The 556,224-nt window shown below is 47.3% G+C and overlaps 14 protein-coding genes across 24 annotated transcripts in view; 5 read left to right on the forward strand and 9 right to left on the reverse strand.

Moving 5' to 3' along the window:
• AP3B2 (adaptor related protein complex 3 subunit beta 2) overlaps nucleotides 1-5,938 on the reverse strand; it is a gene marked incomplete at its 5' end in the record, with an annotated part of 9,343 nt that extends 3,405 nt beyond the window's left edge. The window contains 18 exon segments of the mRNA XM_082488927.1: nucleotides 232-343; nucleotides 555-673; nucleotides 775-961; nucleotides 1,046-1,222; nucleotides 1,298-1,407; nucleotides 1,489-1,621; nucleotides 1,851-1,913; nucleotides 2,084-2,155; nucleotides 2,311-2,365; nucleotides 2,655-2,752; nucleotides 2,985-3,161; nucleotides 3,307-3,489; nucleotides 4,167-4,233; nucleotides 4,365-4,525; nucleotides 4,614-4,709; nucleotides 4,845-4,919; nucleotides 5,016-5,091; nucleotides 5,712-5,938. Coding sequence (XP_082345053.1) covers nucleotides 232-343; nucleotides 555-673; nucleotides 775-961; nucleotides 1,046-1,222; nucleotides 1,298-1,407; nucleotides 1,489-1,621; nucleotides 1,851-1,913; nucleotides 2,084-2,155; nucleotides 2,311-2,365; nucleotides 2,655-2,752; nucleotides 2,985-3,161; nucleotides 3,307-3,489; nucleotides 4,167-4,233; nucleotides 4,365-4,525; nucleotides 4,614-4,709; nucleotides 4,845-4,919; nucleotides 5,016-5,091; nucleotides 5,712-5,938 — 2,188 coding nt within the window.
• Nucleotides 5,939-11,921: 5,983 nt separating this feature from the next.
• Nucleotides 11,922-14,383, reverse strand: LOC309676195 (uncharacterized protein). The gene is made up of 6 exons (XM_082488689.1): nucleotides 14,315-14,383; nucleotides 14,054-14,068; nucleotides 13,747-13,945; nucleotides 13,418-13,650; nucleotides 13,216-13,251; nucleotides 11,922-12,404 (listed from the first exon to the last, which is right to left on the reverse strand). The coding sequence occupies exons 1-6, from the start codon at nucleotides 14,336-14,338 to the stop codon at nucleotides 12,351-12,353; spliced, it is 561 nt and encodes a 186-aa protein (XP_082344815.1). The 5' UTR covers nucleotides 14,339-14,383; the 3' UTR covers nucleotides 11,922-12,350.
• Nucleotides 14,384-14,425: 42 nt separating this feature from the next.
• Nucleotides 14,426-16,767, reverse strand: LOC309676390 (uncharacterized protein; the record flags this gene model as incomplete). Its single annotated transcript, XM_082488928.1, has 6 exons — nucleotides 14,426-14,491; nucleotides 15,262-15,503; nucleotides 15,593-15,830; nucleotides 16,062-16,079; nucleotides 16,232-16,315; nucleotides 16,651-16,767. 6 exons carry the CDS (start codon nucleotides 16,765-16,767, stop codon nucleotides 14,426-14,428), a joined length of 765 nt encoding a protein of 254 aa, XP_082345054.1.
• A 4,685-nt stretch (nucleotides 16,768-21,452) lies between these two features.
• On the forward strand, nucleotides 21,453-24,889 carry NR2E3 (nuclear receptor subfamily 2 group E member 3; the record flags this gene model as incomplete). The annotated part of the gene is made up of 8 exons (XM_082488784.1): nucleotides 21,453-21,510; nucleotides 22,399-22,549; nucleotides 23,316-23,419; nucleotides 23,530-23,784; nucleotides 23,869-24,050; nucleotides 24,264-24,495; nucleotides 24,573-24,678; nucleotides 24,757-24,889. 8 exons carry the CDS (start codon nucleotides 21,453-21,455, stop codon nucleotides 24,887-24,889), a joined length of 1,221 nt encoding a protein of 406 aa, XP_082344910.1.
• Nucleotides 24,890-29,596: 4,707 nt separating this feature from the next.
• Nucleotides 29,597-217,708, reverse strand: MYO9A (myosin IXA; the record flags this gene model as incomplete). Its single annotated transcript, XM_082488802.1, has 44 exons — nucleotides 217,698-217,708; nucleotides 181,000-181,921; nucleotides 150,237-150,331; nucleotides 146,474-146,536; nucleotides 145,070-145,169; nucleotides 142,305-142,361; nucleotides 137,795-137,892; nucleotides 135,109-135,235; nucleotides 127,795-127,884; nucleotides 106,431-106,547; nucleotides 96,326-96,460; nucleotides 80,123-80,244; nucleotides 78,585-78,726; nucleotides 77,581-77,776; nucleotides 72,948-73,067; nucleotides 68,262-68,337; nucleotides 63,388-63,531; nucleotides 62,649-62,688; nucleotides 62,027-62,149; nucleotides 58,318-58,398; nucleotides 57,328-57,438; nucleotides 56,175-56,297; nucleotides 55,419-55,568; nucleotides 54,885-55,195; nucleotides 52,286-53,932; nucleotides 50,759-50,840; nucleotides 50,012-50,224; nucleotides 44,983-45,095; nucleotides 44,405-44,562; nucleotides 43,592-43,815; nucleotides 43,033-43,149; nucleotides 42,157-42,345; nucleotides 41,152-41,199; nucleotides 40,352-40,463; nucleotides 39,409-39,470; nucleotides 36,990-37,182; nucleotides 36,295-36,423; nucleotides 35,848-35,953; nucleotides 35,237-35,368; nucleotides 34,025-34,148; nucleotides 33,165-33,218; nucleotides 30,848-31,050; nucleotides 30,498-30,640; nucleotides 29,597-30,078 (listed from the first exon to the last, which is right to left on the reverse strand). Exons 2-44 carry the CDS (start codon nucleotides 181,840-181,842, stop codon nucleotides 29,597-29,599), a joined length of 7,995 nt encoding a protein of 2,664 aa, XP_082344928.1. The 5' UTR covers nucleotides 181,843-181,921; nucleotides 217,698-217,708.
• A 5,535-nt stretch (nucleotides 217,709-223,243) lies between these two features.
• SENP8 (SUMO peptidase family member, NEDD8 specific) lies at nucleotides 223,244-225,647 on the forward strand. Its single transcript, XM_082488511.1, has one exon. The coding sequence runs from the start codon at nucleotides 223,280-223,282 to the stop codon at nucleotides 223,916-223,918; it is 639 nt and encodes a 212-aa protein (XP_082344637.1). The 5' UTR covers nucleotides 223,244-223,279; the 3' UTR covers nucleotides 223,919-225,647.
• A 2,001-nt stretch (nucleotides 225,648-227,648) lies between these two features.
• Nucleotides 227,649-241,329, reverse strand: GRAMD2A (GRAM domain containing 2A; the record flags this gene model as incomplete). Of its 6 annotated transcripts, XM_082488828.1 has the most annotated exons (14): nucleotides 241,273-241,329; nucleotides 240,223-240,577; nucleotides 237,844-237,926; nucleotides 237,525-237,638; nucleotides 236,842-236,899; nucleotides 234,567-234,639; nucleotides 234,379-234,482; nucleotides 233,485-233,583; nucleotides 232,458-232,529; nucleotides 231,298-231,360; nucleotides 229,937-230,093; nucleotides 229,451-229,550; nucleotides 229,231-229,267; nucleotides 227,649-228,736 (listed from the first exon to the last, which is right to left on the reverse strand). In XM_082488828.1, the coding sequence occupies exons 4-14, from the start codon at nucleotides 237,626-237,628 to the stop codon at nucleotides 228,302-228,304; spliced, it is 1,302 nt and encodes a 433-aa protein (XP_082344954.1). In that variant the 5' UTR covers nucleotides 237,629-237,638; nucleotides 237,844-237,926; nucleotides 240,223-240,577; nucleotides 241,273-241,329. The 6 variants fall into 6 exon arrangements, with proteins under 6 accessions (XP_082344954.1, XP_082344953.1, XP_082344955.1 ...); XM_082488827.1 differs by lacking the exon at nucleotides 241,273-241,329 and having other exon boundaries at nucleotides 240,223-240,874; XM_082488829.1 differs by lacking the exons at nucleotides 237,844-237,926; nucleotides 241,273-241,329 and having other exon boundaries at nucleotides 240,223-240,874.
• Nucleotides 241,330-241,556: 227 nt separating this feature from the next.
• Nucleotides 241,557-262,877, reverse strand: PKM (pyruvate kinase M1/2). Of its 2 annotated transcripts, none has more exons than XM_082488563.1 (11): nucleotides 262,749-262,877; nucleotides 256,974-257,143; nucleotides 256,519-256,610; nucleotides 253,417-253,548; nucleotides 253,008-253,194; nucleotides 251,897-252,167; nucleotides 251,105-251,255; nucleotides 249,521-249,673; nucleotides 245,134-245,300; nucleotides 242,774-242,955; nucleotides 241,557-242,306 (listed from the first exon to the last, which is right to left on the reverse strand). In XM_082488563.1, the coding sequence occupies exons 2-11, from the start codon at nucleotides 257,122-257,124 to the stop codon at nucleotides 242,200-242,202; spliced, it is 1,593 nt and encodes a 530-aa protein (XP_082344689.1). In that variant the 5' UTR covers nucleotides 257,125-257,143; nucleotides 262,749-262,877; the 3' UTR covers nucleotides 241,557-242,199. The 2 variants fall into 2 exon arrangements, with proteins under 2 accessions (XP_082344689.1, XP_082344688.1); XM_082488562.1 differs by lacking the exon at nucleotides 245,134-245,300 and adding an exon at nucleotides 245,798-245,964.
• An 808-nt stretch (nucleotides 262,878-263,685) lies between these two features.
• Nucleotides 263,686-270,681, forward strand: PARP6 (poly(ADP-ribose) polymerase family member 6). Its single transcript, XM_082488880.1, has 22 exons — nucleotides 263,686-263,741; nucleotides 264,569-264,646; nucleotides 264,787-264,881; nucleotides 265,301-265,361; nucleotides 265,493-265,583; nucleotides 265,676-265,742; nucleotides 266,016-266,165; nucleotides 266,402-266,582; nucleotides 266,986-267,039; nucleotides 267,245-267,340; nucleotides 267,427-267,519; nucleotides 267,598-267,723; nucleotides 267,826-267,891; nucleotides 268,049-268,116; nucleotides 268,408-268,456; nucleotides 268,967-269,079; nucleotides 269,174-269,246; nucleotides 269,400-269,469; nucleotides 269,829-269,908; nucleotides 270,026-270,089; nucleotides 270,264-270,348; nucleotides 270,432-270,681. Exons 1-22 carry the CDS (start codon nucleotides 263,739-263,741, stop codon nucleotides 270,532-270,534), a joined length of 1,866 nt encoding a protein of 621 aa, XP_082345006.1. The 5' UTR covers nucleotides 263,686-263,738; the 3' UTR covers nucleotides 270,535-270,681.
• Nucleotides 270,682-273,670: 2,989 nt separating this feature from the next.
• On the reverse strand, nucleotides 273,671-291,576 carry CELF6 (CUGBP Elav-like family member 6; the record flags this gene model as incomplete). Its single annotated transcript, XM_082489060.1, has 13 exons — nucleotides 273,671-273,746; nucleotides 274,017-274,172; nucleotides 275,165-275,308; nucleotides 275,431-275,511; nucleotides 276,417-276,479; nucleotides 276,797-276,946; nucleotides 277,039-277,183; nucleotides 277,583-277,726; nucleotides 278,206-278,285; nucleotides 278,419-278,547; nucleotides 280,092-280,140; nucleotides 286,670-286,752; nucleotides 291,318-291,576. 12 exons carry the CDS (start codon nucleotides 291,574-291,576, stop codon nucleotides 274,045-274,047), a joined length of 1,455 nt encoding a protein of 484 aa, XP_082345186.1. The 3' UTR covers nucleotides 273,671-273,746; nucleotides 274,017-274,044.
• Nucleotides 291,577-294,370: 2,794 nt separating this feature from the next.
• Nucleotides 294,371-305,965, reverse strand: HEXA (hexosaminidase subunit alpha; the record flags this gene model as incomplete). The annotated part of the gene is made up of 14 exons (XM_082488979.1): nucleotides 294,371-295,567; nucleotides 296,065-296,169; nucleotides 296,548-296,638; nucleotides 296,960-297,140; nucleotides 297,597-297,669; nucleotides 298,029-298,115; nucleotides 298,426-298,606; nucleotides 299,779-299,911; nucleotides 300,010-300,111; nucleotides 300,875-300,985; nucleotides 301,314-301,360; nucleotides 301,522-301,587; nucleotides 301,970-302,068; nucleotides 305,722-305,965. The coding sequence occupies 14 exons, from the start codon at nucleotides 305,963-305,965 to the stop codon at nucleotides 295,504-295,506; spliced, it is 1,584 nt and encodes a 527-aa protein (XP_082345105.1). The 3' UTR covers nucleotides 294,371-295,503.
• An 8,764-nt stretch (nucleotides 305,966-314,729) lies between these two features.
• Nucleotides 314,730-376,392, forward strand: ARIH1 (ariadne RBR E3 ubiquitin protein ligase 1). Of its 5 annotated transcripts, none has more exons than XM_082488809.1 (14): nucleotides 314,730-315,125; nucleotides 340,227-340,294; nucleotides 348,866-349,010; nucleotides 354,521-354,613; nucleotides 355,010-355,065; nucleotides 359,140-359,206; nucleotides 360,434-360,540; nucleotides 361,060-361,102; nucleotides 361,931-362,002; nucleotides 370,666-370,796; nucleotides 370,895-370,952; nucleotides 372,271-372,531; nucleotides 373,420-373,532; nucleotides 376,211-376,392. In XM_082488809.1, exons 1-14 carry the CDS (start codon nucleotides 314,766-314,768, stop codon nucleotides 376,293-376,295), a joined length of 1,659 nt encoding a protein of 552 aa, XP_082344935.1. In that variant the 5' UTR covers nucleotides 314,730-314,765; the 3' UTR covers nucleotides 376,296-376,392. The 5 variants fall into 5 exon arrangements, with proteins under 5 accessions (XP_082344935.1, XP_082344934.1, XP_082344932.1 ...); XM_082488808.1 differs by having other exon boundaries at nucleotides 370,895-370,951; nucleotides 372,258-372,531; XM_082488806.1 differs by lacking the exon at nucleotides 376,211-376,392 and adding an exon at nucleotides 373,632-373,877.
• Nucleotides 376,393-378,972: 2,580 nt separating this feature from the next.
• BBS4 (Bardet-Biedl syndrome 4) lies at nucleotides 378,973-419,831 on the forward strand (the record flags this gene model as incomplete). Its single annotated transcript, XM_082489061.1, has 16 exons — nucleotides 378,973-379,014; nucleotides 381,359-381,410; nucleotides 398,596-398,675; nucleotides 402,618-402,681; nucleotides 403,473-403,584; nucleotides 404,195-404,267; nucleotides 406,143-406,196; nucleotides 408,019-408,146; nucleotides 409,973-410,027; nucleotides 411,527-411,595; nucleotides 412,820-412,972; nucleotides 413,105-413,276; nucleotides 413,753-413,822; nucleotides 417,527-417,668; nucleotides 418,041-418,251; nucleotides 419,686-419,831. Exons 1-16 carry the CDS (start codon nucleotides 378,991-378,993, stop codon nucleotides 419,829-419,831), a joined length of 1,605 nt encoding a protein of 534 aa, XP_082345187.1. The 5' UTR covers nucleotides 378,973-378,990.
• Nucleotides 419,832-428,513: 8,682 nt separating this feature from the next.
• ADPGK (ADP dependent glucokinase) lies at nucleotides 428,514-435,770 on the reverse strand. The gene is made up of 6 exons (XM_082488614.1): nucleotides 435,625-435,770; nucleotides 434,328-434,390; nucleotides 433,547-433,667; nucleotides 431,495-431,691; nucleotides 430,571-430,669; nucleotides 428,514-429,555 (listed from the first exon to the last, which is right to left on the reverse strand). The coding sequence occupies exons 1-6, from the start codon at nucleotides 435,715-435,717 to the stop codon at nucleotides 429,004-429,006; spliced, it is 1,125 nt and encodes a 374-aa protein (XP_082344740.1). The 5' UTR covers nucleotides 435,718-435,770; the 3' UTR covers nucleotides 428,514-429,003.
• Between the last annotated feature and the right edge of the window lie 120,454 nt (nucleotides 435,771-556,224).

Genomic DNA, 556,224 nt, shown 5'->3' on the forward strand with positions numbered 1-556,224 from the left:
ATCCCTCCGTGTCCCCTGTCACATCCCCACCACAATGGGATATCCCCACTGCAATGTCCCCTGCCTGATGCCCCACCATTGTGGCACCTGCCTGATGCCCCATCATGGTAGCTCCTGACCCATGCCCCACTGTGGTGGCACCTGCCTGATGTCCCTGCTAGAGTGACCCCTGCCCAATGCCCCACCACAGTGGCACTTTCCACATGTCATGCTGTGCCACTGGATCCTCACCGCTGTCTGCCGACTCTGTAGGCCCCGACTCGCCCTCCGAGTCAGAGTAAAAAGGTTTCTCCACCTTCTCCTTCCTCTTCTCCCGGCTGGTGCACTTGGTCCACTCAGGAACCTGCCGGTACAGGGTTGATGCAGTGGGGCCATCCCCCATGGGTGGGGGCACCAAACAGCAGTCCTCATGCCCCTCCTGTCCCCAGACAGGTGTGTGGGCACCAGAGAGGGGACATGGGGCAGCTGAGCAGCACCTGAGCACCTTCTAGGGCTCTCCCAATACCTCCATGGCCTCCCCCATGTACCCCAGCACCCCAGGATGCTCCACGCACCTCCACGTTCCTCACGGAGGGGTCAGGGGCCTCATCTGGCCAGTCAGGCAGCTCCTGGTAGCCCACAGCCTTGGCATTGAGGAGGTGGGACAGGGAGCCCAGCTGGAAATGGTCCCGATCTACAACAGGGTGAGAGGTGGCAGCAGCTCGGGGACAAGTGTGCAGCACCGTGGCGATAGCTGTCTCCATGTCCCCATGCCCTGTGACCAGGGGTGGGTACCTTTGAAGGAGGACTCCAAGATAGGAGCAGGTTTTTGAGCCAGGAAGAGCTTCTTGGCGTACTTGTTAAGGGCCCCACTCTTCTCGGTGGGCACAATGAGCTGGCGGATGAAGCGAGCCCGGTCGCGGATGTCGTAATTCTGGTCATACTTGGCCAAGTTGAGGACGTACTGGGTCAGCAGCTTGCTCTGCGCCAGGGGACACACTCAGGGCCAGCCTCTTCCTCCCCGATGGGGAAACTGAGGCATGCTGTGGGGCCGCATCCCTGGTACCTGCTTGGAGTTGGTCAGGTAGAGCTTAGCCGCCAGGTTGATCACCTGCAGCTTGACGATGTCCTCCTCATTGGTGAAGGACTTGGCCATCTTGCGCAGCACGTCGGGCGCAATCTTGGGCACATGCTCACAGTACTCACCAATGAGCCACAAGATGCTGGCCCGTGCCATCGGCACCTGCAAAATGCCCCCGGGTACGTGGCACCGCTGGTACGCCCCCGGTCCTGCGGGCCACGCAACGCCCTGACCCACCTGGATGTTGTCAGTGAGCTTGGCCATGTGCTTGATGATCTCACTGTGCTGGGCTGGCTGCATCTGCAGCAGCTTTTTGATGACCACCACAGATTCGGCCACCACCAGCTCTGCGGGCAGAGCCCAGCCTCAGTGGGATCCTGCCCCAAGAGCGATGGAGCCCCCGTTTCACCCCCACCATGTGCACTCACCATCCCGGTTGGACAGGAGCTGGACCAGGCCATTGAGGCAGGTGTCCCGTACCTTCCCGATGTTGGTGGCACAGCGCCCGATGGCTTGGATGGTGGCTGCCACAAAGTCCTTGTCCATGCTGCGGATGTAGGTCTGCACAGTTATGGGGGGAACACACGACATGTCACCCATGTGCCAGTGCTGGGCATCCCCCCATGTGGTGGTCACACATTGGGGGTCGTTGGAGCCACTCATGGGGTTGACATGGCCTCAGCCCACTCTTCCTGGCAGGGTTTTCCTCTGTCCCCTCCATGGTGGTGTTTTGGCACCCAGAGCCGTGCCAGGGTGGCACCCTGGTGGCCTCAGTATGGCCATGGCATACCTGGAACTCCCGCAGGATGGTGGAGATGTTGGTCTCGTTGGCCAGGTTGGTGAGGACCTCCAGCTGTGGGAAGGAGAGAGAGATGGGCAGCACAAAGGACATGCTGCTGGGGCACTGGGTCCTTGCTGTCCTCCTTGCTGTCCAGGACATGGGGGACAGCTGCACCACAGGGAAGAGCACCATGAAGCCCTAAGGCCACCAGTGATGGGTCCTGTCAAGCATTTCCAGCTCACCTTGAGGATCTTGATCTGCGTGGGGTCCGTGGAGCGGATGTAGAAGCTCTTCAGGTAGGGCTCAAACATTCCCTGTGTGCAGAGCAAGCTGCATTACTGCCATCCTTGTCCCCCCCTCACCGAGGCCACCCACAGGCAGCTGGCCTTGGTGATCAGCTACTGGCCAGCCCTCACTCCTCTCCAGAGTCAACAGAGCCAACTCCTCCCACACTAAGTCCAAGACTCACCCGCCGTTTGATGGACATGGTGGCAACGTTTTGCAGCACGACATACTGTACTTCGCTGTGGGGACAAAGAGGGGACCACCATCAGTGCGACAGGGTCAAATGCCCCCCAGCACATCCCCATGAAGACAGGGCAGGACCCACCACCAGGCTGGTGCTACCATGACACCACCACTCCATGGTTCGGCTGGGCCAGGCCAAAAAGCCCTCTTTTTTGACAATTTGCCCCAGCCTGATGTCCCTGCAGGGATGGGGTTTTTGAGGGGCTCTCTCAGGGTCTTGGGGCTCCGCGTGGGTCCCACAGTGAGGGTGGGGTAAGGGAGCACTGCAACCCAGGTGCCACAGACCTGTGACTCCGCAGGAGCCGCACCAGCGCCTTGGCGATGACGCCAACCTCCGCCTTGGGTGCCAGGTGGAAGTAGAGCTGTGCCACAGCCATCACCACCTGCGGGAAGACACCCAAATGTCACCTGGGGGGGACAGGAACACCCTGGGGGCTGGCTGTGTCCCCCAGTGTCGCACCTGGCAGTACCCAGAGGAAGTGGGTGACACGCCAGCCCTGAGTGTCCCTCAAGCACACTGCTGGCTCCTTGGCCAGCGGGGACATCACAAGCCCAGGCTGATGGACACCACCAGTGGCCTTGAGGGATGGACAGTGCTTGGGCAAGGCGGCTCACCGCGGCGTTGCGGCTCTGCAGCAGGGGCTTAGTGTTGCGCAGGAGCAAGCGGTGGTCGGGGTCCATGACGTAGGGCTTACGCTTGGCCAGAGAGGCTGCCTCTGCCTTGGCATCCTTGGTGTCCTCCTCCTCAGAGCCGTAGAAAGCCTTCTCGGCGCTCTCCTCCAACAAGGACTCCTGGTGGTAAGGTGGGACGCCTTGGACCCCCCAACAGCACCCTCCTTCACCCCACCTCCCTGTCCCAAACCAGGTTTCCCATGGCACCCCGAGGCTCCTGGGGCACCCCGAGGCTCCTGGGGCACCCCAAAGCTCCTGCACTCACGTTCTGGTTGGGGCTGAGGAACTGGGTGCGCGCGTAGCGGGTCAGCATGTTGATGATGACCACCTGCCCCCACTCCTCCACATCGATGAGCAGGTTGCAGAGCTTGCGGTAGTTCTTGTGAATGAGGTCAATGCGCTCTGGGCAGACCTCCTCGAATGCCATCACCACACTGCCAGCCACCAGCTGGGGAGGGAAAGCCTGGTGTGACTCACCAGGGAGGTGGCATCTCCATCATGATGCCAGCTTGATGAGGATGGTGGCATCCCCGTGAGGATGCCGGTTTGTTGGGGATGGTGGCATCTCCATGAGGATGCAGGCTCAGTAGGGATGGCTGTTGGAGGTTGGCTGGATCAGTGGGCACAGTGGCATCTGGCTTGGCAGGGATGGCTGTATCCCTACAAGGTTGAAAGCTTGGTGGGGACAGTGGCTTCCCTGTGAGGATGCTGGTTTGTTGGGGACAGTGGCCTCCTCGTGGGGATGTCGGCTTGGTCGAGATGGTGGCATCCCTATGAGGATATCAGCTCAGTGGAGATGGGGGGATCCCCACGAGGATCCTGGCTTGTTGGGGACAGCAGCATCTCCACAAGGATGCCAGCTCTGTAGGGACGGCTGCAGCCCCGCAAGAATGCCGATTTGGTGGGGATGTCTGCATTCCCACAAGGATGCTGGATCAGTGGGGATGGTGGCATCCCCATGAGGATGCTGGCTTGGTGGGACAGCAGCATCCACTGCATGGATGGCTGCATCCCCATGAGGACACCAATTTGGTGGGGACATCTGCATCCCCACGAAGATACCAGGTCAGCGGGGACGGTGACATCCCCAGATTTAGGGTCGGGGAGACATGGCGCCCCACTCACCGTGGTCTTGTCGGCCAGCAGCTTCTCGATCACTTCGATGAGCTGGTCCTTCTGGTCTGAGTCAAGGCTGCGAGGGAAGAGCAGGGCAGGTGTGGCCGGACCAAACTCCCCCCCATCCCTGCCTGCTCCAAGCAGCTGAGACCCCAGCACTGGCCCCTTACTGGTACCCCCAAAATTTAGCAGCTGACCCCCCATTACCTGTACAGCTTGGGGATGGCATGGGCGGCCGTCTTGCGCACATATGGGGACATGTCTGAGGCGGCCTCCTTGATGGCCAACATCATGATGGGCACGATGATGGGCACGCGGATGCTGGAGAGGACCCGCAGGGCGCTGGCACGGATCAGCTGGTTGGGGTCCTGTGGGGACATGGTGGGGGGCCACAGTGTGGCGTGGGGCGACTTGCTGCCCCCCCAGACTCTCCCCTGGGTCCCCAGACCAGCCTACCTTGAGTCCTCGCTGGAAGGTGGAGATGGAGAGCAGGGCCAGATCCTGCTGCTCCTCTGCGTAGCGCACCAGGTAGACGTACACCAGCTTCTTCACCTGTGGGGTGAAGATGGTGGGGCCACCTCAGAGCACCCCAAAACCCAGCCCATCCCCAAAACCCTCCTGCAGGGGAGGCACCAGACCCTGGGGACACCCACAGGTGCCACCAGGGCCACCCAAGACCTTCCTCACCTCAATATTCTTGCAGGCGACGTTTTTCACCACGGCTGGAAAGAGGTCAGAGGCATTTTTTCCCCGGGCGATCATCTAGGGGGTAAAGGAGCGGTGTGACACCGGGCAGCCAGCACGGCACGGCACAGCACGGCACCAGCAGTGGTTCCCACCGGTGGCAGGAACACCCACCGCCACGATCCTCTTCATGGCCTCCAGCTTGAGCGAATCCTTGTTGCTATCGAGCATCTCCTTGAGGTCATCGTGCCTACACCGCACCAGGGGGGGAAAAAATATCTCATTTTCCATTTTTAGCCATTTTTAGCCATTTTTAGTCTTTTTTTTGTTTGCTCCCAGCCTGCCATCAGGCTGGCAACCTGACCCTTTGCCATGCAATATTTACGGGAACAGGAATTGGGTTACAGCCAGGTGAAAGAGGAGCTGGAGGGACTGGTGTGGCGCTGGCACACAGCTCTGTCCCCATCTCAGGCGCTGAGAGAAGGACCCTGTCTCAGCCCAGCTGTGGTTGTCACCCTAGGATGTCCCCAAATAGCAGGCACCCAGCGCTGGCTCCATCCCAGCCACCAGCCCCGCTTGGCTTGGTGTCCCTTGTCCCCTCATGGGCACAGTGGCATGGATGTGCCAGTGCACCCCAATGCAGAGCCTGTCCCCGGTCCTTTCCCTGGGCTGGGAAAATGCCACCAGCCTTTTATAAGTCCGGCTGTCACCACTGTCCACTTTTCTAAGGGACATCCATCCCCACCAAACCGGGGAGACCTGCAAGGCTGCGTCCAGCCACAGCAGCTGGGGGTGGCACCCACGGAACGATGCTCAGCCAGAGCCACCGTCACCGGAGGGTCCCGGGGGATCTCCTTGGAGGAGTCTTACCGCGGTGGTGGCCCGGTGCCGGTGGCCACTGCAGGCTCAGGACCAGCGAGTGGCCGCAGCTCGTCAGCTCGCAGGGCGCTGTAGCAGGCGGGCTGTCCAGCCTCGGTGGCCAGCACCGGGCTCATCACCTCCTCGGCCGCGTCACCATCCGCTGGTGTTTTCGGCCGGCCAGCTGGCCCCACCGGTAGCTGCCGCAGCAGCTTCTGCACCGGTGGCAGGGACAGCATGGCTTCGGCCCGGGGTGGTGGCCCCGAGGATGGTGGCAAGGCTGTGGCCCCGCTCTTACTACCTGCACCGCCAGCTGAAACCTGATGCTGGGGCTGGGGTTGGGTTGCAGCCGCAATCGCGACGCCCTTCCCGATGGATGAAGCCACCCCGTGGTGTCACGTCCCAAGTGACACCCGTTCTGCAGCTGGGGCTTGGGGATGTTGCAGGGAGCTCCTTCCCCGGGTGCTTTGATTGGCTCAGTCCTGGCCAGGGACCCCACATCATGATCACCCACCTGGGTGGTGGGGTGGCACAATGGGACACCTGTGAGTGTCCCACCTGGGTGATGGGGTGACAGGATGGGACACCCACAGGTGTCCACCCACAGGTGTCCACCCACCTGGGTGGTGGGATGGCACATGGGGGACATTTTTCCTGCCCCATGCGCCATGCCTGGCTCATGGGGACGGTGACAGATCTGGTGTAGCCTCAAGGGGATGGGCTTTGGGGAAGGGCAGCACGCGGGTGATGGGGACACTGGCAGGGGGTCAGGGATGGGGGGGACACTGCCAGAGAAGGGGACACTGCCAGTGGTATGGAGCGTGATGCTGCCAGACAGGGGTACACTGCTGGGGCATCAGGGAGGGGGGACACCGCCAGAGTGGGGGTCAGATCCAGGGGATCTGGGAACGGGGGACACTGTGAAATGGGGACACTGCCAGCGGGTCACGGATGGGGGACACATCCAGACTGGGGGGCACTGCCAGGGGTCAGAGATGGCGGCCAGACTGGGGACACTGATGGCAGGTCAGGGCTGGAGGGACACTGCCAGTGGGGGTCAGGGGACACTGCCAGGCTTGGGGGACACTGCCAGATTGGGGGTTGGGGGGGACGTATCCAGACTGGGGTACACTGCTGGGGGGGTTCAGGGTTGGGGGACACTACCAGAGTTGGGGGGACAGTGCATCAGGGCTGGGGGGACACTGCCAGACTGTGGGATGATGTCAGGGGTGGGGGGTGGGGGGGGGCTGTGCCACTGCCAGACAGGGCACACTGCTGTGACATTAGGGAGGGGTCCAGGGATGGGGGACGCCGCCTGAATGGGGGACACCGTCAGCAAGTCAGGGAGGGGGGACACTGGCAGACTGGGGACACAACCAGCAGGTCAGGGTGGGGGGGACACATCCAGAGTGGGGGACACTGCCCGGGCTGGGGGGACAAAGGGAGCCCCCCGTTCCCGCAGCTTCGGGGACACCCCCCATGCCTTCCTCTGCATCCCTGTGTGTCCCCCCCCGCCGGCAGCCTGTCCCACACAGGGGTGACATTTCTCAGACCCCCGCTGGGGACCTCGGGGCGGGGGGGGGGGGGGGGGGGTGTCGCATCACCCAGGGTCCCCCCACGAGAGCCGCGGGAGCCCGGGAGGGGACACCCCCCCCCCCCCCCCCCGTGCCCGGGGTGCCCCCAGCACCCAGTGGGGGAGGGGTCCCCGCGCATCCCCACCACCACACCCGGCGCCAAAACCCCGCTGTTTTTCCCCAAAACCCTCCCGGGCCTTTGCAACCTGCAGCGAAGGCGGCGTGAGCGCGTCCCCTGTCCCCATCCTCGTCCCCATCCCCATCCCCATCCTCATCCCCGTCCCCATCCCCATCCCGGGGACCGTGACCACCCCCCATCGGGTACCACGTCCCCGCCGGGGATGGCGACCGAGGCCCGCGGCGGCGGCCACCTGCCCCTGCTCGGCCGTTGTCCCCTGTCCCCGTCCCCCCAACCCCCGCGTTGTCCCCACCTCTTGTAGTCGGAGGAGAAGATGCCGCCGCTGGCGGGGTCGTGGCCGTACTCGGGCTCCCCCAGGCTGGAGGACCCCCCCTTCTCCTCCCCGTAGGCCGGGCTGGCGGCCATGGCGGCGGGATGCGGGCGGGATGCGGCGGTTGGGACGCCGGGACTGATGTCAGCGCCGGGCGGGGGCGGAGGGGGGGGGACCAACGACAGGACACCGCCCCGCCACCCCCCCTGCTCCAGGGATGCGCTGTTGGGGGGGGGGGGACACCGCCCCCCCACACCCCCACGTCCAGGGATGCGCGGTTCGGGGGGGACACACCGCCCCTCCCCCCCATCTCCCTGGTCCAGGGATGCGCGGTTCGGGGGGGGCAGCATTGGGAGGGAGGAGGGGGCTTTGCACCCCCAAAGGGGATCCCCAGCCTTGCACAAACACACACCCCCACACCCCCCGCACAGGTTTGGGTGCCGGTCAGTGGTAGAACGGGCGTAATTGGGGATGTTAGTAGTAGCAGGGGGTGGGATGTGATTATAGAGTATTATAATATATGGGCTATATGGTATATACTCCATAAACACGGCCCAAACTCTGCTACTACTACATATAGCTCGTCTATCATATATCATAATAAGTTAAATAATTATACATATTTACATTATGCTACATTATATTAAATCATATCACATTAACTTATATAATATTATTATGTGATACACAATACATTATATAGTATATATTACATACTATGTATTATATGGTACATACTATACAAATTATATTAATTCTACGATTTATTCTACATTAATATATTCTATATTCAGTCATACTATACTATATGGCATTGATAATCCATACCCCATTCTACATCCTATATTATATATTATATGCTATATATTATGTGGTCGTGTATGTTATACTACATTATATTATGTTGCGGTTTATATTCTATTCTATTCTGTATTCTGTATTCTGTATTCTGTATTCTGTATTCTGTATTCTGTATTCTGTATTCTGTATTCTATTCTGTTCTATTCTATTCTATTCTATTCTATTCTATTCTATTCTATTCTATTCTATATTGTACGTTGTACATTCTACATTTTACATTGTGTTCTACATTATATAGCGTATGCTCAAGGGCAGTCTTGGCTGCAGTGACCATGAGATGGTGGAGTTCAAGGTCCTTATGGCGGTGAGGAGGGCGCCCAGCAAGCTTGCTGCCTTGGACCTCAGGAGAGCCGACTTTGGCCTCCTCAGGGATCCGCTTGGCAGAGTCCCATGGGAAAAAGTCGTGGAGGGGCCCGAGGAAGCTGGTTAATACTCAAGGATCGCCTCCTCCAAGCTCAGCAGCAACGTGTACCGACCAAGAGAAAATCGGGCAAAAATGCCAGGAAGCCTTGCGTGGGTGAACAAGGTGCTCCTGGAGAAACTCAAGCTCAAAAAGGAAGCGTACGGAGGGTGAAGACAAGGGCAGGCAGCCTGGGAGGAACAGAGATATTGCCCGAGCAGCCAGGGAGCAGGTCAGGGAAGCTGAAGCCCTGAGAGAGTTAAATCTGGCCAGGGGTGTCAACGAAAACTTCTATAGGTATGTCGGTGACAAAAGGAAGACCAGGGAAAATGTGGGCCCTCTCCGGAAGGAAATGGGAGAGCCGGTCAGCCGGGATATGGAGAAGGCTGAGGTGCTCAATGACTTCTTTGCCTCAGTCTTCGCCAGCGAGGGCTCTAGCCGCACCAGCCACGTCACAGGAGGCAAAGACGGGGACTGGTCAAGCATTGGAACAGGCTGCCCTGGGACATGGTGGGGTCACCATCCCGGGAGGTATTTAAACGACGGGTAGATGTGGTGCTGAGGGACATGGTTGAGTGGTGGACTTGGCAGTGCTGGGTTAACAGTTGGACTTGATGGTCTGTCCTGGTTTGAAGTACAACAGAACCAATTTTCTGTTCGGTAATTTTACTTCGCAGCTAAACCTCTTCTAACGAACTGGACTCTGAAATGAGCAGCGTATTGTGCAGACACTGTTTGCTCCCAGGGTGATAAGGTCTCATGTTGATGCCAAGGAATGGTGTGTGGAGAGGCTCCTGCTTACGCTTGTTGCTCTAACCCCCAAGGCCAGCTCACTTTGTTATGTGTCCCGTTGGAGGGTCAGAAGCGGAAAAGCATAAATAGGTCCCACCTGTGGGGAGGAGAGGACAGGACGGGTGACCCAAAACTGACCGACGGGGTATTCCAACCCATCTACATCATGCTCAGTATAAAAGCTGAGGGATCAAAGGGTCACTGCTCTCGTTCTTCAGTGGCCACGTCTGAGGAGGACTTTGTCTGTCTGTCTTCCTTTGATCCCGACCAGTGCGTCCCTGAATCCAGACCTGGAATCCATGTCCCGTCCGTCGCTGAGTCCAGTCTGGGACTTTCCCAGAGCCTGGGAAATGACGTGGTCGTCATCCTGAGAGCTGGTTTTGTATATATTTCATCATTTCCTGTTCATTATCTTATTATTAATAGTTCATTAAACTTGTTTAGTTTTTTTCTAAACTCATAAGTCTCTTTCTCTCTCTCCCTCCTCTCCTTGCAGAGACAGATGGGGGAGAGCATCTGTCATTCATTTCAGTGGCCGATTAGACCAAACCACGACATGGTCTCTTCCAACCAGAACGATTCTATGATTCTATGACTGGAGGAATGAAGAGCCACCCACTGTAGGAGAAGACCAGGTTTGAGACCATCTAAGGAACCCGAAGGTGCGCAAGCCCCTGGAACCTCATGAGATTCATCTGCGGGTCCTGAGGGAACTGGCAGATGACGTTGCTAAGCCACTGTCCAGCATATTCGAGAAGTTGTGGCAGTCTGGTGAAGTTCCCGCAGACTGGAAAAGTGAAACATAACCCCCATTTTTTAAAAAGGAAAAAAAGGAAGACCCAGGGAACTACCAGCTGGTCAGTCTCACCTCTGTGCAAGATCATGGAGCAGATCCTCCTGGAACCTCTGCTAAGGCATATGGAAAATAAGGAGGTGATTGGTGACAGCCAACATGGCTTCGTTAAGGATAAATCGTGCCTGACAAATTTGGTGACCTTCTACGGTGGCATTAAAGTGTTGGTGGATAAGGCAAGTGCAACTGACATAATCTGCCTGGACTTGTGTGAAGCATTTGACGCTGTCCTGCATGACATAGAATCATAGAAAGATTTAGGTTGGAAGGGACCTTAAAGATCATCTAGTCCCACCCCCCTGCCCTGGGTAGGGACACCTCCCCCCAGCCCAGGTTGCTCCAAGCCCCATCCAACCCGGCCTTGAACACCTCCAGGGATGGGGCAGCCACAGCTTCTCTGGGCAACCTGTGCCAGGGGCTCACCGCCCTCAGAATGAAAAATTTCTTCCTAATATCTCATCTAAATCTCCCCTCTTTCAGGGTAAAACCCATTCCCCCTCATCCTATCACTCCATGCCCTTGTAAAAAGTTCCTCCCCAGCTCTCCTGGAGCCCCTTTAGATAGTGGAGGGGGCTATAAGCTTCCCCCAGACCCTTCTCTTCTCCAGGCTGAACAGCCCCAACTCTCTCAGCCTGTCCTCCCAGCGGAGCTGCTCCAGTCCTCGGATCATCGTGATGGCCCTCCTCTGGACCCACTGGTGGGACCCATGGGGGAGCCCCAAGATCCTGGGAGAGACCCCCATAAAGCCCATCCCAAAAAGCTGGCTTCTGGTAGGACCTGTGACCTCGTGGATCGGAGACCACGCTGGAGCCATTTGTGAAGAACTGCAGCCCCTGGGAAGGACCCACGTTGGAGGAGTTGGTGGAGGACTGTCTCCCGTGGGTGGGACCCCACGCTGGAGCAGGGGAAGAGAGTGAGGAGGAAGAAGCGGCAGAGACAATGTGATGAACTGACCATAACCTGCATTCCCCATCCCCATGCGCCGCGCGGCGGGGAGGTGGTGGAGCAATCAGAGTGAAGTTGAGCCTGGGGAGAAGGGAGGGGTGGGGGAAAGGTGTTTTAGGATTTCTCCTTATTTCTCATTATCCTCCATGTGAAGTCTGTTTTGTCCATGACAGTAGTCACTGAGTTATCTCTCTGTCCTTATCTCGACCCGCGAGCCTTTCATGGCACTTTTATCCCCCTGTGCGGTTGAGGAAGAGCGGCTGGGTGGGCACCCGGCAGCCAACCATGGTCAACCCACCACAATTACATTCTGATGTACAATGTCTGACATACGACATACACAGAAACGATACATTTTTTTATTTTATTCTATTCTTTGTTCTTGTTGTAGATATTATAGTTGCTACTGTTGTTGTTATTATCATTCTTCACCGGTAAGAATTGTTATTGGCAGATATTTTGGGTATTATTATCCTTCTCAGCTAACAAGCTCCAAGAAGCTGGTGGCCTGGCAGGCAGCTTTTGCACCCCATCACGCAGGAGTGAGGCAGCGACAGAAAATGGGCACATCTCAGGTAGCAACATTTAATAAAGCATCTAATTATTGCACCGCAATTAAACACCAGCAAGCGGAAAGCAACTGCTTCTCCCCGAAAAAAAAAAAAAAAAAAGAGAACCTTCCCTGGGCTGAAGCATTGGGGTGCATGGGGCAATGCTGAGGATTCTCTGTGGGTTGAAGTGACATCATCCTCAGGGGGACATGGTGGTCGCCACCCCTCACACTATGCTGTTGCTCTTCTGCGATGCCAGGGTGGGTGGGCTGCAGGTGGCCTGGAAAAGGAGAAGATGATGCCCCCCATCCTCTGCCCATCCTTTGCCTCAGCATGCAGATGGGTCCCCCACCAGCGCTGGCAGCTGGAGCCCGGCCCTCCTGGGAACTCTGTAGGCCTTCCGGGGACCCCAATCCCCTTTGGAGATCCCAGCCCTCTTTGGGGACCCCACGGGGCTCCCAGGGACGCCAGCCCTGTTTGGGGACTCCAGCTCTCCCAGAAACCCCAGCCCTCTTGAGGACCCCAGCACATTTTGGGAACTCCAGCCTTCCCAGGGACCCAGCCCTCCTCAGGACCCCGCATTCTTCCCAGGAACCCAGCCCCCAGGGAAGCCCATCCTTTCTGGGGACCCCTTCCCTCTCGGGGATCCCCCAGCCCTGCTAGGGATCCCACCCCTGCTTGGGTTCCAGACCTCCCTGGGGAGCCTGCAGTCCTCTTCAGGACACCAGTTGTGTTTGGGGATCCCAGCACCCTTGGAGACCCCACAGCCCTCCTGGGGACCCTGAAGCCCTCCCAGAGACCCCAACCCTACTGAAAAGACCAGTCTTCTTTGGAGACCCCACAGCTCTCCATGGGACTCCAGAGCCCTCCTGGGAACCCTGCTGCACAGTTGTCCCAGGGGAAGCCATCCCTCTTGGGGGACCCCAGCCCTACCGGCAACTCAGCCCTCCCGGGGACCCCAGAGCCCTCCAGGGCACCCAGCCGTTCCGGGGACCCCAGTTCTCCCAGGGACCCAGCCCTCATTGAGACACCACGGTCCTCCCAGCAACCCCACAGCCCTGCCGGGGAGGGCTGACGCTGGGGATACTCACAGCCCTATCACTGCCACCTTCATTTTCGACTTCTACCTGTAAGAGAAAGCTGTTCATGTGCAGGGGGCTTGGCTGTCCCCACCGCTGTCCCCACCACCCGAGGGCCAGCCCCGGGGGGAATCGGGTCAGCACGCAAAACCAGGGTTGGCTGTGGGTGCAGGGGCCATCCCACCGCATCCGTGAGACCCAGCTCCATGCTCACCAGTTGCATGTAGAAGTCCAGCAAGCCCAGGAGGAAGAGGGCGAAGTGGATGCAGTTGTTTCTGCCCAAGTGATACTCGGCTTCACTGTTCATCGCCTCCCTGACTTTACTACGGAAGTCATCGAGGTTGATCCCACCTTTTTTCCGATAAATCTTGCATTTCCCCCTATCCTTTTTCATGGCATTATAGCCTTCCTTGCTGATCCGCCCTCTGTTCCCCTTAGAATTCGTGTCTAGAAAAGCAAGAGCCACCCATCACCCTGGCCCAGCTGCTGGCTGCATTTTGGCTATTGCCATATCCCAAACGGGAGCAGGGGTTGAGCACTTACTCTGGAAGTGTATGACCTCTCCCTCCTCGCAGTAGACGGCCGCGTGTTTGAAGCTCCAGCTGAATCCGCTAGAGCAGTTTTCTATGGGGAACAACAAGATGTCCCCGCTCTGCATCGTGCTCTCTGACACTTTGTAGAAGACATCCTCAAACCCAGGAAGAGTCTTGAACAGCAGAAAGATGAGCGCCTGCTGCTGCCTCTGCCAATTGCACCGGGGAGAGAAGGTGAGGAGGCGGCAGAACCAGCCCCATCGCCCCCCCCAACACCCTCATGCTGCTGATGGAGGTCTCACCAAGCTCCTACTTACTTCGCTGCTCGACATCTGCAAGGAGAGAGGAACAGAAATAGGATGTCAGTGTTGCGCTCGTGCCGTCCTGCTCGTGTGCGGGATGCTGCGACCATGATGGCTCCTCCCAGGCGTAAGTGCTTGGCTTGGGCAAAAGTCACCCATCCTGCCAAGATCTTCGAGCTGGAGACGTCCTGGGCCAAGCTCTATTCATCATTTCCCCCCCTGTCCCGGTGCAATGGCGGCACAGTTGAAGCGCTGTGGAGATGGGAGCATCCTTACCTTGCTACTGCTGCTACTTCCCATTGTTTTCTCCAGGACCGAGCCGGTGACAGAGCCGGGCTGCTGGGACCTTCACCAAGGGCTGAAGGGAATGGAGTGGGAATGGGTGGGTCAGCAGGCGCCGGGGTGAAACCTCTGACGCATATCCTTCCTGTGCATATCGGAGGTGGAGAAAGGCTGAAAGCAATAAAAAAAAAAAAAAAAAAAAGCAGTAAAAAGTCCAGGAAACCCCCAGATGGGTTTTTCTGCTTCTTAAAGCTGTGTTCAGTTTGCTAATTCCGCCTTAAACGTCAACTTCGGGAAAGAAGGGAGGTGATGCCGGAGACCCTGGAAATGCTCTTGAGTCAGAGGAGCTGCAGGACGTCTCCAAAAGTGCGTGTCATGCAGCGACCTCCCACCCACCTCCAAGAGACCTTCCTCCAATCCCAGCCTGGACCCAGTATACCCTGGGGTACACCACTGGTGGCCATCCTCCAACCAGACCGGGTCCAGCCATTTGACCAGTTTTCACCCCAGCAAATATTTGTTTTGATGTTCAAAATCAAACACTGGCAACGAAAAGAGGCATCTGTTTGTCCCAGGAGGCCACAGGGTGCAAAGAACAACCGCTGCCTCGGAAGGAGGCAGGAGGGGGTGGCTGCACCGGGCGTGGGACATCGCTGACTGGTGGCTTCGGGGAAGAGAGCTTCTGGGAAAAAGAAAGCAAAAGTGAAAACAGCACAAATCAGAGTTCACACAAGGTCTCTGTGCTATTGTTTATTGCCATGCAAGAGGGATGCCAAAGCCACCGGCGCGATCCCTGTCCCCCTGGGGAAGGATGCTCCAGCCCTGCTCACCCCCAGGTCACCTCCATCACTGCAGCTCTGGGGACACCTGGGAGAGAAGACGGGCTGTGCTGACACTTAGCTGGGGCAAGCATCAGGGTCCCCTGGGGTGGTGGCACCCACCATGGTGGTGGCACCCACTGTGGTGCCGGCGAGCTGGCCCAGGCCCAGCAGGGCAAGGGCGAAGTGGACGCAGTTGCAGGTGATGGCGTCGTACTCCACCACTTGGTCCATGGCTGCCTGGATGCGCTGCTGCAGGGCGGCCGCATCCAGCCCTCCCTTCATCCGCAGCACCTTGGCTGGACCCCGCGTCCGCAGGAGGTGGCTCTTGCCATGCTTGGCTACAATCCCCGATGGGGACGTCCCTGAGCTGCCTGCAGAGTGGAGGGGACATTGTACTCCTTGTCCCTTCCATGAGGATGTCCCTATGCCATGACCACGTCCTGGAGCTCACCTTCCAGGTGGATGATCTCCCCGTCACCGCAATAGATGCCGGCGTGAGCGCCCCACCAGCCGGGGCCCCCGGAGGCCAGCGGGAAGAGGAAGAGGTCGCCGGGCTGGGGCTCGGCCACCCCATTGGGGACCACATTGAAGTGCTGGCCCAGCAGCCCCTCGCAGAGGAAGAATGCTGCCGTGCTCGCTGCCCCGGCCACTGCCTGGGGACCCGTCCATGATTCAGGGCCACCGATGCCCTGGGGGACACTGACAGCGTTGCTGACCCACTGGCTCAACCCCCATCCCCCCTGTAGCTTGGGCACAGCTTGGGTCTCCACGAATGAGGAAACCCTCTGAGAAGGGGCCATCTCCTCTAGATGCTGAGCACCCATGGGTGCTGAGGAAAAGGCAGGACGTGCCAAATTTGGCCCTGTTGTGCCAGGGGTGAGACAGGTGGTGTGGGGCTCAGAGGGGACGCCAGCACTTACCTCCCTGGAGCTGCTCACCTGAAGGGACAAACACCCGACGTCAGCCCCGGTGGCACTGGGTAGGTGTGACCCAATGGCACCAAGTGTCATGGTGCAGCCCCTGCCCAGACGGCTGCCACCCCAACCCTGTCCAAGCCCCTGGCTGGGGTCCCCATGCCAGCACTCCAAACCTGCCGCACCCAGGATCCCAGCCAGCGCCAGGGCTGGAGGAACCGCCTCTCCGGGTCTCGCAGGGTCTGCACCAGGGTGTTCACCTGTGGGGAGAGGAGGCGGAGCGCACCTGGGACCCAGCGCCCGTCCCCTGCTGCCACCCATCCCCTGCTGCCACCCACCTCTGGTAGCACCCACCCCTGCTAGCGTTCACCCCTGGTGACACCCATCCCAAGCTGCCACCCACCCCTGCTACTACCCACCCCTCCTACCACCCACCCCAACCCACAGCAGCCTCCCAGCACAACCCCCCTCCCATCGCTCCACCAGACTTAGCACCAGGCAGGTCCCAGCCACGCGTTCCGTAGGCGCCGGGTGCCACGGCAGAGGGGTGGGACCGCCCGGGCGCGGGTGCCCTCCCCACCAGCTGTCCCATTACCTGGGCGAGGAGGTTCATCTGCAAGGAGAAAACATGATGTCCAGAGAGATGAGGAGATGAGCCCATGCCCAGCCCCACCTCGGGAACCTCTCTGTCCCCAAACGATTGTGGTGCCATGTTACCCTGCCAAAACCCAAGCTGTGGCCCCGGGGACTGTGCTAGCCCTGGCGTTTGTGCCGTGCCCAGCTCCCCTGCCTTGGAGATGCCTCCAAGATCCCTTCTGTCCACCGTGGTCACCAAGCAGCTGCTGCTCCGAAGGTGGCTGCGGGGCAGGACCTCAACCTGCCCCGGTGAATAGCCTGTGGTGGCTCTTGGCACCCGCACATGGCCCGGGAATGTGCCCGGACCACACCGACCGGCCCCACCGTGGCACTGAGCCATCCGGTGGGGCCCGTCCCAGGGGGGACAAACACAACCGGGTGTGACATTTCACCAATGAACCCCTTGGGTGACACCAAAGGAGTCACAAACCAGCCCCATGGCCATGATGCAGACAGCCAGTGGCCACCAGGCTGGTGCCAGAACATGTCTTGGTGCCAAAACGCATCTTGCCTTGAAGGTGTCCCAAGGGATGGCCACTAGCCTGTCCCCAGCCCTGTGTCCTGGTGGCAATGCATGCCTGGGGTCAGCTCCAGAGCCACATTAAATTTTAATCCTTGTGCCAGGGGGTCAGCGAAGGCTTTAGCAGAGCTTGGGGCGGGTGACGTGGGAGCTGTCACCCTCTGTCATCAGGCAACCTCCACAGCATCATTTATCACGGAGAGTCCAATAAACAAGAGCTAATTACAACTGAAACCTGAGCCTGGCCTGGACAGGGCTCAGCGCTGGCCGGCCGCGTTAACCCTTCCCAGCCACCTCAAGTTCCACAGCCATCTTGTACCCTTCCAAACCTTCCTGTCTTCTTCTGGTTGCTCTTGTCCTCTCCTGATCCCGACCATCATCTCGGGGCCCCCATTGCCCCTTCCTGATGTACCCTCTGGTTCTCACCACCTGCTTCTGTCCCTAGTGTCCCCTCCAGGTCTCTACCATCCCCTCCTGGTCGTCACTAGCTGCTCCTGGGCTCCATCATCTTCTCCTGGTCCTCATCATTCCTCTATGTTCTCTTGGGCCCTCTTTGTCACCATTGTCCCTTTCTGGTCCCCATCATCCCATCCCAGTCCTCACTATCCCCTCATAATCCCCATCCACCTGTACTGCGTCCCACTGCATCCTCCTGAGCCCCATCACACCCTCCTGGTCTCCATCGTCCCCATGTGGTCTCTATTGTCCTGTCCTGGTCGCCATCATCCCCTCCTGGTCCCTGCTGTGACCTCCTGCTCTCCACCATCCATCATTGTCTCCTGGTCACCATCAAAACAGCCAAGTTCCCATTGTCCCCTCCTGATCCTCCTCATCATCTCCCAGTCCCCATCACCTCCTCCTGGTCCCCATCATCCCATCCTCACCCTTGTTGTCCTCTCCTGGTCCCCACCATGTCCCTTTTGTCCCCTTCATCCCCTCCTAGTTCCAAATAATTCCATTACCGTCCCCATCATCTCCTCCTGGTCCCCATCACCACCTTCTGATCATTGTCCCTTCCTGGTCCCCGTCATCTCCCCTTCATCCCCGTTGTCTCCTCCTGGTCCCCACCCACCATCCCATCCTGATCCTTGTCTCCTCTTAGTGCCCACCATCTCTCCGTGGTTCCCATCATCTGCTCCTTATCCCCTCTGTCCCCTCCTTGTCCCCACAATCTCCCCTTGGTCCCCATTGTCTCCTCCTGGTCCCCACCATCCCCTCCTTGTCTCCACTGTCCCCTCCCATTCCCCACCACCCCGTGCCATCACCAGCAGGAGCGAGGCTGCCAGGAGAGCGGTGTCTCTCTGGGTCCCCTGGCCAGTACGCGTCTGCCAGCTCCCCATGGCCGGTGGGATTAGGGCAGCCGGAGCCTTGGGGCTGCTACTGACCATAGGTTTTGAGCCCATTGGCAGCATCTTTGGGTAATTAGTAAATTAGTAATTAAATGCTCTCTGCCTGCTGGGGAAGGGGGCGGGGGGAGCAGATCCTGAGGTTTTAGGCTGGGTAATCCTGTGGCATCTGCCCCAGCGTCTGTCACCGAGCCGAGTCACGACCCCGCCGCGGGCTTTAATGTTTGCTCCTTCACCCCCACCCCACTGCCTGCAGCCCCTCGTCTGTGGCGTCAGGCCTGCTCAGGGCGCTCCCCAAAATCGGGATGGGTACAGCCCCCCCACCCCACCCCACCCCCTGCTCCCCCTGGGTGCCTGGGTTGGGCGCTCAGCCCTGGGAGGGGGACGGGGTGTTGCTCTGTGGGAACCCCACCTTGGGGACAGCACCCAGCCGGCCGTAACGGAGAAACGGGGCGGGAAACCATATTTTTGTAATTATTGGCTTTCCTGGGCATGCCGATGATTGGCCGGCAGCAGATGGTTGGCCTGGCTAATCCCCCTCCCAAATCCCCGCTCCGGAGCTGGCTTTTACCCGACGGCGAGGAGGGGACGGGCAAATTAGCCGACTCAGCGTGTATCGCCATGCTGGCCGCTGCCCGGCGTCCCCTGGCACTGGATACCCGGCTCCCCGCGTCACCCACGGGTGGGCCAGCACCCTGGGGTGCGGATGCCGCCGGCACCCCCGAATTGAGCACCAGGGGGTGGTTTCACCCATGGGCGAAGCTCTGCCGAAGGGTCTGGAGGCACCCGAACCGCAGGCAGGGGACGGGCAGGGCGAGGTGACAGCTTGCTCCCGCCGCATTAGCCCAGCGTCATAATTCTGCCGCGGGAGGAGGGCGGCCGCTGCCGCAGATGGCGGCTGTCAGAGATCTGGGTCAGGGCCGGGGGGCCGCCGCAGGATGGGGGCTACGGGGTGGGATGGGGCACCCCAGGGAGGGGTACTGGAGGGGGTCCTGGGGGGTGGAGGGGCGCTGCAGGCAGGGGTGGTGGAGCCATGCAGCGGGCAAGGGGTGATGGAGCCATGCAGCAGGCGGGCAGGATGGTGGCGTGATGCTGCAGGAAGGGATGATGGAGCCATGCTGCAGGCAGGGAAACACGGAGCCAAGCTGCAGGCAGGGGAATGGGGTGATGCTGCAGGCAGGGAGGACGGAAGGCGGTTGCAGGCAGGGATGATGGAGCCATGCTGCAGGCAGGGATGATGGAGCCATGCCGCAGGCAGGGGAATGGGGTGATGCTGCAGGCAGGGAGGATGGAAGACGGTTGCAGGCAGGGATGATGGAGCCATGCCGCAGGCAGGGGAATGGGGTGATGCTGCAGGCAGGGGAGCTTGGAGCGAGCGATGCTGCAGGCAGGGAGGACGGAAGGCGGTTGCAGGCAGGATGATGGAGCCTTGCTGCAGGCAGGATGGAGCCATGCTGCAGGCAAGGGGTGATGGAGCCATGCTGCAGGCAGGCAGGATGGTGGTGAGATGCTGCAGGCAAGGACAGAGCGATGCTGCGGGCAGGGGAGCACGGAGTGATGCTGCGGGCAGGGATGATGGAGCCATGCAGCAGGCAGGCGGGATGGTGATGAGATGCTGGAGGCAAGAAGGGAGTGATGCTGCAGGCAGGGGGAATGGGGTGATGCTGCAGGCAGGGGAGCTCGGAGCGATGCTGCAGGCAGGGAGGCCGGAAGGCGGCTGCAGGAAGGATGGCGGAGCCACACTGCAGGCGGTGGGGATGGAGCCACGCAGCAGTCAGGGGTGACGGAGGGGTGACACCCCACCCCCAACACCCGCATCCACTGCCGTCAATGCCACCAGCCCTCAGCAGGGACCCGCTGCCAACGCCTGTACCCCGGGACACACCCACCGGGGCCACAGGCTGAGCCCCTCCTCGGGAGGGACCAGGGACAGGGGGTTGGGGACCCCCCGGCCGCATCCTGGCCCATCCCTGGGGACAACCCAGGCTGGGTGACGGTGGCCACCCACCATCCCCCTGAGCTGGGCAAAAGGGGGTGGTAGGGGGGTGGGGGTTTAGCGGCTAAAGCCCTCAAATCCCAAATTGTGCTGCCCTGTCACGGCGAGGGTTTAGCGGTGGTTGCGTAACCCCGGGGGCCACATGGCCCCCACCCGCTGCCGTGTCAGCAGCCTCGGCCCAACGCCCCCGTGTGTGTGTCCCCCCCCCCGGCGGGGGAAACTGAGGCACGGAGGGGGGTGGGGGGGAGATGCCCACCAAGCATCGCCCCTCCCCTCGCCGTCAGGGCTGGTAATTAATCACTTGGGGGCAGGGAAATTACCCCCCTTAATTACCACTTTTCGTTATTCCCCTCTAACCGCCTTAGCCAAGGGCTTATGCGCTTATAGGAAACGGTGGGTCCCAATGCCGGGGGGGGGGGCGCACATATGGGGGGTCCCTACCCTGAGCCCCCATCTCCCACCTCCGCCGCAATCTCAGCCTCGCAATGCTGGGGGGGGGGGGGCACACGTGGTGGCAAGGTGTCACCCCCAGGGTGGCCTGTGGCAGCGCGGCAGCGGGGGTGGCTTGGGTGTCGCAGGGTTTAGGGTTACAGGGCTGGGGCTCAGCACCTTTTTAATTCTTCATCGCGTGGCTGATTGATCCCCCCCCACAGCCCCCCCCCTCCCCAACACACACACACACACACACCCCGCGCAGACACTAAAGATTAAGAGGGTGACAAAGAGGCGGCTGCTTACACAGCGCCCGCCGCTAAGCTGCCTTGAAGAGAGCACGGCGAGAGCCCCGCTGCCCACAGAGCCGCCGGAGCACCCACCGCCTCGCCAGAGCCCGGCGGCACCCGCCGAGGTGGCAGCCGGAGGGAAGGGGAGAGGGAGAGGTCAGGAACGCCGGGTACGGGATGGCCGCGTCGCCGGCGGGGTCGGTGGTGAGCGCCGGACTGGATGATAGCCCCACGGGTAAGAGGTGGTGGTGTTCTGCTTGAGTGGGTGCGACAACGGCGGGACCAGGGTCACCGGTGGGGTCGTTCTCTGAGATGGTTGGGGGTCCCCGTCATGGTCCATCTCCAAGATACCTGGGGTCCCCATGACGGACTTCTCCAGGATGGCTGGGGTCCCCATGACGGCCCTTCTCCAAGATGCCTGGGGTCCCCCATCGTGGTCCTTCTCCAGGATGCCCAGGAACTCCATTGTGGTCCTTCTCCAGGGTGCCTGAGGTCCTCAGCTATTTCCATTCTCCAAGAAGCTCGGGGTCCATATCATGGTCCTTCTCTGGGCCAGGATGCCTGCAGTCCCCAACCCCAACCCTTTCCATGATGCCCATGGTCCTTATCATGGTTTTTCTCAAGGATCCCCAGGGTCCCTTCTCCTGGATGCCTGCAGTCCCCAGCCACAACCCTGCCCTGGATGCCCATTGCCCCTGGCCCTTCTCCAGGTTCTCCGTGATCCACTGCTGTGACCCTTCTCTGGGATGCCCGTGGCTCCTTGCTGGGATGCCCAGTGTCCCCAGCCGTGGCCCTTCTCCAGGACACCTCCAGTCCCTGGTTGTGGCCCTTTTCTCTGATGTTCGGCATCCTCTCACTGGGACATTTGGTGTCCCCATCCCTAGGGACACCATTTCATCCCCTTCTGAAAGTCCCATGAGAGCTCATCCTGCAGCATCCCAGGCGCTGGGATGCCGAACCCTGGAGTCTCTGAGGTGTCCCCATCCATGTCCCTGGGTTGGACCAGTGGAGGTGGAAAACATCTCATCACCAGCATGCTGGGGGGCAACGGGCACTTGTGGGCGGGACAAGGGACATTGGGGTGTCTTAAGTCCCCCTGAATGTGGTGGCTCCACTCCCACAGGGCTGAGCCCGGCTCCCGGCAAGGCACTGAGCCCCGTGCTGCTGTGCAAGGTGTGCGGGGACACCAGCAGTGGGAAGCACTACGGCATCTACGCCTGCAACGGCTGCAGCGGCTTCTTCAAGCGCAGTGTCCGCAGGAAGCTCATCTACAGGTGGGGATGGGGGTGGAGGGTCCTCATGGGGAAGGGACCAGGAGGACGGGCAGCCAGTGGGGCAGGAACCCAGGGATGGACACTCAGAGGGGCAGGGACCAGGGGGATGGACACCTGGTGGGGCAGGGACTAGGGGGACAGGCACCAGTGGGGTAGGGACCCATGAGATGGACACCCAGTAGGGTAAGGACCTCAGGGCATGGACACCCAATAGGGCAGGGACCAGGGGACAGAAGCCCAGTGGGGTAGGGACCAGGAGGACAGGCACCCAGAGGGGCAGGGACCAGGGGAATGGACAGCCAAAGGGACAGGGACCAGGGAGGTGGGCACCCAGTGGGACAGGGACCTTGAGGATGGACACTCGGTGGGGCAGGGACTAGAGGGACAGGCACCCAATGGGATAGGGACATATGGGATAGGCACCCAGCAGGGCAGGGATGAGGGGACAGGCACCCAATGGGGCAGGGACCTTGGTGGGGGGGTGTCCATGGCACCCATGGGGCAGGACACCCATCAAGGCAGGGTATTCGCTGTCCTCTCACTCATGGAGGGGACAGGGAACCCATTGGGGACAGGGTGCCCATTGGAGTGGGGCACCCGTTGGGTGGAGGACACGCACGGGGAGGGAGGGGACAAGACACCCAGGAGGGCCAAAGCACCCCCAGGACATGCCCCCATGGAGGCAGGACACCCCTGAGGGACAGGACACCTCTGAGGGACAGGGGCCACCCCAGGGGCTGCAGCCAGGTGCCACCTCTCCCCATAGGTGCCAGGCGGGGACGGGGCTGTGCCCGGTGGACAAAGCGCACCGCAACCAGTGCCAGGCCTGCCGGCTCAAGAAGTGCCTGCAAGCCGGCATGAACAAGGATGGTGAGATGGGTGGGGGGCGATGACACCCGGTGACAGATGATGGGGGGTGGGGTGGGGTGGGGGGGGTGACAGCAGGGTGGCCAGAGTTGATGCCACCTCTGTCCTCGCAGCTGTGCAGAATGAGCGGCAGCCCCGCAGCACAGCCCAGGTCCGGCTGGACAGCATCGAGCTGGACGCCGAGCTGCCCCCCGAGCACGTGGCCACCACTCGTGAGGTCCCCCCCACGCCCTGCCCGGCTCCCCGCGGTCCCGGTGCCACCGTCACTGTGACCCCGGGTCCCCGAGCGCCCACGCCGCCCACCAACCATCGCTTCATGGCCAGCCTGATGACGGCCGAGACCTGCGCCAAGCTGGAGCCCGAGGATGGTGGGTGGCTGCTGGTGGGGTGGGGACGGGTGGGAGTTGTCCCTATGGTGTGGTGACCACCAGCGTCCTCTTCTGTCCCCACAGCGGACGAGACGGTGGACGTGACGGGCAGTGAGCCAGAGCGGGCGACCGGCGAGTACCAGGTGGCACCGTACCCAGTGGCCAGCCCCGAAAACGTCTATGAGACCTCAGCACGTCTCCTCTTCATGGCCGTGAAATGGGCCAAAAACCTGCCTGTCTTCTCCAACCTGCCCTTCCGTGACCAGGTGGGGTTGGGGACCCCCATGGGGCAATGGGGACCCCAAAAATTGTAGGTAACCAGTGGGATGGGGATGGCTGGAGGACCCCCCCCAACATTCACCGCAGGGTCTTGGGGTCCCCCCCTGAAGATGCTCTTCAGCCCCACCAACTGTGGTGGCTTCAGGTGCTGGAGGCTTGGAGGGTGACGGGGGATTTTGGGGCTTCCCCCCTTGCCCCAGGTGATCCTGCTGGAGGAAGCGTGGAGCGAGCTGTTCCTGCTCTGTGCCATCCAGTGGTCCATGCCCCTGGAGAGCTGCCCGCTGCTGGCCGTCCCCGAGCCGGCCCCTGGCAAGCTGCTGCCGGCCGCCCTGGACATCCGGGCACTGCAGGAGACCCTCGGTCGCTTCAAGGCGTTGGCCGTCGACCCCACCGAATTCGCCTGCATGAAGGCCGTGGTGCTCTTCAAACCAGGTGAGGGGACTCACCAGTGCCCACTGCTGCCTGTCCCCGTGTTCCCACCCCACCATGTCACCCCCCTGTCCCTGCAGAGACCCGTGGCCTGAAGGACCCTGAGCAGGTGGAGAACCTGCAGGACCAGTCGCAGGTGATGCTGGGCCAGCACAACCGTTCTCACTACCCCGGGCAACCCGTCAGGTACCGCCAGCCCCACGTCCCCACGGGTGACACCAGGGGTGGGGGACACCCACCCATGGCCACCGCTCTGTCCCCCAGGTTCGGGAAGCTGCTGCTGCTCCTCCCCGCGCTGCGCTTCATCTCCTCCGAGCGTGTGGAGCTGCTCTTCTTCCGCCGGACCATCGGCAACACCCCTATGGAGAAGCTGCTGTGTGACATGTTCAAGAACTGACCTCCCCAAACCCCAGTGTCACCCAGCTTGTTTGTCACCCTGCGTTGGCACCCTGTCACCCCCACCCTGGGTCTCCTCACCCCGGGATGCTGCGGGGTGTGATGATGCTGGTGGACCCATCTCCAGGGTGGTGGCCAGGATGACCCTGGGATGCTGCTGGCAGCTGGGACGTGGGACCAGCTTCACTGGGGAGAGCTGGTGGCAGAGGGGTGTCCCTGAGCAGGTGCCAGAGGCACTGAGAGCACCTCATCGGGGTGCCGCTGTCGCAAATAGTGGAGACCCATGGACCCAGGAAAGGTGCCCTTGCTGTGGCATCAGCACCCATGGGCACCCACTGCCACCTAGGGGTGACACCAGACTGGGGGTGACAGTGGCCCGGGAGTGATGCCAGCCTGGGCCATGACACCAGACCGAGGGGATGGCAGCCCAGGGGTGATGCCAACCTTGGAGTGACACTGGACATGGGGTGATGCCAGCCCAGGGTATGTATGACACAAGATCAAGGGTGACATTGTGGGGTGATGCCAGCCTGGGGGTGATGCCAGCCCAGGCTATGACACAAGAGCAAGGGTGACACTGGTTGGCGGTGACGGCAGCCTAGGGGTTGATGCCAGCCCAGGGGTGACACTGGTGAGGGTTGACGCCAGCCAGGTGGTGGTATCAGCCCTGGGGTGACACTGTCCCAGGGGTGACATTGGCGGGTGGATGATGCCAACCGGGGGCCCGATGTCCCCCCCCAGCCATAATCACTGCCCCTCACTCATGGGGTGCGGGGTCCCCTCCCCACCGCCACTTCAGCTCCGTGATCCCAGGGGACACGTGGTGACGGACCCTCATCTCCGTGTCCCTGGGGGGGTCCTGCTCTGTCCCCCTCCCCCTATTTTATACTCCAAATAAAGAGGGCTTTTGCAGACGGCCTCCCCGCGCCACTGACTCGGGGTCCCCGTCCTCGGATGGGGGTGGCAGTGGGGTGGGGGTGGGGGGGCACCAGCTGAGTATAAATAATCTGAATATAAAAAAAACCCTGAAAATAAATTATCTGAGTATAACTAAGATAAATATAAATAAGAGGCATCGACATAATCTGAATTAAATAACCAGAATATAAACACGATGAAGAAGAATAACGTGAATATGAATAAAATGAAAAGAAATAATCTGAATATAAATTAATTGAAAATAAATTATCTGAAATAGGAATAATCTGAAATAGGAATAATCTGAAATAAATAGGAATAATCTGAAATAGGAATAATCTGAAATAACCTGAGTGCAAAAAAACGGAAAACAAATTATCTGAATATAAATAAGCCAAATACAAACAAACTGATTAGAAATTAAATAATTTGAATCAAACTGATCTAAATATAAATAAATTGAAAATAATCGGAATGGAAATAATCCGAATTAAATGACCCGAAAGGAGTGAGCCGGGAGAGCAGCCCCAGCCCCCCGCGGAGCCACCGTTGTGCGTGTCCCCCCCCCCCCAGCATCAAACACAGCACCCAGCGCCAGGCGCTCCTCGTTACAGCTCTTTAATTAGCGCGGGGTCAGGGGGTTGCCAAGCCGCTTTGTACAGCCACCGGGAGGATCTGAGGAAGAATCCACAAATTGCACTTTATACACACCATGGTCTGATGGCAGAAGGAAAAGATACCCCCAAAACCCCAACCCCCTCCCCCCCCACCCCCCCGACTAATTTGGGGGTTTGACAAGCGGCAGCATCGCTCCCCCTCCCCCCGAAATTCTTTGCCTTTATAGAATTACACTTTTATTTCTCTTTTTTTTTTTTGTTTTGTTTTGTTCCTTTTTTAAACAATTTCTAGCGCGGCTGACACAGGATAATATATCCTCTTACAATACAGACTTTGTTCTTAATTTACACGCAGCAGACTTATAAATTACTTAAAAAAATTTCCATTAAAAATAATAATAATAATAATAATAATAATAATAATAAACAGCACGCAGCCCCTCTCCTTTCCAGTAGTAAGTACATTCAACGCCGCTCCGGAAAACCCAATTTGTTGCCCTCCCCCTCCCCCCCCCCCCCCCCCCCAGATCCGGCCCTGTGCTGGAGGGAGCGCCGGGAAGGACCTGCCAGGGATGCGCCAGAGCCCCCGGAAAACCCCATTTTCCCCCCAATTCCCGGGGTGGGGCAGCGCTGACTGCCACCTTCGCTCCTGCCGGGATTTTTTTCTATCTATCTATATATATGTATATATACTTTTTTTCTACATTTTTTCTTTATATAGATATGTATAATATATATATAAAGAAATATATTTTCTCTATATATTCTATATATTCACGCTTTCCATAGAGAACACATATTTCTTCACATATATTTTATATATATATAAAGAAATATATTTTGTATATATATTCTATATATATTCTCTCTCTAAAGGGTATATATTTCTTCATATATATTTTTATATATATAAAGAAACGTAGAAACATATAAGAGAAATACATAATATACATAAAGAATACATTTCTTTACATGTAGAAATATATAAAAATATATGAAGAATATATATACTATATATAAAGAATATATACAGTGTATATAGTTACTATATACAGTGTATATGGTATATATATTTACTGTTTTACATATTTATTATGTATTTATATATAGTATATGTATTCTTTATTATATAGTATATGTATTTTTTATATATTTCTTTATTTTCTTTTCTACACATTTCTTTATATGTATAAAAGAAATTCTATAAAGAAACATATTCTTTATATATATTATCTACATTTTCTTTATATATAGAATATATATTCTTTCATACACTTTTCTCTCTATATAGAATATATTCTTATACATATATTTTCTTCATATATATATATATTTTAAATACACATATATATAAGAGAAATATATATATAAAACACAAAAGAAATATACATATATATATATTGGGAGGCGCAGCCTAAGGCAGATGCCCCGTCCCACCGCAGGGGAAGAAGATCGCGGCGGAGGATGGAGCCCTTCCACCCGCCCCTGGGGACCTCCTCGCCCGCAGCCCGGGGCTGCTTTGAGGCCAATTCCCGGGTTTTTAGGTAAAGAGGCTCTAAACCGGCTGGTTTTGGTGCAGGGCTGGGGCTGCTTCCGCTCCCTCCAGCTCCCGGAGATGGGGGGTGGGTCCCCAGGAGTTATCACCTTCGTGGCCACCCCCCACCTTCCCAGCGCATCCCGGGGCGTTCCCCAAATCCCCGGATTTCCCTTGGGGGTGAGGAAATCCCATTTTCCCCTCCGGCTGGGGGAACACGATTGACTCGGTCTCGCTCCGCGCCGGGGATGCAGCGCGGAGGCGGATGCTGTTCCCGCGCTCCGGGTCTCCCTGTGGCATCTATCGCTTCCCCGTTGGAAAAAAAGAAAATTAAAATTAAAAAAAACCCAAAAAACCGAATATTAAAACAAACCAAAACAACCCCCCAATAAATAAACCGTCCCTGGAAAGAAACGGTGGTTCGGGCAGGGGGAGAGGGGACCGGAGGGCGGCTCGGCTACACCCAGGGATGCGGGGATGCCCGGCGAAACACAAAATACTCCGGAAGACTCAATTTTTTCGGTATTTTCCCCCCTTTTTGGTGGCGTTCAGGGAAAGGACGAGCCTCAACCCGCGACGCCCAGCCCATCGGAAAGGACGGATGCAGCCTTTATTAATTTAATTAGCGCCCCGGGGCTCCTTATTTTTGCCTTTCCAGGGGGTTTTCCGGTACCCGGAGCTTCTCTGGGTGCCACCGATGGTGACGACGACGACGACAATGATGATGATACGGGAGGGATTAAAAGCTAGCGTTGCTAATTAGTCCTGTCATGGGCACCGCTTTTAAATCACGCTAATTACACCTCCAGGGATTTCTCGTAAAGAAAACCCCAACATATAGAGCAATGCGGTAGCAGCAAGTGACGGATGGTGACACGGGCGGCGACACCGGCAGGACGGCTCAGCCCATCGCTTCCCTCCTCCCCGGCCAAAAATAATAATAATAATTAAAATAATAATTAAAAAAAAAAAAGGTCCTGTCAGGGAAAAATATTAAAAAAAATAATAAAAATATATATATTTACAACAAACTCCAGTAACCGGCATATAAACAAATATAGCTTCAAGTAGTCCTTGATTATTATTATTATTATTTTTTTAATACTGATGGTCTCCAAAAAAAAAAAAAAAAAAAAAGGAAAGGTGGTTAGGTCATGTTAAAAAATAAAATAAAATAAAAAAAAGGTGATTTTTGGCAGATTTAACACTTTTCCATGCGCTTGGCGTTGGCGTGGATGAGGTGGTTAAAGCGCGGAGGGCTTGGCTGGCTGGAGCGGAGGGAGCCGGCACCGGCTCGGGATGCTCCCATGGGATTTTTAGGCTTTTGGTTTTCTCCTACCGCCCCGGCGACGGCGATTCGGCACGAGGAGGGTTTGGCGGCGCGACGCTCCCAGAGGCCGGATGCTCCGAGGGGAAGGGCGCAGGAGCCGGCCGGTGCCCCTCCATCCCCAGTCCAACCCCTCCCGAAGGTCTCAATCCCCCCAACACCATTAAGGCCACCGTTAAAACCGCCCCCCCATCCCCCGCCCCGGCCCTATTTAATTAAGAATTCATCCTCCTGGCATTAACGAGGAAGCCATGGGGTGCTGCCAATGGGGAGGACGCTCTGGTGCGTGACACGTCCTCGGGGTGGAGCATCTCAGACCATGAACTCGTTGCTCCCCAGGAGGACAAGGGGTTGGGCGGTGGCGCAGTCGGTTTCGGGGTTTCTCTTGCGTCCCCCTCCCGTCCCCCCATCCGGGGGCTCTTTGGTTTTTGGGGGGGATGTTTTGACGCTCTTCAGTTTCTGTTTGCCTTTCTCCGGGTTGAACGTCCCGCGGGTGGTGAACTGAGGCCGGTCCTCGGGATAACGGAGAGGTCCCGCGAAGCCCTCGGGGCTCGCCCGGGTTTCGGGGGGCTCGCCGGACCCCCCCACTCGGTAGAAAGGCGATTTGGAGTACATCTGGAAGCGCTTTCGGGGCAGGTGGGGCAAGCAGGAGGTGGATGATTGGGAAGAGGAGGAGGAGGAGATGGAGGCGTCGGCTGGGTCCGCCGTGTCCGGCCGTGTCCTGGGGTGCCTTCGCAGCCGGCTCGGCCCCTCCGCCTTGGCAGGGCGCAGGGAGGTAAGTGCTACGCTTCTCTCTGCGTGGGGAGGAAGGACCACCGGAGGATTAGCACCCCAAAACCACATGGCATCTCGGCGTCGCTCCCCGGGGACACACGCCATGAAGCCAGGACAAGGTTCCCAGCATCTCACTGGAGTGACGTGGTGGCACTGGAGGAGTGCTCATCCCACCAAACTCTGGGTGCCACCACCCACCTCCCCGGGTCCACGTGCTTTAATCCTTAACCCCCCTCTTTACAGTGATTTTAATTGCTGGCTTTAAATTTCCTGCGGGCAGGAAGAACCAAATAAACCCTCCGAGCTGTAGAAAATCTTGAGCAACCTGATCTAGTTGAAGATGTCCCCGCTCATTGCCGGGAGGTTGGGCTAGATGATCTTTAAAGGTCCCTTCCAACCCAACCTACTCTATGATGAACCCAAGAACGCCTGGATTTACCCGAACGATCGGAGATGGCTCCTTCGGAGTCAAAGTTCAAATTTTCGGAGCTGTCGGCGGTGCCGATGGAGGCTTCAGACTCGAGGGTCTCGTCATCAGAGGCACGGGGCTCCAGTGTCAGCATCTCAAACGTCAGCTCCTCCCTGCCAAAACCAACCCAGTCCCATTGACCAAACAGGACCAAAAAAGGTGGGGAGGAGAAGAAAGAGATGCATGTACACCAAGAGATCAGGGAGGGATGGAGACCTCTAGGTCACCCTGTGAGTAGTACATCAACCATATGATGTCAAGCAACATCCACAGGTAACCTACAGCTAGGGGATGTGACTTGAACCCTTGGCCAGACTCACTTTTCCTTCTGCAGGCTCTCAATCTGCTCGGTCAGCACCTTCTCCTCCTGCTGCATGGCCACTTGTTGCTGCTCCGTCACCTCCATCTCCATGGCTTCCTCACTGCTCATGGTCTCCTCGGGGACATCTGTCACCGAGGGTAAGCGCACAGCAACAGGAGACGTTGGGCTGGGGTAGGCACCACGTCGCACACGTCCTTTGCCCTGAAGAGAGACAACGTGTCACTATCACCAGCCAAGGTGATTTTGCAAACATCTCAGGTGCCAACCTCACTGCTCTCCCAAGGAGCAAAGACGACGGTCACAATCATCGGTCCTCAGTGCGCTGCAGCAGTCGCACCCAGGGCCCTCCAAAATCTCACTCCAGGCTGGGACAGGAGGACTCAAACATTGGAGGGGATGAGGATGGAGGCGGTGTGGATGGCGTTTGATGGACCATCTACCAGCTGGTGGACCAAGTGCAACTTGGACTTCAAAGCAAACCCAGCTGGCGGCAGGATGGGTTTCCGCAAAGCCCACAGCCTGTGCGATGGGAAGCTTGACCTGCCAGGTGGCCATGTCGGCTCTGGGTGGGAACATCACCAGGGCTTTGATCTCAGGGCACCCGAATCCTGCTTTATTGTTAGATTGCATGTCGCATCCTTCTCTCGCCCACCCTTGGTATTTCCAGAACATCACAAGGGTCTCCACCAACTCCTGTGGCAAATGGTAACTCACACCTAATCCCATTGCCCATGCTCTGATCTCAGGTAAATGAGATCCATAAATCAGGACTACCTCCAGTGGTCCATTATAAGACAATAAATGTTAATTTTTACACCCGCAGTTAAACAGGGAGATTTAATGCAGCGGTCCCTGCTGAAAAGCTCTGAAGAAACATCTATTTTTCTTTTATTATTAAAACTCGTGATGCAAAAGCACTCAAACAGGGGTAGTACATATAGAGGAATATTATACGTGCAGCTGCTTTACCCTTCGAGGATCAGCTCTACGGATCTGCTCCACAGAGTACACAAAGAAGATGGATTTTTGGGGATGAGGGACACCACGCACATTAAAAAGCTTTTATCTTAACCATTATCATAACCAGACACATCTCATCTCGTAAATTCAAGATCTGGAACCAACCAGGACTTAGATGTCAACCAGCCTCAGTAGTTGACCACTTGCTGCCCTCCTCCTGACAACCACCATCCAGGATGAACCTGCATCTCCTTGTGGTAGAAGAGCTCATTGCAACGCAGCTTTTCTCCCCGAGGGCCGGGGCATCCCCGGGGTCTTCCCGAGAACCCACGTGCCCAGCGGAGGTTGCAGGGTAAAGGAGCCTCCCTTTTTTCCTTTAAAAGCAAGATTTGCTCCATTTTACCCCCTTCCTCTTTTAATGTCACATCCGAGAGACCTTCCTTCATCAGCAAAGCCATTCCCACCCCCTGGTGTTCCTCTGACGACACCTCACGTGGGCCTCCTGAGCTGAAACACAGCTACCTGAATCCTATTAGCCAAAACCCCGGAGATCCCAAAGATCCCACCGGCTCATGGACTTAAGCCCCTGCAAATGGTGTGCTTGCAAAAAAGCATCAGGGGAGCAGAGCTCGAAGTTTGCTCTTCTCCATCTCCTGACCCTCACAGATGCTGAAGGATGGGCAGAAGCACCATGGGCTGAACCGGGTCGGAAGTGAAACAGCCCCACGAGCATCCTCAAAAACCTGCAGGTGCTTTTCACATCTGCCGTGGTCTCACTGGGAACGCAAACTCAAGCTGGGATGGAGTTGGGGACTCCTCCTAATTCAAATCTGGGTGTCCTGACCTTGCGTTCAAGGTGGTGCTCCTCCTCCAAGAAGGTGGAGGAGACCTTTGGACGCTTCGTGGTCTCCGAGGCATCCAAGCCAGGGGTTTTATCTGCTATCTTGAGACACAGCAGCACTGTGAAAGCAACTCGATGCTGAAATGCACCCTGAGCAAGCAGAAATTGGGGTGGGAAGGGACGGGATGAGGCAAGCAAAGCAGAGAAGAGGGAAGCACAGGATGGAAAAAAGAAAATAAAATAGGAAAAAAAAAAAAGTAGGAAGGGGAAAAGGGGTGGAAAGCGTTTTTTTGAGGAGCTGCGTGCAGGGAGGGCTGAGCGCCGGCCCTCCCAAATTCCTGCTGCCCGGGGGACCTGCGGGAGAAACGGTGTCCCTGAGGAGCAGCACCCGCTTGGGGACGGGATGGGCAACGTCACGGACAATGGCCGGTGGGACGGGGCTGGAATGAGCGGCAGTGACACACAACGGAGGGACGCGGCGGCTGGCGCAGGGCGCGTTGCAGTTAATACATACCGGGATTGAACTGCGGGTTATGCTCATAAATCTAACTGCAATTAGTACGGGTTTCTGGATTAGAGAGGAGATGAAAAGGAAAGCAGAAGGTTAGAGTGCACATGCCGTCGCCCTTCCAAAAAACCCGTTTCTGTTCATTTTTATGGTTTGGGTTTTTTTTTTTTTTTTTTAAACTGGTATGAGCAGGGCAGCTCTGCGGCACCAGCCCCACAATCTTGGGCAGCCCCTGCTTGGATTTCATCACCAAAAAAGCAGGAGCAACGTGTCCCTGAGGACCACAGTGGGCAGGTCCAAAGCAGAGAGGCCACTCGGCTCCTTAGCCCAAGCCTGGGACGACCGAGCTGGGCCGAGTCCGTCCCTCTCCCGCAGCCCAACAAGCCAAGCGCAGCGTGCATCTGCAGCCCGCCGGCCCCGCGGGAAGCATGGAAGCTCAATGAGATGGGTTTGAGGCTCCCAGAAAGGCAGTGCGGGAGCAGGGAGAGCCTTTGGGGAGCTCATTTTGGGTTCAGATAATGTGATTGAGCACAAAAAAGAATGGTCCAGGTCTCCCATGGGGCAATGTCGAGCCGGTCAATGAAAGGCTTGACTCAACCCAGGACCAAACAAGCTCAAATGAAGGTGGAAACGTTGATCAGGAGCATCTGAGCTGGAGTGACCATGTTTCCACCTCCTCATGCTTTGGGAGGACTCCCTGCAAAGGCGAGGAGCCACCACGGGCCTGAGGGTCCCTGTCCTGGGGAAGATGGTGTAGGAGGTTGCGAGGGGTTTGGGAGGCTGGGATAAGCAGGAGAAGATAAGACAGGGTTGCTACAGGGGCAAGGAGAGGACAGGAGGGGACACAGATGGCTTTGGCATCTCACCATTGATCTGCGGATCAAGGAAAGGCGGCTCTTGGCTTTGTTCTCCGCAAACTCCAAGCTGTTGATGTCCTTGAGACGAGCCTTGTATTTGTTCATCTGCTCGATGACGATTAATTCTACGCAACTAATGGGGGAAAAAAACAAAAAGAAGACAAAATGGGAGGAGGAAATGATTTGATCTGAGCTGTCTCTCTCTCTCGCCTGAAGATCTGCCCTGATGGAAAGGCACGGAAGGAGAAAGATCCAGCTGGAAACCAGAGTAGTGGAAATTCCCTTAAAAAGAGTGATAACAGGCCATGGATGGATCAAGGAACTTGGACTAGAGAAATTAAAGATCTCCAAGGATGCCACTGGAGAAATTTTCCCCCCTTGGAAGAGGGATCAAGGAAATACAAACCTGGGGAAGGTGGGTTGCTTCCAGCTCGCTTGCACACATGCTGCAGCGAGCTTGGTTAGCTGAGCTGTTGAATGATGTCAGGAGTGCATTCGGGGGAAAAAAAATAATCCTTTCTACATATTAAAATTAGAGGATGCGCTATAGTTAAAGTCTAAGGGAGAAGCTACAAAGAAGTCCTGTTGAAGGATGAGTGCTTCTACCAGCTGGGTCTCCAAGCACATCCCGGTCTTCAACAATTTTAAGACTTACTGGAGGTAAACCCACCGCTTTCAGAAGCCCAGCCCTTCACTGGATGGTTTCCGTTAGTATAATTGTCTCCATTATCAATTTTTAAATCTATTTAATACAAGTCAGACTGAATTTGGGCAAGTGCTTCACTTTTTCTCAGTAAAACCTTTGCAATTATGTCAAATACCTTAAAGAAATCTAAATATGCGACATTAAGGTTGCCGCAGACCAAACAAGCTCACCTCCTCACATAAAAACCACCAAATTAAGATCTGCTTGCCATAAATGGTATTAACTATAAAACCACATCAGCACAAACTCCACCTTTTTCTGCTGAGACATGCCAGGCAGAAGCGCAAGCTGATCTACTCCTACGGATCCTTCATCGCTTAAAAATCCCCGTTCAATAACCTCTTGGGGACTGAGAGAATATGACATATCTTCATGAAGATGCATTTTATTTGTTTATAATTTCCGTGCTAAAGCTCTCTACTTGTGATCCATTTAACCGTACTAAGGGTTATCAAGACGTGCGTGGTGACATGGCAATAGTTACGGAGCTGGATCATCCAGCACCACATTCTTACGTGGTTGTTTTACTGATGTCCTGAACGCTCTGCAGCGGGTCCGTCGTATCAGGGCAGCGGAGGATACAGGGAGCAAAGACGATGGCCAAGGCATTTGCTGACATGCGATTGGTCTCTTCTTGAAGGGCAATCCTAAAAAAAATAGGGATTAAGAAACAAGTCAGAGGTGAAGGCACCTCCACTGCACCTCTTCCACATGGCCACGCAGGAATAGAGGAGATGACATTTCTACAGTGCAATCTTGCTCTGCTAGCAAGTGCACTGCTTCTTTCTTTCTCCATCAAGCAGAGCATGTTTGCTCTGCTTGATGGAGAAAGCCAAACCTGAAGATATCTCAGATGTTCCCAAGGCAGGGAAACGACAAGTGTTTTCCACCCAAAAAACCTGTCTCTACAGTGGCAGGAGGCACCATGGACCCACAGGCACCATGAGAGACCAGAGCACTGTGGAGGTTGCTCACCAATACAAGCATCACTTGGAGAAAGAGCTCTGGGGCCGCCTCCTGGGAGACATGACGGACCTGAAAGCTCTTCCCTCTCCCTTGCCCACCTGCTTTCGGTCTCACCTATTTCGGTATGAAGGATGCCTGAAGCTGCCCTGGCCCAACGTACCTCACCAGGTGGAAGATGAGACGCTCCAAGGTGCTGAGATGGGTGCGGGAGAGCTGGTCTATGACCGAATACACTCCCCGCACTGTCTCCTTCCTCTCCTGGAGGCCTGCGAAGAAAGCACCAGTGTTTAGGGGCAGCTTTTACTGCTTCCTCCTATTTAAAACGATACCTTCTTAACACTTACTTACTTTACTACTTAAAAGATGGATCTTCTGGCTAATGGTTTGGGCTGAAATCTGCCACCAAAGGCAAGACTGAACTGCCCATGGCTTTGTGTAAAAAAACCCCAAACCCTTACAAACAAAAACTCAGACTTTGAAATCAAGTAAATACAACTTGGTAAAACCAGCTGGTTTGGCCACAAAGAGTAGAAGAAAAAGTTTGGCGCTAAAAGCGGCCACCGTTTCCCTCTGCCAAGGGAACAGGATAGCAAAGGAGGCTCCTTACCCATCGCCCGCAGAAACTCCTCGTAGAGCTCGAAGGTCATGAGAGGGTTGGGCAGATCTCGGAGCCACTGCTTGAACACGCTGGCGATGACGTGGATATTGTAGTCGTCTAAATTCACATTCTCGATGTCTGGGTTTGGCAGCAGATTGAGGAAAAAGAAAAAAACCAAGAGGCAACGATCAATCTGAAGCTGTTAGTGAAGCCAGAGGGCTGGACTAGATGACCTTTAAAGGTCCCTTCCAACCCAAACCATTCCATGATAAGCTACTCCTCTATGATAGAAAACATTCATGTGCCACCCCAAAACCACACTGAGTTTAACGGCAAGAAATCCAGCGTTTGATTTCAGCTCCACATGTTAAAATTAGAGAGAAATGCATTTTCCAGGGCAACTAACCTTAGGAGGGACAAAGGATTTCTCTTCTTGCTGGCATCTATTGCTATGTTTAAGTAAGGCAGTGTCTTCCCTCAACTAGAATGACTTTTTACACATATCGGACCCAAAAAAGCATGAATAGATGACTTGAGTTTTGGTTGGAGATGTGAAAGCATCACTTGCACAGCCCACAGTGTGGGAAAGCCAGGACCGCTCCCTTGTTTCGCCCTGATGATGCATTCCACCCTTCCTCACATCCAGCTTTGCTGTTGCACAGATTTTTTTTCCCCGTGGTTTTTTTTTTTTTTCCACCGTTTACCTGTATCAAGTCCTTGCCGCAGCTCCTTGATCTTGTTGGTGGACCCTGATTTTCTGTAAATGCCCTCTGTGTACAGCCCATGCATTTCGATGTAGTTGATGAGCTTCTCCACCAGCACCGGCACCGCTCGATCCTCACTGGTCAACCGGGAGAGCTCCACACCGAACTGCCGAGATGACAGCTCGGGGTCATACTGGAGAGGAAAAGGCAAAAAAGAGTTTTAAAATCTTTTTAGGAAACAATGCTGGTGCAACGCTTGGATCCAACTGCTATTCAGACTTCTTTAGCTGATCCAGGTGACATGCAAGAGGACAGGACAGCCAGCAATGTACATCTTCGGTCTCCAGACATGCACCTGAAGTCATAAGGTTTGGATTTTCTTGCTTTAACCACCCCACTGTGGTTATATTCTCAGCCTGGCAGAGCCACTGCAGCCGGGCATGGTCCTCCTCCATCTTCTCCCCCTTTGGCACCATTTCCAGGGATAATTTCACTCCCCAAAGAGGATGCATAAAGCAGAACAGGTAAATCTGAGTCTCAGGTACTTAGATCAACTCGCAGCATTGGCAATTACAAAACGTCTGTGAACAAATGTGACACCAAAATAACAGCATGGAAGAAAACATCTACATCTGTCAGGAAAGACCCTTTTTCAAGCTGCAAATGCTCACTGGAGATGTGATATCTGGCAAATTCAAATGTGAACAAAGTCCTCCTGCATGGAAGGTTCTTGATGAGAAAAGTTAAAAGAGCCAGTAAGATTTTGACACAAATGCCCGGCCCCAGTGAAAGGAACATGAGATGGCACACCAATCCAGTCACCAGCAAGACGGTGGTGACTGTGACACAGGTCACAGCACCCCTTATAAGCACTCCTGCATCTTTGTTTTTCCCATTCAATGTCATCCTTTCATCAACGCTTGTCAACTTTATGAGATGATGTGGGGAAGATAACCATGCTGTTTCATGCTCTGGGGAAAAAAAAACACCCCAGGATCATCTGGTCTCAGCTACCAGTTGAAATTCATCACCTGCTGCTCAACCAGCCCGCTGGGCTGCCAAAACCATCAGCAAATGCGATGCCACAAACCCCATGTGCTACTTTACTCAAGTCGAGTAGCTCTGAGATGAGGACCAAGCATGGGTGAAAGCAATTCTATGGCCATTGAGAGATATGAGCTTGATGGTTGCTCAAGTTCACCATAGATCTGGAGAAACAGATCCAGTCTGGGACAAGGCTAACAGTTACAGAATCAACCGTTGTCGGAAAATAAAGACCTCTTTCTCAAACATAATAGATGGTTTGTGGCTCCCTGTTGCTGCAAACAACCCTAAAAATATTAATCCACTAAGCACAGGCAAGCCAGAGTCTTCCTAAAGAAGGATGTCCGACTGCCTAAGTGGAAAGCTACCATGGAGACACGGTGAACTTGCTTCCCTGGTTACAGCACAAAAACTTCCTTGTGCAGAGAAACCCCAAGAATTGAGAAGGCTCCAAGCATCTCTGGGCTTGTCTGAAAAAAAATTTATCAGAGATCTCATTGAACTTCCCAGATTTTAAAGCAGAAACTCATATGAGGCGTTCCCAGCTCTTGCAGAAATACTGCCAGAAAGGGAGACAGTCCAGCAAAAATACTATAAATATTCAAAACACAAATATATTCAAATATACATATATACCTTCAAATATATATGTTTGCAATGTACATATTCAGATTATTTCTTGGGAAAAATGTAATCATGCAGCTTTATGCTGGCTGTATATTATGGAGGCTGTTCTTCCTCCAGAAGCCTCCCAGGGAGCTGATAAAGCTTTGCACACATTATTATTCCGGCTGTCTTAATATTCTTTGGGGCACAAAAGAAACTATTTAAAAGAAAACCCACCAAATCTTGATGATTCATTGTTAGCCGGGGCGACCTGCTGCATTCATTCACTGTTCTCCATGCCCTTAAACCCAGCAATCAATATTTAATTCCCCTCTAAGGAGGACGGTGAGTGCTTGAGCATCCTCCACCCACCCTTCCTCGCTCAGCTTTTATTTGGGGACCGTGCCATGAGCCTGAGCAGGGACCAGCGAGGTCAAGAATAACCCCACATTTAAGAACAACCCCACACTTCTAAGTCCTTAAAAGCTACGAAACAAGGCAGCTTTCTATTATTCAGTGTGGTTCCAAGGGCAGGGAACATCACTGCAACATCTGCTGCATGACTGGGCAGATATATAGTGATGCATCGCTGCGTTACTCCCAAAATACATGCAAACACCGAAGCACCGGCTGGAGAGACCTTCAGGGATCTCTCCTGCTCGAAGGAGGGTTATTGCCAGCATGATATCAAGTTCGGTGCCTCTAAACATTTTTTATACAAGCCACTTGAAAGGTATTTAATGAAAGAAAAAGAACAAGAGATATTTACCTTTTTGGAGCACTTGGTCGTGGTTTTAAGACAGCACTTCTTGTGACAAGCATATTTACATACTGCAATGAAGAAAAATAGTATTTAATAATCCAAAAAGTCACATCGCTGGAGCAATATGAATTAAGATGAATTAAGTAGCTCCTGTCAGGACTAGCAGGTCAAAAGCACACTGAATTTGCAGTGGAAACTCCAAATTCACCAAGTCTCTATTAGATCCACTCAAACCAGAAAAAGAAAAATGAAGTCTTTAATTTTAAAGGTCCCATATTTAAGTCCCTGAAACTTTAAAAAAAATCTCTGATAGATCAAGTTGGAAAATAATCCGTGAGTCAATGAGATATCAGACACGGATACCCTTAAAGAGGTTGGAAGTAGCACCTAATTTTCAACCTTCCTGCACTGGACATCAGCCTGAAATACCACAGGGTTCATACTTTCAACCTGGTCAAAGGAATGTTGGAAAACCCAAAGTAATGGGATCAACCTTTCCATCAGCCCTCCTCCGTTTTCCTGATCTCCCCAAAATTTCATGTGCCTGGAGGTCAAATAGGCTAAGCCAAAAGAACTGGCCATGGTCATGAGACCCACAGGCCTCCTATGGGCTGAAGCCCTACGGCACGTTTGCCATACTCGACTCTACCATCCTTCTTACCGTGACACTGAAATATGGCTTGACCATATGGGATGATGATATGACCTCATGGGATAAGATGTGTAACGCAAAGCTCCCACAACACTAACTGTACCATGAGAACTGGAAGGATTGCTAGGATGGACTTAATAGCTGACTTCAGAAACCCTTAAGATCTGTCCCAAAAGTTCTTCTAATGTGAAAAAAGCCAAATTATTTGAGGGTGGGGTTGCAAGAAACCTTTCAAAATCCAAAACCTCACCACTGTGATATAAGCACATGAAAAAAGACCAAAGAGAGCATGCTTACATTTACAAACAGAAGCCCTGTCCATTATCCAGATCAAGGAGGAACAATATTCACAGTAGGTGGGGATGCTGTACTGGGTCGCCTTGAAAATGTGACCGTTGTGCTCTTCCACCTGCAATGATAAAGGTTGGGTGGTGAGAAAAAGGAGATGGGTGTTTGGTCTGCAGCAAAACTGGGAGATGAACACAGTCAGCTCTCCAACTTTTAGCTGTTATTTGCTTTTATTTGCTATTTTTGTTTCCTTTTCAGCCCAATAACCCCATAGGCAACCCAAACGGACATCCAGCCTGTACGGGAACTGTACCATCATGCAAGCAGGTTAGAAACTGTGTTCGTCTGAGGTTGGCTGGTCAACTTCTCCATGTTAAGAACATCATTTATGCACCCATGGCCCCTTTTTCCTCTGCACCTGCATGCTCCCTAGTACTATCATATCCTCTAGGAAAAAAGGAGATGTAATCCCCTACATCTCTGATATTGGAGATGTAAAACACGCACTGTAAGTTTGTGCAAAACCACAACACACCACTTTCTGTATCTCTCTCAGTTCTTCTATAATAACTCTTGACATTACGTTTACCGTCTTGACAGATGTGGGACGTGTTTTCAGAGAGAAACCTACAGCAAACCTTGATCAAGCAAACCAAATCCACCTCGTGCATCTTTCTAGCACGTCTTTTCATGGCTGTGATGTTCAGATCTCAGCACAGGACGTGTCATGAGCAGATCTCTTATTGCTCATCATCCTGGCCACAAGGATGTTAACTTTTTAACGTGCAGGCACAAAGTGCTCGACTCACCACATCAGTTTCCTTTTTTCTTCTCTTTTTTCGTTCCGTTTTTGGCACCTGGTATGAGAAAGAGATTTAAGCATATTTACGGGCAATTTCCCCAGGTAAGGCGTACAGAGGGCTCTTATCTAATATTGCCCACTGCTTTGCAGCCTCATCCTCCAGTGCACCTGCAGCCCCAGCAGAGTCACCACAGAAAACTCTGCTACGGATCACCCCGTATTCAGAAACTGCCAGGACAACTGTCCCCATATTCATCTCAGAGTTGAGATTAGCTGCTCCTCTAGCTCCAAGTCCAGCATCAATGACCTAAAGCTCTCCCATCTCATGCAAGACACTCAAGGAGAACGTGGCACAGCATGGTAACTGGAGCCTCTCCGAAGAAAACCTGCCTGGAGAGGAGCCTGGGGAGGACTTGGAGCAGAAGAGCCAGAAGATGGGCTACTTATACAATAATCACCATCTCCCAAACCCAACCTGAGACCCTGTGGTTGGCCTCACAGACAATATGAAGCAGAAAGCGAGGAGGCTGGGTTTGTGAAAGGCTCACTGCAAGCTCTGACTGCCCTAAAAACTGTCGACCCTGAGGACAGCCACTGCCTATGTCCCCTTCTTCTGCAACCCAACCGATGGTGAAGTATGTGGTCACTCGGGACTAGGAAACCTTGTATCTTTTTCACTTTCCTTTAAAGATTGACACCCCCCCCCCCCCCCCAACCTAAAAAAGAAGCACCAGAATCTGCCTTTCCAACCATCCACAGATGGTTGCAGCTTTGCCCTGGAGACATCTACATGTTGGCGTTGGCACTGACCAAGGTTCCGCTCAGTCCAGACGTGAACTGGGGTTTGTGAAACACAACCAATGAATCATGCCTTGCATGCCGGCTTATGTTGTCCACCTCAGCTTAAAGCAGAGGTGAAGACAACAGAGGCTCCCATGTGTCTACAGAGAGCGTTACCCCACGGATAGACAATTCCCAAATCTTCAAGGGGTTTAAGAAAAGTGCCGATTACCTTCACGGCGGTGTAGTCCAGTGGTTTGTACTCTATCATATATTCATCCAGGAAGACTTTGAAGGTATTGACCCAGACTTTAACTGGAGACTCACTCCAGTCCCTCTGTTCAAGCCTCATGGTCTTCTCCAGAATCTGCTCGAATAAGGCGTAGAGGTCCTTATAGCGGATGCTTTTCCCATCATCCATCTTTTAAGGAAACAAGCAAAAAGAAAAGCAATTTTTATACATCCCACATTGCCTATTCTGCTCCAGACAATTATTTCAGCCTGACTGGCTTCCAACTGCTCAGGGAAAGTCCAAATATGATTAAAAGAAGGAAAAAAGGATCATCTAATAGAGAGTTGTTTCGTGACCTTTGGGAGGATGGCTTCTCAGTGTGCAAAGCAGGAGGACGTTAAGTGCCAGCTCAAGTCTTAGAGGGAACTTTTCATACAATCTGGGCAATAAAATAGCTTTTTTTGATCACTGTGATCATAAGCCATAGCAATCATTGCTCAGATTCAGAAGCAGCAGAAGAGCAGAGCTCCGCATTGCTTAGATGTCTCTACCACTTGTAAACATAACACAAAGGTTTCCAAGCACTTTGGGTGGCAAATAGGAGTTTATTGACTTACTGTCATCTCTCATTTGATGGGGAGCGAGCTGTAACGAAAAGATCAGAAATCTCCACTCAATGTATTTTGAGAGCTGGCTAATGAGGAAGAGTTAGTTCGAATTTACAGCGCATGGGACTGAATACAAAGGAAGAGCATCCATCCTTTGGGATGAGCAGACCAGGAATGGAAAGCTCAGCCACATCTCCACCACCAGGAGACCCAGAGCATCTCATTTCTCCTGGAGGTGGAAGTTCTCAGCTGTCAGCCAGTCACTTACTGCCAGTGCCGAGGAGTAAAAGCTGAAGATATTTTGTCGGAATTCCTTCAGTGCTTTCTTGAACACGACGTCTACCAGTGTGTCCTTCTTGCTGTCCTCGTTATCCAGTTCATTCATCTGGGAAACCAAAGGGGTTTATGCACCCACACCACTTCGGCTGGGCCGAGCACTGCGTGAGATGAAGCAGCACTAACGAGCAGCTGCTCCACCACAGGCAGACAATGTTAATAATGATTACAAGGCCGTTTCTCCTGCATGCAAACTAGAAACACGAGCATTTCCCCACAGCCTTCAGCTCCTGCCCTCCTAGGTCACTCATTTCTGATGCCACCGGGGGCAGCTCAAAGCAACGGAAGCACTGAAGCTGCTGTGATGACCACGTGGTGTATGCACAGTGTGCCCACCTTTTCTCCCAAGCCTGCCCTGGTGCGTGCTGTGCACCTGTAGGTTAATTATTAGTATTGCTACTGCTGCCCCCAGGATAATTTTGGCTTTGTTGTCTCTGTCTCCTCTTCAAGCTCTCTGATGATTTAACTGGAGCAGCGAGGACAGGAGTTACCTTTTTCAGGAGAAACTCATCCATGCTCTTCAAGTCGCTAGCGCTGGTTATGATCTGCAGCGAGTCGTTCTGCCACTGCACGGGCTCCAGAGCCACGTTGCTGATCTTGACGCTGCGCTTGCGTTTCACTTTGGGAGAGGGCTCCTTGTTCTCCTTAAACTCCCGCCGGTAGATACCGGACAGCTCGGGACTCCGTGGCGGGGTCAGGTGGTGAGGACCCAACTCTACAGGTGATAATTTAAAAGGAGAAAAGAGATTGAAGAGTAGATGAAAAATAATTCTGCCACTAAAACAAGGAGATGAGCATCGGAATAAACCTGCGGAGGAGAAAAGCACTGTGTGGTACTCATTGGAAGATTAAATGTCATTTCTCCTTTGGTTATTTCCTCCGTCAAGCAGGGAAACAGCTGTCCATGTCCAGACGGCTGCCAGGAGGATTAGCAACACAGAATTCCTTGAGACCCATTTTGGATCCCACCCTCTAACCTACTTGCCACCATTTTGGGTTGACGCCGTCCATGAATGCAAGAGATGTGAACCAGCACGGACGTTCGATTTGCGCAGCTTCCCAACTTGTTTTCCCACAGCAGCTAGACCACACCATCGTACACAATACTCCCATTTACTGATGCCCTAACCCTACAGATAAGCCAGCCTTCCATGGTTCGATACCTTTACCCAAGCCCCTACATATTGAGCTACGCTGGGTTGTAGCGTAAAGCCAGATTTACATTAGCTTTTCCCTCTGCCGTGAGACCGAACGCAATTTCTCTGCTCCTTACAACACGGGCACCATGCCGCCCCACCACTTACCTTCACCAAGCTGCAAGCCAGAAATCACCTCCCTGCCGGGGGCTTCTTCTTCTGCATACAGCTCTAGCAGCTCAGACTGGGTAGCAAGCTTCTCCCGTGTGGTCTTCTTCTCCCCCTGCTTTCCCTTCACCCAGAACCTCATCTTGGCTCGCTGAGGCCTGGAAATAAGTCGTGGAAAGAGGAACCACCTTAACTAGGAAAATGTACTTCTACCCCAAACTAACCCAAATCTCCCAGACCTTCGTAGTGTTTGAGGAGGCGTTAAATCCACGCAACTTCTACGGGAGAAACCAGGCTATGTGTCCTCAGGAAAGGCAAGAAACTCAAGTTTCACACATACAGTTGGGTGGTTTGGAATGGGACGTCTGGCCCATGTCATTAAAACTTTATCATGATATGAGCAACACACCTCTTCTAATTGAGCATGTCCACAGCCTTCTAGGAAAGGTGGGACAAGTAACTTGTGTGCTTGCTTTGGCTGGTGGAGCTCCAAAGGAGCCAGGGTGGTTCAGCAAGGTGATGGAGAGCAAGAACGATAGAGGAGGGACTTGTCTCCCATCTCCCACCATGTTTCCTACCTCCCATCCGGAGCCAGGCTCTTCTGAGTGGCCGCCAGCTTCCCGATCTCCCCCTGAGACATGGTTTTGTGCAGTTTTGTTTGGCCTTCCCCAGAGGCAAGTCGCTGCACCGTCTGTAACGATTCCAAGCACGACACGTTTAAAAATGAGACAGCTCTTGGGATGCCGGCTGATTTTTTTTTCCTAACAAAAGCTAGACATTTCATCTGTTACATCTTTATTTCTATCTGCCTACAAGTGAAACCCTACAGTCCTGTCAAGCTAGCTACAACTAGCGAAATATTTTAACAAATTCTAAAAAAGAAAGGGATTTCCCTTGCTCCAACTCTACATGAGGTTCAACCTTCTTTCTCCTTGAGCAACCAATGATGCAAATCAGTGTGCACCAAGCGACAGGTCCTCATCACTCAGCCTACACAACTGCTCCACCAGCTTGGTCTGGGCAGCCCAACTCTCCAACCCAGCAGAGCCATGTCAGCCACGACAAAGTAATTTGTGGTGTTCCTAGCACCAAAGGAACCTTCAGCCACATTGGATCTTGTCACCGCAGAGCTTCCTCCTCCAACTCTTGTTGAAGACTTTACAGAAAAGGTGACCAAAATCTTTGTGCCAAGGACACGTCATAATGAAACCTTTAGAAATAAAGAGATTTTGCAGCCTTAATACAAAGGATCTCCTCTTTCACAACCATTTAAAATGCCCTGGGATAATTTTTAAGTGTGAAATGAATTTGCAATAATTCAACTTAACGGGATTCCATTAAATAGCCCAGAAACAGTATCGTCACATTTAAAAAAAAAATAGCATTTTTTGTTCTTTTTTTTTTTTTCTCCAATTGCAGCTGTGATTTCACAGTTTGACTCCTGGAGGAGACACTTTCGGCACAAGGAAAGCAGGGAATCAGGTTGCATCTAAGGATATGGAAGAAGATGGTCAAATATCTGCTGTAGCTTTCCCATAAGTGTCTCAACTGAACACACTGTGGTTTTAAGCATTTCCTTTTCTTCTATTAAAAACATCTCTAATAAAATTATAGAAAATATGGGCTGCAGGAGAATCACATTTACCACATTTACTCTCTTTGAACACCTAATTTTTCACCCCTGGACTAACCTCTCTACCAGCCAGGAGATGGCAGCACATACAGCGAAACTGCCACTGGGAAAGCAAGAAACTGCCTAAACTGTCAAAGGGTTTCTTGTTCCTGTCGCTCTTACAGTTAGGTGATGATCACACATAAATTGCGGATGGATACTGGGGAAAAAAAACACCCTCAAACCCCATAAAAATTATTTCCATCCAGCCCAAACTTACTACTTGCGTTTAAAAACGACCTATGAAAATATTTGCCCCCATGATATAGTTCTGTTCTTGAGTAATTACAACTTTTTAATCACTTTCAGTGGTTTGTTTTTCTTTTTTGAAAATATTTTGTGGAGGCATTTACTCCCTTTTTTCTATTTCAAAGCCATTTCAAGCACATCAGTAAGTGCTGACCGTGGCAGGCAGGCTAAGGGGATCGCCCGAGCAGAGTAGGGGTTGCTCTACAGGACACCACGTACACTTTCTTTTTAAAATATATATCATATCTACTTCACAAGCAGATCTAGTGTACAGCTTCTGGAGCAGAGCAAAGCAAGTGAAACCCCTGGCTCACGCAGAAGCCTGAGTCAAACACATCTGTAAGGCACTTGGTAGACAAAACTGGACAAAGGGTTTTCTACCATTACTACCACCACCTCTCTTTCGCTCTGCCCCAATTCTTGACCTGCTGTCATTCAGCTTTTCTTCTGCTATGACAGCAATCTCTCCAGGTTTTGAAAAGTAAGGACTACAAGGCATTTTTTGGAGTGAGATCCTTCTGTTTGAGGGACTCCTCAAAGAGGCTGTGATGGAAAAGGTCCTTGGCTGGATGGGAAACCTTCTCAGATGCCAAGACAAGCCTCTGCGCTGGAAAATCCCTGGCCAGGGAACACCACAAAGAATCACATGCGGGCAAATGGCAGCAGCCAGGGGGTCTGGAGTTTTCCCCTGGATGAAGGGGGATCAAATATTTTTCCACTGAAAGAACAACTTGGATTTCACCCGCCTGCGCTAGCAAGAGGTAACTGTGGCCAAGCCAGATGACTTGTCCCAGCAGGCAGCAGCGCTACGTGCTGCACTGAAGAGCTTCCTAAAGCGCAATGCTCCCTCTGAATGGCTTAGGACAAGAGATCTTCTTTCATTGCTGGCTATTCAGGCGTGCTTGGGATCAGCTGGTGACAGATACTTGGACTGACGTTTGTCAATTCATGGCTTTAGTATGGAGGTTGGAGCAAAATGACTGCTTCATTATCCAGGTCCCTCTCTCTAAGAGCCTCTGCTAAAGGAGAATTTATTCAGAAGATATATCTGGTGTGGTTTCTCTAACCAAGGCTTTCCATTTATCTACTGCAGGAAAGCTCTCCAGGCTTAGGTGCAAAACAGAAGTGATATTCATATGCGCTGACCACAGCCAGGAGCTATTCCTCCCATTTGTCTCACCGCAAGGCAGGTTAATCCTCGGCTATTCACTAGCCAAAAAACTCAAGCAACCTTTGAAGGCTTGGTCTTGTCTGGAAGCCCTTTAGCCTTAAAGGCACTTTGGAGTCAACTGTACCTTCAGCAGCCACCTTATATACTGGTGCATCTTGGGTTTCAGCTCCGGCCAAAGATGTTCTTGGTCTTTGCTGCTCTGGGATACCCCAGACTTAGGTCAGAAGCATCAGTTTCTGGTGGGCCTCTACTTACCAGCTGGTGATACGCAATCCTTGACTTGATGGTCAAGAAACCAATGGGCAAAACAGGCAGGTTCATGCCAGTGCAGCTGGTGAGCCATCACATGCTCAACTTTGCAAGGTCACACGTGATCTCTCTTTCATCGATCCAGCAGCCCTCGGCCACTGAGCAGCACATTAAAAGAGGCATTTTTAGAAAGTGGTGGCTGGGGGCAGGAGCTGTATGAATAAGCTATTCACTAGCACAGACACCAGCCCACGTGTGACGGCTGCCTGACTTGTCTTCATGTGAACATCACAAGACACAACGAATGTGTCTACACAGACATGAACCTATTTGAGTTTGTACCCAAACCAACACGCACCAGTATTGCTCTATCATATGCTGCAACACCAAACCAGGCTCTGCTAATAAATATGAAGAAGCAGTCCCTAAATTTTGCTATTTGTGGCGAACCTGACCCAGAAAAGCCACAAGCCAAAGGGCTGGTCCCAAACCTGCAACACAGAATACAGATGGACACACTGTACGCGTCAGGACACATAGATGTAGGGTATCGCTGAGCACACGACATCGCGGGTAGCGTTTGCTAGAAAGCAGAACTCAACCACACAAGTGCTGACCACCAGTTAGAGCTAGTGATGGAGAGCAAAGGAGAAGAGGGATACGGGAGAGATGAGAGACAGTTGGCACCTACTACTACTTGCATGCGGTGAGAGCTGTTAAACCAGGTGAGCAGAGTCCCAAGGAGCATTTCTAAAGAGTGGGATGAGCCAAGTCCCTTCCCAAGGATGGAGCTTGCCAAGCGCCTCTCGCATCCCAGCGGGAAAGGTTTCTACGGCTAAATAAGTCCTAACGCTTTGTAAGAGGGTAGTCTCCAGGAACACAGCACGGCACTCCAGGTACGGCACAGCCCCTTGCTCAGGCCTTTCGCCAGGCTATGTAAAATACTACATTTTACTACATAAAATTCTCCCTTTCCTGATCTATAAGCAGGGAGATGCGTGAAGATGCAGCCAAGTGAGCACAGTTCATAGAGCTGCGCCTTTCAATTAGGTTTAGAGTATTCCTGGCTCAAAACCCCTGGAAATTTATCAAGAGCAACCTTAAAAATTCAGGGAATTTGTAAATCTCTGCCCCTTCCTGGGAGGAAATTATCCTGGGAAAAAATTTACCCTTTATAATAAAAGCTGCTAACAGAAAAGTCACAAAAACCTCTCCTTGGCCATCTGGCTTTCCTGGAAAAGCTGATTTTAGGATCGTATGAAATGTTTGCCGGACCCACGGCAATGCCGTAGCACAAAAATACCGCTGACTTCAGTTTTCGTGCTTTTGTTTGGTTTTGTACTCATCTCCACACCCTCTGCGGGAGCAGAGGAGCAAGGCAGCTCTACACAACGCTCCACCTGAGCTCTTAAGGCAGGAGATGATTCCTGGTATTTATCCACACTTCTATGGGAACATCTCCACCACGTTTGGAAAAAAACATGAGTGGGTTGGAAGCCTTTAGCCTCTTCCACTCCTGAAACCTCTGAGTTTGTGATTTTCTGAAAGCAGCTTATCCCGGTGGGAGATTAAGCCTGAGATGCAAATGCTCTGCAGCCCGTGGACCTGCCAAGGGACACCAGTTACTGTGCTTGAAAAAACCACTAAAGTCGGTGGGTTTGTTTTTTTTTTTTTTAAAAAACCCAAAACATTATTTCACTCTCACTGTATTTTTATTGCCCAATTATACATGTTTTTGCTTTCTCTAAGATGCCATCTGCCAGCGTTGCTCCAATAACTGAGGACTGAATAATCATCCGATATTGCGGTTACAGATACAAAATCAAAAGTAATAGGAGGTGCAAGATTTGTATCGTTTTCTTCATTGCCTGTTGCTTTTTGGACAATAATTTGCTTTGATATTTTCTACGGATGTGCGTAGATTGTTTTTAGAGCAAAAGGATCCTAGGGGGACTTTGCTATTGAGGTTATAAAACCAAAGAAAAAAATAGGTGCAATACAAGTTCCAATGCTCCAGGAAAGCTATGGAAACTGTAGCTGATATCAAATCAAGCCAGAAAACATCCCCATAGCCAAGAAAGACAAATGATTTCCCCATTTCGCATCTGTTTCTGCTGTGTTCACTGAGTTTACCCGTCTACAGCATCCTTGGAAGTGGGAGAAGCAGCAGTGGAGGGATCAGTGCAGCTAAGGTTAGCAAAGAAAGGCTCCCGCAGCTCCGCTCGCTCCCTTCTTTCATTTCCCCCACCACGTTGGAAAAAATTACCATTTCGGAGTCACTGTAACAGGCCTGCCCCAGCCGGGCTGCAGGCACCGCCTCGGGATGAGGAGGTTGGTCAGAGGAGAGAAGGAACTCAAAATTGCCATCGTAATCATCTTCCTCCGTATCCCCCTCCCCATCAGCAAAAGTACCTCTAGTCAAGAAATCGGAGCGCGTCCGCGCCATGCGGGCTTTCTTTTTATGGGTCGGTCTGGGAACCTGCTTGACCAAATGATAAAACAAAACAAAACAAAAAAGGTTTTTTTTTTAAATAAAAAGGAGATTCTACTGATGTTTGGCATCCTAGTGTAGCTCAAGTACAGCCTTAAGACATCTCTGAGTGACACTGCCCCCCACGCAGGGGTGCAATATCATATCTAGTGCAAAAAAAAAAAAAACAGGACCAGGAAAAACAAAAACTAAGATAGCACGGTGAAAATGGACAATGATGGATGATACTCAAACGTACGTTAAACCAAACCAAGACAAGACTGTGTTGGACAGCGTTTGCCATCAGGACTGTGAGATCCTTTTTATCCAGAGCTGCTATGACTTAACATTATGAGAGCTTTTTATTTTTAAGAGAAGGTGTGAAGACTGCTGTACCATGATATCCCCCCCTTCCCTATGTCTAGCAGCCCTTGTGCTTTAGAGTTCACTTCTTTGAAGCTTCCAAGGGCAAACTGGCAGAATAAGGTGGGTTTTCCCCCCGCCCTGTTCAATAAAAGAGAAAATAAGCAAGTCACAACTTACCTCTCCTCTGCCAGACCCCGGCATCTTAAACGGCTTCCTAGCTTGTTCACCCTTGGGAAGGCATTGATGATTTGCTTCTCCGCTGAAACACAACAGAACAGAGATATTTAATCTTCTCCTAAGAGTCTTCCCGCAGCGCCAGCTCGGCTCGCAGGAGCGTACAAGTGCCCGAGTACTCAAGACCAAATGACAAGAAGATACGAAGTTCTGCCTGCCAACTCTACCCATCACGGTGGTTACGGATGGTACCTTTTCACTTTGAGATTCTCAAATGTGATCGTTCCGTCACAGAATAAAAAGTAAATTACAGGAATTTTAAATTTTTTTTTTCCCGTTGCTTGTTCTGTGCATGAACCAGGAAAAGAAATGGAATGAAATTTTTCTGGGGGGAAGACTATTCTCAAATACCCACTTCCAAACCAATTCTATAGGACCTCCTGCAGATTTTCATATGAACTGCTTTGGAAGGAGAGCATCATCGCTTTGCATCTAACTTAGTTGCTTTTTGCTCGGCTTACTCTTACTACCATCACTTCCGAATAAAACCCCTCACGATGCTCACACACGAAGGATGCTGCTGGCTCTACCGGGGGCTATTTTTTTACTGACTGCTCCTTTTCCCCATCACGTGTGTCCGGACTTAAAGAACCTGCAAAAATGAAACAGGAATCCCCTCCCGTCACAACGGCACATAAACCACAGGACCACTACACTTGGAGGTACCTCAAGTTATCAACAGGAAACATTCACTGGTCGCCTTGGAAAGCGTGCAGAAGGATTTGGGGGGAGGGGGAGGGAGGGCTAAATGGCCAAAATCTCTCCAAAATTAGACAAGGCAGCTTAAGCAACATGATAGAGTGGGAGCAAACGTTGTCCCGACATCTTGCTGTGGTCTCCAGACCCTGTGACAGAGTAGCCAATCATTTAAACAATGAGACGGAGCTGAATAACTGCTAGGCAGTGTAATTATACATACATACACGTGTAATACATATACAGGCTGTCAAAAGTATGTTCACATCCCAAACTCCCTCTGGAGAGTTGCTGGTTTTTAACCTGCAATAGTAAGACAGTCTGAACGACTTCGCTGGCTGTCTTAATTCTACAGCAAGCAAGAAAAATCCTGACATTTTCTGCCTTCTGATCACCCCCAAATCCTAAGAATTTTTACTTTGTCTTTTACCTTAAGAAATAAACTCCTATCCCTGTTCAGCTAGGGTAAATGAAAACAGTGTCGACTCTCTATTAGTTCACTTCACCTATTGCCCATGATTATCTCCCCTGGCTTACACAATGCCCATCAGATAAGAGACCAAGAAATCACATTTCCAGCTCTTTTTCCTTTTCCTCTGATCTCTGCCCACAATTTTCTAGAAGATCAAGAAACCCATGTTCATTTCACTAGGGTTTTTATACAGTCTCCAGAAACGTTTTGGACCATTTGTATAGAATGGTCTCTATACAGAGAATTGTATAGAATTTGTTCTCAAAAAGCCTACGGAGAAAGCCCACTGTCTTTTTACTCACTGGAGGCCGAAGGGATTGTCTTTTGGTGTGAAGAACATAGTGCTTGCCCTTGTCTCCTCGGTGGCCTGGTTGGGCATTCGGGGTTGCCGGAGGCGCTCTGTCCTCGAGAAATGGCTGCCCGGGAGGTCCCTGGGGTCCAGAGCTGGTCTGGAATGGCACCGGGGTTCCAGCGCTGATCCCGATTGCCCGTCTCTTCGCTCCATGAACATGCTGACAGGTCTGTCTTTGGGGGCACTGTGGGCTGGAGAGCTGCCTCTGGTCCCAACGGTGAGACCTTTGATGTCCACTGAGGAGGTTGGAGTCACACCTGTGGTAGGGCCATGCTCCCCTCTGCTCTGAGGGTGCAGGATGAGGACCGACTGAGGCCGGCTGTCTGTTTTTTTAGTTGGTTTGAGGGATGGGTCTTTCATTCTGCTCTGCTCAGCCCTCTGCAAAGCCTCCACTCTCCCTTGCTGCTCAAAGGCTTTGCGTTGTCTCTCCAGAATTTCCTTCTGCTGACGGATCTGCTCCATCATCTCCCTCTCATTTTGCAGCTGAAGCTGCTTTTGCCGTTCCTCCTTCTCCACGTTGAGCTTTTCCAGTCTCTGGATGACAGAGTCTGGAGAATGAGCCTGTGTTGCAGTCACTGTACCACGTTCCTCTCTCTTGCTAGAGGACTTATCTTCCTCCCCTCCCACAGCTCTGCCCTGGTCTGGCTCAGAGTCCTTCCTGACCTCAGAGAATGTGACTGTCCTCTCCTCTCTTTCCACTACTTTGTTCCTCAGGTTATTCTCCATCAGCTTCACCTTCACATTGTCTTGTGGTGGAACGTAGAAAGTAGGTAGGTTGCTGGAAAGGAAAGTTTCTCTTGGATGCGCCTTGCATATAACATTCTGGGGGTCACAGACCACACGCTCCTTCACGGTGAGGTTATCAGGTAGCTCCAAGTCTGAAGGAATCCTTCTGCAACTGGGTAAATTGCTGTTCACATCTGCTGCACAGAAAGACTTCTCCTGCAGATGAGCCTGGGGACTGCTAGGCACAGAGTCAGTGGAAAACGACTGTGCATCTTGCTCATCTAAAACTAAGGAAACGAGTTTACTTGGGGTATCTTCACAGCTTAACATCTCAAAGCTCCCTTGAGAGCTTTCGCTCTCTGGGGTTCCCTGAGGGGAATGAAGTGCCTCAGATACAATCTCGGTGGACCACCGCCGCTCTTCTGAAGGTGACAGCCCACCAGTGGACCGGACCTTGAGCAGCTCCAAGCTAAATTTTGCCTGTTCCAGTTCACGCATCCTCCGGCTTTCTCTTTTTGCACGAACCACTTTTTTCTGGTTGAGATCCTCCAGCGACTTGGGTCTCTCTCTCACAACAACCTCCTCTTCAGTGTCCATCCCGCTCTGGCTACTGGCTCTCTCGTGCCTTTTGTACAATAAATTCGCAGAAGTATCCAGTGGGTCCATGTGATTCACCCGATTATTCTCCATCAGCAATTTATGTTCCTCTACAGCTCTCACTCGCTCTTCAAATGAGCCATCCTCCCACTTAGATGGGTCAGAGCCCTTAATTTCCAAAGCATCATCTGCCTCCAGTCCATCCTCTTCTCTAACTGACAGGCCATTCTCCAGCTGCATCTCTTTTAATCGTTGCTCTTTCAAAGCTCGAAACCTGCAAGAAAGCAGAAAACCAGCATATTGTTCCTGCATGCCCACTCGTGTCCCTTCAAGGTACTGCACTGGTGGCAGGTCATCACCACCACCATCATCACCTCACCACTGTTGGCATCTCAAGCAACCCTCCTTGCACATCTGGTGCAAGACAATGCGAGTGCACGTTCAGTTTTCAACTGTCTCCTCTTATGCCATCTCTCCTACTCCAGAACTGCCCCAACGCACCTGAAAGCTCCTCTCGTGCTGACGGCAGCAGCTCCAGCCTCCATCCCCGGTCTAGCTTGTTTGTAAGCTGACAGAGCCAGAAGAGCGTAACCCATCGCACCCCCTTGGCTTCTCCATCTTCACCATCCTGCCCGGGCTGCCTCCGGTACAGCTAGCAGGGACTCGCGCCCTGTGCCAAGAGCTCTTTGCAGCTCCCAAATCTTCCACCCTATGTCAAGGTGCTCCACACCTTGTAGGCAGCACCTCCGGAGAACGAACCAAGACCTGCCCTGTGGCCAGCAAGCCAAGGCATGGTTGGAAGCCCTCTCCCCTTTGCAGCAGCTGGCTCCAGTATCTCCTGTCCCTGCCAGACAGCACAGCAACTAGATCGGTGAGGCAATCCGAGTTAAAAATAGGCTACTTAAACTGGTGCTGCTGCCAAGGGGGGAAAAAAAGCCTCGTGAGTATTTATGGCCTCGGCTTTCCACTGCCTACGTGCTCCAACCTGAAATAGGCTCTGGTTATTCTAGGAGTAGGATGTGCAGCTAAATAAACTCCTTTGTTAGAAAGCATGGACAAACGAAGGATCAGGGCAGGTCGGGACAGGGTCAGGGATCCTACGAAGGGACGCCACCCTCTGTAAGCCACTGTAGTCCAAACACTGCCTGAATTTACATCAACCACCTCCCTCCCCAGTAAGCATCATCAGAAAATGTTTTCTTTTTAAGCGAGGCCAATGGCGTTACCTTTGTCGTGCTAAATATCCTCTGCACGCCGCCTGCAAGCAGACGACTTTGCTTCTGCTGGCTGTGTACGACTGCTTCGCGCGGTGTCCTCGCCAGGCTGCCTGGATGCTGGTGGCCGCGTTGTGCCGCCGCTTGGCGTACTCCCGCCAGCAGCTCTGGATGAGATGGGCTGCGAACTGCATCTGCAGGAACCTCCGCCTCTCCACGAAGCCGCGCCAGTGGGTCTGGAGAACAACGGCGGCTTTGCCGAGGACAAGAGGGTCCGGGGATGGTTTGCCTTGCTTTCGGCTCTGGTAACTACGCCAAAATCTCTGCAAACACAGCAGGTAGTTCCTTGTAACAGGTCTTGTGTGGGGATGGGAGAGAACCTGCCTTCATGCAGCCTCTCCAGCTCTGTATCCCCCCCATTCCCAACTTATGGCACTAAGAGTCAAATTTTGATTGTAAGCTCCTTCCTCGGAGAGGGGACCTGAGTTTACCCATCAGCTGTATCTGCAGGACTCGTGGATTGTAATTTGCAATGAAATCACCTACCTGTATGATGACTGCAGCTTGCCTTAAGCTCAAGAACTGCCTCCTGCAGAGCATGCTGCGGAACCAGCGCTGCAGCAGAGTGATCCGGCGCAGCACCTCCTGATGGAGCAGGTCCTGCAGAAGCTGCCGCTCCCGCTCCTTCACGAAAACCTGGCCAAAAAACAAAAACACCCCAAAAAAAACTAGCATGGAAACCTCCCGCCACCACAAGACAAATCATAGAATCATAGAATTGCTGAGGTTGGAAGGGACCTTTAAGATCATCAAGTCCAACCATTAGCCTACCCTGACAAAACCACTTCTAAACCATGTCCCCAAAATGATATAATGCTGCTGGTTTCTGTGTCCTGGGTGCCCAGAATAAAGTTCAGCTGCTGATTTTAGTTAAGCCACCCCAAACAGGTTTCTGCAGTTTCATCTACAGCCTGCGACTATCCAAGGTCTGAATTACAGAGCCTCTGCTTTCCCTTCCGGGGAGGCAAAATGAGAGCTGTTTTATCAAGCTATGTCTACACACAAACATAAGATTTTGAAGGCCGCCTCATTACAACCAGACCCGTGACATGGTTTAACACAAGACAATATTCCTTACTATTTTGCATTCAAAGCTTCATTTAAGCCATTGGCTTCTGGCAAACAGAAGAAAAACAGTTTCATGAATTAAAAACATATATAAAGATGTTAGTTTATCATTACAGAAACGCAAGCAAATGTTCTATCTGTATCCTAAAGTCTGAGCTGCAGATAAATGTTTACCATTGTTCTTCCAACTTGGTAATTGTCTGGATCGAGTTTTATTTTCCGGAAGAAATCATGGATATTGTGCTTAGACGGGCTGATTCCTTGTGGCAGAAGGACATGGAAATGGTTGACAAAATCCTGAGAAGAGAAAAAAACCAAACACCACGATCTGGTTAGACGGGTCCTGCTGTGTCCCTTTCTTCAATAAATAATGGATTTGCTCCACTGGCCACATAAAACAGGTTCTATTGGGTGAGCAGAAGGACAGATAGCATTTTACGGACCGGGGAACACCAAGTTTCCTCTGCCATTTGTGGTTTGATAGGAAACACATCAAAGCAGGGACTCGGCAACATTCAAACATCTTTCAGCGTGGGAGGAGAGGTTCTGCAGAACCCACAGGGTCATCTTGAGCCAAAAATGTTCCAAATCCTCAGCAAGGGTTGCTACAGAAGGGGGTTACCAGCATCTGCAAAACATCTCCGAGATGCTCCATCAGTTACTGCTGTGAGGACTCAAAGAGTGGAGGACGTACGAGAAGAGAGATCCTCCCAAGTAAGGTTGGGATCCATGATCACAGAAAAAAAAAAAAACAACTCAAACGGTTTTCCTTTTCTAAACAGCTGCTGCGCAGGACACGACATCTGGCCCAAAGCAGCTGCCAGCAGGAAACAAATCAGCACCAGCAGAGCATGAAAGGACTGACATGTGTGCAAAACCTGGCAAAAACACACAAAAGAAGAAAACAGGAAAAGCCGGATAACTCCTGGGCTGTTTAGAGGATGCCAATCACCCTCCCAATGGGACACAGCCAGCCCAGTCATGATGGGGCGAACACCATTCCCAGGTGATTTCAAAACATGCACAGAAGAGCGTGTGCAAATTGGATACCTTTTTTTGCAAAAAGAAAGGCCATGTTACAAAAAAAAAAAAATACTGCTTTTGTTCAAAAACCATGATGCTATCTGCAGAGGGGCTCATAAATTTCACCTAGGTCTAGACCAACTTGCTAGAAATGAGCAGCGTAGCAGAGGACCACTCCATGCCAGACGTCAGCCACTGCAACAAGCTATAAATTCATTACTTTGTTCAAAAAAACGAGCTAGCAACATTCAGGCAACTATAATGATGCTAAAGGTGGCGAAAGACTGAAAACGTTTTTCCCAACCTGGAAGGAGTATTTGCAGCTGTATCCTGACTGGCGAATGCGAACGGTCTCCAGCATCCCTGTGTACCGCAGCTGCCTGAGTACCAGGCTGTCGTTGAACCGCAGGGGCAGCTGGAAGAGGAAAATGAGGCCAACGATAAGCAAATATTTCCTTTAACTGAAGCTTTTAAGCATGAGGATGGGTAAATGGATTCAGCAAATGTAGCACATCTGCATGACGTGTACGTTGACAACAATGCTAGGGGACGGAGGGAAGGCAGGTCCCCAGGAACTGTACTAATCCCACCAGGGTCGAATCCTGTTGCCATCAGATGGTGACTTTCAAATAGCTAGATATATAAAGCTATAAAAAAAGGGGTTTTGGAGCGCCTAAACTGAACAAAACCCCCTCCCAGGGTCACAGCTAATGGGTAAGATTGAGCAACTAAATAATCTCCTAGGCATAAAGCTTCACTCTGAAGGATTAATCCACAAAAAAGCATCACTACTGCAACCTTCATTTTAAACTGAGGGTCCTCAGCCCATAAGACAAATCAATCCTTAAAGCCAAATCCCAAAAATATGATGCATCACTGAGTCAGTTTGAATAATGTGGCTTATTCTGAAAGTATCTGCTTTCACCTATGAAAACTTCATTTTGAAGAAGCTTTTGGGCTCAGTAATAGCACACGTGAATTCACGGCTCTGTAAATCTCTATTATGGGTGGCAGGAGCTTCAAAGGACTCAAATTCATTTATTAAAACTGATATATTTCTCATATAAATTAAAACCATATATTTTTCATACACGTGTTTTTACAATTGCAAGAAGAGCCAGTGCAGTTTATCAAGACCAACACCCACGAGATACCATCCATGCTTCCCACTGCTCATCTACAAATATCCTCCAAATCCAACTCGATCCGGGACTTTCTTTTCTTTTCAACCCCCTGTAAAAATTTCAAAAATATTTCCAAGATGATTTTTAGCAGCTCATGGGATGGGATTTACCTTTTCGGCATTCGATCGAATGCACTTGACAAAATAAGGTTCTGCTTGGCCAAGGGTCTCCATCAGCTTGTTGAGCGACGCCTGCAACAGAGAAGACATCTTCAGTTGGGAAATGGAGAAGAGACCATGATGAATAATGAAAATCCAAGCACTTAACAAAAATATTGGAGTAAATGATGAGTGAACCAGGCAGATGGAAAACCGTTCCCCAAAATGAGCATCGCAGCCCAAGCAAGTTGGCTGGTGTTGTCTTTGCACCCAACAAATTAGCTAGAGAGAAATACAATGCTGCATTGTATTTTGAGATCCCTGGTTGGACCTTTTCACATCAGCCACTGGGAGCCCAAAGTCACACTCTGCTCCACACCAACAAGCCTCTTCTAGACGTGAGCGGGAGCTCCAAGACCGGGATTTACACCTTCCACCGAACAATCACTGATGTTTTTTAAATACAAATAAAATTTTGCTTTATCAAAAGTGACTCCACGCAGCATTTATTCCTGATTTTTAATTGTCAAAAATTTGTTGCCAGACTAAAAATGAATTTTCTTAATGACAGTTTTGCAAAGGGAAGATCTGGAATTTGTAATGATTTGCCACCTGGAATTTGCAATGATTTTTGAAGCCTGTGAACCCTGAACACTTCATAGGTTGTTTTTAGAGGAGAATAGCTTCAATGCTGGCATATTTCCGGCCGTATCCCTCTGCTGAAATGCACAGTTGTGATCACTGAGAATCGAGGGTCTTCCAGGTTCCCCTTCTATATTTCCCCTTATTTCTGCAACATTATTAAAAATCTAGCCCATAAAAATGAATTTATATTGGCATCGTAGCTACACCCAACTGCTCCAGCGGGACGTCATGCTGAGTTATTCCCCCACCTTTCAAATCTTTGACTCTTTTGCAACGAAGTGCAAACTCTTTGAATAAAAGCACACTGACAGTCAGAGCATGCTGAGTCAGTCTGCGGCTGGCCGGCCTCCTCGACTGCACTTTTATTGCCGTGCCCTATAAATATTTTGAATTTCTCTAATTGCCGAGCACACTACTGACATGGTATTAGTAACATGTCCCGGAGTTCATTACTCCTGATTTTTACAGCGTTTAAAACTCAGTTGCGTAAAAGATGTTCTGTTGCATATTAAGAATAAGTGAAGTTATAAATTTTTGCATATACGTGTTAATAAACCAGCATGACACTAGAAAGAAGCATTTTGCCTAATTAGCTGTTTGCAGGAAGCCTTTTCTTCTCCTTCTGATCATTTTAAAGACATCTTTACGGGAAGCCTTTCATGTTTGGGAAAACGTATCTACATCCAGGATCTGGGGAGGAGGGAGGGATGGATCCCACGCACGTGCGATGCAGCTGCGCTACGCGTATATTAACTGCATGCAAATGTCCCCATCGTTCCCGTCTCAGGGAGCAGTGGGAATGCCATGACGCGGCAGACCTCTGCTGGTACGCTCCAGGGTTTCTTAAAAGTAGGCTGAAATCACTCTTTTTTTTTTTTTTTTTTTTTAAATAATAATTGCATGTATTAGGAGATATAGATCAGCAAGGATGCTGCAGCATCCCACTGTGCCTTGCACCGGGACAGTGGGAGGGAAGGGGGACACACAGGATTGCAACCCCCTTCCCAAAAAGGCCTGCTGAAAGCCCGGCAAGCAAAGTGCTCCCGACACTTGAAATTGTGAAAATTGGATTGTACAGCGACTGCCGGCCCCATAGGAGGGGGTCTTTCCATTTCATCAGCAGCCAGCCGCATCCTGCATGCGGCAGATGGTGCAGGCACCCTCTGCCATCTGGCGTAAGCCCTGGCCATCGGGAATCCGTAAAGGACAGGCGAGGTCCCCAGATTAACCGCGTACCCTGCTCCTTTAACCCTCTGCCTGCAAAACTTTCCAGCCACCCACTCTTTCGCCACCTGTATTCGGTCTTTCAGGGCGCGATGAACCATTCCAGCATCATCCTGTGCGAGACGGGGCAGCAGCCTTCTCTCTCGGGTACCACCAGCAAGCAGGATAAAAGGGGAGGCTATAAACCACTGTGCTGCAGTTTAGGTACTGGCAGCCTAGTTTTCAACTGTGAAAGCCATCGCTGCTCTTACAGCATCCTCTAATAGAGCTATTTCACCTACAGATTACCGTAAGGATAGGCACGGTTAAAATCAATAGGAGACGGAGCAGCTGCAAACCCGGCGTTCAGGCAGCATTTATCAGCAAAAAAAACCCCAAACCAACCCACCGCCAAACCCCGAGATAGGAAACATTTGTGTTTCCTGCCTGTGACCCAATTCCACGCACCGCAATTTCATTAGCCTGCTCTTGGTAAAAAAAAAAGAAAGAGAGATCTCGCTGGCTTGCACCAGGCTGCTGTCTCGAGAAAATGCTTCTCTCTTACAAGTGTTAAATGAAATTAGGACTGGAGCGCCCAGCGTTTGTCTAAGAGGAGAAGCAGGCAGACATACCAGAGCTGCCTCCGACTTAAATATAGTCTTATTCATTTATATATATAAAAAAAAAGGATGCATTGTAGATACAGCTCCTACGCTGTCAAATCAGAAAGCGTAAGGAAAGGGTGTTTGAATGATCTGCTTTGCTGCAGAGGGGTAGGGGGGAAATCTTCACAGCATTTAGTGGTCTTTTATTTGTACACGCTGTAAAAATATATATAAAAAACTCCATCACACGCCCTGAGGCTTTGCAGAGTTTTGTTTGAAGAAGGAATAGGTTTCGGGAAGGAATTTCACCCCAAGACATCCCCGTTTCAACCCCCTGTGGTATTGTATGAATTAAACTCTGTGTATTTTAATCACCATACTATTAGACTAGACTAAGCTTAATATATACATCTACAGATGTGCATTCTACAAACCATATATAGAGAGTTTTATATACATGTGTGTGCATTTATATACTCAATTACTTAATCTTACCCAGATCTATGCCTAGAGACTCTCTAAAGATGACCCACATCTCAAAAAAATACAATAAAATTAGAAGTCCAAACCAAGCCAGACTTGCTTAGAAACTGATTTTTAACTCAAAAGCTGCTTTCTAATATTACCACCTGCTTGTGCATGTGTCTCATAGCAGTTTCCAAGCCCTGATGCGCATATTGGAGGATTATTTGTGCTGTAGCTATTCCTAGGGATGGCTGGCTGGCGCACAGCGCCGGCAACACAACAAATGCTGTATCGATCCCTCCTCTGCCCGCCTGGAGGTAATGCAGCAATATTTTGACCTTTCCGGCCCTATTAAAATTCACATTCTGGCTGACTTGAAAACAGATTGAATCGCAGATGCCAAACGCAAGTAAAAAGACTGTAAAAATGTCATTTTGGAATTTTGTGGTTTCTGGATTTGTCAGAGAAAGCGCCATGATGCGACGGCTTGGGAAGCGAGGTACCAGAGGACAGGGATGCACCAAAATCTCTGCTCTGCAGCTCATCCTCACATCCCATCTTGCTCCACCGCATCATCACCCACAACATCCACCATCACTCTTGTTTCTCTCCATTTACGCCCTTCAGATAGCTGCAAGGTGTCTCCCAGCTTAGCCAGGCCACGTCCTCAGCTGAATTCGTGTCCTAAACGGTGGTGAGGATGGGACAGGACTGTGCCTGGCAGTGTCCTCCCAGGCACCCTGGGGACGTGGAGCAAGTATTTGCTTTTAATTCACCTCTCTGTATCACAGGCAAAGAATTACCTGGAACTGGGCGCTGATGCTGGGCGGTTTTTTCTTCTTATGGAGATGGAGGAGAGATTTGGTAATGCGGTCGTGCAGCGTCAGGTTGGTTAGGTGCTTGAGGGACTTCACGTCCAGCATGTGCTGTAGAAGAGAGATAAACATAAGAATAATTAGATCTTATCGCCATGCTATCTGCTATATCCCTCTTTATACCCCCTGGAGGGCTTCCATAGGGTGACCACCCTACTTAATCTCAACAGGAAACACCGAGGGATGGCTTGAAACGCAGCTCTGCTCTGGGGTACCAGCCCACTTGCATAACCTACCCGCTCATTTTAGTTTAGAGATTTAATTATCAAATTTCACCGGCACGTATGTACTCCTTCCCAGGAGTTGGAAAAAAGGAGCCAGAGAAGGTCCAAGAAAGGAGAATGCAAGTGCTCATACAGCACTCTCCCAGCACAAATAAGGGCTGAAATCCTTTGCTTTTATATAAATTAAAAAGTCCTGAACAGAGCTGAGTTGACCGAGGTCTTGATGTAGGCACAAGTGGTCTTCCTCACGCCCATCACCACCTCATCACTGTACCTGCAGTCTTAACTTACGGACCAGCAAGGTAAAAATGCTGCTTCTTGCTCACCTTTGGGAGATTGGGTTTGGCTTTGAAGTTCTTATTTCGCCTGGGGAGATAATAAATGGCTCAGGTTAATCCACGCGTGCAATTGCAGAATGGAGGAGTTTATGAAACAAGCCCTTCCAAAACCCCTTTAGCAGCTGCCTCCTATAACCTGCACTGAAATTAGGCTGCTTCTGCATGCTGCAAACGAGTTTTACAAATTTAGTGGCACGGATCTGAGAGGAAGGTATCCAATTAAAGGGAATTGTTCCACTGGAAATGATGGGGATGCTGGTAATTTTGGTAGAGCGAGGGAGCGGTGTCGCAAAACAGCTGACCACCCTCCTGCGTTCTCATACCCTACGCTGACTCCTGCCACCCCAGCGATGTTCTCTGAACCTTCTGATGAGGCTGCAGTGTGAATCATCGACATCATTTCCCCACCTAATTTGTAATGGAAACTTTGATATCACGTTAAAAAATGTGACTGCATTACATCACTGACATATCTTGAGACTGGTTTGACCAGCAGATTCATTCCTTTTCTCTCTTCCCTGCATCTGTCATTACAAATGAATGATAAGAGTTAAATAAATCAGACGTGTAAAACACACTGGGGTCGCTTTGACCCAACTATGAAATGTCTCCAAGTGTACTTGAAACCCTGATTATTTTTTATTCTGGCTATTTACATTCCTCTAACTACCCATGCTGCTCGTTATGCTCCAGGAGTGAAGCCAAAATCCCTTCCTTTTATACTGACATGAGGATGCCGTGGGCCCTCTCCAGCAGCTTGCTGTTGGTCGCGTTGACGAATATTCCGTCTTTGTCTAGGAAGGTGCTGGGGCTGGCGAGCCTGCTGTGCCGCATCCCCATCCGGCCGTTCCAGCCAACCGCGTAGGCATCGCTGTAACACCAAACACCGCACAGTGTTAGGAAGATATAAGAAAAACCAAACTGGTTCTGCGACAAAATAAGATCACAAAATAATCCATCCGTAGAAAGTGAGAGTCACCGATTTATTCATTTCACCGTTCATTCGCTCCCATGGGATGAGTTCCCGATGCCAGACACCACATGAAGTGATCAGCTAACTAAGCACCTTTCAAAAATCAAATACTCATAAAAGGATCAAATTATCAGCAGGAGAACAACAGCTCCCAGTTCTCCCAGTCGGAAGGCTTGGGTCTGTAGCTACCCCAGTGGTCCAAATGATGTGAGACTATAGCCTCTGCTATCAGCCTTGCCATCATTAATAGTCACAACTTCAGACGATGCTGGTGCCGACTGTCTCCTCTAATTCATGCAATCGTTTCATCGGGAAAAGAAAAAGCAAATATCATTTGCAATAAACTAATTATTTGCCACAAACGAAGGACGTCAGCCCCAGCTGGACTGATGGGTCAGCTCAGAATCATTCACTTACCAATCACAAATCACTCGCCCAATTTGATCCTCTCTGCTGTGGAGCAGAGCTGTTTTGGTCTCCAGAAATGCTCACCTGGCTGCAGAAGGACTGGAGGGAAGGGTGAGAGGAACCAAAATCCTCTTTTGGAGGACGAGAAATGGGCACTTGACAAAACTTCCCGTCAGGATAAATAATTTCCAGAGTTTGAGGAGCTTTGCGATGGTTTCTGGAAATACGCAAAGCCTCTCCTGGGCTGCACCCAACTGCAGCACTTTTAGTTTGGTGGTGGGTTTTGGGTGGTTTTGTTTTGTTTTGGTTTGGTTTGTTTTTTTTTTTTAAATTTTAAATTCTCTATCGGCCTTACAGAAACCATCATATGAAATAAAGGTGATCTAAGGAAGGATTTGGGGTCTGCAACATCCCCCCACGCATCTCAGAGAGGAGGAAAAGAAATAGGAGGACACTCAATGCAGCACCAGTCTTCTGGTCATGAGGATGCTGAAGGACACGGTGGTTTAAATGAGGCCTCCAGCACCGGTCGCTTCTGAGGTCTAGCAACAAAGCAGCCCTTTGCCTTAAAATCTTGATTTGGAGGAAGGCAAATACCAAGTGCCACATGGAAATTAAAAAATAAAGCATGTAAAGTTGCTCATTCAGGCAGCTCAAAGCCTGGAGCCAGATCCTTGGAGGAACGTGACGCTGGAGTACAAGTCGCCTTGCTGCCTTGCCGCAGCGCTTTTCAAATTCCTTCCTAGCCCCATTAAATCAGCATTTTGACATGCACCACTATTAAAAGAAAGGATGAATCACAGCAAAGTAAACCCCTGGCTGAGCGCTCCAGGACCTGCTTTTTTTTAAGCAGCCTATTCCTTTCAAGGAAGGCCAGCGAGAAGTTTCAATATCCAGGTGATCTCTCCTGTCCATCTTTTCTCTTTACAGCTAAGGCCCCGTCCATCAAAAACCTCCTATTTGCAGGAAAAAAAAAAAAAAAAAAAATCATTGCTTGATGGGTACCACTAAACCTCAACGGCCACTTTCAGGATCTACAACCCATCATTAATCCTGACTGACCTCAATGCACTCTCAGGCTTGAGACCAGCTGTGGATATATGGACTAGAGCAGGACTAGAGAACAGAAAACCCTAGAAATTCCCATGTGGTTTTAAAAAAAAAAAAAAAAAAAAAAAAGAGAGAGAGATAAAACAACAGCTCTGTTTATTACGGACACTTTAGGATGGATACATGCATATGGTGACCAACACAGCTAGTTTGGTATTTGGGAGGTCAATTATCTCACCAAGCTCTACCAACTGTTTCAAGCCAGACTGATCAACACCTGCTCTCCCGCACGCCGCTTAGACATCACTGCACATAAAACAAGTTTCATCAATGAACATAAACCAGCAGGAAGACAGACAGCCCGAGCGGTTTTGGTTAGCGATGGCATGGCTTTCATTACTCGATGACCGGTGAAGGCACTTGCAAGGCACGCTGGCTTCCCAACGCTCTGCTGAAGCCTGGTTCCCCCCGCCCCCAGCATGTGCAAACCACCCATCCGCTTTCTTCTGAGATCAGAGGAGAGCGCTTGGCTCGCTAAAGCCTCCAACAATGACTTCCTGCGTGATGTCATGCCTCAAATTTGCTTTTAGAAGTAAGCCCCGGGCTATCCTGTGGGTTGGATGTACAACGCAGACTTATCAGCGACCGCATGATCATGAGATGGCTTTGAAAGCAAATTCCTGTTTAATTTAGCTCCGTAAATCACTTGCCAGTCTATCTGCTGGGAAGCTGTTAAAGTAAATCTCTCTTCTGTACATGTTACCTTCACCCCTGTATTTACCCCTACTTGCTCGACAAGCGCAATTTAACTGAAATGCCAACATTTATCAAGTGTGATATGACTCTTCAGATCAAAATCATCTGCAATGAAAGGTAACAAAATCACCTGCCTACTCCAAAAGCGCACGATGGAGATCTTATGAGAGACCCGGTTTGTGCTTTCAGAAGGGAGGGGCACAGAAGACATTTGGGGACCCATCATTGATGACGCCCAAGAGAAGCAAAGATCACGGACCGTGCTGCTGAGGCACCACACCAGGAAGAACACCGGAGTAAGGGCAGCTTCAAAATTTGCTTTCTGCAAATATATCAGTAAAGGGAATAAACTGTCTGTCCTGACGCTGTTGTTAGGATGCAACTGCTGAGGATGATGGAAAGAAAAGACAGTAGCTGCTGCCTGTGATCCTGTCTGCCAAGGCAACTTGTCTGCTATGCTGGCTTGGGTTAAGCCAAATAAATAGAGCTGACCACAGGCTGAACTCCACAGTAAATAAATACATCCCCCTCGTTGCTTGGGACAGGAGGAGTTTCCCTGCCTTTACAGCAGCCCCTCACTGGGATAATCAAGATGTTTTGGGCTATGAAAATACCAGCAGCCCAAGCTGCCGCACCAACATGCCTCCAAAGCTGGAGCCGTACGGTGGAAAAAAAGCCCCATCCCACTTCACAGATGTTCTTCATGTGCCAACATTCAGATTTGAAGGCCTCTAGAGAAACTGCAGAACTCTTATCTACATGTGAAGATCTCCACAGGGACAAAGTTTCACGTTACATCACATTTAGGGAAACCTGCGCAACCAGAGATGCTAGAAACAGTGAACGTCACCTCTGGAGACACCAACCTGCTCTGCCTCAAACGCTACCATGTACCTACTATCATCGTAAACCGACAGATTAGAGCTGTAGCAGCTACAGCATGAGGAGAGAGAAAAGGAGGGGTGGGAGAGACAGATGTAAGGACAACCACGGTTGCATCACCTTCCCACGACAGGGTGAGATCGCTCACGCAAGCTGGATTTCTGTCCAAACCCAAGATGCGGCACAAATTTATGCATTCAATCCAACAATTTTATGGAAATCACATCCTTTCCGACCGCTGAAAATAAGCCAACTTGTAATGCTATAAGAATATTCAGTTCTCCTTCAGCAGGGTGCTACCACCACTCTCAAAAGGAAGAATTTCAGGGCAAGAGGGATATTCTAGTCTTGATGGCACTCAGAGGGCATGTGGTGAACAAAGCCAGACGATAAAAGTCACTTTTGTTCCCCTAGAAAAAAAAGGAATAACGTGTGTCTAATTTCTGTTTTGGCCATTTGGCATTAAAGCCAGTAAAAAAAATGAGGTTTAATAATATATTTGGAGGATATTTTATTTTGTGTGGAAGGGAAGCCCACTGAGATGCAAGAGCCATCACAGAGGATTTGATGGACGTGTTTCAGGAGACAGTCTCAAATTTCTCTTGACTTGTTTTGGATTTCTTGTGAAACTCAGATCAGCTATGAAGTTACACCTGGATGTCTGCAGCTCCAAGCAATCATTTTAGGAGCCGAGTGTGCTTTGATCATATCTTTCCCCAGCACACACACGTCTGCTCAGAGCAAAGCAGAAAGGCACTACACCCCTTTAGAGATGGTATTTGGACAATGAGGTGTCTGCAGAGGGATAGCACAAGAGCAGCTGGAGAAAAGGAGGAGGATCAGCACCCAGATTTCCCTGGGAAAAAAAGACATTTTGCTCCACAAGCAACTTAATTCTGAAATGGATTTGGGAAACCTTTTGCAGAAGAGGCATAGATCTGCAGAACCGACTCTCAAACAAAAAGGTCTCATTAAGTAGTTGAATGGACAGAACCTTCAAGAAAGGATTAAAAATATAAAACTGTATATAAAACCTGTAAAAATTTAACCTTTTTGAAGTTAACATGCTTCTTTCCCTCAAAAAAAAGTGAACATTTGACACGGTACCATCTCAAGCCCCATAACTTCCCAGGTCCTCCACACTTGGCACTGCCTAGAGCCGCTAACACATGGCTTTTGTGCAGTTCTGCACTCAAACACATAATTGGGTTTTTCATTCCAGAAAAATACTTGGTAAATTTTTATTTCCTTGATATCAGCACATTCATTAATTTTTTTTGCAAGCTTCTTACCACCTTGTACGCCACACCACCTACAATTGCCGCCCTTTGATGGAGGAAAGTTGCTTTCCCCGCCTGCCGTTAAGTCAGGTAAAGATATTTCGATATGATCACATAGCAGAGAAAGAACGAAGAGAAGGCAAAATGAATAAGCAAGCCGGGAGAAACATTAATACAGTCATTTATAACAACAGACAGTGCTCTCTCATGCCAGATTTCCTTGCCCTGCCAATGTAAAAACAAGAGACTTACCGCTGCGTCCTCTCGTTGATGGTATTGACCCCTTGGAGATCTGAGAGCGGTGTCCGCGGGCTCTTCCGAGTGATACCTAAAGCAGCACATGGGGGAAAAAAAAAAAAAAAACCAAAAGACATTTCTACCTGGCTCTTCACCAAAAGGCAATTAGCACAGCCATAGCTTAGCATTGACTATAGCGAGGAGGAGCATGTACGTGTCATGGCACATGCTGAGCATACAGGGGTGCCAAGGATGCCGACATACCCATCGTCTACGAAGTTCTACCTCTCCGCCGCAGACTCATCACCCGTATGAGTAACGCTGTTTGCTCAAGCCTACTAATTCCCCTCCCACACATGCACGTTGTGTTAGGGACATGTTGTCCCAGCCAGTAAGCAAACGGTGATAAGGAAGAGGTTGCTGGGATGGGGGGGGACCAGCCGCCCGTGTCCAAAATATTACTAAGCTCTCAGCCGGGCACGGGACAACCCATTTGCTTGCATGGGCAGAACACCCGGACAGAAGCAGTGTGCTTGGAAAAATGGGGAGGCTTTGTTGGCTATCGATCCTATATCCTTTGATAGAGGTAGTTTTAGAGTAATTTATATTGAATAAAAAGCCAAGGAAGTTATCATGCAGGGTTACAGAAACAGATATTTGAAGATGTTATCTTCCCCAAAGTGGAAATGTTTTGTAACCAAGCATTTAGGAAGACAGAAGACAATTTTTGTAGACAACAAAACACCTTTCAAGTCAGTAAACCACAGATATTTAAAGACTTGATAAGCTCGAATTTGACATGAAAACAGCCAAGCAATTTTTTTAACTGTCTTGAAATCGCTGCAGTGAGATTGGAAACATCGCAGTGCTCACCTGAACGTGGGAAAAAATAGTATATTGCTTTACCCTGAGATTTCTGCAGTGGAAAAAAAATATTGCAAAAAAACATTCTCTAAAAAGAAAGAAGTTTAAACTATGGTTTGTAACAGAATAGGAAGAAGCAATAGCATATCCCCCGCTCCCCACATTTATCATTTTCCTATTTAGTAACAGCCCAGATGCTCAGCTAAAAGGTGTCCTGAGGATCTTTTTACTCTGAAGTTGAATGCAAAGCAAATATGCAGAGACCAGAGCCCGTCCTGCTGATCTGCTGTTCCTCAGAGCCTGAAATTTCTAAGGAGAAGGTGAATTCCTACCAAACCTCAACAGGCGACATCCCTTTAATGGGACATCTACTGTCTTCTCTTACCTGTTGAGATAGTGTAACAGCTCGTCTTGAAGCCTGAACATTGGGCAGGAGACGCCTGAAAAGGCTGATGGTCCACATGGTTAAGTTATTCTATCTAAAGGTGTCCAAATATCCTAGAAACCTGAGCAAAAGAAAATTCGGGAATGTGCTGCCACAGGTTGTCTTTGAGGCTGACTGTGCTCCAAGACAGGACCAAATCCCTCTTGCTGAGAAGGTTTCGCAATCTCCAACTCTGGAGATTTTTGGAAAGCAAGCCAGATAATCTACCTGAGTGCCTGGCTACGCCTACAGTTCAAAACTCTCTTTTTAATCCCTGTTTTTGCCATTTAAGCCGTTTTTTGTCACATTTCTTTCTTGCCCTTTCTTGCTCTTTTGTCTCTTTCAAGATTGATGTTTCTGTGCCAAAATTGCTTGTTTAGAACACAGAAACCCAATTGTAAAGAGGGAAATAAATAAGAATAATCAGGAATCCACTCAGAATACTGCATTAGTATTTTTTGGAGCTCATTTTACACTAAAAAAGCACCTAATGTCTAGCTGCCATCTATTTTTTATATAATATACATGCCTGAATACTTCCCCATTAAGGCAGAGAAGGCTTCTATAACCTAAAACATGTCATGAAAAATGACCTTTCAGTGGTATTCCTAAGATTTTTTTTTTTTAGTCCATGCCCTTCTTTTTGGAGCAAATTCGTTCTCCTTCATTTCCCTGCACTCCCTGCCAAAGAAATCCCTGAAAGAAAAAGCCGAAAGCCCCATCTAACCCAACAAATTGGGCTGATGTTATGAAAATGAGGTTGTATCGAAATATTACTGCATCTGCACCTTGCACTGCTCAGGAAAAGGGAATTTCTATTTCAGTCTTCCAGATAACAGCTGCATTAAAACAGCATTGTAATTCTGCCAGCTTAGCACCTTAAGCGACTTTTTTTTGATTAGTAAAATTTATGGTGCACAAGCTGGGTTAAAGAGTGCTTTAGACATACCAAAAAAAAAAAAAAAAAGAAAAAAGAAAAAAAAAACTTTTATACATTGTGCCATCATTTGGATCTTAACATAAGAAATACATACACGCCAAAGCCAAATAAAAGTTGTCATATTGATGTAGTCCCTTTTCTGGGAAATAGAGAGGGTTTTTTAAAAACTGAAAGGCAAAAAGGTTTTAGATTTAACCTGATTAATCACGTGTTGCTTTGAAAATTCTGTATAGTAAATACAGGCTATTAAATTGTATATATTAATACAGTGCATGCTAGGAACAGTGGTATGAGTGGAACCCACTCATTCCCTTCGCCCAGGTCAGGTGCAGGCTGATCTATTTTACATTTCATGAATAAAATTGTTCTGGTTTTTCAAGCACATTCCCTTTTCTTCAGCTGTAGTGTTTCAGAAAGACAGACTGATTTGCCTAACACGTCTTTGCCCTCACTGAGAAGAGCTTTGGGTAATCCCAGTCTACTCCCTGCTCACGAACGGCAACCAGCAGAGCTTTGGTCTTGAATTCAGAGATGTCTAAACCCACTGCCTTGCTCTGGTGGAAGACCACAAATTAATCGATAGACTCAAAGACACCAGCGAAGCAGCTGAGGTGGGAAGGGAAGGGCAATCAGTTGGCTACACAAGCTGTATACCGAGTGACCGAAAGGGAATTTCAATATATTCATCAAATCAATTCGTTTTCTCTCTTTGTGCATAGCTGGAACTAATTGCACAATTCAAGACAAGGAGATGACCTATTTGGCCCCTCTCTCAAGGATGACATGGATGTAACCTCATCTGACTTGTGGGAAAAGCCGACTCCGGGGCTATCCTCAGCCCAAGCATCCTCGCCTCCGGGGCCCACAAGCCCACTAAATTCAGGACCCAAAAATTATACAGGCTCCAAAGCCGCCCGGTTTATCCTGCCACAGAAACGAAGCCTGGGGAAGCAGCTTGCAGCAGCACAGCCCGTGGGAAGATGCGAATGAGTTCCGAACACAGAACATGACCGACTCGTTTGTCAGGTCGGATGCTCTCAGCCAATTCACAAACCACAGCAATGTCACTCTCGGATCCACGTGTTGGTTTGATCCTAAGCGAGACCGAACCGAGCGGACTAGTCTGTGCTAAGTGAGGTTTCAACACGTTGAGCTCAACTCTGAGCTCAACTTCACCGCTTCACGTTAAATTCCAGCTCTGAGTGTCTCTTGAGTTGTATGAATTTCCCTCTTCACACCTAAGCAACCACAAATTAAACCTTTAAAAAAAATAAACTTCCCAACTCGCTGAGCTAACTTACAAATTTAAAAAATCTAATTAATTAACTAATTGCAATTGAAATGACTCTACTGACAATCACCTTCCTTTTCAATAGTTCCTTAGTAGTACGAGTAAGGTCGCTTAGCACAGCACTACTTAAGAAAATCTATTGCTGTGTTTTTCTGACTGCTTTATATTTCCTTGTAGCAATGGTGGGAACTTGTAGGAAAACCCAACGTCCCCTAAATCAAAAATTAAAGTCTAAATTAAGAATTAAAACACCTCTGCTCCCCTGATGCTACGTGCTGCAGGAAGCACGGAAATCCCGACATAAGGTTTCTAGCAGGAAAAGCATATTTGTGAAGACTTAACATGCAATTACCGTACTTACCGTGCTCGGCTCTGCAGAAAAAAACCTGGATGGTTTGCATTGACGCCTAAGTTGCCCGATGTTTAAGTTAGCATTTGCCTTTGGAGACTGCATATAGCAGCGCTCTATTTCTGTAAGCTTTAATGCGCAACATGAAGACAGAGAATAATGGCAGAAAAATGATACATCTAAAGATACGAGCACCAACTCTATAAAATATAGTAGCAGAAGTGTCCGTGTTGTCATGCAGGATGAGTTTATTATGTGACAGAGGAGTGAGGAGGAAGAAATGGAGACCAAGTGCATGTTTACTCAACTCATTCTGTATAATAACATTGCCAAATGCGTCAGTTTTAAGTACAAACTCTCGGAGGCAACATTTGCACAAGCTAAGTTATTTTTCAAGTCCAATGAAATCTAAATAAAGTCAAATTCCAGCTGTATCAGCCGCGTGCCTTCTATCAGGACTATTCCTACTGGACTGTGGTGCTCTGAACTTATTATCATACATGTGATAACAACAATAAAACACACCAAAAATACCCATAGCATCAGCATCCCGACTTAACGTCAGCGAGTAAACGGGGAAACCGCCAACAAAATGATGCCGTCTCTCAAGAGACGTGGGTTTGCATTTAATTTTACTCTTCAAACTCTGCCTAATAATTTCCCGATAGGCTCAAAATTGCTGTAAGGCAGCCGGTTTGATCCTGGAAGGCTCCTCGGGTGGTTTTTTTTTTGTTGGTTTTTTTTTTTACCCTTTCTATGCTGAATGCACCTGGTTTCCATTTCTTGGCGTGTGAGTGTCATATCAGAGGGAAGGGCAGGTGGTGGAGCCTTACTGTACTTCTCCTCCTTGCATCTCTGCAGGATCTCTAAGCTCCTCTGATGGACTGGGTGATGAAGAAAGCTAAAACTATCCACACTTTTCAAAACCGCACATGGCACTGCATCATCATGCCCTTGGGAAGCAAAATAAAAACAACAAAAAAAAAAATGGAGAGAAGAGAAAGATTATATAAGCAGAAATCAGGAGAGGGTAAAGAACAAGCCCGAAGGACGCAAGAGCTCGAGGGTCGCGCGTTTTTTGCGCTCGACACAATTTAACCTCGGTTTCCTCCTGACACGGCGCCGTGGCACAAGAGCGATGGGCTGGACTGTGTCCCAGCCCCACTTCCAATCCTTATTAGCCAGAGCATAATCACTTTAGAAACACTCTAAGATTATTTGGGCAAAACCAGATCATTGGATAAATCTTTACTTTTATTAACTGCTTTTTAAAATCCTTTCTGTGCCTCTGCCAGGCGTTATCTGCAATTCCCTGAGCAGATGCTCAGACACGGCCACCTCGAACTCTCATCTCGCATCCCAGTGCCGTGTTTTGCTCAGATATTGATAACTAAAAGGAAAACCAGAAATTATTTGTATTAAACGAGGGTTCCATATTCCTCAAGACCAGAGGACACAGAGTCTGGAGTTAGGTAGGATGGGTTTGAGGTCAAAAGTCAGAAGAGACCATCCCGAGAGGACATTTGATGGCCCAGCTCTGACCACAGGGTGGAGGAGGGGTTCCACAGGTGACACTGTGCCAACAGGCAGCACCTCTCTGTCATCGCTTAAGTGGCCAAGTCAAGGGATACGTTGTGGTCCCGTTGAGGCGTGATGAGGTCACCGAGGAGTTACCTTGTGTCAGCACGTACGGAAGCATTTCATACCAATCATTAGAATTAAATCATCAGAAAGGACTGATCTGAACTTTCCAGAGGAACACTGTCAAGGGCATCTTCCTGGCATTAACACCACTTTGTGTGGGCGAGACCTCAAAGACCAATTTTGGGGTTGCTATCACCTTTATATGGCAAACACAGTTGGGTTTTTTTAATTATTCTTTCGGGGCGGTTGGTTTTTTGGTGCCCAGCTTCAGGAATAAATGTGCAGAAGTCAACACAATTATTTTGGGGAAGGGGTTATCGTGTAGGTCAGCCAACGAGCGACCCTTGTTGGCCAAATGCAAATGCAGAGCCCATCGAGGGACGGCACAACCCCAGGACCACGAACCCTTCATCAGAGCGAGGATTTAGGTTCGTGTCCAGCAAAACCAAGATGAGAAAGCTGCGAGCCTTCACAGGGTGGTTTATATGAACATCATCAGTTCTCTGCCAAGTTTTCGTTAACAAAGAGTTAGAGGTTTTTGCGTAATAAATTCATATCGATGATGTAGCAAAAAAATGACAACCAGACAAATTTATTTCCTAAAAAGCTTGATAGTGTTCCTTTAATCAAAGTTCATTAACAAATCTAGTTCAAACGTGTAGTTCTTTTTGGACTATCTCAATCCTCTCTGATCAACTCAATAATAATTTTTAAAAAAAGCAAATTATTGAAAAAGTCCACCCTTCAGCTAATTGCATCTCACTGGATCCTGGAGTGTTTCATCCGAGGAGGATTGGCAGCACCGTAAGAGGTATTTGTCAGGCAGAAGCGAAAGGTACCCAACAAAATTCACTGTGACACCGCTTTGCTGCTCTTCACCTCCAGGTTAACGAGGACAACGGCACAGTCACTAAAAGCTGCACTAGGAGGATATGAGGAGCACAAAAAAAAAAAAAAAAAAAAAAAAAAAAAAAGGAGAGTCCCTAAAACCAGCAGGAAAAAGTGCTGATTATCTTTACAGAAGCATCTGCAGCACAGGTTGGCACTGCTGACACAGAGAAGATAACCGAAAGGATGATGCAAAAAGAAAGCACATCAAATTTTGGCAGAGCTGCTTATACATAAGCTGGAGATTTTTCATTAAAATCCCCGCTGGGTATTGCAAGCGTGAATCGGACAGGCCTTCAGACAGGTAAAAGCAAGGGAGATGCATTTGGGGTTAAGACAAAAGAGTGCAAAGAGCCTTAAATAATAATAAAAAAAAAGCATGCCTCAGATATTTTCCTACTCGTTAATTACACCTGCCTGATGGATGGCAGCAGCAGCAGATGGGACCTCAGAAACCAAGAACGGGGCAGCACGCCTTCTAAAAATTATATACAAATATTAAGCGTGCACACTTGGATGAATGTACATGTGTGAAGTTATTCTCAGCTAATCTACCATCATTTTGTTAAAAGCTCCACGTCTGTGGGCAGTAAGGCATTCGGATCAGGCTAATTAAAGTGAGCAAAGTTTGGTAAAAACCCAAAGTAAACCTAAAACATATGCTGTCTTTGGTTGTCTGCTTTTGTCTATTAAGATGGAGTAATTTCAGTGATTCTTTAATAACGCACAAATACCTTCTGCCATAGATGCAAATCATCAGTTTCAGGCTTTTGTGCACCATTTTGGGGAGCAGGAGCAACCACCAGCATCTGGTGTGTCGTGCCACACCAGCCCGCCCCACCATCCAGACACCGGCCAAGCCTTCTGCTCAGGTCCACCTCTTCTACAGCCATCTGCTTTGCGGTGCTTTGGCAAGATGGGTGGAATGTAAGACAACTGACCAGGAGGTGGGCACAAGGCCTCACCAACAAAAGCATGATTAAAAGGTCAGGTTGGACGGGGTTCTGAGCAACCTGATCTAGTTGAAGATGTCCCTGCAGGAAGGGTGGATTAGATGACCTTTGAAGGTCCCTTCCAACCCAAACTATTCTACCATTCTATGAAAACATTGCTCTGGATCTCACCTTGCTAAGCACTACCACTACCTGGCCAGAAGTCATGCTAGGAGATGATGGATACCTCTCCAAAGAGTTCAGAGGCAGCTGAACATGAGTGGTCCCAGCTCCGGCATCGCTTGTAGGGCAAGCTTTCCCAACAGGTAAGGCGTACCTCAGTACAGGAATTAGACTTAAGTAATCTCCTCCAACTAGTTCTGCCTATATAATGGTGACTTTCTCATGACTTTTTCCCAATTTAGGCTGAAGATGCACATAGAAATTAAGGGTATGACTTATCTGGGGATTGTCAGGAAGTTTTTTCTTTCTTTTTGCCTGAAAACCCAAAGGTTACAAGGCACAACACCATTTGACATCAGGGCAAAGGATACCGGATAGAAAAAACAGCAGCAACATGTGCCAGAAAAAGTTTAGAAACTCAGCCACTACTGTGTTAGTTTTGGTATGAAAAAAGAAGGCGGTGCAAGAAGTGAGTCTCCCAGAATTGTCTGAAAACCTCCTGGACTCTGTTCTACACCTATATATTGATATATGTATATATAGAGATATAAGCAAGTTAATGCCACAAATTCAAGACTGAAAAGCGGAGAGCTGGCTAGGGAGGAGACGAGCACAGCAGGCACAACCGATTGCCAGACACAGAAAGCGAAGCAGGGCTTGAAATTAGCTCTTACTTCCCAAAACTGAATGTGTATTTTTTATCTCCTTGACCAGCTCGCTTTAGTTCAGCCTGGGCTTTACGCGAGATAAAAAAGGTGATGCTAAGAAAATGCAAATAGGGATTTCCAAAGCGAACTCTTTTGAGTGATATTTCTCCCAATGCCAAATGTCTCTGCCATCGACCTCCCAGCGTTTTGAAACGCCGCTGTCCGTAGATGCTGCCTTGATGTGCCAGACAGACCCAGCTTCATGAGAAACATCTCTTACGTCACATCTGAACAGTTCGAGAGGAAGAGCCTCAAGAGCTGAAAGCTGATTTTTGCCTCCTTCAGATTCGCCCCGAACAAGAAAATTATTCTTTCCACTTGTATGGATTCCATATCTATATTCCTCAACCCAAGCTCCTTAGCTCTCCGTGATGCACACCTCTCCAACTAAAAAAAAAATAATTCATGGGGCGGCTCCGTGCTTAATTTTAACTCAGCTGACATTTTCCCTGCTGAGGCTCTAATTTCATCATGAATTTCAAGCCCTCTTGTGCCCAGAAATTAATAGTAATAGCTTGTACCCGTCTTTCCGAAATTGCTTTATGCAGAGAAATGGTCTAAAAGCACAGCCAGGTATTGCGTGCCACAGCATGATGATGCACCATTACTTTCCTTTAACTTAATGCCCCCGCGTTCGGCATGAGGTGGTTCCGGATGACCGCGAAGCAATGAATTTTGCTAGACAAGAGACACGCTCTCTTGCAGCTTAAAGGGTGAACAGCTTGGAAAATTATAGAGAATTATTATTTCCCTCCCCCCCCCCCCCCCATGTAACTAACAGTTCAAGAATTCCCAGCAAAAATAATTTGCCTTTCTTGCCAAATAAATTTTACGTTTCTATTCAAATTATTCAGGATTCCCTATTCACGCATCCTACAAAAAGGAAATGTTAAAGCACCAGTAAAGCAAAATTCTTTTCTTACAGTGTGGTAAAATCCAAATGTACCTTTAAACCTAAGTTTTGCATAGCAAAAATGTATATACTATTTTAATGAGTTTTTTAATAGATTAACAGCTCCTATATAAGTCAGGCTACTTAAAATACTGTAATATATTAGATCTATGCTGCTGGTGAAAAACAGGCACTAGCATTAGGAGACCGGCACACATACCAGTTTTCTTCTCCACGTATCGTTTTCCAGCCTCCCTGAAAGCAACCATCGCCCTGAAAAAGGCCCGTAGGACTGCCCAGCGGAACACGGCCACCGGGTCAATCCCGATCATCCCGCAGATAAAGGCGTTTTTGCTGCTTCGCAAGAGAGCTACAATGTCCGGGCGCATGTGATCTGTGTTTTTCTCACGGAAATCCTAGGGAAGGAGAAAAAGGAGGGGGAGAAAAGAGGAAAATAAACAATATCTACATGATACGCCGGGTGAGATCTGCCAGGCTATCCCTGGGACAGCACAACTATTCAATCCTGTGTCTATCTTGTTTTTTCCTGCCCCCGTATTAGACACCTCTTTATGTCCAGAAAATAAATGTTTTATCCCAAAGCAGTGCTCTCTGAAGCATCTCAAAATTGATGCTGAAGTTTGTCATGTGCATTTACTGCATCAGAAACACCATTACAGATTTGCAGTCGTAAATCCTGAGGTTGTTTCTCATACAGGCTCACCTGACCACCAGAATTGCTTCTGCTAACGCCTGGCATGAATATAAGTCACGTCACCTTTGACATTGTTTGCATGGGATTTTAAGAAGTACCTCCAACAGTGAGATGCTGAGACCTATGCTCATGCAACCTGTATTAAAGAATGACTAACGATGCAAAGAACATTGCGTTTTCTAAACAAATCAAGCCCAGAAAGGCTAGCAAATGCCCTATTTGAACCCATCGCCGGGATGTAGCATTAACCTCAATGCACGTTCCTAAATTCTTCCCCCAAATGCCAACACGCAGAGCTTGCAATGTGGAGGAGAACAGGAAGACACAATCCCCACCACCTTGTCATTTCAGCCAAGCTTTTCACCCAACACTTCTCTCCCGACTCTCGTGTCTCTTCTCTAGCCAAGTCCTCTCCAAAACATCTCTGTGGAGCCTTTGGGTTCTCCTTCCTCATCACAGCTAGATGATTTAAATGAAAACAACTGCTGGGGAACAGCTGGGTGACAGACCTTCACTCCGTACTTCACTTTGCCCGCGTAGTGTTTGATGATGAAAGCCGGCTCCATGACCGCTGGAAATTCAATGTAGGAGTTCCCTTCGTGTTGACGCTTAAACTTGTCCAGCAGCGTCTGGTTTGTTGCTTGAGGAAAACTGAGTGGAAAGAATAAAAAAAGCAGATAGCCGTAAACTCAATGAAAAAGCTTTTGCACTTTTTTCTTGACCGCAAATAGGAAAATAGAGGTATTCGGAGCTCCCACTTCCGTGCCTGAAGATAACTAAGCAAGCACTGTTTTGTATGCTGTCGTGTGGTTATACACAAGTACAAGGTGTATCTGTTGTTTGAAGAACTCTTAAATGATTTAGTACTGGTCTGAAATCAGTTACGAAAGCACGAATAGGTGTATTTTTATTGTGGTATACTGCATTGCATGCCCATTGCATGGAAATCATTCAGAGTAGCTGCGTTTATGTGAAACCCCAAGGTTCTGTCATCGGTTTTGAGGCTTAGACTTCTCCCATAGGGCGTTCACACATTTAAGAAATATTGAGCTGTTTTGCCTACAAATCTCACTTCCATTTCAGCAGTTACTTGACTGATCCTGACATAGGGGAGAGGAAGAAAAAGGATAAAGAGCTCACGCAGAGCCTCTTGGTAAGACCAAGCCAATCCTCCATCCTCAAACTTTATGTAAATCTGCAACTTGGGGATATATTTCACAACTTTACCTAATTTAAGCTGTTTAGCCTAGTGTGGTATCACTGGGACAGCATTACTGCTGCAGTGTGTCTGGTCAACAAGACAAGAAACGGAGGAGAAACCTGCAAGCAAATGGTGGGAGGAAAGCTCACGCCCTGGACCGGAACCACATGGATCTGAGGTGACATGAGCAAATCCACCTGGATTTTCCCTGCCCTTCACATGGATAAAAATAGCATGTGCCTCCATGACCAGCATGAGGTCACTTACGCTCAGAAGTTTGCAGACCCAGAAGCCACAAGCTCATCTGATAACTTCTACCAAGACGAGTGGGATGGACATAAATAAGCAAGGGTACAAACCTCAGCCACGTCCCTGATGCGCATGAAGCCCTGCAGCCTCTGCCCTCAGTTCACGCTGGCTTAATTTTTAAGAGTAAATTGGTAAATCCACCTTATATCTCAGTCTCAGCACTCATACAACCTGCTTTAACTCATGTGCTTGGATTCTCCACTCAGCTCAGCTTCAAGCATCTTCACATTGTTACACCACAACAGACAGGGAGAGAAATGAGGAGAGAAGCCAAGGAAACCTTTGCCCTTGCCTTTAATGGAAGAAATTCTTGAAACAGAATTTTACTTATTATTTGTTAAGGCTTTTTGCTCAGCTTGCTGATTCTCCACTGTTTGCGTTACCACCTCGGAAATGAAACGAGAGAGACAAGATAAATCTGCCCGGAGAGCTATTAGCATCTTTCTGCGAAGAATCACAAGAGGTAAGACTTAAGGATAAACATTTTCTAAGTGAAAAAACAAATATCATTAGCAAAACCAACAGTTTCCTACTCACTTGCTTTCCTCATCCAGCAGATGGAGCAGGCCCGTCGGCTTCTTACTGATCAGGTTGATGCAGCTGGAGTTGTCTATGTAGTCAATGTTGTGCCAGCTAATTCCTTCTGCTCTATATTCCTCCTAAAAAACCACCACAGATATAACAAAATTAGGTGCAAGCTGGGGAAAAAAAAGGTGAAATTCAAAGGTTTTCATGGGAATTGATGCACCAAAACGAACACCTCTTCTGCTAATATGCCACCAATATTCGTTTCGATGCGAAAGAAAATGATAAAGAACCACTTGAGCAACCTAAACCACAGGGAACCTCATGACATTTGACAATGTCAGGTGCCCCGAAGTTTTGCTCAGACATAGGTTAGCTATATGGCAGACCATGCCTACCAGAGACGCACAGCGTGCTACGCATCATTGCTTCTCCCTCTCCTTTTCCCAGCACGCTGTTAAAGCGTTATACGACGTATTTGCATCAACTAATATTTGGTTGCTAGAAGAAAATGGTGATACAATGTATTCATTTAATTATGCAAAAAAAGGAATATAACTCCCTTTCCTGCTTAGAATCAGAGTCGTCTAGGTTGGGAGGGAGCTTTAAGATCATCGAGCCCAACCATCAACCTAACACTGCCCAAACCACCACTAAACCATGACCCTCAGCACCACATCTACCCGTTTTTTAAATACCTCCAGGGATGGCGATTCCACCACTCCCCTGGGCAGCCTATTCCACTGGGCTCTACTCTTCTACATCTCACACTATTAATGGCTGGTGCTATAAGTGTTAACGAAGAGACCTCCAGCTAGCAGAAATCACCGCTCCAAGACCAGCAGGGCCACAGCCCTTTACAGGAAAACTGAGGATCTGTCCCCAAATTCACGCTGCTGAAAAAAAAGCTATTTATTTTCCACCAAAATAACTCCAAGCCTTGCTCTTTGAGAAAGGCTATCTCCTCTGAGATAGATTTTCAACTGGATAACTTCGAGAAATCTTCTGTAGAAATTGGTCTAGGGTCTTTGGAAGAAAGTCAAGCCGTTCTGTCCACAAAAATCATCATTTTCATCATATGCTTTTAAGACTTGTGACTCACTCTCGAAACAGTGATATTGGACGTGCACTTTACTCCATACGTTGGAAAAAATCCCACCGATCCAAGCTGCGTTTTTCCTTCTCTATTGTAAGACATTTTGATGGCAGAATTGAAGAAAAAAGGGAGAAAAATCCTCAAAATTGCACTAATATATTGTACCTTTGAAACAATCCAATTCATTTTTACTGCTACTTCTGCTTTTACTTTTAATATGAGCAAATAACTTTTTTTAAAAAAAAGTACGTTCTTCCAACTCTCCAAAGTATCCCCATCCAAAATTAACATGAACTCTACATATATTATTTTTAGAATGAAAGAGCCCAGAGTGCTTTGAGACTTCTCACAAGGAATTTTTTGCTAAAAAATTATGAGGTCCTGAATTCAGTATTTGAGACACCATGTACCTTGACAGCAACCATACGCACCGTATGCTTATGTGTGGATACACAAAAGTAGTTTTTAACAGCTCTAAAGCCTTTCAGGTTCAAAACAGAACCCATCCCATTGGGAGAAAAAAATTCATGAACATAAGGAACAACTCCGCATTATGAATTTTATTTTTTCTTTTATTTTTTCTTTTTTTTTCAGGTTCCCATAGAACAACCAGGACATAGCAGGCATGCAGAATAGTATTGACAGCCCTCTGCTAAACTATAGGCATTTAAAAAGCGTGTATTTGTCTAAGATTTGCTGTATTTTTAGTGCAAGTCAAGAAAAAAGCTTCTATATGGCAATCCAGCCGACTGTAGAAGATTGCATATTTCTTGAGCGACCATAAGCTTCTCCTGAGCGATTTAGAAGAGAGAGACGGCGATGCGTGCAGCGGTAATGGGAGTCAGCATCATTTATCAACCGCCTGCTTCTGACAGCCACTTAATCGGATGCAGGGTCCATTAGTCCCAGCTTCGCCTGCTCAGGTCTGGTCCTGAGCACCCAGAGAGCAATAAACCTTGCCATGATGACAAAAGAGTCGTATTTTAGTGGTGATGGGTGGCTGGTGCACGTTACTTGGCTTACCTATTTATTGTGACCCTTTTTTGAACTACTCATACGGGGGCTTTACACATGTATTTTTTTCGCCCCCCAAAAAACCCCAATTATCTAGAGTTTTAGGTTTGCATACCTCTAAACCGGGCACACATCATCACTCTGCTCTAAAAGCCCTATAGACATCCAAATGTGAAACTCCTACAACCACACCAAAAATTTTCGACTCCTCTGAAGACTGGTGCAAAATAACTAATTAGCAATGGCAGATGCGTTTTTGTTTTTCCCCAAATATATTCCAGCAAATGACCATAAAAGACCACAGAGTTCAAGATCTCTACTTCTTTAGGCTCATCTTCAGCTCTGCAACAGACGGTGCATGACCTGAGGTCGGTCATCATGTACCTCCTGGCCTCGGTTACTTCAGCTGCAAGATTTTGGCTAATTTTCCCTCCTCTGTACTTCTTTTTCCTCTGGGCTGGGTCAGAAACACTCACTCCCAGGCTGTGCAGTTGTTCCTCACATCTGTCCATCTGCTGCTCCCTCCCTTCCATCCCCAATGCAAACTCTGGCTGCGTTGGCCAAACACGACGAGGGATTAAAGTCCTCAAATAATAATCTTTTCCACAATAACTCAGATCCATGCTCTCATTTCAAGACCGGAGCATACGCAGCAGCAGAAGCTATGCCAGAACAATTGCTCCAAAGCTTAAGTGGAAAAAAATTCCCCTTATTTGTTTTTTCCTAGCATTTTTCCAGTTATCGGTTTGGTTGTCTTTAGAAAGAATCACAGCCCAGGAGAAATAACTACAGCTTTGTGATTGACCGATGTAATTCCTTCAGTTTTTGCTGGTCTGCAGAACACCGTGCAAATGGGGCACAGAAAAGCAGCAGCGTTAAGGTAAAATCATTGCTGTCCATACATATACGTTAAACTTACTCAATTAAGTTTCAGTTATTAATCTTCTAAAGGTTTTCTATATTTATCGTTCTGCAGAATTCAGGAGATATCCTTAAAAGCTACCTCCAAATATTTCTTTGCTTTTACGACAATAAAGTTTCTGCCATCCTTTGACACGTGCGCGGTCCTTGCAGAGCACTTGAATATTAAGGAATTAGATCCAAACAACATCAGGTTTTCATTTAACAAACCTTAGGTCAAGATGAAGACAATACAAAAGACAGCCCATTCAAACAACAAAACTCTCAAACTGGAGGTTAATTAAAAATCAGCTTAAATTTATACCTTGACTTAAAACTATGCTATGTTTAGGGGCAAATTCAAATGTCCTATTTCAAGACCACCACTTTTACATCAAGAACTAAACTGTTGACATTGCCACTATCTGCAAAAGTTTCTAGCGCAGTAAAGTCCATCGAGTCCTATGTTTTGGCACCCTTACTCCTAACAAAAATGTACAGATTTACTCCTCCCATCCCTGGGTAGCTGAAACCTGGTCTGCTGGAAGGTGGAGCGATGCAAGTTCACCGGAGAGGAGAGCAACTGAGCTCCCAAACTTGGCAAAAGGAATTGAGCAAAGAACCAGAAAAAGACATTCAGGGTTTTTTGTAGACTCCAGCAGCTCCATATTTTCATTTAATTATTGGGTGAGATGCTACCGATTGCTCTCCAGGGGTCTTGTATAGCTACCACGAGTAAATTAACGCTTCCCAATTGTGCATTTAGGAGCAATTCTGCTGCCCCGACCACAATGACGTTGGCAGGACGTCAACGTTGGCACTGCATGTCGCCGAACAGACTTGTTCTGCCGGTGTGAGCCAAATCACTTCTCCAATGCTGTCACCCAAATCAGAGCAGGGCTGTGTTGCCGTAGCTGCATCGGCGCGCGCTCGCTGCAGCAGCCAGGTCAGCAAAACTGCGTAGTACGGATTTGGCCTCTCTGACTCAGCCGAAGCTCAGGAGAGAAGGGGATTGGTGACCTCATCTCGCTTCTCTTTAGGGGAAGAAAAACCAACCCATATATATGTACTTCATTATTGCATTCAGTATTTAGAAAGATGTGGCTAAGCAGGGAGGTGGCTCATAAGAAAAGGCAGTATTAGTTTGAGTTTTTCTTGTTTGCAAGGGATGTTTTTTTTAAAGCTTAAAATGTTCAGATAGACCTGAATGCACCAACACAATTTGTGATGTTCAAACATAACATAAAAGATCCTAAAGGCCATAAAAAAGGGCCACAAAATGTGGGCCCAGACTTTGAAATGCATATACTCAGAATGAGAGTATAAATCTTTACTGACTATCACACAACATTACCCGAGACGTATCAGCGTGTAAGATTTGGGGGTACCAAATAAACAGAACGTGGCAGAATTTCCGACAGTTTTATATGTGAAAATTAAAGGAACTCTCGTGAAGACAGCTAAGCACTATTAAAGAGAAACCCTGCCTGCCTACAACCGACCCCAGAGTACAAACACTGCTTATGCCACGCAGAATAATGAATTCAAGATTAAAATACACGTGCTGAGCATCAGGAAAACCTTCCCAACTGGGACGCAAGGCTTGATGGAAACCCTACTGCTAGGAACAGAAAACATCTGTAATTTTATAGTTGAACGTGTAAAGAAACAAGTCCTGTTATCTTTACAGGAGCGTTGGATCTGTTCTCTTATCAGGACTTTATTTCGATGCTAAGCCAAACAGAAACACGCTCTGATCCACAGCAGAATTAAAGGTTTCTATATCCTGAGTGGGAGAAAATACCCATGAGCCCAACGGCATCTTGGAGGTGCTGGAAAACATCCCTACACATCCGCACGTGTTCTGTTATGAGTAACTCCATACCCAGCCACGGTCAACAGTACGTAAACCAAAATGCTAAAAAGCATAATTGGAAGAGAAAGCATTAAATATGATTTTTAAGCTCACGCTTGAGTGTCGTGCTCACCGGGGGCTATTGCTCCCCAAAATCATATGGTAAAATTAAGAGGTGGTTGGAGGGAGTGATCAGGAGCTTGAAAAACTTGAGAAGAGAAGCATAGCAACCCAGAGAAGAAACGAAACAAAGGAGATCTGACAAAAAACCACAATAAAAACTGTAATAAGCTTCCCATCTGTCCTAAAGCACAAAACCAAGGAATTACTAAATTCAAATCAAAAGGCAGTGAAAAATCAGGCCTGAATATAACGGCGCGTGTTTTTCCACAACGTATGGCATTTGTTGCCCTGTCACAGGATATCAAAGGTCAAAAATGTGTCACGATCTAAAGAGGTCTGGAGGGTGTCGGGCAGCCGGCCACACAGCCTGCAAGCCGAGAGCCATGAAAATATCCCAGCACTGCAGCGCCCAGGAGGCGGACGTCTTATACCGTAGGGATATTGCCAGGAGACACAGTGAAAATTGAGAAGCAGCCCCCCCCCCAAAATAATATTTAAAACCCGACGACAGGGATGATGCTCTCTCCTCTTCCCTGGGGATGGGGCAAGGCTGATGGTAAAAAGGAGGGGTAAAACGTAGCATGCAGTGCTTTTCTAGCTTTTATCAAGTCCGACTTGGAGTTAAAGGATATTAAGAAGGAAATGGAATTCAAAATGATTAATTATTTGCATGGAACCGTGTGCAAGGGAATTATGGCATTTCCTCTTCCCGGAAGCACGGCAATCCCTGCTTCAGAAATGCTGGAGTGAAATTACAAGAGCAGAGGAAAACCCCATTAGCTTATTCACCCCCTCCCAGACGGAACTAGATAAGCTCCAGGAGTTGATCTGCCCGAGGCTTTCATTACCGAGGTACAGGGAAACCTTGTTTACACAATGAAAATTCCCCAAATAAAGCGGGAAATCAACAGAAGAATCCCTTTTTCCAGGTAGGTCCATGTGGGGAAGACTTCCCACTGTGTTCCCATCATAAAAACTCACATAATCCAGAGACATACACACTGTTGTGATCGATAGGCAAATAAATTTTGGATGTCTAAATGTACATATTTTGCCTAAAAATTCACGACTAAACAGAAGGGTGAGAAATTCCTGTCTTCTTGGCTCTAACACAGTCTGCTTCAGCTTCAGGCGGCATTTGCAAAGTGAGAAACTAGGAATTAAATCCCCTTCCATGCCTCTCTCCATTCCTAGCTGACTTCCCCAGCTTAAAATAATCTCAAAAAATCCTTAAAAAAATAGTACAAGTCAATTTGACACCCATAAAAATATAAACCTTTGCAAATATAAGCATAGAGCCACTAAACCCAAGCATATAAATGGTTTCTCTCTCGATTAGCCTACCCGGTAACAAGGTACCATCAACCTTGCAGATGCTGATGGACAAGACGACAGGAATAACATCTCAAAAAGCTCAGTTCAAAATTTAGAAAGGAAGCTGTATTTCGCAAACTATATTGAAAACCTTCCAGGAAAGAACATAATATTTAATGTTTTAAAAATTACATTAAAATAGGTCATTGTTGAGAAACATATGAGAAACTAAAGGAGCTAAACCTCATAAAAGCTCTTTTCTGGATACATCTATATACGTATATATCCTAAAATCAATCTTGGGGAGCTTGGGAAAGCTTTTCCAAGGTTGGAAATTGCAGCAAGGCGTGGGGGAATCTCTCCATCCACACAGGATCCGTCCATCCAGGAATTAATCCTTCCCGGGGAGGATTAATCGCTCGTTCAGCAAATGTAGATGGGCATCGTAAGCCAGCCCCAGCACTCAGCAGAAACATCCCGGTGCAATTTGATAACTAAAACGAGCTCGATATGCAAATCCTCTAGATGGGAAAACCTTATTAGAGAGTTCCCGCATGAACGAGACCACCGTCTGGTTTGATGCCGGCGCTTACGTGCCACAGACGATGCAAATGCCTCGAGTTCCCGACATCCCACCAGTCGAGGATGCTAAGGCTGACGCTTCCCTTTACGAACAAGGATTTTGATGTTTGTTCTCAATTTAAGTAGAAAAGGAATTTATACGTGCAATCGTATATATATAGAGAGAAAGAAACATAATATATATTTTTAATAATGCACCCACAGATGCAGTATATATACATACGTATCTACATGCTTTATAAATACACAATCTATAAACAGGGTTATAAACCACTCCATTTTAATGATAACGTCTGGGTGTGCAGGGTTTCGGATAAGCAGCCTGCCCCCGCGTGTCTTCTGCTGCCCGTTTTAAGTTGCAAACCACTTAGGAAGCACTGGTAGACAGCTTTGAAGCAAAGGGGCTCCTTGAGACAGTCTTCTTCAAGATGACCATTTCAGCAGCTCCTCAGCAAACAGCAAGTGGATTTGGCTTTATTTTGAGGCTGATCTTTCGCCCACTGACAACCTCCCGTCTGCTGTATGTGCGCAGCCCGAGATTGTAATTTATTGTAATTTGGACTGTCCATCATCAGAGAAGGTGTTTTAAAACACTAAATTCAGCCCAGGGTTTCACGTATGTGGCCGTACGTGCTACACTAGCTCTGCAGCATCCACCCCTGAGCTCAAATCAGCTCCCTATGCTTCAGTGGCAACTGGAGGTTTCAGTCATAAATTATATTTTGCTCTCAAAAATTGGTTTTGCACTATTCAGCTGGCAAAATACACCTTGCCACGATCCCGTGCGCTCCCTTTGCAGGAGTATCCCTTCCCAACCTGCCTTTACAACAGCCAGGAGAAGCGTGAGTCTAAAGAAGCTGCGTGATCTGCTGGCTGATTAAATTCTTGCTATCTAAATCAAAGAGGAAAAGAAATATATATACACACACATATATATATCTATCTATTTCTCAATGCAGTCCTTGCAAGATGTATCAGGCTTAGCAAACGTGAAGGGGACCTCCATGGTGGTCGTGGTGAACACCAGACTGGTCCTCCAGGCTAAACGTCATCTTCCCCTTCCAGTCCCCACTCCAACCTTCTGCCAACAAATACATGTGCTCCCGATTCCTCTCTCATTCATTCACACTTACAATGGGCTCACAGTACTCCCTACGACATATATATAGACACACAAATATATATAGTTGTCTTAGCTATCCCTATAAAATCTTGTCACCATGCTAAACTAACTGTCTGGGAAGGAATTTCACACATAACCAGTGGAAGAGCCGCGGTCAGGATGAACCATCCAGTTCTGCCTCAATATGACTTTTTTTTTTTTCAGATCGGTTGGAGTATTTCTGAGGTTTTTAGAGGTTTCTTGCTCATCTTGCTTAAGAAGAAGGGAGCTCACATTGGACAACACTATCCTATGAAAATCTACCACTACGCATTGAGGTCTTTTATTTATAAAGAAAAGCTGTTGCTCACAAGTATTGCTAGTGCTTTTTTTGATGAAATAACCAAAGATTTCATTACATCGTTGCCTTACGTCTTGGGTGTACCAAGAAGAGTGTGGCCAGCAGGTTGAGGGAGGTCATCCTCCCCCTCTGCTCTGCCCTGGGGAGGCCGCATCTGGAGCACTGTGTCCAGTTCTGGGTTCCCCGGTTCAAGAAGGACAAGGAACTGCTGGAGAGGGTCCAGCAAAGGGCTACAAAGATGATGAGGGGACTGGAGCATCTCTCTTATGAGGAAAGGCTGAGGGACTTGGGGCTTTCCAGTCTGGAGAAGAGAAGACTGAGGGGGGATCTTATCAATGCTTATCAATACTTAAAGGGAGGGTGCCGGGGGATGGGAACAGTCTTTTTTCAGTGGTGCCCAGTGACAGGACAAGAGGTAACGGGCACAAACTTGAGCATAGGAAGTTCCATCTAAACGTGAGGAGGGATTTCTCTCCTGTGGGGGTGGCAGAGCACTGGCACAACTGTCCAGAGAGGGGGGGGGGAAGTCTCCCACTCTGGAGCCATTCCAAACCCACCTGGACGTGTCCTGTGCAACTGCTGTAGGTGCCCCTGCTCTGGCGGGGGGTGGGACTGGGGGAGCTCCAGAGGGCTCTTCCAACCCTCACCAGTCTGGGATTCTGCAATTTAGCTCAAAGGTATAGGGAATGTGCACAAATTTCCCCATGGCTGTAGTTCTGGACTGTGACCCAGTGCCTGGCCCTAGGAAACCAGTATAGAAGCATCCTAGATCACCCTAGAGCACGCCTAGTGCTCTCCAAAGCAAGGTGTGCATCAGGGGGTGGGAAGAAAATACTTTTTGTACCATTAATAAATAAAAATTAGTGTTTATTTCATCTTCACCTCATCCTTTTTTAATTTCTATTTTTTTGGGAGAGAGGGGGGTTTCATAATGTACATAATATTACTACATGCATATAATTTGAAAATAAATAAATATACATACATTGGATTGCATCTCAGGAGCAGGTCCCAGAGGAAAGTCAGTCTTCAGCTTTCACAGGACAAACCTGATGCCGAGGTACAGGGCCCCGGCTGGGTTTGGGGGACAGGACTGTCCCCTGGCAGAGTTCAAACACACATATATTTAGCTAATATATTTGAGTAGGAGCCACGATCACCAGAAAACATCATCTAACCTGAAAAAGTCAAGGAACCAGCTCAGAGAAGAGGAAAAAAGGGTTCAAAAGATGAGGGTGACTTGGGAGGGGGCTAATGGCACCTAGAGTGAGGCATCTGCAAATGGGAGAGCTCCAGCAAGGAGTGTGGGATGAGGGATGGAAGAAAGGATTGGAGCGGGGGAACTGAGGCGGTTTGGGGAAGATCTGGCACTGCTGCAAGCAGAGCCCGGGAACGCGCTCGGATGCTGCAGGATGCTGTAAGGGATGCCCGATGACATTCCCCTTAGCTTGCCTAGCTCACAAAAACCATTAGCAAAGGCCAAGACACGGGGACTGCACTCTTTATCAATGTAACCTTTGCTTTTGCTCACTAGAAGACACTTAATTTCTAAAGCAGCGCATGTTCCTAAGTCACTACTGCAAGACTGTCCCATGCAGGTGACAAGCAGAAGAAACCATGACCATCGCACTCCTCCTCCCTGACAGCCACATTTCCAACACATGCAGGAACACCAAACCCTCTTCAGATCATCTGCAGCACAAACCACCTCCAACCACCTCCTTAACTTTGTTAAGGAAAGGACTATATCAAACGCGCGGACCAAAAGCCACATGCAGTATGAAGTGGTGACAACCACACGTTGAACCTGCTCGTTCATCTCTCCAGCTTTTTGCCTGAATAATTCTTCTCTAGCACAATCACGTTTGGTTTTAATAAAAAAAAAAAAACAAAACAAAGCAGCTTGGACCTTCTATTGTCCATCTCCCAAATCAATTCTGCTTTTCTCTCTTTCTCCTAGGCAAAATATGAGCTTGAACGTCAAATTTACACATTACCCAACTTGCAAATAGGAGCTGTCGGTGCATTTATTGCAAGAGTTTTATGCTGTCAACCACAATTATGACATTTTCACAAAAGCTGGGCTTCACAGACACAGTACTTCTCTGCACTGGGCTTAAGTTAAAGGTCAGGGAATCAAACTTCAAAAAACCAAAACAAGGTAACCCAAACCTGTTTCTTATGGATACCTAATTCTAACGTAGAAAAGATGCAGACAACCTCCGAGTCTTTTACACCAGCACATCACACCAGAAGAGCTTTCTAGAATATTTTCTTATGATATTTTAACCACATTTTCTAATTTACCTGCCTAGGATGCCGCTACGCAGATTTAAGAATACTACTTTTAAGGGGTTGTATTTTGTATATGGCAGGAGGGTTGGAACTAAATGATCTTTAAGGTCCCTTCCAACTCAAACTATTCTATGATTTTATAGTAGATATACATAATATAATATATTATATTTTATGTATATTGTGAACATTCTTAATCTGGAGAAACTCAGGTGCAATGAGGTGGCAAACGGAGCACCTCCGGACCCATTCCCCAAGGAACGGAATGACCCAAGCCGATGCTTTGGGAGACTGATGACAACTGGAGTCGTGTTTTGTTTCAATCCTGTAATCTGAAATCTTCCTATCTTAAAGGTAGTGTGTATCCATTTTTTAAAAAAATATGGGTAGTGTACCCTAAACAACCTTTTTTTTTTTTAAAAAAAAGTTACATACAATAGTGTGTAGCCAAATAATAAAACAATAACTTGTGCAGCTCGTTATTTCTCCACCTGTCATGTGGCACACAGCTGAGGGCAGCGTTTTTCAGAGAGCACCCGCTCTCCCATCTCCAATGAAAACAGAAACTTGAACCAAGCCTCCCAGTCCTCAACGGTTGTCTTCTGGTGGCTGGCTTTCGTCTTCAATGGGGACAAAGATAAAATACATTCGTGCCTAACCAGAGGGATGAAATGCAAAAAAAAAACCTCACTGGAGGGAAGGGAAAAAGAGCTCTAGGCAGTAGGAGAAAGAGCCTTTTTCATAATTGATTGTTAATTTAATTATTTGTAGTTAATTTATTTTTTGTATTTGATTTTCTCTACACGACACGCGTGGCTGCTGGGAGATGGAGCAGCATGGTGGGAGAGACTCGGCATATCCAAGATGCTTTAAAATATTGCAGATATCACAGCCATTTCACAGACTAAATAAACCACCTATCACCGTGTCCTGTGACAAACTGATGCTTTTTTTTTTTTTTTCTCCTTCATTCACTCCCTCTGCAATGAACAGATTGTTATTCATTATTTAGTCCGGACTGTGAGATTGTTCCACCTATTACACAGGGACAATAAAACCTATATGCCTCCATAAATATTTACGGAGCTTTAGATGGCTGAGCAAACATTTCATAGGACGCATTATCTTTATGAAATGAAGTTTTTCTATGTGAGGAGGCTGAGGTTTGCTGGCTGGGACATCAGGCTCACAAGAAAATAGACTTCGCTCAACACCTGAGCTCATGCCAGTTGATCACACTCCAAATAATGGTTTGGTTGTTTTTTTTTTTTTTTTCCAGTCTCAACCTCAGTTGTTCATCAATTTTTTTGAACAATAAAAGGATGTTCTGGAAATTGAGGTTTGGCAGGTAGACAAAAGGTAGAAAATAGGGTAGAAAAGAACTTTTAACAGTGGCATGGAAAGCTAGGGGATGCCTTCGCAACCTTTGCAAAGCATCAGCTGAAAATAGGGAAAGGAGGGTGGGGTGGGGGTAACCAAAAAGCCGAAGCTCAGACGAGCCTGAGCAGGGATGGAGGAAGATCGGTGAGGTCAAAGGTGACAAGGTTTGGAGAATGGGATACATAAACTTGTATTCCTGGCCCTAAGACTGCCAAAGATCTGGAAACTCAGAGGAAACTCATAGTATGGGTATCATGTTAGCGGTGACCTCCAAACTACATCGTCATACACAGCAATTATTTCATGAAATACCCTAAATTGCAAAAAAAAACCCCATGAAACCAACAACAAAACCCAGGCTACAATGCAGAAATGCTATTTTCCTCTCCCAGAAGCACCTGAGTGTTCTCTGAACCTTGTGACAGCTCTGGGCTTATCTTCTCTGCAGAGGAGGCCACTTGAGGAGGACATGGGGATGGAGCAGAACCGGGGAACAGAGAACTGCCACCAAGGTGTGATGCTCCAATAGAACCTAATGAGTCTGAGAGCTACGGGGATATCTCACCTGAATTCACCAGCCCGAGGAAGGGATGAGACCATGCTGCATGGAAGAGCTAAGCACGTCTGCACTTTGCACGGAGCTTGGTGAAGGACATCCCATCCTCCCGATGCCCAGAGCAAGCACTGCATCAGGCAGCGGCTGCAGCCACCAGCTACAGCTCCTCATCCAACCTCCACCTCACAGACCTGTGAGATACACGGGGAGGGGAGAACCACCCTTATTACCTGATGGTGCAGACTATATTTCAGGATTCCTGCAATATCAGTCTTTCTAGATTAATAAACAGAGTGTTACTGGTCCGAACCCAAGAGTTTGCCTATATAGACTGGGATTTATGAGCCTGGGCTTTACCACCCAGTTAGGGTTTGTATCTCTTGTACTTTTCCATCATCTGCTAAAGCATATCCCATGCATCACAAGTCATCACTACATTTTCCTTAGCAATCCAGAACAGTTGGTTTTAAAAAAAAAAAAGTGGTAGGGAAACATCCATAACTGTCTTTATCCAAGGCAGAACTCTACCATTTCCCATTTTTTGCCTTCTTTTATTTTCTATAGAAAGCAGGCAGAGATGCCTTATGGTTATTCTCATGGTTGGGCTCAAGGAGAGGAAGGAGGTTGGTACTGCGGAGACCTTTGCAGACTCTCGGTACGCAGCACGACAGCAGCTGTATTTATAGGAGGCATCAGGCTGAAGTCAGACTGCCCGAGGTCCGTTGTTTGCACACCGCTGGAAATAGCATTGTCTTCAGACAGAAGGCTTAAAAAAAGATTCGTAATGTGCATTGTATTAGATTTCACCGGGGGGGGGGGGGGGGAATAAAGGTTAAAATAATCCCACGCTTCTGCTAGACAACTTTGTGGTAGGTGTTTTGGTTTCCATAACACCAGCAGTATGCCACAGCAACAATTACATCATGGCTAAACACAGTTCTTGCACACAAGTTCTACTATGATTTTAAGAAAAAGCCTTGGCGATTACTAGTAGAAATGCCCAGATATCTCAGCAATCTGGCTTCGGCCTCCTGCAAGCTTTGGAGATACAAGCAGGCTATGTCCAGACACAGAGGAGGACCCCTTCTCTTCAGGTACCCAGGTCCTTGAGGTACCAATAACCCCACTTGTTTTTCAGCCATCAAGACATCAAATAAACCCTTGTAAAGCCACAAATATCTCAGATAAATTCACAGCTCAAGGCAATATAACTAATTTTGCCATCTTGAAACACTATATGAACTACCCAATCTTCATCTGTAGACTGGCAACTCTCCTTAAAATGCAGTTTAATCTTTGGGCCAGCTAGACAGGAAGGATGTTCTGAAGTCCCAAGATCTGAACTTAGAATCATAGAATCATAGAATTGCCTAGGTTGGAAGAAACCCTTGGGATCATCGAGTCCAACCATCTGCCCTACTCTACAAAGTTCTCCGCTACACCATATCCCCCAACACCACATCTAAACGTCTCTTAAACACATCCAGGGATGGTGACTCAACCACCTCCCTGGGCACTCTATTCCAATGCCCGACCACTCTTTCTGTGAAAAAATCTTTCCTAATGATCAGTCTAAAGTCTAAAATTTGTATCACCAGTTTTCTTTCCACCAAATCCACTCCTCTACACACAGTATACAACTCCCAAGGAGAGCAAGAGTAAATGATTAAACTGTATGAATAAGTCATCCAAACCTTAGCGCTCACGCAGCTGTGCAGCTTATTTATATTTATAGAAAGCAAACCATACAGAGATGACCGTATTTTCCACCGGCAGAGCTTGCAGTGCTCCAGCCCTAGACGGATGACGTGCTCCAGCGTTAAGAATTGGAACCAGCCCCTTGCAATCAGGTGCCTCCGCAACCTCTCCTCTCACCCATACAGCAAATACTGAATTTAATGACTTCATGTGCTTGACAGGTTTATAGGGAGAAAGCTAATTAGGTCAGCGGTTATAAGCCGGTCCAAGGAGAATTACAGATTGCTGCAATCAGGAGCTCTGTATATACCCTGGGCTCGGGGAGGAGCCCTGACCTGCTAAGAAATCCCGGCCCAAGCACAGGAATTCTCCTATGGATGACGGCATCTCAACTCACTCCTGCGAAGCTGGCGGAGGCTGCCGAAACGCGAGTGCCCTGAAATCCCACCTCACTAAGGTATCGTCTCTCTCCAGCTTTCAAGAAGGGTCTTCCCTCTTCAAGTCCCTTCTCAAAAGTGTTACCGTAAAAAAATAGCTATGTTGGCTTTGCAACAGTCTTTTAGTTTGTCCCTTTATGGTGGCTAATGGTAAAATAGACCTGTTCCTAGAAATCCAGACAGGTTTTCCCCTTAACTTCTTAAAACATCTATTGAGTCAGGGGCATCAGCAAAGACCAGTTAAAAAACTGAAATAAAATGGGTTTGAGCAGCTCTGCTCCACCTCACCACCTCCTTGACCAAACAACAACAACAAAAAGGGTTAACAGAGAAGCATCAAACTCTAGAGCAATCATCCCCCAAATGATCCACTCAGGGGGATCTTTTTTTGCTTAAATTAATTACCATTTATTATATTAATAACCAACATTGCTTATTTTTGACCATCCTGGTGTTCAAGGAGACTCCTCTTTCTGACTTTTCAGATCTCTTATAACACTGTAGAGGCCCAAAATGAAACTGTCAGGGTTTCTGGGATGGGCTGGTTTAATTCTTTGATCTCAGCTGGACTCAGGTCGCAGAGCGCAGCTCATCAAATACTAGCTCTACTGAAACTAACGATAAGGAGGATTTCCCTTGACCTCACCCAAAGAATTCCACCTGAAGGGAAGGCATGCAGACTGGCATGAAAAAAAGGCATTTTGTAGGTCAACAACATATTTACTGTATTATACAGCCCAATTATACATTGTGCATCCATAAAACAACAGGTACTTTAGTAGTTTTCTTGTCCTGCTTGTTGTTAGATAAAAAATAATGTTTGGAAAAGCCTCCTCCCATCCTAATGACTACGCCATCTTGTCATATATGTTACCTGCTAAATTATGGCCTGTATTTTTGTTATCTCTCTTGCAGCACATTAATTTGAGGCTGGAAAGCAACACCCAGTCTTAACAATCCTAAAGCAAAGCTTAAAGTTCAGCCTTTCCTAATCTGCCATGGCTACTGGAGGTCGTAAGGATCTCAGGTTTGACCTTGCAGAACACATATGAGAGTGACATTTTCCCTCCCTCCCCACAAATTAACAGTGGAAAGCAAAAAAAAAAAACACCAGAAGACTGGCGTGGCATTTTCAACAGATGCTGAAAAATAACTTTTATGTCATATTAAATGACATAGCAGCAAGTCCAGGCAAAGGCAAGAAAGAAATTGCTCAAGGATGAGCCCTCTGAGCATATATCACGGAGACATAAGAGCAACAGTTAAGGTCTTCAGGATGTTTGAGGATACTTGTATCCCAAAATGTTTATTTAAAACCAGCAAATCTCTGGCTGGATATTATTTTACAGTAAGTCATACGGTAAATTAGAAGTTAAATTTGAATAATTCAATGTACACTCCTTAACAAGCAAGAATTAAAGGGACAATTTAAGAACTTTATTGGTGCCACAAACTCACGTCAACACTCACCGGCATCAGAGACTAAGTATTTCCAGACCTACCTGTTCAAGTTTAAAGATGTGTTGGTTAAAGTAGTGCTGCAAGCGCTCGTTGGCAAAGTTAATGCAGAATTGTTCAAAACTATTATTTTCATAGTCTTCAAACCCGAAAATGTCAAGTACTCCAATGGATAAAGTCTGCAAGAAAAATAAGAATGCAAATTAGAATAAAATGATATAAGGTAAACGGATTATTCGTCTGCAGCGCATAATCAAAAGCATACAAACAGAATTAAATATACTTAATAGCAGGACTTTTAATTTTTACTGGAATTGTTGATATTATGCCATCTGGAAGACATCACCTACATCAGAGAAACAACACATAACTTCAGATATCTGGACAGATGGCCTTTTTCTAAAAGAAAAGTCCTTTTAGAGTTGGGGATTTTTTTGTTTGGTTGGTTTTTTTTTAATTTATAAACAAAATGCCATCTTTGAAGAAACCTGAACCCAGTTCCAAGTTATTCTATTGGACATACGAGAGTATTTATTTTTTGAGGTGAAAAACGGGGATAGGGTTGGGGAAAAAAAAGGCTTACACCGGGAAAACAGTCCACAGAAACATGTCTACAAGGTGAATACAGGGTGTCTACGCAAACGCGCTCCAGCTGCAAGCCTTCCGAAGAAACACCTGCACGGCAGGGGCTTGCACAGAAATAATCCATTGCAATGAAGGAAAATAAGTCTGGTCTGAAGGAAAAAAGTATCAAACATAAAATATCCACCTTGCGTATCAAATGGATCAGACAAACCTCTCCTACTGAGAAGCAACATGACCCAGACGGACTCGCTTTTGGAAATGTTGAGTTGCTCTCGCCTTGCTGAAGGGGATGTAAAGGTAAGGCGAAAATAGGAATCATAGAATGGTTTAGGTTGGAAGGGACCTTTAAGTTCATTGAGTTCCAATCCCCCTGCCCTGGGCAGGGACACCTCCCACTAGAGCTGGTTGCTCAAAGCTCCATCCAACCTGGCCTTCCTCACCTTCTGTGCCCTTTGAAGACTCGGCTACTGCCTGCCTTGAATGAAGGCCTCTGGGCAGGGAAGGGAACCAAGCCTCGTTTCCCATGGATGCTGTCCCAGGGCCCCATGCTCCAGCACAGCCATCCCAGCCCCTGCCACCAGGACACAAGAAATGATCTACAGGACTAGTCTAATGCTCCTCCCAGCCCAGCATCTCCAACCATGGCAGCAGGACATCCCATCCTGGGTATCTCAGCATGACTCTTCCGTGGTCCATCACCATTTTCTACCAGCGCCCACAGTTTTGGGATGAGGGAAATGGAGAGGCTCAAGTTATGTCAGGGCAGGTTTAGATTGGATATTAGGAAGCATTTTTTCACTGAAAGGGTTATTAAACATTGGAATAAGCTGCCCAGAGAGGTGGTGGATTCACCATCCCTGGAGGTGTTTAAGAAAAGGGTAGATGAGGTGCTTAGGGACATGGTTTAGAAGTGGTGGTGTTTTTATCAGGGTAGGTTAACGGTTGGACTTGATGATCTTAAAGGTCCCATCCAACCTCACTAATTCTATGATTCTATGATTCTCCCTTTAGTTTGTGGGCAACAGGTGTGTAAGGAGGTACCCATACATTTTTTTTTTAACACATTGACACCATGATCCCTCACAGCCTCTCAGGTCAAATTCTAGAAGCTCACAATAGAGAAGTGTTTTCTTTTACTAAATCCGTACCCCGTAACATAAATTGCAGGATTCAGTGAGTAACAGTTTTAAATTGCATTTTTTCCCACCACTTTGATGATTTTGTAAACCTCAACCGTATCCCACCCCAGCCTTTTCTCCAAATTGAAGAGCCAAAGCCTTTTTGGTCTCTCCTCTCACCTACAACGACCTCTTGAGACGCTCATCAAGATGTGGATGCACCAAGGTTTTCTATGCTGCCAAAATGAGGCCAACGCTGCTATGAATTCGTGGCTTGCCTTGCAACCTCCTGGTCCCCCTCCCCTCCTCCCAAACCAAACCCTCTCCCCCCATACCAGCCAGGCAAGGGGCAGCAGTGGACCCCTGGCCACACGTACGTTGGCCCGCAAGCAAGTACAACCCATCACTCCCCAGCTCAGACTATCCTTCCTTCCCTTAATGGGAGTAGAAGTGTGGACCTTTCTCCTTTGTGTAGGTACTGGTTTTCATAAAACTTGAGCCCTCTGCCTGTCAGATGGATGTGGCGAACCCGTGGGAAGAGGACATGGGGATGTGACAGCAGATAAACCTCACTGACCCAGGAAGCCAGGGTGAAAAACAAGCTTAAGTAGGTATGAATTCTGCTGCAACCTTCAAAGCTGTATATGACTGTTCTGTTAAAACAAGTAATTAATAATTACTTACAGATAAAACTCAGGCTCTGTCCACCTAGCAAGCCTGTTGTCATCAGAGAAGGAGTGAAGAGCCTGACAGACGTTCACAGAGAGGTCCACCAGAAGTTTGTTAGTGAACCACACTCTGGGGTCTAACCAAAGCCATCTCAGGTATACGTGGGCTCTGTTCATATGTTACAATTAATTAAATACAAACATTAAGCAAGGTAAAAGCACCAGCACTGGTCAAATAAACTAAATCTCAAGCAGGGAGGAGAAATGCCTCCACCTCAGAAGAACCTGAGAGCTGTCAGGCACCCTGGTTTTAATTTTATTAGTCTTATCTGCAGTCTGGATTTCCTGCAACTAGCCTAACTCCGCTGCCAGAAATGTAAACCAGACGATCCACAAGTCTCTCCGCACTTCAGTTTGTCCGTTTTCAACCGACCACGTAATGTGGGAGGAAAATATTCCTTCTGTGCTCGACTCCTGACCAGGGAACCACCTACGGTTGGAACAGACAGAGCTGCTGTGGGCAGAGCGGCCACCCGGCTTGTGAGTCGAAGCTTTGTATGACATGGACGTCGGCTACCAGAACAAGTGAACACAATAAAAAGCATAAAAGCACAACAATAAGACTCTAACCCATTTTCCCAAGAGGTTTTTGGCTACTTTATCCTTCATTCAGGCTCTTCTCCCTATTCCAGGGCCAGACTCTACCTCCGCACCCCCACCCATGCCACGACAAGGATGACTACTGAAGGTCCTTGGCCAGCTTCCCAGAAGTTTGCATCACTTGGCGAAACGCCCATGAGAAAGAGCCGTTTGACCAGAAGATGGAAAATGGGAAGTCACTGGACCAAGGACTGAGCCTGGCAGAGGGATTCGCTCTCACTCACTGCTTCCCGAGGGTCAAGCATCCTTCTCCTGCTTGTCCCAACAAACGTGGCAACCCTTTTGTTCACAGATATATTCGTTAAACAACAGTTTAACAAGTAGAAATCTTCTGCTTTTTTTTTTTTTTTTTGTTAAATAGAACTCTTTGTATAATTAGCAGCTCCTATTTTATCTATATCATACATGGAAAAAGTGATGATGGAAACCCGACAAAGTGACATTTTCTCATCTACAACACCGACGCTCTGTTCACATCGCCCTTGCGTAAGCAAATCCCAACCCAACCACCCCACCGCCGTGCAAGCTTCTCCCTATAATCCACAAGGGCTCCTTAAAATTACCCAAGACAAATGTCTCTACGGCACTACATAAAAACAAGACTTGGATGATAAAATGCTCACATTTCCAGAATCCTTACAGAATTACTGACACCAGCTCTCACAAGTGTCGTGCTGATGTGCTGTGGACGTAGTTAAGCCCCTGCCACGAGCAAACACTTTAAATGGGGTTTTCAAGCTTTCACAAATAGAATTTAATATGAAATAGCTGAGCATAAAAGAAACCTTCCTCTTTTTTTCAACGCTGGTTCATTTATTGGGTTGAAACTGCCACAAAATATATTTTAACGTGTGTGTAAATACATTTATAAAGCACAACAGAACAATTATATTTAGAATAAAATGGCTATTTCATTTATAAAGTAATCCTATTAAAAATATATTTTGAAGGTGTCTTTTTGTAAGTTTTTGTTGACACCCAAAATTAAACAAGCTCTGACAGGTAAAATGCACAGAACTTGAAAAAAAAAAATAATCTACCTTTAACAAAATCACTGCAGGAATCAAACCGCGCGTACAGGATGAGGATAGTTAATTAATTCTGTTGCGTTTGTTCCATGGGGAAAATCAGCATTTTTCTCCCATCACTATGTGGATAACTCCCAAACACCTCCAGAACACAAATTTTAAGATGTGGGGTTTTGTTTTGTTTTGTTGTTTGTTTTGGGTTTTTGCTTGTTTGTTTGTGTTTTTTGTGGGTTGATTTTTTTTTTTTTTTTTTTTTTTTTGCAGAGTTTCACGTCAGAGAAATTAGGGCAGAGCTCTGCGGTGAGTCAGGCTGTTTGCCCTCTGTTGCAGGAGGCAGCATCACAGAGCTCCCGAAGGAAAGAGGTCAGTGCATATAAGTTGGTAAAACTTTTAAAAGTGAGAAATTGGGAGTTCATGGCTATTTTTCTGCTTTCTGGCCAAAACAAAATGAATCTCATGGTACCTATGCAAAAGGTTTTCCATTATAAAGCAGCCCAAATCTACCAGTACAGAGTTATTTCTTACAGCGAGGTGAAAAAACTTATTTCATTGAGGAATGTGCAAATGAAATTCTTTTGTGAAACTGCCTGACAAAAGCATGTAATTTGGCTGGGCTTAAGATTAAGTTTGCAGTTCAATATTTAATGAAAATAATCAAAGGAATTTTACATTTACAAATCTTCTAATTCTACAGTTTCTAATTCACGCTTTGAACGAGTGCCATAAGGAAGTCATGCAAAGATGTACGATAATTTAGACGTCAATTAACAAAGTCTAGTTTATATGTTAATGTTGTTCCTTTATCAAAACTAACCTTGAAAATTAACAAGCAGGCAGCACGGACAAGCCTGCAGCAGACGACTGTATTACTTCGTCTATCAAGTCTACAGCAAAAGTCCTATAATTAAAAGCGTACAACTACAAGGATTTTTAAAATTTGGGCGAACCCTGGGTTAGGAATCACTTTCTGGTTGAGATGATAAAAAGTGACCTCATGCTTTTCTAAAACTGTCACAGTCGTGACATTTAAACACCGAGCACAAGTTTTAAGGGCTTTTGGCAAGTGGCGGCCTCGAAGCTCCATTCACGTGCCCTCCAATTCCCAAACCACCAGTAAATAGCAATAGTCGGAGCTGATTTATGTCACCCCAAATGCAGGTTGGTGATGTCATTCCACTGGGGAGGTATATTTTGGCAATCACAAACAGGTTTGCTTCCAATTCTAGAGAAAAATCTTTTTTATTATAATTTTTTTATTTTTATCTGTTTGATTTATTTTTAATTTTTTTAAAAATAATATTACTAAGCCAATACTGTAAAAAAACCAAACAAAACCCCATCACAACTAAATCTAAAAGGACTACTCCAATCTAGATCACCACAATATACACGATGACCTATTATATAAAGTGGGAAGCAGTGATTTGCCACAGATTTGGAAGTCGGGACCTAAAACTAATGAAGAGAGATATGCATTAAACCCATTGCACGTTCAGCATTTTTTCCTCTGTTTGAGGTCAGATAGCCAAGAATTAACTAGCTGATTAATTTTAAATGAGTTTTCTTCCCGGCCATGAATTCTACATTAATTCAGCCACGAATTTTCTTCATGGCCATTAATTGAAGTGGATTTTCTTCATGGTCATGAATTCGCATTCACCATCACCACCACATATGCATCACCTCATCTGAAAACAGCAGCAGGGTTATTTAGGTAGAAATGAAGATGCTTCACAAGAACCAAATGGGAAAAGCTTAAAAAAAAAAAATACTTGGAAGAAATGCCTTTCGGTCCACCACGATCTACGCTACATCATCATTTTAAGCAACGAGACGGACTTCTAACAATTCTTAACTTTATTTATGGAAGGGGAATTAAATAAGACTCTGAGGTTTAGTAATCTCGTTCTCAAGAGGAAGAAAAGTCTCTGACCTCATTAATAAAGGTCAAATTTCAGACAGTTTGTAGGGGATCACGAGAACATAAAAGAAGCTAAAAATGACAGAGAGAAGACCAAGGAAAACAGAGTCGGAGCGAAACCGATACACAGCAGCATCGCTATGAGCATAAAACAAGCGGCATCAAATAACTTATTCACAACTCTCTTCTGAAATAATATGCTACGAATCCTGTCAGCAAGCAAGATAAGCCAAATCCCACTGTGTTTTCCCAAAATAATTCACTGTACATTTAACTAAATTTGGATATCAAAGGTCTGATTTACATCTTCCAAATACTTACTTGAAAAACAGTGGAAGAACAACTGCCGGGTGTTTATTTTTTCTACCCAGCTTCATCTTTTGATCTTCTCCTTACTGCTGACACCAAATAAACACACATATTGGGATATGAAAATTGTCTCCATTCCCATTATCCCAAGTCCTCTTGGGGCATGGTCTTTGTTAGGATCTAGGTCTTCTTCCCACCTACCACCAAACCACATGGTCCACCAGCAATTAAATACACTTAGCTAGCTATAAATAGCCTCCTCGGCAAATGCAGCCTGCACCGAGGAGCATTATGTCCACCACTGCTTTGATTGAGCATGAGTTTTGGTCCACAAGGTTGTGCAATGCCTTCTTCTGCAACCTCCAGCCTTCACATCAAAGCCGCAAGCTACCACAACCAGGTGAACGGTAGCTTTGGTCAAGCCAACTTTTGTGAAGGTTATACCAGCTCTCGAGAGTTTTTATAGGGCAGCCATGCATGACCACCGAAATCCAAATGTACACTCCTAAAGAGTGTACATTTCCTCCTTTCAGGTGAGATGGCCCCATGGTGCCACAGCCCATCTTGCAGGAAGGAATGATTTCTTTGCCTGCAGGGCCGCCCTTTCCAACACCTTTGGTTTGAGTTGAAAAACGTTAAGAAACAAGGAGAAGGAAAAACATAAAAGAAGCCTTTGGGTACCCAAGCACCGGCTGCTGCTTTCCGCCGCGTGAAACTCGAGTGGGAGCTCATCAGCTGGACAGACACCATTGTAGACTCACGGAATGGTTTGGGTTGGAAGGGACCTTGAAGATCATTGACTTCCACCCCTCCGCCATGGGCAGGGACACTTCCCACTAGACCCAAGCCTGGTTTCATCCCCCAAGGTCAGATCTGAAACTGGGGCCGTACCCCACCAAAAAACATTTAGATGTGGTGTTGGGGGATATGGTGTAGGGGAGAACTTTGTAGAATAGGGCAGATGGTTGGACTCGATGATCCCAAGGGTCTCTTCCAACCTAGACAATTCTATGATTCTAAGAGACACGCTTTCATATTCATTTTTCTCATCAACTTCAGACGCCCTTCTCCTCCCATATGCACTCTGAATTCAGACGGTTTTGAGGCTTATATGACATGACTGTCATATAAGCAAGCCCTCTGCCAAAAATCCATCATCTGACAACCTTCTGAACCTTCACCACCTGCGGGATTATTTCAAAATATATCTTAAAAATCAGAGGAATATTGGTGGCAAGTGTGGGCTGGGATTAAGCCAGGACAGTCGCTGCAGGGTGAGTCGCATATTGCTCACCCACTGCAAACTCAGGAGTCAGGAACCTTTCGTGGTGAGGTGCAAGACTGTTTTTCTTTTATAAGAAGACTCAGTGTGTTTAGGAGATATTTTTGAGGGAAGTGATAGATGCCAAGTAGATGTCATCCAAATGATGAGATCTTGCCTTGCAGCGAGAACCTAATCCCAGGGTCCGGAGATGTCCCTGTTCCCAGTCTACCTTCCAGTTATTTGTTGGTGTTGCCCAACCTCAAGACCACATATGGGAGGGTTAAGAAGAACCTATATCCTCATTTGGGGTTTCTCCAAGCACAAGCTGAAAAGGATTTCAAGAGGATTGTGAAGTGGTAGGAAAAAAACAAATTAATCAGCATCAGCTCGGTTCCTCCAGGGCAGAGAAGGGTGGTAATTGCTGGTTGGTGTCTCAGCGGCAGCTGCAGAGCCCGGGATGCCGTCGGCCGCTTGTTGGCGGCGGCGTTATTCCTTGAGGGCAAAGGAACAGCTATTCCCAGCCCTGCCTGGTCCAGGCAGGTGCCTCTCCTCCCTCTGTGCTGGAAAGACCCCAGGTCAGGGGCTAAAAAAAAGGGCGAGAAGGTGACGCTGTAGAACAACTCAAGAGAAAATTGGCTGGTCAATGTTTAACGAAGCTGCTCTCTGCAGCTCTGCACAACACACAAACTCTCTTCTTTAACCTCTCCACCCGTAAACCAGGCAGGAATCATTTTCGTGATTTCTGGGAGATCTGCAAAAATCAATCAATGTTCATAGAGGACTCTGAAGATAAACCTAATCACACTCCGGTCTCTAGAACTGCATATTTCTTGGTATTTTGTGCACTCCCTTCCTGTTTCAGAAAACCTGGCCCGCATACAGCCCAGGACCGCCTTGCTGGATCTCACTGCCAGTATGAGCCTGCACGTTCCTGCAGCTCCGGGTCCTGGGCATTTGCCAGCGAAGGCGGATCTGCTCTGGCGCAAGGGCAATGCCACTCCCGGTGCTCGCTGCCCAACCTGGATCTTATTGCTACACTGTGCAATTTTGGGGGAAAAAAAAAAAAAAACCAAAAAACAAAAAAAAAACCAACACCAAAACCACAACCTGGAAATGCTGGAAACAGTACGAATTTGGGCTATTCTGGCTCTTACCTGCTGAGATTTGAGGTCAGGAACCAAAGTTTAATGGCCCATAAACACCTACCGTTGTGTCCTGCTATTACAGACATGCTGACTAAGCAAGCAACAGTGTCCTAGTCTGATTTTGTATTTAAATATTACAGAACAGATAATATTTTTTTAAATCATTGGATCATTAAAAAAAATTAATATTAATTAGGGCTTGAGATGCATGTCCTTGTCAAAACGAATCCACCTTTTCTGCTTCACCATATACACTGTTGTTGTTTGGTTGTTGGTTTTTTGTTTTGTTTTGGGTTTGTTTTTTTTTTTCTGACAGCCCAGACAAAATTTTTGATGACTTGGGAAAAAAAAAAAAAAAAAATCAGGAAAGAACACAACAATTTCTGGTAAAATATTAAACAGAGGGAGAGAAAGCACGTGCAGCCAGAAGACACACTGGACATTACCCACTTTAACAACCTTTCTTGTCAGAAAAGCGTATTACTAAATTTTATACGCATGTATTTATTTCCAGTCTATAATTACACTCCGCAAGCATTTCTACGGAGTTAAATAAAGGACCAGCTACACTGCAAGCCTCTGCCACTTTGGTCCTACCGCCTAATTCAAACGTAATGTTAGTGCTTAGCAAACAATTCTCCTTTTGGCAGCTGTGGCTTCAGCTCGGGTGTACAAACCTCCCCAAAAAACCAACACGCACTGCTGGCCCATGCCCAAAATTTCCAAGCCAAGGGTGGCTGGCGAGCGGCAAGCACGTGTGTGCGTGGATGTATCCGTACACCCATACTTTTTGGAGTCAGCATCTCCCCGCCGCAATGAGCGTGTATGAATACATGAGAGGTTTTGGAGAGGATGTCCTGGGTCGTGGCATCCAGCCCTGCTATCGCAGGAAACGTCATGTCAACCCTTCCATAAATTCTTTGGGAAAGCAGTTCGGCACTGCGCCGACTTCACTCTTACCATTGTGACCTTTTTTTCCTCCTTAATCTCACTTTCCTGGTTGTTATAGATGTGCTATCTCAGTACCTACCGACACCACAGCTTGTGCACCTTTTAAAATTATTTTTTAATAATATTTTTATTGAGCAACTTCATCAAAACACCTCGCATTAGCAAGATCTCCCCTTTTTCCTCTCAATTATACACGGCCCTACAGTTTTACGCACAAGGAAGAAAATTATTTGGCATTGAACCTGGAGGGGGTGGCTTTTGTGGCTACAACCAAACCACTTCCCCAGCCGCTTTGAGGATATATTATTCGAGGTGCTTCACCCTTCCCAGCTCAGCAAACGCCACTTAAAATAACGACGTAGTCAGTCTAAAATATTAACCGAGGAAAACTTAACTTTTTGTTAAGCAATGTGCTATTAGGAGCTTGGGTAATGTTTTATCCCATAGTTACCTATTTTAAAAAGACAAGAGCGTAGCCAAACGAGCTGGCAAGACGTTACCTTGGTGCTTTCCTCCATGTCCTTTGAGTTGAGGAGCGCGTGGTTAATCCTGAACACTATCCAGTCGAACAGGGCGCTGTACAACGATTTAGCCATGGAGTTTCGCACGGTCACAGCCTGAAAGAGAAAACAAAAAAAGGTGGTTGGAAACAATTCCTGCTCTGCACTAAAATGGGTTTTGCTTCCCGAATTCCTGTGTCCAACATTCATATTTCTCCCTTGCCAAAGCTTTTGTCTACTATTTTAATTTATGCTGCATACGCCAACAGTCCTGACGCCGGCAGGGGCCATGAGATGTGCCCCCTGACTTTGGCTTGGTTTCCTTTGGTTCATTCAAGCAGATGATGCGCAAGATCACACCATAAATCTCATCACTGGCAGCAAAAGGAAAAAAAATAAATATCTTTCTCTATATATATAAAAATTGTATTTAACTTCAGCAAGTTCCTTGCAGAGTTTATTCAGGAAGAAGGAAAGAGGAGGGTGGTATTGCACAGCAACGGTAGCAAGCGATGTGAAAGCCCACGCTGGGGCAGGCAGCGCCTGGTACCAGCACAAGGCTCGCAAAGAGGGAGGCTAAGACTCCTATAGTAAATCTGTGAATGTTACTGAAAACTTGAAGTTTTCCAGGTACTGCCAGCAGGAGCTACAAATCACGGCAGGCAGATTCACTGCTCTCCTAGAAAGGGGAATAATAGCTCTGAAGCGCCACCCCCACCACGGTGCTCTCGGCCACAACGCAAAGAGATTTTGTTTGATCAAAAGCGATGAAAACCAAGATCGCAGGAGGGTACCTGGGCTGCATTTTCCCAAACATGCGTGCTTTGGGACAGGTACCTACATACATAACCATAAAGCAGTAATTCATATTTAAGTGCTATCTTTGTTCTTGCTGCTTGGGATTCTTCCTTGGTTTAAATTAATACCTTGAGTTGTATTGCAGTGCCCTGGTACACACTAATCACTTAAAATCTTACGATACCAGCCGTGACCGTTAAATTTCGGTTCATTTTAGCCACTGTACAAGAATAAACAAGAGAACAAAATGTTCACGCATAACTATTTCAATAAAACCTTCAACTATAACAAATCGGTGGCTTGTCACACATTGCCTTGAAATCCTTCTCACCAACCCTCCCATCAAGGTACATCATCCAAGTGGCCTTATTTCACCGACCCAGAGCAAAAGAACAAAGCTCACGTAGCATCATTTATCTTCCATGAGCTTGTTCCCACCTCTTTTTCCTTTGGATTTTTTGTAATAGCAACTTTTCGCGTGATTACATGCTGTTCTGCCAACGTTTCGCTCTTAACGAGCCATTAATCCCGTAGGTGGCTTTGCTTTCTCTCCCTCGCGAGTTGGAAGAGGAGAAGGCAGTAACGCGGTCCGTGACTCCTGCCGTGATCCCAACCACCCCAGCCCAAGGACGCTCACGAGCCCACAGTGTACATAAGCCTCCATACGCTGTTAACCATTGCTCAGCGGCAATAAACCGCTGTCAGATGAGCCACGTTGCAAGGATAATTACTAAATATTGCAACAATTAAGAAGGAATTGCTCGCCCCCCCCAAAAAATCATTGCTACAAACCGAAAACAAGCGTACGATGAAAATGTATGAGCAACGGGACCGAAAGGATTTGTTGTAGCACAGACCAAAATAGCGCTTTTAAAGACTGAGTGTGAGCTGTTGAAAGGTCTGAGTTATCCAATAAGTGTTGGAAAGCGGCCGGCATTTAGAAATACAAACAGGTCTAGTTTCCAGCAACTGTTTTTTCTTCCCTTTACTGAAGAAAAGGTTTTGGGAAGGATTTTTTTTTTTTTTTTTGCTGTTTTTGTTACAAGCAGCACGGGTTGGTTTGGTTGTTGTGCTTTTTTGTTTGTTTTTGTTTTGTTTTGGGTTTTTTTTGCTGTTGTTTATATTTTTTACATTTTCCTGAAATATGGGGGAATATTTCAGTGATGAATAGAAAATTTCAAGACCAATTCTCTGACCCCATGCTCCATCTCAGCTTATTTAATCGGATAAGGCTGGAAAACAATCAGCGCCTCTGTCACACCAGAAAAATCACTCTCTGGGGAAAAACGAAGGCCAAGACCCAGGAACATTTCTCACTGCCGTAATGCTTCGTCCTAGCATAAACCAGCCCAATTAAACTGCTCCAACACGAAGATGTGCAATTAAAAACAAAAACCATCTCTATTTAAAGCCAACGAAAAATGGCATCGTTTCCTCTATGCAGTCACGTCTGAGTTTATATTGCAATACTTTTCTTTCCCCCTTTTATTAGAGGCTCTAAGGGATGTGCAGGACTTTACCGCTGAATTTGCCTCTTTTTTCCTACAACAGGTGAGGATATTGTTAAACCTGCAGCACCTCAGCATTGCCCAGTTTCCTCCAGGGATGCGCAGGGCAGGCTATAAGCCATCACTCGCTTCTTCCCAAGATGGGCTTTGCTACATGGCAAGCTGGGAAGGCCATGAAGAGCTGCTCCCCTCGCTACGCTTGGGACCCAAAAACGTGATCAACGGCCCAGATCTCACATTCTTCAACAGTTATTTTTAGAAGTGATGGCTGTATCATAAGAGCTGGTAGGAAACTCCTGGCAAAGCAATGTATAGGGAATATAGGGGGGGTGGAGCACACGTACACATGGATCTCATTTGCAAATTTGTTGGCTCCTCATAAGCCAATTTCTTCTCTCCGTCAGAGACAAATCCAGAAAACTCCTGGACAGACACGTCGTCACAGAGGAATTGTGGTGGTGTGAGCAGCACTTTGCTCCGCACGCTCTCCCAGATGATGAAACGCAGCGGGGGCCAAAACTGGGATGCTTGTGTCGCCTCATCATATGCACGGTCTCCTCCTGGCAGAATTTCCACCACAGAGCAAAGAAATCTGGTTTCCAACACTCAAGATGCTCCTGCAGGCTATGGGGCCACCCCAAAACCCACTCTCCAAGCTCAGATCCCCATACCATGACAGACCTGCTTGTGGGGAGTGATGTCCACCAGCACTGGGAACAAAGCTGTAGTACCCAAACCAGCAGCACCTTTCTAAAATGAGATATTTTTAATTGGCTCAAAGAGTTGAAGACAGCACTTTGCCTTCATGCAACATCCATTTATAAAATACCAGCAGGGACATTAATCTATTTTATATGACTCAAGAGTTTAGTTGGTTGGGTTTTTTTCTTCATTTCAATGGAGTATTTCTTCTTGAGAATAGTTCCTGGATGACGTTACCTTATAGATAAAGCCCCTCACTATCCAAAAGAGATATCAAACTACCTCATCTGAGGACCATCAGGGAACATTACTTCATTTCAAATTAAGGAGCTGCTGCAATTTCAAGAGTATGATTTCATGTTTCCCCCCAAATTGTTGAAATAGTCAACTTCGAAAACAAGTTTTCCACTTTCATTTTTGATTTCAGCCATCCACCTTGTTATTCAAGACAGGATTGTACTATGCGCTTACATCCACTCCTATGCAGCAAAGCATTTAAAGCGAGCGTTTAAATATTTATTTCTGTATTTATTGGGGCATTTATGAATTCCTGTATTTATTATCCTACATATATTAAAGGCGAATATTCTCTGAAATATACAGCACGTGTTACATATGTCACCTACAGCTTCTTGGCTCTTCTGCAGGTCTTATGTGACATTTAGGCAGATCTGGAACACCGTGGCACTCATCAAACCCTTTTTATTTCGCTCACAAAGCAAAATAAAAATAGCTCCTGCAATGCCAAAACAAATCTCTCGGGGATCAAAGCTAGCACAACATCTTGCACGCACGCAAAAATATTGCTGATTTGAAAACAAAATAGATCAAACGCATTTTGACTCGCCGATTCAGGAAATAAGCTGAAGACAAGGTTTTAATCAATAGGTTTCCTGCGTATCAGGCTAGCAAGGACAAATATTTTATTTATTCTGTGGTAGTAATGCCACTTGCTGGGGTTGGCCAACTTTTGCTAAGATCCTGATGTAAGATATTTGGGGTTCTTCATACGATTGCATTGCCAAATTAATCAGCCTGAAAGTTTTCACGATGGCCATCGGATTTGGGCTACCTTAAAAATAGCTATACTTTTGAAAACATCTTCTGCCAAAAGGAACAAAGGGAAGACAGACTTACGAATTAAAATCTCTCTTTGAAGTGTTTTGGAGCAAGGACTTACAGTTTCAGCAGCGACAGCCTGTGTTTTAGAGACGGCAAAAGATATAATCTAAGAAAACCAAACTTGCTCAAATTAAAAGCCTCCGTAAAACACAGTTGTATAAGTTCAGTAGATTCTTAATTCTTAAGATTACAAACTCTTTAAACACATATGAGCACATCTTCTGTCTGCCGCTGTTCCTGCAGCATCGCCACCGCTCCCCACCCCAGGGTCAGGATTCCTTACTCCTGCTATTCTGCACCCAGCTGAGATTTGAAACTCTGAGTGAAGGTCTTTTTCTGCCAGCATTATTCAAAATACTTGCCTGTACGCAGGATAATCCAGGGAAAGCAAAAGGGTTAGAATGCCCCCCAAACTTATAAATGGAAAAAGTAGGGAATCAAGTTAAAAAAAAAAAAAAAAGAAAGAGGCACTGACACTCTAATTTGTGTGCCTGTTTAAAAAAAAAATTAAAATTTTATTTTATTGATTGCAATCAAATTCCAGGAATCAATATTTTAAAAAATTATTATCTATGAAATTTTGACAGGCTTCTTTGCTATAACAATACCGTCTTCACATTACACAGCAATTACACAGCCCCATACTACCTTCTCCCACAGAAACAATGACTCACAAAGAGCAAAAACCAGAAAAAAGCTGTATGTGATGATGTAAAAGGGTGGTATTTTAATATACGTGGTTTTTTTTTTGCACTGCTTCTGTTTGTTGCTGTTAAAGCCTGTGCAGGGGGTTGGATGGCCGGAGCCAGTACGGCTCTCAAGAAAAAAATATATCATATTTTTAATAAATGCCAGAATGATGGTTTCTTTCACTTTGCTACATATTCAGAAACCACAACAGCTTATCCATAGATAACCAAGATTAAAGCACCCTTTTCACTTCCTAAACCAGCAACTTTTTACTCACCCTGCCACGACTTAACTTTAAAAAAAAAAATTAAATAAATGTAAGGGAGCACTTTTATGCTACAAACTGCCAGTTGAATTTTATGGCTTTAAATACTGAAAAAAAAATAAACATGGACTGCCACGAATGTAGCGCTTCACAAGCAGACGGGCCCCTTTGCTGTAAAGCTCAGGCACTGGATGTACCGACTGAAAAACTCATTAGAAAAAAAACCCCAAAACTCTTCTTACTTCCAACTTCTTTTCAAACCTCAGGTCGTTCCCCTGTATGTCTCCCTGGGCCTCCTCGGAGCTGCAGGGCTGCCAGAAATAGTAAAACTCAGGCTTGGATTCGTGCAAAGTCCACGTTGGCACTGCAGTGTCACAAATCTTCTAGACTCTGGACTTGATCCTGGAGCCAAACCCAGGAGAAACCTCCAGGTCGGCTCTTCGAAGGAAAGCACAGGTGGTTGTTGTAGGGGCAACATCAGTATTTAAGATATAAGTACCTAACAACGTGTAATCTAGTGGGGAATCTTCTATCCCGAAATACATCTTGAATCGAATGCAGGCTGCCATCAAGGTGGCCCACGACAACTGAGCTGAGCTCAATCCACTTTTTATTTATACGCATGGATGGGTTTGGTCCTCAGTGACAGCTTAATTCAAGATACCCTTACCAAACATAGCTCTTGATTTCATCTTAACGGCACAGCCCAGCAGAGACGAGATGCCAAGCTCTGCCCTGCTTTTGGACATCGGCTCCTTGTAAAACCAATAAAGGTGAAGAGATGCCCACAAACCAGTGGCCAGAGCCCTTGGTCTTCGTTCTGCTGACTCTGGCTTCTCCCCCTCCAGTGCCACTCCAGACCCTGAAGGCCACGGTGGTGACCTGCCCTCCCGGCAGACACCCAGTTAACCTTTTACAGACATTTTCGCACAATCTACTGGGATAAAAAGTTCTCCAGTGTGCCACCTGCAATCCTTATCGGATTCAGCGTTTATATTGTTGACCAACCCAATATTTGAGCAAGAGCAATCAATAGTTTGATTCTAACAACAAAACCTCAATTATTTATAAGTTTTTCAGACCAAGGGAAATAAATAAAGCCTGGAGAATAAAGGATGAGTGGAAACAAATGCTGAAGGGCTTTGCAAGGCAAAAAGCACCGGTTTATCCTGCACAATAATAATGAATTGCCCCAATATCCCAGGGATTGCACATCCCAGGTAGCAGAAGCCAAACAGATCCTGCTGAAGGATCAAGATGCTGCTGGAAGCTACGTGGGTTTAATCAAACACTTCCATAGCTGAGCATTTTCTGGCGTGTGGACCCCAGTAGCTCCAGAGAGATCCAGAGAGATACTGAAACGCAAAAGCCAGACCCTATCTCAAATTGCTCCATCCAAAGCAAACCAGCCATAGACCGTATCTGGAACGGCAACCGGCCTCTGACATTCAACTTTAAACATTTTTGACCCAAACAAAAACACAGCATGAAGGGCTCTTGTAACCAGCATAAACACTTCCACTAACATTTTGTTTAAAAAAAGCCTGCGCAAAATAAATAACCTTTTCTGTGCAGTGCATCACTCCACGCGGAGACTCAGAAAACGAGAAGGCGGCAGAAGCAAAGCAATGCAAAGCTCATCCCTTTTGTTATCACTTAGAAGAGCATTATATTGATGCACTGATCAATTCCGGGTATGGAATGATTCCCGAGTGGTATTTAAGAGCCAACTCCAGACCTCTAAAGACTTTAAACATCTTAGCTCATGGAGAGATCTGCCCATCTTCCCTCAAGGCTAATGCAAAGGACAAGATAGACTGGACAACCAGAACAGAAAGGCCGGGTGATGGATTTTTTCGGTACTGGCAGCTCTTATGCCCAGTTCATCAAAAAAGCAATTAATATTATATTTTAACAGCCACTGAGTTTGCTCAGGAGGGATGCTGAGCATCACTCCATCACTACTATCTCCTGAGTGTAGGAGGCACCACATGCTCCTCTACAGAAAAGTGAGGCAGAAAAACCCAAAGACCATTTTGCACAGAAAAAATGCCCCTTAACGCACACGTACTGGAGAGCAGCAATCTATTTTGAGTCACTATTGTAAAAAAAGCAGCTTACGAAGGGTGCATGTGCCCAGAGCTGGGTTTTTGGACCCCAGTTCCTAAGCACAGACTCAGTTAATGAGAAGTGGACTTAAAAAGTAGAACTGGAGAGTAAGCATAAGCACCAAACCGAATTAAAGCCCTAACGAGGATTAAAAACCCACAGAGTTTATTAACTGTGACAGCGTGCAACCCTTATCCTATTTCTTCCGCATTATGCAAATCTATGAAACACCCATAAAGACATGCTGAACGACTCGGTTGGTCAACACGACGTTATCACACCTTCACCAATTTTCAGTCAATGTAATCCTGTTAAATCCTTTCCAATTTTTCACCAGGGGACAACGTAGATGTGGGAGCGAGGTCAGTGACACCTTCTCCAGGATAAACCCATTGCCAGCACCTGTGTTCCCTACAAATACAAAACTCCCATCCATTCCCCAAAAAAATCTTGACAAGCAACTCTCCTTGCAAACTTCCCAATAAGAACTTGCAATAGGCTCCAAAAATTAATTCGTTAAAATAGGAACAACCTCGATACAGCCGTAGAAACTACCTATAGATTTTTCCTCTCCTAGTGACCCAACAGCTCTTCCGTAACACGTACATGGACACACGGGTCTGCGGGTGTTTCCTCCCCTCTAGGAAAAAAATAAGCAGTGTACGCTCTCCTTTCAGACCCGTATCAACAAATACGTACAAAAACCCATTAGACTAATTCCAGGATGGCAAGAAACGTTTCTTTCTGAGTGCAAAGCTTGCAAGATGATGTAAAACACAAAGACGGGAGTAAAGTTCTTTAAGTAAAGCCAGACACCACAAAATACGTTTGCTGCTTGTGTATAACTGAAACAGAGATTCCTCTTCTCTTCAGGAAATAAGATATGAACACAGGAAGAAAGGAAATATCCCCTTCTCCCTTAGGCCCTTTGATAGACTTCCTATAATTTCTATACAAGGATGAAAGGTGCTTCCAATGAAATGTTCAGGGGAAAAAAAATAAAAAAGCAGCACGAGGATTCTTCCTCTTCAGGAAATCCCTCCAAAAATCAAATCTGTACACATATTTTTAGTGGCTCTATGAGGGCTTTGTTTGTTTGTTTTTCTTTGAATATGTGGAATAATTTTTCAGTGCATTACCCAATGAATCAATTGGCATTTCTGTTTGCAAGGATTTGGCACTAAATCCCAGGAACCTGTTGATATCCAACCAAAAAAATAATTTAGTGAGCTATTATCATACACAGGATTTAATTTTTGTTATCATTTGATGTCTGTTTTAAAATCCTTATCAGCCATTCCCATTTTTCCCCCATCTATTCTCTAAGGTGAAATTTGGCTTCATAATTACATTCGTACTTACTGTAACACAAATGTCTTATTCCAAGATGACTCAGAGGGAAAAAAACCCACATTTTAGTACCTACTGAATTTTGCCCATGGTATTTACCTAACATTTCTGATGATGCCTCCCTCCTTCAAGCATTTCTGCAGGTTTGAGTGATATATATAATTTTCAAATAGGGGAAAAAAAATCAGGACAAAAGTGTATTTGTTTTTTTATTTGACTCAGAGTACCTATTCAACAGAATTACGCTGCATGCATGAGTAAATGATGAAATAAATCAGTTTCTATTCTAAAAAAATCCACACATCTCTTTTTTTTTTAAAAAAATAAATGTTAGTAACGCTTAGCCAGCATGAAGAGCTATACCACTAGTAGGGATAGGATTTATCTGAGATTAGAACAAGCAAAACCAAGAGCAATTCAAGCTCTCCCAATACACTTGATTTGTATCTTATACAGGGGTCTAATGAACAGGAACAGAAGCCAATCCTCCGTTCTCAGTAAGTCTCGGACCTGCAGTCAATTGAAAACAGCACACGTAGGCATCTCGGTGATGATGATCTCTTCAGCAATCACGAATTACCTGATTAAACAAAACAGACTCAAAATATAATTTCATTTGAATAGGGCTACTAATAAGAGTGCTAGTGTCAGAGAAGCAGCTACTGCATCTACTAAAATACTACTAAAATCCAATTTTTCTCTCTGACACTGTTACTGCTCCATGGGGGCTGAAAAAACCCCATATGCAAGGTGGCTTCAGCTTGGGTTTGCAGTTGTACAGACAGAACAACAACTGAGGGATGGCTTTCGGGTCTGCCACTCCGGATCTGAGACGGAGTAACATCTAAGGACGGGAGAAACATGTAGCTGTGAAGCAGAGCTAAACTAGAGGAGCAGAAAACGAGGAGGATGATGATGAAGTATAGTAGCGCCGCATGCAAAACCTGCCAGCGCATCATGTCCTCTCTACAGCTCACCACCTAAGTTGGAAGAACATTTCTGGATTTGAAACAAACAAACAAAAAAATCCGATGAAAACCTTTAAGTTGCTGGAATTCGGCAAGGTCTAAATCCCTCTTTTTGTCCAAACGCAGGTTTCAGTGTTTTGCTCTTATCTCACATCAGGTTCAGCCTATTCGGTGGGTCCCCGAGTCACACGTGTGTGTGCACGGAGAATTATGGTTTCCTGCTGTTCTGCTCGCTTTCTATTTATGACCGAATACATCGTGCGTCTGGTTTCCATTCACAGCCGTGTCCTGCGGCGGGAGATAGATTAAGCAGCTTTTGTGGTTCCCCTTTGGGTCACGGGACATGGGCCGAGACAAGCAGGCTTAGCTTTTTTTTTTTTTTTTTTTTTTTTTTTAACAGAGGCTTTACACCCAGAGGAAAGTACTCTTGCAGGATATCAGACTCTAGCTTAATCCCTATCTTGGCATCAACGGCTATTATATCATACTGGGGCTGGATAAGTATGATGTAATTTTCCATACTCGTATTTTATCTTAGCATCGTATTAAAATCCTGTCATTCTCCTGTTTGCTTTTCCTAAGAGAACTTGAATCATTAAGGCATCACGCTGACTCCAGCCTGCAAAAGGTTGTGGGGTTTTTTATGATTTTTATGTTTGATTAAGGAGGAGGAAAAATATCTTTAAAAGCATCATTGGAAGAAGAGGAGAGAAAAATGCAAGAGGAGTCTAATTAAAAAAAAAAAAAATCATTTAAAAATGCTATAAACTTTCCTGTAAAAGCTCGTTTTATGTTTTATTTCTACAAATGTACCTGCAAAAAAAAAAAAAAAACAAACAACAAAAAAAAACCACCCCAAAAAAATCCCCACTAAGCTTTGCACTACCACAACTGCTGGCTCCTGCCCTCCCAGCTGGCCGCCACGTCCCAGCAGAAACCTTCCACTATCACCCCAGAGCCGGGAGGCAGCGGGGTGTCCTTCCTGCCAATGGATTTTATCCAAGAGATGCAAGTGTCAATGATGTTTTCCAGAACTTATGGGTGGATTTTACAATGAGAAAAAATAGACTGGAATGTCATTACAATACAATACCCAATCGTTCTCCAATACAACACTAAAATAAGAATCTTTTTCACTAAACAGGCTATAAAGATTTTTTAGAAAGTTTTCAGATTCAGAGAGATTTTTTTGGGTACTAATTTCTGTCTTTACATACCCATGATCCTTTTTTAATGCTCCTTGTGCTCTCCTTTCTCTTCCCAGACTTTCCCAGAACCTTCATGATTACCTTCCTCGGACAAAGTTCCATCCCCAACCTGTCAGTCTGTACCACTCAGAGGTATTTTTGCCAACGATCTTCCCAAAAAAATCCCAACCACAGCCAAATCAATGGATTTGTCCAGTAAGACAATCTTCCCGCGTCAATATATCATCAGGTCAAGAAAGCCCTTCAGAGCTACTAGCTTACCTGCTACTCTAGGAAATAAGAAACCATTAATTATTAAAAAAACTATCATTAAAAACATTTTATAATGCCATCCCACTCTTCACATCATGGGTTAATGTGTTCATCCTAACGCCGCTCCCTATCTCGCGTATGTTCCCACTGAAATGGCTCATGCCGTTCCTGTGCTAACACGACTCCCGAGGAATAACGCAAGAACTGCCAGCACGCTCCTACAACCTTCCCACTTCCTTACTCATCCTCCCCTCATTAGACGGATGTTAATAGGGAAAATGAAGTGGAAAATCTGAAACAAGAACAACGTCTTCTGTGGGTGTCGAGGACCCAACTATTGTATCTCAGCTGGTGGTAGGCAGGACTTGGAAGAGGACAGATGGGAGACCCATCATCCCCATCAGTGTAGAGTGTGCCTGTTATTTATTTTTAGAGCTGTTTTGCAAGTCCCCGTCTGTAATATTGCCATATCGTAGCTAAATATCTGCAATATGCTGTGGTCATGCCTTTCAGAAAATGTGACCATGTTGCAGTCAAAACCAAGTTAAACCAACAAAAAAATCTCTCTAGCGATTTTCTCAAAGTCTCAACTGTGGAGTCATGCGGTTACAAGTGTCATTTTCCTAAAAAGATTTCAGTCAAAGCCTTCAGCCTTCTGATTTGAACAGTGTGGTTAGCAAACGTCATCTGTAACAAATCAAAAGAAGAAAAAAAAAAAAAAAATATCCTCTCTCTTTCTGAAATAAAACTCTTCCAGAAAACGAGTCCGCAGTTCTTGCTTCTCCCTGTGTAGGAAAGGATGGCATGGAGCACCCCTACTGAAAGGTGCTCACACAGTGCAATCATGAGCCCACCATAAAGTGCCGCAGAAGACCAGTCACCAGGCAGCCAAATTTGAAGATTCCACTGATGGCAAAGGTCTTCAAACACTTATTTCAAAGAAAAGGGTGTTTTCCTGCACCTATGTTCATCCAGAGTCTATCAAAAGCCGAAGCTGAGATCCCATTCAGACCACGTTTTCACAGGGAAACCAGCACATAACTAAATCAATAGGTTACTTAGTGGCACAAGAAGTAGATGTGTGATGTGTGTCCTGACCTGAGAAGGAACCTGTAGGCTATGTTTAGGGAAATATGCTCACCGCTTCACAGGCACAAAGTACCAGCATTCCTACCACGAAGCCCAATGCATCACCAAAAATAGCACTTAGAATCACAGAATCGTCTGGGTTGGAAGGGATCTTTAAGATCACCAAGTCCAACCATCAACCTAACACTGCCAAAACCACCACTAAACCATGTCCCTCAGCACCACGTCTAGCCGTCTATAAAATACCTCCAGGGATGGCGACTCCACCACTTCCCTGGGCAGCCTGTTCCAATGCTTGACAACCCTTTCAGTGAAGAAATTTTTCCTAGTATCCGACCTAAACCTCCCCTGGTGCAACTTGAAGCCGTTTCCTCTCATCCTATCACTTGCTACTGGAGTTTTCCTAAGCCAAATCCTGCCGGTCTGTTGGCCCTTCCCAAGCAGAAGACAGTATCGTAGAAAAACTTGTTCTGCCAGTGTATCATCACCTCCACTACGGGCTTTTTTTTTTTTTTTTTTTGGCAAGCTTCCTCAAGGAGAAATGATTTCTTGTCACACCTCGGCTGCTACAGCTGTAGAGGCAAAGTCTGTACAACAGACCCTGTCCAGCCACGGAGCTTCTACACCTCCTCCTACGTCAAGTGTTCATAAACAGCCTTAGACTGAGAAGAAAACAATCTAAATTTATTCAGATTGAGATTATATAGAAAAATCCCACATTCCAAGCAACTGTACCAAAATTACAACCTGTGTGGGAAGAGCTGACTTCCAGGAATGGTTCGCTTCCCTTCTTATACAACTTTCCATAGGAGTTTAGCCTAAATCTATGTAACAAAAGGTGTGAAATTAAAGCGTCTTTTCAGTAATCAGATGTAATTAAACAAAGCTTCTAAAGAGTCAAGAATGGATTTGATGAAAGAAAGGGCAGTTGGAGAGAGGAGGTTGATTACAGGCAGAGCAGTGCATGGAAAGCCAGCATTTCCCTTCTTAAAGTCCTTATTTTGGACTCTGCTCAGAAATATTGATGTCTGAGAGTCTTCTTTTGTTTTCCCAGACATTAGTGCCAAATAACTAGTATGAAAACAGCTAACACACAAGGATTTCCATGGCGGCGCAGAAGAGTAACCATGACGTGGGTTGCCAGGATGTTCAGATGTACGTCGTTGACCATGAGGTTCTGCATGTTTGGAAGATTCTTGTAGACGTGAGCTCCGTTCAGCCAGATCTCAGCATCAAATCCCACACACTGCTTCATGGAAATGTTAGGGCATTTAATCATATAATGTAAAAAAAAAAAAATATATATATATGTATAAAAAAAAAAATATCATCAAAACAGGTTAAAAAAACCCCAACCCAGTGTTGATGGACTCTGTCTTCCTAATAACGAAAGGATGCTGCATCCCATGAAGAAATACATGCAGGACACCAGTCCTATGAAACCATGAGCCTCATCTAATCCATATTCTGTCACCAAGCACAGCTGTTCCTTGCATTTTGAAGGGAAAAAAGAGAAACCTAACCCTCCAAAAAGTTTCTTTTGAAGTTCTACACTGACAGGTTGCCCTCATGTCCTGAAGCGGAGACGCTTGCTTGGCTCTTAAAACCTTTGTGGGGTTTCAGTTTTATCCCATTAATATTTTTCTGTTAATTCTGAACACACTCATCAACGTTACCAGGACTTCAAAGGAATCGTGCTAAGCTCCTGATGCTAATAACCTGTGGTGACAATGAGTCTCCTGAGCTAATGGGGTTTGGCATAAGCAGGTGCTTCCAGCAGTTTTGCTACTTTCTATTCCATTAAGTGTCCCTGTCCTCATACTTCAGGACTCAAAATTTTCATTCCACTTTCTTCATGCTATTAATTATTTTGTCTGCTTCCCATTTTTTCTCCTCCAATATTTTCAGTCAGTTAAAAGTTCATGATTAGGTGCAACTGATCTTTTCCTTTGGTTTTTTTTTTTTTTTTTTTTTTTTTTTTAAACATTTTAGGTAATGTTATGCCATTTGGCCCTGGAACTCCATTCCTTTTCTCTTTATAATGGCCTGAAAAAGGCATTAGACAGTACCACTACTAGTACGTAAGCTAATGAAACATCACATCACTCAGCTCTTTGCTGTAATGAAATACTTTTTTCCCCTCATTAAGGTCTGTTCCGCAAAGCTTCTCTATCTTGTGTTTCTGCCAATTAACTGTTACCATGCTGAAAATTGAACATTCTCCCTAAACTTAAGCCACTAACTCAGTGCAGTTTATTGTCTGAAATAACCATCTTGTGCTGGTTATTCACAAGTATGTGGAGTGTCTTGTATTCATCAGCAAGAAATTCATCCCAGGTAAAGAAGGTGAGGGTGAAGTGATACATTATGACATGAAAAAAAAAAATAAAAAAAATCTAATGGCTTCGTGTCCCGAGAAAGGAGAGATGTGCCTGTCCCACCGCTCCAGGGCAAAGGTTCCCTCCTCTCCCCCTTTCTCCCCACAGCCCGACACCGCTGTTTACTAGACTTCTAGCAAAAGGACACAACCCACCTCTCCTTCCACTCCAAGGACCTTCTCCAGGTTAGCTAACTGAGCCACCACAGACCCAGGGATGACAAACATCTGAGATGATGAACGGACGGAGCAAGGCTGCACAGCCCTCGGCAAAGGCAGACAGAAGACCTGAGCTGTCTTCTCCTGCTTTACCATCACACTAAAAACATGGGTTTGATGCTCATTACCCTCTGCTTTTTTCTGCGAGTAGCAGATTTTCAGGAGAGTGAATATTTTTCTTAGCAAATCTGACCCGCATTGCACAAGCGCTTTTCTAACTAATCATTAGCTGACTCCACACAGACCTATAGCTGCACATATTTACGCAGAATAAAAAGCATTTCACATATTCAATTGCAACTTGGGTGCTCTGCACACCACCACACCACAGTTTGATGGTGTCCTTCCATGGTCACGTAACCACCTGCACGTAACATTCATTTCTTAAACAGCATATAGCCATTTAAGTAAAGATATGATGACACATTATATCCTATAAAAGCTTGCAAATTTTTTCAAAATATCTTGGCATTACGTAGAGTTTTAGCAGACTAAGGAACTAAGGACGCTTAGGGCAGTGCAGAGGGACTTAAACTGTTTGCATCCCAGCTCTTGCTACCACGATAGTAGATAGATAGAGTCCCAGAGGGGCAGGAAGTAACACACCATTTTTGTTGTGCTCTACATCTGCATGCAGGGACCTCCCTGGCCACACAAATGAGTCCCTTTCAGTTCCTCTGGTTTTTAAGAAAGCCATTTTCCACTTACAATTATGAAAACACATTAACTTAAATACGAGACATATTTACGGTGGCACTCATCACATCAAACAAACAGCTCCTAACAGCTTTCCAAAATTAAAGGAAGGGAAGAATCGGGTCACTTGTTGCCCAATAAGTTGTCTCACATCTTTTATTTCCCTTCTGTTGGGCAATTTCACATCAGACTTCATCTGAAAGTGTGAATTAATTCATTAACTAACCCTTAGGGATAAAACGCCCTTGGTCACAAATGGCTGAAAATTATAAAGATCTGTTAATACAAAGTCTTTTTGCAAAGTCATTAGCTTAAGAAATACCAACAGAACTAAATGAATTGAAAGCATCATGGAAAAAACATCTGTTTTCTGGAGGGATGTAAAAGAGGATTCAGTAGCGGATGTATTTACTCGGATAACAAGTTTTTCCTCATCTGATGAAGAACATGGAAAAAATGCAGAGACTGGTGAAAACCAGAGAAGCGGGTGACAGACGCCAGCCTGATAAGCAGAACAAAGAGGATGGAAACAAGGTGGGGATGGTTGAGGAGCTCAGACACGGGGTTCGTCTCTGGCATGATGGAAAGGGGGAGTGAGAACCACCAGTCAAGATGCTGAACAGATTTGAGAGAGGTATATGACTGTATTAGTCAAGGCATAAACTACTGGCCTTGGAGCCTTGCAGTAGGCTGAGATGGAAAAAAAACCAACCTGAATTCTTTGAATTATTTAGATAGAAGCAGGAAGACAGACGTGGCCCAGGAGGGCAGTTCCTTGCACAGATTAAGCCTTAAATGATGCTCAGATTACAGGCAGGAACCAGGGAAAGATTTTTAACAAAACCCAAGTTCTCCACAAAGATTTAAATGCTCTGCTGCTGCATGTTTCCTACCAAACATTGGTTAAGTCTCTTAATATTCAGTGTGTTGTCTTTTTTTTTTTTTATTATTTTTTATTTTGGATACCCGAATTGTGGCCTGAATGTGATATCTGAATGAAGCGGGCTTGGCCAGCTCGCTGTTACCAAATACTGCCCTCACCCTGCACGGACACACCGTGATTTCTCTGGAAATCTATTAACTGCTGATAGCTCTCTTACTTCACCATCTCACTCCTGATAAAGCCCTTAGCAGCTGTTTTGGACAACGAACCAAAACCTCTGAACACGACTGCAGCCCTTCGTGTCTGTGCAGCCTTTTTTTCTAAGTTTATCTACAGCATAAAGCTTCTGAACCTTAGCGCTCGACCAAATTACGCAGTCATTTCAAACACTGCATTAAAATACCATCCAGCTACTATAAAAGGAAAAATGAATAGTTCCAGGAGGCAGCTCTGCGGCAGACAAGCCAGCGTGGCTCTGAAGATAAGAGGCAGCTGCCAGAGGAAAATATAAGCATTATTTATGGATGTGGTGTCCTTGTTCGTTTAAATTTCACCAAGCGCTGGAGATGCAGACCGAGAGCGGACAGGCAGCTCTCCCCACAGGGCTGCAGATGCCCGGGGTCTACAATCAAGCTCACGTTTGCCATTGGTGCCACAGCAAGGACGGGTTGCAAATACAAAGCGGTGTTGATTTTTACCTTCAAAATCAGGTCTCTCCTTAATTTCAGAAATACCAGTAGCTCCAGGGACACTGTACCCAAATGTTAATACCAAGGTCAGACGCAGTCTCTTAACGATACATCACGATTTACTGAACGATCAGAAAAACCTGATGGCATATTACGCTTTGCAGGGTCTTCCTGAAGAACCACAAGGTCATTCCATAACCCTTGTGATACCCTGAGGACAGGCACTGACTACGAACCAAGAAACAACAGATCACAGCTTGAAATGGGAGCTCAGTTTACAACAGTTTATCTGCTGGCTACAGCTCTGCTTGAGCAGGTGCTGCTATCACACAATTTGTATCCTCCCGTGAAAAACAGAGTAAAACAAAATCTGTATGTGTTGGGAAGAACTTGCTCAACTGAAGACAACAGCACTGGCAACTGCTGGTACACAGGAGGCAGTGTTTTTGCTTTGTTGGAGTCCTACCTTCTTGTTGGACTTCAATATAGTGTTTAAACTCGTCAACCTGATTTTGATCCTCCAAGGTGATCCAGCAGAACAGTTGTACACAGGCAAGACTCAAGAAGTTTTGACTTATTAAAAGAAACAGCATTGAAAAAGCCAATGTTTCTGCCTAAAGTAAAAAATGGCGCGTAACCCATGGGGGCCAAGCCCAACGCAACCCATGGGGGCAAAGCCAACAAGGAAAGTCATAAGCAGTACAATATGAATAAATGCAGAGGAGATGGTCTCCCATTGCGGCTGTCATCTTCAACACCGTAGGCTTCAGGTTGCTGGGAAGTCCGGCTGCAAGTTGTCACCACAAATACTATTCAAGGTCATTTTGCAATACCTTTTACCCAAGCATCAAAATGTGCCATGATAAAATATCTAGTTTTACATAAATTACTTCAAAGATGAACAGAAGAAACCCAGGAAGAGAGCCTGATACAAATTTATAACTATGATGAAGGAGAAGGTTTCAAACGAGGAGTTGCCAAGTGCTCAAACCACAGTTTCAGGAAAAAAAAAAAAAAAAAAAAAAAAAAAAGCCCCAAACCACAGGGCAGTGTTTCTAATCAGCGTACAATAACAGCACAGCCCGGAAGCATGCAGACAGAGAGGAATGCGGCATCACTGCAAATCCAACAAAGGCATCCTCTCCGTGCGCTTGTGGGGCTACGGCTCGGGAAAAGGGAAGAGAAAAGGTTTGACTTGGTAGAATAAAATCCAATGTCAGCTCTGTTGCTAACAAACCTCTGAAGGAAAGGATTACTCCAGGCCACCCGCGTCTCCTCTGCCCATTCAAGACTATTAAGGGGGGGGTGACAATTGTCACAGCAGGACCCTGAGGTTACAGGTCTCACAGCAGCCAGGCTGTGATCATAGAATGATCACATTAGCATTAGCCGTTTCATGGAAAGTAAGTCTACATCAAGTTGTCATCCACATATATTCCAACACTGTTAGATGAAAGGGATCAGCAGCCGCCAGCCCCTGTGCAGAGCACAGAAAGTGAAACAAAGCCGGAACCCCTACGGGCAAGTCCAACCACCCGTACTCAATAGGATATCTGTCTCTCTAGTATGGAGTACATGCATGTAGGAACCTCATCAAAGCTCAAGAACTCATCCGTATCCTAAGATCTCGAGGATTTTTACCTAAGAATGTTTATTTCAAATTAAAGCTTCATATGTCTAACTCCTTGCTAATAACCGAAAATTCATGAAGAGGTAGAAGACAACCAAGAAACCCAGGTCTATAGGTGCCCCATCTACAGTGCCAGTGGCTCCATCGGGAGACACACGACCTCCTCAACAACAAACTACCCTGCCACCCTGAGTGATCTCATCGGTGATGTTGGAGGTAGAAGCCCAATGCTACTTACTCCCACTTCACCCACGGAGCCCAATAATTTACTATTTCCACTCACAGTTTAGACAACAGGTTTCAGAACTAAATAAAATTTCTTAGAATTCCTTCTTTTGCTGAGTTTTTGTTCTTCTTTTAATAACTGCTACACTGTGCAGGCTGCCTACATAAAATCGTTCAAAGCCTTGGAAGGCACTTGGTAGATCCAAGCCGCTCTTCTGGATGGTGTAAAAAAGCAAGCAGATGCCAAAATGACATTTTTACAATCCTTTTTTGAGAGCCACTGCAGTACAGTATTTTCCAGACAAATTCCACTGAACCTTTCAGTGCATCAACGAGCAATGCAAAAAATATCAAGCATTTGAGCATCTGAAAAATAAAGTGGCTGCTACACTTATCAGGAAGGGCAGCTGCCTATGAGTTATAGGAGTCACGGTGGGCCAGTCATGTCTGAAAATCCTCAAAACCTCAATCATTCCATCCATTTGAGCCAACTATAATGTTCTTTTGTAAAACACACAAGAAGCACAACCAGCCTACTGGTTCCCAACAGTGCCAACAGTCCAATTAGTCATGAGTGTGATTAGCAGACATCAGTATTCTTTGTAAAGTCCCAAAATGTAAAATGAATCCTACTCTTCCTTCCCGATTCAGATGGATCTGAATCTAAGTCACCTCTCCCATGCCCCGAGCCATGGAAAGACCGGGAGAAGACCTCTTATCATGGTGAGGTTCCAGTTAAAGCATCTCAAATTCTGCTCTAGTATGTTGAGCACAAATGAGTCAGTAGTGAACCTGCTACCAGAGAGAGGTCACTGTCGGATAAAATTTGGTGGTCAGGATGCTAATGTTGTAAGACAGCGAATAAAAAGCATGGGTGGTGCCTATCTTAACACAATTCACGGCTTCTTACAAAATGATGTCGTCATGGAGATTACATCAACCTTTCCCATCAGAGCCTTGTGCTCCTTTGTCTTCACCCATAGTCACCGCAATCACCACACCCTGATCTTTCATTTCTTGTACTAAATATTGGTGACAAACCTTTATGAGTGAATACCTGAGATTTATGAGCAGAGACATCACCAAAAACATTTTGGAAAGCACTTGAGAAAGTCATGCTCAGCCATTTTAGGTAGCAAGAGGGGCTCTTTGATCTCAACAGCAGGAACATCTAGGTAAGACTGTTTCAAGGTGTTTCAGTACAAAGCCTGGTGGCCCAGGGTAAAACATCACAAGAAACAGTTTCTATCCAACCTGCCAAGTTTTGCAGACGGGTGGTTGAAAGTGCATTGGTGCAGGTTGTTCCATCATCACAGCTGTTGAGAAGTAACCTCCAGCAGAAGGGTGGTTATAGTTACGTTTTAAACTTTTCTAGCAATTTCTTAAGTCTGTGCCCAAGACACAGGAAAAAAGTACAAAGACCACATTCATTATACATCCATCACAAAGCTGCAATAAGAGCATTTGTGTGCCCTTTATTAGGGGAGACAAGCCTTGCACATAGGCAACACTTAACTTTTTAAGATTAAAGCTCAGTAACAGCTACTGAGCTTAAAAGGGGAGAAAAGATATTTCCCTCCCTCCCCCCTCCGGAAAAAAAGGAATCAAAATATCTACAGCTAATATCTACAGCTGACCCTAGTGACAGCTCATCATTCGCTTATCTATTTGCGACATAACAGACTGCTCTCAGAGACATTATCCAAGATGTTGCAAATTCTCATATAACCATATGACAACAAGGAGGAATGGAGGGACCAAGCGTGGTGTGCGCAAACTGGGGTTAAGGGGGGGGTTACAAGAACACTAGATGTAGAAACAGCCAAAACAAGTATTGCAGCAGAATAGAGCTTATATACTTCGGAGAATATAAGAAGAAAACCGGAGGTATTTCTGTTTACCGGCCACAGAATATAATTCAAAATTCCTGGAAACCACATATTTAGAAAAAACGTGTTTGCTGACATTGTATCCTGAGACAGACCATAAAAGAGAAGTTACACATTTCACGCAGTGTCATCCCCGTGGGTAGCGGTGGCACAGGCTACACTCAAATTTGAGAGAAGCTGATGGAGGTGTGACCGCTCCAAAGCATGACACGAGGACCCAGGTTGTGAGAGGTCTGACGAAAAGATAACAGGAATCTTCTACAGAGCATCTTCAGCTCCACCCCCTACAGGAACCATGACTGACGTAGGACCCCACCAAAAATTTCCTGGAGGTCTTAGGTCACCAGTCTGCTGTGGGATGAAGCTGTGCTACAGCTTAAGGAACAATGTATGAAGACTATTACTTGTATCATAAACACTCAGCAACACACCATTCTGCTTTAGACAACACTTACACAACTGTAAGGTGTTAAACCAGCTAAAGACTGTCACAGAATAATGTGCAAACCTGCTTTCCAGGAACAGCATAGCAGGTAGAGTCAATCATTTTCTACATTCATACACATCAGCTTCTCCCACATTATTTCTACATAAATAAAAACTAAAAGAAACTCTCCCAGAGCTGAGTGTACGTCTCAAAGCACTGAAAATCATCCCCAGAGTTGCCCTTTTAATAATAAGCATCATGTACAGACCTCTGCTAGTTTGTACGGTAAGATCAGCTTCTCGCCGACTGTCACTGTCTTTCTGGTAACCAGGGCCTCAAACAGCATCTCTTCCTTCACCTAAAATAAAAATCTTGACGTTAATGATTATTCTAGAGAATATCTTTTTTTAAATTGCATTGTCTAAAAAATTTAAAAATTATAAACATTTTCATTAATTTAAAATTTATACATTTAATTTTAAAAAAATTAAAACACTTTTTCCACCCCTTGCAGAGTTAATGTTCAATGCCTAAGAATAAGATAGACACTGGGAGGAGACAACTCAGCACATAAATCCAGCGTCAGAAATCAGACACCACAGTATTCAAGGGAACCTGATTTTCCGCATTCAGCCACTGCATTTCTAGCAATTTCCCACTGGTATCCTTCGTTCCCAGTGCAGCTCCTCCCTCCCACACTTTTTGTTGGCAAAATAAGTCAACTTTCTAGTGTCGTCAAAATGATATCATACAAATTACTCTACACACAAGCAAAACAGTGTCATCGGTTTAAGAGATATCCAAGCAGGTTGTGTTTTTTTTTTTTATGGTGTTTTTCAGGGTGGGGAGGAGTTAGAAGGAGGAAGGAATCTTTTGAAAAGCACCTGATATTTACTCTGCTATTCGCACCTGATATTTAGTCCCTGAGGATGCCAGCTCCCAGGCAGGTGATAATCTCTAATCAGCCATAACAGAAACCCGTTTGCAGAAAAAAAAAAAAAAAAAAACCCAAAAAAAAAAAACCCAAACCACACAACTCTGTTGAGTAAACACAGACACTTCAGCAAAAAGGTAAATGGTGCTGACAAATTAAGCGGTACTTGCCACAAATTGCTGGGAGAAAGCCTCCTTTCGGACCAGATTTGAGTCCCTCTTATTTTTATATGCTCTGGAGAAATTCAGAAGTGTGTCCTCTCTACCAGAACAGATGGTGATACGCTTATGTATAAGTTAGATCTAAATACTTAGAGTTGTTGATTGCTCTTTGCTAAATTTCAGTGTCAGAAAATGAAACTGGTAGTCTGGGTGACAATCTTCGAGCCCGGAGTTAGTAGCTATGGACTGATACGGAAATGATGTTGCTTGAGGAGCCACAGCGAAGCCTATACAAGCTGTCTCTCCTAACTGAAGGACGTCTTGTAGACACCAGACCTGCTGAGAACACCTCTAAGACTAGAGGCACCAATTCCATGTTTCTGAAACCATCCAAGGCCATATTTTTATCCCAGGTAAACCATTTATGATTTGATGATGGGAACGTAGTAGTTTATGTACTTTGACTTACTGCTTTAACCCAATAATTAGCATGAAGAGCAATGTGAACAAGCCAGCTGAACCTAAGAAATCTCGCAAACCATCGCAAAAACGATGCCGTTCTGTACAGAAAATTACTTCTTTCTACCAAAAATACTGTCACAGGAGACTCCCTGATAAACTCCAGTGCGTTTTTATACAAGTGACTTTCCTTGCAACACCCACTAACAAGAACTTGCTGCTGTGGCATGGAAAGCAGAAAACATCGTCACCTGTGTGTGACCTTCACCTACCAGCAAGTCCCATGTCATTGGAAACTGAATGTCAACACCTTGAGGTTCATTTCATTTATCCTCAGTAATACTGTAGAGCCATCAGTTATCATCTGATTTGGCCTTTCAAAACCAAGTGGGAAAAAAAAGAATCTTCTGGTTCACCTAGAAATCCACAACAAGTCTTCACATTTGGTTTTTATTCCTCTACATTCAGCAAAACAGCATTTCTTTAAAAATTTCAGCTCTGCAGGCAAAACGCGGATGCTTTTCCAGCAGCGTGTGGCTGCGGGACCATCGGCTGCCCTCCCTCGGTCGCACAGCTTGGAATCAAAGTGAGTTTTACACCATCCGTTATCCCATACGAAGGAGGGATGCTGCGAACCCACAGCCAGCACGCTGGCTTTTTTTAATTATCAAAGGCAACAAGGCAGAGGGGTATCAGATGGTTACTAATCAAAACAGTCCAATGTAATTTTCCTCAACAGCCTAAATGTTTCCAAGTCCCAGATTTGTCAGCAAACACGGGGATTTTAAACGGTTTAAACAACTACCCGCACTGTCCCTCGCCATCCCCATCTAACGTTCACCCCAGTTTCCTTCTCCCTCTGCTCTCCTGATGGGTGAGACCTGCAGGCGTGCTTCCTTCATCTCCAGACTTGCTGCGGGCTGACCCAGAGGGATCGCACCGAATCGTCTTTTCATATAAAAACATACTTGGCAAGGATGGGAACGTAATCCCTGCATCTCCCTGGGTCTCTGCCTGCAATTACCACCCAGCGGAGCTTGATCTTGATTGCTTCGTCACTTTTGAGAGCCAACACCATGGGTACAGCCAAATTATCCTAATTTTCATTTAAGGTCACAGCTTGAAGGTAGCTGACTCCTGATGCCAACGAGGAGCCATAGGAGCTTTCCAAAGATAAACTCTGCGCACGCTGATGACTAAAGACACCTGGTGCATGGAGATACTTGCAGCTTCCCCATCACGTACATCCTATACTTCCTCCTCCAGTAAACATGATACACTAAAATAGAGACAAAAACCATCCTGGCAGATTAGCAAAGAGAAAAACATAATTTATTTCTTTAGTTTGTGACCTGAGAGTTACACTTCTGTTACATTTCACGGATATTTTTTGCTTTCTGGTGCTAAAGGGCAAGTCCTGCTCTCTCTCTCTCTCTCTTAAAAAAGCTACACGGCCCATAGGAGTTTATATCTTAATTACAGGGACAAAATACAGATTTAAGACTTCACTGCCGCATGCAAGTCGAACCGAGACTGAGAGGGCTGGACGACTAGAGCTCTAAAAACCAGTGAAGGATGACCAGCAATGCCGCCACGGCTATAAACATCAGCGGAGCACGGCAGGGAGCAGACAGCCGGCGGGCTCCCGCAAGGGCTGGGTTGGAGCCAAGGCAGGCGGAGATTGCTTCTCCAGTAATGTTGGGGTATTATGTTATAGCAGCTGAAGAAAAATGAACCATTTCCAACTTGAGAGCAAGAAAACATCGCTTTTTTGTCTCTCCTCCCATATTTGAGAAAGGGATTACAGAGTTGAGTGCTCGTTCAAAAGCTGCCTAGTGTGGAGTAACAGAAAATAAATTCAGATTTCTATCAGTTCTTCTTGAAAAAGAGCTGAACCTTTTATTCAGACTTTCTTTCAAACAACCAGAAAGTTATCTGACTCAAGTTCTGGCTTGGAGCTTCACATCCGATGAACGTGTCCCTGCTCATTGCAGGGGGTTGGACTAGATGATCTTTGGAGGTCCCTTCCAACCCAAACCATTCTAAGCTCCCCAAAACTTTGTCGGAAAATGGATCCAGAGGAGAAGGCAAGCACTGGCTGCCTCGTAATCCTCACCTCCCTTTTGCTCCCCAATTACTTTCCAAGATGTTTATCACACGAGGAGTGCAATGTCTGTGGGATCCCTCTGGGACGCTGAAGACCATTTTTTAGTAGAAAAAGAACTTGAGCACATAAATCTCCCTTGGAGGTAGACATTAGGTCCCAAAGTGAACATCATCCATGCAAAAAGAGAGCTGGCAAAACTCATTTAAGTCACTTGATAACTTACATTTGCCTTTATTATTGTCTAATCCTAAAAACTGAATATAAAACTGCTCCATTGAGTAAAGACAGGATTTGCCTTCCTTGCGCAATGCTCCATCCACAGAAATAATTTCCAGTATTAGTAAATGTACACAATTAAAATGTTCCTGCTCTTCTAATGGAAAAAAAATAAATAGTCTCTCTTAAAGTGAAGACACCACACTGTTTCTGAAAGATTGCTTTTGGTAATAAGCCCACAAATGAGCCTTTCCAAGCTTTTCCCCAGAAACACAAAAGTTTTCCCCAGTTTTACACAATCCTCTATGATTTCTGCAGAGGACCTGTGATATTTGCAGCGCTCGCACAGGACTCCATGTCTGCTCGATCCATCAGGCAGCCTTGACATCAAGCTACGGCATGGTATTTCAGCAAAGTTTAAACAAAGGCCATGAAAAACCTGCCAAAAGCCTCCACATAATCCACACGCTATGTCTATTCTTGAAAAAGTAAAAAAAAAAAAAAAAGAAAAAAAAAAGGAATCAGGGTCTTCCTGTAGATGAAACAATGATCCGCAGAGTCTGGCCAAAATCCTATATCGCAGTTTGCTTTTTCAACAAATGCTAGTCTGAACGTTTTAATAAACCAAAACCACATTGGACAGACTTGTCAGTATCTAAGAAGAATCAAATCCATCGCAGATCATCATTTCCTCCCAGATTCCTTCAAAAAATCTACATATTAGCTTCATTTTATAGGAACACGAATCTCATCATACAGAGGAAGGATAGTTGTTCAGGGTTGTTGCATTAATTGCTGCAGCAGGGAAATTCCCCCAGTTGTCCTTAGAGGCTCAGAGGCTCCAACATAAACCAGTTAAGCTCACGAGAATTTGGGCCAGACTTTCCTTCAGAGGGGGAAACACCTTAGCTTTGCCTAAATTTTTCATTTCGGCCAGGCTGTTGGTTCCTTTCCTCCCCATGAAGGCTACTGCCCCATCGGTGCTGTGCAGGAGGACCTCTGCATCCCCTCTTCTTGGCTGGTCTCAGGGATGGCCAATTCAGCTCCTGCTACTCAGAGCCTTTCCACCAAGTCCAGTTGGATTTTTTTTTTCTTCTCTTTTCCATTGCAAATCCTTGACTGAACAAATCCAGTGAGTCATTTACAGAAAAAAAAAAACCAACAAACAAACCAAAACACCCCCCAAATCTTTGCCCACAAGGATCGGATCACAGCAGAGCTGGTTTCTTGCATCATTTTGCTATGCTCAAGACCGTCCTGCCAAGCACCCGGTGGCTGTATGAAAAAAAAGTCAAACTATTTGTCAACTAATATTCTTTTTATTCTGCAATGGTTTTTCAGCCTTAGCGAGTAATGCCAAGTTCTAGAGAGGGGATTAATACCTTTTTCAAGCCAATTCATATTTGCAGCAGCAATGGTGTGAAAAGCAAAAGGGTATAACAGTTCAGTGACCACACCAAGAAAAAAGTAATAAAAATAATTACCCAAATGAGACAAAATACAAAGTGTCAAATGTTTCAGCCAACATTTTTCGTCTCTTGCTAAGAAGAATTCACTACACAATTTGGAAAGTTGTAAGTAGCTAACTAATGAATGAAGTGGAATGGATGCTCTCTGTGATGATGTTTCATCTGTTTGAACCTTTTCGTCATCCTTTTGGTCAAAACTGAGTAAGAATGACAAAAGACCTATTCAGGTCTGCAAAGGTTCAGCATTTCAGAAAGAGAAACCAAGCCTCTTCTCAAAATGAGATTTTTGGCTTTATTACAGCTGACTGGGGAGTGGGTCTGCAACCAGTGTCTCCAATTCCATGGATAAATTACCATAGAAATGCAACTTTAATGACAAGCAACAGCACTTACCCAAACCCAGTGATGTATTTCACAAGATCATACCAGAGATATGCATTGTCCTGATCTAATTAACAAGCATTTTACGGTGTATACGGTCATTTACCTTGCAAAAGAATTACCAAGATGAACAGAAATCTATCACTTTGCTCAGCTACACCAGATTCTAGTGCTTTTTCAAAATAGTGAAGTTCTATATATAAATATATTATCTTTTTTTACATACTGCTGACACTATTTGCAAGTGAGCGTGGTATCCATGCTCTGTGCTGTAACCAGACCACGGCACTAAGACACTGTTGGATCTATAGGGCTCAACTGATGCATCATTTCACATGTACACGAGCAAAAAAAACCCCGATCCCTTACAGCATACAGATGTTGCAGGAGAGTTTGTTTGCAGAAGAAAGCCAAGGCAAAGACCCAAAGCCTGGAACTTTTTCAGTTCTCCAAGTCACTCTCTTATTCAAAGCTCTTTTAAAAACCAATTACTTCTTAAATGACTTGGCGCTCTTGCTATGGCCATTTTTAATAGGGTAAGATCAACAACATTCTTCTCCGAGCTCATATTTTCCTTCTGTTTATTTCTGTAATCTCCCAGGCCAAGATGCAAAGACTGTCCAGCTGCTTATACCCATATTTTACAGAAGCTTTCCCCTCCCTAAATTCAAAGCATTAATGAAGTGCTATGAAAATCTGAGAGCACCAGTTCCCAAGTTCTTTAGGCAGTGGGATCCCACAACCGTTATTTAAGGAAAAGAATGGGAAGAGCATCACGTGTACACAAAATGACAAGTTATCTTCTGATGCTGTCATAAAATTAGCAAAAAAAAAAAAACACTTCCACACCATCTAGCAAGTACAAAGGGATAAAGATTGTTTTAACCAACTACAAGTATAACATTTCAATATCCTTTGGAATTACAAGAGGTTTAGAGCATTTCAAGAAAAGTGAGACAGCAAGGAGAGCTTCTGGCTACCTATCCACATCAAGAGGTTTTAAAGGCAGCTCTTGAACGTGTAAGGCAAGCGTAGGACAAGTTGGCTCATTGAAATGAAGACTTTTCTCACAAACAAGAAATGCCACAGCTTCATAACCTGCTCAGGCTCAGCAGCTCTTTTAAGAACTTACTTAGTGCTTTTGCACTGATTTATAGTGTTATATACAGCCCTGGGACATCCAGGCTGAGACCCAGAAACACTTCCCAAATGATACTGGCACAACGGTGATTCACAGAGTACAAAGTGCTTTCGGTAAAGGGTCTTAAACAGCAGATAGCATCAAGAGATTCACAAAAGAACTAGATAAATGCATGGATAATAGGTCCATAAATAGGTACTGGAAGGATGAGATGCACCCTCCAGCATCTTTAATACAGCCCTTGTAGATGCTGGCAGGGTAAAAACAGACAGCAAAATATGGTGAGCGAGCTCAGCATCTGCTACAGCCACCACCTGAACCAGAAGAGTGGGCTGATGGTCTTACAGTTGCTCCAGTTTCTTATACAAATACTGGAACAGATATCAGGACCGTTGGGGAATTTTGGTGAGGGAGCTGATGGCTGGCAGTTGACAAAACTACTGTGTGGCATGGCAGGCTTTCATTCCACCTAGAACTGGTTTGCAATATTTCAAATTTTAATCACTGAAATGGTATTTTCAGCCAATTAAACCCAAAGCTGAAGATTAGGGAAACAACCCCTACCATTAAAAAACTCATAAAAAAAAATCTTTATAACTTTTCAATGCCAAACATGAACAACTTACCCTTCAGTGAAACTGGAAATAAATTCTATTATAAAACAGAGGTGGCTCATTAGGTGTGAACATTACAGGATGGAAAGCGAGGGCTTACCTCCAGCAGGTCCGACACAATAGGTAGTATTTCAGGGTTACAAATATCAATGGAGTCATCCCGGTAAGTCTTCTTCTTGTAACGGATGTTACCCAGGTGTAGTATCGCCGACAAGAGAGAGAAAATTCTAAAGAAAATAGAAAGAAGTCGTTTTCACTCGATTGTTTCTTCTTAAAGCTAATGAAAAAGCAATCCACATCCCCAAACAGACAAGTGCATATTTGACTCATTCCTCTAATTTTCAATCCAAAACTGTTTATGTCCCAAACCTCCAAATGTTTCCTCAAAAATGATGCTCAAATGAAGCATCCAATTCACCTCACGTGAAAAATATTTTGTTAGTCAAGTACCAAACTTGCATTGGTACAGCTTTCCTGAAAATTACATAACACATCAAAACCACAGTTACAAAATGACACCCCATATCATAAGAAAAAAAAAAAGAAATCCTTGAATAATCTAGGTACCCAGATTAAATACCGATCACGCAATTGACTAAATTAAGGAGGAGACTCAGCCATGCAGGTGATCTTTCTTAGTCCCCTAGCACGTGTATTTGTCACCTTCTCAGACCTAGTCCCAAGTAGAAATCCTATACAAAAAAGCATTATTTTATAATATATAAGCAAATTGAGACAGAGAAAAGATGTTATCCAATTAAAAAAAAAGGCTGGATAAATTTAGTTGAAAAAAATAATCCTCTAAAAAAAAAAAAAAAGTAGCTCTTGGACTCTCAGCTCATGGTTGACTTCAGCAATAAACTTTGTTCCTATTTCTACACTCTCTGGGGAATTAAAAATGAATGAAATCAAATTTGATTCCTAGCCATGCCACCAGCCTGTCTGGATGACACACCTTCACCTCCCCGAGCTGTCCCTCCTTATCTCTAAAGTAGGGATTACTGATTCCTTATCGTGAATGACAGGGATGCAGTTATTAACTTTCCTTTTCCGTAACCGTTTCCACAAAGGTGAAACCCCATGTGTTGCTATAAACAATCACTTATAAAAGTATAGTAATACTTAAAATGTCTTTCCTTTTTATGCTCAGCTGAAGGTGGTTACTTATTCGTGTTCATTGTACAAAGCCAAGCAGAATAAATTTGCTCGTATAGCCAAGAATCCACTATATTTTTTGACAAGCAAAATTCACTAGGAGAAATACAAGAACTTGTGCGCCAAGAAAAATTATTGCACAGTAAATCAAAAGCATGAATCTGCCATGACATCCAACTCCGCTCAGTCCTGACACTTACTGATTGCTGTACTCCCTCAATTAAATTCCCTTACTGCACCCCAAACAGGCTCTAGAAAAAACCTTGTCGCTGGAATCTGATTCTTGAAAGAGAAGGAACCATGCTGACTTATATTTACACTAGAAGTACGTATACTCGGGTTTATCCATGTGTATGGAACGGATAGAGAAAAAGCAGTCTGAATTTCATAATTGATTTGTTACAAGTTAGGGCTAAAGCAGAAGCGTATTGAAAGAGATTCTCAGCTGGGTGAAAATTTCTTGTTGAAGCGGAAGGCAGGACAATGTCTCACAGCGGAGGACTTCTAACTGGTGGCTCAGATACATGTTAAAAAGCAAGAAAAATGGCAATCCACCCAATTGAAAAAAAAAAAAAAAGTTATACATTAGCATCTTAAATGTCATTTCCCCAATAGGCTTCCGAGTGCCGTTAGTACAAAGAAGTAATTCTCTGTTCCCACGTAAACCTCCAGGATTTCAGACAGAAAGGAACCATGTTCAGTAAATTACTGTTTGAACATTTTGACTCGAAAAAGCACAAGATTTCTCATTGTGTTCCAGCTACTGACGTGCTTTTCAGCAGTACTTACAATGTCAAAACCACATTCACTTTGAGATCATTTTTTAAATAAACTTTTTTCTATGCCTGTTACTATCTTTAAGTAACGTATTTGTCAAATTCATTCAAACCTACTCAAGACTTTCAAGCCAATGATCAACACCAGAAGAATTATTTTGTGGTTTCAGTTGGAGATGTCCCTCAAGTCAAGCAAGTAATTCCTTGCAGTCAGAGGAAGGCGATACCGCAACCCAACTAAGTCGTCCAGTTTTTCAACCAGCACTTCCAATGAATTAGTGAACGAAGGCCAGTTCGAAATAAGTCTCCAGAACCGGCAATTGCATGCAAAGGATTAAGGGTGATGACTAATAATCAGAATTTCTGATTAAATCAGGATCTACATTCATAACATGCAGAGTAAGGCATGACTATTCATGAACAGCTGAAAAATACTTCCAGGTGCCAACTTCATGCCAACGCTCTATTTGCATAAAGAGAATCGTTAACTACAGTAACAATGGGCATATTTTGTTCATAGCTTTAAATTTTGATTTGGGTTGAGTTGGAATGGACCTTCAAAGATCATTTAGGTCCAACCCGCCCCTGCCATGGGCAGGGACATCTTTCACCAGATCAGGTTGCTCAAAGCTTTGTCCAACCTGACCCTGAACACTTCCAAAGACAGGGAGCATCCACAACTTCTCTGGGCAACCTCTTCCAGTGTCTCAACAATTATTCCTTCTCACCAGCCTGATGTGTTATGTAGAGCACAATAGTTATGTTAGCTCAAGTCAGGTGAATTATCACACTGATTATGGAGGTTATATTAGTTAATATAATCTCCAAGTTATCAACAGGGAAAATAAAACTCACTGTCTGCGAGTCTTGGGAAGAAACCCCACCATCTCCATGGCTAGTTGTAACCGCTCAAAGTCATGCTTCAAGTCCTCCCCTTCCACAGAAAAGCAGTCCTGTTGGATTCAAACAGAAAGATTAAGCATTGAAAGAAATTAAGATCAGAACAGGTCCAGATGTCCGAGTCAACACTTCATAAATATCATTTCGTGATCTCCATGCCTTTTATCAGCAACTAGAACATTTCCAATCTGGCACTGGGAAATGAGATATTCAGGAGGCCCTACTGACATTATGGGGAGTAACTGTGGTTAATTACCCCTGACATCCAGCCCAGGCAGAGGGACTCACAGCACCATCACAGATACAGCAAGAAACATGTAAGCAATACAATAAAAGACCAGGATTAACTCCAGTGGCAAGGCAGAATTTTTCTTCTTAAGTATTAGAATCATTATTTTATATATATATATCATTATTAAGTATTATAATCATTATTACACACCATTAAAAGTTTTCTTATTTTTTTAATATTCTTTTTTATTTTTTTAAAATCAAGCTGTTTACGAGAATCTGCTTCTACAAGGACTTTATGGAAAAGCTAACCAGACTGCAAATTTCAATACAATAATTTTTATTGTATACACAAACATTTTTATCTGTACTGATTTTTTAATCTAGCGTGGTGAGACAGTATTTCACAGGAGACTACATCATCACAATTGCCTTGGTTTGAATAGCCTGGACCTCAGGGAGGACTACATTGGTATACCTTTTCCAAAATAACGTTTTTGGCTATTTTTTTCTGCAGATACATCCTTATTTCCCAGGCTTAACCTCCAACGCAAGAGGCGATTAGCACCATTCTAACAGTACAGTGAGAGTTCGTCAATGTGGGACAACTAGCATAAAAAAGGATGTGAATTAATGAGATGAAGTATGTTACATCTTTACAGGCAGTTTATTCCACATTAAGTCCTGGTCCATTAGGAGTTCCTATAACTAAAGAGGAAGAATTCGGTTGTAAAATAGAATTCACATGATTTCATGTAAAATACCAGTGAATTAAGTCCTGCATTGGAAAGGGAAAGCTTTAAGTCTATTTTTCGCTAACTTTATTCTAACTACCAAGAAGTTTCTAAAAATGCAAGCATTGAGGGAATTTGAAATCCACTACATATTATATTTCTTGGAGGCTAATGTATCTGAACAGTTTAGTTTTTCAGATAATTCCCAACCTGATAGCAGTCATTGATACTTTCAGGGAAATCCCATGACACTGTGGACCAAACTAATGTTGTCCTGCACCAATATTTAGGGAACATAGCTAAATTAACGCTCCTTAAATGAGTATATAAACTCCTAATGCCAAGTTCCGTCTGCCTTGACTCACCTTGGGCCACTCCATACATTATTGATTATTCTCTCTCCTTTCATAGCCCATATTTAATACTTTTTGCCATTGCTGCCTACAAAAATTCCCAGTCTCTGAATCAAAATTAGTTTACTGTGCGTCATACAACATAGTGTTATCTTAAACCTCAGAGTATTTTGCTAACGCTTAAATAGAGACATTCTACAAGTTAATCCAGGTATGTTAATTAAAAATTATAGCCGCAGTGACAATTATTTAAGCAGCTGTATCCACATAGTTTCTTTTGGTCATTTGTCTGTAAATCATATTTTCCACATGAGCAAGTGCGCACAAACATTTGCACAAATAATTCTGAAAGTCTGCACTAAACAGGGCTACGTGAACACTACAGTGAACACCATTCAACAGGTACCAGTAGTCACAGTATGACGACTCTCACTTGAAAAGACACTTGTACTCACTTATAGAGTACATAAAATATCTTCATTCTATATATTCTGTCTTTATGATTAATTCTATAGTATCAGATTTGTGTCTTACAGCACATAGCCCCATTTAAAGCCTCACAACTGTATCAGCGAGATGTTCTCCATCCCACCCCGTAGCATCATTACAGTGATAACTACTGATTATAGGGGGAAATTCTTATTGAAGATACTTATTTCAACATAGGAGACTACTCACACACAACTGCCCTATCCCCTCGACTAAAAGCTAGAAAAGTTTAACGGGACAAGAAAATTGAAACTTTATCAATGCTCCTCAGGGACAACAACTTAATACCGCACAGACAAAGTGAATTTAGAGATGTTGAACAGTAAGACCATTTAAAACCATGTGCAGCATCAATGAACATAAGGTTATAAATTTAACAAGAAAATAACATGTCTGCACGTTCTTAGGAAATACTCATTAGAAAAATGACACTTTCACCTTTTATTAATAGGTGATTGAAAATGACCCTTTAAGAGACGTATAAGGTCCATACATATTATCCAAAGGAATGCAACAAAGACATCTATGCTACATATCAGTAAGATCAGCAGGCATCGGCAATGCAATTATTTACACCATAAAATATCAGGATAAGAAGTTGTCCCTCCTAAACTCAAACCTTGGCCAATTGGCTTCCTCGGCCACTACATATATGATGAGGAGAACCTGGAGAAGTTTTCACACCCACTACGGTGGGACCTGGAATCTGCACGACAATAATATAACCCAAAAATTCTGCAAATAAATCTTTTTTAAAACTTTTTAAAAAAAGATACCAAGTGTTGCTTTTAGTGGCGGTCCACATTCCAGGAGACAATTTCATTTTGTGGCATCATTCATCCAAAATTAAGTCACGAGTCAACAGCGCAATACCATAGACAACTCAGAAGTAGCACAATCTATGCCAAAGGCAATTTAATTACTGATTTACATAACAATTGCCAAACTCATTAATCCACATAGAAAGGCTTTTGCAAATTATCGACTTGAAAGCAGATGCTCTCTGTAGTGTTTTAGTTCTGTACTGTTTCCTAATGGATGATAATTATATAAAAAAAGGAATTTCCTCGATATTAGGGCAGACAAGCATTACAGAGCCCATGCCCAAAGACCACATTCGTCATTAATATTCTGCTGGGGCAATTAGTTTCCCAGCAAAAGTGAGTTCCCTGCTTACTATCGTCACATTGAAGCAATCCATGGATTTCCATGGAAAGTTTAACGAAGATATAATAGACAAGGTTTCTTTATAAACCGGACGTCTGCAGCGGGTTGAGTCCGTGGTTACGGGGAGAGATCCAGGGTGTGTTTAAGAGTTAGTCATCAACTGAAGCAAGGATGTGATTTACCACAAACATCACAGAAAACAATCCTGAGCGAAATAAAATACCAGATAAAAAGCCAAATTGTAACGGCACGCGGTTTTGCTGTAACATGGTAAGTCCCAAGCTCCTGAGCTGGCAGGGCCGGCTTACTGGCCCCTCCGGGAAAAGGTGGCAAATCTGGGGTTTGTTGTAATGGTAATTCCCCCAGTAAATTGTCCTAACCCATTCCTTAAGCACTCAAGATCTTTGCAACATAGTACAGTGTACTAAGGTCTATAGAAAAGCATCTGCTCTTCACTCTTTGCTCTTGTAGGACCTCTAAGGATAGTCACGTATTAAGGACACTGATGTATTAAAGATGTCAATACAACATTCAACATTTTGAAGCCTTGAGGGGTTAGACTCCCCTTCCCTCCTCCTCTCCTAAGGATTTTGCTGCTGAAATCCTGCTGTTAAGACACTTACTTAGCCCGAGTGAAACCCAACTCCTTTACAGATTACCTCTTACTCTTCCAGATGCATCAGCTAGAGTTCGGCAACCATTAAGGACACGACAAAATTAGCAGGAACAACATGCAGCTGATCTGAAACATGCTTCCCCGTGCAAGACAAAACCAACAGACCATCACGGGACACACACAGACACCCAAAAGCACATTGCCAACTGGAGCCACCACCTCCAATTCGGTTGCACAGGAGAAACTGGGGAAGGGGGAGAAGCTTCATGGTTCCCTTTTTTGGGTCAATCCATTTGGAAAGGATGATCTTGTCAGCAGAACTATTTTAGGAGAAGAAATTGGTTTTGCATTCCAAATATCAGGATTTTATTTTTTCGCAGATGTTTTGCGGGGGATGGTTTTGATTTTGTCTTTTTTTTTTCCCCTGGAAGCTAGAGAGCAGATAAACTGCTACAACCATCACGAACCGATGCACCTCCTAGGGCTTCAAGAGGCTGATTCGCTGTTTTATCGGAAAGGAATTTCAATTTTCACATCGCTGCCATATCACAATTTCCATAAATCATCATATGTTATATGAAGAAGGAACACCCCCCCCCCCCCACTTCGTTTGCTAAAACTAGATGACCACATCCAACTGTTGAAGAAGCTTTCCAGATGGAAGGAACCAAAAAAGGGCAAGGGAAAATACATCTGTATCGTCATGAGCTAAGACACAAGCGACACCACTGCAGGGCAGAGGAAGGCAGAGGGTAATTAATAGGTTAAACTTAATTTGACTTCCGTTTTCTGCTCAGGTCTCGGTGCACCTAACAAATTCAAGTGAGCAGCAGCCCTGCACCAGCAACACAGAAGACGCGGGTACTTGTACTGACCGGCTCAGAGTCATAGCAATAATCATCCCAGCTCTGTCTGAGGGGTTTCTTTGTCATCTGAAAGCAAGGCAGACCGGGTTAAGCAGTGTTCAGACCAAAAATAACTCCCACTACCTGCTCTTTAACCAGGGCGGCAACGTCGACTTTCCAAGTAAAAGAAATGTTGTTATTCTGCACAGTCATTCCTTATTTTCATGGGGTTTTAAGGTAAGATTCGTAATGCTTTTGCATTCATGGGGCTCCGATTCCTCCTCACAGAGTTTTCAGGACTCATGCAATAAGCTTAATGGATTTTAAGATCTTTTTCTCCACAGTTAGAGAAACCTTTGGTTTACCTAGAGCTGAAGAGCTATCGATGGAAAAATCACACTGAAGACCAGATTTTTAGTTTCTACTCTCAACCTCTGCTCTAGACACATAAGTGCTGCAAAAGTGCAATTCTCTGACCGATTAGAAAGCAGCACTTGAAAGCTTTTTAGCAATTTGTATCTTTTTCCAATCAGACAGAGACAGAGTCGAGAGAAGTCAAAGCACGTGTCAGTGACCAGTCCCATGAGGGAGAGACACGCAGCACCAGAGCTCCTGATGAACTTAAAATAAGGATCTAATCCTGCAAATCACTAATTTCAAAATGGATAAACGTGAATAACCAGCACAGAAAATATTAAGCAAGTTATTGTGCAATGGTAGGTATACCTGCCATTGGTATGAGATAGGGAGAAGTCATCCAAACTCAGGCGACAGTTTAAGCAAATTTTCTTTCAAAAAAGATTAAATTCTATTTTTTTCAAACCGGCTCCCTGCATTTACAGATCAACAAAATAGCAGCATGTTTTGGTGAAATATCTGAACAGATTATTTCTCATCTGCAATGTAAAACGCACGGTTTTTTTTGCATAACGCAACGTGAGCTGAGGAACCTGGGAGAATGAAAATAGCATTTGACTCAAGGACTGAATCAGTCCTCGACTTATGGGGTCTGGTTCAATATTTTATAGCTTTTCAATTTTAAGATTTACTTTTTAGTTAAACACTTAGGTTCATTTCTGAGGTCATTCTTTTTCCTTTTAAAAAGGCAGGGATTTCTCTAGGACACTTTTAAGAAGCCACTATAAATGCTCAAGGGTAATTTTATAAGTTTCCTCTTTTATGTTTCCAAAGTTTCTTTTCCCATTCCTCCACTACCTCTTTTTCCTTTTTTCCTCCTTATTTTCCTTTTTCCCCTTTGCCTATAGGTCACGGGGAAAGCTGCTACTGCACTGCCAGAAAGCTTTAATGTGAAACGATGCCCCAAACACATCTAAAGGAGCCATTTTCCCCATAGTTGTCAGTGTTAAATGGTCTCTCTAACACTAATCCCAATTATGAAAAATAATAAAAAAATTATTATAATAAAACCCCTAAAAATTCAGGCTGTCACTATTGTCCACACACTGTGTGCAGGCAAATCTAGAGTCTGCTTCCACTGGACCTGCCTCAGCATCCTCCTCCAGCCTACCTGCCCAACATCCTAATTTAGACAAAAATAAACGCTTCAACCTAAATTAGCGCATTCCTACTAGTTCTACACACTACATAGCTTTGGGTTTATAGTTCTACTTTAAATATTAACACCCTTAAACTGCTATTAAAAAAAAAGAAGGACTGTAATTAAAAGCAATGTTTTCGACTAACGTAAAACTACCGGATTGCCCAACAAAACCCGTGAATCTGACAAAACATTCGATCCAAACGATCTTGGCACTTTCCCGCTGCAAAACGGCAGCGCAGATGGTTGTGAAGATCACACCATGTTCTCCAACTAACACCTGAAGCACAAAGACAGTAAGCAAAAAGCCTTCAGCTCTTTATGTTACTCATTTGTGCGAATTTCCTGATCTTGCTAAGAGTGGGTGGGAGTCGTTAATATTACTATAGATTTTGGCTTTGATAGCCTGCTTTAAAAAGATCTTTAAAAAGCACTGGGTAATCGAGACGTATTCTGGAGTTAAATTGTATTTCTAGAAAGACTAAAGGCTATTCGGCTTGCACTGCGAGTACAAGTTTCTCTCCAGCTTGAGGGTTAAATGACTCTTTATTGCTAATCATGTTTCAGCTCCAAGAAAATTGTAATTAATTAAAATCAATGTATAACCTAACTACTCTTCCACATATTCCTACATCAGTAGACAACTGCATCTTAAACACCTGAAGTAAATCAGAAGTATGAGTTTATTTGGCCATCGGTAATACCTCACTCACTTTTAATTCACACATTTCCAACGGTTGCTGTGTTTTTTTTAAATTAAGCTTATTATATTGTTAAATTCAAAGGATCATGCTAACAGCCAGCCACGAAGCTAAAGAATTAGAACTACCTCATGCAAGACGTTATATCCTGAAGAGCTACTAGGATCACACATTTTCCCCTTTTCTTCTACTCAGCAGACAGATGTTAATGAGTAAATAACATTCACACAGATAACAGGGAAATTATTACTGTTTCTCCCTTCGACAATTAAACCCGCAGTATATTTAACATATCCCAAGCAGGGGACAAAAAATGGAAAACACTGATTTTTTTTTTTTTCTTTTAATTATTTTTTTTCATACTATCACATGTTCAGATTGCCAATGCAGAATTATTTCCAGTGATGGAATGCTGCCTACAGAGCATTAATACAACGCATCTTTACTACTCCACACATTTTCTTTATTAGCATTAAATACCAGCAATAGAAAAGGCAAGACCATGTACTGTATTCCTGCATAGTATTTATTCCCACCTGGTTGAGGTAATGATATTCCTCCGGCTGCTTCAGATGAAACGCCAATCTCTCCTCCTCGCTCGCTCCCGCCAGGAGGTAATAAAATACATGGTAGTTCCTGGTGACAAATGAAGAAAGAAAAAAAAAAAAAAAAAAAAAAAAAAAAAGAGATGTTAGACTTCAAAACAAGCAGCAGCATTAAGCAGAGAAGCGCATGTAAACCTCATAACCTGATTTTCCAGCTTCCAAACTCAGAGCTGAACACTGCTTAGAAATGATCTGTACCCACTTTGCAGTGATGTAAAAGATTAAATTAAGTAATGGAGAACAAAATCCCTCTTTTCCATCCAAGGACATTCACTGCTCTGGAATATACTTAAAGAATTCCTAACCGACATTGTCACATTTTCCTCCAGAAACACGTGCAATGCCTACATATTTATTAGAATCAAAACAACAGCTTTCCTTGCAATGCAGAAATCATTATTGTTTTTAATACTTTATTACCATTAAAAAGGTAATGATTTTGCAGTTGCAGTTCTGGGAGGCAGAACAGAAAAATCTGCAATTTTTACAGCTACTCAAATACTCAAAATACTTGAATATTGCTAATACTAAAACCACCCCAAGTAACACTCATCTGTTCAGCTTCAAGACAACTCTAACACAGATTAACGCTAAGAGCGCAGCAGTATTTCTAAAATTAAACCTTTGCTTTTATGTTGGATGTTTTCCAGGAGGAATCAAGTTTAATCATCTCGTAACACCCAAGAGTACATTTGTTGAGGCTGTATGAGCTATTTAACTTTGGGATCAGCCCATGTGAATTTGGGAAACCTTCTCGCCCAACGTCTGTCTCAAAAGGGAAACACAGACAGAAGTGCTGAGAGTTGAAAGACAACGAGCAGCAAATTTCTTTAAAAAAATCAGAGTAACAATTACCGAGAAGAGTATGTCGCAAATAATACGTTGCAATTAGGAAAGAACAATTTGCTTAAGTTTGTGTCACTATAATTTTAGCTTTTTCTAGAGGCCCTTCTGATGGCTTCAATGTGTTAAGAACTGTAAAACAGAACGAAAATACCATCCTACCGCCCCCCAAATTAGATACTAAATAGCTGACAAGTTGCATGAGAAAACAAATGGTATATAATAATCCATACGACGTGAATCATAAAGACAATGGAAAATGTAAGTCAAGGGCTGTCAATAAAATAATGGAGTTTATTTTCCCTGGGTAGTACATTCCTCCCCAAACAGCGAAATATAAAACGCATCATTTCTCTTTGAAGCCCAGCGTTAGGAGCATGAAAATCCTGTTTCCCCCGTGCCAGCTCGAACAGGGGTTTAAGCTATCTGTGCCGCGCTATGGGCACACGTAGAAATCAAACCCAACCCTGTAAGCAAAATATAGGCACCTACCGTTCATTGTGCTCCTGATAAACTAGTCTTGATTTCTCCAGGAGGTACTTTTCAACATAAGCTCTGGAAGGAAAAAATAAAAGTGTTATTCATTGACCCAAGATTCAACTGAAACGAACACAGCTTTACCGGGACTTTTCAGGCTTAGTACGCACAAAAAAAAGTTTCAGCCTTGTTTCACTTAGTTATATAAATTTCTTCCTAGGCAGAACAAGCTCAATATTATGTTTGGCTTTTGAGGTTTTTTTGGTTTGATACACAGCCAACACTAACTTGGATATGAAAAACACGATCTCAGATGCGTTAGCCTATGGGCAGGGAGCGCAGGGGGAAATTTTGACAGCAACGAAGAATCTCAGATACTTATTTAATCCAAAGCCAGCAACATAAAATTGCTTGCAGACCAAGATTTGTGCATACAAGAAATATAGCTGGGTGCAAAAGTTTGCAAGATCAGATTCAGTTGCAGAATCAGTCTCCAAATCACCATTCCCTCTTCCAGAGGAGCCACTTCTCAACAAAAACTCGGGTTATTAACTTGTGGCTACAGTCAAAAATAAACAATTGCAAAAGCTCCTTAATGGAGTTTACATTTTATCCTAAGAGCCTCCATAATAAACATGTTTAATTTACATATTAAATGCTTTTTTCAAGCTTGTAGAGCTAAAACAAGCTTCGACAGGTTTTTTCTTCCAAACAATACTAACCGGTAATGATAGGGATTTAGAAACCGGAGTTATAATTGGCAATTTTGATGATGTAGCTGTGCTTTGCCAGCTACAGACGCCCAGTGACGTGGCACCAACATTAGCAGCCATGTATGAATCAGGAAACGCAATGAACCTTGGGCAAGGAGGTGCCTCTACACTCGCTTCTCCACCAGAGTCTCCAGCTGGGGAAGACAGACCTATTTATTACTTGCGTGTCAGTAATTGTCCCCTCCTTTCACTAAAAATTAAAATAAAAATAATTCGGGTGTGCTGCAGAGGTTTTGAGACAACTCTTACAGCATCTCTTAGGAGACGCTACTGGAAAGGGCATATCCAACCCCCAATGGGATGATCTTGCTGGATAGGAGGAATAAAGAAAGAAACAGCAAAGCAGTATTATTCCTCTGTATGACGTGCACCAAAAAGGTTTATTCTTGTTTATTCCCTGTGAGGAAGCAGAGAATAATCTATGGATGTTCCTCGCTGTCAGATTATTATTTTTTTTTTTTTATCCCTTTTCTAACCTGAAACCAATTTTTCCTTCCCAAGCCACACCGCAAATTCACTGCGGGCTCAGTGAACAGACGAGGAAAAAGGTAGCAGTGTCCCAGACCCCACTCCTGGGGAGCTGCCGTACGACAACCTGCATCACGTCCACCGCCCCTGACACTTCAGCCCTTACCCTGTGATTTCTGCTCTTATTATAGACACCCCCTCCACACACACACACCACCCCTCCAAAAAAAAAAAAAAAAAAAAAAAAAAAATCACTCTCATAAAATAATTTAGGTAAAGTTCTTCTAGAGGTCATCTGACCTAAACCACTTATTAAATCAAGGCAAATTTTTAAACTTTTTTTATTTTTTTTTTTAGAGGCAACTAAAATGCTGTTTTGGTAAAATACTCCTTGCTTAGTGCAAAAGTCCCAATGAAAATACATCCCATGAAGAACATACATCCCTTCTTGTAATCAGATAGTGACAAGGAAAACCAATTTAAGTACAAAAAAGTAGATGTCTCCAAATGTTTTCTTTTTATTTACTGCTGTCAATGATGGCAAATCTATCTTTAAGAGTAAAGAAAAGGAGTTCCAAGAGTATGATTTCATGCGAAATACTCATTTAAGCATGCTACGGAGCCTGTACTTCGCATCCTCGGTAACATCATCTGAAATCTGAGACTGAATTTCATATACAAATACCAACATGCAAAACACCCAAGCCCAGCATGTCTCAAAGCGCCAACTCATGGTATCTGAGATACAGCCTCGCGCCACTGCACAGATCTACCATCATACCAGTGCACTGTCGCTTTTAATTAAAATGTCTCCTAGCTGGCTCTCCTGCAATTTTATGGAGCGTGTCAGACGTTGAGGCTTTTGATCCTCTTACGAGGACTGAACAGGTTGCAAAAACCTTCCTCCAGAACTCGCTTATCATCGACCAGGACATAATAAATTCATAAAGCCTTATGGGAACGCACTTAACTGTAGCCATTGCCCATGCTCCATCAATTTTAAAAGACGTCTTCAAAGACTTCATTTCATGGGGCGGGGTTGGCTGCTACTAAATCTCTTGGCTATTACATCTCTTCAGTTTAAATTCGCTTCAAGTTCTGAGTCATTATATTCACAGGGTTTGTAAGCAAATATCCAACTGCTATTTTCAGTCTCCGAACAGAGCAAAATTCTCATTCGGGGCTGCAAATTACTGTTACATTAACAAAGCAAATGATATGCAGAATACAGGGCGATAGCTGAGTCGGGCAGTGCTTCAAATCTATGCTAAGTTTTAAAAAAAAAATAAAAATACTTGTGATCTTCTTTGTAAGACTATGGAAAAGAAAAAACGTGGTCTTGTATGCCAGGAACAGCTCCCAGGTGGTTTTATTTTAAACAATTTCTTAATTTTCATTGGGGCAGCACTGCAAGCTTATAGCAGAGCACAGTCAAATTTCACCATGCAACCAAAAGCCAAGAAAGTGATTTTTTTTTTTTTCAAGAAGAGAGAATATTTCTCTTATCTTATGAACTAGAGTATATGAATACGATATTACTCGCACCTATTTGCCAAGTATAAGTAGAAGCCACTGCCACAGAGCTGACATAGCATGCCAAGACAATACATTAAGGCATTTGTTGGATTCTTGTTATCCTGTATTTCAGTAGGTATTTAAAACTAAAAAAGTGAGGCTTATCCTTTTAAGAGAACTGTTCACCAGAATTAAAGAAGATTTAAAAAAAAAAAGAAAATCAGATTTGACGTAGGATGAAAAAACAGCGGGAAGGTACACAGAGTACCCAAGCTCATTTGAAAAATTAATGGAAGCTATTTGTGTGATACTGTTCTGCTGGAAAATAAGAAAGAAAAAGAACCTTAAAAGCAATTCTCTAAAATAACAACGAAGTCCCAGCAAGAGATCTCTTAGCTAGCTGCATAAATTATCCAACCCCTGGAATGCCGCTTCTACTCTTCGTTTTTCCAACTGAGTTAATTAACCTGGGCAAAAAGTGGAGTTAACGAAGCCCTGCTCATTTAGAGCTAGCTTGAGTCACTTTGTGATGACTTGATGCCGTGTAAATTGTCTAAAGCCAAAGTGAAAGCCCACCAAGAAGGTTTCATCCCCAGGCTTCCAACCATGCAGCACTTCTGCCGCAGCCCTCCCCAGGAGCAGGAAGGTTTGAGTCACAGCTGTACGTCCCACCAGCCCTGGGGATCAGGAGAGATGCTGAAATAAACTGCGGAGAACCATGATGGAGACAAGAATCTCCCTGCAATGGCCTGGGGGGGGAAGAAAAAAGTATCACTAACTGGTCAAGGGTTGGGTTGGAGAGAGACTTCAGGGTAGAGACAGAAGCATATGGGGAATTAAGACAGCGATCAAGAAGAGTCTGGCTCCATCGCCTCTGTAACACCCATCAGGCAGCTGGAGATTAAATCCCCCCCTGGCCACAAAAATTAACCTTCTTGTTCGCGTACCCCCTGCAACAGCCCGTTTAGGTTCCTTGTGCGGTTAAGAGTACGTACAGCATCTCCAACCGGATTCCCACTTACCCTCGCACGGTGCCCGTCTCCTGATAATTCACTTGAATAAATTTGCCGAAGCGACTCGAGTTGTTGTTATGTGCCGTTTTTGCATTTCCAAAAGCCTGTGAAAAGAGAGAGATGCCATCATTACGTTGGAAAAGCCACTGCCTTACCTGATTTATATGCACGTCACTAACAACTTAACTTTGGGGATTTTGCTATCATTGTATAATTAATAAAAAGCATATGGTGAAAGTTTGTTGAATGGTCTACAAAATAATATGATGGGCTTCTGGGGGCCGTATTCATTTTCAATTTGGTATTCATGAAGGGCAGATAAACACTGTTTAAAAATAAAGTGTTAGCTGTACAAGAAAGATTTAATATTTGAAGTTATTATAGTCTATATTAAGGCTGTGCTTTATTCATTTAAATAAATATAAAAGTACACTGCTCCAACAAGACTCTAAATTTTAATGAGCTAGAGGAAGCTGCTTTTTAATTAAATATGGAATTAGGAGAAAAAATGCTTTGAAGGCTACTCAGATGCTAGACAATGTCATATATAGCACCAGCATAACCCACAGTATTTTCAGCACTTCAGACACCGTCATTTTGATTCGCTGCTGTTGTTTTTCCAAAAATCAAGATGCTTTTAAGTCTTTATTATGCAAAGCTTTTATCAAAAGCCTGCCTTACTGAGGCACCTAATACAGAGTGTCATTTATTGCCATTTAGAAGAAATCTCTGTACAGAAGAGCTGTTGGAAACCTCTACGAACCGCAGCTCAGCTTCACTGAAAACTGCTATTTTCAATCGTGCCTAAATCACTTCAATAATAATCCAGCTCACGGTGACAGACTCTGTCAAACTGCCAGGTCCAATGAATGTTTTATTTATTAAACCAGTTGTGATAATCATTCACCTTTTCTTCTAAGCCAAACTTATTTAAGATAGTTATACACAAGATAATTTCTAAGTGTTGTTTGTCTATGGACATGGAATTACAATTACAAATACATTTTTTGCTGAGGCTTAATATCAGAGCTCAGCTCTGAGCTCCCAATAGATTTATTCCCTAACTCAGCTATTCATTAGAAAAGATTAAAAAGGCTTTACATCTATAATCTGAAGCTTTTCAAATGACCTTTTCAGATTTAACTTTGCAACTAAAAGCAAAAAATAAAGGCCAAATTAAATGAGACCTTGGCGAAAAGGCATTCGGCGCCTTCAGTGTCTGCATGATACGCACTCTCAAGTCTACTTTTATCTTCCCAGGCAGATTTATTTAGCAATCGGGTTAGATTTAATGATTTAGGAACCAAAGGAGGTTTGCTAACAGAATAACAACGCGATTTTTCCCCCCCTGTATTTGAATACAGGGATTTGTTTAAACTCAAGCTGTTGCATATGAATTCGCTTTAGTTGACAAACAAATTCTGGGATAGCTGAAACCTGCCAAGCAAGCAGATTATACTTGGGAGATGATTTCAGACACACAGCTAAGGAACAGCCCCCGACAGAGCTGCTCACACTTGTTTTCTGCTTATTCCTCTCCCAAAATTGTCCCCACACTCAGCGTCCCTCCTCTATCCCACCCTCAGGAGGGCATCAAAGTTGCCCACACCTCCGGGTGACCATTGAAGCTCCCAAAACTCTCCTGGCGATAAAAATCCAGGCATCCTCTCCCCAGAAATAGCCATTTTGGCATTAAAAGACAGGATGCTATTTAATATTTCCAAAGGATCGACCCATCCTGCTCCAGGTATTTCAGGAGCAGAGACACAGCCAGAAGCTTCGAGGCACAATACATCGACATTCAACACAAGCTAGCGCATCGCCATATATTTAGATATTTGTTTTAAATAATCCTAATTACGTTATGAATAATTCCCTGCAATAGGATCAACCTCAATCTAATACATCACGTGAAGGCAAGAAGATAAATTTTCTATATACCTTATTAGTGCTGTTCGCTTGAGAAGAAATGAGCCAGCAGCAATATGAACTCAGACTAAACAGACAGCAGCCCTATTTTAATCACCTTTTCACGTAATTTAATAAACAATTTAAGCAAAAAAAAACTATATTAAAAGGATCTTCTGGTTTGATTCCCTGTGCTTATACCTTAAGTAGTAGCTCACGGAGAGAAATAAGGTCTATTTATTGGGATTTCTTTGGGAAGAGCCTCACCCAGAAATAAATCTTTTTTTATTCTGTAACAAGGAACATTTAGAGTCAGGAGAAAAACTTTCAAATATAGGAGTGGGCAGCTGCGAGAGTCCTCTTTTTTTGATGAGCTTTTTTCAGGATTAACATACCAGACCATGTTATATTTTATAACCCAAACGCCTCCAGAAATCATAACCCATAATATCCCTCTTTCATGCATTTTTCTTTATTGCTGATGTAAATGAGAAAGCTCTTCGGACCACGTCTTGTTAAAACTTCAGGCTGACTCTACGGCAAAGGCACGCTGGTCAAGGGCCAACAAGTAGCTAAAGAAACGCCTGGTGTTTAACTTGAGACAACTTCATACATTTTTGTTTGGTTTACTCACCGTGTTACTTTAAAAGAACTATTAGGCTACAAAAAACAGTGCTATTAATTCAATTTATGCATGCATAATCTATATATACTTGAACTGGACACCGTGTCCTTCTGCAGCCAGGGCGTAATAGAATAGCTCAGCCTCAGAAAACACAAAATGAGTTATAACTACTTCCCTCAAACAAATTATCATCTGTTTGCATTATTTCCCTTTACTAACTCATTGATTCGAAGCTCTTGAGCAGCTCAACGGACAAAACTCCGTAATAGCATTCCTAAAATTCTCGGGGAGACCAAAGCTTTTACTGGCCAGGGCTCAACATTTTGAAGGAAACAAAATTCAATACGTTCCTCTGTAGGAGCCGAGCATCCCCCTGGACCCGGCGCTGGTGATTCAACAGAGAAACGAGCAGCTCCATTCCTCCTGCCTCCTACCACCCTCCTGCACAAAGAGATGCTTATCGTGGAACGGCAGGGAAAAAAATAATAATTAACAGTTTCGTGGCCAAATACTTCATGTTCCTCCTTGCCTGATTCAGAGGCTCGTGGTCTGTTAATTTTGGACTGAATATTAATGGAATCTGGATTAATTACAAATTATAGCTGGAATAAGGGTTATTTTAATGTCTTTCCTAAAATAAGGTTATTTTCCAAACCCCTGCAGCTACAAAAACACTGCAGTGACTTGTGCTCATGTGGCAACAGCAGTAAGATGTTGTTATATAGATAATCCTAATTGAATGTCATTCCCCTATGGAATAACTTCGCTGGTGTATTTAAGGTCCTCACCCTGGCCCTTCTCAAATGAGCCTCTAGCACTTACCGTTAGCGAGAAAAATCAGTAAATAATTTTCTTTTTTCTATATAGAAAGAAAAATGTATTAATAGACAAGAGTTTTTAAATGGTTGGTCATCTACTAGAAATGTAAATTTCTTTTTTCTAGAAAGCTGTACCATGACTATGTCAGAAGAAAAGCAATCCAACTGTTTAAGTCTCAGTACAGGCTATTCCATCATGGAATGGTTATATTAATAGTTATATTCCATCGTGGGGCACTGAAGGGACTGGGAGCAAGATTTAGGCATGCTCATTTATGCTAGGGACAAGAAATAGGTTAACACCAGACAAGAGACTGCTGGAACACTCGTATTCCCTGGTTTAACTGTGAATTTTGGAATTCATGAATCAAGTGTATTCATAAAGTATGAATGACTTGTAACTGTATAAGCAAGGTGGAAACTCAAAGCATCAGCCAGCAATTTAGCAGCCAGGGAAATGAAACGCTGGTCTCAACTGCAGCTAAACAGAATATCTGTGAATTAAAAATCTTTGCATCTATAGGTGCTGGTAAAGGACACAAAGGCTACAGAGTCCACACGATGCCCAAAGAGCCCAAGCCCCAATGCACGGAGACTGCCCGCTTCACCTATAGCTTCCGCTAGGCGAAGCTCAGCATATGCTTCCACAAGGAGTGGTGGCTTTAAACATCACCTGTAAGTTATTTCCAGATATGAAAGCTATTTCTCACAATATTCTATACACTATGCTTGAAAAAATAATAATTCACAAATACCTTTATTCCAAAAGAAAAAAGGACACAGGAAAAAAAAAAAAAAAGCATATTGATATTTTGTTAGTTAATGTCTTTTTTTATGTGACCAAGGCATTCACTGGCTTTTTTAAGTTATTCTCTGCAGTTACGAATTCCTTTCTGCATCTTGAAACATAAACAGCTGGATGATAAAGATAATTTTTACTTGTTTTCATTCAACCAGCAACCAAGCTCCCAGCACTCTTCTTGTCCTGTTATATTGCTTTTTAACAGAAATATATTGAATTATGGCCAGAACATAAAATGCATCTAGACTACTTAAACTAGAGCCTTACTAAATCCCTTCTCATTATTGCTTCTGCCCTGGGAAATACTTCTTTTAAATCTGCAGCTCATCGCCCAATAAAACCTATCAACCTGAATTGCACTGCTAAAACGATACCACTTTGACGTATCTCCCCCAACTTTCAGTTTCCGTACGGAGCCCTAAAAGCCACCTCTGTGCAGCAGAGACTACGGCACCTAAATAAGCACTTAAATAAGGACCAAAGCCAACAAGTACGAGCTACAATCTGAATTCTTGCAAAGTAAAATAGCATCTATGTGAATCCTTCAAGATGTTGTTCTGCGTGGCCAGGCAATAATACCGAATATGTAGTTTACAGCAATTAAATACGAGTTCAAGCGCTGACACCTGGTTCTTTAATTCTCTCGGTTGTGGCTAGGTGTTCCGCACTGCCTAATGAAACCATCGATGCTTTCATAGTAGAAAGCACAAACCACGAAGTATTTATAGTGTTCATGCTGCAAATGCTTGAGCAGAGCTCTCACCTGCAACCCTGAACTGCCAAACATCGACCTTTAAAATCTTTTAAAGATCTCTCTTTCGTTATTCTTTTCTTCACCGGGCCACTGAAGCACGCTGCACCCAATTTTCCATTTCAAACCACAAAGTTGACAAAGCAGCTTAAGCACAAGGTCTAATGAGACTACATAAACACATAAAAAACCTTTTTTCCCCCCTATTACAAACAATGTTTTTCTCCAATTTTTTAGACAAAAAGTTCTCCCGGCTGTTGACAGCAGCTGAAGACTTTGAATGGCAAATAAGAGTTTGAAAAGACCACATACACAACATATGTATATCTAAAATCTCCCTGTCTCTCGTACATATCAGGATTTATAAACAACTTAGACCGATTCACAACACATTTTGAGGTATTGCCCCTCAATGCATTCCCCCATGGCATCTCCTGGTTGGCAATACCTACAGCACGCTGAAGGCTGCGTGAAATAAAACAACTCAGTATTTTTAAAAGAAAATATTTGCAAAGTTCCAGCTGCTGCTGTACAAGAAGGAAAAACAATAAAGAAAAGCTAAAAAACTAATACCAGATCTATGTTTTCCTTCCTTGCAATACAAGTACATTTTAAAAGAAGACATGAAAAGAGCTCCAACCTCCGCAAGCCCTGTGGCAGCCGGCTGTTCAAAGTTGCTGGTGGTTTGATCCATGGTGGAAAACCAACTTCCCATCACAGCAAGGAAGAGCAACTGCTCTAGGACAAGACCCTGAGCCCACTTGGCCTGCTTTGAGCACGGATGGACTAGATGTCCTTTGGAGGTCCCTGCCTACCTCAATTATTCTTCAGTTTTCAAGTATCCAGCCATCTTCCTCATTATTCTGGTGTGGAGAGAGCAGGGACGTGACAGTCACATCCCAACACATTGCCTAGAACAAAATCCAATCCCATACTAGTCTTTGATAGCAAAGCACAGCGGAACATCTCTTTGGTGGTGTTTGCTTTCTGTAGTGTCTCCTACCAGCATGATTTTTTGTTTACAGGCTTCTCAAAACCAACATGGTTCTGTTTCTTCCCCTAAAATTAGTAAAGCAATTTTTTAAGCTGGCACAGCAACGAAAAGATGCAACCCTGTCCTCTCCTTGTTTTTCATTCTTCAAAGAACCTTTCAAATACATAACCTGCGAATACTTCAGACGGAGAGAGTCCAAAGGATAATGACACCTGGGAAGTGCTGATGAGACCCTTCCTCTCCCTCCCGTCCATATGGACCCTACGGAGGACAGGTCCATACAGACAGGCTTGCAAAGACTGCCCGAAGGTCCAAAACCATATTTAATGGGTCTCCTCACTCCAAACAAATGTACTATTTGTTGCATTCATGAAGGCTAAAACACTCTTTGTCCCATTGTCAATGGTGGTGCACCCTTCAAGATGCAGAATTAAACTCAGCAGTATTCTTTCGACATAAAGCCCATAAATACATCGCATCATAATTACAATTAATGAATGGCAGCCAAGCGAGTTCTACCATATTAACAGATATCTTATAATTTAACTTACATAGGAAACACTACTCTCATGATACAGGCTATGAAACAACATTTTAATATTTTTTTTGTTTGTTTACAGATAGTTTGTGCCAACTAAAATGCCCCATCACTGTAGAACATTTGCACTAAACCACAGCAAAACTGAGAATATTGAAGGACAGCAATCCCCCAGCCTCTGCTGAATCAAGTTGCCATCCTGGGTCAGAGCAATTAACCAACGAATCTTTGGCAGTAATTAGGCTTAAAATATAAGGTCAGTTAAGACAGCTTGTCTTTGTGCACTTAGAGTTCACACTGCCTAATTCAAATATGGGAGAAAATGACTTTTAATGGGAGAGCGCCAATTTGGAGAAGGTTTGGGGGTCAATTTAACCGAATAAAAGAAGTGCCTGTATATGTAATCAGAGCACCACTAAATACACTTATAGGGTAAGATACCCTAGATAAAGTACTATAAAAGTCATTACAACACACACTTGTTTGGGAGATTTAAAGCTCTGCTGATGCAGATGCTCTATCAGCTATGTAAGAAATAGGATTTAGCATCTGCAATCCTGGCAAACGCTTCAACCTTGGCAGAATACTCCTCCTTTTCCCATACTTAAGCACAGGATCAGCCCATTTCAGCTTCTTCCTTTTAAGCAACACTCTGGAAAAAAAAAAAGGAATTACCCACGTAACCACGATGCAACAAAATAAAACTCCAAACCCAAACCAAAGCCTCCTACTTAAGTCCCCTTCCCGAATGGGGACAGTTTTCCTATGCAAGTGCCGTAACAGTAAAAAAAACCTGGCTAAGCTGGCAGACAGTCATTGGCAAGCGCTGGTATGGATGGATCCTGGAGACAGAGGCTGCCAGATCCATAAAGCCTGGCTCACATCCCTGGTCTTCTGCTCATACATTTATTTTTTCATGCGTAGGGTGGACGGCCCTGGGAAGAGCAGCCAAACACACGTGTTTTCCAGCAAGCTCGCCCACATCGGCCAACAAATGCTTTGGTGGAAAAAAAAAAAAAAAGTATCTTCAGCCTGGATTCAACTTTGGGATTACAGAAATATCCCAAAATGAAGCGGGATACCTTGGTGTTTTTATCGTGGTCTCTCCAACCCAGGGGACGCTTACAACTCCCAAAGTTTATATTCTGCAGCCAAAGAACAAACTCTACTACATCAGATGCAGAGAGCAAGCATCTGACAGGTCCCAGGACCGAGCAAAGTCTCCTTAATCAGTGCTTCAAATGATTTTTTTCATACCAATACAGATATAAAACAATCACGGAGCAATAAAATGACCAGTTGAAAACAAATCATGGCTTAAGGAGGAGACTTTATGCTTCTCCAGTAGGCAATACAAGTACCATTAACGAGCACTACAGCAGAAACAAAACAGCACTAATAGAATATTGGCAGATAAAAGCCCCTTAATATATATTTAAAGGGAACCTATCAAATAGATTATCTATTACAACATCAAGTCATACCACCATTTCCCCACCTTGCGTAACCCATTTTTACAGAGCTAGATTAAGTACGGTGATGCACCACAAACACCCGATGCCGCAATTAAAACTTCTCAGTAATTGCTAGAAACAACCCCACAGCACATCAGGACCACAGCTAGTTTCCTTTAAAAAGTCTTATTGCAAATAATACAGCAGCTCACATCCCTTGAGCCAAGGAAAAGACAACATACGCGGCACCAGGATTGCCCTTTTTATCAAAGTTGAGGCTTTTGAGTCTCTGAAGCTGTGGACCACTCATCTCTCACCTACTGTGAAGCCACCACTGAAGAAAATATGACTTCTCCATTTCCAAAACCAGACAAGCATCCACATGTTTCAGTTCTCTGCAGAAGACGGGGCTAAATTCCTGCCTTTGTAGCAATTCCCCTAGCTTTTTAGTGCATCGAGCATCTACAGGTGTAGAAAGGCGGTCCTCACCATGGCTTCACATACTTCCAAAAGCAACATGGTTCGGGGTCATTTTAGCCAGAAACACGTTATCTTGGAAGCAGGGATGTTTCAAATGGAACAACACAGAACAACCCAAACCAAGCACTATTTTTTAAGACGTAATTTCATTATGCAAAAACATCCATGCAGGAGACTACGTTAGGATAACATTGTAGGACAATATGTTTCGCCATACGCAAGCTCTTATCTCCATCGTCACTTTTTGACGGCTCTAGTAGCACTCAGAAGTGCTCGCTGAAGCTGTGACTCACTTATTCTAAGAGCTGGTGATGACAGGTTGGTGTCGCCAACGGCTCACCCGAGCCCAGGCTGTAGTTCTTGCTGCAACACTGCTTGCTTTGGGTGGTGGAGCTGTGGACCTTCAGCCTGAGAGTAGGTCTGGAAACAAGCCATCAAAGTTTGGGGAGGTCTTCTTGAAGAGGAGCATCTCCAACACAACACCAACCTCATCCAGAGCCAAGAGCCGCTGCCTAGCATTGATGCGAAACATTGCCCATCAACAAGAGTCTAGTCTGTTGGAGAGGCATCTCCACCAGCTTCCATCCCCTCCTCAACAACCATCAGCCTTTAAATTAGGGAGAGGCAACTGGTCTGGTGTACAACCCTTGGGCATCTTCCAGACCCTAGAGGAGGCCTCTCCAAGTCCCTTCAAACCCCCCGCCCCCCTTTTTTTTTTTTTTTTTTAATATAATGATTCTACACAGGGCCATAAATGTTTAGAAACAGTTTCAACTTCCCACTGCATACTTGGATAACCCCAAAAAACGCTAAAAAAATTGAAGCATTCCCTGCTCTGGGCCAGATACAAGTTTTCTTGCAGTTTGTCACCAAATTCAATGCCACAAACCAAAAGGTAGGAGAAAGTGTCCCTACCGTAATGCCTGCCATCTGGAACCTCTTAGCAGAGGCAGGGAGCTCTCATGTATATTTTACACACATATTTTTTCCTGCTTTTCCCAAGAGAAATATGTGTAATGAAGAAAAACAAAAACACGTTAGCAGCAACAAAAACATACCACTGTAATACGAGACCCAGCTTGGCTTCTGACTGTGTTATCCTTCCTCTTAGACCTCAGCTACTTTCTGCTAGTTACAGACAAAAAATAATACACACCCTGCTCTCCAAAAAAAAAAAAAAAAAAAAAAAAAGAAAAAATACTACTATCAGAGCTCTGCCATTAAATCAACACAACAAAAACCACATTCGTTTTGTGCTATGTAAAATATCGCACGAGTAAGGGCAAGGTTAAACGTGAGTATACACGTCTCCAGCCCTTCCCTGCTTTTCTGAAGGATTATATAAATAATCTGCAACTCTTGATGCAATTCCAAAATTTCAAGCGCTATTAAGCTGCAGTATCACATTTCCGTGCATCGTACGCAGTTAAGATTACTCGCTTACACCACAACAACTCTGCCGGGCTGATGTTTTCCAGCGCTTGTGACCCTTCAGTAGCCATACGCAGCTTCAGACATTTGATCAATCCATAAAAATACCTTTTCCCCTTTTTAGCACAGCTCAAACAGCGAAATCGGAGCTTAAAAATGCTTATTACTAAGTACTGGGGATGGATCACAACACCTGCAGGAGCCAGACCAATGGGCAGCACTGGAAAAAAAAAAAAAAAAAAAATTATCTCATCGGACTGATGAGTAGCATTGAAAAAAGTAATTATCTTATCACTGACCGGAATATTTGACAACTGCCAGGAAAAACAATGGCTGGCACTGATTATTTTTAGGAAGCAAAAGAAGTCTCAAAATCGATGTATTCCTAACAGGCACTTGTCTTCAGAGAGGATGCAACTGCTTAAATGTGTAATTTCAGCCATTAGGTAAAGCCAAATAGGACAATTTAAGAGGTACCACTTGTCACCTTTCCAAAGGTATTAAATGTGGGTATTTTTGAGGTCGCGAAGGAGAGGTTTTGTATAAACTGAAAGAGGTTACTAAGCTGGAGGTAAATACGACACCGTACCATCCGCTCTCTGCGGAGAAAGGAACAGCTGCGAAGCGAGCGCAAAGCAGCCGATGCCCCATGGCACGAGACGGGCACGGCGTTGTAATTCAGTTTGTCACGCAAGAAGTCTCCAAGCAGAGAATGAGCTTTCACTTCAAAGCCCCCCCCCCGCCAAAATCACCTGTTTAGCTTTGCACAGTATCCTTCAATACTGCCAACGCTGGTATTTCTGAGAATAGTCTTTGGGTTGGTGCTTTTTGTTTAAATTCCAACAAAAAGAAACCCCTGAATTAATAAAACTAAGAGAAACACGGTGAGATTTTGTAGTCCTACCGTCCACACAGCAGAAAACACTGTGCAAAACCAACACAGATATATCTCTGCTGTCCACATTTTACTAGCCCAGCTTTCCAAAACACCAAGACGGTTGGGACAGTGTGTTGGGAGCGTGTTCCCCTGCTTCTTGGAAAGGGCAGGCATTAACCCAAGCCCACCTTTGGTGCGCAAGCATGGATGTGCTGGCCCGCATGCCGAGGATGCAGGGACCTGGCTGCTCCTCCCCATGTGAAGGTAAGCGGCAGCTCTTCACCATCCACCTTAGCCAAGTAAGAGACACCATGAAGTAGGGACTCACGTATCGTCACTCTATTCAATTTTTTTTCATGTATGTATTAAGAAATGTAGCCGGAGGCCACGTCCACCATTAATGGGCAGGATTTTTAACAACACTTCAAGTATTAATTTTTATGGTAGCTGCAAACATCCAATATTGCTGCAAGAGTTCAAGTACTCAGACATCAAGGAGCAAAAAGCATGCCCAACCACACACATTGGAGATTTGACCCCAAATGGAGCAAACCAGAGGAAGGAACGCTCTCCCAATTTTTAGAGCAGCATCCAAGAGCCATTGAACCTCTTTTGGGGATCTCCCACCATCAGTTGTGATATGTCTTCCAAATTCCACAGCAAACAAAGCCATGGTCCTCCCAGGTGTGAGCTCATTTTACTGCATAAATGAATCGATCCTGTCGTGGTTTAGGCCAAATCCACCACTGGGGACCCGAGGGACCCCAGACGGGACCGACAGATGCTCCCCTCTACCCCTCTACAAAGAGAGAGGCAGAGGAGGAAAAAGAGACTTAAGAGTTTAGAAGAAACTAAACTACTTTAATGAAATATTAATAATAAAATAAAAAGAAATAATGAAAAATATATACAAAACCGTATCAAGCTCCCGAGATGACAATCACGTCACCGGCTGGCACTGGGGCAGTCCCAGGCTGGACTCAGTGGCGGACGGGAACTGGATTCCAGATCTGGAGTCAGGATTGGGATCACAGGCAGAGAGAGTCCTCCTCAGACGTCGGCCATTGAAGGAAGAGCCCCTGACCCTTTGGTCCCTCAGCTTTTATCCTGAGCATGAGGCAGATGGGATGGAATACCCTGTTGGTCAGTTTTGGGTCACCTGTCCTGTCCGCTCCTCCCTGCAGGTGGGACCCCACTATGCTTTTCCGCTTCCGACCCTCCAACGTGGCAAATAACAAAGTTGGTTGGCCTTGGCTGTTATGGCAATAAGTGTAAGCAGGAGCCTTTCTGCATACCATGCCTGGGCATCAGCTATAAACAATTGGCCTTATCACTCTGAGAGAGTGAACACTGTCTGCACAATATGCAGTTAATTTCAGTTGTTAGAAGAGGCCCAGCTAAGAAGCGAAGTTACTGAACAAAATTGGTTCTGTTTTACCTCGAACCAGGACAGATCCCCAGAGCTCCGCGCAGCAGGGAGGAGGGAAGAGGATGCTGTGTCGCCGAGGATGCCTAAAAAGCGCAAATTAAGTCTCCAAAGGCATTCAATAGCATTTAACTTTGTGAGCTCTTTAGTCTTTGTACACAATGTTTTGGGGAACACCAACTTTTTTAACCTTTTTGCTTTATAGAAGAGTATAGCAAACACAACAATAAGGTGTATGTGCAGTACCACATTTAAATTACCAGATGCTCAGAAAAAAAGGGGTGTGATGGATGGACAGATGGTGCCCTGCTCAGAATAAATGAGCAATGTGCCTCTGTCTGCTGCACGGGGAGTCATGCACAAACAAGCCACGCTACGACACTCCGTATAGCCGATAGCAGGAAAAATACAGAAGATGCACTCACAAAATTCACAGGGGCATTGCTTGGAGCAAAAAGTAATGCTAGACTTTGTTTTCCAATTAATTTCATGCAAATAAGCAATGCCTGTTCCAAAGATAGCTTCGTTAGAGTACATGCTCATGGAATTCTCTCTCTTCTGTTTTCCTGAACCGGTGGTTTCCAGTAGACAGGTACTGTACGCCTAATTTTTCTTTTTTAACACCTTTTCTCTTTAACTACCACCATGCAGCCTGACAAACCCTCTCCGTTGGCTTCCCACTCCGCAGATATTCACCTGACGTGCTCCCTCTCCATCGCCGTGTAATTAAACGAGCGGTGTACAACTCCCCTTGTAGAAACCTGCAAGCTCTGCAACAGTAATGTCTAGACCAGCATTTCTTCTTTCAAGCTTGGAAGAATCACTACAGAGTGTTTAAGCCTTTCGGTAACTCCTCTATAACTGAACATAGAGTAAATAAATGAAATTCACAGCCTGATGCTGGCATTGTAGTAGCTGTGATGGGATAAAGACAGAGGCAAGACAAATTTTGAAGACAGATGTAACAGTATCTTTAACCAGACTAACTGGAATAGCTGCAAAACCCAACAAGCTTTCAAGTACACAAGTCTTCTGCCAGGCTGAGACAAACTGCAAAGCTCACGTACAAATTCAGAGTATCTTTTCTGAATTTAGCAAGACACTCATGAGCTGAACCCAATGGAAGGAAAGGATCTTTAACAAGAAGACGACAGGGATGCAAAAAGCAAAGGACAAAACCAAGCACTCCCTGTGCTGAGCAGCAATATATAATTTAAAACACATTTTCATCTATTATTTGGAAGCAGGTGGTGACCTAACGCACAGTAACCCACCAGAATAAAGAGAGAGCCATTACTACTTACACTTGGTTTGTAAAAACAAACCAAGAACCACCGCGTGCAAGGAAGGGAACTGACGGCACTCCTGCACTTGCTGCCGGAGCGGGGAAGGACCGCTGGAGCATCCCTCCCTGCAGGGCTGAGGAGATGATTAATGCCCAAAGGCACAACCCCAGCTCTCCCGCTACCGCCCATAGCACCCTCACATGGTAGAGCTTCCAGAGGGTGAACGTGACTTCACGATGTCAGATCCAAGACATAATTTTTGTGCTCTCAGTTAAGAGCACAAGACAAAAAGCATAACAAAACACACAGTTTTGACATCTTGGATCTCCCTTCAGTTAAGGCAGAACTACAGACATGACGGTTTATATGATTTTAATCAAACTTGGTAGAACGTGTGTATGTGGAGGTATCGGTCTTAGCGGGGAAAAAAAGGCTGGAGGGTATCTTAGATCCAGATCTCACTTTCTTCATCACATATTATCCACTTCCAAAACCTTTACTCCTTACATTGACCTACAAAGTTACTGCCGACAGAGAGGTATCTGTTTATTCTCAGAATATACCACCTAAACCTGAACCTGATGAGAACACCAAGGAGACGACAACTCAAGCGGTCGCAGCAGAGTCACTGTAGAGTCGAAATGTCTCAGGCATGCATTGCTTGGAGCAGGTTGGAAAGTTTTTACAGGGGGAGAGTTGAAGGATATCTCCCTTAAATAATGCAGAATATGTTATCCTGAAAGCAGGGTTAAAGCAGCTCAGCCACTCTGTTTCCACTTGGGATGATGTGAATTTCTTACTTTTTTTTGAGCTGCTTATTGTTCTGTTTCCTTTTTGCATCAAAAGATGCATGCAGGATGTAGCAGAAATTGCTGAAGCGCGTCTATTTATCCTGAACAAGAAAGATGGGGATGCTGCTTCTGCAGCAGCTTTATAAAATCCCAAACAAAAATACCATTAGTGGTAGCTAAGAAGGGGTTTGTTTGCATCTTTAAAGAGAGGGTTTTAAATGTGTTTCTATATGGACTTTAATCAGCAAGGAAAATACTACATTAAAAAATTAAACTCATGTGAAAACAGCATTTCTTCTCTAAATAGCTCTGCCTGCAGTTCAGGAGGAGGGATGGAAAAAGAAGCTAAAAAACAGACAAAAAGGAAAAATACAGAAAGAAACCTTTCTTTCTCTTGCTGAGCCTCATCCTCTTGTTTATAACTCCCGAAGAGAACAGCAGGACAATTGTCCTACCTCGTGCTGGCCGTATTTCAGCAGGAAGGCTTTGGTCACCCAGCCTCCGGCATCCGATACGCGAGGCCATTACCCTGGTCATCTCTCCTTTTTTCTGCTGTTTCTTCCCCGTCTCTCCCTTTGGATGACATCCAGGCAGATGGGAGCTACTGAAAATTCGTCAGCTGTCTAGTCTAAAAATCACTATAATAACTAAAACCCAGGTGGAAATTGAAACAAGGCATGGAAAAAAAAAAATCCCACGCTATCAGGGACTGTACAAAAATGGGAAAACAAAAGGATGGAATTAGGGCTAAGGAGCTCCAAAGTCAAAGTTTGAAGATAAGCAATGCTGAGCATCAACACCGCCTTAAGAGTTTTCCATCTATAGTCTGATGCTCCCTGGGACGCGTGGCATCAATATATGGGGAACCCTATTCCCAACCAGATCAAGATCCCGAGCCAGCCTAAAAATATATGGTCTAAGAGATTTAGGGATTATTACTACATCTGCAATTCCTCCAGTGCCACTTTAGAAAACAGGTGCATCAAAGATCAATATAAAATACCTCTGTAATTAATCTGAAAACGCTTTCAGCAATTGCAAGTGCCCTATCCCAATCACGCATCCTTGTCCTTGCTCCTAAGCAAAATGAAGTGTGGATCTGGCAGTCTGGGATAAAGACAAATGAAATGTGGTTTGAATCAAGTCAAATAAATAGAAATACAGTGGTTTTTCTCAAAGCATAAAACTTAATAGTAAGTCCAAACCTATTTTACTTCTTACTTAATACTAAGTTCAAACCTATTTTAGTTTTTGAACTTGCAGTTGAAAGCTAGAAAGTTAATTAAACTCTTTGGAAAAAAATTAGCACTTAAGATCTTTCGATGTGATAGCCATAAAGCAATTTAAAAGTTACAACCATTAAAGTCAAAATGCAAACTTCTGGCTTCTACAGACTTCAATATTTGCTGCCACAGATCTTTCATGCCTTAATAAGCTAGCAGGTAAGACAACCTAGTTATTCAAAAAGCTGCTTCTCCTAGCTACAGTTCTCATGCTGAACAGACGCGATTAATACAGAAAGCCAGAAATATTTTGCTTACTCATAATTATATCTTAACGAAGCTTTCACAGCAACAAAACGCCAGCGAGGGCAGGAGCAGCCGATCTAATGAACCGCAAGAGTTCTGCGGCCTAAATTGAAAAAAAATTTATTAAATATTCCTCGAGTACCTGACTGCTCGGGTCAATACTGGCCATAGCAAGACAAATATTCCATTTGCATGCCGCCGAGCGCTCACTAAGAGCTTATGGACTTCTTTAAAAGCCTGATGATCAATAAAGTACCATTTAAAAACTTAGTCAAGGGGGAACTGTTAATGTGATGGAGATGAAGCAGACGCTGACCCATGCTAACTCTAAACTTTAAAATTAGCCCAAATGACAACCTTAATCAGGCTTTGAGGTGCAGATACAAAGAAAATAATATATTTTTATTATATCTTTATGTATCTCATGTGTATATAGTATTCGTATATAATAGATTATATTTTTATATTAATATATCTTGTATATATTATACTTATTTTAATAGATCTCATATATATTATGGATTTATTTTATATCAATATATCTTCCACAATTTAGGAAATGCATCTTTGCTACAGGCTAACAAGATGCAGATATTGCTGCGAGTTTAACCCTCGAGCAAAGGCGGCCGGTCCCACTGAAACAAGGCTGTCAGCATCACCACCTCCGTGCTTCTGCCGAGACCTCAGCTGGGGGATGGACCCGAATTCAGAGTAACCTCTACTCACGTTATTTATCCTTTCAGACCCTTGTAAGGAAAACCGTGGTGCTCCAACCTCATTAAACTGTAATTGCATCCTCCGTCAGATGACGCATTTACTCCTCCAAGCCAGCATCCTCTCTGTCAATAACCCAGGCTGATAAATTTAATTAATAACCCCACTTGAAAACCAGACAAACATCAATATGTTGGGTTGTTTTGTTTTTTTTTTAAAGCATTATGTTTTCTCCCAGTTTTATTGAAGTTATTTGGCTTTCCTGTAGCAGATGGAAACCAGATGTTATATAGAGGGAAGGGCTGCATGAGCCACAACGAAAAACCAAGGCAGCAACAGGCAGGTCGCACCCATTCATTACCCATATATTTCCCTTCTGCCATGAGGCTATTTATATTGCATCTCTATTATTACAAATATTATAATTGTGATGTAATTCTAGAAACCACAGTTTTCTCCTTTGCAGCCCAAAGTAGAAAGAAGCACGCGAGTCGAAAGTTTCTTTGTGCTGCGTAAGCACTTTGGAAAGCTTCGCTCCCCTCTCGCAGCGTTAATGCCAATATTATGGTTTGTAATCCCCCCTGAAGCAGCCCAAGCCCAGGATTAATCCAGGCTTACCGCCTCTTAGACACCCACTTGTTATACTGAGGAAAAATTAATAAAGAAAAGGAGTTTGTGTACAGGCACACAAGGCAATTTAGGAATTGTGTATGGCTGGCAAAATTAAACGTGCATCCTCGTTTAGGTGATTTGCAGCACAAGGGGAAGAGCAGGACTGGAGTTATTTATCATTTCAAGCAGCAGCATGATGCAAAAAGCCGGACTCAGAGTAAATCGCAAGTGATTTAAGAAGTGACTGACCATATGCATGGACAACTGGAATGGCAGATGACCTACCTTGTTGAATTTTTAGGCGTACTTCACAAGCAAGGAAAGGTCTTTGAAAATCTTTGCTCTCTCCACAGAATTATCCCCCCCCCCCCCATTTAATGTTAATCTAAAACTTCTGGCAATGGAGGAGCCTGATTTAAAGCACACGCACGGTGGCAATTAAGAGAAAACGCAGGAGCGGGTTATTGTTTGCCTCCGTTTGCAGAAAAAGCAAAGCAAGGGGGAAAAATGAGCCTTGTTGTGCTCTAATTGCCACATAACACCCACTGCCCAGTGCAAGGTTGCATATGGACAACCTATACGCTGACAGCACTGCTCCGAGGACCAGGCTGGGAATCACAGACCACCATCCTGACCAGCTGCTATTTTGGAAGATTCACTTAAATTCCTTTAAAACTGACCTAATATGTATAATTTTAAGTTAGCTTTGACATCCTTTTCAACTCCCAATTACATACCCCTATGTACTGGAGTAGCATCTCCAGTTATTCGATGGGCCCACTCGTACCCAACAAGCAATAAATAACACACCTTACCTTTTCATCAACAGACATAATAATTAAAACATTGGACAGATTTCCATTGCTAACTACTCTCCAAAATATTTTAAGTATCCACCACGGATGTGCTTTTCCATAGCAAAAAAGTTTTACTCGTATTATGGCAAGCTTGAGAATTAAGTTTAAATAGTGCTTTTTACGAGGAGGATGCTGAGCTTCACACCAAGCTATGACCCAGAGAACAAAATGGGGTTTTACTTGATTAATTATTTTGGACTTCTACATGATACCTGCAATGCAAAATGGTGGTTTTATATATTATTATATGACTATTATATTGTATATATTGTTAGTGCAGATATTATTATATATATTATTTTGGACTTCTATATGATACCTGCAATGCAGATTTGCGTGTGCTTATGCACATACATGTATGTCCACACACACATAATCTCCCAATACTCGCAAAATACCACCACATGCTGTTATATTATATTATTACGATTACTGTAGATCTTATGTTAGAGATATATATTACTTTGGACTTCTATATGACACCTGCAATGCAGATTTGTGTGCGTGTACATACACACACACACAATCTCCCAATACTTGCAAAATACCACTACATGCTTTCCTCTAGCTGCTGTTTGGAAAAATTAAAAATATTTACTCATTATAATTTTTCCTGGAAAGCGCATCCTGCTGGGTAGCGGGTCAGCTCTGCCCTGCGCAGGCGGCAGAGCGGTGCCTGCGGTTACGGCCGCTCCTCTGCTTGCTGCCGCCATCGCCGCGCCTGCAATTAGCAGCGAGGCTTTTTGCAGGGTGATTGAGTGCATTCATCCACTTCTGATTAACAGCTCCAGGGGGAAAAAAAAAAAAAACAAACCAAAAAACACACGCAATAGAGAGTGATTTGAAACACAAAGGCTAAAACGAAAAAGAGCAGTGAAACGCCAAAAAAATAGAAGTTGCAGGTTGGGTTTGGCAGCATGCTGGGATTAGATCACCGTGAATCCCAGCTTAAATAAAGCTCCAACATGAATTTCCTGACTAAGGTAAAAAAGCCTGGCTCAAATTTATGAACTGCTGGCAAGGTTACCTCTATCCCAGAGGCCTCCAAATACCAAGAAAACTCTGGCCCAGAAATGCAGAGTTCAGCCTGATAATTCAAATACATTCCTCTGAGCATCGCCGTTCCTGCAGCTGTAGCCTAGGCAATAAAGAAATAAACTGCAATACTTCCAACTTCACATTTTTCAGAGCCTTAAATTAAACCACAGAAGTGTATTTCTAAAGCTTGCAAAGTGTATTTTCGATGAAGAAGGGGATATAAGCTTTGTAGAGAAGGTTGTTTTAAGGAGGCAACCCCAAATCTTCCCCGGCTCCGTCAGATGCGACCCACTCCACCTACATTTCGCAAACAAGAAAATACGGAATTTTCTGCTCTTCGGGACAATCTTCTGGATTTCCTTAATTAAAAGATAATTCAATTTCACAATGACATTTGTAAGCTGTAAGAAGAAAACCCCAAAGCAAACCCCACACTTTCCCATAGGAGAGACTCAACGCTGCCCTTACGCCTACTAGCCTGTATTTAAGCTATACCGAATTAAAGAAAGCAGTCATTCTTCAAAAAAAAGATTGCACATTATTAAAATCTGCTTGTTCTGTTGGGTTTTTTGAGTTGGTTCCCCCCCCCCCCTTTATTTTTTTTCTTTTTTGTTTCTTCTCCAAGCACATCAGCTGCTTAGCTGAAGTCCAGAGAGATTAGATCTTCTCTGCTTTGGAAAGCACAAGCATCAATTATTTGGGATAGGGCTCCCACCCAGACCCGCCATGCCAAACCTTTGCTCCCCAAACCTGCCACTTCTCCAAAAAAATTTCCAATTTCCGCGATGATAAAGCAGATTAAAGTTTTAACATTTTGCCCTATCTTGGACGTGAGCATTTTTATCCACATGCTTTCATTCTCCTTTGGCATCCCTCACACAGCTCCTTGCCCAAGATTTGTCTGCCGATTAAAAACCATAAGTAAATCTGCCTATTTTGGGACAATCAGTAAATCTTTGATCCCTACCACAAAGTCGCTGCATAGGAATCCTGTTTCTCTGTTCTTATTCCCTCCTATCAAACATGAGGATATTACACATCTGGAAAACACTGGCAAAAAAAAAAAAAAAATTTTTAATTGCATTATGGCCAAAAATTGCTGACTTTTTCTCCCCCCCCCCCCCCCCCCCCCCTTTTTTTTTTTTTAATTAAACAAGTCAGCCTCACCCCTGGCATTTTTTGGTACACATACCCCTTTTTCTGAGACCTGTGCTCTCCTTCTTCAAAACCTCACTTTCCTGGAAGTGGTAATGAGGGGAGGGGGCAGTTTTAAAAAGCATTTCTTACTCTGAAAAGTTCTTTTAAAAATTGTAAAAATTATTTCTTGTTTTTCCCCTCAAATTTCATATTTTCTTAGCATGTGGCATTAGCATTTCTTTAAGTATTTTCATAGGAACTGCTTGGAAACCACTACATTATACCCTGCTACCAGTCTGCCCATAACAGCATGAACTGGTCTACATTAAATTAACTATCTTGGTGAATGCAAATGTATTATATATATCTAGTAATGTTTAAAATCAGAAATAATCACAATTACTCAGATCCCTACTTCTCCTATAGTGGATCATATGGTTTCCTTTTATAATGGAAATAAGCGAGACAATTTGCTTTTATTACTATAAATAACATTTTTCATGAGAGCCAACTTGTGCTGTGCTAAATTTTGAAATATTCCGATTCTTAAGCAATATTGTACCACCTTTTCCTCTATCCTGGCTTTACCTATGGGCTAGGACTTTTGAAAATGGAAATATCTAATTTTCAAAATGCTCTGCATTTACAACAAGGAAGTTTAAATTATTTATTTCGCATCCAGATGGCTTTTCTGTCACTGACAAGCATCAGCAGACAGCAGCTATATAACAGACACTGTTCACTTTATCAATCGTGTCGTTAAGACCTATCAAAAACTTTAGCTTTCACATAGCCATAAAATGCATTTTTATAAAAATCCTTACAGGGTTAGCAGCAAGCGGTAGAACCAGCCAGGTGTACGCCAAAAAGCAAGCGGCGTGCTGCTGCTCTGCTCCTATGGTGTGGACCAGAACAAAGATAATTTATGGTAGTCACCACAAGCTTCACGTAGTCAAGCTGACCCCCCCAAAAAACATCCAGATTTATTAGACAGAGATCAACACCAGTTTAGGAGATCCCCGAGCTACAGAGGACAAAGTGGTGGGACTGGCAGGGAAGCATCACCTTGCCCTGCTTAATATCCTCCCAGGGATGGGATGAAGGACGAGGTGAAGCCTTCATGTCGCTGACTGCAGCCATCCTTGTGGGATGAAGGAGCAACACCTCACTCTCCACGGCTCTTCCCTACAAAAACAGAGGTGGTGCATACCTACATCGCGAAGCTTCACGGGAGAGAGCAGTAATGCACATGAGGCACCAACCATCCCAATGATGGAAAGCTTCGTTAACTTGTTGCTCACTGATGTAAGGAGGACTTAATTATTTTTTTAATGCTTTATATGTCCTAAAATAAGCAATCTGCAAAATGGCTTCACTGTTTTAAACTCAACAGTAAGTCTTAAGATTCACCTTGTCCTTTCATCTTCTCTATCTCAGTCTTTGCCCGTAAAAGTCCAAATCCCCAATCACCATGACAAAGCCAGAGGCTCAACTGTCTGGCACGACGTTTATCCCTCATCCATCTTAATTAAGCGAATAAAAGCGAGTTGCAATCAGCTGCTGCAGTTAAGGCAGATCCTTTCTGCAAACACAGGAAACAATGATTTTATTTGCCTACCCCAAATTGCTGCCATGAGTTTAAGCGAGACTTGTGCAAGAAGGTTTTGAGGTATGATTGTTCCATCACCCTCTGCCATGCACTCCACCGAGCTTTAACCTAACCTCTATATAATATTTAACCTTAGAGGCTGAACAAATTGATCATCGCTCTGGAGCGGCTACCTGCCTATACTTCACTCTGTTTCCTTCCCTGTTTAATTGATTTCAGCTGAATTTGTCAAAGCTCTTTGGGCCAAGCAGGAGGCACTTGATTAAGCTTCTTTATATCTGGCAGACATTGAGACGACGAAGAAAAAGCAATCTTCTCTAAGCTGTAGAGGAGACGGTCAACACCGCTCATCCCAGCAATTCTTGGGTTTAGACATTTTTGTTGATACGATCCTAAACGACAATCACCATTCGCACTGATGCTCATGCTGCACTTGCAGTCATCAATGACCACGTTGACTTCTCTCTTCCTACAGGAAGCATACGGGGAAATAAGGCGTATACATTGCATTGCCACAGTGCTGTAGTTGGCTCAGGAGGTCTTCAAAGGGAACCTCTTGACCCCCCCCACTAAATCCACTTCAGTTTCTACGCTCCAAAACTGCTGAGATTCAAACTAAATCCCGGTCGTAGGCAACTGAAGTTCAGGACCAGATGGGACCCCAGAGGTGCACACTTGGGCTTGGCACAGGCTGCTTCCCTCCACACAACGGCTCCCCATACAGCTGAACCCCTTGTTAATGTATGCATAGTGTATATATTCAGGTGTATAGAGCATGCATGTATAGGTATCTTTAATTCCCACAGCTAGGTGCTTCAGGACCCTTATGAAGATGACGCTTGCAGACTCATACAGGAAAAGAAAGTAATAACGAGGCAGGAGCAAGCGCCAGCCACATGCACAGACTCTATAAGTAACCCCCTTCCTTTAGGTTTATATACGTCAACAGTCACTGGAGACATTAAAAAGAAAAAACCCCACCCTAATCACATTTCCTGTCTCTCCACTGTATAAAATAAGTGACAATAACAATTTCTGTGCTATAAATAGCAATCTCTGTGCTATAAATAGCAAGGGAACACCTCTCACGTTTGAAGACACTAAGGACAGACTTAGAAAAATTTATTTGTCACCTCAGGAAACAATTTGTTCGAACTCCCAGAGCTCCATAAGACACCATCACCTTGTCATTGAGCAGACGAAAGGGCATTGCTCCTCAGGCAGCAAAACCAAATGCTCTCACCAGAGATGTTTAGTGGAGAGCACTCGTGTTTTGTGCCTGGAAAAGCCACTGCGACAGCAAAAACCGTTAAAAAGCCAAAATTTGTCAACTGCTACCACCAGAGCTGGGTGTAGCCCCCGTCCTACAAAGGCTCCTTGTTCTCAGGTGCTTCTGTGCCCCACCAAGGGTGACCAAGCTGCAGCACACCACCTCTCTGGTATCCACCCGGAGCCCAAGCCGAGCGTGTAAAATCCGATATGGGCTCCCCAGCCCCAAAGAAAGTCAAAAGGGTCTCAGTAAATGGTTCTAAAAAACCATTGCAGTGCCATATTAACTACGCACATGAGGGACCAAAAGCCTGTGCCTTGGTTATCAGCATTTAGTCCTCGTGGAAGCCTCACTGCGCAGCAGCAGCGCGATTTTAGATGAAAAGCGTTATTTAGCAGGGTGCTACATCATCTTTATACTATTTGACAAATATATCTAGTGAATAAATGAAATTAAAAGCTTTCCAAAAAAGGTCCTTCCCTCACGCTTCATAAAATTCAGGTTAAAAAAAAAAGACTTAATCCAAAACCAAATAATAGATACACTGGCGCAATAAGCCAGTAAATTAAAAAAAAAATATATATGGTATTAATAAAGTCAGCTGTTCTCTAATACTGTATAAGGTTCAGCATCACCTGGGTTTGCTATGGTTGCTTGAAAACATGAATACATGGTGCTTGCTTGGGTCAGCCCCAGGATTATATTGTATAGATATATAGCTATCTTTATAGAGAAATATCTATAAAATATAGATAACCATATATCCTGATATCTAGGATCCATAAAGTCTGGCTAGCTGAAGATCCAGCTACCTAAAAAAAAATCTAGATCTCTAGATACAAAAATATCTAGATATCTATAAAATCTAGTTCTAGATACCTAGATATAGACCAATAGAGGAAAAAGTGAAACCCTGAAAGATCAGTGAAAGCAAAGGATAAAAATGGAAGGGTATGAATGAGAACGAATGGCAAACCAAAACAACATCCCCCAAAAGAGATGGCGAGGGGGTAAGAAGAAGGGGAGGGAGGGAAAAGATGAGATGCTTGGACACGTAGGTCCAATAAAACGCCCCCTGTAAGGCAGGCACTCCACCCAGCAAAGGCAGGGGTTTATTTAGCATTTCCCTCCCAGAAACAAAATAGCTGCTAATTCTTAAGGGTGGAGAAAAAGGCAGCTTCTCATAAACCTGCTTTAACAACTCATCCATTTTCCTGCCGTCATCTCAGGTGAGAAATAACAATTTCTGTCATTTAAGCATAATAAACTGGATTTGGTGGTGACAAAACGTTTGCTGAAGATAGCAAATTACAACACAAAACAAACAAACAAAAAAATTAAACTCAGCCACCAATACAGCCAACGTGGATATCGCAGGAATCCTCTAAAGTAAAAAGACCGAATAATTCAGCATCAGAGAAATGGATGAACAAGACGCTATTTGATACAGAGCCTGAAACTGTAAAATATCCCCGGCTAAAGAATAACAGCATTTTGAGAGCGCTGGTGAAAAGCATTTGGTGCATGAGCCTTGCTGTATGACTCCTTTGTGTCACTGCTGCCGGCGGAGGCCTGCACAAATTCTTCCCACATTAGGCATCATCTGTATAATCTCTGTGCGCTGCTCCCTCTCTAACCTTTCCGTGCACTGGGGAGGGAAGAACGCAAGGCAAAAAAAAAAATCCTGGCTGCTGCATTAAACACCTACCCCAACCGCAGATCACATGCAGATCAATAATAATCGCATATATCATAGGTTAAAAATGATCTTCCCTCTCCCCTTCATATAAATCCATTTTTCAGTTATAAAACCTCTAGAGCCACATGACACAACCTAATTACATAAAAATCAGTGCATTGGAAACTGAACTTCATGAACTAGATCAGATAATCTGTTGGGGTTTTTTTTTAAAAGTCCATTTTAACAAAATTTGGTTACCTCCCATTAATACTGTTCCAAGTAGGGGGAAAAAAAAGTGAATATACTCAAATTTTACCTCCCATTAATAATGTTATAAGTAGGACTAGAAAAAAAAAAAAGGGGGGGGGGGGGAAATATACTCAAAAGTTTACCTCCCATTAGTACCGTACCAAGTAAAAATATGAATATGTTGGATTTGATAATGCCTTTTCTCGCAGGGAAATAACTGCACCGTAATTTGCTGTATAAAAGCAGCATCGCCTTATCCTGGCGACGCACTGCAAGAGATAACAGGGTAGAATCTGCCAGCAGAGCTGGGTCCTACCTGGGATTACTACAGGTCTTACCCACATCCGGCCAAATTGCCTGGAAGCAGCAGTGGAGGACACACGCACATTTAGCTTTAGCATCTCCACGTTGTCCGATGCCATTCAAATATACTGAAAGTCCAGAATATGCCCGATTCTTCTAGTTAATTGGGTTTTTTTAACTCAGCTCAATAGCTCTTTGTTTAACTCTGGAAACATTCAGCAGCATCTACTGAAATTTTGGCAGCGTGGTATCATTTTCACTCGCACCTAACAGTGGCCAGCTCTTCAGCTGCTGCTGCGAGAGCTGAATTCAGCTCAGTAAGAGCAGGGAAGAAGGCTGTACACCAAGGCAAAGTCCTAAAAAAAAAAATTCAATATCTTTTCATAGCTGCTTACATTTTCCTCTAACAATCAAGATGAAAAAAAAAAAAAAAAAGAAAAATAACAGCTTTTAGACTTCCAGACCTGAAGACTGAAGCTATAACTTCCCCGTACAACCAACACGCGCATATTGTGTAATAATGCTCCAGAAATTAAAAAGCAATTCCAGCTGCTGTTCCTAAGGTTTCTATGCAAACCACCACCTATTGGGAATGCAAATAGCATTGCCACCACTACAAAAGGCTAGCTGCTCTTTTTCAAAAGCAATTCAAGCAATCAACTCTTTTTTTTTTTTCCAGCAGAGATGCTGCAGATGCGCATCAGCTGTGAAGGACAGCAACAGCTACCCTCTGCCACCAGCAGCGTTCCTCAGCCTGTCACAGAAACATTTCGTTTTGCTATTTTTATTATTGTTTTTTTTTTTTTAAAGCAATTGAGAAATCCCCACTGGGACGTTTGAAGATGCATGTAAACAGCTGCTTAGAAAACACGTCTGGTTTTTGTAGCTGCCATCACAGTAGTTCTTGTGACAAACGAGATGTTGGGAAAGTTATGGATGATAAAAGGATCTGGTGCAGGCTCTGTTAGACCTAGGCTCGTCCAATACCTGTCTGGGGACCTTTGGGCATACCTAAACCAGGGAGAAACTTGCTACTTCTGCATTTTTGCTAAGAAATGGGGAAAAAAAAAAATATATTACATGATGTAATAAATTAACTTGTATTCAAACCTCCCCAGGCAAGATGAAGCATGGTTTATGTTTCGCTTTGCACCAAATGGAGGAGGATGCTCACATGCGGCATCGTTGCACCGGTGCAGGACGATGATCCCAGGGAGGGATGGGGAGCAGCACCGCAACATCCCACCTCTAAAGGCTAAAGTCTATGAAAACAAGCTGGGCTTCCAATATAAAGTTCATCTGGATGTTTCTAGATAATCTAATTAAAGAGAAAACAGGGTCTTAAATCACTGTCCTACGTTCAGATGAGTAAGTTACCTACCCATGGGGTAAAATAGCCCCATGGCCAAACCACAGCTCTCCGGGTAGACCGCTAATTGAATCACAGAATGGTTTCGGTTGGAAGGGACCTTCAAAGATTATCTAGTCCAACCGCCCCGCCATGGGCAGGGACACCTTCCACTAGACCAGGTTGTTCAACCTGTCCAACCTGACCCTGAACACTTCCAACGATGGGGCACCCACAACTTCTCTGGGGAATCTCTTCCAGTGTCTCACTACCCTAAATTGGAAGACCTGCGATAAAGATGTTTTGGGGTTTTTTAATTGTGGCTTCCAGAATTAGAAATGAAGTAGAAACACTTCATACTCTGCATAAATTGCCTCCTCCTATTCCCCCCTCCAAAAAAAGTGCAATTGTTGGAGTAAATTGTTTGCCTGATCGGCACACCTTCTTGATGCCCTCTTAAATAATATCGGGGTTGGCATCTAAATGAAAAGAAAACTACTTAGACAGAAGCAAAGTTACACACCTTGGGTACTTGACGGAGCATCAAGCCAAGGATAACTAAGTTTCCATCTGAAGTATTGCATGAAGGATATCAGAAACAGAACTGAATTGCAGCACGTGCAACTCATCCTCTGATAGCTACATAAAATAACTGAATTTGAGACGATCAGTCTTGAAACTAAAGAGCCAGAGAGCAAAACTTTGGTCAGCTCTACGGATACTCTGCTGAAAAAACAATCTACTACAGGGAAAAATGTGCTTTATAAGAAAATGGGGGAAAATACAGAAAAAAAAATAAAGAAAATCACCTTTTAAAACCAATTAGAACCTTGTTATTAGAAAAATAAGTATCGTATTTAAGTAATATCATTTATCACAAGTAATATACCAATATGTAAATATTTTATAATATCATTTATCACCAAAAACCAGCCATACTGCAACCACTCCAAGGAGCAGCGCTACAAAACAAGCTTGCCTATTAAATCCCTTGTAAGGAAAAAGAAAATCCATAGGACTTATGTCAAACACACTCTAAAAAGACACGTTTGGTCTCAGTGCACACCTCTAACTGCAGGTGCTGCTACATACAACTGCTGGATGATCCTACCATGTTTAGATGGCAGTAACAGCTTGCCTTGACAGCCGTCCCCAAAAGTGCAATTTGGACAAGGCTCACAGGAATCTTGTGCAAGAAAAAAGTCCCAAACAATAGCCTGAGGCTATTCAAAAAAGGTAAATTAGGAAAACAGCAAAGCTGCAGCAAACAAAAAAAAAAGGCTTAATTTTGCCCGACTTCCGCTCCTGCCGTGTGAGCACGACTGCAAAGGCATTCCCAGGAACAGGTGGTTTGGTGCAAACACTCGTGCTACCAGAGATGCTTTGCAAGCAGGGAAAGAAAAAGAGATTAACGAGCCCGAGTAAACTTTTATTTGCTGTGCTCCGTTCCTTAAATCAGAATTCGCAGCATGAGGAGTTATGCCGCTGCCTCCTAAAAGACAAGCCTGAGCTGAACACCGCTTCATTTTAAATACGCAGAGAGAAAACAAGGGGATCCAAGAAGGTGTCTGGAAGAGGGGAGAAGAATGAAGAAAAAGAGGAAAAATAAAATACGCAAGTTTTTAATCTAAACTTACAGAGAAGTGAAAAGTGTATTTCAATCAAAAGCTCAAATCAGCAAACGGGTGGCAACCCTTTACAACAGATCTCCTCCAAAGATCCCTTTTTAAGGGAAATGTTAGGAAGGGAAGGAAAAGCAGAAGTATGCACATTTTATCTTTAAGCCTGCGTGATTTGTGACTATTTGGGACTGGCGCTGGCAGAGCAGAAGAAATTCTGGATTACCCTCACTTTCTCCGAGAGACCTGGAGGCAGCTCGAGAAGCACAGCAGCAGCCGTCCAGCTGCCAGAGCGAAGGAATGCAAACTTCTGTTCCAAAAGCAAAAGGAATAACAGAGATGATTCAGATTTATTATTTTCTTTTTTTTTTTCCCCCTTCCTTAAAAACAGCTGCAGATCTTGCGAAAGGAAAGCAAAGAGGCTTAGCGCATCCCTCCCCTGTAACTAATCCCAACACACACAACAGTCCCTGGGAACAAGTAAGTGGCCATCACCAAAGCGGCATTACCATAAACCGTTAGCGCTGCTGCCCTCCATCCAAGAGCCAAGCAAGTAGACTTAAACTTCAGATCCTGAAATACAAGGGTAACAACAGAGATCCTGCTAGCCAGGGACCTTCAGATTGCACCATCCTGAAATTGCTTGCACCCTCTCTCCCTCTTCGATAGCATAAAACAACAGCAAGCAGAGAGAGAAAAGCAAAGAAACGTGCAGATCATGGGCAACCTCTGTTTCTTGCCTCTGGACATAGCTCGTTTGACTACAAACAGTGACTGTAAGTCTGGTTTTGGGTGAAAAAGAAAAAAAATATATCTTTCAAGTAGGTGGAACAGTTCATTTATTTAAGGGACTGCATCAGTGGACTGAGTGATGCTCCAGCAGTTTTGCAACTGGACTGTTTTATCAATTCCTGAAAAAAGGAGAAGAAAAAAAAAAAAAATCCCCAAACTTCCTTCTACCTTCTCTTTCACAGAGATCTCCCTTCTCCACCTCTGGAATTGTAACCTAGACAGCGATGCTCTCTCTGACACTACTTCAGAGAACTACAACATGGACCTTGGGTCCAACAAGAAACATTAAAAAGCATACCAAAAGCCAAACAGGCGTGCAAATGTTTCAAATAAATAACAGGATTGGAGGTGGAATGCAATATTTTTCACAGTCGTTTTCTTCAGTTACTGTGGTCACCTAATTAGGTCACCACAGTAGCAACCATTAATTGCAGACTACCAGATCCTGGCCTAATATTTTCTCATCAACGTCAGCAAGAAACAGCTCCGTAATCTCTTGCACAACAACAGGAGAAACTGGCGAGTGCAAGAATCAGGAGTCCACTCGCCCCTGTGCTTTAAAAGAAATAGCACACAGTTTCATGCAGATTGTCAAAAAAAAAAAAAAAAAAAAAAAAAAAAGCCTTTTTAATTTCTTTACCTTCAGTTTGTTATACAACTTTGGTGCTTTTCAGGGCAAAGCCCATCCCAAATGACATTAATCATTTGCTAACTCCAGATTAAATTAGTTCAACCCGTTCTACCAGACGTGAAAACAGAAAAAAAACTTGTTGGCTTTGCAAAGTGAAGCTGTTCACTTATCCTTAGTGGAGACAGCCACAAGCGCTAGTCCTTCCTCTGATTCCCAGGCTTCTGCTGGTAGGTGAAGCTGCCCCAAGTGCTCAGACTCATTAATGGAATACAGACACAGAGAGTAAATACCTTCGTCTACAACTGTTAAAAAACCCTTTCAAAATAGAAAACAAACTCCCCCAAATCCACGAGTTTTACTATCCTTTAGTCAAAGGCACTTTTTATTTTAAGAGAAGGAAACTCAGCCATCAAGCCGCCTCTCTGTACCACAACTTCCCAGGAGAGCACGGCACGGCTGAAGCCGATGCGCACGTCACCCACGTGCAGATACGCTGTAACAACAAAACTCTTGAACAAGCAAAACTGGCAGTTCTAAGGAAAACCATTTCAAAGAGTTACAGGGAAAACTCAAGGCAAATTAATTAATGAATGCTTGTATTCCTCTGTAGAGTTTCCTATCTGTGAAGTTAATGGTGCAGTTCATCTAATCTCCTTTCATACACAGGAAAAGTCCTCATAAAGTATCTAATCGCACCAGCCAAATCAAGTACTCATGATTAGAAAATAAAATTTTGACCATGACATTTACCTTTGATCTCTTCCCCAGCTCAATGTAGTTGAGCACACAGAAACTGCATAAATACAACATTATCAATATACTACGTGCAACGAATTCTCTTTCCAATGGACTATAAAGAAAGGCTACTGATAATTCAAGAAAAGCTTTTTCATTTCCCTTTTCAAACTGAAAAATCACCAAGATATACCGGTAGTAAGAAACACTTGAGCGAAAACAAAGCATTAATAAATTTGCCAGAAAGCCATTTGCTGTAATTTTATTTTTCCTATTTTTGGAAGCAGGTAGGATTCTATAGGCAGAAACACACTTTCTCTTACTGCTAATATTGTTGTAACTTTATTACCAGCATTTAGCAGATAACCCCAGACTAGTGTCATAATAAAACCCCAACTACTTGAGTTGGTTTGGGGTTTTTTTTGCACCGTTAGAAGGTTTCCACGCTACTATCGTTTTCATCTTACCTCAAGCACTGGTCCAGCTCCAAGAATAATCTGTTCTACTCCACTGGCAAATCCCTTCTGGCTGAGGGCGGTGAGGTGATGAATCAGAAAGTTGGTGCTCTGTGTCTTTCCTGACCCGCTCTCTCCTGAAATCACGATGCACTGGTTCTTCCTCCGCTGAAGCATGGCGTGGTAAGCCACGTCTGCCACAGCGTAAATATGGGGTTCCAGCTTTCCCAGCTGATGGTTATCGTACATCTTGACATACTTGGGGTTATAAATAGGTAGAAACTTGAACGGATTAATAACGATGAGGATGCTGCCTACATAAGTGTAGATTTTTTCTTGCTTGAAGCGGTTTCTGAGATTTTCCAGGAGAGTTTTCTCGTTCAAGTCCGGCAGGCTGCACAAGTCATCGTAGTCCTTCTGCTGTGGCTGGGGAAGGAAGCCACGCTCCACCATCCTGCGACGCTCCTCCGTCACCCGCAGCCAGGACTGGAGGCTCCCGTAGTGAATGGACCCATCCAGGTTCTTCTCCCGCAGGAGGAAGCGATAATCCTCGCCGCTGATGCGGTTCTCCAGGGCCATGCGAGGCCACAGCATCATGCGCTGGACCGGGCAGTCCGTAGGGTTGAGGATCCATTCCTCCCCACCAAACTCCTTCACTTCGGCAAGGACGTAACATTTTGTTTTCTCGAGCTGCAGTTTATTAATGAGCGAATCAATCACCTCAGCGGCTGTGGAAGTTTTCCTGGCAGTGATGGGGCAGTAGATAGTCCCTTCTGCAATGCTCCCCGGGTATATGTGCAGCGTGTACTCGCTATCCTCAAAGCGTCGTCTTCCTCCAACATCATTTACACTCATATTGGATCCTTTCCCATCAGTACCTGCACTGCATAGTCAGGACCGTCCTATATCTTGTCAGGTCATCATGTTAGCAATACTAAAAAAAAAAAAAAAAAAAAAGTAAGTTAGGTGTTTTATCTTGGCAGGGATTCTTGAAAAATGGTTGACATGCACCATGGGATGCAATGGAGCAACTCAAGTGATGATACCAATTACCTTAAAGAAAGCAAATGGTGATTCCCAACTGAAATCTGAAAAGGGAACAGGGTTTTCACACACCGAAGCCGCAATAAAGGTATTTAACACACAAACACTACCCGCACCTCAGGCTCCCCTCCACTCAGATGGAACTACCCACAGCACCTCCAGCTTTGGCTAATTTTTCCCTGACTCTGAAGCAAAGATGCAACAAGATCCTCTGATTTTCAGTGTATTTTACAGAGAATAAAATCAGTATTTTGTGAGCAACATACCAGACAGCCTACCGAATCAATAGTGGCATTCTCCCTCATGTCAAAAGTTGCTACAACCTTATTGCTTAATATTACCAAATAACTTATTCAAGAGTCAGTGCATCTATTTCTATGTTTGCATACTTCATGCCAGTTTAGGGAAAGCATCGTTCAGCTAACCGTGACTTTGGAAAACACCCCTTGACTTTCCCAACACTGACTTACCCATACACATAAATTACATATTTTCTAGACATTGTTAGAGAACTAGAGCTTTTGAGATTTGGAACAGTTGCATAAAATGCGAACCTAAAAAAAAAAAAAAACCAAACACAACTTTAATTTAAAATAGCACTTTAAAGGCATATTCCAACCAAGGGGAAAATGCTTTCTTAGTCATAGAGTCTTTACAGTTGGAAAAGACCTTTAAGATCATCAAGTCCCACCGTTAACCCAGCACTGCCAAGTCCACCACTAAACCATGTCCCTCAGCACCACATCTACACATCTTTTAAATACCCTCAGGGATGGTGACTCAACTACTTCCCTGGGCAGCCTGCTCCAGGTGCTTGACAACTCATTCCGTGAAAAAATTTTTCCTAATATCCAATCTAAACCTGCCCTGGCGCAACTTGAGGCCATTTCCTCTTGTCAGTTCAAAGGTCTTCCTGAGAACATTCAAAACGACTTGAAACACAATGATTTGCCTAGTCACAAGTTAAAAAAAAAAATAAATAAATTCCTCAGTGATTACAAGCTCCAAGGTCTCTCACATTGTAAAGGGACACGCGACTCCTGCAACGGTGCCCATCCAAGGGCACACACTGCTGGTCCACCTGATGCTTTGCTCCACCACTCCTAGGTTGAAGACCTTGTATCGATTGAATTCACCTACTACCGCTGCTCCGAAATCCAGACTGTGAGAAGAATCATCAGCTTCTCATGCGTGTGTGGTACACAACACCCTCAAATTTTATCTAAGATAAAATGACCATCACCTTCCCCTGTGGACTTGGTCCTTGCCGTAGATACATTATCACATGGTTGGGTGCCAGTGAACAGTAGATACTCCTTTCTCTTCCCGTCCAGGAGATTTACAACCCATTGGGATTCAAAGAGCAGCATTTTTCCACCCACTAAGTCAACCTTTTTCAGAGACATCCATATCTGACATCAGATATGAAGTACTACAGCCAACTCACTTGTACAATCTCACTTTATTTCTCTCATACTGCTTTAAAAAACACAGAACACAAATCTCTGGTGCTGAAACATCAAATGCACAGCTAATTTCTCAAACTGAATCACTACAAGAAGACAACACCCCAGCACCAGTCACAAATGAAAGCAATTCCAGAGCTAATGGTCCTCAGTTCTCCATCAATTGGTTCTAACAAACTCAAAACTCCCCGTGAAGATGTTAAGAGTTATTCCAATATACAGACAAAAGGTAACTATGAAGAAATGCAGAAGACCCTCAGAGCCAGGACCTGGGCAATTAAATGGCAGGTGACATTTAATATAGATAAAAGTTTACGTCGTGCATGTCCCAACGTTACATATCACGTTGAGCTTGTCCTTGAGCAGTGCCCCACAGGAGCAAGACCTCACGACTATGACAGTTCCCTGATGGTGTCAACTAAACAAGGTCAAAACCCACATTGGGTTTAGGGAGCTCCTGAGCTTCAGATATTCGATGTCAGGAACTGTATTCAGAGGAAGCATTTCACATGGTTGCCCTGTCCTAGCGCTCCTTACATACACAGATCCAAGACCTTCAGTCCAAGCACAGCCACCCTCATCTTTTACACACATGCTAAGCTGGGATTTGGAGATTTGTTTCATTTAGTGCAAGCATTTCTGAGGTCCTCACATGAAAAGCATTATTTTACGTTGTATTGTTTCTCGCTCCAATATTTCATTAAGTATATTATCCCCAGCCACGCGCTATTCAAAGCAAAGAAATTAATATGTCACAGTGAAATACATCTGGCAGGGATTCCCGGTGCATTGCTTGGTAGCAGGACATATATTATATACCGGGAAACGCTCCAGCTGCTCTCCTATAGCTTTAGTATAGGCACAGATGCAACAAGGATGATGTCAGCTAAGTGCCGGGTTGGGCTTTCTTTGTCTAGCTCTATGACTCCAGCATCAGCTTTTCTTCAAGAAGGGAAAAAAAAACCCACCACACTCAAACTAGCTAGTTCCTCAACGAGATTTTACTTCAAAGCTTACGACAAGAGGGCTGGCTATTTTTATTCAAGTTATCAGAGTGTATCGAAGACCGCTGACTCACGTTGAGAACTGCAAACAGGACTTTAAGTTGGTTACCTTGAGCAAACCGACCTGCCCTTCCTACCTCCTCCCTCCTGTCAAATACGTGCAAGCTCAAGAAATCCTCTATAAAGCATCAGGCCACTCTACCCCAGCTGCCCAAAAGCTTCCCTCGCTTCTCTATAGATGCTTATTCTGCACAGACTTGGTAGAATAACAAACATCTGTGCCTTCTGCATCCAAACAACTTGAACCCAGCAGAATGGCGAGCCAAGCGTGACCCCCATGGAGATGCTAAAAGCCCCAGTAACTCTGGGAATGCAGAAGAGCCAAGTCCCCCCCCCAAACCACTCAAACACCAGAAGCTTCCACTAACAACTAAGAGATTTAGCGAGGTCAGAAAGCAACGAGGTGTTAATTTGAGCCTTATAAATCACAGGAGGCTTGCCACAGTATTTACTTTTAATAACGCTAAACATGTCTCGGAGTATTATGTTAGGTCAAAGAAACGTTAATGAAGATAATTGCTTGTGGTCTCCCAACCGCTGATGCACATAAGCCTGGCTCTGCTCAACATCAAACACGCCTCTTGTGGACAGTCAGTTTCCAAAGTATTTTGGAGAAAATATTGCAATGAAATACATGTAATTAGGTAATTAGCATATGTCAGGGAGAAAGGCTCTCCTAATGGCAACTGTTCAAGCAGGCTGTCGTATTAGCTTTTACGTGATTTTTAAAATTAACAATATTTTTGAGTTTGGACACAAAAAAATTAAATGGGGACATAAAAAAAAACCCAATCTGTGAATACTTTCTCCACGCACTATTTTAATTAAAGGCCTTTCACGTTGCTGTGTGTTTAAATTTAAATGAGAAAATATAAAAAATGATGCTACATCTAAGTCATTTATGTAGGCTTATGGAAAAGAAAGGCTAGCATCTCACTGAAAGGGGATGCTTGTCTCTGTACCCAAGAAAGTGGCCGCTTATAAAATGACCTGACTTCACCACCAAGCTATCGTTCAGCTGCTTCACTCACATACTGGCTTTGGCAAGGATGGGGGCGGCAGTAATGGGATGCTGATCCCACGGGAGATGGAAACCCAGAGGATATATCAGACCTCAGAGGCCAGAAATAATTGCAAACTCCCATGAATACTCTGGCCAAAATTTATGGACTGCACATGCCTGAGAAAGGAAGAATTTAGATCATTTTGAGCCAATATACTTTCAGCCTAATATTTTCTACATCCTTTTCCATTTTTCTACGTTTGAATGAAGACTCTTACTCAAATTGACCCAGCACGCTGATTTTGCTCAATTTTACTATCATAACATAATTCCACTTGCAACATAAAAAGTGTGATCTCCAAACAAACAAGAGGTTACAAATTAAGCCTCGTGCCCTCCTACATAACAAAACAGATTAATATTTCTAAGGAGCTCAGAGGCCCTTAGAAAAATCACAATAATAATCAGCAGCAGCTTGATAGAAAAAGCATACTGAAATCACGACAGTCAACTAGGCTTTGTGCATACACTAAACTTAGAAATAGTGGCTTACTTTTACATCATACGCAATCTTTTACTAGTTGACCACAGTTTAATATACATAAACACTGGTAGCAAAGGAGCTTTCTCAAATTAAACATATACATGACCGCATATAGTGAGCGCTCTTGCATTGAGGGCTGCCTTTTTGTAGCAAGCGTTATTCTGGAAAGGATATCAAACAAACGAGGACGCTCCAATTAGCTTTGGAGAGGTAACTGAAATGGAGACTTTCAGTCATGCCAGTTCTTATTTTTCCATTCAGAAAGACCAATCTCAGTATTTTCATTTTCCGGGATGGTGTAAGCAACATGTGGCAAAAATCCAAAATAAACCGTCCACTGGAAGCATCAGCACCCATCATAAATAATCTGTGATAGCTAAAGCCTGAAATCAGACAGAGTTTGCCAAATATTGGACGATTTGGAAAAAATAGAGATTAGTGTCAGCGTTGAGGCTGCTAAAGAGGCAACTCTGGAAGCAAAGTTCACTTGGTTTTATCATAACATCCCATAACCCAGACAAGGGACTACAAAACTAGTGAAACTTTCTCCTCGTTCCCAATCCTCAGGCAATTGTAACAAGCTTGGTTGCTCAAGACAGCCTGGATTTATCCATCCACTGGTACGTCAAAAAGCATACCTTGTGGGGCAGAAATTCCTGAAATAGATTAACTTAAAACAATCTGATAAAGAAACGGCCCATTTAAACATACTTCACTGCTTAATCTGAATATATCAGCACAAGAGCTCTCCAAATTCCTCTCCTGCAGCAGTAAATAGCCTCGTGCTGCTGATACCCAAAATAACACCCCTGGGACAACAAAACAGATGCCAGACTGACACGTCTGTGACAGCTGATGCTGGAAAAACTACGTAGACAGGCAGAAAAGTCCATGCAGATGCTCAACATCTTGGTTACTATCACACAGTTTTACATGTCAGTTCATTTGATCATCTATATAATGCTTAACCCTCTCCTTTTCATCATCTTTCTCTTCCATGCACACCATGGGTTTCTCTTCCCGCTGTTTGCTGATGGGAGACAAATGTCATTACCGTTACAAATGTCATTACCGTCGCTTAAACATCTACATCGGTCCTTCTCAAAGAACCTCATGGTGCAAGTGGTTGAGGTAGTGCTACCTAGAATGCAGGGTTACGGACCCAGGCATTGGTGCGGGGAGGGCAGGAGGTGCAAAAGAGACTGCTTTGCATTAAAACTGCATCCAAAATCTCTAAAAAATGAGTTGCATCCAGAAGAATGAAACCTCTAATGCAGGAAAAGTGCTATTTCTAAGTGTTACAGTGATGACAGAGTGGTTTGGGTTGGAAGAGACATTTAAAGGTCATCTAGTCCAACCCTCCTGCAATGAGCAAAGACATCTTCAGCTACATTTTTAATCGCAATCCAAATTTCCTTCTTCAAAAGAGATAAGCTTAGATACGGGGGGGAACACATCAACACTCCAGGATTGTCCATATACAGAAGAAAGGTCTTTTGGATACATTTCAGAGTAGTTTATTTGGACCAAAGCACCTAAGTGAGGTGCCAATACAGTGAGACAACCTAAATTAGAACAGAAAATGAAAGCAGGAGCAGAGACAGACTTGCAGATGCTCAGCAGCAACAGAGGTCCCTGCTGGACCTGGTGCAATGGGGTACACCAATACACAACCAAAACTCAACCCCTGCAGGCACCAAACCACCCATCTCCTGCAACAGCGTGCAACGGCAGTAGCATCCCAACTACATGTTTTACTGCTTTGATGGTTTCTTTCCTCTCCCCTTAAAATTATCCATTTGGTCCCAATTCTGTAATCAAGAATTCTTCTCCCATGCTAAATCCACTTCACCTTGCTCAGACTTCAAAGCAAACAGGGGTGAACCTAAACATCTGGTGTCACTTCACTTCCTGCAAACCCAAATAATTTTGTAGGTAAACCTTCTTGACGTCCCCAATCCAAGTCAGATTCATAAACTGGTTTTTGGCTATTATTGGCAAGAATCATAATAAAAGGAGAAACCACACTTGGCCAGCATTAACCACCACGCCTATGGTAGGGGGAAATATTTCTGCAAGTAGAGGTGACCCCACACTGTCGTGCCCGTACAGCCAGAGATGTCTACTTAGCCACCAAGGAGGATTCCCAGAATATAAAAGAAGTTGAGAATTCACAGCTCAAACTATGTAAATCGTTCCCAAAGACATATAGCTGCCTATATTAGGTGTAACCTAAACTAGGGTACAAGCATTTTCTAAGTTGTTCCTAAGCTCACCTGTGGCTTGAAAAATTGAAAAAATTCCTATCAGGTTCTTTTTTTCCTGCATTTTCCTGAGGAAGTATGGGCTAGATGAGGTGACAGCAAGGTGGATTGAGAGTTGGCTGCGGGACAGAACTCAGAGGGTTGTGATTAGCGGCACAGAGTCTAGTTGGAGGCCTGTAACCAGTGGTGTCCCCCAGGGGTCAATACTTGGTCCAATCTTGTTTAATATATTCATTAATGACCTGGATGAGGAGACAGAGTGTATCCTCAGCAAGTTCGCTGATGATACCAAACTGGGTGGGGTGGCTGACACCCCAGAGGGCCGTGCTGCCATCCAGCATGACCTGGACAGGCTGGAGAGCTGGGCAGAGAAGAACCTAATGAGGTTCAACAAAAGCAAGTGCAGGGTCCTGCACCTGGGGAGGAAGAATGGAAAGCACCAGTATAGGTTAGGGGTGGACCTGCTGGGAAGTAGCTCTCAGGAGAAGGATCTGGGGGTCCTGGTAGACAGTAAATTATCCATGGCCCAGCAATGTGCCCTTGTTGCCAAAAAGGCCAATGGAATCCTGGGCTGCATAGGGAAGAGTGTGGCCAGTAGGTCGAAAGAGGTCATTCTCCCCCTCTACTCTGCACTGGTGAGGCCACAATTGGAATACTGTGTCCAGTTTGGGGCTCCCCAGTTCAAGAGGGACAGGGAACTGCTGGAGCGAGTCCGGCGAAGGGCAACTAAGATGATTAAGGGATGGGAGCATCTGCCTTATGAGGAAAGGCTGAGAGAGCTGGGACTCTTTAGCCTGGAGAAGAGAAGGCTGAGGGGAGACCTTATTATGGCATACAAGTATCTAAAGGGTGGGTTGAAGGAGGATGGAGCCAGGCTCTTTTCAATGGTTCCAAGTGACAGGACGAGGGGCAATGGGCACAAGTTAGAACACAGGAAGTTCCATTCAAATACACGGAAAAACTTCTTTACGGTTCGGGTGACAGAGCACTGGCACAGGCTGCCCAGGGAGGTGGTGGAGTCCCCTTCCCTGGAGATTTTCAAGACCCGCCTGGATGCAGTCCTGAGTAATGTGCTCTGGGCAATCCTGCTTTAGCAGGGGAGTTGGACTAGATGATCTCTAGAGGTCCCTTCCAACTCTGAAAATTCCGTGATTCCATGATTTTTTTCATTTTTATCCAGCACTTCAAGCAACTATCAGCTTCTTGTCTATTCACTTCTATACTAGAGGATGAGACTCGCATTTCAGTTTGTCACCTGGAAGCTTCTTGCTGTGCACCAGAGGACATACTACTTCTCTTTCAGAGATGGGCTCTGTTTATCCATACTTTAATCTGACATTTCTTGCTATTTAAGAGGCCCACAGATACATACAACACCTCAGTAGATGACAACCCCTCCCAGAGCCTGGAATTACCCCATGTCTTGAGATTTTGATATTCCCCTGCGGTCTGACAACCACTCAATGGTTCCTCTCCTTCTAGCAGCAGCCAGAAGACGGGCGAGGATGCTGCTACCCATCCATCACACTCTTGATAATGTGGACAACTATCAGCTTCTACTAGAACTTTTATCAGAGACAAAATGAAAGTGGGAAGCAAAAAAAAAAAAAAAAGAAACTAAAAAAATTACAGGAAAAACTGTTGCAAAACAAATTATTCCTAGAAGCTGTTGCAAGTGGTTACGATGAACAAGGAACTGAATTAGGTCATGAATAATAACATGATCACTTACTCTTCCCCTTAAGGTCAAAGCCCCTTCTGTGCAGGGATTGAATCCGCGTCTGAGGCATTAATCGGGGCTACACAGTGAAAAAACCTCATCTGCAGGATTCCAGCCTTGCCAGCTGGAGATGCTACCATAGGCAAGGACAAGAGGGGAAAAAAAAAAAAAAAAAAAGAAAAGAAAATTAAAAAAAAAAACAGGACTAAAGGAAGGCTTGGTGAGGCCTTGTGATTCAGAAAACTGAATGGGAGATGCGATTTCCATCTTTGCTTCCACCACAGCATTTCTGCGTGATGCTGGGAGACCCCAAAAAATAGCACAAACAAAATCTTGGCCTGAACCATCGTTATTTCTTGAGGTTTCAATGTGAGGCACCGCATTGTGATTTCTGGAAGTGCTACCATTCTGCTGAAAGGTGCGCCCTATACATAAAGAGCAGCAGTGGTGTTAAAGTATTAAAATAATCAGCTTTTATCATGGTACTCGCTGAACAGCCAGAACTTGGAAATTAATTCTCTCTGTATCCCGGAACTTCACTGATGAAACTGCATCCGAGTAAGCATGGATGCAAGAAATGCTGGGTACTTAGCAACAATGGAGCATCATTAAAAGCTTCATTCTGACAAACAAGGACTGGTAACGAAGCCCATGTCGGGCACTGTGCCCTTCAACTGCTCCCTTGGCCCTTTTTGCCAGAAACCCAAAAAAAAAATAATATAAAAAATATTAAAAAAACAAATCAAAGGAAATTGCTGAATCCTCTCTCAGGCTGCAAGGGTGGCACTCATCTAACTGAAACTTGCTGTTCTCGTATTCCGTACGTGGCTAAGCAGAACTGTAAACTGAATGGCAAGAACTAACAAAAAACCAGAAACTAAGGAAGTGCTTTGTGTATCTCAAGTGTTTGGAGTCTTTCAGGGGAAAGAATCATTGCCATAGGTTTTTTTGCTTCTTCTAATGACTAATTAAAGTAGTCACTGGCCAGAGGCACGGCAACCCTGTTCCAAATAGCAAGATAAATTTGTCATGTATAGAAGTGGCAAAATCACCTTTACAGCACCTTCGAGTTTTACCAGATTAACTCCAGGCTTGAGCATCGTTGTCTGACAGAGCATCCCTCACCGATACAGCAATTCTGTTCACATGAACAGCCAAAATATCTGATTTTCCAGCTTTGCTGGTTGGATTTGCTCCTTACAGGTGTATGCAGAGCAGTTCAGCCTCTGGAAACCCAACTGGAAACAAATCTGGAGTTGATATCCCGAAAGCATAGATCACTGTCAAATACCACAGTAATACAAGCATGGAGAAGAGCCAGCTAGCAGGGAGACAGCTGTAGAAACCGTAAATGGGCACAAGATCTTCCTATTATCTCACGAAACACATGCCTAGCTATTTATATTTTTGTTTGCAGCCAAAACTTTCACATATAGAGCCTAAAAAAAAATAAAAAAAATGAATCAGTGTTTACAATAAAAATCTTTTTGAACCTGTTAAAAATGAAGGATATGAAATGTTAGAGCAGAGAGACACTCTCAATGACTACAGGAGTTCACAGCGAGGAGCATCTCGCCAGCCCCAAAATAGATGCAGAAAATACCTTTTTCAGAGCCCAGGAATTACACTGATGTTAAGGACAAGACATTTCTATCCTAGAAGAGCTCAAGAGCTTCAGAGAACAAAACCCGGGGACATAAAGGCACCCTTCCCCTCTAATCCAGCCCTGCAGCTGGAGAAACCCAACTACTGCTGTGCCAAAAAGGATGCACGTTAAAGGATGCAGCGCGGCACTCTAGTACCACTTACAGCTTCAACAAGCATCACACTTGAAATAATAGCTGAGCAAAAAGATACTTGCCTTTCCAGAAGCAATAAGTATTACACAAATATATTACGCTGGCACCTAAATGCCACCGTATCGCTGCATTTGAAATTTTCCAAAGACAGGGGAAATAAATGGCAGCTTTTGGTTACATTTTTATATGCTATCATCAAGAAATAATTTCTCACATTGCAATTTCATCATAATGTAAGATTATTTTGAACACTGATATATCAATATATATCAATATATACTTATATATATATACTGATATATATTGATATACTGATATGTATCAATATATAAGTATATTGATCTTTATGAAAGGATCTTATTGGGTTAGAGGACCATGTTGTCCAGCAGATCTTCAGTGCAGAGGTCTCCTTCCTCGGGAAACTCAACCCACTTCAAGCACAACCCAAGGCAAACCAACACTTCTGAGCCTTGCTTATTGAGGAGCCCACGCACGCACCAAAATAAACATTACACCTCTGGAAATGACAATACCTGTGCTGTGTCGTCCCCGTCCCCCCCCGTCACCCCCCCCCAGCCCCCCCCAAAATATTAAGGACAATTCACATAACTGAATGTCATATTATTTTTTAATACTGGGTCAAATAATACCTTGATCATTTCAGATGTTTTTCCTGTAGACTTAAGATCTTTGAAGTTGTCTGGAAGAAGTTAATACAGCTTAGGTAAAAAGTCAAATCTAAGTGCAGTAGTGCTAGGAGAAGATATGATAATGTTGATACTGATGTTCTCTCTTTCCTCATTTTATGGAGGATTATGGACAGCAACTGATAGCAAGAAAAGGATGATTTTAAAGCTTTCTCACAGAAAACTCTTTTTGGCACAATTCGCTTCAAATAAGATTTTCCAGTGTCCCAACGCAAACTTATGAAATTTCACAAAAATTATTACCTGCCTGCTCCCGGCGACCCATCAGCTCAAAACCCTAAGATTACTTTTCTGCCAAAAAGATGTTTCCAACTTTCCTCTGATAGGATATATACTCCTCAGGACTAAAATGAATGATAAAAAGCAACTCTGCCTGGTCAGAAGCCAAATACCATTTTTTAACATTTTAGGTAAAGCATACCTTTTCATGAATGAGAGTTGAAATAGCTAATGCTCCAATTTTTCTGCTCTCGTATTCTTTAAGCGACACTACAATTCAGCTTTCCTCAAGCGTCTGAAGGGGAATCATTTTGGAAGTCCATATTCTTATAGTACCATGTGCACCTACCCCTGCAGCTGCTGGCGTCTGCCAGATGTGGTTTCTTCTGCTATAACTCTTATTTCTGAAACAGAAATTGCCAAGGCTTCCACACAAGCCCATCCTTGTTCTTTTAAAATTCTTTTTAAATGAAGGAGACCTTCAACTAACTGCAAATTGCAGGCAAGTTTTGTCCTCCGGTTTGTCACTTCTGCTTGCACCTCCTTCCCGTTTTCCGTCTGCAGATGAAATCATTTCCCCAAAGAGAATCATCTTTGCTGCAATAAATGAAAGTCAGCCCTCAGCAGCAATAACTGCAGCCTCGCTGGAAAAAAAAAAAAAAAAAGCAGCTGCTCATGACTAGATTTATGTTCATATTAAGTAGGAGATGATGCCATGTGTTACCCGTCTCCTCTTGAAGTTCAGCGTCTGAAACAGCTTAGTGCATCACTTAACTATTGTAGAAATTTGATCTGTACAGCCAGACCATGCAGGTAGCTTCCACTCTTTAAACTAAGCACTTAATCCCACAAAATTAGCGTTTCTTTTCAGTGCAGAACTACACAAAAGCTTGTTGCACCAACCTGAAAGCATCCTTCTGCTCCCCAGTCCATGCAGGTGCTGGGTACCCGATCCCGTTATCCACAGACTGCAAGTCAATGCATAGCTGGTAGCAACCTATACGCTCTATAGATAGCCTAGCTAGCACAAAGAATGGATCTTAAAGCATTCAGAAATGTGCCACCAAAGACAAAAGAGAAAAGAATATTAAAACTGTACTGCCAGATCTGCTTAGTTACCTTACCAAAAAAAAAAAAACCCAAACAAATAAAACAAACACCAAACAGAATGAGTCATATTTTAAGCAAGACTTCCAGCAACTTGGTTTATGAAAAAAAAAAAAAAAAAATTGTTTTTTTCCTCTAAAGGCCATATTTATAAAAAATATTCATCCCATAGATTATGATAATTTACAAGCAAGGGCACAAATAGGATGCTGCATTTAAACTAACCACAAAAGAATATATTCAATCTCAAAATTAAGCTGTCAGGCAAGTGCCGCAACACAAGAGTGGCTTTTAAACTCAAAGAAGAGTGCTCTGAATGTATCAGGACATGAAACCAAAAACAAAAGCCTTCTTACAATCCAAGAAGTACTGAATAATCCCTTGAATTATAGATGACAGCTTCACTAAAAATAGTTATTGTCAGCTACCTGAAAACACAAGCTTTGTAGTTCTTTGAAAACATGAATATCAAAAAGAAAAGCACAAAAAAACAAAGGGGGAAACGATCCAAATATTTAATAATGCATGTCATTGAAGTATTTCAAGGCAGCTGTTTCACTAATTGGTATTGATATTTTAAAACTGAAGGGACAACTTGTTTAAAAAACCACCTATATTATATATTAGATATTCCACCACTGTTAGCACAGCTAGTACTTTTAGCACGGATCTCCACACCGCAGCTTGTTCTTTTGTCCACTTATGGCTAACAGGGGCAAAACTTCTTATGCAAATCTTGTTTTTTTCCCAAATTTTTGTTTCTGAATTCTGTAGCTGCAGCTCTCACGAGGACACAGAGCTGCAATCGACAACTACTTTAATTGTTCATGATATACCCAAAATAAGCTGTGGATTTCATTTGAAGGAGTAAGAAAACTAATGCTATCCTGGCATCACTCTCAACATCTTTAACAGAGAAGGCAAGAACAGGATGGACCATGGGGATGACGTTATTTTGGGGAATTAGAGATCCTTTTAATAAACAGAGGCACGGTATGGCAATGTGGAAAAAGTTTCCACCTCCACTGCTCATCTAGGAGCAAAAATACAGAAGGAAGTCAAGCTGCATTTTGAAAAAAAAAACTGGATGTGAGACACTAATTAACTAACTAACTAGGTTGCTATCTTCTGCAAGACGGGAGGTACTCTTACCAAGACCTACTTTTTATTTGCTCAGTTAAAACAAACATTGGAATATCATAGAAAAGATCACTTTCTTAAAAAAAAAGAAAAAAATAGCAGCAAAAGGAAAACTTCCTACAAGGGTACGCCGTTTGTTTTCACAGGCACGGTGCTAGCGATGGCCAGCGAGAGATCAGTGTGAGCATCCAAACACAACATGCATAAAAGACAAACGTTGACCAGTGGGGACTGGACCTTTTAACAGGTCTATGGGAACTACAAGCCCTGGTAGAGCTACAGTCAGCTTCTCCTTAAGGTTATCAAGTTATTGCTTTTCTTGATGGAGCAGATACGCTGATCACAGCCTGCAGAAATTCAGTGACATTTGGTGACTGGTGCCAGGGAATCAATGCATCCATTAGGGATGCCATAATTCAGATTTTTAAAATTAAACAAGCAGTAAACGATCAAGGATCTACAGCAGATGCTGTGACGCAGCACACTTCTGTAATAACCACGTATTTTTGGGCAGCTCTGCTATTCTCTGGGTTATTTAAAGCTGGTTTATGGGGGTTCATACACCTTTTGCTAGCTGTACATCACCGATAAGTATTAGGTAGAAAGCAGCCTGATTTCCAAATCTGGCAAGCGGGTAATGCCATACAGCCACCCAACACGAAGCAGGACAAGCAGCACCTACAGGCAAGGAATAAGATGTCACGGGGGGCAAAGACATACATGGACTTTGCATTTTGTTTGAATCTTCCCAGCTTTGGGCAAAAGCTAGAGCAACATAGCAGTTCGGATCACAATTTCATTCTTGCACTTGGGTAACAGCTTCCACCTTAACTGGTCAAGCTAGAGCTTGACACAAAATAAGGTAGCAGAGGAATGTAGCTGTTGAGCAAATAAAATTCAAAAGCACATTCTGGAACATATTTTTTTTTTTTAAATCACTATATTAGTCCAATAAAGTAAGAATTAAGCCAATCGAGATAACAGCCTGAATCTCATTATATTCTCTGAAAAAAACCCATCTCGTCTGGAGGTTGGAGATCTGGTTTCTTTGGAGATCAAGCATCAAAAATAGAAATATTCAGAAGACTGGCAGTGGAATGATTTCAATGCTTCAGCAGGCACAAATTAAAACCGAGCACATTCAATCCAAACTAGCACAATGTATTTGCTTTTTCTCTTCCGTCCAGAGTGCCTTGTACTTCCACATGTCCTCCCTTGTCTTTAGAAGGACTATTTTTCCATCCAGAATAAGAGGTGGGGGGTGAGCTTCCCACTTTTTTTTTCCATTGGCAGGTATGATTTTTCATTAGGATAGAGCACCGCTATGAAAAAGAAATTTTGATCTGGTCCATCTTCAAAAAGGAAAGATTAAAACAAATGGAAAACAAATGGTCCTCCAGCACACAGCTCAGGCAGTCTGCACCCATAGAGGTCAAGCATCCTCAGACAGTTTAAGAAATTAGATGACAGAGATTGCAGCAGCAAAGTATTAAACATCTCAAAGATAATTCCACATCCGAAGTAGAAACATCATGGGGAGAAATTTAAGCCAGGTCTGCAAAGCTGTTTCTTCAACATCTGTTCGTGCATATACCGCAGGGCAGCTCACAAAGCAGCTCCGGTGACAGCGTTTGCCCTAATTGCAGTCAGCGGATAATCACACTTATCCTGACATAGGGTACCAAATGCAATACGAGAAAAACCTCCCTTCCACTGCGTGTATTCGTTTTCTTTGAAACCTCCTATAAATCTAAAGCCTCCCCTAGGATATTTTGGGTTTGAACATTTCTAAGATGATTCTTCTAATTATTCAAAGGACTGTTAGCTTCAATCGCAGGGTGATTCCCAGAGAAAGTCATCAGGCCAAATCACCTTTTACTTTCCACCACATGCCGACCTGCCTCTTCCAATTTTTCTTTACCACGTTCAAGGGGAACCAGAGGTGCCTCTTCCCCACAAAACATACAGCGATCTCCATATCTCAGTACAGAACACCATCAATTCTACTTGACACAGGAGATGAAATACAGACATCCCTCCAAAACCTGCAGTACATATGGGTTTTAAGCCTCTTCTTTTCTAAAGAATATTAGCAGTGTATTTTAGATACTTGCTTTGCTACTATAAAGATACCATCAGTAACAGAAAAAGACACTCCTGCATTTAACAAATCTGCAGTGAAGAATTCATTATAAACATAATCCCTAAGTTTCTTGAAGCTTTTTGCTTTTACTTATTATTATGACTTTTAAATTAGAGAGCAACCAAGTAGCTCCCATAAGCTTGAAATGGTTTTTAGGCCTTGTTTTCTATCTCCAAATGTCCTAGGAGAAGGGCTTGTTACAGCAAGCAAGGTCCTCTTAGCATTGACCTGTTTCTGTAGGGGACCTTTCATTTGATCCGACCCCTATAAACAGATTATCTCCACAAGCGGACCACAGTTTCCAAAACAGTGCCCTAACTCTTAATGTTATATCAGGTATATTGAACACCAGTGCAGAGCAATGAGAAGCGCGAGCGCACAGTAGGCTTTGCTAAGACCATGAGTCCACCCAAAACCAAGCAAGGACCACTGTGCATCTCTCCATCCCGGCATACCCTCCCCAGCCTCGCACCCTGGAGCGGACGCAGAGCAGGACCTGTATTTAAGAGAGAACACACCACCAGCCCGGCATCCCTGTCCTTGGAAGGGGACAGGACGCAGCCAAGGTCGGACGTGTGTTATCTGAAGAAACTGAAATGCAATGCTGATTATAGTCGAAGAGGCTCAGATAACACAGCTGGTTTCATTTCCACCTTTTACTTACATGAAGGACAACTGAGATGGGAACTACAGGCACTCCACGATATCCAGATCTAACTGGTTTTTCACAAGAACATCATCACCTAGAAAATATACGGCATTTTCCCTGATACTAGAACCTGATTTTCAGGAATCAAACAGCAGTCATAAAAGAGAAACCATACTTCTTGCCACTTTAAAATATGATGTAAAATCACAAGCCTCTCCCTAAAGCACCAGACCTCAATGCAAAAAACACCTTCCAAGATCCCACCTAAAAAAGTGACACCATTTACTTTTCTCAAGTTATTAATTTTTTTATTAATATTCAGTAACATTGCAAATATTTCAGCTGAAATTTTTTCAGTCTTGTGCCTGCATCTTTTCTATCTTTTTCATACTTAAAGGATTTATTTCAAAATGCTCATCCGCCCAACTAAATCATCATACCTAGAGGTTTCATGAAAATTGTTTTATTTAAAGCAGAAGGGGGGACCATAAAGGATTTTAACCGAACATGTTCAGATTACTACGAATTATTCAGCTGGCACAAGGCCAGTGCAACTCTCCACATCAGAAAAAGAGGTCAGGTAAATCCAATAACGAGTATTTAAAAAGACAAGTCAACAAAATTAGTTCAATTTTCTTGCTGGAGGCAAAGCAAGGTCATTATGAAAGGGGAGGGGGGCGGGGATGAAGAGAAGGTCCAGCAATAAAATAAAATAATAATAAAAAAAAAAATCAGAAGATTTAACCTATTGGTTTTTGCAGTTATTTGCACTCCATTTCACTAGCACAATTAGAAACGTTAGGACAGCGGCACTGGCCTCAACAGGCAGCTGCCCTGGGCCATGACGTACAACAAGCCGTCCTCTCTACCATCACCCTGCAGCGATAACGGGTCCATCCCGGAGCAGATGCTACCTCTCAGTTCTCATCAGGCACATGAAGACACCGCACTTGTCCGACGCACTAAGAGCTCCCAAGATTAGCTGCCAGCACGAACGCGGTCAGAAAAAGGTGTAGCTGTGTCACTCCTGCAAATTTAAAAATACACTAAGGAAAAATTAAAAATGCACCAAAAAGGAAATTATGAGATACATTGATCTCGCACAGAAAGGTTTTTAGGACTCAGCTGACTGGATGAATGCCAAGTTATTGCTAATCAACGGGCACTGTTCAGAGAGGACCGAAATAGATCTCCTTATTTCTTTACTGTCACTGACATTTACACACTGTATTTTTTTTTGACAGAGAGAGATAAGATGATACGAAAAGTTCTTTCTGTTCGTAACAGTCCCGTCCTCATGTGTCCCCCCTAAAAAATGCTGTCCCTGATATATCAAGTCCATGTATATCACATGCACAGGAATCACAGGCCACGATTTAGATCAGAAACTTGAGATTTGTATGGCTTTTCAGGATAGAAAACCTGTTTCCTCTCTTTTCGTCCTCAGCCCAAAACTCACTTTCTACAGAAAAATGCATCTTAAAGATGATAATCTGAAGCTGGTTATCTATATCTTGGCTGCAGACAGAAAGTAATCTAAAGTTTCATGGACATTTAAGGGCATCGATGTTTTTTCAGCTGTTAGTATTTGGGTCTGACAGACACATGGGAACCCATTTGTTGTAATCTTGGTTGTCCTCATCAACTTTACATTGAGCCTCATGGATTTTCCACTTTCCTTGAACCTTTCCAATCAAGTCTGTGGTGAAACTCATCAGCAATTGACTTAAACAAGCATCCTTAACCCTAACCTTTAAAGAACTGAGATTGAAAGAGAGTTTTTACAAGAATGTGAGCTTTTTGTTGTTGCCTTTTTTTAAACATATTTCTCTAAAACAGAGCTTTGGGGACTTTTTTTTTACTCCATAACCTGCTGGTTTGGGATTCCTCCGCCACCAGCTGTCACCCCAGGCTCTCTTGATTTTCATGAGGAAAGTACCTCCTGCATCTCCATCTTCCAAACCGCTACCACTAAAGGGATTCCCCGATTTTATAAACTAACCCATTCACATTCCTCCTTGACAGTTTCCCTTATCACCTTTATCCCTGTATCACTTAGATCCCAGCCACAGTCCTGATACCAACTGGGTAGAGGTTCCTGCTTCAATAACCTAAAATACAGCAATGGATTTGACAGAATAAAGTCGGTCCCAGTGATTATATACCAATCTCTCTTTAATTGCTCTATTTACTTTCTAACACCAGTTATTAGCAGCTGTATATTCATAACGTTTCAAGATTTCTTCTCTACTAGGACCATAACTTCAGCATTTATATTAAAGGACATTAATTTCAACCAAAGCAGTAAAAATAAGTCTGCTATGGGAAAATAAGCATCCTCTCTGCAATATTTTGTCAAGTTAAAAGTTTAACTGAGCAAATACCAACTTCTCTAAACAATAAAAAACTCCAAACTGGCATTCTGTTTCAATTCTGTCAGGCTCCATTCATCATAGAAAAATCATATATAAAAAAACAAACCCGCAAGGAAGAGAAAATTTGCCAGCCTAAATTACCAAATAATGCAACCAAATATTTTTTCCTCCAAACTTTAGTCACACCTTTATTCTAAGGACAACCTGTTCACCTCTAAAACAAACCACCTTAAACAAACTACTATATTTGTTCAAAGAAAGAAAGTTTCCATGTGCTTAGTACCATCCAGATGCTGTTAAATTTGTCAACTTCAATACACTGCTCCAGCGATTTAGGTAAATTAATGAAGCCTCAGCAGCAGCTTGTAATTGCAGCAGAGTTTATTCTTCAGGCACCCATCACAATTTGTTAGATAGGAAAAAAAAGCCATATCCTTCCCAAAAGAGATTGGGCTTTCTCCGAGTACATAATTCAGTTTGCTAATTTGCATTTACAGTTAGCTATGGTGATTTAAGCAGGAAAGGTCCCGCTTTGCCTCGATCCTTTAAATTCACTGTAATACTTAGAGCTACGGCATGAGCTCCTACCTTCCCCAATAACCAACGTTATAGAAATACTGGTTTAGAAGCTGCTCTTCAAGGAAACACCCCACTAGCAGGCTGAGGGGGTTAAATAAGTCTAATAAACACTTCCAGAGTGACTGCATGATCTCCTTGTCCTCACATCCAAGGTGTCATCCTTCCTGGCTCCTCTAAAAGACAATGGGAGATGGCACCTTCAGAAAACACAAGTCACCTCAGAGCTCCTCTGAGAACACGCATGCCTACCTCTGTTACCTGAAAAACAGAGTACATACTGGCATCATATGGTAAAGTAAAATATATAAGCATAATTATCCCCCCAAAACGCCTTAGAGAACATATGGTATGGAAATCAAACTGCCTCAAATCTATTAACTTGGCTATGTGATGAGATCAACAGAAGGGAGCGTGAAAAAAATGTTTAAAAATATATTCAGTGTAGGATCGCACAACTAAAGCACATTCATCATCCGGATAATGTAATGACACTAGGAAATGAGCTAAGTAAACCCAAGATTGAAATTTCATTTTCTGAAGTGCATCTGTTTGGCTCGTATTACCCTGAACCTCATCATTTAGCCATGCTGGTTTTCATCTCAGATGCAAAAGATGCAAGAACATAAATCAAAAAAAGGCTTCTTCAATGAGCAGCCATGGAAGACACGCTTCTAATATTTTTTTTTTATGAACAAATAATCTGGATCCCAGCAGGTCCTTGCCACAGCCCTGCATGTGAGTATGCAATGGATGACATCTCATTCTGGGTTGACTCTTACTAGCTTGCCAGCTTTGGGGTTTTTTGGGTGAAAAAGTGTCCATCTTCACTAGAAAAAGTTAAACCAGCTGTTTTTTCACTAAAGCAGATGAGAAGCACTGGATCAAGCCAACTACAGCAAGGGGGACAGCACGTTCCTGCAGAGGAGGTAACATCCTCTGCTATGCTCCTTCCCTGAGGTCATCCGGTCACTGCTTTCTGTGATTGGAAATGAGGAAAGTCAAACTTGAGGTGGGCTTACCATGGAGCCAGTCAACTAGTCAACTGAAAACATTTCTAGGGATGGCAAGTATTGTTTTACATTTGATGTGCCAACAGTAAAAGCAACTGGCCAAAACTCTGCCTGAACATGTCCATAGCATGACTCTGGCTTTGGATCAGGCAGGTAGAAAAGGGGTTGACTCCCTCCAAATAAGCCAAGTGGAGGCCCATCACACCAACCACCAGAAATCCCATTAAGCTGAGAGGCCTACAAAGCAAGAGATGCAGAGGTTTGGGGAAATTTCCAAAGTAACACATGCATCAGCTTGTCTGTCTTCTCCATGCCTGAGGACTCTGGTCACCGGTTCAGTTTTAAGGTAGATGACACAGGCAGAAGATTACTAGACCAAGACCAATCAGATGATGTTAGGAAGTTTAAACCCCATGAGATCTGCTGGCAAGTGTCCGCAAGAGCACGAATGAGAGGAAAACCAAGCAAGACCCAGACACACAGAAGCTTCAAAATTAATGTATGGATATTTTATGACCTGTTCAAGTTGAATTTTGAATTACCTCCACTGAAATTACTTTAGTAGATGACTACTTTGTATATCATGCAACTTGACTCCAACACACTGATCTGGTTACTGATTTTGTCAACTGCAGTCTGCTATATTCCACTCCCATCTCTTTCGGTACCCCCTTACGTCCCCGAGGTTTTGCAGGTCCCTTCGCTCTGCACCACAACCACAGCAAATCGAAGCACCATTATTTGCCAACGCAAAGAACAAATAAATCAGATGAATATCAAAGCCACCAAATGATGGCATTAAGGCATTTAAAATATGAATTAGGAGAAATATAAAGCAGAGAAAGTTAGCTAATGAGTTTACATAGAAGTATGATGAAGTGAGAATGGTTTACTTCATCTCCCATAACATGATGAAAAATTTCAAAGGTTTTTTCAGCTTAATTTCATCTTCAGCATGGCCATTTCATGGGCTGGCTTGCTATGGTTTACAAGAACCAACAAGGAGGTGCTTTCCAAGGGGTGTCCTGGTGTTATTTCACAAAGGATACCCCTGCAACAAGAATTTTGCATAAGGACAGAAAAAAAACCATCCTCTGTCTCTAATGACTGCCATCTCTACCCTAGTGCTACCTTTCTTATCAGCTGCAGGATCACCTCTGGAAGCAATTTTCTCTCCCCACTTTCCCCCCAAAAAAGCCAAAAAATCCACATCACCACCGCCAGCACCCTGTAAAGTCATAAAGGCACTTTAGAAGTACCTAATTTAACATGATTTTTATTTTCCCTTGTGCCTACACTTGCCATGCCTGAACAGAAGTAAATAAGTAACAGTCACCAACCCTACACCACCAGCCACCTTCTGACACCAATACCATGTCTTGCTCAAGTTCTGAGGCTCGGTGCAGCTCGACTCGCTCGTTACATTCCACGGCAGAAGATGTTCGACCTCCGGGATCCCTCCGCTCCGGAGCAGGACAGAGGAATGGTTTTATTTGCAATGGCAACAATCTGCTTCTTGCCCCGTCATCCTCCTCCTCCTCGCCAGGTCGCCGGACTGTGTAGGCACCGAAGGAACAGGCTGCACATATTTCAGCCGCGGCACTGGAAGCCCTGGGCTGACGCGGGAGCTGCCCACAGACACCAGATTCTTTATGCATTTTCTGCGTTCATGCCGTAGGCAGCACCAGAAATACCTTCCGTGTGGAAAAATGGGAGAATATTTTATTGCTGTGATAGGGAAGAAGTCAGCTAGCTAAATCCGGCTTTGTTCGGGGGCAGGAGCGGCCACTCTTTGCAACAGGGGTAATTCAGGAATGCTGATAAGTTTGTTTTCTGTGCATAAATAACCTACGTTCAAGCTCAACCGCTTTATCTCGGTGCAGGATAAAGCTCTTGGTGGCAACGTCCTAATATTTGTCTACTCTCTTATCAAGCGGGAGCCTTATTACAAAGGCTAATTCAAACAGAGATTAGATTTCACGTATGAAGGAACAGACAATAGCATCATATATTCTTCAAACACCAGTAAATAAGATTAATGCAAGTGCCGCTGCTGTGGGTTTTCACCTCGACAACGCCTGAAGTGAATTTAAAAAAAAAAAAAAAAAAAAACAAACAAAAAAAACACACCCAACCCCAAACACCCCAGTACCTCCAAACTAATCTTCCCAAAAGCTTCATCATATTTCATTGCATAGACATCACCTTGCTTCTCTTGGCCAACAGCAACTACAAATAGTTTGCAGGAAGCCACTAATTTCCTGAAAAGAGGGTTAACCGAGAATCATAGGAAACAGAAAATTAAAGCTGGGTATAGCATCGTGACTAGGCTAAGCATGCTGTAGAAGGGGAAAAAAAAAAAAATTAGATCATTTGCAGCACTGAGCATGATCAGAAATCTAAACCCATGCAAAATTAAATAAGACTATCAAAATCATGAAGACAGACCTAACAAAGAATTACCTTCTCCAGCATAGAAAACCACTTTCCACACTCCGGTACAGTTTTCACATGTAACTACCTAAAGGTGACCATGTAAAATCTTAATTTGAAATAGAGACGACTTAGTTTAAGATATATCGAGCACCTCGCAGACCACAATACCTTGCAATCAGGTGTTCTCACCAAAAGGACTAATTTAAAAACCGAATAGCCAAAAAGAACTCAGCAGTGCAGTGAAATTTCAGTTGCTCAACAGTTGTGCTGACAGATCAGAGCCATGAGAAAAATCAACTCTGTGCTCTGCAGGAAACAATCCGAACTAAAAATGTGAAGCTTTGATGACTTTGCAAAAAAAGAAGTAGGAACTTTGGTTTTCAAAATGTCCTGAATTGTCACAAAACGTTGTGCAACAAAGAGAGGTGGGAATGCACAGACTGGTGCATTAACACCAGCTGAAAAACATAAGAAAAAATGCTTAAATGTACTTACAAGTGTTACAGCAGCCCTCCAAAACTCCAGGGATTGCACAATATAGATGCAGAATAAGGAGGTGATACAAAAACCATAACAGCTCTGCACTGCAGACTGTCATGCACATGAAATAACCAAGAGGTGGGCGAAGGAGAGAAACGTGTATGCGATGTGGCAGCAACAGAGGACCCAGAGTGATACGGTATTTAAAATGTCACTGTCTAAATAAAATTTGAGGGGGCTGAATCCAACAGAGACAGAAAAAAAAAAAAAAAAAAAAAAAGGTAAAACTCCCTTCTCGGGCACTTATCTGAGCTGGTGGAGCAGCTTCCCTCTGACCAGGGGAAAGGCAACCTTACCCTGCCCCAGCCTGCCAGGACGTTGCAGCAAAAATCATTATTTTTATACGACCGCGTTGCTCTTCTCTTGCATCCTAACACATCCTTACTGAATTAACTTTGCCTTTTTTATCTGTACCTCTAAGGCTCTTTTTCGTATATAACTTAAGATCACTATCAAGAGGTTGACTCCTCTGCCAGCTCAGGATGCCAATCTCCATTTCCAGCCCGTTAAGGAAAAAAAAAAAAAAAAAAGAAACAAATACCACTTTCATGGTTTTCCAAGACTCTCTCATCACACGTTTGAAAGAGGCAGCCTCTAAATATTTATACATCATTTTCATATTCCCTCAAGCTTTTCTCTCCCTTACATGACACCTACAGAACAGAAATACCCCACAGCCAAGGCTGTAGGTGTGCCAAGACCCCACGTTAACCTACAGTTTTTTGTCACCCTCCTTGGTAGACCCTATGTATCCATCTCAAATAATGCAGTTGTTTGCAACTTCTGCCAGAGACCCGGGGCTGTAACTAGGGCACACAGGCAATACAACAAACGAGTAGAATAAGCCTAAAAATACTATATAATACTGTAAACCATTTATAAAATAATATAAAAAAACCTACAAAACATTGACAATGCACTTCAGTTGAAAAAAATCCTTAAAAACAAGGGTAGAGCTGACAACAAGGAGGTTCTTGCATCAAGTCACTGGTGACATATGCTGCAGATCGATGTCCTCTCCTAGGTCCAGCTGTGTCTTTCCCTGCTGGAAGCACCATCCTAAACTCCTCCTGGTGGAACTGCTCGCACTCCTTGCTCCAAGTAAATACGCTTATGAAAAAAATTACCCTTCCAAAGATGATTTAACAAAAAACAAGGGAGAAGCATTTATATTGTTAGTTTTAGCAGGAGAACAAAGGAGAGGAGGGCAGGAGTCTCTGCTGGCATCACAGCCCTGAGCAAAGCACACCTCTACCTATACCCTGAAGAAATATAGAACTTCAAATTCCCTTCCAAGCCCAAGAATTTCCTAACTGACACACTAAAACCCTACATACCAGCTCTAGAAAAGAAACTAAAAAGTGTAAAAATTGTTCTGTTAGTTGTATCATTGATCCCCAGCTGGGCAAGACCCTCTGGACAAGCACGTCTTGCTCAAACCAACAAGAAGAAACCTTTCCTCACCCTCAGGATAAATTAATCGAGTTTATCACAAATTCCCTTAAGATTTGGACGCACCTCTCCATCTTCCGCACAACGAGAGATCCCAAGACCAGAAAAACAGCCTTCACTCAAGGAAGGTCCTGGTTCAGCTCTGGTTTGAAAGCACGGGCTGCTCCTTTGATGCCCTGCCAGAAGTGGCCTCCAGCGAGGAAGCCCGGGATGAGTCACGCCACCGGCAGAAAGAACTTGCCAATCTGGATTGAAAAGCACAGATGAAACTCGGAATTTTCTCCCTGCTCTGCCATCTCCATTTCTGCACAGCAATTCTCGGTAATTGCATGCTGCCAGGCAGGCGGTCCGGCAAAGGAGAAGCAAAAATACACGGCAGAAACGGGGGGGGTCTGCCAACCAAGGCTTTTTTTCCTAAAAGGAGAACAACTGAGACAAGGGACTGCTAAGGGACTGAAAGGATCATCTGGTAAGAGCACCATAAAAGGTTTGGGATTTTTTACTGACTTGCATGAATTCCAGTTGGCACAGGCGTTTATTGCTTTCCACACCTGCGGAGCTCGTACTGCTTTTGCATTACCTTTTTAAATACTCTGTCCTCTAATCCGAGTTAGTTCATATACAAATCCAGGAAAAAAAAAAAAACAACCAACAACTTTTAAACCCATAAGACAGCCTTAAGATAAAGTTTAGCCCCAGTTTGCTCTCCAGCTACAGATAAAACACATCCGAAGTCAAGCCATTTTATATTTACATAAGACGTAGGGGTCAAAGTAGTCTTTTTATTATAATATAACGTCTTGAGTGCAAACAACTTACAATTATTGTACAGTTCCTTTTTCACAGAAAAACCATTTTACTCAATGGTTGGGGGGGGGGGGGGGGACACGCAAGGCGTTTCTTTGCTTCATTAAGTACCACAAACTCTTATACTATTCAAAAACATATCAAAGAGGAAAATCAATAGTAATATCTCCTCTGTCTTTTCAGTTCAATTTGGCAATTCAGGTAATAAAACTACTAATTCAACATGTTCTTTACTTAAATCAAACCAAAACTGAAAAACATCTACTGTAGCTGCTGACCTTGCTCCACGTCAGAGCATTTGAAATCTCACTCCATTCTTCTTTATTGTTTTTTGGGGGGTTTGGGTTGTTGGTTGTTTTTTGGTTTGTTTTGGGTTTTTTTTTTTTGTTGTTGTTGTTGTTTTTTTTTTTTTTAATCTATCCGGCCCAACCACTAATTTAAAGGAAACTGTGCTGGATGCTCTAATTGACCCCGTTCTCTTCCTTCCCCAGTTTGTCTCTATAATTAGCCCTTCCCAGCTCAGCCCAGCAAAGGGAATCAGAAACAAGACCTTTCCGAGCCACACCCTGCAGACCACAGCAACTGCCTCCGTATTGTTTTTGCCCCAAAATCAACATACGCTGCAGCATTAACTGCTTCAGGACAAAAATAAAGTTTTTTTTAAAAAAAAAAACAAAAACAAACCACAAACAGTTTCAGGCACATTATAGTGCCTGATGCAACTAACCCAATCGGAAATTTCACCTGCAACACCAAACCCTCGCGCACACTTTGTAACAGGAACGAAAATATTTCTTTTCCTCAAAATAATACACAGTTGCAGAGCTGTCCACGCTAAACTCACCGAGGTGGGACTTGCATTGCTGCATATCTCAGCATACGTGAAACAAAGAATAATTCAGTTCTGCGCTACGGCACCAGAAGGACCCACACCTTGTTTCTTGAGAAATTGGAAGGCATTTAGAGAATGGGGAAAAGAAATACATTTAAAAAAACAAACCAAAACATAGTCTTATCAGCAAGCAAATGCCACCAATGAAAATTTACATCCCTACTTGCTTCTACAATAGGCTATGAGTCCTACCAGGTGACCAGAATTGTGGTTATTTTTAGGTACTTGGGGAAAAAAAGAAAACAAAACAAAGAAAAAAAAAAAAACACAAAACGTCAACAACAACAAAAAAAACACCAACAAATAAACCCAAAACCAGTTTAGGTTTGGGTTTGCAGAGCTGCTGAGCACTGGAAGGTGCAGAACCAAGCAACAAGTCCTCAGGGATGCCAGAAAAAACACATGGTGATGTCAAAACCTGCAGGTCTAACCTGGCCTAACCCACCTCCTCCATGCCACCATGGCACCTTCTGTCTTGGTCTTCACATAAGGACAATAATACAGTCTAAGGCAACAAACCAAAAACTAAACCAGAAGATTTTTTTTTTGTCAGTTTTGAGCTTCATTTCCTTCCACCTCGCTTCTCCCATCTCTAAGGTCCCAGAGCATCCATCTCAAAAGGCTGTTCCTGAAGAGGGTAGCCACCAGGAGAAGCACCCTGAGGTCTACAAAGCACGATATTGACGTGCACCAAGTCCCTAACTCACTATTTTCTGCTCAACTTTCACACTTGACTTTGCAGCTTTACAATTATTTTGCACCCCACCACACTTTTTTGTTGCATGGAGCTTAGAAACCAAAATGGTTGCATTTTTTGATTAATTAACTGAGACTGAAGGTCTTGTCTTCAAACCCATCAGCATCCATTTGCTAAAAATTATCCTGGCATTTCAGAGCTACAGCTCCCCGAAGCACAGAAATACACATACTTCCATAATGGTCAGGAATTTTGACGTTTATACGTTTAGAAAAATCAAACAGCAGCTGGCGGGAGTCTCACTAATACGGGCAGCACCTGAACCTGTAATGATCCTTCACCTAAGGAAAATTGTTCAAGTTTTTTGAATACTTGTCCCCTCCACCCCCTGAAGAGCATACCTGAAAGAAAAGTATGTAGATTAATGCTCCCAGAAAACCTAAACAACAGAAAAGAAAGTTGATCCAGTCCTACCAAAGAAAAAAAAAACAAAAAAAAACACCACCGAAACCTTTCTCGGTGCAGAGGACAGTCCATGCTCAAGTATAAAATAACTTATAACGCTGAAAAACTGCACTAAAACATTTTAAATCTGTGTCTGCAGGTTTTAATGTCAAGATTTTTTTTTTTTTTTGCTTGAAAGAAGAGATATTCTCTCAAGGATTTCATTTTTACTAAAAATAAACACAACGCAAGAGAGAAGACTGCAATCTCCCCACCACACTGCCCGAATCACGAATATCAACATTGAGCTACTTCTAAACCGAGTCTTCAAATGAGTTTTGCATGCATGTTTGTATTTAGCACTGGAGATCTCGTAGCGGGGCCATTCACTAGATGACACCACCTGCATAAAACTTCTCTCATTCAGCTTTTACTCCTCAAGTTTCACATCTTCCTGGACAAAAGCAAAATGAAAGCAGCATTCGAGCAGCAGCTCTGCAGTAGTAGCTGCACCGTAGAGAAGTAAACCAGAGGAGGAAACCCCTACTGTTGCGAAAAACCCATTCAGCGCCCGCTGCGGGTGAGATTCACCTGTTCCTTAAACAAGAACAAAATACAGGAGAATATTCAGGCAGATCCGTCTGTCTGTCCGTCATCGTCCCCCCCCAATCCACCCACCCCATTTCAGTTTCCAGATCTTATTTCTTTCCAGCAAAGACTTTTAAAAGGTGCGAGGATGAATTCTCAATACCGCAGATATGGACTTTGGGGCTCACTTTTTTCTCTATTTCACTATCCTTACCCCATTTCCTGGAGGTGCTTTATTTATTTTATATATATATATGTATTTTTATCTCCCCCTTCTCCCCCGCCCCATATTTACTGTATTGCTCACGGCAGCTGAATAGCAATGGCTATTTGGTATTTAAATCACATGAACGGAGGGAAAAGAAAAAACACAGCTGAACTCTGGAACAATTTGTTTGAAGGCAGGCCTGCAGCTCCCCTCCCATAATTAAAAAGGATTTAAGTCTTAAGCAATGCACATGAGTCCATGCCTCTTCTGAAGAGCAACAGCAAACGTGGTCACGCAAGCGATGGGCAACTGCTGCTCAGTCATCTTCCTTGGCAAGGCATTTCTTAGAGGTACCATTTCAGCCTTACAAGAAGAACTATAACTGCTGATATTTATTAATACTAATAAATTCCTTAATCAAATCACTGCAGATCACAGTGAAATCAGAGAGGTATTTGAAGAAGCGCAATTACACTTTGAAATGGATCCCGTCCTTTGACAAGTGAAGATGCGCTTGGCAATCACTGGAGTTACGCAGTGAGCAGAAAAGGTGGGGTTTGTTTATAAAATCATACCTGCTTTTTCGTAGTTCACTCTGTTCGTAGTTTAGAAATAGTTTTAAGATACCTCATTATCTGCTGCAGGCACCTCAAACCTGACCTCTGCTCTGCATTGTCCTCCTATCTCCTCGCTTACCTTCCAGGCACGGTGAAGCGCCTCCGGATAAGATTATCCAAGGCGATGGCCACTGCGAACGAGCCTGCTCTTCTGACTTGAAATGCAAGCGCCTGCCTGTACAGATTATTTATGCAACGGTCTTCCCGTGAAGGATAAAATGAGTAGCTCGTGCCCTTGTTGCTCATCGAGAGGTTTGCAAATGAGGTGGCCCAAATCCAGACCAAGTTGCCTGTCCACTGCACCTCTCTCCAGCAAACCCTTCCCGCTGCAGGGCTGTATCTTTATTTTCTGATGAAAAGAAGCACAAGAAACAGTGGCTCTGCTTCGAAACAATGTCTGTCTGAGTCCCTTCTTCGAGCAGTTGTTGTTCAGCCATCCTTACCACCACCAGCAGCAAAAAAACTCCACATAATTATACCCCATTTACTGAGCAATCGGTGAATTAAGGAGCATGGACCGGCTCTCCTGCACCTACATTTCTCAAAGATGCCCCCAAAAGGGTTATTTACCAACATAAACTCTCTTTTCCAAAAACTACTTATTCTGAAATCTTAAAAAGCTGGTTGACATCGTTGTAATTGAGTGTGATGTTTCTAACGATCTACTATATCCAATTATTTATTTATTTTTGCCTAATGGGACCACATTCCTTAACAATTAAATCATTTACTAATTCCTCCCAGGGGACGTTATCCTATGCACCCAACAAGCACAAACCAACCTAACAGTTCTTAGACAAGTACTGTAAAAGTAAAAATGTCAACGGTTTTAAGAATTTTATTTCAGTCTATGTATTTATGTCAAGTACGAAAAGACAGTAGATTTACGGAAGTATTCTAAAGTAAATATTTTCAGTTAACTTGTTTTAAGTTTATCCCTCAAAACCAACCATGTAGATGCCGAATACAATAAAAGAATTCTTGGCGGGCTATCAAAAACATTCATAGTCTGCGCTGGTTTTAAAGCTCAGTTTTTTCAAAGATATATCTATATGGACTGGACATTCCACTTTCATTAATACTCAACTGTGATAGATCATATACCTTTTTAAAGGTCATGCTTTACAAGTAATAGAAGACAGTCATAAGAATTTTGATTAAAAAAAATGCAGAGGCTGTCAGATTACCAGTGTTTGATGGATAAAAGCAGAGACCCTAAACAGGTATCCAAAGGAGGCGTAATTCTGCCACTGCTTCAAGGTCATTTTGCAGGATACCAGAAGTGATTCAAGATGGAGAGACCCGCAAGTTAGATTCAAATCTGACATAGAAACCCACATATTTTTGCTATTTTTACATTAATAAAGGTGGTAACCAAAATAAAAGCAGGAGAAAAATCAGTATTCACATATTCAGTATGCACTGTTGGGTCCTAAACAGATAGTTAACTATCAAGAAGTAAAAATATTGAAGAGCAGCCCACTACACAGCAAATGCACTATTTCCATGCATTACAATTTGTGTATTTTAAGACATATTTTTCCTCTGCTACCGCATGCAATATCCAAGTGGGGCAGACCACTGCAGTCCTCCCCACTGGTCCTACCAGATATCTGCAGCAATTCCTGAGACGGAGGATGGAAACCAAGATGATTTCTCTAAGAGAAGCTGAGCACTGCAGTACAGCCACCCAGTTTGAGCCATTGCAGACACCAGGGTTGAAAGGGCCTGATCCAGTCGTCCCCTCAATGCAGGCAACTTTAGACCAACCTACACCTACAGCCAGCCTACTCCTAAGGACCTTCACCAGCCACAGGGATTTCATAAACCTTCTCTGGAACCTGAAGGAGACACTTAAAATGCACACCAGAACCCAACGAAGAGATGAAGGAAGACCACAGCAGAGCTACCTCCATGTCTTGCTTTAAGTCAGGCACGTAGCTGTAAAAAAAGCAGTAACTCGGCAGCCGTGCGAGACAAGAGCTTGGATGAGATGCAGCTGGCTAAGCCTTCCTGCATGCTTATCTCACATCAACAGCAAGAGGTTACAACCAAGCAGACCTTACCAATGTTCCCAGTGGAGGATGGAAAGTCATAACTCAAAAGCTCCAAGAGCACCCCAGCCTGTATCCTAGGCATCCCCAGCCCACCACCAGCTTTCTGCTCTTAAGACTCATCTCCCTAGAGGGACCGTGGGATTGGCAGGAGACCTAGCTCCATCTCTTCAAGAGGCTTTTAACAAAACCCTAAAAAAAGCTGACAAGAAACACCAACAGAGCCCGAAACACCGACCCATGGCTTCATTTCACAGAGTCAGTGCCAAGACATGCCTTGGCATGGTGTGGACAGCCAAAGGTGTACGAGAACCCTATGAAAGAAAGAGATGCCTCATCCCCCTCCAAAGGGATGCCCACCCATGCCTGAAGAGAACCTGGAACGCGAGATTGTAATGGCCAAAAGGAATCAGGGGAGTAATGATAATCCTTAAATCTAGAGGTATTTATTTGTTACTTCTTTTTGCCTAAAATAATGGCAGGTGACCATTTCACCTCAAAGGAGTTTCCACCAAAATGCTGCAAGGCCGGCCACTTGCCAACTTCAGGCTGATTATCAGCAAACCAACCCCGACAAGGACTATCCCCGTTCCCCTCCCAAATTAACTTCAAGCAGGTCAGAACCTCTTTCAACAGAAGCCTGCTACTAGATCAGCTTAATGGAATGATGGAAATACAGCATAGAGTGGCAGTTTAACACACTTGCAGGTAGAAGGCTGTGGTCCATAAACAAGGGCTGCCACAGATCATGTATAACCTTCTTCTCCTTGGATGCTTTCCCCCAACACAGCCCAAAATGCTCCCCTTCCCTTCTCATCTTGCCGTCTGCAAACCATGCATGGAAGACCAATGTGAGACATCTAAAGCCACAAGGAACCCGGTCTGACATCACAACCAGTGTCCTCAGAGCAGGATTTTGGACTGAGTGATCTTCTGAGGTCCCTTTTGAGCTAAATGATCCTACAGTCCTCCATTGGAGGAAAGCGATGGAAAGAAAAAACAACAAACCTACAAGTAGCAATACACAACTGGGTAGCATTAAAATCATGGGGAGGTTGTTAAAATAAAAAGCATTTGTGGCAAAGATATACAGTTCTCACTTCACCTATAAGATTTTTCCATAGGTACCTGCTATAGGATTCCTTCCCAGAGAAAAAGTACCTGCGTCATGATGACAAGCAGAGCCGTAACTCCTGATAATATTTTAAAAACACGTACAATGAGTTGAATTCTAAAAATCACTGTTCAATATGCTTCCCTTCTGAATTTTTACATATTCTGAGGACATATGTTTTGTTGAATTTGCTTTTAAATGTTCAATTCCTAAGATACAGAAGTTAAGACACCAATGCAATGAGACATATATCACACCATGGCATTCCACCTGCCAACCAAAGTAGCAAGATTTTAATATTAAAGAGTCACATAGAGAAAACAAAGACTATTCCATTTCCCTTTTTTCCTGTTATTATCCATTATCTGGCAAGAGTTTCACATGTTTAGTTTATACAGTCTCAATCCTGAACACCTGTGCCTTCACACACATACCCAAAGACTATGGAAAAATTTGGCCTGTGTAAAAGAAAAATAAAGGACCACACAAATAATCTCAATTTTGATGATCTATAGACATTCCATCAGCAGCATTTCATCCTTACAATTCAACAAGAAACCCACACCTAAGATTTCCGATAATCCCAGACATCTAACAACCTGAAAACACGGCATAATATTTTTGCAGCAGGAAGCCCAAACAAGTAACGAGCTTCTACCCAGAGCAGGGAACTACCGAGACACAACCAAAATCTCCGAAGATACTGCTTTTGTCCAAAGGAATGCTAGAGAAAGTCTCAAATTTGCAACTTAAGGGGCAATCCTTTAAATATTTATGCTGATGTTTACTTTTTAGAGAAGGGAGAAATCCCATTCACTCAAGAGGAAGTTAAGCAAACAGAGGCACGCAGGACCCAAGCCTGAGAAAAATAAGATGCTCTTTTTAAGCTCAGCACAAAAAAAAAAAAACAAACCCCATCTTCTAAAGCTGAAATCCGCACCCAGCCTGTCCCAGCGAGCCAGACTCCAGGACCAAGCTGGGAGCTTCATAAAGTACGTAACAAACGTGCCTTCAACCTCAGGGTGACATGACAGCAAAACAACCTGTCTAAAAACAGTGGGGTTCCTTCCCACAGATGGCGGCTCTTCTCAGGCCTGCCTTCATACTCCTCGAGTATTTCGCATGCAAGAGGGACCACAATCCCATTTTATTTATAAACCAACAGGACGCAGGAATTTCTGAAATCGAGTTTGACCAGCTAAGGCACTTCAAGCGGCTCAACGACCTTGTTTTCTCCCAAATAAACATATTTTTAAAGGAATTATATCTAAGAGCTTGGATATCCAAAAAGGTTTGGAGTGAGAACTAGAATTTGGCAGAAAATGGCCATGCTACGCCCACCAAAAACAACCACTCCAAATGGCTTTAGAAGCTCTCGGATCACATTCGCTCACAGTTTTACTGGACTCGAGGTATTTAAGGTTTCAGGACTACATGGTGCGCGCTTGGTCCCAAGGCTGTAATGGTGAACCCTGGTCCCCCTCGCCAGCTGCCCGGTGGTGCCAAGCTGCAAAACCAGTGGAGGGACCAGCACCACCCCTGTGCTCCCAGTACTCCCCCTGTTGACTTGAGGGCGATGCAGAGGAGCAATCTGTTCTTCCATTTGGAGCTGGACACCCTCCTCCCAGAAACCAAGCGGCAAACACGGGCGATTAGGATTTCTATTACAGCCCTACCTCGAAACGAGCTAAATTAAGGTTGCACAGGTAACCTCAGGTTTCACGTTTCCCAAGTGCCTGACCTCGGATGCTTCACATTCTCAGAGGTTTTCTTGCAAATTTGATGAATGTTTGCTAAAATCACTGTGATAGATAAAAATAATCCAGGCAGAAAACACTTAGATGGTTGGATTTCCCTCGCAAAAGATCCCAAAGGTTTGCTACTCTGAGTTTTTAGGTGACACATATAAGTGCCGGTGTCTGTAAAAGATACCGCAACAGCAGATGTCATGTCAGCCACCTGATACCTTCAAGACTTAAAATGCAGCTTCTCCACGCAAAAAAAAAAAAAAAAAAAAAAAGGCAAAAACATGAACTTTATAAATCTTAACTGTAGCTGCGGAGGCACAGAAGAAATAACTGAGGCATACTCTGCAATGCTGAGCCTACATTTTAATACTTTAAAAAAAAAAAAAAAGGAGAATCAGGGTATTCAAGCAAACCTTTTTTCAGCTGTTTCAGAGGCACCACTGATGGACCAGAGGCCTTTTAATAAAGATGAAACATCTCTAAAACCACCCTGATTTATGTACTGATTGCAATAAATAAATAAATATAAAAAGTTGCATCATCATTGATAGACCAGGAAACAAAAGCTTATTAGTTGCGTGCCAGGGCTGCTGAATTACCTTCCCTACCGTCAGCAGCCAGACTGACAGCTTCCAAAATGATCTTGGGGATGAAAAAGTTACAGCCAGGAGTGACAGCAAAGGCTGGGGAAGCCTTCATAAGGGAACAATGCAAAGAAAAACCTCTTATTTTAGTTAAAAAAAAAGTTCAAAAAAAAAAAAGAGAAAAACCACTGAAACGGGCAAGTTTGCTCAAAGACGTAGGGGAAACTGTAATTATCGCGTGACTCTGGGAGGACAGGCTGAAGAGAAGATGCTCTTCGGCGATAATGCAGCCTCTCTGACCCCAACCAGAGCTCGCTGGCGCCCGTGGTTAAGCTCAGCTCGGTAAGGTTGGGCTTAAGCCTTCACAGCCCATCACCACCGCATCCATGCGCCTCTCCTCAGGAGAGACGAGAAGACAACATTCCCCTGTCATGTCCTAGCACTCCCCTGGGAAAAGAGCCGGGATAATGCTCAAGCTGGCCAAAAACCCATTTCCCCAACTAATAACCTATTTACGAAGCAATTTATTAAAGCGCTTCGTTATCAATTTAGCAAAACACCGTGCTGTTTTCTCTCCCCGTAGCAGCGCTCTCCTCCTTCCTTTGCTGCTACGTGATTATTTTTTTTTATACGCCGATGGGCAGGGTAACGCATGCTGCAGCAAGGGATGTGAAAGCCATGATTTCTGCTGAGCTCACGCTCCCAACTTTATTAATCTCAGCTTGATTTCAGGATATGAAAATGTAAATGGAGGAGGAGGAAGCTGATCTATAAGCAGAAGGGCGGCAAAACGCCCGGCTCTGAACTTACGGCAGGTCCTACCGCGAGTCACCTCGGAGGATTTTTTTGGGGTGGGTAAAGCAAAGGCCGGTTTTGGCTACATTTAGGAAAATTCCAGAAAGAAATATCGAGTGTTTTAACCTTCAGAGGAGCAGCGCTCCCATAAAGGTCCAGCGTGCCGGGGAGTGAGCCGCCGTGGGTTCAAACACTGCGTTAAAAACCAGAAATACCTCATTAAGACGGGGTGGGAATCGTTAACGATGCTCTCGTTCAGCGGCGTAACGGGCTCGCCAAAGACGACGGCGCCAACCGCCACCCGGTCCCGTCGCAATGCCCATCGTGGGGGCCGTTTCCCCACTCGTGGACGAGTGTGCGTGGGGGGTGTTGCGGGGATGCCACCGGCCCACTGGTGACACTAGAAACGCTAAGGGAGGTAAAAGATGGGTGGGTTCCCCCCCCCCCACGTCTCGCGTGTTCGACCCACCCCAAAAATGGGTGTAAACGGCAGCGTATGGGCACGGGATGGTGGAAAACCGGCTCCCACGCGTGGGGCAGCCCCCGCCCGCCGCTCCCCCCCACCCCCCGGAGCGAGCGGTCACGCGTGGGGGCGAACCCCGCCACGGCCCTGCCGCCGCCACCACCCCCAGGACGCGCTGCGGGAACACGGCGGGGGGGGGAGCACGACACGGGGACAGCCGACACCCCCACGCCACGGGAGGGACTCGCCCTCCTCCGCCGAACAAAGGCGGCACCGGGCGACGCTCCGCTCTCGCCTCACGCTGAGGCGGCGGCGGGGCGGGGGGGGGGGGGGGGGGGGGGGGCCGCCACAGCCGTGCGCGCGCTCTCCCCTCACACACACACACACACACACACACACACACACACCCCCGAAGGCCCCCGCTCCGCCGCCGCTCACCTGAGTGTCGACATCCCTCGCCCGCCGCTGCCGGGGAGAGGGGCGGCGGGAGCCCCGCACGGGGCGACTGCCCTGAGGGGATCCCGAGGGGACGGAGGTGGAGGTGGAGGCGGGAAGGGGGCGGGGGGGGGTGGGGGGGAGCGGAACGGGCGCTCCCGCTCCCGCCGCCGCCCGGGCGCTGCCCGACTGCCCGCGCGCGCCGCCCTCACCCGCGCGCCGCCGCGGGGAGGGGCGGGGTGGGGCGGGGGAGGTAGGCCACGCCCCATCATCGCCACGCCCCCATCATCGCCACGCCCCATCATCGCCACGCCCCCTCCTCAAGCCACCTCCCCTTCAGGGAGGGAGTTGGGGGGTAAACCTCCCACCGCGCCTGCGCGCAGCCGGGTCGTTACGACGCGGCGCTGGCAGCTTTACGGCAGCGCGCAGCAACCGGCCGGTGCCGGCGCCGCGGAGGGCGAGCGGGCTATGAGGCGGCAGGTGAGCGGCGGCGGGGAGGGCCCGGCGGGTGTTGCCATGACAACAGCGATGTCGGTAGGGCCCCGGCGGTGGTTGCCTTGCAGGTCGCAGCCCTTGAGGGGGGCGATCAGTACCGGCCCCAACTGGGCCCGGAGGCTTCAAGGCGTCTTTTGAGAGGGAAAATGGTGAAAATCGTTAAACGTAAGAGCCGCGTTACCGGCACTGGGTGTCGAGCCGGGGCTGCGCGGGCACCGCTTGGCCTGAGGGGTATGGGGGGGCTCGCAGGGAGCGGCGCTGGCGGCTGGTCCCGGGCCAGGCCTTGACCCTGATGCTGACCCCGGCCTCGGTGGGCCCTCTCCTCTCCCCTTAATTCTCATTTATTTCCTCAGAAGCCGCAGCGGGATGAGCGAGCTCTTCCCGCAGAGGGGGGCAGCTGGCGTGCTCTGATCCCGACCGGCACCGGCAGAAGCTGGGGGGTCCGGCACATCGCTCCTGCGCCCAGGCACCACAGCGCAACGGCAGCCCCCATCCGTCCCGCTGACCGAATTCCTTCTCCTGACCGAATTCCTGCCACCTTTAGGTCTTTCAGGCAAACGATATTCCTTCCCAGCACCTTCCCGCTACTCTTCTGAATAAACTCTTTCTCAAAGTCGGTGGACGCGACCCATCGAGGTCCGGTTTAACATCGTTTCGATGAGCCGAGCCGAGGGGTTTCCCATCGTTACTTCAGGGAGAGCCTCGGTCGCATCTCTCGTCCTTGGGCGTTCAGCTCACTGGTTTGTTTTTTTTTTTTTCCTGTTAAACCTAATGCTTTGGTCAATTCCATCCTGGGGAGCAAAACGCATTTGATTTAGTAGCATTTGGCGTAGTTCCTCCGGCTTTTAGTTTACTGCCCCGTGAGGTGCTGCAAAACAAAGCAGGGTTCTGGAGTTTGGTTGTGTGGGGCAGCTGCACGTGTCTGGTTTGGGGAATTCGTAGGGAATGGAAAGGTTTGGGCATTGTTTGTGCATGCAGAAATTACAAATGTTTTCGTCTGAGACCAGCACTCAGGGCCTATTGAACCCTTAAAGGCTCTGTTCTCCTATAATACAGGAATTATAATCTATAGGCCATGAAGAGATTGCTTATATGTAACAAAAAGAGTAGACGAGTACGCTTCTTCTCTGGCTTAGTTGTTTAATTCTGATTGAATTTCCTCTGTGGCTCTGTTAGGAGACAGATAAGTACGGAGACTCAGGCGCTGGTAGCTCACGCTGATAAATAGAAATTGATGCTCTGTGTCTGATCTTGCTACCATTAACAACCACCACTACTAAGAGGGCTGACACGGCATCTGAAAACTGTACTTCCAGTAAAAGGGGATGGTCTGGCAGTTAAATCGTGGGGCCTTTTACTCTTGATCATTCCAAAGATGTCAGTGAAGCTGCCAAAAACTTCTCTGTCCCTTCTACTCTTCCCTGGTAAAGACTAAATAATTTGTCTTTCCCTGGCTTTCTGTATTTACCTCCATATTCTTTAAATTTGGTACAGGAGTTTAGTGACGCGGCACCTTAAAATATTCACTCTGGATGTTCTTAGCACCTTTAATTTATTAAAATAGACTTTAGGAACCTGATTCATCCTTAATTTAGGCCCTCTTTGCTCCATCGCTGCCTATTTACACTCAATTACTAGGGAGTTTCATTCCTTGGCTCTCAAGTGCTGCCTTCAGTGAGCAAGGCAACAATTACACGCAGAAGGTAGTTGTCTTTAATGTTGTGAAAATAATAGGTTTGGGATTTTTTTTGGTCAAGTATTACAAAACGCAGGCTTTGCCTTGCATCCTGCACACGAAGGAGTCCCATCAGTTTATGGATCAAACTTGCACCAAGACGGCAGCTTGTTTGTTAAGTTGTTATAACTGAGAGGTGAGAGAAACTTGACTTCTTGCCACATTGATGCAAGACAGCACCATTTTCAAATCTGTGAAATGATGAAATCGGGCAGTTTCACCTCGGTTGGCTTGATGACATTTTTATTGAAATGCTCCTTTTTCTCTCCCCGGTGTTCTCATCTTAGCGCTGCAAACAGGGCAGATGAATATCCCTCCCCGAGGATTACAGAGAGTTTGCACAAATTCCAACTACTAATATGCAAATAAAATGAACGAGCAAGACTCTTGTTGGCAACCTACAACAAATGTTCCAGGTCTGCGTCGCTATTTATTCCTATTTTTATGAACACTTCTGAACAGACTGTGCCTGAGCCTTCAGGAAGCAAACCTTGGCTGTGTCTGAGCAGAGCTGGTTGCGATCCGCGACTGGATTTCAACACCCCTTAATGTCAAAGGTGCTCCGATTTACATCTCAGGTCCTCTGCGGATTCATCTTCAGCTTTAATGGGGAGGTTTTCCCGAACAAAACAACATCTCTTATGATTTTTCACAGCTCCACTATGCTTTTTTGGTCCATCACTTACCTTAAGTGGCTCTGAAAGGCATCCAAACCTTCGAAGGGTTTTCCTTTAAGCTGCACGCGGTGAGTCATCCTACAGAACTCACAAGCAGTTTCACAAATACCAGATGGCAATAAAATTAAAAGTAGTAGCTAGTGGCAATTAAGCATTTGCTATAACCATTCTCCCTTCCTGACTGTAGGAAGCTGCCAAATGTCTTTTTTTTTTTTTTTCCTTGACTGAAAAAAAAAAAAACAACAAACGATGTTTCTGCAGAGTGGAAAATTAACAGAATACAGGACGCACGCTTCCTTCCGTAGCCCGTAGTCCCGGTTGGACTTGAGTGGAAAGCTATTTGCTGTATTTCGTACATCTGTAGGAGAAGATGGAGCAGAAAAATCATGCGATAAAGCAAAATTTGGGGCATTGTATGGGCACATGCAAACAGTATGTCAGCAGCGACCCTGTAAACCCCCAAACCAGTCGCTTCTATGCTCACAGGATGTTCGGCTCTTTAAACACAACTATATTCAGGCATGCTACAGAGCTGCTGGGACTTAGTTTAGATTTTGTTTTGTTTTGTTTTTATACTGCAGGCTGTTGCAAAGGATTTGCTCCACAAACTTGGAAAAATAGTTGGAGTTCGTTAACGTAGGAAGCGTGTCCAAATACCATTGTGTTTGGCTCAGTATAAATAACAATGACTGCACCCCTTCCTTTTCAGTGACTCTTGCTGCTTGGCATGTCTCGGACCTATCAGCGATACGCAAATAGTTATTAGCTTTTTCAAGCCCCAGATACTCTCCCTCAGTCCTTCCTTCCGACATATTACACATCCAGCATGCTTCATCCATTCGGTTATTTACAAGTCACATGCGATGTGACCTTGCCAAAATTTTTTAGAGATAAATCTCTCTTAATTTATGCATACCTGGCCAGGAAGGACTTTTTCATGATTCACGTTACAATAAGAAGCACAAATCTACTTCTTCCTAACGTGTAAACAAGACAACATGTGATTTTTTTTTTGTATTTTCCTCTATCATAATGGATAATTAGTGTCTTATTTATAGCAAATCATATTAAAGTGATCTTATCGTTATTAGTTTTCACACGGTGCTTTAAGAAATCCTAAGATGTTTTCATGCTGCATTTGCCACGGATGAGGAAAGGGTGAGGCCAAACCAGCTCCACGTTGCCGCTGTCCCAAATTTCAGTGTTTCTAGCCCTGTCCTGGCAAGGAAAGAAGTGTCAGGGGCTGTTGGTGCACCGCAGCAGCTGAAGAGCCCGGGCTGGGGGACGTGAGAGCAAAAGGAAAACCAGGGCGAGTATAGGGGCTTTAAATCCACAGTTTCTCTTTGGAATATCTCCTCCTAAATCCTAATCTGGTGCCAGCGAGTATTTCGTGTTGTCTATGGTGTAGCACCTCCTAGCGTGCTGTGCAACCTCTTTCTTAAAACACACTTTGATTCCCCCCGGGACGCGAAGGCAGCAAATGCAACAGCTTCTGAAAAGAATTATGCGACTGGTAGAAAGACCAGAATTAGTGGGTATTCAGATAACCTGATAAACGGAAAGGAGCCAGGAGAACTCTTGCCTTGAAGACCTGTTGAAGTCCCTTGAGTACATCCTCAAACACGTGGGTGGGGAGAACCAGGTGCTACCATCTACTTGAATCTCCAGGCGCCTTTTTCAGGATAAGCAGTCTCTACTTGTTGAAAGCAGGCGCAGATTAAGAGGGTAGAACGCAGCCTGGACAAATAACAGTGTAAGAGATTGGAAAGAGTGGGTTGGCATGACCGGTCGCTTCTGTTCACAGGTGGCCTTCACCAGTGGAAGCCTGCAGGGATCTTCACCCCTCAGTGTACCCGCGAGCACTTTCTCCTTTTGTGAGCAAAATTTTGGCAAGTTAAAACCCAAGCTAAAAAACAATAGGTGCTTTGGTGGTACTTGAGTTATTGAAATCTGTACCAGCTAGGCAGAGAGTTGTCCTAAAGATTCCCACGGTACGGAACAGGTTTGTTTGTGATCCTGTTTTGCTTTGTTTCTCCTTACTCATCGCCGCCTTGCCTCCTGTGCTGGCGGGCCAGCAGGTTTTCCTGGAACAGGTCATGCGTCTGGCACCGAGCTGTGGCACTATCTGCTAGGCGAAAGGGACCGCATGCCTGTCAGACAGCCCCAAAACGACTTTTGTTTAAGAAATACCGGTGATGCAAAGAATTACAGTGATTGTCACTGTGCAGGTAAATACTGAGACACCAAAACACCAATGGACTTCTCCCAGATCACGTATGGTTTGTGTGTGAAGCACGGAAGTGAAGACATGCCAATGGTTCCCGAGCAGGAACTGCTTTCAAATCCCTTTGCTTTGAGGTTAAGATCATAACGATGAAACGTTTATCTAAATGGGAGCCACGCACTGCTTCTAGAGCAGCAGAAGAGCCCGGCTCAACCCGTCACAGGCTGCAGATGAGGAGCTGCGTGTCCTCCGTCTGCTCATCTGGCAGATGGTTCAAACACCGGTCCTTCAAATATCCATCTGGGCTTTTGCTCGCCGCTTGCTGAGCAGGAACTCGAGACGTTTGTTGCACTGTATCTTGTCCCTGGTGTGATCTAATTCCTTAATTCATCTTCCCTTTCTATGTTTCAGCTTTTGAAGTCTCCTGGAGTGCTGCGGCCCCGACCTGTGCAGGATGGACCCTGTTGTTCTCAGTTACATGGACAGTTTGCTGAGGCAGTCGGACGTTGCCTTGCTGGAGCCCCCAAACTGGCTTAACGATCACATCATCGGGTTTGCCTTTGAGTACTTCGCCAACCACCAGTTCCAAGAATTTAGCGATCAGGTTTGTTTCATCAGCCCCGAAGTGGCTCAGTTCATTAAATGTGCCCTTAGTCAGGAAGAAATAGCCATATTCCTGCAACCGCTGGACCTTCTCCACAAGAACCTGGTGTTCCTGCCTATCAATGATAACTCCAACCAGGTCGCTGGAGGCACCCACTGGAGCTTGCTGGTTTATTTCAGGGACAAAAAGTGCTTCGCCCATTACGATTCCCACAGTAAATGCAACTCCGTCCACGCCAAGCAAGTGGCGGGGAAGCTGGAGGCCTTCTTGGGCAAGAGAGGGGGCAAAGCAACCTTCGTGGAGGAGAAGGCGCCTGCCCAGCAGAACAGCTATGACTGTGGGATGTACGTGATCTGCAACGCGGAGGTTCTGTGTCAGGGATACTTCAGGGGCCGGCCGGAGCCTTTGCTGCAGCTCCTCACCCCCTCCTACATCACGCAGAAGAGATCGGAGTGGAAAGCCCTCATCACGAAACTGGCACAGAAGTGATCGAGATGCAGCTCCAGCCCCCTCCAAAAAAACTGCCTTCCCCATCCACAAGGCAGCACCCCCAGTGCCTGAGGGAGATGCCCATGCGCAGGATTGTCCCAAAGAAGAAGAATGTAACCCCTCCAGCATGGCTACACCCCCCCCCAAACACCCTGTTCCCTCCTGGAAAAGCCTTAGTCCCTTCTGGAAGTCACTAGCCTTTGAACTTCTAATGAGAAAAGTCACTTTGCTTTCAAAGAAATCCTCCTCTCAATAGTGAATTTTTACACTAATTGCTATGGCAAACTGGGTTGCTAAAGAGACTTCTCTGCCTTTGCCCAACAGGTGACACACCCTCATTAGGTAGCTTTAATTGGCTACAAGCATTGCTGTTCCAAGCCAGGTTTAACAAACGCCCCTCTAAAACCAAGCCCCCAAATGCTTTATCCTGACTATTTCTAATTTGTGCCTCCCGCTAGTGGTGTTTGAGCAGTCCGGGTTTTAGCAGCAAGGATTTTTTACCCCTGGAAACCTGACACCGAGACGTCCATGTCAAAAGACCAGACTCCAAAGGAAACGCTACGATTAATTAAAGAACAGGGCAAAAAGAAAATCAGTTTGTTGCACATAGGTGCTCCTAGGCTGAACGGCGATCACTTTTCGGGTTTTTTTTTGTCCCCCGCCCTTGCTTGCTCTTATTACAAATTAAAACCTGACTCTGAACTGCTGGAAGATTAATAGGAAGCTGAGAAACCCAATCCTAGGAAAGGAAACTTAATTGAGATTAAAAGTGACACTCACTCTTTGAAGTTGGGGTTTGTTTTTTCATTGTGATTTTAGGTCGTCTCCATTCAGGGAGGGTTCGTCAGCGCTCTCCAACCGTCATTAGCGTTCACTGTGCGCAGAGCCTACGAGGCGGACGCTGCTTCCTCTAGCGCAAAACCAGTTCTGTTACTTGAGATAAAACACACACCAGGGAGAACAAAAGGACAGATTTTGAGGTATAAAAGCCAAAGATAACTGCAGTCTCCTTGAACCCCAAGAATTCCTTACTACGCTTCTAATCGAAACACTTTTCCTCCTGTGCTGGATGACAGCTGGGACCTCAGAGCCGATCCTCTCGTTAAAAGATGGGCTTAGCAGTGGAGGGAAATAAAAATGAAAACGAGACGTCGCTGCAGGATAAGAAGTAACCTCTAACCGCACGAGAAGCGAGGCGCAGGTTGCTCAGGTGGTGTCTAGCAGAGCAACCACACCCCAGCGTGCCACCTGGATCAGGGAAATCCAGGTTAAATATCACCCTCGGAAAAGGGGGAAAGGATTATTTTGAACCTGGAGCTCTTCACCCATCTCATCGGCACCTCAGCCCCACCGGTGCGTTTACCAGCACAGCACCGAGGGTGACGAACTGTAGCAAGGTCTTAAACTTCCCTTGTTGCTGGGAGAAAGGTAAGTAGCCACAGCCCAGGCTCTCCCAACACACCTGAGCAAACACAGAGACAGCAAGAGGGGCAAAATGAGGGTCGGGGTCGTTCCCGTCCTTCCTAGGTTGCCCAGAGCAGCCAACGGGCCAGGGCATCCCTCTGAGCACCAGCCCTCCCTGGAAAACCCTTTCCACCACTCTGAATGGAGCCGAAATGGCATTGAGCCGCTCGCCAAAGGGGATTCATGTGGGGCTTCGCCGGAGCAACATCATTGCCAGTGCGGGAGGCTGCCTTCCTCCCGGGTCGGGAATAAAATTCAAACCAAACCGTGAACTTGTCGGCATTGTCCCGTCTCTTGTGTCAGTACCCGCTAACAAGCAGTGGCTCCCGCTGCCCCACGGTTTCTTGTGCGATGGTGTTGTGGCCGCGAGGGTCGTGACTTGTGGGCAGAGCCTCACGTCTCGCAGCAGCCTTGCAGCCACTCTGCACCCTGCAAGGGGTGAAACCGCGCAGAAACCGGTCCTGGAGAGCCAGCGAGCCTGGGGACAACTCCACCAGTGCCTTGTGCGATAGCGGGGAGGCCACACGGGTTGATTTAATCTCCTAATCCTATTTTTAGGGGTCGATTGGGGCTGGGGAGGAGCGTGGGCAGAGGGGAGGTAGGAAGGCAGGATGATGGGTGCGACAGGGGAAGCACTGGGGGGACTCGAGGGCAGGGGCTGTGCTCATCTGGGGGGCACCCCATGCTCCTCGTCCCCGAGGGACGGGGCAGGGCTGCCCAAGCCACCAAGGTGAGCACCCAGAGATGTTTCCTGCACCCAAGGCTTTTACGTGGCATTTCTTTACACAAAGAAAAGCAAATAAGCTCAAGCAGGGCGTCACCGGGAGAGCAAACACGCACCAGCCAGGGTGGCAAACACCGGCTGGAAAACAAAACTGGAGCCTTGCAACTGTCTCCTGGCAGCAGGGACCCCCCCCAAACCATCCCAGGGATTGCCCCTGGGCTCCTCCAAACCTACAGATCAGCCAACTGCACCCATGGGTTGTCCCACCGCTGGCTTTAACCAAAGAGCCCCAAGAAGAGCTGAGGTGGCCGTCACCAGTGTCACACACCTGGCCTGGGCTCAGCATGGGGACAAGGACCCCCACGTACCTGCTTTGTACTGGGTGCTGTGCAGCACCCAAAAAACACACCAGGTTGGGCACAGGAGACCAAACAAAACCCAATCCTAAATCTCTAAACCTCATTTTTGGGGCCATAAGCCCCACTTTGAGGTTGAACCCGTTGAGCACCAATTTGTTTTTTTAAAAAAAACAACCCCAAACCCATTTCGGCAGCCGCACCAGTAAAACGAGCTGGGCGAGTCCCCGGAGGGGATGGGGCGGCAGCGGGACGGTGCCTTTCATCTGCCGGGTCACCCACGAAATCAGAGCCTCCGACGACCCAGTCACACCAGGGTTTTGAAGAAGTGGCTTCGATAGTTTGGCTGGAAACATGGCCGAACCGCAGACACCCCCTCCCCAGCACCGCAGGGTGCTAAATCTCCCAAAAAAACGGGTTGACAAGGTTAAATCCAGCAATGGTGGTGACACCATTGTGGGGTGACACCACTCTGGTCCCCCCATTTAGCCAACACCATTCCATTGTGGCCTTCAATATGAGTCATTTTCATACATTTTGCTGTGTGGGCCAGGTTGGCAGGGGGAAATTGGGTTGCTCAGGGAGGAGGAGGAGGAGGAGGAGCAGGAGGAGGAGGAAGGCTCACCCTGTCCCAGCAGGCTGAGGCTGCAGCTCAGCACCCTCCCTTAAGCATCCACTGTGCCCAGGGGTGGCCTTGCCACCAGCTGGAGCGTCACATCCCACAGTCTCTGCTGCCATCTAGTGAAAAAACATCTCCATCCCCTACACCCGGAGCATCCCTGGCCCTGGGTATCCCCCCAAAACCCCCTTGTTCTCCTGCCCCAGCCAAGGCTGCACCCCCAGCCTGGTGTGTCCCGGCCTGGCACAGCCAGGGTGATACACAGGGTGACCTGGTGTGGAGAAATGATGCTGAGCACCCACCAGCATCCCTCCAGCCTGCCCAACAGGGTGTGACACAGGGGGCCACAAAGCCCCCAGGTCCACCAGCACTCTCCCAAAGGGAGAAGAAGGCGATGCCATCCGTCCCCAAGCCCACACAAGGATAGGTCTGTCCCCACGTAATCCATGTCCTGGGGACACGGATGGCAAAGGGGCACTGGGACAGCACAGATTCTGCGGTACCCCATTTCGGGGCTCAGAGCCCAACCCTGCCGCGAGGATGCTGGCAGCACACAGGGACTTGCTAGAAAATCCTGGTTTTATTTTCGTTTAAAAGCCATTCCAAGCCCGGAGCGAGCAGCGAGCTCTTCCCCAGGGCTCAGGGATTTGGCCCCATCAGCACTTGTAGTTCCCAAAAAATAGGAAAGAAAAACCAAAATAAATCGCACAGGTTATCACCTGCCACCCCAGCGCACTCCCAGAGGAGGCTGCGGGATGAATCCTGCGGCGCTCAGCTCTGTGTGGTGATGAGGATAACACAAACCAGAGCACAGACACGTTGCGATCCGCGACGTTCACTGGTGCCAGCTGCGGGCTCCTTTCGGGACGTCTTAACGAGGCAAGCGGGCCGAACGAAGCCCTGGTCCAGCACCGTTCCCAGGTGTGGTCCCCAGCAAGGACGCCTGGTCTGGGGGACCCTAAAGTGCTTTGCAGGGACACACACACACACACACGCACCCCGAGGTGCCCCAGTGCTCCAGGAGAGATGGGCTGGGGGCCCGTACAGAGCCCAGTGGAGCTGGGGGGACCTCGGGTTGTACCCCCACCCTTGGGTGCCAGGGTAGATGATGCCCCGGCCCTGCAGACTGCCAGGGTTGGGGCCATTCCTCCGGCAGTGGCCCCAGGGGTACTGAGAGGGGGACAAACAGGCGGGTTCAGCCCAGAGCTGCTGCCTGGGCTTCACCCAGAGCAGCAGCAGCAACTCATCCACATTTTCGGGGGTTCCCGGTTGAGCCTAAGGTTATCTTTTAACAAGAAAAACCCAAGTCTGGAATAAAAAACGGCACCCGTTTTAGCAGCAAGTCCAAAGGGGAGGTCCAACCGCTCGGCAGCCCCGAGCCATCGTCCGATGTTACGGCGCAGCAGCGTCCTGGGGACAAAACAGGTTTCCAGTGGGACAGGGAGTTGGCACCAGTGGCCACAAGCCGGCTGGGTGGTCCTGCCAGGAACAGGTACCAGTAGGAAGAGAGAAGATGCTTGGTCCCATTTTATCGGCCGAGGGAAAGCCAAGCCACGGGCAACAGCCATGGCTGGGAGGATGCAGCACCGGGATCCATAGGCACCGTGCCACGGTCTCGGTGTCCATCCTCCGCCAGCACTGGGGGTAATGGTCACCTGCAAGCAGAGAGCGGGGTAAGTCGGGGTGAGCGGCTGCGGAGGCACCGTCCCCCATCCCCGTGCCCAGGTCCCATGGGCATGAGGAAGGAGACTCCCTGATGTCCCCAACATGAGGGAACCCACTCCTGTCCATCCCTGGCTGATGCCCGCAGTGGCATTAGCCCCAGGGCGCAGCCCAGCTCCACCTTGGTGCTTCCTACAACTGGGGAACCAGCCCCAAATCCACAAGGGAACCTCTTCCCAGGGGCTGAAAGTCTCAGGGACAGCAGAGATTTCCCCAGTCACTCGGACCAGTGGGATCATCTACCGCACAGGCATGGTGTGTTGGGGTCTACCATCGGCCATCCCAACAGCAGGCACAGGATAACGGATAAAGCATCCCCGGGACATGTCACAGAGCGGAGCCATTGCTCTTTGCGCCACACCCCTCAGGTCCTCCGCTGTGTGCAGTGTGACCCACCTGCCCCCAAGTGTCCCTGAGGGTCCCTCACCTCCTGTGCCCACGGGAGAGGTAGTCCCGGTTCAGAGAGCAGAGCTGCTGCTCCAGACGGAAGATGCGAAATGCCAGGTACGAGGAGGACACCACCAGGAGGCAGATGCTGGGAGAAGAGAAACAAGCACAAGCGTTCAGTGGCTGGTGGTTGAGGTGGATGGATGTTCCCGGTGTATGCCCTGCCCTCCCCACACCGCAGCTGCCCTCAGCACACTTACAGCACAATGAAGATCTTCAGGAGTTGGTAGTCAGAGGGTCTCAGCTCCGCCACGCAGCTCTGCTCCACCTCCAGCTCCTCCTCGGTGTTTATTGCACTTTCTGAAATACAAACCAAGAGTCAGCAGCACAGCAACACTGGGCATATGCTCACAACCAGGAGCCTTCAAGCATCAAATATTCCTCCCCCATGGGCTAATGCTGCCTGCACGGTGTTACAGGCACATGCTGAGGGCTCAGACCCCTCAGCAAGGAGACCCCATCCCATCCCATCCCATCCCATCCCATCCCATCCCATCCCATCCCATCCCATCCCATCCCCAGGACCCCAACACTGACTCCCAGCCTCGTGCCTGCTCGTCTGCAAGGCAGAAATCCCCTCTACGAGAGCAGAGGATGGGTCAGCGTGTATTTATGGAGGTTTACACCCAGGACTGTGTGCGGGGCAGGACGCAAACGCACGTCCCTGGGTCGGACGCAGCCCTCACCTGAAACCAGGGGCTCCTCGGAGGTGAAGGAGCTCTCCTTGGCGCTCAGGCTGCTGACGGAAGTCCGGTGGATGCACTGGTAGTCAGGGTCTGGCAGCGACAGTGACAGCGAAGCTGGTGACACCTTCCTCCACTTGCCCTCAGGGACGATCACCTCCTGTGGGAACAGCTCCAGGTGAGCTGTGCCGCCAGCAGTAGTTTCTCCCATGAAATGTGGGAGATATGGACTCAAACCTTATGGCATCTCCATCGAGCACCAGCTCATCCAAAATGTCATCCTAAGGGGGAGCTGGTTCTCCACGATAGCCCCATGGGGACGTGGGTTCCTACTGCCATAGGAAGGACCTGCCCTCGCGCCCTACGCCCTGCCCCAAATACCCATTGCTGCCTCCTTCACCCCTTGGTTTCGAGCTCAGGGCGGTCAGCCGTCATCCTCCGAGAGCCCCTCGCCTGCTACATCCCTCAGAAGCATCAGGAGATGTTGCCAAACTGGATCGCTCCCAATTCACCCCTTGAAAAGGGCCTTCAACCCCTGGGATGCCACCAGCCCACAGGGGACATCCTATTTGTCACCTCCTGGGCCAGCATGCACAACCACAGGCCCACAAGGACCACCCCATTTGTCACCTCCTGCACGCAGCCACAGGGCCACCTGCCCGTGGAGGACACCCTGCTCAGCATCCACGTACAGCGCGGCACGGCCGCAGCACCAATGGCTTTGTGACTGAGCAGACAGGGACAGGCCACCCACGTTCCATGGAGAGGACACATCCCACTGGCTCGGCTCTGTGAGCAGAGCTGAGCCCCACCGTGCTCCCAAGGCCGCAGGATGCGGCCCCTCAGGTTGATCCCTTGGTGACGCCACAGTACAGCAGGTTTTTCCCTCTCCAGCCTCCCAGCTATCCCAGGTGTTTTGGGGTAATTCAACCACATTTCCAGCCTGTTATCCATGTTCACGGCTGTGAACAGCATCAGCCGGCAGGAGTGGAGCGGCAGCGTTTTCCACATCCCTCCAAAGTTTTTCTGTCTGTAAATGGACCCCTGAGACCAACCGGCCGGGTCATGGGCTCGCGCTCAGCTGCGGGCTGTCCAAATCATCCTCTTGACCCGTCCGTTTTGGCCAAGTCGGGGCATGAGGATCCCAGAGGACAAGCTCCGAAGGCAACGGCTGCATCCTTGCGCGACCTTATCTTGGCAGCGGGGGGAGAGAACCGACTCTGCACCCTGCAAGTGGCTGCCGGCCGAACCTCAGCGTGCCGGGAAGGCGTTAAACCCACCGAGGGGGCCGGGCGGCCGCTCTCCTGCCCACAGGGCGAGTTCGTGGGGGTCCTTCCCTCTCCCAGAGCTGCCCTGACCCTCACCAGCGACACGGCGTCGGGCTCCTCCGACAGCTCCTTCAAACTCAAACTCTTCTTACTGGAAACCTGGAGGGGAGAAAGAAACGGGCGTTACGTTCTATTACGTTTCAACCTGGGCCAGAAAATTGAATTTTGATGTTTCTGGTGGGTCTATGAAGAGCAGCTACTTAAAAGTTCCAAGCGTGGGGATTTTGTGGCCCAAGAAAAGCATCCGGCAGAGGACGGGGCACCCCATCGCTGCTTCCCGCTGCTGAAAACCCTACGGGGCCGCGGCTGAGCCACAGGCTCCTGCGAGGCCCCCTGCACCAGTCTTGGCTCCCGGTGAAGAGGATAAACCATCAGGGGGTGGAAAAAAAGCAGGGAATACATGGGCAGAGCCCAGCACATTTCAGAGAGTAACTTGCCCAGTTTGGCAATGGGGCTGAGTCACCCAAATCGCCGCCGTGGCACAGCCGGCACACACCCTTCTGGGCAGGGAAAGGTTCCGGCACCACTTCCCACATGCTTCAAAGGCAGAGAGGAGTTTCCCGCAACCTTCCCCTCCAGCTCGAGGACTCATGGATTTCTTTCCCCCTCAGGCTTTTTAATTTAATTTTATTTTTTCAATTTGTACCATTTTTCCTCCCCTTAAAACTTGGGATCTGGGGAAAAGGCGGCGATGTGCAGAGTGGCAGAACTAGTATTACTACCAGATTATAAATAATTCATCTACACGCCCTGGGACAGAGCAGAAACTCCAGGCTCTGCCTCTGTCATCCGTGACCCAGAAAAGGCCACCAGCGGCTCACGGGGACAGGACACCTACGCAAAACCCGGGGACGGGCTCTGCCCCGCCGGGATGCTCAGGAGCGTGTCAAGAAACAGCCGTCATTTTGAACTACGAAACGGGGACAAGCAGGACGGCCCTCTGCATCGGGCGGAGGGGATGGATGGTGGGGATGCAGCAGTGTCACGAAGTGCTGTCGTTCTCAGCAGGCTCCTGCCCCTCTTCCCGTCCCTTGCTGCCGAGCAAGGATGCCAGGAAGAGCCGGCAGGGCAGCAGGGAGGGCTTTGAGAGCAGTCCGAAGCCTTCGCAGCGACGGTGAAGAGCTTTGCTCCCCGAGACGCAGCCCAAAGGGAGCTTGTGGCTATCGAAAGGCCGCCACATGCGGTGCGGAGGGTACCTGCAGGTGTGTGCAGACTCTCCTCAGGACGTCGTAGACGCTGTCGCGGGAGATGAGGGACACGAAGATGTACTGCAAGAGTGAGAGAGAAGCTGCCGTGAGAGATTTGCCCCCATCCCAAGTCCAGTTCCCCACAGGCAGGGGACAGGCAGAGACATCCGTTCTGCCCTTGAATCTCCCCTCCTTCAGGAGCTGCGTCCGCCCCCGCAGCCATCTTCCCTGCTGTTATTTTTGCAGCCTGCTAAAACCTGGACCAGATTTTTTTGGGGCCAGTTTCGCTTGGCTGCTGTCCCCATGGGGCCTCCCGTGCTCAGCCCTGAGGGACGCGGCAGCAAACGGGGCCGGGACCGACGGAAAACATCCCCCACGGATTGGCACGAGGGGACACGGGGCAGCGCTCACCTCGCCCGATGCGCAGAGCAGCCTGGCAACCAAATTGCTTTGAATGCCCAAATCCTGCCTTGTGCCACTCCTTCCCAAAATCCTGCAGGAATAACCCCCTCCCAAAATCCTGCAGGAATAACCCCCTCCCAAAATCCTGCAGGAATAACCTCCCACTGGCAGGCGATGGGCAACACATGCTGCTGCCAGCAGCAGCCGGGCAGGCGAGGACTCGGGTGCACCGAGCAGAACTACGTCAGCTCACTGCAGCCGACAACACCCGATGTGATTTAAAAGCTGGAAATTTATCCCCTTAGCCAAGTTTTCCACCAGCTCGGGTTGAACCCCGGCCCAAACCCTTCCCCTGCTCGCGTTTAAGGAGTTTAAAGGTTTTATTGGAGCCTGGCGGGGATTTGTCAGGCTCGGCCGAGTTTCACTTGGGCTTTGCTTTGCCCGGAAACAAAGTAAAATTCAGAAAGAAAAGCAAAGCCGTGGTGTTTGCCCTGGCCGGCTGCCAGCACGGAGAGCCACGCTCGCTTCCCAACCCGCCCGGCGCTTTCAGCTCTTCAAATCGCAGCCAGCTCGGACCGGGGCGTCCCCTGGCTGCGGCGAGGCCGGGTACCGATGCTCGAAGCGCCAGCGTTACCTTTCTGCTGGAGTTGGTGGTGATGGCCAAGCCGTTGGGCAGCAGCCGAGCAGTCTTGTGCTTTTTTATCAGCTGAACGGAGACCACCGGGATCACAACCTAGAGGGCAAAAAGACACAGGGATGGGCAGGGATGGGCACGGCACGAGCTCGGGGAGTTTCTTTCCCAAGGCGTAGATTTAACTCGCGTGCTAATTATGCCCCAAGCAGAGCAGCGATGTGGGGATTCGGCATTTCCCAGAGACAGCTTGGTTTTTACTAAAGGTCACGGCATTCCCCCAGCGTTAATCTCGGCTTGGAGGTGGTTCCTACTTAATCAAAACTGTGAGGACACGGGGAAAGCATCGTCCAGCAAGTCTCCCTAAGATCCATCACGAGAGCCCCCCTTGCAAGCCCAGGGAGGGTTAAAAATTAAGCAGGACGCAATTTATGGTAGAATAACTTTGCTGAAACCCCGTACTCCCATCAGTTATTTGTTTAAAGCGGCTGATATTAATAATTCAGTTCTTCAGCCCAGTTTTAAAGGAAGTTGTCTGTCCCCAAGATCCCCGTCAGCCACGAGACTTAACAGGGAAACATCAGATTGTAAATCAAGAAGAAAAACCAAGAGACATTCAAATCTCCCCCCCACCCCTCTCCCCACAAAACCTTTGATCTTCCTTCAAACGCCGTTGCGGCTTGTAGGAGGTTTTGCACCAGGGAATTTTAAACCAAACCAATATTTGGTTTCCCCAGGCAGATGCCGCAGGTGATGGGAGGGGGAGGCACAGCCGCGCTCCCCTTCGCATCGGAGGCTTTTGATGGCGATTTTTGGGTGCGGGAGGGGATAAGTGGGCTGCAGCGTAGCCTGGGCTATGAGCCCTACGGGACCGGAGTGAGCTGGCCCCCACATTACCTTGATGTCCTTCCCGAAAAGGTTTGCGTAGAAGCAGAGCCAGTTGGGGGAGATGTAAAGCCTTCCCTGGATGAGGATGTCTCTCTGGAGGGCGCAGGAGCAAACTGCAAGGCAGAGAGGGGGCCATGGCAGGCGGTGTGCCGCATCCTGCCACCCCCTCCGTGCCCGTCCCTCGCCGCGTCACCCACCTTTCAGCACGCTCTCCTCCGTCGGGATGTCCTTGAACAGCTTGTGGTATTGGGAGTTGTACTTGCTAGCGGCCTGAAAACGAAGGAGGGCAAAGTTATCCAGTGACCTTGCTGACCAGGAGACCCAAAAAAACCTCACCCTCCTGCAAAAAAAACATAAAATTTCCCTCTCCCCGCACCCGGGACCGGCGCAGCGGGGTCCCGCCAGGCTGGGGACGGCGGAGGCGAAGTGCTAGAGGAGGGTCGGATGATCCAGCACGCTGCAAACGCTGTGCCATCCTCCCAAATAAACATTTCCCTTACTATCTAGAGTTTATCTAAGGAGGCTGAGCCTCTGCGAGGAGCTTGTTTTCCCCCGGGCTCATCCGCAGGCAATTTATTTTGCCCAACGGTTTCTCTCCTCCTCCTCGAGCTCTTCCCTTATTCGGGGCACGGTGACAACACTTGCTTTGCGCCCATCGCGCCGCGCCATCCAGCTATTTATATTCCCGGTGCCTCTTCAAAGCCTGCCGGCAGCCGCAGCAGAAGGCTCCGCAGGTTCGCCCTTAAATAATTCTGTATATATGTTAAAGGCTCCGAAGCAGTTCAACGCTTTGCATTAAATCCACTCAATTAGTCCTGTAAGGCAGCGCCGGCAGATTTGCGTCCCCTGAACCGGAGGCGGCAGCGGCCCAGACCTCGGGGTGCTCTCCAGGGACACGGCTGTGCCCCGAAATCCAAGGGACAAGATGCTTCGCCAGGATGCGGAGAGGTCCGGCGCAGCTCGAAGGGCCCCGGGGCAGCAAGGCTGGGTCGCAGGCAGCACCGCAGGCAGAACCTTCCTGCCCACGGTGACAAGGTCACCTTTGCTCCGCGCACCTTGTCACCGGATGAGCTGGGCCGTAAGAGGATCAAGGCTGCGCATCACTGGGGGTCGGCTTAGGCACCCCCATGGAGAGATGCTGGGATGGTGGGGGTGCCGGTGGGAGCGTTTCAGGGGGATACAGAGGGACATGGGGGGCGGCTGTGGCATCACCTTCAAGCCACCACCAAGAAACACCCCCTGGCTCCAGCACAAGCCCGTTGCCAACCCCATAACTCTCCCCACTGTCTCTGAATAATCGGCAAAATGTTCTTCTCCTCCATCTTTTTCAGGGGAAAAGGCAAAACACCTCCTCCCTCCGCATCTTCCTCTTCCAGAGCATCTCTTGTTTCTAGACAGACGGTAAAGCTCTGTTTTGGGCACGATTTGAACAGCCAAAAAGGTACAAATGGAGGGGAACGGAGCTGCTTGCGCTCAGGATTTCCACTTTTTTCCTTTGTTCTGGATGGAAAATCCTGAAACCGTTTGCAGGGCAGATCATGGGCCACACGAAACCACCATCGGCTCCTGTCGTGGTTTAGGCCAAATCCACCACTGGGGACCCGAGGGACCCCAGATGGGACCAACAGATGCTCCCCTCTACCCCTCTACAAAGAGAGAGGCAGAGGAGGAAAAAAGAGACTTAAGAGTTTAGAAGAAACTAAACTACTTTAATGAAATATTAATAATAAAATAAAAAGAAATAATGAAAAATATATACAAAACCGTATCAAGCTCCCGAGATGACAGTCACGTCACCGGCTGGCACTGGGGCAGTCCCAGGCTGGACTCAGTGACGGACGGGAACTGGATTCCGGATCTGGAGTCAGGATTGGGATCACAGGCAGACAGAGTCCTCCTCAGACGTCGGCCATTGAAGGAAGAGCCCGTGACCCTTTGATCCCTCAGCTTTTATACTGAGCATGAGGCAGATGGGATGGAATACCCTGTTGGTCAGTTTTGGGTCACCTGTCCTGTCCGCTCCTCCCTGCAGGTGGGACCCCACTATGCTTTTCCGCTTCCGACCCTCCGACGTGGCAAATAACAAAGTTGGTTGGCCTTGGCTGTTATAGCAATAAGTATAAGCAAGAGCCTCTCTGCATACCATGCCTGGGCATCAGCTATAAACAATTGGCCTTATCACTCTGAGAGAGTGAACATTGTCTGCACAATATGCAGTTAATTTCAGTAGTTAGAAGAGGCCCAGCTAAGAAGCGAAGTTACTGAACAAAATCGGTTCTGTTTTACCTCAAACCAGGACAGCTCCCCTGAAACTGCAGATAGGAGCCTCTGCTCTGCAGCAGGAACCACCCACAGCTTCACCTCCAGCTCCCACAGCCCACATTTGAGACCCCGGGTGGGCTCCTCCGTGGCAAACAGCCGGGGTCAGGCTACAACAAACCAGCCCGTTTGCTCACAAAGCCAAAGACTCACCACTTCCCGGTGGCATTTCTTGATGTCTTCATCCTTCAGGGCTTCATTCAGGTGGAGGCTGGAAGGAAAAATAATAATTAGGTAAGCAAAGAGTCCCAGATGCCTCACCTGCTCCTGAAAACACGTGTGGTGCAAGAAGAGATGTGCCAAGATGCAGAGAACTGAAGAGAGACCATGAGAAGCCACATTTCGAATGTCTCAGTGATTTAGCACAGTGGCGGAGGCACCAGCACCGGGGTGCCCATACCCAAAATGCACCCCGGCACCAGGGGAAGGAGGAGCTGGAGATGGGCAGCTTCGGCTGGGCCAAGGTTTCCACAGGGAAAGGACAAATGGGGATTTGGGAACGTGTTGGGGCAGGAGGACGGACTCGGCTTTGGCCAGGCACGGGGACATCCATCCGCATCCATCACGCAGGCAGGTGAAGGCAGAAACCACAGAGATAGCGAAATCCTCCCAACAACCTCAGCAGCGGGAATATTGGTCGCCTTCCCCAAACCCCTCTCCCCCTCCTGCTTTTATAGACCCAATGTTTGAGGTCAAAACCAAAGAGGGGACCTCCTGTGCCCACCCCAAGCTGGTGGGCTGCATTCGGAGGCAGCGGGGGGGATGCAGGAGGTCACAACAGGAGGAGAAAAAAAGAGCAAATACTCAATCATAGACCCCAGGACACTGCCCCTCACCTGCCGTCGAGGGAATCCAAACTCTTCTCCTTGTGGGATGCCTCCAGCTTCTCACGGCCATGCATGGGCTCGCGGCTCTTTAGGGGAGCTGCTTTTTCATGCATCAGCTTGGCGCTGCGAGGAGAAACCCGTTAGCCGCCGAGGGGAAGGGAAAGAGGGAAGAGACGTGTTTCAGAGCTGTAAAACCATTCCCTTAAATCCCCCCCTGCACAGGGATGTTAGTATCGCTGCCGCTCAAGGACAGCAAGAATGTTTCCGCGACTTCTCAAGTCACGCGGAGGAAAAAAAAAAAAAGGGGCATTTCTTGCCAGGGACTCCCCAGCGCTCGCAACTGAGTGGCCAAGGAGCAGTGGCTCCCTTCCCGCTGCCTCGGATAACACCCTCCAAAGCAGAGCCTCTCCTCTGCAAGAGATGGGAGGAGTTGGGATGGGAAAAATCGCAGGTCTGCAAAACTCCCTGGGGTGATGGAGATTTTGGGCAGCAAGGGCCAGGGTCTGCTCCTCCAGGTCGGCAAAACACCATTTTCCGAGGGCAGAACCTGTGCCGAAGGCACCTCCCTCCTTTAATTGCTCCCCTCTCATTAAAGCCTGTTATTTACTATCATGAGTTTTATCAGAGGTGCTTATCGGCTGCGACAGGTAAAGTAAACATGCTCACAGCACCGCACAGGGAAGGTTATCAGCTGGCGGGCCAGAAAGGTGACGCTTGCACCCTCAGCAAACGGCAACTGGAGATAGCCATGCCGTGGCGCTTCTGGCACCAAGAGCCAAAATGGAGCGCGGACCCAGGGGACCAATGCCGGAGCCTTGATCCATGATTACTCGGTGCACACCGAGGCTCACCGGCAGCTCACAGCCATGCAGGGATGCAATGATACAGGCTCCGGCAGCGTGGCAGAGCCGGCAAGCAGCCACCGAACCTCCAGAGAGGAAGTTATTCACGGGAAAAGAGCTCAGCTCAACCAGCAGGGGGTGATGCCAGAGCAGGTGGGGGACAGGCAGGACAGCAGCGGGCAGGATGAGCGCCAGCAGGCAGGACGAGTGCGGAGCTGGAGCGCATCCCGGCGCCCGCGGGGACGATGCCGTGGCGGTGCGGCAGAGCCCATGCGCAGAAGCCATCCCAAAGCGCTTCCTAAATAAAGAAAGGGGGTCTTTCGCTGCACCATGATTCCCTACGCACACCCTGCTCCCGCTCCGAGGGGTTTGTCCGAAGGGAAACTTGTCTAAATAATCCCCCCGAGACTCGGGGAGAGTCAGGACGGGGTGTCGCACCCCGTCGAAGCCACATGAGCCCCCGTGTCCCTGCAGCCTCGAGGGCTTGACTGAAACACTATCCCGATGCGATGAAGCCAGGTTAAATCCCTCAAGATGCAGCATGTACGTGGGGCTGCAGAAAAAACGAACACAAGCCACTGGTTAGGACCGTGCTGGGAACCAGCTCCTGGATCCCCGCAGCCAGAGTTTTGCAAAGTAAATGAGCTGCCCGCACAGCCCCAAAGCCATCACAGGGATGGGACCAACACACCAAGGTTGTGGACTTTTTTTTTTAGGAGAAGCTCAGGTCAAAGGATGTGTCTGGAAGAGAAAGGACACTACTGACAAGAAGCACCAAAATAACATCCCTTGGTATCGCACCAAAAGGCTTTTTCCCTGCCTGATTCCTTGGACACCCCGAGCCTTCGGGATGGACAACCCTGTGCTGCAAACACCCTCTGCCAGGTGATGCCCTGCTGCCATGAAGCCGAAACTCTTATCATGGAGGCACCGGAGCCTTCTTCCCCCTTGCCCCTTGTGCTGGAAAAGGGGCTCCGACCCACTCCGGAGCCTCCCTCTCCAGAGCTCAGCCCGCTCCAGCTTCCCCCACGTCATTACTTAAATCCTCAAGCAGTTGCACCGCTTAATCCGGGTGAGCGGATTTAGCCCTAACCGGAGCTGACACCAAGGGGCACCGCGCGGGGGCTGGGGAGAGGGACCCCCTGCTCGAGGTGAGGGCATCAAGAAACCCCCCTGGGGTCACCAAACACACAGAAATCCCCCTAAACCCAGACGAGCCAGAGGCTGGAGAGCACTCAGAAGCGCTGCATTGTCCTGTCCCAGTTTTCTCTCCCTCTTACAGTCACTGCCAGGGACAAGTCCTGGGTCAGACAGTCCCCAGACACAGTGCTGGCACCGGGCGGCTCCAGGGGCTGCCAGGAGCATCCTCAGCCCCAACGGAGACATTGCAGCTGCTGTCTTGTCTCCCCTCTCCAGATCTCGCTCCATCCCAGCTCCCGGATGGAGCAGAGATGGAGATCCAGGGTTTGGGAGCATGGGATAAGGTTGGGCTCCAGGTACAGCTGACGGGAAAGTCTCCCTGCCAAAAGCCACTTCCAGCGCCAGCACAGGGCACAAAATGCTTTCTAGCGGATCACACCATCACCCTCCTCCAGGAATTTTTTTAGCAGGAAGCTGCTCCTGCTGGAAAATCACCATCCTGATGTGTCCCAAACTACAAGTGGAACAAGAACAGTTAGAATACGGAGCTCCCAAGACAAGGCAGAGTGGGTGAGCACAGGAGTTCCCAGCAACCTGCTGCTCCCCCTGCCCGCTGTACCTGGGCTGACACCCCCCTCCCAGCCCACACAGGCTCCCCAGACCCCCAGCTCGCCTCCCAGGAGGTGCTTCTCCCTCCCCATGGATCAGCATCTCCCTTCCCTTACGCAGCACTGGGATCCGGCCTGGAAACAGTCTGGTGCGAGCCCCTCTGGCGGCGTTTGATTTTCGCTGGATCCTTTCCCTGCTGCCGGACGCAAGCAAGGGGGGAAGTGCGCGGCGGAGGCAGGAGAGAGCGAGCCCGGGATTTTCGCCTCCCGAAAGTTAAAAAAAAAAAAAAGAGGATCAGAGGCGGAGGGAGGCACTTGCGGCTGGGCTGCCTCGGCCCGAGCGAGCCCGGGCGGGATCCGGCGAGCTGCCCTTGTTCCCGGCTTTCAAGGTCATTTCAGTCCCGTGTGTCGGCTGCTGGAGCGGAGCCACCGCCGAGGATGCTGGAGGGGAACGGCCCGGTGCCGAGCGGCGCTGTCAGGAGAGAGGCAGGAGGGTCAAGGAGAGGAGGGACGAACGGTGCCACCCGCCGTGCGTGTCCCCAGCTCCCGGGGCGGGCGGCCTCCCTCCGTGGGGTGTGTGTGTGTGTGTGTGTGTGTGTGTCCTTCCCCCCCTCCGGGAACCGCCTGTCCCCGGGGCCCGACGCCCGGCGGGTGGCAGCCGGGGTTGAGCGCCGAGGCCTCGGTACCGGCAGGTCGCGGGAAGGCTCCCAGCACCCGCGCTTACTGGTTTGGACTGGGCGCCGCTCTGTGAACACCGCGCTACGGGCAGCGCCCGGGCCTGCTCCCCCCCCTTCCCCCCCCCTCCGCCGCGGGCCCGGGCCCCGGCCACCCCCCCGACCCCGAGCACCGAACCACGCCGGGGCACCCCCCGCGGCCAGTCCCCGGCCTCCCCCCGGGCCGGGCGGCGGCGGCGGGAGCCTCATCCCACCCCCCCGCCCCGGTTCGTCTCCTCAGTGTGTGTGAGAGAAGGAGGGGGTGGGGGTGCTTCCGCGCTCCCCTCAGAGCGCGGCGTCGCCGGGCGCAGGCCGAGGGCCGGCAGTGCGCTCCCCAGCGGCAGCGGGGACGCACCCCGCGGCTCCCGGGATCCCCCCCGGTCCCCGGTGTTCCCTCCCCCGGTGCCCGGAGCCCCCCCTTTCCCTCAAGGCCCCCCCCCCCCCCCGCCCCTACCTGCGCGGCGGCCCCGCGCTGCCCGGCGCCGGCATGCCCCGCGCGCCCGCCCTCCTGGCGGCACCACGGCGCCCGCCCATTGGCCGCCCGCCGCCCATCCCCATTGGTCGCCGCCGCCCGTCGACGTAGACCGCTCCCCTCCCTCTCTCCGCCGACACCGCGCCCCGCCCACTGGCGGGAAGGGGCGGAGTCACGCGGGAAGAGGCGCTCCCTTAAAGGGACCGCGGTCGCCCCAAAGCCACGGTGCACCACCCGCCCATCCCAAGCAGCGGGGCAGGCCGGCGGGTGCTTCAGCTTCTCTTTATTGATGGAGAGTTGTGCTCTGCCGCCCCAGGGGCCCGTGGGAGTGTGGGGCAAGGGGGGGAAGGCGCACTAGTGACACAGGAGGGGACACTGCTGGCAGGGAAGCAGGGGAAGCTCTGAGCACGGTGGTGGAACACCTTCTACCCCCACCCCAGGACAAACAACCACCTTGGAGGGTCTGGATTCACCTCAGATTTGGTCTGCAGGAAGGGGTGTGAGGGGCGAGTAGCAGCTTCCCTGGTGGGAGGAGGGTGACTGGGAAACCGCTGACCAACATGTCACCTCTCCCCTTCCCCGTCACAGGACACGTCACCCCCCAAGGACAGTCACTAGGCTAAGAGGAGGCCCAGCAGGGGACATTTCTCCGACATACATCGGGGCAGGACTTCCCTATGGGGAAGGTTTTTTTTTTTTTAAAAAAAAAAAAAAACCTAAACACTTCAAGTATACGGGTTTTTTTAGTGATTTAAGGTCTCTTCCCCCTGCTGCTGCTGCGCTGGGTGGTGTTTAGCAACCTACATCCACTCTAAGGACAAGGAGAACATCGCAAGCGATGGCTGGTCTAAGGCGAGGGGAGCGGAGGGGACGGGGGAAGGAAGGTGGTTGCGGGTTGGTGTCAGCCCCTCAAGGAACGGGCACCACGCGCATGGTGTTGGTGTAGCCAGAGCCGGGGCGCCAGCCCGTCAGCACGATGACCAGGTCCCCACTCTTGAAGAACCCACGGGCTTTGCCTAGGAGAGAAGAGAGGGAGGTGTCAGAGTTCAGGTCACCTTGCCACAAGAGACACAGCTTGTCACCCACTCCCTGCGTCACCCAGGTGCAGAGGAAACCAGTCCCAGGGCAGCGGGATTAGGAGAGGGGCCAGAGAGAGGAGTCTCCCAGCTCCTGGCTTCTCCTGTCTCTCAGGACAGATGAGCATCGTGGTTCAAGCACTTAATGTTAAAACCAACCTGATTTTCTGCTGGAGCCTATTTTAAGGCCACCATGACAAACCCACTGACCCATTTCCTCATCGGATGTGGTTGTGCTTACACAACTGCTGTCCCCCATTTCCCAACTGGACACCATTATCACACAGGCAGCCAGTTCCCCTCTCTTCATCCCCATCCGTAACCCCAAAATCACCACCTTAAGGTGCTCAGGACCACCACGTCCCACCAGACCGTTCCCCAGGTGAGACCAGAACAGCATCACTCACCAACATTCATGCCCAGGTTCACACGGAGGTCCACATCCTCCGCCCATGCATCATGGGCTGGTTCTTTGCACAGGACGGGGAAGATGCCCCGGTACAGGTGGGCCTGGCGCGCCGTCTGGTCATTACGGGTCACGGCAATGATAGGAGCCCGCGGGCGGTACCGGGACACCAGGTGTGCTGACCTAGAAGGAAACCAGGCAGGAGGTGACACACCACATCACAGACACAGCTGCCCGAGAGGAACCTGTGTACAGCCACAGGGAGCACAAGCGGCAGCAAGGTTTGCCCATCACCCTGGAGGGCTCCACAAACCCCCTGGAGGGACACAGGGGATGACCACAGGAGGTGCTGTCAAGAGCCAAGCTCACCAACGAGCTTGACGCTCTGCCCAATTCCCTGTTGGGCAACTGGGTGGACCACCACCAAAGGCCATCCCTTGGCGACAGTCCCTACTCCAGCCTTGTGGCGACAATCACCTTGCCTCTCTGAGTTTAGGAAGTGCCATCCGCGTGTTTTGGTCCCGGGAACAAGCCTTTATTTGTCTCTGTTGCTATGCTGAGGTGGCGAGGTGCCATTTACGCTGGCCACTGCAAGCAGTCCTTGGCACCTCCTCAATGGGGGTCCCTGCAAGTTCTCTCTGTTTTGAGGAGCTCCCAGTTTACGGGATGGAAAGAGCCCACACCAGCAGCGCTACCCAAAGCTCGCCAAGGAGGAAGCCATTTGCCCTCCCAGCCACGTTCACCGGCCAAAGCCGGCAAACAGGCCGGTGCCTCAGCGCAGAGCCCTGCTCTTGCGCCTCAACAGGAAGCAAACGCAACCGAGGCCAAAATTTAGACCGGGAAGTTGGACGGAGTCCTTAAAATAGCCATCACCGCACCCCGGGTGGGGACTACAGCTTCCCTTTCCCTGGGCACTGCTCACAGAGGGCACACCTGCAAATAAACGGCGGTTAAAACTGCAAGGCCATGGCATTCACAGCTCCACGAGCATGCCAGTATCTCCACTAGCTTTTTGCAGCCTTGTTTAGTGGAGCTAAGCTCAGCAATATTCAAAAGATTGCTGCTCAAAGCTGGCAGTAGCAGTCCGCTCGAAGCACCCAAACACACGTGCAGGCGCTCAGACAATCCTTCCCACGCTGTCCAAGAAGCCTCCCGGTAGCTCTAGGAGATCCAGGTACTCAAAAGGCTGTAACAGAATCCACAGCTAAAAATATTCAAATATCAGAGTTCAAATCTCTTTAAAAAGGTCAAGGGTAAGACTGGAACCTTTTAGAAAGAAACATTAGAAGCACGAGGGGATCCAGAAAGTCAGTGCTTATAGTGACTCCTCATCCCTGCAGAAAGCAGCTGCTTTGAATCATTTTAAGCTGTAAATTTAGGTGAAGGATGCACCGATGGTCCAGATCTTCAGGTAGACCGTGCCTAGCGCACATCTCTGCTGCCGAATCCAGCGCAAGATATTCAGATTTTCTTCCAGAAAGCAGTCTGAGACTTATGGTCGGACGTGCTTTGAGAGTGGGCAGCCTGGTTCCTCTAGGCAGGAAAAGCTGATCGGCTTCCTCTCCACAACTGGAAGAGCGAGTCTCTACTCGGCAGTTGTCACCGTCGCTGGACAGAAATCCCAAATTATGCAGTTCCAGTGCATCTGCATTGCTGTCTCCCACCCGCAGCCGAGGCACTGAGCTCATCGGGGAGCGCAGGCAGCACTCGGCTGCTGGGTGCCTGCCCGTACAGCGAGCTTACTCGCAGGCAGGCATAAGGAAGCCTGCAAGAGGAAATTTCCAATGCTTCCAGTTCGCCTGCCTAACAATTCTAGGCTAAGCAAGTCCCTCTTTGCCCCTTGGGCTTAGACAAGCAGGGCTGACGCCCGAAAGGTTCAGCAAGAGACCTATAGTTTGGATGCTACTATGAATGGCCAAGGCCTCCATTTAAAATAAAATAAAATAAAAAAGATTCTGCATCCATTGATCTTCTCCCTGACCGTTAAAATCAAAATCAAGGATTTCTTGCCAAGAAGTTTGAATCGAAGCTGCGACGCTTATTTTCCCTCGACTCTTCCAGGCAGCGCTGCTGGCAGAGACGCCGTTGGGAACACCAAGGGGAGGCAGGGCTCGGTGCTGATGCCACGCTGGCAGAGGCAGGCTGAGGAACTTGGAGGTTACGCACGTGCAGATGTTTCAGATGTCTGCCCATCTCCCGAGGAACCAGCACTGCAGGCAGGCGGCCCGGGCTCTCGGTCGCTGCCAAAACCCCAGGCTTCACCGTTACAGCTCTAGACTTTCAAAGCCATCTTTTTGCGAGTCTCCTTCCCCCACCCTGTCACAAAGTGGGCTTGACCTGAGGGAACCTGTCACCTCCTACCTTCCAGACTTGGTGAGGACAATAATGGCCCCGCTGCAGCACTTGAAGGACGCTTCCACAGCGCCAACAGCAGCGGCCTCCGTGGGATCACAGTTCAGGGAAGTCAGACGACGCAGTTCCTCAAACAACTGCCTGTGAAAGATGGCGGCTTCGGCCTCCCGGGCAATCTATAAGAGCAACACGCGTTCGGGAAGACAACACTCAAGTCAGTCGCTCAGGGCAGCACAGGGGAAGGCGAGGAGCTCTATCAGCGAGGTGTCACACAAATACCGTCAGCTTTTGACATTGAGAGTTACCAATTAGCAAGCCCAGATTTAGCTCAACGCACTGGGGTGATGGCTGCAACACTCAACCACCCAAACCGCACACCTTATAGCAGAATTGCGGGTTTTTTCCCCCAAATTGGTGGCACCTGCTGAGTCACCTCGCCCTGCCGAGCCCACACTCAGGTGACATTCATGCCGACTGCCAGGCACTCTCGCTCTGCTCCTGCCTACCTGCAGTCCCTCCCTGCCGCAGAGAGGAACTCGACTCAAGACCGCAGTGGTTATGCAAGGCTGATACCGTAGCAGCAAGCTGCTCGCTAAATATTTGCGGTGTTAGAAGGGAGCGTGTTTATTACTCATGGACACAATTGGCACCGAGGCCCCTCTCTGAGCCCTACCTGCCGGACTCGGTCAGAACTATCAGGGCTGGAGCTACACACTTAAAAGAGGCCTCCACTGCGCCCACTGCCATGGCATCGGCAGGGTCCCTGTTGTTAACATTGAGGCGTAAAATTTCTTCGAACAGCTGACGATGAAACATCGCTGCCTCAGCCTCACGAGCAATCTGCAGGCCCGAGTAAGAGGGAAGGAGGAGAAAAAGAGGAAAGAAAAGAAGGAAAGATATACCAGAGTAACATGAGATCACGTTAACTTGCTTAATTATCATAGTAACGCATGCAAGAGGATATTTTAAAGGTCAGGCTGTGAAACTCTTTTTGGCTCTCAGGTTGTGAGTTTGCTGAACACAGCCCAGTCTGACGTGCCACAGCCGCGCTGGCTGCTCCACCGTGCCGTGTAACCGGCAGGCCCTGGTCCCTGGGCAGCATTTCGGAGGTGGCACTCTCACTGCATTTTGGAGTCCTTTCCGAGAAGGTAAACGCAGATTGCTTTTCAGGGACCAGAGCAAGCTAGCTCGGAGTCAGTCCACGCTTTGTTGCGGCTGCTTATTACCTCCTTGAGACTCTGATGCAATCTACCAGCCTGCTGATGGTCCTGCCTGCAATCCTTCATGAAGAATTTATGTAGTTTTATGTTCCCTCTTCATAATCTCCCAACACAGCACTGCAAGAACAGTCTTCATGGAGCCAACATGCAAACAATGTACTTTCAACATCAGCCCTGAAGTTGGGGGACTGTCTCTCGGCTTCATTACATTTAATTTAACTTGAGAGCCAACAAAAGTTTCACCTCCAAGTGCTGTACCAACTTCCCTTTGGGTAACAGCGAAATAAACAGGGACAAGTCTTCCTTATAGGGTTGTCAACACATGTATGTTGGGGTGTTTGTACAGTGCCAGATTCACAGAAAAGAGGCACAGAGGCACAACTGAGGGTTTTCTGTTCAGGCTACGTGTTTGCAACAAGTTTGGTAATCTATTCACCCCAGCCTGCTGGGAACCACTCGCATTTAAAGGCAATTCTCATCTCAGAAGACTGCATTAGCCCTTGACAACCTGATAAAGAAGGCTTGCAGAGACCAGAAAAGCATGCAAAGGTTGATCATCTTTTCAAGGACAACTTCATCCAGTTACTCTAGAAAGCGAGCAGCCGCTACACAAAGCGTGACAAGTTGATGCTCAAGCAGAGACTGAAGTGCCCTTCTAGTGAAAGCTTTGGAGTTAGACCCCTTCCAAATAAGAATTTTGCAACTGTAGTGTTAATGAGTTACTTCATATGATGCTAGGAATTATCCCTCTTCCACAGATACCAGTTTAAGCCAAAGTAGTTAAGTATCTTATGTCTAAAAATAACAGGACCCATGTGACAGGCCGGAACAGCAACCCACTGCCAACTCTGGTCCTAAAGCAGTCGTTTTTATTACTCCTGGCTTTATGCTTGCCGTTAGATAAGATGGAAGCATTCACCTCAAAACACTCCAAAAACGCAAGAGCTGGCAAGCCAGGCAGTTTATCTTCAGCTCCTGGTGCAAAGGCAGGCAGCTCTGCAGAACACGCAGAGCCAACCCAGGTGTAGAAGGAAGCCTGCGTTCCCCAGTTGTAAGAGAATATGCGACTACTCGTGTCTGCTTTGACAGTGGCTGCGGAAGGGCACAGCAATTCTCAACTCCATGTCACGGCTGGCTTTACTCACAGAGGAACGGCTAGAGGGTTTCCCGTTGGTACACAGGTGGAGATACCAGGGTAGAGGGTGGGAGAAAGGAAAATGGGAGCAGCTATTTAAAACTTGGTCCTGTTATACAGCATGGCCATGGCAGCGCTTCAAAACAACTGCGGATCATGGACTGGAACTGGAAGGAAGCCCACTCCCGCAAGCAGGAAATGGCCTGCCCAATATTTGGAAGCTTGCTACTAAACTTGAGGCACATGGCATTTTTGGTCAGAGATGCCAGCTACTGAAGAGCAAGCTCATTTCAACGAGGCTAGCTGGAAAGGGATCACAAAGTGAAACCACTGCAGAGTCCCAGCAAAGCTGCCGGGACAGGTCAGGTATAAACAGGTCAAGCCTCTTAGAGGTGCAATGAAACTACACCGCACAGACCCTCATCGTTCTCAGCATCACAGCCCACGTTTGCTGTCTGCACCTCACTACAGAGGAGCTGTACTTGAAATAGTCCTGTAGCGGGACTGGATAAACAAATATATAAACCCAAACTGATACCATTTTCAGGCTGGGGAATGCATATAGGAGCCACTCTTTACCAGAGGTAAGGTGCTCTCTCCCTGCTATGACCACTTGTCCACTCATATGGAAATATTCATCTGCTCTGGCCATGCTGCAGATTCTCAGACCATGGTTATTCAGGGCACTATTTCTGGGCAAGGGCTTCTCTTAACTAACACCAAGTGAATTAGCTCAGATGAAAGATCCTGACTGTAGGGGAACATGCTCCTACCATCACAGAGTTGGCACCTTGCTGCCTGCGCCATGTTACGTTAAATAAAGTGAATCTGTATTTGGTCTTCTGCACTGAGGGTTAATACCTTCAGTATTTCTGCAAGGGCCTGGGAGAGGGAGCACCTCTACTCCCAGGCCTGCAGGAAGAGAAAAGCACGTGCAATGGATCCTGAGCTCAGGCTATAGGTACAACACAACCTGCTCAAGTCTAAGAATTAATGCCAGAATGGAAAGCCAGGTCTAAGGTCTGCTGCAGCAAGTTTCCAACTCTTGGTAGAAAGTCAATCCTCACAATTTAGGGGATGAAAACTGAGGAAGAACCTTTCAGATGCACCATTAGCGTTCAGTCTGTAAACCAGCAGTCACTGCCCAGTAATCATCAAGTCATTTTGCATTTGGCACGTGCACAAAGAACACCACTCCATATTGACCAGATAAAGGTAAAAGATATTTATATAATGCACTGCAAACACACACTAGCTGAGTTGATTAATCTATATAACCTGGATTGCAAATAAAACTGGCGAGAGTTATAACTGGTGCGAGTTATCACTGCTGTGATTCACAGCACTGGTAACTGGGGAGAAGCAACACTTGTAGATACTCGACATCAGGCTTTTTATCAGCTGAAACGCGAGCTGGGTGAACTCGAAGCAGAGCAGAGGTTTCTGGCAGTTCAGGCATGTAAAAATATGGTGCTGTCAGTACTCGTGCAACAAACACCCCCAACGCCAAGCACACCAGGTGCTGAATGCAACAGCGCTGTAAATCAGACTCACAAGCCCCCCCCCCCCCCCCGCATCCCACCCCAAGGAGTCAGCCAATACCTTTTATTATCTAGACATAAACTGCTTAAGCAGCTCCTTCATCTTGGAAAAGTTAAAGACATTTAATATGCCAAAAGGAATAGGGCATTTTGAGAAACTCATACCAAGGTACCAGCAAAAACCCCTTTACCCAGGCCTAACCAAAAATTAATACGGGAAACCTGAAGTTATTTCACAGTGCTGCAAAGCAGTCTTCAGCTCTGCCTGACAATAGTTTGGAGCACACAGAGTGAGGTTTCAGGCCCTCAGGACCACGCTAGGTAAAGAAACACCCATGGTGCGAGTGCGAACAAAGAAATCACTACTTCGGACTGCACCTAGCACCAGACACAATTAGATCTTCAGGTGCCTGGCTCAGATGGAAGACACAGGGCAAGAGAGAACTGCTACTTTCACCTGCGGGACAGCCTCCCCCCACCAGAGCGAAGGCAGTACTCACAGCATGCTGCATGCGCACAGCCTCGAGCGGGTAGTCTCCCTTGGCGGTCTCTCCGGAGAGCATGATGCAGTCTGCTCCATCCAGGACAGCGTTAGCAACATCGCTGCCCTCGGCACGGGTTGGGCGAGGTTTCTTGATCATGCTTTCCAGCATCTGGAAGAACAAGTCCAAAGAAATCAAGACACTGAAGAAGGAGCCAGCTGATTTTTCACTAGTGCACTTTAATATACTTTATAGATAAGGCAGAAGACAGGATGTGGCCCAGCAACTCTGGGAAATGAGATCTCCCATGGGTACAGGACAGAGAGGGGCTTGGTCCCTCACCAGCCTCTACCAGCAAGAAAACCAACCCGTTTCATTTTGTACCTGTTCTACATTTACTCCTTTCCCAGGGAGATTTAACCCAGAGAGCACCACAGACACTGTATTCTGACTTTCCAATTCAATTTTTCAGCACAGGGCTCGGTCCAAGGAACTCAGAGCTCTTTAGAGCAGAGCACTGCATTAGGCATCTTTACAGAAAGCTCAAATCCAGCCACATGTTCCCAAATTTGCATCTAGGGGGTTGTTTTTTTCCATCTAGAAATAAGTAAACAGCAAGGCCTGCACCAACTAAAGTCATTTTCATCCAAGACAAGATTTCAAATTCTTCACATAATATGTAGAGGCTAGTTAACTCAGAACAACTAACCCCACCACTCCCAAGCATTCGCTCTGGAGAGAGCGGAAAACAGGGCGGCTTTCCATGAGGTTAGCTCTTCCTAACCCCTTCTCCCAGAAGCTAGTATAATTCCACACACCAAAGCCTGGCCAGCTCTCTGATCTTCCTCAGGTGCTCAGCTTTCTCCCCACTGAGCAAACATCACTTATTTCCTCATGAAACACCGCCTGAGGCGGCGTTTCCTTCGCATTTCAGTAGCGATACAGGAAGAGGAAGGAGCACGCACCACTGTAAATCCAGAACCTTGTCTGATGACTACTGTCTAGAGACAGTTTTCACTTCCACAGCCTGTGCACAGAGCAAACACAGCCAATAATCCAGTCCTCCCAGTGCCTGAAGACTATCCACACATGATCCCTGCTGGAACCAGTGAAGCTGAGCATCAGCTCTCCCTCCCTCACTAGCAGTTCCCAGAAAAATAAGGAGGTGGCTCTTTTACTCAGTGGGCACATCTTGTCAGATATCTGGGAACCTTAGCAAATCTTCTGTTAGACACAAACGTGCTGCTACAAGATGCCAAGGCAAAGCACGTTAATTTATTTTTTTTCCCCCCACCAGAATTTGTTTAGTCAGCCCAAAAGGCTCATACTGTATAAGGTTTTGAGGGGTAAAACCTTCAGCAGCGACACAAGAGGTCCTGTATGTAACCTTACTGGAGAAGATCCCAAACACATCTTTAAAGTGCCTCAAGATGAGCTATTCAGCTACCAGCAGCACCTCTTTGCTCTTGGTGCCTCACTCTTGAGCAAATGCTATCAAGGATGATTCCTCAGCCCACCACGCTGCAGCATGCTGGGAGAGCTACTGACTTTCACACCCTGCCAGACTCCGGCAGTTACAAGCCAGCATTGAGTTTCAAGTACCTGAGTGGCACAGATGATGGGTTTGCCAGCCCTGTTGCAACGCCCAATCATCATTTTCTGCGCAAGGAAGACTTTTTCAGCAGGGATCTCAATTCCCAGGTCACCACGGGCCACCATAATGCCATCGCTGGCCTCCATGATCTCATCAAACCTGACAGCAAGAGAAAAAGGTTTGTTACTCCATTTGTTCCACAAAGCACCCTCCCATCTGTTCCGTCCTCCCCCTCCAGAAAGGAGCATCGCCCTGGAGCACAATGCGTAGCTCTGCTGCTGGTACACAGCCCTTCCATGTGCCGTTTTGGTCTCCTGTAATGCTGAGGTAAGAGGAAGAAAACCAAGACCAAGTCATAGCACACAAAGTGCTATACAAAGCTTTCTAAAGCCATACAAAGACAGAGGAGCATGAGTCGATTTGAGCTGGTTTAGACTTGATGATCCCTGTGCATTAGCTCACTAATTTGCATCCAGAACAGCAAGTTTGACAAGTCTGAACTCACACTTGACTACAAAGACTATCGCAGATTTTTCAGGGATGCAGAGAGACTGTGACACTGTCCCCACAAGCTCAGGGCATGTGATAGTTATACAACCCACTGCTCATACTGCAGCTACATCAAATCCCACACACATGGCATTAACTGACAGCTTGCACTACCACCCTGTTACTCGGACTAGTAACTTTGCCACTACTGGCAAGCCAGAGACCAGAAGTCCTGTCTATAACACAAAGGTGCTGTGGTCTTCCATCAATACGGGGTGACAAACCTGAAGTGCCACCTGCACAAAGCTCACCTGCGCACACCCTCATGGTTCTCGATCTTGCTGATGATCTTTATGTTCTTTCCCTTTTCCCCTAGCACCTTCCTGACGGCATGGACATCGGCAGCTTTGCGAATGAAGGAAGCGAACACCATATCCACGTTCTGCTCCACACCGAATTTTAGGTCCTGAATGTCCTTTTCGGAGACCGCAGGCAGGTCGACTGCAGCACCAGGCAGGTTCACTCCCTTCTTGCTGCCGAGCATGCCACCATTCTCGATCTCCGTCATGACATAGTCCTTGCCTGAAACAGATGTGTTCCCACAGTCAGTGTTTACCAGAAAGCTCTCCTGCTGCCAGCTCCCACACCACCTCCCTGCCTGAGAACAGCAGTGCCAACAGCGACCGCACGCGATAAAAGCGCATTGCTTCTATCTTCAGCAGATTTATGCAACACACAAACTTGCAATTTACCCACGGGAACACAACAGACCAGTTTAAAACCATATCTACGCTGTCCTTGGAGAAGATGGTATTTGTTCCATTCAGGAGGTTGGGATTGCCTCTCTCCAAAAAAGCTACAGGGTGCACTTCTGCACACAGGAGTCCTGTCAGACCAAACTAAGCACCCCAAAAGCCTCACCTCCATCTCCCTATGCACTCTAGGATTAGAGGTGATACCTTGAGGCTAGCAGAGTTTAGGCAGCACTATAAACAAAGTATTGTGGAACTAACGTTGCCCCTGCATTACCAGTTAAAGCTAGTTCTGTCTCTAACCACAAAACTCGGGGACTATGCTGTAAAACTAGTTAAATCCTGCATTAAAAGTAAGAATTAGCCCAGCTGAACAGGCTTTGATCACAAGCACTGGTATGTTCCTACCACACATTCAACTTTGAAGAGGGGTTTTAGATGCCAGCCTAGTGAAACCCAGGTGAAGTTAGTTTTCTGGAAACTTGCTACACTTAGAGAAAGTTTTGCTCAAAGTCTCACTACAGCACTAAAAGCCATGTACTCCTTTCTTGAATACATAACTGCAAGCTAAAAAACAATTACTGGAGGGAAAGCTCAAGTATGTTCTGTGGAAAAAAAAAAAACAACAAAAACACAACAAATAATCACAGCTGGAACAGTTGTTGCATACCTTTCTCCTTAACCAGCAAGGAAATCAGACCGTCATCCACATAGATTTTGCTGCCAACTTCTACAACCTTGGTGAGATTCTTGTAGTCCACCCACAGCACGTTCTCATCGCAGTTCTCCATGAAGGCATCATCCAGGGTCACTTTGAGCGGTGCACCCTTCTTCAGCTCCACTTCTGCTGTGCCACTCTGCATGTCAAAACAGGGGTGTCAACAAAACCAGTAAAAACCAGCACACAACCACCTCCCAGCCTGCAACTTTTGGTAATTGGTTTGTTACCTCATTTCCTAGAGACATTTTTTTGTTTGGAAAAGGCCACAGGCATAACAACATATCTAGTCTCATGCGGTGAAAGAAGTGGGAGGGAAGAAAAAAAAAAAAAAAAAAAAAAAAAAAAGAGAGCAACTTACTCCCTTAATGAGTCCAGTTCTGATTTCAGGTCCCTTGGTATCCAGTGCGATAGCCACAGGTCTGTAGGTGATGGGATCAGAGGCAAAGCTCTCTGTAGCTTCTCGCACGTTCTTGATTGTGCCCTCATGATACTGACAAGGGAAAGAAAAAAGAGAGTTAGAAACATTCAGCCCATTTCTACTCCACCACCTATGAAAAACACCACTATGCACCCCAAACGCTACCCAAGCTGAACAGCTCTGCTCACACTATGCTCACTTTCAGTTCTAACTTGAGAATTTAATTCAGACTGAGCTTCCAGAAAAGCAGAGTGCGAGGATACAAGGGCCTTCCCTGCATGAAGGCAGAGTCCAGCAGTTATCTGTCTATGCCTTTGGTGCCCCCAGTTCTAAGCCTAGAAGGACAACTCGAGGAGACAGCCCAGGCACTTAGCTGAAGTGATTTTCCATCAGCAAAATCTCACCCTTTGAAAACGGCCCACCAATCAACAGGCCTTTAGGAAGAATGTTTCCGAAAGCTTTGCTGAACATCTGCCTGTTCAACATGGCAGAACATGGGCAACGCTGGCAGCTGGACGATTATGAGCATGGAAAGACTCCAAGAACGTCACAGTTAAGTGACTGCCACATGTGGCTGTTCTCTTCCTCCTCCCTTCAGAGCATGGAAGGGAGGATGCTGTTCTCTGCACAGCAGACTCCCACAAGACTTCCAGCCTGACCCCTCTCATCAGTCCCACAGGTAAGCACAGATGGACAAGCTTTTTTTAGAAGTCTTTGGCTTAACTTTCCCCTAAAGATAAAGTATTTGCTAAGAGCACGTTATCTATTTAAGTATTTACATTTTCTTTTGAGAGCCAAAGCAATCACAGCCAGAAGTTCAAGACTGCAGCACTACGCACCCGCCTTACAAACTTTCATGTGTGCAAGAGCATTTTGCTAATGCTGTCAGTTTCAGGACAGAGTTCTGCAGGGAAACTCCCATCCCAACTACCTAAACGAGCTTCAGATGACCAGCAGATCAGTTTACTTTACTTGCTTAAACAACATTAAGAGATAACCTTGACTGGAAGTTGTGCAACACTTGACAGACTTTTGTAGATAAGAAATACCCTTTCCCCTCTCTGTGCCACAGACTGACAGCATTTGACCCGACTCACCTGGAAACACCCGTCTCACCCCACGCCACCCATCCGCCTCGACACGAGCCCAGCACACCGACTTCAGTATCGCAGGGACAATAATCCAGTGCCAGCAAGGTGGGGCCGGAAAAAGGCATGCTAAAGTTCGTGTGCACAGCCCTCAGCCAGAGATACACCGCAACAGAGCAGGAAAAATTTAGTTTACTAATCGAGTGTGCAAGTTGAGACTGAGAAGGCCCTGAACCTTCCAAGCACCAGAGCATAAATGGGTGCAGCGCAGGAAATGTGCCTGAACGGTGCTATTACATCTATCTGGTACCAGTCACCTGGGATCTTTCCTCTTTACTTTGATACTGGCTCTTAGGGAGTCTGACTTCCTGCATTCCTGTTCTGCATATATAACTCTTCAGGAAGAGCTGGAAGTAATTTTCTTTTCCTATAAAAGGGTTGCATTGCAGCCAGGTGCTAGAGCACCTGTTAAAGCTGGAGCTCTGTTGAACACTTTAGGGTAGACACAAGAACCACAGTGCTCACAAAACTCCTTAGGGCTTCACTGGAATTTGGAGTCTTTTCGAGGAACCAGGAGGGGACTCAAACTTAAGACTGGCTGTGGCTGACAGTCACATTTAACAGGAGATGACAGCAAGACCAGCCTCTGCTGTAACATAATCTCATCTATATGAAATGTGCAATTAGACCTTACCCAGACCAGAAAGCCACAGTCCCTGTCCTCGACCTCAGCTAACAAGTACGCAAACCACAGCGGCAGCTTTGCTGGTAAGTAACGGTGTGAAAATTCCCAGTTTCAGCCTGGCCACCAACTCCTCGCCGAGCCACCCAGCAGCAGCATTTGACTGCTGAGAGACATGGTTATTCCATGCTGTTCTTCAGGCAGACTTTGCTAACCGCAGCCTGCACACCGACACTAACCCTACGTGTTTAGTCAAGGTCTGACGGTTCTCCACAGTTAAGTGTCAGACCTTCTGATTTTGACAGTGCCCTGTGGCCTTTAAAGGCCATGAGGGTGAGAGGCCAAGCTGTTACGCACCACGAGGCTCACGGTTCAGTAAGTAAAGCCACCTACATCTGCTACTGGCCACCGTCTGACATTTTGAAAGCTGGAGGGCAGCCAGGGTGAAAAAAAAAAAAAAAAAAAAAAAAAACCACCACACACACCTCAGTAAGAAGGCTCAGGGTGGCATTCTAGGCAACCCGGAATGGGATCCTCGGCTCCTCCAGTATCGCTGAGGATCTCATCTATTTATATCAATATGGGCTTGTCCACCACGAAGAGTGTTGATTTCTTTTGACCTTATTCTTATAAGCTCACTGCACCACCTCCCAAGTACCGTGGTGCTAACCTCACTGCCAGGAACAGCTGGTGAGCCGAGCAAACCCAGGAGTTCCAATTCTTTCAACTCTGCACAGTAATTACTTCAAATCACTAACAGTTTTCTTCTGAGACAGGGTTATTCATTGATCGCCTGCTTGCAAAACCCCCAACAACAAAACAAGAAGTGAGATGGACAACTGATAGCTTGTACTCCCGCAGAGGTGCACAGCAAATCAGGAATAAATGTTCTTGGCTTCTGCTATTAACTGAGAAGCAGCAGCTTTGTACCACTAACAGCGAGACGTGAGGAAGAACTGGAGGATTTCATGGCAAGCAGCTGGCACACCAGTGTCAAATATCAGTTACTTGGCTCCCTGGTACAGAGAAGGGTGTGGAACCAACCGGAACAGCTTTCAAAAGGGCTCAGAAAGTGCACTGAAGTGTTATCGGCAATTACACAGACTCAGTATGTACAACCAGCATGCTTTCCCCAAAAGCAGAGCTAAGTTTGGCCTTCCCACACTAAGGGTGGTCTGGACTAAGCTGGATTTCCCTCCTCCATGAGAGAGAAGGTGAGCAGACACACAAACAGCCCAGTCAGGGCCATATCAGCTCAGACCTCGCCCTTACCTCGTGGGTGCCATGAGAGAAGTTGAGGCGGGCAACATTCATTCCAGATTTAATCATTTCCTTCAGCTTCTCCACTGAGCGGGAGGCTGGGCCTAGAAGGAGGAAACAGTTTGAATATTAACTTTGTAAAAATAATGAGATAACCCACACACGTCAGGCTGTTTCACGTGGAAAAGGTATAATGGACACAGACTTGCTCAGCACTGAAGCAACTCATCTCTACAGCAGCAAAGATTGTTTTAACTTGCCTTGGGGAGCGCAGCAGACTGACTAGTTCCAATTTCCCCAGCTACTGGATTCACTCCTAGCAATAACACGGGTTAGGCAGACATGGGAAAGTCATGTTCTTTCAACACACAAGTTCAGCCCTGGCGAGGGATGAAAGCCGAAGCCTTCCCACAATTTCCCTAACAAGTTTCACAGCTGCAATTCTCTCCTATCTAGGAACTGCCTACCGATGGTGCAGATGATGCCGGTGTTTCTCGCAATGGTTGGCTCCGAGTCGATGTCCAAGCGGCACATGTGCTCCAGGAAGGTGTCCGCCATGGCAGCATGCAGCTGCTGGGTCTGGATGAAAGCGGTCCCTGCATCGTGGTGCTTCGACATTGTTGCTGGAATCCTGTGTCTAGAAGAGACAAAAATGGTGCCAGGTTTAGGAATCACCCAGACTTGCTCATCAAGCAGAGACACCAACACACCCACGTGATGAATATGGAAGTGACAAGAAAGCTGCTATGGGTCAAACTATCTTTATGTTCCTACTTGAGAGTCTTAAGATACAGGCAAGACACACTTCTATTTCCATGTCATCCCCCACATAGACCACCCAAAGCTCACCTGCCTTCTATGCAGATGTTCCCTTCATAGCTTCTCTTCATTGCCAGTCTTCCCTTGGAGCTACACAACGCAACAAAATTCAAGCACTTGAGTGCGCAGGCAGAGATTCTGCCTCCTCCCTCCCATCTCTCGAGTCATTTCTCCTACAGGCCTCGACTGCATTTCCCATCGCAACTGGGGACCGGGGCAGCTCGGCGCTAGCGTGACTGCAGATACGCTCTTACGCGGGCAATCTTCTGCCGAGAAACACCTAATCACAGCAAAGTCTGCCTAAGCCTAAAACCCATCCTTTAAGCCTGTACAAGCAAGTAGGCTTGAGTTGATTAAACACAACACCTTGGCAGAGAACATGCAAAAGACTAAGATTTCTTTAATACACTCAAGGTCTCTCTGCAAACCAAAGACCTTTTTGGGTCTCCCCCATCCCTTGCATTGCCCCTCACCCAGGACACCAGAAAACCACCACAAGGTTCAAAACTGGTTTGGTTTGTGGGTTGGGTTGTTTTTTTTTTTTTTTTCTTTTTTCCCCTAAGTTCAGATAAAAAAACCTCTGTGAACTCAGGCTGCTTGCCTCTACAGGACTAGAGCAACCCCGCAACAGCAGAAACAGCCTGGAATCCCAGGAAGAAGGTGAACTGAAGTTTAACAGCCTGCTGGGATGGGAGTCCACTCATTTCCCAGCAATGCTGGTGCCCCTGGGCATTTCTAATTGCACATCTCGGGCTGCACCGCAATAATTTTCTTTTCAAGTAGCAGTGGTGGCGAAAAGCCATTCATCCTCTTCAACCTGCCCAGGCTAGAACGCCTGCGTTCAAAAAAAAGCCTCCAGTAAAAGAGTGATGTAAGGTGGCTACCAGCACAGGCAGATCACTAGTCAAACTTCAAACAGTGGTTTGACTTCAAACTTCATCCCCTAGGCATGCAGGGGATATTCAAAGCAGGCTGCTCTTTCAGCATAAGCTGATTTCACCTATGACATGCCTTTAGTGTGGTGCTCATTGAAACACAGGCTGCTGCTCAGCTAAAGGCAGGGAGAGAGCAGGGGTTTTGTTCTGCCCGCCCCAAGCAGACCAAAAAAAACCCAATAAAAATCACAAAATGACGTTAGCTGTACACACCAGCTGGCTCAGTGCGCTCAGCTTTGAAATAAGAGGCACTAATAAACCCGAAAGCTTTGTTAAAGCTAGCGGGGCTGACCAGAACGAAGCCAAGCTTTTAAGACACAGGCAGGGAGATCCCCTACCAGCCTGCCATGTGCCTGCCTCGGTGCTGCAGAGGCTCTGTTCACGCCGACGCTCCTCCCATCGGCCCCTTCTGTTCTGCAGACCTTCCCCCACGTACGTGCAGATCGTGCAGATCCTCTCGCAGGCAGCCCTGACTCACCATCGCCTCGCTCCCATGCGGCATAAAGGAGTCAGGCCAGTGAAAACCGTAATTTGTCCTGGCAAAGCCTCCTTTCCCTCAGCCCTGCCAGAAGCTGCTGAGTCACCGGAGTCAGTACAAGAAGGTCTGCCCACATAAAAAGCCCGACAAAGTCCCATTATTACAGGAAAACTCGCTGGTCAGCCCTGAAACATTGTGTTTTAGCCCTCTAACACTTGCTGCTGCATCCTCTGACACCTGCGGAGCAGCGTCGGCTTCTCTAGATGCCAAAAAAAATAAGCTTTTGCTGGGAAATCACCTCCATACAAACACGGGCGAGCGGGTCTGCGGAGCTTCTGGGAACGAGAGGAATATGATACAACGGGATCCCAAGACGGAAACCACATCCAGAGCATGACTTGGAAGTTCTTAAAAATAGGCAGGTGAGTTCTCACTATCTCACGGAAACCCCCCGCCCCCTCAAGTCATTTGCAAATATAATTTTAAAACCCCTAAAGTCTTTATAAATATATAAAGAGAAAGCAAAGTTAAGTTCCCCGTCAGAATCCCCTTCACAAGATTTTCCAGCAGCTCAGCGAGCTAAGAAAAATTAATCAGACACCATGACCTTGTCCAGGGGCGAGAGCAGAAACGCAGCAGCCAAAAAGTATCCCAAATACCCATCTGCCCACAGCACTTTGCCCTGCTACCAAGAGCTTCACTTTTTTATGCTTCCTCCTGCCTCCCACTATCATGTATTTACAAAGCATAGACTGAATTCTACTGGAAGGACCAGTCTTATAAATATAACAGGAATGTTTGGCATTTCCCACTACTCCAGGCTTGCTTTTTTTAAAAATCAAACAGAGGAGCTCAAGGACACCTGAAGACACAGATCACTCAGTCTAAGCTGAGCAAGGAAAAGGGGTAAGCAATCCCCTACAAAGCCTGAAAGTTTCCAGCACTGAATAAATCCAAATTCCTTCCTCAAAACACAACGGTGAAATACCCAAGTTTATTACTTGGGCTTCCTGTGCTTCAGGCAGGGCGTCTGAAAATGTCTGGTAACTCCCCAGCTCTTGAATATTCTAGAAAGAGCCGTTTGAGGTCAGGATGACCGGTTTTGCAGTAGTGAGGTGACTAAGCCCAGCCAGCTCATCCTGCGGTTGGCTGAGAGAAACCCTACATTCCCGGCACCTCCAGACCTGCCCTCAGGGAAGGAGAAAGAAGAGGAATCGGCAATCCCCACCCCATCCCCACCCTGGGCCAAGCCTCTGCCCTTATCGGTGACAAAGGGAAGTGGAAACTGCAGTGACAAGGCCTCAAAGGGACTGTCTCCAGGCAGGACTGGCATTAACCATCGCCACACTGGACAAAGATGTTTTACTGCCTGTAAAAGTTGCAGGCTCACAGCAGGTGATGGTTCAGGTTTTACTACCTCTGCATGGGTCACAGACTTGCTTACACAACCTCACTCACACTGCAGAACAAGGCTGCTCATGCCCAGTGTCCCCAGCCAGAGGCAGAAACAGTTTGAGTTAGCCCTTACATTTGAGAAGGGGAGGGTTATGAAACCAGGCAGGCCTTCAGATTCCCAAAAAGAGCCTAGAAAAACATCAGCTTTGTCTGTTCCAGAAGCTAAAGGGACTCAACAACAAGAAAAAAAATCCAGCTCTGTAGCAAAGCAGGCTTTTAATGCAGCCTGGCAACCTATCTTCCAGAGGAGGAGAACACATTCTCCCCTGGGGGTGGCTGCTGCAGGAGGTGGTGTCGCGCCGTTACGTAAGTACAAGATGGCCACCTCAAAATGCCATCTCTTTTCTGCAGAGCTGGACAGGACCCAGAAGCCACCACCTGCTCCCGGCTGGCAGACGCTCCCCCCAGCAGCGAGCTGCAGCTCCGCGGGAGGAGAGACCCACAGCTCTGCAACAGAGATGCCTCTCTGGCTTTTCAGCAAATGAGTTATGGGTTTCAGGAAGGTCAGGCACCAGGCGACATCGCACTTCCCCTGTGTGCAGATGGATTAGCCTTGCCTTAGCTGAGCCTGCCCTCCCTGGAGGGCAAAGGCATACAGGAGGCTTAACAAAAAAAATTAAGCGAGTAGAGGTGACGAGAATCAGATATTTGGTGACAAGAAAGACTTATCTCGAGGGTATTTGTAGTGCAGGCACACCTACCGACTTAACCTTGCAGCATGTTGCTCTGACAGAGGTCAAGGAACCTTTCAGCCTGGCCCCGCACCAGCAGAAACCACCTCTTTCCTTCAAGGAAACTGTAAAAATCTTTTTTTGCATTATGAAATAAAGTGTTTGGGGACTTTTTCTTTTACCTTTAGGTATAACTCTAAGTGGAAGTACAGATCCCTCTGCTGCATCCCCAGCTCCAGGATGGGGATTTGCTGCGCGCCCAGCTGTGGGCGGCAGCAACAAGGTACTGCAGCCCCATTCCCTACGTGCCATCCATCACCGCACACTGCAGTGGCCCCATCTTCGGGAGATAAAAGACTAGCACGTGGTCCAGCCAGCCTGGGAAATGTTTTGTCTGTATTAAATTAAATTATCAGATCAGCATGTGGAAAGGGAATTAACGCTGGCACCGGATCACTCTCCAGCTAACACCAAGAAATTAAGGTTTGTGTAAAATTTACGACTTTGAGCAGATAAAGAAGTAGGTACTCAAGAAAAATGCAGCCTGCTCAAGCAACAGGGTCACAGGCAGCACCGCGGTCTCTGCGAGCTCGTTATCTTGTGAAAGTAAAGTTTCTCAGAAAGGTTTCACAGGCAATTAAGAGTCCCTGCTTCAAACACGTGGCTCGCAGCAGAGCTTCCTGCTCAGCAGAAAAGTCCTTCGTTAATCCGGTGACGGCTTGGAAACGAGCTGGCATCAGCATGACCCATTAGGCCATCAAACTTCCAACTCTTCCAGATTTGCCTAAATTCTGCTTTATAAATGGGATGTGGGGCATAAAACTACGTGCTTCAGAGTGATTTTTTTTTTTTTCAATTAAGCACGCCCGATTGCACAACGAGCCCTCGGGTTTCCCCGGAGGCATCTGAATAACCAAAAACCCCCTTTGTCGTCCAACCTTTAGGCCAAGGCAAGTCGGGATCAGCAGCAGCCCTTCCCGGGGGCAGGCGGTAGCCAGAAAGTCAAGACATTTAACATCACAAAAGCCTCCGTGAAGCACTGATTTCTGTTAACCTGGGCTTCACCGATAACTACCCGCCTTATCGGGACAAAGCGGGTTGTTAGAGATTGCCCTCTCCTTCCCTTAATCCGAGGAGACAGCCGGGAGGATGCCATTGTCCGCCGACAAAAGCCCTATTCATGCCCAGCTAGCCCTGCAAAGAGGCTTTACACACGTTTATCACAGCCCAGGGGAGCCATCCCAATCAACCGGGCGCGCTCAGGCAGGCGTAATTACGGCAGGACATGAGTTTTGAGGGAGCTTTGATGGGGGGGGGGAGGAGGGGGGATAAAGAGGCTGCAGCATCCCCGCCGAGTTCACTGAGCCGTTGGCTGATGGAAGCTCTCTTGCGTGAGCGCCGGCACGGCGGGGGAAGAAGGGGGGGAACCGGCGAGGCTCTCCACTCCCTCTCCCTCTGACTCAGCCTCCCCGGCCCACCCCCCCGCCATGGGGAAGCCGGCCGGGATGGCACAACCCCGGGGCCCCGCGCTCCGTTTTACCGCACGGCTGCGGGGCACAAACCCCCCCTTACCCCCCCCCCACCTCCTCCATCCCCCCTTCCCCCGGTACCTCTCCTCACGGACCGTCCCCCCCCCCCACCACCACCACCACCTCTTCCCCGTCCTGCTCCCGCTGAGGCGGGCGGCGGTGCCCGTTGCTAGGCCGCGCCGCGAGCCCCCCGCACGCGCGCACCCCACCGCCTTCCCAGGGGGCACCGCGCCCCTCAACCACCGCCTCAGGGAGACCCTCACCCGACGGCGGGAAGAAGGAGGAGGATGGCGGCGGCGACCGAGCAATACCCACTGCCGCCACCGCCGCCCGCTGGCCCTCAGGCCGCCGTTACCTGTCTCCGCCCGGCCTCGCCCTACGCCCGTCCTCTCCCAGAGCCGCCGCTCCTCTGCGCGCCGCCCCGCCGCCCCGCCAAGGTGATCCCGGCCCGCCGGCCGCAGCACCGCCCTCTCCCCCTCCCTCCTCCTCCACAACCCGCGCGGCGGATCCCTCCGCCGCCCCCCTTCGCCAAGGCGAGCCGGGACTCTTTTTTTTTTTTTTTTATCCGGCGGACGCGCAAGGCGCGGAGGGAGACGCTACACCGACACTGCACGCGCCCGGCCGGCCAATGAGGCGGCGGCGCAGCCGCCGCGCACGCGGGCGGAGGGTGGCCGCCGCCTTAAAAGGGCCGAGCCCCGCCCCGTCGTTCTTAAAGGCGCCGCGGCCCTCCCCGCGCCTCCCAGCACCCCCAAAAGCCCCGGGGCGCTGGTGGGGGCCGGGGGCCTGGCGGGGCTGCTGGGGTGGGGTTGGAGGGTCCTCAGCCTTAACGAACCCCCCCACCCCGGGGACACTGGACTGGGGACCCAACGTGGATGCTCTGCACTGGGGACACCATGGGGACATCGTGCTGGGGACACTGCTGAGACCATGGGGACACCAGGGTGGAGATGTTGGGGACACTGGGGACCCTGTGATGGGGACATTGAGGACCTCGTGATGGGGATCCATGGGGACCCTGAGCCGGGAACACCGGGGACCCCATGCTGGGGACTCTGTCCTAGAACCATGGGGACCTTTCTGGGGACACCGGGGACCCATCACGGCTGCTCCGCGCTGGGACCATGGTGACCCTGTGCTGGGGACACTGGGGTCCCTGTGATGGGGTCCATGGTGACCACGGACCTACCGGGGGGGGGGGGGTGTCCCCGCGGGTGACGTCAGCGGCGGCGTTGCCGGGTGACGGCGGCGCCCGGGGCGCGCGGCGGGGCCTGACGTCACGGCGCGATGGCCGCCCGCCCGCCCGGCAGCATGGAGGCGGCGGCAGGCCCGGCCCGGCGCCGCTGAGATGGTGAGGGGGGGACGGAGGGGACACCGCCGGGCGGGGACGGGGCGGGGGCGGACGACACACGGGGGACACGGCCCGGAGGGGGAACCGGCCCCGGCGGCGGCGGGACTGGCGGGGGGGGGGGGGCGGGGGGGGGGCGGCGGCGGCGCCGGGCCTGCTCGGGCGGGGGCGGTGGGCCCCGCTGCCCCCCCGTGTCGCCCCCCGTGTCCCCCCGACAGCGATCGGCCGCCCCCTCCCCCCCCCCCAGCGCGGCCCCCACCCGCTGTCCCCATCCCGCTGCCCCCCAAAATGCCGCCCCCCCATCTCGTTCTCCTCAACCCGCTCCCCCCAAACCTTCTCTCCTACCCCGCTGCCCCCCCTTCCGCTGCCCCCCACCATCCTACTCCCCCCACCCCCCCCAAGCTGCTGTCCCCCCATCCTACTCCCCCCAACCTGCTGCTCCCCAACACCCCCAGCCTGCTACCCCCCACTCTGCTGCTCCCCCAAATTGCTCCCCCCAAGCTGCTGTCTCCCATCCTACACCCCCAACCCCCCCCAACCTGCTGCCCCCCATCCTGCTGCCCCCCAAACCCCCCCAACCCGCTGCCCCCCACTCTGCTGCCCCCCCAAATTGCTCACCCCAACCCGCTGCCTCCCAACCTTCTCCCCCATACCACTGCTCCTCAAACTGCTCCCCCCAAAATCCTTCCCCTTCCTTCCAACCTGCTCCCCCCCCAGCCTGCTCCCCCCAAATTCATTCCCCTCCTAATCTGCTCCCCCCCCATCATAACCTGTTTCCCCTAACACACTGCCCCCCCTAATCTGCTGCCCCCCAACCCTCTGTCCCCCAGGACCTCAAGGGACAGTACTGGACGGACGATGACTCCGACGGGGACAATGAGTCTGAGGAGTTCCTCTATGGCGTCCAGGTAAGCACTGTGGGTGCCGGGTCCCGTGGGTGCCACAGGGGGGCTCAGGGACCCCCGACCTGCGCCCAGTCCTCACTGCGGGGCTGCAGGGGATGGGGGGAACTCCAGCTCTGACGGTGCCGCGGTGCGCTGTGCCACAGGGGACCTGTGCCGCCGACCTCTACCGTCACCCGCAGCTGGACGCCGACATCGAGGCCGTGAAGGAGATCTACAGCGAGAATGCCGTGGCCGTCAGGTGGGTGCGCTTGCCGGCCCCCACGGGTCACCCGGACATGGCATTGACGGAGCGCCCAGCTGTGGCATCCCTGCGCGCTCATCTGTGCCATCTTCCGGCACCCAGCTGTGCCGTACCCACGGCACCCAGCTGTGGCACCACTGTGCCATGGCATTCCTGGGCTGTGCCGTCCCCGGGGCACCTGGCTGTGGCATCACCGGACATCCAGCTGTGCCATCCCCAGGGCACCCAGCCACAATCCAGGCGCTCTCCCCATGCCATCCCAGTCTCTGGGGTGCACTCACCTGACACCCAGGGAGCCACGCGTGCCCATCACCACCCCACGAGCCTGCCCACCCCGGCACGGTGGGCACTGGATGGCGGTTCCGTCACTGTGCCAGCCTCACCCTGTCCCCCTACGGCACCACATGTCTTTGCAGGGAGTACGGGACCATCGACGACGTGGACATCGACCTCCACGTGAACATCAGCTTTCTCGATGTGAGTCCTCGGGGTGCCCCCGTCAGCGTTGGCATGGGGAGGGTGGGGACATGTACCCAGGGGGTCCCCAAATTGAACTCCCCAGCTGGGGGTCCCGGCGGCTGTGCCAAATCGCGGTTCTCCCTCGGCAGGAGGAGGTGGCAACGGCGTGGAAGGTGCTGCGGACGGAGCCCATTGTCCTCCGCCTGCGCTTCTCCCTCTCCCAGTACCTCGATGGCCCCGGTAAGTGGGGACGGGCAGGACACGGTGTCCCCACGTGCCCTCAGAACGAGGATGGCGGTGGCACTGATGACTTGTCCTCTCTCTCTCTGCAGAACCGTCCATCGAGGTTTTCCAGCCATCCAACAAGGAGGGCTTCGGGCTGGGTCTGCAGCTGAAAAAGTAAGAGCCGAAACACAACAGGTCACCCACAGATGGTGGGTGAGGTGGGCTGCGGGGTCACCGTTTTGCCTCAAAAGTGGCCAGGTGCCACATGTCCCCATGCCACCATCTTTTACCTGCCACACAGCCTGGTGATGGTCTCACCACCAGTTTTGGGTGGGGAAGTGAAGGAGCTGGGTGGCGTGGACCACCCAAACACAAGGCTCGGGGGGGCACCAAAGCACCCATGGGTGCTGGCACCCCGCTCAGGCACCCGTGCCACCTCTCTGCCAGGATCCTGGGCATGTTCACGTCCCAGCAATGGAAACATCTCAGCAACGATTTCCTGAAGACCCAGCAGGAGAAGCGGCACAGTTGGTTCAAGACGAGCGGCACCATCAAGAAGTTTCGTGCTGGCCTCAGCATCTTCTCCCCCATCCCCAAGTAAGACCCTGACGGTGTCCCCAAGGGACCAACCCACTGTCCCCTGGGTGGCTGGGGACCTGGCACCGTGCCTCAGTTTTCCCACTCGTCCCTCGGATGCTGCTGCTCCCTACCAGAGCCCGCAAAGTTGAAGGTTGTTCCCAAAAACCAGCCGAAGAGTGAATTCGGCGCCGGGTGTCGGAGGAGTAGGGGACGGTGACAAACCGGGGGAGCTCAGTGAGACTCTGTGCCTGCAGGTCTCCCAGCTTCCCCGTCATCCAAGATTCGGTGCTGAAGGGCAAACTGGGCATCCCTGAAGCTCGCGTCAACCGCCTGATGAACCGCTCCGTCTCCTGTACGGTGAAGAACCCTAAAGTGGAGGTTTTCGGCTATCCCCCCCCCAGCACCCAGGCAGGTGTCGCCCCCTTCAACATCCTGGTGGGTGCCTCCCCGCCTCGGGGTTTGCTTTCCTCTCCTTTCCCTTCCCGAATTCCTGGGGAGGGGCTGCTGCGGGGTCAGATGGCTTGTCATGGGGTGGTGGGACCTCCTTGGGGTGGCAGGGAGCCCCTGTTGGGCTTTGTCCCCTGTGGGGCTCTGTCCCCTATGCCTTGTCACCAGCACCCAAGGGCAAGCTGGGACACCGGCTGTGGGGTCCTGCGGTGTTTTACCACCCGCTTGGTGCCACGTCCCTGATGTGGCTGCGTCCCCAGGAGGGTGTTGGCATGTCAGGGGGTCCCCGCTGTGGCAGAGAGGGTGTTGGGGACTACTGGCGCTGCACGGAGGTGGGGGTGCGTGGGGAAAAGGGGATAACGCAGCTGGCTCCGCTCCGGCTCCGTCGCAGGTCGGCGGCCACTGCAAGAACGTCCCTACGCTGGAGTATGGCTTCCTCGTCCAGGTGAGTGTCCTGCATCCTGCTCATCCTCGTCCCGCTTCCCAGAGCATCCTCCCCACTGCCCCGCATCCCTCTCAGCAGCATCCTGCTGCCCAGAGCATCTTCCCTGCGGCTCCGCATCCCACTTATCCCCGTCCCGCTGCCCGGAGCATCCTCCTGAGCGCCATGGCCACCGCGGGGGTTGAGTCCTACCATCCTCTTCCCTCAGATCATGAAGTACGCGGAGCAGCGGATCCCAACGCTCAATGAGTACTGTGTGGTGTGTGATGAGCAGCACGTCTTCCAGAACGGCTCCATGCTCAAGGTGCGGGGACAAGGTGCAGGCAGGCACGGACTGTCACCCTGCGTCACCATCCCTGACCCTCCTCACGGCTCCTGTCCCCTCCACAGCCAGCAGTGTGCACCCGGGAGCTCTGTGTCTTCTCCTTCTACACCCTGGGTGTCATGTCCGGCGCAGCAGAGGAGGTGGCCACGGGTGCTGAGGTAGGTGTGTGCACGGTGGGTCACCATGTCGTCACCTCGGGGTGCTGTCCCTTCACCCCACGCTCTGTCCCTCACAAGGTGGTGGACCTGCTGGTGGCCATGTGCCGCGCCGCCCTGGAGTCCCCCCGCAAGAGCATCATCTTCGAGCCTTACCCTTCCGTGGTAGACCCCAATGACCCCAAAACGCTTGCCTTCAACCCCAAGGTAAGCGCTGGGGGGGCAACGCTCCCCCATTCCGGGGTTCGATGTGGCTGGGGGAGCTCTGAGGACCTCTCCATGGTCACCCCTTTCCTTCCCCCCATGCAGAAGAAGAACTACGAGCGACTGCAGAAGGCCCTGGACAGTGTGATGTCCATCCGGGAGATGACCCAGGTACACCGGCGTGGCCCCACGTCACCCATGGCCCCATGTGAGGCCTCCCCTGGTGTGGGATCCTTCGCCAGGGTTGGCATTTTGGTGCCGATCTCCATCCTCCCGTGGTTGGGTGGGCACTGGAGGACCCACCCGTACCCCCTCTCGCCTCTGCCAGGGGTCCTACCTAGAGATCAAGAAGCAGATGGACAAGCTGGACCCCCTGGCCCATCCCCTCCTGCAATGGTAAGGCTGAGGGTGCTGCGGCCCTGTCCTGCTGCCCCCCGTCTGTCCCCACTGCCCCCTGTCCCTCCCCACTGTGCCCCGTCCCCCAGGACATGGGATGGGGTGGGGAGCAGCCAGGCATCCCCGGCACGGGCTCCTTGTTGCCTCATGGCCCCTTTCTCCTGGGGGAGGTCGTGACCATCCACTGGCCTCAGGGCGGGTTCTGGCACAGCTACTGGCTCGGCCCCATTCCCAGGGGAGCGTGGGACCACCCTGTCTGACCTTCCTCCTCCTCGTCTTCCTCTTCCCAAGGATAATCTCCAGCAACAGATCCCACATCGTCAAGCTGCCCCTCAGCAGGGTAAGGGGTTCGGCTGGGCTGCAGGTGGGGTGTGGGATGGAGGGTATGGAATGTGGGATGTGGGATGGAGGGCATGGGATGCAGGACATAGAGTATGGGATGCGGGATGTAGGATATGGGAGGTGGGATGAGGGGCATGGGATATGGAAGGTGGGATGTAGGATATGCGATGCGGGCTGTGGGATGGAGGAAGTGGGATGCAGGATGAGGGATGCAAGGATATAGGGTGGGCGATACAAGGCTCTGGGATGTAGGATGCAGCCTCTGGGATGGAGTCTGCAGCTGGTGAGACATTCGAGACAGGATATGGGATATGGGATGGAGGATATTTGAGGTGGGGTGGGGGACAAGAGATGGGGGATGCCACGGGCCCTACTGGCAAGCTTGGGACGGCCAAAGCAGGGCTGGGCCGGGCACGGGGCCAGGCTGCCGTGCATGATCTGTGTCTGTCTGTCTGTCTGTCTTCTCTCCCCGCCGTCGCCGCCTTTGCTCTTCCCTTTCCCCTGGTAGCAGCTGAAGTTCATGCACACCTCCCACCAGTTCCTCCTGCTCAGCAGCCCCCCCGCCAAGGAAGCCCGGTTCCGCACCGCCAAGAAACTCTATGGCAGCACCTTCGCTTTCCAGTGAGTTGCCGGGGAGGCGCGGTGGGAGCCCCCCCCAAAGCGGGCGCCATGGGGCAGGATGCCATGAGGCTGACGTGGGACTGGCTTTTTCCAGCGGCTCTCACATTGAGAACTGGCACTCCATCCTGCGCAACGGGCTGGTCAACGCTTCCTACACCAAACTGCAGGTAACGCTCCCCTGCGCCCGCTCCGGGGCAGGCAGGCAGGGAGGGATGCAGGCAGCTGGAGACGTGCTGCCTGCAGAGGCCGGGCTGCCTCCGCCACCGTGCCCAAGCTGTCGGGGTGACCCCGTGTCGCTCACCCTGGTGTTTTCCTGCAAGCTGCATGGAGCAGCCTATGGCAAGGGCATCTATCTGAGCCCCATCTCCAGTATTTCCTTTGGATACTCAGGTAAGAGGCTGCCTGCGCTGCCCGGTCCTGCCTGCGCTCCCATCCCCACTCCCTGCATGGGCCCGGGGATGCTCGGCATTGTGCCGGCGCTGGAGGAGCCACGTGGGAGCGGGCAGCATCCCGCATCCTTCCCCACCTGCACCAGCTTCATCCCCGCTAGGTCAGGGCTTTCTGATGTGCCGGGGAATTAAAACCCCAACATTTTCTAAGATCCAAAAGCTTCTGCGACCACTTTTTGGGGGGTTCCCAGGGTTTGGCCGCAGGGCAGGAGCACCCAAAGTGGCCGTCCCTGTCTGTGGCATGCGTCCCCATGTCAGCCCGGGGGAGGTGGCTGGGAGTGACGCCTCTCTTCTCTGCAGGGATGGGGAAAGGGCAGCACCGGATGCCTTCGAAGGATGAGCTGGTGCAGAGGTACAACCGGATGAACACCATCCCCCAGGTGATGGGCCGGGGGACACTGCGGGGGGACAGGGATGGGGACACGGCACTCATGGGTGCAGGAGACAGGGCAAGCCGAGCCCGTCCGGGGATGTAACACCAGTTGCTCTCCCCGCAGACCCGCTCCATCCAGTCCCGCTTCCTCCAGAGCCGCAACCTGAACTGCATCGCGCTTTGCGAAGGTGCGGGGACGCGTTGAGGGTGGGGGGGACGGAGAGGGGTGGCGGGGCAGCACCCATGTCCCTGGCTCACCGGGTGGGTGGAGGAGGGAGGGAGGAAGGAAGGGAGGGTCCCCACCACAGGCTGCACCCAGCGGGGACCTCCGTCCCCTGTCTGACAGCCCCTTCCCCTGGCAGTCATCACCTCCAAGGACCTCCAGAAACATGGCAACATCTGGGTCTGCCCCGTCTCGGACCACGTCTGCACCCGCTTCTTCTTTGTGTGAGTCCCAGGCTGCACCCACCTTGCCGGCACCCATGGGACACCCCCGGGACACCCCCTTACTCCCACTTCTTCCCTCTCAGGTACGAAGACGGCCAAGTGGGAGATGCCAATATCAATACTCAGGACCCCAAAATCCAGAAGGAGATCATGCGCGTGATCGGGACTCAGGTGTACACAAACTGAGCGGCGGCGGGGACCCCCCGGGTGCCGAGCAAAGACCCCGGGCGAGGCCAGGGAAGGACGAGTGGGTTTTGAGCCTCCCAGGCAGGGCAGAGATGGGGGCCGACGCTGGTGGCTCCACCCTGTACATAGGCGTCAAGCATCCAGCGAGCACCAGGCGGGTTTAGCGGTCCCTTGTTCCCTCCCCGTCCTGTCCCCCAGTGTCCCCGACCCCGTGGCAGCATGGAGAAGGAGCTGTGGGGGCCGGCATGGCCAGTGGCCACCCCTCCTGGCATTGGCAGCGACGGTGTTTTTATCGGCGGCGAGAAACCGAAGCAAAAAAAAACAAAAAAAAACAAAAAAACAAACAAACAAAAAGAAACAACAAAACAGACCCAAAAAACACTGAAAAAAGAAAAAAAAAAAAAAGAGAAAAGGGATCTGTGTCTGTGTAGTTAAACAGCCGGGGAGGTGTGGGGGGAATGGGGTGGGGTGGGGTGGGATGGGGTGGTGAGGAAGGGACAGGATGGTGGGGAAGGGATGGTGCCATGGGAAAAGGGTGGTGGGGAATCGGTGGGACTTTGGGAAAGGGCTGGGGCTGCACGGAGGGGATCACGCCACCGTCGCACCATGGCAAAGGGATCGTGCTATGGAGCATGGACGGCAGCACAGAGAAGGGGTTGTGCCTCAGGAATGGGACCACATGGGGAGGACATGGGATCACACCGAGACTCCTGTGCAAACTGAGAAGGAGACCCCTGAGGGACTGCGCTTTATTTCAGCCCGAGCCGATCCCCATCACTACATAGATACAGAGTTGGTGCCCGGCACGGTTGCATCCCGCTATGCCCAATCCCAAATGAAAACCCACAGGAGCAGCCATGGAGGCTGCTGGTGCTCAGCATGGGGACCCCCGGGAGGTGGCAGGGGACTGGCTGGGCACTGAGGCTCACCGCGGTCTCGGGGCTCTCCGGGTCGGTCACGGCAGCACGAGGCCACAGCACCTAAAATATCAGCCCTTGAGAGACAGGAACTCCTGCGGCATCAGCCCGAAGGCGCCTGGGGCCACCGGTCAGTCCCGTAGGGACACAGGCGTCCCTTGCCAGGGATTCAAGGGTCCCAGGGATTGAAAATAACCAAAATAAGCACCCCAAAACCAGGCCTTTGCTGCCCTGCTGGAGGTGCAGGCGTTGTTTTCAAGCAGGATTTATAAAGTTAAGAATCGACTTAAAAAAATATCCCCATTTAGGTACAGTCAGCAGCTGAGACCCGACGGGCTCGTCACACCGGTGGACGCACTCTAGGCATCACCTCCACGGTGTCCCCTTCCCTCAGAGGTGACGGAGGGACCCTGACATCTGTCCACCACCACTCATCCTGCTTGGCGTCCCCAAAAGCCACCCAAACCCTGGCAAGGGGGGACATCAGGCAGGTGGCAGTGCCCACACCACCCACCCATTTTTTTTTTTTTTTGCCTTAATTTGTGGGGTTTGGGTTGTTTTTTTTTTCACTGCCCCTTAAATAGAAAAATCAATCAAGCCGCTTTCCCACAATCACCGCAGTTGCTCCTCTGGGGCTGCAGCCATCAAGGGACATCCCACGGGACACAACAACGTCCTCCAGAAGCTCTCCCATCGCTCGGAAAGAATGGTGACAGCGAAGGGTCCCCTCTGCAACCGGGGTCAATTCCTCTGCAAAATGGTAATTCCTGGAAAAAAAAAGCAAATAAAAAGAGAGGCCCACGCTCCTCTCCTGGCTTCACCAAATTCCTGGTGGACGCTTTGTCCCAGCTGGGGTCGAGCTGGTCAGAAAGGGGTCCCCATCATCAACTTCTTGGGGGAATTTGGGTGGTGGGAGGCGGCAGCGATTGCTCCAAAGAACCAACCAAGGTGACGATTTTGACAAAATAAGTTTATTTCGCTTCGCTTCATTTCTGCCGAAACCTCACATTTTTCTTTTTGTTTTGTTTTTTTTTCTTTTTTTTTTTTTTTTGGCTGGAAAAAAAAAACAAACAAAAAACCCAAACCAAAAATCCCACTGAAAACACAAAGAACCGCATCGCTTCGCCCTCTCCCGGAGGCGACCAAGAGGCTCTTTTGACCACCTTGACTCCCCCCTCCGCCGCTGGCTCCCGCCTGGGCTGGAGGAGCCACCACAGCCCCCCCGAAAAAGCACACCCCCACCCCACCCCCCGCATCCCCCTATCCCCAGCCGCAAATCGGCACCCCAAAACCGAGCCCTTGAGCCCCGCGAATCGGTTCCCCCCCCCGAAACCGAGTCCTCTAGGAACCGCTCGCAGCTCTTTAACGCTCGAGGTTTTTCTCAACCTTCTTAATGTCTGGGTTTGTTTTCACCTTCTTTCCCGTTTTTTGATTATTTTTGTGTGTGTGTGTTTTGTTTTTTGTTTTTGTTTTTTTTTTTTTTTTTAAATTAATTTATTTATAGATATATTTAAAAAAAGCAATAGTCCTTTGGTCCCTAAACTCTAAGGAATGATATGACTCTGAAACAAGTAATCCTATGTCCCTGTGCCAGTGACGAGCAGGGGGAAGCACGTGTCCCGCCACCCTGCTCCATGGGATATATATATATATATACTTATTTATATATATCTTCTATAAGTCCAACATCCTTTGATCCTTTTTTTTTTTTCCCCCCAAAATGTGGGGAAAAAGAAAATCTTGCCCTTTTTCTTTCTCCAAACAAGTATCCTCCAGGTGAAGCGCCCAAGGCTGGTCCCGTCCCACCGGCTTTGGTTTAAGAATCCGTTTGGAGCCTCTTTTTCCTCATTTCTCCTGGGAAATCGGTAGCAGCAAATGAGTGCTTTTTTAAAAAAAAAAAAAACAAAAACAAAAACAACAAAGGTAGATCGTATCCCGGTTGCCCCGGGCTGTCGTCCTTTCTCCCGGTGAGGGATTCAGTGAGTCCCGGCAAGCAGCCGGTGGCAAATCTCAGCCCCGGTGCCGCATCGCTCTCCTCCTTCCTTGTCTTCCTCGCTCTCTTGTTCCCGTTAAGTAACAAACAAGACCGGTTTGGGAAAAAATATAAAAAAAAAACCCAAAAAAAAAACGAAAAGAAAAGCTACGACCAGAATGGCTCTCTTCTTCGCTGTTTTCTCCATCACCTCCTCCTCTTCTTCCTCCTCCTCCGGGATGTGTTGCAAAGAAAGAGAGTTACGGGTTTGGATACTGCACTTGGGGAAGGGGAAAGTCGTCAGACACCGCGGGACGCCCGACCTGCAAAACAGCGAAGGGGCTGTCACCCCGTGTCCCGGGGGACGGAAGGAAGGAGGGACGGGGACAGGGACCCAAATCCCAGTTTGAAACACACACACACAGATGGTCCCAGGCGCAGAGACCCTCGCACACACTGGAGGACATTTTTGGGGAAACCACGGCACCCGTGATGCTTTAGGTGAGCCGAGCCCCACCGGCAGGTCCTCCGGGCATCGCTGGGGGTGCAGCAGGGCCAGGCCCCCCACCGTCCCCCCACCGTCCCCCCCGTACCTCTCCGCAGGGCCAGGGTGAGCAGGGGTCAGTAGGGTCTGTTGGCATCTTTCGGCCGCTTTAGCTGGACTTTTAGCCTCTTCATGCCGATCTGGAAGCCGTTCATGGCCTGAATGGCTGCCTGAGCGCTCGTCGGATTGTCAAAACTGACGAAACCTGGGGGCGAGGGACGAGGTGACAAGAGGAGTTTGTCCCCGTAAACATCACAGGTTGCCACTTTACTTCAACCGAGGTGTGGAAATCCTGCAGGATGCTCCTGCGGGTAGCCTCAGGTGGAGCCCCACGTTGGGGGGCTGGGAGAGGGAGATGGTGGAGTAACAGCGCAGCTCTGGTGATGGGCTGATGGCATCTTTGGGGACACACCAAGGTCTGTAGGGACATTGAGGTGACAGGGTCTGTGGGGACACCAGCATAAGAAGGTCCACAGGGAGACTGGAGTGGTCCACAGGGACACTAAGGTGATGGGATTTGTGGGGTCACTGGGTGAAAGGGTCTATCAAAGCGATGGGGACACCAAGGTAACAGCGTCTGTGGGCTCAAGGAACATCCGGGTGACAGGGCCTCCAGAGTCACTGGGGTGACAGGGTCTGTGGGGACACCAAGGCCTGCAGGTCTGTGGAGACACCAGGGCAATGGGGTCCGGGGACACCAGTGTGACAGGACTTGTGGGTCCACCAAGGTGACACAGGCTATAGGGGCACTGTGGTGACAGGTCCGCAGGCCAGAGCATGATGGTGGCAGAGGTGGCACTCAGCTACATGAGCAGAAAATGGCAGTGGCAAGTGGTGACCAGCCTTCCCGGGCAGGCTGAGGACACGGGGGACAGTGTAAGAGGAAACAGCAGCAGGGCATGTCCTTCTGTCCTGGCACAGTGTGGGACAAATACTGCCCTTTGGCCTTGGGACAGACAGACACATTGCTCCAGCCATCATGTGGCTCTGATCACCCATTGGTGCTGCCTGAGCCAGTCCCCCGACCTGGGATGTTGGGGAGAGCTGAACCCTTGAGCTGGGGACATGGAGAAGAGCTGGAACCCCAAGCTAGGGACATTGGGGAGAGCCGAACCTCTGAACTGGGACATCTGGGAGAGCCAAACCCCCGAGCTGGGACAGCAGTGAGAGCGGGACATCCCGCACACCGGAACTTACCAAAGCATTTACTCTGGTTGGTGGCACGGTCCACAAAGACTTTGGCAGAGATGACATTGCCGAAAGGCAAGAACATCTGTGTGAGCTCCGCATCCCCGAACTCCTGGGGCAGGTGATAAATAAACAGGTTACAGCCTTCAGGACCTGGGTGACACACAAAGGACAGCCACATGTCAGCCACGAGGTGGGGGTCACCCCGGGGCAGGGGGTGGGGGGAAGCGAGGAGCCGCTGGCCCCACGGCGGGGTGGCCCCCACAACCCCTCACCTTCTCGCTGCTGCTGCGGGATGATGGGCGCTTGCTGGGGAAAGGCTTGGCTGATGGGTGCGTAGGCGGTGGGATACGCTGCTGGAAGAGAGAAAGGTGGTGCTGAGACCCCAGCACCCACCCTGCTCCCGACAAAGCCCTGGGAAGGGCTGGGGACAGGGATGTCCCCCGCTGCCACCCTCAATGGAGGTGCCTCTCCTGCCCCGGGGCTGCTGGCTCAGCCCTTCCCACCCCTGCCAGCATGGCCACGGTCTCCAGGCACACCCAGAATGCAGGAATGGCTCTCCCAGGAGGGATGCTGATGGCAGCAGTAATACAACCTCAAGGTTGAGGAAAGCCGGCACTTTTGGTTGAAAAAAAAAACCAAACCAAAAAATTTGGGGTCCAAAAGTTGACTTTCTGTTGAAAAACTGGAAATTGCTGTTAGTGCTCCTAATTAAATGACTGCCGGGCTCGATGTACTTCCATAAGATGCTTTGACTCCCTTGTCTCCGCATCCCATCTCCCCAGCCACTGGATTTGGCCATGTGACGAACATCTGAGGATTTCTGATATTTTGGTGCCTCCGTGGCCAACTCTACCAGTAGGTTGTCATGTCAGCAGGATCCAGCATGGAGCTGACTCTCCGTCACCTCCCAAACCTCATCCCCTTTCCTGGGTACCACCACCAGCTCTCCCCCACGGAGTTATCTCAGCCCAGTGGGTGCTAAAACTCACTTTCCTGCATCCAAAATTTGCATGGAGGGCCATGCTGGGAGCGCATCTGTGTTGCCGGGAATGAGGGGATGGAGCTCTGTATCAGTGTCACCCCTATTGCTGCCCCGGAGCTCCTGCCAGGGTATGGCACCCCATCCTCACCACATTAATCCGTGCCCAAGCACGCTGTCCCACTCCTGTGGTTCAACCCCAAGCTGACATTCACCCCCCTCAAAAATAAGGGTGAGGAGCAAAGAGGGACGAGAGGGAAGAAGTGCAAAGTTTGAGACCTGCATAGTGCTGCATGCCTGCGTAGGCTTGCTGGAGGGGATCTGCCACCGTAGGGCTTTGAGCTGGGAAGAGAAAAGAAGGGAGAAGGAAGAGAGAATAAGCCAGAGAAACCCAGGGATGAGCAGTTCCCGCGGGAGAGGGCTCTCGGCCAAGCACCACTGCGGAGGGGCAGAGCTGCTCCCTGCCGTTTTGTAGGAGCTGAGACCGTCGCCGACCTCACGGAGGCAGCGATGCCATGGGAAGAGGGAGGGATTTCGGTGAGTATCGGCGCACGGCTGGTTCATCTGGCATGTTCCCGGGGTGGGGAGCACCCCCGGAGCATCCCCATCCCCAGGGGAAACGCGACGGAACCCTCCCGGCCGGCCGCGAGGAGGGTTACCTGGGTAGGGGTGGATGCCGTTGGTGTAGATGGTCTCCGAGGCGGGCTGCCCGTTGGTCTGCGGTGGCAGCGGGCTGAAGCCGTTCACCCCGATCGGCGTGGCGATGCTGGGCACGGGCGCCGTGCTGATGCCGGGAGGGGTGCTCGTACCTGCGGGAGGGAGGCATCAGCACCGGCAGGTCCGTCCTACGCGCCCCCGAGGACGTCAAGCGGGTTGGGGGGCAAATGGAGGGGGGTTGTACCTGAAGAGGGGGTGAGGGGGGCGGCCACCAGCCCGCTGACGTTGAAGGCGGCCATTTGCTGCATCTGGGCAGCGGCGATGGCGGCCATGGGGTTCAGGCAGGTCCCCTGCGCCGCTGCCATCAGGGCCGCCTGCTGCTGCATGATCTTAAGGAAATAAAGGGGGGAAAAAGAGGAAAGGGAGCGAGAGGCAGAGAGAGAAGGGGGGGACAGGGGAGGATAAACTGGCATCCCCCCTCTGCACCCGCGCACAGGAGCTCAGAGGGATAAATGCCACCCGCTGCCAGACCCAGCGACAGGAGGAGGTCTATGTGATGCTAAAAAAGGTGATATATGGGACCGCTGTGCCCTACAGCCATGCCACCCTCACCTGGGGTGACTGAAACCCTCTGTTGTGCCCCAAAATGAGGATACACCAACACTGTCGGGCACCCACACCCTCTGGCACTGGTACAATCCCACAAAGGCTTTCACACACAAAACCACCCCTCCCCAACCGCAGGGCTCCCCCAAAACCCCCAGGTCCTGGCTGCAGCCAGCTCCTACCGCTTGCGTATAGGCCCCGTAGGCGCCGAACTGGATGGTCATGGGGTTGAAGATGCCCAGCTGCCCTGCCATCTGATGCATCCGCCGCAGGGTCCTCTCCTTATCCGTGTCCGCAAACTTCACCACCAGGCTGGAGGAGGCGCCCTGAGACAGGGGGAAGATGGGGCTGATGGTGGGGTCCCAGCCGTGCCCCTAAAAACGTCTCCTTGCTCCGGGGAGGGACCCGCTGGCTCGCAAGCAGCTGCAGCATCCTCAGCCCCTGAGATACTGCCCAGCTTGGCAGCAGCAACCAGCAATCGATGTGAGGTTTAATTATAGCCGGCTTTTCTCCCCCAGTGGCAGCTCCCTGACCTCTGTTTCCTTTTTCCCCCTCTCCTCGTTCACAATTTTGACCTTCAGTGTTAATTACACAGCCCCTTTCTCCAGCGAAGAGGGAATTAGCTCCGCGTGCCCACCCCCGAGGGCTCAGCACCCTGGCAGGGACAAACCTCGCAGTGATCTGGCCGACAAATTGCCGGTCCATGGGATTTTGATCCAATTAGACAGAGGATCAAATTAGGCGGTGATTGGATTACGCAGGCAGCATGGGACCGAACAGGGCAGGGCGAGAGCCCGGCACTTACCGGCATGGTTTGGCTGCCGTGCAGGCTGTTGATGGCAGCCTGCGCCTCGGCGTGACTGCCGTACTTCACAAAGGCACAACCTAAGGGCAGAGAGGGGACAAGGCAGGGGTCAGATTCAGCCGCTGCAGGAGCCAGCGCTGCCTGGCCAGCGGCTCCCACCCTCCGTGGGTCCTGGCGGCCCGCGGGGTGCTCACTCGGCTCCCCAGAGCCCACCTTTGCTGGCTCCATCGGGCCCTCGGAGGATGGTGCACTCCTCGATCTGGCCAAAGGGTTCAAAGAGGCGCCGGACGTCGTCCTCGCTCTGCTGCTTCCCCAGCATGCCCACAAAGAGCTTCCTGTCTTCTAAAAACAAAACCAAGCCCGTCAGAGAACGGGACGCCACTCACCCTCCCGTCCCTTCATCCCTGGTTTGCAAACAGCATGCGGAGGGGAAAGAGCTGAGTGACACCGCAGCCTGGGGAGGGAGCGATGCCGATCCGGCAGCAATGACACAGGGTTTATCACCTCCATCCTACAAAATGCTCAGATTGGGAAAACCTCTCCTGCAGGGAAATCGCCTAGGGGTGATGCTGGGAGAGATGGCTCCCGGTTCAAGGACCAGAGCTGGGGCTTTTCCCAGGGATGGAGGAGTTGGCTCCCCCGGCACAGATGTGGGATGCAGCTGGGAAACAAAGAGAGCCCACGAGCCCACAAAACAGCGGCGATTTGCTTCATATGATTGACTCGCAGAATAACCCACAGCCTCTGGCCATGCCCAGGGGACATAAATAACCCAAACATGAGGGAAGGGAGAGTAAATAATGAGAATCTCATGATTATTACCAGCATCTGTCTTGCGCGGCCACGCGCTCCCACCGTGCGCTAATGGCATTTGACAAAGAAAATAAGGTACCCTGTCAAGAGCGTTGCCGGGGAAATAAATAAATAATGGCAGGAGACGATTAATGCTCTGTCCGTTAAGGTACCGGGAAAATTAGTTAAGGGAATAGGGCTCGTGTGTTGTCTAGTTAAACATAAACCATCTCCCAGCGAAGGCGGCCGGGGGGAATGGGCTCGGTGGCCGAGCATCGCCTCCTGGGCGAGGGGGCCGGAGCCGGGCGCCTGAGCTCGCCCATCGATTTTTAATCCTTCACCAATTACGCTCAGTAAGTGGGTAATTTATTTGCTGGGTCCCTCCGGGACGTGCCAGAACCGGCTTGCACCGTGTTTAATAATGTGTTTTGAATAGGGGGATGTCTAACCCGGCCATCCCGCCAAGGGCAGGCGGCCCCATGCGAGCATCCGACTGCGCCTACGTGTCCAGAGCTCGCTTGTGGCACTGGGAACATCTGCTGTTGATCTGATTCCTGCAATTTTGCCCAAATTATTGACTAAGCCTGGAAACGACCACGGAGAATGTATGAGGGGGGTGTCAGCGGTTTCTGTTTGAGGGGGGGCTCAGGCCATATGTGGCTGACTCCCACACCCTGACTCTGCTGGAGGCCCCCGCAAGCAGCTCCGGGGAGGCAATTAGGTTGATTGATGGATGAAGGGGCTGATGGAGAGCGGCTGGCTGGCGCTCTGCCTGGCATGATGTCTAGGACGTTCATGGTATGACATCAGGATGTTCACGTATGACATCAGGATGTTCTTGGTATGATGTCAGGGTGTTCCCAGCATGACATCAGGACGTCCTCCCCAGCCAACCAGGTGGGGAGAGCCGGGATTGAATTTGCTCTGTGCTTTGGTTTGGATGCCACTAGCAAAGGCAGCTCCTTCCACGAGGTTTCTCTGCAAACAAACCTCCCCACGGAAGCCCCTGGGATGCCACTGTGTCCCCTGTCACCCTCCTGGGTGGCCCTGCGCCCCCCTGCCCATGCGGGGCAGCCGGGGAAGGGGGGACCTACCTCCTCTGCCCTCGCTGTCGGCCGGTTTCACCTGGATGGGACGGTTCATCTGCAAGACACAAGCGGGAGCGGATGGTCATTGGCAGTGCTGTGTCCCCCTCAAACCCTTTCCATGGGGCACAGCAAGATTTGGCCCCAGGCTGGCACAAGGGACCAGGGTGGGGAGCAGGGGAAGGACCTGCAAGAACAGAGCTGGGGCTCGCGGCCACGCCGAACCGGGGATGCTGCGGGCAGAGGGTGATGCTACGGTCCCGGGGATGGGTACCCGGTGCTGCAGGCACCCGCTGGGCCACTGGTGCCAGCCTTGGCCGCCTGCCTGCTTTCCTCGACTGCAAAGGACTGCAGAGGCAGCAGCAGTACCCAGCCGGCCCCGGCCCCTCTGGCAGCACTGCCACCACTCTCCTTTTCCCCATTCTCACCCAATTTCAGCCTCCTCTTGAGCGTCGCCACCGCGGGTACACGTAAGGGTGACATGTATGTGCAGCAGGACACGCCGGGCCAGTGCACACGCCCCTGGCCTGCTGCCCCACGGAGCCATTTCTCCTCCTCTCTCCCCCTCCTTTTCCCCCCTCTTTTAGCCGAAAAAATGCTACAATTACGGCCGTTTCCATGGCAACAAGCGTGCTTCCCCCGCGATGCTGCAGAGCCCGAGCCATGTGCTCGATGGGGTCGTCACGGCAACGGCGGGATGTCACGCATGACGGGGCGGGTGTGCGCGCACACGTCCACGGCTCGAGCACGGCACAGGGACAGCCACGCACACACGCGTGCTGCTGTCACACCCACGCGGGTGTGTACCCCCACCCCGGGGTTCCCCCTCGGGCACCCTTGGAGGGGGTCCCCAAATTTAGGGGCTGGGTGGGGGCAGCGCTAGGCTCCCCCCCCACCCCCCACCGCCCCAGGGTGAGGAAGAGGATGGTTAAGGAAGAAGAGGAGGGAGGTTTCCACAGCAACCGCCTCGTCTCCAGGGAAACACTGGGAGAAATGTCAGCGCAGAGCTGGGGATGCTCCAGGGAGGGGACCGAGCCGCGGGGTGGCACTGAGGGACGCAGGACCACCCGGCCAACCCTCATGTCACCCATCGCATCACCGGTCCCCCAAACATCCACCCCATCCCCTGCACCGGGGCAGGATCCGGCTCACCCCAAACCCCGAAGGCTCTCTGTGACAGCACAGAGACCTGTGGGATTGACGTCCCCCTCGTATCCCATATCCCTGCCATGTCCAGGAGGGAAACCTATTTTGGGGGAGGTGGGGGGAGGCTGACCCCTCTCCACCAACCCACCAGTCCCTTTTACCAGCGCGATGGCCTTTGATGGAATAAATTTCCCGTGCCCGCTGCTGTATGCTTAATGTAATAAACCCGGCGAGTATGATTTAGAATAACATTTACGGAGCCGCAGAGTGTCATTTTGATGTGTCTCCCGTCTCCGCTTGCCGGTTATTAAACTGTATTGATTCTCCAGGAGCGGCTGATGTTTATAAATGTCAGGCCTCGGGGACCGGCTAACCTACCCCGGGGCTGCTGCACCGTGCTGGGGAGAAACCGCCCCGGCCTGTGGACACCCCTGAAAGGGGTTTTTGGCAACCCTGGCGTCGCCCCATGCCCACCCCGGGGTGTTCGGTGCCCCCCTACACCCGCTTCTGTGACACAGGCAGATGGCGTGGGCACCCAGAGCTCCCCCTGCAACTGGTTGTCTGGTGGCCACCTGTCCGTCTGTCCCCACAGCACCCCTGCACCATGGTCCTGTGCCCACAGTCACCCACCGCTGCCCAACAGCCCTCTATCCACCCATTCCCCAACATCCAAACAACCACTCAGCCATCTCCCTCTCCTCCTGACACCCCCGTCTCCACCCCCAACACCTATCCATCCATTCACCCATCCCCAGCACCCACCCAATCACTTGTACACCCATCTCCCACCACAATCCACCCATCAATTCCCCCATCCATCCCCTAACACCCATCCACCCCGCAGCACCCACCCATACCCCCAACACCCATCCATCCACCCCCCAACACCCATCCACCCCTGTAGCACCCTTACACCCACCCATCTCCCAGCCACCCTCCTTTCCACCCCCACAGCACCCACACATCCACTCATCCATCCCCCAACTCCTACCCATCTTCCCCCCATCCTCGCACACCCCGAGGTCACACTGATGCACCCAGGGTCACAGGAGACCCCATCTGGAGTGTCCCAGCACCCACCAGTCACTGTCACCCGTGGGTGCCCCACAGAGCCCCAGCTATGGCACCCCACGGCCAAATCACCAGTGTGTACAGCCTGAGGGGGTCACCACCGGTTGCTAAACCACCTCCTGACCACTTGGGCAATGTCTCTCACCCAAATTCAGAGCCCCTCAGCAGTCTGGGCACCAGGGAGAGACAGCCCATGGAAAATAACTGTCGAGGGACCTGTCCATGGGACAGCGTCACCTCTGGCCCTCACTCCTTCCTCGGTGTCACCCTCCTCCTCCTCATGCCCAACAGCCAGACGATCCGGCAGGCCACCACGCATCTGAAAGCCGAGATGGAGGCGCCAGGTGACGCTGGAGCAGCAGGCACCCACAGGAGCCTGGTGCCCACGTCACCCCGGGGGTCCCCAGGCAGCCAACACCTGGTGCAGGGAGACAGGCGTTTGGGTACAGGCAGCCACCCATCACAGGAACACCCTGCCAGAGCTCTGGGGGTGAACTCACAGCAAGGGGACACAGCCGGCCTGGGGACAGTCATACCACCGCACAGGCACACAACCATCCTAGCACATCCCCACACACAGCCATGCATCCCCTACAGCTGCACTCCCACTCCCGCACATCCCTGTGCACAACCGCAAACCCACACACAGCATCCTCCATGCACACCCAGAGCTGCACGCTCGCCTCAGCACCTCCACTGCACAACTGTACACCTACACAGCCGCACGCTTGCACCCACACAGCCCCACGCACCACCATACACCCATCCTAGCACGGCTGCACACCCACGTGCAGCTGCACACCTACCCCAAGCCCTGTGTACACCCGCACACAACACCCGCACACCCCGAGCCCAGCGTCCTCATGAGCACCCGCCCACCCACAGCCGCACACCCACACAACACCCAGAGCACCCTCCCCGCAGCTGTGGATCCCACACAACCACGGGTACACACACAGGCACACAGCCGGCGTCACTGTCCGACACAACACCCCTTGCCTCAGTTTCCCCCTTGCGGCAGCGGGACCTGCAGTGGGACCCCCGGCAGCCCTCTATGGACACACGGACACCCAGTGCGGGACACCACACCTGGACGGCCACAGTTCCCCCCGTCCCCACCACCACCCACGCACACCCCAGCCCTGCGCACCCCCGGACAGCCCCCCCCACCGGGCACCCACAATGCAGGAGCCCACACAACACCTGTACGTGCACATGCACTCTCTTCTCCCTGCTCACACCCAGTGTGTGTGCACACACGTGTGTGCACACTTACACCCCTGGGAGCACCCACCCACCAGTGCCACCCCCCAGGCCCACATACACCCCACCACCACCACACACACAATCGCTGGGTGCAAGCATGCCCTCAGCACCTACTTACACACACACAAACAGAGCATCCTTGGGTGCAAATACACCCTCCCCACCAACACCCACTTGCGCACACCCCAGGGGCAAAACCGTACCCACCGCCAACACACCCCTGCACCATCTGTGGGTGCAACATCCCCCCAAGAGCATCCCCTTGCACGCCTGCAGCCACACACACAACACCAACACACGCACACACAAACCCAGGGTGGAAAAATACACCCTCTAGCCAACACACAAACACACAAACCCATCCCTGGGTGCACATACACCCTCTTCACCAGCACAGGCGTGCACACACTCCATCCCTGCCTGCAAATACAACCTGCTCACCAACACCCTCTCCCCCCCGCACCGTTCCTGGGTGCAGCTACACCCTCCTCACCAACACCCGCACTCACACACAGCATCCCTGTGTGCGGATACACCCTTTTCACCGCCACCCCCCCTGCCAGCACCCTCCCCATCCCTGGATGCAGATACACCCTCCTCACCGCCACACACACACACAACCCCCATCCCTGCGTGCAAATACACCCCCCCACCAAAACACGCACCCCGTTGCTGGCTGCAGACATACCCTCCCCATCATCACATGAATACCCCCCATCACTGGGAGCAGATACACCCCCTCACCATCACCCACACCCCATCCCTGGGTGTAGGTACACCCTCCCCACCAACACCCCCCATCCCCGGGAGCAGATACACCCCCTCACCGTCACCCACACCCCATCCCTGGGTGTAGGTACACCCCCCCCACCAACACCCCCCATCCCCGGGAGCAGATACACCCCCTCACCGTCACCCGCACCCCATCCCTGGGTGCAGGTACACCCTCCCCATCATCACACCAACACCCGCCCGACCCCCGGCAGCAGATACACCCCCTCACCATCACCCCCCGCCCCATCCCTGGGTGCAAACACCGCCCCCGGGGTGCAGACCCCCCCTCCCCGGGTTCAAGCTCCCCCACCCCCGCCTCGGCGGGTGCGGATGCCCCGGCAGAGGCGACCGGGCCGGGCCGGCGGCAGACAAAGGCGGGGCCCTACCTCGATGCAGAGGATCTTGGACCCGGCGGGCACCCACAGCACGGGCGGCCGCGGCCCCGGCGCCGGCACCTGCGGCAGCTGCATGGCCCGGCCCGGCCCGGCCCGGCCCGGCCCCGCTTGGGCTCGGCCCCGGTTCGGCCCGGCCCCGCCTGGGCTCGGCCCGGCCCGGAGCGGCTCGGCTGGGTCCGGCCCGATTCGGCTGGGCTCGCGCAGCGGCGCGCGCGGAGCGGGGGGGGGCTGGGGGGGGGGGGGGGGGGGGAGGGGCGGGGCAGGGGGCGGGGCGAACGCAGCCCCTACCGAGCCGGGCCGAGCCGGGCCGGGCCGAGAGGAGGGGTGGGGCTAGGATGGGGACACGCCCCCTATTTCCCTCCCTCGGGCTACGCCACGCCCCCCGCGCCGCGCTGGGGGCGGGGCCTGGACGGGGTGGGGGGACACGGGGGCGCGGAGCACGGGGGGGGGGAGCGGAGGGACAGGGGGTGAGCACATCTATAGGGGCTGTGAGCACAGGTATAGGGACCGTGAGTAAAGCTATAGGGACCGTGAGCACAGGTATAGGGGTGCGCACAGCTATAGGGACCGTGAGCACAGGGATGTGCACAGCTATAGGGGCTGTCAGCACATCTATAGGGGCTGTGAGCACAGCTATAGGGACTGTGAGCACAGGGGTGTGCACAGCTATAGGGGCCGTCGGCACAGCTACAGGGGCCATGAGCACAGGGACAGGGGTGTGCACAGCTACAGGGACTGTGAGCACAGCTATAGGGACCGTGATCACAGGTGTAGAGGCTGTAAGCACAGGCACAGGGATGTGCACACCTATAGGGGCTGCGAGCACAGGTATAGGGGCTATGACCACTGGGACAGGGGTGTGCACAGCAATAGGGGCTGTCAGCACAGCTATAGGGGTCGTAACCACAGGTATAGGGGCTGTGAGCACAGGCACAGGGATGTGTACACCTATAGGGGCTGTGAGCACAGGTATAGGGACCATGAGCACAGCTATAGGGACAGCTCAGGGACAGGGGTGTGCATGGCTAGAGAGACTGTGCGTGCAGGGACAGGGGTGTGCACATCTATAGGTGCTGTGAGCACAGGCACAAGAGTGTGCACACCTATAGGGACCGTGAGCACAGTTATAGGGGCCATGAGCACAGGGACAGGGGTTTCACAGCTATAGTGGGTGTGCACAGACACAGGGGTGTGTGCACAGGCAGACATGGGTGTGCATACAAGCACGCCCGGCTGTGCACAAGCACGGAGGAGTGTGCACAGACACAGGGGTGTGTGCACAAGCACAAGGGTGCAGACATGTGCCCAGCTGCGGCTGTGCGTCCCGGTGGATGCACACCCACGCACCGCACAGAGGGGTGTGCACAGACATGTGCCTACGCAGGGGCACATGCCCGCACACCCACGTGCAAGGGTGTGCTCACACACACACGCCTGTGCTAGGGTGTGGGGTGGGAAGTGAGCAGCTACAGCAGCCATACACCTTGCGCACGCGTGTGTATGCACATGGGTGTGTGTGATGAGAAGGGGACACAGGCAGGCCCTGACCCTGCACCTCCTCGGGGCTGCCGAAGTGGGCTGTTAACTCTTAAGCCTACTGATGGACAGCACAACCAGCTACAGCCATGTCCCTGTGAACCTTGTTCCTTTCCATCAGCTCCGCGCACCCGAGGCAGGGATTGATATTCACGGGCCCCGGCACTTTCCCCAGCCAACCAGCGGCCCTATTGATTTTTATTTAGGCGAATAATTAAATATTTATTTTCACTTTGTTAAGCTCGGGAGGTCGGAGCCCACAGAAAGCACAACAGCACGCGGGAGGCAGGAAAATCAATGCCTCGGTTTGTGGCCGCTGGAGCAGCTCCTGCGCCCGCACCCCAGGCAGGTGTCACCGTCCCCCGCCCCAGCTCACCCCCACCCCCCGGTGTCACTTACCCCCGGCAGCGTCTTCTGCTCGTGCAGGGCGCTCTGCGCCTTCAGGGCTGAGTCGCGGGCGCAGTAGGTGAGGAAGGCACAGCCTGCGGAGATGGGGAGATGGGGGTCAGTGTCTGGCCCAGCACCCCTTCAAAGCCCCGGGCATGTGGAGAGCAGGTGGCGAGGCTAACACGGAGTTGGGGTGTCTCAGCACCCTGGCACCCAGCACCCTGGCATCTTGACATCCAGCACACCGGCACCCTGGCACCCAGCACCCTGCTATCCCGACATCCAGCACCCTGCTATCCCGACATCCAGCACCCTACTATCCTGACATCCAGCACCCCAGCGCCTTGGCACCACGGCATTCAGCACCCTGGCACCCTGGTACCCTGACATCCAGCACACCGCCATCCTGGCACCCAGCACCCCATCACCCTGGCACTCTGACATCCAGCACACTGGCATCCAGCACCCTGGCACCCTGACATCCAGCACCATGGTATCCGGCACATCAGCACCCTGACGTCCAGCACACCGGCACCCTGGGATCCTGGCATCCAGCACCCCGGCACCTTGGCACCATGGCATTCAGCACCCCAGCACCCTGGCACCTTGACATCCAGCACACCAGCACCCTGGCACTCTGTCACTCTGGTATCCAGCACCCTGGCACCCTGACATCCAGCACCCCAGCACCTTGGCACCCATGGTATCCGGCACCATGGCATCCTGGTACTCCATCACTCTGACATCCAGCACCCCAGCACCCTGGCATCCTGACATCCAGCACACCAGCACCCTGGCATCCTGGTACCCTGGCACCTTGACATCCAGCACACCGGCACCCTGGCACGCAGCACCCTGGTACCCTGGCACCAATCACCTCAGCACCCAGGTGGGCGCCCTCAGCACCCAGGTGGGCACCACCACTAGCAGGACCAGAGCTCAGCCCCAAAACAGGCTGGGAGGTCTCAATATAAAAAAAAAAAAAAAAAAAAAAGATGGAGCAGCGGGATGAAGGAGGGAGCAAGGCAAGAGCAAGCAGCGAGTATGGCAGCGCGTGGGCAGCAGCGCTCTGGCCCCGAGCTCCGGGGAAAGCCGCAGCCAAAGCCCTCCGGGAACTGGATCTCCAGGCATTGGAGGCCGTGCATCCCAGCTTGCCGCCACACTTCTCCCAGCCCCGAGCATCCTCCTCGGGATGAGACTCGTGTGGCGAAGGCGCTCTGGCTCATCCAACATCGTGGCGCTTCGGGAATCGGGAATACGCCTGGGGCGAGGTTTTTCCCACGCTGACTCACGCTGCCGAGCCGCTCACTCGCTCAGAGCTGGTGGCAACGAGCGAGCTCCGGGGATGGGGTCCGGTCCTCTCCCCTCCGTCTCTCCCATTCCCGTGGGAGCATCCCGGGTCCCCGTGCCGCCACCGCGCTGCTCCCTCCCCGAGGGCTCCCCCCCAATTTGCTGGGGTCACATCCAAAAGCGTCTGAAAGTGATATTAAAACAGCAGCAAAACAGTTTCCCTTCAACAAAGTAAATATTTAATGAATAAAATTGACATTGATGCATTTTTAATATTGGCACAATTAAATCCGCCAGCTGATTAAGTATTAATAACTCTTAATAAGTACAATCAGCGTGCCTGGGAGGAGAGGGAGCACGGCAGCGGGGCGGGGGGACACTGAGGGATGGGGTCCCTTGCCCGTATTGGGGTGTTGGAAACATCTGCCCTCACGGGGAGCGAGGAGAGATCCCTCCCAGTTAAATAGCAGCCCCGCTGCGGGTGGAAAGGGGAGGTCAGCGCAGCAGCTCGCGTCACTCCCGGTGCCATTTCCAGTGTTTACCATCCGTAATCAAGTTGGCTTCCTCCTCTCTGCTCTTTTTCTCCCCCTTTTTCCCCCCCACCCCCTTCACCCCTGAAGGCAACAACAATGTGGACGGTGCCTGGGTGTTCGGGAGAAGTTTGGAGGGCTGGACCAGGAGCAATCCCACTCTGGATGCTCGCTGGGAGGAAGGATGTTGTCCGAATTACAGGAGCATCTGCAATTAAATCACGTGTCTGGGCCGCAGCGGTTGAAGCCCCGCGTTGGAGGAAGCGCCGAGGGGACCTGGCAAGGTGTGAATCCCATCGTTCGGGGCACGCAAGCAACTTCAGAGCTGCCTGGAGACATTTCGGAGGCCGCGGTGCCAAGAACGATGGAGTCCGGGCAGCTGCCCCACGGCCAGAGGGCACCAACGCAGAAGCATCTGCAAGCACCAAGTTTCAGCTTCCCAGAAAGTCCCGGCGAAGCGGGCGCTGCCCGTGGCACAGGGGATCGGTGACAGCGTGCGGAGGAGTGTGAGATCCTGTCTGGGTGACACCTGGGGTGCCCTGACCCCGCTGCAGTGCCACAGACCCCCAGCTCACAGGTGGGGGAGTTCCGTAAAGACCTCGACGGTGCACGCGTGAGCCCCTCGGTGCACCACTGCTGGGGACGCCAGATGCTCTGCACCCCATGCCGGGATGCCGGCCAGGCTGGCAGCAATCCCGGTCCTGCCGGGTCACAGAGACCCGGGGCATGGCGCAGGCAGGGGGCCGGGCAGGTGGGTGCCCCCATCCGCGGTGGGTGCCCGTATCCCAGGTGGGTGCCTCCGTTCCAGGGGTGCTCCAACTCCAGCGGTGCCCAAAACTCATGTGGGTGTCCCAAAGCCAGACAGGTGCCCCCAACCCAAGCAGGTGCCCGAAACACTGCTAGGGTGCTCCCAAGTCGGACAGCAGCTCCCAACCCCAGGTTAGTGCCCCCACCTCAGGTGGGTGTCTCCATCCCAGGGGTACGTCCACCTTCGACTGGTGCCTCTGCCTCAAGGGTGCCCCAATCTTAGGGGTGTCTCACCTTAGGTGTAGCCCAGCTCAAGTGTACCCCACTTCAGGGCTGCTCCATACCAGGATGCCCCATACTGGGGTGCCCCCACATCAGAGATGCCCCATACCAGTGTGACCAATACCAGGGTGACCCATACTGGGATACATCCACCTCAAGAGCACCCCATACCAGGGTGCCACACCTCAGGAGTTCCCTGGTCTCAGGGTGCCCCACCTCAAGGGTGCCCCCAGCTTAGGGGTACCTTCACCTCAGGGGTATCCCCACATCAGGGATCCTCCCACTTCGTTGAGTACCTGCAGATCAGGGGTACCTCACCTCAGAGGTGCCCCACACTGGGGTGCCCCACCTCAGGGGTACTTCCAGATCATGGATGCCCCACCTCAGGCTGTCGCCCACCTCAGGGGTACCTCCACCTCAGGGTGTCCCACCTCAGGGACGCCTCTCCTCAGGGGTACTTCCACATCATGGGTGTTCCACCTCAGGGTATCTCACCTGAGGGGTACCCCCTGCCTCAGGTGTACCTCACCTCAGGGATGCCCCATACTTGGGTGCCCCACCTCAGGTGGGTGTCTCCATCCCAGGGCTACATCCACCTTCGACTGGTGCTTCCACCTCAGGGGTACCCCAGTCTTAGGGGTGCCCCACCTTAGGTGTAGCCCACCTCAAGTGTACCCCACTTCAGGGGTGCACCTGTGGGGTATCCCACCTCAGGGTGTCCCACCTCAGAGGTGCCCCACCTGAGGGGTACCCCCATCTCAGGGTGTCCCATCTCAGGCTTTCCCACCTCAGGGGTGCCCCATACCTGAGTGTCCCACCTCAGGGGCACCCCCACCTCAGGGTATCCCCACCTCAGGGTGGCCCACCTCAGGGTGGCCCACCTCGGGATGTCCCATACCTGGGTGCCCCACCTGAGGGTCACCCCCACCTCAGGGTATTCCACCTCAGGGTATCCCCACTTGAGGCTGTTCTACCTCAGGGTGTCCCACCTCGGGTTTTCCCACCTCAGGGGTGTCCCATACCTGGGTGTCCCACCTCAGGGGCGCCTCACCTCAGGCTGTCCCACCTCAGGGTATCCCCACCTCAGGGGTGCCTCACCTCAGGCTGTCTCACCTCAGGGTGTCCCATTCCTGGGTGCCCCACCTGAGGGGCACCCCTGCCTCAGGATGTTCTACCTCAGGGTATTCCCACCTCGGCGTGTCCCTCCTCAGGTGGACCTCACATCAGGGTGTCCCACCTCAGGTTTTCTCACCTCAGGGGTGCCCCATACCTGGGTGTCCCACCTCAGGGCACCTCACCTCAGGCTGTCCCACCTCAGGGTGTCCCACATCAGAGCATCCCACCTCAGGCGGACCTCACCTCAGGCTGTCCCACCTCGGGGTGTCCCACCTCAGGCCTTCTCACCTCGGGGGTGCCCCATACCTGGGTGTCCCACCTCAGGAGCGCCTCACCTCAGGGTATCCCCACCTCAGAGGCACCTCACCTCATGCTGTCCCACCTCAAGGTGTCCCACATCAGAGCATCCCACCTCAGGCGGACCTCACCTCAGGCTGTCCCGCCTCGGGGTGTCCCACCTCAGGCCTTCTCACCTCGGGGGTGCCCCATACCTGGGTGTCCCACCTCAGGGGCACCCCCACCTCAGGGTATCCCCACCTCAGGGTGGCCCACCTCAGGCTTTCCCACCTCGGGAGTGCCCCACACCTGGGTGTCCCACCTCAGGAGCACCTCACCTCAGGGCACATCACCTCAGGCTGTGCCACCTCAGGACGCCACGCCTGTCTGCGCCCCCCCGCCCCCCGGCTCCCCCGTACCTTTGTGCATGCCGGTGAAGCGATCCTTGAGGACGGTGAGCTCGTAGATGCGGCCGAACTCCTCGAAGAGCGGCTTGAGGTCGCTCTCCTCCAGGTTGCGCGGGATCTGCCCCACGAAGAGCTTGATGGCGTCGTGATCCTTCATGGCGATGGCGCCGGGCGGGCGGCTCAGCCCGTTCACTCGGCCGCTGTTCGCGGTGCTGAACGCCGCCCCCGCCTCCGCCGCCGCCGCCGCCACGCCGCTGCCCGCCGCGGCCATGGCCCCGCTCCGCCGCCGCCGCCGCCGCCGCCGCTGCGGGAGGCGCCCGCCGCCCCGCCCCGCCCCGCCCCGCCCCGCTCGGCGCCGCTCGGAACCGCTCGGAACCGCTCGGCACCGCTCGGCTCGGCCCGGGCCTCTCCGCTCACAACACCGCCAACACACATACCCCCCCCCCCCCCGCCTCGCGCTCCCTCCCGCCGGCGGGTGACGTCAGCCGGCGAGACGCAAGGTATTAGCATAATGAGGGAGGCGGCGGCCAATCGGGAAGGGAGGCTGGCGGCGGGGCTCCGCCCACTGCTCCCCCCTGCCGGGCCCACCCCGCACCCCTTCATCCCCGTCACCCTCCCGCCGCCATCACCCCTCTCACCCCCCATCGCCCCCCGCCACCCCATGTCACCCCCTCTCACCCCGTGTCACCCCCCGTCACCCTCCGGCGGGGCTGAGCAGCCTCCTGCCCTCACCCCCACGGCCCTCAGTAGGTTCCAGAGTTAACACCCCACCCACCGCGAGGGTTTAAATCCACGGAAAAGGCTCATAAAGGGACAATTTGGGAACAATTCGTTGCCTTTTTCATCTCGACAGAGCCCACGCCGGCCCGGATGCCCCCCTCGGGGCTGCCCCGGGGGGGGGGGGAAATGCCTCCCTCCTGCACCCCAAAAAATCTTTAATTAGAGCGAACGGCTTTCAGACCTGGCACAGGCATTAATTAATTACTCCTAGAGCAGCAGCTGGGCTGGGGGTGCCCGGCTTCCCCGGCACACTGCCACGCGTGTGCATGTGTGTGCAAGCATGTGCACAAGCACACGTGTTCACAAGCACGCCCGTGTTCGCAAGCGCCCCGATGCACACGCGTGCATGAGCACACACGTGCACACGCGTGCACATGCACACAAGCCCATGCACACAGCTGCAGGTACGTGCAAACACATGCAAGCGTGTCCCCATAAACCCCCCCGGAGGGAGCCGGCGCCCGGGGCGGGCACCCATGGGTGGGTTTCGGCGGCGGGGAGCGCAATCCTGCCGAAATCCGGGGGCTCGGCGGCTGTTCCTTGCCGCCGCCTGGGTTTATTTTTAAACCCCCGTTGGCCCCGAGTGATTCACACGCTGCCTGTTCTCCGCTGCTCCCCGGCAAGTTTTACGCGACCAAAATAGATGTTCTGGAAGGAACGGGCCGGGCGGTGGCAGCGGGGGGAAAGCGAGGTGCTCCCCCCCAGCCCCCCCTGCCGATGGGGATCCCTGCTTTTGCGGGGGTGCAGGCCTTGCCAAGCTGCCCCCAGGATGGTGTTTTTGGGGGAGATGTTGGTGCGGGCCCCCAGGGAAGCGGGACTGTGGGGTAGTATTTAACCCGGATGGTAAACACCAGGATTCAGCAGTGGGTGTTGGGTTGGGGTGTCCCCCCTGGAGCGGCCCAGGCCCTGCAGGGTCCCGCACCCAGCCCAGGGTGAGGGGGAGCCCGGCACGCTGTGGGGGACAGGCAGGGTGAGGGCACGGGGCTGGGATGTGGTGGTGAAGAGCTCCTCAGCGTGCAGAGGGCAGCGCCGAGGAGCAGAGCGTCCTTCCCCGGAGCAGAGCATCATCCCTGGGAGCAGAGCACCCTCCTTAAGAGTAGAGCATCCTTCCTGGGAGCAGAACATCATCCCTGGGAGCAGAGCATCCTTCTCAGGAGCAGAACATCCTTCCTGGGAGCAGAGCACCCTTTCCAGGGGCAGAGCATCATTCCCGGGAGCAGAGCACCCTCCTTGAGAGCAGAACATCATCCATGGGAGCAGGGCATCATTCCGGGGATCAGAGCACCCTCCCCGGGGCCAGGCTCTCCCTTGGCCCCAGCCCCACCGGCAGCAGCTCCCTGCAGTGACAAAAGCACCCGGCAAAGGTACCAATTTCCGATGGAGAAAAAAAAAGGAGAAAAAAACAACTTTAAAAAATAGGAGGGGATACCAACCCCCTTCCTCCGGGCCTGCCACCCCCTCAAAGCCCACAGGGCCCCATCCCAGCAGGGAATCATGGTATCTCAGCTGTCCTTCCCCCGGTACGGCTGCAGGAAGAGCCAGGCAGAAGTGGCTATGCAGAGACAGAACAGACATCCAGGGTCTAAAGCACTGGAGGCCACCAGCCTGGACCAGAAGGTAAAGCTTCTGCTCCACAAGTACCTGAGGCGCTTGTGCTGTAGAGCAACACTTCCCAAAGCCAACCCCAAAAGACACCACAGGGACTTGGGTCAGAGCAGAAGGACATGTCCTCACGGGGATGAGAAGCTTCTGATGACGCTCATGCCAGGCCTGGTAGGGAGGAAGGAGCAGCCATTACACCAGCCGTTCGGAGCTCTTTAGGACTTGACAGCGCACCAAACCCCAGCAAAAGGAAGCAGCTATTATTATTTAGGTCTCTTGGGTTACTTAATTTAAGAGAAATAAACACACCAGGAGTGACAGGCAGGCAGGTCAGAAACCCTGGCTCCGCTCAGCCTTAAATACACAAGTATTCACGACCAAAACAACAGAGAAAAGGGGTGCAAGTTTCCCCACACAGAGCCGGAGGAAGGAGAGGAGCACCTTCCCCCAGGAAACAGGGCAAAGGAAGGCAGCCCTTCCCCTCCCACCCTGAGCAAGGGGAAAAAAATACCTCTCTTCCCCCCAAATCTGGCTAAACTTCCCTGCTCTGGGGTGGTTTGGCTTCACGATCTTCCCCCCCCTCCCCGAAGATGTGGCACTTGGTAGGAGCAGTGTTCGGGTATCCCTTCGCAGGAGGGTAAAGAAATGCAAGACTTGATGATTACTGAATATTTTAAATTGAAAGTTAATTCAGTATTTTTAATTTAAATTTCAATAGTAAAGGGTTTCCAGCCATAACAGCAAATCTCGCTCGTTTGAGACCAAGACACAGGTACAACAGTCCCATCAGCCAGGATTTCTGCCCGAGAGATTCTCCCTCTTTGAGCCAAACGTGGATTCCAGCACGGCAACCCCAACCATCAAAGGACAAGAACCACGACTGTCCTGGCTCCATGGGACAGCAGCACTGCCAGTCTCTTCTCCAAGGAAGATATTATCCGAACCAAACCTCTCGGACACAGCAGAACAGGAGGAGGATGGATCAGTCGGCCAAATCCTGAGCAGAGGTGACAGCCGATCGAAGAGCTGAGCACTGACTCCATAACATCCACGTAGCTGCTCAGCTCAGTGGGTTTGAGGTTTCCTTGGAGAGGCTTCAGGGTGTCTTCTTCTCAGAAGCAGCCAGAGGAGGAGGTGGCAGCAGACAGGGTTTAGGGCAGCAGTGGCGGTGGCTTGCAGGCAAGCCTCCTGCCTGCACGTAGGCAGAGAGAGGAGACAGAGAGAAGGACAGGAACAGCACAATGCTGACCGCTGGTGCGCGGAAGGCCACAGAAGCAAAACCAAGGTGACCACACGGTAACATCCTGGTACAAGTAATGCCTTGTCCAGGTGAGGACGGTGGGAGGTCAAGGGGAAAACTGGGGGTGCCCACACATTCTCACTCACTGCAGGGATGGAGTCTGACAGCAGCAGAGGCCAAACGCGGTTTATCCAGCCAAGCGGGCACCCAGCAAGCTCCAGAGCCACCAGCACGAGACACAGACAGATGCTCCTCCCCCAGCATGGAGCAAGTCCTACCCCTTCTCCTGCTAACAAAAACCCTCGCACCATCTCCCAAGCCCCACCTGAGCATGAAAAGGCACCTTTTTGGCTCTTTGGGGTCATTTATTTATAGATTTAAAGAAATAAAAATAGAAAAAAGAGGCAAAGAGTGCACATTAAGGAAAAAAAAAAAACCAAAAACATTGTGACAAAGCAAGAGCAGAAGGTAGGGGTGGGAAGGGGTCCCTTTGCCAAGCCAGCAGCTTTCGAGAGGGTGGGATCATTCCTCCTGTGTGCAGAGTGAGCGAGGGCAGCGGGACTCTCCCTTCTCCCTTCAAAACCCGCCGAATTCATTTTCGCAGTATCCTATGTAGAGAGGCTGCGCCTGGACACCACGCCTGGAGAGAGAGCGGAGAGACGGCGTTAGGCAGAGGGCACGGGCAGAGCCCACGGTCAGGTCTGAGGGGTTAGAGGAGCACAGAGTGGCTGTCGGCACCCTGGTTCAGGTGTGACAAGGAGGGAGTGGTTCTCATCCTGTGCTTAGGGACTTGTTTTTTCACTCACACGTGGGAGCACGGGGTAAGGGCAGGTTTCCTGGGGAAGCTGGTGCTGCAGGAGGGGTGGCAAGAGCTGACAGGTTCCCCCTCCACAGCATGAAGCCCTCTCCTTGACAAGAGCCACCAGCCCACGCCGGCAGCAGGGGCTCTCTTCCAGCACTGCACAAAGCACGCTCTGCCCACGCACAGGCAGGAGGGCACGTAGGCTCGTGATGTTCCTTAAGACCAAGGGTTATTTTGCACTGGGGAAAGCCCACTTCACGCTCACTGCCTTCCCCGGGACTGAACCCCAGAGACGGTGGCATTTGTGCTGTCCGGCTGCGAGGAGGGATGGTTACCCGAGAAGCTTGCAGCGGAAGTCAGCCAGCCGCACGTAGGCATCTTGCAGGTCCCTGACGGTCGCGTTACTCCACAGTCTCTCGGCTATGGCACCAGCTCTTGGCCTTGAGGAATGAGGGACAGAGGCAGTCATTTCAGGGGGGGGAGTTGGAAGGCTTCTCCTGCAAAGCCCCGAGCTCCCAAAGACTTCCAGCACACAAAGGCGCACCCCAAGACACACGCGGCTCAGGAGTGGACCGGGGTGACAGCACAGAGACCAGCAGCGTTAAAAACGTACTGATTGCAGCAGCAGGTTGTACAGGAGCACGTTACAGTCTTACATGTAAGCCTCAGTGAGGCTGTTCGCAGCACAGAGGCACTGCCAGGGGACAGGGACAAGCACCACGCACAGACCAAACCCGCAACGTGTGGCACACGTCGCTCGGTGGCGAGGGGAAAGGGCCCTACGTGGCTCGAGCCAACCTCCCCACGGTTTCTCTTACCAGAGCCTGGGGGCCAGGTTAGTGACGTCCACATATTCACCCCACATGCACGCCTCTCCACCGATCACCCGATCCTTCTGCTCAAGGCTGCCTGCCAGAGGACACAGCATTCAGGTGACGGGGTGTTGTAAGATAACGGGGTGACTTATCACCCTGCCCCACACAGGCGCCTGTAACAGCAGAGAGTGGCTCAGCTATGGAGGCAATAACTTGCCATCCTGGAAGCTCCCGCTTCAAACCCCGGGCTAGGGGAGAGCAGCAAAGGAATGGGACACAGCACAGCAACCAAGGACATGGTCACTCAAGTACCTTCACACCAGCAGCGAGAACAGATTAGCAAGAAAGCCAGCCCTGGCGCTACCTCCGAGTGACAAGCCAGCTGCCATACGGGAAAGGGACACAAGGAACACACCTTCAAACTTCAAGGGCTCCACTTGGTAGGCCGCCATCCAGTCCTGCCCATAGGAGATGCGGTTGAGGTACCAGGGGGCAGAGAGCAGAGCTCGGTAGCCAGCCTTGGTGACGTTTGCCATCTCCTCCATGTACGGCGTGGAGTTCTCCTTCCACACATGGATGATGGTGTCTGGCCTCACCTGAAGAGCACATGTGAACCCTGTGCATGGGATCAGTGCGGCAACAAGAGCACCACCTCCCCTCGCAAGCAGGGTGCCCTGACTCATCCATAGCTGCCAACATCCCCAAAGAGAAACTGAGCCAGACATTGGCTTGACTTTTGAGCCACTTCCCATCTGGTTTGCAGAAACAGCAGAGGAAGGTATAAGCCCATTTGCAGAGTGTCCTGGGCAGGGTTAAAACCTGCCTCTTGCAGGTGTATATACAAGAACCTGGAGGGAGGAGACCGTTGACAGCAGTGTGACAAAGCCACCACGAGGGCAGCTCACTGGCAACACCATCTCAAGACCAACCCCAGTACACCCCCACCAACCCCAGCAGGGCACCCCCAGAGCACACCAGTGCATCTGGCTGGGTGCTGGCACTGTTCACCCCAGCACAGGCAACTGCGTTACGGGAAAGCAGGCAGTTCTCACCTTCACTCCGTTGTCAAACACCTCCTGCCACACAATATAACCTTTGCCGAGGGAAGAGACAATGTCCAGAAGCCTGGAGCAGAAAGGTTACTGAGTTTTGGGTCATCCCAACTACACCCTCCTCTCTTTGCTGGTTACATACAGCCAAAGCAGCAGCACTGATATTCCCAACACCCATAGCAGGATGAGAAGGTACTTCTGAAGGACATGGGAGAAAGCATAGCCCCTTATGGGGCTTCTTTCTCCTCACCCCCAGGCTTTTTTGTGGTCAATCTCCCAATAAAACACAGCTCGGGTACTCCCTCTGGGGTCAGGGAGACATGCCTGAAATGGTGTGCTCCTGAAAAGGAGATCTGGTGTCCCCGAGACATCAGAAAACATTTGTGCTGGTGACATGCTGCAGCTGCAGGCCCAGGATGCAACCATCCTTACCTCTGGATGTAGAACGACTCTAATTTTTTGTAATCTTCACCAAAGCCCATCTCCTTCATGAAGGCACGAATTTTGGGATTGGATTTCCTGTGTAACAAAGAGAAGAGAAAAAAAGGACTGCAACCGAAGCTCCAGATTAAGGGCAAGACATGGCCAAGTCCTTCCCACACAGGTCCAAGTCTAGCCCCGACATTCCAAGAGCTGTGGCTGCACCAACTCCAGCAGCTTCCCACAGCAAGCGTTACCATGAGCACAGAAACCCCAGGCACCAACACACAGAGCCTGGGGGAGCAGGACACCAAAGATCTGCAGATGATCATGACCAAAAAGCAATGGGCTGGGACTCCAGTCCCAGATACTTCCCCCTAGTCTCCATCCAGACTGATTTCAGACTCACCAGCACGTGAAGTCCACCTCATCGCCACCGAGGTGAAGAAAGAAGTCTGGGAACACAGTGCTGACCTCTTGAAACAAACTGGTCACAAACTGGTAGGTGCTGTTAAGGATGGGGTTGATGGGCCCATAGGTCCCAGAAGGATCCTTGCCCAAATAGCAGGGAGTCAGGAGTCCTGGAGCACCTGGGTCATAACAAACACAGGAGAGTAAGGAAGGAGCTAAGCGTGGCCATATCACCCCGTATAACCCCCACGACCCTCCTCAGCACGGCCCAGGGCCTGCCAGGGGACAAGAAGACCCGGGCATGGCGCACAAGGCATAAACACAGCAGCAGAAAAATGATCTCTGGCGCAGGAAGCCCGACCTGATGGGGAGGGATCCCTGTTCTGCACTCATTTCACATTCCCGCCATGCACATCCACTGCCGCCCCGAACACACGCTCTCAGGCGAGATCTGTGGGGCTTGAGCCTTTCAGGCTGGACATCCTTTTCCCTGCCCTACAACAGCTGTTACGAAGCTGGGACACAGACACACCAAATCCTTGCAGGATGCTACAGTCTCCACTCTTCCCAGGTTTCCCCTTAGTATCTCTCATCATGGGCCCCACTGCTTTTTTGGGGGGAGATTCCTATAGGAAACCACACAGAGCTGCTCGGGAAAGAAAATGCCAGTGCAGCCCCCAGCACCCTCTCCCAGCTCCACACACCCACTGCAGATGGAGAAGGGGGGCGGGCACAGTTTTGGCTGTGACCACATGTCCAGTGCAGGCCACGGCATCTGGAGGCAGGGGAAGGAGAAAGACAAGGTAACATTTTCCTGGAGCTTCTTGAACTTCCAGACACGGAAGAGGTGGCACTTGGAGTCCTTGGAGCAGAGGCTGGGGCACAGTTGATTAGAGCGAGGAAGCTTGGTCAGCTGTACCCCCAGTTAAACCCAAGATCCTCGCGATACGCACAATGTTGGTTTTGGCAGAGCAGACGTTCCCCAAAAAAGTCACCTAGTTTGGACGCTGGGTGTCAAGGCCAGGTTGGATGGGGCTTTAAGCAACCTGGTCTAGTGGAAGGTGTCCCTGCCCATGGCAGGGAGGTTGGAACGAGATTCTTTAAGGTCCGTTCCAACATATGATTCTATGACGCAAGAAGAGATGGAAAAGCTTCCCTTTGGATTTTGTTCCAGAAGTTGGACCATTGGGTCTTACTTCCCCCAGACGATGGTTTGCTCCTCCTCAAAGCCAGTCCGCAGGACATGGCTGCCCATACCCGGCTTTTGGGACCCAGGTTGCAGATGCCCTTCCTCCCCCCAGTGCAACTACAACTCTTCTCGCAGCAGCAGCAGGCAGAATCTGCTCCTCACCTGGACCCCAGGAGCGGGTGTGCCCAGGAGTGTCGAACTCTGCAATGACTCTGATGCCACGCAGCCGGGCGTACTCGATCACTGTCTGCACGTCACTGGCTGTGTACACGTGGGTCATGGCATTGAAAGCTCCCTGGGGGAACACGGGGAATCTCAGCATCTTGCTCAGGCGCCGAGGGAGGGACCTGCTCACCCTGGGCTGGGTGCCACATGGTGACTGGAGTGGGTTACCTGCTTGCTGAGCTCTGGGAAGGTCAAGCTCTCATAGGGGAAAGACGGGTCATCCACAATGTGCCAATGAAACACATTAAACTTGTTGTAAGCCATGACATCCTGGGAAGGAACAAATACAAACATGCCCTGTCCCTTCTGAAAGGTCACCCAGCTTGCCACAGAGAGGGGACAAGGTCCCTGTGCTCCAAAAGGGCAAGGCAGAGTCCACAAACGCTTCCCAGGATCCAAGAGGGATTCAGACACCTGCCCACAATAAAATCTCTGTTCTCCCTATAACTGAGCCAATGGTGGAGACCTGGAAGTGTAATTCTGCTTGGGATGAACACAGAACTACCACCCATGTTTGCCTAATGTGGCTAGGAAGAAGTCAGTGTTTTCCCTTGCCTCAGAAACAACCCAGCCTTGGAAAGTAATCTGGATTGCAGGAATCCAAGAAACCTCAGGGTTTTCTTCCTTACCCTATTTACAGAGGGAGCTGAGAAATCACCCAAACGAGGCAGCTGCGTATTATGCCATGAGCAAACACAGCCATGGGCACTGGGAAGGACCTACAGCATGGAAGCATTTTTCCATGATGTGTGCTAAGAACTGAGGTCACGGTGCCAACCCACCCCACCCTGCTGCTTCATCTAGGGACAAGCAAGCTGGTTTTATCTAAAAAGCCTACGTTTGACAAGCTCTTCCTCAATAAGGTGTAGATGCAGTGGCCTACGCATTAGACAACTCCTAGGATCTTTGGAAAGGAACAACACACAAAAAAAACCACCCCCAAAGCCCTGCAGGCCACTCATGAAGCCCTCAGTTGTCGCAAATGAAGGGACACCCAATTAAACTACCTGGTCTCCCATCACAGGCGCCCTACCAGAGTTTCCAGGATGGCTCTGAGAGGCAGGTAATGACGAGAGGTGTCCAGCAACAGTCCCCGGTGAGGGAAGCGGGGAAAGTCCACGATTTCTGTCTCGTTGACATAGTACTGCATGCAGAGAACACAAGGAAGAAGTGAGCAGGGTTCCAGGCAACACAGCCATTAGCAGGAGACAACCAGGGTCACCTTTGTCCCCAGGAGGGGTAGCCTCACTGCCCAGCGTGCAAGCAATCCAGAAGAAGCTGTGACGCTTTATCGACTCAGAAGGCAGGGGTCTGGCTGGATTCATGAACCCCTTCTTGGCCCTTAGTGAGGCTGTGCCGCACTGCCGGTACCCCCCTCACCCCAAGCATCCCGGCAATCCTCAGCTTGTTCCCATGGAGGCAGGAGCATTACAGAGAGCGGACTGCCCCCAGGAGATGAGGCCAGGACTCACCGTGCCGTTCTCATCTCTCCCAACAAGCTGGCTGAACGTCTCCAGGCCTGTAGGAAAACCACACACAGTCACTTTCTCAGCACAGATTCCCCCAAAGGAACAGAGCTCAATTAACAAATAAGTCTATGGAAAGAGAGAGGCACAGAGAGACATCCCCATAGGCCTGGGGCAGGGAGAGCGGGAATGCCCCGCAGAAAGCACGCCTCACCTCTGAGAGCTCCCCAGACGGCATCCGCAGAGAGCAGCAAGGAGCCTTCCGAGACAGAAAGCTTATCTGAAACACAGCATCAGAGGGGCCGGCGCTGACATTAGGTTCCACACTCCATCACACACTGCTACAGGCCGCAACAGCCCCAGCTATGGGGTTGCAGCCGCACCAGGCAGAGGTTTTGATATAGGACTGCATCCTGGGATCCCAGAGAACCGATTTTTGGGTTTGGTTTTTTTTTGTTTGTTTTAAACCTCTCCCACTGCTTTATCAGCATCCTCAGGTAAGTCACTCCCTCCCTGCCCCAGTTTCTCAGCAATACTGTGAGGATGCTGCCTCCCCAAAACTGGAGGCAAGTGCTGCATGGTGCCATTTCCAACTGACAGGCACAGACACAGCTGCACTCCTGCTCCAGTCACTCCCTCCCGCTCCTAACCCCAATACTCACAGTTTTCCTTGGAGTCCAGGTTGGGAAACCCATCACAGCCTGGCGTGGCAACAAAGACTAGGAGCTGAGTGCAGGGCGTCCCCCAGGGTGGCTCATTCTCTGCAAAGGACACGGACCACAGACATCAACCCCATCCTGTCTCTTTTCCCTGCTTCCAGTCCACCACCATCCTCCCAGCCCAGCTAGCGATGGAGGCGCAGGAGTACGTGGACTTTTAACACACATGGCAGAAACAGGCACCCCCTCCTTCACCCTTGAGCAGGCACAGGGGTGTTCAGCAGGGACTTCTTTCAACAAAGGCAACCAGTAGCAGATGAGCCGATCCCAACCTTAACTGCAGAGAAGGTTGGCTGATGAGGAAGGCCCCAGGGAAGGTTTCACAGTGGAAGTTTAAATGACCACACAAAGGAGAAGAGACATTGGAGCCCCGAAAGCTTCCTGGAGGAGAGACATCAGAGCCCCGAAGGCTTCCTGGACACCAGCCCCTGCTCTAAGCAACAGCTACAACTACTCAAATCTTCTCCAGAGGTGGTGAAGAGCTTAATGTTTCCAAACTCTCCCAGCACTGGGAAAAAAAAAAACACAAACCCAAGAGCTCTGCTACCCTACCCACACTTCTCGGAAAGGGCAAAGAAATGCTGTAAAAAAGGGTGGAGAATGATCCCAACCATACTGCAGAGTTGGGCTGAGCTAGAGGTAACCAAAAGGTCTCGCTCAGCACAGAAAGGCTCCCGACCGACTTCACCTTCTGCAGAGCAGGTCCCAGGCACAGCAGCTGGAAAACATACCCAGCCACATTCAGACCCCAAGCAGGAGCTCTGGCCACACCTCCCCATCTGAAGGAGCACCTCCAAGGATGCACAGCTCCAAGTCCTCACTGGAGTCGCACCCCCAACTCAGCCTTTGCTGAACTCTACTCACAGCAGTCTCTGGCCAGGAGGAACGTGGGTTAGCAGGGTGGGACCCTGCTAATCACAGCCAAGGTCCATGCCTACACCCCCAGTGCATTCCCAGGAACAGCTAATGCTCAATATGGTCACTAAAAAATAAAAAGCTTGGCTCTGAGTGAGCCTGGTCAGAAGCTGGGCACCAAACAGACTTCAGAGAGACCATGGTACTGCCAGTGTTTGGGTGAAATGCAGAGAGCCCGTGCTCCAAAGCTCGCAGGCGCCAGAACCCCCAAATTTCTCCATGAAGGAAGGGCAAAACCTTCACAGAGAGAAGAGAAACGGCTCAAAGGCAGTCCTTGGTTTTGAGCCTTTCTCTCAGTTACAGACGAGCTGGTAGCCAAGGCAACCTCGCAGATGTTCGAGCTGGCATGCCAGCACGGCAAGACCTGCTTCCTCTGCTCGGCAAGACAGCAGCTCACCAGGGACGGCCACTCTCAAGCCTGGGGACCAGGAAAAACTCATTCTGTTGAGAAGCCTCAATAGAACTGGTCCCACCACCACGCACCATGTTTAAACCCACCCTGGGAGACATCACCACACCTAAATGTGGCCTTCTGGGCCAAGCAGCAGGTAAGGCACCAGTGCTATCACACCTAGAAGGCAATGCAGATGGGCGCAGCAGGGGACCAGTGACCCATCAACCACAAAGGCTGAAGTTCACGGTTCAAAAGAGCGCTGTGAAGGTGCACGTCAAGTTAATTATGGTCATGGACTAGAAGATAAGAACACTAAGGCAACAATTGCAGCAGGATGGCAGCGATAAGACATCAGGTATGGCAGGTCCCGGCTTGAGCTCCACGCAGGGTCCTGGGTCTCTTCCAGACTCATTTCAGAGCTGCCCAGCTTAATGACAAGAAACAAGGGAAGAGCAGCAAGGGAAATCCCAATTAGAGATATGGGGGGAAAAAAAGCAGTATTCTTCACCTTAAGGGTGGTCAAACACTGCAGCAAAGGCTCAGTTCTCCACGCAGGAATATTGCGATTTCAGCTGGACGCAGCAGCCTGGCCCAACTGCAAAGCTGTTTTCAGCTCCAGGCTTGGCTCCATTTTGAGCCAGGGCTTGACCAAAGATGTCCCTCCTAACTTAAATCGGTCTGTTTTCATGCTACAAGTGCAGGATGAATGCAGAGTTTGGACATAGTCTTTCTTGCTTGTTAAATTGACATAGCAGCTTCCTGAAAACGACAGAAAGTGGTTTCTGTCTTATTTTCTCTATTAATAGAAATTATTTTCTTCCATACAGGGTTTCCATTGCCTGTTATTACTAATGACCCATGTGGCAAAGAAAAAAAAAAAAGGAAGGCAAAGAGGGAAAAAAACCCTAAAATTAAGCGTGTGCTTTGAGCGTCATAAAGCAGGGCGTATGGAAAGAAGCGAGTATGCACACAGAGCTTGATCTCATGATCATAAGAAGATGCTCCAAGTGATTTCATGGTCACGTTTCCCCTTCGAGAGGAACAGGAAAATGTGAATAATTACATCGGCTATTCAGTTCCTAGCAGCAAAAAAGAAACAAGGGTAGTCTTCTCAGCTCCCAAATCAAAACTTATTTCTATTGCTACTTACAAGAGTTGAAGAAATAAAATAAGCCAAACGGTTCTTCTCAGTGTTTCAAGCTTGCCTTTGTCGAAGCACGATGTGCTCGAGACGAAGCAGAGCGGCTTCCAACGCCGTCACCCTTCGCCGCTTTATCAGCAGCGACAGAGTTCACACTGACATTTATAACACTCGGAAGCAGAGTTACTCGCTCTTTTTGATGAATGAAGCATTTCATATTCCCCAGCTACAGCGCTTCAGGTTGCTGCAGACCCACGCAGGCACTGAGCATCCCTGTGTGCCAGCTCCCAAGCCTGTGTGTTTGCCTCTGCGAACGCAGCCAGGGAATTTCCTGCATTTCACCCCTGGCACGCAACAGGCACTATCATGAAAAAGTCCGGGAGCAAGAAACCTTTACAAGCTGTCCCAAATCAAGCCCGGGCTCTCAAAGCTTTTGCCTTTCCTCGTCTTACCCTACAATTCCAGGATGAATCCAAGAGTTACTGCCTCTCTGCCAGAAAAGCCACGCTGCCTCGGGATGCTCAGCAGCTCACCTTGGGCAGAAAGAGCCCTGTGGCACAAACACGTACTTGCTACAAACACACACAAGAGCGACAAGAGTCTTTCCTCAAGGAAAAGCTTCACGCTGGACACCAAGAGCTGCTAGAAAGGGGAAGAGCCAAGACTTGCGAGAAGGACTGAAGCTGGAGGGATTGCACCAGCGGTGGCCGCTCTCCCCGCAGTTGCAGGAAAAGGAAGTGTCGGGGAGCTGAAATGCGCTCTGGAGGAGATAAAAAATGAGCTAGGAAGAGCAAACTCTTGATAGCAAGAGCCTGACTCCTCGAAAGAAATGCCAGACAACTGGCGCTCACTGTGCCCAACAGCATTAGATGTATTTTATGTTGAAACGCACGCGCCACAGGCATCGCCCTCCACGCACGAGCGCAACGCCGCCCTTTGCTACCAGAGGTGACTCAAGCCCCCGCGCCACCAGCCCATGGCCACCATCTCCCCTCGCCACCAGCCCCTGCTGAACTGAGGGAATGAGGGGGTTAAAAGAAGCAGATCACCCCACAAAAGGCGCGGGTTTGGGTTTGTGGGTTGTTTTTTTGTTGTTGTCGTTTTCTTTTGTAAGAATAAAGCCACACGTAACAGGGCCAACTACCCTTCCAGCAGCCCCCTCGTCCCCACACGGGGAGGCCGCCGAGCCCACCCCCCACCCCCCACACACACTCCGCCCCGCCGGCAGCCCCCGCCCCGCCTCACCGGTCGGGCGGGCGGCGGCGAAGAGCAGCGCCCGGTACCGCTGGAAGGCCGCCTCCAGCACGGCGCAGCCCGGCCCCACGGCGGAGCCGCCGGCGTAGGCGAAGTGGAAGCGGCGGGGAGAGAGCGAGCAGCGGCGGCCGCCGCCGCCCGGCGGGAAACGCTGGGCCTGGGGCTGGGGCCAGACGGCGGCCGCCGGCTCCAGCAGCAGCGCCGCCGCCAGCAGCAGCGCCCGCCCCGCCGCCATGTCGCGCCCCGCAGCCTGAGGGAGGGGGGCGGCGCCGCGAAATGGCAGCTCGGCCCCACGGGGCCGGGCTCGGTCGCCGCCATCGCCTCACGGCCGCCTCAAGGCGGCGGCTCCCCCGTCCCCAAGTCCTCGCCCCAAAAGGCCGGCTTTACCCGAGCGAACGCCTCTGGATTTGTAAATGGCAAAGCCTTCGAGCTCCCCTTCGAGGGTCGTTTCTTCCCCAGCCCCTCCGTCGTGCTCCCTGCCCGCCTTGGGGGCGTCTCAGCAGCCCGATTCGGGGGTTGAGGAAAAGATTAGTGATTTAAAACACATATTTCACCTGCGCCGCTTTCCAGCACTGTGACTGAACACGCAGGTGCTTCAGAGCCACCATGGATTTTGGCACCTTGTATTGGTACCGTGCATTTTTATGAATAATGGTGGATGTAATGCGGCCCTTGCACAGGTTTCCAGGGATATTATACAGGCGGTGGGGGAAATATTGGGTGGGTTGTACAAAAAAAGGGCTTTATCCTGTGGTGGAGCCTTACACTGAGGTGTTGCAGAGACGCTCTCCACACAGCGTTTGGCTTTTGCAAGGAAACCCTCAACCTCAGATGAGCTCTTTATTTTGCCTCCTTCCCAGCCCTGCGTTCCTCAGCAATCCCCAAGTCAAATAAGGACCCTTAAACCCAGGTCTTGGCCGGCACAACCCCAGCAGCTCTTACACAGGAACCAACTCCATCAAATTGTTAAAAACATTGTTGTCCCAGCCCTCCTGAGCAAGCAGTGAAGCCGCCGGAAAGCTCCAAGCTATGGGGATTGTTGAGAGGCATGGAGAACAAGCAGGAAATTAAACAAATGCCATGGGAGAAAGCACAACAAGGGAGATGGAGGTGGTCCCATCACACCAGCACAAGATGAAAAACCCACTTTGCCTGAGCAGGACACAACCATGGACAAGTCTGGTGGGGAATTTAAAGGATTGTTCCTCAGGTGAGCAGCACAGGGAGAGCCAGGGGCACCAGGAAAAAAAAAGCATTTTGCAGAAAAACCGTCAAGGAACTCACTGTCAAAGGTTACAAAAGCACTGGCACAAAGCTGGGGACTGATGGTGGAAGAAGAAGAGCTTGGAGGACACAGGGGAGCGGGGGGTTCAGCAGAGCTGGGAAGGAAGGTTTTGGAGGGATGGAAAAAGATGCTCACCAGGGTGAGAGAGCCTGTGAGGTACTGCGAAGGTGTTGGGGGTATCAGGAAGGTGGAGAAGTCATAGGGATGCTGAGCAGCAGGAGGGGATCACAGTTAGGTTTGGGATTGTGGAAATTTAATGAGATTAGTGAAAATGAGTAGGGGATCTCAGGTCAGGGTTAAGGATCACACATAGATGGAGGAGCTGGGCTCCACCAGGAATGGAGGTCAGAGAGACTCAGCTAGTATTGCCATGAGCTTAACATCTACACGGTGCTGCATTCTTCTTCCACAACCCTGTGGAGCAGCAAAGACCACCCATCCACCTAAGGGAAGGTGAGCCAGGACCTAGGATGGGCACAACACATTATCAGCTGGGTGCAGCCCCATAGCCAGGCAAGTAGAGCATGGTGGTGGCAACAATAGGGCCCATCAACAGTGCAGGTGCCACCTGGCAAAAGCAAGGCACCAACATACACCTAAGATCACCCTGGGAAAGCCTAGGAGCAGATATACCTACAGAACAGCTCAGGAAAAAAAAAAAAAGTGGCTACTCAGACCTCAGCTTAAATGGAGCTCCTGGAGCAATGGGTCATGGGTAGAGGTCCCAGGTGAGGCTGATTAGGACAATTTAAGCCTGTTGGTGCCCCCAGGCTCCTGATAATCCTCACTCATCCCTTGTTTTTCCTACAGAGAGGTGGTAGGACCCCAATTTAGTACGGTGGTACATGCTAGGCTGCTTCCTCGTGGTTCTTCTGACTCCACTACCATTGCTCCAGGACGTTGCTCATCTCTGTCCACATCACACAGCAAGAAGGAATGTGGAAGAGGATGCCTATATTCCAACCTGCGTTGGACCATTTTTTGTGTTCAAGTTTTCCTCTGCTTGTCTCAGGGCTGCTGCTGGTCTACAGGCAGCTTCTGCAATCTTGAGCAGGCTTTGTTACCTTCTACCGTGCAAACCTCCGAAGTGCCAGCTGTTACCACCGCTTTTCCAACAGCGTCATTTGATTCCGGTATCTCTGGGCTTTTTCCTCAAGTAGCTTCACCATATTAAAATTGCAGGGGAAGAAAAAAAACACAAAACAAGACAGTTTGTTGCTGTGTTGCTTCAGGCAATGTCAGCAGCATCGGCAGGGCTGCGCATCCCAGTGTGTGAGACTGAAATGCGAAAGTGCCCTGGCCTGAAGCAAATCCTTATTTCAGTTTTGGGAGGGGGGGGTGGCGTGTTCACCATACTTATGTAAAAGTGTTGTGATCATAGCTTTCAGTCGAAATATTCAAGCCTTTCTGTGGATTCTGTTGTTGTTGCTATTTTAGGGGACCTGATGTCTCTGGGGGATGACTCAGAGAAGTTCATCTGTAGCTGGCCAGCATTAATCTAGACTAGCAGTCTGATTCAGGAATGCATCTTTATGTAAGAAAACTACTTATGCGTGTGCTTAACTTTGGAGCTTGGCTGAAAGAAACTGGTGTACGCGCTGTCCTGCATCAGGCATGGCGCAGCAATAGCCAGAAACTGTTAATGCTCTCCAGTAGTTCACGGTCTGGGAGCATTTCTCCAGGCTGATATGTCCACCTGGCAAGGTTGGCTTCTTTGAGAGTAATTCAGCAAGGAACAAGCGGGGAGTAAATGGGGAGACACAAGGTTCAGAGCTTACCTGGCTTCCCCACGGCACCTCTGCTCACCCTAACCCGGATCACTAGCCCCGCAGCAGGGACACACCAGCTCAGAGGCACTTTAATGTCAGTGTGCAGGGTTAAGCTGGGCGCTGAAAACATCACACTGGCCTAGCGGGGTGATGCCTGTTGCAGAAGTACCTGCAAACCCCTCTTGTCATCTCTTTGACTGCAAGAGCTAGAAGCCAAGGTGCTGGGGGACTCTGCAGACAACTGTGCTGCAGTAGGGCTCTGCTGGATTACCTGCTTACTACCATTAATTGAATTTGGTAGAAATCCAAATTCATTATTCTGCCATAAATTATTATAAAATCTGGCCGGTGTCACACTTGAGTCTTTCTGGTTGGTTCTCCTTCAGGGCATGAAGGTGGCCTTTGGGCTGTCAGTGCAGTTCCTTGTTTGACAACATTTTTTTAAGGTATAAACCCATTTATTATGCTCCCTAATTCACTGTAATGTCAGCTGCTTCTGCATTTAATCAGGAGGGCGTTTTGCATACAGATTCCTCGGCTGGTGAGAAGTGTACAAGCCAGTGAAAGGGGGATGGAGTAAGCCATTCATGGAAACCTTCATAGAGCATGAGTTTTCTGTTTGCTTTGCTCTTTGAGCCAAACATTGTCTAAGCACACTCACTCCTGAACGAAGCCAGCTCCCAGGTCAAGGGACCTGCTGGTAGTGTGGCTGGAAGAGGGCTTTGGAAAACACAGATGACCTTCTGGCAATGCCTGCAACTGCCTGTAGACCTCTGACTTGAATTTTGACATCTCAAAAGCTTTTTGTACAAACTTACTCTCTCCACTTGCTGTTTACCTCCCCTTTCGTCCTTGGTAAAATAATTATGGTATTTGGATTGCAACCAGCTGTGCATTTGTTGAAGCGACTTTACTTGTGGTGGTGGTTGGTGGCAGTAAAGGTTGGCAAGTGGTGGTCCTTCGCAGGTGCGGACCCTCCTGTTGCACATCTCCGTGTTTCAGGCATGATTGCTCAGTGCGGTGTCAGCACACGCTGGCAGGGAGCAAGCCATCTGCACGAGTTGGTACTGATGTATCTGCTGTTCCAGCCTGTGGCTGCTCCATGCAGACAGAGCGTATGCTCCACTGGAGGTGGGATGACAAGGACACATTTCCTCTGTGGTGGCATTGCTCGTCTCAGAGTGACTCCCCTGAATTTTGCTGCAGACATGAGTGCACCAAGTAGCAGTGGCAGGCCACCAGCCTCGCTGTGCTGTGACCTGAGCTGGGGCTTTCTACCGAAACCAAACTGAGTGTTGTAGGAGAACGGGTGAGTCTCCCAGCTTCTCCCTGCTATGACAGGGATACCTGACCCCAAGTGGGTGGTGGAGGAGAAGTAGTGTCCTTCTCAGCCTCAATGCTGCAGGCTGTGAGCTGGAGAGGCCGAGGTAACAGCACCCATTTCATCAAACAGAGGGGTGCTTGCATTTAAACACCCAGCAAGAGCCAGGAGAGACAATTGGTGGAGCTTTGGCACGTGCACAAAGAAGATCCTAAATGAGAGCTGACCCTAAATCCATGTCCAGGGTATTTTCACCAGCCAGATCCTTCACTAACAGCTCAGCTCATCCGTGCTTTTGGGGGCTGAAGCAGGCTGGTGTACTGCACACTGCTTTCAGAGCCACAAGCACGTATCCCAGCACTTTGCAAAGAACAGCACGACTCGTTTTCATGTCTCTACATTTCCACCTTGACCACCGCGTATCATGCTAGATGCTGCCGTGGAACGGTTTAGCAGATGCACGTGGTAAACGAATTTCTCAGCACAGATGGAGTTGAGCAGAAGGGACCTCTTCAGAAGGGAGAGCACATGTAAGGGGGACGAGGCCTGGGAGATTCAGAGCGAGGAGGCAGGAGCGAGTCTCAGCGAGGAGGAATATTTCAACAATTCTGAACTTAAAAGCGGAGTTTAAGGCAAAAAGCTTGAGGTGAGATGTGTTAATCAGTCTGAAGGATTTGGGTTCCTGACTGGAGCTCAGCCTGGTGGTATTTGTGCTCTTGGTATTATTTGCAAAGCCGCCTTTCCTCTGGATTATCTCCAGCTCGCACAGCTTTGGGGTGGCTGAACAAACGGCGGTGATCCGAGGGGCATCTCAGCCCACGCTCCCGCTCGAGGTTGTTAGTGGGTGTGCAGGCAGCCTAAACCAAACCCGTGGCATCAAGAAATCTCCCAGTGCAGGATCTCTGTGTGCCTCAGGTGACGGAGGAGAAGGGCTTTTTCCAGAGATCCTGCCTGGCCCAAGGAGCGGTGGAGCAGGGGGGAGGCTGGCGGAGATGGGAGGTGCACCCCCGAGCCTGTGGGTGAAGCTCCCAGGACAGGAGCCTGGGGGCAGCTGTGGTGTGGAGCACCAGCACTTTCACAGCACTTTGGTATCGCGAAACGGGGCTTGTCACGGGGAGATGCTGCGAGCGATGGCGGAGGCTGAGTATTTGGGGCTGCCATCCCCGGCTGCTCTCAGTCACGGCTGCGGGGCTGAGCTGGGATCAGTCAGAGCCTGTGGAGGCGCAGTGACAAACTCCTTGTGCACAGAGGCCCCACTCCCGTAAATCCTGTAAGCGGGTGCTTAACTTCACGGAGCAAGGTGATTGCAATGCAATATTTTATTCTTGTCAGCTTCGGCGTTAACAGTTACTAGAATCACTTGGGTAATTAAGTTCTTGCATGAATAAAATGAAAAAGTGCCAGGTGCCTATGGAGATGTAAATCATTTTTCAGAGTGGGTAGAAGGGCGGTTCTCAACTTTCCTCAGTAGCTGGAGTCCTGAAATTCCCAGAGGCAGTGCAGATGCCCTCGGGATGAGCTAAAGGCAGCAGCCCCACTTTTCTCGGGTTCCTTTTGCCAACCATCTACAAGGAGCTGGTGGGTACCCAGGGCTCCATACATGACTGTTGGGTTGGAAACTTTGTAATGAAAGGAAGACCTTTGCAAAGGGCATGGCTAAAATTTCATACCAAAGAGTATTTTTGAGAAGCGTTAGAGTTTTAACTGAGGAGTAACCAGCAGCAAAATGCTGATCCCTGTCTTGCCACAGAAAAAGATAAGGCTGGGACTGTAGTAGGAGAACTGCATTCCCATGTCTGCGGGATGCACTAGGAAGATCCCATCACTACTTTTAAATGTTTATTACTGGGATTACACGAGGCAGGGAAACAGTTGGAGGTTTAAAGGTGTTTCTAAATGGCTGTGCTCTGTGCTGCTGAATGGTGGGTCTTCCCCTTGGGTTTTGGAGGGCGGTGCGAGGCGATGGCTTTAGCTTGGTGGCTGAAGCTCCTCTCGCAGTGCTTTGCACCGAGGCTCCGGGCTCGGGAGCTCTGCAGCCTCGGCCGGAGCCAGGAGAGGGCGGCGGGGAGGCGCTCCGGTACCCGCCGCGGGGATGCCCCGGGGGCACCCGGGGAGATGGCCGGTCCCTGCCCGTGCCCCAGCACCACCACAGCCAGCCCGGGGCCAGTGGGGAAAAACAGCTTAGCCAACACACAGATAACGCCGTCCCAGAGGGGAAGGTCAACGGTTGGACCCGGTTTTGCGTCCAAGCACGAGCTCTGTGAAGCTGCGAAGCTCCTGTAAAGAAAAACCCTGGCTGCCTGGTCAATGGCTCCTAGGGGTCCGGTGGGCAGATCTGCTGCCCCATGCCTGCTCACGTGTTGGGCATGTCACCAGCTGACACACAGTCCCCCTCAGGGACAAAGCATTGGGTGAGGAGCTGGGGCGACCAGCTGAGCCCCCGAGGCTCCACATGGGAAATGGGACCAGCCTGGCAAACAAGCGTCCAGCTGGTAAGTCCAGAGCTGAACAAAGCCGGGGCTATTTATGTTTATGTAGGGCAGGATGATTAATGCCCAGGCCTTTGCCATTCCAAATAAGTAGGGTAATTAGGGAACTGGCTTTATTTACTAGGTAGTTTGGTGTGAGGCAATGTGCCCACGCCCCCCCCCTGCACTGCTCCTGACACCAGCAGAGCAGAGCTCAGTGACTGCAGGCTGTCCCCGGCTGCGGGATGGGGACGGCTCTGCGCGACTGTTTAGGGAGGACAGCGGGCAGTCATGACTGTAGCCAGCTCGCTGGAAGTGGCTGTAACGCTATGAAACACCCAGAACTGATTTTCGGAGCTGCCTGTGTGGTCTGAAGATGCAGACTGTTACCCAGCGAGATTTCCAGAGGCATCTACCCAGAACATGGGACACTTAATCTGCTTGGATCCCCAGGGGCACCTGCCTGGGTCACCCTGAGCTTAAACTCCCATCGCTGCAGCCATCGTTACACTCTGTGCTCCAGCAGAAAACAAACACACTTTTGGAGGCCACTTCTAATTTTCTGCCTGTTTCACAAGGTATTTGTGTTGAAGCAGGAGCAGGAAGCAGGATCCCGCTGCACTGAACACGAAGTGCCGCGGTGACTCCTGCCCCAAAGAGCTGATGAAACTCGTCACACCTACGCCACATACCGCCAGGCTGAGTCTCCCTACACCTGGCATCTTCATCCGTGCAGAGCGGGTGAATAATGTCACCACATCACACAACCGCCCCACTTCACCCCAGGAAGAAATGATTCCCCGGGGCATGAGGAAGTGGAAGATTAGTGGCGGTGGCGAAGGTGGCCCTGGAGCCCTCCCTGGGCTGTGCCGGCTTCTTGCATCTGCGGTGAATAGCAGTGGAGGGTTTGGTATCAGCTGGCTCTCCTCTGGGCCAGGCTGCAGCCTTGTTTCCAAGCCAACCGGAGTTCCTTGTGCTCCCCAAACGGCTGCAAACAATAAGCCCGTCTCACCTCCTCCGTACCAGGCTGAGCACAACTGATGCTGGAAGCAGAACTGCCCTGGCCACGCTGCTGCGATGGCAGGGAAAGCTGAGGTGAAGGGTGCTCAACCCCTGCAAGCACCCCAATGTCTGCCCTGCCCTTTGCCGGTGGCTCAGTGTCCAAGCAAGAGCCCCCAGCAGGGATGAGGCCACCTGGGAACAGCGCTGGCCCCATATCCCTGACCTGCCTGGGATGAGGCCACCTGGGAATGGCGCTGGCCCATGGCTTGCTGATGGCAGGCTTGGTCCCAGCCGTCTGCGGGAGGGAACAAGTCTGTCTGTGGTCCGGTGATGAAGCCACTCGTGTATTCTTCCCCCCTGAAAAATGCCAAATTAGCCGAGAAGAAAGGGAACCAAGCCTGGCACCACTGTGAAAAACTGGGTATTATTATCTCTGCTGACCAGAAGGCAGAGCTGGAGTTCAGAGATGCCACCTGGCACGGCTAGAGTCCCCACTGGGGATGGTGGGCACATGCTTATCCCATGGTTTCACACGAACTTCTGCCTGGAGGGTCTCACTGCAATTTTAGTCTGAACAAAGGCAGAACAACCGATTTTCCCTCACGTTTCCCTCACGTTTCCCTCACAAGTTGCTCCCCACAGGCGCCGCACCACTCTTTACACAATGGCAACGCTGAGGGCCTCCCCTCCATGCTTGGCTGACAGGACACCTCAGGAGGGCTCCGCGCTCCGACCTCCACCACACATCCCCGCCACCCCGCGGCGCCCAAACCCGGCTCGGTAGCGGGGGAAGCCGGTAAAGCCGATAAACTCCCCTCCCTCCCGCCTCCCTCGTCCACCCGCCACGCTCAAGATGGCGCCGCGCCACGCTCAAGATGGCGCAGGCGGGGGTGTGTGTGTGGGGGGGTGGGGGGTGTGTTTGTGGCGCGCACTCAAGATGGCCGCCGGCGCGGCGAAAGGGAGATGGCGGCCGCCGCGCAGGCGCGGCGCGCGTCACGTCACGTCACGTCACGCGGCGCGGCGCGGCGTGACGCGCCGTGCCGTGCCGTGCCGTGCGTGCGCGGCGCGCGGTGACGGAGCGGGTCGGCCGCGTCCCTTTGTTGGCGGCGGCTGAGGCGCGGCGGGGCCGGGGGCCGGCGGGGCGGGGGGGGGCGCGGGAGCCGCCGCCGCCGCTTCTTCACCGCCTCGCCATGGACTCGGACGAGGGTTACAACTACGAGTTCGACGAGGACGAGGAGTGCAGCGAGGACAGCGGCGCGGAGGAGGACGAGGAGGAGGACGAGCCCGACGATAACCTGGACCTGGGCGAGGTGGAGCTGGTGGAGCCCGGGCTGCGCGTCGGTGGAGAGCGCGACGGGCTGTTAGGCGGTGAAACGGGAGGGCTGGGCCCCGGCGGCGGCGGTGGTGGAGGCGGCCTGGGCGGCGGGCCGGGCCCCGGAGGTGGCGGCGGCCCCGAGCAGGAGGAGGATTATCGCTACGAGGTGCTGACGGCCGAGCAGATCCTGCAGCACATGGTGGAGTGCATCCGCGAGGTCAACGAGGTCATCCAGGTGCGACCCCCCTTCCCCGACAGCAGCACCGGGACCCCGGGGTGTGTGTGTGTGGGGGGCACACACCGGGGGAGGGGGGGGGGGGGGAGAGGCGGGGCGGCCGGCGCCGCCAACGGGCCTTGCCTGAGGCGCGCCGGGCCCGGCCCTCCCGCGAGCCAGACCCCCCCCCCACGCTCTGAGGGGGCCTCTAACAGCCCCTCTCGGGGGAGAAGGCGGCTCCTCGGCACCCCCTTACCCCGGGGAGGCCCCTCGGGGCAGGCCGGGAGCACGCTTCCTGCCCTGGAAGCGTCGGGAACGAGGCCCTTGGCTTTAAAAAGGGCTCTTCTTTTCTTTGTGTGGTCTCCAGCCGGTGGGCTGTAATCTGTGTTTTGCCTTTCTTCCCCTCTGTCTTCACGCTGGCTGGGGCGGGGGAGGGAGCGGGGAATAATAGAGGCCCGACAGTTCCTTCGGTAAGCCGGTGAGTCGATGGCAAGCTCTGGAATTTGAGGAGAGGCAGCCAGGCACCGCTCTGGTTCTGCTGCCTTCTCCCTTCCCCCCCCCCCCCCCCCGCAACATAGAAACGCGCTCCTGCTCATGGGGTTGAACCTCGTAGTGTTCATTTCCAGCACAGACCAGGATGGATATAAGCGATCGCTTCAAAACGATAACTTTTTTTTTTACCCACAGTTTTTAAGCGCACCACTTTAAAATTGAAGTCGAGCTCAGAATAACATTTCCTGTCTTCAGATAAAAGTATCTAAGTCTTATCTGTTGGCTCTTGAGCTTTTGGGAATTATCAAGCCACTGAAATATTTAGCATCCCTTTCTGAATGTTTATGGCAAGGTTTTGCTCCAGCTCACTGTAAAGTTTCTGATGCCATTCAGTTTTTCTGCAGGTGACCAGAGTGTGTGGGTTTTCTTTTGTTCCCGTTTACTTGATAGGATTCAGAGTTATATAGAAAACGCTTCTCTTTTTCCAGTATGCAAACAGGAATAGTGTGAGAAAGTGAAATCTATGGATATTAAATATTGAAGGACACAGAGCTCAGAAAGCGGTTGTTTTGCTACCTGTATGTACTTCCAGCGCTGGTAAATCCATTTAAATGTGAGATACTATAGTGAATGCTTTTGCCCAACTATTCTGTGCTCTAACTGGCTGTAGTTGCAGCTTTACAATGTTACTTTATGTGCTATAAATCCACTGTAGTTTATAGGGAGCTAGATGCAGACAACTGTAAAAGTATTTGCATACTGACTTAGTAAATGGCATTTCTGAAGTCAAATTTAAGTTTATAACTTTAATAATAGTACTGTGTCTGTAAAGCTGAATAAAGGAGTCTGTCTAGATTAGCTGATTACCCTGCAGTTAAAGAAGATCTCGTGGTTAAGTACAGCTTTTTCTTTGCTACCAGTTATTGATCCTAACATAAGGAGGGAAACAAATAGCAAGTAGACAGGAAAACAATTGGTAACTTAAAGTTTTTACTCCTTGAAATAGCAATGAAAATGGTACGTCTGTATTTAATGACTAAAACTGGGAAAATCACGATCCGTACTGATTGTGTTTAACAGCTTCTACCATTTGTCCTATCTTTGCATAAGCAAAGTGGTAGAAAAGTTCCTGCCAGTGAGGAGTAGCGAGTATTCCTGCTCGTGCATTTTCCAGACCCGGCCAGCATGGTGGACTCGCCTACATGCTTTTCATGAACCGATTTCTCCTGGTTTCTGGTCTGTGGGTTTTTTTTCCCACTCTTATACTGCCCTTGAGCTGCACGATTTATGTGTTTGACGTCCGAGTCACAGAACTAGCGGAGAGAAGTCAATATAGGTAGAAGGACCCCTCTCCTGCTCCTGTACCTGGGGTGGTGGTGGGAGTCCCGACCATGCGATGGACTTGCCTGCGCTGGGCTCTGCCAACCACCTACGCAGAACCGCCGTGGCTGCTGCCCATGCTTTAGTTACTTGTGTTAAGTTTGCAGTAGTTATTCCTGGTTTAACATAGCAGAGTGCAGAAAGGCAGTTTGTTTAGAATGTCATGGGTAAGCTCAGGACCTAAAATCAGCTTAAGTGCTGGAATGTGTCAGAAGAGGGTAGAAAAACATTCAGTTGCTCTGAATTGCTTTTAAATGCCAGCTTATTGCCATTAGATTTCTAGTCTGTTCAGAGGTAAGTGAACCCAATTCAGTTGATGCCTCAGTATTTGCTCATCCCAGCTTCTGTTGCTGGTGGTGAAATCTTCCAGGGCTCTGTTCTGTTTATTTCCTTGCTTTTGGCGCCCAACCAGGATTGCTGCTGCTGCTTTTCTGGTTCAGTAAACCTTTTCTGGAGTCACATTGGCTCGGGATCCTGCTGCGGATCCTCGGTTGCAGCGCTGTGATTCACTTGTTCCAGTCGAGTACTGGATGGCTTCAGTCTCTGTGTATCTGCGTTGGGTTCTTGGTATCAAAGGGTGATGGTTGCGGTTACGGTTCTTAGTGCTTGGGAACTTATTTGTACGAGCGAGGATGTAACGCGGAGGTACCCCATACCCGAAAACTTCAGCTGTAGCTCTTGCACCCTCTAATCAGCAAAGTTACTGTTTTCTGATCAGAAGCAAGGTATAAATAGGATTTTGTTTTTCAGTTGATCATCTTCGCAGCTGCAGTGAAGGGAAAAGGTATTGGTGAGCCATGAAGTGTCTGCAAGGGGATATCTGAGCCACGGCAGGTATAAGCGTCCATATTAAATGGCCTTTGTCTGTATTAAAACACCACACTTGAACAGTTTATTAGCCGATAGTAATACTAGTAAAAGGGACTGCATTAAATTTATTCTCTCATCCGTTTAGTCATTTCCAAATACAAGCTGTATCAGAAAAAATGAACTTCTCGAGTCAGGGGTTTGATCTGATGAGGACTTTGCAGAAGTAGTAGCTACCTTGTGGTGAACTTACTGGTTACAGAGCCTGTAATTCATGCTGCAGCCTGTAATGGGCTCTTAAAGATGGCCACTTGGCACAGAGCTGTTACCTTCTTTTATCGCCTGGTCTTCTAAGGCTACTGAACTTGCAGTGAACTAGGGAGGTTTCAGAATGACATATATTCAGAATATTTTGCATTTACTCTTTCTTGTCTGAGCATAAGCGGGATTTCAGGCGTTTAATGATGATTTTTGCAAAGTATTTAGCATTTATGCTCATAATCCGTTTTGACTCTGTACTGCACAACAAGAATTCCCCTTCCTCCAAATGCAAAAATAGGGGTATGAATAAGTCCCTTAACCTTGTGCTGCTGATTTGGCTGGGACTTTTAAACCCTACCTCAGATAAGAGTATCACTCCCATTATATCACTATAATTATGCAGAGAATCAGTCGACATGTTATTTTGAGTTTTTGTTGTTAAAGTAAACAGGTGGATTTCTGGTGGTTTTCTAGCCACTGTGGCAGAATAGCTTGCTGACTAACTGTAAAAACCTAGACCTAAAGGTGGTGTTGAACAAAAGGCTTTCTCTTCTCAAAGGCATTTTCCCACAGTTGAACGTCTTCCCTGTATTCTTCCTCTCTGAACTTCTGTCCAAATAATTTTCTGCCATCATTATGTCTTTTTTTTTTTTTTTTATATTGGATTGCTATTTCCATCTTTGCACTAGATTTTCTGAAAATAAACTTTAAAAATATTCAGAATAGCATGTTTATTTCTGCTCTGAATAGAGCACGTGATGATCTGTGTCTCTCTAGCCTTGCTTGGCTCAGTGTTCCTTTTGCCTTGGTGCAAGCTTGTGCGATTTCAGTGTTTCTGAATTGGGTTCACTTCCCCTTTTTGGTCACCTTTTTCTGGAGCATTCCAGTGGTGACACTGTGAGGTCATTGACCATACTCATTCTTTCTGGACGTTGTAATGGCGAGGTGTTGGAAATACCCTGATGAGGCTCTGAGGTGGTTGATGTTTAAAACAAAGTGTTGAGCCTCTTTTCTTCTTTTTTCTTTTTTTTCGCCCCCTACCCCGCAGCAGGGAGTGGGATCCTGGATGCAGCCAGGTGTCGTCCCCAACCTGCCATGTGGTTGTGAGCGTGTTGAGCTTCAAAGTTGGACCTTCTCTGGAAGAAGGTGGCATCACTGGATCCCATAAAAGCTAATGTAGCTCAAAAATACCTTTTCTCTTTACTGTAGCCTTTAAAATAAGGTTCTTCAGAGCAGAACAGGTAATGTGTGATACTGGAGCATTTATACCGAATGTTGGTTTCTCCTTTAGATGACAAAGCTGGATGACCTCTTTGGAAGTATGGTCAGGTCCTTCCTGGGTAAAAGCTTTGCAGTTAAAATAAGCCAAAACCCCAGGCTGCTCCTAAGTGACAATGCCGTATTTGTTAAATCTGTTGAGGAGCGGCTTTTTCGAGAGGCCGGCAGTGTTGAGGCGGTGCAGATATCCCCCAGAATGCTGCAGCTCTGTGGTTAAATAGCGCTCTGTTACGGCAAGCGTGAACCCATTGTTGCTTGGCAAAAGGGGTCTTATTAAATGGTGGCTTTACTTGCTTGGACAAAAATTACTAATTTCCAGTCAGAACTTCAGAAATTTCCCTGATGGTGGTGTAATTCAGTGGTATGGGCAGGACATTCCAAAAACGTTGTTTGAAATAGGAATGACTTGCCAGTGAGCACAGGGAATTGCTGCTGTTGTACGGGGTGGTGCTTAAAACTGTATTTAATGTTAGAGATGACATCTTGAAGACTCGGAGTACTTGAAGCTTCTTGACAAGCATTAGGTAGGAGTCCGTGGGTGGAAGCACTTCAGGCTGATGCTTCTCGCATTTGGGTCCGCTTGTGCTGCCTGCACAAGGTGAATTTGCAAGCCTGTAACTTATTGTGTGGTTAGTTATTTGATAATAAAATTCCTGTTGGGGCCCTAAACGTTATGATGCTGGAAGGAAATGCTTTGTTAAACTCCATGTTTCTGTCACGTGGCGTTTATAAGGTGTTTCATTATGGCAGGAATGCATTTAATATTTCTAAGGAATGGAGTAAACTTCACTGTGACAAAGCATTCCTGAAATCTCATATAAGCAATCACTGCAAGGCTTTTGGAAATGACATGGTACCTGTTCCCTGGCTGCCAAGACGTGTAATTCTGAATATAACAGACTTTTTTTTTTTTTAATTATTATAAATTTCAGCGTTACCAGGTAGAAAAGTCTTGTTCTATCTGTCAGGTCTCCAGGATAATTTAAACTTTGTACTTAAATGACCCATTTGTTTAGTGCTTTAGATTTCCGTTTCTGTTAGGCCAAAGGTAAATCTCATGGCTGGCCATGAGTAAAAAACAATTTGATGCTGGTTTCTTTTGTTTTAACATAATTTTGCAAAACATCGCAAGAAGGCAGCCTTCTCTCAGGGGCCTTGCGGATGCAGATGGGGGCTGGCATGTGTTGGGGATGTTTTCAAAATGAAACTGAAAACAAGCTTTTGGTTTTTAGCTACTTTTAAACATTTGTTTCTAAAAGTGAGAAACAAATAGTAAATACAGTTATTGCTATTCCCTGTGGGTTCAATTTTAGTAAGCAGGACCACACTTGCCATGCAAAGTAGAAGTGTTATTTCTGCTCTAAATTGGTAACTGGTGTGCCGCAGAGAAGTCAGAATTGAGACTGCAGTGTTTGCGGTCCTCAATGTGAAACAATAGCTGTTTCTGGGTGTTAAAAGCATAATTAAAAATGAAACTATGGCTTACACTTTTATACTTATCTCAAGCTCTGACTCCTTAGTTTTAGCCTTGCATGAGTTAAAGTTCATAATAGGAAATAAACCCCAAGCCTCTGATGCTCTTTGCGTTTCTGTGATAGGATGTAGAAGTATAGGGCAGTCCTGTGTCTATTCAGGAATATTTCCCATTTCTTCCTCAGCGCTGTTTGGCAAGCAACGATAAATTTAGGAGCATGGTGCACAGAATTTCAGTTTGACGGTCTCTGCTTCTTGTGATTAAAACTGAGACCTGGAAGGCTTCAACATTTGTTCAAAGTGATGCCTTTCACTCGTACGTTAAAAGTAGCTCCCTGTACAGCACCTCCCCAAGTGTCCTTGGCACCTGTTGAATTGTTTTCAGTTTTCTGTTTTGAAAATAATCTCTCTTCCCCTTTACTCCATGAATAAGATAAAGTAAACAAGAATGTGGTTCTGCTGTTCGGTGTCAGATGTAACAGAGCAATTCAAGGAAGTGATTATTAAACTCCAAACTGTGCTTGTGTTTTAATAGTGAGTCAAGGTTTTCTTGCAGAAATAACTTGTAGGAGCCTTTTCTTTCTGGAGAACGTAGCTGTTCATTTCTCCACTTAAGAAAGACCGTTTTGAATGGTTGGTAACTGGGAAAAGGATCCAAAATTTGTTACGAGAGCAGTCGCTTTCCATGGGAAGTAACTGTGGAGCCTAAAAGTCCTCTCCACGTGTTTCAGCCTGCAGCTTACCTGTTTGAGGTCATGCTTCCAGTCCTTTGGACTTCTATTACTTTTGGAGTTAGAGGGCCCTAAAAATATTGCAAGCGATATTTGCTCTTGTTTGTGGCTGGCTACGCTGTATTATTGGCAGCCGTAAAGAATGTTTTGAGGCTTTTGCGTGTATATAGGCATATTATGCTGCTGAATTTCATGAAGTCATTCAGTAGCTTCAGCAATTACAAGAAAATTGTAGCCTCGTTTATCGTAAAACACACACGGAGGGTTTGTAGCTACTCAGCAATGCCAAATGGTGCATTTGAGTGCAGCCCAGAATACAGATGCCCGCATGTTTGAGAGGTCTACCGAGCTCGTGTAGGATATTGCCGCAGGAGGGTCCAGTGTGACGGAAGAAGTGACCAACTCTGTGTGAACTGGAGGGGAAAAAAATTACTCCTTAAAATTTGATCATGGACATTCTGCTAATATTTAAATATCTTCACTTCCCCAGGTGTTTGCTGTTGGGAACATTGAAAACTTTGAGTGTGTCTGGCCTGTATTTGATTCCTTAGCTTGCTTTTAACTTTTGATCTTGAGCTGTGGTGGAAATACTGTTTAAATGAATGCTTTGAAAACTGCTATTCGAGGCTTCCTCAGTACTTGAGTTTCACACGTAACTTGGTTTGGTAGTGTTTGTGCTTCACAAGTCAGTGCCTTTTTAGAATTTGAAATGTCTCTATAACTACAAGCACTCTTTAAAAGAGGTCCCTTGTTTACATGGTGTAGCACTGCTGAGTAATGTTTTTTGGTATTCAGAGTAGTACATTGTAGTGAGGGTTTGAACCACTGTATGTACGTAACGCTCAAATGTGACCATCTGCGTCAAGTCTTTGCCTCTTTTTAGAGACTGAGAACTTTGGCCAAACATCAGAAATCATTTCAGAACCAAAGTCTTACGTAGAAAACTTTCACCAGTATCGAAGTGACTTGGAACAAGGAAGAAGCTAATAAGCCTTATAAATACTTCTCCAAAATATTGCTGCTTCCCATTGTAGCTGAGCTGCCTGCTTCTGCGCACGTTGGCTTACTTTGTGCAAGTGTGTTGGCAATTGTGGTGCCTTTTGGCATTGCTAGTGGTGTCACCAGCTGTTTTGGGCAGCATTTGTGAGCTGGTGGGGTACCTGGTTGGTAGGTGTTGCCACCACCTAGTGAAGAAGGAGGAAAAAAAAAAACAAAAAACAAAAAACAAAAAAAAACAAAAAAAAAACACAAACAAAAAAACCAAACCAAACCAAACCAAAACTCTGAAAACTGGCTTAGGAGGGACATGTGCATTCCTTTGGTGCCCTCCCTTTGGACAAGCATGGAGCCCAGACAGCTTAAGTGTCAAGCGCCACTTCTCTATGGCCGTTTTATGGAGTATGGCTCTCTGTGTTGCCGGGCTGTGGTATGTCTGTGTGATGGCAAGAGGTTGTAGTCCTCTGTGGATATATTGGGGAAGAGGAACCAAATACTGCTGCTGGGGACAGGGGAAGAATTGAGAGCCCCCATGAGTGGGTGGTTCTTGGCCATAATGTAGGAGTAACTGGGCAGTAGTCTATGTCCCTACCTAAAGCTTGGCTTCTTGGCCTTTTCCTGCGCTACTGATGGTTTCTAGCTGGTGCCCACTTGCCCATGTTGACGTATTAAGTTCTTCCCTTCCAACCTTTTCAAAGTGTTCTTGGCTTTGTATCTTCCTCAGTTAAAACTTTCACATCCCGGAGCACCATGTGTCACCTCTCATTTCCGGGGTCAAGCAGTGCAAGGATCGTGTCCTGGCCGTCTGCTTCAAAAAAACCCAGGTCTTTTGAGAAAGTACTTGCGGCTGAAATGTACAGGTGTGAAAGATAAAAGGTTTTTCTTAGCACTTATGCAATTCTCTGCCTGACCTCCTGGTCTGAGGCACCCTTTGTGTTCTTGGACACGACGAATATGCTGTTACATGTGGGGAAGGGTGCGTGTTACTTCGCAGAAGATTGAGCTTTGATCGCTTTGCGAGTTGAGGAATTTGGGAGCTGGAGGGAGGTAATCCTTAACTTTGGAAATTAAAAGCCTGGATATTTGCTTATTGTTTTTGCAGCCCTTCAGAAAAATTGTCTGTGCTTGATGGAGTAATGTTTCGTGTGTTGTTTCACCTGATGAAGGATACAGACTCTCAATTCTTGTTTCCAGTGGATAAGCAGGATAGAGTAGGAGTTCTTGCCCAGAAGGTTCTGCTTGGGCACAGTTAAAATCCTCGTGAAGTGGAGAAAGTGCACTAAAAACATAGAACCAGAAAAATCAGTATGATTGCACCTGAAAGTAGTCCGTGGGCAAAATAACTGACTTTGGGTGTTAGTTAAAAGGTTATTTTTTTTTAAACTTATGTCTACCTATTCCTATTAAGGAGAAAGCATGAAGAGACTTTCTTCCAAGATAAAGAAAATAATTTTTTAAGTGGTTCTGAAGGTTTCCGCTTCCTGCCTGGTATTAGTAAGCAAGGTCAACCTCCGCAGGAGTGAGGTGAGCAAGCCCTGTGAGTGTACGATGCTGGCAAGGTGCATTTGACCCGTTTACTTTAGTAAAAACTTTTTCAGAGCCACAGAGGAAGTAGCTGGTATTTGAACAAGTGCATGATATAAAAATCATGGCAGGAAACACTTGATTTTACCATTCCTGTGCTGCTTTGACCTGTGTGTGGAAACTGGTGAAATAGATACTGTGAATAGTGAAGTACTTTACTCCGGTTAACTTCCTTTTAGGGTTTTTCTTTGGTTTTTCTGAGCGAAGGCGGTATGGAGTGTTGTCGCTAGGCTCCTGTTGCTGCTTGGCTTGCAACAAACTCAAGCTGTTCTGATGCTTTTGAGTTTCTTTAGGTATCTACTACTTATCCAAGCAATGCTTTTTGAGATGCAGGGGTGCGTCACCGCGTGCACCTGCAAGCTGACGTAGGGGCAGGCATGGTTAGGTGCACGCTGCTCTTGGCTTGGGCCGTTCCTGTTCCCTCGCTGCGTGGCTGCAGCTGTTTGTAGGGCCAGAAAATGAATGGGATCAGTGAACCCTGATGAAATGTGCCTCCTCTCTACTCTTATCGGTCAGCCCACTGTTTGACCCCGTGAGCAGTTGCTTTGCTCCGTTTGCCAGAAGTGGTGGTGGTTGAATTGCTCAACTTTGTACTGTCAGCAAGAGAAATGCGTGTGTATCTACACCCAAAGACAATCTTTTTGTGGCCTGTTTTGGGTGCACGTATAATTATAGGTGTGTATTTAACTTTTGAAAGAGCTCTGGGTAGTTTTTCAGAACTGTGGTCCCCTCTGCAGCTGATAACTTTGGATTGCGTGTGTTCTTGTGTAACAAAATACAAACGCAATCAGCATTCCTTTGTCTGGCAGATAGAAATGCTGAGAGGGATCAGGGGAAAACAGGAGAATTCACAAAAGTAAACAGTCTCCCTTGCAATGAGCTCTCCTGTGTGGGAAGAATAAATTAAGAACTTAAGTCAACTTAAGTTAAGTTAAGAAGTTAACTCCTAATTATGTACATCCTAGTCAGGCTCAGGAATCCGAGAAATAGGGAGGTGGAAGGAATGGTCTGGAAAGTAGAGGAGTTAAGGACCTTTTCCGGGAAGAAGGGAGAACGTGTGGGAGAGCCACGTCTCCAGGGGGTAACCAAAGCAGAAACCTCCCAAGGCCTGACAAGGTTAGACTCCAGAGTAGGTGTCCAGAAGTGACAGAGCTTTGCTGATCAATGTATATTAAAACTAGGCTGAACAGCAACTTTGTAATAAAAAAAGATAGGAAGAACAACATTCCAGCACTTCGTTAGCAGCTTTATTTCTCTTCTGGGAGCTCTGATAGGCTCTAGAAAGCCTCAGCTGACCATAAGTCCTTGTCTTAAAGGAGAGTTCTCATTCTGCATTCCTCTTCACCTGAATCACAACAGATGCTGTTAATGTGAAGTTTGGTTTTGTGTGAAGTGGAAGGTCTTTGGGGTAAAATCCCATCTAGTATGCATACAGGAAAATAAAGTAACAATTTCTACGTACTATGAAGATCTGATGAACAAGTGTGTCCGATGTCTTTGTTTTGGTAGTTAGTAATACTTCTGTGATGCCTGAAAAGCTGGCTGAGCAGATTGAAGTGGTAGTCTTTGATTTGTACTTATTTTATATATCCATTAGCATGTTCTGTAATAACCCTTCTCTTTATTTTACTTGGTAAAATGATGTGTTTGAAACTTCCTTATTTGTATTGTTGAGCACTGAAATTGATACTTCAAAATGTACTCTGCTGCATTTTTATGTTGGATGATGACAGCTGGTAGTTAATGCAAGTGGAGTTCTATATGACAGCAAAGATCTGGTATAATGTGATACAGGTCTTGGACTATGGTGGTTTAGAAATTTAAGATACTTTGCCTTCAATGGGGAATTCAGTATTGAGGTACTGGAAATGGGTTTGGAGATCATATAGAAACTGGTAAAATGCTTGCGAAACTGGTAAAATGCTTGCTGCTTGTCTGGCTTTCTTAATTTCTGAATCTCTCATCTACTTCGTGTCATTAATCCACTTTGGGGGTTACTGTTTGGGAAGTATCTTATTTTTTAGCTGGGATGGTAGCTTCTAGGAGGGGAAGAGAGTGCAAAGGCTTGGAGCTGTCTTTAGGGATGGCTGGTACTCCAGCTGTCCGGAGGGAGGGTGCTCGGGGGTGCTTGGGATCTCTGTCATTCTCGTGTCCTATGGTGTAATTCCCCTGACGGGTGTCCTGCTGTTGCTTGTCAGGGTATCTCCACAACCAGGCAGCACTAAGCTTTGGAAGAGGCTGGGTGCCTCTAAGTGCACTTAAATTATTTGCCAGTCATTAGTGTAATTATTCATATTGCTAGCCTTCACATCAATTATAAAGCAGGACTGATTATATGTGTGGTGTGTGTGTGTGTGTGTGTTTTTTTGGTTTTTTTTTTTTTTTTTTCCCCTCTTGCAGAAGCCCGGTGTCTGATGATCGGTAGTAATGTTTTAACAGGAAAGGAAGAAGGATATCTTTGTCAGCTAGTGCACAGTCCATCAAATACAAAATTTTGTGTCCAGGATTGTTTCCTGCTCCATACCGAAAAGGAGATGCTGCAGGTGCTTTGAAGGGTCTGCTGCACATTCTTGCTGGTTTAACTCGACCGCTGTAGAAACACTGCGGGTTAAATGAGTGCAAGTTTGTGTAGAGGCAAGTCTTTAAAGCCCTTAAATGAGAAATTGGTGAAAAAGTTGGAGGTTTCCTATTCTTCCCCACTGTGGTATGGCTTGTGTTTTGTTATTTCTGTATTGAATCCCAACAGAGTGTTTTTTCTTACCTCAGGGGAGCTCAGGTAGTTGGTTAAAAATACCTGCAGCAGTTAGAGACTGAAGTTACAATTTTAGATATATCTTGTTAAGGGATGGGAGTGAGAACAAAGAGGAGAATTGCTGAACTCTTCCTGCCATCAGAATATCATTTCTTCAAAGGTGGCTTCTGTGGAGCCCTCAGAGGAAAAAGTTTTGGGGTGTAAACAGGCAAAATTACAGCTTCTAGTGGAAATCCCAGCTCATAAAATAGGATGTTGCCAGGGCTCTGTTTTGTTGGCTGTAAAACTAAGACTAAATGAGCAGAGTATGGTAAATAAACTGCAAAGTCATCATTAAAAAATGGTCTGAGCTAGAAGAGACTTGTTGGGAAAAGGATGCTGGCAGATTTTCCTAGTGCAGATGCAGCTTCTGCCAGCAGAAAAAAGTGCTTCTGCAGGTATAGCTGCTTTTGTGCAGGGAAGCGATATAAGCTATAACCACATCTGCTCTGGGGCTTTTGCCAAAGATTACATCCCCAAGACACTGCTGTACTGGCAATGATTTCCTGGGCTTGGCTAGTTTAAAAGTGTTAAGATGTCTAAATTATATATATCTTTTTTTTTTCCTTGCTTGATTGAGGGTTATAGACAAAGGCATAGGCATCGCTGGGGTAGATTTACTGCCTGTTTGTCAAGGTGACATCATGTGTGTACAAAACATATTTTGCCAGTAAATACTTCAAAGGGTTAAGCTCTTCCTGTTTTGTATTGCATTGCAATTTGGCAAGACATCTGTCTTTCCGCTGAATGATGCGGAGATGATACATGGGCAAGGTCTGCCGTTGGAAAATGAGAAGGTGGTGGTAAAGAACTGAGATCCAGTTGTGGAGCTGGATTGCTAAATGGGGAAGCTTGTTAAATCCACGCTGCCTGATGACTGTGACACGGTACAAAATTTGTGTACCCAAAGTGCTTCGTTTAGCCAGGTATATGCGACAGTAAACAAGTTTAGGGTGTTTGTGCAGTGATGAGGAGATGAAGTCAGCCCAAGGGAGGTGTGTGTGTTTGGTTGTTTGTTTGTTTTTTTTTTTTTCTTTCCTAAAGTACTATTTGTGTTGCTGCTTCAGTGAGTGGGTAAAATTTCCTCTCTGTTCAAGTGAAGTGTGCTGGAGAGGGAATGGTTCGTAAAATTGGGTGCTGCTTTGAGGAAGGGACAAAATCAGAAGCAATAAGGGACAGAGAAGTGAAGAGAAATACCTGGTGTTTGGATGCTCACCTAACTTGAGGCCCAGAGGTGAAAGATAAGATGGAAGAATGTTAAGGATTTTTTTTTTTTTCCTCCATAAAAATTCTCTAATGCTCTTGTGAAGCGCCACTGGCTAAAAATTTTTCAGCGAAGCCTGTTTCTCAACAATTATGTTGTCTCTGAAGGGGTTAACTGTTGCATGCCATCAGTGACTGTTTATCAAAATGCATTTGAGCTAATCTGGTGTTGCTGTGAGAGAAGCTTTTAATTGGGATGGCTTTTGTTTAGTTTTCATGGTAGGTCTTTAACTTTCTGATCATTGTGGGTGCTACTTCATTGTGCTCATGGAAGCAATTACTGTGCCTTACCAATTTCTTCTCCCTGTCCATATATTTGTTGGACAATGTTAATTATAATGTTCTGAAGTAGAAGTCAGGATTCAGGGCCCAGGCATGTTACTTTAAGATTTTTGCATAGTGAGTATTTCCCCCCAGGTACCTGCAAGTCTGAGAGCTCTGGCTTCTGCTGCAGGAGGTAGCCTGTCCTTTTGCTCTCGTTCTTGTCAGAAGAGGAAAGTGCTGTGTAATCAAGCACTGCAATAACTGCTGGGTGAGAAGAACTGTGTGTTTGTGCTGGCGGTGCACTTTGGGGTAAAGCTCTGTTCACAGTCAGGGGTTATCCTGGAAACAACTGATTTTGAGGAATCAATTCAATGGCAGTTGTCTTGAGGTGGTGTACAATTTGCCTGGATGATATCTTTCTTCTGAGATAAACAATTTATCTGTCTGTCTTTGAGCACACTGTAATAGAACAGATGTTCTCCATTAGTGCACAGTAGCAAAAGTGGGTGGGAGACAGATTGCCCAACAATTTTGAGACTTAAACAGCATTTGAGAGACACATTTATGCTGAACATCCTTGGGGTCTGGTCCTCTACTTGCACACTATCTAAAGAGAGGACAGTCTGTCTTTAGTCATCATCTGGAAGTACCTTTGAGACCAAGAAAAGGACAATTTGAGAGGCCTTCACAGAGAACTTATACAACTTAATCCAGAAAATCGTGTAGTTGTTTTCTTGGCACACGTTTGAGCCTACAGAAGGGCCTGCTATGGAATTTTCTATGGAAAAAGAGCACAAGTTACTGAGAATTTACCCTTCCCAGTATTGCTCTAATGTTGGGTGTCAGAAAAATATTCTCATCCTTTCAGACTCTGCCTGATTTCTTCTACACACTTCAAGTATGCCATGGTAGCGTTACTTCTTCAAGTTATCCTAGGGGAAAAAAGAATAGTATTTTGACATTACAATATACTTACTATAGGATACTCTCCTAGGAAGGACTTCAGGTGTCTTTTTTTTTAAGTGGAGTAGATGTTTTTTCAGTCAGATACTGTTTCGTTACAGCAGATCTTCGTGAATGAGCCCACAGGGTTCAGCCCTGTGGGTGAACCTGGCCCTGGCCCAGTATCCAGCAATGTACAATACCAACTATGGTGGAAGAGTGAAATTAATTTATGGATACGTATTTACGTATTTGAGTGAAGAAGACAAAGTGGGGAAAGCTGCTTTTTTTTTTTTTTTTTTTTGAGACACCTGATTTTTTTGAGACACCAATGATTTAGAGGAAAAAGCAGTTCCTCTTTCAGCTTTATTCCTTTCCTGTTTTTTCCTGCAACCAGGACAGTTTCTGTAGCTCACATCGGCAGACCTGTACTTTCCCAGAAATACACAGTTCATTCAGAAGTTGAGTCACTGAAGAAAGCATTCCCCTGAAACCCAAACGTGGTGCTTTGGGTTGTTTTCCTTGTATTAACTTGATGGGTAGCTGACCTGACACATGCCGCTTTTAGTCTTTCCAACATTGACTAATAAAAGACTGAAAAAGTGTATTTCTGTCTTGCTGCCCTCATGACTTGGTTACGTTGAGGACACATCTTTGTCGAGATTGGCAGGATTCCCACAGTTTACTATCAAAAATCTTATGTTTGGTAGCCCAGCTGCCCGGCACTGTAATGATGATACAGACAGAGCCAGGTCCTGCTTCTCTTAGTAACCGGACCGTACTCCTGGGCAGCCACCTCCCTCGAGATCTGTCTTGCAAATGGGGGAAGCTTTTGGAAGAAAGATGACAAACTGTTGGATTCATAGTCTTGATGACAAATGATCTTTCTGCATTTTGCTTTCTGAGATGAAAGCTAAAGTTGCCGGTGGGATGATGGAGGAGGACTGTGGGACCTCTGATTCTGAATTATATCCCGATATGCTTTAAAGTCTTTCTGCAAATCATCTTGTCTCAGTGTGTTGACATGGGGAAGACCCAACTTTGATGTGCCTGACAACGTGGCTCACAGCAGACCGATTTCACAATCAAATTTCTGGGAAGCAAGTCCCTGTTGTCTGAGTTGTGCCAACTCAGCTGTCTGGCCACATGGTGATCCCCATCTGGGTTATAATAAAACAGTGTCCACCTTAACCCGGGTTGGTTCCTCTGTCTGGTTCGCTTGTAGCTGTGGAAGCAGTCGTGCCTCCATCACTGATCATCAGCGGGAGGCCCTGGAGCCAGCGGTTGCATGAGCTTGTATTGCTGCTGAAATAAATACTTTCTGAGCTGCTCCTTCTTGGTCTAGTGACGATGGGATGCAGGTTCTTTGGAGTAGACTCTGAAAAGCATGTTTTACTGCCCTATTTCCAAGTTAAATAATAATCCAAGGAGCTGTTACTTTATCGTGTAGGCAAAAACAGAGTCGGTGCACAGCTAAGCCGTTCTGGGTTTCTGGAGTCTTCCTCACTGTCTCTAAAATCTTGTGCAAGAGAGGAGATTTCTTACCTGGTTCCAATCAGCCTTGCTTTTGGGCTAAGCCAAGGGGTTTTGGTACATATTGCCCAGTCACTAAACTCCTCTGCCTTTGTCCAGCATAATTTCTTTCTGTAGCAAAGCGTGCTCTTGCATTCCTCTTGAGCCAACATAGTATATTTTCTTCAAGCCCCGCACTAGTGAGTTGTCATGTTGGTTTGAGACCAGAATTAACAACGTACCCAATGTGTCTTTTCTAGTTTTCCTAGAGACTGTTAGTCTGAAAGATAGTGCAGGACTAAAAGTATCAAATGCTGCTGCCTTCTGCCATTGGGGATGCTTGTGGTCTGGGCAAGCCCAACAGTTCTCCTGTTTGGAGCTGGATCCATTTGTGGTACATGTCTGGGAACAGCGCAGTAACCATCTGGTGGGTCAAAATGAAGTGTAGTGGAGTGAGAACTTTTATAGGGTTGGGGTTATGTACAATAGAAGGGGAAAATGGAGCCTGGGGGTCTGGAAGAGCAGTGGTGTATGATGTCAAGAGGGAAGGGGACTGAAATCAGCTTTGTGGGTGCTGCTTGTGCGAGTAGTATTGTGTGGATGAGCAGGGAAGGTGACTATATGTTGTTTGTGATTGGGATGCAGAGGTCTGTTACTACTTTTTCTAAATAGCCATCTGTTTGTTTCATTGACATCTCTTCCAACCAGAAGAAATGCTGTGAGGCACTGGATGTTGACTGTAGGTTTGGCACGAGGAGGAAGATGGTGATTACCAGGGACCTGGACTCTACCTGGAAGAACCTGCAGGTCCTTTATGTTCAGGGTAGCCAAAACTCTTTTGGGGCTTTTAATATCACCCCATCCACAGCTTTACTGCAGTGCTGTGTGCTGTTTTCTTCCTCCGCAATGAGAGATATTAAGGAGCTACTGAAATAGTAAACTGGAAGAATTATATGGAAATGATGTCGTCACCTTCTCCTACTCTTTTTAAGGCAAGTCTTTGCAAATTCATGAGTAGGAGGCAATGGGTTGAATAAACCCGTTCTGAAGCGTACTCTGGCACCCATGTGCTCCCACTCCACTTCTTTCTCGATACGTCAGCTATAGTTGTTCAGCGGCAACTCCAGAAAATATAGCTTTGGCTCGTGTTGCTCACACAGATTTGCTGAGCTCATACATTGGGATTTCTTGTAGTGGGAGACACCAGGAGGAGTGAAATACTTTGGGTGATACTGCCTTTGTGGGCAGTGAAACAATAGTGCTCATTATTAAAAGCATGAAATGGTTTGTGAAAGTGTGTACGTTTGGAGACCTCTTGTTCCATGGTCCTCAAGGACTGTACAGCAGCAAAACTTGCTCGAATTCACAGGGCCTCTCCACCTGTGGGCCTTTGCTCTTTAAAGGTTTGACTTGATGCTACAGAACTGTAGCAAAAGGAAGTAGAAGCCAAAATCTTCTTCAAATTAAATGTATAAAATAAGTGTTAACACCTCCCTGTGTCCTGTCATCAAACCATAGATCTCCTGGTGTGGAAGCAAGCATAACTGAAATATTAGAAAATACCTTCCCTGATCATAGCCCATAGCCCCACAGTTTCTAATTTGTGTTGAGTTGGTGGTGGAGCTTCTGCAGTCATCTGAGAGCCAGCGCTGCCCAGCACACTTGAGCAGCATGGAGAATCCATCTGATCTTCTTTTATTTAGAAGTATTACAGTGTGAACTCAGTTTTTGCATTTTCAAATTTGTTAATTCATGACACAATTGTTGCTCTAGTATTTTTTTTTCTTTCTGATTTTAAAAGCTTTGTTAGACAATGGATCTTTGTTGCAGCTCCTAATCATTAACCTGAAAACTTTCCAAAAGGCTCAGAGAAAATATAAAGCAGCTGACTGCTTCATTTCTGTCTCTTGAACCAATTAACTGAAGTAATAGAGTTTTCTCCGAAGTTGCTTTTTATTATCTTCCTCTGCTAAAAGAGTGCATGTTCATCAGAGCAAGAAACGATCAGTAAAGTGCAGATAGGTTACTACAAACTGAGATCATAATATCAAGCTGCCATTTGGTGCCGTCATGTAATGGTACTAACTCAGTAATTCTGTAAAGCTTAATTTTCAAAATTAAGAGATGATGTGTGAAGGGAAGTTAATGAGATGAAGAAAGATGTAGGAAGCTAAGGACATGATCAACATCGAAGCTGAAGCCTATGGATGTGTTAATGGGAAATTACAGTGAAGTGGTGGATGCCAGCCGGAGGGCAGTGGTTGACAGCAGTGACTGGTGATGTCGCAGGGAAGTCGCTTGGCTTTGCATGGAGTTGCTTGGAAATGCCACTAGTAGGAAACACGTAAATTTTTGGGTGATTCAGAGGTGGGTAATTTGAAAAAGTCACTTAGTGTGGCTTCAGTGGAGCTGTAGGATGTGAATATCATATCCTCAGTGGGTGCATAGAGATTGAATAGTACTGATTTTGTTGGTATTATTTATAACAGGTGTTTGGAAGCTGAGAAGGATCTGGGATCCACCGGTGTGGGTTGTACTGGCCCCATAAACCATGAGATGGCAAACGGCAGAAACCTACCATGGTGTGATTCTCTCCCAAACCTCAGGGGATGGCAGAGGAGGAGAGTAATGGATGGGTGGTGTTAGAGCGATCTGTTTAGCTGCTTATACTCTTCTTCTCCCAGAAGCCCTTATGTTCTGTCTGTAATCGAGCCAGGGAATATTAGATTACACAAAAGTTTTCCAGCAGCTTCTCAGAGTGCTCAGTCAGTGGTGGTTAAAAACTAGCAAGTTTGAAGATACCCTCTTTAGGAGCTCACATCCTGGAAGTACTCAACACTTAGATCTCATCTTCTGTATTCGGTTCCTGGGAATTTTATTAAGCTGCTAGTTTTTCTGCTTGTAAGATTTCCTGTAATTGTCTCCTGAAAGAATAGATGTGAATGGATCTTGACAAATGAAGGTTGCTCAGTGCACTAGTGAAACAATGCAAACCTACAGTGATAGCCTTACTGTAAGATGATTGGGGCTAAAAGCTGATTTAAAATACTTTCTGTTCCCTCTGCTCTAAGGTTACCTGTATGGGGCTGGAAGAGATGCGAGTGAAGAGCAGTGGTCTTCAAACAGAGCAGATGACATAGTTATTGCAGAATTTCAGGCTCTTGTCCACTTTGTTATACCCTGACGAAGGAAGGAGCTGTATGGTGCCTGCTTTATTGCCTTGGTTGCCCTTGTTCTGTGTCGTGGGCAGAGAAGGAGCTGCTGTCCTTCAGAAAGGAGTGTCAGCGTGCAAACCTGTTGGGTTTTCAAGTAATTGAAGACTCTTGGGGGGGTTTCAGCTCCTGCTCGGTGGTGGTACTTAATGCAATTGAGTATTGCCTGTTTGTATCGGCCTTGAGGTTTAGGGCATGTCTGCCTGTGCATCACCTCCATGACCTAGAGTCATCTGGAGAGAAGTGGGGAAAAGCATGCACCACATCTGATGATGCTGATCTCCAGGGCGTTGATGAGAGCTACAGCTGAGGCAAGCCAAAAATCTCTTAATTTATGGAGAAATCTTTTAAACCTTCTCATGGTGAGGTTGCTCTTACTCTACATGCTAACGTAAAATGTGACATTTGTTGTTCTTTCATTAATGCTTCCTTCCATGGTGTGTGTGTGGTGACAAGCTTTGGAGATGCTGTTTGATCCTGCACGTGCTTGGAGGGCAGCTGGAATTTCCACTTGCTGCTCTCCTATCGGGAAAGGCTGGGGTTTTTGACCGAATAAGTATTTACAGTGGTGGTGTGACATGCTGCTTTACTGGAGCAAATATTTGTGCTGCTTGGTTTCAGGCAGGCAGTAGCTTCTGAGCTGTTCTTTTGATGACCCTTTGCTCCTCCACCAAGCAAAACTCTTACTCTTTGCTGTCAACTAGTGTGAAACCAGTTGGTTTCCTTCTGCTGTGGAATTTAAATATGGTCTCGTGTCACTTATGCACCCATGGAAAATAGCTGTGGATGTTGCTGAGGTTTGAACCACTTACAGATGTCTCAGGCTTGGGCAAAGCCAATGTTTTTAGAGTGTCTACTTTGATTCATGAGTTCAAAAGCCCTTGTGTAGAAAACCAAACCAAGTCCAAAAAAACCTCTGTTACTGGGATATAGATGGTGCAGTTGGGATGAAAACTGTTGAAATGCAAAAGCTGCCATGTTTAGAAAACAAAACCAACCATGAAATGGAAAAGAAACAAAATGAAGACTTTGTCAGTACCGTGTCTCAGAGGCAGGAAAGGATTATGCTGGAGAACTGCACTTAAGTTCTTCAATGGTTTTTATCTGCAGGGAATGCTGAAATTGAAACAGGAGCTTACTCTCAGCACATGATGGGAAGCTGAACTATAAAATATGCTTTTGTCGGTAATAACTGCAGGAATTAACTGTGCACCTTTTCTTGATGGATGAAAACATGAATGGATCAAGTACTGCAAACTGTCATTGAGCAAATTACGCTATTGGAAATTCTGATTTAAGCTAATGTCCCAATAACCTTTAATTTATAATTCACGCTTTTAAGTGCATCCAGATTCTTCCTTCCAATTCATAATTTTTTATTTTGACAGCAAAAAGAGTTCAACTCAGATATTAGTGACCAAGCTTCCAGTTCATTTAAACTGTATTAAATTAAGAGGGTTTATTTCAGTTAATAAGGCTTCTTTGGAAAAGTCCAGGCCTTTGCTGGGTTTCCCATCCCTGTATCTCCCTCTTGCATTGGTGTGCCTGAGCATGGCACCATAGATAATGATAATAAATGTAAATACCACTGGTGAAAAGCAGTGGTGAAGTGGGATCTGTTTGAAGCATATTTGGGACTTGGCTGCTTTGTTAGCTTTAAAAAAAAAAAAAATAAAAATTCACTGTTTCTCTCCGGGCAGAGATTTATTATGAATGTTTTGTTAGCGAGATAGTTGTGACAGTGTCTCTTTTAAATTGCTCTGAGAATTTCAACAAAATGGCTGCTTTCCTCGGGTGTCGTTCCTATCTGGATATCAACAGGCTCGCTGCCCTGAGCTCGAGGCAGTCTTCCTCGGCTGCAACATGTAAAATTGAATAGGTGGCTGTTGTAAACGAGATCTGCTGTTTCAGCTTTCATCAAACCACATTTGGAGGAAAATGGAGCGTTTGAATGTGGTTCGCTTTTCCCTTGCTTGCTGTCTGTTTCTGGTTGCTTTACTTATTAACGTTTTTCTTTGTAAACAGAAAATAGCCTTTGTAAAAGCACGCTTCTCCCTGCTGCAGCTTCAAGCCTAAGTAGTAATCCCGTCTGAGCAGCATCGTAGCCCGTTCATAACTAATCTTTGTGGTGTAAGAGTCGTAGACGATAGTCCTGTGTGCAAAATGAGAAGTCCATCCAGTTTCGGAACAGAAACTGTAACAAACCAGTGCTGTGTAATCCAGTGGTGCTTAAATATTCTGTTAACTTCCACAGCGCTGCATGGAGCCAGTGTCCAAAGTGATTGCTGACGGCTTGTACAGCAGCGATGGGGCTGATATGGGGCCATAGCAGAACTAGCATCCAAACAAGGGTTTTGGTGGTGTTTTAACCCCCTATGGCCGAGTTAAAGGACGTAGCTGCTCCGCAGTAGCTAAGCTCTCATTGTGATAGATGCTGTGATTTACTCCTCCATAACTGCTCCCAAATAATTGCAAGATAAGTGTGTGCATGCAGGCAATTAATGCGGAGCAGCTGTTACCGGGTGCCTTGTTGGTGTGCCTTGCCTTAAATTAGAACAATCCTTAATGCCAGAGGTTTTTGCATTTGTATTTAAGTGTGGTTTACATTATGCAAACCAAGCCTCTTAGTGCTGCCTCCCTCCCTGTCTCCAGTCCTCCCTGCGTAATGCCAGCTCAGGTTGTATTGCTGTCTGCGCTGCCTACCAGCAAGGGCAAATCCTTGCCTTCTGTGTCAATAAAACAACTAGTTAAGTTTTAAATACAAGATCTTGGATGTGGCAAGCAGAGAAAGCAGGCAGCTCTGCTTTTTCTGGTAGGAGCTTGTCATGCTTCTGGGGTGTGTGTGTGTTTTTTTTTATTTATTTTTTTTTAAATTAACTTGTTGAACAAATACTGCTGTAGCTAGAGAAAGCTGAAGCCAAACAGCTTAACCCCCACACCTTATTTGTGGTGTTATACACCGAGCCAACAGTGCTGGTCTCTGAAGTATAATCCTAAATAATGTGCTGTTATGTACACAGTGGGAAAACAGCTTTCTTTTTGTGATGGTGGCGTGGTGGTGGTGCCTAATCTAGGGTAACTTGTTTTGGAAAGCTGGGGAAAATGAAGAAGCCACAAATGAAACAAGACCCTCTTTTTCATGGTTACTTGTCCTTTGGTGAGTGGTATTTGCTGGATTTGCCTTGTGGCATTCGATAGTCACTGCAGACCCCTTTAGTTCCTTATGAATATGGCATAATTTATCCTTCAGTGCAGGGGGAACCTGTCTGGCGTCGCCTTTGAAAAGAAAAGTCAGACAGAGACCACTACCTCAGTTGCCTCCTACCTATTATTCACTTAATAGGCTATTCCCAGAAGTCTTAATACAGTGGCCAAGTGAGCTGCTGTAGCAGAAGGTAGGACAAGACTTGAAGCTAATTTCAAGCTCTTGTAATGCTCTTGCTTGAGAAGTGAAGAAAATAATGTATCTTTGTGCATCCTTTTAGCAGATCTCTGGTCTGAGTGGAGAATCCTTAGGTTTGAGAAGACAGTATTACAGAAAAAGATGATGTGGATTGCCAAATACGAAGTAACCTAGAAAGATCAAAAACTAAAGCCATGAAAGAGTCTGCAGTCCTCCTCTGGGAAGCTGGAGTAGCCTTTTGGTGAAGCAGACCCTTAAATTCCTGTTCGGCTGCTTGCTGGCAGGACTGACTTGAAAGAGTTGAACTGCTGGCTCCCCTCCATCTGCAGTGCTGGTGCCGGCTCTGTGCTGCTGCGCTGGATCAGGGATTGATGTTGCTGGAAAGCTTTTTCTCAAAATCTTTTTCTTCTCTTTACTCAGGGTTCCATGCTGGTTTAGCATGGTTCCTGCCTGGCTGCAGCAGCTTGGCAGTGTTGGCCGGGCAGAGCGCTTGTCGGCCCTGCTGTGAGGGCGAAAGGTGAGGCTGCATCTCCCCGGGAGATGCAAACCAGGCATGGACCATCCTGTATCCCGAAGAGCATCTTGCCCTTGCCTCTGGGTCTATACTTGGTGGATCCACATTGTGATGGCATAGCGAGGTACATCAGCTTGCTGCTTTGGCTGAGAGCTAAAAAGAGAGGGGAAAACAGAATCATAGAATGGTTTAGGTTGGAAGGGACCTTAAAGATCATCTAGTTCCAACCTCCCTGCCCTGGGCAGGGACACCTCCCACCAGACCAGGTTGCTCAAAGCCCCGTCCAACCAGGCCTTGAACACTTCAAAGGATGGGGCATGCAAAATAACTCCATCAGAGCAGCGAGGTAGTGCAGTTTGTCCTGGAGCTGCACCATCGCTGCTTTTGATGCAAGGAAATGGGTAGATGTGCCTGAAAATAGGGTTGTCCCCTTAGCAGGCAGCTGTTAGCCTGACACCTGCTAGCGTGCTGAAGGTCGGGGTGCTCTATCACTGTCTTGTCATGGCTGGTTGATACGGTTGTCAGCCAAGCACCTCCTTGTGTTGTTAGTTAGGAGCTTGGGTCCGTATCGCCTGGGAGATTTGTTCAAAGAGGGACTGGGGCTGTGTTTTCACAATACAGAGTGTTTGGCAATACCTGTTTCTGGGTTTCATGCCCCATACTGCGTAGCAGATTTGCCGTCCCAGCTGTTTATGGGGCTCCACATGGACTGGATCAGGGATCTGGTGTAACCTTTCTAAAGCTGCTTTTGTTCACATGGGCTTTTCAAGCTGGAAAAAATTCTCAATTTGGCCTTAAACAAGCTGTGCTGGCATTAATAAGAGTAAGAACACACTGCAGTGTGAGAGGAGTGTCACTTTTTATAGTATAAGCCACAAGACTAGTTCTTTGTGCTTAAGTTTTGACCCTGGGGCTGTATTTCAGTGAGTGTTTTGTTGGTGTCCCTGCTGAAAGATGCTGTCCCTCTTGTCCCCTCCTGCCCTCTCCCTTGTGCTAATGCAGCTGTTTGTGTGGTCAGGCAATCAAGCAGATTGGGGAACTGATTCATTTGGGGGGTGGGGGGGGTGGGGAGGCAACTTAAAGGAAAAAGCAGGGGGAGGGGGGGGAAGATCTGTTTCTGAGCCAGTAATTTGCAGTGTTGCAGTGTAAGATGGCTGTACCAGCCTGGGTGGGTGAGCGCAGGACATGCAAGCGTGTGGCTGAGGGTAAGGATGGGGCAGGATCGCTGCTTTGGGTGGCAGTGTTAGCTTTTGGCAGCTTCAAGTTGTAGCTGTAGCCCGTGGGCACAGAAAATCACATTGCTAGTTTATGTCCTACTTTTCAACAGCTTCAGTGTCCATTGAAAATTTTGCCCGAAGGCAAACTTCCATTTTGGTGTCAGATGGCAAAGTACACATAGTCGCTCACTGTTGCCTCTGTTGCGTGTAAGTGGTCCTCAAACTGAGCTGAGATAGTTTGGATTTGGGGCCCTAAAACGCAGTTCTGGGGTGTAACAGGAGACATGTGGTTTGTTAAGTTTCTCGTTTGACCAAACCCTTGGCTGATGATATGGATTAAGTTGGAAGAAAAAGTGTATGAGTGAAAACCAGCTTTTATTTCCCGTCCTATTTCTGACCTTTCTAGCCTGTATTTCTTCCCTTAGTTGTATAATTGCATAGTATTTGCTGAACCTCAGGGTGCTTTGGGAACATCTGGAGACTTCAAAGGACATTGTCATCTTATACTGGCAGCCGGTTGCTTTCTGGGAGAGCTTTCAGCCCAAGTGTTTTGGTGTTCAGGGATGGGGCAAACAAGAAATATTCTTTTTCTGCATATAGTGTGGAACTTAGGGCAAAAAAATGAATAAGATGGATGGCAATTAGCCCTTCCTGCACTTTACGAGCATCCTTGGGTTTACACTGTGTAAGCATGCTAGACAGGGAGGTGGTGGCACATGAGCATTGGTTGTGAGAGCAGTAACTTAAATCTTCAACTGTATTCTTATTTTATATAGTCATTTTGCTTTACAGAGCTTTTTCAAAATTTTGCTATCTGCCAAGTCAAGCTATTTTCCAGTATGTGTCTAATAACATGTATTGTCTGCACAGATTATGTTATCAGACACACTGATTTCCCGATTTGCTTATTCCAAACTCTGCTTGGTGTTCTCGTAACAGTATAGCAACTTGGTCAAGCAATTACTCATGTATTTATTATTCTTTTTCTTTCTCTTTGTCTAGAATCCAGCAACTATCACTCGAATACTGCTTAGCCATTTCAACTGGGATAAAGAGAAGCTGATGGAGAGGTAAGCAGCCATCTTAACATGCAGCCACGTTTTGTTTCCGACCTGCAAGAAATGTTTATTACCAGATTCATGTGAGAATGGATAAATCTCTTGTGTGAGCTCTAAATATTCCCCTTAGACTTTACCATCTGAGAGTGACTCCTTTTTTTAAATATTAATAATGACTATTAGACTTCAGAGAAGTTTTGGAAGTTAGTTGTCCCTTGGAGGAAGGGACGCTTTCCAGTTTGAACACATACAGGCACAGGATTTTCATGGGCTCTGGAAGAAAGCAAGCAGGAACAGGTTCCTGTTATCTGGCAACTGTTCTGGATTTGGTTGCTCTTGCATGTCATTCTAGTATGCGTACTCCTGACATGTTTATTTGTTAGTCTAAATGGTTCCTGACTGATAAAGGTACTGCTCTGCCTTCCTTGTTTTCGTCTTTGCAGCTTTAGGGTTTTTTAGTGTGTGTGTACATAACAGCTTGAATTTTGCCTCTTCCCCCTCTTTGGAGCAGAGCATTTTATGGTTATTTCTCATCTTTGATTCTCAGCTCTTGGGGAATGTTGCTGGTAAAGGTACTTTTTATAGCGGAGGCCGTTGTGGTTTAACCCCCGCCAGCAACTAGGACCATGCAGCCATTCACTCACTCTCCCCTGGCCCCAGCGGGATGAGGACAAGAGGGAGAAAGAGGGGAAAAAAAAAAACCAACAACAAAACAAACAACCATGTGGGTTGATATAAAGACAGTTTAATAGAACAGTAATGGAAGAGGAAATAATAATAATGGTAAAAGAATATACAAAATGAGTGGTGCTCACCACCCAATGATCAATTGCCGATCCCAAGCAGTGATCATGGGTTCCTGTCCCCCGGCCAACCCCCGTTTATATACTGAGCCTGACATCTATGGTATGGAATAATATTCCTCTGGCCAGCTTGTCCTCTCTGTGCTCCCTCTCAGCTTCTATAGGAAACCAAAAAAGTCCTTGACTTTAATGTAAGCATTACTTAGCAACGGCTAAACCAATATGTGTTATCAACATTATTCTCATACTAAATCCAAAACAAAGCAGCTACTGGGAAGAAAATTAACTCTGTCCCAGTGGAAACCAGAACAAGGTCAAATCCAGCTCCAGTGGTAATGTGCTTGGGGATTTTTTTTTTCTGTGCCAGTGTTGCTGTTGGAGAGTGAGGGAGCTGGACAATTCGGTTTGCTTGTACAAGCTTCAAGAAGGGGGGGCACTCAGTCTGTACCAGGTACCGCATAAAGGCATTACAGGCAGTTACTGGTTGTTATAGTCTTTGCTGGTCTTAACAGCTATTACGAGACAGAATCGTGTGGGTTGGGGGTGAGGGCAGAAGGACTCTCTGCCTGGTGGGATGGTTCGTTTGGCCTTCTCTCCATTGCCCTTTCCTTTCCCTGGTGATCAGGAGATAGGATGCTTTGTAGTCTTCAAACCGTGTGCAGAAACAAGTGATGGTAGTGCTGTTGAATTGATAAATACCTGTTAAGGGCCTGTAGGCGCTGCGGGCTGAGCCCCTGGAGTTTGATGCTCTTTCACACAGGGAGCAAGCATGGAGGAGCAGCAGCTTTTCAGTCTGCTAGTGGATAGTTTTGGAGTTTAAATATTTCCACTCTCCTGGGATAAGGGATTTAGGACACCTTTAGCCCCCTTTGTGTAACGCTTTTCAGTTAGTGATGGCTCTCAGGTATCTCTTATTTTGTTTGGCCTAGATTTTTTTTTTTTTTTCTGAAGGGATTATATTATTTTAAAGCTTTCTTGTCTTTGCTTTTTTCCCTGAGATTGACCTCTTTTAGTTAACGTTGGAAGTATGAAAGCTTTGTGTTACAAATATAGTCACATTGAGGCTATTTAACTCTGACTACAACTGTTAAGCATTCTGATTTAGTTCCTTCTTTCTATCATGTGTCTGTTCACTTCTTTGTGTTTGAGTTTCTTGTGCTGTTTCTTTTGGTCAGGCTAAAGTTCACTCTCCTTGACTACCTCCGTCTCACTTTGAGATACCTCTGCATAAATGTACTCAGATGTCATCTGATATTCAGTAGGTTTTTTTAGCTTGTTTAAGGCTGCCATCAATTAAAAAATAAAAATTGAAATTGGGCTGTGGGGTTTTTCAAAGGAAGCTGTCAGCCACTCTTATGTGAGGTATTATTGTTAAGGATTTTACAGTTTCCAACCAAAACATTTTAGGTGTGCATAAATATTTACAAAGTCCCCAGGTAAATATTTACTCTTGGTACATATTCATTAAAATACTTATCTTAATTCTATAGGATTGTTCCTGTGAGTAATGTAGTACGTGACCCTTCCTTACGCAGACCTATTGCACACTAGTTGCCGTTTTGGTGCTGATGTCCTGTTATATTAGAAAAAAACATTAAAACATCTTTCTCTCAAGTAGCTGGTGCTGTTTTCTGTCACTTCTTCACCAAATAGCTTCCACCAAGCCCTTTGCAGAGTTCCGCTGATGCTCAGCTGGGTTAAAGCAGGAGCAGGAGGCTGGGGAAGAGGCTGAGAGCTGGCTCGTAGTGTTCAAGAAGATTTTTGTGATGGATGCGGTAATAGGTGAAGGCAAGGGTGGGAGGCAGGAGGTCACTTCAGTAGCCAGGGTGCAAAACAATCATGTTGAAATAGGGATGGAGCTGGAAATGATGCCACGAGCTAGCTACGGGTCACATCTTTTTGCTGAAATAGAGGTCATTCTTGTTCAGATGAACATGAGAAGCTGATTAAGGCCAAATTTAGGCTTAGTTAGTCTGCCAAAACAGAGATCACTTTTGAGACTTGTTTGACTTCGTGTGTGTCCAGCAAATCTTATTGCGGATTTGCGCTGGTGTAAATGAGCTGAAAAACACTGGGAAGCATTCATGGTGTGGTAGGGAGGCATGCTCTAATCAGGCAAAAAAATAAATTTAAGCACTACTTAATTTTTTTTTTTTTTTAAGGGAAAGAACCCAAACCTTACATTTTACTTGAAAGTAACACTATCCATTCACTGCGTCTTCAACATCTGACCAAAAAGTAGTCTTGTGTCTGAAATCTCCAGCTCACAACCCTGTATTGTGCTGGCTTGCTGGTCGGCACGCAGCCATCGCCGTTTGGGCTAAACCCTGGCAGAGCCTGACCCCAGAGCCGGAGGTTCTGCTCATGCTGCGGAGCCAGCAGGTAACTGCTGCTCTCGCCCCACTCGCGGGGCCCCGGGGAAAAGCACTCGCACACACTGTTCTTTCACACCGATTGAATCCATGTTCTACAGCAGTGTTTGAGACTTATATATAATTTTTTTTTTTTTTTTTTTCCCCTTGGGGGACTCTAAACAGTGGAACTGGCATAAATTTGGCCTCTTTTACTCCTGATAACCATTAGGAAGACTTCCCAGGAAATTCCTGTTGTTGCCTGCAGCCTGGGTGGGTTTAATGCTTGCGAAGATGTAATGTTTGGGTGCAATTTTGGGTGCTTGATTTCACACCAAGTCAGAGCTTGAACGCAGTTGCTTAATGGCCTATATTTACAGTACCGAGCCAGTGTCTGTTTTACCTTAGTTCATGGTGAGTCAGCGTGACCTGACAGGCAGCCTTATCAAACTTTGCCTGTAGTAAAGCAGATAAATGAAGTGGCTTCTTTTTTGATAAGTGTTAAGTGTGGTGAGGTCTGAGCTTGTGAGATGAAAATTTCCATGTTTTAAAACATAAAAAAAAAAAAGCGATGAAGAGGTTTTCTTATTGTTATGTGTATTTTTAATAAACAGATTACTGTTGTCTGTGCCAGCTTTGTCATGGAATAATTGCGTTATTAAGAGGGCAGATATGTTACAGGTATTTATTCAACTTACAATGAAGTAATAGCCACAATTAAAAAAGCCTGCCCTATCCCACTGGCGGGGCATTAATTGACTGTGTCTGAAAGCAAGTGTTTTGGGGTGGATTTGTTTGTAGGGTGGAAGTGGGTACTGGAGGAAGTACTGGAGTTCAGCTTCTGCTATGCTGCATGTGTTTTGGAGAATAAAGATGTCAAGTATTATGTTTTCCTCTGTCTCACAAGCTTGGTTATTAGGGATGGGAGACCTTAGCAGGTGTAGGTTGGGCAGGTGACCCCAGAAGTAAGTGAAGGAAGTGCTTTAGCTTGTAACTTTGTCTTGGTTACTTTCCAATTTTACTATGGCTGATAGCATCCATCCCTCCCGAGCGGAGTTCTGGGGATGAACCACCCCATGATGAAGAGACTAAAATGCAGCTTTCCTGCTTTATGTGCCTTCCGCTGGTCATTTTTTAAAAAAGAAAAGTATTTCAGCATGCAGCCAAAGGCCTAATTTAATCCCTGGAGGTACAGACAGAAGTACTGCAGTCCCTCGTAGGTGCTTATCTCTGTGGCCGTGTGTCTCTGGTCCCTCTGAGCAGAGGACGGATGCCAGGGTGGCCCCAGTGGCTTGGCTGCTAGCCCAGATTGCCTCTTCCCCTTGCATTCAGGGTCTGACTCCTCTCTGTGGGTACCTGGCCGTCTGCTTTCCTTTGGGCAAATAAGTGCTTAACGCGATTCAGCAGAGGCTGAACAGGTGAAAAATTGTATATGGCAGGCTTTTTGCTATGAAGATATCTTTTACTGCTAGTATACTGATTCTCCGACATTCACAAATGCCCTTTCACTAAAGTAAATATCCCGAAGTGTGTACTAAGAGCTTTTTTTTTTTTTCCCCCTTAAGTGAAAAGGCTTTTTATCTTTAATACTTCCTTGGACAGGATTTGATTATGTCTAGAAAATTGTGATTAGGCAGTTACCAACAGCAGGAGGAAATTTTGAGGAAATAAAGAATCTGACAGCTTGATCCCTCTGCCAAAAAGACCTGATGCTATTATGGACTTAGTGTTGGTAAGCAGTGAAGAAATTCTAGAAGAACTTGAAAAGAATTTGCTGGTGTGTCTGTTCATTTTAAAGTAGCAGAGAAAACAACTTTGTGATGACGAGGATCCAGATGTCATACAGGAGGGGAAAAAAAAAAACAAACAGAGAGCTGGGATGATCCTAGCAATGAAAGTGGAATAAAGTGTCACAAGAGGTCTCATCAACAGAGAGATGGAAAAAGAGCTCTGGAGAAAGGTAGACATCATTTGGGAAGCGTTAGATCTGCAGGAGGAATGTTGGTGAAATTGTATGCGATTGTATGAAGTGGTAGTGAGATCTTAACTGGGGTTGCATTTGTTTTGGCCTCCTTGGGTTCAAGAAGGATGAATAGAGTTGGAAACGAGTGGTTGACAAGGTTTGCTGGGACAAGGCAGTGGAGAAATGTCATGCGAGGAGCTTATCTGCTCTGTTGGGAAAGGAGGCTACAGCTGCTGCCTCTGAATCCTCCAGCGGAAGAACATGGGAAGAGTGAAGGGAGATCTGCTTGAATGATGGTCTGAGGTGATGCTTGAACAAGTGGGAGAAAAAAAAAAAAGGTGTGGTAATAGGAATTGAAGAGTTGTTCCTAACCTTTGCAGGAACTCTTTTGACTGGGCCTTTGGTGTGTTTGCATAAGGAGTGGTGGAGCCGTTAGAGAGGTGTTGGACTTTATTCTGCAGTACCCATCGCAACTGTGTATTTTGAGGGAGATCCAGGTTCTTTTCTGTGTTTTCTAGAGTTCTTATTTTCCTATTGCCCAGTGACAGCATGATTTTGAGTCTGAGACACATAACGTGCAAATAGGTGTGGAAATTACTTGCTCAGCACACCCTGGCACGGCAAAGAAAACAAGTGCAGTAAAAGAAAACAGCATGGGGAAGGAGGAATACTCGATACCCTGTTTCTCCTCAACACTGTTGAGGTTTACAAGTGGTAATCCCAAAGAGCAGAGTGAATACTGTAAGAATTAAGAGTGCAGCAGAGTTAAAAAGGCAAAATGTAGCCTTTTTTCCCCTTGGATTTATTTTCTCCGCCCTTTGCGTGGCCCTGGCTGAGTCTCTCAGCTGCCTCCTTTGCTTCTCCTGGGTAAGTGTGGGAGAGACCAGGCAGTTCTGAGATGGAAACCATTTACTATGAGCTGTGGCTGTTGTACCAAAAGGTAGGCACCTGCGTATTGGTGCTTTGGAAACATTAAATTGGTTACAGACTCTAATATATGCATCTTAACTTGAGTTACCTTTATCATTAGCTTTTAGCTCCAAGAAACACACAATGCCAAATTTTCTATCTGTTATTGGGAAACTATGGAAAGCCTGGGAAGGAAATGGTTGTTCTGAATTAGTTACCCCTTGGTATTCAGAGGGGATAGGTAATTCCAGGTGAAAAGCAGTTGCTGGTGACTTTCTGTCCATATTTCTTTGTGTAGGGCAGTAGGTGTTGTGGCTCAGAAGAGTAGCTTTTGCAGGGATTTTGTAAAAAATAGAACTGCCTGGTGCAAGTGGTGAAGTCAAGTTCCTGATGTGGATATGCACCCTTAAAAACAGCCCGCCATTACAAATATCTCAGGTATTTCCATAAGCATTTAGCTGACCACAAATGCCAGCATTCTAGTTGCATCATAGCATGTGTCTTCAAAACTATTTTCTTTGCAAACATCACACCCAACTGTCTGCTCCTTTCAAACGGAGGATGTCCTACACTGGTTGTGCTGCACGTAAGAACAATTTGAAGGCTGGAAACCTTCTGCAGAGTTAATATTTATTCATGACTCTTTAATATTGCCTATAGTGGGACTGCACTGAATTCACTTGCTAAAATTGTCTAGATAAAAGTAATGCTGAAGGCAAACAAAATAACTTTGTTGAGTTAAATCCCTGCGCTAACATTGAAGGACAGTGGCAAAGCCTCGTGTATACTGCAGTGCCAGAATTCACCACCACCTTCAAAATTCAGTGTCTTGAAAATTAAGATATAAAGTATGTGAACTGCATCAAGAAACATATGAACCAGCAACGAAATTAACCCTTTTTAACTGTATGTCAAGTCTTGTCGGTAGGTAGTGCTGTAAGAGAGCTGCTGTGGATTTGGAACTTTTAGGGAGTGCTGCAGGATAAGACCATGTAACCAGAGGCGTTTGAGGTTAGATGTTGTATACCAGGCTCGGTCCCAGATTTGAGAGATGCCTAATAACTTCTTTCCCCCAGTGGAAAGTCTTGGTTCTTTTCTATCTGTTGGTGGACAGCAGATTCTTATTCTGGTTTGGTTTGTGATGAGTTTAAGTACCTGCCATGTAAAGACTCTTAATCTTCAGTCTTGCCTGCTTAGCTACAGGGACAGTTGTCAGCTGCGAGTAAATTTGCTGGTCTTAAATGTGACTGCACTATGGTTAAATGCGTTTTGTTTTCCTTTTTCCCCTAGGTAGGTGCCACCTTATTTGAATTTAACTCGCTGATGATGGTGGGGATGGCTTTTTTTACTGGCATTGGATGGGGGGATGTACATGCAGGTTAGCTGGCTAATTAGATTTGATGAGTTCTTTGCAGCTGCTGCAGGCCTACTCATGGTTCTTTCAAATCTGGTCCTCCTTACCAAGTTGCAGAGCTTTCTATAAGACTAAACCAAAACAGTATTTTTTTTTTTTCTTAAGGGAATAGGAATTAGTGTCTTTTATCTCCCCCCAACTAATTTTGCATCCTCCCTTCCATGAGAGATTTAACCTTTGGAAGCATTGTAAACCTGGAGTTGTATTTTCTTGGAGGTTGTTAAAATGTCTCAGGGTGACTGGAGACAAAAGATACCCAAATGGCCAGGATTTTGACCCAAGAGGTGGGCAGTGCGTTAGCTCTGTTGCATGCTTTGGACATGGGTAAGGTGTTCAGTGTGAAATTGAGGATGGGTCTAAATGGAGGTCAGAGTCCTGGTCTGATCGAGACCTGGTCAAGCAGCAGTTGTTTGCAGACTCTGGAGATGACTGAAGTGCGTGAAACATAGCCCTGCAGTTGCCTTATTGGAGATCAGTGACCATGCCTAAGTGTTCCATCAGCTGAACCAAGTGTCTGACCCTGCTGATGCATTTCTCCTTGGATCAGAGAAGGAAGTGCCAAAATTGAAGTCCAGGACATCTTTGGGGCACACTTAATGTAAATCTGAGTACATGGAGGAAAACATGAAGTACAGGACCTAGGGACCTGCTGAATCATGAACCGTGACTGACCGCTGCTTCCTGCCTCCTCTTTAATGTGTTAGTGATTTAGAATATTATGGGAAAATGGAAGGCTTAAGCTGAAAAGAGAATCGTACCTGGGGGCATCAGACCTGTGCTTTGGGAAGGTGTCCTGATACCTGGACTGTGAAGTAAGATGTTCTTGCTTCAGTTTAATGCAAAGAAATCACTGTGGAGAATCATGAATTACTTGAAATGCAGCTGAAGAATTGAAGGTACCTGAGTTTTCAGGGGTGTGCAATTCAAGCCCAAATCTCTGAAATGATGTAGTTGTCTGTTATTCACCACTATGGTCAGGGCTCTGTTGTGTTTTGTTAGTGAAGAGTTTGTTAAAAGTAGTGGGGGTGTGAGATTTTTGAAGTGTTAAACCCAACTTTGTACATTGAACTTCCAAACAGAATTTGAAAAATGACTTCCAGGGAAGATAGTTAAATTTTCATTCTCTTATGTGTGTTATCGCAGGTACTTCGATGGCAACTTGGAGAAGCTCTTTGCAGAGTGTCATGTAATTAATCCAAGTAAAAAGTCTCGAACGCGCCAGATGAACACAAGGTCATCAGCCCAGGATATGCCTTGTCAGATCTGCTATCTCAACTACTCAAACTCGGTGAGTACCTGGCAGCCACGGCGGTAGCTGACCACTAATTGCCCCAACTCTGATCTCTGAAAGTTAACGTTTTAGGCAGAAGTCTAAGGACGCCTCCACCAATATTTAAAAAACCCTTTGAAATGAAACTGAGATTTCACATGTTTCATTGAATCTTCTAATCTGTTGTAGACGCATGAAAAACAGTGTTCAAGATTGTTTCTTAATGCAATAAACTTTGTCTTGTGTGCTGCAGCTGATGCAAGAAATGCAGTAGGGGACCACAGAACTATGTAGTGCTTTATGCATTTTCTTTAATTCTTACTGTGTGGTTTGAGAAACCTTTTTTCTTTTTAAACAAACCTTAAACAGTGTCAGTTTACCCAAAATGGGATTGTATTTCAACTGAAATCATTATCCTGTCTGCAAAAACCTTTGAGGATGCTGGGGTCTGGGCAGCAGTGTAGTAACGTTCTTCAGAAAAAAGTAAACAGCAGATCAAGTGATTTTTATTTTTCTTTTTTCCAAAGGTTAGATAGCAATTGAGACATGCAAATAAATCATACATGGAAGAAAAAAATATGTGGAAAGCATGATGGTTGAAGGGATTTACTTAAATAGTATGACCATACAGGAAACAGTTTATAAGAGTAGTAAATAAGGATGTGAAATAGGCAAGCTAGAAAGCCTAGAATAAAACTAAGTAAGACTAGGAATAAAATAAAGTTGTGCTGTTCGGAGAACACAACCCATGCGGATATCTTTAGATCTTTATCATGTTTCTGCAATACCTTCTTAATCTGAGAAAGATTGGGGTAGAAGTGCTTGCTGGGGCTCTAAATTAGACTTCTGGTTTGTGGTAAGGTTGGTGATGGTGCTTTTTTTTTTTTTTTTTTTTTTTTTTTTGGTAGCTATTCACATATTCTAACCTTTTTGATACACTAATGAGAGGTCCAGGCTTCTGCTGTGTTTTGCACAGGCGAGCAACTTGCTGTGACTTTCCAGGGGCAGGACATAACGATGGGAGATCCTGGAAAAAAAGGAGATTAGTGGAAAAAGCTCAAACACGAGAGTCCGTTTGTGGCTTTGCCAAAAGGCAGGGTGCTGACATGCGTGGGGAATTCTTCCTTTACTGAAATTTACCATTGGTGGAGCTGTCCTGACCCTCCAAAACACTGGAACAGCTGCCTGACCCTTCAAGAGCAGAGCACCCCTTACGCAAGGCTTCCACCCTTGCTCTGGGTGTGTTTTATGAGCTTACTTTTTGGCAAGAATGGAAACCGTTTTGAGCTTTGGGATTTAGGAGTAGCCTTGAATAATGTACCCTTGCTGCTCTAGGCTGACTGCAAGCCTTTTTCCTTGCTCGGGACCAGGCAGAGCAGAGCAAAGCCCAGTTTCAGGCAGCTGAGATTCTTAGCATTAAGATCACTATTGCTCTTGAGCCAGTAACCACAAGGCTTCGTGCATCTCCTTTTAAGCCTTGTGTGCTCTGACTTCCTTTTTAGAGAATAGCTGCACAGGAGAATCGATGCTTGCTTTGTGTGAAGAAGTGCTTTGCAAAAGAAAAACAAGCTTGAGAAATTAGTTTGGCCCCTCTACCTTATGCTAAAATCCTACTGTTTAATCACTGCAGACTTTCCACTTTAGGTAGTAAGGAAATAATTTTGATTTTGGGCTAAGCAACATTTTTTAATGAAAATGGGAGAGGGATTGAGGGGGGAAAAATGGGAGGAGACATCTTCAGCATCTTCATGTCCATGTCCGGAATAGGTCCTCTTGGAAGTTCCAAATTTAAATTTCATGCTTTTAATAATTTGTTCTCCCTTGTTTTTAATGTAGTTGCTGTGCTGGGTGGGAGTGATATGCGCAGCGCTCACAGCTGACAGGCCTTTCCTCTGGCTGGGGGGTACATGTGCTGCCTGGGAAGCAGCTTTCTGGCTACTGGAAAGGACGGCACAAAGCACACTAACACGTCTTGGGTTTGTGGTTTGAACAGCACATTAAAAATAGTAGTGGCCCAGTTATTAGAAGAGCAGTTTCTTAGCTGGAGCAGGGAGATGTTGCAAGTTTGCAGAGGTGTCTCTAAACTGATTTAAGAGACAACAGAGGGGAACCTCTCTGTTTCTTTGCCATACATAAAAGTTGGAGCATATAGGAAAACTAGTGTTTATGATTCCTTCATTAAAAGGCTGTAGCACTTCTGTGTCTAAGGTGACTGTAAACCATCTGGCTTGAAATCTGTTTGAAGCTGTTTTGGTCAATGTGAATTATAAATTCTTGGATAAGTTATATTCAGTACCTAACCTAAAATCTCAGATTTTAAGTCCTCTTGCAATGGTCTGCTTTTTTTTCTTTCCCCCAAGAAAAAGCTGTATTTTTTTTTTTTTTTTTGAGAGCCCCTTTCAGCCTATAGAAAGCTGGGAGCTTAGAGTAGCACCTGTTAAGAGATTTTTCCAATGTACAACTATTACTGAAATGTACGAGTCTTGAATATTCACTCACTCATGGGGTCATTGCCGGTGGTATTTGTCTGCTTCTTAAAGCGTGTGTAAGGGAATTACAAGGTCTTTATAGCTCTTCAGTCATCTCCAAAGAACTGTGTCTTGAGGTTTTGGGAACCACCTGCAAAATGTGGCTTTTGCTCTCAAGGCAGCCTGGCACCCTGATGGCTGGAAAACTTGAGGGAGATATTTCAGTCCCTCTAGATCCCCATGAACCAGGATCAAATCCCAGTGGTTATTTGGGGCGAGACCCTTACTGGTGAGGATGGGAATTGAGAGGGTCATGGCTCTGCCTACCTCCTCTCTTGCATCTCGCCCTTCATGCCCTGTTTGAGAGCAAGGCTGCTGGGGTGGGGGTGTTTGGGGAACATGGTGCTGTTGTCCAAACTGTGTGTTTGTCCTAAGGACGTGCGGAGGAATCAGTCTGTCAGTGCTGTCATCGTTACTGAAGTAAAGAAAGCCTGAGTGAGGCTGTCACGGTAAACACATCTTGGGGCAGCTGATCCCTTCTTTGATGAGTTTGATGCTGCCAGAAGAGCAGGGACAGGTATCGGATGGCAGCATGCTGCTGCTAGCGCGTGGCATTGCGGGAAAAGTAGGTGATGAGTATAGATAGGGTGAAAGTAGAGCTGTCCCCTGTGATAACGTGCTCTTTCAGAAGTCAGTTACCCTTTACACTTGGTGGTTTTATGTTGGCCTTCTTGCTTGCTCCCTTGACATCTGCTGTCAGCTCAGCCAAAAATAATTGGGAACTCCCTCAAAGTAAAGAAACGAGTTGAAAGATACTCCGAATTCTTTGCAGCCTGCGAGGAAGCGTGGTGGCTGCCTTTTGTGTGGGCATTTAGCTAATCTTTTAACTGCCTGAAGTAACTGAAACGAGTCTTAAATGAAGATACATGCTTACCTACCTTCTCTAGTGCCTCCCTATGTGTGCCTGCTGCAGGAGTATTTAGGTTCATTAAGGGATGATCCCCTTGTCCATGCTTATTTCCCATCACATGTGGAGAAGCCATAATTCTAGGAGAAATCAGTGCCGTCTTCAGGCTGTGTGCTGTTGGCTTCCCGAAAGTTACAGACGTTGGGGCTTTTCCACCACAACCCTTCATTTTCATCTGCCCAGAGCACCTGTGGCTGCCCCATCCCTGGAGGTGTTCAAGGCCAGGTTGGATGGGGCTTGGAGCAACCTGGGCTGGGGGGAGGTGTCCCTGCCCAGGGCAGCGGGGTTGGAACTTGATGGCCTTCAAGGTCCCTTCCAACCTAAACCATTCTATGATCTCCAGGGGACGTCACTTGGTCACAGCACTGTCTGGAGCATCAAGTATCTGAGTCAGTAGTGCTTCAAAAACTGGAAGTGACTTTTTCTGGTCAGTTTTGGAGTCAGTATACCTTGGCCCCATAGCTGTCTGCCTTCTCTCTCCTTGAGCTGCAGTGCTGTCAGGACGCACCACTCTGATTTTTGTTGCAAAGAAAGCAAAGGTTTGGGTGGGAATCTTTCTTTTTACTTGGAACAGTCAAATGCCGGGGTCACGTGTCCCCTCGCGGGCTGGTCAGGTCCGATTTAACCACCTTTGCCGTTCCTGGTGAGCGCTCTCCGACAGGGAAGGGCAGGCAGAGTTGAGCCCGCTGGCTGCGGCGTCACAGCACGTTTCCAAGCCTCAGGTTCAAACCTGTGCCTCTGCTGATGGCAGGAGTGCCAGACGAGAGTGAATCACTCAATGGTGAGGCTGCGGAAAGAACGTGCTAACGAGCACCTTCCCTGCACCATCCAAGTTGCTGTAGCATCGGAAGACGAGCATGACCCAGCTAATACACCGGTGTCGGGTGAACAAAATGAGGGACGTGGTGGCCGTAGTCTTGAGTCTTTAATTTTGGGAGAATTTTATTTTCTTAAAATAGACTCCTTTTCTTAGTTAACAGCATCCTGCTGCTCTTTGGGGCTTTTCTGCAGAGGACAACCAGGTTTCGTTCATTTGTGGCGTTTCATACCAGTTGATGGTATCTCAGGGTGGAGCTCTTGTTTTACCTTACTGACTGAGAAAACACGATGGTTTGAAAAGCTAAGCCGTCAAATAATAACCTGCATAGCGGCATGAGTGAAGTGTTTTAAATACAGTTTGTCCTTGTCCCTGGCTCTGGGTATAAAATAACTTTAGGATGACCTGAGAAAAGTAACTTAATTTCAGTCTTTCCTCAGCGGTGTTTGCTTCTCCACCCCTTGTGTAACCATTCAATCCCAGATGGTATCTCGAAATACTCAGCGTAGATGATGCATGCACAGATGAAGGTGTCCTTGTTGCTGTCTGCAACAGCTACTCATTATTGAATTGTATTGAGTAATTTACACCTGCCAATTAGGATCTTTAGTGTCTTCATCTGATGAACATCTGGGTTTCAGAGGGAACTTTACCAAGCGATTTTGGCAAACTTTATGCATACGCATTAAAAGTGTTAAGTGCACACAATTCTTTCTATCTGTGTTGTTTAGTGCTCACCCAGAAATGCAGACTGCTCGCTGATCACTTGCTGTTTCCTTTACAAGAGGGAGCTAAATTAGTGCCTGTGCATAGCTGGTGTGCATATTTTGGGACTTCTGGGCAGCACCCATATGTGGTAGCAAGCCAAGTGGGGAAAATAGGCGGAAAGAAGACTCCGTATCATCTTATAACCGTGACCAGTTCGGTGGTGTTGCATTTATCCTCATTTGCAAGAGTAAAACTGGGGAGAGCCATGCCGTGCTCTATACGTGCTCCTAAAACAAGGATCAATTTAAATGGGCAGGCAGGATGGAAACGTCAGCCACACCTTTCCTTGCTGCTAGGGCTGGGGATTAAAGTCTGGCTTTGAAAGCGTGACTAAAGCTGTGTTGGCAATGTTCTGTAGCGGTGATAATACACAATAAATAGGAGCGTCTCAAGTTTGGTGGGGGGGATGAGAGATGAGGGGAAACTGCACAGCATCAAGAAGGGTGAAATGTTCGAGTGAATCCACGTGATAAAATGATCCGATATCCTGTGTTCTTTGTCATTGCAGTACTTTACTGGCCTAGAGTGTGGACACAAGTTCTGTATGCAGTGCTGGAGCGAATATTTAACTACCAAAATAATGGAGGAAGGCATGGGACAGGTAAAATGTCAAGTCACCTACCTCATGAACATAACCATGGAAATTCTGTGTGCTGGAGAGGAAGGGGAAAGAAAGGGGAGAATTCTTCTCCACTAAAGTTTAAAAACCCCAAAAGAACAACAAGGAAAACCCAAGCCTCAAAGCTTTGGGGGTTGCAGTCTTTGACATGGGTGAAGCCGAAGAGAACTACGTGGAGTTAGTGCATTCATCTCTGCTCTGGGTGGGAGGAATAGTGCTGTGCACAGTGGCACATCTGGGACGTGATGATAGAGCCCATGTACTATTTTTGCTATGGCTTGTAGTGAAGTCTGTTGCCTTGCAATTCTTTGTGATGCAAAAATAGGATAAACACTTCCTTTTATGACCTTTTTGTTGTTTTGGTTTTTTTTTTCCCAGACCATTTCATGCCCTGCTCATGGCTGTGATATCTTAGTTGATGACAATACAGTTATGTAAGTATGATGAGTTGCTACCTCTTGGCTTTCCCCTCTTTTTCCATTTTGTTACTTGTGTGCTATTCAAAAAAACCCGACAAACCTACACAGAGGCTTTAAGGCAGCAGAGAGGTTGGTCTTGAACTGTTTATTTTGATACCGGTATGTCTCTCAACTTCCTGTTCTGGTCTGAAAAACCCATGCCATAGTACTTGAAGGAAAGACTCCTTCACCTATTTGGTCAGCATGACAGCGGAATAAACACCAGGCAGTCTTTCCAAACCCTGTTCAACTGCTTTGTGCATTTTGTTTCCTTTGATTTATGTAAGAATTTAGGACTTCCTCCCTAGGTCAACCCACTGGTTCACCAAGTCCTATAGCTGTAGTTAATATGTGAGTCAGAGGGAAGAAGTCCTATGTAGGGCGTGTTTCATGCCCTCTGATAGAAAGCAGTTGACCCTCAAACATAAGATTTGATTAAGCTGGTATGTCAGCCTGTGTCGCTTTGCTTATTAAGTTCTCCAGCTGTAGGATGACTGTTTGTACGTGGTGGAGCAGTGAATTCCATGAGCTTCCTTCGCTTTTATATTGGATGATGTTATTGCATGAGTAACATCCTTCGTAATTCTGAACCTTGATTAAGTTCATTTTAATTCTTCATGCTAAAAAGCATCTAAATAGAAGCTTATTATGTTACCTTATTCCTTCCTTCCTGAAGTCTGACTCACTCATTGATATTAATTTGCTGGTTTTTATATCGGTTGCTTTCAGACTAGTGATTTCCCATACCCCTCTGCATTGGTTAGTCATGAAGTGTAGGCTGCGTGGAAGTGGAAGTAGCTGAAATGTTTTCGTGCCCTGTTGAGAGGTGGCTTGTAGAGTTCAGTGGGTGGAAACTGAACAGAAGTTGGCATAGTATCTCGAGTGACGTGATTGAGATTTTTGTTTACTGGAGACTGGACTCAACCTGCAGCTTTGTACGCCCTTCGTAGGAAATTTCTTGAGCGTTTTCTTGATTGCAGCAATTTGAATAAGCTGTTCAAATAGTATGTGTAGAGTAGCTGAAATCATTGGAGGCCATGGTTGTAGCAGTAGCAAGGAAAGGATGGAAGGGGAGAGCAGTGCTGGCTCTTGTTGCTATGGCTTCTGTTGCTATTGATTGATATTAGTAGCAGGTCTGACTAGCCTTATGTTTCACTTCATGGCTTTTACAGCACAAAAAACCATGACAGTGGGGTGAATCTGTGCAGTCTTCACACCCTGGGCTGTGGGATTCCCCCCAACCTGGAAGTGGCAGAGATACCTGGGGCCTATGACAGCAAAAAGGCACCTATGTGGTAAAGCAAACAAGTTCTCTTTGTCTAAGTAAAACTATAAATGTTTTGTGGGGGTATAACCCCACCTTTCCCTGGTCTTACAGGGGACACCTGGGATGCCTGGAGGAGGGAGGTGCTTTGCTTGTGTGTGTGGTTTTTTTTTTTTTGTTTGTTTTTTTTTTTTTTTTTTGCAAAAGCCTAATGCTTTCTTTTAAAAGCAAACATAGACAACTGCAGCAGTCTCATGATGTGGCATGAATAAAACCGTAAGCATTCCCAACTGGAATCTGCACCCCTTCCCATGTCCTTAATTATTCTCTTTTTAGATTTTTTCCTTTTTATGAAGTCTCCAGCTCTAGGTTTCCAACCTACAGGAACTCAAGATTAATGTGTAATGTATAGACACATTAGTTTTCCATCAGAAAATCAGAGTAGATAGGCCAAATCGTTCGTTTACTCCCTTCTCAGTACTCGCCCTTGACAAGGCGGGACATCTCCAAGTTGTGTTATCTCTGTATGAGTCCAAACTCAGCAATTTGGATCACTTTCTGGGATTTATGAGTATTTATCTATCTTATTGTCCATTTTCCTTGTTACTGTTGAGCTTAAGTAGGAAGGTTGAAGAGAGGGTCCCTTTCAGCTCTTTGAAGACCTTCAAACAGGCTGAAGGTAATCTGTTTCTATCCCTTGTTCACCCTTGCTAATGCTGCTGGTAATTGCTTTAACCTACATGCAAAGATGTTGATTTCATTAATAAGCAAGGCAGGCTGACTTTATTACTGCTGTGTCTAACGGCCGCTGCTCGTGGGTGGCAGCAGTCTGGTAGGAACTTCTGAGAATCAACCCACTCGGTGGGAATGGATGGATTTTAGGTTCCCGTATGGAACGTTGCCTCATTTTTAATCTGCCTTTGCATAACTGCAAATACCAACGCTTCTGCGTCAGATCAGAACGTAGTCAGGTCTTGAAGTAATTCCTTTGGGAGGATGTTTGACATCTCACATGATGTGGTTTGCCAATTCTGCTGATTAGTGGCTTTGAGGAGTTTGCATTATCAAAATGGAACAAAACTTAACGGTCTGATAAGGGATTGCTGCTGTCTTTGGATGAATTTTTGAGATTGTGTAGTTGTGAACTGAGCTGCCAGAAGAGATGGAGGGTTGTCTTTGTAAGCAGTTTGCTTTTCCAGCCTGGCCTCTTCAGTGCGGTTGCTTCTTTTATAGCTTGGCTCACGGAGGATTGTACCCCAAAGGATGGTTCGTGGGCACTGGGAATGGTTCTCACCTCTTAATCTGTCAAGTTTCATTTAATGTTTGTCAAAAGACAATAATATTCAGAGCAAAGTTCTTGAAGGTGGGGTGCTGTGGAAGTGCTGTTGAACCCAGAGCAGGTGGTTACTAACGTGGAGGGATCATAGGCAGGTTGGTAAGCAAAAACCAGTGGATTGTGTACTCTGTGCACTCTGGTTAGCTATGGAATTACTCGTCATTTAAATTCCAGTTCCTGATATATACATATAATACAATAAATTTTTAAAGAGACATTTATTATGCATAGAAGCTTGGCTATGGAGTACGAAAGTGAGATTTATAATTCATATTAAAAGTTCAAATTGTTTTTTTCATTTTTCAATAAGTTTCACTCCAAAATTACAGGCTTGGCATGGACATGGGCCGGATGAGCTGCTTTCTCAGCTGATTTGTTTTATTTTAGCAGTGGGAATTTGGCTGCCACGTGCTATGTTTATGTAATAACCAGCATGTCGTTTGGTGAGGAGCTCCTCAGACTGCTAAGGGCTAGGATTTATGCAACAGCGCATGGTCACATGCACTGTTCCTTAATGAACGTTGGCTTGATAACGCGCAGAAGTACACTTGATTTTGGCTGCACCTTGAAATAGTTAATCTATTAATTTCAATATTTATACGTGATATGGCCTGTATAAAGCTGTATTCCACAGCATGATTTAAAACAGAAATACTGCAAAGGTGTGTATTAGTCCAGTTTTACATTTATATATATACATGCAGAAGACACTTCAGTCATGACTGAAAGATGTATATACAAGTGTTCAGCAATACATAATTAAATCATTTTGAATGTATCTAAGCTGGACAGTCTGCAAATGCCAGCTGGGTCAGCGTGGCCAGGAGAAAAGCGGTCACCGTGCTTTCAAGGATTCCTGTCTGTCTAGTTACTTTCTGCTCTCCCGCTTCTGAGCTGACTGACTTAATTTAAAGTCGATGTTGTGTATATGCTCTGTGATGTTGAATTTAAAACGACTTTGTTTTTATGGTAAATAGATTAAAACCACATTAACTCTTAATCTGAAGCTGTAGCATTCCACTGAAACCCAGATAATGTGTGGTTAATAACTTTCATAGACCTAACAACAGTTCTGGAGCTTTTTAAAGGCATTTGCCACAAAATGCACGTGCTTAATGTAAATGAACTAACGAAATTGTTTGCTCCGTTTCTTGGGCTCTACGGGAAAGTGTTCTTAAATAAAAATCCCCACGCTAAGAGCTTCAATTCTTTTGAACTGCGTGAGCTTTCTGTACGATTCTGAAGCCAATACAAGAAGTTAAATACAATATTTGTAGTTTTCATAATAAATGCTCTAACAAATAGATAGAGAACAGGTAAGCACAACAAAGTACCTGCAAGTGTAGAAGGAGGAACCAAAACCATTTATCAGTCTTAACTTACTGGCTATGCATGGAAAAAATGAGTTTACTACTACAGTAATTTTTCTGTGTTTCTTCCTTTTCCACAGGCGTTTGATCACAGATTCCAAGGTTAAATTAAAGTACCAGCATTTAATAACCAATAGTTTTGTAGAGGTGAGTTTTCATTTGAAATTTTTAATGGCTTCTAGTTTGTCTTTGTCTCACACAGAACCAAACCAGAGAAGTTAGGCTTGCTTTTAACTTTAGAGACTATGCAAAAAACAACCCTGCTTTAATCAAATGTGACTAAAAGGTAGAGGCTTTACAGGGGTTATTTTATAGCCCGTTGAGTTACAGGTATAGTTGTAGGAAAATACAGAGAAAAATCTGCAGGACAAAAGTCCTAGAGATACAGCAAGCAGCTGTGGATAAAGAGAATGCCAGAGCTGTTCAATATATAGGTTCTGAGGAGCACTTAAATATTTATAGTTCTTGATTGTTACCTCAGATATTTCTGATTGAAAACCAGGAAACGTTACTGTAAGCAAGAACATGCCTGAAACATTTGCTATTTGAATTAAAGCTGTAAAATTGCTTTTAGCAAAATACTAATAGCTTTGCAACCTCAAAATCAAAATAAACTTGAGATAGGTGCTTTGGAAGGCTTCTCCGCTGTCCCAGTTTCCCAGTTGTACGTGTTCAGATTCGCTATAGGGTCCGGTATGTAAGTTGTAACTGGGATCAAGCTTTGACTCCTTGTTTGAAGTGATGTATGCAGTGATTTTTAGTTGAGTTTTGGCTTGTTGTTTGTTGTTCTGTTTTGTTTTTTAATGCAACGCCAGAGCTAAGCACGTGTTGCAGACTGAAAGACTGACAAAAGTCTAGTAGTGCAGACCAACACCTGTCTGCAAGACAGCAGGAACAGGCGATGAGGTGGTGTTTGAGGGGTGTTAGAAAGTGGTGCTTGTAAAAAGCTGGTGATCATGGTTTGTGAGCAGTTTCAGAAAGGCATCTGCAGCGGTGGAACAGAGATGGGCAGCTGCAAACAGCTTGATGGATACTTTTTTTTCAGTGGAAAGCTTCATAGCTTTGTATTCTTCAAAATATTTTCTCTGGGTGAGCTGGGAGGTCAGCAGAAGTGTTTGCGCTCCTCATCGTTCATAAGAGGCCATTTGACAGTGGAGAGTTGACTACCATATTCCTGCTTTCATTCAGTAGAAAGAAGGTAAATGCTCAGATTGAGGAGACAGCACTTTTATTGCAGAGGACTGGTAAGACAGAAAGGAGGAGTGTGACAAGGTCGTGGTTGAAAGGATGAAAAAGGGATGAAGGGCAGGTAGGGTCCTTATGCAGCATCCTTTTTCTATTATGTTTGGGTTTTTTTTTTACTTTATTTCATAGTGTAATCGACTGTTAAAATGGTGTCCTGCCCCAGATTGCCACCACGTCGTTAAAGTCCAATATCCTGATGCTAAACCTGTTCGCTGCAAATGTGGACGTCAGTTTTGGTAAGAATAATCAAGTAAAAGAACTGGATGCTGTTTTTTACTTTGAACGTCTCTTAGTATGTATTCTGTAAATCTGTACTGGGTTGTGGTTTACGGTGGTGGGAGAAGTATGGGAAGGGGGTGGGCTTCAAATGGTATGGCAGGATTAGGTACAGCTGGTTGTAAAGCCCGTCATTATGTAGTTGTTGTTCTGTCTTGTAAGCCTCCTTTGACAATGAGACAGATCCAGCTTTAACTGAGAGATGGACTTAAGATGAATGACTTCAGATTAGGTGAGGTTCCTGATTGCAGGCACTGTAGAGAATCAAAATGTTTTAAGATATATACTGCTCTGAAATAGCTGCTGAGGGATTTGAGGGTTTTTGGTTTTTTTTTTGGATGCGTGTAATATTTCCTTAGGACTCGCTTTGGCCTTTTCAGGAGAACAACCCGGCAGAAAACTTCCACGGTGTTAACCTAGTTAAAGTACTTTAATAATGTCTACTTTATTTGCTAATTTCTCCTTTCTTTCACTTACAGCTTTAATTGCGGTGAAAACTGGCATGATCCTGTTAAATGCAAGGTAAGCATGTCAAAGGACTTTCAACTTTTTCAAGTTTAGAAAATTGATGTGCATGATGTAGAAATGAAGCACAAGCGTTATGGCTGTTCATGTCAAGAAGCGTAGTAGTTCACCTGTTTAGATCGTAGCATGAGAAGAAACAGCAAAATTGTACCGGATGCCTTCAGGGTGCTTTAAAGTTGGACCTTGGGAAGGAACAGTGCCTCAGCCAGATGGGGAACAGTCTGGAGGAGGCTGTTACAGCTCTGATCCTCTGAAGAGGAATAAAGGTGCTTCAGGAGTTGAACGCTTCACTTGACAACAAGTGGTCCTGTACTAGGCATTTCTGTAGGTGTTCAGTGTTTCGGCAGGCTTGTGATTTGTTGTCCGGAAGGAATTAATTTGGTCCTGGGACCTGCTGCTGTGCAGTGAACTCTGGAACTGGGCTGTTTTTTTCGTGAAGCTGTCAGAAGCTGTAATCGAGCCTGGGATCCTGTGGCCTGTGCAGAGCTCGTTGACAGCCAGGTTTCACGCCCTGGGGACAGAGCAGTCGTGTTGCTGGTGACAAATGCAAAAAAAAAAACCTCCTTGGGAAGAAGGGAGGGAAAGCACCTAAGGATGCTGAACCTTTGGAGAGGTCTTTCCAGGTCAGGATGGTGCTGCAGGAAATGTCTGCAACTAAATTAGTTGCTGTTTGCACCGCTTTCCAGCACCACCAGCCTCCTGTATTCCCATGTGGTTGTGTGTTCCTTACCGTTACCCTAATGTAATCAGCTGTCTTGGGAACGTTTACAGTTCCTCTATTTAAATATAACTCTTCTTTCTCTTCTTTCTTCATTTTTCTAACAGTGGTTAAAGAAATGGATTAAGAAGTGTGATGATGACAGTGAAACTTCTAATTGGATTGCAGCAAACACAAAGGTGAGGCGTTTTCTCAGATTATATATAGATGTATCAGATGAAAACAAGAATGACAGCCTAATTCCTCTGTACTAGGGTTATTCTTTCTGTTGCATGTCATTAGTTAAGAGCAAGCCTTAAAATCCACAGTACATGAAGTACTCCTGTTTGAAGAGCAAATAGGTGTTACTGCCTTGAATCAGGTGAGGTTCTTTGGGTTAAGTAGAGATTGCTCCTGTAGGAAAGAGTTAATTGGAGACCCAAAGGAAGCTCAAGTTCTTAAGTCTTTGGGCTCCTGTCTGGCACTGATGGCTTCCCTGAGCAGATCTGTGCCTCGCTCCAAGCGTGTGAAACATGTTAACACCACCCGTGGCTTGATTTGGCTGTGATAATTTACATCTGCCTTTAAATCCCCTGGGCCAGCCTCCTGAGGAGTTGTTCATTTCCGCTGGGCAGGATTCCAGATAGAGACTGGCAGAACAGCTGTTAAGATTTTATTATGTAAATGTCTTCCTTCCAGCTAGCCCGACTTTGCCTGAAACTTCAGCCTTTGCTCAGTTTGGGAAGAATTAAAACAAAGGTTGCCATGGTGGCCAGAAAACAAAAGCAGCCGAAGCCAGATGCCATCGTGCCTTAGGAGCAGACCTGGGTCTGCGCGGAGCCGGGAGGGTGGAGGGAGGTGGGGAGGGTGTGAGGAAATGGCTGCTTTGTTTTCTTAGCTCCGTTGTGTAACTGGTTAATGGTATTGTTTGCAGCAGCGGCTGCTGCTTTCTGGGACTGGCTGTGTGTTTTTCATTGACCTGGAATGTTGCATTATGGTGAAAGCAGAAACACCCATCGCGCTGAAATGCACAGTTAAAAGTCGGGCTGAAATTGTGCGGTCTCGGCTGCTTCTCTCTGTTTCGTGGGCTGAGACTTGTGTGGTCCCTGCTTGGAGGCTGAACCTTGCTCAATAAAGTGAACTTGGCTTTTTCGGAGGTGGGTGTGTTCAAAGATGTATTGTGGCTCAAGAACTGAACCGGATTTGTTCAAAGTTTGCTTCATCTTCAGGTATCGCTCATATTAAACCCGAGGAAGAGCAACCAAATAGGTTGGAAAGACCTGAGTGTAAGCACATGCAAAGCAACTTTTAGCCTTGGGTATCAAATATTTGGGATGTCAGAATGGCCACAGCCCTATTTTGCCTGTGATGAAGCCCTCGGGAGCCAGACGAGGAGCTGCTGCTGCCTCCAGGAGTGTGATCTTGGTCATGGCCGTAGGGCTCCCTATGTTCTACCTGTCCCTACCTTGGCACGTCCTGCTAAAGACCAGGATCTGAGCTGAGTTTTGTTACGATCATATATTAAGCTTTCCCTTACTGGATTCTTTGCCCATTAAAAAGGCTGAAATGATATATGCATATGTGTTAATGTGGACCAAACATGAATAATGTGCCACTAACACTGGCTACTGGAAATAGGAAGGGACTTGTCTCTTTCAGACAAGATGATGAGTGTTTCTGCAGCTTGTTGCTCGCAGATTTAAGCATAGACAGAAATATTAAAGATGGTGATTTATTTAGTTTTTTTTTGTTTCCTGCCTTGCCCATTCCTTCCTTCCTTCCTTCCTTGACTTTGTCAGGTAGGAGCCACGCTCACGGTTGGGCTGGTATTTAAAGCATAGCTCAGACTGTCAGAAATAGTATCGAACAGCCAGAATAAAAAGATTTTCTGTGGGAAACACCCATCCAGAGGATGGTGAGGAGGGGAAATCGAGTATGGCCAAGCCATGCTGGCATCAGCCCAGCTTATCTGTTAGTTCCTGTAGTCTGGTGTCGGCAGCAGAAGAGCTGTTGTCCTTGAACATCCGTGTCTAAGCTACTTCCTCTAATACCATACGAGATGCTCCTACAGCAAGAAAATACTTTGGAGCCCAGGCTGGGCAGCAGCAACAGGAAGAAAAATAACATCAGGGTCATTGCACCAGACATGTGAGCAAGCCAACTGTCCTGGAGTCTTATGGTATCCGTATCAATTGAATTAACTGAAGGACAATATCACAATTATTCTCTCTCTGAACCGACATGTGATTCAATTGAGGGGAAAGTTGGCAGGAAACGTAACCCACCCCTCGTAACGATCTCTGCCGCCTTGTGGGCAGCAAAGACGTGGAAGGTGGTAATTTCACACTGCTGCAGTGATAAAACGTGAGCAGCGCTGGCTGCTGGAACATGTGCAGCTGGAGCTTCGCCGCCTCTGGAGAACCAGATCAGCCCAGAGCCACAGGGCTGCCGGGCACCATCTTCTCTTGTCTGAATTGCCCGCTGGCCCTTGGCCAATGGCAAGGGCAAACCCAACTGTCTGTCTGACAGAGACACAGTCCTACTGCTGGTCAGAGAGGAACCAAGTGAAATCCTTTCCTGCCGTAGCAGGAGGTTGTAGCAGTGCACTGGGATAGGAATTGCAGAGTTGGAGTTGCCCCTTACCTGGTCTCTGTACTATTTCTAGCAGGAAAACAGGATGGTCATTTTTGGGGAGGGATGTCTGCTGCTTTCACAGCTATTTGCTTCAGTGACTGCAAGTCAGAGCCCAAATTCTGTGTTGAATTTCTTCATTTTGAAGAACCTAGAAGGGAATCGGATCAGGTACCATCAGATGCAAAAAATCCCCGTTTTCACTGGAGAAACCCTCAAGTAATTTAATTGCTACTGTGGTCTCCGTCACTGTTTCTAGCTTTTGAAAAGTGCTTTCTCGAGTCCTCCAAGCATGATGCTGAGCTGCAGTCCTGTCCCACGTGGTCTCCATTCAGGGAAGAAAAAGTCCTATCTTAGCAAGATGGAGATGGAAGAGAAAAATACCGGTCCTCCTGGAATGTGGGCTTGAAATCTGGGTAATCCTTTGCAACAGGAGGATGCGAGATACATTCGTTCCAGCTTGCCCTGGGAGACAGAATAGGAAAAGAAAAATTAAGCAATTGTTGTATCGGAGAACAGAAAAGTGAAAACTCTGCTGAATTGGTTTCTGTTCACAAACTGGAGTGATGTGATGCATTTTTTGATTAATTATGTAGAATAGCCTGAATGAAAAAGGAGGAGATTTGAGTAACAAGTTCTGTGGTTTTCTATATCTTTTTTTTTTTTTTTTTTTTTTTTTTTAAATTTTGCATTCATATAGTTGCACTTAGGAGACCTGCACGAAATTCTTTCTGCTTGTATGAGATGCAACCCTTGCAGTGGAGAGCGTGCTGGAGTTGATGGCCTTTTCCTTAAGATGCTTTCACATATGAGTTCAGCTTAACTACATTAATTTAAACTTGAGATAAGCCTATACAAAGTCTTTAACAAGCCTTTAATTCTCCGTTGTCTTGCCAGAGAAGGATTGAATAGTCCAAGGTTTTGCACACTTCTTTCCTTCTCAGCTAGTTGCAATAACTTGGTTCTTAAATAGTTCCTTGAATTAAACTAGGCAGGTTTCAGGTATTATTTGGTTCATGTAGCTTTGGGGATAAAGAAACCACGTAGATCAGGTACTTCTGTATTTCTTACTCCTTACTACTTAAAAGTCCAAAATAAATGCACAAATCCAAGTTTTCTGTTAAGGTGTAGCAAGACTGCCTGAAAGGAGCCTAAAAGGAGAGGGGGAAAAACATGTTTCAAACCTGAGTTTCAGTGATGTTAATCTTTCTGCATCTGAGCATACTAAAGGAAGAAGAACAAAGGTGGTAACGGTGCCGGTCTTTACCCAAGGCACTGTTGCTTGGGGGGTTTTTATTTTCGTGGAAGTTAAATTGGTGTTAATGAAAGTTGTTTATCTGATACTAAAAATGCCCCTGCCTTACCGCTTTTGGTTCCTGGCATGTCACCATCTCATTATCTCCCGGGCTAGACAGGGCTTGAATGCCTGATGTATAAAATGGGCAGATTTTCTTCCTCCAGAAAAGCTATTGGCTATTTTTCTCCTCTAAGTGAGATAAAATGGCACGAGCCCAGTTCTCTTCCTTTTCAGGTCACTTTTTAATGTCTGAACATGCGCTCCCTCTGTACTTTCTGGAAGTCCTACATTTGTTCTAACGCGTGGCAGTGCTGGCAGCCTCTTCAATCCTCCCTGGGCACCAGCATCGAACTTTGCTCTTTCGTTTCTCACCAGCACATTTTTCTGCTGGAGCTGCGAACAGCGTCTTTCCTAAGATGTCAAAGTGCCATCTTTTCCTCTCAGATAAGCAAGTGTTTAAAATACCCTGCTTTGCTCAATGATTCTAGGTCTTGTCATGGTATACTATTCTATATTAACCATAATTAAGTTCAGTGGTTTTGGATTTTGTCAAAGTGCATTAAGAAATCCCCATGGGGTTTCAGGATTATTGTTTTTGGTTTTGTGTGTTGGTGTTTTTTTTGTTGTTTTTTTTTTTTTTTTTTTTTATGGATTATAGGTGAAGGTGTCACTGTGAATGTGGCTGGGAGGCTGATATACACCGCTTGCCTTCAGGAGACCTGGAGAGGACTAATCTGTTTCACCTTCACTGTAATATGTTTCTAACGAGCCTCCCCTATAGAGACCGGCAGCTGAGGTTTATGGTGTGTTATGTACACACAGCCTTTATACAACAAAATAGGGATTGTTCTCCTTTTGCCAGGTTCCCTGGGCTTTTGTTTCGAAGTGCAGCGTGGAAGCACAACACCAAATTGTTTAGAGTGGAACAATGTTAATGAGGTCACTTCTGCATCGTGGCATGACCGATAACGTGCAGAATAATCTACCGGTTTAGTAATTTGATTTGCTGGCTATTCTGTTGTTGCGTAGTTGTAATTCTCAATAAGATCTTCCTTCCCTATCCTCCTTAATCTATAAATCTCTCCCACTCGTTGCGTTGGTGGCTTGAGTAGTTGCTGCTTTTTTCTTTCCGCTGGCGTTCAGCTTTTCTTTAACAGGTTCTTCTTGTGGCTTTTCCATAATTTTTAGTAATATTCAGCTTTTACACAGCTTTGTGCATCTGTATAACTTACTCTGAAATCTGTCTTCCTTGTGCTTTGCTTGACAAGCATATAAAGGCTTGAAAAGCATGGCATTCCCTCTAATAAAAGGGCTGTAATTAGGGTCTTTTTGTTCTAATTTGCATCACAGGGCTAGAAGCCCTAAGCACCCTGAGCAGCTTGGTCTCCTCCTCAAAGACAGGAGAGCAGAATTTCAGTGTTCCTAATTGATCTGGGAATGAGGATGGCCCCACAAGTGGCGTGGATGTGCCGTGGATGTGCCGTGTTGCGCCTCTCCAGCTTGGCAGGTCATCCGGGAACTGTTTTTTTTTCTTCCACGTGATCACTGCAGCTGCTTATTGGATTAGCCGCATCTTCCACCAAGGCACGTGGGTGTCGACATCAGATGTGTTTTGAAGAAACCTTACAGCTCTGCGACCACCATCATCTATAGGGCCATGAAGACGATCAGGGGGATGGAGCACCTCTCCTACAAGGAGAGGCTGAGAGAGTTGGGGTTGTTCAGCCTGGAGAAGAGAAGGCTCCGGGGAGACCTTATTGTGGCCTTCCAGTACCTAAAGGGGCTCCAGGAGAGTTGGGGAGGGACTTTTTACTAGGCCGTGTAGTGATAGGACGAGGGGGAATGGCTTCAAACTGGAAGAAGGTAGATTTAGATTAGATGTTAGGAAGAAATTTTTCTCTTTGAGGGTGGTGAGCCCCTGGCGCAGGTTGCCCAGGGAAGCTGTGGCTGCCCCTTCCCTGGAGGTGTTCAAGACCAGGTTGGACAGGGCTTGGAGTAACCTGGTATAGTGGGACGTGTCCCTGCTCATGGCAGGGGGGTGGAACTAGATGATCTTGAAGATCCATTCCAACCTAAACCATTCTATAATTCTGTGATCTCGTGAAAAAACATTCTTCACTGCATACCCTGGGATCAGCGTTTGGGTGACAGGGGAGCTGTGTGATGATGTGACAGGGGTGCAGCACCACTGTTCATGTGTGTTATTGAAGGGTACCCTGGCTGATGAGCTCATTGAGCAGGGATCTTCACAGTTGTGAAGGGTATTGATGGGATAAACCTAAATTTGGGTCCTGAGGTGTTTGGTGCAGGATTGGAAGAGGGAGGAGGGCTGCCTGGAAAAGGGAAAATAAACACTGCACTGGGTAGTGTGTTTAAAGGAGAGACCGTTTTTGACTCAAATTCACAGAACTGCGTTGACTGACTAACGGGGAACAAGCTGACCTGGCTGAACATCCATCCTATGGACAGCCCAATAGGACATCTTGATGATGTCCCCCCCGAGATGGCCTGCAAGGGAGCTACTCTGCTTCCTTTACTGTTGTTTGTAGTGTAGGTACTCCGTTTGTAGGACAGACACAGGTGACGGGGAGGAAAGCAGGGCTGGAAAAATCCCCGTAGGTGCTTGTTTGATTGTTTGAACACATCAGACTAACAACCAACCCAAAAAAATCTGAACCGAAACAAGTAAGCGGCCAGCTAGCACGCAGCGTACTGGCAGGGTAGGAGGACAGGAGGAGAGAAAGAAACAGTCATCAAACTACTGGAATAGTTCCCCAAATCTGGGGAATCTTTTTATTTACATGACAAACCTGATCTTTTGGTTAGAAACTGAGCTTTGTCCTCTTATTCAGGCCAAGCCCCGGGGTTGTGACCTGTTGATGGGATGGGAGCTCTTGGCTGAACAGGAGGGCAGCACTTCCCAAACAAGTCCTGTAATAGCAGACTGGCTCCTTTCAAAGGAACGGCTACACCCTTGCTTAGGAAAACCCTTGCTGGTTGTGTGGGATGTCGCCCCGTTTCTGCTCTGTCCTTAACCTTTTCCCTTCAGGATCAGGCAGTAGGACCAAAGCAGGACTTGGAAGAGGGAGAAATGATGGCAGCACTCAAGTGGAGCGCTCTGCTATTGCTGGGGAGACCAGAGTCCTGAAATTATTTAGGTCGGAAGGGACCTCTGGGTGTCATCTTGTTCAGCCCCCTCCCAGCTCCAGGCAAGGATAACCTCAACGTTAGGCCATGCTGCTGTAACGAGCCTTGCTTTTCATTAGTGCTCAGGTCTGCAAATTTGCAATCGTCAAGAAGCAAAATTAGCTGAAAGCACTTTAATTATGTTGTCCAAAAAGAAGCTGTAGTCTCTCACGCCTTTCCCCTTGTGTCTTTTCCCTTGTAACCTGCTTTGCCTTACTGCAAACCTTCCTCCCTGCGGTGGGATGGGCCATGTCTGACATCTGGAGACCGCACTGGTCTCTTGCACCTCTGAAGCTATCTTCTGGGTACTTCTCATTGTGCGGATTCTCCTGTCTCTTACAGTACAAGTAGGCAGACTCGTATGAAAATGTAGTAATGGTTGGGGCACTTGGAGTGGATGTACAAGAAGTAGCAGTTATAGACTGATTGAACGTGTTGGTTTCTTCCTTTGTTGAGAGTTTGTGAGTGCCGGAATAGGAAATGGTGCTCTTGATGTCTCCTCTGGTTACCAAACAGTAAAGATGGGCTCCTAACTGGGGATGGGATTTCACATGCTTCTGACCCAAAAGCTGCAGCTGGTGTTACACAAGTGGGGATTACTTGTTTTGATACGTTTATTTATTGCCTTGTAAATAAAACTGGCTTTTGTGAAAACTTCATAAATGCTGGTGTGGCTGTGTGAGCTGGATTGAGGAACTCATCTAGGCTAAAATACTTGTTGGTTTTATTTTGGGTTGGTTTGTTTTGTTTTTTCCCAGCTCTCATGCAGCTGCTTTGTGTCCCAGCACAAGAGAAGTGCCACCGGGATGGGAAGAAGCAGCAGAAGAGAGTTGGACTGGTTTCCTTTGCTCGTAGGGTCAGCGTAATACATTCTTGCAACCTCGGCTTTGTGTAGTCATTGGGATACTACAGAAATAATCTTTTATGCTCTACATGAGTTGAATATCATTTAGGAAGTAACCATATGCTGCTGACGTACAAGAATGATACTGGTGTTATAAAAAAAACCCCAACCCTATTCCCAAAAGGCTTTTGCTGTGCAGTGCTGCTCTTCGATGTCCTCGTGTTTGTCAAAGGCCTCACACCTGAAAGGGAAGCCCCATGTGGGCTTTTGTAGAAAAGTCTTCAGTGAGATGTCATAATAAGGGGAGGGGGGGAAAGGGGCCTGATGGGAAATGTGGAAATGCCCCAGGAGTAGAAGTGTCTTTTTAGTTGACAGAAGCTTTTTTTTTTTTTTTTTTTTTTTTTTTTTTGAAGCATGCTACTCTTACTGCATATTTTCAGATACTTTTTTTGGAGGGCATTTTACAACTGCAGGTGTCTCAGATTGATAACAGCGTGATATCAGCTCACGGTTAAGCTTTTTTCAGTTTGGAGGGCTGAAATGGGCCAAACGCTTGGTGGTGAGGAAAGCCAGATGCCTTCCCCTGGGCAGTTACAGACCATCGCTACTGCTGTGATTTTGGAGAAGGTCGTGAAGTTACCCATCCAGTGTACCACCATGAGAGCAGCATAGAAAAATGTGTTATTCCTTAGGGTTGTGAGTTTTTTGCTGTCTAGCCGCTCTGATTTTGGAAATATTTTAAAGGCCTGACTCAAAAGAGGACCACAGTGATCACAGGGAAGAAGTAAATCGTACATTTCGCTCGATGTGTGATCTCTTACTGCCACGGGAACCTTTCTAACCTCACAAGACTGTTGTAGGTTCTGCGCTTTCCCCGCTAATGGTGCGCTCTGTCCTGTGAACAGGAATGCCCGAAATGCCATGTCACCATCGAGAAGGATGGGGGCTGCAACCACATGGTCTGTCGGAACCAGAACTGCAAAGCGGAGTTCTGCTGGGTGTGTCTGGGCCCCTGGGAGCCCCATGGATCTGCCTGGTGAGTTCAGGAACGTGCCTTGCTGGAAGGCGAGGAAGCCGTGATGCAAGCGGCATGGATTTGAACTGAAATCTGTGGAATCGGTGTCCCTGTTACAGGTACAACTGTAATCGCTACAATGAGGATGATGCAAAGGCAGCAAGGGATGCACAGGAGGTGAGTCCATAACCTTTGGCGATAAGAGAAATCACCAACCCCGTGTTGTGCTTTTGGGCTTTCTGTAAACCTATAAATGGGCTCTGAAGAATTTTTTGGATTTGGGTACAAATCCAGAAGCCAGTTAAGTTCCCCCACAGCTTTGGACTCTTGCTTCGTTCCAGAAAAAAAAAGCAAAGCCATTCAAAGCCGCTTTAACCCAATTTAAAGAACACATTAACTCAGTTGTTATCTGTCATGCTGCCTTTGCCGGCTTCATAGCAGCTCTTCGCATGAAGCCATCATAATGCCGTGGGTCTGCGACAACAACCTTCACATCTTTCATAAAATGATCTTTACTGCGAAGTTCTTAATGTGAGTCCTGAGGTGTTTAAGTACAGCAGACCTTTTGAATGTAAATAGAATAGACTTCAGTTGTTCCCATAACTGTACTTGAAGGCTTCATAGAGAAGAAATTGTGAGTGAAGGTGCAGCTACATTAAACTGTTTTGTGAATATGGATAGAGCCAAAAACCTTTTTAACGGGGAGGGGTTGCATGCTGTGTGCTGCAGCTTGCAGAAATCTGTTTCCTGCATCTCTGTCAAAGTACCGTTACAGCCAAGAACCAGAGTATTTCCTGCAGCCCCTCCTCCTGCATGTGAGGATGACTTTGGCTAATAGGTGCCACCTTTGCGCATCCGCAATGTACAAATTTAACTGTGCCCATGTTGTCTTTTTTTTTTTTTTCAGCTGATCTGTCAGTGAGAAGAAAATAAGATTAATGGCTGTGTATTGAGTCATCTTGGTTCCCTTGTACTCCTTAACACATGGTGTCTTCCCCCTGCTCTATAATCAGCGTGGCCTAGGCAACCTAAGGTTGCTGTCTTAACACAAGCACATAATTGTTGAATTAGAATCCTTCATCAGCCAAAAAAAAAAAAAATATCTGTTTCTCGCTGTTTGTCATGGCACTGAAAGCATTTAAGTCCTGTAACTTGAATTGAGAGGCTGAAATTCAAAACTCATCAGGCTTTGGCAATGTGATTCTAATTACTTTCAAGGTTTGGAGTGAGGATGCCACAGCTGAGCTAGGAATTTCCCCACATGACAGCGAGCTGCTGTGGGTCTGGCCTTCCATCTCCACCCAATGTCAGGGTTAACAGTGCCGCACAAAGCGGCGCCATGGACGTCTGGCCAACGTGAGAGGAGAGGAAGCACCTTTGGAAAGGAAGCTTGTTCTCAGGGTCAGGAAGAGCCTTGTGAAGGGTTTACTTCTCTTGCAGATGTTACTTTGTTTTAACTATTTGTTTTCTTTTTCCCTAATGGGAATTAACACAGCGATCCAGAGCAGCCCTGCAGAGGTACCTGTTCTACTGCAACCGCTATATGAACCACATGCAGAGCCTGCGCTTTGAGCACAAGCTCTATGCTCAGGTGAAGCAGAAAATGGAGGAGATGCAGCAGCACAACATGTCGTGGATCGAAGTGCAGTTCCTGAAGAAAGCAGTCGACGTCCTCTGCCAGTGTCGTGCCACACTCATGTACACTTACGTCTTTGCCTTCTACCTCAAAAAGAATAATCAGTCCATTATCTTTGAGGTAGGAGAAAACGTGGTTGTCGGGAGTTCAGAGTACAAAGTGAAGTGAAATAGGGATGTAATGGTTGGAGAAGCTGTTTTCTCCAGTTGTGCAGAAGTGAATCTGTCTTAATGTTCTGCTGTGCAAAAGGTAGAGGCCGTGCTGGGTGTCATGCAGCATTGTCTGCTGGAGGAGGAAGTAGAGTCACAAGTTACTGCCCTCTGAAACAAGAAAGGGATTGAGGTTCTGTCTTAATGCCTTCTTTGCCAGTTCAAAGCTTAAATCTGGCATTTTGTCTTTCCCCAGTGTTGGCATTTTTCCAAGAGTACTACCAGAAAAATTCCACTTGAAGGTCTAAACATGGAGGTCCCAGCTGCTTCGAAGCTGAAACTGTACTGGCTGTTTATGGTTTAAAACAGTCTTTTGCTGATCTTTGTGCAGCACCGAAGCAGGATGCTTCTGCGCTGCGCGCTCAGCAAAGGGCGCACGAAAATGAGCCGTCATGAAGGCTCTGATGCTGCTGTGCATGTACCAGGTGTCAGTGGAGGCTTTGCCAACGCTGGTGAAAACACCAGTTGACACGGGACAGAATGGGATGTGAATTGTGTTGTAAGGAAAGGATTTTTTCTTAGGCTTGACAGGATATTGCAGATTGAAGAAGACACAAGGCTTGCTGGTAGGTAGGCAGATTCTCTTCTGATCAAATGAAGAAATTTCAGCTTTTTCAATCTTGATGCTCAGAGCAGGTTACTAGTGTTACACAGTGCATATATACCGAATCTCCTTTTTATTTCAGTACTGATTTAAGTTGGATTGAAGAAAAAGATTTCTTTCTTTCCTTCCCCCCCAAAAAAACCTCCTTTTTCTTTCTGTTTTGTTTTTGTTTTTTTTTCTTTTTTGTCTTTACAGAATAACCAAGCAGACTTAGAGAATGCTACGGAGGTGCTTTCCGGGTACCTTGAGCGAGATATATCCCAAGATTCACTGCAAGATATAAAGCAGAAAGTACAGGATAAGTACAGGTTTGTTTTTTGAATAATCCTCTATTTCAAAGTACCTGTAGCACCATCCTGTGTGACAGGTAGTGACGTGTGTACTTGCCAAGCTACGGTTTCCTCCAGAGTCACATCCCTGGGAAGCTGTTTGCTGGTGGCCTTCTGCCATACATTGTCATCATCGGCTGGTCCCTGGGCATCTGAGAGGAGCAGCAGCAGCGGTGTCCCGCACCAACCCCTGGAATTGTCAGCGGTGAAAGGCCTCGCGTAGATGCTGGCAGTGTCTTTTTGTACCCCAGCTCTCGGGAGGGGGGAGAAGGTGACAGCCTGCAAGGAAAGGTTCCCAACTCTGCCTTACGTCTGCTTTGCTGAGCAGAAGCTAGAAGATTCAGTCCTGTAATGGAAAAATATTGTGACCAAAAGCAATGGCTTTTCATACGCTGCTGTTCCCGCACAGAAGGAGCACGTGGGATTGGCCAGGACCGAGGCAGGACCTATGTAGTGAGGGCCAGAGAAGAACAAGCAGTGACTTTGTTGTTCCCAGCTGACAGCCTTGGCCTAGGATGAGTTGCCATAAGAGCAGTCAGCTCTTTTATTTATATGTTGGGTCCATTTGCGCAAAACGTGAGTGTAGAAAAGCCATCTGAAAGAAGAGGGAGAGGGCATCCTGCCCACGTAGGGATGAGAACAGAAAAGCTGGGGTCCAGGTGACACAAATGCCAGTGCTTTTTTACAGTCCCAGAGGAATTGCTTCTGTACGGTGGAAAAATACAAAGCTGTAAATGTGGATGAGTCAGAGGATTATGGCTTGCATTTTTGAGGCATTTTGCCAAAGTCACTAAATTTTTTATGCCTAGCTTGGGAGGGGGGGAAGCCAAAGTAGGGTGAGCTGTAGTGACTAAGGGGCTCAGGGGAGTGGAAGTAGCTGTTAAGCTGTGGGGGGCCTGTGGCTCTCTCTGCCACGGTCTGGCAGCATGGCTGGGACTGGGCAAGGCTATCAGACCTTCTTTTTTTGAGATATTTTGTAATTTACCCTTTAAGACCACTGTTAAGTCGGTGTCTCGGCTCAAGCTGCTTGTTCGCCTAAGTCCTCTGAAACCGGATGCTCTTCTAGGAGTGGTAACAGCTATCCAGAAGAAATTAAAACCTAATATAGCCTGATTGCCCGAAAACGTAGTAGCCCAAACCTGCCTTCATGTTTCTTGGAGGAAAGTATGCATCTGTCAAGCCCACACAGGTCCCTAATTAACTAGTTCAGTCATGTCTTGATTGTGTCCTGCACGGTACTCTTTGTCTACTGGTTACGGTGTACTGATGCAAGACTGGGACCAAGGATGTTATTGAGGTGGGTTTAACGAGCTCTGGGAAATTGCTGGAACTGACCTCCCAGCTCATTTGGTTTCAGCTGTTTCTATCTCCTAGCTTGCAAAGACATTTCTAGAAAAGGGGATTAAAGCCCCACCACCAGCAGCAAAATAACCGAAGTTGGGAAGGCAGAAACTGTGCGTGTTTGCTATCACACGTTTCAGAAAATCAATGGGACTTTGTGTACCATGATTTCTGTTGCAACAGCTGGTAGCAAGGCGAAGAGCCAGAACAGTTTTATTCAGAGAAATGTGTCAGTCTGATCAGATACTGAATGGTGGCAGCGTAGGGGCTGTGGGTTAAGGTGTGCCTACCACACAATTCCCAGCAGGAACCGGTTAACTCAGCGGTCGGCTCCTGGGCTCCCGTTTTCTCACGTTGCAGCACACCACTCCAGGCTGGGCACTTGCTGAACCATGAACTGGCTACACACCTGCGCCTGGGGCCCTGGGAGCTGTTACTTAGACTTGTCTTGTCCCCCGTGTGCCTAAAGATGATGTAGGCTTTGGCATCGCCGCTGGAAGGGGTTTAATCCAGAAATGCCTGCTGCTTATTCATAATTTGCTCTTGGAACATGAATACTTCTAAACGTTTCTCTGCTTTTATCTTTTTAGTTGGCTAACGCACCCGAAATGAACATGGCATCTTTTGATATGTTCCTATGATATCACTTTTCCTCAGTATCATTGATCCTGGTAGGACTGTACCTAACTCTGGGATCAGTTTTATGTGCAGCTTTATCTGGGTAAATTGAGCGTAGGTGGGAAGAGAGAGACCCAGGAATTGCAATGCGAGGTAAAACTTGCACTCGGAGCAGACCCATAACCCTTTTTGTAGCCAGCTTCGCCCCTTCCACCTCCGCCAGGACTTTGGAAGGGATAAACCTGTGTCAGTGCTCCTGAGGTTTTGCCCAGCTAGCTCCTGGATTTTTGTTGTCCTGATAGGGCTGAGTGAGTAGGTGTCAGCCCCGGTTTGAGGAGAGCTTCGTCCCGTTTCAGGTGTCACCGCTAACCCGTCATCTGCCTTTTGCAAACTGCTGTTGCCGCTTTATCCCTTTTCAATTATTAATGGAGGTTTCTCAGCTGTAGGGGCTTTGGGGATACTTTTGCATGGGAAACCCGAAATTTGCATGCTGTTTTTTCAGCCAGGGACCTGGAGTTGAGTGACTGGAGTAACTGAAGTCTTAATTAGCGCTGCTAACGAGCTACAACTACAAAGTCCCTTCTCAGGGGATCTCCTCTTTTGGAAGTGAGGCTTCAATGTAGGTTTGCATTACTCGATGCTGAGGATGAGCCGTGGTTCCTAACCTGCTTCTTCTGTGCTGTTCCTCTTTGCCGCAGATACTGCGAGAGTCGACGAAGGGTTTTGTTGCAGCACGTGCATGAAGGCTACGAGAAGGACCTGTGGGAGTACATTGAGGACTGAGACTGGCCCCGCATAAAACGAACTCTGAAATCTTTACCATCTAGAGTGCTCATGCGATTCAAATAAAACACACACAAGGCGCTACGCCTGTTACACCGCTGGTCTGTAGTACTGGGATTCTGTTTTGTTAACAGAAAATTTAAGTAAATTATATTGTAATAAAAAAAAAGGTAGATAAACCATTGTACAACAGTATTCTAGGCGGCCAATAAGAGTGTGCAGATGCACTAAAAAAAAAAACAACCCTCCAACTTTAACTTGTAACGTAGCTTCATTCTCCAAGCCGACTCCTTTTTCTTTTCTATCTTTCTTTTCCTGTGTGTAGTACAGATAAAACTTAAACCAGTTTCTTGACACTGCTTTTCATGTCCAAACCAGCCATTTTGATGTACTTTGGTAAGGGGGGGGGGGGGATGGCTCTCCTGCCCCCCCCCACCCCTCCTCCTCTCTGCCACCCAAGTACACAGATGAATGTTGATTGGCTTGTTGTAAAGATGATTTTTGGGGAGGGGAGGGGGGGGTACACAGCAAGGAAGGAAAAAAAAAAAACCAACAAAAAAACCTTTGTATATGACTTTTAAAACAAAAAGAGGACAACACAGTATTTTTCAAAGTTGTATATAGCGCATATGCATGGACAAAGAGCAAGCGTGGCACGTGTTTGCATAATGTTTAATTACAAAAAAAAATATTTATTCTTTAAAAATCTTCAAGATTATGTCTATTTGCTGTGCATTTTTTTCAGTTTGATTATTTTGTTTTGTTTTCCCTGGGACGGGGTGGGGGAAGCGTGTGCTGGTGTAGTTGAATATATTATTATTTCATTTTATTTTTGGAAGACTTTTACCAGAGAAGTTGGGTTTTTCCTCTTCCTGCAGCTCCTTTACGTCCGGCCTCCACAGTGTTGTGTGCGTATCCATTGCTGGCGTAGGACCCATCCCCTCGCGCGCAGCTCCTGACGTAGGGTAACCCGGTGTCCGTTATGTTAGTGCCCGACATATGCTGTGATTCAGGATGCTTTGCCTTTTTTTTTCTTTTTTTTTTTTTTTTTTTTTTTTTTTTCTTTTTGACCCTGGATTGCTACCCACCCAAATCCAACTTGCCTCTTCCCATCCACACACGCAGGACCTGTGCCCTGAACCCAGAGGAGGGGTGGGGGGTGTGTGTGTTATCAGAGTTTTATTTTATAATTCTGAGGCAGGAAAAGGAGGCGTATTTTGCACCACTTCTCAAAAGACCTATGGAAAGATTTTGGCTGTGGATCTCCTCTCCCTCCCCCTCTCATCTGTCAAATGGACCGTTCCTTGCTGTTTAAGTTTCACTTACATTATAACGAGTCGTAACATTGAAAAGGAAAGATGATGGAATTGTCTTTGTGTTTGTTTTGGGCTCAATTACTGGGCGTACTGTCCTGGCAAGTATTTAACACTCCATCTAGTGCAGTAGAAGTTGAAAATCAGTGGGATATTTTTTCAATTAAAAGGGGAAAGAACTAATGAGCTAGCTACTGAGTCCATTTTTATGATTTCTGTAACAAGAGCTATGTTAAAGTAAACAATTGGTGGTGGTTTTATTAAATTTACTCCTGTATAGGAATTCCTTCTGAGTTATTTTTTGCCAGGCTAGTGTCCTCAAAGCTTTCTGCCAATCCGCCTGCTTCAAGGGGGAAGACACTTGCAAAGGGGTGGCGAGTTAAAAAAGGCAGATCCCAGGCAGGTTTGTAAAGCGAAATGCTGTTTTCAGCTGGCACCTGAGCCCCTTCGGCTCCCTCCCTCACAAATACTGACGCTGCCAGCGATGTAGTTTTGTCCGTCTGTACCTGCTTTCCATTTCAGCCCCCCTCACAGTGGCTTTTTTGCCCCTGGGGAATCAGATATGAGAATATCTGCTTTCTCTGTGCGTTTTCCTGCCATGGCTTGCGAGGGGTGGGACGGAGAAGTGCTGCCCTTTCTTGGTGTCTATGTGCTTGGGCTTCCCATCGGCTCACCAAAATTCCCCATCCGTGTATTCCAATGCCTTTGAAAGCCCGTGCTCTTCGGAGCGCAGTGGGCTGGGTGAGAGGGGAAGCATGGAGTCTACCCTGGCCTTGGCTTTTCACTCAGTGGTTCCCCAAACTGAATATCCAACTCGAAGGAAACCTGGTCCATGGTGTTTTCAATCTTGGCACCTGTTGGCGAGGCTTAAGATAATGATAATTAAACAAACCCTGCTCTGCTGATGTTCCTCTCCTGCCCGTCTATAAGGACACCGCCTGCTGTGGGGGGGGGCAGTTCTGCAGCCTCCTCTCTGGGAAATATAAAGGAGAAGCACCACCGTTTCCCCCCGCCCCCCCCCCCCCCCCCCCCGACCTCCATCCCTCCCTCCCCGCCTCCCATGGCCGCAGCTCTCTAACGGGGTTTGGGGGAGGAGGGGGCCGGGGCCGCCTCGTTCCACCTTAACACCGCGGGGGAACCGAATAAACCCTTCCTAATAAACTTATATTTTATTATTTCCTTAAGTTAGTTTGGTGTTTTTCATGGCGAACGCCGCAGCCGACCCAGGGTGAAGGAGCCGGGGTGAGGGGTTGGGAGGGTCATCCAGCCGCCACCGCCGCCTTCCCGTCAGGCTTAGCGCGGGGGCTCCTTCCGGGCTGCCCCGGAAGTGCTTCGGGGGGGGAGGTCTGTTGGTAACCGTGGCAACGGGGCGCTTCTTCGCTATGGCGGAGCCGAAGGCCGCACCGGTGAGGGACAGCCGGCCGTCCTCCGGCCCCGCGGGACGCCAGTGCCCGTCCGAAGCGCCCGGGGGAGGGCTGGGGGGGCGAGGGGAGGCCCAGGGGCTGAGGGGTGGCCGGGGGTGGGTGGGAGCGGGAGCTGCTTTCAAGAGTGAGTTTTTAATCTTTGCGCCCTTTGGTTTTGAAAATCTAGCGGAAATTTGAGTCGTGTTCTGACTTTTGTTGGGGTAACGTATAGTGAAAGCGGAGCCTTTCTCAATGTCCCTCATCACTGCCCGCTACTCCCTGTGCGTTGAGCAACCCGGTGCTCTTTAGGAAGCTAGATGGCCTTGGAATAAGGCCAAAAAAACATCCCCTCATGGATAAATATCTGATTAAGAGGCGAGGAGCAGGAAGGAGGAATAAATGCTCTTTTTTTTTTTTTTTGCGTGTGTGGTGGTTAACGGAGCCCTGCAGGTTCTGTGCTGGGCTTGTGGTGCTGCTCGGTGTACCCACAAACGGTCTGGGCCAACGGGTGGCTTGGAAGGGACTCGGGTGAGGCGGTTGTGGTGGTGTGAGGAACTCACAACACTTTATTGTCATTTAGACAATTATTCTCTCACCCCAAGACCCTTCCCCAACCAGGACGGGGAATCAAGGAAAACCAAGGAAACCCAAGGGTTGAAATATAAATCGATTTAATGGAATAGTACTAAATAATTAACATTAATAATAGTAAAGAACCAATATTGATCCTGAAACCAATATAAGATATACGAGGATTATGCTCGGCCCATTCTATCCATAGGAAGCTGTGCACTCCCAGCAAGGGGACAGCAAACATGGGACACTGCGAGCGCTGCGGCTTCAGGAGGAAGGAAAGGGCTCAGGGCTCCAGCACCGGGGCAAAAAGTTCTCAGGGTTGCAGCCATCATGAGAGAGAGCGAGCACTTTGCAGCAGACTTTCTAATTTGTATTTAATGTGACTTTATACTGAATGTGACACTCATGGTATGAAATAGTCCTGTTTGGCCAGCTTGGGTCAAATGCCCGGGTCTCTCTCCTCATCCCCACACCTGGCAAGCTTGAAAACACTGAGACCTTGAAACCCCTATACAATAGCTGGCTATAAAGTAAATGTTTTCACAAATTCAGACACTATAGTCTTCTAAAAGTGCAGTTTTCCCTAGCATTAGAAAAGACCTTATCGCAAAGTAAAATTACTGAAAGAGAAAGTGATCCTGTGTCGCTCAAACCAAGACAGGCGGAAATATGAGAAACTACAGGGAAGTCTTAGTGGTAGGCGATCAGACTTGGAATTGGAATGATGTATACAGATTTAAAAAATTGCAAATACATTAAAAAAATGCGGAGCTTTGTGCTGGTTATTGCTGCTTAGGAACAGGCACTTGGAGTTGGGTAATTCTGTGAAAGTGTCAACTCAGCTTTTCACAATAGGAATGAGAAAAGTGAATAAAATGTTAGAAATTATTAAGAAGCAAAGCTGGTAAAAGCCTCCCCTGTACACATCTGGGTTACTTTCCATGTCTCAGATACTGTGCTCAGGTTCTCTGTTCCTCCCCATCTCCGATAAAAAAAGTGAGTAGAAAAGAAAATGTTCAGTAGACTGAATCTCCACTTTAAAAAATTGTTTATTAAGGAGATGGGAGGCAACACAGGTCTATAAAATCCTGTGTTGTGTCTGGGGAAGAGGAGTGAGGAATGTCTCTTCTCCAAGAAACTGGAAGTCAAAAATAAAAATGCTTCCCTATGTAATCATGTTTCTCTTCTGTGAAGGCTTGATTTTTGATGGAAAGTAAGAAAAAAGTATAAAATGCATTTATTTTCCACAGACTGGGTGCCTGCGTGCCCCTGAGCTCTAGGTAATAATTGCAGGTCGAAGTTTGTTGCCTGCCGTGTGATGGGACATCACTGCACTCATGCGCCTGCCGACTCTGATGGTTCCCAAGGAATGACTTTGCTCTAATTAACTTTATAAATGTTTTATAGGAAATGTTTTTGACCTTTTCCTGTGTGATCTCTAATTAACATCTTAAATGCTTGAGGTTTGGTTTTTTTTTTAGAAGGTAATGGTCAATTTCTAGAATCCTAATAAATAGCATTGAGCCTACAGAACAGGAATGTACCGTAAAATGAGTGGGTTTGTTTAATTGACATGGTGATTAGAAATCTCTGTCTAGCTGTGGCCAGGGAAGAGCAGCACTTGGCAGGGCAGAGTTTGTCTAGCAGCAACTTTGCTATTTTTATGCCCTCTTTTGGGATTTGCCAGTTGTCCTTTCTGATTATTTTGTGGAGTAGATCTTCAAGAAACCTTGCCTGGTGTATTTAATACTCCTCTTTTCTGTCTTTTCAGGTTTCTTCATTGCCAGCGGCTACAGAGCCTCCAAAACCCCATCCTAAAAAAGGTTTGTTTGATGACATGATTGTGTTTCTTGGGAGGTTGATTTTAAGATTTCTTTTATAGTGTGTGCAGCTGTCTAGTAAGAAATAAATGTCCACTGGGAAAAGATGAGGCTATCTAAACTGTGAGCTGCTGAGTAGAAGTACTTTTTTCTAGGATCTGTATGGTCACTAGCTCAGTGCTGTTGCTGGCTGACTTATTGTGCCTACAACCTACATAGTGTTTGCTTATAGTCGAAGAGACTGTTGATTTTAGTGTGTACATAATTGTTGGGCTGCTAATGAGTCTGATACTCATTTATCTTATTATTATTTAAGAGGGGTTCATTCATTTTAGTTTCCTCAGAATGTCTTGCTGTAGAAATTATTTTGGGAAACTAACGTTGTGTCCTGTTGATTTTTCATGTCATATTTTCTAAGTTTTGAAGTAAAAGCGATGTGCAAGTGAGATGAAACCAGTCAGGTTGTAGCTGGTTTTAACTATAGTTTATTGGGTTTGGGGTTTGGTTTTTTTTTTTTTCATACTGAACATGAGAGTTAATTAACTCAGTCTGAGTTGTTTTGAAATCTCGGTTGAATCTGAACTGGAACATGAACGATTTCAGTTATCGGTTCAAAATGTTTGACTGAAGCCTGATATTTTGTAAGGGGCTCGCTAAAGCCTGTAGCATGATTTGATGTTGCAGCCCTGTCCTTGCCCTCTTCCCTTGCTCTTGTGACATGACTTTCCCTGTGCATCTGAGGAACGTTTCCTTCTCTGCAGTACCGAGCTATGCTTGCGTTCCTAGTATGGATCTGTTCGCTGTAGAGACTTTTGCGCCTACCTAAGGTGAGGTTTGAGGGTTTTTTTGTGGATTTGCCTTTCTCAAGTGTTCCAAGCATCGATTCAGATTATAATTAAGAGTGAAATCTGCAGTGTTGGTAGAACCCCAGTATACTTATAGAGGAGGCCTCCTTTCCCCTTACCTTTTAATTCACAGAAGCTGAGATGGGGAGCACTGTCCTTTGGCCGAAGTGCCTGTCAGAGTATACTTTGGGAGGAAATCTTCCATATTTCTAAATTCCTTGTGATGGAGACTGCCATGGTACTGCATCCTAGTTTCTGCCTCAAGGTTCTTTGTCTCACAAAGCTGTGCTATAACTGGCCCTGGTAAGCTGGAAAAGCCACTTTGCTTTTCTTTCGGAGAGGTCAGGCTAACATCACGTAGTCCCGATTCCTGACAGCGGAATTCCAGCACTTGAGCAGAATATGGCTATTCTGGAGCTCGTGCTTGATGTTTCAGCTGTTGGCTTGCACAAGTCTGAGTCTCTTTTGCACGTTTTCTGGAGCTGAGAGGAAGCGATTGCTACTGCTCAGGGCCTGTATGCAAGTAAAAATAACCCTGAAATTTGCTTTTATCTTGACTGCCGACTCTTTTAGAGCAAGGCTGGCTGTTACTTTGAACTAATTAGCATGGCTTCCATGGAGGTGCTGATGCACTCCTTAGCGAGATGGTTCAGCTCCATCCTTTTCTATAAAGGTTATGGCTCTGATCTCCTCATCCTCGGCAGCCCCCCCCTTGGTCTGCCTCATCGTGCAAGTCCTGTCTATGATATTTGCGCTGACTGTGTGGGATGGGAGGCAGCGTCTTCTATCTGGTTTTGTAGGACAGCATTTAGGGAACTTGCAGTTCTCTAAATAAAACATCTGTAGAGGAATCGGGCTGATGGCATTTGCCAAGAGATGGACTGTCACTCCATTGCTCTTTCCTTGTGGGCTGAGGTCCATTAAATCAACTCTGCATAATTCATGAGCGAACGGAATAGCTGAAAAAGAAAGATGGGGCCATCAGCCTTACAAACAAGCCGTGGAGGTGTGCTGGATAGAAGCTGTCGTGCCTTTGTCAGCTTGCTTGTTAAACTGTCTGTCAAGTGCCTTCCTGCTTTTAAGTGTGTGCAATTTAATATTGATTGTTTGGGAGAATGAACTGCGGCAGTTGCAACTTTCTTAATGGGACTGCTTCTCCAGATCCCGCCTGCTGCTTGATAAAGGGCTTCTTGTTGGTGGCTGCCAATGAGAAGTTTTTCCTCCTACTCAGCAGCATTTTGCATTAACAGCCTTGAAAAAGATCTGGATGCTTCTTCAAAAAGGGCCGCTAAGGCTCCTTCAGGTTTTAAGGCTGCAAAGTCCAAGGCTGGGCAAAATAAAACTCCCTTTTATTCCAATGCGACCTTTGACTTAAAATTAACCGTGATGAAAAAGAAAAAAAAAATCAGCTCGTGACTTTTGTAACTCTGTCTTATGTCTCTTAAGGTAAATTGAGGCATCTCCAGTAGCTGGCATGCCTCGGGTGGTTCTGAAATGAAATGGTCTGGAAGCCTTTGTGCTTTGCCATTTAACGTTTTGACTGTGTTGCCTTTTGTGCAGTGGGCAAAAGCTGATTTGAGCTGCCTGATCGTTAATCTCTAGGAAATGAGGGCAGCAAAAAGATTTGTAATAGGGAGTGACGTAACAGTGTCCTTTGTCCACCCTTTGTGGGTGTGACGCTGGGGGCATATAAGAGGGGAGGGGAAGGAACCATAGTGATGATGTACATGATTTTGTGGAAACTGGCATGAAAGAATAGTATCTTTTTTCCCGTGACAGGTTTGGCAGGTTTTTTTAAATAAGATTTTTCTAGATTCATGAAGCATCTCACCCTATTTTAGTTTGGCTGAGGAGAATTATGGTGAACTTTAAGGAGCCAGGCAAATCTACGTCAGTTCTGTTTGAAGAGTGCTACTAAACTTATTTTAAACTGACATTTTTAAACACTGAATGGTAACTCTCTGTTGCGGCAATTTGCCTTTTTATATTTGCGTTGTATTTTCAAATAGGACACGAGAGAGATGCTGAAACCAACGTTAACGCAAGCAGTTCTGGGAAACAGAGAGACCATATGGTGTAACGTGGTCTCTTGTGAACACTTTGGTGTGGATAAAATTTGTGCCCAAATAGAGCATGTATTGTAATAACTAAACAGAGTTGTTGTACATAAATGTAGTAGAGTGTGACCAAGTCGTCGCAGAAGTCCTAACTTCAATCGTCACCCTCTCTGGATTCAGACTGGAGCAGCTGGCCTGTGTGTGTACTGGGTAGGAGTAAGGCATTAAACATATGTTTCTGAGAATGCGATCTCAAATTTGCAAAAAGGCATTTGAATGACAAAATACAAATGCGAGTTTTGTTGCTTAACCAGAAGGAACACCAGAAGACCATGTTTGCAGTCTGACCTGCGACGCAGACGAGAAAACGTTGAATACCGTTGAACCGTGCAACCCGAGAGTGGCGCGGCTTCTCCGCGCTGTTGCATTGCTTTCCTCCCGTGGATGCTCCATTGGTCCTGTCCGTGAGACAAGAAAAAATGGAAACCTAGAACCAGTGTTTAGCACCCTGTTTTTATGGCTCTTAAACAAGAATAACTTTGAGTTAAGAGGCAGAATATCCTCTTGAATTAGCTGCTGTCAGGGCTGATCAATCATGTGGTTTTTTGGTTGTGAAAGCCCAAAAGGTTGGGATTTAGGAGAGTCTGTCTTGCAGGCAGGTCAGCCCAAAGGGAAAACGATGAGCGTTTAACGAAGTGTCCAGAATCCGGAGCAGACTGCGATGGTGGTGGGGAAAGGTGTTGTACGCAGCAATTGGGTTAGAAATCTCTACATCTGGCAATCTAAATTAAAGGGACCGGTGGAGAGCAAACCCCTCGGAGTATCTTGTAGCTGCACTTGGTGACAACCATTATTCAGCAACTGACATGTTAGTAGCTAGAACCATTCATTATTTTGTCCTTTACCCCCCGTGGGGAGAGCTGCTCTGAAAATCAATTCCCTTTGTTGCTACATCAAGATCCATAACTCTCCCTGTGTTGATATTTTGTCCCCAAGCAATTGACGGTAAAATAAAGGGAGCTCTGTTCCTTGCAGCGATGTAGAGTTAATATCAGCCTGCTGAGATGGGGTTTTAATCTCCTTGCTGCATTTTAAATTAATCAGATAGTTTTCCGAAATGCTTTACTGGTTTTGAATTGAGATAGGCTGCCTCCCATCTTTCCACTTTCCTTCTGCCACACAGGCCAGGCGAGTCATTTTATAGTAACTGATAGCGCTGTAGCGGAGAAGCGCTTATACCAACTTGTATTGTTGATTTTTGTGGAACGTATCTTGAATTTATTTCCCTTTATCATGGAAAAAGTATTTAGAAAGGAAGCTCTGGGCTCATGTTAGTCTAATAACAGTTCAGAGGCTAATGGAACAATTCTAAGTGCATTTGTATTTCTACACAAATATTAGACCTCAGATTTTCTGAGATACGGTGATGGCTTTTTAATGACAGGATAAAATCTTAAAAATATATATACTACAAGCAAATTAAATAGATTTCACTTGAGTCACTGGGAAGAACCTGGGCTAGAAATCCATTAGACTGTGAAGACGGAGCATTCTAAATTGTTACCAACCACTTCTGTGTTTACCCAAGGAAGAGTCAGGTATATAATTTTCAAAGCAAAAAATCTTCCCCTTGTGCATTGTGAAAGGGATTAAGCAGGGATTAAGTGTTCTCCCCAGTACTGGGCATTGGGATGTTTTTTGGATGCTTTGTAGGTATGATTTTTCTAGGGTTTGAAGCACGGAATTCTGCCTTGGATTAACTGCGACCTTTGGCAAAGCGCTTCGACTTTTAGTTTCTTCCCATTTATCAGCCATAAGGTTGGTCTAATATTTGGTGACAGTATTTGGATGCTGTAGGCTTTCAGTTAACAAAACATTTGGAGATGTATATATATAAATGCGTATATTGCAATGTACTAGTCGGCCTGTTTTAAGCGTTCCTAAAGATCGTACTGAAGGGTACGGGCAAGATGTATGGGAGAAATTTTATGGGGAGAAATTTTAGCATACCCTGTGGTCAGGTCTGCCTGTTGGGCATTTTAACATGCTCAGCGCTTCACATCAGAGCACTTCTGTAGAATAAACCAGGTGTCTGGATGTTTCAAGGCTTGTGAGTCTTATTATTTTTTTTTTAGGCAAGTTCCACTTCTGTCTTGCGTGATTATGAGCATAACTAGCAAAAATGTCTTGTAAGGCCATGGCGAGTCATCGAAAGGGAAGAAATGACGTTCTCTCTGCTTTTATTACATTTTCCATTTCAGAGATAAAGTAAGTTACTGACCCGAGATTAAAACAGCTGATGAAGTAGGTTTATCAGGGATAAACACACGAGTGCTCGGTGTGCCTTTGTAAGTAATAGCAAAGTTCGATTAGATATGGCTCTTGCAGATAAATTAGGTAATAGAAATAGGGAAGTGTGTAATGTAAACGTGTTTTAAAGCTGTGGTTGTATCCTGTTCTTAAACTCTGCAGTAATGAGGGTGTTCTTCATTGTGGCTCAAAGTTACCACATTTATACCACACAAAACCCGGCCATTTGGATAGATGACGACACAGTATTTTGCATCTTACCAGAGTAGTTTCTTTAGTTTAGTTGAATTTTGAAATAGTCTCAAGTGGTGAGTGTTATTCTTGTCCAGGTAAATCCCGTCTGAGTATTTAGCTCAAATACTCATTATGCCGTTCTTTTCGTGTGGGTGCATATCCTTGAAGACAAGGGTGTAGTCAGTGGGTTCTAATAAAAAATAATTGCACGTGCTGATTTGATGGGCAGTAAAGCTCACTTTATCTGGTATTGACTTTGGTTGGGAAGTGCTTATGACGATAAACAATCTCAGAATGGCACTGTTAGATAATAAATAACTTGGAGATTATGCAGAGGCAGATAAATGGCGTCTGATGATCTGTCCTGCGAAAACGCATCTCAGTCCCTCTGGGTGGCTGAACCAATGGGGATGCCTCCTGCTCCTCACGGTATTTTAAGGGATCCTGCAAGTATTTTAATGGCTTGAGCGTTCTTGAAGAGCAGGAACCTTTTAGTACACCAAGGAGTTGATTCTGTGCACTTTTGCCGAGCTGATCGTTTCTGAATTCCTGATACATTTCCTTAAATCAATATAAATCCATTCTTTGAGCCAGCTTCAAAGCTGCCTTTGAACTTGTAAGAGTGAAGCTGCCTGAGAAATCCAGATAAAAACCAACCCCCTTGAGTTAAATTAATTAATACTTTTAAGTGTGTCAAAAAGAAAAGACGTTAGTGGAAGTATCGTGGTTAGGAGGGAGCAATTGCAGTTCTCGGTATCTGTATGTACCAATTAATTTCCATTTGGCCAATCCATTTGGGATTTTGTTAGTCTGTCTGAACCTATAACCTTGTGAGAAGAAAATGGTTTCTAAATTACGTAGATTAGTTGGTCATTACATCATTGTTTTATATAAGAGAATCTAATATTTTCATTTCTCGGCGATAAGTGGGTAGTGGTGCTGCATGCGTGTTGTTCAGAATCTGATACAGCTGTTAGTTTTGAATAGTGAGATTAAAAAAATGAATTATCATTTTGGGTAATTAAATTCTATAACAGACTTCACTTCATCCTCTTCTTCCCAAAATAACAGCCCAGTAATCCCTGCAGCACAAAGAACTGGGAGTGTATCAGCTTGAATGTGCTGGCACAGCTCTGCCCTCTTGTGTGTGTACATTAATATCTGTGACTGGGGGAACAGGGAGTCCTCTGCCAACACCACAGCAGGTGTGTTTTTCTGTCAAGACCAGTATCACTGTAAAATTTTAGGGCTAATTTTTAAATCAGAAGATTTATGGTTTCAGTTCTAGCTTTACGTCTTTTGGCAGTTGCCAAACTACTTCATTGCCTTTCTGTAAAGAAGATCTGCTTCTTAAGCCTCTTGCAAACCTAATTAGGCAACGAAAAGTGCCATGAAAGTGCCACCTCTTGTAGAAAGTGAGTATAATTTGAGTGTCTTTTGATAATTTGGTAATTAAGTAATATATTACACTGGATTAGGATCAGGGGGAGGGTGAAGTTTGATAGCCCAGCTTTAGAGGATCTAACTGTACAATTGCAACATATTATTTTAGGATCCCATTTAAATTGGTCAGTTTATTTTTTCAAGTTCCTTTGAAAGTCCTTGGTGCTGGGCAAGTTTCTTCTGTATTTTAAAGCATTCGACTTCACGTTTGTCTGTTGGCGTGCTGCTTACAGATAAAAGGACACCTCCTGTCGTGAATTTAAAAATAATTTTCTAAAAATAGTAAGTAGCAAATTTAGGAAGGTTGGGATTCATCTTTTTGAAGTGAGATGTCTCTGACGTAGAGCAAGTCTAAGCAGATCACCTGTGCTCTGTATTCAGTCAGTGGAAAGCCCATCGGATGCCATTCCTCTGACCTCTCCCAGCCACCTATCTTGGGATGCTCTTGGGATGCGATACATCACTCCCCGAGGATGTAAAGACAGCTCAAGGCAAGTGACTTAGATGTCTTAATTGTCAGACACTTAGGTTAAGGGAGATGCGTCCCACTTAAGAATGTCAGAATCAACGACATCTGTGCAACTTGAATTCGAGCCTTTAAGTCTTTGGTGACATAATCACACGTTGGCTTTAGCCCAGCTCTCCAACATCATCCGATGCACAGGAATGATGGGACAGTTCACTGAGGGCTTTTAAAATAAAAGATATCGCCATTATTCCGTGCCTAGCCAGTTGCCGTATTTATCTTCAGCCATCAAGTCCCATAAATAAATTCCCTGATGCTGCAAGGTTCTTCTGTCTTGTACTCAAACCGTGTATCATATCTTAAAGATTCGTGAGAGACCATACTTGCTTGTCAAGAAGAGTTGTGAGAAGAAGTAAAGGTCAAAAATAGGTACTAATTTAGGGTTCCCCTATGCTTGAGGTCTTGCTTTTTCAGAGTTATTGAGCGCGTATGCTGCAACACTTCCATGTCCAGAGCACAGCTGCTGCTCGTCCTGCTTGCAGGAGCGAGTGCTGGCTGGGAGATGCTGCCTCTCGTGTCTGTCAAGCCAAAAATGACGGATGGCCGGGTAGTGGCTGCCTTTAGGAAGCCTGGTTAGGTGATTTTTCCAGCTTTGTGACAGAAACTGGAGTGAGGTTTCTTGCCTCGTGAGCAATTTTACAGTGTCTTAATACAGAGACTCTTCACTCACTCCTTCCGGGGTCTGTCCGCTTTGACGCTGATGTTTTAAGCTGTGTAACAGATGCTGCAGAAGTCCTGTGATTTAGTCACTGTTTTATTCATATTTCTCAGCAATTTCATTCACTGTCTGACCTCGATTCATTTTTAGATTCGTCATCATTAGAAGGAGGCAGGGCACCTGGTGAAAATACCAGTGTGTTCCTGTAATTGTAGATGTGCCTGTGTAATTAAAGACTGTATCGTTAAGACGTGTGTGCAATAGGGAAGAGCGAAGGTTGCACAGGCAAATATGCATCCTGGGACAGACATCCAACCTAGAAAACCTCACCCTGAGGCAACAAGTCTGGAAGAAGTTTGCGTATTTAAAAACAAGTGTCTTGTAGTAGGTAGTGCTGAACTGTTTGCTAGACCAACCTCTATATTTTACATATATATATTCTTCTAATATAATATGCTTCTAATATAGTATCCTTCTTTGGCAGTGGATGAAATGAGGACAGTTCTCGGTGTTACTCCCTATTGAGTGGGAAGTTTCAAAGACTGTCAGGGCTGGATTGCGGCTATAATTTTATTTTGCTCTTGAAGAGGAAAGCTTTTTCTTACAAATGGCTTATAATGATTTTAGTTTCAATTTATGTGTAAAATACCTCACGCCATCGACAGAAAAAGGCTAAGCATAAGAATTTAAGCCAAAGGAAGGATTAGACTAGAAATCCCAAAACCACCCATGCTCCTGATACTGGAATTAATGAGAAGCTGGTTATGCCAGTTATTTTGGGAATGCCTGCAGCCAGTGTTGATTCATTTGGGGGGGGAATATCTTCCATCCCTGCTTTGCCGTGGGAGGAGGCAGTAGGTGTTCACCAGTTAGTATCTCAGACCTTCTGTGCTATTTATAAGTCATTTTATTCAGAAGCCCTCTGTGATGGTGTACTCTACCGCCTTTATTTAGGAACAGCGTTGGCAAATAAACACCCGGAGGGAGGGTGGTCTCCTCCTTGCCTCCCAGGTTATTGAGCACAAGGCATCAAGCGGGGAAAAAAAATGGTTTAAATGGCGAAGAGAACAGTTGGGGTGCTATGCCAGGGGTTGAATTCTTGAATATGTCCAAGTCTGCGTCCTCAGGGATTTGGGAATTGTTGTGTGAATCAGCCTATTTTTTTTCCAAGATTAGCTTGTGTTTAAAAGCAAAAATAGCAAAAGCTCTTTCAGATCCTTGTTTTTCTTCTGTTCAGGGCATGCGTCTGTGCTCAGCAGTCAGTGCTGATGGTCAAAATCGGCTGGTGCAGAGGAAACAGACTTTCAGTTTTGATTTTTTAATCAAATAAAGATTACACTTTTTCAATTTCCTTTTTAAAGTACGCATTTGTTACTAAATTTCACCCCAATGTTACTTGCTTGAATCAAATTTTAAGCTTGGATCAAGCAATATTAAGTCTTGAATCAAGTTTTTTTTGTGTCACAATGATCAGGCTAATGCATTTGTGCTAATGTATGTGATTCCCCCCTCATGGAATGGAGTCAGGATCGCAGAGTTGTATCTCACCAGCCTCGTACTGCTAATGGAGATTTCCCAGTAACCAGACTGGTTCTGCCACTGGAAACCTCCCTGTGGCACTGGGAAGTCCGGAGTGGTCACAAGTGTGTATTTATTTATAGATCTTCCTACTTTACTTTAAGGTTAAACTTGAGCAGCACATACTAGAAGACATTTATATTGAATAATCACTGTACATATTTGTCTTGTAAATAAAAACATTTTTATTTGGAGAAACGCAGAACTTTAAATGTCTTAAAACGGAAAAAACACTGAAGTCTGAGCTAGCAACTCTTTAAGATTTATGCAGTGTAAACTAACAACAGAAGATGGCCTTTTTTTTTCCTTCACCCTAGTATAAAATCAGCTTAAAGCTACAATTTTCAGCTCTTCCATATAGCTTTGGCTCATTTTCCTGCAGGGGGAGATGTAGAGTCAGAAATGTTGCTTTTTTGTTTAAAAGTGCTGCTGTTTTTCAGCCTCCTCCCAGTTTTCTCTGCGCATTGTGAAGCTATTAATACACGATAGTAAGATCACAGCTATGAATTATGGCTTTCTTGCCAGCACCAGAATTGTATATGATGAGTTTTATTAACCCCAGCTGACTGTAAATAATGAGGAACCATACAGGTTTATTGTTTGATTTAAAGGTGTTTCAGCAGCAATTTGCAAAAGGAAAAACAGGGGATAGGGGATCAAACAGAGAGAATAGCTACAGTAAAGGGCTCTCTCCTTTTCTTCTGCTGTTTATATCCATTTTACAGGTATTTGTGTACACGAACACCTGTATTCTCACATATATACATATGTGTATACTCGTGATGAGTGAAATACAGCATAAACAACCTCTTCTGGGTGGTGATTTTTCATCATTACTGAGTTTTGAATATATTATGTCCCCGTTTATGCAGTTTTCAAACTCCAAGGATGGATCTGAGCGTAGGAAGACCAATGTGCCTGTATTAGTTTTCTTTCAAAGCTATAATGTATTTATATTGCTACGGTCTCAATAAAAGCCTCTAAGTGTCTGAGTAAGGAAGAGGATATGTTGTTAAATTTGTCTGTGCACCAGCCTAGCTAGGAATTTGTAGGATGCTCCTCTGGTATCAAGGCAGTCTGTTATTTTTAAATCTAAAAACCTTGGTAGTAGAGCTTAAAAATGCTTTCTATCCATTATTCATACCTTATTTTTGGAAAGGAAAATTCCCTGGCAGTGGTATGTTGTCTTATAGTAGCTGTTTGAGGTTGTGCCTTATTATTTTAATATTATTTTTGTTTAGACAATACACGTTACCTCTCTTTCACCTGTTTTACAAACGGTAGCTTAATTCCTTGCATTGGCAGCTTGTGAAGCTCAAGGCAAAAAGGAGATATGCACAGCTGGTTTCATCCTCGCCTTTTCCTCCCTATCAATGTTTATTTAACACGGTTGTGAGAGCACCAACCTTCATTTTGTACTGTAACCACAGCTATGCCCGACAGTCAACCTTCCCCAGGCTCGGCATAATTGTCACCCTGGCAATAGTGGCGGCAAATGTCTCCAGGAGGCTGAGTTGGGAATTGAGGGATGGGATGTATGTTGCTCCTGGAAGACTTCCATGTGTTGTCTCTCAGATTTGGACGGTCTCCTCCAGTAGCAGGTTAATTGTCTTTATGCTGTTGTGAGTTTGCTGTTAAGCCGATGACCGGAATTACTTTAGAAAGGGAAATGAATCTCAAATCGAAAAGATCAATCCTGCTTCTGTGCATTCGAGCAAGCCTTGCCCGATGATGGGAGATGATAACCTCTCTCCCTCGTGGCTTCACTGCCGCAAAGCTTCACGCTTTGATTTCTTCAGAGCAAGATGCACCTTAACAAATTCTTCTTTGGTGCAGCTCTCTTAATAGCAAAATGTTACAATATTGTCTTGAGTCATTGCCTCTGTGTTTATTAATTTTAAAAATACCTGTGTGCTCAAATGCCTTTTTACAACATGCAATTTTTAATGGGGATTTGGAAAAGGACAGTTGAGTCAGGATCCAAATTAGACCTTTTGGATAATCCTACCCACATATTGGTGCCTACCCCAATGGATACAGACTATGATAAGGCTACTGCAGAATAAAAAAAATAAAATACTTTAATTGCTTTTCTGAAGATATTTCTACCCTCTCCTTGTGCTGTACGTTATGTGTGGTTTAGGTTGTTATGGATTTTGATTTGTTCTTCTTTGTGTCTTCTGGAGTCTTTTGCTTCTCTGCTTCTCCTCCGGGCTCTTCTTGCTGCTCTTGCTCCGTTTGCTGCAGGTTGGGTTGCAAAACTGGATGGACGGGGAGTGAGCTGGGGCTCAGGCTCTTTCCAATTAGCTGGGTGGATTAAGAGCTGGGCTCTGATCTGTTATTTTCAGTTTGATGAGACTAAAATGTGTTCTCGAGCTCCTTCTCCACCTCAGAGAGCCATAGCTGATCTGTGCTTTTGACGGGAAGGGTGCTAGGGTGCTCCAGGCACCTGGCAGTTTGCACGCTGGAGAAAATAAGGTGCAAAGCTGCCCGATGGCTACAGTTGGGCAGTTACGTCGAAATGCACTTTACCCTGGCTGTGGCCACAGCAAAAGCGGTCTCTTTGCACCTGGCAGTTTCTTTGAGAGGATGGCTGGTGCTTTAGCAATCGCTTCCCCCATGAAGTCTGATAGGAGCCTTCTGGGGCTTTTTTTCCCTCCTCACTATTTACATGACAGCAATTTCAAAGCCCTTTTATTAAATCTAAAACCCACTGTTTGATAGTTCATAGCTAAGCTATAATTACCCAATATGAAGATGCAAGCAGAAAATAATTTCCTAGGGAGGTTTACACAAAAGGGAATAACTCTGATTATATTTTTTTTCCCCGGTCCTTTGAGAAAATCTATAAGAGGATGAATAAAGCAAAGAGTGATGATAGCGCAGCGTAGATACAAACCTGATGATCTTACTCCGATTCTGTCGGGGTTTCTGCTCCAGTGGCTTCCTTAAAGGAGCATTGTCAGAAAGAAAAATCACGTTGCTGGAAGTGGGTCGTGCAATCAATCACTGGCCATCGAGAAAGTGGGGGATCAGATGGATTCCCTTTTGAATTCAATCAAAACACTTCACAGAAACTGGCATGTCTCTCGACTGAGGTACTTAATCATATATTTGGCGCCTGGCGCCCTGTCGCAGTTGCTTAATGAGACTAGACTTCCGTAATCCCAGAAAAGAGAGGCCGAAAGATAATTATGCAAGTTATAAACCCTTTTCACTGCAGATACCAAGTTTTTGGATAATTGCATTTTCGTGGGCTGGCCCTTGAGCAGATTGATTTACAGAAAATAATGGGCTTTTTTTCCACTGCTAGAATGGTATAAACTACTATTTTCTAACCTGTAGTCCCTACATCCGTGTAGTGCCTGGGTTGTTTGCAAGGGCTCTGCGAAAGGTGACAAAGCAGCGCACATTTTTATATGATCCCTGTTAATTACATACGAGGAACTTATGTAGGTTTGTACATTGAAGGAGGTGGAAAATTACAACGTAGGCAGCCTGAGGGACTTGATGAATATGCTCAGCTTCTCCTGGCGAGGCCAAATTCGGTGGCCTTTCCCCATGAAGAAAGCTTCTGAGCAACTGGTTGCGGTAGTGTGTGTTCCCGGCTCTAATTAGTATGAGATAGTAAACCGTTATATGCCATATGGAGCCTCCACCGTTCCTGATCATCCTTGTACTTGAGAAGAATGAAACGTGCTGCCAGTCCTTCTTTCTGTTCTTGTGCCCCTCGTAGCAGCCCCCGTGGCCGGATCCAGCCGTACGTCACTGTTCAGGCCGATGGAGCAAGAGCTGAGCGACACACATGGTCTGCGTGGGGTTATTTGTCAGGCACTCTGTGGATAAGTATTAAACTTGGAAAAAATACATGGGTATTAGGACCAGCAATGATTGAATCATGCCCTTTCGGAAAGCACAGAATGTTTTATTCCCGTTCTCTGGAGTTAGAGTCCCAAATAGCCAGGGATTTGTATATCCCTTTACTTCAGAAAAACACAGTGACCCTTTGCACTGGGGACAGCCCTTATCAGCAGGTTGAGGGAGCAGACCTACGGGAGATAAATGCACCAGACTGCTTTCATGGAAAAACAGAAATACGGATTGAGATGGTTGTGGCTCTGGAGAGGTGTATAATTAATTTGCGTGACTTCTTTCTGAATAGAATATAGAGCCTGGTAATAATCCTTTACTACCCCAGCCTTTTTTTTTTTTGTGGCTCACACATGTTCCTGTGACAAATATATTAATTTTCTCACAATTTCTATGCCCTTCCTCTCTTCTCAGTCCTCTGTGGGATCCACACTAGCTTTGGTTCATGGTGTTTATGTCGGATTTATTCAGAGAAGGGGTCAAACTGTTCACATTTTGTTTCTGGAATAGATTCAGGGAGTCTATCAACCTTCTTCTATGAATCTTTGTGTTTGCTTTGTATTCAGATATAATATTCACTTATAGCTTTGAATTAATCTAGACATCTTTTTTGAAAGACATTGGAATTGTTTCCATTTTTAAAATTTGCTTGTCTTAGGGAAAAAGAAAAGAAAAAAGGAGGGTAATGTCTCCTCAACCAGGCTTGTTGCTATTTCCAAATGAGTTTTAGAAGCATAAAAACTCCATGTGTTTTCTCAATTCCACATCATTTTCCTTAGCTCCGCGTATTGCCAGGGGAAGCAAAACTATTTTATCTCTGCAGATGTGAACACTGTTCACTTCTGTGTCTTCTGGTGTGTTTTGATTTCTTTGTTTTCTCTCCAGCCCGGCTCTTTTAGGTAACTCCTCTGGGTTTTTGCAGTCTCAGACCCAGAAGGCAGTCGGTGTCTGTTTTACCCTTTTCTTTTACAGCTTGATACTCTGCTCAGTGCTCGCTCTGACGTTCAGCATTTCTTCCTTCCCAACCCTGGTCTCAGCAGGCATTTCTGTCGTGTGGGAGTGGAGTATAATGTCCCTCCAGTCTTAGAAGTGTGAAAAAGCTCTTTCCTTTGGGAATTAAACAACTGATCTTCCATCCGCTCGCTGATGCACTGTTCTCTAAGCTTAGCCCAAAACATTCATGTAGGATCTAACATAATTTAGTCTTTCCCATCTCAACTGGCAACATACCCCAGCCAGGTAGCTTTTCTGCACATTTTAACCTTTAATGGTACGCTCTATTTCTTTTTAACCTCCCAGTAAGGCATACACTGTAGATGGCTGGAGACCAGGTGGAGTATGTCTGGAGAGTCTTCTGATTAATCCCTATTGAAGATAGTTCTCATTGTATATAATGATGCAGGGTTTTGTAATTTTAAGCTGTATTAGTAGGCACAAAATGCCAAAGTATACTTTAGTTTTGACTGCAATAAAAATCTTTATGGTTAAATAGAGTTTGCAAAGTCTACTCTTAAATCCGTGCTTACGAAAAAAAGCATGAAGGGCCCAAGGCACACATCTGGTTCAGTATTTCGTGTCGGACAGTGGCACCAGGGCACACTACGCAGGAAGAGCACCCAAGTCCAGTCGCTTCCTGCAGTTCATTTCTAGTATCCCCAAGTGCTGCCTTTCTCAGAAAAGAAAGTTCTGTCAAACCCTGGCACCTGTAATAACTTACCCAGGGAAGTCATTACAAGTCTGTTAATGAATTTGGTAATCCCTCAACTGGCTTCAGAACAGCAGCACTCTAGGCTTTTTATGAAATAGTGTTTTTTCAATAAATTTGTGGCAATGTAGGCAGCCTTTTAACTCTTCCCTTCATGGTTTCACCTTAAGAAGGACGAATGGAAAACATTGAAGTCGTGGCCATGGCAGGGGGGTTTGAACTAGATGATCTTTAAGGTCCCTTCCAACCTAAACCGTTCTATGATTCTATAATCAGAAATCAATTAATCAGATCTGAGAACATGCATATTAAAATGCCTTATTGACAAAGATATCACACAGTAAAGCAGAATTTGAGAGCATTTGGATCCTTGATCTGTGTATTTCTATAAGCTTAGCTTGTTTATATTTCTTTTTTGTTTGGATTGTGATTTTTCTATTTGTTTTTAGGGTAGTAGCACCTACTTTATAAGGTATTTGACCTTAAATTGCCGGTGTGTACACTTAAATCTCAGCTTCATCTTAGTATAAACCTGGCTGGTTATTCTAGAACTTAAAAAAAGGAAAACTAACCAAAACCAGAATGGCTTTACGATGTTTTTTTTCATCAGCAGAAGAAATTCTAGTTGTTTTTAAGTGCTCTCAGTCATGCTAGACTTGGTGTGAAATGTGGGGGAGAGCCTGGTATGCTTGAGAGATGTTTGCTACTCGCCGCAGGTGCAGTCCTCGCGTAATTAAAGCTCAGCATTTCTAAAAGATAATAACACTTTGCCCCGATAACGTCTCCCGACGTGATTCAGTCCTTCCAGCTGCAGAGTTTCTTCCTCCTTACATCTGATCGTGGCCCTTGCTGCCGGCTGGCAGAGAGGACCGGGGACCACTTCAAACCTTCTCCTCTGGGTTGCTGGAAGCTGCGCCTGCATCTCCGATGGTGGTGGGGTCTGTGCCGAGCTCTGCGGGGCTGGGAGAAGGTGGGCTGGTGCCGTATCGCCCTCGCCGCTGCCCCGGCTCCTGCGACGGCCCTCGCTTCGCTTTGCTTCTGCACTTCTGTCATAATATTGACTTGCAAACAGATAGCTTTTTTGCCAGTTGCTATGGTTACCTCTCAGCTACCAGCATCTGAACTGTAGAAACGAGTAACAAGCAATACATTTCAAGCCTTAATGAAATGCACAGCAGTGTGTTAAACTTTTAAACCCAACGTGAATATCACTAAGCAACATCCATTCGTGATTTGCCATAATTACTGCTGCAAGCTGCTTAGGATTGAAATGCCGGAGCGCAAGTCTTTCTCCTCCACTGCATCAAATACATTTTTCTGCCAGTAGCTTCACAGTATCTCAGACCTGTGATGTTTCAGAGTCCCTTCACAGTTTCAAAGAACTAAGTTTGACCTCTTTAAATTATTCACACCTTCAGACCAGCAACATCTCCAAAGTCTCCTTTTGTGCCTATCGCCCATTTCCTTCTCACTCACTCCCAGAAATTTATTTTAAAGACCTTTTATTCTTCTGCCCTAGTTCCAAAATGTGGATCCAACTCGTTTCCCCCGAGCTGCTTCTTGCATATTTGAAAGAACTGATTTCATCAGACCAGCATTAATGTTGAATTAAAATGTGCGCGTAGTTGGTGCTTGGAGCTGTTTGCTCCAGTGACTGCACCAGAAGGAGCCGATGCCTCAAGTCTTTCGAGCTGGTGGTTTTCTGCTAAGAGGTCTTATTTAGTGTCTATCTTGAGCAACACGTTTTATCCATCACTTTGAGAAGTAAAATGAAACTGGACACTGGTTGTATGTCCGCATTCCAGGCTTCAAGTCAAATGATTAATTGCACTGCCCGGTGCAATTGCTGTTCTTGAATTAGTTGTGCTTGCAGATCGGGTGGTTCAGAATATCTCTGTGCTGTGCCTAGTTTCTCTGCTGCTTAGTCTGATTTCCTGTATTCTCTTAATATTTTACATGTAGCACCGGAGTTACCAATCCTAGAGAGGAAAAACTGGTTGATTTATCTGCTGTATGTTCGCAGAGACTACGACGAGTGTAAGGTAAGAGCTGCTTTTGAGACTTTGCTTTAGGAAGTATTTTACTAACGTTATCAAATGATAGTTTTCATACCCGTTTTCAAACCACCCTCTTTCCTGACTTCTTTTGGAATAAGAGGACCAGGAGAAAATACAAGTAAAATAACTTTAGTGTTCACAAGTCGTTGGCTACTTTCAGGATTCATTCATGCGTGCAGTTCTCTGGAGCAATCTGTGAGCTCAGTATGTTTTCAGGAGTGGAAAAATGGAAAGAATTGCAAACCTCTCTTGTTCCAAGTGATGAATAGGGACTTCCAAACTGATAATAACACAGTTCCATAGTGCAGGTCTCTCAATGGTACTATAGAGATGCTATGAAAAACACTTCAGTTGAGTATAACGTTACTACCAAGTCCAAAAAATAAAGATCTTGGTTACCCTTGCACGCAGTTCTTTCATTTTACACATGCTACATTGCACCCTTTAATTTCTCCTGGGTTTGGTGGGTGGCTTGGTAGTGGTTGTTTGATTTTGGATATAAGAGTAAGTGGACTAAGGAAATAGCAAATCTATTAAATGCTGTGTTTTCCTGATAAAATGAACACACGCTATTGAAGATGATGTGCCAGTGGGCAGGAGGAGGGGAATAAGAGTTGCCTTTCTGCTTCTGTCATGTGCAAAGAAGATCTGAAAAGACAGTTTTCCTTCTGAAACAGCGGGGTTGGTCAGGACTTGTCTCTCGCTGTTGGAGAACTCCTGGGGGTGCTTAGGAAAGTGGCAGGCCAGAGGAAATTCATTTAGCTCTTAATTAATGGAGCCGGGAGGGTTGTATCATCAGCAGAGTGATTTCCTCTCAGATCTTGGTTTAAATAGATGTAAACAAAAGTTGGACTAGAAATCTAAATTGAAAATTGTTTCCCTTTTCTGCTGATGTGACTGCATTTTTTTGGTCTCTGATTGTGTACTTTTACTGTTGCTGTGATGTGATGTAGAATCACAGAGTGTGGAAAAGATGTACAGCTCAGGGAAACAAAGAAAATAACCAAGTGGATGATATAACAGCAACGTTGACTTCTCCACATCTAAATCAGTCATGGAAGCAAGCAAAATACGGGGAAAAAAATCGAGAGAAGACAGCTAATGCCCTTTTGCTTGGCAGGCCAACTTCGCAGTAGGTGGCAAAGTAAAAGGCAGCAAAGCTTTTTACTCACAAAGTAGGGTTTTTGCAGTAAAGGTGGAGGAGTTTTGCTCCAAACTATAGCAGGTTAAATGATCTCCCATCCTTTTGCCCACATGTGATGGATGTGTGCTCAGAGGCCTGGGTTTGTCCCAAAGAAGGTAGGAACCTCAGCATGCTAGGATGCTTCTGCAGTCCCTGAGGAGTGATAGGCACGTCCAAAAGGCGATTAAGATCTTCGGTGGGCTGAGCTGCCCTCTGGTTGTCTCTCTCTTTCCACTGGTCTTATGTGAGGTTACGGATCTAACCTGGATGCCCCGGGTGCTTGCCCTTGTGATAAGCACAGACAGTCCCAAACATGCTGTTTGGGGATAATACCTTTAAAAATGAAAGAGGTATTGACAGTATCCCCGGTGGCTTAAATTGCTGTAAATTCCTTGATTTCACTATAGTTTGGGCATTCGTTAAAGTCCATTAATTCTCTTTTAAGACTCGGCTAAGAAACGAGTGACCTGTGATACCATTAATTTTGGTCTGAATCTTGCTAGACTCCCTTTCCCACTCAGTGCTTTGAAACGCCTCATCCCTAACATGATTTTAAAAGCTCCCGTAATTTTCAAGGATGTAAAAGACCAAGAAAAAAACCTGTTTGTTTGCCAACATTAGCTCCCCAAAGTGAAGGCATAAAATTGATGTTAACCCTTACAGTGCCACTCCTGTGTCTATTTTGGTGTTGCCAAGCTTTTGACAAATTTTGCTGCTCGTTACAGCGAGAGATTAATAACGCTGCCTGTTTGATTCGCCTCTCCTCCTAATCCAGTAAGGTGCAAGGCAAACATCCCCCGGAGCCTGCGGCTGCAGCATCCCCTGCGATCACGCAGGCAGAGAGGAGCAGGGGGAGCAGAGGGACGGGCCCTGCTAAGCATTGATCGTCACTCGGCTCTCGCTCTTCACATGCAAAGCTAATAAACTGTGTTTTCTGCTTGCAGCACCAACTCCAGCCCTGCCCCCTAACTGCTTGTTGTCGTGGTTTGGTTTTTTTTTTTTTTTCACAACGGAAATCTTCTGCTTCTGTTATGTGCGAGGAAGGGATTATTAAAATTACCAGATGCTTTTAATTAATTAAAAACGCTCATGCTGGTTGGTCTCCTGCCAGTATGTCTAAATTCTGTCGGCGAGTTAAATAAACTTGGGAGGAAAAGCTGGGATTACAGATCATATTTCTCAGCTCAAGGCCTTTTGCCATGGGATTTTTTAGGGCTTATAAAATTAATCAGATCTTTCTAAAAGATAGCTCTCTGTTGCCCTCTCTTGCTCTGAGAGACTGGGTTTATGTAGGTGGAGCAATATAGAGTATCCGTGTTCAGGAGGTGCTTGGTTATGTCTGAGTTGAATGTCCTATAATAATGTACTTTGTACAGAGTATAATAGAGATGTATTAGCAGATACAGATCTGAGGGGAAGAGCAGCCTAGACTTGTTCCTCTGTTTCCTTCCTCTCTTTAGTTTTCTTTTCACGAGTGAGGATTGTCAGTAAGAACCCTCCTTGCCTTCACACCCTGCTTTCCTTCTACATGCTATATTTGGGGTTCAATTTTCCTCCTTGTTTTCAGGTCATTCATTTATATTCGTCTCGGAGGCAGATGCTGGTACTGATCATACAGAAGTGCCAGATGAGCACCAGGTTATTGCTAGTCCAGACATCTTTCTTTCCCCCTCTTCCACTTTCAAGCAAAAGAGGAGTCTCAGAGCAGAAATGATGCTCTTGGTTCGTCCCCACAGCACTCACCCTCCCAAAGGTCACTCTTTTCAACCAGTTTTATAATTTTGGGTCATGCGTGACTCTGGAATATAGCCAAACTGCACCCGCACCCCAAACAGTCAGCTGCATGAATGCAGCCAGCGAGAATTTACATTTTCATCAGGTTTTTTTTCCCCTTCCTTTTCCCTTGTACTGGTTGGTTGTTCGTTTGGCTTTCATTGACTCAGCTGCAGTTGCTCCAGTTCAATTTATTTCTTCACAAAGGGGCTAAAGTAGATACCCTTATCAGCAGAGGATGCTTTCAGAGATTCCTTGTGGCATTTTCCCCAGGTAGTATCTAATTATCTTTGGTAATAGGAATGAACAGAGAAATACTAAAAGGGCTACAGTATTCCTGGCACAGTGCTCTTCACGCACAGTGATGAGCTTGTACTCTTCTGTGCACTCTTGTAGTTGTCTCAGCCACAGTCTAGTGCCTTTGTTATATGTGGGGTTGTGGTTTCTGTAAGTGAAACTGAATGTCTGTCCTTACCTTTGTTAAAATGATGACAGTTTACCTCTCTTGCAGCATTTTAATATAGTATATTGCAGTAACTAGCCATAAATTTTATATTAATGCTGACTTTTCTAAGCACAAATTCCAATTAAATGAATGTTGTAGTTGTCATGTCCTGTGTGATACCACCTTTATGATCGTAGAAGGTAGAACTGTGTCCATCCGCATGTTGCATGATGTTTGAAATCAAGTTATATTAGGGCATTCTGCAATAAACATAGATACAGCACAGCTATATGTAACACATACAAAAAAAAATTTCCAAATCAAGGTTGCAGAAGGTATTCGGTCAGTCAGAAATCAATTTTCTTCTGTAGGGACTGCCTTTATTAAAATATTTGAAGGGTTTATATTCTTCTGAAAGTTGCCGTGCTGCTGTTTAGTAATGGGGTAATAGTGAACCAGCTAACGGGCTTTTTGGTGAGGGAGTCTGCATTTGTTATGATGTACTCTCTGCACTTTGTCATTTCAGGCTGTCATCAAAGAGCAGCTCCAGGAGTCTCACGGGCTGTGTGAATATGCAGTCTACGTTCAAGGTATGTCGCAAGAGGCTGCCAAAAGTCTTCATTTTGCTAAAGCAAGTTACTTCTGATTTGAGATACAGAGATAAGAAGGGGAACAGATGATAGAAACATATAAAATTCGTACATAAAAAAGAGTTGGTTTTTTTTTTCTGCTTGCTAGGTCTAGTTTAGAAGTTTGGGATTTTCACATGGATGGGCACGTTAGATTTTCTGTTTTCTCTGTATCGATGAGTTTGTCACCCATTCCTCCTTGGCTCTTGACCTTCAGTGTGCTGATGTGAGCTTGGGTTGTGTGTTTGATTGCATTACAGATGCATCTTTTCTGTTAGAGCTACCTGCCTCAGGTGATGGCTGTTTTCCTGTTTGCTTTAAGGGTGATCTTCCTCCTCTTGTCCTGCCCTCTGTCCCCTAAAAAATGTGCCCTAAACTTGGCATTGCAATTCAAAGTGCTGTGGTGGGGGACAGCAGAAATTTGTTGGCCAAGGACATACTACATCCTGTAGAAACTGGGGGGGGGGGGGGGGGGCTAAAATCCAGATCTCATCTTAATGACCAATTTGCCAGGGTTTAAAGCTGCCTTTGCTGTAAAGAACAGAATTTTTTCCAAGCAACCACAAGTCCTTTGCGCGCGTTGTCATTCTGCACTCAGACACGGCTTCTGCCTGAGGTTGCTGCAGGAGGGGGAAAGACCAAATAAGCGTTGTTATAATATATCTGTATTCCCCTTTCTTTCCCTGCTGTCAGAGAGGTGTGTTTTTCCTGCAGATAATGGACTAATTTGCCTGGTATATGTTGTCTTACAGCTTTGATATTTCGCTTGGAGGGGAAGATTCAAGAATCTCTTGAACTTTTTCAGACATGTTCCATTCTGAACCCTCGAAGCGCTGACAACCTCAAGCAGGTGGCACGATCGCTGTGAGTGGTGTTTTATTGTTTCTCTTTGATGTGCCACCCAGGACCTTCCATGTTTTGTTTTTCTCCCAGGCATCAAGCAAAATCCCAGGCTGCTTAATTCCAAACATGCTTCCCTCCTTATCAACACTGGAGTTGGTTTCCAGAAGCGTGGGTTACCTTTAAAAGCAGAATCTCTGTTATCTGCCTGGCTGCCATTGTATTTTCTTTTTCTCTGTGCTTTAAGCAAGAGAGGTAACACACTGATCTCCAGCTCCAGAGCTAAAGGTGCTGACTAGAGCTGTGTAAACTTGCCCTGCAAACCCCTGTCTGTCTCTGGGTGTCCTGTCTTTTTCATTTGAGACAAAGGCAGGCTGCAGAGCCTGTGAATTCATTCCTTGCCTCTCCAGTAACGTTGGGGAGTGCCTCAGCATCTCACAGGATTGATGACCTTGGCCCTGAGAGGGAGTGGTGCTCAGGTTGTAATATTGCCGAGATTGTAAACTTCTCAGAGCTTCTCATGCGGGTCTCTGGACAACGAGCAAATAGCGTAATTTCTCACTGGCAAAGGTGATAGTGGTTGCACAGCAGGGTTTCAGAGCAAGAAAAAATAAAAATTGAAATGCTTTCACAGGTTTCTTTTGGGGAAGCACAAGGCAGCCATTGAAGTGTACAATGAAGCAGCTAAACTCGATGAAAAGGACTGGGTAAGTGTTTCAGTGAGTTGCAGGTTATTGTAGTCTGTAGATGTTTCTGCAGTTTTATGAACACAGCTGCGAACTTGTTCCAAGCAAGGGTGAGCTGATGCTGCCTGCGGTCTGAGCGGAGGAGGAGCTGCAGGGCTGAGAGGCATTGCCTTTTAGCACGGGCTCACGAGCAGGGATGAGCCGCTGCAGCCGCTGGGTTGGATCACAGGAGCAAGGCGTCATTTCTGCCTGCGAAATCCTACACCTTGTCTCGGGGCACAAAGAATCGAGCAACGTGTTTGAGCTTTGCGAGGTATTAGTATTAACATAGCCATATACAGTACAAAGAGCTAAATTACCTTAAGGCAAATATGGGAGGTGGCTCCCTGTTTGGAAACCCTCAGTTATCATTAAAACTTGCTTGAGTAATTGGGAATTGTTTTATAATGCAAAACACCGTTGGAAAAGATTACCCTCAAACTAGCCGAGGGGGTTACTTGTTGCCTACCAAGCATTACCTGTTTTGGAAAAACGTAGGCTGATAGCGACAGGAGCAATAATTAAATTAGCTCTTCTATATAAGAAGACAAAAAGTGAAGGAAGAGCATTGCAAAGGGAAACGTGGGACAGTGGGTGAGAGGAGAGAGGACGTGGCATGCAGTTAGCTGTGGGCAGGCTTCTGCAAGTGACTGTTTTGCCTGTGGAAGTTGTTTCTAAGATAGACTTGCTACACGTGATCTTGTTCCCTGAGACATCAGGCACTCACTGACTTTAGCCGGACTTCTGCTGCTCGGTATGTCTCAAATTCAAACATGATACAAGGATACATTTGGTATTATTCAATTTATCCTGTGCCAGACAACTGAGAAACCTTTTATACGGTGGGTCTTCTTTCAAGCTTGCATTCCCGTAGCTAACCAAGCTACCTGCAGTATGTGCTTGGCATGCCTGTAAACCCTATCTGCAGCCACAGCAGGCAGCCTTCAGTGGGTATTTTGGTGAGCTGTTTCCCATACCGGGCTCAGCACTGGAAGAGGAGCCAGCCTGTGCTCTTCCCTTGTGCTGTCTCATTCTGCAAGTCCAGGAGTTACTGATTCATTACTCTTCTCCACAGTTGGAGAGACTGTGTGGAGGAAAATACCATTCTAAGAGGGTTAATGGGGAAATAAGAGTGTTTCCTCTTAAAGGTCAAGGCTGTCTAAACCGATGAAGCAGTGAAATGCTCACCAGAATAGAAACGAGGAACTTGTGTGCCTTGCTTTTCAGGTCCCCAAGATGTGCCAGGGAGGGGAAGGTTGGAAGTAGCTTGTCTGTTAAACTTTCGGTGATGAATTAGAGGCATGATTGTTCTCTGCAGTGTCACTACCATGGTTAGGATCCCCAAGGGATCTTCCTATTCTGTTGCAAAATTGTTTTAAGATGCCAGAGCATCAGCCCTTCTCATGCTCAACTTCTATTTTGGAAAATTAGGCACATCTTCAAATTTTGTTCAGCTGGGTGCAGCATTTTGCATATCCTAATGAGCGTACAGCTAGATTGAGAGCCACCCAGAAGCCAGCTTACCTGGCGTGAGAGATCTCCCTGGGAACTGACTCACATCCCGGTGAAGAAACCAGTCTTTGCTACTTCTCCTCCAAAGAGACTGTCATCATCTCTGTGTTTCTGTCTCGGTGGCCTGTAGTCTTTTGTGTCCAATCATACTTAAACTCTGTAGGTTCCTGAAGCAACTTGAATTTATAGTTTTACTTGATCTACAAAGCCAGAAGGGCGTAGGCAGGCACAGTGGTGTCCCCATCCAGGTCACTGATGACTGTTATCACCGACAAATTCTGTAGCGCATATCTCAGACCTCATGCTCATTTGCTTTTGGGGGTTTTGTTGTGTTTTTTGTTACAGGAGATCAGCCACAACCTGGGTGTGTGCTACATGTACTTGAAACACTTCAACAAGGTAATGCAAATGCTTACGTACCTGACACATGGGAAGCAGCGTTCCCAGAAATTTCACTCTCTGAGAGTTTGAAGTGGGTCGTTTGCAGTGATAGGTATTAAGGAAGTTTTTTTTGCTTCAGTGTTTGTTTCTGGGAGGAAAAGTTTGTGAGCTGTCTTGGTTTTTGTTTGCATGTTGAATTACTTTGAGTCAGCTGCAAGTTAGTGAAGTTGGATAAGAGCGAAACGGAGGTTAGCCTTGTTGCTGGCCAGGAGGCTTTTTCTGAACTCAGATTTTTCAGAGAGTGTTTCTGGTTTTAAGGGGAATGTTTGAGAGACCTCAGAGAGCTGCCTCAAACTAGACAGAAAACCAGCTGTGTTCCAACAAGAGCCGCTTCTGTTTCCGAGCTTTTTAAAACCAGAACCATAAACACTGCTGGTTTGGTGAGGAGCAGCAATCCATAGAGCGTACCAGTTACATCTTCTTGAAGAAAGAGAAGTGTGATGGTGAAGACCCAAACCGTTTCTGCAGCATATGGCTCAAACTGCTGCACCTCGTGCAGAGAGTTTCTGAAGGAAAACTTGCTGCCCCTTGAGTCTGGCAGGATTCAGTGGGAAGAGTTACAGGGTTGGTTTGCTGGAGGAAAAGGAAAGGATATTTTTTTCCTTCCTGGAAAGGATTTCCTCCTGTGCCTGAAGCTCCACCAAGCCTGGAACAAAAGTCACAAAAGAGCTGCAGTGTGGGCAGTACTAAATTTATTGGCTTTGTAGCTAATAAAGAGCTCCTTGGAAGCTTGAAATGGAGTTTTGTTCCCAGGTCTGAGCTTGCCATGTTCAGCTCTTCACTTAACCCTGTCCTAGGTGCTCGTGGTGAGTGCTGAGCTGTCTCTGATCCTGTGGGCTTACTCTGTAAGAGAAAAAAACAGCATTTAGAAAACTTTTGTTCCCGCTTTGGATCAACTGCTCCCTGCTGCTCTCTCTGGTGGAGTGCCGTGGCCCTCACAGCAAACCCCTGCTGCATTCCCTCTTCGAGGCATCGCTATAAAGCAAGGAGCTCTCGGGTACAGGTCCATACTTGGGATTTGTTGTCTGCAGTAATGCCTTCCAAACTGGAACCTGCTGTCCTCTCAGCTTTTCCATAAGTCTGAGATGTACTGGTCACCCCGGGCAGCCGTACTTCCATGAGGATGTCTAAAATACAATGAAGCCCTTGGGGATGACTGTCTCTTCAGTAGTTACTGGTAACGGATATCCCATATTGCAGAATTCCGTTACTGTGTCAGCGTTTTTCTTTCTAATATATCATGTGTTCAGAGACAGCAAACATACTTTTCTGTCCTGCTGGCAAGGCCTGTGGAAGTAAGAGGAAGACATGCTTCCAAGTGTCTCCCGTTGCAGGGGATTGGAGTGTGCCTGACGAGCTGATTCACTCCTCTTATTTACTTGGCGATCCATGCTCGTTGCTGGAATAAGCATTTTAGCGAAAAATAAACTGTAATGTACCTGTTAACCTAACAAATCTGGAGATTCCCTCCAACCAAACAAATTCAAATAGAGGAACAGGCCCGTGCTTCTCTCCTCCTTGGGAGATCATTGCCTCTTCTCTTGGCTTGAAGCAAGCCTCATTGCCTTTTTCTGTCCCTAAAAGCACACGGCTCCGGATGCAGAACTCGTTTCAACAATTAGCTGGGTTGGGTTTTGCTAGCAGGGTTTTCCGAGCTCTGGGGGTGTTAGCTGTTCCCTTTTGCTAGCTGCTGGGGATTGCTCTTGGGCTGTTGCCTCACTGAGGACTCTGTAATCACTTACTATGATTTTTTTTTTGTTTTCCGTGATTGTGTGTTTAGGCACGAGACCAGCTAAACAATGCCCTGGAGCTCAACAGGCATGATCTGACCTACATGATGCTGGGGAAAATTCACCTATTGGAGGGGGAGATGGATAAAGCCATTGAAGTCTATAAAAAAGCCGTAGAGTAAGGATATATCCCTTTTTCTATCTGCCCATGTTCCATCCTATGCCAGGAGAAATTTGATTGGAGTCCCAGATCTGAATTGAGGACATGATTAAAAAGCTAATGGTAATTATAGTGTCTCTGTGCAAAGCTGGCACTTTCAAGCTCTTCAGCTGTCTCTGCTCTCAGCTGTAGTCCTCCTCCCACTGACAATGTGTCAGGGAAGAAGGTAGCTGTTTGAAGGTCTGCCAAAAAAAAGTGGAAAAACAAATGGATAGAGATGCCTGGGAGCAAACCCTATCCAAAACTGACTTCATAAATCCCAAAGGTTTTATCTACCAAAAAGATCTAACTCCGGGTGTCTCTCTAACCCCGATCGTCTGTCAAAAATCAATCGCTGGGTTTCACACGCTGTTTTCGCTTGGATTGATTTATGTTTGAAAGCGTGTGAGTAGGCAGACTAGAGATGGGTTGGTGCACAGTGAGTTTCTCCCACCCCGTCACTGTTTCTCAGTACCGACCTATCTTGTTTTAGGGCATTCCTCAGCATCTGATTTACCAGTGCTTTTAAAATGGAGTTTTGTAATGGAGGCAAACACTAAAGAAAGGCAGGAGCATGCTGGAAGCCCGTATAGGATCTACAGTTTGTACTGGCTCTTTTCACATACTGTTTCCTTACACGTCTGCTTCTGGCTGCTGTCTGACAGTATATTAGGTTGGATAGACTTTTGGACTAATCTAGAATGTTTATTACGTAAATAATCCTTGCTAAGCATCTTACCAGGTTTATATTTCTTATCTCAGTGCCCCCTGCCCTCCCCTCTTCCTCAATCCTGTTTTTTTCTTTTTTCTTTTTTTTTTTGTTTTGTTTTTTTTTTTGTTCTCATCTGCCTATTAGATTTTCCCTGCTGTTACCAGCTCCGGGATAGTCTTTCATTGCTCTGTGGTTATATGCCGTTAGGCACAGGTGGTTTTGTTCTGGTTGAGGTGTAAAGGTGCCAGTGTGAGTGTGCATATTAGATTTCTTAAGTCTTGATAGCAAGGAATCGAAAACTTCTGTTAAGGTGAGCGAGGTCACAAATACAGTGTCTCTTTTTGCCTTTTCTTTGTTGTTTTCATCCTATTTGTGTCTTCAAAAGCTACTGGGAATGGGGGTGCTTTTAAAAGGGTTCGCAATATTGCTGTGTGAACCTCATGCTAGCAGTGAAAGGTTGGGAGTTGCATATAGTACTTGAAAGCTGTTGGGATGGATTTTTTCAAGCTTCTCTGTGCTGAACGGAGTGGTGTGTACGGCCACAGATACATTAGCCAGTAGTGCCCGTCTGAGCACTCTGGTCTGTGGGCTGCAGCGTAGCACAAAGCCGTGGGGAGCAGTCCACAGCTGGTCGGTGAAACCGGGTTTGTAATCTTTTTATAGGGTGAATTAAAGGTCTGACAATGAGCGTGTGTAGGATCCATCAGAAATGCTCGGGATTGCCTGTCCTACGTGGCCCAAGAGGCTTGGGGTGGATTTACAGGGTGGTTTATGGGAGACGGTGGAAAATCCCATTTTGTATTTCCGGGTCACTGATGCACACTCTCTTTTGAAGCTTAGCAAAACCACGGTATCTTATTATGCATCCAGATCTATTTCACAGAGCTATGTCAACTTTTCATTTATATCTAGGTTTAATATTGTTCAAAGGAAGTCCCCATGGTGGCAATTGTTCTAATATTTGCGTTTAATAATAACAGTTAATTTCCTGGAGTGATACTAGTGTAATGTAGCATCATTATTCCATGTTCTGTTTTTACCTCATTCTAGAAGGGCTAATAAACAATGTGACTCTCCGGCTTTTGTATTACAGGTTTTCTCCAGAAAACACAGACCTCCTTACAACACTGGGGTTACTTTACTTGCAGGTACTGAAAACTGTTAGCTATTACGTGAACTTATTTTCAAAATGACCAAGGATTTTTTTACAGAGTTAATTTCTATCCTCCTTTCTATGACTTGCACGTTTCTCTAAAGACTGCATTTAATATGACAGAGCTTGCTTTTCTGTATCTTCTTTTGTCCTTTTGCTGCTAAAAGCAAGTTGATTTCCTGGACCTGAGCCAGAGCAGGAATTCTGTTTGGCAACCGCCCTAATTCTGTTATAAATCCTCCAAGTATAACAAAACATGACTAGTCATTACCTTGTTTCTGGAGCAGGAATCTAGCAAGTTATATTCGCCTACAAAAGCAGCCATGAAATTGTTAGTGTTAATGCACCGTAGAAGACAATTGGAATCGATTTAAATTACAAAGGCATGCTTATCACTCGCGTCTGTAAAATGTATGGGAAGGACCATCTGATTATACCAAAAGTAAGCTTCCCAAGGAGTGAACAAGCGAAGAAGAATAGGCGGTATTGCCTGATGGGCTAGAAAACTTGCACCAAGTGCTGAATTGGAAAGATCCTTAACCGTTTCCCTAATTGTTTAGATGCTCAAGAATAAAATGTAGGTCTTGAAAAACGTTGTCGTGCTCTAGAGATAGGGAAATTCAGTAGGAGCCTTGAATGTCTTAAGTGGCTATGCGTAGATTTAGAAGGGAATATGACACGGAAAGGGGAATCTGTAAAGTAGAAGTCATGTGAGTATAACGTTCGCCTTGTAAATTTGGCCCCCAGTTCTCTGTGCTGCGATTCATTTGTTCAGTTTGTCTTGTCTCTCTGGATGCATACTCACCTTCCAGAGTTTTAAAAATGCTTCTACAGCTTTCCCACTTGCTGTTAATTACAGAAGGTACTGGGATCTGATGCATCAGTACAAATGCTGGAGTGACAGATGGGCTTTTCATGAATCTTTGTGACCAAAAAAGGACACCAGTACCCAGAATTTTATCTTGTTTGGATGGTACAATTCTGGCATAACTCAATTGAAACCAGTAGGATTTAAGGGATTCTAAGCAGTCGTGTGCTTATATATGGACACAGTCATGCCCACTAACACTTGCAGTCCATTAGAAGACAAGAGGACACTTTTTCCCATGAAAAAAGTGCCCTGAGAAGTGAGGGAATTGAGGATGTGCAGAGTAGCAATTTGTTGGCCTCTTTTCTGGAAGAGAGGAAGAATCAGAGAAATACCACCCCACAGCTCACTTCTGTATAGAAAAGTCAGAGCACAAACTATATGGACAACTTTGGTTTGGTCAGAACAGTGAATCCAGCCCGGCAAAATAAATTTGTTTTGTAAATAAATCTGTTGTGTAAATTATCAAACAAGAACACGTGTGTATAATGGGAGCACTGTAAAATTCACTTTTCAGAATATTTGTTTTAACTGAACCAGAAATTCTAGTGCCCAAAAAGCACGTGCTCTTCTTCTTAACCCCCCTTGCTCCTGAATTTCTGATGCTTATTTACTTCTTTTCCCAGGTTGGGGATTACCAGAAGGCTTTTGAACACCTTGGAAACGCGCTTACTTACGACCCAGGCAACTACAAGGTATCATGAGGAATGGGAAACGAACCAGCTGAATGATGATGAGACACCTCTTAAAGCTAATTCCAGTGTCAGAGCTTTGCCAGGGTCTTAGTCTGGAGAGGCTGAAAAGGATCATGCCCAGAAAGCTTAATCCGAAATACATTTCTGGGACCTTTCCCTGATGTGTGGATGTGTTGGATGTGTGTGGAGGTAGGGAGAGGGGAGGGGGCAGAATATGGGATGTTAAATTGATGCCTTTGGTTTTTAATCTGAAGTCGCAAATGGATGAAAACAAATGGAATTTACTTTGCAAAGCAAATGTTGTAGACATTGTTTCAAAAATGCCAAGAGCTGTTCCTGGGTCCCTGTGACTCCTGGACACCATACAGGTGATATTCTGTTATATTATTCTCTCATCTGCTAATAACTGTCTGTGCTTCCAGCTGCTGTATACAGATGTGACTTTTCCTTGGCTCTGGTCTGGAAGGCCGAGCTTGACATCTAGGTTTCTTTCCTGATGGTGAAACTGCTTCCCTTTTTAGCCATGTTACTTCATTTCTCTCTGCCTCTTTTTCCTTCCGTACAATGTTAACGATGTAGAGTATTGAAATGTGGGGTTGATAAATGATATATGAATGCAAGCTGAATGTTATTGTGAAAACACCTCTACACTTACAAATTTTACTTGTCACTATGGAATATTATAAAGGACTTAACTAGTGTGGGTTATAGCGTGTTGCAATCACTTGCTTTTTTTTTCCCCATGCATATTTCCATTAATTTGCAGTATCAGTCAGTGTGAACTAGGCTAGCTTTGCTGCGTATGTCTTGCTTGCTCCGGTTAACTTGCACCAGAACTATTTCTATCTGTCCTTGTTGGTATAAAGAAACTATTAGTGCATAGATCTTCTCAGAGACTCCGACTCTAGGGGATACTACTATCACCCCAAAACACACTCTAAACACTTGCCATCTTGCAATATTTCCGAGACAGTTATGATTGAGGTGGTGCAGGAAGAAAGAGACTTGAGTGCCTTCTTTACCCTGTCTTCTGCTATATGTTGGGAGATTCTAGAGTCCACATCTGCTCCCCACTGTTAGTCTCGGCAGCCCCTAGAAGGAAACACCCAGAAAAGTTAAATGTTTGCTCTTGAAATGGCTTTGTTTATTAATTATGTCCTGTTATCTTCTTGCTATATTTGGGGAAGTGCAGCTCCTCAGCTGGTCGCTTGTCTTCTCTCAAAGGCTACCTTGGCAGCTGGCAGCATGATGCAGGCCCATGGAGATTATGATGTTGCCCTCTCCAAATACAGGGTGGTAGCCAGCACCGTGCCTGAAAGCCCCCCGCTCTGGAACAACATTGGGATGTGCTTCTTCGGGAAGAAGAAATACGTAGCAGTAAGTATCTGGTTTCCTTTCTTTTTTTTACCTGTAGCTGACTTCACGCAAGAACAAGATTCCTCTTGTGGCAGAGATGGGAGGTCTGTTCTGGGTGGGCTGTGTTACAGCACACTTATTCCTTTTTTGAAGGCTATCAGCTGCCTGAAGCGGGCAAACTACTTGGATCCCTTTGACTGGAAGATCTTGTACAATTTGGGGTTAGTCCACCTCACGATGCAGCAGTACGCGTCTGCTTTCCACTTCCTTAGCGCTGCCATCAACTTCCAGCCCAAGATGGGAGAGCTGTATATGCTCCTTGCAGGTACGCAACGCTCCGTTACCCTGCTCTGGTGGATATCCAGCCTAGGGGATGCAACATTAAAGAGAGAAAATTTGGGCTGAAGTAAACAAATACTGGATAAAGGCTATAGTAAGAAGCTGTTCCCCAGTAGGGTACTGATGAGTCTAAAGTCCAAATCGTCTGTGCTCTCTCTGTGGTGAATAGTAAGGTTAAATTGCAGTCAGATCCAGATTAAATATTAGGAAATATTTTCTACGTATAAGAGTTTGGGTTTGGGTTGCCTAAGGAGTGGGTGTGGATTTCCAGCAACAGACATTTTTGGGATCAAGCGGACAAATCTTTGTCAAATGTGAGATTAGTAGGGTTAATCCTGGCAGCACTCCAGGCAACCCTGCTAGCACCTATTTCTGTTACCATCTAATGACATTCAGAATTGTCCTAAAAATGAAATCCTTGTGAAGCGTCGACTTGCGTGTGTACGTTTTGCTTTGGTACAGTTGCCCTGACAAACCTTGAAGACGTTGAGAATGCAAAACGTTCCTACGAGCAAGCCGTGGCACTGGACAAGTAAGTCTTCATCCTCGCTGGCACTTCGATCGCGTTGCTTTGCCTCCCTCGCCTGGTTTCCTTTGCGTGCTTTGTCCCTCTCTCTACTTTGACCCTAATAGTTTGCAGTAGGGAAACATTTTTATTCCTGCAGCTGTGCAAGTCCCTGTTTAAAAAACACCTTTTTTTTTTTTTTTATTATTATTATTTAATAAATTCAGGTCAGCTCCAAAAAATGAAAGAGAAATTTTGTTTCAGGCCAACCTAAAGCTGGTTTTTATTTTGCTGTCTAGTTAGTGAGTCAGTGGTGATGACTTTGGATTGCAGCGAATATTTATACACAGTGAAGCAGATTCAAGAGAAGAAAACCAGTCATCCCGGAATATTTTGTAACCCAAAGTTTGAGCAGTCTGCAGGGCGATGAGAGGCTTGGGATAAAGCCAGTGCTGAACTGCGCAGAGAGATTTTAGCTGGGAGAACGTGGGCATATAAAAGGGCAACAGTGTAGCCCTTTTCCCTCCATTTTGTTAACAATGTCTGGGTTTGCAATCTAGCACTTAAAATCAGAGCACTTGGTTTCAGAAACATTAAAATGAACCGTGCAGTATTTCATCGTTTCAGTCAGAAAAACACGTTGGTCTCAGATCTATGAATAGTCTTGGCTCCCTGGGTCTGCTTTACTTTACCTTTCTTTTTTCCTTTTCGTATTTTAACTAGTAGGTGATTAGATGGTGATTCATCTCCCCAATTTACTGTGAATATTTGCACACTTAGAGCAGCCAGCACAGTGCTCCTGAGTCCAGGAGCCTGTATGCTGGCGGCAGAGCTGTGGCAAAAACACTCTTTCCATCTGCAGTGGCCACCACAAGGTGGCATGAGGAGATGCTGGTCCCTTTTCCTCTCTCTTCTCTAACCTAGGTGCACCGGCCAGGCTTAATTCTGGGGATTCTGGAAGTTCCTAAACCCATAATAAAGAGCGGCAGGTTTCTAAAAAATAGTGTTTGACCCTGTAGTGCAGTTCTGTTTGCAAAGAGGTGCTGAGGTGTTTAGTGGGAGTTACATGGCATACACGCGTGCCGGAGCTCTTGCCTCAGTTAGCCCTGCACAGCCAGCGCACATCTGGCATGGAAGCTCTTCATCCTTCCGCATGGACAGAATTACAAAGCGGGTTTAAATATTATTTCTACATCTGTTTCGAACATCAGTAGGTCTGTGCAACCTCCTCAGAGGAACCGAACCCGTGCAAACTATGGTTAAAGATGTATCAATGTATCGCAGTGCGAGAGCGTTTTGCAGTTGAGCATCGGTCGTTCCTACCAACATCACCGACTAAGTCCCGGCAGCTCCTTTGCCTGGCTTTCCTCATCACCCTTCCACGCCTAGCAAGGCAGTAGAGGACCTTAAAGAATGCTCAGACTGCTTAGTCATGAAATTCGCGTGCTTTGATCAAATAGAAGGAATAGAAATTTAGCCCTACAACTTTGCCTAAATATTTGGGACTGCTGTGATGCTACAGCTATATAGTCTTACTGGGAAAATAAACCCTCATCAAAGCAAAAAGGAACGCCAAGTGGACTGCTGGGAGGAACATCCAGACTTTGTTAGGCTTGTTCAGCCAACATGTCATATATTTTAGACGGTTGTTGTGCGGCTGAATCCGTGTCCCCACAGGCTTTCTTTGCTGGCATATTACGAAGTGTTTGGCTGGGATGAAGGTAGCCCTGTTTGTTTCCACTGCCATAAATACTTTTATAGCAGTGCTGTGACATTTGGCCGAGGTGCCCTGCTGGGGTCTGGAATGGAAAGCGGCTTGGAAAAATCTTTAAAAAAAGGTGTTTCTTCTTAGTACTGGTTCTAGCTCATAGCTCTCCTTTCTTTCTGTGGTTATTTAGCTATTGATTTTTCGGCCTGTCATACTGCTTCTCAGCTCTTGAAGGCGAATTAGCTTGATAAGGTTCAATTAATTTTAAACCTGGCTGTTCCCAGATCTGTCTGATCTCTGTTTTCAGTGTTTTATTGTGTGGCTTTGGGGTTTTGTATTTTATTTTTTGGCTTTTTTTTTTTCCCCCAGAAGAGATGGGGTTTTGATATTTATTTTTTCATGCATTTGTTCCTTTGCTTGGGCAAAGACAGTGAGGAGTTGGGTTGTGTTTTTTTTTGTGGGAGGATCCACGTTCCAGTTTCTCAGTTAAAGGCAAAGCAATGGTTATAAATGCTATCAGATTTCTTCTAATAGTCGTCTTTCTTGCAGCGCTGCCATAGAACTTACCGAGGATGGATAGTCATGGCCTGCAAATGACGCTTTTCTATTTAATGAACAGCGTTAGCAGCAGCCTTCCCTTCTGCACTTCTCACAAAGGATGTTCTCTCTGTCTTGGCCCCCGAGGCGTGGGTGCTGGAGCCCTTGGATGGCTCCAGTTATCCCTGCCAGACTCCAGGAGAGGGCACCCGTCCCTCACTCGCATTTATCGAGCAAACTCTCGATAAGCATCTCTCACTGCCCTGTGTGCGGTGACAGACACACGTGTGCGGCTCCTCTGCAGGAAGCTGCGGGCAGACGGCGCTCTTCCATGCACCCCTGGACAGCGCGTCCCCTGCTCTGGCCAAGTGCACCCTCTGGTCCTCCAGGTCTCGTCCTGCAGCCTGGACGAGCCGAGCATCTGCAGGAGCTCCCCTGCTGGGGTCGGTGGCCCTCTTGCATTTCACTTCTTTGTCAGGTAATACCCATGCGTTTTGCTTCTCCAGAATAAGGGTGGAATTCAGACCGCTAAAGAATGGTCAGAGCAGTTTGTCAGGCAATTAAGGAAGGATCAGATCTCCGAGAGTTTCACTTACCAATTACAAAGCCAAGGGAGTCAGCTCGCTCTTTCCCTGCGGTTTAGTTTGCTCACACTCCTGACTGTGCCAGATGAAAAGTTGCTGTTCAGGGTTAATGTATCCTTGTGAAGAAAATGGATACTGTGGAAAATGAGAATATATGGAGCGATTCTGCCTTTTTGAAATCTTCATATGTTCTGCCTCAGGAGGGGAGGCAGGACTGTGCAGGATAACAGGGTTATCTGCGGTGCTGGGCTTCTCTTCGAGTCCTGCGTTAATAGGTATCGCCTACTGTTTCTATATAACAGTACATACAATTATGTATGCTTTTACTGGGTGAACGAGAGAGAAGAGGTGAGGAAAATGAAATGTAAACAGCATTTTCTGTAGCATGTTGGGTTGTAAAATACAATCAATAAGGATGAGTTTGTTCCACTGCCCCATCCCATGACAAGCTGCTCTCCTACAAACTGGGCCTGAGATAAGTCAGAGCAGAGATCAGCTTTCACAGCATGATGAAAGCCCCCGTCGCTGCTCTCCCTGCCCCAGGAGCAAGGGGCTGGGAGACCAGGCGCTTCCTAAGGACAGTCCTGAGATTGTCCCCAAGTGCAGAGAATTGGCTGTCGCAGAGAAGAGCCTTGCGGGGGTAAGGCAGTTGGCAGAGTTGTTTGTATTGTCATTGACACTGGGATCATTTGCTCTCAACCAGCACGTGGGACTCTATTGTGTTCCCAAAGGACTCTGGTTGTGCAGCCCCGCATCGGATTTGGGGTGAGAGCACCCCATGTCTTGGCTGTGCCAGACAGTAAGGTGTCTCCATCTTCGCTGCTTGGGCACATCTGGGCCTTAGTCAAGTCAGGATAAGCGTTCCCACAGTGAATACGGTGCATCCTGTGTGTTTGCTGCAGGTGCAACCCCCTGGTCAACCTGAACTACGCTGTCCTGCTCTATAACCAGGGTGACAAGAAGGGAGCCCTCTGCCAGTACCAGGAGATGGAGAAGAAGGTCAATGCCGTGAAGGAGAGCAGTACTCTTGACTTTGACCCTGAGGTATGTGCCTAACAGTTGTCAGTGGGAGCTAAGTAGCTGCACTAAGACTGGCAACAAACGAGGAGGAAATTTGACTTTAGAGTCCAATTATTAGGAAGAAATTCTGCTTATGAGATTTTCTGAGTAGAGCAGTCGCCTGCTGAGAGCTGCTTGCTTCATTTCTGCTCTTTGAAGCCCAGTTCTTCAATCAATACACAGCAAGACAAGATTCCCTCTTAATTAAGGGAATGAATTAGCGGGGATGTTTCCCTCGAGCACCAAGGCAGTAGCCAGCTCAGCACAGCTCTCTTTTTTTTTTGTGTTGTTGTTGACTTTATTGTTGTCTGAAGCACTCCTGTTTACAAGGATCTCCTCTTTCTGTTGCTTGAGAAGATGGTGGAGGTTGCCCAGAAGATGGGAGCTGCCCTGCAGGTGGGGGAGAGCCTGGTCTGGACTAAGCCTTCTAAAGAGTCTAAATCCAAGCAGCGAGCTGCTCCGTCAGGGAAATCCTCCAGCACTCAGCAACCTTTGGGCTCTAACCAGGCCCTGGGTCAAGCCATGTCCTCAGCTGCGGGGTACGGGAAAACCATGCAGCTTCCCCCAGGTACTTCACTTTTCCTTCTCTTTAAAGTAGGACTGTGGGAGGGGAGAAGAGAAATCTCTCTTTGAATACAGAGCTACAGCACGTGTTTAGGAAGGTATCGACTTGCTTACGCAGTAGTGATGTCAACATTTGGTGATAGCTTTCCCAGTTTTCTGAGTTAAGGAAGTGTGGAAGGAAGATGCTCTCTGCGGTGCATTACACTGTCCTGCTTTTGCAGGGGAGTGGAGTGTCAGTAAAGTTTCCTTTCCTATCTGAGCCATCATGGGCAAGACTCCATGAGCCTGGGATTGAGATCTTGCTCTGGGAAGGAGGTGCTTTCAGAAACCGGACCTCTTGTCTTCCTTTGGGAAGAGCTGACGTGCACATACAGAGGGAGATGGGCTGCTGGAGAGAAAGGACAATTTTCTGAAGTGCTTTATATTTTCTGTTACAAAAATAAACTGCAGCTGGACTGCCTTGAAGCTGTCCAGCCAGGTCCCTCCCTTGCAGATGTTGCTGAATTACCTTTCAGTGCAGGCCACTGGACTGAAGGTTGCTCAGGAGGCAGCATCAGCCTTAGAAGGCTTAGACCTGTACATGCATCTGTACATGCTGCTGTACATGCATCTGTGCATGCTGCTTCTTGCTGGGGCTGGGGAGGAGCATCTCCTGGGCCACCTTTCCTCGCCTGACCTCCTCTCACCCCTTAGCTTCAGAGGAGAAACGTGCTAGAGAAACTGCTCAGCGTGGTGATTTTCTTTCACTCTCGGTCTTGTTTCCTCTGGACTGAGCCGGGCGAGAGGTTTTGTAATCCAGGCCTCTCTCTTTGGCACCCCTAAGGACCTGTTCCATTTCTCATGCGTGGAATAAACTTTCCATGCAGGCCAGACTTAGTCAGGAAAGCTGAAAAATAAAACATACAGGAGTTTGGAAGGACTGAAGATCTGCAGGACTTTTATCATCCATATCAGAGAAGGGAGCTGGTTCATAACATCGGTTGTCAGCCTAAATCTAAGCGTAGAAACAACTTCAGCATGGAAGTATCCTGTTTTGATTTTACTTTCTAAGTAGCTACTTTAACTGGCTGGAAACTCTGAGTTTGCTAAAACTGTGAACTGAAAACGATACTGTGGGTTTGGCTCCAGCTTGAGTATAAAGCAGCTTCAGTGGAACTATTTTCCCTTCCAAAGCATGAGTTAATCCCAAAGTTTGTACTGACTTCTCACAGCAGTCCAGCTGAACGAGATCCTGTACCTCAGTTTCCCTTCAGCAGAACTTTGGGTACTGCAAGGTCTCTGGCTGGATAACTCATAAGAGTTGAGTGCTATTGTTAGAAATAGCAGAAGAAGAAATCCAAGAGTAATTAATAGCTGGGATTGTTCTGCATCTCTGTGCTGCCTGGAAGGGCAGAAGGAATAAAGACGTACAGTAACTATAACCATGTTCTCTCCCCAGGTGCTGGAGCATCAGCTCCACTTGCAAAGTCTCCCTCGCTGCCTCTGGAACCAGAGCCGGGCTCAGAAACAAGCCCCGAGGAGACCTCAGCCCCTGCTGAGGAACAGAGGAAAGAAAAGCGCAAGAGCCGGCAGGTTGCCGACTAGGATGGACTCTGGTCGGGACAGGCAGGTGCAGATCATCTCCAGTGCTGCCTGCTGACTTGAAGCCACTGACCCACAGTGGGGGTCAGTTAGTCTAAATGCAGCTGTTTTCCATTAATAATTTTAGCATGTGGTCTCTACCTTGTCCCAAGGAATCGTTCCAGCAGTCAGAACAGGTTTCTGCGTAGCTACTGTTAGTGTGGCCACAGCTTACTACAGGAGACCAGAGGATGGAGATCCATCTCTCCAGAGGGTTGGTAGTCTTCAGTGTTTGGGTGTAAGTCCTGCAGAAGGGTGCTGGTATGTTTAGAAAAGCTGGCAGTGGGGTCAGCATCCTGCACACCAAAGAGGGTCAAACCCTTCCAGAGGCTGAACTTGGGGAGCAGCTGAGGAAGCCCTGTGCAGGCTGTAGTAAGGTCGGTGGTACGAGGCTGGGAGAAAGGGTGAAGGTAGTGGACCCCACCACGGCAAGTGCAGAGCAGTCAGCCAGGGTTGGGACTGGCACAGCCTGGAGCCGTGGGCTCGTTGCTCCGAGAGCCGGCTTCTTTGGGAGCATTCACCTTCTGATCCCAGGATCACTCTTTGTATTTTTTGAGTCCGACCTACTTTTAAGCATAATCTTCGATGTGGTAGCTAAGAAAGTCACCAAGCTGGCCCACAGGAAGGCAAGCGCTCAGGGGCTGGCTCTTCCAGAAGCAGGCTAACTGTGGCAGCAGCAGATGTCTGCCAAATTCCTCATCATTTGCTGAAAAACGGGATAAACGAGCCTCAGTGAAGGTCTGTGTTCATGTGATTTGGGTTCTTCCTTGAGAATTTGGGTTGCCCAGCATGGGGGGAGAGATTGGTTTGCAGGAATAAAACCCCAAAGAGTAAGCCTTTTCAGAAAAGACGATAAGGTCAGCTTCAATGCTAAATTTAAATTGTTTTCGTATGACAGCAGCCATGGTCTGAATAATTTAGTTGTGTCCTCCTTACAGCTGCATTTTAGGAGAAATCATTTCTGCTAGCTGCAAGGCGTCAGAGCAGCCCATCGGTGAGCAGAGCAAGGAATTTTAATGCCCATGTGATACTAGGGATGCTTTGAAAACGTTTCTATCCTTGAACAGCAAAATCTGAGCCTTCCTTTTCTCTGCTGCTGTCAGTTTGTTGCCTCTGGGATTTATCCCGAGCTTGATACAGGCCCTCAAAACAACTGCTTTTGGGAACTGAAGGCGGGACGGGACCATCATACTTTACATAAAGAAGCAGGAACTGGGTTAAATATAGTTTTTCTTATCCTCCTCTCTGTGTACCCAGAAGTACACAAAGCTCACGTTGCCGTGGGACTTGCCGTCTGAACTTTGCAAGCAGAACGTGTACGCTTCCCCAACACAGCCGAAGCTTCAGGCTCAGCGTATTTGTATTTTAGGGTACCCAGCTTTTTAAAATATATTTCCTGCTTTTAGTTCTGCAGTGTTGCGTTGTGTCGCTCCATAATTAACAAGTCCAACAGAGCAAGGTTAGTAATGGAAACTTCTCTGTAGCAACAACGTAAGAGCAGCATGACCACGGCTCTGGATACATTAACAGCCTTCAGTTGCGCTTTGCGGTTAGCTGCAATTATCCAGAATGACATTAATGCATCTTTAGAGCATAACCAGGAACTAAAGTGCTATCCCACTCTCTGGAGAACACTGAAACAGTAGGAACCCTTTGCTTTCTCCTCTGTTTTGATTGCCAAATCTGCCTGCTTATCTTAAACGTGGCTTTTTTTCCAGCTGTCCTCTGCCGACGGGGTGTGTATTGGTACAGCTGCAGAGCAGCACTCCTGTCAGGTTTCCCTTGCGCTAGGAGGTGAAGAAAATGGAGGCAAATTTAAACAAAGCAGACAAGAAGCAGTGTAAATCAGGTACAGTGCAGCGATTTTATTCACATTAAACTTTTTACACTGAAAGTTACGGCAGCGTAACAGAGTGCCTGTGAAGACGAGGTTACGATTGCAGAGCGAGGGTAGGCAGGGGGTGGGAACTCTTTACCTCGTCCCCAAAACTTTAGTTCGAGACAGGTTTTTTTCCCGATAGCAATTCACTGCTGCAATCTTTTAGTCTTATCACGAAGGCTTTCAAGCCATGGAAGTTCCAAGACAAGGAACAGTGACCAGAACAGTGTGATTACAGGTAGGTGAGCACCAGCATTGCTGATGCAGGAAGGTTTTCCCCCCAGTCTGCCCATGAGCATTTGTTTTGGTTTTATGAGCTGCTTTCCCCTGCCTTCTGCTTGTTGTAAAAAAGAAAAGTGAACACAGACTGCAGCATTATGGAACTCCTTTGCTATGTTCAATAGATGGGAACGGTCCTCGTCGCACCACTCTCCTCAACTTACAGCCCAGCAGAGACAAGAAATGATCAAAGATCTCTCTCCCAGTCCCACCGGTATTACTTTCTTGGCTGTTAGGATGCTTTTATAGGGTAAATGTTACACATTAGTACATAGGGTATACTACATTTGGAGGTACTGTAAAGATATTTAAAATAAATATGTATTTTGGTGAACAGCTTATGCAGACAATTAACCGATTCTCCTTCTGTGAAAAGAAGCAGTATAACCTTGGTACTTTCTGGATTTGAACAGAGCAGAAGGGAGCTCCGTGTCTAAGGAAGCGTTTTTAAACATGTAATTACAGTTGGGCAATAAATAGAACTGCAATTCCTTGTCCCCTCTCTTCCCCCTGGGTGCTGTGATGATGGCATTTGCATACAGTAAATTCATAGTATCTTTATGGAGAGCTTTTTTTTTCTGCTATCTAATGATGAGAATGGGGCCGGACTGGTCTTTCAATTGAAATTAAGCAAGGGATTTTTCAGCAGGACCATACTAAGTCATTTAGGGATTTTGGAAATCACACCTTATGTTCCAAAACCTGTTTCTGGCCTCAGCCATAATTCTGATCTTCTCTTTTTCTTGAAATTTTAAGATGGAAAAGAATAATGAGCTTAATTTCTAGGGAAGTAGAAACCATCTGCTTTAGGACTTTTTTTTTTTTTCCCCTTTTTAGAAAAATGTATATCATTAACCAGGTTAAATCACGCAGCTTACAAGGCAGACTGCCGCTTGACTTCCTCACAGGAAAGAAACTGGGAGACACTCAATTAGCAAGACCTTGTTTCAGCCACAAGAAATGATCTGTCCATCCAGCAACCTGTATTCAGCCCAGACAACTCTGGTTTTGAGGTCCCTGAGACAACTGGATGCTGATTTATGCTATGGGCAGTGTTAAGTGTCTACTCGCCTCGCTCCTGTATGCCATCCTACCCAGGCAATACTGAACAAGGTGAACCTTGGGTCCTACTCACCATCCTGTTCTTGCCTAAAATGTGAAAAATTTAGACTTCCCCTTTGGGAAGTGGGTTGCAGTTGGCAAAGCCTCTTCTACAGGGACAGACAAGCCTCAGTGCTGAGTGAAGAAGAACAAACTTGACTAAAATAATAAGCTCCACACATAAATGCCCTACAAAAAAGCACGTTTTAACAAGTAGTTCATCTGCCAAGACTGTTTTATATCATAGAAAACACAGTTCTGCTACAGGGAAAGCTTTACCACTTTCTCAAACCAAACTGCACAAAAATCAGTGTGTTTTTTAATGAAAGATACAGGCGAGATTTGAACCCAGTTTGACCCAGGCTGCACTAAGGAGCAGCTTTCCTGAGAAATTCCTAGGGGATGTTTTTGGGGTATCTTTTTTAGGTTTCCCCCCTCCTTGCGTTTTAATGAGCTCATTCCCCCTTAGCTGCCAGCATTTGTATTCTTCAGCTGCTCCGAGCTCTTCTCAGCAAAGGCTGATACCAGGCTGGGATTTCAAAGCGACAGCGAAGCCGTTTGGAACAGACGCCTTCCCGAGCTGCCGGCACAGAAGGTAATGGCCACGTGTGCTATTTCCAACCCGCGTTTGTTTCCTTTGCTGAGAGAACATCCTCCCACTAGAGTCTGGATCAATAACTCCCTGAGAATTCAGCCTGGTCGGCGCTTAGGATCCACCTGAGATATTACACAAGAAACTGCTCCATCTGTTACGGAAGAGAACTTCATCTGACATCTCTGTACAGACAGGAGAACAATTGTTCAGGCTCAAAGATAAAAGTTTTAGTGAAGAGTTTAATCAGAGTCAGTGTTGCTGGAGCAGAAAGCAGACAGGAGTGAGGGCTGAGAGCCGGCCAAGGGATACACTATGCAAAACAGCTGGTTGCAAATAGGTTTCCTCTGCCCCTTATCACTTAAACTTTAAAAAACAAAGAGCAAAGACAACCTTTAATATTGTCATTTCTCTCTCTAGTGACCTCATTAGTGCTTGAAGAAAAAACACGAGACAGGCTTTGATTTGGCATCTGTTCTAGCTGGTTTTAACTAGTGAGTCTATAGATGGATTTTTTTTTTAAAACATTAAACTACCACTTTGGTGTGATCACAAGTTTCAAACTTAACTGTATGCTTTTACCAAAACATTAATTGCACTAGAGTAGTTAATATGGCTTGAAACAAACTTTCATGTTCAAATACTGATTTAATGGAGGACACAAGAACAATCCAACTAAAGCCATAAAAATGTCAATTCAATATTTTCCTCCAGTTTTCTACCGTTCTTCCAAACGTACTCCAAAACTTGATGAGTTTCCTTTCACCAGAAATAGCAATGCTGCACACTGTGTGACAGAAGCGCTTGACGGAACGGCTTCAGGACAGATTGCTCCAAGCACGTGCATCAGCAGCCAGTGCCAAATCTCGGCGCCGAGGGAGTTTAGCTGCTCGCTCGATGACAGCAGTATCAGCTTTCACCTACGCTGCAAGCTCCAACAAAGAGCCCAACAGCACAGAGGCATAAACAACTTTTAGGGTAACTGGAAAGAATTATGGTCCCTTGTACCATTCTCGCAAAAACGGTCCCAGTATTCATTTTAACTTTTTTTTTTTCCTCAGGACACGACTGGAAGGGTCACCCTGTGGCACGTCATTCCTGATAATTCAGTATATGATTACAGAATAAGAAAAAAAAAAAAAGCCAACCGCAAGTAGCATCAGTGGGTTTCACAGTTTAAAAATCTACTTTTTATTTCTGTTACTGTCCCTGGGAGGTGTGCTACAGAGACAGCTACGAAAAGCGACCTCTACCTTCAGCTAACTAGGCTTAAACTAAACTTGGGCAGAAGGTAACTGATGGCCGATCCATACACATTTCTGTCAGGTTTTGGAAATGGATCTAGCGCTGTGCTGCTGGCCAAACTTTGGATTCCAGTAGCTGAGAAGTGGTGTCGGGCTCTAAAGCAACAACTGACAAGGGTCAAAACAGCTGATGAAGTCCTTGCTAGAGGCAATGCGTAAAGGCTAAGAAGGAAAATTTCAGCACCATTTTTGTAAAAAGGAAGTCATGAGAAAAGAGCAAACTTAACCGGATCTCACATGCTACAAGAGGAGATAACCAAGGAACACAGAAGTAAAGAAAATCAAGTAATTCCTTAGCAATGCTACGAAACGCCCCTAGAGAGAAAAAATACTAAAAAGCCTTTAAACTGGAAAGAGTTGGATTTGGGCTGGGCTCTTCTGTGACCAGGCAGCTATCGCACATCAGCATGGGCACGGCAGAGAAGGAATGCATCCTTTCAGCATGTCGGCCTCCCTTGATTCACACATCTTAAATAACCCCCTGCTTGGCCTTAAGCGAGCAACACACAGAGGAAAGGTAGGAAGCGTTGCTCGTTTTTGATCAAGGGTAAGAGAACCAAAACAATGTGGCTGCACTGGCTACAGGCACACAGAAGTGAAAATGTCCACGTGCACAAGTTTTTATCACGTGGAGAGCTGCTAGCTTACTGTCACAACGATGAGCTCGTCTATTGCATCTTCAGCAAAATGTGTGCAAATAAACATTTCCAGTGGAAACTCTTCTGTTCGGGAGTGCGAGGGTAGCTGAGGTTTGAGTCATCCGTCACTCTGGATTTCAAGGTATGACTGAGGCACGAGAACAAACAGCATTTGTAGAGACAGAGAGGATCAGGGGAAAGCAGAGATGATTTCAAGCCTGGTTTTGAAGCTTTGGTACTTTTGCAACTGTTTTGTTTCTTTGTGGTGAACAGAGATCTGGATTTTTAGAATCCATTAGATAAATTTGTTTAAAAATCTCTCCCCTACCAAGGACTTTTGTGTTTTACAAAAAACCCAAACCAACCAACCAAAGCCCAAAACTAGAAATTTCACTAAGTCTTTTTTCTCCCTATACAGACCAAAAAAAACCCCCACTTGCGATTCCCATTTCTGTTGTTCAGCAAGGTCTGCTACAGACAAATCAGCTTTGCTTTGTTGTCGCTGCTGTAGCTGTGCAGAGGTGCGAGACACCCTACATGTGCAGGAAAAGGATTTCAAGAGACTCTGCAACCCTTATTGTAATTAACTTTGGAAGGCAGAGGGAAGTTAAGCGCATTGTGTTCACAGCATGTGAAACACGAAGTGAAGACGGGCTGCTGGGTCCCACCATTCAATTCAGTTTGATTATCATATAGATGGTTTCAAAACTTAATCAGGAACACCAACGGCACGTCTGATTAGCAGGTCACGCTTAAGAATCATCCTTGGTAAGTGAATTTGGGGACCAGGCGAGCTCTACATGCCTGATCAAAGCAGAAATAAAGATAGAGCAGCAGTCTAGCCATCGTGAGCTACTGTCGTTTGAGAAGTGACTCGCAGTGCCAGGCCTTCACAGCACACCGACAACGGGCCAAAGAAGAAATACCACCTGGTGAGAAAGAACAGGAACAGCGGAAGGAGGAGTTACTAATAACAGAGTTTAGTTTTTAGGCCCAGATGAATTCTAAGCAATAAACTCCTTTTTCATACTTGTTTACAGCAGTTATTTATTCAAAGGAGTTTTGAAAAAAGAAAAAAAAAAGAGAGAGAATTTAGGCCTGTAACACTCTTCTTAAATCCAAGCGTAACTTACCCTTGGACAAGTTCTGTTAGTGCACTTCCATGATTTTAAATGGCCATACGGCAATGCCCGTCCAATCAGCCTCGCATCCCTGCAAATGCTTTTGGAAGAGAGGAGTGAAATACAGCAGCAGGACTGTTGCTGGTGACAGCTTGTGTGTATTTAGTTTTGTTTTGTTTCCAACTCCAGAATCCACACAGCTTGGCCCAGCATCAGGAAAGTGGGACCTAGCGTAAGCAAAGGATTAGTTCTTCAGCTGGCAGGATGCGTGGCCTTTGGTGGTCCTCGGGGTGCTGTGCCAGAAGGCTACGATCAAAGGTTGCAAAATAACCTTGCTAACGGCCTCAGACCTTTTAAATGGACGAAAGGAGAATTTCTTTATTTATTTTTTCTGTAGGAAGACTAAACCAGAACTCCAAGTCCCATGCTACAATTTATCAATAATAATAATAAAAATCTGGATAGAAATACTTCCAGTCTTTAGTAGATCCCGCACCGAGATAAATGCCAAGACTCAACAGAAGATCAGGATGGGATAAGCTGCAGACAAACATGGCACTGACTGTATTTCTCCTCCGCTACAACACAGAAGGCTTTACTCAGAGGGAAAGCAGAAGTTAAATGTACATTGACAGACAGCATTGTGTGCTAAGTCAGTACAAGTTACAACAGCTGTCAATTTTTATCCTTACAGAGCATTCACGATGGCATTTTCCAACAGGAAAATAGCACTGATGGCAATATGACAGTGTTACCAAAACAGATCACTCTGGCCTAAGTGATAGGGACCCTCCTCCTCTCCATTCAAAGACTGACCTAAAGCGACCTCCTACAAGTTCTGGTACAGCCCAGGCTTGCATAGACGTGCTGATTGCACTTAATCCAGTTATACTGAAAAAAATGCATATGATAGCTATGCAAATACACTTGAAGTTCCCAGAAGTGGACAGACAAAACCACGCTGGAAAGAGACCAAGAAATATGCAATCCATAGTGTGCTACTATGAAGAGGAAAAAATTTAAGTATTTAACAAGGACAGGTGGTTCTACTTTTTTAATTTCAAAGGCTGTCCAGAGCAAAGAAACTATCAGTGACCTAGTGAATGAAAAATAAAAAACCAAACACCAAAATCAAACCCTAAAAAACCCCTCCTCGCTTCCATCTTACCTGGAATACACTGTCACAGCTTTTGAGCCTCCAGAAGGACCTTCCCTAATATATTAACCCTTCTGAATGGAAGGCAGGGAAACTGAAGAAAATTGAACAACCATTTGCAAACAAAAAAATTAGTCTCCAGCACTCAGTAGCTTTTCTGTAAAACACCAGCTAGAAGCACCCACTGTCAGCAAAGAACATCAGCCGTGAGCCCCCCTGGCTGGAACTCTTGGCATTTAGTGTACAGCAAACACAGGTAATGTTTTGTGGTTTACCTGGCAAGAAGATAAAGCTGTCTCCCCAAATATAAACCCTGATTATCTTCACTTCTAATTGCCCAAAAACTGAGGATGGGCTACTAGGGCTCAGTTGAATACCTTTAGTCACAGTGACAACAGATACCCAAAATAATCTATGCAGCCTTGAGTCAGGTTTTCTCTGCACATTTAAGGAGTAGGTACAGCGTGCATCACATTTTGGGACTCTGGCTCCCTCCAGTGCTGGGGGCATGGAGGCTGAGAGGTAATTTCATCAATAAAAGATTTCATCATCACACCAAGCAAGCGGAAGGTTTGCTCTTGCCACGTAGCAATGTGCTGTGAGCAGATAATGCAAGAGCCTTTTATTTTTAATTTATCGGAGGGAAGACAGGGCTGAGCACTGCTGTGCTCTCCCTGGGATCCACACGCAGGAAATTCTGGCTGCCGCACTTTCCAGCGCTGACAGACAAGATCCGTTCAGAGTTACAAACAGCAAACCTATGCCAAACAGGGATTTTGATATTTGTTTCCCTCCCCGCATGCTTAAGACAAAGCAAAACCAATTTTCACATTAAATACTAAAACATCTGCACCGAAATGTGAAGCGTTCGAGCCACTGCCAAGTGACTGGAATGTATCTGACAGTTTATACCTGGAATTATTCTTTGGCTCTTTTTCAGTTATATCCAGAAAACACACCACACCCTGATTCTGTTCCTATACCATCACTGGCTGAAATCCTAAGGAGAACACCATGGTTCCTCAGACACCATACAGTGTTGGAGAAAAAGGAGGGTCTTCGTCTTCTATTGAGGATATACTTCTGAGTATAGCAGTCCTTCAGCTGAAATAGCATCCCCAAGGCCCACGGTCCGGACAGGATCTTTACACACCAAAACAGGAGTGAAATGGAATGAGATGCCTTCTCTGTGCCAATGCACCACTGGCTCATCCGGGTTTAAAGAGATTTGGGAAGGTGCCTCGATCTGGGAGGTCACAAACTCCAAAGGAGCTTTAAGAAAGACTTTGCCAGTGTCAATGGTGTCAGTCGCGCAGGCCTGAGTTCCTGCTGCTCTGGCTCCGGCAGCCACGGCAGCAACCTGGTTGCCCCAGTACCCGTCCACTGTGACGAGGATGTGGTAGGCCAGCGTGTGGAAGTGGATCCGTGTGAGATCGGAGGCCCGTGCCGCTGTCTTTCCATGCTCCTTCAAGATCCAGAAGAGAATGTCGCTGACTACACCTACATCGGGAACTCCGCTCCAGGAAGCAAGGGAGGCGTGGGGACCAGAGGCAGACTGCGTGAGGAACAGCAGCTCCTGTTCGTTGAGCCCAATGGAGTTCACCAGGGGAAAGACCTGCTAACAGAAACACAGGAACAACAGTTTTTCCTTCAGAGACAGAATCAGACTTTGGTCTTCCTCATTCAGGATATTGTTTTCACAATACTGTGTCACTGGCTCTATCACCAGCGTGCTCAGCAGAAGAGAGCACCCAGTTTCCTGGAGACATGCAGACAGAAGTCACCGCACAAGCTTCCCTAGTTCAACAAGTTTGCAAGAATTACTTAGCCAAGAAAACATTTCACAACAAGGGTGTATGCTCATTTTGCGTAGTTAATTTTCTAGACACAAACTCTGATGTTAAAAAGTAACAAAACATCAAATCCACATGAAACTCTCATAACACTGAGATTAGAGCTGTGTCAAGCTAAACAAGGAACCATTCAGATCTGCAGGAAAGAAATTCTACAAAGAAATAGAGTTTTTCTTAAATTATAAACTCAGCTCAAATTCAGATCCTGTTTTTTATAGCAATCCGCAAGCCTGCTAAATTCAAACCAGCCAAAGGTACTTGTGTCTGTGGAGTTGTGAGTATTCTCCTGGGTCACCTTCACCCCCTGACTGCAAAAAATCTTTGCATCAGAGAACAGAGCCCAGCTGTGTTGCATGGTGTTTTTACTGAATACACTTGCAGAATAAACTCAGATCTGCAAAAAATCCTTATTCCTCGCTGAAAACGGTCTGATGATCAACCGAGAGCATTGTAAGACACCTCCAAAATGAAACTTCCCAGAGAGACCGATCTAAATTGAATACTCTCTCTGAGCTAAAGAAAACAGATCTGTCTTCTGCTAAGCCACAAGTCGTTACAGTTCTCCTTCGCTGCACAGAGGAGACTCTGGTAAGCTCAGGAGAGAAAACAGAAGCATTCAGAATGCAATAGCAGACATTAAACCCAAGTTCTCAATTTTACCTCTAAATGGATAGCCCTAATTTTAAAGTTTTCATTTCTATATTCATCTACCAGTCTGCGCATTGTGATACTTAAGGAAAGGAACCTGATGAAAAGAGCATGCCCTTTCATTTTCGTTACCTGATGCATAATGTTGCTCATAAAATCTTGATCAGTCATACTGGCCAGCTCCAGGTGTATGGGAATGTCCGTGGGGATATCGGAGATGGAAGCCACAGCCTACAGGGGTACAGGAAAAGGAAAAAAAAAAACCAACACCCTAAGACATATATTCATTACAAAACAAAAGGAACAAAGGGTTTTTAACTCAGAGATACACAGTTTAATCTTCTCATGTATGGATATAAACACGGTATCTCACAAGTGCCAGAATGTACTGCTAAGAGGAAGAAGTAAAAACAACTTCTAGTTTTCAGAATCCCAGAGCAGGAAAACCATATCTAACCCTAATCTGCACCCAACACAGGACTTTTCTAATGGACTAATTCAGAAACCTCGCCAGTGTGAAGCAGCTGTAGAACAGCTGATCCTAGAACAGAGAAAAGGGGCAGGGGGAAGGCTAGTGTATTGCCTCAGGAGAGGCACTCGGCTGTGAGACAGGCAATGATCTGTAAATAAAAAGAAAACTTGGTGTAGCTCTCTTGGACTCAGATGAGAAGGCTGCCTCTTGGATTATCTAGCACAGATGCTGCTTAAAAAATGGAAATCTTGATTATAACCCTGATCATCTTGGCATCTGGGATAGAGAAAGAGTAATTTAGCCACTAGATAAGCTCCAGTAACTACGTCACCGTACTCCAGCCAGACAACCAGACCATACCGTTTTTTCTCCTAGACAACCCACTGAATCCAAGAAACATTAGTGTTACGTGATTAGATTTTTGCCATTCCTACAATTCACGTTCTTCTTTTAGCATGCAATACTGAAAAGATTTGTGGGAGATCTGAAGACAGAGCCTAATTACAAGTTCAAGCCTGGGAAACCAGAAGTTTGCCACGAAGCATGTGTTGAATGGAAGTTAAGGTGGTATTCAAGTCTCTTACCTCCATAAGTCGTCTCTGCCGCATCTCCTTGCTCTGGCCTTCCATCATGTGAAGTCCAGAAAGTACCACGAGATCTGGCTGAAACTCATCCAAGCTGGAAACAAACACTTCCAGCGTATTTAAGGCACCATTTGATAGGTCATGGGAGAAGATGAAGCGGTTGGCATTGGGTGCTCTCACTTGTCCCCACTCTTCACCTAGGGTGAAACAAAGAGAAGCACGTTAACTCAGAAGCAAATCCAGCCACATATCTGGAGATTGTTTTGGGATATTCTGCTGGAACCTGAAGGCAGGTTTTCACAGTGTCCGAGTCCAATTAACAGCTACTGCCAGCCATAAAAGTAGTCTTGCTCTTTTTCTCATTCATTCTTTTCATTCACTCCCTCTGCCTTATTTAGATAGTTGTCTGATCAGTAGGAAAATTCAATACTTGTTTGGTTTTGCAAGCTTTGTGATGTTTTAATCAGTTGTATTAGTTTAGCGTGCAATTAGGCGAGTGTCACAGCCAGCTCAAGGCAAACATTTGGAGTGTGCAGGATGTACAGAGAGGGGAGACCTTCCCCTTCTGGCAACAACCACCTGTTAGCCAGACTCAAGCTGGACTGTGAAGGTACACCCTGAAAATTCTCATGGCTCTTACTGTTCCCCATTGTGCAGCTCCCAGAAACGATCTGCAGAATAGCGTTGCATCAGTGCTGTGCGTGTAAATGATTTTATTCTTGGATAAGATCACAAATTAAGTGGGGCCCATCTCCGGGACACTGAGCCATGAGAAAACAGGGTAATGACAGCGAGCCTAGGGAGGATACAAATTACACAAGTCACAGTCCAACGGGCCAGCCCTCTGCCAGCTCTCCCCATCTCTACCTGCACCTCTGTTCAGGCAGCAGGCCGTTCCTTGGGCCAGTTACAATAACTGAACAGAACGAAATGCCAGGCAATAAACAAACACAAGTCACAAAGGGCAGCTTGATCAGAAAGCACCTGAGACACAAGCATTTTGGGGGTTATTACAGGTAGAATCACCACCTTAGAACCAGCCTGCCTACTTTTTCACCCAGCTCTCCCAGACTGTTACAGTTTGGAGAATATGACCAGCGTTTTTGGAAAAGCCACTAAACCAGCATCAACAGCCATCAGCACTGCCTCCTCTTAAGAAAAGGCTTACGGCAAAGCTCTGTCTAGGGCAAAGATCCGCAGCTTTGCATCAAGAGGGCAGTTCTCACCTGAGAACAAAGATGCTGAGAAAAGGAGACATCATGGACTAACGTATCATGTAATCAGGCTGCTTCTAGGAGCAAGAAGAATTAAGATTTACTTAAGAGATTAATGTAATTTTACAAGTGCTACTGTGGAACAGCACTTGTTGGTTATAGTAACCTTGTTTCAGCCAGAAGTTCACCAGAGTTCATGCTTTGGGTGCTGCTACACATTAGTTTTGCTGCTGAAAGTGCTTAATTAGGTGGTTCTTTGCCTCCCTCTTTGCCAAATACTCCCTCTTCTGTCACACCAATGTAACTCTTTCTGAACATTTTGAGACAGGACCAGTGGAAGCATTCAGGTTGAGAACAGCAAGAAAATACATGCAGATTTGGTTTAGCCATTACATTAGGGTTACCCTGAATTTCATCCGCGTGCGGTTAAATGGTACCTTTCTGTTTTCAGATAACGTTATCAGACTATTTTCGTGTTCATTCAGCTTTAGAATTATACCCAGCATGTCTGCTTAGGCTGTGCATCACAACAAAATGGAAAGTCCACTTGGTTTCTATAGGTCATAGCGTACAAGCATACAGAACCAAAGGGGTGGCATGACATCAGCATAAGTCAATATTTACAGTAATTGTATTACAAAGGAAAAAAGTTTCAAAAGACTTTCAGATGTCTGTTCACCTACCACAGCTCCCTGAAGCACTGGGAATTACCGGATTAGTCCAGTGACACCTGCCAGTACTGATGACTTACACAGTCCTTTTGGAATTAACCAATGCAAAAAAAACCCCAACTTTAAAACCAGGACTATCTTAGTAATGTTCAGGGTTCCCAAGGTACCTGCTTGATACTCCAAGATAAGATGGAATTCATCTCTTTCCTGCATGGATTCAGGTGGCACAACCACATTGTCATCAAGTAGTTCATGTAGTTTAGGACCAACTGGGCCACAAAGGAGGATCTAGAAAACAAGAAAAAACAATCAAGGTTTCCCTGGCACGTCCCTTGCCAGTATTTCAGTGCATTTAAGCAGCTATCTTATTTTGTATAAAGCGATTCTGTATATGTATTGGTCCCAAATCTGCTCATTTCTTCCTAGCAGTAGCTGATACATAAGATAACCTCGTACAGGAAACTGTATTCCTTTCAGGGTTTGGGCAGGCACTGTACAGAAACCTTCACTTAAGCCATCACAGGATTAGAACCAAACTACATTCATTCTTACAACCTCACTGAAGGATGGAGGATCTTACGCCAATCCGTTTCAAACAATGTGGCCTTCACACAGCCACCTGAAAAGAGGAACCAACCTTTACTAAATGAAACGAGAGCAAAAATTAAGAGGATCAGGATGACATAGGGATCCATATTTATTAGAGAGAGAATTAAGACAGAAGCAAATAAGTCTAAGGGAGCAATAAACTGGAAGCCATTACCTAGACAATAGATTTTTTAAAAATACAACAATTAAATTAAAAAAATAATAATCAGCTATGCTTGTCAATTTGTAAGGCCAACCATATGTTCCACCAAAAACTAAGAAATAACTGGAAGATCCCCCAAAGGTAGTTTGAGCCTCATTAAAGAAAAGCAAATAGCATGAAACTTCTGGAACACATACCTTCAGGTCTGGATTTGTTGCAAGCTTCTGACCAATGAGAGCAGCATTTCCTCCTACGTAAAGCTGTAAAACAAATGGAGGCAGGTATGGGCATTCCCTCGCTTTGACAGCTTCGTCCTCAGTACAGGCCAGAGATTTTAGCTTTTTAGAAAAGGGTTTAGCATTAAAGAAGTTAGTAAAGCTTACTGGGGCCAAAGGCAAAACAGTTTTACAATTCTCTACGAGACCAACAAGTTGAGTGTTCGCTGACTTTTTCTTTATCATCTGCCATCAGTTAACTCACAACCCTGCATGAATCAGTTCATTCCTAACGTAAAGAGCCCCGAGCTCTGTGCAACTTTTCTGTGGCAGTTGGTAACTTGCGTTTATTAGCAAGGCTGACAAGCAAGCATTTAAAAACTGTAACAATACTTTCTCCACTTTGAAATCCAGGTTAAAGCTGCTACCTGTGCCCACACGAAGTGAGTGGAACTGTAAAAGTTTCCTCGGGTAAGAAAGGTCAAACTTTCAAGTAAGCAAGCCAACTCTGATGAGAGCTTTGAAACCAAAGAATATAGATTGTCATGAGGATCACGGGCACTCAAGAGGTGACAGAAAACAGGCTGTAGAAGGATACAGCTAATGATCAGGTGATTCCAGAAAGCCAACGTAGCAAAAGCGGTGAGAAGCAAATCAACACAGGAGAGTCTTGACCAATGGAAAACATTTAGAGCTCTTCTTCAATTTTCAAAAGCAGCTGGCGAACCGCATAGAAGGCAGCATTAAGCAGTTTGTAGAAATTAGCTAACTGCCAAGCAAAGTATCAAGTTAGGTTCAGAAGACCCAGTATAAATTAGAACAACAAAACTTTGCTTTTGGAAAGGGAGTCTTCAGAAAAATTATTTCTTTTCATCACCCCTCCTTCTAGAGAGAATTTAAATCCTGTGTTAAATAGCTGAAGCTGATTGGAACATTTACAACTCCTAATGCTTGGATCTACTTCCTCCCTTCCTGCCTCATTACAAGACGTTAGAACTTTTTACAGCATCAGCCCCATCTGGCTCTCATATCACAGTATTCTTACAGAGGCATCTTGGACTGACATTTCAGTTCTGGGAATCAAGGGAGAGACCGTTTGAAACCCTACTATTTGCAGCAGGTGCTGAGTTATGTGGAAAGTCATTAACACACTCAAGCTATGGCATGGGTTTCTTTCCTAAACAATCTGCACTCTCACTAGACAGAGGACGAAAGTCACCAACAATGCAGAAAATAAGAAACATGCTTCTCAACACTTATCTTCAGGTGGTAGACCTACCTGTGCACCAGGGTACTCAGAGGCTGTCCGTGCAATGTGATGGAAAGACTCGGCGTCACTGAAGAAGCGCTCAGCCGCTGCCCCTTTTTCCATGAAGTGAGCAAATGCTTCTTTCAGGTCCTGTCTGGAGTTCAAGACTGCGTGATTTTTTCCATCCCCAGGTTCAAGACCGAGAGCCTCTAACAACTTCACACCGGAAAGAACCACGTCTACGCAGGCATTGACCCTGGAAGAGAGAAGGAAAATGCTTACTGGGAAAACCACACGTACCTTAGGGTGCTTCTGAGACAATACAGTGAGATCACTTCCCAGCCAGTGATGTTTGCTGGTCGCAGCCCTCATGCTAAGAGGGAAAACAACGAACCAAATGAAAAAAAAAACCAAAAACCAAAACAACCACAAAGGCATATTAATTTCCCAAAACTCTATACTAAAGCGTTCTGCTTTTGACAGGCTTTTATAGTGCTCCAGCGCTGCAGAGGAGAGAGGGATTTCTAACATTCTGCTGAATTAAAACAATAAAGAGTAAGCTGCAGGGTGGTACTTCATGTGCTGCCTTAGGCTTACTCAAAAAGGGATAGGCACAATAAGAATAAAATTTTAAATTCTTAATTCTTAAAATAAGGTTGTTTTTTTTTTTTAAATATGTATTTCTAGTTTAAAAAGTACATGCAATCCAGAACTGTTAAAACCAAACTGAAATTATTTAAGTCTACTAGACCACCCTCCTGAGTTTCAACTACTGCTAACAATAACCAAAACTACACACACAAACACCCCATACATAGTCTGGTTCTGTTTATAAGAAGTCAAGAGAGCAATTTGTCAGTTGAAATATTTGAAAACTGCAATCTCAAAAGGACCATCCCAAATTTCCAGAAATAGCATGCCACCTTCTCTCAAATAGTGGAAGCAGGAGAAAAATCCTACAATATTTAGGAAATTATAAGAACCATTTTGGCAGATATAGACTTTATGTGAAGTCTAGCCTGTGGCTAAAGTCTTCCAGTCCCCGTTTCTTACCAATTACATGAATTTAAACACAATCTAATTCAGACTAGAGAACAGGAAAGTTTCTGGGCTGGAACCAGGCCCCCAGGAAGAAAGTTTATGAACACTTGCCCTTGTTTCTACTCCTTGGTTTCAGAGACACCCTGATATATACCAAATATTTACTGAGTCGATACCAGCAATTACTAAGGCATCTTCTGGAACTGCTGTCAAGTGCAATTTCCGTTCCTCTGCCCCATGCTTCCCCGACAGGGGTCCAAACAATCTATAAAACTCTTGCAGGATCTCCAACTTACTCTGTCTACCCACACGACAGTCCAAACACCAGTGCTTGCTTACATGTCAGCGTGAAACACACAGCCGTTTAGTGTTCCTCCTTGTCAGTGACCTTTCATGCATGATTTGGGCCACAACACGTGAAGGCTGCATCATGCAAAATAAAGGACATTAAAAACCCCGAGGTTTTTCAGTACATGAGGTAACCAGCTCAGAAATCCTCTGCATTGTGCATCATCTCATACACCCAGGAGAGAAAAATTCCCTGGTGCAGCAGAGAAAAGAAAACCAAAGAAACAATAAGCTCAAACAGCATTTTAGCCCCAAATTTATTGCGGCCAAAGGTCAGCAATCTTGTATTTTAATGAATCATTAAAGATGCAAGGGGACATAAACCAAGTCACAGTTCTTTCAAGTGAGACACCTCTAATCATCTTCCAACTCTCTTTCGTCTCCCTTCTTGCCATTCCTCTGCTAACATACTTCATGCTTTTAATAAACTCCCTTAACAGCAGGGATATGCTACTAATGAACTGCGTTTGCTGTTGAACTTTGAGTTTGGTGTGTGTATATATTATATATATATACATTCAGTCGCTTTAAACCAAGGAAGAAAGCAAGGAACAAAACGAAGATACCTGGCTCTTCCAGTGAAGGTGCGGCAAAAGAGAAGGCTAAACGAGGCACTGGAAAACCTATTTTGCCATATATTCATGGGAAAAAGTGTGCATCAACTGTAACACAAGAGCAAGACAGACTCCAGCTAACAGCTACACAGCCATCGAGGTGGAGTGACTTCTTCCAACACTCGAAGGCCGAATCTTCTAGTCAAAGTCAAGTTATCCTGTCATGTCCTTATATTTAAAAGAGAGTGAGTCAAGCGCTATATATAACAGCAAGATTAATGGTCAGACTTAAACCCAGCATTTCAGATCAATGTGATATTCCTGAACTTTCCCCTCACCCTGTTTCCAGTTTAAAAAGAGAAAGGGTGTTGGTTTTCCCTGTGCACACACAGGTGTCTTCAACGTCCCTTGCTTTCTCCTCTCCCTTCCCTGCATCATCTCTCTCCTTTGCATCTCTGCCTTGACTCAGTTAGTTCTCCCCGGTCATGAAGGCTTCGCGCACTTCCCCACTTCATAAACTCATCTCTCGCACCTATTCATTGCCAGACCACGCTCCCCAGTTGCCACCTGCCTGGGGATGGCCAGTCCCTCGGAATCCATGTATAAATTTTTTTAACAAGCAACCAAGTCAGGGATAAGGTCTCCCGAGATGGGCTTGCGAAACAGGTCTGGACCACACCGCACACTTAAATCAACAATATGTGACTTTTCCAGACCATTAACCCCCCCCTCAGCCGAGGTCTACCTCTGCCTAAGCGACGCAGCGGGCAGGTGCCCACACTCGCTGGCGGCTCTCTGGGTAGGGGGGAAATGCCGTTGTGTGGAAAACTACAGACCTGGAAAATTAACACAGAGGCTTAACGAAGAGGCGTGAGGGTCTTAAGAACCTCATGAGGGTTTGCGGAGGCCGCACCGAGGCCGACGGCCGCAGGCGGGAGAGCTCCACCCGGCAGGTGAGGCCCAGGCATACACGTACACACATATATACATAAAGACATATGGACACACCGCCCGGCCCAGGGCGCCCCCGCCCCGCCGCCAGGGGCGCCCTTTCCCCCCCCACCCCCCGCTGCCGGCACCTACCCGACGGCGACGCGCGCCCAGCGGCGGGCCGGGCGGACGATGGCCGCCTGCCAGGCCGCCACCACCCGGCCCTCCAGGGAGCGGGCCCGGCGCAGCCCCCCCAGCAACGAGGCGGAGAGCTGCCGCAGCGGCGAGTGGGGCAGCTCGGGGCCCAGCAGGCAGAGGTAGCCCAGCGCCAGGGCCAGCAGGCCCACGCACACCGACCTCTGCCACATCGCGGGGCGGCCGCTGCTCCTCCCCCCACTCCCGCCACGCCTGAGGAGGGACGCCGGCGGCGAGGGCCTCCTTACGCCGCCTCCGTAGCGCCCCGCCCCCGCCGGCCGCCAGCTGTCGTAAAGGCGCTTCGGGAATCGAGGCGGGCCCTACGCGAACGGCGCGGCCTCTCCCCTAGCGCAACCTACGTAGCTCCGCGAGGTACGGCTAAGCGCCGCCTGCGTAACTGAGCTACGGGAATAGAGGCGGGAGGCGGAGGCTGCGCGAGCGCGGTGGCGCCTCGTGAGGGGAAATGGCGGGGGGGAGCGGCTCCTTCAGGGGCACTGCTGCGCCTTAGGGCCGCCTGCGGACAGTCCGGCCTAGGAGAGCCGGGCCCTCGGGTGGCGGGGGAGCTACTGCTGGGGCCGGGAACCCGCGGTGAGCTCTGCCCTGGTGCTGCCGCGGGCTGGGCCTGCCTCGGGGCCTGGACCTCACCGTGTTACCAGCACCGAGCTGAAGCCCGTCTGTGGTACTGCTTCACCCTTCTCTCCCTTGGGTTCTTCATCACAGTGTCCCTGTTCCTCTGTCGCCCAGCACCTTTGCGGGTCTGTGTGTTGTATTTTCACTCTTGTATGCCCCAAGCCTGTCACTGCTGTCCCCCAGCTCCTCTGACCTGTGCCTCTGTCTAAACAGCTCCTGCCCAGCAAACCAGTTGGTGACCTGGAGCTAATCGCTGGCCCTACTGTATATTCTGTCTTCTTCTGTAGCATAGCTTCTGGTCTCGGCCTCTTCCGTGCTCTCTCCAGGGTTGAGTTAACTGCATCAGATCTCTGCCCACGCTCCTGCTGAGGCAGCCTCCGCTGGGCGCGGTTAGAGAGAGTGTCCTTTGTTGTCTCTTTCATCCCATCACAGAGGTGGTGTAGCAAGGCAAAAGGGAGGTTTCCCTTATTTAATGAAAGGGAATTTTTCTGGGCTTCTTTAGAAGTCATAGAAATGTGAGCTCTAAGGCTTATGACAAAATTTGCAAGAGTTTGACAACTGTGCGCTGCAGTGCGTTGGCTGAGGCAGCTGATAATTTTCTTACTCAGCTCTGTGTTGTGAGTGACTGTCATCTCCTTTGACTCTGACAAAACAAACAGTAAAGGAGATGGGATAGTGGAAGGCTTTTGTTGATTTTTCTTTTTAGGATGCAAGAATTGGTATTCAGTCAACAGCTCATCCATAGCAGCCACTGCCGTGAATTCATGACTGGCCCTCAGGGGTCATTTGGCTGCCCGTCAGGTTCCCTTTCTTACTAGTCCTTGCCAAAAAGGACTTCCTCTTTTTTTTTTTTTTTTTTTTTTTTTTTTTTTTTTTTTTTTGTTCCTGTGAAGTTGCTCCTCAGAGCAAGTGGAGATGGAGAATGCAAAGGTGGGCAGGACAGGCAGATGACAGGGGCTGGAATTGCTAGGGAAGGAGAAGGTGAGAAAAAGCCTCCTCACCTGGCAGTGGGTGGTGTGCAAGAGCACTGACTGGTTTTATGAGCCTAAAGCGTTATGATAATGTAATGATCTCTAAGAACAGAATCCTGAAAACAAATGAGGCCTAGCCACCTTCCCTATTCTTCAAGAAATCCTTCAAACAGTTCTTTCTCCTCAAATAGCTACCAGCTTAAGTACCCTGTAAAAGAGTGGTTATCTTCATCTCCTTTCCGACCTACGTTCAGCCCACCAGAGTGGGTCTGTTAATACATAATCCCCTTTTTCCTTTGCTCAGGTAGTCTTTGGGTTTTGTCAGTAGGCTTTTTCATTTAAACAAATTTACTCTTCTTTCCCTTCGGCACTTCTCCCGCTAACGTTTGATCTATATGTGATTATGAAATCTCGCTGCTTCCATACTCTTGAACTCCCCGGGGTACAGGCCCACGAGGCTCTTGCCGTTATAAACAGCCCTCCAGTTCAAGCAGGCAATGCTACGCTGTGTGAGAACAGAGCAAATACCTGCCAGAACCCCTTGCTGCTCACTGCAATCAGGTCTTCACCTGTGGGAGCGTGTGTATTTATAGCCTTGTCACAGAACATCATAATTAGATGTGCCCATAAGGCAGCCACAAGCCCATAGCATTGTCACAGCTCGGGGACCCCATTATTAGTACTGTGTCATCAGAGGGTTAGGCTGCAAGCAGGTAACCTATCTAACATAGCAGTACTTTGGGGATTTAAGCCGTGATTCCATTTTGGGGTGATTAGTTTTTCATCTGATGCTAATGCAGTGTTCTGCGTTGTTGCCCCGAAGACTAAAGTTGGCTTCTTTAACTCCCAGAAGAGGTACAATTTCCACATCAGCAAAAGCGAAGCTACTCAGGAGGAACCACTGCTGTTTGGTCTTCATAAAGTGCTGGTGTTCAATCTCCGTGAACAGTTTTGTCAGTGGACTTGAATGAGACTGCAAAGGTAATTAAAAGATTTATTTTATGAACTTCATTCCTACCAACAAAAAGAAAAGGTTTAAAAAAAAAAAAAAGAGATTCCCTTAGAGAACCAGTTTGGTTATAGAGCTAAACAGAGATTTCTTGGTCAACACCCATTTTAAGCCAATGCAAATCTAGATTTGTCTCAAACAGCCAAATTAGAGGTGAAACTGTCATCTAAGAACTGAAATTTGGCTCCTTATTTCCTCCCCTTGAGCGACCCAGCACCCCACAGATTTTAGTTAGAGGTAATAGAGAGGTACACAGGGCTGTTGGGTTCATAAGGGCTGACTCAGGCTGAGTAAAAGTACTAATTAAATATCTGCTTAATTATGGAAATATCAAGCCAATTACTTCTGGTTCAAAGATATAACACACTGATTTAAGAGTTTTTGCTGGAATACTTTCATTAAAAGCATAGGAAGAGAAAGGTAAGAGTTAGTGGATTTTAGAACAGAAAGAGTTAAATCAAAACTTAATGTCAACAGTTTTCCTTTGTTTCTTCTCCCTGGTTATATGAAGTCCTTTGTATAAGCAATCCTTATCTTGACACTGTTTCATGGTATGAGCTGCTTGTGACTGGGGGAGGGGGCGAGTGGTAGAGAGACAGAGGATTTAATCAGTCTTCAGTTATTGGAAACGGAACTTGTTCCCTTTAGCAAAAAAAAAATAAAAAGAGGAAAAAAGACTCTGACTGCAGGAGCCAGACAAAAGATGCATTTTCTTGCTTGTTTGAAAATTAGGTATGGAGAGTTGCACACGTAGCACATGCTCTCAGCAGCCACTCAGAGCTGACAAACCTTTATGCGTAAGCTTTTTAATGACCTTGCTGTGTTTGGTTTTCTGACCACAGGCTCGATTTTGAGAAATGAGGGGTTTGCCTGATGCTTATTAGGCAGGAAGCGAGAGGAGAGGGGATGAAGATGGGCAAGAGGAGGAAATAGCAGGGAGGGGTAAAAGCCAAAGCTTCCAGTTCCCAAAGGAGCTACGAAGACCTGTTTTTCTTAGCTTGAACTCACAAGCTTGAAGCAATTGTCTTTACTCCTTGTTAAGTTGAATTTACATATTCAAATTAACTCATTCCCTTTGACCTACTTTGGCCAGCTTAAACTGTAGGCCTGTGCACAATGGGGAAAGGGGAGGAGTTTTTCTCAAACTATGAATTCCTTTATTGTTGCTGGGATCGGTCATGCGTATCTGTAATGCCTGGGATGGAATCTTTAGCTGTACCTAATAACCATTAGGCAGTACTCACGGCAGGATTTACATTGCAGATACTTGCAAGCCTGCTACCTCCTGTCCTCTTCCACACTCCCATTGTGTTACTGCTTCTCTCTGTGTTCCCCAGGCTTCATCAAGTCAATTATTCAGGTTTTGTGTGTCCAGCTCACTCATTTGCGTGTCATCATGCCTTCTCTGCTATCAGCCTCTCCCTGAAATCCCACAGCCTCCTGTCTTTGGTTGCAGGCCTTGCTTAGTCTGAATGGGAAACTCCTTACAGCAGGAACCATATATCAGTCTATATATGTGAAATTAGTACGTATCTTTCTGATGCTTGACCTGTGACGTTTAATAAGAGCCAACAGCAGAATACATGGGTGTGACTGGTCGCTACTGGCATGTCTTCACTGGGGGAGGAGTAGGGAAAAAGTGGAAAATCTGTCTTTTGGATAGGTCCTAATAAAAGCCTGGAAAATTCAGAAGGTGAAAGTTTGTGCTGAGCCATGCAGATGAGCAGAGGAACTCTAATTAAAATACAGGCTCTGTGTTGTTCTCAGAAACTGGGCAACATTCCCCATCTGAGCTCTGCCAACATATCTCAATCCTGGACTTCAGCACCCACTGCTGCTCTGCTCCATAAGACACCCACTCAGCTTGGCCAGCGCATCTCAATCTTGATCTGTAACACCTCCTGCTGTTCCAATTCTGGGCCCTTTTTGAGCAGAAAATGCCATCTCTGTACTAAATGGTGCCAAATTGCTTAGTTTTGGCCGCAGAACTCATTTTCACTTGTCACCTAATGGGATACCTAGAGACTTTCATCTAGCACTGTCAGCAACAGAGGAAAAAGAACATGTGAATACCCAGCCCCCTGCTAAGTCCCCTAATTATATAGTGATGTGTTAATAACAAACACACTTTTATGTCTTGGCAGTTGCAAAACACTCATCGGTAGTGCAGTGCTTCAGAAGTAGCATTGCACAGGAAAGATGCAAGTCCCAGTTTAAATTACTTAATTAGTATCAGCATAGTCTGTACCCAGAATTAGAGTTTGGAAGAAACGCCTAGCATGAAGCTGTCAGTTGTTTGGATGTTCTGCAGAATCTGAACCACCACATTAGAGAGATTTGCTGTTGCAGAAGTGAGTGTTTTGGCGCAGAAAATCTCTTTTCCCTCCCATCCTGCCTTGTGATTATAAATCTGCCTTCCTTGGCGGCCTTGCCATCTTCCCCCTTTTTGAGAACTCAGCAGTAGGGGGTGGAATGGTTTCCATCCTGGCCGAGACACCAGAGCTAGGAACATCCAGACGCAAAATTATGCATTTCTTTCAATTTGAGCCAAACTGATGGATTTTACAGTGCTGATAGATCACACCCTGTGGTGATCAGCCTGGCTTTCAGCAGAAACTGGAGCAAGCATGAACCACCACGTGTGCTGGAGAACACCCTGAGCAATTAGAGTTGGTGGCAGTGACTGCCTGAGCCTCGTTTCTGGAGCGTATGGTTCAAATGAACAGAAGTGGAAGAACTAAAAGCTTTGTGGGAAGAAGATGGGTTAGGAAATTATCATCAAGAAAGAAGTGAAAAAGCTTTGGCAAGAAGATGTTTTGACTGCATTTCCATTCCTGCCCCTGTGAGACTCCTAGTGCAGCTGCACCAACTGGAGTGCTGTCAGGTGCTGAGAGCTGCAGACCAACAGGCCAGCTAAACCCCGTTTATCTACCTGTCAGGTTTGGCCCTGTAAACAGTCACCTGGAAGTTATTAGATGTATTACAGGTGGTGTTGTATAGTGTCCAGAAGAAAGGATGGTTCTATATCTTATAGGAGCAGTGCATATGGACACAGCAACACTGTAAACTCTTTCCTGTATTCTCAACTTTTTTGGCAAGACAGCAGACGAATGACAGATGCCCAGTCTTATCTTTGGAAAGGAAGTCTGAAAACAAAACTCTCAAAATATTCTGTAGTTCCCTAAATCCATGCAATTCACATACTCATCGGTGAATGTTATGTGGATTGCATCTGATAATGTATACTTTGGATTCTTTATCACATAGGTTATAATTTCCATTCACATTATCATCCGTGCCGGTGTCATTGGTAGTGAACATGCCTTGAAATGTAAGTGAATGTGCTGCCTTCTCCCAAGTAACAAGCGATAGGACAAGAGGAAACGGCCTCAGGTTGCGCCAGGGGAGGTTTAGATTGGATATTAGGAAAAATTTTTTCACCGAAAGGGTTGTCAAGCATTGGAACAGGCTGCCCAGGGAAGTGATGGAGTCCCCATCCCTGGGGGTATTTAAAAGATGGGTAGATGTGGTGCTGAGGGACACGGTTTAGTGATGGGTTTGGCAGTGTTAGGTTGATGGTTGGACTCGGTGATCTTAAAGCTTCCTTCCAACCCAGATGATTCTTTGATTCTGTGGTGTCTATTGAATTTGACCTCACTACTGTGATACCAAGGGTGTTGCCAAAACGTCATCACTACCTTATCATATGCCTCAAACTAACAAATTGGCAGAGTACAGCGCCATCAGCAAAATTATATGTCAGAAGTGCAATGTTTACTTTTGTTACCATTCAAGGAAAATCCTAAAAGCTGGATCTCTGAGAAGCCTTTGATTTGCAGCCCTCCAGGCTGTAGTTGAAGCCCTTGCTGTGGCAGAAGTCTGAGGAAGAAAGATTTAGGCAGGCCTGGAGAGACTAGAATAGAGAAGCCAAAGTATGTGCTGTCCTTTAGGTCTGCCTGCTTGTGGCGCTGTACACGAGGGCCTGTTGAGGGTTCTTTGCCGATGGGCAGAATAGCCTTAACTCAGATTTCTGTGAGCACGAGGGAGAGAAAAGGCCTAATCTCTGGCTGAGTGCTACACAGTTTTACCAGCAAAGATACACTCTTGCTAGCATTGTTGTATGAAAATGGCTTTTTTTTTTTTCTGTTTCTTATTCAGTGTGTATTCTGTGCGGATGACAAGGTGACCCGCTTAGTGAACAAGGGAAAGGCTGTCGATGTTTTCTACCTAGACTTTACTAAAGCCTTTGACACCGTTTCCCACAGCATTCTCCTGGAGAAACTGGCTGCTCATTGCTTGGATGGGTGTGCACTTCGCTGGGTAAAAAAACTGGCTGGATGGCTGTGCCCAAATAGTTGTGGTGAATGGTGTTAAATCCAGTTGGCGGCCAGTCACAAGCGGTGTTCTACAGGGCTCAGTACTGGGGCCGGTTCTGTTTAGTATCTTTATCAACTACCTGGATGAGGGGATCAAGTGCACCCTCAGTAAGTTTGCAGAAGACACCAAGTTGGGTGGGAGTGTCGGTCTGCTTGAAGGTAGGATAGCCCTACAGAGGGATCTGGACAGGCTGGATCCATGGGTCAAGACCAATGGCATGAGGTTCAACAAGGCCAAGTGCAGGGTTCTGCACTTGGGTCACACCAAACCCATGCAGTGCTACAGGCTTGGGGCAGAGTGGCTGGAAAGCTGCCTGGCAGAAAAGGACCTGGGGGTTTGGTCAACAGCGGCTGACTGTGAGCCAGCAGTGTGCCCAGGTGGCCAAGAAGGCCCACAGCATCCTGGCCTGTATCAGGAATAGTGTGGCCAGCAGGACTAGGGAAACGATGGTCCGCTGGTACTCGGCACTGGTGAGGCCTCACCTCAAGTACTGCGTTCAGTTTTGTGCCCCTTACTACAAGAGGGACATTGAAGTGGTGGAGCGTGTCCAGAGAAGGGCAGCAGAGCTGGTGAGGGGTCTGGAGCACAAGTCTGGAGCCCAAGTCTGATGAGGAGCAGCTGAGGGAACTGGGTTTGTTCAGCCTGGAGAAAAGGAGGCTGAGGGGAGACCTTATTGCTCTCTACAACTACCTGAAAGGAGGGGGTTAGTGAGGTGGGGGTCTGTCTCTTCTCCCAAGTAACAAGCGATAGGACAAGAGGAAATGACCTCAAGTTGTGCCAGAGGAGGTTTAGGTTGGATATTAGGAAAAATTTCTTCACAGAAAAGGTTGTCAAGCATTGGAACAGGCTGCCCAGGGAAGTGGTGGAGTCACCATCCCTGGAGGTGTTTAAAAGATGCGTAGATGTAATGCTGAGGGACATGGTTTGGTGGTAACTTGGCAATATTAGGTTAACGGTTGGAGTCAATGATTTTAAAGGTCTCTTCCAACCAAAATGATTCTTTGATTCTATTATTCTTTGCATGTCTGGAATGACCACAGTCTGGATCTTGGGCATGGGATACGTGTTTGTGAGGAGCAGTTCTTTCCTGCTGGCTCAGCTGCCATTTTGCCATTCCAGTCATACACACAACTGTGGAAGAATTGCGTTGGGTGGGGACAATGTAATGTCATGGTTACATCAGCTATGCGCTGCTCATCCTCGTTAGTCCTGCCTTACAGCGAGGCCCTGGATGCGCCCTTACCGCACAGAGTCTACTTAATCAAAACAGCCCCAGGGCCGCCTTTGCTCCACCCCCTGAGCCCCATCTCTTCATTAGCACCTTCCAGTAAGGCTGCAGGAACTCAAGGCTGTGGCAGTTGGGCATAGGGTTCTGCTTTCTCACGGATGGCTGATCTGCTGACTGATAGGACGTGCCTTATGCAATATTGTAAGCTAGACACATTTTAACATGCTAACTGAAGCCCTGAATCAGATTTTGCAATAAATTTGTGTATTGGTCTACTGAGAGGCAGTTGTTTCGGAATTTCACAGGTGAAACTGCCAAAACTATTTGTGTATTTCATAGTTCATGTTGTAAACTACTCGTGTGTGTCCCCATGTCATGTATTAACTGACGTAACTCATAAATAGCCGTGCCTACCAAAGCTGTCTTATGTAGATCCACTTACAGAGGTTTTAGCCACAAAACTTGCTTTGACAAAGTTGTCCCTTGTATTTTCCTCCTGTGTGAATGACAGGAAGCGTAAGAAGTGGAGTATTTGGTATAAAATGAAGCCAGTGGTAGGAATTGTGGCTGCATGTGGAACCAGGTTTGTCTTAATTGGCAGAAGAGGTCTCTAACCTCTTCCCCAAAGAGGCAATGAGCAGAGAAGTAGAAATGTCTCTGGAAGAAATGTGGCTGAGAAAAGTGATAACGCAGGCAGAACAGCCAGAAAATGTTGTATAAAACAAAGAGGAGGTGGAGAAGTGGGGGGGGGGGGGAAGGGGGGTGAAACTGCCTGTAAGAAGGGCTTGAACAAGATTTCCAAGAAAATATCTTATGCTCTGGAAATAAAACTATAAACTACTGGAAATCACAGAAATCTGGAACACAATCTGTCCTGTTATAAATATTATTTGAGGTCTGTTTTTACTTATGTGAGCATATAGATATTGCCGAGGCTCTGCGAGCGTAAAATTCCTTTTTCCTTTGTAGTTGTGTGGCACCTGTAAATCTTGTGAGGATGTATTGCCTCTAGGCTAGGCAATGTGTGTGACAAGGAGAGGTTAGCTAACCAAAAGAGATTGAACGGAAAACCAGATAGATTCGCAGGGAAATTGCTTTGTGGTTGTATGGGTGACCAACCAGACCAGGCTCCAGAGACTTCCTTGGGAAAGTCTGCGTATGATTTATGCCGTCTTCATTTTATGAGCTCAGAAATTATGCTTCGTTAGTGCTGCAGGACTGAATGCTTTCCTGTGATATCTTCAGGCTAATTTGGGTGATTGGGCAGTTGTTCTCACTGCTGTAGAGCAAAGCTCATCTCTCTTGTAGAAATGGCCATTCTGCGCATAACACTGATGGCCCACAACATAGTGCTCTGGAAGACGAGGCCCGGTAGGCAAATTGTCTAAAGAGAAGAGAGAAGGCACTGAAAGTATCTCCATACTAAGAAAGACTCTTCCTCCTTCATCTTTACAGAAGTATAGAAGAAAGAAAACCAATCCTTTTCTACCTTTATTGTTTTCTTGATTTCAGAAATTATTTCTGTGAAATTTCCCTTCTTCATAGTGGCCAAGACAGATTATCACATCACTTTGTTCTTCCCTGCTTTGCCTCTAGCTGAAACATCACACATGCAGAAGATGACCTCAACAGCAAGTGACTAATCCATCTGTTGACTAGAGGAGGTCATTCATCTTTGATGGAAACGCTTAGACTTTTCAGTGACTTGCTCCTGAGAAAGTCAGCTGTTCAGCCCCCTTTGACAGAACACTCGCTTTAGCCAAACACAGGCTTACAAGAGCAGTTTTGGTTGCCCATCAACCTCAAAATCTATATGGTATAAAAATGTCTAGGGAAGAGCAATAAGGATGATTGTTGATCTGGACCAGCTTCTGTACGAAGAGAAGTTGAGTGAACAGAAATGATTCAGCCTTGAGCAGAGATGCTCTAGAGCAGTGCCGTAGAGGGCTATCAAGTCCTCTGTGTCTAGAGGGTTACCAATGAATGATGGCTTTGTCTTTCTTGCCCAGGCATCACACTACTCACTGCTGTCAGAGATGAGATAAGGGGCTGTGTGGGTTTGTAGTCTGATGTGCCATGACTGTTTCACGCTCTCCTCTGGAGAGGAGAGGTGTTACTGAGCATGCTTTTCACTTCAAGTGAAGTCCTGAGATGCCAAATAGGGATGTGTGTGAGGAGACCTTTCCAAAACAGAGCTCTCTTACGGGAAAGGAGCTGATAACTCTTTGGAGACTGCTACCGATTTAGCACTTAGCTGGCAGCTGAAGGTGAGAAAGACAGGTCTGGGCAGCTGCTCAGCACACTCAACTGGGAAAGGGCACAGCTCTGCACTAAGCACCTGATGACCGGACTTGGAGATTATCAAAGCAGATGAGCCTGACTAAGGCCGTGCTGGCAGATGAGAAGCAGGAGCCTGAAGGACAGCTGGGTTTTCAGTGGTGGTGCATGTTACTGTCTCCGTCAGGTTCAGCTGGAGACACAGGTGCGGAGATGCTTCTCACTGTTAGGCTCTTGAGCTTTCAGTTGGGCATCCGTCCAGCCACCCGTCACTCCTTGGATCTTGTCCGTGGGAAACCAAATGTGATCTGAGAGTTGCCACCGCGGCAGAGATATCAAACAGACGCCTGGCATTTAATACAAATGGAGGTAAATTCAGTCTGAAAATAGAACTGGGTTGTGTCTTGACTGCTGGGCAAAAGAGAGCCTGCAGTGGGGCTTCTGGCTGCTCCCTGAAGGATGGGGTCACGGCCCTGTAGATCAGCTCCACACAAAAGGCAGAACCGGATGTTTGGGTGTAACTGTAGGAAAATAGATGTGGGACAGCTCAGAACCTCAGGTAAATTGAAAGCCGAGACAGAGGCTTTTCTTTTTTGCACCGTGATACGATCATGTGAGGAACGACTGAGTGAGCTCTTCTGTTCTTTGTGGTACGACTGACAGATAATGTAGGGGGAGGTGAGACTGGCTTTGTTTTCAACTGTGAAATCCATGAAGGGTTACGTTCTTTGTGAATGAATTAATTTGGAGAAAATGGAATTTAACTATTTGACAAAAGATTCATTCCCACCCACTTCCCAGCTGGTACTCTAGTGCGGTTTAACCACGGACTGTCAGATTCCCATCAGCTTTCAACGCTTTGACTGAAATAGCAACTTTTGCCTTGTGGGGCAGCTGCTCACGGGTAACAGGTAGGAGAGTACCAGGGAGAGGCAGGACTAGGTTCTGCACTGCTTCAGACAGGGCTGGCTGGTGCTGCACCTCCTGTTTGGCACGTGCTATGAACGGGAGCTAAACTGGAACCCCTCTGAGCAGGGGTTTAGGTTCATTTCCCAGGCCAGCCAGCAGAAGCCTTCAGGAATTTTCCCCTTGACCTTTTTGTAAAATGAGGGGACTGTTGCTATCCTTCACCCCAGGGGAAGAATTTCCCATTCAGATTATTCTGTATATCAGCGCCACAGCAAGCCACGTTAATAGGACGTGCAGGAGTCGGTGTAGTACCCAATGACATTCTGCAGACAGGTGCAGAGACATCTTCAAGACAGGAGCTGCGGCAGATCATAATCACAAACTCATTAGTCTGCTAACAAGAGCTGGGGGAATAAACCTAAAATGAAATTCTAGTTTGCCGTAATAGCATGCGGCAGACACCTGCTGGCTTCCTGAGGTTGGGACTTGGCCCTGGAAAGGTGCGTGCTGCCTACCTGCTGATAATAAGCCAGTTCAGAGAGTGTTAGGACGTGTAAATTCCAGATTCTTTGCAAATCTTTCAAATATTTGCAAATCTTTAGGTAGCTCTACCAAAGAGACAACTGTTACGGAGGCATTTACATCAATGTGATGCACCTGGCCCACAGCAGGTCTTAATCTTCAGTGCACAGTACAGCGATATGAACTGGGAGGTGACGGTGTCATCTGTTTCCAGTAAATGGAGTGGTAGGGGAGCAAAGGCTTTCCTGTTCATGTCACCACTATCAACAGAGCAAAGATACCTCTAAATAGCACAGGAATGTTTAGCAATTGTGATCTCATGTGAAAAGTTCAAACTGTATTTCAAGGACAGAAGCTCTTCTAAGAAAAAGGAGATCAAAAGCCTGAGAAGCAGTTGTAAAATGCCACTGTTAGTGCCCCCAACGTGCCTTTGGCTTATTTTGCTGAAACGACATGCTGCAGCTTATAGCTATATGACAAGAAGAGGACACAAGGGTACATAGTTGGGACTCTGAGCAGCCTTGGAGTTCATAAATACAGCAAGGCAACAGTAAAATGAGATCTTTATTTTGAGTAAAAGAAAATGCAGAAAAGAGAGCATCGACCAAACTGTGTGCCCACTTTGCCTGCTAACTGCATCTCAGGAGGAATCTGAGAACAAACTGTGCAAGACAGTTTTACAATTGCAAATATTTGCTACTGTGTGAAGATGGAGGGACACCAGAAAAGTCGCCTTTCATGCCTACAGATATTTAAACAAATAAGATAGCGCAGCCCCCTGGAAAGACTGACCTGGGAGCTGTGTGGCAGAAGACTCTGATAAGGGTTTTTTGAGAAGGAAAAGGACCTGTGTATCTCTGACAAGACCGGCCTAAGCTCAGTGACTCTAAATCTGGGCTTAGATCAGCTACCTAAAGCAGAAAATACTTTTTTAAGATTCCTTTTGTCAGTTCTGTGCATTTTGTTTTTCATCTGCAATGTCACCCTGGAGACACAAACTGTAAATTCAGTACCTGAAAAGCTGGGGCTCTACAAGTGTCCTCACATTGCCAGGATTCAGTTCTTTGGTGGAATAACTGCTGGTCTCAGGAGAGGAGCTGTGGGCAGCCGTGGAAGAGATGGGTTTGGAGCCTGTCCAGATCAAAATGGTTGAGTAGGTGGGTGCACTGGTGTGATGGTTCAGCTAGGAGAGCTCTGTCAGGATGGGGTCAGCATCGCCCTCCTGCAGTTAATGCCATGGTAGTGCCAGTCCAGCAGCTGGGATGACCATGGGTCTCAAACACAGCTGCAGGAGACACAGCGAATATAGGGGAAGCTTTGGGAGCGTCACAGCTGGACGTAGCAACCTGGCACAATGTTTGATATGCATGTATATGTTCAGTCAGAGAGTCAAGGGCACATGGACCTTGCCTGTGTCTCTTTGGGCAATATGGACTTGACCTGTTCCTCAGCCTAGAGCATCAAAATGGGAGTTTATTCACTTTTTGGTATCTGCGTGCCCTGAAGCTGATGCTCTCAGTGTTACCACAGCCAGCAGTGGTGGAGGAACTAAGACAATGGGGAAAAGTACTAAGAAAAAACAAAACCTCCTATCACCAGCACACAAAAGACCACCTGGAACTACCACCAGGAGATCCTGTCAGTGTTAGACTGTTTTTTTCAGGATAAATCGTGCCAGCAGAATCTGTTGAACAGATAAATTCTCGCTCATACAGCCTAGCAGTAGAGTGTCATATATTTCACTGGAACCACATATACATACACTCACTGCAAGTGTAAGACTAATGAGACTTGGAGGACAGTGAAACATGCAGTCTGCCGGGGCTTGCTCAGCAGCACGCCGGAGGAACGTAGGCCTACCAGCCTGCCGTAGAGCGTGGAGCAGATGCTCAGCCCCATTGCCGCCCTGCGTAAAGCCAGCCTTCTGTCTTCACAAGGTGGGCTTGCACTGACCCACATCTAGCCTCCCACACAGCACGCACAAGAGTTTTCACGATGGTGGGAAAAAGAAGGAACAATCTTCCTGAGTCTGGAGGAAATCCCTGTGCTGAGTTCAGGTGTGCAAAACAAGGCTGGTGTTGCAGGGGACGGCTTGGCTGCGCTGGGGGTGCAACAGCACACATCTGTGAGAACATATAACATGATGCAAGAGATGTGATGTTTATTTTTGCTGTCTGAGATCAATGTGGCAGGAAGGAATACTACAAAAAAAAAAATAAATTTCAGCATGAGCCAGGGTAGGGCCTGAGGGCACATCTGGCCAGATGCTCCCACGCTGGGGAGAGCTGGGCTGGCATACGGCACAGTGCTGCTGCTGCTGCTTGCTCACAGGAGCACCGACCTTCTGATTTTCTTTCGGGCCAAATGAAATGTTCTGGTCAATTGAAATCCCTTTTTATTTCATTTGTAATTTCTTTTGCTGACTTTATTCTAGCAACCATAACATGGTGCTGAGTGTCCTGTGGGTGTAGCTGGGTCAGGGACCTCACTGGCTCTGATGCTGGGGGGCCTCCTGCAGTCCCTTACACTGAGGAAGGGCAGAAATGTTTCCGCTTTCCAAGTGTTTTCATGGCAGCCAGTAAACCTTTGCTTCCTGGGAGGGATGTTTTCCATGGAGAATGGCTAACGTCTCCAACATATCGCTCTCCTGACAGCACGGAAGCACTCAGACAGGCCTGGCATCTCAGGCAGTGTTTAATGCCTAACCTCCTTCTTGTGTGTAATGAGGGTGCTTGATCCTTTTCTAGATCTCCTGGGGGTGGGTCACCTTGTTTTCTCTCACTTGGAAGGTAAAATTACAACTGTAGATGAGCTTTATTTATTCTATCCATGCAACAGATCTGTATTCATGAAGCTCCTTCATTCATATCCTTGGCTCCCAGCACTAGGAGCAGTAATTTGTCCTTTAAAATGATAATAATCCCAAGCAAACCAAGCAAGCTCCCTACAAAACCGAAACTTACCATTGTTTTGCCATTGACTTCACAAAAGATCTCTTTTATTTCTTCTCCTAAAGTGTGTGAGACTCCTGCGCTGATGGGTTGAGGGGTGAGGTCCCAGGGCAGGTTGGTCTGCAGTGTGGGCATGGAGATGCCTGGAGCACATAGCCTGGGGCAGGGTGAGACAAGAGCCAGCTGCTGAGAAGGACCTGAGAAATCCTCTGTGATGATGGTACAAGAACAGACTGGTGAGTTATTCTGGCTGCTCAGCACACTGTGAGATGCAGTCAGACCTTTTGGGATAGTTTACTCCACGCTTCTCTGGTGGATGCCAAGCTCAGGCCACCAGCAAAGCCTCTGCAAACAGAGCTTGCCTTTATCTGAAGTGCCCAGCAGTTGATAGAAAGCAGTAGGCAGGCGAAGATTTCTGCCTCTGCTTGCCAAAATGCCAGTGGCCTTGGCTCAAGGTGCATAGAAGTTACTGCTATTTTGGGTGCTGCCGGGATTAGTCTTTGTGAAACGCCAGCTCCGCACCTTGAGTGATGCCTGGCCATGTGTGTACCTGGCAGGAGGCCAGGACCACCGGCCTGGCGGGCAGGCCAGCACCCCGAAAGCAAGCGGGATGCCCTGGCCGTAGGTGCTCACAGTGGCACGGCGGGCCTCGTCTGGCTGTGCGGTGCCGAACGGTCCGAGTCTGTCTGGCCCGCGGGAGAGGGCGCTGCGGGCCCGTGCTGCGCAGCCCGGCTGCAGACAATGCACCCAGCAAAGCAGACAATAACAGGCAGTGGGGAATTCACCTCCAAGCTGAGAGATTTCATTCCTTTGGAGGGGGGGAAAACAGTGCTGGAAACTTCACACAAAACAGGCCAAAGAGAGAAGGGGACAGATCTTTTTATCTGCTCGTGAGAAACAAGGAGCCTGTGAATTACCAGATTATATTCAGTGTGGAGATCTCTGTTTGCCTTGAAGGGTGCTTTTGGTGGATTAACGTGCTTTCGAGTTCAGCTGCTGATCACCAGAAAGGATCTGGTGGGTTTTGTTTCATATGATCAGATATTTTTTCCCCTTGTTCTGTTTTGGTTGTGCTTGCAAAATACCCAGTCCTGAAGGTTGTCAGTAGGCAGGCACGTTAGAAATGGTCCAAATCTATATCAGAAAAGGTGTATCATGTCACATGCATTTGTTCTCTTCTCATTTCCATGGAAACATGCTATCATGGACTTCAGTGGTGTCAGGCAGAGCAGCCTGGCCCTCCAGCCTGGCAGGGTCTAGTGGACTCTCTCCAGGAGGAGCTGCTGGCAACAGCGTGCAGAAATGTGGTTCGGTCTTGTCTGGTTTGGAGAGACTGCGTAACCTGGTCCTTTAGAATAACAGAGCTTGATATATCGCATCAGAAACAACAGCTGGGACAAACATTTGACTCCCAACTTTCCCCTTCCCATCCTACCCTTCCGCATCCCATTGCCCCGTCCAGTCCCGCTGAGAAAACAGTGTACACCACAGGCTACAATTTTTAATTTCCTGGGGGGTGAAGGGGTGGAGAGCACATCTTATGGCGACTGACAGGCTTTTTTGTTCTGCGTCAGTCCTTTTATTAACCCCCTGCTAGATCATTCACTCTCTCTGCTTAGCTGCCCCCGCTGCGTTAGTGATGAGAGTGTTTGTAACAGCAGGTCTGCCTTGGGAGATTATGGGGATCCCGCGGACAGGGAGCAGTGGGTTGGTCGGTGTGCACACACAGATTGCTAGCCACAGCTTTGCCTCCATCTGCCCTCTCTGCTAGCCTAGGTACCTTTTATTATCCCTGCAGTGACAGCAGTTGCGTGTCTGATCCTCCTACAGCCACGCCGTATCTCCCTGTTGGCAGATTTGATGTCCCACCTGCGAAGGCAGTGGCGGGCAGGCTGCCGGGAGTCTGGCGGGAGGTGGCGTGGTGTGAACGGATGGGAAGAAGGTTAAGGCAAGAGCATCATCCGCTCTCCTGCACTCTCTGCCATCTTTCAGCTTCAGCTCGCCTGTTTTATTTAACTTATGTCTTCGGCAAAAGCAAGCGTTCCCACTCGATAATTTTGTTTGTCTCCCCTTCTGTATTTAGGGCCTCGGTTCCATAAAATACTTGTCCCAGAGATGGGACTGAAGAATTTATGGGGCCAGTCTAGATCTCTCTGGGCAGTCCTTTCACTTTTGGATCAGGCTGTTGGTGGTGGTTGATTATTCAAACAAATTAATTTAGGATGCACACACAAGTTCTAATTAGCTGCAATTATTCAGTTACTTCCTCCCTTCTTCCCTCCTACATTGCTAGAAATTCAAAAATATCACCCTAACACAGTGTGGCCTGCAATAATTATCCCCCGGGCCAATCCTGAACCTCTCAATCTACGATCAATACCGTCATCTGTCAGCCACGATTAATTAAACAGAATCCCACTTTCGGGGCTTTGATTCATATCACCCCAGAACAGCTTACTGCGTATTATAATCCAGACGTGATTCTAATACTGTCCTCAAGTGAAGGGGAGGGGCTGACTGATACATCAAACCCCAACTTCATTAAAAAGCCAAGCGATACAGGAACTCTCACTCTAAGGCAATTGATAAGTAGGTGGGACCGTATTCTGCTCTAGAGCCTGCCTGCTTCATACGGGAAAATAACGCTGCTGAAATCAAAGATGGGAGCAAGGGTGTCACTCTGTGTGAGGAAGGGAAACAGAGTTAGGCCCAGCACGATCATTTTGGTGTCTGCACCATCTGCGTGGGTGTATTCTGTTCTACAGTGGCTTCTTTTTTTGGCCAGCGGTTGTGATTTTGGAATTTGATACGGTTCTGAACGGTAATTCGATATCCAAAGGCTGTTCTGAGCTTCCTGGCTCTAGTCTGTGGTGGTCCAAGCCAGAACTCCAAAGATGCTGTAACAAAGTTCTTAAAAACAATAAAAATGTTTTACTTGAGATTCCTCTGATGCTTTTGATAACCCTCCATTCTGCCCATGGAGTGGTAAAAGCAAAGAGGGATGTCAGGCCAAGCCACGCAAAGCGGTGACTGGATCCAAGATTCACGGCTCCCTCTCCTCTCTTTGCTGTCTTCCTCAAACAGGAAAGGAGGTCAGATCTAAAAGGGGTGATTTGAATCTGTTCCAGGTCTTAAACCTGAGAGCCCGTACCCTTTTTGCTGATGCTGACCATGTGTCTCAGCCAGACAGCATCCTCTCCTAGGATTTCTGCCTTCATATTCTTTTTTAACTGTGTTTCACAGTCAGACTTTCTCTTTCCCGGATGCCCTTTGCACCTTCACCCTCAGGACTTCAAAAGCCTCAGATCCAACATCTAGGAGTCTGAGGGCAGCGGCTGTTATCTGCAAAGGGCAGGCAGCTCAGCAAATCTTCAGGCGATAAGAGACAATGATTTCCAACTTCAAGCCACCTGGAATAAAGTGGAGCTGATGCTGTTGCAGAGAGTCATGACCCCAGGACTGGGAACAGCAAATCTAACTATGCTTGAGCTCTCCAGCAGTCCTCAGTGTCCAATTTCATCAGTGCAACTATCTGGGGGTTTCCAGGACATCTTCCAAATGATAGATGTGTTTTGTTTTCTGCCCTTGGAGGACAAATGACTTTAGAGCCGTAATCAAAGGGGAATAGGCAAGCTGTGCATAGATCAGCTCAGGATTTGTGCTGCGTGTGTTAGAAGAGAGAACAGTGTTTGTACAACACAAGCAGGAGCTTGTTGCCAGTGCTGGAAATGTTAGACTTGGCCTTCCTGGCAAAATTTACACTTCAGCGGTACATAACAGAGGGAGGAAGCAGTAGGTAGGTAAAACCTTCCGTATTCAGCAGGGGCTGGAGCCCGGAACCGCAGTAGCGTTGCTTGAGGGAGCTGCAGAGCTGACCGCAGCCTGGAGAGGCATGCTTCGCAGAGCTGCCTGAATTTGAAAGTTCATTCCAGTTCAGTGAGGCAAGTGGTGCTTTCATGCTTGCTCTCCACACAGGGTTCTAGTATTCCAGCTGTACCAGCATGCCTGTTTGCATCCAGAAATGATTAAAGCTGGAACATTTGCTAAGCAAATTTCGTAAGTTTGATAGGACATTCAATTAGGGAAGAGAAATGATGGCGCGCAGTGTGCTGGTCGCCGAGTCTGCCTCACTGACAGAGCTCACCAAGAATTTCACAGTGGCTTTGCAGGGAGGAAAAACCAAGATGTGAAACTTGCAAAATAAATAATTCGTTGGGATTTTGCTGCCTGGCTGTCTCCAAACCTCTGTTCTCACCTTTTGCTGAGGATCAGAATGATACCCAGTCTGTTACTTTATCTGCACTGTAAGCTTCGGCTTGTAAATAGCAAAATCTTTGTGATCAAAATGATTTTAGGTACGTGCAAGCCACAAAATGCCAGTGCTACCCACCGAAGAAAATGGAGCGGTGGGGTTTTTAACAGAGCGATAAAACACAGTGCCTTTGTGGGTGAAAACTGTTAGCCTTAGGTTCATTGCGAGAGCGAGGAACAAAGGCCATTTTGCTTTCATCAGCCACTTGAGTAGTACAGACCCCCTACCACACTCATGGGGTGAAAGGCTCTGCTGGTGAGGCTTTATTGCCGGTAGAAAATGAAAATTCTACTCAAAATATAGACGAGAAAATGTGTATCTCTGCATTTGAGTGCTGTGCTGGGTATGACATCACTGGTAGCCAATCAGCAAGCTCCCTTTGTGTCTGGCTTTCTAATAAAAGCCACTTCATCAGAGTAATTTGCAATAATTTATTCACCTTCTAGGAACGACACCACCTGACTCTCTTAACAGCCGGAGGGAGCGAGTGTGCAAAGGTCTCAAGCCCTAGAGGCTGCAGCTATCTGTGCCCTGAACGAGTGCATCTCCAGCACTGACTTGCTGAGAGTTGCGTTCAAGTTGCAGATAGTATAAGTGATCACTTGTGTTAATTAGTTACCCTATGGTTGAGCACCCCTAAACGTGCTCAGCGCTGCAGACACCCAGAGCAGAAGATGGTCCCTGGGATAGCAGGAGAACGGGCTCTGGTAGGAAGTGTGGCACTGGGGTCACATAACTGGGCTCAGCAAACCTGGGCAGGGTGTGATGGATTCCCCTTGCTCCACAGGGGTGTACGGGGTCAAGGTGCTGCTTTGAATGGAAACTGGGAAGAATTTGGGCTTTGCCTGAATGAGAGGCAGGGAACTCTGCATTGGAGGCAGAGACAGAGGCTGAGGCATCAAAGTGTTGTGTGCAGTTCAGTTGCCTGGTGCGAAGCAGGGCAGGATCTGAACACACAGGAATGTCATGTGTATGGCCTCTGGCAGCTGTGTCACTCAGTTCAGCTCAGAGAAACCTTCTTTCCAGGCTGTGGTATCTCCAAGCTCTTCTGTGATATCGAACACAGCACCCACTCTTATGTGCAAAGGGTAGTAGCTCTGTGAACGCATGTGCCAGTTTCAGGGACCCAGCACGGAGATGCTGAGGAGCGAGGACAGACCACGCTAAAAAGAGAAGCAGAGTCTGTAGGATCTCTCCCTGAATCACAAGATAATGTTGCTTAGAGCAAGGTTCTGCAGGACTCCAGGTTTGAGTAAGCCCGTTGAGCGGGAGGCATGGGGGCTGCTTGTCCTGCATCTCTCTAGGAGGAGCTTCACCATGCCAGTATGTTGTGCGGGAAGCTCTTTCAAAGCTGTCTTAGCCAGAGCTGTGCCATATAACTGCTTGTGAAGAGCGTATAGGATGTATATTTTGCAGGTGTAAGTTCCCCTAATCAGGCTCTGCACAGACAATGCTGGATTTGGAAGCGAACACCCAGTCACTGAACAGAGACCAAAATGTGAAGACAACCATAATGAGAGATCGCTTCAGTCCTGAACAATTTGCTTTATTTTACAGTGAGAGAAAGCAGCAGAGCTGGGAACAGCAAGCAGATGTCCTGAGTCAGCCCAAGGAACTCCAGACAGACACACCAATATAACCATCAGCACACTGAAGCAGGTAATGGAGATGTCAATTGAAAATGCAGCTGGGTTAAAAAAACCCAACAGTTGTTAGGTGGCGGAGTGAAGGGGGTATTCTCATAGTGTGCAGGCAGCAGCCCCCATCTCTGGCTGAGGATCACCAGGGTGTCTACACAGCCTTTGGAGATTTTTTTTTTTAAATTTAAACCCCCAAATCCAAATAATTCAACCAGTGGAGTTAATTTGCTCTGTAAATCCGTCTGTAAGTGCATTTGGGTAGGCTTTCTGTCAGGGGTTTCTCCAGTAGTTTACCCTCGCCCCGTGTGCCGCCTTGATCCTGGAGAGCAGGGCAGCTCCACGTGAGGCATAACCTACCTCTCAGCTGTTCCTTAATGAAGCGTTTAGCCAGTGGTCCATACCGTGCTGATGAGGGCTATTGTGATTCAGCTTGGAGGGGCTGCTTGAGGAGATACCACCTTGTTAGCTTCTTGGAAGGCTACCAAGGACCAGATCCTGGGCCTGGATGGCTGTTGGAGCGGTGGGGAGTACAAGGAGCCACAGACAGCGTAGGGGCAAATGTGTACTCCTTGGGGTAAATCTACTCTAAATATCCTCTACTTGGATGTATTGCCTTCGATGTGATGCCAAGCCTGAGGGGCCCTAAATGTCTTCGGTAAGAGTGGGAGGCATATGGCCCCTTTCTGAATCCAGGCTTTCCAGATTTGCCATTCCAGTCCCTCACTAGGGTTGTGATGTTTCCTCAGGCGTTCCTGGGGCTGTTTGTAGCCACCAGGAGACCCTGGCTGCAGCCAGGGCCCAGATCAGTACTGAGGCGAGCAGTCACGCTGATTTGGTGACTACAGGGGCTTCTGAACACTGGAGGTGCCCTTCCAACTGCAAGGCAGGCTCTAGCCTGTACTCCCGTACTGTAAAGCAACACTGGGGGCTTTGGAAAGCGTTTTGCTGTTTGGATTTTGCCCGGTTGGTTGATTGGGTTGCGTTCATCCTGTCTAAAACAATGATTCAGGCTGGAGGAGCAAAGCAGAGGGAAGCGGGGAGAGAGGAGGGCTGCGGTACCGCACCCAGCTTGTGTCTGCAGGACCCTTTTATGTGTTGTTTATTGATTTACTTTGAAACTACATCCTTGGCCTCAAATGAGTCCAATCAAAGGTGACAGAACTCCAGAGCAGAAGAGTTTATAACATATTTTCTAAGAATTGCCTGTCATATCTGAAGGGAAAATGGAAGGGTAACATAAACACACACAAAGCTTGGGGATAATGGCTATTACTGTGCAGAGAGAGTGGTCTCAGAGTCCGGAGTGATCTGATGAAGTCTCGTAGTGGAAATGTGCGCAAAGCTGTGCTTTGCAAACTCATTTCTCTTTGTAAATGAAGCTGTGTTAAAAAAAAAATAATTAAAAATCTCCAAATTGCTGGGGCAGGTAAGTCTGGAGAGACCAGGCCACCTTGTCCTGACTTAACTCTGCACTTCATGGAGCCTGGCTTTCAGATAACCTCTGCTACTGCCCCCTGGAACCAGCTCACTTAATTTTGCAAACGGGGTTTGTGCCAGAAAGAGATGTTAACACTGCTCCCCTCATCGTGCCTCCACAGAGTACCTGTTAGTCAGCAAGGGATGTTTTCTGAGGAGTTTACATTTACTGCTTTACAGACTTGGAGGGAGACAATCACATTTTGGCATGGTTCATTTATGAATCAGGGCCATATAATATCTTGCTTCCATCAGGGTTTGTGTACCTTAAGCCTAAAAGCAGTTTGCCTTTGTCCTGCACACGCAGACAAAAACAGAGTAACGTCTAGACCACTTACTTATGGGTTAAGTGTCTCACTTGCTCTTCTCCGTTGACTTGGCCAGGCATTTCCAGATTGTAAGAGGTCTGACTTGCTATTATCCTCAGATTAGGCAGCAGCAAAGTTGCTTAAACCTGGTGGTTTAAGTGCCAAAATAGGCCTTCTAAATACAGCACTTTTGTTCATGCGACTGATGGGTGTCCCACTGGTCCGTTCCCAGCCCCCCTTTCCCCCCCTTCCCCTCCCCTCACTCTGCCTGGGGCTTGCCAGACTTGCTAAGAGCCACTCTGTGGTTGGAAATGGATCCCTTTTTTTTTTTTTTTTTTTTTTAGAATCTCTTTGCTGTCTTGAGCTCTCAGGGTGAGTGCCTACCACCTGCAAAAAACCCCACATCCCTCTGTAAATTGCATGAATCCCTTCCTGACAAATGAGAGGCCGTTGCCAGTGACAAGTTAACCTGGACGTTCTCTGCATGCTGCCTTATGCTTTCCAGCCAGCGCTCTCAGGTAAATGGGCGATTTCAAAATGCGGCGTCTGGCCAGCTGGCTGTGTAATCTGGGGTCAATTGCGACTTTCAGGTTCCCACTGCTCCTGCCCCTGCAGATCGCAAACACAAGCTCTGTCTCTTCCAGCACCTGGGTAGCAGCTGAGTAGTGCTTGGTAGGCCCAGTTTCCCGGCACAACTCCCTGCCAGCTACAGCTGTGTGGTTGTCTTTTCCAATCTATGGTGACCAACAAGGTGTTTTGCCCTCTCTTTTGGTTTAGTGGTGACTTCATAGCTGTCTCTGGGAGGGCTTCACTGCCCCTTCTTGCAATATAGCTGCCAAAAGCTCAAATGAGAATAAAGCCCCTAACCGTTGGGAGGTTTCTCTTCTCCACGGGGAAGCCCTGCTTCCCAGATGAGGTCTGCAGCTGCAAGAGCCAGGTCTGGCCCTGCACTTGGCAAGTGGCTCCAGGGAAACTGAGGCAGAAATTCACCCTCGGAGAACTGGGACCCAGCAGCTTCCCGAGCTCTTTCTAGGTTTCTTATCTTTGGTAGCTGGTATGACACATTTGCCCCCAAGGAACAGATCAGCTGGTGGAGGTGTGTTTATTCCCCTCTGCTCACAGAGTAGGACAGGGTTGCCCCTGCAGTGATGTACCTAAAGCTGTGCCTCTCCTGCTTGACAATCTTCAAGTACTGCCGATTATTTCACCTGCTCCATCCTTGGCCATTCGCCCAGCCCTCCTCTTTTCCTCCTCTGCATTTCCTCTCTGGGTGACCTTATTTATGAATTTTGCATATATCATCTCCTGCTGATGACTCTCAGAGTGATCACTTTCCTCCTAGCCCGTCCTGTGCTGTCCAAATTAATTCGCAGTCTGTCTTTCTGACAGCTCTTCATGGACACCCACCTACTGGCTTCAGCTCAACACAATCAAAACAGAGTTTTAAGTCTTCTCGTGCTTGCTCTTCCCTGCTACCTTTCTTGATGTCTCTTTCTTACCGTCCTCTCAACCCTTGTTCCTCTTTGACTTGACCTCTTTCTAAACACCCATATCTGGGCCTGCTGAAAACTAGCTGGTTCTTCCTGAACAATATCTCTAAGATCCATCTCCTCCTCCCTGTCTACCCAGCTGGAATCCTGTTGGGATGCCCAGGTTTTCTGAGCCATCAGATTTTTGCCACAGGTACCAGTTCTGTGCAGAGTACTGCACACCCTTATCACTGGGATTTTCACTGGGAACCTCTGACAGTGCAATGTTTAAAGGGTCCTGCAGAGCGAGTCTCACCGGTCCTGTAATCATCTCTGATCCCGAGCTGTAAAGCGTGTGTGTCTTCTGCAGATGGCCGGTTCTGGCCCTGCTCCATCCAACCATCTCGTAAAAATTTTCTGCTGCAGAGATACTGAGTCGTGCCTGTCTGCCAGCCGTGCCAGTTCCAACATGCCACTGCATGTTTCTCCCAGGTTACTCCCTCTGCAGTGGAGGAGCAACCTGTAAACACTAACAAAGCATTTTCTCCTTCTTCCAGATCCCTCCTAAAAACTACTGTGCTACCGACAGTAATGTACTTGATGCCTGCGACTGCTACCCAGCATCTATCTTCATGCCTGTTAGTGTTCCTTCACCTGTGTACAGTGTCTGTGTGGCCTCTAAGCATGTCCTTGGGATGTACGTACACTTCTGAGCGTGGGACTGTGCCTCTGCGGCATTCTTGCAGCGTGCTCAGCAAGATGAGACCATTATACAGCCTATAATAAGGGAGGAAAGCATAATCATTTGGAAGCCTGAATTATTAAGTCTGGTCATTTTGGTTTCTGGGAGCAGTGAACATGAGATTGGTTTCAGGGCTTGCGAATCTGCGTGAGCTTCTGGTTCCCAGGCACATTGCTGTTGTGTTGCCTTTGTCAAACGTAGCAACTTTGGCTCTCCTCCCACAGATTATCTGGGCATGTAAATGACCTAAGACAGATACACTGTCATTTTCTCATGCTGTGATTTTACATACACCCCCCTGTGGTACATGACAATAAAATTACCCCTCTTGTTCCTTTCCCACAGACAATCTTGCAGGCTTGTCAGTCAGCATCACATGCGCAGTCCTCCATCAATTGCTTTTGGGACCTAGGGGGTGATTTGGGAAGGATCTGTTGTGCTGTGATTCACCTCTGTTTGCCTTTAGGAGAAGGATTCTGGTTTCCATGCTGTTTCCTCTTGTGCCTGCACGGCGCTTTGATCACAATTTGACTCCTCAGGCCTTCAGAATTACAGCTACCTTGTAAGGTTTGCCCATAATCCTAGCGACATGTTGTTTCCTGACAAGCTCTGGACTTTACTTGCTCCCAACTCGTGATTAATGGCTATTTCTGCTGGACTCTGATTCTGCTGTTGCCACAGACTTCTTGTTTCTTACCTCTCTTTAGGTGCTATTTGGGCCTAAACACTCCACACCTTGTCTGTCGCTGTTGTTTGACCTTCCACATTTTCACTTTAAAATAAGCAAGATTTCAATATTGAATGTGCTTTTCTCTCTTTCATTTTTGTCCCTGCTGACCCTTCTGCACAAGATACAACCAGACCTGTGCCGGTAACTCAGGGGGAGAGCCTGCAAGAGCCTGCTGCGCTCACCAGCACTTGTTAACAAGGTTCCCGTCTCAAAAACGCAAGTGACAGAGCTCTGACATGCCAGCGAGGTCTATGTCAAACAAAACCCGTATGCTTTCTCATCTTCCTTCCCAAAAGACACGCATACATACACTGAAATGTACACTCTCGGGGCTGAGTTTGAGCTGGTCAAGTCAGGATCAGAATTGCTTCCAGGCAGGAAGCTTTTAGATCAAATGATTCTCTTTTGCCTGCTTATTATGCAATGTGTACTTCTGACACCAGGCGAGACAGGAGCAGGGTATTAGAGTTGGCTGCTAGCTGCAAGCCAACCGCCGTATTCTTCTTCCCAGGGCGGACCCTCATGGTGAGATGCCCCCTGCTCCCGAGCAATGCCAGTGGGGTGTGGAACTGCTCAGGGAATCCTCATCTATAGGGAAACCATGCGTTGTGCAAGTGATGGGGTTAGCGAGTGGTTGTGGATAGACGTTACTGAGCATTTCAATACGTTTGTAGATATTAGTTCAGCCTTGAGGAGGGTATTTTAGAAAAAAGACAAGCAAGGAGAAAGAAAGTGTCTTGGCAGTGATTTCCAACCCTTGGGCATTGGATGACTTCTATAGAGACAGACTTTTTTCCCATGGGCTCACATCCACTGTGCAGAGGCCACATCTAGATCAGGTCACTTTTTAGAGGCCTGAGAGGTCTGAGCGTCTAAGTGTACCCTCTGGAAAGAGGGAAGGGAGAGCAGCCAGGGACTGGAGATGCAGAAGACAGATTGTCAAAAGTATTGTTCCAAGAAGTTCTATATACCCTGACCTGCAGAGGATGGTAAGCTTTGTGAAGGACAGGTGTGTTTACAGGCTTTTACTTTGAAGCTCTTTCTCAGAATACATAAGATTTGCTTTACGAATACTGTGTGACCACTGCATACCCTACCAAGCAGGTAGAACGGCCATGAGGTCTTGGGAATTGGGTCTAACAGAAGTGATGGCTTATAGATTAAAACTAGAAGATGATGCACTTCTCAAGAGTGGAGGGCTTGGAAGAGAAGGTGTCTGGCTGCGCAAAAAGCTTCCTCACTACAGGACGCAGCTCTCTCCTTGCACTGCCTGCCCCAGAGACATTCAGGTTTATTTTCCCACCTGGGTGTACAGAGCCAGTGTGAATGCTGGAGCTCTGTGTTCCATCATTCCCACATCTCCTGCTCTCTGGCAGAGAGGGAAAAGCACTGAGGGAGGAGTACACCAAGCTTGTCCTAAAAGCAGTAACTAAATAAGATTGCTGTCAGCCGCTCTCAGACTGAGAGCTCTAGGCAGTGGCGTTTGCCTGTAAAAGGAGTGATCACCCGTGCTTCGACTTTGGCACCAGAGCGTCCAGCTAAGGTCTTTATTCGTGAGCAAACTTGTAGACCTTTGCAGGGAACTGTTGAGCTCTCTTCATCCATCCCGGGTCTGGCAGACTGATCAAAGCCCATTCCACCAGCAGATATCCCCTGCATGCTGAAGAAATGAAGCTCAAGTTCATCTTTCTCTTAACTTGGTGTTCTGCCTCCACATTCACGAAGGAAATGACTTCCATTTTTCTGTAATATTTTTTGTATTTTATAATATCAGTAGTGACCTCCTGGTCAGACATTTTAGGAAATTTAATGACCAGCTGTGAGAAGGGCCCTTGGCTTCACCTTCTATCTTCCAGGCTTGCATAAGCTGCCAGACTCATTACTGGCACGTGCAGCAGCACTGATGTTACCTGAGGGTTAGCAAGGTAAAGTTTTCCCGGATACTTCTTCTCCTGCTTGAATTCTGGGCAGATAGGGTTCATAAATCCCTATTTGTACAGGCAGAAAATGTCATTATTCTGTCCAATTATAATCCCAAACGTAAAAATTAATTGAGGCAGGTATTAAATTAAGCAGGTTTTGCTTGAGTAAATATTTTCCATTTTGGAGCCTAATCTATTCACTTAATAATCTAAAGCAATTTGATTAATTTATTTTTGGTTTGCAAAAAAAATAATAATGTCTGTTCCATTAGGAGCTGTCGCTGGCTTAAGAGGATTTTACTCCCATTTTATAGTTTGGTTCAAAGAAAATTTATTCTTTCAATAGGTTTAATGATTCTTAGCTAACGTTGTCTTCCCAGCTGCAGTTGGACTGTAATAAAAAAACCTTTGGCTTTTGTCAGACTTGCACATTCTTGTCTGCCAATAATGATTAATCTTTTCCCCCTACAAGATCATCTTATTACTTGGGTTTGACTTAGGAGCTGCCGTTCCCTCTGGAGCTTGGTAAGGGCTTTCTCCCGGAGCAGCTCTGATGCAGCGCAGGTGTGACCTGCTGTGCCTCCCTTTGTAGTCTGTCTTTGCCCCTTAATTGCTGATCTGCAGCACTTTGCTTTTTAAGCTCCTCTGCACAGGAATGCTATTTTGGGGGATGATGGAGAATTAATTGCAAGAGGAATTCCTGAACACTTCCATGCATGGAAGGGCCCTCAGTGTCCCCAGCTGCCCAGCAGGGAGGATTGTCTAGACAGATGGGTCTGTGTGGAGATGCGGATGGCAGCCTCCCACTCCTCCCTGACCTCAAGCACGCTGCAGAGAGCACTGTCCCCACCCAAATAAACAGGCAGCCATCTACCCCACTGCCACCTCTCAGCGATGCTTAGAAGCCCTTTCCCATGGGGCAGCATCCCCACAGCTCTCAGCGGGACAGACCATGTCCCAGTCATCCCGGTGCGGAATCTCCTGCTCGTCTTGTCAAGGGCATTTCTGTGTCGGTCCCCTGTCGATACATAGGGAAGGATGGGAATGCACCTCAAAGGTGTGGGAGGAGGATAAGAGTATAGGGCTGGTCGAGGTAGATGTCTGCGAAAGCATTACAGCAGATGATTTTGGGGCATCGCCAAACATATGGGACCACAGCTTCATGCTGAGAAAATTTGTGTTTTAATTTGTGGCCATCTTGGCAGTATTTTAATGGATCGTAGTAATAAGAACCCTGGGAACAGGAAGAAAAGAGATGTTGAACCAATTTGAGAGAGACCTTTGCCATTAACAGGACACACATGCTTTCTGATCAGCTTGTCACATCAAGCCTAAGTGAATTTGTGGTAGATGAATTTGCTGTACTGTCTCTCCTCCTTTGCTTGTGGGACCTTTTGGGCAAGGTGATCACAGTGGAGATGTTGCATAAAGGAATCTGCCCGTGCTCTAAAAGATTCTAGGGCAGGACCAGCAGCAGTATGAAAAGAAGTGATCAGCAGTACCAGCAATTAAAACTGAAGTGGAAAATGCATGAGATGTTTGGGCTAGCATCTGGAGTTCTTTTTAGAAAGCCTTTGCAAACAAACATGAGCAGTCAGGGTTGTTTTACATCCATCAGAGCCCCGCTGCATACTGAAGAGAGGACTCACTTTGGACAATGGTTGTCAGCACAAAGAGCTGCAGAACTGGTGCTAACACAGCCTCTCTCCAAGCACAGACAAAGACAAACTATGTTCAGCATCGTTTTGGAAATCAAGGTTAAGTGTCGGGCTGGTCCAAGCAGGTTTTATGAGCAGCCTTAACATAACAAGCCCATATCGGTGCAAGGGGGGAGCAGAAATGCTTTTGGAAAGGAGAATTGTTTCACTTTCCAATTTTTAAAGGCTTTTGATAAATCATAGCCTAAACGCTCAAAAACAGAAGCCCCAATGGCTTCACTGCACGTCTCGCAGTGAAATAATGGGTGTGGAGGTGAGAAGGCACTGCCGGAAGGGACACAGCTGGGCACTGGTGCACACTGAGTCACCAGAAGGAAGCTGAAAGATGCTAGCATGAATTTCAAACTGTGTCTGCCTACCTCCGCAGGGGGTTTCTCAAGGCTTGGGGAGCACTGGGGTATCCCTACGGGTTGGTGCTCTTCTGAAAGGACTTGAATCTGGAGGTGCTTTTTCACTGGAACTGAGCTGTGTATGGGGTCAAGCAAAACTATCTGCAAAATTCTGGTCAAATTCAGCAGGTCGTTTCAGCTAGGGAAAACCACCCAGCACTCCTGTGGGATTAGAGCTCCAGTTGTTTCTGAGTTGTTTTGGTTTTGGTTTTGTTTTTTTTTTTAATTGCTCAAGTTTTCATTTTGACGAGCCATTTCATTCAGAAATTTGGCTTGCTGACACTTTTTTAACCGTGCAAAATCTTCTGAAACCAAAACCAAAAAAATTTTCTTTTGAGTTGGCCAGTCTGTACGGTTGGCTCTGAAAAACGTTTTTAGATTTGGGTTTTTTTGCTTCAGCAAAGGAACCTGAAAATCTTTTGTTATGGGTTGACCTGAGAACAGCGAGGTTTTTTCCCCTGTTTTTTTCTTTTAGTTCAGTCTTTGAGAGGTCCTCCAGATTCCTCTGACATTCCTGCCATCTGAGATGTTCAGCTCTGTTGGGACACCCCTCCATCCTCTTTCTGGTCAGGAAAGGGACACAACTGGGCCTGGGAAGACCAACTAGGTGGAGAGTGAAAGCAGGACTGGCTCTGAGAGTGGACTCCTGCTGGTGATACAGTTGAGAGTGAATGTGGATGATCATCACTTCCCCCCTGCTGATGGAGCAACACAATATCCTTGCCTCTCTCTGCCTGACCTTCAATACCAAACGGGTGAGTTTGACCGCTTTCTTTTTTTCTAATCATTGTACCTGTATTCCGTTCCAGCTCCTGGGTCAGGGTTGCCATATCATCTGTAGGGAGTGTGTTTTCACTGTCCATGCTGTTCCAGCTGGCTGCCCATCCCCACGTACCCCTCTCCGACACTATTTCTGGGCTCAGAGCACTTATCACCTTCCTTGAGTGAAGGCCATATTTTCTCACGTCCTGCTCAGCCACTCAAGTAACGTAACCAAACTCTTTCTACTGTAAGCGGGTCTGCGAGTATGAAGGGGACTGACAAAGGGTGTATTTTGCTTTTAAGCCTTCTGTTTCTTCCACCAAAGCCTTTCATGGCCTGCATTCAGCCCCCAGACTGGGCAGTCACGCTGTATCAGCAGCCCACGGTTGTCCTGGAGGGATGCGGTAGCTGCAGTCACGGGTGTTTGAGCTGAGCTCGCTACGCTGTGCTGACGCGTTGCGGTATGCACAGGCACTTCAAAGAAATTTCTACCGACAGGAAGCAGGGCACATTAGAGGCACACTGAGGCTTTTATTTTATGCCAGGACTTCAAAATGTTCTCTCTGGTATTTCTGAGGTCCCACTTGTAACCACTCTTAAGACATATATACGATATAGCAGGAGGCCGGCCTCTGTGAGCCACACACCATGTCTTCATGGGGATGAGAGTCACAAGACGCTTCACACACATGGGAGAGCCAAGGGGCTCCCAAGGAGGTTCAGGACTGGCTCCTTCAGGTCTGCTTCCTCTAGTAGCGGGGAGTCAGCTCACCCAGCAGCCCCCGGCCAGCCTTGCCACCCCAGGCCCTGCTCCAGAGCCGGAGGTTGGCTGTCCCTGGTGCGGCTGACATGGCTACACTGCTTTGTGCCCTAGGGACGTGCCACCTCCCTTGGACTGTGCTCAGGGAGACAGGGCTGTGGTAGCCAGAGGTTCTGGCAGGGTGGGGGAGTGGGTGCTGCTGGGATTTTCATTTCCCTCATATGTTTGCACCCTTTCCAGACATGCGTCAGCTCCACTACCACAGGAGCACTGGGAAGAACATGCTCCAGCTGCTGTTCCTCCATGGTTTCTCCCCAGCAATGTAAACAGTTTACAGGGAACTCTGTAAACAGCAGATTTGTTTAGGATATTGTCTGCATTCCTGCCTCAGCGTTTCCGTATTCAGCAGCACAGGGGGAACGCTGACCTGCCGGCTGTAGGTCTGCGGCTTGCATTGTCAGAGGGGAAGATGGTGACGACCCAGAGGAAGGAGTTGTGTACACTCCTCTGTTCCCTGTGAGCCTGGTGGATTTGGGGGATCACACCAGGGTCACACGCACACACCGTGGCTGTGTGGAAACATTTCTGCATCCAGCAGAGAGGAAAGCTGGCATGGGATGCAGCTGCTGCTGAGCCCTTTACAGGCTGTGGTTGCGTGAGAGAACATAGAGTATGGTGAACAGAGATCTTGCTTACGCAGTGCCCGTGGCACTGCGAGAGAGGTGATAAATCTTCAAAGATAGGAGCTTTATTTCAGAAAAGCACTGCCTATTTGAAAAGTCTCAGAAAGTCATTGACTCCCTGGGGAAGCTGATTGTCCATCCAGGGAAAGGAGGCTGTTAAATCAACTCAGCCTTCATCCCGTGGGAGTAACATCTGAAGATGTCTGTTCTCCCTTCAGAGCTCCTCACGCAGGCATTCAGCCCCTGCTCATCAGTAGGAGGTCAGCTTCTCTCCGCCACCCCTTGACCTTTGGTAGAGGAGCAGAGAAGGGAGAGAGCAATTTCTACCTGAGCTCCTGCATCTGCCACAGAAGCTTTGTCAAACTTGAGCTGTACTTAACTCCCAGATAACCGTTAAACCTCAGATGCACACACTAAAGACATGAACAGTCATGGGAGCGGATGAGTGGAACTTGAAATAGAGGTTGACATGCCAAAAAGAGGGTCTAAGGCTGGGGGGGAGCAGCAAAAAGAAATGTGTAGGAGCAGTCAGGAGCCACTGGGTGAGTGGGGGACATTCCTCAAGCCCCCAGATGTCTGGTGCAGCTGTGGCTGAGTTCTGCCGTCCTCCTGCTAGTGGAACATTGCTTCTGCAGTGTAGCTGTGAGAGGCAGACGCCCAAACACGAGAGCATAGGAGACCCTGACTCTCAGGAAGCACCTAGGATCAACAGACCCTATAGAGGAGGGAACATACCCTGAATGTTGCAGTGCACTTATTGTCTGATGTTGTTTTGATTTTCTGTTGTGCTTAAGCCTGAGCAGCTTAAATCTGTGAGGGACCTCTGTGCTCCAACATTCCCCGCTGATGGGAGGGATAGCTCTTGCAGGCTGCCCTGGCTGCCCTGTGCTGGGCAGTGAGGAACTGCCAGCAGATCATTTGGCTGTTTGTTTGCCCCTGTTCCCTGCCAACCACGAGTTTGAGCTTTGAATTTAAACATCCTGAATAGAAAGGATGAGATCTCCAAATGACACCTCCAGTTCGTTGCCAGGGAAGTCTTGCATCCCAGAAGACAAAAACAGCTCAGTAAAGCCAAACACGGGGAGAAGCAATCTGACCCCACTTTCCACAGCATTGGCTTCCCAAGTATGTGGCTGCTGGTTGCAATTCAGACATGGCCTCCACCTCCTCTGTTAGCGTGACTGTGTGAGGGGCTGGTGACCCACTCTGGCCATGTCCACATGTTCACCATTATTAGGAAGAAAAGGCCAGCATGTTCTTTCTGCTTCCCTCAGAGGCATTGGGTGTATGGCACGGTCCCAGCCTGGCCCGGGAATAATCGGGAGGTCTGAATTTTGGATGTCTTTGGATTTTTTTAAATACCATGTAAAAACCCTGTTTTCCTTTGGGGATGTGGATAGTTGAGCATTGTCCAGCAGAATCCTGTTGACTTTCTGGTGAGCTTTAAGTGTAAATATTTGAACAAAAAATTATCTCATCTTAACCTTAGCAAAATTTAATCTTTCTGTACATAGTGAAATCTGGCTTAAGTCATAACTGAAAGCGAGAGTGGTAGTTTGAGGTGATTCCCCGGTGGGTGTTTGTCTATGTCAGCACAGAAACCGACGTGTTGCACATCACGGATGGCAGCTTGTTCATCAGGAAGGGCTGAAAGGGCAGCTGGGATTACTGGGCAGGATGGAGGTGCGTTGGCTGAGTTTAATATGATCTAGAATAGGAAAGCACGAGGGCTTCAGGTTGTGATGGATGGCTGAGACAGAAGGTGGAAGGCATGGGGCTGGCAGGAGAGTTGCTAGTTCTCACATTTTTCTGTTTTGTTGCAGGGTGCGGTGTTTGCCTGTAGTTTGTGACCAGTTTTGCTATAAACCCCAAAGCCCTGCTTTAGGTAAAATCCCCTTCTGCTCAGCTTGCTGACCTGCATTGGCAGGACACTGGATGATACAGGAAGGGCTCAGTTCACTCCTTTCTTCTCTTGGACTCTCACCTTTGTCATGCAAAAGGATGGTGAAAAGGAGGGAGGAAGCTCTCTGGGAACCTCTGGTTTCCCTCCACCTCCTGCCTGCCTTATTTGTTCCTGGAGAACTCTGCTGCGGCCTGGGATAGGGATGGCAAACTCCCAGAGGGCAGAGCTGATTTTGAGGGAAGGCAGAAGAGAACAAATTACTGAGGAGAAGCTGAGCAGATGTGTGGATGGAGGGAGAGAGCAGCAATGCCAAAAGCAGAAGAGGGAAGATCAAAATGGCCTTAGGGGCCATGAGGCAGGTGAGCATGAGGAGAGAGAATGATCCCACAGCCCCAGAGGACCACCCTGGACTCATACATGCTGGAGATTCAAACACTCCCAAGCAGAACCAAACATGCAATGAAATCCTCATAAAAATATCTTCCTTAAATAAGAAGTCTGAGCAAGCTGGGGTTCCTCAGAGCAGGCAGCATTAGCAGTGCAGGAGGCGAGCAAGGGAAGGGACGACAGGTCAGGAGCGAGGGGCAGCAGGTCAGGACCAGGGCACCAGCAGAAAGTCTCTGTGGTTCTGCTCGGAAAAGATATTTCAAGCATTGATGTTTCCAAATTAGGAGGAGCTGACAGGTCCCCCCTGCAGCCCTCAAGTGCCTTGAAATCCCACCTTCCTTTATGATAAACAGGTGCCTTGCTCAGTTAGATACCTTGAGTGGGAACATCTGGAAGCTCCCAGCATTCACCCCAAATTCACCCTGCTCGAGACACCCAAGCAGGCAGGTCTGTTCCTGTACCCAGTCCATCTTCCAAAGGGAGTTAGTGTGGGACGTTGTTGGGCTGTGCTCCTGTGTTTTGAGATAGGCTGAACTGCGCCGGGAAGGGAGACGCTCTTCTGTGGTCCAGCTCAGCCCCACTCCCTGTGGGGCCTTGGCTTTGGCATAGGGACCCACTCCTGCTCTGTCTTGTGTTCTTGCCATTCCCTCTGGCAGAGCAAAGCCCCGCTCTGCAGGATTTGGCCCCTGAAGCAGCAATGTCCTCAGCAGCAAAGCTCAGGCCTTACGATAAAGCTCTTGTGCACAGGTCTTCAGGCTCCTGGGCACATCCTCTGCCTCCCTGGGCGCTGCATGGGCCCAGCTGAGGGTCTTGAGGTCTTTTTTGGAGGGGAGGGCTGCTGAGTTTGCTGTGGCCAGTTGGTAGCTCTGTGACGCTGCCTTAGCTTGGCAGTATCACAAACCCGCTGCTGATTGCCCCTTCTGCCGTGGGAGTGAGAGAGGCCATGCCAGAGCGCCCTGTGCAAACTGGCGTGAAGGGAAAGACGTACAACCACACTCCTGGTGTTTATTGTCCTTTTTTACCTATGGATGTAGAGAGGAGGCAGGTGAATGAGGATGGCAAAGCCTCTGGGAATCTAGGCGCTTTCCACCACAGATGAGGCCCTGCTGCCTGGGTACCCAAGGCAGGCAGTGCTGTGGTGGCAGAAGGTCCCCATCTCTCGAACCGCAGAGGGGGCAAGCAAAGGTTTGCAGACTGGGACCAAGTCAGGGAGAAGAGCAGCACTGAAAAATGCTGCCTTTGGGTCAAAGCAGTGCCCCCAGTTGTGCGATACTGCTGTCGGGTGGCAGAACACAGACACAGAGAGCGCCTCGCTCCCAGCGATGCTTTCTGCCTTGCCTCTGAGAGCTAACTCTGCCAATCCTTGTGCCGCAGGGATGCCGGCGAGGGAACGCATCTTGTGACCAGAGCAGCGCCTGTGCACTGAGCCCTGCAGGTTTCGTCTCCAGCCCCTGCAACTTTGGCGTGACGAGAGATTACAAAGGTCGAGTGGGGAGCGGGCTTGCAAGATGGCAAGTGCTATCTAATTAATAGGGAGGGTAATTGTTGATAAACTGGGTGTGATAATACTTCGCAGGGGTGGGAAGGGCTGATGAATGTAGAGCCACTCGAAGACCTGTGAGTACGTCGGGTCCTGTTACGTGCACAGAGTGTTTCTGAGCGGGTTCAGTTCTCGCTCCCAGCCTGCCCCGCGCGAGGGGCTGCGAGCTCGTCGTGTGTGTGCAGGCAGGCTGGTGTCGGGAGCTCCGGCAAGCTGTAACAATTCCCATTTAGGTTTGACCTTTTGCTGGATATTAAAGCCTTGCTGTGGCTCAGTGAGATGAACGCTGCAGCAAACACAATTCCTCAAGATGAAATATCTCTCCAGTGGGTAATTCCAGCCTCATTTGAGGGTTGTTGTATTTTTTTTTTCTTTCCCGCTGAATCATTTATTCCTGGTGTCAGGAAGGTGCAGAATGACTTTCCCCACTGGCTTTCAGAGCTTCATTGATTCTTCAACTCCCACTCCTGCAAATCTGCTGGAACAGCAGCCCTTTGCCTCTACAATTTTCACAGGAGGGGGGTGGGGAAGGGGACGGTCTCAGAACTATGGGAGCTCTTCAGTGAACCCATTCACAGTCTGGGGGAGATGCCGTCACATTTTAAACTCCATAGTCCCAAGGCAGTGTCTTTTGATTTGTAGGTTTTTTGCCTTAAATGCCTTCTCAGCACTCGGCGGTCTGCATGGGGAAGAGGGAAAACTGCTGGTGAGAGCAAGTTCTGGGCTGAAGGATGGGGATTGGGGCACGATCCCAAGTCTTGGGTCACCTTGAACCCCATTTAGACACTGACACAGGTCACCAAAGGCAGGGCAGGTCCTGACTGAGCAGCCTCCAGAAGGAAAAGGAGCAGCTCCCCCAGAACAGGGAGATAATGACAGATCAATGGTAGAAAGGGGAGCCGCGAGCAGGATCATCTGCTACAGTTGGTGTGTATGTCTGTGTATATGTGTGCAGCACCTATGGGAATTCCTGAGATTGTACAGAGTGCCGGAGACCTTTGGCCCTTCCTGCTTTTGGGTTCACTGTTGCAACTTAACTCCTTTGTTCACAGCGGGTATGAATCTAGTCGCTTCAGCGATGGAAAGCAATCTACTCCCAAAATATGCACAGCGAACAAATTCAATCATTGCGTGTCTGCCAGACAGGAGTGACTGAACCCAGGCCTCTGCCTGTCATCATCAATCTATTTGCAGTCCCATATCTGAGTTCACACTTCATGTTCTCCAGTGCAGCTCCCTTCTCTGGCCTCCTGGGAGACATGGAAATGCTACTCTTCCCATGTGGGGGGAGATGGGAGGAGAAGAGTGAGACCCAGAGAAAACAGGGTCCCAGAGCCCCGTAAGGACTCAGGAACCCAACCCAAGAGGTACAATCACATCGCTCTGTGATCCCTTCTGCGATTGGGATCAGGCCTGGGCCACCACCGCATTGCACTTTGGTGTGGCTCTGAGGGAGGTGAGCGAGCCAAGTGGGTGTGAAATGCAGAGCACTGCTTGACCCCTCTCCGGCAGAGGAGCAAATAGAGCAGGACTGCTGCCACATGGACCCCAGCCTTTCGGCAAGGCTGAATGGAGGCCTTGTGTCCAGCAAAGCTTGTCGCCAGGCACTTGCTAGCGAGCTCCACAGCTTTGATTTAAGGAGTTTCAAGCAGTCTGACCATGCCCATTAGCGCTTACACGACTCCCCTGCCAAGTAGTTGTAAATGTTTCCATTCGTTCTGCACTTGGCCCAGTTTCTTCTGTTTATTATCCTAAATGTGCCCAGGACGTGACCCTGCTCCCTCTCCCCAGCACTCATTCCAACTCCACTTACTTTCTACTTCTTCCTATGTACCGTTCAAAGGACAGAAAAAGAAGGGGAGGTGGATGTTCACAGAGGTGCTGTGCCCTTCTTGGGATCAGGTATGGTGCTCTGGCATCAGTGTCAGATGGGCTCAGACAGACATAAGAACAAACGCAAGTAGGTGCTGCTGGGTGGCTGCAGGGGAGCCGGGGGTTGGAAAGTGATGGGGGATGCTCAGTGCTGGCAGATATTTAAGTCGCTGTTTATTGCAGTGCTACACAGGAACAAAAAAGATCAATATTTATTAGTCGCAGAAAGCATAATTTTGCATGAAAAGCATCGATCAGCGTGTTGGCCAAGACAATGTCATTACATCTTCTTTATGATTTGGTTGACATCCCTATATGAGTAAGGACATTGTTCGCCTAGATGGATTGAGCCGAGGGAGTGGAGGAAGAGTTTATCGCAGTGCTGTGATTAGAGGGGAGCAGAGCAGGGGTTGCAGTAGTGTTTAGTGTCACAGGATGGGCTTAGGGGCTCTGGCTTTGGCTCTGGTTCTCTACCTCATCGTTCCACATGGTCAGTTTGTCATTGGGGTCTAAGTACCACCAAGAGAAATTCACTGTTTCAGAGTCAAGTCCTATTTTTTCAGTCTTTTTTCCCAGTGAAATAAGCTGCTTGGCATCTGGGGTCAGGCTGAAAGCTCCTCCCATAATGTAGTATTGCACAATTATTAGCTTTATGGGATGTTTACACCATCCTTTAAGGCAACCCAGTGTATGTGGTGAGGATGCCTATCAGTCCCGGCTCTCGTCCAGTCGTTCTTGTGGACATTGGCTGACTCCAGCCCAGTCTGACCCGTGGGTAGAGGTGTCCGGTGTCAGACCGCAGACCTGAGGGCCACATGCAGCCACCAAAGCTGTTTGTTCGACCCGAGCAGCGGGTTTGGTGGCTGGCCAGCCAGTCTGTCTGGGCAGGCTGGTGGGGCATGCATGGTGTGGGGAGCCTTGGACCTGCCAGATGGGCTGGCTCTCACCCGGCTGGTTGGTGAGCCAAGGTGGGCAGGGGACGTGGGAAAGGGCTGGGGGCATTGCCATGCAGAGAGTGGGACAGCAATCTGTGAATCATGGTGGCGTGGAGGAGGTAGAGGAGCTCCAGGGTGGCCTCCTGTGGATGGAGAGGTGTTCAAGAGGCTCTGGTGGGAAGTAGGAAGATGAGGAAGGTGGAAGTTGTTGCAGTTTTACAGCTGGACACAAAGCCAAAGGGAAGAAGCTTCTGGAGCTCCACTGCATGTAGCCAGCTGCTGCTAAAACCTCTCCTTGCTGTAGGTCCAGCAGGCAGGGCCAGCTGGGGTACAGTCAGTGTTAAAGAGCGGTTAAAGCCCTCCCTGCCCCTGCCTGACCAGCAGCCTGGGCCCAAGCACGTGGCAGCAGCAAGATCCCTATATGCCTCTGCAAAAGCAGTTCAAATCCTGCCGTTTTCCAGCACTGTGCTGGCCCCAGCAGAGATACAGGAGCACAAAGACAGGCATGGAAACAGCAGGCCCTGTGGTTTTACAGAATGCCTGAGTCAGGACTCCTGGGTCAGGATTCCCAGCAGTGCTGTTAAGTCCCTTAGGGCAAAGCCACAAGTCAACCGCACGCACTGCAATTGCAGAACTCGGCTTCCACTTAGACACTGAAATTATCAGCTCAACAAGAACTGCTTGCTCCAGTCACTGGGGGCACAGTGACTTTTCAGAAAAGTCCTGCTGCGTAAAAGTCATGATCGGAGCAAGCAGTTCCTCCGGTCTCCAGCCCCGTGCTGGACGTGAGCAAGGAAAGCGTGCCCCTGGCTTGGTGAGCAGACTCTGACCAGTTCACAGGCTGGTTGTGAGTCTTAATCTAGGTGTTTGTAGATAAAAGGTGTCGTCAAATGAAGATGAGTGGCTCTGTCTGGCTATCTGAATGATGAATGAGGTGTTGTTCCATACAAGCAGAAGGGACCTCCGTGTGCATCCTGAAATGCAGTTTTTAAGACAGCTGTTTCTGCTTCCACAGCCTGCCTAACCTGACAGACAGCCCTTTTGCCAGTGAGAGGGGCCGTTGAAGAGGTGGTACAGTCAGAAGGTTTAGTTTAAAGGACACAGATGCCTGCAACCCACCTGCATTATAGCTGCAGAGATTCGTGGATCTGGTGTCCCTAGAACAGGAGTCTGAGGGATCTCTTGAGCATAGGAGCTCAGGACTGCAGCCTGTTGTGCCCGTCGGGGTCTGGCACCAATGTGTTGATCTCCAGAGAGTGTGGGGTGCCTGTAGCTAGCGTAGGTGGGACAGTAAGCCTGGGTAGGGTCTGAGGGTTGTGTTGCATCAAGGAGTGTTGGGAAGAAATGAGCTTTCAGCCTCACTTTTGCTCTGCCTGTTGCAGTGCACAGAGCAGGCAGCTTTGCCGCGTGGAGTCTCAGGGAGAGAACCATTAATTTTGTATTAGGACATAAAAACTGTTTGAGCTGAACAGACCGATAGTCCTTCCAGCACAGTATCCTGTCTCCACCAGAAGCCAAGGCCGGATGCCTTGAAGGCATAAAAATCCCATAATGCCCATAATTGTGCAATACTACCCTATGGGGGGAGATTTCACCCTGACCCCAGCTGGCAGGCAGCTTATACCCTGAAGCAGGAGAATCAATAGCTGTTATGATTTTCATTCCAGCTAGTGTCACTGTGGATGCTGTTCTTACTCACATAAACGTCTGATCCTGTTGCGAAACTCTCTAATGCTGTTTGTTATACTGCTCTTTTGATATCCTCGTGAGGAGCTGATGTTCTCAGATGCAGCGTTCAGGATAGGTTCTGGATGACCTGCTGCAGGCTGCTCTTAGGAGAGAAGAAGAGGAGCTTAGCCCCTTCCCTACTACCCCGGCCAATCCCTACCCCTTCCTGTACTCTTTATTTAATATTAACTTTCCCAGTGGCCCTGCTGGAGAGTGACCATGGTGGTGAGGAGCAGCACAGACCTTTCCCATGTCTGCATTGGTTTTTGGCTCAGGTGTTGCTCCACAAGCAGCCAGGTACCAAAGGTCAGGGGTTTTTTGCCTCTGGAATATATGCAGGATATTCTTTAGAGAGGGATTGTGGGGCTAACGGGAGACTGGTTGATCTATGACCAGGTGCGACCTTCTCACAACTACTTCAGGTGATGCAAGCACTTTCTTGTCTGGCAGTGCCCTGTCAGTCCTGTTGCCTTGGACACCCCTGGGAGCTGAACAGGCGGTGTGTGACAGGGGCTGGAGCAGTTGGAGACCAGGACAGGGGCTCACCGCCGTGTTTGGGGGGAGGGCTTGACATGACTTCAACTCTAATGAGAACTTTTGGTTAGATTTTCACTAAGTAAGTAAAAACCTAGATTTTCACCCAGGGATGAAGACCTGCTCCTAACTAGCCATCTTTCGGGTGAGATACCCAGCCCAGAGACCGCCTCTTTCACTTGTCTGGCTTCCCCCAGCCCCCACCAGCCCTGAGCATGGGAGAAGGTAAAAAGAAGACTACCCATGAAGGAACGGCAAAGGTGTGTTTGCCTGCTAGCAATGAAGGCAGGAGAGCAGGTCTCGTCATGTAGAACGGGGAGGAGGTGACACAGCATGTGATAATTGGACCATTAAATCTAGCAAAGGCACCGACACTTACACAATGTGGCTCAGGGAAACAAACGTTCTGTAGTAACAATAACTCTCCAATAGCAAGCAATCATTTTTTTTGCTGATCCAGTGCTTAATCCTATTGTTCAGACTCCAGGTCAAATTGTCCTCAAAGCATGGTGCAGAGGCCAGATAGGTTTACAGAGATGTGCGGGCGTGACTGAGAGGAAATTTTGGCTCCGAAATCCATTTGCAAATGTCTCTCAAAATGTCTGCTTTTGTTTCCTGTGCCTCCTCTCTGCCAATCCTTCCACCTCCAGAAATCTCCCCATCGGGGGAGGGGGAACCGTCCCAGTCCTTGTGGTCAAGTCCTTTTTATTCTGTCCCATGTCTCCCAGCAAGTCTCACTTGCCAACTACGAAGTATGCCAGAACTGCCTGAGACGGTCACAAAATTGGCTTAAAATCGTTATAGTTTACAAAGCTGGCTTTAACTCTTTTTATTTACTGTAGGTCTGGGGAGAAGGGGTTTAATCCTTGAGCCGCATTCTCAGACTTTTTAGCTGTGAGAGCTGAGAGTGCCATTTTTGCAATAACAAAAGTGGAATTCTGCATGCAGATGCAGGACCTCAGGAGCCGGGGACCGAAGAACACCACCCTGTTTCTGAAAACTTCACAGTTATGTCCGGGCTCTGGGCGGTTTGGGGCTTCCAGGACCAATGCCCATCTGGACAGTATCTTTATAGATTCTTAATTCATCAACTCTGTTCCTGTGGATCGTATCGGACCCCGCCGGATTGTTGTTCGTACTGTAAAGCACACTGACAAGGTTTGGCTAAGGCTGCCTGGGTCTGACGCTGGGCTCCTGGCGCTGGGTGGCCCTCACGAGGGGCGAAGCCCAGGTCCTGGTTTTGGTGACCAGGTCCAGTTTGGCACTGGTGTGTTCAGGGTGTGAATGTGCTCATTGCTGAGGTGCTGGCAGGAGTCCTGGAGCATGAGGCAGGTTTAAGCTGGGATTAAGAGGAAAGATAAAGAGAATTTTACCTCTCCACTGGCTTGGGTTTTTCAGCTCTTTTTCAGCTGGGTAGAGGACATGGAAGGGCACAAAAACCGTTTCTCAATCCCGTGTCTGACCAGGCAGGGGACTGCAGAATGCTGCAGATGTTCCAGCTGTGCTATTCAAGTGCAGATGACTTGGCTGGGTGTTGCTTCTGTCTTGGTTTACTCTGAGCTTTGGGCTACCAGGCTGTGGTAGAAAAATGACTTACAAGTGTTAGCCACATATTTTCTTGGCCTGACAGTCCTCTGCTGTGTAACACCCAGGACTGACCAGAGCTGGTAAGAGCCGTCCCTTTTTCCAGCGCGCAGATACACTTTACAGCTAGTGATTCAGCATTCAGATGATATTCCTCCCCCAGTAGCATCTGTCCCGAATAGCGTGGCACTCCTGAATCGGAGTGAATGATGCTAGTGTGTGAGAACACGCATTTTTACTATCGCTTGAATGATGGGACGTGCCTCCTTTCCTCAATAAGTATAGTTCAGCTCACTGTGCCTGTATTGCTTCTGAATCAGCTTCACCGCTTTGCTTGCACAACCGCATAGGTCCTGATGACAGGACAGGAGCGCGACCCTCCTCTGGGCAGGAAGGGATTGAATTGGGACAGAAAGAGGTGCCAGATTGTGTGACAGGGGTGTTGTGAGACACCAGGCTCAGGGCTGGGGACGGTGTGTGGCTGGAGTCTCCTTGATGCAAGGTGAGCTGATCATGGAAAGTTTGTGACTCCCTGTAACTCATTCCCTCCCTGGGTTTGTCTGAGCTCAATTACGACTTTCCAGAGATGTCTAGAAAGGGGAGATGCCTGGGATATATTTGTTTTCCTCTTCTTTCCCTTTGATGCCTCTTCTCTAATTGTGGGAGACTTCTGCAGCTTGGGGCTGACCTTCTCTGCTTGGGCTGAGAGCACCAATGCTCCCCTGGTGAGTAGGCATTAACGGCGGAGGAGGGCAGGACCTGTGATAACTCAGGCTGGCAGCCCCAGCCCTGTCAGCAGCGATGTGATAGAGTAGTCTTTGGAGACCCAAAGAGCTTCAGTCAGCGCTTCTTTCTGAAAAGGGTTGTTGTAAAAGGAGTAAAGGAAAGTAACCGTGTAAAACCCTGAAAAGCCAGAGGAGGGGACAGAAATTGAGAAATAGAAGGGTAAGGCAGTTTAAGAAAAAGGTTAATGTGGTGCCATCCCTGTAATCAGTGCCGGTGTTAGTAAATCTGGAGTTGATCCTGCTCTTCCTACCAATGAAACTCTTGCTGGCGTCTGCGTCTGAAGGTGTTAAGAGTAGTGCCCTGGTAAAATGTGTGTGTTGGGAGCAGGGAGACCGCAAACATCACTGTCGTGTGCACTCAGCCCTGCCGAGGAACCCCTTAGGAGGCAAGGGATATCTGGGCAGTGCAGATGGCAGTGTCATTTGGGTGCAGTGCCTTGTGACACCTGCCTGGCTTCAGAGCTTGTCCCTGCAGCTGCAGGCAAGTGCCGTCCTCTCCCAGGCTGCAGCGCCCCGGACCCAGGGACTTGTGGTTCTTCCTTTGGGAGGGTGTGACTGGGCAGAGGCTTGCTAGCAGCAGTGTGGTTTCATTTTAACAAAGGAATAAAAGAAGGGAAATGGATTTTCCCTCTGCCTGAGATTTATACACATCTGTCTCACCCAGACCATCCCGCCTCCCCTCTGAGCCCCAGGCAGGCTTTTGAGAGCCTGCAGGTTTCCTGCAGCTTAAGATGGTGCCCTTTGGCAATTAGTTGGGCTTTGGGTTCCCCGAGTTCAGACCTTGGACTTTGTGGCCGAAGCACGGCATGGAGCATGTTCTGCAATGGCGTAGTGTGAAGGCAGAAACCTCGTTCTTTGTTCTTTCAGCGACAGTGGTGGTGATGTCAAGGTACCATCCTATTCCCTGCATATGGTTTTCATCACCCTCCCATTAAGCTAAGCCAGCTTGTTAACACCGCGCACATCCCAAGACCCAGATTTGTAAACAAGATCAGCTGTTCTTGCTGCAACACGCAGTGGCAGGGAGCAGTGGCGTGTTGCAAAATGATTATTTCCTCATGTCATACTGACCTGAAATTATGCCAGGACACTTCAGGGGTAGGAAGCACCTTTAGTTTGCGAGCAAGGTTGCCGCTTATCTCTGTTTCTCCTATATCTATATCCCCTACACAGCGATGAGACAACTTGGTGTCCAGGAAGGTTATCTCAGCACCTGTCCCCCACAGCTCTGAGTTAGGACGCCTCGTCGCTGTTGTGCATTTGGAGGTCGGTGATCTGTGGCTGCTTCATACGCGTGCACACTCTGAGGTGCGTTAGAGGGATCTCAGCTACCTGTGTCGCTGTCTTTATACTGCCTGCACCCCCAGCCCTGGTTTCCCAGGCTGGAAGGGCTTTGGTGTGGGGCTGGGAGGGTGGAAGCCAGGACTGGCAGCCGGCTGGGCAAGGGAATCACTTCAGTCATCACACTGGAGTTGGCCCTGGTCAAATATTTTCTGCCACTGATTCTTACCAGTCTTGTGGCATCCCAAAATGAGGCACAGGGGATTACAAAGCAGTCAGCTTTCGTTTAAAGCCTGACCTTGGCATCAGGCTGTTGGCATGGCAAGGAAGAGAGATGAGTTAGCTGGCAGCCTGCCTGCGTGTGGCAAGGGCTCTTTAAAGCCTCAAAGGATGCATTAGTTTGATGTCAGAGGCTTTGTTTGTGGCATTCCCCGGAATAATCATCCTCCCTCTGTGTACGTGTGTGTGTGTACACGTATCACCTCCCTGTCTGCATCTCTGATGCTCCCCCATCCCGTGGCCGAAGAGCTCAGCTAGACAGCACGGATAACTCCAGTGAGACAGATGGAGATGGATCCAGGCCTCTGTGGGGACAGCTGCGTCCCTGACAGTCCCCTCTGGTCATGCACCTGTTAGGAACTATACTTAGCATGGGAAAACTTTCCAGAAAAGAGAAAGCAGGGGAGGAGTGGGGAGGCAGAAAGGCTGGGAATTTGGCCTCATTCTCCCCAGCAGGTCCTGAAGTTCCAAAAATGCCTCTCAGTAACAGCATCCAAAAATGACAATCAGGTGAAAAGCAGGCAGTGTACCAAGGCGTGCTGGCACTGTTCGGAGACAGCCTGAGCGAGTGACGGCTTCATAACTCCTGGGTGAAATGCCAGGAAGCCTGGTGTGTTTGTCCTGACAGGCCCCAGCGGTCCAGATCATTCGGCAACTGCCATATGGGAGCTCTGGTAGATACTGAGCGAGGCACGTGCTGGGGGGTCACAGGTTGAGCCTTCACTGTTGCGAGATGTGAGGCAGTGCAGACTCCCGTGTCCATCACGTATCACCCAGGACTAATGCGGTACCTCTAACGCTCCCCAATTCAAGCAGCCCCCGTTCCTAAAGCACTCAGCAAGCTGTCCGCCTGTGCTCCAACCTGTCTGCCACACTTACAGCCATCCGTCTGCCTGTCCATCACCCTTGTGTGTAGCCTCCTACCCGTAGAGCTTGTGTGGAATGAATGGGGGAGGAAATCCTTCTCCTTTTGGCACTGTGCAAGGTTCTCTGTGAGGAGACGGGAGGCTTTTCAGCTCTTCTTTTTATAAATGAAGAACCTGAAGTTAGGTGCCCATGGTCTGATGGTAGTTAAATACGCCGTTCCCCCTGCTGCCCCTCTTCTTGCAGTAGGGGCTCCTTGAGAGCCTTGCAAGGAGGCACACTGAGCCGTAGTATCTTTCCTGAGCAGAGGCAGCAGATTCAGGTAGGCTTAAAGGCCGTGTTTTCTTTTATGTTCTTTTCCTTTGATAAGTGACGAGCTGATTTTCGCCCCACAAGACTCCCATTGGCACAGGAGGTGCCTGATGGCCATCTCTGCTGTGTCACTCACGAATTGCAGCAGTGGCTGCACCCTCTCTAGACTTCTCCTCATCTTCCTCCCTGGGGAGGAGCTCCTGAGCTCCTTCTCTGGGGAGAATCCCCTGTCCCGGGGCTCCAGCTGGTGAAGAGTGAAACTCTATCAGCGCTTGGTAACTGCAGGAAGCTTCAAATGAATGAGAATCCAGGAGCTTTCACGTGCCTCCGGAGCCATCCCGCAGCAGGGCTCAGCTCCCGGCGCTGCTAACAGGTGGCATTGCCTCCCTGGAAGGACACTCTGCTTCCCTCTCAGCTGCTCTCCTGCTATGCCTATCCGCACACCCTCTCTGATACCCGCCTGCCGCGCGTGCAGTTAGCGTTTCAGTATTTATGGCCACCTGGGCTGTTGCTTAGTGGGGGGATTTGCTGTACTTAGCTGAAAAATGCAACAGGAACTTTAAACTGCTCTGTGGCTAAACTGAGTTCGGTTTTCCAGTCCCTGCAGCTCTCGGCTATCCTCCTCTGCCCTGTTGCCATGCCCTCTCAGCATGTTGCCCTTAGGAGCCACCGAGCGCTATGGCTTTTACGAAACATCCTCCCTGATTGATGTTCTTAGCCAATGTTTCCCCAGCCTCGGGGGAAGGTCTGGGTGTGAAACCAAGGAAGGAAGAGGTAATACAGCATGTCGTGAGGATATCTTCAACATCTCCAGCTGATAGCATAAATCCATGATATTCCTAGCTGCCTAATCTAGATTTTTGTGGCACTGGAACAATTTGCGTTTACACACCTGTGCAGCAGGTATGAATAGGGGCATCTTATCAGTTCCAGGCGCTCAAGCCCTGCTGCTACTGGTACCTACTGTGCCAGCTCTGATGCCACACTATTGGGTTCTGTGCCATCAGAAGTGGGGAAACGCTTGTCTCCTTCCAGTGGCCGCTTGCAGCTTTTTTCTCTTAAGACTGGGAAAATCCTTCTCACATTTCCCAACTTTTCCCTGTGGTGTTAGGAAGCGATATGTAGGGAGAATCATACCTATTTCTGCTTGTGAGCAGCAGAAAAAGGAGGTCGTTCCTCATCTCAGTCATGCAGATGGATTGAATGAAACTGGTAAGCGTGGGATAACTGGGTGACCTGTATGTTACTTACAAGGTGCTTAACTTCTCTGCCTATATGCCACAGAAGCTTTCCTGGAACCAGAGGCACTAGCCAACATAAATTGCTTATGTCAATGTGCTTTATTGGACTACATCAAAGTAGAATCGATAAAGAGTTAAAGAAAACCCCCCAAAACGGGCTTACTAAGCCAGACCGAGTCATAAACAGATTAGAGTGCTGTGGAGGTCGGGTTTCAGCTGGCATTCATGAAAACAGGGGGGTTCTGGCGTTGGAGGGTGATTCATTACACTGGAATATTCCAGGGGAGGGGAATCATACAGGAGTTGTTAACACACTGCTGCGAAGAGAGGGGCTCCTTGTGTGTCAGGTTTCTGCCTCCAAGTTTGCTGTCACAGATTTCTACTGATATCGTTTATATCAGTATAAGTTATCTGTTTCCAGTTAACCTAGATGAAAGCCTGAGTGCGGTTATTGCATTCTAAGGTTGCTAGAACTTGTTAATAATTTAGAATAATAAAGTCAGTCAAATTAATTCACTCCTAAAATTGAGCTTATTTGCATTGGCTTGTCTTTTTTTTTGTAACAGATCTCTCTGCGGGCATATGTTTGTGTAAGCTTTTTGTATGTGCTTGTGAGTGTTTGTGTGCGTATGTAATTTCCTTCACCATCTTACAACCACAAGAGGCTGAGCTGGATTTAAACGGGGTACAAGAAAAATAGTTTCTCCCTGCCTGTGAATATATTCAGTGAAGGTCCATCCCAAAGTGAAGCCGAATAGCTAAGGTATAAATCCAGGGGAAAAAATGGGGTTTGTAATGGAAATGCTCCCTCATCTTAAATTATAGCTAGGCATATGTGAAGCTGAAATTCATGCTGCAGCATCCAGACGGTGCTTCAAGCTGGCCACGCATCCCCTGAAATAAAGAAAAATACCACAGCCTACCTGCAAAATGACCTTTCTCCTAACACCGACTTGCAGCTCAGAAGCTTTTGTGCCGTAAGAGGCAGGGTAAGATACATGAAGTGACAGATTGCTGCTGACAGTGAAAGGCTCTTTCAGCTGCATTTCTCTACAGCCACGGCGATATATCCAGGGGCTTGTTAGAGGAACAACAGCACCAGCCAATAACCAGTTGGTCTAAGCCCTAGAGATAGACCGTATGTCCCACACTCTGTTTCCTAATCTGCGAATGTAGAGTAAATTCAGCTGCCGTATCACTTCTCTCCCTGCGTGTTATATAGCGAAGAAATGCACCTGTGTATTTATCTGTCTGTGGCGATGCCTATATCTATAAATAACGTTGTTTGTATCTGTGCATGCCTCTGTGTGTGCATATTTATGTGTCTATGTATTTATTACGGGTGAGGTTGGTTGTAGAGCAGTCCGGAAAATGGAAATCCTTTTGTGCAAATCATGCTTTCTTGGAGGAAAGGAGAGCCAGGAGACCAGGGGTGATGAATTGGCCCTCAACTGCGATGAAATTTTTTTTTTTTAAAGGCAAAACAATTTCAGGGAAAGGGTCTCCAAAAAAGTCCAGTTTCGGGAGGTAGCTCAATTGAATTTCTGGTTCCTGGCTGCCTGCCTGGAGGGCCTCTTGTCACTTCTGCTTTCTTCCAACAAGGCAGAAGGCGGAATTGACAGCAGCCTTCCCGCCAGGCTGTTAGAGAAGCAGGGAAGCCAGATGCTTTGCCTCCCTGCTCCCCCCCGCTTCTGCGGCCCAAGAGCCGGAGAGTTAAGTTACTTAACTTTTCCATCTTCGTTCTCCAGCGTTCCTGGTCTGACCCAGCAGGGATCCTGAGGGCTGAAATAATGCCCGGTAATCGGCAGAGTCAGTACATGTGCACAAAAGGGTTCCTAAATATTCAGGGATAGGAGTGTGCACATCGCACAGTAAAGTATCATTATGCTTTTGTACGGAAAAGTAAAATAATACTTTTGCGCAGAAAGTCTGTGCAGAAAGGCACACTGATGGAAACGGGCTGATATAGGAGCCTCTCCCCTGGAGCAAAACCGGGGCAAAGAGTTGTATCATATGATTTCAGAGCTTCCATTCCAAACTCCCTTCTAAACTCACTCTCAGCCTGTGCTATTTGTGTAACTGCATATAGGTTACATTGTAGGGGATAGCTAAAATATTCTTATGATTTCTTCTGCGAGGACAGCGTGCTCAGCCCCTCTCTTTTCTTCTTTGTATGGGATTATTGTCTTTAGATGTAAGAAGGTTTCGGTTGCTGTTGAATTAACATTTCTATACGCGTCATTTAACTAGATAATTTGCTGACTCTAAAATTTTTGTGTAGTCAAATTGGTTGGCTGTTTTAACATTTTTAAGTGCTAGTTAAAATGATGTGGAGAATGGACCGCTTTCTTTAGATTCAGGGCAGTAGCAGGGTAAGGTTCTCTAATAGAGTTTTTTGACACAGGACCTGCTCCGAGTCAGGGGTTGGGCATTTCCCAGCGTAGACGACCCACAGAGCTCTTGCCCTCCCTTTCCAGTCTGCCAACAACCACAAAACGGGGTGGCAGATTGGTAGAAAATGACACCCTCTCCCTCCCCAAGCCCATCTCATTGCAGAAAGCTCCAAACACTAGTTAAGATGAGAACCCTTCTTCTCTGCTAAACTCATCTGTACTGAAACTGGCAGTCTGCGGGCCAGTGTCCCTGCAACCTGTTGGCTCTGCTGGGGGTCATCCAGACATCTTGAAAAGCAGTGAAATCGTAGAGTTTCATTAAAATACATATTTTCCTTTTCTCCTCCTCTGCGCTGCTTTCTCTATACCCAGAAGTTGTACCACTGTCTATCCAGTGCGTGCTTCTGTACTCCTTCCTTCTGCCACTGGTCTCTTGGTCCCTCTGCCACCTTCCCTGGGTGGGGAGAATGGTGATGGAGCAGGCGTTCCTCCTCGTTTGGCATGCGCTGCTGCTTATGCCAACTCAGGCAGGAATGAACACCAGCCTAGGGCAAACCGCGATCATTCGTAGCCTGCAGCAAGGCAAAAAGTGTTGCCCAGAACAGCCTTTGGAAATATTTTAATTACCCCTGGTTGAACTGGCAATCAACTAACTTGAGGTAAAGATCACAAGTGGAGACAAAGTCTAAGGGGAATTTTATGCTTGGAGTCAAATTTCAGCAATGTTTTTGAAGCAGTTCTAATTCAGCAAACATCCCCAAATCAAAACAGTTCTGATGTACGTGGAAAGCAAATCACAGTCATGCAGCTCGAGCAGAGTATTGTGGGGTGGATGAACACGGGGCTTATAAAAGAATCAGCCTAACCACTGAGGTCTTTCTGAGCAGCTTTATAGTCAGAAGGTGTCTTTAATGGTCTGTAAATCAAAAAATGAATTTTATTTTTTGTTTCTCCCAACTTGCCAGTGAAAAAAGAGCTTGCATCTGCCTGACTGCTTTCAGATCAAGTCATCTTTGTCAGCCAAGGCAGATTCTTCTTGCCTGCTTCCAAGAGGCATGAGCTTAAACAACTGGTCTCAGGGTGGGGTGTCTCTACAGTCTTAGCCGTGAAGAGAGGTGATTATTCCTCCCTAATAATTCAGTTTCCCATAAGGAAATTATCACACACAGAGAGGCGTGCACCTTCCTCTGTTCTGTCGACGCGCACTGCTAGAAAGATTTATTTCAGTAATAAGGTCTTTGCCGTGAAACTTAACAAAAATGAGGGGGCAAGTTTATTAATTATATATTTTAGAGTTAATGAAAGATAATATTTAACAGAAGTAATTGCAGGCATCTGCCTTGATGGCACAATTCATTTTCAGTAATAAATGGTTTGTGTGTCCCTTTGTTGTACTGATCAGTTACAGAGACAAATCCTGCCTCGTGCTAAGCCCCTCTTATCTCTTCTCATTTGCAGGAGATGAAATGTTCTCCTCTTCAGTGTGTACGGAAGAGACTGGAGCTGAGCTGCTATCTCCGTAACAGTGAAACTACAGTGAAATCTGAATTCTTTGTTCATGTTTCATTGCCTGCTTTGAGGAAAACAGTGATCATGAGATCAGACATCAGCCTCGGGGTGAGTATAGATACCACCCACACCAGCTCTACCAACACACTGTAATCTATATCTGGTTCTCTCCATTCTTGTCTGTCCCTCGCAGCCCTGCTGCAGGCTCCGGTAGGCATAGAAGCCTTGTTCTACAGGACTCGGGTATTTCACCCCTCAAGCTGCATCTGAGCAGCCTCTTCCATTTCTGCTGAAATATCGTGTAGGAGCACTTGTCACTCATCTCAGCTTGTGTTCAAGCTGTTTTCAAAACCTTGGTCAAGGATATACATTAGCTGTCCTTGTAGTAACTTGACAGGTTGTCAGAGCGTATGTCCCTTTAGTATCTGATACAAAGGGTGACTGGGTGTCTTGCATGCTCTGATATTTGTAGAGTGGGAAAGTTTGTTTTGCAGTATCACTGGTAATTTTTCTATGCTCCTAACACTTTTCAAGCAGGTTGCTTGACTCTACCTCATGTAGGTGTCCATCTCCCATTCTTTCTGCTACCTGAGGTACACTACAGAACCTGTGACACACAGTTGAGTGATTTTTATTCCCTCCACTTGAGGGAAGTGTCTTACAACATTTTACACTGGTCCACTGCGATTGACTCATGCCACCTATTTCTGAAATGCAGCCAATGAGGTAAGAGAAGATCTAGAAAACTTAACAGCATCCGGATCAATTTAGGGCAGGAGGTAAACCCAAAAGTTGGATAAAACCTTGTAAACAGACAAACCCAGCATGCCCGCTAAACATGGAGCCATCCTCTGTGACATTCCTTCCTTCTTTCATTTTTTTTTTTCTTTAAATACTGTTGGTGCAGTTGGTGGGTTCTCCCCATGGGGTTCACTGCAAATGAACTGTGACAGGTGAAGTCATTAGCTCTAATCATTATGCACACCTCAAGACAACAGTCCTTCATACGTAAGAGGTTGATGGGAACTTTTCAAGGAGGTGTTTATCTAATGGCACGCCACGGAGATCGGGGTTAGGTCCAGTCTTCTGTAGTGTCTTCATTAATGAGCTGGAAGACAGGTAAACAGCATGTTAATGACACCTAGGATGAAACGAAGAGAGAACACTGCAAAGAGCCAGGGGAGCTCACTGGTGCCAGCCAGCCAGAGGTGAGTAGGGCTGGGTTGTATCTGCCATGGGCTTTCAGTCTGGCTTCGTGTTGGCCTGAGTTTGTAAGTAAAAAGCAGAGACTTGGGGCTGAGTCTGGGCAACCAGGGCTGTGGGTTGGGTATTTGTATGGGCATCTGTTAAGCTGTAGTGTTGGCTGCTCTGCTTTAAAACACGTGTTTTCTGCAGACCCATCTTGTAAATATTTAAATGCATGAGTAGCGGAACCAGCAAGTCTGAGTGGAGATTTGTGAGCTGGAGGGAAGCAGAGATTGTGTGAGTTGCATGTCTCTCTCTCACGTGTCTGCACTCGCACGTGCATGTCTTCCAATACCTTCCAGTGAGATTTTCATCCAAAGAGCTCTGACAGCCTTTCAGGCATCAATCACACGAGCTCTGCAATGAGCCTGCAAGGTCAGGAAGTGTTATCAGGTGGGGGAGAAGTCTGTGTCTCTGGGTTGCTCCTCAGAGGAACAATTTGCGCCTGAACAAAGAGAGGTGAACAGAGGACTAGTGCTCCTGCAAGCGTGTGCATTTGCTGCCATCAGAGCTTTCCTGATTCCTAGAGCCAGGGATGGGAGCCAGGTCTCCTGAACCCCTGTTCTCCGCCTTGACCACTAGAAACACTTCCTCCCCACAGAAACCTCACCGTGAAACCACCCACAGGAGAACGGCTTTGTTTGGCAGGGAGCACACAGGCTCTGCTCTACCCAATCCGCAGGCGCATTTTTGGGGTTGCGTGTTTACTAAAATCTTGGCTTTGCTGGTCTGGAGAGAATAAAAGTTGATTGTTCACCAGCCAGGGATCAGCGTCTCCCTGCCTGTACGTGTAAATATCTCCGTACAGCCATACCAGGCCATAGGGAATGTTTGTGGTGCAGCAGCCTGCTTGTATTAGAAGCCTTGTCTCTCTTCTGTGGTAAATACGTCTCTGTTACCTGTTCTCATTGAAGTTTTTCTGGCTTCTCCTATCCTTTACTTGGCCACTTTGGCTTTGGGGCCTCATGCTAGCTGGATTGATTGATTTATTTAATAATAAAACTTAAAGAACTGGTTGTTTTCCAGATTGCTCCGTTCCAGGCAGTGGCTGTCTCTGAGGAGCCAGGTCATGATGGGGTTAGAGTGGAGGGAAGCAGGGCTGCTTGGTGAGCCTCAGCTCTGCCAACCCCACTGTTTCTTCTGCCTCTCAGCCTTCTCTCAGCTCCTCCTGAGCTGGCAGGAAATTTTACAATGCTGTGCAGGCTGTCCAGACCTCGCCCGTTCCACCTCTCTCAGGTTGTGGCAGGGATCACCTAAAAAGGAGCTCACAGCCCAGGTCTACAAACAAGGCAATACGACAGCAGAAGGAAGATGACAGAAGACAAGGAGTGAGCCACCCATCAGTTATTTCTCCTGTGCCGGTCCCCGCTAGGTGGTCCCACATGCTTGCTGTCTCTCACCTGCTCCATGGGCTCACGTCTGAGTGTGGCTGCTCGGCACATGGAGGATCTCCCAGAACCCAAGTTTGGCTGTGCAGGTCTGGGCTCCTGGGGCAGAACAGAGCCTCCCTGTATGGCGCTGCTGATGCATTCGGTCCCAGTAGGAGTCCAGCATGAGAGCCTCATGGATTGCTTGTCCGGTTCTCCAAGCCAGCACAGCACACAATGCTGAGATTGTGCAAGGAGAACCATAATGGGAGAGAACTGAGCATCATGGGGAGAAAAGACAGACAGCGAGCGGGCAGCAAAGGGAAGTGGGGATGGTTATGGAAGTGAACTCTTGATTGGAGATATCAGGAAAGAAGATAGGAAGGAGGAAAAGACCTCGCTCTGGTTGACGTAAAGGGAAAGACTGGGTGAGGCTGGAGAGCTTCAGTGGCCTTATCCAATCTTCTGTGAGGGACAATGACATCCTCCCCACAGGGGTTAGCATTGGTACCTGTTTATTTGCATGGCTGGGAAGCAACTGCGCTCTTTTGGATGATGGATTAGTAAGTGGTTTAAAACAAAAGTCAGGGGTCTGTGCTCTGGATCCCTGCCTGAGGCATCCGCTCGTCCTCATCTGAAGGCAATGAACTCCTGACTGGAGTGGGAAAGTGTTCTCCCACCCCCAGCTTCCCACATGGTACCAGCAGGTCTAATGGGACATTCTGCTGCTTTAGGATACTTGGTTTTATTCAGCCTCCTAAAATCTTGAGTTCTGCGATATCTGCGTGACAGCACTGCTTTGAGCAGAAGTCAGTCGAACTGGTTCATCACTAATGCTTTCCCGTCTGTTGGTTTTACAGCTGGATAATGAAATCCTCTTCCCATCGCTCTCTGACCTTGGTTTTGCAGAGTGTTCAGGTGCATCTTAAAGACTTTATATTTCAAGAGGCTAGAGGCTGTCGTGGCTGCAGCTCTGTGCCTCGGGTTGTTCCTTTCCCTGAAGGTTTGGCCCTTCCTTCAGGAGGAAGTCTGTATCTTCGCAGTGTTTCTGCCCATAGAACTGATAACACTGAGATTGTTTTACACATCAGCAACGGAATGAAGAAAGCAGTGGTGATTGGGATCCAAAATAATTATGTTTATCATCTGTAATCATCACACAGGGTCTAACTGCACATGAGCACTTCCAGCGGACTGCTTTCAGGAACACAGAATGCAGGCAGTATTGTTGGAGGATTCACTGATTATTTAAAGGGATACTAGCCAGCCGTGGAACAGGGCAGAGGGGGATTCTCTGGACTGCAAGTGCACCTATTTATTACATATGTGGAAAACAAGGGCGTATCCAGCGCTGAACCCATCTCTGTGTGTTAGTGGGGTAGTTTCCAAGTCAGGCTGTGGAAATAACAAGTCAGCCCCATTCTCACTGATCCCAGGGATTTGGAAGGTATCATCTGGAAGAGCCTACAGCTGCTCGAACCCCTCTCCATGGAAGGGATTATTCCAAGGGAACTCTCTGATGTTTCCTCTTGTGGCTCTGTCTGCTCCTCCCTAGTTTCATGCCAGTCCTGAAATACATAACCCTGAATGAGGATTTTAGGACTGAGTTCCCTGCTGGCAGAACTATCCTTCATCGCACTGCTGCACAGTCTGAGGGCGCTGGGCAGAAATGTCAAAAAATGTCAGAAATTCAACTGATCTCAGTTCAGAAAAGGCCCTGGAAAACATACGCAGTCAATGAAACCCAGCATTCTTCAACCCGTGTCCTTGCAGCTTAGTCCTCTCTCTCCTCATGTTGCACTGTTAGGGAGAGCCAAGCTTTGGAGCAAGGGAGAAAGCGCCAAAGAAAGTCTTGGCCAAAATGAATACAGTCAATTGCTGCATTGGAAGGTCTTAGTAATGGTCTGCTTGGAAGTAAGTTGTAAAGCTGAGAGCACAGGAAGAGTTAAAGCCAGATTTGTATGTGTAGTGGAATTAGTTGGAATCCCATCAAAAGCGTGTGACACTTCATCTCTTCAGCAAAACATCTGAGATGCTGCACGTTTACTTACTCTGATGTTCTGGCTCATAAAGTGGCTTTCTAAAACCCTTGTTTTCCATGATGATCTCCAGATGAGGATTTAAAATCCCTCCTTACAGGACGCAAGTCCTGAGGTGTCTCTGTGTGTAAAGGAGGGATATTTCTCATCCTCTCAGAATCTGTCAATGAGAACTGGTATTTCTCCTGCAGACACCACCCCACTGCCAAGAGCTCTGCTTTAGCAAGGCTCTTATAAACTACTTTCAAACCTGGAAGGGTTTTTTTGAGAGCCAAACGTTGATGTAAGTGCATTTTTACTAAAATTCAAATGCAAACCAATCAGCATTTCACTCCAGCACTTCAGTTTTCCTGCAGATCGTTTTTCCGGGGGCACCCTCTCCTTCTGGCTTGTCTGCAAGACTGTGGGAATGCTGTCAAGGCAGGAGCTGTTCTCCTCTATCTAAAGGGCAACCAGCTTAGGGACTGAGCCAGATACTTCTGTTCTCTGGGTATGTCATGCCAGGGAGCCGAGGAAGAGAGCTGAGCTCTGTGGTGTGCGCTGCGCTTGGTCAGAAGAGCTCTGCTGTTAACTATGCAAGTGAGATTCTGTCTGCTGTTTCAGGGATGTATAATCCTGCAATCACAGGATGATGTCAGGTGAAAGGAGCCCCAGGGAGTCTTCAGTCTGGGTCCCTGCTCAAAGCACAGCCGGGTTCAAAGAGAGGTCCAGACCAACCTCTCATCCGGTCAGGTTTTGTATATCTTCAAGGACAGGGATTCTTCTGCCTCTCTGGGCTTCTGTCCAGGATAATTGGGGTTTTCCTGGAGCTGAGTGCTCAGTAGCTGAGTGTGAAATCTTTTCCAAAATCTTTGTCTGTTTCTGTGCCCCAGGAGAAAGAGGGAGGCCAGAACACATCTTGTTCCATTTGACAGTGTCCATCCAAACTGATTGGATCTTGGAAGGGCAAGGCAAGCAGTGCATGTATTTCTAGGTCTTCCTTCCTTCTTATCCCAAGTCCTCCTCTTATTCGTAGCTTCTGCCCAAAGAAGGATAGTCCTGGATGTCCTCTGTTTGTGTGCTCTCTGGCAGTCTGGGTATACTGCGCAGGAATGTTGTAGGCCCTTTCTTTCTGCCTGTCCTATGAGTACTTTGAGTCATGCAGATATTGTGCATCCTACTGTGTTCTTGGTTTTGGGGTGTAGTGGAGTTAAGCACAGCCACAAAGCCTTGCTAGGATAGGTTCTGCTTGCAGATCAGGTTTATCACTAACTTAACACGCCCTGAACTTCCCCTGTGCTCTTAAAGCCCCTCCAGCCTCTTCCTTGGACTTTTCCCAGTGCAGAGCACTCCAATTTCGGTGTGTACCAAGGGTTGCTGTTCTGGTACTGGGGCAAGAGGTCTTGGGGCCACCTAGACCATTGGATCCCCTGGCCCAGGTGGTGATAGGAAGACAAGACTATGGGAGTCAACCAGGGGCTTCTGTTGTAGCTGTAGAGCCTGGAGCAGGACAGTGAAGGGAAGGAGACTTAGAAAGTAGTGACCCTGTGTGGGTAGCGGAGTTTCTTTGGTGTGTTTGCCTGTGTTTTGCACTGGTGAGTAGAAGTAGAGTCGTGTTCTGAAACAGATTTTGGGGTGGGCTCTCCTTGTCTGGGGATGAAGGCTGGCTCCTGTGGGTCACCCCCACAGGGCTGAAGGCTGCTGCTTACTGGAATGGGGAAGCTCTGGAGCAGTGGGGCAAAACCTCTGGACCTTTATTGCTTCAGCTCAACCAGTCTAGGAAGCAAATGGGACCTGTATAGTGAGGGGCCTGAATGTCTGTCCTGTGGTCCTTCAGGGGAAGAAATGGAAGAGGAAGATGCTGAACCAGTCATGCAGCTGGGGGAGCTCCTGTGGCAGAACCTCAGATGTGCAAAACAGAGCTTTGCGGTCTGGAACTGTACAATGTGAAAGGAGGAGGCTCATCTCAGAGAGCTCCCTACCAAAGTGTGAGACGGGTGGAGGTGAAGAGAGGAGCAGTGAAGTGATTCTGACTGTGATCTTGGTGCTGTGTTGTCAAACTTGCTGTAGGAATCAGAGCAAAAGTAGATTTTGAAGAAGGCAAGTAAGGAGCTTTGTGGGTGTTTTTCCCTTCTAGAAGCATGAATAAAGAAAAGCACGACAGTGCTTCCTTGAAAATCTGGTGGGTGGACTGGTGCTATGAGCTGATAGAAGATGGGGGCTGATTCCTTCATAATGAATGAAAGATGACAGATGGGGAACAGCAAGGAGAGGCCTTCAGCACTAGTATAATTAACTTACTTCTGAGAACATTGGGATGGGCTGTTTTCCTTATATGAAAGAGAAGAAAGAGGCTATTTGACTGAGAGTAATGGAACAATGGGAATTGTGGAGGTGAATTTGGGTGGTCCTCTGTTCCTGAGACACTTGAAGTAAAGACCCTGTACTAACATCAAGAGCAGAGAGAGGATGGCCTCCCTGGTCTTAGAGAGGATAGGCTGCATGGGGCTGGTCTACCTCCTCCTAGTGTCATCAGTGGCTCTAAGCTCTTGTTTTGGAAGAGGAGGTGAAAAGCCAATCCCCCTTCAGCCCAATAATGACTTCACACCCCTACTTCTTCCCCGCAAGCCTTTTCTCTTGCACACTAACGAGTCTGAGCCCACTTCATTGTGCTTCAGTAATTGTGCTTTTAATTATGCTCTGTGTCTTTCACCATCTGTTGTGCTCTTTTCAGAGTCTGTTTCAGTTCTGATATCCCCTTTGAGATGAAGGGACCACAAGTGCACGCAGTATCCAAGGTGTGGATGAATCATAGGTTTTTCTGTTCTGTTCTTTTTTTTTTTTTTCTTTCCAAATGATTCATACCACTTGATCTGTTTCTTGATGGTTACTGAGCATAAAGCTGACATTTTCGTGGAACTGACAGCTTTATGTGAAAAAATGAGGGCCTACAGAGAAGAGTGAAAATGATGTCTGTTGGAGAGGAAAATCCTGATCCTTTCTAGATAAGATTGTTTGGACAGGGAATATCACAGGAGTCTAAAGGGAGAGGCTACAGCAGCTCCCAGCATGGAGGCCACCGGGGAGAGAGGCCAGCATGAAGGTGTTGGTGTCAGGAAGATGCTGTAACTTGCCAGTAGACACATAAGAGCAAGCATGGCAGACCTCATCTTTGAGCAACACTACAGGGGAGAGGAAAATCAAGCCAGGAGAGGGAGCTGGATAGGCTCCAGCTTGAATAGAGGAGATGAAGAGAAGCAAAATGAAAGGTTAATGAGCCAAAGAACTTGTTAGAAAGATAGGGCAACTGCAAGTTTGGGCAGAGGATGTACAGTAACATCTGCGAGGGGGCTGCACGCAGGGGTTGCAATAAAGTGGGCTGCACAGAAGGAGCAGCAGCATCCCTGGCTGCCAAGTTAAGCTTGTGGATCAGACGGTCCTGCTCACCCAGGCCGGGGAGTCCAAGAGGGAAGATTTGGGCTATAGGGCTTTTTGAAGGGAGAGAGCTGCAAAGAAAGCATAGCATTTGGTGCGTGAAAGGGACAGACTTAATGTCCACATATTTGGTGTGTAGGATGAACATAGCTGGAAGAGAGGGCTGAAGTCAGCAGGAACAGTGGCTGGAGTTGGAAGAAGACCAGGAGGTAATAACCTGAAAGCAGCCCATTCTACTTTTTAGGATAAGGGAATAAAAATGTGGTCTGGGGCAACTGTTTATGTGGTTCTGGCGCCTTTTGGCTGGGGGGGGCATCTTTTCCCTTCATGGGGAGACTTAAGTCCAGGTGGCTTCCTCTTTATCATGTCAGCCCTTGCTCTGGCTCCTTTCTCCTGGTGTGCAGGTGTCTTCTGGCCTGTCCCACTGCTGCCAGTGAGATACAGTGCTATCTCAGGATCTGATACCCAGGAATACCTTGCTCTCAGCAGGGTGACCTCTTTGTCTGTACTCTTTGCCATCCAGAGCTCTGTTATTGATTGTCCAGCCCTGACATCCAACAGCGTGCCCGCAGCCCAGTGCTGGCTTTGTCTCACCGCCATCTGCATTTTGTGCACCTATGCCACGCTGCAACCGTGTCTCTGATTTGGATTTGTGTGTGGTGACAGTATGGGATATGGGCAGAGAGGGTATTCATATATGGTGCCAGACCTTCAGTACCCTTAGAAAAGTCTTGTTCCATCCCAGGCCAGGGAGATCATCCCTTGACCTCTTGCAGCTGCTCCTTGTCTTGTCTTCTGAGTGTCTTTTAAAGATACCTTCCACTGCCTTGATGTGATTTCCTGATGCCCTTTTTGACCTTCCTCTTTCCCCTGGGCCTGACATCTTGGTGCTTAGACATCGCCCATCATCACTACATGAGTGGTGAAAAGAACCACATGATGTTTTACTTGCTGTCTCTGTTCCAGGTCTCAGACACTTTTCATCTCCAGCTTCCTACTGTAGGAAAGAATTGTGGTGTTTGGCCTTACAGTTATCAAGCCAACAAAACTGTCTATTAGCCAGAAAACGGGAATCTCACATAACTAAACTAACCAAATCTCATTCCCATTGGCAGGAGTCCTGTCTGAAAGGGAGAGCCCCTCCTGGTGTGGAAGAAGGAAATGATGTACAGAAGCAGAGTTACCTGGCTGAGGTCACATGGGGTCCATGGTAAATCTAGGATTACCAGGAATATTTACTGACATAACTGTGTTGGTTAGTTACTCAAGAAACATGAGAGAAACTGGAAGTTTCTTTTGGAGCTAAGACAGCAGAGATGATTTGGGAGCCCTGGCTGCTTCTTGGAGGGGTTTCAGACTAGATCCTCCTCCATATTCGGTGCCCTAGCTGAGCCCTGGCCAGATGCCTGTGCCCTGCTCAATCCCAACCCCTTCCTGACCCCTCCAAACGGGACGTCTTGATGCTTGGCTCGTGACATGTTCTATTTTAGAGGGCCTGCCTTGTTTTCTAGGCAGAGATATGAGTTGCCAGGTCTGAGTCTCTAGGAGTGCTGTCAACGGTACACTGATGTGCAAGACCTTTCTCTGTCATCCTTCTCCTCTTGCTGTTTTCTTATGCATGGAGGATGGTGAACATAAATAGCTCGCCAAATTACTTAAGGGGGCTCTCTCTCTTACTCCTGTATTCTGCAGGCAGGTTCCTTTCCAATATAATCCTGTACCTTCAGGGTTAGGTGCCAAGCATCAGTCATGTGAGAGGACTGTAAATGAGGTTCCTTCAAAAACTAGTTCTATTTTGCTTAAGGCCATAATGGGGAAACCGCTGTGTTTCCATTAAATCCCCTTTGTATCAATCTGTAGAGCTCGGCTGTGGGCGAGAGGTGCTGGGATCCCAATAGGCAACTAATTAATTACCAACCCCACATTCTTTATTGGCAATGCAGGGGCCTTCCGGCACCTCCTCTTGATAGTTAATTAGGGTGAAAGCCAAGGAGAGGCTCTGTTTCAGTGGCGATCAGTTAACATTCCCTCTGGCTTTATTCCTTGCAGACATGTCTTGGCATTGTGAGGGGAAGCCAAGACTGAACATATGGCTTATTGTGGAGCTCTGACCTTCCCAGAATGCCAGTGATCTGGGGCAAAGCCAAGCGGCTGGAATTTCCTTCAAGTGCCACTCAAAAGCCTACCTGATGCCGTGGAAAGCCTCCGTGTCATTTCTGGGAGGATAAACCCATGGGCAAAGTACCAGCAATTGCTACTTGCTCATGTTATTCCTTATTTTACAACATGGACAGCTAAGAAGCTTTTGGTCGTGCAGTAGGAGAAAACCACCTATGGAATCTTCCTTGCAGGGCTCAGTGCTCAAGCATAGCTCCATGGATGCTCGCTGGTGGGGGCCTGCTGGCTATGGGCGTCCCTTGCATGGCTCTGTGAATCCAGGGGACTGCAAGATAACGGACTGGGATACCTGAGGGCACACTTCTACCAGCTACACATGCAATCTGTTGGGATCTTACCTGTCATCAAAGGAAAAACCGAGTTTGGGGTAAGGCGCAGTGGTTCAGAAACTGTCCGGCCATTCTGGTCGTGAAATCTGTGGCTGGCTGGTCTGAGAGAGACCTTGGATAAACAAAATGTAACTGCTCACACTGGTTCGCCAAGACCTGGGTGGGAAAAACCTTCCTTTGAAGAGTCTTCTCCCAAGGAGTCCCCAGCTGCTGAGCTTTCTTTGTTGCCGTGGCCTCGTGTCTGGGATTTGCTTTTCTCAAGACCTTGAAACCAGTTCCCCTCCTCAACTCCTTGCAGAGTTTGCTGCAGCCCGTCTCTGGTAGTGCAGCTCTTCGCTCCTTCTCTGGAATCTGCTTTGCACAGAAAAGATTTCTACTTTATTTTCCTTTTGCTCTGCAGCGACCTAATTAGTTAACTTTCTATTGCAGCCTCTTCCTACAGCACTTGCCAAAGAGCTCATCAAAGCCTCCCTGCCCCGGCGCTGGGGGAGGCGGATTATTAGTCTCTCTGTGTTCAAGGTTAGAGGAGATGCTTCCTCCTCTTGTGGACGAGCAACTCTTCCAGACAAATCTTTAGCCTCCCCATTCAAGATCAAAACCGCAGGCAGCTGGGGGGGGCATTAGAGTAATGCTCATTCAAAGGCAGTGCTTTGTTTCCCTTAAGTGACTATCAGCCCTGCCTCTGATGTGCTGAAGACAACCTGACTTCACCCTGCTGCCTCCCACCCTGGGCCAGAGTGGAGGAGAGCAACCCATCTGGGAAGTGGCTGTGGTCACTAGCGACGTGTGGCCTTGTCCCGGGAACCCTGGGGCACCCACATTCCTCCTGCCCTCCCCAGCAGGAGGCTGGTGGGCCCTTTGCTGGGTCATCTCTGCATGTGCCTCTCTGGACCAGGAGCAGCTCACAGTTCTTCCAGAGGCTGTGCTTGTGCCCAGTGTTGTGCACGTGTCAGCCTTGGCTTTAGAGAGGATGAAGGTGGAAAGGAAAAGGCTTGGGCATCTGTGGTTGGTCAGTTAGTTTGGAAGCTCCCTGGGCTGTGACCGCACCTCATGGAAAGTGTCAGCGTCGTGAGCTGAGACGTGCACGAATGTCAGAGGCTGAGCACGTACTGTGGGGCTCAGTGACTCTACTGATCTTGTTTCTTTTGCTCTTACTCTCGGCATCTGCTGCTGTGAAGGTGCCTGATGGGTGGTAACAGTGTTTCCGTAGAGTGGACTTACAAATCTGAGATTCCTCCTGGCCCTTGAGGCTGTACTGGAATATCACATACTTAATTCTTGGCATAACTGGATCCATTTGGTCTTGGGATGGTTGGAGGAATGTCTGGTTTCCATCCTCCCTTGGCAAAATAAGGCTCATGAATAGTCATATTCCTCCTGTGGCCGGGAGACTGGTGCACATACTGACTGTCAAAGGCTAATGCAGACAAAATATATCACCTCTGGCTGTGATTTCCCAAATATGTAATGTCCTAGAGATGTGGTAGTGCACTGAGCAGGAGGGATATGCGAAAGAGCAGGAGAGCCTGGATAAATACCCATGTCATGCACTCAGATTTCACGTGCGTGTGCCTGCGCTGCGTGTGGAGAACAGCTGCTCAGGCCTGACTTTGCCGGTGTCCCGAGCTGCACGGAGCCCTGTGGCAAAAGGAATGCAGCATCTAGGAACGAGTCTCAGCCAGGCACAGCCGTGCTTCTCTGGAGGGGTTGTATGAGGGCAACGTGGTGCAGAGCTGTGTGTGGGACCAGGACCAACAGTGGATCTGTGCCCCTTTGGCCACCTGGTGACTCGACTGCAAGAGCTCATTTTGAGTAAGGAGAGCAAGGGCAGGATTTGCAAAGATAAGTAAGGAGAGGGAACTAGAAATCAAGCAGGAGATGTTGGACGGGTGTTGGAAGTTGCTGTCAAAACCAAGGGAGACGGATCCGACTTGTGCTGGAAAACAGATCAGAGGAGCTGAGCAGAGCAGAAGACAGGTTAGCTGGTTAGAGTCATCCCAGACACTCCTTACTTGAGCAGCGCTGCCCACTGCCGCTTGCTCCGCCAGCAACGCCATCTCAGGACCTACAGGGCTGTCCCCCCACCAAGGGGCTCATGTGCTGTTGCGGTCCTTTGACAGGAGAGCAGCACGCTGCTCCCTCCATCACAGCCTGCACTCGTGGGGCTGTGTGTATCCATCGTTCTGGGGCTGTGTGTATCCACTGTTCCGGGGCTGCTGGTACCCAGCACGTGCCTCTGTTCCTCGGCAGCAGCTGGTAGATCCATTTTCTCAGCAGGTGTGTTCTTGCATTCTCTGGAAGAATAGGCTTTTCAGAAGAGAGGGGAAAGAGAACAGAGGAAAAATTGGAGGGGGGGGGGGGGGCAGGAGGAAATAAAGGGAAGTAGGAGACAGAAGGAAAAGACAGCAAATGATGGGAAGAATTAGAGATGGAGTGTGGAAAGGACTGCATGTCCCCGGTTGCTGTGAGCACTCAGCAGATCCTGTGGTGTGTCTGCTTTATTACTGACAGAGTTCTCCCTTCTGTCGGCTTGTTTCCTAATTGCTGGTCTTGTAAACTGCTTGATTTATGGCTCTGTTCATCAGTTCTGGCCCTCGGGTATAACATGCTTTTCCTTCCAGGCTGGGAAGCGAATAACGAATTAACAGCCCGCCTTAGGTTCAATAAGAAGCTGAGCATTCGGGGATCTTTATTGTGATGCACATGCCAAATCTAACTGCTTAATTTTTACTTCTCATTCACGGAGGGTATTCAACGACTCCTTCCCCAGGGCAGCAGCTGCGTTGTGGATGCGTGGTGCCTTTGAAGTGTCCCACAAGAGAAGCCACCAAGGAATGGTTTCGCTGTTGGTTTGCACAGAGAACTCAATCTGTTTCCTCACAGCTTGCTCTGAAGCTGACATTGTGTGCCATACACGTTTGTCTTGGGCAAACTTCCTTTCAGTACAGCCGAGGGATGAAGATCAAGGCAGAGAACAAACAGCCCTGCTGAGCCAGAGCCATGACCCCTAGTGTGCAAGCGGCCATCAAGCCAACCCCTGGCTGTCAACCTCATGTTCAGCCTTGAGAAGAGGTTTGTCCTAGACCCTGGAGTAGGGTCCCTAGAGTCAGTGCAGCTTTAATCTTTTACTCAGCGAACCGAGTACGTCTGCTCCCACAGTCCTCGACGGCAATCCAGTGCCTTCTACACAGCTCTGATCCACGTGGCTACATGGTCACACCATGATGCACCAGGTTTATGGAGTATCCAGGCACTGGTATAAGGTTTGTCCATTGCTGCCACCCCGGAGGGTTGTGAGGGTGGGAGCTCCCTTGGGTTCAGAGCATGTGGCTGTTCTTAACCAGTTCACAGGACTATGGCGAGGGAGTAATGTCATGTTCACGCAGCAGCTCGGCAGCACCACAGACACACTGCAGCGGAGACTTCACGAGAAAGAAAATGCCTGTAAAACAAAACCTTTGTGAAGGAAGAACTCTTGTAAAGAACAGAGAAACTACTGTAGAAGTGCAGGAGCTGTTCTGCGAGCATAACGCTCTGCAAGGACTAGCTCAGGGCTTGCAGGTCTCGAGCAGATAAAGTTTAAGCTGACAGGGTCCCTCAGGATTTAGCACCTCTCTGCCATCCTGCCCTTGAACAGCCTCTTAGGATGCTGTTGCTATCTGTGAGCTGCTTCGTGGCTACAGCAGGTAAATCTGATCTGCCTGAAAGGAGGAGGCGAAGAAAATGGCTTCGTGCCCTCTGTGTGCCGCTGTAGGAATGGGGGGATTCAACTCTGCATCACACGAAGCCGTGAGTGAAGGAGAGAGCTTGGGAAGTCAAGTGGAGCATTAACATAAGTCCTGCAGCCCCTAAGGTGCTGTAAAAACTCAGCTAGAGGGAGAGGTTTAATACACCTGCTTAGTCCTGATCCAGTCCTCACTTGTCTGCAGGAGCTCAGCTGGATGGTGAATCCTACGGCAGTGAGAGTTGCTGATGTCTGGTTTTTCTCTTAGGGCACGTACAGTCAAGCAAAGCAGAAATAAACTTCTTTAGAATTAGCAATACAGCTTGATTAGATCGTCATGGCCATCCTGTATGCTTTGTCTCTTGCTCTTCCTTCCCTTGATGGATCTGCAGGTGCAAACAACCTTATCCCAGTCTGAGCAACAGGGAACCGGTGTCTTTTGGAAGCACCTGCCCAGCCCAAGCCTGTGACTGCAGTGCGGCTGTCCCAAGCAGTCTGAATGCCTTCAGCTCTCCTGTCATATTGTTCAGCTTCTCACAGGGCTCAAGAACCTGTCCAGCCCTTGGGGTGGGCTAGGCCCCCACGTGCGCATTTGCCATATCCAATGGGATCCCTAATGTGATCTTCATTTTTATTTAAAATCCATGAGTTCTCCCCCGACTCCCTCCTTCCAAATAGCCTAGCACACCTGTAACAAGGCAGCAGATCTCGGGGTGCAAAGCATGAAGACGGCACTGCAGCATTCTTCATGTACCGTGGCTGTAGTCATTTGGTTCCTCATGCCGTATAGTCCAGGATCCAAGAGCACGAGGACAGATTAAAAGCCTGTTGCTTGCATTTCACACGTCCTATCACCAAGAATATTAACTACTAATTACTAAACTAATCTGAAAATGTACTCAAAGTCCAGGTGTTATCACTTACTGATAAAACGTCTGGAACTGCCTTCGGTTCTACGTGTGAGCGTGCTCACACCCATGCAGAATCTCTGTCACGTTTCCTAAACTGCGTGGCAGGCAAGATGGTTCAGATACAATAAATGCAGGAGGTTCAAGGTCCTGGCTGTATCTTGGATCTGACTGATCAGCCACCTGAGGCTGCGAGCAAGCAGCTGAGATCAAAGGACCAATAACCTTGGGATCCATGTTCAGGGTGAGCAGAGGAGATGCCTGCACCCTTCCCCTCCTCCAGTGCAAAGGTTGCAGTAGTTTCTAAGCTTGGGACGAAATCACCTCCTTTCTGGCTGCCGCTGTGGGTGGCAGCACAGCACAGACAGCTTCTCTTGGGACATGTTCCTACTGCTCCCGCTGCACAAGGGGCTTTAAATGGGATCAGAGTGAAATATTTCTCTTTAAACTCTATATTCACATGGCAAGATCCTCTCCATCACCTCTGACCTGTTCCTGCCTGGCTGCTGGTATGGATCTAAGCACTACAGCATTCAATCACCTTTCAGACAATTGAACAGGAGCTGTTCCAAATACTGCCGCTGTCCCTCTCTCCTGCCTGTGAGTAGGAATTATGTCGAGCAGGTCGTAGCGGTGTGGGTAATAATGACTGTATCAGTGAACGTAGTTCCCGTTGCCTGGATGCAGGTTAAAAAAAAGGCTCCTAGTAGGAAAATGATATCTTACAGCTGAAGATGTGATCAGATGAGCCTCTGTTCCATTTTTAGAATCTTTTTTAAAAAAAAAAAGTTACTATATTTCAGCTAAAGGTTACTGCCCTTCTGCTGTCAGGTCTCTCCTGCAGCTCGGGTAAGTAACTCTGTTCGTGCTTCTGTTCTGTACAGAAAGTAAAACGGGTTAGTGTGAAAGCCCTGCTGACACGCTCTTCTTGTTCTGAGTAGGATGATGTCAGGGATCTGACCTTTTGCAGGAGTCAGCTTCCCCGTGCATGCCCTGTGGTCATGACAGTTGCCCCATGACACTCCCAGCCTCAGTGGGCGCTTCTGTCCATCCACTCGACTGTAGCTGGCATGAAAGGATGGAGTTAGGTTTTTTTGGGGAAGGTGAGCCCCTGGGTTCATCTGTAAACCTCAGGAAGAATTTTGATTTTCAGGTCAGAGATCACAGCTGTGTCTGTCCATTGGGCAGAAGACGCTTCTGGACCTTGTACTGGTTGGGCAAAGAGGCTCTCTTCCTAGCCGAGTGCCGTAACAAACGGCTGATCTCAGAGCTGTGCGGCTGATCTGACCAGGCCTGTGTCCTCCTGGGGCAGAGAGCAAGCTGCACACACCATTTTGGTGGCTACCGGGCACCAAAGACCTGGGCCAAATGCTCATTCTTGCTTTCCAGGTTCACAATGAGTTTCATGAATCAGAGCGTGAATTCAGCCTTGAGGGCTCCTGGGGTGAGGCAACAAGGGTTGTCCCAGCCTTCCTCATCAAGCTGCAGTCTTCAGTGACGTTATGGGTCCAGGATGCCTTTGCTCTGTGGCTTTGTTGTATTGTCAACTGCCCTAAAGACCGCAAAGTGAATACCTCTAAAAATGGCCTTGGCTAAGGTATGTTTGACATAGGTCTGGATTGGGAATGCTCATGAGGAGCAAGCTGGGTTGTGGCTCTCTTCTAAAACCTGTGGGGACCGTGGGTGTGACATGTGAAACACCAGTAGTGTACCTGCTAAGCGCTTGTTTACCCCAACACATCCATCCGTCCCACAGAGGGACAAGGAGGCAGAAGCAAACTGTTCGTACCCATTTAGGGTATGGAACAAGGCAGCTCATCTTGACTGAACTGGATTAGGGAGCGATCACAAGTGTACCCCAGCTGGCCAAGCTGGGGGTCTTGGGGAGTGGGGTGGTGACAAGGCGTGAGGAGCAGTCTCAGCCAGAGCTGGCACAGCTGCAGCTGAGCTGTGATTTTTCTGCTTGCTTGTCCCACAGTGCACTCTTCCCTTGGCAGCGGCTGGGAGCCTACAGCCCTTCTCCCTACCCGCAGGATTGCTTGCGAGCTAGAGGGAGAATCTGGTGGCAGCCCCCACAAACATTTGGGTGTTTTCCAGATCTCTCCTACTCTCTGTAGCAGCTCTCAACTTGCTTGAAGTCAAGGACATACATTAACTTGCTGTCTATCTTTCTCTCCCCCACACAGCGCATTAGCTCTGGCTCTGCAGGCTGACAGAGATGTGCTCTGCTTAGGTGGTACGTGCAGGTTACCTCCAGGGTGACGGGAGCCTTCTCTGGCCTTTTTGGTGATAGAAATAGTCATCCATTTCTAGTTCTTTTGAGCCAAGTGGGGGATGCTGCACTGCTGAGCTTGCTCTGAGCATTGTGCCTCCAAATCCTTGGATCGCCCCTGCTGCTGGGAGGGGAGAGCTGCTCTTGCTCTGCATGTTCTCAGCTCTCCTCTCTTGCTGGCTACACTACAGAGAGTTGGTCAGCTGAAGCCTGGTAAGCTGGAGCTGACCCTTAGCTCAGACAGCCCGGGCTCCTACATTTAGACCCAAGACTCGCTCCCTGAAGCCAACCAACCCAGCAGTGATTCTGTTGCTCACACAGAAGCAGATGCAAAGGTTGTAGTCCTCCTGGCAGACCAAAGGGGCTAGCTAGGCCTCTTCTTCCTCCCAAGCCCAGGCTGCAAGGAGACACAAAGCAGGGAGTGATCTGTAGTGATCCCTTCTCTCCGGTAACCATCCACCAGGTCCCCAGCTCCTGCTGGAAGGCAGCACCTCCAAGGCAGAGCCCAGTGAGGTGCAGGTGGGGAGGAGACGATCCCCTTCCCAGCTGGCGTCACTGCTGCGGAGATGTACAGTTCTGGCAAGGCAGGCGCGGGGAAAGGGAGGTGACTCTTCTCTCTTGGTTGCTTTGTTCATTGTTTAGGTAACGGGTGGAAGAAAGACTTTGCCGGCTACGTTGAGGAAGTTATTGTTTAGTTGAGGGCTTATTTGTTCTTTCGGGAAAGAAGGTTGTGTTTGCCTTTGGGGGGGATGTTGTGCAACAGCAGTACATTTTAATTAGTTGCTGTTTCTTTACCTTGGCTTCCTTTAGCCAGAGAAGAAATTTCTGAAAGGAGAATTTTAAAAAGAGAGGGAGGAAAAAAAACCCCAAAACAAAGCACAGATTGGAGCTGGGATTTGGGGTCTGTGCTTCCAGCGTGTCCCTGATGTGTACCCACTTAATAAGAAAAGCTTTTCCCATGGAGGCAGAGGATGTGCCTCATTGCTTTCCCTCTCTTGCTAGCCTCTCCGTTCATTGTAGGGAAATGAGGGAAGTCTGTACCTCTGTGGTGGGATTAATGGCAATATGGAGGTGAGCTGAATGTGTAATGGCCCATTTTCCCAGGAGAAGGGGGCCTGTACCAGCAGCAGTTTGGCCCAGATGTCTGTACCTTTCCCTCGTTTACAAGCGCACCCGATAATTTTCTTCTTTCAGTTCTTCTGCCCTTGAGGTCAACCTTGATGAGATGCTCCCCGAGGTGGGGAGCAGGGCAGGCTGCTGAGCAGGGGGACGTGTCATGTAACTGGCTGTTGCTGTGAGGATATTTAGGCACCTGTTTATCTGACTGTAGCAAGAATTAGGCATTAAACAGGAGTTGAGCCCAGGTTCTTTCTCCCCCCTCACTTCATCTGCTTTTATATCCGTTTTCCTCTCTCGCAGCCTCATGGGGAGGGAGCAGGAGGAGGATTCTCATCTCTGTTCTCCCCCCGGTGTCTCCGAGTTGCAGCTGCCCACAAGGTTGGGGTGGCGTGGGGGCCCTTTCCGCTCCAGCTCTGCCTCATCACCACTTCTTCCCCCTGAGCTGGAAGGTGACGGTCATGACAACAGCCGGAGAGCAGGGACAGGCAGCTGGAGTTTGGCAAGTTATAGGGCAGGGCAGGGTTTGCTTTTGTGCAGGCCATAAGGAAAGGAGCCCTCCTGGTACAAAGAGAGTTAAAAATGTCTCCATTAAAGCACTCCCGGCTGCCCAGGGCTCTCCAGACCATATTTTCAGGCTGGCGGCACTTGCTGGCAGCCTGTTGCCCTCAGAGCGGAGCTGGGTGCCTTCTGTCTCCTCTATTCTCTCCGAGGGCACCTCCCCGCTGTTCGGGTCTGAGTGAGCCGGGGGTCACTCCCACTTCAAGGCTTTTTTTCCCTTCCCCTTCCAGCTCCTTAAACAACAAAGGTGTTGAGGGAATTTATACCTCTGCCTGGTAACAAGACAGATCAGCGAGACGCTGTCACAGTTTTGTGAGGGCTCCATAGATTTTTATTGCTTTTCAGTCCTTGGGTTCCCAACCTTCCTTTGGCTTGTAAATTGCCCACAAAATGCAGACACAGCTCCTATTCTGTATGTTCCTTTGATGATTTTATTTATATCTCTTGCTTTGTCTTGTCTTTTATTACAGGGAGACTGCAATTAATTATTATCCCATCAGCTTCTATTTAGCCTGACAGTACAATGCAACACGCAGTGTCCAACCTTTCCCTGCCTCTGTGTGCACGAGCGGGCAGCTATTCTTGAGAAGAACAAAGGCGCTGGCAGCTTTAGAAAGGGACGTGCTGCTAAAGGGCAGCTTAAGAGAGTTCAATAGCACCAGCAGAGCACAGTTGTGATATGGCTAAAGTGACCAGACATCCCAATTTAGTTGTGATGCTCCTGATTTTATCTTTTCATCCAAAGCGTGTTTTAGACGGTCACTCTTTGAGCGGGTATAGGCTCGTGGTTAGAGCAGAGGCTCTGTGTCTGTGATCTCTGACCAGATCTTTTCATCTTTTCTTAACCCAGCTATGAAATAGAAATCGCACCTGTGAGATATGTAAAACAATCCCTGCTTGTTTAGCGCGGGCAAAAAACCTCAGTGGGAAGACAGGAGGTGCACATACCAAGGAGAGATGAGCAGCAGACCAGAGCGATCATAAATAAAGAGAACGCTGGCCTGGGGAGCAGACTGAAGGAACTGGCAATGTCTGGCCAAAAGATGACTTAGAGGACACCTGGTGATGAAGGTGATGGAGAGGGAGGGACGGATCTGTTATTCACATCTGCAAGGTAGCAGGAGGGCAAGAATGGACTTAACATACAACAAGGGATGTTCAACGTAGATGCTGGGAAAGCGGTAAGAATAGTAATGGTGTGAGCAGATTTCCTGGGCTGGAGAGGGAGAGTCTCCAGCGCTGGAGCTTCTTAGGAGCAATTTTGGATATGTGTCTGGTTTGTTCTGTGAGTGTATGTGTCAGAAAGAGGTGCTTCCAGGCACAACCCTATAGAAATAATAATGACTGAAGGCCTCAAGAACAAGCGTGTGTTAGACAGGGAAATGTTTGATGGTAATTTCAGGACTCATTTCCTATCCGGTCTTTGACACTAGGTTCTGTGCAAGGGAATATCAGTTTTCTCTACTGGCCATTCTGTCACCAGAAAACCAGCAAAGCCGTTTTCACTCTTTCCTTATGTCTCACAAAAAGGTTTATTTGCCCTACAGGCCCATGGATGGCATGTTGCTGAGCAGTGCTGGTGATGAGATAAAGATGTTTTGACAAGATCCAGTGCCAGGTGAGTGGAAGCTGCTGTTAAACCAAATGTTTGTTCGCTCCTGCTTATTTCTGTCATTGTCTCATTTGTTCATTTACACCTGATCTTGGCAGCCTTTGGCAGTGTAGCTCCAGGTCTGACCTCCCCAGACCCACTAATGACAATGGAGCAGAGCGTCTGGGCCAACGTCCTTATGAAAGTGCCCATGTAGTCCTTCTACACCAACGTCCTCTCCTCTTCTCCCCAGCAGAGTCCACTCCACACTTCAGAGGAAGCTGCAAGATTGGGCTACGATTCCATAAATTCAGAGAGATATTTCTTGCTCCTGTCCTCCTCAAGTGACATGTGCTCACTAGCCCACATGGCTACCAGCCATTAGCTGGTTTAAGTTGTTCAGTCCAAGCGAATGTAGCTGTGGGGCTCCTTGGGAAACAAATGGCATGTCTGGACGGGGAGGGGAGGCAGACTGAGCTGGCTCTGCCATTGCTGCTGCCGGAATGGAAGTGCCAGGAACTGCGGGGCTGAGATCCTGAGTTGGCTGGTAGAAAACTGGCTCAAGTTGAGGACTGTCTAGGTTGACCCTGCTTAATTAGCCTTTCTGAGAGAGCAGGTTGACTGGCTTGGGTGCAGTTCTGCTGAGGTGTGCTAACCTGCTCCTGAGAGTGAGGTAGGATGGTCTTCCAACCCTGTCCTGCATTCTGAGAACTTAGCTCAGCTCCACATTGCTTCAGGTCTCCCTCTCCCATGCTTAGAAGATGAAGCTAAAGGTAAGAGCAGTAACTCGATGTTTGATTCTACATCTCCCATTTGAAAACCTCGATTGGGTGGTCAAGTGAGCTCTTCCACCTCCAGCACAGCTGCATCCCAGCTGCATTTCTACTGAATCTGTGATTACTGTGATAAAATTGCAGCTAAATTCTGTCAGCTCTGAAGCATGAACTGTGAGGGTTGGTCTTTACATCAGACATGTAATTACCTGTCTAAAACTATGAAAATGTGCAAGGAAAAAAAAAAGAGGGAAAGCAAGATCTCCGTCAAATGAGAGAAAAGCTATAATTTTCCCCATTTTTTTTTTTGTTTGTTTTCCTCCATTCACAGCAGTACATAGCTGTGCTCGCTGCAGCTAGGAACCTGCTCCAGAGATCAGTCTGCCTGATAAGCTACCTTGTCCCTACTGACCCTCAAAACTATATATGTATGTTTGAAACCCCTGGAAAAACTCTCAAATCTACAAGATCTTAGAAGCAGGAAAATCGGTTTTCCTGCATAAGGAGAAGGTCTTTTTATGGTGACTGAATACGGAATTGCAATCAGAATGGCAGTACTATTTGTTAAATGCAAGTTACTTAAATAATTCATTTTTCTTACTAATTATACAGTACGTGGTTAGCTTCAATGATCACATGTAATTAAAGGGGAACGGTTTCTGCAGCGCTGTCATGACTTTGATGGTGCTGATCGAGAAGAGACTAAGATTTCCTGGTAGTCTACAGATTATGTGCTAATTAAGGGGTTTTTGTGGAGTGGCATGTGTATCCTGTGCTTGGAGACACACCCTGAACATCAGCAGTATCTTCCGCTTTCCAAGAGGTCCTTAGATTTGACTGAGGTCCCAAGTTATCAAAGCCTCCGCTTAATTTTAAATATGTGCTTAAAACCTTTTGAAGTCAATGACGCTTAAGTATGTGCTTCAGCTTTAGTTACACACTTGAGAATTTTTCTGAATTGAGCCCGCTGGCTGGTTAGGGATGAAGCCTCGCTGGTACCTCTTCTTCCCCAAGGACACATCTAATCCCCTTGATTAACCGATCCAACATCGCAGGCTTGAAACGCCTCGGTGACTGTCACGGTTAACTTTATTTCTTTTTAAACACAATAGGCAAACCCCTAAGAGCTTGAAAAGTTTCTTCTCTGAGAAACAAAATGAGAGTATACGTAGGAGGAAAAAAATACAATCTCTGGCTATATTATTTTACCACGCCAACCAGTGGGGAAGCTGTACAGAGGATTACTGTGTAGTGGAAGAGGTTTGGCTTTCTGTGCACGCTTTAATGACTGGACCTTTGTTCTACCTTTTAGCTGTGACCATTTAATAACTACTTGACTCACTTTGCCCTCAGCAGGATGTTGCATGTAGCTTCACTGTGTTGAAGAACACAGTCAAAATTAAAAATGTCATTTAATGATTTAGTTGGCAACAGGCAGATTACCTAATAGCCTGCCTGTGGAGTGGACTTTCGTAAGGAACCTTCTATACAAGAATGCTTCCCTAGACAAAAAATAACTTACAGATGTTATATGGTAAGTTCCCAAGTCGTCTCAGCTTCAGTCTTTAAATCCCGTGTGCAAAAATCTCTACTGAATATTTAGCCAACAGCAAAATGAAAGGAAATTCTCTCCTTCAACAAAAAGAATGGTTCGTACCTTTACTTGGGAAGCGGATTTAGATATCTTTGCGCAGAGGACCCTGGGAAGTACACGAGCTGGTCTCTTCTCTGATGAGTTGAAGATTTAAACATTCAAGTCAGACTGGAGGTGGGAGGGGAAGCCAGCTCCGAGAGGAAGGTGACGTGCCTAAAGGTGGCACAAGAGGACAGTAGCAGAGCTGGAATTACGCCCCAGGCCCCCAGCGCAGCCAGCGCCCATGCACTGTGTCAGTAGCAATCCTTGCAGGCTTTGGCTGCTCCTTGAGGTTTGCCAAGTGCGTTCAGATGTGGGCAAACCCGATGTGGAAGGAAATTATTGTCTACGAGCCGTCACGGTGGGTAAAGAAACTATAAGAAGCAATTTTGTATACCCAGAATAATTGAGGAGTAATTCTCTTCAGCTTGGCAGAGGAGGTCACTGGAGGAGGCAGGTAGCTGACAGCCACGGGCTGGGACGCAGCGGTCAAGAAGAAGAAGAGAAAGCATGTTTTGTCTGAATATATCAGTAGACTTCAGTTCTCTGGACTTCAGCTCAGTCCTTGCAAGGAAATCTTCCCTACCAACAACCCCAAGCTAGCAAATTCCCCCACAGCCCTGTTTCACCGGAGAAAGATCTCTTGACGTGGTTGTAATGTCCATCTAGTCTACAGGTCCCAGCCAGACAGTGGAGCAAGGGAAACGGAGAGTTCAGTTTGAGAGAAAATTCTTAGTTGCCCCGAGGGAAGAACAACAGGTCTTTCTGCCTGGTCTCCGGAAACAGATTCATTGGCCCTGACTCTCCTGCCAGGCAGGGGTAGGACAAGAATTGATGGATTTGGATTCCGGTGGGAAAGTTTTAGGTTACATGTCAGGAAATTCTTCTGGTAGTGAGGATAGTTTGGCCATGCAATAGCTTTTTAGTGTTGTTTTGTGTTTTTTTTTTTCAGTAGCTTCATTAGATGGAGAAGGTGGTGATGCTGTTTGGGGTTGGAAACTACCAAGGCAGAGCTTACTGTTGTTCCTGCTCCACACTCTCTCTTACCCAGCGTGCTTTGTCAGGGTCCGTAGAAAATCAGATCAGATGAAATCCTATTTTGAGTGTCTTGTGCCAGGCTTAATTCCTTGTGCTGTGTCTCTCTGTGAAACAAGTCAAGTGCCCTTGACTGTAGCATCCCTCTCTGGAGAGATAATTCTTTTGTACTTCCACTTGCACCTGTGCCCTCAGCTCTCTTCATCTGGCCCGTTCCCAAAATGATGCAAAAATGTGTACGCTCCATCACAACAGAAATAACAACAGGAGGCAAAGATTCGAGATGAATGTTGTTCTTATGAAGTCTTCATTTACAGTTAGTTTGCAGCTGTGGTGTTCTTTTTATTTTTTTTAAGAATAAATTTACTGTAATAGGAGTGAGTCAGCATGGATATATTGCAGGTAAATCATGTCAGACTAATTTGATCACTTATGCTAATGAAATAACTATCAGTCTAGATAGCATAAATCTATCTGGTTGTCCAGAAGGTTTTAAGAAAATTTTCCATGATGGATTATAGTACACACTCCCTAAATGTAGGTTGAAATAATCTATTATTGAAAAGGGTAAAATACCGGCAAGGAGAGAGAGTCATGGCTTGGAGCTAAGGGTGAGCGTCAATGGGGAGGTGACTGAGGAGCACATCCTCTGCTGGGGCTCTTTAATATTTTTATTAAAGATGTACGCAACACCACAGCATGTAGGATCATTAAATTTGTAGATGATACAGAGCTAAAGGGATCAGGCAAGACTTACTGGTCTTTCTTTGCAGAGAAATTGCTTTTTGGCAGTATAATCTTGCTAAATTATGGAAAGAGACTCAAAACTGCAATATGATCTTGACTGGACCAAGATACTCCATGGCAGTTACAATACCTGTAACAGAGAACTGGAGGTCCGAACTGGAGTCTTTTCAGTGGATACCGTGAGTTCTGTATCATAAGGTGTGGTGGAGGTGTGGGGGTGAGAGGAACCACCAGCAGGAGGACGGAGAGAGATTTCTCCTTCATTTCTTATTTTTTTGAGTCCTTAATACACTCTCACCATAAACATTTGCACAACAGTGTTTGATAGAAAGTACTGGGGGTGGTCATGTTTTATGATAGCATATAAAATATTATATATTCTGTTTGGCCATGTTTTATTAGCGTATATAAAATAGATATTCTGGTTTTAGCTGATGTAGCAATTATATCAGAGAGAGCTCATGTTTTTGTCTCTCTAAGGACTTCCCTGATCCTGACCACCTGCGGAGGAAGGAGGGGGAGCTGGATAGGAACGAAACAGCCTTGTTCTCGCGTCTCCACTCACTAAAGAGTTAAGTGGGAGCAGGTAGTACACTTCTAGCTCCTATGCTGTTATAGCACACAGCAATCCTAAAGTGCAGCCGTATCCCAGCCGCGTTTAGCTGTGTAAATATTACTTTTATCATACCTGTCATCTGAGCTACCAAACTTCACGTTCAGCTGGGTTTCTGGTTTTAGGCGCTCTTCATTACGCAACGTCTGGGCAACGTCTTGCCAGTCCAGGCAAGAAAGGCACTTCCTCGGCTTCAGCCTTCTCCCGTGGAGTGAGAGACAGCTGAGCTGTCCAGCAGGCAACGCTCGATGCTTCCCAGCAGCTTTTCTACCAATTTTTAAGAGTGATGAGATGACTGCGCTACTCCAGTGCTCCTCTTTCTGCCACTCTGGGGAAAAAAAAAAAGCTCAGTCTTTGGAAGGTGTACTATAACTAGCGGCTGATTTGTCGCATGAGATTCTGAGTACAGGAAGAGTGAAAATAACAGGAGAGTGGTTTTTCCTCTATTTTGGGCTCTGATTTAAATCAGCTTCTGAAGCAGCATTCATTTCGGGGAGAAGAGTGAAGTTTGTGGACTGAGATTTCTGCGATGGGAGGAATCTTTTGGGGTAGCGAACACCTGTATTTCAGAGTTAGTGTAGATGCTTAAAGGTGGCCAGTTACACTTACAGCATACCCAGATGCCACACTCCCAATTTCTTCACCATTGACAAGCTGAACTGCAAATCTTCAGACAGCTGTTATGATTAACAGAAGGGCAAAAATATTAACATGTAAACCACAAAATAAATCTGTTAAATAAATCAAGGATAGGACCAAAGAATAAATCTGAAATTCCCTGTGTAGTAGGTATAACTCATTCTTACTGCCAGTTCAAAAACAACCATAGCAGGAGAAATTAATGATGCCATTGTTTAGTGAAATTAGACTTGACACTAGCCAGTTACCCTTTATTTTGGTTGGTTAGGATTTGCAATTGTTTGACACTCATTAGAAATCACAGTAACCTGTTTTAAGGGTAGGCAAATTAAGATTCCCTCTCTCTGTACAAGATTACTCATCGCACCACAGCTACATGTTAATTAGAAAATAACTAGTGAATGAGCATGTCTTACCCAAGCTGTCATCTGAGCATGTCAGGTAACGTACCAGAGGTGATCTCGCTAAGAATTTGGTCATGCACACAACAGCTAAGAAAAAACTGTTGCAGGAAGTTAACACTACAATAACCTACCAGATGCACAAATGATTATTAATCCTTAATGATCCTCGTAATTTCTTTACGGGAATTCACCTGACCTTCTGTTTCCTTCAGTGCCTCCAGCATGAGAACACATGGCTCCCTGCCTGAACCTCAGCACCAGCTTTTCTTTTTTTTTATTCAGAGCCTGCCAGCAAGTTAGAGGAGCCCCAGGGTTTCCTAGGCCAGCCAGGCTTCCAGGGAAAAGACCTCTGAAGGCTACACTCACAAGACAACAGGGTAAGCTGCTAGCTCCCAGCATGCCACCTTCCATCTCCGACTGGAGGAAATCTCTTTTAGCTAAACCAGAACAGAGTGGCCCGAGGGTAGATTGTGGCTAATTCTTGCAAAGGGGCTGTGTGCTGCAGAGGGCTGTCTGGAAAGCATCGTGAGGTCTTGCAGGGAGATACGCAGATGCAGAGAGAGGCTTCCTACTGGTTACACCTCCATTAGGAAGCAGCAATGCGTGGTAGGAGCAGATCTGGGGAGTGAAACGTTTGGTGCTGGTCTGCTATATGTGTTTTGGGGGATTTACTTGGGGTATATCTGATCTGGCCCCATGGCTCAGAACATTCAGTAGCAGCTGGGACGTCTTGTGTGGCTCTCTGGAGCTCATCTTGCCATTTAGTTTTGTCTGAAAGGAATCCAAATTCTGCAGTGCGGTCCTAAATGCAGTAAGTGGGGAAGGTTGGGATAGTCACCTCAAAAGGGTTGTCCTGCTCCAAAATAAAACAAACACCGAAACGGCTGTTAGAATAGTCTGCAGGAAGCTGGTCAAACCAGCCTCTCGATCCCGGAAACAGCTAATGAAAGTTAACCTGAACACGCACAGCCTGTTTTAGCGTTTTTGTAACAGGTTGACTCCGAAATGCTTTTGTTCCAGGGAAGCAATACTTTGCAATCAGGGAGTTGCTTGTTTGGTGATGAGCATTGCTGTTGCCCCCGAGGGAAGGGATGGCACCGTCTGGACAGACTTTGAATCCGCTGAGAAAACTTGCTTCTGGTACTCCACCCGAGATCTGGTCTACAAGTGGAAAAGTTGCCTGCTTTCCACTGATGACTTTGGATTTAGGAGCCAAGAGATGGGGTGCTCTGTGGGGCACAGCATCAAACGAGAGTGGTGAGAAGTATAGTTCACCGACTAGCTGTGACATGAGTTTCCACCCTCCGTTTGGCAGGGAGATGTACAGGTAAGATTAGCTTTATCAGTTTGTTCTCTGCAATGCATTCAGGTTTATATCTAGAAAATGCACTTCTTGTATCGCACTGCCCGAGCCTGTGTGTTCCCTGCATATTCAAACAAAAGATGAATTTTCACTTCTGACAGTTCGGCTTGCAACACCAAGGGGGAGGTGGAAGAAAGACCCTTCTGCGTCTGTGTGATGATTGATCACTTTTTTTTTTTAGCTCAGATGCCAGGTCTGGATTTGAAATAAAAAAGTAATATACTATCTTACGGAGTTGCTTCAGGAGGGGGCCCTGAAGGAGGAATGTAGAGTGCTGTAAGACGGGGCTGGAGAGATGAGACAGGAACCAGGAGAACAAAAGCTGCCACTGTTAGAGATCTGGGAGTTGGTGTTGGATGAAGCGGGGCCTCCCGCTGCTCGCTGCTCGCTGTTGCCGTGGCCAGGCTGGCATTGCTGTGCAAGGGGAAATGCAGGCGAAGAGCTAATCTATCGAAACAGAAGGACAGACTTAGCTTGAGAAGATGAGCATGCTGAGCTGGTTTCTGCTCTGTTACACCCTGAAACCTCACTGATATCTGCACAGCTCCCCAGCTGTAACGAGGAGCAGACAGGGGTTCTTTATGCATTTTCTCCAGAGCCAGACTGGCGAGGATTTGGTGGGGACTGGAGAAACTGATACTGAGATTTTCAGCTCGGCAGGAGGGAATCTGTGTTTGCTTAATTTGGGAAGAGACGGTCATATAACTTACAGTATGTAAAGCTTAAGCAGTGGAAGTATCCCCCTGAGCGTAGTGTAGAGTTCGAGGCGGCTAGGAAGAGTCTTTCAGGCTGCCTGAGCCTTTCCACAACGCTTTCGCCATTCCTTCAGATGCAGGGAAATGTCTGCTCTGAACAGTTTGTGCACAAACTAGGCTCCAGTCTAGTAACCTGGGGGTTGTGACAGCCATGTTTAGTCTACCTACCTACATAATTTCTCCCAGAAGGTGAGTTAGAGCGCTTTCTGAAAAACAGCTAGTCTCATAATTTCACCCGGTTCTCTGGCAAGCTTTTCCGGTACTGAATGGCCTTCGCTGCTGTTTCTGTTATGTTTTATTTCAAGGTTAAATTTCTAATTGCCAGCTTTTGCAGGTGGCTTGGAAGAGGCATCGTGGTACCCGAAAGCCCTCTCACAATTGTCTTCCCCCATATTAGTGTCTGTAGCAGTAATCAGATCCCCTCTCAGTCACGTCGTTGATAAGCTGACAGGCTCGGGCTCCTCCAGAAGCACGCTGGGCAGCTTCTGTTTCCCACCTCCAGGGTCATTTTTTGGCTTTGACTGATTCGCTCCTGTATTTTCTCTTTCTCCGTGATGGAGGGAACATAGCCTGGACATGGCTTTCCAGCAGATTGTTGTTGTGCTGTGTACAAGAAGGAATGGTTCCCGCTGGGGTCTGTGATTGCCCTTTCTAAATGCCGAGGGATTGGAGGAGTCCCTTTATGGCAGCTTTAGGGCTATGGTGCATCTCTGTGATGTCTTCTAAGTCCTTTTCAAAGCAACTCCGTTCCGAGGCAGCATCCTGTAAGCGTAACCTGCATTTCTGGTTTTAGATGTCTTACCTTGCATTTGATTTTTTTAAATCGTGTTTCACTGGAGCGTGGCCAACTTTCAGTTATTTCAGATCGCTGTGTATTGATAGTCCAGTCCTGCTTGTTGTTTCCCTACCGCCAATGTTGTTGGCATCAGCAAACTTTGCCACAACAAGGATTTTTGTAGCGTCATTTAGATCATTGATAAAATTATTGAATAAAACGGTAATGGGAGTTTCAGTCTTCTTTCATCCCAGATATTTTTACCCAGTGTAATATTGCTGTACGTTTATTGAATTGTGGCTATTGGAACATCCAGTAAATATGCCTTTGAAGAACAGCCAGTTTCCAGAAATGTTTTCCTCCTTAAATGTGTATTCCCAGTCCATTATGCCGGCAACTGAGGTTAAGGCTTGGGAAAATAGAAATGTTAAATGCATAGGTGTGTGCATCACTGCCTGGTGCCAGATTGTTTGCACAAGTGTAACCAGATCATACCCTGTGGTATCTAGGCAACTTGCTGGTTTTTAGATCAGCAATTAACTCTTTGGCCTTCTGAGGTCTAGCAGGAGGTTTGCCCATGCGGATTGTGGCAGTTTCTGGGCTGAAGGCCAGAAACTTCTTGTTTCAGAAGAACTTTTGGTCTGGCTTTATGAGATGTCCAGGAGCTAGCTTCTGGGTTGAAGCTCACCACAATAATGCAACTTTGCTTCATGCCATCATCTGGAGAGGAAGTGACCGCCATGCTGGGATTCTCCTTCTGGTGGTGCCCACCTCATAAAACAGTGTTAAAACACATTTGAATGTTTCTTTTCAGTTGCCAGCCTGGATCTCAGCAGGGAACAGGGCTGCTCTCATTGCCGTGGAGTGAGCTGGATCTGCAAGCTTATCCAGAGCCAGTCGAGGTGTCCACAGGTATGTGCCAGCGTTCCCAGCACAGCAGTGCCGGGCCTGTTCTGCAGCGCTCAGACTGGTGCTGAAACTATGGGAGTGTCAGACTCTGTAACAGCTCTGAACGGGGAAGGCACCAGTGTGGCAGAGAGGTTCCTTTGCCCTCCCTCAAGTTTTGTGGGTTGTTCAGGACCTCTAATGGATGAAGCCCAGGAGCTCATTTAGATCCCAGGTGATGAGGGTTGCAAACCCAGGAGGTTGGTTATAAATATCCCCTTCACCCTCTAAATCTAGAGTCAGAGCAGCTATCACCTGACTCGGAGGTGTTGGCGTGGTAGAATCTGCACCTCTTGCAGAGCGTCCTAAGAGGAGAATTGTCACTGTTGCAGGTAGGGACAAAGGCAGCTCTTCTGACAGCAGCTGTGTAGCAAATGTCTTTACTGAAATGCATCTTAAAATCTCAGAACTGCTCAGAGCGCCCCAACCAAATATCCCCAGGCTGATACAGCAGAGCACAAAAGAAGTTGTTGATATTCAGAACTTGTTCTTTAGCTACACGGGGACCTGAAAGCACGGGCGTGTTTGTACCTCTGGGGAGAGAGGTACGAGGAAGCAGGGCAGCCTGTGACGTGGTAACAGGAGCTGTGTCTTGCAGTGCTGGAGTCAGAATAGTCGTTATTAAAAGAAGGTGACTTGGCCTTCGTGGAGACATTTGAGCTGCTCTGGTGTGCAGACCCCTGGGTCTTGAGTCCTCAACTCACGGTGGGGTTGGCTCAGTGCAACAGACTCTGAAGAAGGGTTATGGCTGGGGAGTTCTGGCACTGCCAGCAGGAAAAGGTCATGCAAAATAAATAAAAGAGAGTCCCTTTGTCAGGAATTGAGGAGTACTTCTGACTGTACACAAATGTCATCTGACTGCTTAATTTCAGGCCTGTTGCTCATGGCATACAGGCAGGAGAAAATAAGAAGGGAAAGCAAGTGAAGGTAACTCCCTCTACATTCAGCTCAGTGCAGCCTGGGCAAGCTTTGGGCAGCCTGTCCCCCATCTCTGTCTGCTTTTCATTATTATTTTTTATAGCCAGAAATAAGAACTTTATTGGCTTTATTCATCTCCTGTCAGATGCCCAGTCAACATCTGGCAATACAGCAATTCCCGGAAAGTGCTGACCTAGTGAGACCCAGTGGAGCAGGAGGTGCTGAGGGAGGTCTCCATCCCCTCTCCCATCCCTCACTGGCCTTTTAGTTATCTTCTCAGTGGAAGTAGGATGTGTACCCTCTCCTCACCCTTGCTACCTGTCTGCATCTCAGAGCACTGGGGTCACGGGAGCTCCCCTGGGATGTGTGGACGTGAAGTTCTCGCCATGCTCGAGGTCCATGGCAGGCTTACAGGAGGTACCAGAGCTGGGCAATTCTGCCTGTCTCAAGTGGTCCTGAGAACAGTGGCAGAGGTTGGAGACCTTTTGCTGGTTTTGTTTCTTCCTTTAAAATAAAGGACGATGAATCTCAGGGCTCATTTCTAGCCAGTTGTTCCTAGTTGGGGTGGCCGCCTTGTTCGGGAACATTCAAGCTGTTGCGGTTTTGTCCATATGCAGCCTGGCACTTGTGTCCATATGGAGAGTTAAATGGTACCACTGCCATAGTTTATATCCATCCCGGAGTGAGTTTCCACCAGCTCGCTTTCCCATGCCGGTTAGCTGTCAGTCCTGTAGAAGCACTAATTAATGGGGAACAAAACAGGTTGGAGGCTTCATGGCAGGTAGCTGAAACTGTAGTGAATACCAGGAATGCCTTGGGCATCCCCTCAAAGAGGTGCTGGAAATCTTCAGCTGTGGTTGGAAGGCACCTGAGAAAACATCTGCACATGGAGGATAGGGGCAGGAGGAGCTGACCGGGAGATGGGGCATCCTGAGAACTGCTCTGAGGTCCCGTACTGGGAGATAGTGGGAGACTGCATCCTTTCCCAGGGCTGGGGTAGACCTCTGCAGGGGGAGGAGATTTGACAAATGGATCAGAAAGGAGCTGTGGACCATGTGCAGTCCCTGGCCAGTGTAAGTGAGACGCACACAGCAGGGCAGAGGAGCTCAGCTCTCCCTCCTCCCATATGCCTTTGTTTGGGTTTGAACAGGACTCAGAACCCATGCATAAAAATGCAGGGACCCTTCCTGAAGGGTTTTTGATTGAGTTTCCTGCAACTTAGAGGATTTTAAGTTCTAGCAGAAGATTGACTAGAGAGGAACACATTTTTATTTACTTTGGTGCGTATTGGACTCGTAATAAAATTCAGGTGTAACAAGCCAGAGGCAAGTTCTGTTCTATTCGGAGATTAGCCCGTGTGCAGCTGCTCCAGCAGGTCCAGCAGGTTCCCTGTCAGATCCCTGGGCTCCCACAGCGGATCTCTTGAGCCCCCTTTTCCCACACGGTCCCGCCCTGACTTCTCCCTCAGGTGTGGGTGGCTTGGTTTGTGCTGAACTGCGGTACCTGCCCTTCCACGTCTTGGGTTTGCTTTGCTCCCTATCTCCTAGATTCAAGCTCCAGCCAGGTGGTCAGGGCAGTTCCTCCCTCTTCTCTGCTAGAACCGTCTCCCCACATTTTGGTCTTTTTTTACTGACCACCTCCATGGGAAGTTTCCTCCTGTTCTTATGGCACTCTTGTCCCTCTGGTTGTTCTCCTCTCCCATTATGACTGCTGCCCAGTTCTGTTATGTGCTCTTCTACCCACACATCTTCCTTGGTCTCTGCGGCCTGTCTACGGGCTCTTCCCACACCTCTACCCTGAGACAGCATCTAACCAAGGCTGCTTTGTGGCTTTGACTGTTTTTGTCACCTAGTGCCTGAGGAGCTTTTGCACTTTGGTGCCCATGAAGAAAGCATAGCAGGTTCCCCCCTTTCCTCCTGCCCAGAAGTTGAGCTTCTGGGGGTAAAGGTAGCAGGGGCAGATGGGGGTAACGGCTTTTCCCTTCTAGTGCCATAGCCCAGCTGAGCCAACTGCCCTCTTGGTCTTGGAACAGCAAACCCTGCTGTGAAACAAGGACACAAACTCTTGTAGCCCTCAACGATGTTGGGTGCCCGCAGCCTGGTCCCTTCCTGGCCGTTTTTGAAGCCTGCAGTCTTCCCTGTCAAGTCCCCAGAGCTGGCTATCTTTGGTCATCCTCAGCTCCAAGTCTTCAGCGAGAGATAGAGATCGTTTAGAGAAAGGGTCCCGGCCAAACTGCCTCATCAGGTGCCCACTCATGTGAGCAAATGCCACCAGTGGGAGCTGAGGCATCATAATCCAGCCCATAATGCTCCTTTAAAGACATTTCAGCAGCTCAATTAAGTTTCCACTTGTGTGTTTTCTTTTCCCCCCTTTGCTTTCATGGTCATTTAAAACAAATAAAGTGAGCAGAACACGGCAGCGTGATAACCACCATTTAATTCCCTTCCCACGGGTCTCCAGATTATTTGGTGATTCAGCGGCAGCAGGGGGAACATTTACGGAAAGGGAGGCGGGAGCTTCCCACAGGGCCGCCAGCTCACAAACCGGGGCCCCCGAGCATCTCGGAGGAAATACGTGCCTTGGGTTTTCCTTTTAAATACCATGGATATGGTGAATGCCGCGCCGGAGTCCGGGCCTTGGAACAGAAGCGGCCACCCGCTCCCCCACTTTTGTGGCATCCCCGTTCTCATTGCATGTCTCACTGCCCTCGTTGTTCTCGCATTGTGAAGTGCGGACGAAGACCAATGTTCAGGATACATTTCACGCTTCTGTGCAAACACAATATGAGATGAAGAATTCATACCCTCAGACAAGGAGACGAGAGTGTGTTTTCTCATAATAAGGAAAAGCGGCCAGATCGGAGCCTGCCAGTTTCTCTTCAATGCTCCCGACTTCCCTAGGAAGTTCAAACAAGCCTATGCTTTTAAACAGGCAGAGAGAAGTATATTATATTAAAAAAAAAAAAATAAAATCAGAAATCCTTTTGGATCTTTTTTTTTTTTTTTGCGTTATTCTCCCAACCTCTATCTTGGTAGGTGACTTTTCCAGCTCTCCCCTGTTTGATCTGCTGGGACTGTGGTGGCGAAGGAGAATACTGTGTGTTTTATGTGTTTGTGAACAATTAATAGCGGTACTGCATTTCACTGGAACTGCATGTAAAACGCACGCCAGGAGGGGAAAAAATAACAACTACCCAGACTGTTAAGCAGTCCGGAGCTTTTGCTGTCCTGTAGGAAAACACAATGCGGGGGGTTGCTTAATCATCGGCAGCAGTAAATAACGGGCGCTCACCTTGAGCTCTCCTTCAGCCACTTCTTCTTCTCCCCAGCCTCTGTGCTAGCAAAGAAAGGAAATATTTACTGTAGTTCGGATGACAAATTGTGTTTTTATAGCTGTTCAAATTTTAGCTTTTGTTTTCTCCCTAAAAAGCTCTGTTTTCCTAGCTTCGGCTTTGTTTTCCCCAGCATCAAAAGCCTCTGCCTGGAGTGCATTCTGCCCGTCCGACACTGAAAATTAGTCCTGAACCATTTGCCTGAACCTGTCAACCCCACATCACAGCCACGCATTGTGTATGCAGGTGGTTTGGCCGGGGAAGGACGCATAATGCACGTTAGTCATTTAATACATTTATAATCTAATCTCTCGGAACAGCAGCGTCGGCAGTTTGTCTTACCCCTTGTGCAGTACCTCGAGATGTGTTTCCATCCCTGTGCCCATGCCAGGAGGAGGTACTGGCTCACCCGGCACCGGGGTGGATGGCTCCCAATTCCCTTCGGCAAAGGCTACGGCAGCGGCGGCTCCCCCATGCTGCCTCCTGCCTGCACCTCTGCCCGCCCTGGTGAGGCAGGACCTGTGTATTAAAGAGTGACCGTCTGTCCCGTGAGCCCCTGGAGCCCACCGCCTCTTCACCGGGGTCACACCCAAGAGTGTCTGCCTGACAGCTCCAGCTGCACCGGGAGTCCCCGGCACGTGCCTCGGAGGTTCCCCGCGTCCCTTCTTTTCATCCAGACGCCAAGACTTTCCGTCGATCTCACTCAAGCGGAGTCTGAGCCTGGAGGCACAGAGGTTAGAGAGCTTTTTTTTCCCCCCCGACCATCTGCACTTGAGAGTCATCCTGTCTTGTACAATTTTCCAGTGGGGAAGAGACGGGTTGGGCAGCGTGGAGACTGCCGTGTGCCTTGGAAGTCCTGACAAGCCATGAGTGGCCAAGACCTGCCCAAGTACGGTGACCGGGAGAGCTGCAGACACTGGATTCCTAAAACCTGTGCTTTACCTAACACCTTCATAAAGTTTCCTGAATTAAAATGATTCAGGAAACACATTTTCAGGCTGTCAGTCAGACGCATTCATCACTCCCCTGAATACGCACCAGATTGTTAATGCTTCGGGCCAAATACCATGTCTTTTTTAATGCCTACAAAATGTAGCGCATGTTGCTGGCTCTATATTTATAATAATTGTAAAAGTAACGGGAGTAGCTGCATTCCTATAGGCTAGAAATGGCTGGGAACAGACAAAAAAAAATATGATTCATTGTTGCAATTAATGCTTGAGCGTGCACCTGTGATTAATTAGCCTGGTGATAGTGCTATGCAAAAGATCAGGGTGAGAATTAATAGGGAGACAAGTGCTGACTTTTAAGATGGTTAGACTCCCATTTAGTGCTCCTTCCTTGGGCTGCCTCTGCCCGTTTAATTAAAGGCAATGGCACAGGCTTGCTATGCACCAATAGACCCACGGGCAGGTGGTGCAGAATATTTATATAACAGTGTTGTGTAGAAAACTTCAAAATTAAATTCCCATCCAGGTCTCTAAATATAGTTTTGAAATGTCAGAGATGCTAAGAAGAACGCTGGCACCGGATGAGATTGCTGTCAGGAAGAGGCAATAGCGTGCCGGATTTATGCTGGTCGAAATACGCAGGTGACTTCAGCTCTCGTGTTTAAGGAAACCTAAAATGCTCTGGTGGACATACTTCATCTGGTGGGAGGCAGAGGAACCGACAGGAACACGTGCTACAGATGCGTACACCTGTAGGTGTCCCTTGCTGATGCCTGCGGGCAGCCACGCGCTTGGATTAAAGCTGTTTTGACTGTGACCCAGTGCTGCCGACGGGGTGGGCGAGCGCCAGGGTTAAGGTGCGACGGGGGGCCAGGGCAGGAGCCGCGGGGCTTTAAGCACAACCCAGTATGTCGTTCCCCCGTGATGATGTGTGTGTCCCCATCCACAGCCTGGCGCACTGCGAATGACATCAGCGTACCAATGTCACCTGGATGTTTCCTCCTCAGAGACACCACCGAGTGTGAATGAGAAGGGAGAGGGTGCGGAGAAGAGAGCATTGACGGATACAGCCTGATCAGATGCTAATGGAGAGAAGAAGGACGAGAGACGTTCCACTGAGACCTGCCCAGGGAAATGCTCCCTGTGGAAAGGGCTTTAGCACCTTTCTTGGAGCATCACATCGGTGACAGGGTGGCAGTTTGCCTCTCTGCAATGACCCTTTGCTGCTTTTCATCTCACAAGGTATTTCTCTCTTCTTCTCCCACCCTCCTTTTCCTCCAAGTGTAGCCCTCCATGGGGAACAGCTTTGCTCTTTTTTAACAGGTGACTCTGATGGGCAAGACGGAGCAGGAGCGACTCCCAAGAGCCTGCAAGTTCCCACAAAGGACAAACTACTCTGAAGCACCAACCTTTTAAGGTGAGCCCTGTTGGCAAACTTTCTCCTCCAGGTTTTATCCATCACTCCTTCTGCTGGCTCATTATCTTTCCCTTCTGCATATTTGTGCCTCCCGCCACCCCAATTCATTTTTCCCAGTTACAGCAGCTATTGACTGGTTTATATAGATGGGGTTTAACCAGTCCTCCCCCCCCGGCTGCTCCTGAATTGCTGACAAGGCCGATTTGTCTGTTCACACATCAATCTGAAAGCACATGCAAAGTTATATCTCGGCTGACTTAATTGTTAGGAGCTGCAACCCCAATGTCTTTGTAAATAAAATGGTTTAATCTCATGGGGCATGCCTGGTGGAGAGAGTCGAATAAATACATCAATATGTAAATAGATCCACAAGAGGAGGATGAACTGGGACTTTGCAAAACTGATAAAGCATCTTAGGAGACGTGTTGTCGCTACACTTCTTGCATATTCTGATGAAGCAGCCAGTGGTGCCGGATCTCAGCCCTGGGTTGCAGGAGAGGAAGAGAGGGAGGAAGGGAGGGAGAAGTGTGGGCACGAGTGCACCGTGACTGAAATTCTTGTATGGATTGATTTGACTTAAATATATTCCGAGGCAGGTCTAATTGCTAGTTTAGTCTCAGGCTTTGATTTTCCTGTTGCTTTCACATCTCTGCTGCCGTGTCTTTGCTGCATTTCAAACAGCCTGACTGGGGGCAGTGCCCAGACCAAGCTGAACCTCCGTTAGACCAAAAAAGATGATATCTGTCCTTCCTGAACCCGTCCACAAAGTGTTTGCAGCAAAGTTGGGCATCAGTTAAAGGCAGTGAAGGTCAGACTTTTGCTGCATGGGTGTTTTGCCTGTGTAACCGCATTTGGAAAACAAATCCTGAAGCTTTTGGGACACCTTATTCATGATGGGCCCTTGCTGGTGTGCCCTCATCAGAGATCTTAGCGAATTGGGGGAGACCGGTTAAACAAAGCACAAGCAGGAGAAGGTGCCGTGACCAATTTGCTGATGCTGACACATGTCCTGCAGGATCCTGCCTGCCGCAGGACTGTCTCTATAGGTGACAGCCCACACTTTTTCCTGCTGTGTGTCATGCGCTGCGGTGCCCACCCGCAGGAGACGCTGCTGTGTGGCAGCACCGTTGCACTTCCACCGCTCAGGTGGAAACACCGAGGTTCGGCTCACAAGCGGCAGCTCCGCCTGCCCTGTGTCAGGCAAGAGGAAACCTGTCACCCACCTCGGGCACCCGAGCGCTTCGCCGCCGATTCCCAGGGAGAGGAGAGGAGGAGAAACCTCCCACCGTGTTGTCTGGGGCGCTGCCTCCCTTTCTGCAGGCTGAGCTCCAGCCCTTGTTTTGTAGCGCGCCACGTGGAATTTTATCACCTTCAACAATGAAATCTGTCACCTTCAAGCTGCTTTATTGTAATCTGGGGACTTTCGCCCTGTCCGCTGTAACCCGGCGCAGGGCTCCTGCCACACAGTGCTGCATTCCTCCCCGCGCCATCGCTAACATCTATCGATCAGGCTCCTCGCTGCAACCAACGGTGTTAACTTTAGGGACCACATTTGTACTTGTTTTCTCACCAGGATCAGATCGTTAATTGATCTTCCTTCTTTCTCTTTGCCTTCCTTCTGTATCGTGTGCGTCTCAATCCCCTTCTTCTGGTGGCTGCTCCACATCTCTTCCCAGCCCCCCCCCCCCCAATTTGGAGAATAAAAGCCAATCAAACACGCACTATAGCCGGTGTTCAGCAGGTGATCTGATATTTTAAAGAATGTGATGTACAAATACATGTTCTAAACGATGATACTTTTGTGTCACATCAGTTATAAAAGTACACACTTTGAGTCAGATTAACTGGCATATCTTCTCTCTGAGAAAGCAATTTAATAATAATAAACTTGGGGAACGGTACCTCTTCAGCAGGCGCGGCTTGGATGTCACAGTTCTTGACGTGGTGGTGTGGAAGGCTTTTTTCTGGACAGTTTGGGAACCCTGGTGTGGCAGATAAATTTACATTATTAATCTGCTTTTATTGTATGCTAAGATCAGAATACTTTTGCTTGCTGCTTTTCTATAGCATCTATTGTAGATGCGTTTTTGTTTTAGGGGTAAGTCGTTTCATGTGAAATGCAGTTATACACATTTGTATGGGCTAATTAAAAACTTACCATCAGAGCTGCTTTTCAGCTAACAATCGCAATACAACAAAATGGCTGTTACTTTTTGGAAATGTCTGCTTCAGTGCAGAAATCTGAACTTTTGTCAAATCATTTGGTCAAATCTTTGGGGTTTAGATTTTCAATGAATAATCAATATTTGCAACAAAAGATTTAAACCAAAAATGGTGTTCATTGAACTTGCTCCGCAGGAAAAATCTATAACATGTATTATTAAATATAAAGAGCCTTATGTCTTGAGTTTCATCATGCCGCAGCTTATAATAGCCCTTCAGGAGCTTGAAGCAGGGTGAGGTGTTTTTTTTTTTTCATTAAACAAAATGTTGCGTTCCCCCTGCTGCATTCATTACAAGCAGCATATTGGAAGGTGCCTGTGCCCAGCCGTTCTGGCCTGGAGGGCTGCTCTCATCTGTCTCCGTCAATGCCGCGGAGTTATTCCATAAGCAATGGAAACATTTATTTCAAAAGTGGATGCGTAAGGGATGACGGCAACCTCAGAGGTGTGAGGAACAGCAAAGGGGGAAGCACATTTTCTTGGTGGCATTTTCATACACCTGCCTCCTGAGCATCTAAGCAGGGAGACAGCGACTTCGAGAGAAGTCCCTGGTAATTAAGGTGCATCTAATGATGGGTGCAGCGTTTCCCCTGAGTGTCCCTCTAACCAGTGGTTTTAACCCTGACCTGTGAGAAGTTCCCTCTCTCTCGGAGCTAAAATGCCTCTATGCAGTTGCTTATGCAGTTGGACCTTTTAGGAAATGATAGTGGTCACTAGGGCTGGGAATACGAGGATTTCCAGCACCACCAGCAAGGAGCTGGGGGAAAAAATCGGTGTCCCTTCAATTGTGGGATTTGCTAGGAGTGGGACTTGCATTGCTTCGGCAGCCAGGCAGACTTGGATTAAAAGAAATGCTTCAGTCATGTTTTCGTTCCCCATGGCCAAGTTCCAATATCCAAAATGGGATTACCAGAAGTGAAATGCAGTTGAGTTTTGCCTCTGCCGACCTTCAGCAGCTGCTATTCCAGCCCTGGGTCCCTGGAGAGCTCTGGGGATTCACCTCCGTACTGATGCGTCAGTCTGATATTCCTGTCTTGAGCCTGTCCTAAGCCGAGACTGCCAACTAACATACCCAGCTGCAAATTTTGTGACAAGCCAATGGAAATCTTTCCTCCAGCACTTACAAATATGTTTTGTGAGGCAGAAATAAGCAGTGACGCAAACATCATACTCTTTTTTTTTTTCTTTCTTTCTTTCTTTTTTCCCTTTTTCTTCAGGAAAGCAGGAAGAGGAGAGAAAGGATTGACACTTCATCCCACTGAGGGCTTTTTCTAAGATGCCTGCTGGGAACACTCGCTATGTTCTCTTTAGGTAGTAGCTCTTTTGATTTTCTCACCGCCTTGCAAATCACACTGAGGTGCCTGGAGAAGGATTTCCTGATTGCTTATGAAATCCATTCTCCCTTGAGGATCTTCTCTTTCCATCCTGATAAACTTTTAATTCTTGCTTTCTAATAACACTGAGGGACTGTGGTTTATGCCTTTATGAGGGTTTTGTGATTGATGTTCATCTGCGCTTGCAGGAGACCAGTAACCTCATTTCATTTTTGACAGAATGTCGGGACAAGCGCTCTGTGTCCTTTTCCTTCTTGGTCACATATAAATGAAAGAGAAAGTAAAGCGGGTGTGATCTGTCCAGATCTGTCAGTCTGGCTCACTTGTACTCTCTCACTTTCAATGCTGTTTCTGTCCAGCGTGGCATATGGGCACGTGTTTAAAGGACACGGTTGGCTTATTTTTGGTATCATTGTATTATCTTGTTTTTGTTCTTGGTTCAGTACACTCATCTCTGGGATATTTGGAAGTAGCTGCTGTAACTTGGCATGGGAATAGATTGCTTAAATATTACCTTACAGAGTCAACGTAAATTTATAGCAGATGAGACTTGGACCCCAAATACCTTTTTTAACTTGTTATTGTCTTTTTTCCAATTCCATTCTCTCTGCTTGCTCTTTCTGATCTATTTCCAGCAGTTTTCAGGTAAACATGGCTCATGTTTTATGCTTAGGCTGACCTCATCTGTGATACCTGAACAGTTTCTACATGGCTGGTAAAGAGATCTTGCACTTATGTGCACACACACAGGTACACACCACTGGTGAAGGATTTGTCAGCATAAGAAATCCTGGAAGAAAAATGTGCATGATAATGAATTCATAGAAAATACACAAAAAAACATACCCAGATAGCCAGGTAATATCATTCACCAAACTGTGACACTGTTCTCATAGAGTAAATGTCATTTCCCTTAAAAAATCCATTTTCTTTCCTTAGGAGAAAGAACATTTAGAGCACCTGTACTGAAAGGGAGAAGCTAGAAGAGCCTGTGAGTGTGCCCTGCTTCCTCTGCTGTTAGGCTGATTCTGAACACAGGTTTTTGGTTATTTCTTATATATATATTTCCTCTCTTTTTTTGCTTTGAAATACCTGCTTGCATTCTCAATGAAGAATAGCTGAGAGATCAGGAAAATGGTTTAAGAATTCAGTGGGCTGTAAGCTATTTGGATTTAAAATAGTGCCTGGGAGAGAGCTTTTTACACTGCCTTGCTAAACAATCCTCCTTCTGTCACCGTCTGAGGTTGCCGTCCTTTGTTCGTCATGATGTCGCCTTCCCTCTAACTCTCCAGAGCCTTCCAGGAAAGGAAAAGAAGGACGAATGAGTCTTCTTTTCTTTTTCTTTTTTAAATCCCCCCAAGTCCTTCTTTTAAAAATAACAACCCTTATGGGCCATCTGCCTTTGTTTCGGTTGTGTTTCTTGGCTTTGTTTCTTCATCATTTCCCCCTCCTCGCCCCTTTGCAGGGCACCGTTAAGCACTCAGAGAGGCAGCTCAGCATCCCTGGTCTTTGTCTGCAGCACTTGTAGCATCAGACCCTGCTCGTTTGGCCATGGCCAGAGCCATCTCCACTGCCTACAGCGTCTCTTTTCCTTCCCTCTCCCGGGATCTGCAAAAGCAAAGCTGTGGCTGGTCTGCTGAGGGAGCGTGATTCTGGCAGCCAGGCAGAACAAGCCGGGCACCCTGTTGCTTGCCCTACTGCTCCTCGGCAAAGGTGGGCAGGTGGTGGGGGATATCGCCGTCGCGACGCATGGCGAGGCCTCCGATGCTTCCCTCGCACCCGCCGCTGAGCAGGCAGGTGGCGAAGGCAGGGTCCCATCACGCTTGGGTTCCCCCTTATTCCCTCTGCAGCTGCAGAGACAGCCGGGGGGCAGCGCAGGGGAGTCCCGTGGAACGGACTGATGGCTCATCCTTTCGCCTTTGATTTGCAGCAAATCGAGGAGAGGGCTCTCCCAGATCAGCTCAGTGCCACACACACCGGGGGCAGGTGAGGCGGCCGAGGGACCCTCACACCTTTTTGTCACGAACCCCGGATCCACGGGAGCTGTGAGCAGAACCCTCATCCACAGCTCACACTTTGTGTCCTGCGCAGAGAGTCTGCCTGCAAGACACACATGCACGGCTTCTGGAGGGTTTCTAAAGCCATTTTTGTTCAGAAATTCCTGTTGTTGTTGTTTTTGCTGACCTAAGCGGGCTGTATCTTTTCCAAATGTTTCTGACGTTTCTCACAGAGTAATCTATTAATGTCGCAGACGAGGATTCTGCTGACTTCAGTTTGGCTTCTGTTTCCCATTGGACGGGCTCCCCTCTTTATGGGGGAATGCCTCAAGCCAAAAAGAGTGGAAAAAAAACCCCAGCCCCTGAGCTAACTGAAAACAGCCCAAAGGGAAGCGCTTTCCAGCCACATTGCCTCTCACTGGCTGGCTTCTGTTCTGTGCTTGGGGATGTGCCAGACTTCAGTGCCTCCGTGCTTTTGATTCCTGTTTATCCCCGGCAACATGATTGTCTATAATTATATATAATCTCCCCCTTGTTTACTCTTCTTCCTCCAGGTCTGAACGAAAAGCTCGATGGCAACTCTCTGCTCGGTCTGCCAAGGCTCCGGCTCCAAACAGCTTCTCGGCATCCTCCACCTTCTTTTTCAAAAGTAACAAAGACATTTGATTTCCTCCCACCCCTTCTCCGCGCGCCCCTGCGCTCTCCCCCTCCCCCTCGCTGGCACTGGGGTTATTTATACAGAATGTGGAAACAATTTGCAGGAAAGCGAACAATGTAACCCGGGGTGAGGGGAGGGAGAGAAGTTTATTGTGCACACTTACAGCCCCAGAAGTGAAATGCTGCTTTTTTGGGGGGGAAGAGGGAGTGGACTGTTTTCCTTTCTTTCTGCTCCTCTCTTTCAATGTCTCGCTGAACCGCTTTCCATCTTGCCAGAGTTGGGTCCAAACCAGAGCAACCAGATCTGACTGCGTGTTTTGGAGGAAGTTCAGGTTGGATCCCTCCCTGCATCACAGCTTGATGAGGCACTATCTGTGTACTTAATCCTTTCGGAGGTTTTGCTCTGGGATCATTTCTGCTCCTGGATTAGCATTAATGAAGAGCATGTGTGCTTGAGAGGTCCTGATTCAGGGACTGAGAGCTGCAGCATTGCTAAAGGCACTGTTTTCTGACTGGGTGTTATACATACCTATTCCGAGGAACAGTTAGGCTGAAAGAGAAGATTTCTTGGGAGTGAATGAGACAGAAACTTTTGCAAGGCCTTTCTCCCCTCACCCACTAAAGATGAGGTTTTCAGAACATCCCAGCACCTTGCTAGCGCCTATGTGAGTGTCTTTGTAAATCAAGCAGTTTGCTTTAGTGCCCGCCGAAGATCTGAGCTCTGCCTGGAGCTTGGGAAGGAAGCACTTGCAGTTCTCAGAGGTGCAGGGTGTAAGCCACGGGAAGCTGAACCAGCGTTTGATTCGGTACCGTTGAAGCGGGTCTGTGGTCTTCAGATCTCCCTCTGCACTGGGCACCGTTACTGTGAAGTCCTCAAAAAAGAAGTTGTCCAAGGCCACACGTCTTTTGGGGAAGGGATATTGGTGTTGCGTAGGCATGGAAATGTTCTCAGCAGGTTGCACGTCCAAGCGGAGCGGCTGCCTTGGCAAGCTCCTCCCTTCCCGGGAGCTTTCAGCCGCCTTTCTCAATAGCCTCAAGACTTGCGACGTGATCTGTGCAAGTTGTGCTGAGCTGGTAGGGCAGAGCCAGGGAGCTGCCAACTGGGGCATCACGTTCCTCTCTAAACTGGGCAAATTTCTGGCCCTAAACTGGTGCGGCAAATAAACTGTGATCCTATGGTACAGAGGGACAGTTAAAAGGAACCTGTAGCGGGCTATTCCTCCCTGAGGTACTGCATCCTCTCCGCCTTCCAGTGCTTACTGCTCCTTCTCCATCTTTGTCCGTACACAAAGTGTGAACTTCCAGTGTATGTTTGTTCTGTAAAATGCCACATCTGCTCTGCCACGCGGAATGGCACGGGTCTCTGTGGACAGGCTGATCCTTCCAAAGCTAATGGCACAGCGCAGAGACCATCCCACATACTGCTGCTGCTCCCTTTCTTTAGCCAGTTCTTGGTCTGAATTAGCAACCCTGGGTGTAAGATGCAGCAAGGGCTGGAGCAAAGATACTTCAGTCACCTCTGTTTTCTAGTCAGGGACAGTTCAGCTCCTCTCTTTGGGTTGTTCTCATTTTCACTAACTCTCAGAAGGGCCATGAACAGCAACAATTTCTGTTTTCTCTTCCAAGCCCAGCACCACCAGTGCGGACTGAAGCCTGCAGCTGGGAGCAGGGTGACTGCTGCAGCCTGCTGATCCCTGACGGCTGAGGCCCCCCCAGACAGAGCGGTGCAGCCCCTTCCCAGCAGCTGAGACAGGCGCAGCAGTGGCTGTGGCACAAGGGAGACGCGCGTCTCGTAGGTATTCATGCCGTCTACAGCAGTGTCTGTGAGCACAGCATGCTCCTCGACCTGTCTGCCTGCCATCCTCGCAGCTGCCTCTTGCAGAGCCTGTGGATGTCTGCAGCAGCCTGCCCAGGCACGCCGCACGGTGTGCTTAGCTGACTGGCAGCAGCGTACTGGGCTACGGAGAGCATTTAAATACATAAGACTCTGGAGAGCCCCCTCTGGTCCCTCCTGCAGCCATGCTTGCAGGCTCAGGCCCTAAGGACAGCAGCTCTGGGGTTGGGGTTGGTCTCTGGGCATCCCACCGAAGGCATTAGGGACAGGCAGACATTTCCAATCTCTTTCTGACTCCCAAGGGTCACCCGTTACTCCTGGAAACATGTGTCCTTTAGTTAAACTGCATGGAGAACTCTCAGCTAAACAGCTCACGGCAGCAGTACAGGTTTGGGCAAAGTAGAGTCTTGTAGCTCTACCTATAGAGACTTTAAAATGCAGAGACCAGAGGGATCGGTGTAATTTCAGGGAAACAATCATTGGAGTGCTTGTGCTTTTTCCCTTCTGGTTCTAAATGTTCAAATTTTCATAAAAAGGTGGGAAAAACTCTCCTTGGAAAGGTTGTGCTGCTGAAACCATTGTTGGCTTTTTGGAATTTCCTCTTTAATCTTGTTCTTTCCTTTTTTTTTTTTTTAATTCTTTTTCGGGCTATTTAGTTGAGAACAGATTTATATTCTTCTCTTCACGCTGCTCGCTTACCACCTGAAATCCTCATCTGCTCTTTGCAGTTCCCAACACAACCGCGAGCAATATCCTGAACAGAGCGTTCTAACTTCAGGTGAAGAAAAGCAACAGAAGCAGATGGTCTTGTAAACAGCAGAGATCTGTCTCTCCCACAGAGGTCCTTGCGGAGTGGAAAGGAGCAGAATGGTTAGTAAACACAGAGCAACTTTCATTTTCTGGGCTGAAATGCGATAATCTGGGGAGGGGAGGACAGTGCAGGAACAGCAGCTATCATATTCTGGCACAGTCAGCTATTCCCAGCAGAAGCTGTTCATGTTAGAACTTGTAGCAAATTGGTAAATACGGGAAAGTGGGGTACGTTTTCCAGCATCAGGGAATTTGTGGGTGATGAAAACAAGATTTCCAGCAGCCCTTTTGCGCTAGCATTTTAGTCTCGGTTTCTAAAGAGGTATCCTACTGTTTTGCTGTCATTCTGCCCTCCCCGTGAATTAATTCTGAAATTGTCAGTCGATCAGAGTTGTGAGTAACTTCATTGACAACAAAATTCCTGCAAGTTACCTGAAAGTTTGCAGCTGGACGGAGGGAAAAAAAACAACCCCAAAGTAGAGTCCCCACTGGTGGAAGAAACCTCAGCCATGCATCCCTTCGGAGAAGCAGCAGCCGCCAGCTGGCCAGGCAGCACACGTGCCGTGCCGAACTAGCATGTGCTGCCCTTTGTCCAGCCAAGCACGAACAGGACGTGGAAGTGAGCAGGAACGCTGTGGGGAAGGGCAGGGGGGAAGATGATCTATGGGATCTAATTCCCTAATAACCCGGCTTGAGCACTTCTGCTTCTCAGGGATCCGCTTGTTGCTGCACGTGTTCCATTAGCGGAGTGTCGGTAAAGAGAAACAGGGCGCATCGAGCCTCGTGCGTGAAGTGTGGGTAGCCGGTCTGTCTGTCCTGCTGTGTCTGCTGCCCCAGGCACACCAAGGGGACAGTCGCAAGGTAAACGGGAAGAAAAGCCTAGTGCTGACATAACCTGTCAGAGCCTTCAGGCCGGGTGTTGACAAACCTCCAAGTTCATCGAGCTGCCCCTAAGAAGCAGTACGTGAACTGTTTCTTGAAGCGACACAGACCCCTGGCTATATGAATTCTGTGTTTTCTTGTCCTTTCCTTATCCTCTTGTGTAATTGAGCCTAAGAGTGAAGCAAGCAGGCAGGCGGTTTCCCCTGTAAGAGGGCTGGGGACTCCTCCTCGCTTTTCTTTCATGCTTGGGCAGGACCCTTTTACCTGCCATTTCTAGCTGTCCTTTGCTTAGCAGTGAACCCGGGGGGGGGGTGGTTGCTTAGCTTTAGAGCCAGGAAACGAATGAAGAGGGGCAGGAAAAGAAAGAAAACAGAATAAGGAGGCTCACTTCCACAGTTTATTGAGCCCAGGGAGATGTCGATAAACCACATGGTATCAGGTGTAAAAGAAATGAAAGATGATAACCAATGTGGAAGAATGGAGCAGCCCAAAACTCCCCCAGCCCAGTGAGTCACCAGGCTTAAACGGCAATTTAATGTGTACCTGCTGGCCAAGAGCAGCCCCTCCACCTTGTTCTTGTCAAGAAGAGGTCCTGATTCATGTCATGTGTTTTCTTTCCTTGGGCAGGGAGACAACTGCAGATCCCGTGGAGTGCAAGAGTCACGGAGAAAAGAGAGCTATGAACCATGGTTCCAGGTTGGGATTTTAGAGGGCTTTGTGCTTGATCTAGGGTTGAAGATTTGGTGTTTCTGTTTTTTCTTGGGGATTGGGAGGGGAGAGATTACCAAGTGCCTGAGTCTTAATGTAAAACGATTAGAAGCTGGAACACATTCCCAAAAACACATTTAGGGGCAACCAAATGCACAAAGCAGCTTGAATATACCTACCACCAGAGTTCATCCAGTCCCGGATAAAACATCTGAAATGGGCAGTGTTTTAATAAAGTACATATGTCTGGGGACTCAAAGTCCAAGAAAAAAATTATGAGGAGGAAGAGATAACACTTTCTCCATTTCTTAGAAAGGGAGTAAATGCCAAAAAGTTATTAATTTTTTTCCTTGGAATGCCTCAGCTGGACAAGAACCACTGCAGGTTAAGAAAATCCCCATAACCTGAGACTGGCAGAACAAGCGGGCTCACTTCGTCTTGGCACAGGTAGTTCTGGCATTTCTAGGGAGATCTGTAATTCCAAGTGATAACTTTGGAGGTTAACTGAACTCTGAAAATAAGTTTCTTTGGTAGGTGGGCTAGAGGGGTTTTTAGTTATGTGTTTAACTCAGTGTTGCTTTAAACATTAATTTTGCCTGGGAAAGGAAGCTGTAGCACCAGGAACACCACCTTCACACAGCTTAGATTTGCAGACTGAAAAACTGGGGGGGCACTGGTGAAAGCCTGTTATGGCAGATGGAAATGAGCTCTGAATTAAGAGAGTGTCTTTTGTTTGTTTTGGGCCAAAAATAACTGGACTCTGTGTAAGGCCTGATTCCCCGAGAATGGGAACTCAGCGGTTTTTTGACAGTTGGGCTGTCAGAAGGAAGCTATCCAAAATGCACACTGTACACATCTGAATCTTTTTTTGCCTTATTTCTCTTTTCTGCTTTGTGTGTCATAGTCTCCTCGCAGCTCTCCAGAGCAGAGTTACTCTTCCACTTGTTCCCCTTTGCCTCCTGCCGAGTCAATTCCTTTATTTTCCACCATTGTTGGTACTGTAGTCACTCTCAGAATCTGGGAAGTCTTCCTCAGAAGTCTCCTTGTCTCCTGAGCTTACTGCCAACTCTTCCCCTAAAGCTTTTCATTCTTCGTTATAAAGAAGAATAAAAGGCCAGAAAAGTGCACCGTGACACCCATTCAGGTGCCGTTTCCCTGTAATTCTTTAAAAACTCTACATTCATTTATAGTCGCTGAGAATTGCGAGAGTGGGAAGCTAAATTGGTGTTAGCACATGAAAGAGCAGCAAGTGCTGTGGCCTGGAATGGGGCACCGGGTTCTGGTTTTGGTTTGGACGCTGACTCACTGGGTGAGCTCGGGGAAATCATTTCCCTTCTCTGTGCACCTGTTTCCACTCCCCACCTCTAATTGTCTCTCTGTTTAGATGAGGAGCTCTTCAGGACACAGCCTGTCTCTGGCTGCGTGTACGTACAGCGCCTCAGCACAAGGGAGCCTTGTCTTGGTTGGGGCCTTAGGTGTTCAAGTAATACAAACAAGACGAGAAGGTATGCCCAGACAGCAAGGCAAGCTTCCCAGACATGCTGCCGCGCAAGCATGTCTGAAACCCGATGTGCTGGAAGCTGTCTCTGTTCCCAGTCCTTGGCTTCGCTCAGCCGGCCAGCAAAGCATTAACCAGTTCCAATTACAATGGTGAGGTGAACTGGCACCTTCCCAGTTCCACTGGGAACCCGGCGTGAAATCACTAAACTCATTTTGCAAACTCAAGCAGCGCCTGATAGGAACCTCTGTCCCGCACAGCTACGGACCTGCCTGGAGCTGTGCCACCTCCCTACGTCAGCCCTGAAGCTCAGAGCCTTCCCATCCCATCCCATCCCATCCCATCCCATCCCATCCCATCCCATCCCTCTCCCAGCCCACACTGCACACGCTTGAGCCTGCTCCAATGTGCCAGCAGAAAAATGGGCAAAAACATTTTCTCCTTGCCTCCCTTGTCTGAGGAGGTGCGGACGCATCCCTTTGGTTTTTCTTCTTGTCCGCTGGCTTTTGTGTAGCCCCTTCCTCCCGTGGTTTGTTCATTCCCTGCACTCCATCCCATCTTTTGTGTTCCTCCCTGGTTTGATACAGCATCTCGCCAGTCCTGCTTCACACTAAGAGAAGGGGTATTAGATGGATTCCCCATAGAGTATAAATTGAATGGAGAGAAGTGGCTGGTTTCCCAGCAATAATTTATCTGATTAAAAAAATACTCCCCAAACTCCCCCTCCTCCACCGGTCCTACGCCCCCTCCAAAAAGAACATTGGCACTCAGGCTGGTGTTTGAACTGTATTATTCAAATTGCTGGAAGGGGGATTTAGATGAGAAAATAACTGTCAAAAGATGGCTCTCGGGGGAAAAAAGCATGAGCTCTGAAATTTGGAACATGGGTTGTTGTATGGAGGAGGCAGAGAGAGTAAATAATTCTGAGTCAAGTACCTCCGTGATTTCTAGCTTTGCCCTCATCTAACAAATGTTTTACACAGACACGCACAGATGCACACATACATGCTCACACACGTGTGCCCCCGCACACACGTTGCATAGAAGAAGCCATTAGCAGTAACTCCAAAGCACAGCAAGCTGTTCCTGCTCTTCCCTTCCTCCTCTCCTTTTTTTTGGCTTTACTTCAGGGCTGATTCCAAATAAAAGAAAAATCCGCTTCACAACAATGCTTGCCTCTTTGTTTGTTACCTGTACAGGTTTTATTCCTTTCAAATCGGCACCATCCAAGGCGGGTAGTTTTCTTCTCCTGCCAAAGCCAACATTCCTTTACTCATGCGGACTGTTGTAATTGGGGAAGGGAAAAGTCACCCTGACACCCCTCTTCGTCACAGCGATGCAGCGTAGGTGACCTGAGCTATGTATTTCAGGCCCGTCTGTATTTCACTGTTGCCTTTTTCTTTGTGGGAGAGAGGCAGGTATTTTACATTTCACCCTGCTCCCACAGTATGCAGTGATTTATAACAGGAGCTACCTTATTAATGTCAAGGGCAGAATTGCTACCGACGTTCGAGCTACAAGAGCGTATGAAAATCATTTCGTTAGCTGTGGCGCGGTCCCAGCACCGAGGGCTGTTAGCTGATGTGCATTCCTCTCTCTGCTCGCAGCCTCCGCCAAGTCTGCGCGCTGATTTCTGGGCCAGTGGGTGAAACGTGAACAGGCCCATTCTGAGCCAGAGCTTTTCAGCCTCAGAGCAACCTTAAGCCAGTCGCCAGGGCTCGGGTTTCCTTGCTTTTTGACAGGAGTACTGTTAGATGAAACCTCTCTCTGCTCCTTCTGGAGGATTTACACTGCCACAAGTCTTCATTTTTTCCAGATGTTTTACCTAATAAATCAAGGAGTCTCATCAGAGGATTTGAATCCAAAAGCTGTTACCATGACTTCAAAGGAGCGGGCTGGAATGGAAAGAAGCAGTGCAGACATTTTATACCACTCTGTAGTCACCGATCATGAAAATACACTCTGGTTCCAGGATTTTTTTCCTGTGGATACCAAAACTCCACAGTGATTAAATAAAACAGTACCATGCTCCTTCGGCCAACCTTTGCTTAAAAGAACTGAGGTGCCGCACTCGCAGGCCGTACGGTTGGCGGTAACCCAGGATGGGGCTGGTCCTGAGAGGAGGTGAGCTCTGCCAACCCCTGTCCAAGATCAGGGACCGTTAACTCAGGTTTGAACTTGCTCCGTCCGTGCAGATCAATATGTGGATGCATATTTTCTCTCAGTGCTGGTTTAAGCTATTCTCATGTAAAGGATTCAGGCGTCCATTCATATTCTTCAGATGTTTGGGAGAGAAAAAGATAAAAAGAGTTACATGGCTGCAAAATGTGATTGTGATTATCCATACTGGTTTGTTCCTTGATCAAGAATGTAACTTTTTTTTTTTTTTTTTAAATACAGTGAACCCTTTCTTTTTAGGGTGTCTACATGGTGTCATTTTCTTTCACTGTTACATTTCTAAAGAGAAATGCTCCAGCCTTTTGAAAAACTGTTATGTGTGTGTCTCTAATTATTCGATAACACAGTGTACTGTGGGATAACGTAATGAAGAAAAGCAGCTGAAGAAAGAAAAGATGTTCCTGCAGATAGGTGAGCCGAAGACCTACGAGACCGTGTTTTTGTTCCCTGCTTTCCTGAAGAGTGCTGGCATGGCTCCAGCTGCGCCGGGTACTGCCCATCAGAGATGCCCAACTTAGGCTGTGTCCTGCAGCAACTTCTTCTGGCGGCAGTGCCAAGGTAAGCTGCTCTTCTTCACCCCTCGCCTTGTCTTCCCTGTCCGTGCAGACAGCTGTGGGGCCGCCTGCTGTACAATTTCCCAGTTGGATTTGTCTCACCGCTCTGCGAACAGTTGTATGAGCAGGATCATGCTGCCAGGTGAGGAATGGGCTGCTGGTGGCAGGAGGGAGAAGGTGGTGTGGCTGTGGGGAGCGCCTTCAGCCGTGAACGAGAGGTGCCCAGGTTGAGTGTTGAGTTTCAAGAGAAGATTTGGACTGTCTCCTTCACAGGGCTGCCCTGCGCTGCCTCCCTCCAAAGCCATGAAGAGGGGAGGCTGGGACGACCTCCTGAGGGTACCGCCAGCGGGTGATGTGCGCAGAGACTTCGGCTTGCGCTGGCTGAGCATTCTGGTACGTGAGTAAGTTGTCAGTTGGGGGCTGTCGAGGGAGGGCTGAGCTAACCCTCTCTGACAGTGGTTGCAGGTTAAAAGCATGCGGAGACCGCTTACTGCAAAGCAGATGTGTAGTAAACTGCTCGCGGGCCAGATCTCTGAGGGAAGCGGAGACTGTAGCTCTTGGAGCACTGTGAAAATGCTGTGCATACTACAGTAAACACTGTAGTTATCTAAAACAGAGATGGGACACAAATTTACTCCAATTAGACTATATTCTGTGTGTCCCAGGCAGCAGTGAGCAACAGGGCATTTGGTCCTGCAGCACGCTTAACCAGGTCTTAAAAAATCACTGTGGTTGCCCAACAGGTTTTCACATAGGATGTTTCAGAGAAGGGGACGTCCCACTGCGTTCTGGGGCAGGGTTGTCAGAGCGGGAAGGGCCAAGTATGTAACTCCTGTGTTGTAATGATATGTTCAGACTGAAAAATAACCTCATCTGACTATTAATAATAAAATAACAGGTACCATGAGACAGTTTGTTCCTGCCACAGACTGCAGAAAAATTGCTGTTTATCTTCCCTCCCCTAAGACGCTGAAGCCCAGCACCCCAAACTGTCGTGACTGCCTGTGATTGGTGACATCTAGAGTGATATGTGTTGGATCATCCGAACAGAGTGGGAGTAGCACAGCTCGGCTTCGGGAGCCAAAAATAGGTACTATCATTTCTGAACTGAAGCCTCCCTTCTCTTTCCCCACCCAGCCCTGCCTTTTTGGCACATGCAGCACATAATCGTGGTGTTCACATTGTACCAAAGAAAAACCACATTCCTAAAGCAAGCAGGGCGTTAAGTAGTGGACATGCTTTGGAGGCAGAGTATATTATGACATGGATCCTAAATTAGTGAGCATCAGTGATGACGGTTTGCAGTTTTTGTACGGGCAATGGGTATAGAAAGGAGTACAGCTCATCTGCTGCATTGCCGTGTGGAAAAGCACCAGAGATGTTCAGAGACGTGCCGTAAAATAGGGAGCTTGAATTCCTTTCACTGGACAGCTGCTCAAATACTTGTGATTGAATGATTGAGTGATGAATGGAGCACATTTGATTTTTCTCTGGATCTTTTCTCTCTTTTATTCTGTAGCTTTGTGAATCTCAGTCATACTTTCGCCTTTTTTTTTAAGTCTAGTCACTGCAGTACGTATTTGTCCACTTCTGCCAAACCCCAGAAGCTGCATTTCATTAAAAAAACCCTGATTATTCAGGAAGGGTGAAGTTTGATTCACAAAGATAACAGTCTTTGAAGATGTCTGCTCTTTTGGTGGTGACTTATTTAAATGGGTTCCATTTCAGTCTGCCTGTTCTGCTGTTCTCAAGGCCACACAAAGGAGGAGGAATTGTGTGAGGCCATATAAATCAGGGTTTGTTATAGGGATGTCAAACATGACTGCACCATGGGGTGTTAATAGTGAGCAGGCAAGTAGTCAAAAGCAAGTCAGAACCAACTAACAAAAGCCACAAAGCTAATCTGTCTGGTTCTCGATGCTTCCCAAAAGCGCAGTGTCTGCATGCTCACGTTCTGTTCTGGGAGAAGCTTGGGGTGTTAGACTGATTCATATCACATTTTCAAAGTGCTCCAGTAATTGGATGAGTAGGTTTGGTGGAACATCTTTGGTTCTCAATTTCTCCCATCAGGAAAGATCTGAAAATCAAGCTATGTGAGCACATCACCAGTCCAGGTCTCTTCCTGCTTACTAACACCAAGCTCACTTCGCTGGACTCATGCTCAGCTAAAGCAGTGGTGACTAGACCCCTGGACACACAGTAGGTGACGAGTTGGATTAAACTTCCATTGAACAGTTCATCGTTACGTGGAGGAAGAAAAGTCCCAATCTTTGTGCATGCAAAGAAGAGTTTCCTCCTTTTCCAGCAGCACTTTGTGGGCAGAGTGGAAAGCAGCCAAGAAAATTTAACCAGACCGAGAAATATAAGAAAACCTTTTAGTACACACTTGAAGTGAAAGCTCCCAAGCAATGTTTCCTGTGTGCTCGACCATAGAGATACCGCACGCACCAGACCCTTTCTCTCAAAATGTTCGCCCCCAACATGGCTGCCGTGGTGGGCCCCATGTTGCATCTCCTAGTCGGGTTCTTTCAGGTCCTGGTGAACTCTCCTTACGTGTGGATCATTTGTGTGCAGGTTCATTGTGAGTTAAATCCCGAGGCTCTGACTCTGCTGAGTTCCTGAGTGCTGGAATAAGTGACTGTGGGGATGTCGGTGTGCAGCTTTTGGAGAAGGTGCCAATGGATGTGCTTTCCCCCTTCCTCAGTCCCATAGTAGAGGAAGCCTCAAGCACTTGAGGTTTTTGGAGGTTTCCTCTCGCTCTTTCCATCACCTGGTCTTGTCTTTAAGACTGAAGGCTGCATCGTGGACCATGAGTCTTGAAGGCAGGTTTGTGGGCACAGAGCGTACCATGGGGGGTGACAGTTTTGAATGAATGTGACGTCTCTGCAGCTTTCCAAATACCTGTTGGTCCAGAAGAGAAACTGAGCTCAAACCTCCTGAAAAGTAGTGTGCTTTCTAGCCAAAATGAAGCTGTTAGAACTTTAAAATGGGCCACGAGGCATACTTTATACAGAAGGAATTCAAGACAGTGGAAGGTTTCAGGGACTGAAGGTAGCTTGTGAGCCAGGATCTTGGATGATCACGAGTCCATTGGACAGACTGCACACACGTGCATGCACATGTGCCTGCGAGCACATACCGTTGTGGTTTCTGTATTAGTTTTTGTTATTTCTCAATATTCCCATTAATATTTAATGTATTTATCTTGGTTGCTGGTAATTAGAGCAGTGAAAGTGCTGACTCCCGTGTCCCTCTGGGACATGACATTGGCTTGGGACAACCCAACATTTTTGTGTGGGCCTGCAAAAATTGTTCTGCCCGCTGCCCTCCGACCCCAAGAACGTTCCTGGCTTCTCTGATAACATCCTTAAGCACAGCGCTGATATAAAGACTTTCGTGTAGATTAATAACCTGATACTTCCAAATATTATGTGTTTTCCGGGACTTCTGGGTTACTAGAAGATATTTGAGTTCTACCTATTCCTAGTAAGAAGGACTTCAGCTATTTCAGTTCTCTACTTACAGTGTCCCTCCATTTCACAGATAATATTTTGGGAATAAACAAATTTGGCAAGACTAGCAAGCAAGGAATGAGAGTCCAGACCGGGACAGACTGGCGTAACAGTGGTGGTCTGATAGCTTTTTGGAAGACAGTGGGTGAAATGGGAAAGGAACAGTCCTGGCAGGGAGGATGAGCTGGGTGAACTCCAGGAAGGGAACAACAGAGGGTGCTGCAGGTCACAGCTGGGCTGAGTGGACAGCTGTGGGGAGGGTGGCACATGCTTCAGGGAAGGTGCAGGGATGCAGCTGTGATGCTCGGGGGTGGCAGGTTGGGTTGCGATGGTGACCGAAATGCTTGTGGGGGAATGATGGGTGAGGAAAGACTGAGGTGCAGGTGGATAATGCCAGATACTAGCCAGTGGGGTCCGTGTCTCCCTCTAAAATCAGGTCAAGCAGAGTCCTGCTGCTCATCCGGAACAAAAGGGCTATGTTTAGGAAGTCGCGGCTCTCCAACAGCCAGCTTGTCTGTGGGAGCTGGGAGCACTGGAGGGCAGAGGAGAGGATGCACCCAGACAGGCTCCGCGCACACAGGTACCCGCCAGCCTGATGCACAAAGCTGGATTTTGCCTTTGTGAACGTTTGCCAATTATAACATACCGTGTGCGTCAATAGTGCCTCTAACTTGCCTTAATACCTTTTTATGAGAATAAAATTTGTTCTTATATGGTGCTTTTCATGCTTGAGGCAGTTCAAAGCGCTTCGCTAAGCACAGTAATGAGTTAGATCTGGGGAGCGCAGTGATTGTGTAGGCAAATACAGGGACTATTATGTGCTCTGCAATAATTCACAAAGCCACCTGTGCTAGAAACTGTTCTATTTATTGAAGGGAGGAGCACTGGCTGGATCTCATGGTTGTCCTCTGGAAGGTTTTAATGATCTTTAGCTCCCATCTAGAAAGGCACCTCAGAGAAACTGGAGCCAAGAGGCCTGGCGGGGGGAACACCACTTGTAGCTGCGCAGCATCGAGGCTGCCCTGTCCGCCAAGGTGAGGGGCTCAAGGTCAGCTGCAGCCCTTGAGTCTGAGATTTACCTTTCTCAAGCATATTACAGCTCTCTGAATCCTCTCAGTGCCTTCAGGCCGGCTCTGTTATTTGATGTCTCTTTTACCTGACTTCTAGTTATAAAATAAAAGCTTTTTTTGTCCAGGACCTTCCACCCCTAGGTCTTGAAGAGGGATTACTGAGTTTAACAGTGACACTGTGAAACACCATGGAAGTATTGCTGTTCTCCACAGGAATAAAGGGAGATTTAAGGCTAGATTCAAGCAGACATCTGAAAAATTTGCACAGAATTTAGGCACCTTAGTCCAAAGTCATGATCCTGAAAAAACTGCTCTCAGCTTTCCCTGCTGCAAGAGCTGCCTGTGAACTGCAGACTCTTCATTTTCAGTGATTAACTTCTTCCTGTGCCTTCTCGAAGGCACTTGGGGGCATATCTTGCCAGACAGATCTTTCCTAATGACCTGCCGGCCAGACTGTCTCTGGGATTTCTCCCTAGAATATTTGGGTCAAAATGACCTGGTCTGGTGGAGGAGAGCTGTAGCTGTTTCCACTGGCCTGCCCATCTGTGGTGGAAGATCCTCTGTGCGTGACTGCAAAACATCGTGTACAGTCCAGCCCTCAAAGTAAATTCATGTCTCTTCACCTTTTCTAGAAAAGGCCAAATGAGCCCCGGTACATTGCCCTGAGCTTCTGTAGGGACATAGCGAGGGTTGGGGCGCCCTCCCTACTATTGGAGAGGCCTCGGTGGAAAATAGACATTATCCACTTCTGCACTACCACGATATTTCTCCAAAGGGAGCCAGCTTTTTCCTATTGCTGTGTGATGAATCTATGATTTTGAGATTACAGAAGCCTAATTAAGAAAGCGAGTGGAGTCAAACAGGAAGATGCTGCCCCTCTAGGTGTTGTCTCAGAGACTGGTTACCTACACAGCATCCCGGCCTGTGCAGCTTGACCCTTTTGGGCTGTTTAGTGTATTCAGCTTACCAAATTGCCTTCATTGGCAGAGGCTCTGCTCTTTGGTGTCCCCTTTGCACACCACAGCAGCGGTACTTAGCAAAACAGCTAAAGAAAGGAGTTTCTTTGGCGTTGGTGATGCCCCAGGACCATTCCATGTTCAAGGATAGCCCTGAAGCTCCTCCTTAAGCTCCTACGAGGCCACTTATGCTTCACCTCCTGGGAACAAAGCGAATTTGCATGACTTTTCAACATCTCCTGCCTGCCCAGTGATTTGTGTGTTAACTCAGAATAACAGTCATTACCAGCGGGTTTCAAACTGCATTGCAAACAGGGCAACCCCGCTGGCATGAATAGAGCTGGTCAATTTGGAGTGTAAACAGAGTCTGACTTATTATCAATTAACTTCCTAGCAATCACAGAGGTAAGAAGAGAAAGGTGTCACTTCAGGCTCCTCTGGAATGGGACAGGGGAGAGTAGCTTGAATTGTCCAGAGCAAAACGACACCCAGCAAGGCTGAAAGTAAAGACTAATAATATCTCTAATTGAAACCAGACGAAACATTCAAGTAGGCAGCCTACAAATGCTTTACAAAAAGTAGAAAGCAAATGCTTTTTGTACAAGCATTAATCTTTATGCCTCATGAGGGTCATAAGCACTACTGAGAGCGCAAGGAGAGAATTCAGCTCAGTCAGCATTGGTCTGTAAAGATCTATGTCCAGTTTTGCACTTAATTCTGTTTATCTGGGGCTATTCATTAGCTCCTTTCAGTTTCCCTGTGAAGATGTGTATGTTAGGTCTACTGAACCCTCTTGCACATAAAGATCTGTCATTGATTGCTTGGGCAGCTAAATTGGGTAGACAGTTCACTACTCAAAGGTATCTTAACTTTGCATCCTTTTCTGCTGGGGCAGGAATACTGGGGATGACTTCAATCTTATTGTAATCTGCTTGTTCACATTGCTTTTCTAATTTCATGCCTAGGTATGGCATTTCCATTACAAAGGAGTTTTGTTGGTTGAGCTCTGCTGGTCCGGGTCTTTCAAAAGCTGATCAGAGCTTCTGGTCATGTGCTTCTACTCTTTTCCCGCAGAACAAAACATCATCTACACAGATCCTAGGCTATCAAAGCCCATGAAACAGTTCAAGTGCCAAACACAACCCAAACGGCAGCCTGAGAAAATTATGTCTCCCATAGGGGCTGTTGAATATGCACAACGTATGGTCTGTTTTCCTAACGTGCCTGTCAGAACCCTGCTGATGCCTCCAGCAGAGAAAAATATTTGGCATAGGCCATTTCCCCCCAAACTTTACTCCTTGCAGGAAACAGAAAATGTGCTTTTCCTACGTATTTATTTGTGCTTAACTGTAATCACAAAGGGTTGCATTTTTTCCCCTTTCTGTGGTGACCCGTGAGTGTCCACTTGCTGTCAGTTCTGCATTTCCACTTCCCTTTCACAGAGCTGCGAGCCTTTTCACCCCTTCCTCTGGTGTCTGCTATACTCCACGTAAAAATTCAACAGAGGAGATGAGCTTTAAGATGGGTGCACTCTATTCAGATTTGCTCAGCACCCTGTGCAGGCTTCCCTATTTTTTTTTTTAAATCCTCATTCTCTTGTTCAGGTACTCTGGTGAACATGTTCTTCTAATGGGAACAAGAGCCCCACGCTAAGTGCTGACTTAGAGCTGTTTCACTCACCACCCAATTTCAAGAGTCTGCTTGTAGGTTTTTTGGGGGGGCACTAATTAAGTTCGTAGCACTGCATAAGTGGGTGCACAACTTATAATTACTTAGTATCCATTTCTCTTTCAGGCTGTTGTTTGCTCACCCTCTGCTGCAGCGTCACCCCACCCGCCCCAGGCCCATGAAGTGCTCCAAATGGGGATTTTGTCCCCACTGACCACTGCGTTGGCATTCGCACGTTCTTGATACCCTCACTTGAGGTAACCCATCTGTTCCCAAAGGTGGAGACTGCTTTCTGTTGCTCTCCCCACTGCTCTGTTCCATTGCGTGGGTTTTTTGCAGACCGTTTCTGAACTCTGCAGGTCTCTACCCTACTGCCTTCTGTTGTAGACTGTTGGATTATTTGATCTCTCTTCTCTAAGTCAGCTTTGGTGTAGACATGGTGACTTCCCAGTGCTGTTGGAACAGATCGGTTCACTGGCCTCAGACCCACAGTTTGAAAAGTGGTCTCCAAATCAGCTGCTGCAGTACAACAGATCCAGTACTGGACTTATTGATGCCCGTGTTAATTGTGAGTAAAAAAAAAAATCTACTTTTTAGTGTTTTGTTCCAAAACCCAGTCTGGTCTGTTATCTGAGTTCAGTTAGCCTTTCAACGCCACAAATAAGCTATTCAGGTTAGAGAATCACAGAGCTTTCTGTGCTTAGTCCTTCTTTGCATACGTCATATCCGTCATTTTTAGGTGAAGTGCAAGATTTCTTAGATTTGTCACTTCTAGCATGGTAGCCATCCTTCACCTGCGTCAACTGAAAATTCGTAAAACCTTTCACGCATACCTGGCTGCAGCCAGGAACAAGACTAACTTCATCTTTCTGGTTTGGAATTTGCTCACAGGGAGGTATTTGCCTTGCTCAGTGTCGGAGTTCTCGCTGCTCACTTCCTGCAGCAGGAGCCTGTGCACAGCATGTGCTTCTTCGGGAGTCTTCTGGGGGCACCATACCCCAGGGACTACTACATTTGCCAGAAATTGGATGCAATACTTAAAAGGAAAAAAAAAGAAGATAAAAAGAGAATAGAAGTGTTATGTGAGGTTTTGCTTCCTGATGTCTTTCACTAGTGCTTTTTTACAGCTTTCTTTTTAAGCTAACCATAATACGTGAGCTCTGCTCTTTAGTAAAAACACACATTAACAGCAGTGGTAGCAGCAAACATCAAAAGCACGTCAGTAATAGTATTCCTTGTCTTCCCCTGCACTGCCTTCTCCAAAAGCAGTACTTCCTAGAATGACCTGGCAGCGTGAGAAGTAGTGGCTCACTGCAGATAGTGCAACCACAACCCCAGAAGGACCAGATGAGTGCTACCTGGTATCTGGTGAGCGGGACAGAGGTCAGAAGGAAAAAGCTGGATGACCATTTGAGAGGATGGTGTAGACAAAACTAACAGATCGTGAAGCAAGCATCAGCCTGAAAGAAGGTTTGAGAGGCAGATTGCAGCCATTTGGGGCTAGAAAAACATTAGATTTGTGAGAAAGCTTTTCTTCCTCTGTCAAATATATCTTTTTTGTTACCTGCCTCAGAGGGCTCGCATCCGAAAAACGCCATTTCTTTTCTTCGTAGAATGTAAATGTTCATTCCAGATGATATAGACATAAACCTCAATTTCTTCTCAGCCCTCGCGGTAAGGTTTTGAACATGAAATGAGAGTCTTTTTTGAGAAATGGATTTCTTGTTGAATGCATACACTTCTGTACTTCCAGAAATGAAGGGTACTTCTGATAGCCTTAACCTCTTTCTCTACCAACTCCCCATTTTTAGCAATGTAAATTCGTTCCAAACATCTCTCCAGTTTTTGGTAGTGATCCTTTTTAGCTGAATTCCTTTGGGAATGTGAAGGCATCCTGCTTTTACCCAAAATGTCTGCTGCCTGTATAGCCATAAGAGTATTTTCCTCTCGGATTTCCCTGCCAGCAGGTACCTCCCACTACTCTGGAGGATACGCCATTTCAACCTTTGGTCCTCCTAAGAGTATACCCCCAAAAATGTGTATTCGTGGAGGGGGAGTAGGTGGAGCGACAGCCTGGGCAACATTTGCAGTGTGGTGGTACCTGTTTGCTAGAAGGTGGATGAGCACCTTCACCTCTTTTGGGGCCAGGCTGCTCAATGGACAGTGATTTTCAAAACCCACCGATCTCTGTTGGTATGAATGACCAACCTTTAGTTTCCTGCAGTTCCCTCTACTCCATTTAGTATCTCTGAATGCCTTTGTGTCTCACTTGGACACAAAGTCACATTCTGACCTCTTTGAAACTCATTTCATATTTCTTAGAATCAATAAACTTCAAATGCAGTAGCAGAAATACCAAACAGTCAATAAGCCCAGTCAAGTTATGTTAGAAGTAAAAGCGGTGTGTTGTAAGGGCGACATTTTCTTAAGGAACTGCTATTCGGGCATATTTGTTGTTTCAATTAGTCTGATTTAGTGGCCCAGTCAGGGGGCTGCAGCCTGTAGCACTCAGACTGTAATTTGATTTCTAAAGCTGCCATTCAGGTACTAAGGAAATAAAAATATGTGGTAAAACCACATTGTGACAGCAGACGTATAGATCCTGATGTGCTCAATGTGCGGCGTGCCTGTCAGGAAGATACAAGGGTTCACGGCATGATCACCCGCATTTCATATCCCATTGGAGTTGCATGTTTTGCTCGCCTGGCTTTGATCACCGGTCCCCTGGGAGGAGCACGGAGAGGTGGCAGAATGGTGGTGTTTTTCCAGAACTGTTGCCCTGAAGGGATGTTTAAACAAAAAAAGAAAGTAAAATTAATGTGTGTGAAAAAGTGCCAGATTGACAGCTTTAGCGAGCAAAACACTTTACGTATTTGAAGGCTACCCACGTTTTATCTGCTAGAGCTGTCAGCTTAGTACCATTCCTCAGCACAAAATATATTCTTTTCTTTTTAAACTGTCCTCGTGTCTCCAAATTGCTCAGTTCTGCATCTGAGAAAGATTCAGACAGCTCTAATGGGGGTAAGAAGTCGAACTGCTGAAAACTAGGAGGAAACGTTGGCAAATTTGCCCTGGTTTTGGAGATGCTTAAAATTTGCAAGAGGCTAGGAATGATTTAAAAATAAAATTTATGCAGAATGATTCAAGGCGTAGCTCTGCTTTCAAACTAGAAACTGCTGGGAACAGAAGCTTCTTTCTCTCCTTAGCAAATCAGGGCTGTATCACTGTTGTTGCTCTCTGGAAAGAGACCTCCTTGCGCTCCTCTGAGAACTACGGAACCAAGGTCTTGCGTGGAAGTTTGCAGTGTTCCCAGGTGCTGCAGCGTGGCCCCCTGCCTTTCTGGGCAGGACAGTGCTTTGAGAAGACACCGTGATCATGGTGTGCAGATCATGCGGCAGGAGGTCACTGGCACAAGAGAAGTCCTCCAGGACTCCAGGCATCCTTCAGTGGCACCTTATGAGCTTGGGGATTGGAAACCTTGTCTAAACAAGGTCTGTTGCTTTATGGCATTGGTATCAAGATGTTTAACTTATTGTTTAGAGTTAAATCAGGTCTCTGCACTTTTATGCATAGATCAGTTTACATCTAAAACTGCACAGTAAGGTTTTCAAAGCATCTGATACATGAACCTGAAGATCTGTTCTGAAAGGTTTAATTTTACAACTGTTTGAGCTTGTTCCTTTTTCAGATGACATAGTAAAAATGACAAGTCCAGTATCTGTTCCATGAAAAATCCATTATATTTACAGGAAATTCCTTCACAGGACTTGAAAGGGTGATGAGGTTTTGAGGAGCATTCCTGTAGGAGGAAGCAGACCCAAAACTAATTTTAAAGGGCTGTCTGAGAAGGGTATGAACATAAGATAGTTGCTCATTACTGCAAACAGGACTCTGTCCATATCCCAACCTATTGTCCGACGTCAGTATTCTTTCCCATTTCAGTCCCTGTCTTCACTACATCATAGTGATGATGGGTGCCACTGTTTTTTAACTGTTAAATTAATGGATTACGGTATCTTTGTTCATATTTGCTATGAACAAGGTTCTAAAACTACACTGTGCCTCCAGTTTCTGCCATTTAAAGCAGAGGCATGCTTTAGCCAGTATTTTCAGAGGGGCTCCTGGAATCATTATATGTGTATATTCAGTTTTAAACACCTAAAGCAGTAGTGTGAGAAACAAGCCAGCCATGACTGACCGCCAACAGCAAAGGCCACTTGTGGAAGTTGTAGGTGTTGACACAGCAGCCAAATCTATCTGGTCTCAAGTTTTATGCATGTGACTTGCTCATCTGACTCCAGCTGATCCATTTGTATCTCAGGCAGGTAGTGTGGCTTCTTCTTTCCACTTCCAGGACTCCGCAAACGCAGCTGAGCAGCCCCCTGACCAGTGGATGGGCACCAGAGCTGGAGAGAGATGGCAGTGCTGCCTAGTCCCCGGGAAGCACGCCTTAGCCTCTTCTGTCATGTGAGTGCGGGGTGTATGGGCTGTGGGTGTGTGTGGGGGAAACGAGGAGCAACTGTCACGTGCCAAGGACAAGGGGAATGAAGTATTCCAGCCACATGACCCAACACGTCAGCTGTACCTGTCAGGTAACAACAAAAAAAGAAGTGACGGGGCTGTGCTGCTCTTAGTAACCCGCCACGCTGGGCAGAGGTGAGGTTTAATTAATATCTGCAAAATGTGCTGAGGTCACTAGGAACAATGGACTGTATATTTTCCAGGCATCCTCTGTTGCTGGTCTAAGATGGTTTCTTCAATTTCCCAAGCCCAGAGGCAAATGACTATTTCTGTGTGCTAGGTATCAGTTCTCTTCCTTTTGTTTTTAGCCTTTCTCCTGTCCGCTTTTTTCCTGTCTGTCTTGGTTTGCTCTCAGACTGCTGCAGTCCCACTTCCCTGCCTTTGCTGGCCCAGACACCAGGAGAAAATGTAGTAGTGTTTGCATAGCACTGAAGCACAAGGACTGAGATGTGAAATGTGGACCTGCTGCGCTACCTTTGGTGATTCACAACACCTTTCCTTGGTTCTCTTGGTTCTTTCCTTGGTCCTCTTGGTTCTTTCCTTGGTTCTCTTGGTTCTGCCAGGCCAGACTTCTAGACTGTCACCTCTCTGAGGAAAGGACTTGCTTTTATTGTGTGATGGTAAGGTGTCTAGTACAATAGGACCCAACCTCAGGTAAGACCTTTAGGCACTCCCATTATACGAATGAGAACAAGATTGTTGGTGTCAGTAATTAACATTCTTGTGGGATTGTTGGAAATGCTTTGGGATAAACACCACCTGGAATCCTCGTCTGGCTTATGTGGATTTTTAAGCTGCAGAGGAGGCTGATCCTGTTCACGCAAGAGGGCATGGACCATCTGTCTCCTCTCTCACTGGGTGTGCAAAAAGTCAGCCCAAAGAGGAGTTACAGGACCTCAGCGAGAAGCGGGACACTGGAAAAGTGAGGGCATTGCCAGTGGGAAAGAAGAATGGAAACTCAATTTTCTGTGTGTCTCCAGTAATGATCTCACCTGAGAACAAAGACTATGCGACAACCACCAAAAGAGAGAGAAAAATACCAAACTAAGTGTCACATTGTGAATGCCTGTGGCACAGTGTCACCCCCTGACAGGCTTCCAGAGATGAAATCTCACTCTGGTTAAATGGAGGACAAAAATCCCATTGACTGCAATAACACCAGGCTTTCCCCTTGGGGGTTACCTGGATTTCTCTCCTTCTGAATGCCCAGACAGCCACATCCCACATTATTATGCACATTCCGATAACAAATAAATTATTCTTTTCCTTTAAAGTGTGGATTGGATTCGGTAAACCCTGCGTTTTGGATTCCAGGTTCCCTCTATCTACATCTGAAATCCCTAAATAAACAAACATTGGATTAGACCTCAGCAGCTCCCTCCGCTCAGCGACTGAAGCCTTTAAAAGCATTTCACACCAACTGCTCCGCTCGTATTTCAGACTCTGTTAAACACTGACTCACGTGAAGGAGCTCCATCTTCCTCTCAAACTTCCCAGGGAACTAACCTTAGTTATTGGAAGGTCTGCCTCCATTTATGACCCTCCCTGACTCCAGTGAGGAGTTGGAATTGTCTAGCTGTTGACATCAGGAATGACATAATATGTGCTGGGGTTAGAGGGTTTCTGGCAAATAGCCCACTAACCTAGAATTTGCTCTGCGCAGTCAGGAGGATGACTTCTAACCTCAGAGCAGTTTGCAAAACCACATCTGTGACCGATAAATATGAAAAAATAATAAAAAAAAAATTCTAGTCCCTATTGAATGACGAAAGACAGCCTACCTCGCTGGGCGCTATGGTGCGGGAATCAGTGTGGAGACCTATGCAGGAATAATCAGACAGCTCATCGTTGCCAGAAGTCGTCTGTGGGGGTAGCTGATATCTCATACACATGGGAGGCAGCACAGCACATTAAACTGAAGGTATCTCATAGCTCTACCTCTTAAACGCAATGAGCCAGGTCTTTTTTTTGTGCTGCAGCCCCTTCTTATCCCAAAATTGCCTTAACCGGCTGCTAGAGGATGCCCAGTAACAGGAAATTAGATAACAATAAATCAGTGTTACGATTCAATGCCGCCTCGCATCCTGCTAAGCAATAGAGAAATCACGATCAGAAAAATGGACACAACCAGCATGCCACTGAAGAGTCGAATCCTAATTTCGTTGCCCTTCTTGTAGGCCACAGATAATCCAGTGCAATTTACAGCAGCTCTGAAGTGGCTCCAAATCTCGGCAGGAGTCAGAAAGGCTCAGTGCTAGCCTGGGGACTGAGGAGTCGCAAAAGATCAGTGAAGTTGTTGTTTCGTAACCTTGCTTCTGCACCAAAAAACAGTAGGCTGGTTTGAAATATGAAGCACCTCAAGCGAAAGATAAAATTTTAATCACTGAAATTAAGGTCCACCTCTGGATCTCTCTCTGGAGAGTACTGTCTGCCCCCAATGATCATGCACAGACTCCCAAATAAGGTAAATTTTGAATTTAAAACTGTACATTGTCAATGTGTGAATGACAGCATTAAATCTTGGCTGTAATGCTGAGATATCTCCAAGAGGAGAAAAACGCTTTTTCCACTCAACCGTGTAGCAGTGGCTGAGGTAGATGAGGTTAATATATTGTCTCCAACTATTAAAGGGTGAGGGAATCATTTATACATGTACATTACAAGTTTGCAGCCTAAAGATGTGTTTTTTTAATTCAAGAGTTTAGAAGTTTAGAAATGCCGACATTAAGGTGGCTTGTGCAATTGTAATTTGTCCCTTTTGTGCATTTGCATCATGATACACTACTTAATTGTAATTAGATCACATGCTGTTCTTTCGACAGGTTCCCGGCCTCACTCATTCTGCAGAATAGACTGTGCTCACTAAGTAATAATTTTATTTTCTCCTCGCTGTTCACTATGTGGCCCATGCTTTATTTACTGCACGCTATTCAAATATTGTTCTGAAGACAGATTTATTCATTTCCTCCTGGGCTTTTCCATGGTACTCATCACTATGGTATCCAAATGCTTCACAAACTCTAACTCATTTTCTCAACGCTGTTGCGAGAACTGGTGTTACCCTTATTTAACAGATGAGAAACTTAGGCATGCAGACAGGATAGTAAAGAATATCTTTTAATTTTAGATATCCGATTAGAAATACTCATGGCCTGATTTTGTCAGAAAATATAACATGGCAAAGCAT

The sequence above is a fragment of the Vanellus vanellus genome, assembly GCF_965231255.1.
Source record: "Vanellus vanellus genome assembly, chromosome: 11".
Classification (NCBI taxonomy): Eukaryota; Metazoa; Chordata; class Aves; order Charadriiformes; family Charadriidae; genus Vanellus; species Vanellus vanellus.

Bases quoted from the DNA above. Each gene is read 5' to 3' on its own strand.
- LOC309676195 (XM_082488689.1), bottom strand. From the start codon at position 14,338: ATGGGAAGTAGCAGCAGTAGCAAG. The intron at 13,252-13,417 runs GTGAGCATGGAG...TTTCTCTTACAG, and splicing joins TGGACTTCTACATGCAACTG to GTAGAAGTCGAAAATGAAGG. The intron at 12,405-13,215 runs GTGAGTATCCCC...CTCCTTTTCCAG, and splicing joins AAGGTGGCAGTGATAGGGCT to GCCACCTGCAGCCCACCCAC.
- SENP8 (XM_082488511.1), top strand. From the start codon at position 223,280: ATGGACCCTGTTGTTCTCAGTTACATGGACAGTTTGCTGAGGCAGTCG.
- PKM (XM_082488563.1), bottom strand. From the start codon at position 257,124: ATGTCGAAGCACCACGATGCAGGGACCGCTTTCATCCAGACCCAGCAG. The intron at 256,611-256,973 runs GTAGGCAGTTCC...TCCTCCTTCTAG, and splicing joins CGGCATCATCTGCACCATCG to GCCCAGCCTCCCGCTCAGTG. The intron at 242,307-242,773 runs GTGAGTGATGCT...CTTCTCTCCTAG, and splicing joins GAACCTGGGCATGAATGTTG to GCAAAGCCCGTGGGTTCTTC.
- PARP6 (XM_082488880.1), top strand. The intron at 268,457-268,966 runs GTAAGGGGTTCG...TTCCCCTGGTAG, and splicing joins TCAAGCTGCCCCTCAGCAGG to CAGCTGAAGTTCATGCACAC. The intron at 270,349-270,431 runs GTGAGTCCCAGG...CTTCCCTCTCAG, and splicing joins TGCACCCGCTTCTTCTTTGT to GTACGAAGACGGCCAAGTGG.
- ARIH1 (XM_082488805.1), top strand. From the start codon at position 314,766: ATGGACTCGGACGAGGGTTACAACTACGAGTTCGACGAGGACGAGGAG. The intron at 354,614-355,009 runs GTAAAATGTCAA...TTTTTTTCCCAG, and splicing joins TGGAGGAAGGCATGGGACAG to ACCATTTCATGCCCTGCTCA. The intron at 370,797-370,894 runs GTGAGTTCAGGA...TCCCTGTTACAG, and splicing joins GAGCCCCATGGATCTGCCTG to GTACAACTGTAATCGCTACA.
- ADPGK (XM_082488614.1), bottom strand. From the start codon at position 435,717: ATGGAAAAAGGGGCAGCGGCTGAGCGCTTCTTCAGTGACGCCGAGTCT. The intron at 434,391-435,624 runs GTAGGTCTACCA...TTTGTTTTACAG, and splicing joins CTGAGTACCCTGGTGCACAG to CTTTACGTAGGAGGAAATGC. The intron at 431,692-433,546 runs GTACCTTGGGAA...GTTTCACCCTAG, and splicing joins TATCTTGGAGTATCAAGCAG to GTGAAGAGTGGGGACAAGTG.